This window comes from Lontra canadensis, unplaced genomic scaffold (genome assembly GCF_010015895.1).
Source record: "Lontra canadensis isolate GAN:19392208 unplaced genomic scaffold, GSC_riverotter_1.0 scaffold24, whole genome shotgun sequence".
NCBI classification, from domain to species: Eukaryota; Metazoa; Chordata; class Mammalia; order Carnivora; family Mustelidae; genus Lontra; species Lontra canadensis.
Window position 1 is genome coordinate 4,459,984 of NW_022631018.1, and position 471,060 is coordinate 4,931,043.

At 43.8% G+C, this 471,060-nt stretch overlaps 6 protein-coding genes and 2 long non-coding RNA genes across 18 annotated transcripts; 4 read left to right on the top strand and 4 right to left on the bottom strand.

The window, feature by feature from the left end:
- The first annotated feature begins 7,317 nt into the window (after positions 1–7,317).
- Positions 7,318–12,609, top strand: APOBEC4 (apolipoprotein B mRNA editing enzyme catalytic polypeptide like 4). The gene is made up of 2 exons (XM_032862659.1): positions 7,318–7,461; positions 10,970–12,609. Exon 2 carries the CDS (start codon positions 11,000–11,002, stop codon positions 12,095–12,097), a length of 1,098 nt encoding a protein of 365 aa, XP_032718550.1. The 5' UTR covers positions 7,318–7,461; positions 10,970–10,999; the 3' UTR covers positions 12,098–12,609.
- Positions 12,610–24,263: 11,654 nt separating this feature from the next.
- On the top strand, positions 24,264–30,921 carry ARPC5 (actin related protein 2/3 complex subunit 5). The gene is made up of 4 exons (XM_032862660.1): positions 24,264–24,609; positions 26,928–27,000; positions 28,657–28,833; positions 30,652–30,921. The coding sequence occupies exons 1-4, from the start codon at positions 24,467–24,469 to the stop codon at positions 30,712–30,714; spliced, it is 456 nt and encodes a 151-aa protein (XP_032718551.1). The 5' UTR covers positions 24,264–24,466; the 3' UTR covers positions 30,715–30,921.
- A 34,850-nt stretch (positions 30,922–65,771) lies between these two features.
- Positions 65,772–96,064, top strand: NCF2 (neutrophil cytosolic factor 2). The gene is made up of 15 exons (XM_032862662.1): positions 65,772–66,149; positions 67,874–67,956; positions 75,062–75,170; positions 79,532–79,666; positions 80,276–80,383; positions 81,812–81,871; positions 83,200–83,243; positions 84,665–84,806; positions 85,033–85,101; positions 86,005–86,080; positions 87,799–87,824; positions 88,225–88,376; positions 88,494–88,605; positions 93,053–93,230; positions 95,585–96,064. Exons 1-15 carry the CDS (start codon positions 65,976–65,978, stop codon positions 95,695–95,697), a joined length of 1,581 nt encoding a protein of 526 aa, XP_032718553.1. The 5' UTR covers positions 65,772–65,975; the 3' UTR covers positions 95,698–96,064.
- Positions 96,065–99,157: 3,093 nt separating this feature from the next.
- On the bottom strand, positions 99,158–189,659 carry SMG7 (SMG7 nonsense mediated mRNA decay factor). 9 transcript variants are annotated; one of them, XM_032862665.1, is made up of 24 exons: positions 189,560–189,659; positions 153,058–153,196; positions 137,411–137,442; positions 135,011–135,128; positions 133,134–133,266; positions 124,133–124,304; positions 122,886–122,957; positions 121,870–122,020; positions 121,353–121,488; positions 117,024–117,186; positions 116,185–116,341; positions 115,060–115,130; positions 113,332–113,392; positions 110,494–110,613; positions 109,376–109,664; positions 107,267–107,411; positions 106,392–106,771; positions 105,409–105,780; positions 104,485–104,634; positions 102,426–102,506; positions 101,807–101,966; positions 100,556–100,726; positions 100,295–100,440; positions 99,158–99,679 (listed from the first exon to the last, which is right to left on the bottom strand). In XM_032862665.1, exons 2-24 carry the CDS (start codon positions 153,171–153,173, stop codon positions 99,566–99,568), a joined length of 3,510 nt encoding a protein of 1,169 aa, XP_032718556.1. In that variant the 5' UTR covers positions 153,174–153,196; positions 189,560–189,659; the 3' UTR covers positions 99,158–99,565. The 9 variants fall into 9 exon arrangements, with proteins under 9 accessions (XP_032718556.1, XP_032718554.1, XP_032718559.1 ...); XM_032862663.1 differs by having other exon boundaries at positions 109,238–109,664; XM_032862668.1 differs by lacking the exon at positions 104,485–104,634.
- On the top strand, positions 189,634–377,998 carry NMNAT2 (nicotinamide nucleotide adenylyltransferase 2). 3 transcript variants are annotated; one of them, XM_032862672.1, is made up of 13 exons: positions 189,634–189,726; positions 192,335–192,467; positions 229,448–229,593; positions 347,301–347,389; positions 348,152–348,219; positions 350,279–350,357; positions 353,702–353,828; positions 355,290–355,370; positions 356,552–356,596; positions 360,726–360,802; positions 373,036–373,137; positions 373,293–373,360; positions 376,025–377,998. In XM_032862672.1, exons 3-13 carry the CDS (start codon positions 229,509–229,511, stop codon positions 376,125–376,127), a joined length of 924 nt encoding a protein of 307 aa, XP_032718563.1. In that variant the 5' UTR covers positions 189,634–189,726; positions 192,335–192,467; positions 229,448–229,508; the 3' UTR covers positions 376,128–377,998. The 3 variants fall into 3 exon arrangements, with proteins under 3 accessions (XP_032718563.1, XP_032718564.1, XP_032718565.1); XM_032862673.1 differs by lacking the exons at positions 189,634–189,726; positions 192,335–192,467 and adding an exon at positions 225,573–225,633; XM_032862674.1 differs by lacking the exons at positions 189,634–189,726; positions 192,335–192,467; positions 229,448–229,593 and adding an exon at positions 229,659–229,727.
- A 2,118-nt stretch (positions 377,999–380,116) lies between these two features.
- On the bottom strand, positions 380,117–381,447 carry LOC116870703. The gene is made up of 2 exons (XR_004383275.1): positions 381,388–381,447; positions 380,117–380,546 (listed from the first exon to the last, which is right to left on the bottom strand). It is a non-coding gene; the product is annotated as an uncharacterized LOC116870703 (long non-coding RNA).
- Positions 381,448–383,700: 2,253 nt separating this feature from the next.
- Positions 383,701–438,402, bottom strand: LAMC2 (laminin subunit gamma 2). The gene is made up of 23 exons (XM_032862675.1): positions 438,288–438,402; positions 421,133–421,321; positions 412,762–412,897; positions 409,401–409,499; positions 406,608–406,744; positions 405,493–405,615; positions 404,499–404,688; positions 403,348–403,460; positions 402,143–402,361; positions 401,340–401,522; positions 399,928–400,173; positions 397,694–397,839; positions 396,453–396,609; positions 395,985–396,190; positions 394,826–394,905; positions 393,584–393,730; positions 392,937–393,081; positions 392,078–392,227; positions 391,416–391,530; positions 390,054–390,253; positions 388,197–388,355; positions 388,005–388,104; positions 383,701–384,957 (listed from the first exon to the last, which is right to left on the bottom strand). Exons 1-23 carry the CDS (start codon positions 438,364–438,366, stop codon positions 384,704–384,706), a joined length of 3,573 nt encoding a protein of 1,190 aa, XP_032718566.1. The 5' UTR covers positions 438,367–438,402; the 3' UTR covers positions 383,701–384,703.
- A 13-nt stretch (positions 438,403–438,415) lies between these two features.
- On the bottom strand, positions 438,416–439,510 carry LOC116870705. Its single transcript, XR_004383276.1, has 3 exons — positions 439,277–439,510; positions 439,093–439,164; positions 438,416–438,479 (listed from the first exon to the last, which is right to left on the bottom strand). It is a non-coding gene; the product is annotated as an uncharacterized LOC116870705 (long non-coding RNA).
- Positions 439,511–471,060: the final 31,550 nt, after the last annotated feature.

The following is a 471,060-nucleotide window of genomic DNA, read 5'->3' on the forward strand; positions in this document are numbered from 1 at the left end:
AATAACCTTAGTATTTCCAAACATGGAAGAAATTCAACATGTTTTTCAATAGCAGATGACTGAAAAGTCAAAATAAATAAAAGAAGTGTGGAAAAACAGAGTTTCCAGAGATGGTTATATCATGTTTCATAATTTTAACAACTATTATCAATGCCATAGATAATAATTTTGATAGAGAATCTATGCATAGGGAATTCACGGAACCATAAACTAGTCCTTTCATCAAAAGATAAATTTAATACAACTACAGGATAAAATATTGGAAATGGCAACTGATGAATTTTGAAAATATAGTATCACTTGCTTTATTTTTTAAAATTGTTAAAAATGAATACCTTGAGCTTGTGAAATTGCTTTAAAACCTCTTCTTCTATTCCTATTAGCATACCTCTTAAACTGGCTTTCCCTATTCTAATGCTACCAAAATAAACACAGAATCAGTCTAGATATGATTATATCCTGCAAATAGTGTTGTCATCAGTTGGACCTAGATTCGATGGAGTAACAAGCAAGAAGCAAGTTGGATGGTCACAATAAAAATTTTATAAGTCAATATACTGATGTTCACAAACTGCATATTTAGGACATTGAACATTGCTATATCTTTCAAAAGCTTTTTGTTTAATATAATTGTTGAATATAATAATAACAACAGTGATTCTCTATTCTAGTCATCTATACATTACACTTTCAATAAACAACACATATGGTTTTGGTAATTCTTTTTTTCTTTTTTTCTATGTTATGTTTGTTCTGTTCATATTTACATAAAGACAGACATATAGACAAATGGGACAAAAATAACACAAACCCACACACATACAGTCAAATGATCTTTGGTAGTGCCAAGGTGCCAAGAATGCGCAATGAGGAAAGGATAGCTCTTCAACAAATGGTGTTAGGAAAACTGGATATCCATACGCAAAAGAATGAAATTGGGGGGCACCTGGATGGCTCAGTGGGTTAAGCCTCTGCCTTCGGCTCAGGTCATGATCCCAGAGTCCTGAAATCAAGCCCCACAGCAGGCTCTCTGCTCAGCGAGGAGCCTGCTTCTCCCTCTCTCTCTGCCTGCTCTCTGCCTACTTGTGATTTCTCTGTCAAATAAACAAATAAAATCTTTAAAAAAAAAATGAAATTGGACCCTTACCCCAAACCATGCACACACCAAGAAAAACCCAAAATGGATTAAAGAGTTAAACATAAGACCTGGAACCATAAAACTCCTAGAAGAAAACACATGGGGAAAGCTTTGTAGCACTGGTCTGATCAATGATTTCTTGAATATGACATCAAAAGCATGAGCAACAAAAGCAAAAATAGACGGGTGTTCCATTAACATTTATTGAAATGTGATTTAAAACTTTCATATCTTTTGATCTGTTTATGTCTTTTAATTTTTTGTAAAATGAGCTTATGATGTCTATGTCTTTTTTGTTCATTTTTCTATGAAATCACTTTCATTGAATTTTACAAAATGATCAGTGTACTATGGTTGGTAAACTGCAATCGGTCCTTCCCCACAGACGGTCTGAAACCTTTTTTAGAGCATCTGTACAGATTCTGGGAGTAAAGATGGTGCCTTCACCCCACACTGGCTTCAGTTTTAGGAGTTACCTAAAGTTTCCTAAATTTTAGGAGTTACCTCTCATTCTAAGCATTTGCTGGTATTTACCTGGGACATCTGAGGAAACCGACATGGAGGAATTCTGCAAATCTGTGAATTTAGCAAATGAACTGTGGTCCAACAGAAAGTTTCCTGCTGGTAAGACTGTGCTGCCACCCTGTGGCCTTTCCATTTATGACCCCAAGCGAGGACATCCATCCTTTGCTTTTTTTTGGTCTTCTTTTCCTCTCAACCCTAACACTTATCTTGTCCCATCTGTCCTAATTCTCAGTGAGCCCCATGAAATCTACTGAATTCTCTCCTCTCCTTCTTTTCTTCAGTGTAGGTAGCTTCTTACTGCTACATAAATGTGGGCATTATTATTCAGTGTCTACCAAACTGCTATGAAAGCAGTGAATTATATGATTAATTATTATAATTAATATAATATATTATAATTAATATAATATAATTACATATAATTATATAATTAACATGTGCCTTCAAATAAAAGTAAAAAAAAAAAGTCAATAAAATATAAGTTATCCAAGTCACCTTAGAGGTAGCAACTAGCAACACACAAGCCATCGTAGATACACCCCATATTGGGAAGCCAGAACACAGATTAGAAACAATTTTTAGAGTGTTAACCTGAATAAAGGTCTTTTAAAAATATATATATCAGTATGAGAGAGTTTGGCCTTTGCAAAGCTTTTTCATTATAATCTCATATTACTTTGATAGAGGTAATATTCACTGTAACTCATCTGACTGAAGATGAAGGATGGCAAGGTAACAAAGGAAGATAGAGGAAAGGAGTCTGTTTGGGGAAATAGATGTTTCTTCAAAGTTCTCCATTCCTGTACCTATCAATTTAGTAGTAAGAATTGTGAGCAGGAACCCCATGATCAAAGTCCTTCATTTCCTTGTGGCTAGACTCAATTCTAAAAATCATTTTTCTGTGGGCACCTGGGTGGCTCAATCAGTTGAGCATCTGCCTTGGCTCAGGTCATGATCTAAGGGTCCTGGGATGAGCCCTGCTCTGCTCCGTGGGGAGTCTGCTCTCTCTGTCTCCCTCTGCCCCTCCCCCTGCTCATGGGTTCACTGCCCGCACACACAAATAAAATAAATAAAATTTTAAAAATCATTTGTGCAACCTAAATGAAGCTTTGTGAAGCCAATCTTCCTTTGGAATTTTCCTACACCTAAGAGATGCAAAAAATGGTGGCTCATGCGAAACAATAAAACGGGACCTTTATCTCATACCATATACAAAAACCAACACAAAATTAAAGACAAATGTAAATGGTGAAACTATAAAACTACTAAAAGAAAACATAGGAAAAGTGTTCTTGACATTGGTTTGGTGATGAATTTTTGAATATGACATCAAAAGTACAGGCATCAAAAGCAAAAATAAGGGTGCCTGGGTGGCTCAATCGGTTAAGCATCTGACTCTTGCTTTCAGCTCAGGTCCTGATCTCAGGTTCATGGGACGGAGCCCCATGTTGGGCTCTGCACTCAGCGCCAGTCTGCTCAAGATTCTCTGCCTCTCCCTCTCCATCGGCCCTTCTCCCTGCTCTCTTGCTCGCTTGCTCTCTCTCCCTCTAAATAAGCAAATAATTTTCTATAAAAAAGCAAAAATAGGGGTGCTTTTGGCTCACTTGGTTAAGCATCTGCCTTCAGCTCAGGTCATGATCCCAGGGTCCTGGGATCGGGCCCCCCCAGAGGGCTCCTTGTTCCATGGGGAGCCTGTTCCTCCCACTCCCTCTGCCCCTCCCCACACCTCACTTGCACTCATTTCTCTCTCTCTCCCAGATAAATAAATAAAATCTTTAAAAAAAAAAAATCTTTAAAAAAAATTCAAAAATAGACAAGTAGGACTACATGATGCTAAAAAGCTTCTGCACATCTCAAGAAACTTAATCAAAGTATAAAGGCAACCTACAGATGGTGGGAGACATTTGCTAACAAATTTGCTAATATTTGCTAACCCCGATGAGGGGCTAATATCCAAAATATATAAGGAATGTGTGTAATAGCAAAAAGAAACCAAATAATTTGACTTTTTAAAAGATTTTATTTATTTATTTATTTGAAAGAGAGAGAGAGAATGAGAGGGGGAGAAGCAGACTCCCTGTGGAGCTGGAAGCCTGATGTGGGACTCGATCCCGGGACTCCAGGATCATGACCTGAGCCAAAGGCAGTCGCTTAACAAACTGAGCCACCCAGGTGCCCCAAACAATCTGATTTTAAAAACGGCAAAGGAGGGAGCCTGGGTGGCTCACACCCAAACCACCTCACACCTGTTTGGATGACTATTATCAAAAAGACAAAAGAAAACAAGGGTTGGTGATGACACAGAAAAGGGAGCTGTTAGTTGGAATATAAAATGATAGAGCCATTATGGAAAACAATATGGCAATTCCTCAAGAAATTAAAAATAAAACTACCATGAGATCTGGCAATCCCATTTCTGGGTATTTATCCAAAAGAAATGGAATCAGTATCTCAAAGATATGATATCTGCACTCCCATGTTCACTGCAGTATTATTCACCATAGTCAAGGTACGGAAACAACCTAAATGTCCACAGACAGATGAATGAATAAAGAAGATGTGGTACACACATAAAATGATATATTATTCAGCCTTTAAAAAGAAATCCTAGCATCTGCCACAACGTGGATGAACCTGAAGGACATTATGTTATGTGAAATAAGCTAGAAACAGAAAGACACATATTGCATAATGTCATTTTTATAGGTGGAATCTAAAATACACTCGCAGAAGCATAGAGTAAAATGTTGATTGTCAGGGGCTGGGGCAAGGGGGAACTGGAGTAATGTTGGTCAATAGGTGTAAAGTTTCAGTTATGCAAGATGACTAAGTTCTGGAGATCTAATGCACAGCATGGCGACTACAGTTAACAATACAATATTGTTTGCTTGAAATTTGCTAAGAGGGCAGATCTTTCATGTTCTCATGCAAACCCCCCAAAAAGATAACTCTATGTAGTTATAGATATGTTAATTATCTTGATTGCTATAACCATTTCACAGTGTATATCAAAAGATCAAGCTGTACACCCTAAATATACACAATTCTTATTTGTCAGTTAAATCTCAATAGAACTGTTTTTAAAACTGGTGGCTATGTGGGATTGCCTAAACCTGAAATTACCCTAAAATCCAATTGGTAAATATGTCAATGGATAGAAACTCATTTTTAAGGGAATTTTTTTAAGATTTATTTATTTATTTGAGAGAGAGAATCTTGAGCAGACCCCATACTCAGCACAGAGCCTGACACAGGGCTCAGCCCAGAGTTCACGACGTGAGGGTATGTCCTGAGTCGGACGCTTAACCAACTGAGCCACTCACGCGCCCCTTCAGGGAACATTTTTAAATGGGATGTCATTTATTAATGTTAAATAAAGATGGAATCTTGGTCTTATATTTACAAGTTCATCGAGCTAGGAGATGCTAGGAAGATGGAGGCAGGAAGGGAGAACAACGGAGGCATGCTCAGTGGCCAATGGTTGGGAAGGGACCAATAGCAAGCCGTCCCAGAAGCAAGCATGAAAGAATATGTAACCAAAAAATAATTAGCTGAGACCCTTAAAAGGCAAAGATCAACATAAAACATCTAAACCAGAAGGAGTCCCCTCAAGGAGAAAGGACAGATGCTGTCGGGGAGACTGGGAGTTTGACTGAGAAACTAGCTAAGAGTGGTAAGGCTGCTTTCGGAAGCCTTCTAGGTGCTTCCATTGTCCCTGCTGGGCTATTTTCAGCATAGGAAATGTGCTTAAGAACTTTGGGGTGACATAGGGAATGTGCTTAAGAACTCTGGGGTGACACTTAAGAACTTTGGGGAGAGCGCTGTGAAATGTGTAAGCCTGATGATTCACAGACCTGTACCCCTGGGGCAAATAATACATTATATGTTAACAAAAATAATTTTTAAAACAACTTTGAAGTGGTAAGTAATGGAAATACACAGTAGTGATCATCACTTGTTCCTTCAAGTGGCCTGAGGAAGAGGAAAGAGGGAATAACTGGGAGTGAGCACAGTGAGTCATGACCATCGACATGTCCAGTGTCCTAGGAGAAGACGTAGAGTGGAGGCGGGGCAGGGGAATAGAACAGAGCAGGCTGAGTGGCTCTTCTGTTGGCTATGGACAAGGGGCCACCACGATCCAGGGGGTGGGTTTGCCTTAAACTGGAGGGAAACAGATACATACCAACAGCAAGAGTCTCCCAGGGAATCTGTAAGAAGAGAGAGACTGCTGGCCCAGATCTGGACACACTGAAGAGCTCTCCCTTCAGGGGCTGTGGACCTATTAGTAGAAAGTGCCTCCCTTTGGGGAGATCGAGTCTGCTCCCTCTCACCAAAGCGCAAACTTCCTAAGAAAGGGCCCTGGTGTCTCTACATGCAACGGAACCAGTGAATCGTGGTTCCGGCACCTGCTCTAGATCAGGACAAAGACGCTGAGGAGCAGGACCTCAGAGCTTGATTCTTACAGCCAGAGGGAGAAAAACCCCAACATGTCCCCTGCAATCGTCAGCTAGTGTGCTTTCATGCAGACTGGAATATGCATTCATGTATATTTTCATCTTCGGAACAGGTGGTTTGAAATGCAAATAAAGTAATAAGTGTCAGAGCCGTATCCTAGCAGTAGCTACTTTGCAAACGTTACCATGGCACCGATTCAACACTGTTCTTAGAGGCAGCCACACCTCAGCAAGGTTTTTCTAACTTGGGACAGCAAAGTTCAAAGGAACTAACAGACACAAACTGCGAAAGAGTCCCGAACCAATTCAGGAGGTGAAGCTCGCCAGCACGACCGGCCTCAGGAGCCCCTCGAAACAGGGCATGGTACTGAAAGAAGGAAAAAAGGGAGCGGACCATCTTCTAGAACACCTGGAATGTTATCCAAGCCTGGAGACAAAATGATGGTAATTATAACTGCTAACATTTGTTTTTAGCTGCTAACAGATTGCGCACAGATTGGGAAGGGCAAACTCCATTCTCCCACTACTCCAGTGCAAACTGTGCTTTACCAGTACTCACTAAATCCTAGCTGGGGGTGAAGGGAGAGCAGATTGTCCTCATGTATGCCTCATTTATGTTAAAGGAAGGAAGGCTGTCGTCCCAAGGCCGCAGTCCAGGGGCCACTCACAACCAGTGGCAAGGTGCTGGGTTCTACAGATCTCTGCTTCTTACTGCTAGTAGACCTGCTCTACCAAAGGCATCACGCCTTTCCGAAGCACGGCCAAAGATGGTGGGGGAAGGACGAGGTAGTAGGGACACAGGATGCTGGGGAGACAATTCTCAGCCAACCTGGCCTGTGAACCAACTAAGATTCCCTGAGTCTGGTCCTGGGCTCAACAGGGTATGCCCCTGCCTGGGTAGGGGCACAGTGAATGGGCAGATAAGCAGAAGTGAAGGATACAAAAGAGTCTGTGATCATTGGCCAACTGATGATACAAATCACCCATTCTCTAAGAGTTCGAAGCTGACGGAGGTCTTTCCTGCTTCCCCCTCAGATGAAGGTGATCAAAGAAAAGTCTTCCAAAGACCCTCTGAAAAAGTGGAGGCTCCACCCATGGGGAACCACAGCTGACTGACAGTGAAAAGCCATTAGCAAGAATGAACCTCCAGAGCCCCCGCGCCCCGCCACCCCGTGCCCTATAGAGGCCACCAGTCCTCAAGATCTCCTTAAAGACAGGAAGGATGCATGCTTCCCAGCTAAAACAGCAGACGGAGTACAAAGAGAAGAGTACTTAGAAAAACAGCTGGGACTTCCCATACTGCCTTTATTTGGAAAGATACAAAGACTTCTGCTTCCCATAAGGGTAAGTGTGGGATGATTAAGTGTAGTTAACTCCACCCATTCCATCCACCCTAAAACAGGCAGACAAAGGCCTCATGTTATGGTTTCCGGAATATTCCAGTCGAATCATGGGGGACTTGAAACTGCAGTCTGAGTAGTCCCTTGAATATAGGCTGTGCCACCCAACAGCAGACCACATCCAAGGATCCAGATTCAAAAGTAAGTAGGACTCTGGGCTTGGTTTCAGCAAGTTTTGATATTCAGAGAGATCTGTCTGGTCTGATAGGTAAGGCTGAAAGAGGAGGAAATCCAGGGAGAAAAGCAATGCCCAGGATCAGCCTGAGATGGTGTGAGGCTCCAGGTAATGGATTCGTTGCCAAAAGGAGAAGAAAAGAAAGTCTGGGACTCAGAGGAAAAGATAGGTAAGGGCTGGGAGGCCTCGGGGCACGAATTCAGTCACGCCAGGAAAGTGCAGAACTGAGGAGGACACTGAGGTAAATGTCTGACCCTATGGACTAAATTAACAGGACAGAGATTAGGAGAAACCTGGAATTTGATGGGTTTGTGGCATCCAGAATTACTGCAGAGATATCAGCCATTAGGAAAATGGTGGCATGAGTAAATCACACTCCCTCTACAGCAGGACTGAGGCTCCTAAAGTATTTTCTGCCCAGGACAGGTTGGCAAAGGAGCTTTGCAGGTTTCAGTGGTACCAAATACAGCAGGGACAGAGGTGACTAGGGTTGAGGAAGAAAGAAGTTGATCCAAGTGCTTCCATATGAAAACTGTAATAAATACTCCTGAAATGACAAATTTGATTTTGGAAAGTGAGAAATATATTTTCTTTTGTTTTGTAATGGTCAGTTTATCTCTCTTTAATTTTCTGCTTTATCTGTGTTGTTGCCTGGACAAAGAGTTAAATGTAAAAGATAAAACCATACATACTAGAAAAAAATATAGGGAATACTTAACTCCTCTTTGATGGGGAAGTCTTTTCCAAATACAACAGTAAAAAATCTTAAGGGAAAAGATGAGACCATAGAAAAATGTAAAAATTGGTATAATTAAAAATGCCATCAGCATCATCAAATGGCTCCATAAACCAGGTAAAATACTTGCAAAAATTATGACAGCTGGGGCGCCTGGGTAGCTCAGTGGGTTAAGCTGCTGCCTTCGGCTCAGGTCATGATCTCAGAGTCCTGGGATCGAGCCCCGCATCGGGCTCTCTGCTCAGCAGGGAGCCTGCTTCCTCCTCTCTCTCTGCCTGCCTCTCTGCCTGCTTGTGATCTCTCTCTGTCAAATAAATAAATAAAATCTTTAAAAAAAAATTATGACAGATAATATTCTTAATACAAAAAGAGTTCTTGCAGGGCACCTGGGTGGCTCAGTGGGTTAAAGCGTCATGATCTCAGGGTCCTGGGATCGAGCCCCACATCGGGCTCTCTGCTCAATGGGAAGCCCGCTTCTCCCTCTCTCTCTGCCTGCCTCTCTGCTTACTTGTGATCTCCTGTCTGTCAAATAAATAAATAAAATATTTAAAAAACAAAAACAAAACAAACCAAAGACAGTTCTTGCAAATCAGTAAGGAAAACCTCAACAAAGCGCTGGGGGGCGGGGGGGGGGGCGGAGGGATCAGACATATTTCACAGAAGGATAAATACTACAGCCCAATAAGCATGTGAAAATGTGTTCAACCTCACGAGGAATTGAAAAGGTCCAAATTATAGCCAAAAAGGGATACGGATGCTCACTTCTCAAATGGGCAAAGGCGAATGAGATAGAATTGGGACACCGTCCTAAGAAGCAATCTGACAAAGTCTGAGCTAATAATACAACTTATAGTAATCTACATTAAAAGAAAAGAAAAACACAACTTTATTTCCAGAAATGCTCATCGAAGTATTATTTATAATAATAAAAAGAGGCAAGAACCTGAATATTTGATTACATACTTGTTGCATAATAAAATACTAATTAGCCATGAATATTGCTTTTTGAAAATTTTTTAATAACATGGGGAAGTACTCATGACCTACACGAAGTGAGAAGCCAAGTATAAAACATGATTTTATTTCTGTTGTGCATAACAAACACGTAGCAAAAAGACTGGAGGGAAGAGACATGTTAACAGTTAGGGAACATAAACTGAGAGAAATCAGTGTGAGTTTTTATTTTTCCCTTTATGTATTAGCATTTTTAAAAATATCGTACAAGAAATACATAATACTTGAATAATACAAAGTTATTTTAAAATGTTCTTGAAACTATATTAGAATGCCCTAAGTTGCTGCGTGGGAACAATGTAACTGAGTAATTTTTGTTTAAAGGAAAAAAATCATTACTTACAGACCTCAACTTTTGTGGTTTAACATCCCAGAAACTATTCACTTGAAATATCCTAAAGAACCATATGTGCTTTCCAGAATGGTAAAGTTGCCAAAATGTTCTAACAAGACCCACCCACTGGAAATAAAACCCTCAAATAGCAAAGTGTTCACTACCCAAAGAATACTCAAATGGAATTCCCAAGAGAAGTCTCCACCAGTAACCATGATCCTTTCCCCAAAAGGATAATTAGCTTCAATTTATTGCCGCTGATCTGAAGAAACAGCTGATTTTAAATGCAAGCACATTCAAAACCTATGCAGATAATTAGATAATATCATTCAAGAAAGGCACAAAGGAAGAACATTACAAACAAAATTGCAAACCCCCTGCTTATTTGTTTAGGCTTTCAAAAACAAGAATTGTTTAGATAATCCCGGAATTTGTACTATCACTGCTGAGAGCTAATCTTTAGTGAGTTCTTAACATGAGTCAGGCACATAATAAAGCATTGTATATGTATCCCATTATTCACCCCTCAAGAGAACCTTTTAGTGAGAGGTAGATACTATTCTTACCCTCACTTTACAGACAAGGAAGCTACGACTCCCAGACTTTAAACAACTTGCAGAAAGTCACTGAGCTGGTAAGGGGCAGAGCCCAGATTTGAAACAAGGCAGTCTTGTTTCCAGAACTTGCACTGTTAACCCATTTGCTGTGTTGTCTCACAATCTGTGAAACAGGTAAAGCTGCATTATGCCTTTCTTTTTCATCTCCTCCCCACACCCCAAGAATCTCAATGAACAAAGATGAATCTTGAGCTTCCATATATATATAACTATCTTTTAAAATCAAAGACGCTGGGGCGCCTGGGTGGCTCAGTGGGTTAAAGCCTCTGCCTTCGGCTCTGGTCGTGATCCTGATCCCAGGGTCCTGATCCCAGGGTCCTGGGGTCGAGCCCCACATCCGGCTCCCTGCTTAGCAGGGAGCCTGCCTCCCTCTCTCTCGCTCTGCCTGCCTCTGCCTAGGTGTGTTCTCTGTCAAATAAATAAATAAATAAATAAAATCTTTGGGGAAAAAAAAAATTAAAGATGCTATAGCTATTGTGCTACCTTCTTTAAAGAAAAGTATGGCTCAATAAATCAATGCATTTTCTTTAGTTTTTCCTGCACTGGTTTTACGTATAATTTCTTTTCCTTGTTTAGGGTTGCAGCTAGAAGACCATAAATCTAGCAATGGAACCCTTATATGAAGAATACCTAGCAAATCATGGAACAATAGTAAAACCTTATTACTGGCTAAGCTTCTCTCTAGATTGTTCGAACTGTCCTTACCATATTCGGACAGGTGAAGAAGCAAGAGTTCCCTATACAGAATTTCATCAGATTTTTGGATTCCCTTATGGGCCAGTGTATCCTCAAACAAAGCACCTCACGTTTTATGAGCTAAAAACTTCTTCTGGAAGCCTGGTGCAAAAGGGCCACGCTAGCAGTTGCACTGAGAACAATACCCATCCAGAATCGATGCTATTCGAGATGAACGGTTACTTTCAGGCAGCCCGACACAAAAACAATGCTATCAGGCACATCATTCTGTATTCCAACAACTCTCCTTGTAATGAAGCCAACCACTGCTGCATCAGCAAAATGTACAATTTCTTAATAATGTATCCAGACGTTACTCTCAGCATTTACTTTGCTCAGCTCTATCATACTGAGGCCAAATTTCCTGCCTCGGCGTGGAACCGGGAAGCTCTCCGGAGCCTGGCCAGTTTATGGCCACAGGTCACCTTGAGCCCAATAAGTGGTGGAATTTGGCATTCTCTCCTCAACAGCTTTGTAAGCGGTGTCTCAGGACCCACTGTTTTCCAGCCCATTTTAACTGGGAGAGCACTGGCTGATAGGCACAATGCTTACGAAATCAACAGGATAACGGGAGTGAAACCTTATTTCACTGATGTTCTTCCCCAGACAAAAGAGAATCGGAACATAAAAGCTCAGGTGGCTTTAGAGAGCTACCCCTTCAACAAGGTCTTTCCTGGGCAGTATTTTCAAGTGACACGTGGACAACTGCAACCCAATCTGACCCCAGACCTCAGAGTTCCCGTCGTTTTTGTGTTGGTGCCTTTCAGAGACCTACCACCAATCCATGTGCGTCAAAACGCACACAAACCCAGGATTATTGTGAGGCACTTAAATATGCCTCAAATGTCATTCCCGGACACCAAGGACCCCAGAAGGCCTCCCATGGGAATGTCAGTGGAAAGAGTGGAAATCACGGAGCAGGTTGCAAGTACCAAAGAAGCAGATGAAAAGAAGAAAGGGAAAAAATAAAATCTATATTTCTACAACGTGAGACCAAACAACTATGAGAGGACAAATTCAATAGCAAAGAAAAATCTAGAGACTTTCTCTCTTGGGTCTGATCCAAGATGGGAGATGAATTGATACACTAAAAGCAAAACCTGAAATATTTGCTATCTCAACTGCTATAAAGCTACCCAACTTTTACCAGAATCCAAGATGTTTTCATAAGCAACTTGACCTCTCTCCTTTATTTTGAAAGCGACAGTATCAAAATGGAGCCATTAGTACCTTATTAATACTTTGGTGTGGAAAAGAAAACGTCATTATTCTAGTCTACCCACACCATCTTTCCACCGAAAAAGGCTATGGACTAAACAGCTTCCTAAATTGGTTTTAGTATAAAAATTTACTGTAAAATTGGAAAACAGCCTTAAGTTACTGACATTAAGTGCTGTCTGCAAAAGCAAACCAGTGATTTTCCATTAATTGTTAATCATGAACAGAAGACTTTAGGCAGCCTATTTTTTTCCTAAAGTGGTTCAAAATAGTTTTTTATGGAAAAAAAAAAAACAACTCTTTTACTAATTGATCATATATAGCTGCAAAAATTGATTTTTGAAACCTAGTCCCCTGCTCAATGTTGATTTTTCCCAGCTCAGATCTCTCCTTCCTGATCAGACAACAGAGGCAGGATGATACATGAGACCCTGCAAAGGCTCCTTCCATCACACACCGTGTAAAATCCAAGCTGTTCTTACTGGCTGTGAAGGCTCCTTCTCTACCTTCCAGCTGCCCAATCTCATCGCAAGATTTTAAGTTCCTACTGGTCAGGCACCTCCCACTCCCTCTATGGTTTTCCCTTAGAATCTAGCCAAGTAGCCAGGCAAAATGCAGGTTGCAAGGTTGTGAATCTACATCTCAATAATGTTACCAATCACTGCTTTCCAACACTCCATACTCATTCCAACAAAGAGCTCCCTTAACCATCCTGCAATGGACATCGTTTTTTTGTTAGCATCCATTCCCCCTCCTTCTGATATAGCGCCACAATGCATAATTTGTTTTACTTCCCTTTTCTCTAACCTCTTCTCTTTTCAGCAGTGTATATCTATACCGTCTCTTAAAATCTTGCTCAAAACACTTCTAGGAAGTGCTCCTTGAATAACCATCTGAGCATGTACATTAAAACACTTTGTTTAATTCATTCATTAATGCGGCCTCATTTTCCTCTTAGAAATATGTAAAAACATATTACGAGAAAAATGTATATCCATTTGTAACTGGCTACCAAATTTTTTCTTTTTTTTAAAAAAAGATTTGCTTGGGCGCCTGGGTGGCTCAGTGGGTTAAGCCGCTGCCTTCGGCTCAGGTCATGATCTCAGGGTCCTGGTATCGAGTCCCACATCGGGCTCTCTGCTCGGCGGGGAGCCTGCTTCCCTCTCTCTCTTTCTCTCTGCCTGCCTCTCCACCTACCTGTGATCTCTCTCTGTCAAATAAATAAATAAAATCTTAAAAAAAAAAAAGATTTGCTTATTTTTAGAGAGAGAGAGAGCATGCGTGGTGGGGAGGGGCAGAGGGAGAGAGAATCTCAAACAGATTCCCCACTGAGCATGGCCCTCCCGCCCCCCACCCAATGTGGGCTCCACCTTTTGACCCAGAGATCATGACCTGAGCTAAAATCAAGAGTCAGATGCTCAACTGACAGACCCACCCAGGCACCCCAAATTTTTTCTTAAGTATGTAAAAGTAATGCTAAGCTAATAAGATAGTTTTGCCATTAAAAAAAGCTTAAAGCAGATGGGGTTAACTGGGTGATGGGCATTGGGGAAGGTATATGTTATAATGAGAACTGGACATTGTATAAGACTGATGAATCACAGACCTGTACCTCTGAAGCCAATAATACATTATATGTTAATTAATTGAATTTAAATTTTAAAAAGGAAAAGTTTTTTTTTTTTTTAAATTTTTAAACATAAAAATAGGGCATCTGGGTGGCTCAATGGGTTAAGCCTCTGCCTTCAACTTGGGTCATGATCTCAGGGTTCTGGGATCGAGCCCTGCATCAGGCTCTCTGCTCAGCAGGGAGCCTGCTTCCCCTCTCTCTCTGCCTGCCTCTCTGACTACTTGTGATCTCTCTCTTTGTCAAATAAATAAATAAAATCTTTAAAAAAAAATAAAAAGAAATTAAAAGCTTAAAGCACATGTCAAAGGAGGAAGAGGAGGAGGAGAAAGAAAAGAAAATAAAAATGTTTAGAATAGAAATTTCTATTGTGATTAAAATAAACATCATTAAAATTTTTAAAAGAATATTCTATTGTTAATGTGACAATTTTTATAGAATTATTGGAATATAGTTATGTTGTAGTATATAGTAATTATTATTTTATAAAGTACTGAAGTTTATTATAAGATTATGAAATCATCTGTCTACAATTTGGGATGTAGAGTCAAAAAAAAAAAAAAGACCCAATGTGACAAATTCAGCATCTCTATCCAGGTGGGCAACTGAGCTAAGAGCATTGGCAAATCTGAAGGATTTGGGGAACTGGCTCTGAAGCCTCTTGCCAGGCTGGCTGGTCATGTCCTGCAGCAGTTGGGAAGGACCTGACCCCCTTACAGGCCTCTCAAAAAAAAAGGGAAAAAGTAGATTCAAATAGTTGCCATGAACTCTATCTACAAAGCAGTCAAAAAACGTAACAATCGGGCTACAAGGCATTCAGTTAAAAACAAAGTCTGAAGGGGAGCCTGGGTGGCTCAGTCAGCTAAGCTCCAACTCGTAATCTTAGCTCAGGCCATGATTTCAGGGTTCTGAGACTGAGCCCCAAGTTGGGCTCCATACTCAGCACAGAGTCTGCTTGGGTTCTCTCTCTCACTCTCTCTCCCTCTGGCCTTCCTCCCACTCACACTCTCTCCCGCTCTCTCTAAAAAAAATAAATAAATCTTTAGAAGAAACATTTAAAAAAAAACATAGTCTGAAATCTGAGATGAATTTGTATTTCAACAGTATATAACGAAGGGAGAAATGTTGCCCAAACTATAGGACAGGAAAGTATTTTTTGGCAGTTCAATTTTTGTACTAGTTAGATATGTCTGGTGCTAGGAAGAATGTCACTGACAGGTCATGAGTCCTGGCCAATATAGTCAAGCCTTCAAGAGACTGTTACGAAAGCATAAAGATATAGGGCCCTAGGCATGTAGTCTCTCTTTCCCCTTCGGTAAAACAAGAGATACAGACAAGCTCATACATAAGGTCCTTTCAGCTCTATCCATACTAAGATGGCTTGGATCAGAAGAATAGATCCACAGAGCAAGTGTTCACAGTGCAGTGGTTACACTGCTTAATCACCACACAAGGGATTCCTGGTCACGTTGGGCTGGTCCGGGGACTTAGGGAAGCATCAAAGTTGGAATGTTCCACCTCTCTTTAGCACACTGGCATTACAGATAGTGAAGAATTATAACTGCTCCCACACTTAGAGAAACTCCAGTAAAGAAAACACAAGCCAATAAATTAAGCAGCTAGTGGTGGGTGATTTAAAGGAGGAAGGGGGCTATATCCCAAGAAACCGATGAGAAAGGGGAACGTTACCTTTATGGATCTACCAGGTTTGGCTCTTAGTCTGTAGGCTCAGCTACCGGCTTAGTCAGTACAGAGAGTGAATCTATCTATCTGTATCTATCTGTAATGAATCAGGGCAGACCTTGATTAGTAAAGCTCCCAAGATAGACATGTAAAAACAGAAGGCTAATGCACTGATTTCCAGTGAGACTTACAACGGGATATGCAACCAGATAATTCAAGCAGTCTCGCCTATACAGCCTCTCCATTCAGAGACGCTACCTGAGAAGCCAAGTTATTTATTTTTTTTAAGGTTGCTTTGTGGATTAGGGGAGTTCATTATTTGAAGTAAATGTTTACTGCCATCACTGCTTACCAGTGGCTTACCAGGGACACTGTGCCTGAAACGGTGGGCTCTGCCCAAGGACCCCAACCCCCAGACAGTGTTTAAGGGGGCCGAGACTGTAAGAGACCACAGAAACCTTTATAACCAACTCCTGTCATGACTAGTACAGATTCTCTATAGATGTTAATGTTTTATCAAGCTACCATCTAATCCTGTTGGCTTGGGAGCAAATCCTAAATGTTACTATGTAACAGTAGTTTTTTGATTCAAAGCACATGAAATCCAAAAAGTTTAGCTCAAACAATATCATGTTATGCATCTTATTTCCAAAGGTTTTAAAGAAAGCTTCATGGTAACTTACACTAATTAAGAATAATATTATTACTGCCTAACATTTAGTGAGAACTGTATGTCAGGCACTTTTCTAAACAGTTACATGTATTAACTCATTTAACGCTCCCAATAATTCCATGAGGTAGGTATTACTAAAATATCTATTTTCTTTTTTTAAAGACATTTTTTTTCTTTTTAGATTTTATTTATTTATTTGACAGACAAAGATCACAAGAAGGCAGAGAGGCAGGCAGTGGGGGTGGGAAGCAGGCTCCCGGCCGAGCAGAGAGCCCAATGTGGGGCTCCATCCCAGGACCCCAGGATCATGACCTGAGCCGAAGGCAGAGGCTTTAACCCACTGAGCCACCCAGGCGCCCCTAAAATATCTATTTTCACGTAAGGAAATTGCACCACAGAAAGCTCATGGAGTAAAGGCTGAACTAAGGGCAAACCCAGGAGCTCTAGCTCCAGAATCCCTGTTCTTAATCACTACACTTTAATGGCTCTCAAAATAGCAACAATATGGACTCAGTACAAAGCCTGGGATCAATATCCATTTTTACCCACACTGAGGCCTTTCTGTAGTTTTGCTCAGACTATTGTATCAATAGGCATCCTAGAGACTATGGGAGCTAGGGAGGCTGGGTGGGCTGGGCTGGAGAACTTCAGGAGCTCTAGATCCCAGAGTCTGAGCACCCTCCCCATCCCCAACTCTTGTTTTAGCTGGAGCCTCAGACCAAATATACATCCTAAGATTACCTTGACTTGATGTCTCTGACTCTCAGGGATGTAGCAAATCAGAGACCTAAGGCAATGGAACATCACTTTATTACTCTATTTAGTTAATTAAATGGAATTGGTGCCTCAAAAAATTAAAAATAGAGTTATGTGATCCAGCAATTCTTCTTCTGAGTATATAACCAAAAGAATTGAAAATGGGGTCTTAGGTATTTGTATAACCATATTCAGGGCACCTGGGTGGCTCAGTGGGTTAGGCTGCTGCCTTCGGCTCAGGTCATGATGTCAGGGTCCTGGGATCGAGTCCCGTATCGGGCTCTCTGCTCAGCAGGGAGCCTGCTTCCCTCTCTCTCTCTCTGCCTGCCTCTCTGCCTACTTGTGATCTCTGTCTGTCAAATAAATAAATGAAGTCTTTAAAAAAAAAACCATATTCATAGCAGCATTATTCATAAGAGCCATAAGTAATCCAAGTGTCCATCAATAGATGAATGGATAGAGAGAATGTCGAATATATATACAATGGAATACTACTCAGCCTTGAAAAGGAACAACGTCTTGACACATGCTACAGTTGTGAATGAATCTTGAGGAAATCAAATTAAGTGAAATAAGCCAGCCACAAAAACGAACAAAGTACTGTATGAATCCACTAATATGTGATCCCTAGAGCTATCAAATTTATAGAGACAGTAAGATGGCTATCATTCAGAGCTGGGGAGAGGAGTGGGAAATGGGGAGTTATTGTTTAATGGGTACAGGGTCCAGATCTGTAAGATAAAAAAAGTCTGGATATGGATAGTGGTAATGGTTGTACAATAATGTGAACATAATTAATATTACTTAGAGGTACACTTAAAAATGGTCAGACAGTAAATTGTTATGTGTATTTTGCTACAACTTTAAAAAAGTTAAGTGGAATTATTCATCAACACCTACTGATCTCTTCATGTACCAAAAAAAGGTGACATCTTCTGTGACAGACTAAATATTAGGTAACAGGCTCTATGTCTAGTCTCAAAATACTGAGATAAGGTGGGACAAGACCTGAAAAACAAATGTCTTTTAAAAAATCATTACAATAATAAGATTTTTTAAGATTTTTTAAGTTCACAGTTTAGAGTTCATTTCAAGCTATTGAAAACCTTGGTATAGGTTTATTGGGACCTTGATACCTAGTTATATCCTTATTTTTAACACAAAGGTAAGCAGCACAGTTGGGAATAGTGAGAAAGACTTACTGAAAGCAGAGAGTGGTGATTAAAAGCACAAGATTTGGAATCTGACATACCTAATTACCATACCAGTCTGCTACTCGCTGAGCATCAGTGGCTGAGTTACATAAACTCTCTCAGTCTTAGTTTCTTGATCCATAAAATGGACACACTAACTTCTAAGTCCTAGAGCTACTCTGATAATTAAATAAAGTAAATAGATTATTTACCACGTCTAACACAAAACAAACATCAAGCAGTCACTATTACTAATAAAATATTAATAGAATAAGGATAGACAGTAGAAAAAGTAGGAATTGCAGGATCTTTCAAATTCTATCAAAACCATAAATTTTATTTTCTATAAGAAGTAACAATATATTACTAGGATTTGTAACAATCATGTTAGGAGAAGGAAAAAAGTTTGATTTTAATATTTTGCTTTAAAGCAACAAGAGAAGCAGTAAGTCCATGGTCATGCAAGATATTAAAATAATTGTAAGAAAATATTTTGTGCAACTTTTTGCAAAAAAACTGGCAATCTAGATAGAATGCATGATTTATTATGAAAATATAAATTCTAAAATTGACTCAAAAAGAGAGAAAAACCAAACAAGTTAATAACCACAGAATAGAGAGATGATCAAAGATCTAACCCTAAAAATATGAGCAAGTCCAGATAATTTTGCAAGCATATTTTATAACTCTCAAAGAAAAAAGAGCATAGTAATTTTCTAATCATATTTTTCCAGAGCATAGAAAAGAAGGCAGAAATCTTCTCAACTCATCTTACAAAGCTATACTAATTCTAATATCAAAATTGAATAGAGATGGCAAAGAATACTATGGGGCAATCTCACTTACACGTATTGATTCTGAAATCACATAAACAAAATATAAACTAATCGAAACTATCAAGTAATTAACCACAACTATCAAGTAAGTCACCACAATCTATTCTAGAAATGTGGGAATGGTTCAATGCAAAAATATATATATAGATAGGGGCACCTGGGTGATCAGTCAGTTAAGCGTCTGCCTTCTGCTCAGGTCATGATCTCAGGGTCCTGGGATCAAGCCTGTACGGAGCTCCCGCATTAGGCTCCTTGCGGGGAGTTTACTTCTCCCTCTCCCTCTGCCCCTCCCCAACTTCCCCCATGCTTGCTCTCTCTCTTTCAAATAAAATCTTTAAAATATATATATAGTATATATGTATGCACACATATATGAATATATGTATATATTCATTACATTTAATTAAAAGATAAAAAGTAATACTGTTTTTGTTACTAGGTCCCTCAAAAAAAGCATTTGACAATTCCAGCAGTCATTCCTAAATATCCTAAAACAATAGGAAATATAAACTGGTAAAATACCAACATCGTTTCCATTAAAATAGAAACAAAGAAGAGATCCCTAATACCACCCAGTTTTTCAACACTGCTTTTGCAAGTACGACTAATGCCATGAGATTTTAAAAAAATAAATGAAAGTGATATAAATATTAGAAAAGAAAATGTAAGTTATCCTTATCTCAAATATTATGATTATATACTATGACAAGAAATGCAACCCTAAAACAACTGTTAGCATTAATAAGAGATCCCAGCCGTGGGAAAGAATACAGAATAAATAAATTTTTAAATCCATAGCTTCTCTTAATATTATTATAAGCAGGTAAAAAAATTAAACAGAGAGTCCAATTCAAAACAATGTTTAACAAATAAGATTTATTTTTGTTGGATTTAGCACTAAACATTTTTCCTGAGACAAGAGTACAGATTAAAATTTTTAATCTTATATAAAGGTCCCATTGTAGGGGCGCCTGGGTGGCTCAGCGGGTTAAAGCCTCTGCCTTCAGCTCGGGTCACGATCCCAGGGTTCTGGGATGGAGCCCCGCGTCGGGCCCTCTGCTCAGCGGGGAGCCTGCTTCCTCCTCTCTCTCTGCCTGCTTCTCTGCCTACTTGTGATCTCTGTCTGTCAAATAAATAAATAAAATCTTAAAAAAAAAAGTCCCATTGTAAAATAGTTCACCCTATCTATCCTATCCTAGTGTATAATCATAAAGTTATATAAAGCTAAAATAAATCACAAAGCAAAAATGGAAAATTTGGAAGGCTAGTGGTTCAACACAGAACTAGTTCATTTGGATATTATGTACAAATGTTAGACCATACTATAGTCTAGGTAACATGCTAAAAAATCTTTTTATAGGGGTGCCTGGGTGGCTCAGTGGGTTAAGCTCTGCCTTCAGCTCAGGTCATGGTCTCAGGGTCCTGGGATTGAGCCCCACATCGGGTTCTCCGCTCAGTGAGAAGCCTGCTGCCCCCTCTCTCTCTGCCTGCCTCTCTGCCTACTTGGGCCTCTCTCTCTGTCAAATAAATAAATAAAATCTTTTAAAAAAAATATTCTTATATTGTACTAATTATGTTGCTAGAGAACAGTGGTATTACATCACCATTACCAGAACTGAACTTCACTTATTTATTTTATATTTATAACACATGTTTGATGTATTTGATTAACACTGGCCTCGCTTCCATTTCATTGCTGTGGGATTCAATGTCTTCGTTTGTTAAGTATTTAGTGTCAAGGCTGGGGAAAACAAGCACATGGTAGGTAGAGCACTCAGTTTAAAATATCTGAAAAGAAAGACCTATTATAAAATAATTTTATCAAAATCCTTTCTAATTAAAAAGATTCTTCAATCTTTGCATTATCATAGATAATAAAAAGGAGCTACATACTATCACGCAGCATTAACCTTGAGAAAATTCAGATTTAGTCTGAATACTATAGTATTCAACTAAACCAGGTTATTTGCTCAGGAAATAAAATGTCTTAAAGCCTTATGGATCTGTTATTTCAGGGATACACACTCATTTGGAAAATTAAAATAGGGGAAATAATATTATCTAAAATGAATTAAGTACCATGGTTAACATAAAAAGTTGTAATTTGCAATAAAGTGGAATAATGTGTATTATCTAATTAAAACATAATTAAGGACAGGTTTCTACACACACACACACACACATTTCCCTAAAGCTTTATAGATTTGACTGTTAGCTGATTAGGGTAGGGAGGAAATTAATGTATCCGTTAAGAAATACTCTCTAAATATGATTGCAAAATTGTTAGATTATTCATTGGATACAAATACGTTTCATACCTATTATATACTAGGTACTTATCATTGCAAGACAATAAAAAATACCATATTGGAAAAGGACCTTTTGACATTATTACATCTCAAATGTATTATGCATTATGCAACTGAGAATTAGTTATATTTAACATGTTCAACATATAGAGCAAAATTCTGAGTAATCAAATCAATTATACCCTTGAGCAACTCGATTTTTTAAATTCCTCTCACTATTCCCTTAAGTTGATTTCTACCCCAGAATTCTTTCCCAGTTCTAAAATAAGAGAACAGAGACATTTCCTAAATAAGACCTAATACAAAAGAAGAGAAATGTAAGAGAAGGGATACATTAGTCTTAAATCCTTGTTTCTGTTTGCTCTCAATAGCACTTCTAATGTTCAATTTTCTCTTCAAAGAAAATCTTGATTTAGAAGAACAAAAGAGTACAATCATCTCTCACATCAAAACAAGTATACTGTTGAGCTCTTACCAAAGTTAGCGAAAGATTGAAACTGAGGAGGAAATAGTAAAACAAATCTTTATTGTAAATTATATAATGCCACTCACCATAGTAATGGTCTGATACATTGGCATATGACTTTCTTTTTTAAAGATTCTATTTATTTATTCTGACAGACAGAGATCACAAGCAGGCAGAGGCAGGCAGAGAGAGAGGAAGGGAAGCAGGCTCCCTGCGGAGCAGAGAGCCTGATGCAGGGCTCGATCCCAGGACCCCGGGATCACGACCTAAGCCGAAGGCAGAGGCTTCAACCCACTGAGCCACCCAGGCGCTCCTGGCATACGACTTTTTAAAATAAATATTACCAACAGGTAGAAAATTTTCCTCTGCTCTCTGAAAACAGAGCATGGAGGAGTTCTTTATCATGTGTTTGCTCATAACTTGAATCTTAATTTAAAGAAATGTCACTTCCACCACGTAAATGATATATTTTCTATACGAGTGATTTAATTGAGAAGAGAAAAATGCCATATTGCTTCTTCCTTCCAAGAAAGGATATATTCCATTCCTGAGAACTCCCTCTGTCTCTCTCCATATATACATATACATACACATATATATGTATATATCTCCACATATATACATATGTATACATGTCAATGTAGATATAGATATACATATGTATGCGTATCTGTCCAACAAATGGTTGATTTTGAGATCTCTCTTCCTTTCCTTACTGATTCATTATGTTCACTCTGACTTTCAAACATTTATTCATTCATCAATGAATAACTGAGTACCTAAATGTATTGAGTTTTCTGCCTGCATGCCAAGCAATATATCAGATGTAAAGGAAGATACAAAATAAATATAAGACAAGTCTTTGCCCTCCAGAATCTTTTGATCTCTTCCAGGAGCGAAATAAAACATGATATGTCATTAAGTAATTCATAAGACTAGTGCCAAAGTCAATGGTACAGGTAACATGTATTTTACATGTCGGTAGAATTTTAGAGCTTCGGAACACTTTCCCGTACTTAATCATCAGAACAGACTCGTGAAGTACACATTATTAGCTCCACTTCAGCAACGAGGAACCTGAAATTCAGAATTTTAAGTGGAATGCCTCAATCAAATGGATTATGAGTCGAAGTCAAGACTTGAGCCAGGGTTTTCCGACTCTGAGTCCACTGCTCTTTTCAATACAGCACAGGAAACCAAGGATTAGGGTATTAACAGGGCAACAACCGGGTTTCTGCTTGAGATGGAATTGAGCTGGACCTGACAGGATGTCAGGAAAACATAAAGCTATCTGAGCAGCGTCCAGCTGAATGTCCAAAATAATTTTATTCTGCAAATATCTGTACTTCAGTGTTATACACAGAACACAACTACCATTTCTTTAGTGTTAGTGCCTCTATCTCCTCCTAAGAGCTTTGCTCTCAGAAATGAGGATGTCAAATGAAGGAAAAGCTGGCCTAGCAGGATCATACAAATCTTAAGTCACAAATATAAATCTTAAAGATCTGGTTTCCACTAATCCTCACACGTTTTGTTTCCCCACATCGCCGGAGAGCGTAACTCGCCCCTATCCTTTTCCAACAATCTTGCTCCAAACAGCCACTTATTTTAAGATGTCCGTGACTGACCCTACCCCAAATTCCACAGGTTCGCCCCAGTTTTGCCACCCCGGCCCCTGCCCAGAACCTTCCCCTCCCTCCCAACGGATATGATACCTACTCTGCCGGTGCCGTCGGGATGCTGTCACACAGCACTGACGGATAAGATATGACCTTTCGACTCCGTCCTTGGGGACCTCCCTCTGGCTGCACAGCGTAGTTCCAACCCGGGGAAAGGGGCTCCCGGCTCAGGAACGCAGCCACCGGCAGTGCACGGTCCGAAGTGATGTCTCTGACAACTAAAACGACGCTGGGCGCCTGGGCGCGCATCACTCCGCCCCATACTCCTGCCAACTGCAGGGGACTCGGTCCGGCAACCAGTCCATCCCACCTCACAGGCAAGTCCGGGCCAGCCGGACCTCACGCAGGACCCAGATGACAGGTCGCCGGCAGCGGCGGCGGCAGCAAAAGCCACCCGCCTCCAGTGCCCATAGCCACCAACCTAAGGACCCCCCACACCCCCCCGCCCCGACTGGACCGCAGAGAAGCGTTGCTATGGAAACCCTCTGAGGATCACATGACGGCATCGGACGACCAATTGCCTCTTCCCTCTGCCCGCGGCCCCGCTTTCGGCCCTCCCCCGGCCCCGCCCCCTCCGCCCCCGCCTCCTTCGCCCAGCCCCGCCCCTTTCCTGCAGAGAGCCTGCGCCTGCGCACTGCGTTCAGCGCGCTCCCTCCCTCGCGCGCGCTCCCGGGGGAAGAGCGGGGGCGGCGTAGGAGGCTAGAGAAGAGCATGAAGCTGAGGAGGAAGGAGCGCCGCCAGCGCGCAGGCCCAGAAGCGCCCGAGCCCCGACTGCCGGCGACGCCCCAGAGCGGAAGAGGGAAGTGAAGGCGCCAGGCTGCGGGTTCCTGGTGGGCTTCGCTTACCGAGGTAGAGGCAGCAACCCAGCGGAGGCTTTTGCCGCCGGTCGGGATCGGGGATGTCGAAGAACACGGTGTCGTCGGCCCGGTTCCGGAAGGTGGACGTGGATGAGTACGACGAGAACAAGTTCGTGGACGAGGAAGACGGGGGCGATGGGCAGGCCGGGCCCGACGAAGGCGAGGTGGACTCCTGCCTGCGGCAATATCCTTGCGTCTGCCGGCCTCCCTTCCCCGTCCCGCCCCGCCCCTCTCCCGGGACCCCGCAGTCCCCGGGCCAGGGGCGCGGAGCTGCCCCCAGCGGCCCATGACTTAAATCTGTCCGCTCTGAGAGGGCAGGGGACACTCCCATTTCTACCCGAGTCGCCCGGAGACCCCAGGGACCCGCCTCGGAAACTTGCCCTTCCCGGCGCGCCTTTCCCGCCGCGATTCCTCAGGTTGCGGCCGGAGTTCCTGCCTCCGGGAACTGGCGGGGCCGGCCGCGCCCTCGCGGCGCGGGGGGAGGCATCTGGTGCTGCCGTCTGGCTCTCGGGGGGCGCTCACGTTGTCCTGGCCGGAGTCACATCGGCTCCAGAAATTTGTGTTTGGGAAGTAGCAGGCTGCCGCTTCTGTTGTGGTGGTTTGGTTTTGGCAGCGTTGGGAGGGTTTATTCCTTGCTGGGAGGGATGGGGCGGTTTGCAGAATTGAGGCCCTCGATCTAAACCCTGGGCGTTTTTAAAAAGCATTATTATGTAAAGAGAAAGGAATTTGGCAAGATAAAGGTTGCAAGGTACAGAATTTGTTAACCGGCAGGAAGGGAAAGAGTACGAAACAACCAACTCCCGAGAAGGAAGGTTGGAGGCTTTTAACTGCTAAGCGAGGGACAATGGAAAGAGGGATTGCATATGGAGAATCCCTGGAAATATTTAAAATAAACCCCAGTGAATAAAATAGACGATGAGTCATTTGTACAAAGCAGGATCATTTTTGTAACCCTGAAATCGTTTCCATTTCAGTTAAAATGTGGCTGTCAGTTCCTGGGTTTTGTTTTTGCATATTTGAATATTCATAAATTTCAGCATTTGCATCACATCTTTTTTAGAAAAATGTAAATGTTGCAACAACTAATGCTGTAATTTTAGAGAATCTCAATTACTGAATTCACTCATTTCTAATTATTCTTGAATGTATTATAAGATAGGGAAGACTCTAAACCCTTTCCTCATCAATGTCCTATTAAATAAAGTATAATGGAGAAATATGAGTGAAAATACTGGTTGTAACTATATCTAGTCTTAAAGGCACCTAAAATACAGCACTAAACATTTATCAACATGCAGATGTTTCTTTGATTTCCACAACTTTCACAGTCAGATGTTGCTATTTTGCATTACTTAAATACTTAAATGCTTTAGGTCTTAACAATGAGCCAGTCTGCAACAGACATGCTTTTCTAGAAGTTCTGGTAACCCTTGAAAATAACAGCTTACCACCACCCATAGGGATTTTTTGGTTTGGGGGCTTTTTTGGGTCAGACTTTTTTTTCTCTCTTTCTCCCAGACATAAGCAGTGAACATGACTCTGTCTGAAAATACTCTTTGTGGTGGATAAATGATGTTTTGTGAACTAACTTTAGGTGGATGGGTGAGGAGTCTTTAACTGGTACCGCTGTGTCCATATAATGGATCTGCTTTTTAATCACTATGGTAAAATAAAAAGATACTGTCTCTTCTTCTCTTGTTGCAACCAGAAGAGACAAGCTCTGGGCCAGGCACTACGGATGGAGGAACAAGTAAACTCTGTGGTTTTCCTTTTAGGGGAATGACTGTATATTCTGACAGTCTGATTGGCCTTCCGTGTCTCATACTCGCTAACTCACTGGTGCTTTCAAAGACTAAATTTAATAGGTATGACCTAAAACAGTTTCAATAACCTTTATGAAATATAAGAGAAAATAACACAAAACAGAAAAATTAAGCTACTACCTAAAGGTCCTTGAATTACTAGATCTTTCGTAGTGCCTCTTTTCATTAATATTGAGAGATTGCTGAGGTATCTCATTTAGAGTGCTGTAATAATCACCAGCATTTTCTACCCACATTTCAATTCATATAGAATATAATTCTAGCAAGCGTTTGGTCTTTATTTTTCCAGTCAGAATCACATAAAAAGACATCTTGGTTGAGAATGTGCTGTTTCATTTTGGGACCTGATAATTCTGAGATACGTATAATTTTTTAGAAATGTAACTGGATCATGTTTGCATCTGTGTCTTACTGGAAAAGAAAAGGCTGTCACCAAAGTGTTCATTTAGTAGTTAGAGCCAGACAGGAACTGGTCTTTGCCTTATTACTTTCTTTATGTCTTCAATATTTTACATTTGATTGACATCCTTGAAACCAACATGCTGAGTTTTCCAATATTCAACAGAGTGACCGTGGTAATTTTTCTTTCTATGCATAAAGTCAGGTCTTCAGAACCAATGATATTTACAGTGCTTTCCTGAGGGCTGCCCTTTGGTGCTATTCCCTTAACCTCCATCACAGGAAACATGACAGCCGCCCTCCAGGCAGCTTTGAAAAATCCCCCTATCAACACCAAGAGTCAGGCGGTGAAGGTAAGTCCCAGACCCACAGTGATCTCTGCTGATACCGAAGCTTTCTTACCAGAATCCTCTGAAGTGTCATGAAGGCAACAAATATTTTAACCATTTCTTGTCTTTGATGTGGAAGAGCTTACTCTGTAGTTTGATAGGTAAAAATTTACATGTGAAAAACAGCAATCTAATACTGAGTTATGAGAATGAGAGATCTTTTTTGTGTGTTTATTGGAGGCACTTGGGTTGAATTTGAGCAAAGGCCTGAAGAATAAACAAAACTCTTGCAAAATAAACAGATTCTATTTAGTTGCTTTTTTAGAGAGAGGTCATTGAAATTTCAGCTTTACCACCTTCTGCTTTTACATGGGTGAGTTTTTATCACAGTTTGCGGGTGGGAAGTTATAGCTGTGGTGGTTAAGAATATTTTTCTAAATTGGGTAATTGCATAGTCTTTAAACTGAAGACAACGATAGGTGGTAGAAACATTCTGTAAACTCCTGATCATTAGGAATGCCAAAGATATCACTCTTGAATAGGCGAGGTGAAATTGTTGAAAGGGTAAATTAAGTGTTCTCTGCTTCCTTCATGGGTGAAAAAATGACTTTGCTCTTGGAGCAGCCTTTTATCAAAGAAAAAAAATCATCGTAAAACGAAGATCACTATATCTTATATCTTGACTGTAGATAGGAAACTTAAAATGGGTGTTCTTAAAAGCTTAGTTTTATTTATTATTATTGAAGGATGGTTCAATATAGAATTGCAGTTCGTTTTTTTCTTTGTCCTCAGGGTTTTTTTTTTGAGGTCAAGAAGTAAAATTTAAATACCGATTTAATAAAATGGGCAAGTTATCATATGTGTTTGTAAGCAAATCCTTTCAGCTCTCCTTCAGACACGTCAAGAGTCTGTCCCCCTCCACTGCTCCCATGCTAGCCCAAGCCAGCCTGTATTATCGCAGTCCCTTCCAAACGGGTCTCCCAGCTCTGCCTCGTTGCCTGCGCCCCAACCAGCCCAGCATCGGCTTGGTCTCAGCATGGCAGCCAAAGGGATCCTGTTAAAATACCAGTCAGTTTATATCACTGTTCTTCTCAAAACCTTCCAACATCTTCCCATTTCTCTTAAAGCCAGAATCCTCACAGGGGCCTGCGGGGCTCATGTGGTCTGTCTTCCCGCTGCCTCTCTGACTTCCTGTCCTACTATTCTGCCATATCTCTCTGGCCCCCAGGGAGCTTTCTGCTGTCCCTGAACACCCTGGACACACAATAACAGTATTTGTTCTTTCCTCTGTCTGAAATGGTTTTCTCAGATACACCCAAGGATGCTTCTTTATGTCCCATCAGGTTTTAATGTCACCTCAGTGGAGCCTTTCTGGAACAACCACTTCACACGCACGTCTAAATGTTCTGTTCTGGGGCGCCTGGGTGGCTCAGAGGGTTAAGCCTCTGCCTTCAGCTCAGGTCGTGATCTCAGGGTCCTGGGATCGAGCCCCACATCGGGCTCTCTGCTCTGCGGGGAGCCTGCTTCCCCCTCTCTCTCTGCCTGCTGCTCTGCCTACTTGTGATTCTATCTCTCTGTCAAATAAATAAAATAAAATCTTTTTTAAAAAGACATTAATTAAAAATAAATAAATAAATTGATAGATTAAAAATAAATGTTCTGTTCTTTATTTATCCCCAGGATCGAGCAGGCAGCATTGTTTTGAAGGTGCTCATCTCTTTTAAAGCAAATGATATTGAAAAGGCAGTTCAATCCCTGGACAAGAATGGTGTGGATCTTCTAATGAAGTATATTTATAAAGGCTTCGAGAGCCCCTCTGACAATAGCAGTGCTGTGTTATTGCAATGGCATGAGAAGGTAAGTTACGAATTCTAAATCACCATGACTGGCTCCTTTATAATAGAAAGTAACAATGACACACCTTCTACCACCTAAATAATTATTTTGACTTCTCGGCTGTACATCTTTGTTTTTACAGATAAATGCATGGAAATGCAAGTTTAGATTTATGCTTACTGGCCTTGGTTTTAAGAGATTCTCGTTTACAACACATTCAGTGAGGAAAACACACACTAAAGAGATAGTAAAACTCGTCTTTGTCAAGTCACTTGATGCCTCAACCGTGGCCAGATAAAGAGACTACCTTTTATGGATGGGGTAACCAGACCTCCCCGTTTTCCCAAGATGGCCCCAGTTTATGCCTGTTCTCCCAACATAATTATGACTAATTCCCTTTCAGTCTCCAGTGTACCAGTTGGAGAGTAATGTATATGGTCATCCTGATCAGGAACACTTCCCATTTGCCAGTCACTGTACCATTAGTTGATGTTTCATTTAAGCCTTATAATGACCCTACAAGGTATATAAACATCTTTGTCATCCTCAATTTAGAGGTGAAGAGACCACTTAAAAACCTAAGCCACGTGGTTCCTGTCCAGTGTCAGGATCATAGCAGCCACTGATGGAGCACTTACTGTATTCCAAGCACTCTCCCAAGCACTTTACAAATATTAACTCCATTAATCCTCATAAAAATACTAGGAGAGAAAGCTTGTTGTCATACCTCTTTTGGTGGATGGAGAAACTGAGGCCCACGTTCAGCCTTGATTGCTTCCTAACATCAGTCACCAGTTTTTGCCATTCTGTCTGCTAAGTAATTCTCCAGCCATGCACTCGGATACCTCTCTAATGCAGCTCTTTGCAGCCTCTCTCCGTCTGTTGCTGTAACTTCCTATCCGGGCCTCCAGCTACCAGTTCTGCCTCCCTCGAATCTGTTCTCCACCCGGTTGCCAGAATGCCCTCTCTCCAAACCAGATCTACCCTGTCAGCCACCTGCAGAATGAAGTCCAAGTTCCTAAGTCTAGCTGCTCCTCTGCTGTGCTGTCCTTCCCCCCATGCTCCGGCAGTGAGCAGCGTAATCATGTGCTTTCCCAGAATACACCGTACTGTTTCATACTCCTCGACCTTTGCTCAGGATTTTCTCTGTGCCTGAGTGCCTCCTCACTGAGGGCACAGCTCTGTCACTGCATACATTATACTAGCATGATCTCCTTATATATCTGTCTCTTCCTGGTAGACCAGAAGATGCTCTGTCCCTAGCATCCAACACTGTACCCAGTACACAGAAGTATTCAGGAAGTAAGCCAGAGCTTTCAATTCCTGATACTCAGGACTTGCAGTTTTTGAAGGGAAAGTCAAAATTTTAAAGTTCCCAAGTTCTTAGCTATTGAATAATACATTCTTAGCTTGGGGGAATAAAAAGAAACTGACAGACTGGCTAATCTAAATGGAACTTAGGGCAGTTGATCCCGGTTTGAATTTCTTCCTGACAGAGCTAAGAGAGCAATATGCAAGTCCTAGTTTATATGTGAGCACTTGTTTTAGGCAAGCACATGCTGTAAGAACATCCTGTTATGCAAAAACAACATAGTAGAATATCAGCTACTGTCTCACTGGCATGTGGGTGCACGAGGCAGGGACTGCGAAGGTGGTGTGGGTCTCTGTGTGCTGAGAACAGTGCCTGGCACACGATGGGTGTGCAAGAAATGCGTGTGAAAATTAATGAATCCAAAGCTGATAGCTGGACACATTCCTTCTTTAAGAAAAATGTTTTACTTGGTATGAGAATTGACCCTTCCTGATTCCATCAGCATTTACGTTTTGGTTTCTTCTTAGGCACTTGCTGCTGGAGGAGTCGGATCCATTGTTCGAGTCCTGACTGCAAGGAAAACCGTGTAGTCGGCAGGAACTGGATAGGCTGTGGGTGTGGGAGTCGCTGGTACAAAGACCAAAACAACCAAATGCCACCGCTGCCCTTTAGGCGGCATCTGTTTCTCTCAGCTTTGCCTTCTTGCTTCCTTTTTTCATCTCTGTAAAGAAGAAAATCACGTATCTGTTTTCCTTTCATGAAAATTGGGATAATACAGAGGAAATATTTATGAACAGGAGTATTCCATGCTCTGAAAAACGATTTCAGCGTATACCTGTCTGTATATAGTACAATTTGCCTCCAAGTTTAATTGTGCAATTTTAACCCCTATTGGCTTGGTGGGGTTTGGTTTTGTTTTTGCATTTTTCTTTAAGGTGTTTTGTTTCGTTTTTGACTAATAGTGAGAAATTTGATCAGAATATGAGGCCAGTTTCCTAACTCACTGCTAGCCAGGAAATGATCTTTATAAAAAATACAGTTGAGAAACTGGCAGCTGTTAACATTGCAAAACTGGACCAGAATTCCCTTATTTAAGCAAAATGTGTTTCTGGAATGAGTGGTGGGTGAACAGCATTTCAAGTTGCAGCTTTATTTCTGCTTACCGCCAGACCACGGGAGCTTACGGACGCTGCTTCTCGCTGCATCCGATAATCATGGCCTCCCGATGTCTTTGTGGTCTCCAGGGTCCAGAGCAAGGAGTCTTGCTCTACAAAAATGTATCTAGGAAATGCCAGAGCCAGTTCGGCACGAGCATAAAACTTTGTTCTAATAATACGACCCAGTGTGGGGAAACTACTCCAAACGAGAAAAGACTTGGAAACAATGATGAAGTTCAAACTCTGGGCAGCCTCTGAATGAACCGCTCTTTTCTTTAGAAATGTAATCGCTGCCTTAGACATTACGAGGTATTTAACTAGTGTCTAATACGCCCTATAAATGTCTTCAGTGTTCTTCAGGGTAATGAGGATCTTAAAAGATTTGGTTCAGATCCAGACACATATACAGTCTGTATTGTAGCTCAGTGGTTTTTAAAAAAGGAAAATGCCACATAGCAAAAAGTGTTTACTTTGTTGGACAAACCAAATCGGTTCTCAAAAAATGACCGGTGCTTATAAAATGTTATCATTCAGTAACTCCAAAACAAACCACCTGAATGCACATGACCAAGAGGGAAATCAGCCTGTGTTTAGTATTTACATTGGACACCAGTTTTGTAATCACTGTCTTATGTGAGAACTGGTGGAGAAATTCTATAACCTCTTTGCTGTTTTTGATACCTGCTTTTTGTTTTGTTTTGTAAAAATGATAAAGTTCAGGAAATAAAATGTCAGTGTTGAATAATTTATTTTTCTCTTATTTTAATACTTATGAATGTGTGGTTAATTAAGGGGGAAGACTTCCTGTTTTCCCAGTAGGTTATGGTACTTTGGACAAGAAGTAATTTGGTACAGAAGATTTCTAATAGAAATCTCCTTTTTTCACATGTAAAGGAGAGGAGTAAAGGAGAGAGTCATTGATGAAGGCAGGGTACCGCTGGATGGAGCCTTGGGAATGATTCCATAGCCCTCTGGATGCCAGCTGAGCCCCTAAGTATCACTGCCCAAAGACCAAAACTAGAATGTGCCAGGTAGCCTAGCAGCTGTGGTCCGTTGCTCCTGGCCGGTACACCTTTCTCACCCCACAGCCTCTCGTCTCCACACTGGCCCTGATTAGATGCTTGCTCTCAAGCTCTAGAAACTGAAAGGGCAACTCAGAAGGCTGGGAGTTAAGCGAAATAATAGATAGTCAAGTAGGTACAGCATAACCCCTTACAAACTTAAAAATGAAAACAGAAGTGGTATTGCAATACTTCTTTGTAAAATCCTTCTTAACGTCATTTTCATGACTATCAATGTTGTTGGAGAATATTCTGGGGTTCCGTATTTTATAGTTCCCCAAATGGGTGTTTTCTAAATCTGCCAGCGTATCCGCTTCACTCAGGGAGAGAGTAAAAATACTTAACAATTAGGGCAGCACAGGGACTGATTCAGAGTGGATGCTGGCTGGAAACCACTGGCTCACCCAATTCCTCTGGGCTGAGCCTGGGGGTTGCTGACCACACTGCCAGACCGGCTTAGGGGGTTAGGGTGATTGCAGAAAACCAATACAAATCCTAAGGGGCACTTTTGGGCACAAAAGTAGTTCTTTCCCCTCCATTCCCTTCTACTTGAGTCTGGGGGGTTTTTTGTTTCATTGTAGCCATTTTTGTTTGTTTTGCCCTTGCCATTTTTAAAGGGGGCAAAATGGCACACATCCCCTCTTGGTAATTAGGTGACCACACCATGTAGGCAACAGTCATACTTGATAGTAAGTGTGCTGATGTCTTAAGGAAACTCAGTAGCATGTATGTGCAATCAATCTATAGATGCTACAAATTAACAGATTGTTATATTTTAAGCATTTACTGCGTTACCAAGGATCATGAAGAACATAGTAGAAGAGTAATAATACGCTAGTAATAAGTATGTTCGTCAGTAATAACTTCACTTAAACAGGTAAGAATAATTTTATCCTCTAAATATTTTCGAGCATTTCTTTAAAATGCCAGTTGAACATCAGTAATCCCGCCAGGGTCCATGTGGTCCAGAGTTACATGAGCTTCTTTTTTTTTTTTTTTTCTTTTTTTTTAAAACAGGATAGAATCCTTTTTTTTTTTTTTTTTTTTAAGATTTTTTTTTTTTACTTATTTGACAGAGATCACAAGTAGGGCAGAGAGGCAGGCAGAAAGAGTGGGGAAACAGGCTCCCCACTGAGCAGAGAGCCTGATGCAGGGCCCAATCCCAGGACCCTGAGATCATGACCCGAGCTGAAGGCAGAGGCTTAACCCTCTGAGCCACCCAGGTGCCCCTTACATGAGCTTTATAAAAATACAAAACCTAACACAGATAGAACACAAGTAACAGGAGACCAGAGGCATAGTACCCCCAGCATATCACGGCTTTTAATTTCCAAAGCAAGATTCTGAGAGTATGTGGATTAAGATACAAAAGCTACCCTTTGTTGAGTATTATGTGTCCAACCCATTGTATATTTTATCTTCAAAACTGAAGCTTGGAGAACATATAGAAGATCCCATGGTTTGTAGGGGCCAGAACAGGAATTCCAACTCTGCCTGCCTGACTCTAAGATTATACCACACTTTTCCCCTCAAGTCTGGAACTTGGGGAATACAGATATTTCCAGGAGAGAAGAGGATTGGGGTTTCCTTTAGAAATCTCAACCCTGGATCCATGGGGGCTACTGTTGAGAGGAAAAATCCACTCGGAAGCCCTTCAGAGAGGTGAGAAGAGTAGACAGGTGCTGAGGTCAGAAGAAGATTCGAAAAGGAACTACAACAACGACATACCCAGCAGCACACAGAGCATAGCTATTTCTTCACTGTGAGTTTAACTTGCTTTTCAATGACTTTTAAAGCTGTGACATTAGAGTTCAACACTCATAACATGCCTAACTCCACTAGAAAAGAGAAAAGTGGCCTAGGGCTCCTCAAAGCATGTAATTTCTCTGTGTGTCATTCTTTTTTTTTTTTTTTTTTTTTTGTCAGAGAGAGAGCACAGGCAGACAGAGAGGCAGGCAGAGGCAGAGGGAGAAGCAGGCTTCCTGCTGAGCAAGGAGCCCAATGTGGGACTCGATCCCAGGATGCTGGGATCATGACCTGAGCCAAAGGCAGCCACTTAACCAACTGAGCCATTCAGGCATCCCTGTGTGTCATTCTTTATGCAGTTTTTTGGTTTGTGGGGGGTGGTTTTTTTTAGAGGGAGAGAGAGTGGGGCAGGTGGGCAGAAGGAGAGGGAGAGGGAGAGAGGGTCTTAAGCAGGCTGCACGCTGAGCTCAGCACAGAGCCCTAGGAAAGGTGAGGCTCCATCTCAGGACCCTGAGATCATGACCTGAACCGAAATCAAGCTGGACACTTAACCAACTGAGCCACCCAGGCACCCCACTCTTCATGCAGTATTTTCAATATGTTCTCTGTTTTCCATGTTTTCACAGATGATGTATTTTAACTAATAAACTTCTATTTTAATTAGTTTTGTCCTAATTCCATTTAGCAAGAACCAGAGCCTCAATCTCTGATTTCATTAGCCAAGCTCAATATATTGTTGGTCATAACTAAAAATTAATTGCCTAATTGGATTGGGAAGAGTCACTTTGGTCACCTGCACTGTAATGATCCGGTCCCCTGTTTTGGAGGTACCCCAAATTGGCAGCTTGTCTTGGAGGACGATCTTGGAGTGCCCTCATTCTGATTTCAAAGCCAGTTGAGGATTAGAGTTTCTGCAGAAGAAATCCTAGGAGATGGGACATCTCTGAAGTAACTGGGCTTGAGGAAATCCAAATCAAAATCGTAGACCTGTGTGGATAAGGAACTAAGGCTCGGCTCGCCAGGCACGACGCCAACAACAGGGACTCCGGGCGTTCTTTGCGCCGTGGCCCTCACACACGTGGTGGGTTCGTATGGATCTGGAAAGACTCTAACTGCTGTTGTCTACCTGTACTGTTTCCACTCCTTGTTGGCATTTTCCTGCTCTGCTTTCCTTTCCCGAATTATTTTCGCTCTTCATTCCTGCTGCTGCTGCCTTCCCGCCCTCTTTCTTCTCTCTACTCCTCCATACTCAGACTCATTGCCTGCTGATCATATATGTGGCTCTCGGGCAGATTCGTCCAAGTAAGGCCCTACCCCAATTCTACAGCTGACTCGAAGTGTTTAAAAACCCTTTCTTTCTAACCACGAAAATGCTGGGGTTTATTTCCATAGCTTGCTTTGGACAGAAGTTGAGCAAATAACCCAAAATCTCAGACTTGATTTCTAAAAGTACATATTTTCCCCTTTAGATTTACAAACAACTTCACCTTAGAAACCAAAAAAGGTACAAAAAAGAGCACCAAGGTGACTGGGAATGGGAAGACGAGCCCAATAAAGAAATTGATTTGGCTCTGAACATTTCCGACAGGGGTGCCCTACAGTAAGGCTGCTTCTGTCCGTAATCCTGCCGGGGATCTTCCCCTAACCCCATCTCCACCTCCGCCCGGTATCACTGATGGAGGAATATGTGGAAACACCAGTTTCCAAACGTCCGGAGCGCTAAAATGCAGGTGCTTCTCGAGCCAGGCTGGGACCCACAGAGGTACCGCACAGCATCGGCCGCAAGGGGGCGCTACTTCCCCGCGGTGATGAGCCAACCACAAGCCACGTGGGCTCGAGCTTCCCCTCTCAACGTTTGTTTTCCTTCATTGATGTCACTTGGATGTTTAAGTAATAAACATAAATTATCTATGTTTACATCTCTTCTCTAGGAAACAGTTCCCTAAAGGCTGTCTGCATGAAAGACAAACCGAAGAGTATTCGGCTCCTGCCCCGCGTTCTAAGTCTCCCATATTTTTCAGCCCAGCATCTAGCTCCTGCTCTAGAGCAGACAACCTCTTGAACTTTCCCCCGGAAGGTGCAACCTTTCTGAGGTCACAGCTATGTCTTATTCACTCCCCGCAACCCCCTGACATAGTCGATGCTCACCAAATATCTATTGTTTGCATCATAATGGTTGAGCAGAGTCATCGAAAATATCCTGACTTACTTTTTTAATTAAGATTTTATTTATTTATTTGTGAGAGAGAGAGAGAGAGAGAGAGAGCATGAGCAAGGTGACGAGCAGAGGGACAAGCAGACTCCTCGTTGAGCGGGAAGCCCAATGTGGGGCTCGAACCTACGACTATGGGGGACATGACCTGAGCCAAAGGTAGACGCTTAACCCACCAAGACACCCAGGCACCCCTAAGATATCCTGAGTTCCAGGCACAGGTCCTGGGGTGCCTGGATAGGAGAATATATTTGAAGCACAAATGGAGAACTATGATAAGAGTTAAATAATCCTCCTTGGATTCAAATAGCCTAGATCCAAGCACAATTTCAGTTGGCTTCAATGTGGCCATGTAGGCCAAAAATTTGTCAGCCTTGGGCAGAAATTAGAGCCATGATGGGGAGCATGAGTGGTCTGGGTAGTGTGCGGCTTTGCAAATCACCAGAGACAGCAGCTGAGGGACAGAATTCGGGCTCACATCTGGCCAGCAGTGGCATCCAGGAAGTTTACGTGGAACAGCTTTCATTATTCTGTGGCATCACCTTGAAGGTCCCAGACGCGTCCCAACACTTTTTATTTCCCTTAAAGGTAAAGAAAGGTGGTTTCTGATCTTTGGCCATTACAAACAATCTACAAAACAATGCTACCAACGATGCTACAACAAATCATTCAAAATTATTACGCCACCTTTCTTGACTCTATACTTAGGGGTTCCTTAGAATATTTAAGACACAATCTTTATCTTTCAGAAGCTACACTCTAGGGAATGGACATCATAAGCAGCCTGCAATTCTATAGGAAACGAGCTAGAATAGAGAAAGGAATAAAGTCATGTCGAATACCGAATGGGGAGCAATTACTTCTCCAAGAGTGTAGGATAGGGAAAAGCTGCAAGAATATAACCTTTTCACCAGGCTTGCAGGCTGTATAAGAGTTTGCCAGATAGACAAGAGCAGAAAGGAATACCAGGCAGAGGGAACAGTACAATATCAGAAATCACCCAATTAGCATTCCAGAATCTTGTTCATTCTTGGTATTGAGTCAAGTTAATTAACTGATACCATTGTACCACCAAGTGATTGAGTACTGGTTCCAAATTTTCTTGGTCATCAGATAGAAAGCAAAAGATTTCCTTAACTTATATGTCATTCCCAGTGTTGATTCTAGCCAGAGGGAAAACATCTGCTGTGGAGACAAAGCCACTTATAAATGACATGGTACAGCTATTGGTCCAAGAAATATATACACAAGGCACATGCTGACTGATGGTGACTCTAGAGTGCTGTGCTGAGTAGGACATGTCGGGCGCCAGCAGGAAGGCAGACCACGGTAATTAGTGATTTTGCAATGGGTTTTGGAGGGGTAGAATGACGGCATATGTGCTACTCAATTACATTCAACACCCTGAGTTATTTGCCCCTGACCTCTATCTACCAACTGAAAGTAGGACCGTCTTGTAGCACAACTCCAGGGGTCCCCATTCATGCCATGCAGTCATGTTCTCAGGGGGGCCCTCATAGGAACTGTGTAAATGGTGCCCCTTGGTGCCATACAACATGACAGTGACTAAAGTTCTGCTTAACTCGACTTGCGAACCCCCTAAAACGCATGCCTGCATTTCTCTGTAGGTCTGCACTATTCTTGGCTTTATTACCAACCAGACTCCTCTCCGTGTTCATCAGAAGCCCCCTATCATTTTCCATCTTGAAGTTCAGACACCCAGACAAAAACTGACTTCTCGTTTTCAGTTCCACTTCCAAAGTCCCAGGGAAGGATTCTGATTGGTCCAGCTTGAGTCAAGAATCAACCTCTGGACCAATCAGCTGTGAAGAGTAGGACGGATCATGCTTTACTAATATGGAAACTTGTTGTAACTCAAGTTCTTAGAAATAGGAGATTCTTATTTCACAAACTAATAAATGTCTATTTCATATACAGGTTCTTCCAGGGCAGGATCCACGGATTACTTATCTTTGATCAGCTTATAAAACTTGTATGTAATTGGGTCCTTCATATATTTCACTCAAGGACCAGGCACTTTTTACTGAATGATGAATGAATATATGCATTATTGTCTCCATTTTTTACATTTTTTATTATTTTTTAAAGATTTTATTTATTTGTCAGAGAGAGAGAGTACACAAAGGAGAGCATGAACCAGGGGCGGGGAAAGAGAAGCAGGCTCCCTATCAACAGTCGAGCAAGGAGCCCAACGTGGGACTCGATCCCAGGACCCTGGGATCATGACCTGAGTGGAAGGCAGATGCTTAGCTGATTGAGCCACCCAGGTGGCCCTATTGTCTCCATTTTAATAAGGTTAGCTCAGATAATTATATTGCCTGAAGAAATATAGACATTATAGGATCAACTAGAATTTCAGTGTCTGGTTATAAACAAGACTTTTCCCACTACATGAAGGACTACAAATGGAGACGTAGGTGATATGGCATAATCAAATAAGCTTTTGCTTTGGAACAAACAGACCCAGCAAGCTCTTTAATCTTTGTCAAGTTGCTTTACCTTTTCTGAGCCTGTATATTCTTCAGCAAAGTGACAACGATGTCATCTACAGCACAAAGTTGTTATGGAGCATAAACCCGTAAGGAATGTCAAATGTCTGGCATATCAGATCTTTGAGAAATATTAGTTAGAGTTCCTTTTTGTACTAACTGTCTTTGTTGGAGTTGTTTCTCAATTTTCCAGCCATCTTTTACGTCTGCGTGCCATCCTATTTGACTCTACCATTGTTTATTTTGCTAGCAGGTAGACCCCGAGAGACCAAGCATTATGTCTATACAACTTACTCTTTTTAAAGAATACCAAGAAGGCCAACCGTGCTTAGGAAATGTAAGCATACCATTTGATGGTGACAATGCCTGGATTACTGAAAGAGCCTTCCACCGGTGCCACACAGACACTCTCCATTCCATCTCTACACAGCCAAATTCTTTTTTTCAAATCAAAGATTTGAAAATCAAAATCTTATTATATTTCTCTTCTTCTTAAAATGCTTCAAATGCCTCCCATTGCTTTTAGTATAACACCCAAAGTCCTTAGTATGGCCACTAAACTCTATGTCTCCTCAGTCTTTCAGCCTTAGCCACAGGGGCCTCCCCTCAGTGCCTCCACCATGCTCCCTCAGTACAGGGCCTTTGTACACACTGCTTCCTCTGCCCAGATGCTCTTCCCCTCTCCCTCCCTGTCACCTAACTCCTCATTTAGTGTGCTTCCTCAGGAAAATCTTTCCACATCTTATTTAATCTAAATTAGGTCCCCCTCACAGCCAAGAGTAGCTATAGTCCTTTTTCTGTGCAGCACTTGGCACTCTGATAACTTACATTTATTTACCTGATTATTTGATTACCTGTACCACTACTAAAAAAATGTTCCACTCCATGAAAACAGGCGCCTTTTGTTGTGTCACCTTTTGCTCACCACACTTCTCCCATGACTAGCACAACGAGATGTTGTACTGCAGAGGTAGAGAAAATATTGGTTGAAGAAATGTATGTTGTACAGTAAAAATGACCAAAAACTTATTTCTTATTGCTGTACAACCAATTACTCTAAAACAGAGTAGCTTCGAACAATAAGAATAGTTTATTACCTCTCACAGTTTCTGAAGGTCGGGAATTTGGTGGCGGCTTCCTGAGTATCTTTTGCTTTGAGTCTTTCATGAGGTCGTAATCAGAAGTCAGGGGGCGCTACAGTCATCTGAAGGCTTGTCTGAGGCTGGAGATCTTCCCAAGAGCCTGGAAGTTTCACTGGCTCTTGGGAAGAAGCCTCAGTTCTTTTCCACATAGGCCTCTCCATGGGGTTTCTTGAGCGTCCTCAAGACATGGCAGCTGGCTTCTACCAGGGAAAACTATCCAAGTCTGCAATTTTATGGCTTAACATTGGAAGGCACAGACAGTCATGTGTACAGTATTCTTTTGGTCACACAGGTCAGCTCTGATTCTTGGTAGGACTACACAAAGACATGAAAACCAGCAGGCATGGATGACTGGAAGTCATCTTGGGGATGGGTTACCATAAACGACTCTGTTTAACTCTTGTATTTTCAGACCTTGATGTATGGAAAACATTTGTACAAAGAAAGTGAACATTCTTCCCTGAGGCGTCTCTACCTCCCTGGGAATTATACTGGGTTTCTAAATTCAGAAACTCTAGTGAAAGTCTCAAAAAATAACTTTCTCATACACAATTAATTAACAAGTTACTGTTTCCCAAAGCCTCTGACCCATTCAAGTTACTAGGAGGTCACATTCATTTTCCTATTCTATCACTTACATACTGCTTCAGAACAAATTACCACAAAACTTAGAGGCTTAAAACACACATTTACCATTTCACTCTTACTCTGGGTCAAGAATTTGGGCATAACTGAGCTGTGCCTTCTGGCCCAGGGTCTCTCTTAGGCTGTGATCACAGTGTGGGGCAGGAGCCATACACATCTCAAGGTTCAGCTAAGGCTGGATCCCTTCTGCACCCTGCTTAGACTAAGGGCCTCAGTTTCTCAACTGCTGTTCCCCAGAGGCTCTTGGCCACATGGCCGCTCAGTAGTGTAGCTCACAACACAGCAGCTGGTGTCATCAAAATGAGCAAGGGAGAGGAAGTGGGAGAATGCTAGTAAGACAGAAATCACAGCCTTTTGTTACCTAATCTTGGAAGTAACATCCCATTACTTTTGAAGTAACATCCCCACTCTCTCTCTTTCTTTTTAAAGTGTTTTTAGCTTATTTTTTTTTATTGCTAATTTTTTTTTCTTATTTTATTTGCTGTATTCTCTTTGTTAGACACAAGGCAGTAGGTCCAGTCTGCATTCAAGGATAGGGGCTCACACAAGCGTGTGAATACTATGAAGCTGGGGTCATTGAGACCCGGTGGCTGCCTACCACCCCCAGTAATGTCCCTGAGTTAGGGAGCATCTCTCTGCTTAGCAGAGACTTCCACTGCCCATCCCAACCTGGTTTTACTATTTCCAGCCCTTTGGGGGCCCACTCTATAGATAGCCTAACCTCGGGTTTCTGGAAGCATTCATGGGAAAAATTCTCTATATTCTCACCAATTTCAAGAATTCGTCTCTTTTTTAAAAAACAAAACAAAACAAAACAAAACCCTACAATTTTTCTGATTTCAAAGGTAAGACAAACTTGCGGTGCCTGGCTGTCTCAGTCAGTGGAACATGCCAATCTTGATCTTGGGGTTATGAGTTTGAACCCCACATGTGGTATGGAGTTTACTTAAAATAAAAATTTTAAAAAAAATTTTTTTTAAAGCAACACAAGCTCATTATAAGATTCTGACAATACTGAAATATAAAACTATAAATAAAAGTTCCCTAGCTTTCCTCCCACATCTCAGAGATAACTTACCAATGTTAATACTGTGCTATACACGTCCATCCCTTTTTCCATTACATGTGCTAATACCATATTCTTATTAATTTATCAAAAAGGTATCAAATGCGGAATGCCTGGGTGGCTCAGTAGGTTAAGCAGCTGCCTTTGGCTCAGGTCATGATCCCAGGGTCCTAGGATTGAGTCCCACATCGGGCTCCTTGCTCAACGGGGAGCCTGCTTCTCTCTCTGCCTCTGCTTGCGCTCTCGCTCTCTCTGACAAATAAATAAATAAAATCTTTTTTTAAAAAAAGGTATCAAATGCTTCTTTAGTTTTTTGTTTTGCTTTGTGTTGTTTTATTTAACAAGGTAGCTTGGCCATCTTTTAATATCAGCACATATGTATCTATAGCATTCTGTTCCTATACACACACAGAATGATCCATTTAATCAATCCCTTATTGGTAGTTACTTAGATTTTTCAAAAAATTCTTACCTGTTATATAAACATTGCTGCAATGAGCATATATGTGTGCAGAACAGGTTTCTAGGAGCAGAAGGCTGACTCAAAGAGTATTACAAGTATATTACAAAGTGTTGTTCAGAGAGGTTGTCCCAATTGCAACTTTTCCAGAATTGATGGTATCTGTCAGAGTAAAGTCCCTGGAGGAACAGGTCTATTGCCTTTCGAGGGGATCCAAGGCCCTGTTAATTTTGAGGACAGCTAAAAAGCAGTAGAGGCAGAACTCCTCTGTCCAAGGCCAGGGCTGCCACAACAACAACAACAAAACTCAGATTAATTCTCAGCTGACTCTGGTTCTGACACTGCTTCGTGTCTCTGCGCTAGTAGTTGACCAAGAAATGAGGCTGTGTGGGCTGAGCCCACATCGCATGCAGTGTGACTCTGAGACGCCCCCACAAGACCCAGCTCATCATCTGGAGCAGACATTCACATGACTGATGGGTCGCCCACACTCCCACCAATTGTAGAGGACAACTGGTGACAGAGGGGACCCTGCTGGGCCTTTGGGCAGGGAAGGTCCCTTGATAGAGCCTTTCTGACCCAGCAACCTGAGCTGGGGCGGGAGGAACTGAAGAATTCAAAAGCCACAAACACCTGTAAACAACGGGCACCCGAAGGCAGGCCATTTTGTGTGCAAAGTCAGGCTCTATCTGTCCTCGTTCTAAGACTGCTCTCGTGATCTCCTATAAAATGGAAGCTCTCTCGGGGTGACGACATGGGTGTGTAACACAGCTAATACTTCACAGAGCCGTGCACTTAAGACGTAGGCATTTTACTACATGTAAATTATACTTCAAAAGCAAGAAGGGAGGGAGGGATCATAAAAGATAAAAGGGAAGAGAAGGAAAAGGAGGGGCAGGAGGGGACAGGGTTCTGTCACAGTGTGTTCTGTCCCCACCCAAACACACCTCTTCTCAGGAGGCTGAGAGAACAAAGGACCTGTGGACCTTCTGCCCTGTGTTCCAGCCTGTACCGAGTAAGCCGCTAGTGTTGGCCCCAAGCCCTTTGCTCAACAATGGTGCATCCATGGTAACTAGTCAATAGTACAAGAGACGGAATAACTGAGAAAGAGCGTCTGCACAATAATGGCGTGTGGTGACATAACACTATGAAGTATCAATGGGTGATTCCTCTCCTCGCTCTCCCTTTGCCTCGGTGACCTTTCCCCCATTCCTGTGGAGGAGCAAGAGGCTCCCATTTATCCCGGAGGAGGCTTGTCCTGGAAGAGCCAGAGAAGAGAGCAGATTGTTGGCTTTTAAATTCAAAAGGAGTCCTCCTAGGTAACACTGAAAGGTAGATGGAAGGATGGAGAATGTTGGCCAGGCCAGTCTCCTGCACTCTCCACCCTCCTTCTTCCAACTGCCCCCTTCCCAGCTGCCCCCTCCCCACCCCTGAGAAGATAGACAAGGGAGAGAGCCAGGATGGATGGGGAACTCCTGGGAGAGGGGCTGAAGGCCATGGCCTCTCAGAAGTCATTAGCTTCAGAGGAGAAAACAACAGGCCCCCTAGAAAAGTTTGGGAATTTCAGAGTAAGAGAACTTGAGTGGGTTTAAATCTGAGGTGTCTGAGTATGCTTGGAACGGAATAAGATTGTTTTCTGCCTCCAGAAGGAAAAGAGAACTAAAAATAAAGAGTTGGGGAAAAATGTAGATTTTTTTTTTTTTTTTTTGCATATCTGTATTAGTGGGAAAATGCACATTTGCCACAAAAGCACAATTCTCTGGAGTGGATGTTTCTGCTTGTGTTCCGCATCACTCTTATCACAGAGATGTCTTTTCCAAGCCTAGAAATCACATCTGTGACCTAACTGGGACAGCCAAGAGAAGAAAAAAAGAGAGAGAAAGTTATGGCTCAGCTCTTGTCATCTGGAGATTTTCATCCCGAGTGTCAGCTCAGACACTGAATGGGAAAAGAGAAGGTACTAGATTTCCCCTCTCCCTTTGCCAAGAAAGAAAACTCTTTCCCAGGCCCCTGTGCCCAGGCCTGCCCTAATTTGTTTCCCAAATTAGGAAAAGAAAACCACATGATGAGGCTCATTTCACACCCATTTGTACTTCCCCACCCCTGCATGTGACTCAGCAGATACTCAGGGGCTGGGTGAGGGAGGGAGGGTCCAGTTTCTTTAACCACTACCACCTGATGGCCAGCTACAGCACAAGCAGAAAGAGATGCTTTGAACAAAGGCTTCCTCCAGCCTTGATCCACGACCTGGACACCTGGACCACTTCCCTTCCTCCCCTCCCCATTCTTGGCCCCACTTTGGCCTCCCCCAGAAGGGGAAAGAAATGTCCCCTTGTTCACGCTGGGCATGCGTGGTTCAGTTCTAACAGCTGAGCCCTGGGATCAGTTGGCCAAAGGTAACAGGTGGGTTTTTAATTTTTTTTAAGTTCCCAGAGAACGAATGAATCTAAGATGCTATGCTTTTAGCTCCCCAAATGGGTGCTTAGTGAACGGAAGCATGGAGTAATCAGCTGAAATGCAGAAACCCCAACGTGGGTGCTTAGATGGTTGGGAAATCGTTTCTAAAGCAAGAGCAATAACGATAACCAATCAAAGTCTGGCTCCGGATTTAGCAAACCGGACCCAAAAGAGCGGTTTAAGGTCTAGACAGGTGTTGTAGTTTCACACACTGCAAGAAATACTGAAAATCTTACCGAAAACCAGGCGGCTGAAAGACAGCCAAAAAAGAGAAAGGAATCCCTTCAGTTCACCGAAGATAGCGCATTGGGACCGCCAATATGCTGGAACACTTTAATTTGGGAAGAAGGCAGAATTCATTTGCATATATATGTTCAAAGTCCTAAGAATTTAAGCATAAGTTTTTTTCACCTTCTGGAAATGATGTCTGGCCCACACAACGGACAGCTGATTTTCCTTTGACCTGGTATTGGCCCTGATCATCTTACCCAGCATGTCTCCAACTGCACAGAAGTGTTTTCAGGGCAAGGACCCTGACCTTGCCTCTGTTTGCAGAGCCCCCAGAGTATGTAGACTAAGGGCTTTGTAATTATGTGAGGATGACTTAATTAAGCCTGGCACCAACCCTGGATTTCAGTTCTTTTCTTTTTCTGGGTTAAGACAACAAGTACGAAGACTGATAAGAACACCATCATCCCGTAGTTTAGAAGACAGTGAGCTCGGAGATACAGCACTGTGACTCTTTGCCTGAGCAGAATGAAAGGGAATTGTTGGATCCTGAATAGCTAAATTTAAAATGTGCACATTTGACAATAACAAATGACAATAGCAAAGAGCCAATTTGTTTTAATCATTTTCCTAGAATGGAGCAGAAAGCACCTGATTTTTTAAAGCTACTTCATGGTCAACTAAACACATTTCTTATTCCTCAGAACACCGTCTTGGGGCTTTAAAAAAAAAAAAAAAAAGCCCTCTGCAAAATGACACTTCCTGTTTGTGGACTGTTGGGTGCTCTGCCTCAGGCTTGGTAAGCGGGGCCCTGCTGGGTTCCTGGGTCTTCCGGCTGGCACCCCGGTTGCTAGAGAGATCCCAGGAGCAGGATCCAGAGTGAGCAGTTGTCAGAGGAGTCTTGGCTTGAAGCTGGAAAACAGCTCACTGGGAGCCTCAGCAGACAACATGAATTTTTCCAGGATTAAAATGAAAGCCCCAGGGAGCAAAGATTTACCTGCTTGGTCCACAGGCAGAGAAAATCTGGTTGTCCATGAGCGCAGTTGCCTTGTGACATTGGCAAATGCCCTTAGCTGTCCTTTCTTTGTAGCTTTGCAAACAGGCCCAGGAAAGCTAGGGTCCAGCAAACCCGGATCCCACCGGCTGGGGCCATGCTCTCCCTGCTCCCCTTTCTGTCAAGGCGCCTCAGCCTGAGGCAGACAAGAATTCTGGGACTGCTTGGGTGGCCCTGTGGGATTCTAGAAGTTACCTGGGGATGGCAGGACTGCAGGCCCACTCCCTTCAGCTCAAACACGCTCCAGGCCGAGCTTCAGGCTCTCGCACCAGCCTCGACAGAAGAACGACACATTACTAGGCCAGGGGTTCCAGATGCCAACTATCTCAGATGTCTTTTTTACAGTTCTGTCTGTTTTTGTATGTATCTTGATATTTATTTACTTTGATAGAAATTTGAGGTCACAGGGGGAGGAAAGAGGTCTATTATATTTAAGGTTTCCAAAAGTCAGGACTGCGAAGCCATGCTGCAGGGTGCCCTAGCCCAGCCTTGTGCTGGTGAAAGCCCCTACCTCTCCCAGCCTCCTCTGCAGAGGTCCTGCCTTACTCGCCTCTGCCCTCGGACCCCTAGGGCCCAGCTGTTTCTTACACAGCTTGCTTCTCCCATAATCAGTTCCATATGAGGGGGACTCCATTTCTGATGGTCTGACGGGTCCAAGACCAGTGATTTTAGAGCAGGAAATAACAGCTTTTGTATTCATGGCAGTGAAAGGCGTGAGTCTATCAGACCATGGGGTGCCTGGGTGCCTCAGTGGGTTAAGCCTCTGCCTTCAGCTCAGGTCATGGTCTCAGGGTCCTGGGATCGAGCCCCACATCGGGCTCTCTGCTTAGTGGGGAGCCTGCTTCCCCTTCTCTCTCTGCCTGCCTCTCTGCTTACTTGTGATCTCTCTCTCTGTCAAATAAATAAATAAAATCTTAAAAAAAAAAAAAAAAAAAAGACCACGGGCCAGAATTTCAGGAGAACTCGAAAGGTCAAATCATTCTCTGCCTCAAAGCAGGAGAGCACCATCCCTAAAACCAAGGTCCCTGTTTTGATTTGCCTTTTAATTTAAAAAGTTTCCAGGGACGCCTGGATGCCTCAGTTGACTGAGCATCTGACTCTTGGTTTCAGCTCAGGTCACAATCTCTTGGTTGTGGGACTGAGCTCTGTGTTGGCTTCCACGCTCAGCGGGGACTCTGCCTGAGTTTCTCTCCCTCTGCCCCTTCCCTTACTTGTACAAGATCTCGCTAAAAGAAATAAATAAATCTTAAAAACAACAAAACAAAAACAAAAACAAAAAACTTACAGCTGAGATATCTTTGACACACTTTGGATCCTGGGCAAGCAAAAAATTTGCCAAAGCATAACCAGTACAGGTGAAATGCCTCTGACGTGTCAGCTTCCCCTTTCCTCTTCCTTATGGAGCATACGTTTGCTCCATAAGGTCGGGACAGACCCTGCATGTGATCCAGATAATTTATGAGCTCTGTAACCTTGAACATGTCGCTTAAGCGAAGACTCTGCTTCTTTCACTATCAATGGGTGCGTGTAAGGAGTAAATGAAATGAGGCATATCCAGTGTTGAAAGCTTGCCTGGCACACAGTCAGGGCTCCGCAGAGATGCACTGATGTGATCGTGTTAGTTGCCAGCCCTCCTCCTAGCCCCTCAAGGATCTCCAGCCTCTGCAACTATGGCCATTGGATACATACTGGTCCTTGAGCGGGGAAGCTTGCAAGTATGGGCTTGCACTCATCTTCAAAGCACCTTGATAGCAAATAGGCAGTAAGGCTTCAGGGGGAAAGGCTGGAAGAAGAGAGGCTGGGCGGTTCTGCTAATTTTTGAGGATTGTCTGAGGACTCTATACCCCCCATGGGTCATTGGCTTCAGCCCTGTTCCCTAACCTTCTCGAAGATAACGTGGGAATCCCGGGAGACCCCCTGTACTCCTTACTAAACATACACTTACTAGGGGAGGAGTCATGTTGGTTTGCAGTAGTCATTACTTCCCTTCCTTCTGCATCCTTTGAGACATGTCTGCCGTCTAAATTTTGTGTCTGGAGGAGGGGAAGTACCTGTGGAAAAGGTCTGGAAACCATTTGCCTCAGATCTCAACCCTTGGCAACCCCTGAAGAAGACCTGAGTCTCTGCTACCGGACGCCGACCTCTTCTCCGGGACCCTAGCCGTTCCTTTGTCTCGGCTGGTGGAAATGAGTTGAGGGGTAGCCTAATGTAGCTGCTCAGTTTTGCTCAGGAAGAAGGCTGCTAGAGTTTATGCAGAAAGGAGAAGAAAAGCATTTCATCAGTGGAAAGGAGTTACTACAGACTGACCAAGATTTCAGAAAGACTGCTGAACCCCCATGGGGTTCGAGATCGGTGAAAGGGTGAGGGCCACAGTCCAAGGACACTCTCTCTTCCCCCTGTCCCTCCCCCACCTGTTCAGAATATCACACCCACTACAGGTGGGGCCCCCTTCTTCCTTTTCAGAGGCTCCCCTTTATTCCCTCACTTCCCACTGACCCCTCAGCTCCTCACAACCTGACTTCTGCCTCCCCTATGCACTCCCAGCTCTGCTGATGCCCCAGCCTTGGCCTCCTGCCTCCACCGCTCCACAGCATCCCTCCTTGAAGACTTCCATCTCCTGATGTGTGTGTCAGCATCACCTTTGCTCTCCCTTGTCTCTCTGAACACATTCTTACCGACCTTCCACAGCTCCACCTGCCTTAACTAGGAATTCCCTAAAGTTCAGTCTTTTTTTTTTTTTTTTTTTTTTTTTTAAGATTTCATTTATTCAGGGGCACCTGGGTGGCTCAGTTGGTTAAGCCACTGCTTTCACTTCAAGTCGTGATTCCAGGGTCCTGGAATCTAGCCCCACATGGGGCTCCTTGCTGAGCAGGGAGCCTGCTTCTCCCCTGCCTGTGCTTGCTTTCTTCCTGTCTCTCCATCTCTCCCCCTCTCCCTACCTCTCTGTCAAAAATATTTTTTTCATTTATTCATTTGAGAGAGAGAGGAAAAGCACACAAGAGAGAGTAAGAAGGAGAAGTAGACTCCCCTGCCAAGCCGAGAGCCTGACACAGGGCCTGAACCCAGGACATCGAGATCAGGACCTGAACTGAAGGCAGACGCCCAAACAACTGAGCCACACAGGCACCCCCATCAATCTTGGTTTTCATTAAGGCCATATCGGCCCATCTCAGCCTTAGGTTCTGGAGAGACAAAATGATCAGAAGTATCATCTGAGGGGCGCCTGGGTGGCTCAGTGGGTTAAAGCCTCTGCCTTCGGCTCAGGTCGTGATCCCAGGGTCCTGGGATCGAGCCCCACATCAGGCTCTCTGCTCAGCAGGGAGCCTGTTTCCCCCTCTCACTCTCTGCCTGCCTCTCTGCCTACTTGTGAGCTCTGTCTGTCAAACAAATAAATAAAATCTTAAAAAAAAAAAAAAAAGAAGTATCATCTGAGAGTGATTTGTATAAAGCCGTGGGAGTGCAGGGATTGACACCCCATTTCCTCCACTTCCTGTGGCAGCCTCCCAGCCTCTCCAGCTGGAAACACTAGGGGATCCTTTATCTTTGATCCCTTCTCTCCTTTTTCTCCACGTGCAAGACCATCATGTCTTTGACGTTGCTTCACGCCCTTCCTGTCTTCCTGCAGCTGCCTCAATATTATTATTCCTTGCCTGAAACATTGCAGTAACTTCTTAATATGCTTCCTTGCCCTAATAGGAACCACTTCTCCAGCCTTCAAAACACCTTATTTCCCCGTCTTCCTTCCATAATTCTAATGCCCCAATGGATAGGGATGGAAGGAGAGGGCAAGAGAGGGTCTGAAAACCCTTGGCCATAAGGAATAGATGCCTCACTTATAGCTTCTAAGCGGACAATCCAAAAAGGGAGAGAAGGAAGTATGAAAAACTCTGTTTTGTGGAAAAGCGCAATAGATTCTCAAGCAGGAAGTCCAGTGTTTTGTGTAAAAGGGAACTTCCATAGCAATAACCCTGGACAGAAGGTCATGCCTGTTATGGATTTAATTGCATCTCACTGTAATAAACCATTCTGCAAGTTTTTACGTGCTAAGAATTCTGAGGGGGAAATGGCTACAGAGCCAAGAGCAGGCAAATGAAGAGCTAAGAGAAATTTGCTCAGAGCTTGGACAGAAGTGGAACTGAGTATCCCAAGGTCCCGGTGGGGAGGTAGTGCCCAGTGTGCTCTGAGACTACTGCTCCGATAGGCCTGGAGTGGGTGGTAGGAATGCCAGGACAGAGGATCAGCACCCCATGAAGCAAACAAAGACTCTTCATTCCTTTCTCATGAATTTGGAAGCCGAAAGAACACCACTGCATGTTAGCCGTTGCTTGGCGCTTTTATAAGGCATTCCATTTCAGTCTCGGGACAAACCAGCAAGTCAGGCACCGTTCTTAGAACCATTTTGCAGAGGAGGAAAAGAGGCTCTTGAGAACTGGGGGGATTTATGAAAGTTTGCTTAGGTCAGACCTGACAGACCCAGGATTTGAATCCAGGATTTCTGACCCCACAATATTTTCTTGGTTGAAACACAGGATGAGAGAGGGCCTCGAGTGGTTCCACAGAACTCAGGGTATGCAGGGGGACAGAAGTCACTGAGCCACCTCCAAATGCTGGCTCAGACCAGTTAAGGCTCCCTGGAAAACCAAGGAGAACTTAGACCCAGGCTCCCAAAGGCTCTCCCCCAGAGTGATGCTACATCTGTGATAGATGTAGGACTATGACAGAAAGGGTCAGCAGAAGGGCCCCAGACCACAGTACAGGTGGCCCGGTTAACCTCATAGATGGTACCAAGGGAGTGGGCTTTCAGGAGTAATAGGGGACAGTCTGTTGGGGTAGCAGTAGGAGTGAGGAGACCATTCATGCCTGACATTATTTACAGGACTGGTTACAGAATTTGCAGAATCCTCTGAAAATCCTCTGAAAATGGTTTCTTGTTCAGAAAAGAATTTCAAAATGAGGGGCGCCTGGGTGGCTCAGTGGGTTAAAGCCTCTGCATCTGGCTCAGGTCATGATCCCAGGGTCCTGGGATCGAGCCCCGCATCGGGCTCTCTGCTCAGCGGGGAGCCTGCTTCCTCCTCTCTCTCTGCCTGCTTCTCTGCCTACTTGTGATCTCTGTCTGTCAAATAAATAAATAAAATCTTTAAAAAAAAAGAATTTCAAAATGATGGCAGAGGGGAGTGAAACCAAGCATGGGGACCTTCTAAGCCTAGGACTTCTAGATGCCAATATAATTTGTGTGTGTGTCTGTGTCTGTGTGTGCCTCTGTGTGTGTGTGTCTGTCTATGTCTGTGCATCCAGAGGAGGAGTGTTGAAAAGGATAAGTGCTAGGCAGAACCAAGATTCTGACTTCTCTATCTTCCCCCAGTTCATTCCAAATAGCTGGATTATAGCAGCCACCATGCAACAAATAGGTCCTATATTCAAGCACATGACTGTATTATTATTCCTATTTTCCCACATGGGCAATATGAGGTTGCAAGAGGCTGTAAGACCCACAGCCAGTGAGAGGAAAGTCAACATTCAAACCCAGGTTTTTGGACTCTGAAGCTCTCCCTTCTTCTGCACATTTTCTCCACCTTCAAACCCTGCATAAAATGGAGATCTTAGGAGCTTCAAGTAGGGAAGTTCCATACCAGATGAGTACTTCCCAAACTCTGGCCCTGTGTATATATCACTTTCAATTTTTTAGTGATATTTTCAATTCACCTATGCTGTAATTTACTTAGTATTTTTCTTTCACTAATTCACCTAAAAATGTTTAGCTTCATTATAAAATATAATAACTGTGAAATTGTGTTTGGTGTGCTAGCTATACATTTTTTCAGATACACATGAAAACAAAAAGACTCCATCCCACCTATTCCACTTCCATAATTTATCTTATGAATATGTTCACAGAAGTGTCAAAGGACATATATGCAAGAACATTCATTGTGACATTATTATGATAGCATAATTGGAAACAACCTGACTGTCCTTCAGCAGAAAACTGGTTATGTGAAGAAAATCTACTATATGGCCACAAAGGAGGAGGAAGCTTTCTATGCCCAGATAAGGAATTATTGTTAAGAGAAAGGGCAAGGTGCAGAACTGTATACCAAATGGTATGTGCATAAAAGGGGAGGGGATCTATATTTGCATATGCCTAAAATCTCTTCTGAGAAAAGAATGTCAATACACTAATGCAAATGGTTCCTATTGGGTAGGAAGAGTTTGGCCATAATGGGAAGAAAATTGTCCACATTTGTTAATTTAAAAAAAAATATTTTATTTATCTATTTGAGAGAGAGAGAAGAGCAGAGGGACAAGCAGACTCCAAGCTGAGCATGGAGCCCAACATGGGAGGTTTGATCCCATGTCCCTGAGATAACGACATGAGCTGAAATCAAGAGATGAGTCAGACACTTAACCGAAGGAGCCACCCAGGCGCTCTCACCGCATTTGTTAATTTTGAACCATGTGAATGTATTATTTATCCAAAAAAATGAAATGAATTAAAATATTACAACGGTTATTATGATACAACTGTTCATCTACATACTGCCTAAAATCATCTTGTGAGCCAATGGTGGTATGTCTTATTACTTGGTGAAACGCTGATCTGACGGATTCAACTCTGCACCCAGGTGCTCATATGCATGGGTGTGCACTGTCAAGCAGGTGAAAGTCCTGGGTAAGGTAGGCTAACCCTAGTGCAAAGAAGGAAGTGGAGGAACCCTATCATTAAGAAAGGCTCTTTAGACATATCTGCTCATGGAGTCCAGCTGCTGACTGCCCTGAAGCCCAGAAAAGAATCTGAGCCCCTGAGAAAAGGGGCTGTGTCCTTCTGTGAAGAATGTATGAGCTATGTCTGCTTTGGCAGCAGAGCTGTGACCAGATGGAAAAAAGGACTGAAATAAGGACATTTCAATGTCTTCTCATCTCAGCCAAGAGTGCTGGGGAAAGACATGTGAACACCAGCCAGGTCAGGATGGGAAACCTAGATGACAGACAATAGAAGATAGGAAAAGGATGTGTGCAAGTATGTTCTGAGTTAGAAAGTCGGTGCCAATCTCCTGCCATGGTCAACAGAGACATTAGTCAGATCTCTCTGAGTCGTTAAGTCAGGAACCATCTGACACAAGAGTTGGTTGCACTTCTGTTAATGCAGCTATGATTGCATTAGCTGTTTTGACAACCACATGATTCTGTTGACTCATATTGAGCTTAAAGTCAACCCAATTGGTTAGGCTTCTTCCAAGACATTGCTCTGAAGTGTTGTCTCCTACCCATCTTTGGACAATTGAGTTCTTTCTTTTTTAAACATTTATTTATTTATTTATTTATTTATTTATTTATTTATTTGAGAGAGAGAGTGCATGCGGGGGATGGGACAGAGTGAGAGGTAGAGAATCGCAAGCAGATTCCCTGCTGAACACAGGGCTTGATCCTACAACCCTGAGATCATGACCTGAGCTGGAATCAAGAATTGGTCACCTAACCGACTGAGCCATGCAGTCACTTCTGGACAGTTGACTTCTTGAACTCAAGAGTAAATCTTTACGTTTCTTCCTATCAAATTTCAACTTGGAGTTTTTGTAAATCAGTGTAAGTCAGACAATATTTTAATTCTGATTCTGTTATTTTAAATGTTAGCTCTCTCTCTTTCCAAGCTTTTAGTCACTTGCAAATCTGATCCAAATTTTTTATTAAAAGGTTAAAGAAACAAGTTGACAGTGATACTTCAAGAAGGCTTTATGAGTATATTTAGCCAACTAAATCATGTAAGTTGTTTTGTCTTAGGAATACTTTGGTCAAATATATTTCTGATATTTATCTATGGCACTTTTCCACTGATTAGGAAAGTCTCAAAAAAAGAAAAGTTTATTTCACCTGACTTGTTCTTTGTAAGCTCAAGCTAGTTCTTAAAGGTCCCAGCTTTCTTTTTGTTCTTAAGTGCCTCTGTTTAATAATCTATATTTTAGAATTTTTTTCCAGGGATCAGCTGGTAAAACTTGGATGTTTTTAGAATTCATGCCTTTTGGAAATCTAGAACTACACTAAACCATCTACCCTGGCTTTCTAGCATCTACCCTGGTCTTTGCCATGTTTCAATTAGTGACAAAGTTTTAGGAATCATACTTGCAAAATCTTTTGGTTACTGGGATTTAGTGAATCTGGACTTGATAACTGAATTTCTTTCAAGCAGCCATCAGCTTTCTCACTGTCTTCTGTCTGGGTCTTCATTCTCTGTGTTAACTCAGGAACAAAGTAAGAGCTGAGGAGCTCTGTTTTCTCTTCGACTTCTGCTAATGTGATGACATCTGCACCAAGGAGTGACCACCCTTCTCTTCCTCAAACACCAAGGAGCTCTTTGTGTTGTCCCTAGTATTTTTTGCAGCCTCAGCTCACTCTGGGTTTCAGCTTCCCCTCTACTCTGCCTTTGATCTCTTTGCACAGCATTAGGATTTGTCCTTGGCCAAGAGCCATGTCCCCCATCAGCTGTGCATGTCTAGCCTCTGAGAGAGTTCCCCAGTGGAGTCCCAGGGCCTCTCCATTTCTCTCATCACTGGGATGATTGTTTTAGAGTCTTGGGCCATGGGTGCACATCTATTTTTCATTTTTTATTTGCCCGGTCTCTCTTTTTTTGACATACAGCAAAACTAACTAGAGCAAACCTAAGCAAACACTGACATTTATTAAAAGGGCCTATCAATGTCTCCTAGGGGCTAAGGGCAAGAATTTGAGTGGGCTCTTGGAGTCAGTGGCTGGAAAGTCCTGGGTTTCACTATCTCTTGTCTCTGATTCTCACTGGGCATCTGCTTCATTCTCTCTCTATGCAGACTGGTTTTCTCTGCTTTCCTGGACCTTATGACAGAACATCATAGACCTACAGCTCCTAAGTTCACGTGTCATGTGTCTAGCTCCCCAAAGAGATGAGCCTGTTGTCCTTCAGTCCCAAATTTCAATTCACAGGAGATGGAACCTAACTGGTCCAGCTTGTCAGACACCCACCACAATCCAACCACCCAGAAATCATGCTGTTCAAGTGTGGCCACAGGGCCTACTCTCCTGTTATGGATTTGATGGGGGCAGTTCCTAGATAACAGGGAGAGGAACACAAGCTAGTTAAGTGTCTACTCCTGACTCAATCATTCACTCAGCAATTTTTTATCATATGTCCAGACACTGTTTTAGTTGTTAGGGACACTACAGGAGAAGCAAGAGAATCTTGAAAATTCTACTCCACTAAATGCAAGGTACGTTTCTAACTCTTCTGTACATCCCCCTTTTATGTATTATGACATGATCCATTTCTACTCCTTCTATATCAATAACTATCTTTTTAGAGCAGCATTTTCCCTTGGATACCCACTGACTTGGAATCTGCATACTTGGGAGAAATATGTTGAAGAAACACAAAATGAATTTTCCAGACACTTGACCTTCCTAGAGAGAAAGGCCCTGTAGTACTAAGCCGGCCCAAGGAAAACACAAACTGAATCTCTGGCTTTGTGGTTAGATCACATTTACTGGGTGGGTACTATGGGGAGAAGACACTGGATTGAAAAGGCCAACTGCATTCAGTTGGGCCTGACCTAATCAGGCCCTTAAATGGGAGTCTAGTGGTCAGAGACTCAATGAAGTAGACACTCTCCATTTCTGTCTTGAAGAAAGGATCATGTGTTCTATAGCTGCAACCCTGCCAATAATGTGAGGGAGTTTAAAAGAAGATTCTTCTCCAGTCAAGCCTTCAGATGAGAATGCAGTCTGGCCCACACCCTGATCTCAGCCTTGTGAGACCCTGAGCAGAGGACCCAGCTAAGTCGTGCCCACCCTGTACACCCATGAAAACTGTGAGAGAGTAAATGTGTGTTATTTCAAGCCACTAAATTTGTGGTAATTTGTTATACAGCAGTAGAAAACTATTACAATGGCAGATTAGACAGGACTATCTTATGATGTGTTCTTGGAGAAGGAAGACTTTTCACTCTGAGGCCTTCAACTAGCATTTCTGGACGATGGGATCCATGCTGGGTATTCTGTTTGCTCTCTGTGAAATACAGGCAAAGTTTATACATAATACGAGGTCTCCGGACCCACTTCCTGAGAGTTTCCTATCTGGTACTCGATGTAAATATCCACTTGATGTTAGAGTTGAGGCCACAGAAAGAATACACTTTTTCTTATTGTTATAAATGTACCTCACTTTATATAAATAAGGTGAAACTGACAAATTCTGTAAAATTATATTTTTCAAATAGGATGTGGTTTTCTTAGTTTTTTATTCATTTATCCAATTAGCAAAAATCTATATAGCACCTGGCATGTGCCTAGACCTCTGCCAAGTGTGAAGAAAGACAAAGGAAAACAGAGACATGGTTCTACCATTTGAGGAGACTGAGAAGCCTCATGTAGTTAAAAATGTTAAAGAACAATTAAACACTAAATGCTAAAAGTGGGGATGAGGAGGTAGCCACTGAGTGCTAAGGAATAACGGAAATTACGAGTTAGATTTCACAGGCTCTTCCCTCAGAGAAAAAGGAAAACACTGGGATATTCTTAGCTTCCAGCTAACTGAATAAATGCAACAGGAGTTCTATGACCTGTTAGCTACTCATATGTAAATTCTGTTTATTCAGAATTTAGAGTAATTTCAAAAGTAGTGAGCTGAAACTTTGTTATCTAAACAATGTTTCAGCAAAATTTATTCAAGAAATAATGTTAACTGAACACCTACTATATTGAGTCTTGTCCTGGGAATGAGAATACAGTGGTATATCTGTCAGAAAGGGTTTTTTTTTTTTTAAGTTTTTATTTATTTATTTAAATAATCTCTACACCCAATGTGAGGCTTGAACTCATGACCCTAAGATTGAGAGCTACACGCTCCTCTGACAGAGTCAGCCAGGTGCCCCTCTGTCAGAATGTTTAAAACAATAACAGAAAACCCCATTTAAGTGACTTAAACAATAAATATATTAATTACCTCACTGAACAAGAATTCCTGAGGAAGGTCAGCTCCAAAATGGGTTAATGTAGGAGCTTGCCAACATCACTGAAGATCCAGATTCTGTTGTGTTTTGTTTTAGTTTTCCATCTCCTTTTCCTCAAGACTCTGGCTTGTACAATCTTAGCTGGCTTTCCTCATGGTCACAAGAAAGCTGCCACTGTTCTAGGCACATCTTCATAGTACTGTCTAGGGGAGAAATAACTACTATTTTTTCCCATGTGTCTTTTATTTATTATTATTAGTGAGGGGGAAGAAAATCTTTCCCAGAAATCCTTCATAGACATCCCCTAATGTCTTACTAACCAGAACTGTATCTCAGGCTTGTGTCTAAACCACTCCCTGGGGCAGTGTTGGGGGCTTAACTTCACTGAAGCACAGGGCCTCAGGAGAGCAGAGACTTGAACAAAAGTGGGATTCTACCAAGAGGAGGAAGGGGAATGAAGAGTGGCTGAAGAGGCAGGCCAACCACTAACAGTATCAATAACTGTTGTAATTAAAGGTAGTAATGATTGTCTCTGGATTGGGCCACAGAAACAATCTTACAGATGCTATGCAATTACAAATTGGGACAAACACCATGACCAGGGGTGCCCAGCTGGCTCAGTCAGTAGAACATGCAACTCTTGATCTCAGGGTTGTGAGTTCAGACCCCACATTGGGTGCAGACCTTACTTAAAAAACAAAGAAACAAAAACAAAATCACACCATGACCAGAGAGAACCAATGGCTGTGAGACATCACAGGGTGCTCATATTGAGGTCATGGTCATGAAAGGCCATTCAGAGGAAGAGAAAGATGAGTAGGAACCAGCAGGCAGAGGGTTGGGTGAAGAACATTCCAGGCACAGGGAATGGGTCTGGCTCATTGAAGAACCCAGGAAGGAAATGGGGCTGGGGAAGAGGACTGGAGGAGGGGAAATGGCTGAGAAAGGGCATGGGGCAGCAAGCAGAGTCCTGTCTGTAGCATGAGACAGAGCTGGCTTTGTATTGTAAGAGCCACGAGAAGGCACCTGAAGGTTTCAATACAGGGGCATGATCCGACTTATATTTTAAAATGCCAGTCTGGCTGCAGGATGCAGAATGGATAGAGGGGATGAGGCAAGGGGAGGAGTGACAGTGGCTTGGCAATAGGAGGGTGGAGGAAAAAAGACAGAGCGGAGTATGGACAACATTGCTCGGGTTCTGGGTCTACAAGGATGCGGGAGTCCCAGGACCTTCCCCCAGAAATGTATAGTAGGTCTGTTCAAGGGGCTAAGATGCACACACGGAATTCTACTTTGGGGGAGAGTGACCAAGTACCACGTGGGAAAAGAAGGCAAGATCACAGTTTGGGGGCTTTCAGGTGAGTCTGATTTCCCTGCGGCTTCTGGAGGCGAGTGATCTTTAAGCAGGCATTGTGCAAGGTGGATTTGAAGGTGCAGACATGGAAAGGGCAGCCCAGAGAGAGGAAGCAGCTTGGGCCAAAGCAAAGTGGGAGGAAATGCAGACCTAGAGGGAGGGGAACAGGTAGCAGAGTTTGTAGGGCTTTGTGGAGGGACAATCCGGAAAATAAGGCTAGAAAATCCATGGGGGTCAGCTCAAGGAACGTCCTGTGTGACCTACTAGGATGATAAAATAAAAAAATTAAGGAACAACAAGAATAATGGTTTAAATAAAATCCAGCTTAACTGCAAAACCACTTGGTTTTCCTAGGAATAATCAGCATGCTAATCAAGTTTTGATTATTTATTCACTGGATGGAGTCATAGTATTGCTTTCGAGTGATGTGAGGATTTGAGTAAATCAAATTGGTGACACCCTCTGCTCCCTATTAGTCATCAGGGAGGTTTCACGGATTCTTCCTTTACCAGGGCAGCAAGGAAAGGAACCTTAAATCCATTTCTGCGGAGACTAGGACGTGCATTAGCTACCATGAGATGCTTCCTATCTTCAGTGCCGCCCAGAAGGATGGAAGAAGTCATAATTCACTGTCAGAGCTGCCTCCTAATTTTGCCATTTGCAAGAAACTGGTCAGCCCTGAGCTTCCTAAGTGTTCATAAAGGTTATCTCAGATTCGGGTGGAGATGCAAGACCATCCTGTCTCAGAAATTTGTTATTTGCTCATTTTGTTACATTTTGTTCAGAACCTGGACTGGATCGTGACAGAAGAACCAAGTGGCACTCGGAGACCTGGGAGGATGGGAGGTTTATTTAACACCAGCGGGCTCAGAGGAGACCGTTCTCCAAAGATCTGAGCCCCGAGCACAAGGAGGGAGGGGAGTTTATACCCTTCTACTTCTGCATACTTGGTACTTTTGGTGCATGCAGGAAATAGGGTAGGAAAGAAGAGCCTGGAAGGGCTTTGAGACGGGGACTGGAATTCCCTTGCTGGTTTGGTTGGCCATCTTAGGGTACAGTTTTTCCCTCATCATGCCCTCCTTTGATGCCTCTTTAAACACCTGGTTTAGAGGGTATCATTATCATCTACTATGGGCTGATAGCCCTGCAAGGCTAGTATCTGCGCAGCCACTAACCCGGTAACAGTGTTTTCTGTGAACTTAGCAATCCATCCTAAAGTTGCTGAATAAGCAATAACAAGTTTCTGGAGGCAAGTCCAATCAGAAGGGGCAGCAGTGTAAAGTCCGACTCCTGAGGTGAGGGCTATTGTGCCAATGACAGCCAGGGACCATGGCAAACAGATGTCCATCAGTCGGTGGGGTCTCACTGAAGGTGGAGCTGGAGGAGGTCCATAGGTTTGGTTGGGCTTTCCATTGGTGTGATTTGTCCGACTGGTGAGCCTTCTTTACTCCTGAGTGGTGGACCCATTGTTTACCTAAGACCTTGAGGACGGTAGGGGTGGTCAGAACAACAGTGTGGGGCCCTGTCCACTGTGGTTTGAGGGAGTCCTTTTTAAAGCTTCTCAGGAGATGCACCTTAGAGTTTTTCCCAGGGCTTGTAGGTGTTGGGACCCTTCTAAGTTTCCAATCTGTTCAAGGTCTCCTCTGAGCCTGCTTATTATTGGGAGGCGGTGCGGAGTGGCCTGCCATAGAGCCTTTGAGGTGAATTATAGCTATGGAAATCTTTTTTTTTAAGATTTTACTTATTTACTTAACAGAGAGAGAAAAAGAGAGAGACTATGAGAGAGGGAACACAAGCAAGGGGAGTGGGAGAGGGAGAAGCAGGCTTCCCACTAAGCAAGGAACCCGATGTGGGACTGGATCCCAGAACCCTGGGATCATGACCTGAGCCAAAGGCAGACACTTAATGACTGAGCCACCCAGGTGCCCCTAGCTATGGAAATCTTTAAACAAGAATAAACAAGATCAATGACCTCCAACAGTTATGATCTATAGACGTTACAATGTTCAGGTCCAGGCATAAGGGTAGGTGGGTTTAAAATTTGACAGGTTTTAGGTATTATTTAAGGCATATCTATAAGTGTAGCTTGGTATTTAATAAGTTGGCCTCCATCATCCATTGGTGGCCTTTGGTTTCTAAGACACTCTGCACCTGATGTGAAATCATTACAGTCAGCGACTATCCCACAGTGAGTTTTGAGGCTCCTTTTATCAGGAGGGGAGTTGTATGCTTAACTAAAACCTTTGTTTGCAATTGTACTTTAATAGAGGTGGCTTCTAGCATAAATATGACTGTGAGGGATGAAACAATTAAGAAAGACATCTTTGGGGTAAAGCCTTAATATCCTACCTACAAGGAATCACTGGCAAGTGGGGGAGGACTTATCAAGAGGTTAAGGGCATTCCCAAGTACATTATCCAATCGAATCATAAAGTGGGGTCATCTATTATCTCCACAAGTCTATAGTTAACCCTATGAAGTGGGGTATGCTCTGGCTTTCAGGGAATGATTTCGTTATCCCAGCCACATAGAATTGGTCAAGGTGATAAGTTATATAATTGCTGGGGTATCAATCCCATTTGCCAGTTGTTTAATCATGTGCTATGGGAGACTGTTATTTTATCTCCACAGAATAAAAAGCAAGAAGATTGTCTAAATGAGCTATTGTAAAACTTCTCTGAAGTTTACCTCAAGTTGTCTAGCTTAGGTAAACAACAAACATTTAAAGACAATCAAATCTAGAATTTAACATCCACAAAAGTTGGTTACTTAAATGTAATTTTTCTCTCTAAAATAACCCTCGTTTCCAGAGATAGCCAAATCAGGACTAATTTATTTGAAAAACAAGTCCAGTTTTAACAAACTTGGCCTAATTATTTATATAAGCTCAGCAAGAACAGTGAGTGATCATATAGATCTTTTAGAATCTGCTTTGCTGGAACTTTATAAGGAAACTCTAGGTTGAACTTTTAGTAGCCTCTCCAAGCCAGAGCCAAACCAAGTACTTGCCATCAGACATGCCTGCAATACCCATAGATTTGGGAAGATTCCTCTTCAGGAGGTCTCCAAATTTTCCAGAGGGTCCTACACCTGCCAGAAAGTGACATTCTTTACTACTCACTTGGTGAGGCTGCTGGGAATTCTGTAAGCAAGGTACCAGGCCAACATTTCCAAGGGGCTTTATGGCTCCAGGTTTTATAAAGCCGATCTCCACTCCTTAAAGCTGTTTGGTCATATCTGAGTCTATGCATGTCTTTCCGAAATATGACATTCCAGTCAAAGCCTTGGTAAAATGACCTATGTATCCAAGGGTGTCCTGTTACAAGGAGAATAGATTCTTATTGAACTTATGCAAATGACTAGGCTTGCCATGGAAGAAGGTATACTTACTGAGTATACGGAAGGTCTCAGTAAGTATACTGAAGGTATACTTACTGAGACCTTTTGAGTTTCAGAGGGTTCAGATAGAAAAGTTGAATGCTTTAATTTGCTTACAAATGATTATTTTAATCATGATTCTGTAAGTCATAGAAATCTTAAGTATCCTTAATCAGGAAGAGTGAACATTAAGAAACCAGCAATGTTTTTCAGACAAGGATCACAGAACTATAATTGTCTTTTTAGTTCATTTAGTCCCATGTTCCCGATTCTGGTTCAGTTTGAATGCAGCTTTTACTTAGTTTTGGAAGTTCTTACTCATTTCAGTTCTGATCTTAAAGATACTGACTACCTGCATTGTCCTAAGAGTCCTTTATATGAACCTCCTCGAAGATGAACCTCATTTTGCAAGACAATAAGGACAATTATAAATGACAAAAACTCAGAAATGGTCATGGTTAATGATCTGATAGTTCATTATGATATGACTGACAAAAAAACTCAGTTATTCTGTGATACATAACATTTCAATAGCCCGAACCAGAACATTACATACCGAACAAGCAAGCCTAATTAGTCAACAAGACTTTGTTCATGTTCTAAATCTTGGGGAAGTTTGTTAAAACCTTAGAAAGTTTTAAAGCACATGTCTAATAGGATTAGGGATGTTAAAAGACCTGATAAAGGCAAGACACAGAAACTGGTTTTCCTAAGCAGGCAGAGAGAAAACAACTATTTGCATTTTCTTATGAAGAGTGGCCCAACAATTGGAGAATACTTTGCCTTTTTGAACAGAGAGAAAGCTGACTTTCAATCTTATACCAGTGTACTCTAAAATCCATTCATTTCAACCTTGGTCTGCCCCAACCACATCTAAAAATTCCATTCCAAAGTTTTCCCTCCATAAACCTTCTACAACTTTCCCATTCATTCAGATTTTTGTCCCAAGTCATTTCTTTCCAAACAACCATCTCATTTAGGACAAAATTACCTTCTTTTACCTTCAACAAAAATGCATTCCCATTCCTTATCTTTCTTACATATCTCCTACTTTTCCACATACAGAGTTGTTTCCCTTATTTCCATTAGTCTTAGTCACAGTTAGCAGAATTTTGCACTCTCTAGAAACCTTAATCTCCAGTGAAGACTAAGGAGTAACCAATTGTGAACTATAACACCAGAATTCTTTAAATGGCAAATTTGTGAATCAGTTAAGCACAAAACATGTTTACCATCAGATTTAAATATCCTTGGTTTCTTTGCAGTAAGAAGTCAAGAGCACAAACTTGAGGCCAGTAATTAATGACTTCGCACTTTATCCTATTTGGAAAAGACCTAGATGTCCAATGTATTCAATTCCATTTATCATCCAGGCAGAACTTTAAAGTTTTAGGTTACCAAAGACTTTGAAAGCTATCTTAATTACCCAAGAAAACTTTGAGACAGTTAACCATCCCTGTAGTCATCTTTTTGTTAACAAACTGCAACAGAGGTAACATGAGGTTATTTGACCTTCAGTAAACCTTGAGAACAGAAGTGTCATGTTTACTGCTGATAACTGAAAAGACACGTCTAGCTTAATTAAACCAACAACTTTAGTTTAAATACTGAATTATGTTCCACCTGGTCGATTTTCATTATGTTCCTACATGGTCAATTTTCACCTGAGACACGTGGGGAAATCTGGAGTGGCGGGTGTTAGGTCCAGGGGATGCTCTTCTTGCTCCTTGACAGTGAAGGGAGGAGCCACGGTGCCCGAGGCACCGAGGATGGTCTAGAAGCCAGTATTGCAGGCTGCACCCAAGGTGGTAGAGAAGTGGGAGAAGGGGGATGGGGAGGCAGGAAAGACAAAGTGCTGCTAGAGGGCAGGGAAAAGGTTTCCGGTTCAGGAGCTCCTCGGCTCCCAGAGGAGCAGGCGCCGTATTTTCCCGCCAACAAGGGGGAGAAGGCAGTCCATGTCAGGCCAGACACGGAATTTCCCAGAAACAAAGGGAGTTTCAGCAGCTGCTTGGGAATATTCCTTAAAGTCCCTGTCCTGAAGGATGCCTGGGATCATGACCCGAGTGGAAGGCAGACGCTTAACCGACTGAGCCACCCAGACGTGCCCCCCACAAACGTAAGGATGAGAGCTCCTGTTATTTTACATCCTCTTTCTGTCTGGATCAGTTTTCCTGTGGGCTGTCTGAGCTGCTAACTCAGATTCTCCGCACACATGCCACTTAGAGGCAACAGGAGCACCGTGTTCCTGCAGCTCAGCTTTAGGCCCCGGGTCCGAGGAGGACTGTAGTCCCCATGCTTCTTGACTGGCTCATCCTTGTCCAGAGCTCATCCGTGTTGCTGCTGCCGATGCCCCCGGGCAGGGCCTCCCTGATAAGCTTTGCTTCCTCACAGCCTTTGGGCTCATCTACTTGCGTTAGAAATATCCGACTTTGGTCCTTCCTATCAGCACAAAAATCGGACCCGAGGGGGCAGAGTTTGGGCTACCTGAAGCCAAGAATCGATATACGGGAATTGGGCAGGGTGTCCGGGAGTCCCGACCATGATTGTGTAAATGACCTGGACAGTGGGTAGGTCTCAGGGCACCCCCGGAGGGCCAGTCGACCCCGAAGGTGGCCCATTCCGGTTCACAAAATGGGCTTAGTTTTCCAGGAGACGTTTTGACCCCCTAGTCTCCTGAGAATCCCTTCTCAAAATTTTCGAGCATACAGTCCAAGACCGTAGGTTGTGAAGAGCTTCTACCCGTGATGGCCAGGGGCTCTCTTGTCCACCCTGTGTGTTCCCTCCCAGTGTCGTTGGCTGAAGACAAAGGGTGGGTGTCCCTCCAGAGACCAGTCAGACGCCCACCTGTCCGCCCTCCCGGAGGACACCTGGGTGCCTCTTAGCCAAAATGAGTCCGTATAAACCCCAGACTGGTGCCCGAAGGGCTCCCATAGACCCTATGAGGTCACCACGGAAACAGGTTAGGGCCCACTCGGACTACGTAGGCTTCTGGGGACACTAAGGGTGCCCCCCGTGCAGCCACAGACTCAGTCCGCCCGACAAGCCAGGGCAAACAGCACATTCACTCCTGCATTCATTCCCCATGTTCTTTCTGTTCCTCCCCCACCCTACCCCCTACTCCCGGAGGCCCTGATCTGCGGATTTCCCTTCCTTTCGGAAATTCCTTCCTGACCCCCCAACCCCTTCGGGGCATTCCTGACCTGAGGGACCCTGCACCCCAGGAGACCCGACCTGTGAGGCTTCTAAGGGGCCTCTGGGAGGTGGTCAGTCTCCCCTTCCACCCTGACGGGTGGGCCTGACTGGGTCCTGGGGTCCCAGGCCTCACCGGGATCCGAGGTGGGGACCAGGTTGTCACCTGCCAGGTCTCCTTTGAGTCCTGCGGTAACAGCGGGGCGTGGCCGGCCTGAGGCCACCGGGCGGGAGGGAGACTGCCGGAAATGAGGCCGCGCGCCTTCTCCTTTACGACCTCGCTCGCTCACTGCCCCGCCGATGCCGCAAACCGGTGGCAACAATGGGCCGGCGTGGTCGGGTTTCCCGGGAAGGGAGCCACGTGTTAGGGAACGTGGAGTGGGTCCCGACAGAAGAGCCAAGCTGTCTCGGAGACCTGGGAGGATGGGAGGTTTATTTAATACCGGCGGGCTCAGAGGAGACCGTTCTCCAAAGATCTGAGTCCCGAGCACTAGCAGGGAGGGGAGTTTATATCCTTCTATTTCCATATGGTACTTCTGGTGCACGCGGGAAAGAGGGCAGGGAAGAAGAGCCGGGAAGGGCTTTGAGACGGGGACTGCAATTCCCTCGCTGGTTTGGTCGGCCGCCTTAGACTACAGTTTTCCCCCTTATCAATTTTAGCTGCAGATTAAAAACCAAAACAAAAACCACCTATATCCAGATAGTCTATGAGGTAACGAGAACGTGAGCAAGGAATTCATGGAGGACTGAAGAGAACCAGTCTCTCCTCCAACGCCCTCATTTAAGGAAGGTGTGGAAGTGGAGGCCCATGAAGGCGCTTCCACCTACCGAGGTTGCCCTGAGCCTGGGGCCAGAGACCTGACCGAAAGCCGCCCCAAAGCGGCTGTGGAAGGCAGAGGGCTGCTGGGTGACAGAGCAGAAGCATTTTGGGGAAGTGACCCATGGCAGGCAGTATCTGATGTACTTCCTCTCCCCCACACTCCGCCCCGCCCCTCCCCGGCTGCCCGCCCTCTCTAGCTCTTTCCTTTTCTCTCTCATGGTAGGGTTGTGCGTCAGTTGCCAAAAGGTGGGGACATTTCCTGAGCCTTTGCAACACTGAGAATTTGTTGGACCCCATTCGGAGTGCTGCGCCTGGCAAGTGCCAGCCTGGAGCGGGGACCCCCGCTCACCCTCTCTCTGGGTCCTGGCAGCCTCCCGGGCCCCAGGCTTGTGCCTGACCATGTCCCTGGCCGAGGGCATCAGCCTCTGGAATGAAGGGGTACTGGCAGCCGACAAGAAAGACTGGAAGGGAGCCCTGGATGCCTTCACTGCCGTCCAGGACCCCCACTCCAGGATTTGCTTCAACATCGGGTGCGTGCACACCATCCTGGAAAACATGCCTGAGGCGGAGAAGGTGAGTGGAGGCACCTCTCCAGAGAGCCTCCTCCTTCGTGCCTTTGTCATTAGTGGTTCTCCTCCCAGGCTGCACCTCAGAAACCTCTCGGGAGCTTTCAAAGAATAAAACCTGACCAAGCCCCATCCCCAGGGGATCCGGATTGAATGGGCTTGGGGAGTGGCCTGACCAGCCCCCATTTTTTCTTTTCTTTTCTTTTCTTTTCTTTTTTTCCTTTCTTTCTTTCTTTCTCTTTCCCTCCAGGTTGTTCTGCTGGGCACTGACTGGCTGGGAACCGAGGGCTGTGGGTTGCGCTCTCCTTTCTTCTCCATCTATTCACTTCAGATCATTCTGGAATTGTTCTTGCACACCTTTATGGAGACTCCCGTAGTTATGCTTTCTTCTACGAACTCGTGCTGGCTCCTGGATCCCCATCTTGTTGCTGCACACCTATTAGAAAACCCTCTTTGGGCTTTCCAGGAATTTCATATGTGTGAGCTTTGCCTGCCCTGGAGAGCAAGGGGGAGGCGCTTAAGAAAAATAGGTGTCCTGTCACGTGAAAATTCTCATCAGTTATAAGGGGCACTTTTTTAAGGAGAGGCTGGCACGAATCATACCAGGTTGATTAATGATGTCTGCAGAGGGCACGCTGTGGATTGTCTCCTCAACTACTTTTTCTCTGTCATATTCCCCATTATGGGGTTGAGCCCTCTCAGTGATCACTGTTTGGGTGGGTCAGGGAAAGCCGGAGAGGGTTTGGAGTGTGGGGGCGGAAGATCTAGGATCGAATCCCACCTCTGCCTATTTCTGGACCTGGGGTTCTGGCAAGTGATGAAGACTTCCTGAGAGGGGCAGACATTTTGAGGATGAAGTGAGGCACCAACTAGTAGATGCTGTGTAACTTCACACCACTATGTAAATGTTAGCTCTTATTTTCCCCCTTGACTGCCAGTCTTTGCAAGGGGGTGTGGACAGGTGACTGACTCCCCAGCGTCTTTAGAGGCTCGGTTCCTCCCACAACCATCCTGGCCGTGGCCATGACCAGCCAGTGAGCAAAGACAGAAGAGAGCAGCCACTTGGAATACAGTCCAAGCACAGAGTCCACATCAGGCCCCAGGGTGGGCAGACAGGAGCAGGCAAGGGTCTCACATCTGGTGGGAAGAGGTCTGTACTCCCCAACTCCCTGCAGAAGCTGAGCGAATAGCACCCCAGATTCCAGGGGCTACTGGAGGCAGAGTGCACACGGTTGGGGAGAGAGATGGGCCAAGCATGACAGCCAGTCTGGACACAGCCATCACCTGCCTGCTTGCCCCCTGCCAGATTCCCCTTCTCCACCCCCCACCCCCCCACCCCCGCACAAGATCTGTCCTCCCGTGCTTCTGTTTCTGGTGCTCAGTCTCTGTGCCTTTCTTTGATTCCCTGGGTCAGGCCCTTATCCCAGCATTTTTTAATGCATTCTGGTTATTTTAATAGCATGATATTTATTTACTTAATCAACATAATACCGTATATAATAGTTTAATTGTTCTCCTGTTTCGTTACTTTTATTATTTTAATCCGGTCAGTAATCTCAAAAGGCAGAGATTAACATCTCCATCTTATAGAAACACCTGACCTCTAAGTTTCTTGTCACCTTCAAGACATCGACCCTTCTCATACCCTTTCTTGCCTCTCCCTCTGGGCTCATCTCTCCTTCCTCACTGCCTGGCTCCTGGATCACGTCTGGACCCTTCTTCTCTCCACAGGCCTTCACCAAAAGCATTAACCGAGACAAGCACTTGGCGGTGGCCTACTTCCAAAGAGGGATGCTCTATTACCACATGGAGAAGTAAGTGGTCCAGCGTTACGCAAGCTGGGGAAGTTAGCAGAGAAGCCAGGACATGGTTTTGGCACTGCTAGACTTTGTGTTTGTGAAGTATCCTTCCAGCTTCTGTTGGGAAGTGTGACTGACCGTCTCTGGGCAGGTTATGTAATAGGTCAGCATGAGGCAGAAGACCTCCCCAGGGAAGGAGGGAGGGACCTGCCACCCAGTTAGCAATCAGCAAACTCATAGCATACAGGGACCTCATGTAACCGCCACAGGCCTTCTCTCCAGCCGGTGTGACCCCTCCCCAGCATCCCTGATGGGTCATAGCTTGGGCGGCACTGGTTGGTAGTATTTTGACCATCAAGGGAACATCCATGATGGTCTTCTATGAGGAGGCAGTGAGCTGTCACACAATGAGGGTTTGCGTGAAACCACATCGAGACCTTCCTTCATTCCTACAGGATGTGTTTTCAAAAGGCTGGTTTAATCCATTCAGTGAAATATCATGTAGCTACCAGAATGAGAATGTAACCTATTAACATTCTATATATAAGGATATACTAATACAGATAAATAAGTGGCATTTATATTAATATGGGAAAAAATTCATAGCAGATGTTAAATTTAAAACACAGATTTCAAAACAGTATGTATTTTTTTTTTTTTAAACAGTATATGTAACATGTATCCCATTTCTGTTTGACAGAATGGTCTGGAAGGCCATAGGCCAAAACGTTGCCAGCAGTTCTTTCTGGGTGGTGACATTATAGGGATTTCAATTGTCCTCCGTCAGCCTGTCTGTATTTTCTGGTGTGTTTACAGTCAACATGGAATTATTAGTAAAAAACCAAAGAAGTAGAAAATGAAAGTTGATCTCAATTCCCACTACTTGCCCCCAGAATACCCCCAAAAGAGGCATACAAATAACAAAGGAAAAATATTCTAAGCATTCACTTAAAATGTGTTAGGGGATGGCAAACTTCCCTTTGTAGGAATTGTTCCGTTAGTGGGCACAAGTTCTGGGGAAGGAGAATTTGGCTCAGCCTAAGGAAGAACTTTCAAACAGTGAAAATGGTGGTGGGGGCATGGTGTGGTAGCCTGGTGTGTGTGTGTGTGTGTGTGTGTGTGTGTGTGTGTGTGTGTGTGTATGTGTGTGAGAGAGAGAGAGCACGTGCGTGCAGGAGCAGCAGGTGAGGTGGGGCTTGATGGGATGGAGGGGAGATGGCAGAGAACATCCGGGGATTGGGGAGGGACAGGACTCTCGTCCCGGGCAATCTTGAAAGGCTTGGATCCCAGGGTCTAGTCAGAAAGTCTGGAAAGCTGCTGTGCTCAGCTGTTGCTAGGGGCAACCACAAGAAGCTCAGAGGACTTGCAAGATGTAGATGTGGCCACCTGAAGGGGGAAGGGCAGGAGGGAAGTCTTCCCACAGGAAACCCACAAACACAGAGGCTGTCTGGGGAGAGAAAGCTGGGGATCGAGGGAAGCTATGTACAAGCATTTACCTTTTGGTGGCGTCCTGCCTCTGTCTCCCTTCTTAGCATTATTCTTCCCCGTCCCCCTTCCCTCATCCTTATATTCTCCAGATGGATGGAATTCCCAGGGAGGCCAGAGCACCAACCCTCCAGCTGATCTTAAATCTCAAAAGACAAACTCTAAGGCCATCCTTTAATTACTTCTAACAGCCTGTAATGAGGGGAGAGAACTGACAAAGAGGGAGGGCTCCCAGAAGAAATTTTTACACAAAAATGCCCACAAGCCCCAGATCCTGCAAGGTTCAGATTTTAAGCGAAGCAGACGGATCTTAGATCTAGGAATGAGACCGAGGATTCAGTTAGTCTGTGGTTGATAATAGCTAAATCTGAGAGAAAAATCTACCGAGGTTCATCTTCAATTCAGCAACTGTCTACTGAGGAAATAATGTAAATGAGGCACTATTCTAGACTCTGAACTACCTCCTTTTCTTTTGTTCATCTGTTCCCATTGGTGTCCCCACCTCCCAGGCTCTGCTCTTGACCTTTTCCCCTTTTATCCCAACAGCAGTGGTTGGGTTTTGGGGGGCTTTTTTTTTTCATACTTGTTTATTTTAGAGAGAGTGAGCACACGTGCAAGAGCACAGGGGAGGGCAAAGGGAGAGAGGATCTCAAGCAGACTCCCCACTGAGTGCAGAGCTTAACTCAGGGCTCAATCCCAGGACCCTAGGATCATGCCCTGAGCCAAAATCAAGAGAAGAGTTGGGGGGCGCCTGGGTGGCTCAGTGGGTTAAGCCTCTGCCTTCAGCTCAGGTCATGATCTCAGGGTCCTGGGATGGAGCCCCACATCGGGCTCTCTGCTCAGCAGGGAGCCTGCTTCCCCCTCTCTCTGCCTGTCTCTGCCTACTTGTGATCTTTCTCTCTGTGTGTCAAATAAATAAATAAATAAATCTTTAAAAAAGAGAGAGAGAGAGAGGAGTTGGACACTTCACCAGTTGAGCCACCCAGGCACCCCAGAGGTGGTTGTTTAATGCAAAATGTATAGCCTGACTTTCCAGAAGAGCACACACATCCTTCTATGTACAATATCAGGGGGTTCAGTGTCCCCTAAAAATCCATACGTGAACCCTAAGGGATCTCACCCTCTCCCATAGCATTGACCCCCACCTGTAGTCAGCCAGCTGCTAAATCTCTCCCTGGGATCAACTCAGAATGTCTCTTTTCCAAACTTTGTCAAGTTGACCTCTCAAGTTCTTCAATCCACCCATTTTTCTCCACCAGCACTACCCTGGTTTAGACCCTCATTTTCACCAGAACGACTGAAACCACTTCCAAACTGCTTTTCCAACCCCCAGTCTTATTCCAGAGCGATCCTCTTAAAAAACAAAAACAAAAACAAAAACAAACAAACAAAAAAAACAAATGTGGGGCACCTGGGTGGCTCAGTTGGTTGAGTGGCTACTTTCAGTTCAGGTCATGATCCCATGGTCCTGGGATCGAGCCCCGAATCGGGCTCCCTGCTTGGAGACGGAGCCTTTCCCTCTCCTTCTGCCTGCCTCTCTGTCTACTTGGACTCTCTATGTCTCTGTCAAATTAAAAAAAAAAAAAATCTTTAAAAAAACAAATGTGATCCGCTTAAGAACTTCCAGTGGATCCCAGTCCTACAGGATAAAGTTCCCTGGGCTGCTCCTACGTGGTCCAGCAGCTGCCTTCACGCCCACTTGTCCTCCACCACTTTGCCCTGGCGTGGCTACCACTCTCTTCTGCGCCTTCTAAAATAGTATCTGTCCAAAAAACAAAACAAAACAAAAAAATAGTATCTTCCCACTCTGTGACAGGCGTTGGCTTGTGTATTTGTCTCTTTGACGACTCTCTTTCTTGAGAGAAGAAATCTTTACTTATTCACTCATATTTCTGTGTCTAATCCAGTAATTAATAAATACTTATTGAACTAATTAAACAAAAACAAGCAAAAGGTTGCTTAAAGAGGTTTCCTTAAAGGAACTTTCAGTTTAAGGAACCTTCAAATTAAAAGGGGGAAACAGGTCACAAACGCTAGGAACTATCGTGCAAGGTGGAAGGGGGCAAGTGCTATGAGAGAGAATTTTGAAATAAGTGCCCTAGGGACATAGGAACATTACTTCCTAATGAGGGGGCTAGGGATCCCTCTAGATTGCAGTGGGGGTTGTTTAGGGTGACGATGGGATGCGCACTTTTCCTCTCAGATCCCACCCCACCCCCTGCCCTTCTCGTGTTGCTGTGCTGCTCTTCTGTCATTTCGAAGTTCCACAGGACAAAATTTGGGTACATTTCTGAGAAGCAGGTGGGGCCTGGGTGCCGACTATGACAGACCCTCACCTGTCTGACCCAGCCTTGCCCTTTGAAAGGGGAAAGGAGCTCTACGTGGTGGCGGTTCCAATTCTGGGCCTTAGGAATCTCAGGGCCAGGTTAGGAACAGCAAACCCTGTAGACGGAGCTGGCCCACAGAGGCAACACAGCAGAGCCTCTCCCTGGTGTCTTTGCAATGGGAAAGGGTCTGAGCCCAAGCTCCGCCTTGGAGGGGTCTGACATTTTGATGTCCTCCAGCTCGCTAGAACTCTCCAGTGTCCTGGACACAGGTGCGTGAGGGGCAGGATTCTGGACTGCAGGGGCCCTGGAAGGGTGGGAACAGTCACCTCTACAGGGAGGACTGCCAAGATGGGGAGTATATACCCTCTTGGGCTCAGAGCTGGTGGAAAGCCCCTAGAGGTTGCTGGTGCGCTGGTGAGCCCCTACCTGGAGGAATGGGGGCTCTGGGTCCAGGGCAGCCAAGGGGCCGGGGGCGGGGGGAGCATCGTTGGTAGGGACAGCATGGGAAGAAAGTACTCCCACCCCCGCCCCGCAGAACCTGGCAGGAGGATGCCAGCATCCTGGCCTCCTAGGAAACGCTGTGGGTTCCGAATGGCTGGAGGGTGGTGGGGGCTGGCTGAATGAGACTTGGGAGTCTCACACTGAGCTTATGCAATTAGCCTGTACAATGGGGAGCAGAGCTGAGTGTCAAAGCCCATGCAGCTCCAGGTCAACAAGGGGGGCAGCAGGCGGTCAGGACAATGCTTTAAATCCGACATTTAGCAGGGGGCCCCCACCCCCATTTCTTAACACAAAGTGAGCACTCTGAATAATTCCCCAGCTCTTTCTCTACCCCTCCCAGCGGGTGCAGGTCTTTAGAACCTGATGGGAGGGAGAATTCTGAGGACTTCGTTGGGCTCCCTCCTTACCAGGTAGTCAACGTAACTTCACAGCTACAATTTACCTGCTCAGCAGCTGGCCGGGGGGAGGTCACGTGAGAGGGTGAATGCCGACCACACTCCAGGCGTGCCTCTGAGGTCCTTCAGCTGCCTCCCAGGCAGGCTGTGGAACCCGGTGGAAACTGCATCTGCCTGACGACGGGACACCTGCGTTTCCACCCGCCCCTCCTCCTGGGCTCTGTCCCCAGAGCCAGTCACCCAATCTCCCAGCTTAGAAAGGAGCAACAGGGATGCCTAGTCTCTCCCCCTTCTTGGCAATGTCTGTAAGAACAGGTCAATGACCTGAGGTGTTTCTTGCTCCTTAAGGAGTGTCCTGCAGGCTCTCAGCACGTTTGACAATCATCTATATAAACAACAAGGCTGTGTTAGAGAAAGCCACTCTCCTGCTTCAGATCCCGCCTGTCTTCTTTCACCACTGCTAAAGCCACGGCTGCGGTGTGAGTGACCCCGAAGCAACAGTGACAGCATAGGTAGCTTCTGCCCCAGCTGCCCTGGGCACACGTTCCTTAGGATGGTTGGGTCGGCCCTTTGAGATCATGCTTCCACCGGCTGAGACGGTGGAGTTTATCTCCAGATGACACCTAATTCACTGTAGAGTGTTATGCACGTAATAAATGATTGGCATATGAATGTCATTGCCAGAATTTTAGAGCTATGCAATAATAATAACTAATAATAATAACTAATAGTAATAATAAAAGTAAATTACTGTGTGTGCTAAGCATTCCCAGGGTTGCTCAGGGCTAATAATAGAGTCTACATGGGGTGCCTGGGTGGCTCAGTGGGTTACAGCCTCTGTCTTCAGCTCAGGTCACGATCTCAGGGCCCTGAGATCGAGCCCTGCATCGGGCTCTCTGCTCAGCGGGAAGCCTGCTTCCCCTTCTCTCTCTGCCTGCCTCTCTGCCTACTTGTGATCTCTCTGTCAAATAAATAAATTAATTAAATCTTTAAAAAAAAAAAAAGTCTATGGCTGCCCAGGCCCCTGGGGACAAACTGTCCAGGTCCTGAGCTCCTGGGTGCTTCATCTTTGTTCCTACAGCCCTGGGAGGCACGTGTGACCATTTACTCTCTAACTATAAAGATGAGGAAACAGACTCAGACAAATTCAGTAACTTCCTCTCTGTCACCAGATTGAATGTGGCAAAGCTAGGACCCAGGTCCAAGGGGTTTTGGATCTGGGACCACATACTAGCGATGGCCTCCTATTACAGGCTCCTCGAATGCAATACACTCCTTGCACGGGATACACTCATGTTACGGACATGGAACCTGAGGCCAGGAAAGTGCTCTGCCAGGGTCTCCTGGATAAGAGCAGAGCTGGTGGATCTGGTCCCCTTCTCTCAGCGCCCATACTAGGGTGCAGGCACACATCACCAGCCCGTGTCTGAATTCTAGGCACCTTTGTTTCCGTTGTCCAGGTGGAACCATGACCGGGCAGTGACCTTTGTTCCTGCAGGGCCAGTGAGCTGAGGAGGTGGGGGCAGCTTGATTTTCACGTCTCCCACCCTCTGCAGTCTGATTGCAGCTCCCTCTTCCCAGAGCCTCTGCGGAGGTCAAGGGCAGGCCTGGGAGACCTAGTCCAGGTCCTGCCCACATCCCGGTGGGCATTATTGATGTGGTCAGCCCCACTGTCTGTCAGAATGCCAACGACAACAGCCCTGTATGTACACTTTGAGCCAGCCAGCGCAATAGCAGTCCAACAAAGCAAACGGCCAGTGCCAAGAGCAGTGTTAGAAACGCCATCTGGCTTAATTGGTGGTTTCTTTCTTCTGTTTTCCAAAGTGTGTGGAGAGGGAGGAGGCTAAGAAAGCCATGAAACCAAGAGCTGAGTTGGACTCAAAAGAATTGGGAGGAGAAGGCTCTGGGAAGGAGGGCGATGTCGTTGGCTCTGGAAGGAGTCTCCCAGCCGAGCCAGGTCAGGCTAGCCTGGTCTGGAGTTGAGGGGTGGGAGTGGGGGAATGGAGCGGGAGGGGGGGTTATGAGGAGTGAGCAGGGCTCCAGATCGCTGCATGGGGCCTTGGGACCGGCAGGTGCTGGCGCTGCTGGGAGAGGATGAGGGTTCTGCTGGGAAGTGAAGTCAGAAAGGTAGGAGTTGGATCCTGTCCCCAGAGAAGAAAGTACCCATGATGGCCTGAATCTGGGGGGATCCCCAGGGGTGCTGGGATGCACACTGCCCCGGAGTGCCACTCACAGGGAGTACTGTGGAATACTGGGGCTCAGCCTTGGCAAAGAGCTAAAGCAGGCCAAAAGGGATTGGAAAGGCTTCTTGTCCCAGTGAGACAGGCCAGGGAAAGGAAGCCAGTGCATGTTCTATCCCGCATTTGCCCCTCTCTGCCCTGGGCCGTGGTCTCATCTCCCTCTGTCCTGCAGATATGACGCAGCTATTAAAGACCTTAAAGAGTCCTTGACTCAGCTTCGAGGGAACCAGCTGATAGACTACAAGATCCTGGGGCTCCAGTTCAAGCTGTTTGCCTGTGAGGTAAGGAGGAAGGGCCCAGCCCGGGCAGGAGCACACAAAGGCTGAGGGGACAGCTGACAGTTCGGATACCCAGCGATCTGCTGAAACCTCTGGGAGCTTGGGGAAGGCTTCTGGGCCTCAGGACTCAGAGTTCCCCTTAAGAAAAGACTCAGATCAATAACTACAGGCTCACCCCGGAGTCTCCAGTTACTGAGGGCATGCAATATATTAACGTAAGGCTCAAAGGACCCTACGGAAAGGAGCTTGCTGGGTTCTCTGAAGGGAGGGGGCCCCCCTGTGCTGGCCTGTGAAAGTATTCATAACAATTTGCATAATTCCAGCTGACAAGTTCTTTGCTCAGCATTATACCAACACATCCAAAATCATGGGTTCACTATCCATGCCATAACCCTCCTGAGCTCCTGAGTTCCAGACCACGCTCTTTGCTATTCATGGCTCTGGCTTTGTGTGCTTGGTTGATCCCCAGAGAAAGAGCAAGGATAATTTGGCACAAATCTGTCCTCCCCAGCTCACAGAACAAATCAAAGCACACATTTAGGGAAGGTTTCCATAGAAGGATAACTGACTTTCTCTATTACCAAAAGGGAGAGACATGACCAGCTCTGACTTCACAGGCTCGTGTGCTTTTTCCAACCAACCCCCCCATCCCCCCTCCTAAATTCCAAATATACACCACTAGCTTGAAAAACGAAAAGGCCTGCAAATATCATAGATCTTTATTTAGAAGAATCACTGATAAAAAAAAATCCCCTTGCTTTAGTTTCTCAGGCAAGAGAAAGCCAAGCATTCCCAGGGTCGCTCAGGGCTAATAATAGAGTCCACAGCTGCCCAGGCCCCTAGGGACAAGTGCCCCCATCCAGCCCGGCAGTGGCGGGCTTGCCACTCACTTCACTTCTCACCGGCCAGAGAAATGAGGCCTTGGGAATTTCAGGGGATTGATTGGCATTTGGCCAACCTTCTAGAGAGAGGTTTCTCGACCGTGCCACCACTACTGATTTGCTGGACCAGATAAATTTTTATTATAGGGGACTGTTCTGTGCACCCATCAGATGCCTCTAGCCCCTCCCCTACCCCTCCACATGACAACCTAAAATATCTCCAGACATTGCCAGTCACCCCCACCCCTGCAGTGAGAACCACTTATACAGACTAAAGGGTTGGGGGACCGATTAGCTATAGAAAAGGGATCATAAAATGGGGGCATCCAAGCAGAATCCCATGGGAGAAATGCTCCCCTGGTGTTCAAGTTGAACCGACCTGAGGTCGGGAAATACTGGTTTTACAGTCCTTTCTGCAGGTGAAGCTGGAGTTTCCATGGTCTCCCCATGAGACCCTCAGTCATTTTTGTACATATAATGCCACCCCTCTCTTCTCACCAGGGTCTGACCCTCGTTTCTGAGAAATCACACCATCCTTTTTGAAGACCTTTAGGCTTTTCCAGTCATGGAGTCACAAAAGCCTGTTGTGGGAGGTCTTAAGAGAAGGGAGCAGAGAACCCAATAGGAATGTTTAAGGACCTGAGTTCTCCTTCCTGTGCTCATGGCCAGGCTGGGCCACACCAGCCAAACATGCCCACAGAGGACGACAGCTCACTGAGGCCCAGAAATAGCCTGGGAAGGGAATGCAGACCTCTAGTTCTGGGCTTGCTCTCGGTGCCACCACCTAGCACCAGCCACTAACTCACTCCGTGAAAATGTAGTCCTACCACATGTCGGTACTTGCCTTGATAAACTGTTCTTTTTGTCTGGCTGGGGCCCTGAACCAAATTGTTGATGTAGGTGGCAGACTATCACAACAGAGGAGAAGTGCATCAGTTATCCGTTGTTGAATACCAGATTACTCTAAAATGCAGTCGCTTAAAATAATACCATTTATATCTCACATTTTCCTGGGTCAGAAATCCAAAAGTGGCTTAGCTGGGGGCTTCTGGCTCACAGGCTCTCAAGGGCTGGCCGTCAAGATGTTGACCAGGGCTGCCGTCCTCTGAAAGCTTGACTGGGGCCGGGGGAGGGTCTCCTTCTACGATGATTTACGGGTCTGGCAAGGTGGTGTTACTTGCTGGCAGGAGGCCTCCATTCTTTGCCACCTGAAGTTCTCCATAACACTGTCTGAGTCTTGTCAGGACATGGCAGCTGGCTTCCCCAGAGAGCGTAATGATCCAAGAGAAAGTAATATCGAAGACCAAAGTCTCTTTTAACTCAGCCTCAAATGTCACACACCCTCATCTCCATAATATCCTATTGGCTGTCCACGTCAGCTCCATTGGATGTGGGAGGGAACAGGAGGGTGAGGACCAAGAAGTGAGAATCCTTGGGAGTCATCTTGGAAGCTGGCTACCACAACAGCAAAGACTTTGGAATCAGGCAGATGGAGATCTAATCCTGGGCAAACACTTAGCAGTTGTGTGATCCTAGGTGAGTGATGTGTCAGTTTTGAGCCTCAGGCTTCTCACCATCTGTAAAGAAGGGCTGAGTGCTTACCTCATACACACCTCATTAATAACCCCTTGGATTTTATTTTATTTTTTTTAAAGATTTTATTTATTTGACAGACAGAGATCACAGGTAGGCAGAGAGGCAAGCAGAGAGAGAGAGAGGAGGAAGCAGTCTCCCCACCAAGCAGAGAGCCCGATGCAGGACTCGATCCCAGGACCCTGAGATCATGACCTGAGCTGAAGGCAGAGGCTCAACCCATTGAGCCACCCAGGTGCCCCACCCCATGGATTTTATAATGCCAGGCAGCTCCACAGACAAGGTGGCAGCTCCCAGAAGCTCGCGGTCACATGTAATGTGAGGTCGTAAGGTCAGGACAAGAGAATTGCAGTGGAAACACTATGCAAGCACAGAAGCGACGCCTCTGCTCTCCTGGTGGGGTTAGAGATCAGGCAGATAAAGTGACCTGTATTCGGTGGTCCGTGGGCAGCCTCGGTGAGGACAAGGATGAGGATGACAAGGAGAACGGCAGCAACACCGCCTCCAAAGGCAGCACTGATTTCCAGGAGAGCACCGTCCTTCATAATTTTAGCTTTTTGATTATAAACAGCAGGTGTCCCCAGATGGCATCAGTCTGCAAAACTCAGCCCTGTCGTCTTCCCCAAAACCACACAGGCGACACTAGTGGGACAAAAGCCCTTCTCTGCTCAGCCGCCCACCAAGGCCCAACACGGTACAGCAAACAACAGTCATGGTAGTAGTAAATACATGTTGAAAATGCACCCTGTGCCAGCAACCCCAACTAGGTGCTTGATACGAATTATTTCATTTATTTCTCAGAACAATCTGGAGGCAGGCAATGTGACTGCCACAATTTGAGAGTGAAGCCGAGGCCACCTATTAGACACAGCCCTGGGGTCCCTGTGCCTTCACCTGTCCCCTGCAAGGCCTCCATGGGGGAGAGAAGGCCAACCACTCCCTTCCCCACTAGGCCTCAGTTGACCAACTCTATCTCTTCTCTGAGGCTCCAGAGAACCAGCCCCACCGATCCGGGGCAGCAGGCTGTGACTCCTGGTTACACCTGAGAAAACCTCGCAGCAGGTCCTGGCTGTCCAGCTCATGGTCCGCTCAGGGTGCTGGGGCGCTGGGGGACTCCGCTGCACTCTCGTGAGAAAGAAGGAAAGTCAGCCCTCTTTGTTAGCTGTCCTCCTGATCCTCTTCCTCTCTCTGTTGCTTCCCATCTTTGCTCGAGAATCTTCTCACTCCACTTAGTCGTTTTTTATCTTGCCGATGCATCCAAAAGATTATTGGATTCTCTGTGTAAGTTGTAAGGCGTAGTGATAGATCGGACGCTTGTGATCCTACCACCCAACCCGAGACCTGGGAAATCATGATTCTCCGAGAACGTGCTGTTCCTGCGTGTCCCCGGGGAAGCGCTGGTCTGGGTTTGTGCCGAGTCTCTTTCTGGCTTCACTGCCCTTCTGCCCGCAGGGTTTCCTCCTACCCCTGAAACCATACCACAGTCCTGTTACTCGTTACCATGCCCCAGGCAGGGCTCTGCAGCTGCTGGTGCAGGATGATACGTCTGGAGCCCTCTCTGTCCCCACCCTTCACCTGTCCAGTCTTCTGGCCTGGGCTCGGTGGCACCAACACAAGAGTTTTTGTCCCCTCCTGATCTGTTTGGTTGTTGAAAGAATAACGCACTTGGTGTTGGATTTATGCACCATGTGACGCTTTCTTAACACCGTCCTTGTGCCGGACATAACCTGGTAGCATGATTGATGGTGTTATATTGGAGATATCCCTGGGAAAGCTGAGGAAGGGAGGGATGTCAGCAGGCAACGTTCCAGGAGCAGACAGGCCAGCTCTTCCCTGCTGCCTCGATCTGGAGCCGCCTCAACTTCTGTGTCGTGGCCTGTGCTTTTCTAGGTGTTATATAATGTTGCTCTCATGCACGCCAAGAAGGAGGAGTGGAAGCAGGCAGAAGAACATTTAGCTTTGGCGATGAGCATGAAGTCTGAGCAGAGGCATACTAAAATCGACAAAGCCATGGAATGTGTTTGGGTAAGTGTAGTGAGGACACAGGGTGGCTGGAGGGTTCCCACTGGAGTTCTCTCTGTTTCGGTGGACACATGGGTTGAGAAGCTCTGGGTAGCACTGATCCCAGGGTGGGGTCCCATGTTTTGGATCGTGAATCTGGCAGTGTTGAGTCCGGGAGGCTCTGTGGTAGCGCTGGGCTGGGGGGAACAGGGAACACAAGGCTGGATCCCAGCATAGGGGCAGAGGCCGTGCCTGCTTGCCCACCCCTGAGTCCTCGCTGGCAGCCCCAGGATGGCCATGTCATGGGCCTTGCGTGGACTCTGGCCACCTCGTGGTTGCAATGCCACCTGTGTTGAGTCTGTGGAGTGGGGGAGGGGCAGCCCCCCCTTCCTTCCCCAGGGAATAACATGGACAAATGTCCATACGGCCTCTCAGGGCAAAGCAATATTGAAACCAACTGTTCTCACCTTTGACATTCAGAAATTATCACAAAGGCAGGCTTTACACATGTAGAAAAACCGCTTTTGTGAGGTTATCGTGGTGAACCTTTGCATCCATTGAGTGAGGGAGGCAGGACAAGCATCATGAGCCCTGTTTTGCCGGTGAGAAAACACTGTGCTCTCTGTGTTCTAGAAACAGAAGCTGTATGAGCCCGTGGTGATCCCTGTGGGCAGGCTGTTTCGACCCAATGAGAGGCAAGTGGCTCAGCTGGCCAAGAAGGATTACCTAGGCAAGGCAACAGTAAGTGACTCCCTCAGCTTCCCCGGAGGCTCCTATGGTGTGCGCCCTGTGAGGACCAGGGTGGGGATAGACTCCGGGGAGGAGGGCACCCACCCCCCATGATGCTTCCCTGGGACGGCAGCCAGAGACTGTTGGCAGCGTGGGGCTCTCGCTGAAAGGTGGGCAAACGCTTCTAGCTTATCGTCTCTGGCTCCTCTCATTCCTCCCTGCCTGCCTGACCCTGGGGGAGAGCCTCGGAGAGCCACGGGGTTAGTCGCGTTAGTCACCAGTAGCTGAGTCTGGGGGACTGAGCCAGGGCAGAGAATGGGGAGAAAGTGCAGCTACAGGCACTCAGTAAATGGAGAGAAAGCATGTGAGAGAAACGCACAAGCTCAGCATTCTCCTGGTTTGACGCTCTTCCTAGCCCTGCTTCCACAGCCCTCTGAGGAGACGCCTTTATAAAGTCGACTCCTTTAAATCCAGGTCTTAAATCCTCCCAGAGGTGATCCAGAGTGAGCCCTCGGCCCCTTTCCATAACTGCACTTGACTTTGACATATCCTTAGGGCTAACGGGTTCCCACTGCCTGGGCAGCTGGTTCTCTCAGAGCTGCAGAGTTCAGGAGCTCCTGGGTCAGTGGAAACACCCCAAGGCCTGTCAGTGGATGAGTGGATAAATGTGCGATGTAGCCATGCAGTTAAACATTCAACTCTTGATTTCAGCTCAGGTCCTGATCTCAGGGTTGTAGGATCGAGCCCCGTCCTGGGCTCTGCACTGGGCATGGAGATGGAGCCTGCTTAGGATTCTCTCTCTCTCCCTCTCCCCCTCTGCCCCTCCCCGCATCTGTCTCCTTCTCTTAAAAAAAAAAAAAAAAGGAATAAAGCATTGATGCAAGTAACAGCATGGGTGAACCTTGAAGACGTCATGCTAGGTGAAAGAAGCCAGACGTGAAAGCCACATGCTACATAATCCCTTTCACGCGAACTATTTAGAATGGGTAAATGCACACAAATAGAAAGCAAACTGGTGAACGCCGGGTGCTGGGAGGAGAGGGTGTGGCGTGTCTTTTTGGGGGTGAGTAAAACGTCTCGGAGCTAGATTGAGGCAGTGGCTGCACAGGATTGTGAACGTCCTCGATGTTACTGCATTGTTCACTTTAAAATGGCTAATTTTATATTATGTGAATCTCACCTCACTTTAAAAAAAGGACAGAAAGAGAGAGAGGAGAGCGCCTGCTGGGTTAGCAGGGCTGGGCAGGTACTAGTTTCTTGAGTTGCTGGAGCTTGTAACCCAGAGGGTCAGCAATCCATGCCTTAGCCCCTGTCTGCCTCTGGGAGCGGGCTCCTGGGATCACGGACCCAGGGTGTGAGAAAGGAGGGAATCGTGGGGAAAGCCAGGCAGCGTGGGAGATCAGTGCTTCGGAGCCTCACGCGCTCCTCTCTCCGTTTCAGGTGGTGGCGTCTGTGGTGGATCAAGACAGTTTCTCGGGTTTTGCCCCCCTGCAGCCACAGGTGAGGTGGTCCCGTCCTCCTCCCCGGACCCAGGTCTCCAGAGCTCTATGGAAACAGCCAGCTGGGGACAATGTTTGTGCCAAGCTGCCTCATTAGAAGGGCTCTGTCAGCTGACCTCTAGGTGTTGCCAGTGGTGTCTGCTGGCCATTGTGGGTCACAGGTTCCACGACTCTTGGGAGAATAAGGCAGTTTTAGGCTTAACCTCAAGTTCCCAGAAACCAACCCTCCTGCTTCCCCCAAAATGCCAGTTGTCACGACTCTGGTGTCGAAGATGGCTTCTGTTGACCATCTCTCCCGAAGCCTGGACTAGGCTCTCAGGAAATTGGAAAAGAGCGACGGCAGGCTCTTTGATGAGGCCTCTTCTCAGACACAGCGGCGAGTAGGGGCCTCCATAGGGCCTGCCCTTTTGTGGGGGATCCCCTTGGGAACACGATGGGTGCCCCCAGTGAGCCATTGCTCTGCCCGGTCCGGGCTCAGAGATGCTTCCAAGCAGACGGGGTGACAATAGGTCTAGAAACGTGAAGGCCTTTCCCTCCTTGTAAGGGAAAGAAGGTAAGACAGGCTGAGGGAAATCTGACCGCCATTGCACACGCACTGGGGAGGGGCTTCTGAGTGGGGCACCTCCCTCTCCAGGCTGCACACACCTGGTCACTCCCGACAACAGAGCCCATAGCCTCCCTGGGGCAGAGTGACGGCTGCTAGCCCAGAATGGGACCGACACCAGGGCTCTAGAGGGTGAGATGAGCCAAGGAGGATGGATAGATTCAGGATCTTTTGATTCATATCTTGACAACGAAGCTGAAGAAAACCCTTGTGGAGGACCCCCGGGGCCGCAGAACAGCCAGAGACTCTAAAAAGCAGAAGAAGCCCCGATCAGTGGACTCCAGGATATCTGGTGTAGAGCAGAAAGCACACTGAAAGGAGATTTCTGCCTCGTCAGGGGACGTTGAGTGGATTTTAAATACCCACAAGTGTCAGATGATACAGCAGACATTAATTATAGAACAGAGCTTTTGGAAACTGTCCTAGGAAAGGGACAGCGCTCAAGGTCAGAAGCGCCCTTGTGATGCCATGTTGCTCTGTGGTGGCGAAAATTCTCCGGAAACCAGGACTGGCTGAAGACGAATTGCTCCGCTAGGGACACCTGGACCCGGGGAGCTGGTGGGAGGGGTCATTTTCCAGTGTGTGGTCAAGGTCCATGGTGCCCTCTCCCTCGACAGTGTTCCCACGGAGCTTGAAATGCGTTGTTTGATTTTGGGGTTTGGGAGAAGGCTCAAATTACCATTAACGGTCTGTTCTCTCCCCCACTCCTCCTGAATGTTCACTAGGCCGCTGAACCTCCACCCCGACCCAAAACCCCAGAGATCTTCAGGTAAGTTCGGTTTAGAGCAGGATGCAGAATATCCGAGCTCCCAGCCCAAATTCTGGCAATCACGGGGGTGAAAAAGATGAAGCTGGGGTCAGGGGCTGAGACCTGGGGAGTGTAGCCTCATGTGTGGGCTCTCCCTGTTTTCAGGGCTGGAATGGAGTGATGGAGAGGGATGGGAGCCTTGAATCTGGTAGGATTGACCACAGGGGTCCCCAGGTCTCCGTGCACAGCCACCCACACATGGGGGTCCCTGCTGGAGGGCAGCAGGTGTCCGTGGAACAGAGCCCCCCTGAGCAGAGGCTGGAGCACAGTTTTGTCCTGACTGTAGGCGCTTCAGAAAAGGGGGAGGCCAGGGCTTTCTGGAGTCGGGGGAGCAAAGTGGGAAGCTAGATGGTGTGTCCTTTCCTGAGTGGGCGTTTTTCACTCCCTCTGGGCACATGGTCTCTGGAGAAGTAAGAGGAACAACTCAGGCAAAAGAAGCCGTTCTTCTATAAGACAAGAAGCCAAGAATGACACAACTTACAGCTTTCTTAAGAATTTCTTCTAGCAAAGAAGCAAGCCCGATCCCCTCGCCCCATAAGGAGGGTTTTTTTTTTTTTAAATGAAAAAAGCACCACAGCAACTATAAAAATGAGGGGGCCGATGAGCTCATTGCTAGCTCTGCCTGCTGGAGGAGTCTGTCTCCCCCACGCAAATAGCCTGTTGTTTGGAAACAGAGAGCAGGGCTGAGGAGAAGGGGACCGAGTGGAGGTGAGAGGGAGCCCCCGGCCAGAGCAGGGGCCAGCCCCACACTCGCACATTCCAAGGAGGCACAGACTGTACAGCTAAAGCCTCCAAGGGCAAAGGAGGTCTTGAAGAAACAGTAAATGGACAATGACGTTGCCTAGCGCACAGCTGGCTGGCCTCAGGCCCCCTTTACACATCCAGCCACTGCCCACAGCTGGCCGCCTGCTCTTCCCCCTCTTGCCCCGCCCCCATGTGCCCATCGGCTGGCGGGGCCTCCAGGTCACTGGGCCCCCCACCCCCTTTCTCAGCCAGCCGGCTCTCCCCCGCTCTCCACCGTGCCTGTTCATCTTGCCCCACAAGCCCGACCCACCGCAGCCCAGACTGGAGAGCTGGCCCAGCACAGCCCGGAAGCCGCCGCCTCAGAGGAGAGCGGAGGGCGAGGAGGGCACGGCCTGGGGGTCTCGTGTTGGTTTGTCTTTCATTCTCGTCCCGCTGCCTATATATATGGTTATGGCGCGTGTTCACGGGCGCTTTCCTGCCTGGTCCTGCTCAGGTCCCAGGGGCAGCTCAGTGCTGAGCTAGAGCGTGTCTGGAGCACATGTCCCGGCCCCAAGGCCACTGTCGTGCGTGCCATGGTGCCATGCGCAGGACGCAGTCCAGGCTGGACAGAGGACGGAGTCTCGCGTCCGTCCCCGCAGGGCTCTGGAAGGGGAAGCTCACCGGGTGCTGTTTGGGTTTGTGCCCGAGACGTCAGAAGAGCTGCAGGTCATGCCGGGGAACATCGTCTTCGTCCTGAAGAAGGGCAACGACAACTGGGCGACGGTCATATTCAACGGGCAGGTATTCCGAGGACCAGGGGTGGGCGTGTGTCGGCCACGGCATCCTGGCAGCAAACGGCGCGCGTTCTGGCGAGCAGCATCTGCTGCCGCGTCCGCGGACCGGCTACCCGCCTTCGCCCGCACCCCCAGCGCTCCCCCACGTCCCTGGGCCGTTCGGTGGTCCGGGTCCGGTGGGGACTGAGGCGCCAACTTGTCCTCCCCTTTCCGATCACGCGATGCTGCCACAGAAGGGGCTCGTTCCCTGCAACTACCTGGAACCCGTCGAGCTGCGGATCCCCGGGCAGCAGCAGCCCCAGGTAACGCGGGCCCCTTCCCGCCACAGCCTTCCCGGAGGGGGGCAGGGCTGTGTGGAAGAGGCGCTGGGAAGGTCCTTCCACTCCCAGTCCTAACTCCAGCCGCCCAGAGTGGAACCTGGGGAGCAAGGAAAGCCCCCAGATGTGCTGAGGGAGGGTCTGAGGGACCTGTTGGGCCCACCCCACTTCTCAGATTCCTCCCGGTCGGGGGTGACTTGGGATCCAAGGAGCCCGTAGTACAGGAAGGTTAGGTGTTCCCGGAAATGTCCTCCTCACCTAGAAGAACAGTCCGTGTGTTGGCTGGTGACAGGCGGGTAACAAAGAGAAGTCGTTTTAGAGCACGGAGTCGGAGTGGGCCTTGCCTGCCACGGCTCCTCCTTCCCTGCTTGAAGGCCTGCCCTTCCGCCGGTGGTCTTCATTGGACCTGAACTGCCGTGTAGATGACCGACAGCGTCTGACGTGTCTCTCTGGACACTGTGCAACCAGCCGTCCTCTGTGCGCTTGGCCCTCCCCGGTCCGAGTTACTGTACTCCGATAACTTGAAGTGTTTTAAATGCCCTACCGATGAGGGGTAGAATTTTCCTTTGAAGGGGCGGGATGTGGAGCGAGAGGGGAGCTGAGGCAAGACTCAGGTCCTCCCTCATCTCCAGCAGACTTCCAGTGCGGCTGAAAGGGGCAGACAGCAGGGGCCTTTTAGGTGGGGCTTAAGGTTCTTGTTTCTACTATGATTTCTTCCCACCAGGTCAACCCGCCTCCTCTCTAACCAGCACTTTCCTTAGTCTCCCCCGAATGTCACCACTGCTCCAACTTTTAGGAAGCCGTTTGCCTTTCCTTGCCCCCACCCCACCAACTCCTACCTAAGAACTTGGTCTGAATGAAGGTTCTCACCATCTCTGTCACCTCCAGGAGGAAGCCTCCCCAGAGTCTGATATCCCAGCTCCTCCCAGTTCCAGTGCTCCTGGAAGACCCCACTTGCCACCCGGTTAGTGTCCCCGGAAAACACCCTTGGCCTGGGTATAGGAATGCTACTGGCTGCTTCCTCACAGAGCATTGCTCTCCCAGCCTTCTAGGACATTCTGGTTTCTTCTCCTCCCAGCATGCCGCTCAGCTTATGAACCCACAGCCCCAGGGCCCCTCTCTCCTGCACCACCCACCCACCCAAAACATAGGAAATAAGATGCCCTTCCCCCCTACCTACTCCAGAACGCCCACAGGGAGCAGGTAAATATAGCTGGTTTCTGGGGGGCAGTGAGTGTCTCGACTTAAGTGATCACCAGACCCCTCCATCACGAGGTACAGAAACCATGTCCCAGAAAGGTTGAAGTCAGTGCACACGTTTACCTCAGAGGGGGATGGAGTGGCTCTTTTCAAAAGTCCAGGAGCTCTATCTGGAAAAGAAACTGCTCTGCAGAGCCCCAAGGGATAAACCATGAACCAAGGGCCAATGAGAAAAGGACATTTTCCTGATGTCTGGAGAGGGTGGCCTTGGGAAGTAAGGGGATTTTGGTCACGAGTGCCGTTTAAGCTGATTCTGGGTAAGTGCTCAGTAGAGATGCATTCAAGAGGTGGTTTGTCCAAATCCTAGATCCATAATTGTTAAGCACCCCCAAATCACCAGAACCCCTTGGGATGCTCCCCACACCTCCATATTTATTTTGAAAACTGTCGAACCTACAAACTGAAAGTTGAAAGTGTAGTACAATAAACTCCAGAATACCTTTCACCTAAATTCACCAACTATTAACATTTTGTATCACGTCCTTGCCCTGCTCCCCTCCCCACCCCCAGCCATTTGAAAGGAAGTCACAGACTCATGGCCTTCGCCCTGCACTTGAGTATTATCTCCTATCCTCCTGCATAACCACAATTGTTACATCTAGGACATTGAACGTTATTATAATATTATAGAGTGTATATTTCATACTCACATTTCTCCAATGACCCCTCAAAACATCCTTGATAGCTTTTTTTTTTTTTTTTTTTTTTTTTGGTTTTTACCTTTTTTCTCTAGGGGCCCATCAAGCATCACATATTAGCCTAGGAAAATTTTATGACTATAGATTCCTAGACATTTGATTCTGATTCTTTAGGATTGGAATTGGGCTTCAGAATCTGTGTTTCTAGGGAAAAAAACAAAAACAAAAAAAACCTTCCAAGTGACTCTAATGATTAGCTGGATATGAGATCAATGGTCTTTTTTTCCATTGTGCACCCTCTATAGTGATTATCTTTATGCAAACTTCTCATATAAATTATGTGCATATGGTCATATTAATATACATATTAGAAACATGCACAAAAATAGAGGACAAGGGGGAAATGAGTGGTTCTAACGTCGCTGCTATGGCCCCTGGTTCTTCTTGCACTCCCTGCTTTCATTGCTCAGCGCCCACTGGTGTAACTGGACTTTGGGGTCCCTGCTCACCCCATGCACTGCTGGGGTGGGATGGTCCTTTGATACTTGCCTGTATGCTCCCCAGAGGCAGGGACTGGGTTTCTTTGTGTGTTTGTGCTTTGCCTTGCACATTTCCCCCAAGTGCGATTTTCCCTACAGTTTAAGGTTAAGAATCACCCCAGAGATTTAAAGGTAAGAAGTTGGGTGTCCTATTCTAAAAGGTTTCTTTCTGTGGAAGGCAGGGGCTAGCCGGGAGTGTTTATTCAACATCTTCTTTTGTTTTACTTTCTACCTTCTCCATTTAGGTCAAAAAGGAAAAGAAGAGCCCAAGGTAAGCTTTTTCTTTGTACTCTTTCAAGTGGAAGAGAAAGGAAAAGCTGAGGCTCTCCGCCATGAGCAGGTGTCCCTGGGTTACAGAAGGAGTCCCCGAGGAAGGGTGGGCCGGCTACTACCATACACACAGTTGACAGGATGGAGGGCCCCATAATGACTTTCCCCACCTCTGTGCACACATTTCCTACTGGCCTGGAGTGTGTGGGCCAGCTCTTCCAGCTCTGTAGGAATTCCTATCCAGGCAAGAGTGGGGCTGTGGGCACTCTGAAAGCCCCTTCCCGTGAAACGGGCTAGCTATTGGCCTCTCCCTGCTGCACAGAACACTCCCCATGATCCAGGATGGGGCTGAGAGGAGGCCACAGACCCTCATGAGCTCCCTCTGCTTCCTCTCCCCTCAGGAAGGAAAGCTCAGCGTTCCCATGCCCTACACACTCAAGGTGCACTATAAGTACACGGTGGTCATGGAGACGCAGCCCGGGCTCCCCTACAGCCAGGTCCGGGACATGGTGTCTAAGAAACTGGAGCTCTTGCCAGAACACACGAAGCTGAGGTGAGCCCATGAAGGTAGCGGGCCTTCATCTGGGGACCTGGTGCTGGCCTGGAGGAGAGAAGACAATGGTTTTTGTACTGATGTTCTCCGACTTGGTTCTTATTTGTCTCTGCCCAGCTATCGGCCTCTGGACAGCAATGAGCTGGTGCCCCTTTCAGAAGAGAACATGAAGGCCGCCTGGGGGCAAGTGAAGAACTTCAGCCTGACTCTGTGGTGTGAGAACACAGTGGTGAGTGCCGGGAGCCCGGGGCACCCAGCGTCCTGTGTCTTTTGGGCCCCTTCCTCAACAGCACGTACCGAGCCCCGGCCACAAGCCTGGCACTGTGCTTGGTGTTGAGGATACGGTGAGTCATGAGCTACAGCTCTGCCTCCCTTTCCCCTGCACCCCGGTGGCAGCCGGGAGAGGGTTCTCCGCAAGGGAAGAGCAGGCCCCACAATGCACAGAAAGCCTCCGAGTCCCTTCTAGGGGCTGCTGCACCCACCGGTTCCAAGGTTAGGCCCGTCGCTGTCAAGCAAGGTCAGAATGAAATCCTAGCTTGAGGCTGAGCTCCTCGCCGTTCCTCACTGTCCGTTTCCATGCGGAAGAACACTTGGGAGTGGAGGATAATAGTTCGCATTTATGTCACAGAGAGATGATTTGGATTACAACCTCCCACCAATAGCCAGAATCTATTGAAAGTCTCCCACGTGCCAGACACCACGCTAAGTGCACGCTGCGTATGCATTCTCAGAGACCCCACAACTCCGTGAGGTATTGTTAGCCCGTTTCACAATTTAGGTAACAAGGCAAAGAGAGGTCGACTTGACCAAGATGACACAGCGGGTCGGTAGTGGAATCGGGGCCCAGTGAGAATTTTGACTCCAGAGTCTGTACTCTTGAACCCCTTTCTAGATCTCAGGGCCTAGAACAGAGGTAACTGACTGCCCAGTAAGAGTAAAGGGCAAAGTTAGAGGCTAGAAGTAGTAGCTACGCATTAACACTCTTGACTTTGTCCCTTTGTCTCCAAGGGAAAAGAAAATTTCTTTTTATTGTTGAGGTTAATTCTCTCCTACAGCCGTGGCTCCTGAAAGTTATTCGTGTTCTATGAACATTCCGACGTTCTTTTTTTCGCCTTTTATGTAATTTCATATAAGTGGAGCATATAAATGGATTGTACAGTATATATATGCACATAAATTCACACGATCCGTTTATATGAAATTGATGTACTATTAAAAGTTTATAGGCATGGTATATATATTTACATATATAATATAAATATATAATATTTATATTATATATTATGGTATATATATTTACATATATAATGTAAATAATTACATAATTAATGTAAATATTATATATAATATATATTTATGTATAAAATGTGGGTTATATATATGTCATATATATACTATACATATGAACTTTTAATAGTCCATCAATTGTATGATCCCAAAGGGATCGTACAATAATATATAAGCTTTTAATAGTACATTTCAATCTATTCTTTTTCATTTTTCCTTTTTTAAATTTTTTAAAGATTTTATTTATTTGACAGAGATCACAAGTAGGCATAGAGGCAGGCAGAGAGAGAGGGGAAGCAGGCTCCCTGCTAAGCAGAGGCCGATGCGGGGCTCAATCCCAGGACCCTGAGATCATGACCTGAGCCGAAGGCAGAGGCTTAACCCACTGAGCCACCCAGCCATCCCTACTTTTCTGTCTTTATATATACTTTTGTGGTATAATAGTCCATTTCTTTTGATCACTAATGGTATCACTAAATGAAGAGTACAGTTTGTTTATTGATTCACCTGTTGGTAGACATTTGGATTGTTTCCAGTGTTTGTCTGGCGACATTTATTCTTCAGCAACATTTGCTGAGCACTTACTGCTCTCTTGTACCTTCCTGGAGATACAAACACTAACAAAACACAGGCTCTTCTTGGGGGAACGACGGGGGCGGACATGGTTACAAAGCGTGTGTTAGGTGAACTGATGGAGACGGATGGTGTGCTGTGTTTCCTAAGTGCAAGGGTGGGTGTCTCACCCAAAAACGCTAAAGAAAGGCGGGACAAGTCAGTAGTCAATAGCCTTCCTAGAGAGAATAATGCTGAAATTGTCTTGAGGCATAGCCTTACAACGGAAAAAGAACTCGCAAGGTGGAGGGGGTTAGGGGGCCTTACACAGATGAAAGAGCAGAGGGAAGACCCAAAGCGTTGGCAGTGGCGACAGACACAAGGACACAAGCTGGAAGGCTGCATCATGGAAAGTCTTGCGTACTCTGGCACTCGGATGGGGTTGTGAGCCCGGTAGCAAATAGGAGGAACGATGGCTTGGGACAGATGATTCGGGAACCTAGGAGCAAGGGAGCGGGTGCTCTGGGAGGCAGGCCAGCCCGCGGGCTTTCTTCAAGTGCGCGGCTTCCCATCCACAGTCCTGACACTGAGGGGTCCCAACGCACAGTCGAGGAGATCGCAGCTTCCACTGACCAAAGCCGCTGTCAGCTGGGGTCCCTCTGACACCTTCAGTTCTCCCCTGTTTCCTGCTTTAGCATGTTTAGATGGTGGCATCTGCAGTTACATCAGTAAGGAGTATAACAGTCAACAGGTTCTATGTGAACCCTTTGGAGAGCTACTATTTTTTTTTACCTCTGAATGGATTTTGAAACCGTGGAAATGAGCACACAGGCAAAGCTCTTCCAGACCATCTGGGCTTGGGGCAGTGGGCTCTGTGGGGGCAGAGTCCCTTTTCTAAACCCTCAACCCCACAGCTGGACAGGGGTTTCTGCTCAGCTGGGGAAGGGTCTCTGGCAGGTTCTCACTGAAATCAGATACATGTGTGCTGGGAAAGAAAAATGAGTGGGAGAAGCAGTAAAGAGGGTGGGCCTGGAGGAAGGCCCAGCGGTAAGCCCCAGGGCGGTGGTGTCTAAGGGTTCCGAAAATTTCCTTCAGGAAAACTCACTGGTGCCCAGGGCCCTAGGTGCGTGACGGCGGAGAACAGGTAGCAGTGCAGGGGTCCTTTGGAAGTCTGAAAGGTCATCCTGAGGTTTTCCACGGTCTCTGTCAGGAGGGATCCTTTCAGTATTGTCTTGAAAGGATTCTGCCTGGCCCTTCCGCTCTAATGTGTTACTTCCCTTAAAAGGGAAGTCTTTTCTTTATTGTTTTTAATTATGGTTGATTTTTGTTCTTTGAAGAGCGCTTCAGTATAACTAGTGGCTGTATGTAGCTAGCCCTCCCCACAATTCCCAACACAGTCTTTTCGGGATGCAGTCGGCTTCAGAGGTCATTGGCGGGCACTCTTTTATCACTACCCCTTAGTCCTGGAGGCAGCAAGTCAGGAAGTTCTCATTCACTTGCTAGAAGAGCAGGAAAAGGGACCCTCATTTATGAAGTATCTACTCTATGCAGAAACACTTACATTAATCAAGTTTAAATAAAAATACGTGTATATTGAGACTAGGACTCTCACAGAGAGTTTAATAATTGTCAGCCAGGGGCGCCTGGCTCGTGGTTTCTGCTCAGGTCGTGATCTCAGGGTGTGGGATGGAGCCCCGCATCAGGCTCCCTGCCCTGAGCCTGCTTAGGATTCTCTGCCTCCCCCTTCCCTCCGCCCCACCCCTGCTCACACATGCACATGTGTGCTCTCTCTCAAATAAATAAATAAAATCTTTAAAAAAGTAATTGTCAGCTATTACTATTCTACATCATATTTCATTCTTCTAGCCTCTGTTTCAGGCGAGAAAACAAGTTCAGAGAGGTTTCACCACTTGCTCAGGGACACACAGCCAGTGAGCAGTGGAGCTGGGATACAAACCCAGGCCTTTAGACTCCTTACAGCCATTTCCACCCCACTGTACTGCCTTCCAGTAAAAGGGACCTGCCAGGAACACACGACATTAGAAGTAAGAACTTTGAACACTCAGTACAGCACTGAACCTCACAGGGTTTCTATTACGGGTTTGTTAAGTCCTATGATTCACTTCTCTAGAAAACTGCACCCTTTTTCTCTTCAACATTTGTGGATCAAAAACCACCACAATGATAACTAAGGTGTGTACTTAAAACATGTATCAGAAAGCAACGCCTTTTTTCATGGCCTGAGAAAGACAACATGATGCTCTGCAGGGTTTCTCAAACTTTAGCAAGTATGAGACTCACCTAGAGGGCTTGTTAAAGTGCAGATCGCTGGGTCCCACATGCAGCAAGTTTATGATTTAATGGGTTTGGGATGGGGCCAGAAATTTACATTTCTAACGAGGTCCCTAGCGTGGGTGCTGGGGAGAGGGTGTTAGATTCAGAGTTAGTCCCTAGCGTGGGTGCTGGGGAGAGGGTGTTAGATTCAGAGTTAGAAACCCAGGTTTGACCTTGGGTTCTGTCGGTTACTTGTGACTCCATCTCTTGTTTTTCCATCTGCGATGAAATAGCAGTAGTACCTATTCTTTTTTCAGGATTCCTGTAGGTTTCTGTAAGATTTTAAGACCACCTATGGTCCTGCAGACCTTTTGGGTTCATTTATCCAACCATCCTGTGTTCCTAAAGTACATGTTGGGTCTGTGCTAGGATCTGATCACACGCTTGGCCTTCATGAGTTTATATCCCAGGTGCTACACTGACGTTTCACGGATTCCTTTAGCGATGTTCAATGTTCACTGGCCGAGAAGTTGGGAAAACTAACAGGCCCTTTATTATTTCAGGGTGACCAAGGCTTTCCAGATGAACCCAAGGAAAGTGAAAAATCTGAAGCTAAAAACCAGACAACAGAACCACAGCTTAAGGAAGGAGGCCAAGTGGTAGCACTCTTCAGTTACGAGGCCACCCAGCCAGAAGACCTGGAGTTCCAGGAAGGGGACATAATCCAGATTATATCAATGGGTAGGTACTACTCCTGGATCATAGAAACTAATTTCCATGTGAGCAACAGTAAGTCCAAGGGAAGAGAGGAAGAAACATTAATAACCTACAAGCCAAACTTTAGCCAGTGCTTTCGGTGTCCTTCCTAGCTTTCAGCGGGAGGGAGCAGAACGGAGCGCTCAGCCTTTCCATTTGTTGCTCCAGTGGGGAGGGGAGCAACAAATGACAGACTCAGCTGACATTTTGATCGTTAAAGATAGCTGTTTCAGGCGGGCCCGGGGTCTCAGTGTGTTAAGTGTCTGCCTTCGGTTCCGGTCATGATCCTGAGGTCTCTTTCCCAGCCCCCTGGCCCTTTGTGCTCTCTCTCGCTGTCTCTTGAGTAAATAAATAAAATCTTAAAAAAAAAAAAAAAAAAAAAAAAAGATGGCTGTTTTGGAAGCCATGCTTTCTCATTCCCAGAGTGAACCGATTGGAAGGTGGCTGGAATCATTTTGTCTTTGCACCAAGCCATAGGATACTTTTCTGTAAACCGTAGTTCTTTGAATTGCTGTACTTTCTAAAGATGAGAGAAGAAGTGGGTAGATTTTGCCTGAACAAGAAGCTACTCAACATTGCTTTGTGTCTTTGGTGACTTTCCTGATCCTGTTAGGAGTCAAACACACTAAAAGCTGAAACAGTATTAAGCAGAGAGTTCTAATTTAGCTTTTCTCCCAACTTCAGAACGCCCAGGCACCCTTTTTGAGAGTTAAATAAAATTCCTGGCCCAGCAACCAGATTCCGATTCAGGTCTGGGGTGGGGCCCACAAATTTGCATTTCTAACAGCTTCCAGTGTGATGCTGATCTCCCAAGGGTGAGAAGCCGCATTCTAACTCACGGTTTGGCATAATCCGTATTTCTCTACTTCAAGAGTCCCATCAAAAGCTTTTTTCAAAACAGCAGAAATATGCATTAGCAATGCAGAGTAGTGAAAACAGACACCATTACCAATTATGACAGAAAATCCAACAGATTAAGAAATCAGATTTTAAAGTTAATGGGGTAGAGAGTATACAATTGCGTGGCAATTAACTCAAAATATGAGTAATGAAGTAAAGAAGCAGGGTGCCCTGGCTGTGACTGTCTTCTAACAGGGGACAGTAAGACTTAGTAACTCCCAGCACCATTTTTTTAAGTGTCGGTATCAACTAACCAGCTACACTGTCCAGTGTTGGGGTGGGGAGTGAGGATGGGATGAGATCACAGAAAAACCTGGGTAGATATGAGAAAAAAAGGTGGCATATTCCTGTGTCTGACTCTTCATTTCAGCTTAGGTCATGATCTCGGGGTCCTGGGATCTAGCCTTGTCTGGGGCTCCATGCTCTGCGGGGAGTCTCCTAGTTTTCTCTCCCTCTGCCCATCCCTGCCATGCTCTCTCTCTTAAAATAAATCAATCTTAAAAAGAAAATAAATCGTAAGGAAAATACTGTTGTAGCACAGTGCTGTATCAAAAAATCCGTGTATAAGTGGACCCTCACAGTTCAAACTTGTATTGTTCAAAGATCAACTGTTTTTTTTTTAATTAATTTTTTTTGAGAGAGCATGAGCAGGGGTAGGTGCAGAGGGAGAGGAGAGAGGAGAGAGGGAGGGAATTTTTTTTTTTTTAAAGATTGTATTTATTTGCCAGAGAGAGTGAGCTTGGGAGAACAAGCAGGGGGATCCCCGGAATTTTTTTTTTTTTAAAGATTGTATTTATTTGCCAGAGAGAGTGAGCTTGGGAGAACAAGCAGGGGGATCCCCGGGCAGGACTTGATTCCAGGGTCCTGGGATCATGACCTTGAGCCAAAGGCAAATGCTTAAGGGATTTAGCCACCCAGGTGTCCTGAAGGGAGATAATCTTCAACAGATTCCAGGCTCAGTGCAGAGCCTGATGCAGGACTCGATCTCACAACCCTGAGATTATGACCTGAGCCAAAATCAAGAGTTGGATGCTTAACTGACTGAGCCACCCATGTGCCCCAAAGATGAACTGTATCTAATTAATGGCATGTCCTCTGCATGCAATCAGAATAAAAATTCCTAACATAGGTCAGAGAAAACTTTTCTGTTATTAAAAAATATCCTATCTCAAAATGTATTGTTTAATTTCTTTTATTTTTCTGGCAACTTTTTGAAACATCTGATTGATTTTCTGTATTTTACTCCTTCATTGTAAGACAGAAACCAGTTAAGACGGTGGAAGTCCTATGCTCACTCTTCTCTCAAATCAGTTTCCAATAGCCTCTTCCCTGTTAGCACAGTGGGGGTGAAGGACTGCGGAAGCTGTGTGGAATATCCAAGTGACATTAATTCTCCCGTACTGGTTTTAGAAACTGATGTATTCCTTCCCTTTTGTCAGTGAATGAAGACTGGCTGGAAGGAGAGTGCAAAGGGAAGACTGGCATTTTCCCCAAAGCGTTTGTTGAAGAACATGCAACTACAGGTTTGGAAAGCTCTCCTAGAGGAGTCTAGGATGTTCCAGAACCTACAAAGTGGGAGAAAAGTAACTATAATCACTCATGAGGTTTGGCATGCACCTGCAGTACACTGTAGGGAGACATTGCTGTGCGGAAGTGTTAACTAATCTACTTTTCCCACTGAAAATTTAACCTACTATACAATGATGTAAAGACTTATCATGATGATGACCCTGGCAGGTGGGGTGGGATGGGTGCGTGGAAACGTCTGGAAGGGGATGAGGGGGTCTTCTAGGGTGCTGATGTTTCTTGCTTGGAGTGCTGGCTACCCAAATGTGTTCACTTTGTAAAAGTTCACTGCGCTGTATACGGATTATTGGTGCCCTTCTGTATGTGATACCTCAATAAAAAACTTAGAAAAACAAGACATGCAGAGTGCAGGCCAAGGCCGAAGTATAAATGCCCCTATTCCTGTACCACAACAGTCGCAGACTCCTCCTCCTAGAGCCTGAAGTAAATTTACGGGTCATTCAGATGGCAGATGCACGCAAAATTAACTTTCCTTTACTCAAAGTCTCATTGCTTGAACTGAATTAGACTTAGTTTTCAATTCCATAGAGAATTAAAACCCTAGAATCACATCCCTTCCTACCTTCTCAGGAAGGGACATTTGTTAAGAGTTCAATACTGAATATGGGCCACTATTACCTGAGTGACGCAAAGAAGCCACATTCAGGAAGCCACTTGGTCAGGACTATCCTGCTGGTTAACATTTTATAAGATGGACTGATACAAGTGACAGAACGCTATGGTTTTATTTTGGTTATCATTTAACCAAATGGCTTGATTTTTTTAGGGTTAACTTGGGGTTAACAAATACTAGACTTTCCTTTCCCTCCCTCCCTCCTCCTTGCACGGTACGTGTGGCTCTGTGACCGAGTGTGCGGGTACTTGTTAAGAGCAGTCAGGAAAGGAAGTGTAGAGGGAATCCATACGGGCGTGAGAGGCTTGCTGACCAGTGTGAAGACACAAACTGGCAGGCCCTGGCACTGACCTCCAACCAGCCGCCGCACGCCCAGCAGGCCACTCCTGGAAACTCTGGACATAACTCTAAGAAATGCAGCCTCAAAGCTAAGAACACTAATTACTGTTGGGGTTAACCAGACTTAGTGATTTTTAGACCAGAAAGAGAAACTATCTCTGTACTGTCCCACTGACAGTAAAACAGGGATACAAATGGAGGGTTGTTAACTTCCTTGCATAAGCCAATCTTTATTTATTAGATAAAAGAATTTTGACTATCAGTTTCTTTCTACCCATCCCTTTCCATAAAAATGCCCGGTGGCCTGCAATGCTACTAAAAGCACAAATAACCCTGAAGCATATTCAATTTCTGACCATCTCTGCTTTCTCCTAGGTGACTGATATAAGTAGTTTAAATACTTGGCTTTTTGTTTTTGTTTTTATTAACATATAATGTATTATTTGCTTCAAGGGTGCAGGTCTGTGATAAATACTTGTTTTTTTTTTTTTTTAAAGTACGCTATTCTTCGAGGTTAGAAAAGAAACAACGTACACGCAGATCTGGTTGGAGAGAACATGGTTTAATTAAAGGCAAAGCTGATTTCAGCAGCTGCAGGTCTTGCACAGATAGACCAAAACAAAACAAAAAACAAAACAAAACAAAAAAACAAACACAAGAGAAAGTTTACTACACAAAACCAGTTTCTGATGAAGATTCTCCTCTCCCGCCTCATTACTCCACACTGAGGATGGTAAGGCGAGAAACCCCGCCCCAAGAGTCAGAAATCATTCCAAACACCAACTTCTCATGCAGAAACAGGGCTGTATGGGAGGTGGGCAGTACCAGGGGTGAGACAGTGACTCTGGCTAGCTCATCTAGGGTGCGGGAATCAGGGACAGCTCAAACGCTGGAATGTCGCAGCTGCCTGAATGCAGAGCTCAAACACACAAAGTGGGTCAAGGTAGTGGGGAGGGAGGCTTGAAGGGAGGGGATGGAAGAGAGGCAGACACGGGGAAGGGGGCTGGAGAGAAGCACAAAGGGTTCATATTGCCATTGGGTGGGGGGGGCCTCACCCTTTCAGACCTTTCAAAACAACAAGAAGAACAACAACAACAAAAAAAACGAAAACAAAAAACCCCAAACACCATGTCAAACTTAAAGAGCAATAATGTAAGCATACGGGGCTCCAACCACTCTCTCTGAAGAGCAACGAGCATTAATCTCACCCCTTCCATTGCTGGGGTTGCCCAGACTTGAATGACAACCGGGGCTCCTGGATGTGCTTTGCTCTGCAGCTGTCTTCCAGTTTGTTAAGTCCCACACTGACTCCACACACTCACACACACTCCCCCTCCCCCAGGGAGAGCAGCTGAGTGTGTACGCGCATGCGCGCAAACACACACACACACACACACACACACACACACACACACACAGAGGAGAGACCTCCCAGAAATAGACCTTACCACTAGCACAGCAATTGGACATTTAGATTGTTTCCATAATTTCCCCTTAAAATATTACTTTTCCAGGAACTAACAGAAATGCTGTCCTCCTGTTTCTACATAAGAAAATTTTCAGTCCTCTTTCCTTCTAATAAATACCAAATAAAAGTTTATCTTCCTTTCTTTCGCCTTTTCCAGAATGGACTTCGTTGTGTTCTCTTCTGTGCATGCTGCACACGTGTCCTTGTTGCCTTGAATTTCACTCTGAAAGTGGAGGTCGGGAGATGCAGCTGGGCAGGGGCCTGGCCCGTTGTGCACTATGCAGACGCCACTGCTTCCTTCCTCCGCAGACTGTCCTTTGGGTCCCAACTGCTGGACCCCATGCTGTTGCTTCTTGGCGAGATGTTGTACACATCAGGAATAGAAACAGTTACTAGCAGACAGCATAGGGTAGGAAAGGGATGGAGGTAAGGACAAGAGGAGGTGGGTGGTAAGCAGGATGGGGGTCACGAAAACCAATCAAACAAAAAATAACCACACTGAAAGCTTCTACCTATTAAAATGGGTCGGGCCACGAATGGACCAGCCTGCCTTCTGTGAGACTGCTTGCTACGCTACTGTAAAATGTACAGGAATCAAAAACATTAATTTAAAGTCCTACAGCAGTCATCTGCCAGCCCAGCCCAGCACCACCACCCACACTGCGTCCTCGATTGGGGGCTCGAGCACCTACAGAGTGAAGGGCATCTCCTGCTGCAGTCTCCAGGACAAAAGGGGGCCTGCCAGAACCTTCTGAGGGAAGGTTGAGGCCTTGGACGCTCCCTCACGGAACACTTCCACTGGCTGAAGAGGTCAGCTTCCCCATCCTGTCACCACCAACCTCTCACAGGAGCAGTGGACGGGGCTTTCCTTGCTACACACTGACTAGAAGAAGCACATCTGTGTGTGGAAGAATTCAGTGTGATATTTTACTACTGAGAGTAATAACAATAATAAAAGATGTTCAGGAATAATTTCAACTACATTCTCAGTCAGCAAAGCAATCATTAATGGATTCCTATTTTATTCCCCAAAGAGGAAAAAAGGACTGAGAAGTTCCCATTGGCTTCTCCCATCTGCCTCCCCTTCTCAGCTTTCACTTCCCTTGTGGCTGGGGACATGCACGATGGAGAAGGTGAGAGGCGGTGATATCAGGTAACTGAGTGAGACAGACAGCAGCTCCTCTCCCCCTCCGGAAGGCCCCAGGGGGACGGAGAGTTCCCGATGATTTTTTCTTTTTGTTGCACTGCGGACATTTCGTGCACACTCAGCGTGCCGGTGGAACGCTTACACCCTCTCAACAGCAAGAAACAGAAAAGAGGGCTGCCACCTGCAGGGGACTGTATGGGCCAGTCCTGCAAACCCAACATGCCATGGTTTATGGAGCCTTCATTCCCAGGGTTGCCACTTTGGCCTCAGTGTGGAGGGTTCATGGTGCCTTGTCCCCGCTGCTGTTTCTGCTTCTGCTGCATTAACAGCTGCTCCAGAGCGGAAGGTCCAGGATGCATCATGGAACTGGACCAGATAGACTGAAAAACAGCCCAGAGCTTGTCAGCAGAGGTCAAATGCCCAGACGTCAGAAAGGGGTTTGTTTCTCAATCCTCGCCAAATATAAAGGCGTATGTGTCCCAAGATCCCTGCCCCTAAAGCACCCAGCTATTAGACAAAGCCGTTGTAAGACTGTCTTCAAGACCAGTTAGTTCCCACTAAGATTTTAAACCAGAAAAAGTGAAATACTTTTTATTAAAACTCAGTGCCACGTGGGACCTCAGAATATTTACAATAAAGATTTTAGGCAAACAAAACATCTCTAAAATTAGGAACCTTCTTTCTTGTGTTCACAAAAGGCTTAAATCAAACATTCCTAAATGAATCAGAATCGTCTTAACCTTGCAATGCAACTAAAACCTTTTTTCTGCCCCCCTTGAAGACAAAACTCTTTATCACTAGTGAGTTCACAAATTAAAAAACAACACTTCTATTCAAGAATCTTGTAAGGTAGACAGACCATGTTTCTCTAGGACTTTGCTAGATACATGCTATGAACTGATCAACTCTAAGGGTTTAAGGACTAAGCCTGGCTATCTACAGGAACAAAAGCAGAACCACATCTCTCGTGGTTCTTGTTCCCAAAAATCACTTACCTTTAGGCTTTCCATGAGGACGGCAGAGGAATCCTCCATGGAGGGGCCATGGCCTGCCCAGGTGCCACTTGGAGTGCTGGCCTGATGCCAACTGCTCTCAGAGGATGATGTCGCTGAGAGATAGTCAATGCCAAACCCACCCATGGCTAAGGATGCAAAGAGAGAAGAATTCAAGATGTTCTGTCATCACCAAATACCAAACACTAGAGAAGGGCAGAGTAAGTGATTCACTTTCACTGGGCAATGAAGTCTGGATCTCACCTGGCTTATCAGTTTTCCACCGATCTGCAGTTCTCCTATCCCTGTTATCTGGAGTTCCAATGGGTCCAAAGTTGGAGAATGGAACAGAATTATGGTTGTGTGTTGGAGGGGAGCTTGGCAGGCTGCTTGGGTTAGAGGAATGAGGAGATTGGCTGGCTGGTGTTGAATGATCTATTAAATCACAACAACACAAGACATTAATAGATATTTCACAAACAAGTCAAGAACTGAAGTTTCCTATAGATCTGCTCACTTCAATTCTACTAAAGATAACTACAGGGCTTTGGGAGAAAGGCAGAATCAGGGCCTCCAAAGGGACTCTGCCGGATGTGCTAGTTTGTCTTACTACACATATCTAAGGAATGGTCCTTGCTTTAAAAAAAAAAAAAAAAAGCAAGGGGTGCCTGGGTGCTCAGTGGGTTAAAGATCTCAGGGTCCTGGGATCCAGCCCCGCATCAGGCTCTCTGCTCAGCAGGGAGCCTGCCTCCCCATCTCTCTCTGCCTGTCTTTCCACCTACTTGTGATCTCGGTCTGTCAAATAAATAAATAAAATCTTTAAAAATAAATAAATAAATAAGCAAGCGAGCAAAACCAAACAATTTTATGCATGCACTATTCTGGCATGCCTGTTTCAGGTAAATATCTACCAGTCCTCTCTACCAGAAACAGAATTGCCTGATCTTAAGAATGACTATTGAATCAAACTCCATTTATAAAATAGAGATTCAAAAAAATCCATTTTAAAGAGTGCAACTTTTCCTGCAAAGAATGACTATCTATAAACAAAAACTAAAGAACAGGGGCGCCTGGGTGGCTCAGTGGGTTAAAGCCTCTGCCTTCGGCTCAGGTCATGATCCCAGGGTATTGGGATGGAGCCCTGCATTGGGCTCTCTGCTCAGCAGGGAGCCTGCTTCCCCCTCTCTCTCTCTCTGCCTGCCTCTCTGCTTACTTGTGATCTCTGTCAAATAAATAAATAAAATCTTAAAAAAAAAAACCTAAACTAAAAAACAGCTGGAAATCTTAAGATAGAACCCATATTTTTCTCTCTTACAACTGTGCTGGTTACTGAGGATATAAAAAAGCTTTTTCACTGGCACTTATTATGTGAACTGGCTCATTAAGCTTTTTTCCAATTTTCTTTCAGAAACTAAAAAAAACCCCTCACATTTATAATCACAAAATCATACTAAATCACCATCAATCGCAGTGAATAGGAAATGCAAGGCCTGCAATTTGAAGACCAGTCAATACCTGAACTGGCAGGAAGTGATGGAGACCAGGGGGTCCCTTCGAAGAGGGAGTACAGTGATGTCTCCTGGGGGGCCAGCGAAGGATTAAGTTCTGTTTTGGAGCTGGTTGTCAGGTTTTTCCCATATACCTCATTGAACACGCTGTTATTTGGGTATCTTTCCTGGAAGACAATGACAACCAAGTTATAAACTCACTCCAATGAAAGAGATTTAAGAAAATGTCATGTTCATGTTCTCGGATGCTTAAGCATCTTAAGTGTATTGAGCTTTTCTTAACAAGACAAATTTTGAAGGCTTTTATCTCAGTTTCTTCTGGTTTTCCTGTTAAATTCATTTTCCCCTAATTTGCTTTCCCTCAATCTATGTAAACCACCCAGATTTAAAAGTATGAAAAGTTCACTTGGCTGGACAACAGAGCCCTAAGGATTTCTGTATTGAAAAGTTCAAGGGTTCAAACTTAAAACATACAAGTATCTCACATACCCAAATCAGAGGGACAGAGGATAAAATAAAATGTCTGGAAGACTCCAATACATGGAAGAGAAAGGAAGAGAAAAATAGGGGGACAAATAGAATGGGAAAGGATACACTGGCCCACTATAAAAGCACCATCTACCCACCTGATTGAGAGAAAATCCGGTGAGGGACAAGAAAGAGGAGGAATGGGACATGAGCTCCGAGGGCTTCTCCAACAAGGATTTCTTCACAGTCCCGGAAAAAAAGGTAGTTAAATTATGCCTTCCATTTGCTTAATATTAATCTTAAGGTACTAAACAATCTAGCAGAAGACCACCATTTAAGCATACTTGTACGTACCCATCATGTACAATGTAAGGCTTCAAAGATATGAACTCAATGTTAATACCATGACACCAGCTAAGTGCCAGGTGCCACAGGCCAGGTCAGACACAATGCTCCCGGATGAATACTTCTCATCTAGCACAGATACCCTGGCAGGACCCTGCAAAATGCTAACTCTGAGTGTTTATTAGCAGGAACCTTCGGGAATACACTTATCAAGAGTTACATTTAAAATACTCTTAAAACAAGATGCTGAGCTGATCTGGCAGTCCGTGTCCCCCCCCCACCCCCATCCCCCAATTTTAAAACACTCACAGTAATGACTTAAAGCCTTTCAAATCCATTTTGACAACTGAACTGGGATTGTCAACATGGTTCCTAAGCAGATCTATTTGTGGTACATATTAAAATAGTTGCTAAAGTTGAATTTACATTTACTGGCCCTAAGAAAATTACCAGGAAAAAAAGCTGAATCTCTAATGCTCACGGTCATTGAACAGTTGCTCAACAAAGCATTTACTAAACACCTAGTACATGCAAGGCACTTTCACACACATTATATCATTAATGATGTTAAATACAGAAAGGATTACAGTTAAGGGTTTTTTTTAGTGAACATGAAAAAAAAACCAAACTCTAAAACACTACCCCTTCAGGCACACTTGTTCTACCATCAGCTCCACGTTGAGTGGAGGAGGGACAAGCAGAGTAGGAAGGAAGGGAGTAGGAAAGGACTGGAGAGAGAGGCACTGCCCCCTGGCCCTCAAGCCACACCAGCAGAGAAGCATCAAGAAAGGCAAACACATGGAGCCAACAGTTTCGCAGTTAGGCTTTCCACAACCCTGAGGTGCTGTCACTGTACTCTTGTAGTTGATGAAGTTTCTAAGGGATCTTTTATTTCTCTAACTTGGCGGGAAAAGTGGGAGGTCTCTCTGGCCACTCACTCAGGCAAATTCTTACGGGAACTTCAAGTGCCAGGGATGGCAGCTTCTGCTCTGAGAGCCATACAACTGTATTTCTCCTAATACTAAAATTAATGTATTTTAATCTTACGAATCTTTTCTTGCCTCATAAAAAACAGCAAAAAAGTAAGTCAGAATTGTTTCATGTTTTGTTAAGATGGAGTAAAGGGAGGGGAAAACTTCCTAGCATATGCTTCTCTTATTCCCCCACCTCAGCAAAATATAATGTAAATATTGACGACAATATAGAATGCCATCCTTTGAAATGCAGAGTGATTTCTAGAGGGCTATTTTTAAAAGATACCACTAATCAATACTTCAGACTTTATTTCATACCATCCTAGTTACTCATCTCCGTATTCACACATCTATGGCACTCCAACAATGTTTATAAATAGAATTCTCTTCATTTTTACTCATTCTGTTTATGAATCTTGCTCTGAATTTAGATCAGGGCTCTCAGTTAACCAAACAGAAAAGAGCCACATACCATTCAATAATGTCACTAAAAAATCTAGGACATATTTCATTTCATATTTTGAGTGCATGAGGAAAAACCTCACTGCTCCTAAGCAGTATCACACGACCCTCGAAATTCCTGGGTTTAGATGGAAGTACCACCTAAACAGTATGTTAATTTGCCAGCACTGCATCCTGTGTGACCAGCCCTGAAGGATGCTTCTGGGTAACACGTACGACAAAGCTGTGACTCTGAAATTTACAGCTATGGAGTCTGAGATGTTTTCCCATGTTCTACTGCCATTTGAAGGTTAGTCTGGGCAATAAGGAAACAAATGGTACAATTTGGTAAAAAAAAGAAAAGCTCCAGAAAAAAAGAAACCATCTATTCCAAGGACTCTAAAATCTCAGGAAAGAAGCTGGGGTTAGAGCAAGGAGAATTACGTCAAATACATACAAAGAGACTCCGTCCAGGAAGAGAGGCGAGAGGCCCCAGCAAAGCTGGGTAAAGATCAGGAGGGTTAGAAAAAATCAGCTCTTCCTCTTCCTCCAAGGCAGCCAGACTCTTTAACAGGTCCGGAGGAAGCAGAGGGGAGCCCTTGGGGTCCTAGTGACAGAAAGGAGCACAGTGAGATGCAATAAGGGATGACAAAAGCACAAAGGAGTAGTCGCATGGTTAGGGGATAGAAGCAACTCAAGTCAAGATTTATAGCAGACAGTACTATGCAAGGAAGAAAAGGCTCTGAAATAAAAGTAAAGTGACACAAGGACAACGGTGCAAAAGGTCAAGACAAAAGAAGCAAAAACCACTGACAAACACGCAGCAGAGCGTAAAAGGTTAACGAGACTTGTGAGTAAACCAACGCGGCGGGGCAAGGGGATTAGCCTATCTTGGGCTAACAGAGAAACAGCTCTTTCAAAAATTACATTCTCTCTTGAAAATTACAAACACACCTGTTTCTCATGAATTAAGAGAGAAAGGAAGGGGAACTCCACTATCAAAGATAACTGGCTGACTTTGTTCCTCTCAGAAAGCAATTTGTTTAAATACTCAGTAAACCTATTTTTAAACTTAGATGATTCAGCCCAACTGAGAGGAGCTTTGTTTCAGAATTCTCTAACATGCTGTGTTAGAGATTTCTGCACCATCTCTCTGCCAGACCATCACAGGTCCACAACAGTAACAGAATTCTTCCACTCCCCCAGATCAAATCACACTGTGCAATTGTGAGGGGGTGACCAAGAGCCACACCGGTTACTCAGCAGCTCGCTAGAGCACTCATGAATCAGAGCGGCCTTTATAAATGCCTACTTGAGAAAGTAAAAATATGCAGCCCTAGACCTAGTTCTGTTGTGTCTGGTGACAGGAAAGGACACACACCTCAAATGGCATCCTGGGCACAGGATCCTGCTCTGGACGGAAGACTCCTGGTGACCGTTTGCCCCTGCGGTCCATATTTGCTTGCTGGGCCATTACAGCTCTGTTATCAGCCATGCTGTAAGAAGAATCCCAGTAGAATTCTGGGACCTTGACTTCTGAGGGATTATGGTTATATGGCTCCATGGGAAAAGGCTTCATTTTTTTCTCTAGAGGCTGCTGCTGCATTACAGGAGGTTGCAATGACGGCTCAAACAGTTTTATAGGGTCTTGGGACTGAAGGTAGTAGGACTGCTTCACAGGCATGATTTTCCCTAATGGGCCTTGAACCTGAGGGGGATTCCACAGCTGTTTGGAGCCATCTGCCTGTTGATACTGAAAAAGAGATGCTCGTCATCAAGAGGATAAAATGCAATGTTACATTCAATACTCAGGACATCACAGAATGAACACGAGGGGTCTTACAACCAACAAAACTCAGCAGTCCTTTACCCCTTAGGTTTTTCAATACACAGAGCTTTCTGGGAACATATGTTGGGCACTGAACTCACGTTCTCTTTCAATTCAGTTACTCATGATGTTAATGAACAAATGAGTGTGCGTGTGTGTGTGTGTTTTCCCCCTTCCTGCCTCAAGCTGCCATTTTTAAGAACGGTATCCTATCCTTAACACCTCACCAAGATTACGATTCTATTTCCCTTCTGTAGTTTATGTTCAAATAGGAGACAATTATTTACACAAAGCCCTTTTCTACAAAGCTGACAAGTAGCAGCAAAGAACGGTACTTAAGATCTAGTCTCCTTGACAAGAGAAAGGAAAACATTTGAACTTTCCTAAACAGCAAGAGGAATATTTTTGCATTTCTGTAATCCTTACACAGCAAAAACATCTGAAAGCTTGACCAGTATTTCTAATTAACTGAACACTGAATAACTTCAGTCTTCCCTCCTTATTTCAGCTGCACAGTACCCGCCACTCGAACTTACCTGCTGGAATCCGGAGTGGTGAGGAGGGCTTTTCCCCAAAGCCGGCACAGCTTTTGTGGGGGATTGTTGCTGAGCTAGAGCCTGAACCTGCAACTGGTTTGTAGACTGTGCTGTTGGCTGAGCTGGTAGAGATGTAAGGGGTTGCTGGGAAGGTGGCTGTGGTGGTTGAGGTCCCTGGTTCATTGGCCCTGGTCCAGAGGGCCGCTGCTGGCTGTAAGGAATGTGGGACTGTTTCCCAGCTTGCACCTGGTTTCCTGCTGGAGAGTGAGCTGTAGGCTGAAGAAAGGTTCCTGGGACAGAAACACCAGCTGGGAAGGTGTAACCTGAGCCCATAGAAAATGCCACAGGAGGGGGAATAACATATGTGGGGGGCGGGAACCCTTCAAAATAGAAGAACACAGCAGCTTTAGTTCTAAAGGCATTTAGCAAAAGAAATGCAAAAATAAGTCATCTGAAGGGGACATGGGGTAGGGTAGAGAAGAGGTCCTCTAATAAGTTATACAAGAACAGGAATCGACCAGCAAGTGAGACTGATCAAACATCAATCTTTAACTTGACTTCAAGAATTAAATTAGAGTAGTGGGGGCTGCTACTTCTACCCACTGAGGCAACTGGAGTATTTTAAAGGTGGTCTCTTAAATGCTAGGTTTAGCGATGGGAATTCTTTCATGGTAACAAACATGCATTTGTAAATAAACTAGAGAAATGGCTCAAAAATAACTTCATAAGCATTAGAGAAAGGAGAAATTCCTTCTACCTTTTAACATTATGGTTTAGTAATTCTAACTCCAGTAGAGTATGAGTTACTCAATTAATGAGCAGAAACTCACACACAGATGAGATTAAGTAGGACAAAGTATAAAATGTATATTTACCTGGCCGGCTGGGAAGAGGAGGGAAGGCTCCAGGGTGATGAATGGGGATGAACTGGGAGTTACTTGCTTGACTTGGGGTTTGAGTTACAGGTGTTTTCCTGGCTTCAGACACTGGAGTCTTTCTTAGTTCTGTCTGGGATTTTACCTATGACCAATAGAAGCAACATTATAATAATATGAAACGCAAATGTATCAGAAAGAAGCACCCACTCTAAGAAAGTATTTAAAACCCACTATGTCCAAAAAAAAAAAAAAAAAAAAAAAGCCTATAAGGTATTTAAATTCACCTAAGTTAAAAATGGGAAAAATCAAAATAGATTATTTGTCAATAAAAGATATAAGGGCTTAGTTTTACTAGTCTAATTATTTTCCTTTCACAAAATCATAAAAATACTAAACATGGAAAGGACCTGAGAACTCATTTGTTTTACAAATGAGAAATGTCTTACCAACAGGTTAAAAATCTTGCCTATAATCTTAAGCCACCTATTACGGGCCCCAGGGACCTTTGTACTTGAATTCATTCAACAACATATATGAATTATGACTTAATAACGATGACTATTAATCCACAGGCGACATACTTTGGGCCTCAGTTTAATTTCTTCTGGGCAGCCTTAAGCCTACCAGTCAGGCACCCCACCCTCCATGTGGACACCCCTTCAGAACTACTTTCAGCAATAAGGAACAGGCCCCGAAGTCCTACACAAGGAGCTACAGAGAATATGATGTCATACGCGTTGCTCAGAATGAGTAAAATGAAGGAAAACAGGTGACATTCACGAAGACCTTCGGATGAGGTACGGAGAGTGGTGATATACTGACTCCTATCAGGCTTTCTTTAATCATCAGAAGCAGATTTAAGAGGGAAGGGAGGCCAGAAAGGAGATTTCAGTCTGGCTCTTGTAGGGAGGCAGCTGCAGAGGAGGAGGCAGAGCAGGCACGAAATACTGGATTCATCCCTGGTCTCAGCTCTGGTCCTCTGGCTTCATCGTTCATTGGTTTGTTCTTCACTTTTCCCCAGCACCTCTCTCCCCACATGCCTTTCCTCGATTTCTACCAGGTCTCTCTCTGTTTCTCCCTCTACTACTGATCTCAAAATACAACTATTATGTTATTTCTCTGTTTCCCAAAAAAACTCTAGAGGTGAAATACACTGAAGGCACTATTAATTTGCAAGCAGCCTTCAGTAATATAAGGGTCCTCAGGGTTACTGCAAACAAATACATTTGCCAAAATGTGCTAACAAATCAAATGGCTACTTAGGTCTTTGTTCAAACATTAATGGTATGAATGAAACCATAGAGCAATGACCTTTTGTTTGTATGTAGTAGTCTGTATCTCTTTAGAAAGGTTTTAAAAAAACAGAGTCACAAATAACTGAGAAGTGTTTACCTCTCCCCAGCAAAAGACTTAAATTCTTGCTTTATAAATTCCTATGAGTCAGCATAACACTGAAGTGACATAATGCTACTGGCTGGGACAGGTATAAAGGCCAAGAAAAAGAGCCTCATCTTTTCCCAAGAATATCTTTTATTTCTTAGTGAATTAAGGAGAAAAAAAAAAAAAACAACTATAAGCCTTAATATATCCTTGGTTCTACTGGATGTCTAAAAGACCCCAAATTTCCCCATATTAACATTAACAAATGGCAGTTACACTTTCCAAAGAAAATAGAATTCTTCATATAGTTAATAGGTCTGCAACTGGTCATTTCAAACCACTTAAATTGGAGAGGATTGACAAAAATGTCAAATCAAGTTGAGATTTTTTTTCACTCACATTACAATTTCGAAGAGTTGATAGAGTAACCACCTACCATAGCTCTTGCGTGACCTTACTATTCGGCATTCAAAGAATGCATTCACGCTTCCAGAAGAGCCAATTCTCAAGGTTTTAGGAACAAAATGAAAAATCTTGCCTTTTGTGTGAGTCTTCCTCTACCTGCATTATAGTTCAAATACAGCTTACCTGCACTGCCACACTCTGCTTTCCTGTTTCCTGTAACTTTTCTAAGGTGCATTTCTTGGTTTCTGTTTTCCTCTTGTTGTTGTCCTTCTTTCCATCATTCTTAGTTACAGTAATTCCTTTGCTATAGTCCCTTCTCACCTCTTTGGGAGGAAAACTTCTTCCTTGGTCTCTGTTCACTTCTCGCGGCTTAATGTTCTCTTTGAAGGTGACCATTGGCTTCTCTCCTGGGTCACAGTTGTTGCTTAGATTGCGGCCCGTGGACAGCACTGATTTCAGTCCTGGGTTCCCGTCCGCAGCCAGGGACTCTACCATAGATGGTTCTTGCAGAATGAGGTTCTCTTTGGCTTCACTGGGGTCTTCCAGTATTAACTCTGGGATTTCTGTGATAAACAACAATTTCCCTACCTCATTTTCACACTGAATCAGCCTAAAAAAGTAAAAATAAATCCATATATGAAAACCATAAACCTAAAAACCACTAACACTGGAACTGCATAGGGCCCCAAGAGTCAGTACATCCCCAGTCCCAAAGACTTAGAGACAGTGGGGTGTCACAGTATAACTTATCTCTTTTTATGTAACATAAAAAGTAGTTTCAGAAAAATTTGGATTCTCAATATCACTTAGCATTCCCATAACATTCCCATGCCCTTTTAATGTATTCTGCTGATTACAGTTACATTTACTGAGCATGTCTTAAGTATGAAGCACTAGACTAGGCCCTTGCAGTGGCAATCTCTAATTCCTATTTTATAGGTGTAAAAACTAGAGTTCAAAAGGGCTAAGTTCACTCAAACGTGCAACCATTTAAGTGCTACAGTGTGACAGGAGCCTGAAGACAGTAATGAATATGAAACAGTTACTGACTTTGAAAAAGGTGATAATCAACTGGGAAGATCCCAAGGGCACACACTTAGGGAAGTGGCAGTACTAGAAACTCATCAGACTCTGAGCTGTCTGACCGACACTGACCACCCTGCCCCCGTCAATACAAGCCACCTATGAACATACCAGTTGGTTAAATTTACACAGATGTTTGTGAACTAGAGCAGAAGCTCACGATTCATGGGGGAGACAAAGCCTATTCCTCTACACAAGGCAGTTTGACGGGGAGAACAGAGATGAAATGAATACACTCAGGATCACCAGGGTCAAAATGTGATGCGTCACCATCGTTCCGACGTAAGAGTTTACGGTAGCATTAAACAGAGCCGGACACACAGGCAGGGTGTGTGAGTGCATCTGGTAGGAAATACCTTGGCTGGTTATCGGCGATCCACTTGCCTATAGAGATCAAGCGCTGCTGCCGTATCTGTCGCTGCTGACCTTCTTTGTCTCCTGTAATACCCTGGTGGCCCTTAGAAAAATCCAAGTTCCTAAAATTGATATAAGCAAATTATACAAAGTTAAACTTCTAAAGAGATATCCCAGGCAAACAAGTTCACCCATTTAACTGCAATGGTTTCAGATTTTTCCATACAGACTAGCTACTCGATATAATCCACTGCATTTGAATACAAGCTCCCAAGGACTTTATGGACAATGAAACAAAGCAAAAAAGGTAACATGTAAATTCATTACATTAACATACTTTTAATTTAGATTTTACTTTCTAAATGAGGAGCTCAAACAAATCACAATCTTTTATTAGGAAAGATACTTTTACTGTGAAAGTTTTCATTAACACTTAATGCTGCATTCTATGTCATCTGTGGGAAATGAACACTGCAAGTGCTAGGGTTCCGAGAGCATGCCTATTCTAACAGACTGTTAATTACGCATTTAGGTGACCCTAAACCAGAAAAACGTATACGTATCATAGAGTATAACCTCATTGCCATTTGGAAGGTAAATCAACCTGAAAAGAATAAGGATTTTTCAGATTTCTCTTCATTAAGTGCAGTCTATTTTTTTAAAAGCATCTAAGCACTGCCAGATAGTCGGCTAGATGCTGAATACACAAAGATAAATGAGAAAGAGAAATAGTCTCTGTCTAAGGATGAAATAGAAGACTGTGAATCAATTTGATGAGTGTCACAATAAAAACTATGCAAAGAATAAGCACGGCAATGGGGGGCTTCTTCCTTCTGATCAGCTCTGAAAAGCTTTCACGGCGTGTTACTGGAGTTGGACTTTGACAGGAATGGCAAGTGCATACAGGTAGGTAAGGGAAGGGCAGAGGAGGAAAATGGAGTGTTCTAGGCATAGCATAAACAAAGTCTTGTAGGAATAAAAACAGAATTACTCAAAAATAGGACATAGGGAATGTAGAGAATATTAGTATTAGGGGAAAGGAGGGTGGAGATGGCAGAAAATATGGCTAAAAAATCAAGCACTTGCACATGAAGCTAAAAAAGATACTGGAACCACTGGGGGTGAGTGAACTGAAGTCTTCATATTAGTAATGGGACATTAACAGGTCTATATTTAAAATATAATTACAGAAGCATGCCAGAAATGACTTATAGAAGGAGAGGGACTCTTAGTAGGGAGGCTGAATAGGAAGCTTTTTATACTCCAGGTTAATGGTGATAAAAGCCTGAACCAAAGGGAAATAGTTGGGAGGAGCTGGATTTAAAAGGCATTTTAAACACAGAATCACAAAGACTTGGTGAGAAAGGTTAATGGAAATAAGGATTTTTTTTTTTTTTAAGCCTTCACGCAGGTGGATAATGGCACACAGATAAATACAGAAAGATCAATTTTTGCTGACCAGATAGGAAAAAAAAGAGTCGTTTTGGGTCATACTAAACTTTGAAATGTATATGGGAGATCAGATTGTTAAAATAGAGGAGTCCAAACTCAAAAAAAAAGAACTGAAAATTTTGGACTTACTATCCAAGAGATGAAAGCTCAAGACAAATGGATCTGATTGCCAGGGAGAAGGCAGAAGGTGGGGAGGGCAGGGGCGGGAAGAAGTCTGGAGAATACTACTCTGAGGCATGTGGTACAGAAGAAAGCGAAAGAGATGGAATATGATGGTAGAGCTAAGAAAAAGGAGGCTTCATGAAGGAATGGGATCAACAGACTCAATGCTAGAGAAAACTGAATAGGATGAAAATTATAAAGTCAGTGGAGTCTGGTAACCAGGAAGGCGCTATTAGTTTAAGTTGCAGGAGGCAGAGAAATGGCTGGGAGTAAAGTAGGGTCAGTAAGGTTAGCACACACTAACTATCCTTCTAAAAAGTCTGATGATGAAGACAAAGGGAAACATCAGAGAAAGATGGGGTGGTGAATTTTACTTTTTAAAAAGAACAAGGTAGGGATGCCTGGGTGGCTCAGTCAGTTAAACTGAGCTTTCGGTTCAGGTCATGATCCAGGGTCCTGAGATCAAGTCCCGCATCGGGTTCCTTGCTCAGCAGGGAGCCTGCTTCTCCCTCTGCCTGCTCTGCCTACTGCTCCCCTGTTTGTGTGTCCTCGCTCGCTCTCTCTCTCTGACAAATAAATAAAATCTTAAAAAAAAAAAAGAAAAAGAAAAAGAACAAGGTATACCTGAATGTTACTAGGCTAAAAGGAAGTAACTGGCTGTTAAAAAAAAAAAAAAAAAAAAAAAAGATACCAGAAATACAACACAGAGAGAGAGTAACAGGTGAGGAGGCAGGAAGGGATAAGATCAAGGACACAGATGAAAGAGTTAGACTTGAGAAGGAGTAAAAAGTTATTCCTCTGAAAGGAGGAGAAGAGACAAGAATGACTGTAAAAACAAACTGCTTTATCATCTTTATTGATATGAAAGATGTTGAGCAATATCCTTTGGTTTACATTTAGTTCCCATTTTTGAGACTTCTCCTCTAATTTCAACAAAGTATTAAAAAAACCCAGTGTATAAATATCGCTGGGGAGAAGCAATTTTCTTTTCCTTTCCTTTCCCCCATATTTGTAAAAGCACTTAGTTGTGTATTATGCAGCAGGTAAAAGGATGACATATACAAATCCATTCCGTATCAAAAAACTTATGCTTTTAGTTGCTGTAGGAAAATAAGACAAAGTTGGGATAGACCAAGGGTTAAGGTTCTTTTATACCCAAGCCTGATTTCTCATTTTAATGCTATAATCACTGGTAATGAAATAAACCCCCTTGAGCTGCTACTCACCTAAAAGAAGGTCTCAAAGCCAAGAATCCTTGTAACTCAAACTCCTCTGGAAGTGGTGTAGCTACAGAAAGGTAGAAAGCAAGATTTGTAAACATTTTAATTTAAAAACTTATTCATCACAGTGTTATTCACTAAATCAAGAAAATGACAATCTTCTATACAGAAAAAATGTTATCTATAATGCTCAGACTTCTCTGCTCTTCTCTATAGTAATCCTGATAGCAGAATTCATGTATCAAATCCCTGCAGGTCGTCTCTGGGTCCTTGACACTGTCCCCTATTCCTTACCCACTACTCAACACTAAGGGGATGGAGACAATGGGACCTTTCTTCCCTAGCAGCCTTAAAACTTTACAGCCTCAGATCCAGAAATCTCATTGTTTAGATTATCTCCTTGTTTTACTCAAAGTGTTGAAAAACAACAGCGACATCACCCAGGAGCAAGAAGTGTAGAAACTTAGGCACTAACCCAAACCTACCAGTTTATGATTCTTCATAAACCGCATTTTAACAAAATCCCAGGTGATTCATTGCAAATTAACACTTGAGAAGGACTGATCTGACAGAGTAAAATAATCAGAAAGGAGTCAACTACAGATTGTTCAGTGCAGAATTATTTATAATGGGGAAAATTTTAAAGGATATAGACAATGAGGCCACATGATGGCCAAGGGCACCTAGGTGGCTCAGTTGGTTAAGCAACTGCCTTCAGCTCAGTTCATGATCCTGGAGTCCCAGGATTCAGTCCCACATGAGGCTCCCAGCTCCAGGGGGAGTCTGCTTCTCCCTCTGACCTTCTCCCCTCTCATGCTCGCTCTCTCTCTCTCAAATGGGTAAATAAAATCTTAAAAATGCATAAAAATTAAAAAAAAATACCATGATGGCATATTCACAGGGCAGAATATTATGCAGCCAGTAAAAATCATGTTTCAAAAATGTTTAAATGCCAAAGGAAAATGCTAACAATATAATGTTAACTTTAAAAAGCAGGTGCAGGGGCACCTGGGTGGCTCAGTGGGTTAAAGCCTCTGCCTTCGGCTCGGGTCGTGATCCCAGGGTCCTGGAACAGAGCCCTACATCCGGCTCTCTGCTCAGCGGGGACCCTGCTTCCTCCTCTCTCTCTGCCTGCCTCTCTGCCTACCTGTGAACTCTGTCTGTCAAATAAATAAATAAAATCTTAAAAAATAAATAAATAAATAAATAAAAAGCAGGTGCAAAGCTGTATCTGAAAGCAATCACAGGCCAGGTGTATATACACATAAGAAAAATGCCCCAAGAAATACACTATCACATGAATAAGTACAAAGTATCTTTGTATGAGAGAACCATGGGTGACTCCTATTCTTAATGTGTGAATGTCCCAGATGTTCTATAATAAACAGGTATTACTTTAACAGAGTAATACTGTTCCCATTAGCACCTTTAAAAAAAAAATAGTAAGAATGAGGTGGAAAGAAGAAAGAATTTAAAGGTATTGTATTCTTTGGACTCCTATTCAAATGTAGCTAAATAGGAGAATATACTGCTGGGAGAAACGTTAAGAACATTCTCTCTAATTCCATCCTCTTAATCATGATGAGTATAGAGTTCAAAGTCACTTCTGAGATACTGAACTTAAAGTCACTAAGTTAAAAACTTAACAACAAGAGCCTGTTTTTTCTCTGGCCTTAAGCCTAGTATTGGTGATTTAGAACAATGTCAACAACATAAGATTAAGATAGCCCTTACCATTAGTACTTGAAAGATCCTCTTCATGGGGATGGAAACTATTTAGGAGAGAAATTAGCCAGGGCCAAATGCTGTAAATTAAAGAGACATTTCAGACATTTTAAAAATAGATAAACCAAAACACTAATAAGCCATCACAATGTTATTTATAGGGCCTGGACTTTATGTATTTTTTTCCCTTGCTTCAGCATTTTAAAGGCTATATGATTTCCTAAAACCTATTTTCAAAGATTTCTAGATAAAAGATACAAAAAAAAGGGTCAAAGATGTATAACAGAGACCTACTATGGCAGATCATTTCCCAGGCTCCTAATTTAATAATTAGTGAAAATAATTTGTTAAACACTGATAATGGATATTTACTAAGAACACACTGTCTAGAGAAACAACACATTATGTTTTCAAAGCTGTCATACACATTATCAGTTATGGAACCCATTGCTAGTTCTTAATCTGTGACAGGGTAGGGTACACCACAGACAAATTACATTCTCTGTTCAAGGGTGATGAGTATGCCTTTTCTTTATGATACAAAAAAGTCCACATACTGTAAAAATATCAAGGTAAACTGAAAGCTTTCATTTGTCACCATAAAATCAAAAGCTCCTAAGAAACATCACAATTATTTTGAGTAGAGATTACAGAGAAAATGGTGAGAGCCAAAATAATTTCCAATCCTCTATGTTCAAAACAAGCAAACATAACTTAAACTGGGTATTACTCTAAGGCAAACAGAAAATAATGGAAAAAGTAAAAAAAAAAAATCACTTTTCTTCAACTTCTAAACAGAGAATTGGAGCATACTGTAATAGGTAAGAAGTCAACTGGTTTTACTTCAATTTCATTTTGAAATGTGAAAAACATTTCTTCCCCACAATGGCAGCCAGGAATGGGGGGGGGGAACCCACAGGGAGCCAGAAATCCTTAAGATTGTGCCTCACACGAGAAATTCAACAAATAAATAAAAAGCACACAAAGAGGTCTTTGGTTCAATTTCCAGAGAGGAGGTAGGAAATACAAGCATTTCATTGTTCAAATGTTGTGTTTTAGGAGGCGGTTTCTACATATCTAGGACTATCAAACAAAAAAAACACACAAGCTAACATGAAATTCTAAGATACTTACTACTGTCTTTCATCCACCACTGCTTCCTGAAAGACCCTGGGTCTGAGTCTCAGCCAGTCCATGGAGACCTTAACTGCAGGAAGGGGATAGGCATTGTAGGACTCCTCCTGAGACTTGTTCTGGAGAGGACACTTGCACAGGATGCCAAGAAAAGACACTTAAAGGAAAAATGCATTCAGAAAGCGTAAGATATTTGAAACTATGTACCAGTCCAAATTAAACTACCATTATGAGTCTTCTGCTACTTAACACAAATACCTCACAGTTTTTTTCTAAAAAGGCATTTTTTTCCCATGTTAAAAATGTTACAGGGATAACATGATGAAAATGTTACAGGGGTGCCCAGTTGGCTCAGTCAGTACAGCATGTGACTCTTGATCTCAGGGTTGTGAGGATGAACCCCATGCTGGGTGTAGAAATTACTTAAAAATAAAATCTTAAAAAAAAAAAAAAATGTTACAAGGGCACCTGGGTGGCTCAGTCAGTTAAACAACTGCCTTCAGATCAGGTCATAATCCCAGGGTCATGGGACTGAGCCCCACATTGGGGTCCCTCCTGCTTCTCTCTCTCTCTCCCTCTGCTGCTCCCCCTGCTTGTGTGCTCACGCTCTGTGTCAAATAAATAAATAAAATCTTAAAAAAAGAGTTATAGATACAGTTGATGAGGGGAATATGAGTAGATAAAAGGACAGAACTTAGGGTTTAGGCCTCCAGATTCAATACTGGGAAATATAGGACATATTTTCATATGTCACTAGTACTCTGTTACAATGATGAAAATGCCTAACATTATGTTTTCCAAAGAAGACAGCACAGAAAATTAAATGATTTAATACTTACTAAAGAGGGCCAGCAACTGTGTCCAACACAGCTGCTCATCTTGGCTATAACTATGCTGCTCCGTTTCATTGCTAAAGTCACGAAGGTGATGAAGTTGAAACAGGTTAATGACAGTGACGTGAACTAACTGCTGAGAGTTGAAAGCTTTTTGGAATAGCAGCCTCTGTAAAAGATGACAGAAATACTGCATGTATTATCAAGAACAGAAGCCACCTTCCACACAAGAATTAAACTGGTGGTCTGCATTTAAAGTCACATGACTAACAGATACAGATAAGTAAATGTCTCCACCCTTAATCCCAGGATTTTAACGGAGTCTGATGTGGTCTGATGTTTCTCCGGCTGACTCTCTGCCTTGAAAGGAATTAGCCCAGACACCACAGGGCTCTTGGAGCTGTTTTTCACAATACTTCTTTTTCCCCCGTAAACGGTGTGTTTTTTAATATGATGAGAAAAAAGTTTTGGCAATCAGTCAATAAACGTATACATCTTAATCCATTAGAAGCAGTTTTGTAAGAGATGCATACATAGTAAAATATTAAGTTGGAACCAATGACTAGAAAAAAAGGAAATTTCAAACTGAAAGACTGAAAAATGTTTTGAACTGTGGTCATACGTATATAAGTTATACATAAAGAATGACTTCCAAAATTTGTCATAAAATTTACTCTTTCAAAGGCTTGACACATTTAAAGAAACTTACTTATAAATGGGGTAGATAACAAGAACCTACTCTGGAACATAGGGTAATGATCTACTAAGACAATAAATCATGTATTATAGGTAATTTCTACATCTTAGAAAAGCACATGTATGATCTTCATCATCAAATTCTTTTTACTTAATAACTGTGTGTTCACAGCAACCTGCTAACCAGGTTATTATGAGAAAGAAATCACTGACCATGCTCTCAGCTGGAGGCCTCAACTCAGTCACCCTTTTACCTTAGCATCTGCAGTACTTTTAGTTTATTTCCACATAAAATATTTTTCAAACACAAGTTCCTAATAAAGCTGATAGCTACAAGAGATGATATCCTCGCTTCACCGTATGCTTAACCTACAGTCAATCTCCTTCCCTCTTAGGAAATGGATACAAGTGGGGACCCACTGTCACTTGGCTTATGGTGGGAAACAGATAACCTTATTTACAGTTCTACCAGCAATGACAAGAGAGCCTACCATCTGAGAAATTTACAGCTGCCTTTATCCAGCTCCAAAGATTTTTTTTTTCCTCTTTACATAAAGAACCTGAAATATCCAGAGTAAGTTTAATGATTCTATTAGCAAGGTGTTTTACATTATCATGGTAGAAAAGTACAATTCAATTCCACTTAAACTCCTCTCTCTGCCTCCTTGCCATCTGCCATTCTAGTATATACATCTAGAATGCTTATTCCTTTTCCAAAGGCATCAAGCATTTTTCTTTCCTTTCTTCAAAACATTCTGAAATTGTATCTCTTCTTCAGACTTCTCCCACAGAAGTTCTCCTTCAATCTCTACATACAACCTTTTAAATTGCCCATTTACACAAATATAGCATACTGGAATAAAATGAGAATTACAGCTTCTATTTTTCAAAAAGCATTTTTCCTTGTGGAAAAATGTTATCTATTAATCCACTGGCATTTTATTTTAGATGGCAATACCCAACAGAAGACAAACACAGCCCTTTAAGGGATTTTCTACTGTATGCACAGAAACATTAATCACGTGAGTGCAGCCTAAGTACTAGCAAATGATAATGTAAAATTTCAAGAAAGCACAGACTTTGTCTGGGTCTCCCTTCTATCCCCAAGAGCCCAGAGAAGTGTATGGTACACAGGAGGTACTCAATAAGTATTTAGTGAAGGCACAACCCACACCTTTGTAAGGAAATGTGTAACTATTTCGTTGTAACTTCATAAAATTTAGATTACACTGTAGTAAGTAAAGCGCCTCATCAGGAACAAAATCAGATCGGAGCTGACACAGTGTTATTCAAAGATGCCTTCAAGAGCAGTTGGGAATAAACTTAGCTAAATACCATGAAAAAACAGTACATAGTGAACATATATAAAAAGCCTCGTGTCTCATCTCCTAAACCTCAGGCCTTAAGCCTTTCAATAAACCTCAACTTAGGAGCTAAAGATTGCTAGTTACACAGACACACTGAAGTTTACATGTAGATGATACTAATGATCTACATATGCTTTAGAAACACTTTTGCGTATTTACACAACTACGCTAAAATTTCACTCCAACAATGTTCTTCTGATATTTCAGAAATGAGTAAAGTTTAAAATAGATCAGCCTCATACTATGTTTAACTTCAAAGCGTTGGAAGGATTCTTCAAAGTATATTTACAACTGCCCACATATCCCCCCACAACTTTATATACAGAAATATATACCTGAGGGGCGCCTGGGGGGCTCAGTGGGTTAAAGCCTCTGCCTTCAGCTCAGGTCATCATCCCAGGATCCTGGGATCAAGCCGCGCATCCCATCGGGCTCTCTGATCAGCAGGGAGCCTGCTTCCCCCCCCCCCTTCCTGCCTGCCTCCCTGCGTGCTTGTGATCTCTGTCAAATAAACAAATAAAAATCTTAAAAAAAAAAAAAAAGAAAGAAAGAAAGAAATAATGTACTTGAGGGGTGCCTTGGTGGCTCAGTCAGTTAAAATGTCAGACTCTTAGTTTTGGCTCAGATCATGATCTCGGGGTCCTATGACTGAGCCCCAAACTAGGCTCTACCCTTAGTTGCTCAGGACAGAGCCATTCGTCCCTGCCCCTTCCCCCAGCTTGTGTGTACATGCTCTCTCTCAAATAAATAAATAAATAAACAAAATCTTTATACATTTATACTTGAAGAGAATATCAGTGTCTGAGGTTGCATCAAATGCAAATGACTAGATTCTAGACCAGAATAACTTATACAGAGAAGATCTCATTTCCCCCTCTCTCCCCACTTAGGGAATATATCTTTCATAGACACAGAACCAGGAACAATCTTCAAGAGGTCATCTGGTCCAATCCTCTGCTACTTTATAGAATTGTACCTAAACCATCCACGAAAGATGGCTGTCAACCTGACTTAAAAGCTCTCAAAAGAGAGAATCACCAGCAACCCCCTACAGATCTCTTTTTTATGATTTAAGATTTCAGTTCTGACCTCAAAAACAGACAAAGATAAATTATTTTAAAATATTCCTTCATCTATCTGAACACTTAAAATGAAACTTTTCAGACTTGTTTGTTCTGTCCAGACAGAACAGCTTAGGGCATAAAAATTAGCTGTTCCTTTCATGCACCTGACTCTATAAATCATGGGTTAAAAGTTTAAATAGGCCATCAAAAGAAGCAGAAAACAGCAGGGGACTCTAGAAGCTTATTTTAAAACAAACTATTTCTATTATAGTTATTTAGTACAATCTCTTATACATAAGAATTGTCAACTACAAAATGATTATCTGTAAAAAGTACTTCGCATTGACTATATTTGGCTAATTATGTCTCTTAAGTATCTAAACTCTACAATTTCTGGAATATGTTACTTTTTTAATACTTATGAAACTATAAGGCAGTTATAGATAATTCCCCAAGTGTTTAGATACCCAGAAGTAACCAAGAAATAGAAAATGTTCTTTAGCCTGTCTTGTTTGCTGTTGATCCTAGTGACTAAAACAGTGACAGGCAATCAAGTATTTGTTGAATAAATAATTCGAAAACAAAGGTAATGTTTAATCTTGACTCCTCCCATATTTCATATACTAGACAACCTATAAACTGCTAATTTAATATACTAATAGAAGGTCATTTTCATATGAACAAAGGATATTTAATTTTATCTCCTTACACAAATTGGTAAAATATAGTCCTGTTGAGTGAAATCTCATTCCTTTCCTTCAAACTACCACAAATCCCAATGGATCAAAGCACTGTGAGAATAAAGAACTAGGTTTGCAGAATGTATTATAAAGTAGGTACCAGAATCCTACCTAGAATATAAAAACCATCAAAAGTGTACTTTCAAAACCGAGAAAAGAAGGTGCCTGATCTGAGAAGGAAGGAAGGAAGGAAGGAAGGAAGGAAGGAAGGAAGTTGTTTTTCCTCACTTTAGCACTCTCTGCCAAACGGCAGCTCTTTAATGCAAACATGGCTGCCATGTTTCTCTACAGACGGTATCTTGGTTTAAAATGAGGGGATGCTGTATGCAAGAATTCCATATGCTTCAAATTTAATTTTTACCAACAGTTCATAGTTAAGTAATGACATAAAAACTGGAAGTCAGCTTCCCCTAAATTTTATGTTTCCTGTTAGACAAGACAAAACACTCTGTATTTTTAAAATCTAACCTTAAACTGTTCTTCCAATTTCTCTCGAAGAGGGCTCAACTTTTCCAAGCTCTTACTCAGGTACACATGACCGTGGAATTTAATAAAGGCCTTGATGAAGTCAGAAACACCCCATTTGGTTTTCACCTCATCCCGGCTGAAATGAAAGAAAAATTTCCATGAGTCTTAAGCAGCAAAATGGCTAATACCTGCTCACAGAGGTTTCAGTCTGCAAAAACACATTATTTGAGCACCTGATACACAAGGAGAGGAATCTGCAGCTAACTTTTCATCTGCAACACACTCAGAGGGGTCATCGGTATTGGGCAGCCTGTATTCCTCTACTAGGAACAAATAAGATGCAGACTGCTTGAAACTCAGCAACGACTACATGCAACACTATTAAAATATATCTGTGTTTTTAAAAATTAGGCAAACAGAAGAGCAACACAGGTAACTATCAGTTCTTAACATGCCCAAATTTGACAGGTGAAGGCCACCAGATTACACCAACTCCTGTTGGAAAAGTCAACCCTACCTTTCCAGTGCTTTAGAAAGTGCTTTTTGTAGATTAGTGGAGGCAGCTGGGAAAGGGAACTTCACAGCGATGCTTCTGCAGTAGTAGAAAATTGTAGTCAGATGGTCTCCTTTGGAAGAAGCTAAGATAGCCAACTGATTATAAGGCTGACCTAGAGGAGAAAGTGAAGATTCTATAGTAACCAAGATGCACAGTCTTGCTATCAGAGTACAGATGATCAGTTTTTAAACCTTTAAGTTAATAAAGCAGAGTTTTTTATAAAGTAAATCTCATGACTACCTCATTACAAATGGGCATAATTTAAAATAGCACACTCCCACAACAGCACATACTACATTTAGGTTAAGAAGTACACAATAAGGGGAGAGAGTACTATTACATTTAAACAAGACTTTAGAAAGGGCTAGACAGCAAATCTTCTTGGCTTTCTGGGCTTAAGAGTCTCTATGGCCACTGTAGCAGGGAAGCAGCCACAGCCAAGTAGGAAACCAGGTGCGCACTGCCACCCCCTGCTTCAAAGGGGCTCCTTTGAGAATCAAAAATTTCAACATGGCTTAACAAGAATGACGTGAATCACCAAACAAGAACCACTGCTAATTCCAATCCTGAGGTCATCAAAAGACAAAAGTCCTGTCTTTTAGGTAATAAAATACAATTTTTCTAGTAAGGAAATGGTGGTATTAAGGGATAATTATTTTATAAGAAATTAAGGAAGCCAAAGTTAACTTGCTGAAACAATTTTAGATCACATTGGGAGATATTCTATTTATACTGGTTTACCGAGAACAATAATCTTATTAAAATATTCATTTCTGGTTATACAGAATATACAATTAAAAGAAAAAATATGACCCAAATTCCAAATCAATCAATACCAAATCCCCAAAATGCAATACCAAAACTTGAAATCTTTTGCTTTCATAAAAGATGAAGACGGGAGATGAGCCTTGAGTTATTTTCCGTATTGTTATAAAGTTTCACAGTCATCCACAAGTTGAGGTAGGAGGCCCACTCACCATTAGAGGGGACAAGCTGAGCTGCGTGTCTATAGTAGGACTCTGCCTGGCTGGTCTGGTTTCTGTATCGAGCTGAAAGGAGAAAAACGAACACGTAGTTTAAAAACAAGCAATCAAATGAATAAAAAACCAGTAGGGTAATATTTCCAAAGCAACTATAGTTTTCACTTCTAAAGATAATAAACACATTAAAATTAATTTAAGATCATTAAAGACCAAAGATACGTTAAAACAAATTAACTATAGGATTATGCGTAAAGTGTCCATCTGGCCTTCCCTATTTGGGACATTCATCACGTAACCAATTTTAAAGCTTACCTAGCCCCCATTTTCAGGTCCTCCAGTGTCATGCGTCACCAGCTCCCATTACGGACTATGCTGGTGACCTGGAGCCGGCCCACAAGAAGGGGTGAGTTATATGGCACTTAAAAACAAAACAAAATAAAAAACACTATACAATATGATCTGAAAATTATGTATTTCCTCAATATCTTATACAGTGATTTTGGAAAATGCCTCATACCTACTGCAATATTAAGCACGTATGTGCACAGAATACACTGACAGCAAAAACAACCTAAATACACTGCTCACTGATTCTCCGTGCAGAACCCGGTGCTTACTCCAATGTGACCGCTCATGGAAGTCAGTGATTTATGATATCAAGAAATCTAAAAATCTTTGAACTTAAAGCAGTAATGTTCTCCATTCCTTATTATCTGAGGACAATTGAAACATAATCCCATAGTTAATTTGTTTTACAACCTTTTTAGGTTAACCTTAAGGATAAGTTACAGAACACTCACAGATAAAATACATAAAATAGAAATAAAATTTAACTGTAAAAAGGAAACAATTTAAAAAGAGGTTTTAATAAACTGATAGGAAGGAAAGAAGACAAGCTAGCTTCAGAAGAAGGAACTTACAAACCCTGCAATTCCAAGAGGATACTTTCAATTTAGAAGACATGGCACCACTTTGAAAAATTTAGCTTTGATTACACTTTTTTTGCTTACATCTGCATGAGTCCGAAGGAAACTTAAATCTTAATATGGAAGTTGACACCTTCAAGATCTGTTGCCATTTCCGAAACACTGAGAACATTTAAGTTAATTTACATTTTAGTTTCCACTAATGACCATCTAAATTGTGTGCAATCCTCAGTTTGAAGAAAAAGAGTTTCCTTCTGTGACTATGCCATAGAAAAGGATGAATGTATTAGCAATTCCTTCACACCAAAGGCTCACCAATGTCTCCAAGGTGGACGAGGCAGTGCTGGCAGATATAGGAACAGGAGCTAGACTGTGGCTTCACTATGGCGCTGGTATGCGTCTGTTTATTGCTGATAATTCCCAACTGGGAAGACTTCACACGGCATGGTAAATCTACATTAAACACTGTACATAGTTCTTGTAATAACTACAAGGAAAACATGAACAAGACTTAGTGATAAGCCAGAATCGGTAAGTTAGAAGTGTTCTAACAGTAAAGTTTATATACTTTAACATGTGTACCTAATATCACATACAATGGAGACGTGAGCAAAGACTGAAGAAAATAGGATACGGTAACTAGTAACATTTATTATAAATCTTATCTTTTAAATTCTCAAATATTAGAGCCATCTACGACGTGCCTCTAAAAGGAACAGAGTGGGGACTCCTGGGTGGCTCAGTCGGTTAAGCATCTGACTTGATTTTGGCTCCAGTCATGATCTCAGGGTCTTGGGATCAAGCCCAAGAGTTGGGCTCCACACACAGCAGGGAGTCTGCTTCTCTCCCTCTGTCCCTCCCTCTTTCTCTCAGATAAATAAATAAATAAGATCTTTAAAATGATATAAACAAATAAATAAATAGAAAGAAAAGCAGAACACCTTGGTGGCTCAGTCAGTTAAGTATCTGGCTCTTGATTTTTACTCAGGTAGTGATTTCAGTGCTCCTGAGATGGGCCCAGTGACAGGCCCCGCCCTAACAGGGGAGTCTCCCCGGGATTCTCTCTCTTACACACTCTGTACCCCACCCCAAAATAATGCATAAATAAATCTTAAAAAAAAAATAAACAGAAGGAACAGAAACATTATTAAAAAAGACTTTACCTAAACAGGGTATTCATTTATATTTAGCAAGCAACTCCCAAGAAGTTATCTATCTACTATTCCTCTTAGAAACATAAAAACCAGGGCTCCTGAGTGGCGCAGTTGGTTAAGCGACCAACTCTTGGTTTCAGCTGAGGTCATGATCTCAGGGTCATGAGATCAACTCCCGCCTCAGGTTCCTTGCTCAGTGAAAAGTCTGCTAGAGAGTCTCTCTCCCTTTCCCTACTCCTCCCGCTTATGCTTACCCACTTTCCCTCTATCTCTCCCTCAAATAATCGTTAAAAAAAAAAAAAAAAAAAAAAGAAAGAAACACATACAAAATAACATTAATGATTGGGTGGTTACAAATATGACGTAAATACAAGCCAACATATTTGTCAGACTTTAGGAGTTCCTTCAGATAGAAGACAGACTGATTTTTTAAGTAAGTTCCACACCCAGCATGGAGCCCAACACGGGGCTTAAACTCGAGACGCTGGTATTAAGACCTGAGCTAAGATCGAGAGTCCACGGCTTAACCGACTGAGCCACCCACGTGCCCCCTTGAGATTTACTTTCTTAACCCCTAGGTCAGTTCATATCTTTGCATACGTAACAGATCTGATGGTATTACAGACCTGGAAGGGACTTTTGACATTATATAAACCACCCATTTTTTTCCTTTTTCCATTAGTCTCACTATTAAAGGTACCTCCTCCTGGTCAGAACTAACTCCTCTGCCTAAGCATACCTATTTCATTCTTGTCTGCCTCCTGCCTATCGTCCCCTCTCTCTCATGCCTACTTCCAACTTCTCATGCTTCATTGCTGTAACCTACCAATATCAAGCATCACCTATAGAAAATAATAATAAAAAAACCCCCAAACCAAAGCACTCTCCTCCTTGACCTTAGATTCCTTCTCCAGCAACCTTCTAATGTCTTTTTCTTATCAAACTCCTTCAGAGGAATCCACATATGTGCTATCTGCTTTCTGAACTCCTAGTCGCTCCTTATTGCATTATGATCTGCCTTCCACACAAACCCTCTTGCCGTCCCACTACCTCTCTACTGAAACTGCTGTCCATATGACAACCAGTTATCTAATAAGCAAATACAATGGACACTTTCAGTCATCATCTTATTGGATCTCTTTGTTGCATTTAGATCAGTCGACCTTATGACTCATCACTGAGCTTTGCTAGCTGTTGCGTTGCTTTGTAGCTGTTGTTTTGTCTTACCAACCATTCCTTTTCAGTCCCCTTTATCCAAAGACTTTTCTCCCCCTACCTTGCTCCCCAAGGGTTTCATTCTTGGCCCCCAGAGAACTCTGCATTCTACTCCCATTTATTCAAATATTTATTTACAAATATATTCATTCACACATCTGGTACTGTATCAGACACCACGGTAAGCAACAGAGATGAGTAAGAAAACCTACCTTCTTAAAGAGCTCACAACCAAACGAGCAAGACAGGTAGATAAAGTGGGAGTGGGGAAGGGAAGGGGCAGTGAACAGCAAGGGATATCAAACATGACATGAGCATAAGCCAAGAGAAAAATCTACATTTATAGTCAACATTATTCCCTGGGTTACTTGATACCTCTGTCTCACTTATCCTTGTGATAAACTACTAACAATACAGTACATGTAGTTATAAAGCTCCATTTTTTCAGATGAGGATATGAAAGCAACAGAAATACCAAGTGATTTGACTAAAGTTACAGAATTAGAAATACCTTTATTCTATCATCACTCTTTCTAACATGTGCAGAACTCAAAATATAAAGTAAGACATCCTGAGGACCCCACTCGGGATTTGAAATGTCCCACATTTTTCCTAAGTTAAAAACCACTTTCAGAACCGAATACAAGTTCTGCGTACCCTTTCTTACTAAGCAAAGAAATTATCTACTTCAGCTTTACTTATACCTATACATTTGTTATAGGCAAGAAATTTGCTGGCATAAAATTAGGTAAAACAAGTCAAAGCCCAGAATGGTTAGAATCAGGAAATATTAAAGGCAAGAAGTATAGAAAGGAACAAAAAAATGGGGTGAAAAAAAAAAGCAAAAAAACCAGATGACTGCAGAAGATGACAAGAAGAAACATGACAGGTGGTGGAGAATGGAGTTCGGTAAGTACTGAAAGAACAGACTAGAAAATTAGGCAAGGCGGAACATTTACCAAGAAGAAAAAAGGACATTCACGAAAGGTAAATCAAACATGGCTGGAGCATCATGTGGAATGCCTCCTCTAATAAAATTTTTGTCTGAACCTAGGGGCTGCAGAGGAAGATACCAGAAAAGTTCCTGCGGACTCAGAGGTTCTGGGTGAGAGATCTCTAGTGGGTTTAGATGCAGAAGTAAGGTGGCAACGAAGAAAAGAAACAGATCTATATTTGGCAATTATTCTGTGAAAACTCTGTATTATACTATTCTACTGCTCCTTAGGTCTTCGCCCTATGTTAAGAATGGAGAACTAATGATGAAGATACAGAACATCACCTTTCAAATTACTACAGAAATTTAGTGATACTTTCCTTTTGGCTCCCACTTTCTTAGAGTAACAACTATCTGTTCAGTTCTTTGATGTTATCAAAAAACCTACAGCGGAATGTTACATCTTTACTTTGAGAATTTCCTTCTGGCTTGAGGTACCATGCTTTCAATGGCTTCACAGAAATTGTAGCTGAGGATGACAGGTATCAGTCTCTTCTCAATTCCTTTCAACTAGATTTCTATGCCCACCACTTTACCAAAGTCACAATGCATCAAATCCAAGATACCACAAATTGTAAGATAAACTATTATTTATCACACTGAGAAAAAAAAAAAAATACTGCCCATTAAACAGCGACTTACAATCGTCTTTGAACTTACCCCTGTTTTAGAGATGCTAAAATATGAAAAACAGTTTAGAAATGAAGAAATACAGTATTTGTTAATGTCACCAGGGACTTCCATGTAGTCAAATCTAATTGGTCCCTTTTTAATCCCATTACTTGACTTCTTGGCAGCACTTGCCAGAGTTGGTCACTCTCACTCCTTACTGAAACACTTTTCTCTTGGCTTCTAAGTCACCAGTGTCTGATTTTCTACTACTGCAATGGTGGCTCCACTTGTGCTAACCTGTTCTCACCTAGTCCTGTGGTTTTAAAAATTTATTTTTAAAATTTATTTTTAGTTTGTCTTGAAGGTAGAATTTAGTGACTCATCAGTCTGCACGTAACACCCAGTGCTCATTACATCACATGTCCTCCTTCATGCTCATCACCCAACTACCCCACCCCCCGATCCCTCACCCCACCAGCAACCTTGCTTGTTTCCTAGAGTTCAGCGTCTCTTACGGTTTGCCTTCTTCTCAATTTTCATCTTATTTTATTTTTCCTTTCCTTCCCCTATGTTCATCTGCTTAACATGTTTCTTAAACTCCACATGAGTGAAATTATATGGTATCTGTCTCTGACTGACTTATTTCACTTAGCATAATACCCTCTAGTTCTATCTACATCATTGCAAATGTCAAGATTTCATTCTTTTGATGGCTGAAATATTCCATTTTATTTACACACACACACACGCACGCACATCTTCTTTACCCATTCATCTGTCAATGGACATCTGGGCTCTTTCCATATTATGGTTATTGTGGACAATCCTTCTAGAGACATTTGGGTGCCATGTGCCCCTTCAAATCACTGTTTGTTAGTCCTGTGGTTTTAAATACCAAAGACTAATGTCAGGCTAAGTTGGGGTTCTTTATTGTAATCATAAAATTTACTCCAACCCTGACCTTTTTACTGAGCTCCAAGTTTATCTAATTTCCTATCTGACACCTGCACTCAGATCTCCAATAGGCTATCTCATTTAATACAAGCATAGACGCTTTCTCTCCAGTACTCCCCATCTCATTAAATGGTACAAGCAGTAATCTAGCTGTTCAATCGGATACCTCAAGTCACCTGATAATTCTTCCCCTACCCTGATTCCACATATCCAATCTGATCCATCAGCATGTCTACTGGCTATTCTTCAAAAAATCCATCAATTTCTTTCCATTGTCACAGGGGCATCCTAATTAGCTTCCATTCCTGACCCCCAATAATTTATCCTTCATACAACAGCCCGGATAATCTTCTAAAAACACAAACTTTATCATGTTACTCCCTGGCCTCCTTTCCAATGGCTTGCAACTATACTTAAAAAGACTAAATTCAAAACTCCTCTTGTCCTGTAAGGTTGTACAATGATCTGGACTTGGTCTATTCCTTCAATCTGGTGGCTTAATCTGCACTGCATGTAATCAAGAAAAATGTATAAAACATTACTGTTAGCAACATCATTAACTGTTTCAATGATCAAACCAAGACAACATAAAAATGGAAATAAAAAGTTCTATTAATGCTAATATCTGAAAAAGTTTACTGATGTTCATTCTACAATTATTGTACTTCCTCAACCACTGCCTAAGGAAAGCAAGTAGAGAAAATCAATGACTATAAAAATTGAAAAAATAAATTTCAAAATTAGATCACTCATGTATTTTCCTTATCAGATAATTTGAGAATGATTTTATTATTCACCTGCCCCCCAATTTTTTTTTTTTTTTTTTTTTTTACAAATATCATGCTCCCTCAATAAAAATGATGATTCTTGCTTTCCTTCCTTGCAGATTTGTTTCATCAATGTGCAATTAAAGCTTTGGAAATGTGTTACATATATATTGTATCTTTAAAAAGGTCAAGAATCAAGTTTCAAGGTGACAAACCAATTTGTACAATGGCTATTATAAAAACATATTGCAACATGTGAATGCCTTCCCTCTCCCTCCACCAGAGCCAGCTGCTTAGAGTCCCTACTGTTCCCTCTACTTCAGCTGTGTTCATTCACAATTCCAGTTTCTTTTGCATAGGAAAGGAAAGGAAAATAGATCTGAATCAGAAATGAGACAGGAGTTTAAAAAACAGACTATGTTTCAAAAAAGTAAAGTCAACCAGAACATTACGGAATCTTTCTAAAAAGTTATGACGGAAATCTGGAACTCAACAAAGCACAGCTGAAAGTAGTGATGGAGAGAGGGAGGAAGAGACAACATTTTTATTAATACTCTGAACTGAGACACCTCAATTAACATATGAGTCAAACTGTATACATAATTTTGTATGATTTTCCACTCAATAATGCCATAATTTTTCCATCATTTAAAAAAATCATAAATATCACTTATAATAGTTTCATAAATTTCCATTTTACAGATATGCCATAATTTGATCATTACTCTATTTTAAGACATTGTGTTATTTTCAAATTTAATGATTTAAGTTATAATATCTATTTGTTCTTTTACATAGAAATATCATTGTCCTTATTAAATATTCACTGATCTATGGACAAAGAAAAGACTACAGTACAAAAAAATAAATAAACAAACTTGGTAACGTTAGGAAGCTCTAAATAAAATGAAAAACAAAAGGAGAAACTGGAGATATTTGCCAAAAACCAATAAAAAATTAGTATCTCTCATGTATAAAGAGCTCTGGAAAAAATAGGGTCCAAACAATGAACAGGAAAAGTAAACTGATGATTTATATAAAATACAAATATCTAATAAAATATGAATCCAGTTCAGCACTAGCAATTCAGATGTTAAATTTTAAACGAAAAGTCATTTTCCATTTATTAAATATGAGTTATTCATTTAATCATTCACTTAATCATTCATTTACTTTTACTGAAAACACAACGCTGGCAACACACATCAAGACAGACACTTGCATATACTGCTGATAGAAATACAAAAATATAAATGATAATCTTCTGGGAAAACAACATGTATCAACAGTTTTAAATTTTCATTCATCCAGTGATTTCATTCATCATCCAGTGAAGAATTGGTTATCATGAAATAATTCAATATTAGAGAAAATGCTTTATATGCAAAGATCTTTATCAAACTGTTTAACAACACAAGGGAAAATTTACATTATGTTTATAAAGCAGATATAAGGCTATTTGTCTTACATGTCTTGTATGTTCAAAATTACTAAAACACCAGAAGGATATATATACTAAAATAGTAATCTATCCTGAATGGGAAAATTAATTTAAAAAATTTTTATTTTTTGTGTAATTTCCAAATTTCTTGAAATGAGTATGCATTATTTTTATAACCAGAAAGCAAAGAGAATATCTATTAATGTTTCCACCTCTTCATTCAAACTCTATGTTCCCTTAAAGGAAGACTCCTTCCCCTCCATATTCCCAGTATCTATATTGTACTTTACAAATAGTAGGCTTTTAAAAGCTACTTGTGGAACAGCCAAACTATGGAAAGAACCTAGATGTCCATCAACAGGTGAATGGATAAAGAAGATGTGGTATATATATACAACAGAATACTATGCAGCCATCAAAAGAAATGAAATCTTGCCATTTGCGACAACATGGATGGAACCAGAGGGTATCATGCTTAGCGAAATAAGTCAATCAGAGAAAGACAACTATCATATGATCTCGCTGATATGAGGAAGTGGAGATGCAACATGGGGGGTTTGGGGGATAGGAAAAGAACAAATGAAACAAGATGGGATCGGGAGGGAGACAAATCATAAGAGACTCTTAATCTCACAAAACAAACTGTGGGTTGCCGGGGGGAGGAGGGTAGGGAGAGGGTGGTGGGGTTATGGACACTGGGGAGGGTATGTGCTATGGTGGGTGCTGTGAAGTGTGTAAACCTGGCGATTCACAGACCTGTACCCCTGGGGCTAATAATATATTATATGTTAATAAAAATAAATAAATAAATAAAAATAAAACAAAACAAAAAAAAACAAAAATCAGCCACTGAAAAAAATAAAAATAAAAAATAAAATAAAAGCTACTTGTGGAATGAATTAATCTTTAACATCTACTTCAAGGACTAGTTAGCGACATACCACAATCCCTCTCTCCAGAAACATCGACTTTTACTGTTAGAAGCTGGCATAAATTTGAAAATAAATTTCGAGAATAAGAACCATACTTGAGTTCTTTCAATAATGAACTGTGAGGAACGTTTTAGTCTAAGTAAAACAAATAATCTCCCTAAGATGATGGCTAACTAAGGGACAATTCCCAACACAAAGTCTTTTCTTCTCCTTCTTTCAAAGAAATGATACAACCAAAATGAAGCCAAAATACAGGTAGCAATGGTCAAGAAGCAACATAGAGAGAATGGCCAAAGATGAGTCCAAGATCTTTAAAACCTCAGCTCATCATTCTAAGATGAGAGTTTATACATATTTTATTAAATAGATTATGAACGCCACTACAAATGGATGAGATGAAGTTTCTACAAGATTCTGCTTAAAGAAAAATCACCGTTCAGAAAGATCTATTCTTTTTTTAAAAAAGATTTTATTTATTTATTTGAGAGAGAATGAATGATGGGGAGGGGAGAGACAGACAGTGAGAAGCAGAAGTTCCCCTCTGAACAGGAATCCCTATGCAGGGCTTTATGCTGGGACCCTGAGATCATGACCTGAGTTGAAGGCAGACACTTAACTGACTGAGCCACTGAGGCGCCCCGAAGATTAATTTATTCTTTCACCTTGCCTGACTTAGACATTATAGCAGGATGTAACCAAGGACAAGGTAAGTCTCTGAGGACGATAAATAATGGCTTATTATTAAAATGGAGCAAAATCTACTCCATTTCTTAAGTAGTTTAATAGCATTTAAAGCCCCAGATAAATTCTACTGAACACATAATACTATCAAAACTCACTTGGTATCACAAATTTTGATGATTTCTTGCCTGGTACAACACAGCTGTTACTTTCATAATGACTATACCCATACTCATAAATTCACATTTGCTCTAATACCACTTATAACTGATTACTTCTACTGTTACCACTAAGGTATGGTTTTTTCCTACTCATTATCCGTCTTCTACTCACACAATTATACCTCCAACCTTTAAGCCAAAACATCAACTTTTGGTTAAAACTTTATTGTTTGAAAAGTCTTATGGTAAACAATTTGGGATATTTTTATTCATGTCAGATTATAGGTGATCAACTCCTGGATGGCCCACGTAGTGGTAACAAAAAGTGTTTATACGAACAACAAGACATGTATGAAGGACATTCACAACTAATTCTAGAAGAATTGGTATAAATGCAGAACTCACCTGAGTATAGAAGCCACTAGCTGCCTCTAGGAACAGAGAAAGGTTTGCCTGAACTTCACTCCGATTCGGGTTTGCTCGATTCTTTGCCTGGCCTTGTAGTGTTGTGATCTGATTCTTAAAGGCATGATTCCAGCTGAAAACAAAATGTAATTCTATTTGGTATAGCAGTGACTCACTGGGCAGACACTGGTCCCCCTGAGAACAAGAAAGAACTGTTTGTTATAACACACTAGACAGTAAACCTGCATTAAAGTTATTCACTTATTTAAATAACTTTATGCTCCTCTTTGAGCAAGACTACACATGTAGCAGAATCCAACTGACCTTAGTAGACACTTACCAGTGTTCGAATAATCACACTGTGGTTTCAGTTATTAATTTTTAGAGCTACTAGAGTTAGAGCCTATTTAGGAATCCCAGTACAAAATCAGAACTATAGTGGCAAGACCAAAGTAAAAGTAAGCTATTAACGAATTGCCATACATTATTGCGAAGAAATAATTCTTTTTGAAAATTCTTCTTGAAAATACTAAGTCATATCTCTTATTTCCATAAAATCGATTTCCCACAGCACTCTGTTCTAATTCTATTTAAGACTTTTATTTCTCTTGGGGTTAATATTTTCTTGAGAGCTTGAAATGTAAGTTCATTTTTTGACATTTCAATTCTGGCTATTTAAAATAGGAAAAAACACAATGTTGAAATATGGCATGCCAAAATCCTATTATAAAATGTCTTTCATTAATCAAGCTATATACAGAATCACTTTAAATACAGTTATGGTGAAATACAGTCATTCCTTAACTTGGAAACCACAGGAGGGGAAAAAGGAACTAGGGTGGAGAATACTAGAATTGCTTCGATTAAAGGAAGCAAACACAGATAAAAGGTCTACAACCTACCTGGAAAGTACCTAATTCTTTATCAACCTCAACTCTGAGACTCAAGAGCACTGGGTATTTTTAATGGTTTATGAGGACAATCAGTCCCTCAGCATTTCTGATGATATTTTATCCTTGACTCTAATATCATGGAAATGGAATCTGAGTGGCTGTGATTAAGCTCTCTTATTACTAGAACTCCTAAAAATATAAAGTATCTAAGAAAGGTATCAAAGATAGGAAAAACTAATTTTCACCACAACTTAGGGTAATAGCCATTTCTGAATGGAATATTCTGAACTGATTTTTAATTTTCCATCAGCCTAATATCCCTGCTCCAATTTATAAGGCAAGGCCTTCCACAGCAGGCATTTATTTACTCACTTGGGAATCTGGTCATCTGCCATTTCACCTCTCATAGAAAGAACAAGTGGAATAGCCTAAATATACAAAATCTTTCTTTAGTCTTATTAGGGGAAGAAAAAATAAAAAAGGAAACACCTACTTATTTTATAAAAAGAAGAACTTCCCTTACAATGCAAACACATTTTTCTTCGGGAGAAATTTATAGAATCACATTTACCAGAGATTTATCTAAAGCTCACTACTGAATTTTTCAAGCCATGACCTAAAATGCAGGACTGGCTTAAATGGCTCAAATGCAGGACTGAACACATACAGAGAATCCAAACACTGTCTCTTAGTACCTGAAATATATATAGAGAGATTTGTTTTTATGATGTGCCCTAAAGACGTTAAAAACATTCAAGTCCAAGCACTTTTCCTCCTATCACCCAAGACTATCTGAAGTAATACGAGTGGTTAAATATTTGGTTCAATAACCCCACAAGTGTTACAGGTATTAGAATTTCTTCTTTCACTGAAAGAGCTTACTCTGAGATAGGTTAAGAAGAAATAACCAAATCGTTCCTTTCTATCCTAAAGTCTTGGTAATACTCTTGATCTTACAGGGACATCCCAAATGATAATACTTACAGATCCTGTTCTACTTTCTTGTCTAACGCGTATTCCAAATCAGTAACTAGCATTTTCTGGTACAGGTCCTGCAGAGCCTGTCTGGATGTCCAGACCTCAGCCGGACCCAGCTTAGAATCTGAGTAACAAAACAGACAAAACAACAGAGAGACAGAAAAAAACAGATAGTTAACATTATACCACACCAATGACTCCTTTCCTCTCCATTTCCCAAAGCAAACACCTGCTTTAGGTAGATACCACAGACTGCTGCGTAAGTTTTATACTACTATGTTTTCAAATAACTTTCACCTTTTGGCTAATGACTAAATCTGGTTCGAAATGTTTCTGAATTTGTCTTTTGGCTTTGAAATAACATCATGACATGAGAAAGGCAAAAAAAATGAATGGTGTACTCTTTGCTTTAGTTTAGACTTCTATGTATTCATATCAGAGGAAGTCATTTGCCTCAGAAGTCACCCCATTTAAAATGATGGACTGCTGAGATGGTCTGTTTACTCTCAGAACTGTATTTCTTTCTCCAAAGCAGCTTTTTTATTTTGAATCATTCTCACAACTGTCCTTACAGAATCTTCATGTCTGCTCACAATCCAGCAGCTGTTTACACACTCTGCTGTCATTCCTGTTCTCTATATATCAACCCAATAAAGCCAAACAGTGAGGGTTATTTTAATGATTGGTAAATTGCTTGCCAAGAAATTCTGTGAGCAATCCATACTTGCCACTTCATGTAAATAAGAATTCATAGCAGACACTGCCTGAACTGCTCAAGAGGCCAAATGAGAGAGTAGGTGAAAGATGAAAGGAAGCCATGCTAGGACTAAATGTACTACCCAACTGGGGCCATACTGTCTGCCAGAGTCCTGTAAGACACTTCAGCTTTTCCAGTTACTAGGCTTATGAGTGCAATAACTGATAGTCAGCTGCATCAATAGAAGACCTAGTAACAGATATTTCAATTTAGGCTTCTGGTTACATTTAATATTTTGCAACAGCACAATGACACAGTTTTTACTCTTCTCTAAGCCTGCAAATAAAATCGGTTTTTGAATTAATCCTCAAAAGAGTTTGCTGGCTACAAAAAGCAGGGTGTAGTATCAGCTTCTTGGTCCCTTATTAGGTTTTTAATGACTAAATAAACAGATTTATAGATTTATTCAATCTTGTTTCGATTCGACTATGGCAGGGGAAGGATTATAAGGGATCATTAACTCTGATCTATCAGACAGACTATCATTTACATTACTTAATATCCAAGTTAATGTTCTTGGCAGTCAAATGTTCCTTATAAAAGCCAAACTCTAAGCCTACTTACTGAGGGTATTCAATACTTAAGAAAAAGTAAAAGGTATAGCTAGCTGAAAATTGCTCCAAGTCTAATTTTTGTCACATAATGCATATTATGCCTAACAGGACAATACAAAAGCATAATACAGTAGCTTAGAGCTGACACTAATACCCATAGTATAGAAGATGATGGCAGTCATGTTAATAATGGGAGGAACTGAGGTACTATATTAAGTAAACCTGTTAAAAGTGCTTTTAGCTTTTTTTCCCCTCTTTTCCTTGAACAAGAAGATAATGATATTACCCACAAATTCTAAAAACAATAGGACCAACATTAACATTAACATTAGACTGCAATGTTGAGAAAAAGACATCTAGATCCTATTCCTTCTTGACTGTAAATTTTGGTCAGAATACTGTTGTAAAAATTTAACTCTTCTTTGTGGATTTCACTTTAGAACTAAAGTTCTCAAAAATAAGAATGAGATCCTTGTTTACATTTAGGTCACCATATGCTGCTACAGAGAGCACAATGACCACTACATAGTCATTGTCATATGTTTCCCAATTTTGGAAAGTTAAAATCATCTGCTCCTTCTAGTGACTTCCAGCTATTCTTTCAAAAACACATTGGTTATTTATTCAAAACAAAAAAGACAAGGGAAAAAAGAAAGGTGGCAAAGCAGCTCACTCAATTTCAAGGACTTTTAGTAGTTTTCCTACAAATATTTTTTCTCAAGGTCTAATTACTATTCAAGTTTGGGGAATATAAACAGAAAGACATAAACCTAATACCCTAAGATGTTTTTAATATGGTATATGCATTCTTTTTTTTATGTCTTAAATTGATGATAAACAGTTCATAAAAATTAAATGATTATATGCATTAAGTTATAACTAATATTTAATTCAGTATAGCACAGATTATACAAAATTCTTGATGATCTAAGTAAGAATTCAAAGTTCAAAAACAGTAATTATTAAAAGCAAACAGTAAGTTATCATTCCTCTGGCAATTAGGACAGTGAAACAAGTGAAACAGGGAAGATGACACCCTTCCCTCAATTTAATGGTATAAAAATAAGTGTGAAAAACAAATGAGTGAGCCAATACCTGTCATGTCAGCCTTCAGGACTTCTGCCTGCCTAAAAAAAGGGGGAAAAAAACATCGATTAGAAACAAACTAGGCCTATTCAACATAAATAACCCTGAAAGTTAAAAGTTAAATGAAATCATATACTACATAAAGAGGTATAGCACCTCATATGTGAGTGTCCCTGCTTTAGTATCCAGGGTAGCCTAGGTCTTGGCCAATGATGCCATTGCTTAAAAGTAAGTATACATGAATTCTATGAGTGGAGCTCACATTCTTGCTGTTTTCCTCCAAATTTGATTTTAAGATAACATTAAATGACATTCATTAAACACAAAAATTTCCCTCAAAGCAGCTAGGAAATCCTATGTTTCTCAATTCACTAATCACTGTACCTATTTCAAATTTCCCACTCTCCTCAGATGTTGATTTCTGGTGTCTTCCTAAGGCTAGCCCAGCTGCTAAACCCACACAGACCTCTTCTTTTCTCCGGTGCAAACACTAGAGGCACTGTATCTCTTACTTAAGATCAGTAATTCCACTTCGTGGGCTCTTTCTGGCCTTTATTAAGGACTTCTGCTTCTTTAATTATCTCCTCCTTCTTTCAATAATTTTGAAAACTTCCCTGTGTAGGTGATCCTTTAGTATTTTAAACATGCCCAAGTTTTTCACAAGTTTTTCAAAACCTCCTATCTGTCCTAGATTATCCTCCTCTCGCTGCGGCTTCTTTTCTCTCACATTCTTCAAGAGCTCCCAAACTGAACTTCTGATCCACCTGCAGGAATGGGCTCTCTTTCTAGTGTTTTTACCTTACCAAATGTATCACTGCTTTCCCACTGTGAGAGGCAGACACCTGGATGTCACCCATGACAACGTTCTTCCAATCCCCTGGTAATCTATCAACTCCAGAGAATTCTACCAACTAAATATATCTTGAATCTATTGATTTCCCTTTACTACTTCTTCATCTACTCTCACTCAAGCTCTGAACTATCTCTTACCTGGACTAATGCAAAACCACCAAAATTGTTTTCTCTATTTTACTCTTGTCCTGTTTCATACTGTTCTGTCTGCTGCTATCTGAGGGATCTTTTATACAAATTTGAGGGGCTCCAGGGTGGATCGGTTGGTTAATTGTTTATGATCTCAGGGTCATAGGATCAAGCCCTGCCTTGTGCTCTGCACTAGGTGTAAGACTGCTTCAGATTCTTGCTCACCCTCTGCCCTTCCCCCACCTCTAATGAAAAAAAAAAATACAAATACAAATCTGATCTTACCAACTGCTCAAATAAGACACTTTAATGATTTCCCATTGCTCTTAGGGTAAAAACTATAATCTTTACTAAAGCGTCCTACAAGGTTCCCTGCGTTCTAAAAATTAGAGTCTGCACTCTCCTTCTACCATTACTCTCTTCTCTCTTTGATCTCTGTGCTCCAGTTACTGGACTTCTGGTCTCTGCAATATGCTTTGCTCCCTTCACATTCAGGGTCTTTGTAAAGAAGAATCCCACCCTCTTTGGTTAATTACTACTCATCCTTTGTCTGTCAGACACATTATTTTCTCCAAAAAATGTCACTTGATAGATGAAGGATATTCTTATTTTCTGTTCTTAAAGCACTCATTTTTTTCATCATAGTACATATCACAGATTTTAAGAATGCTCACCATCACAACCTATTAGCACATGTGCCTAGCACACAGTAGGCATCCAATAAATATCTTTTAAGTGAAGAAAGGAAAAAGGATACATCATGTTCATATACTATAAAAAGGTATGTATATAAACTTATGAGATGTCCATGTCTTTTTTTTTTTAAAGATTTTATTTATTTATTTATTTGACAGAGGGAGAGAGATCACAAGCAGGTAGAGCAGCTGGCAGAGAGAGAGAGAGGAAAGGAGGCTCCCCACTGAGCAGAGAGCCTGATGTGGGGCTCGATCCCAGGACCCTGAGATCCCTAAGATCATGACTTGGGCCGAAGACAGAGACTTAACCCACTGAGCCACCCAGGCGCCCCTCCATGTCTTTTTTAAAGATTTTATTTATTTGAGATAGTGAGCAAAAGCAGGGGGAGTGGCAGAGGGAGAAGCAGACTCCCCACTGAGCAGGAAGCCCAATGTAGGACTCCATTCCAGGACTCTGGAATAATGAGCTGAGCCAAAGTCAGACACTTAACCAACTGAGCCACCCAGGCATCCCAAGATTTCCATGTCTAAAAACAAAATATGACATAAAAGCTAGAGAATATTCAGAGATTCTAAAATTTTTACTGTAAATGTATGTACTTAACTAATACCAGTTGTGAATTTGTTTCATCAAAACATAAGATGAAATTTTTCATTTCTTAACTTTTAAAAAACAGATTTTTAAAATTAAGCTTTCAAACAAGAGAATAGCGTGTTATGAGAACTGCCAGTATAAATAAACAATATAAATAAACACCTATACTTTATCCTCAACCATGACATCATTTCAAATCCCATTATTCAATATAACCAGCTTCACTGTTTCCTTTGGGTGTTAAACTTTTGCCATTAAAACAAACAACTTTCACAGAGTTTGTTGGCTTATACCATTAAAACCTCTTAAGATCATAGAATTTAATAAAGAATATCATATATCCTGCAGAAGATGTTACATACAAACCTAAGAACCACAAATCAAAAACCAGTAATATCCAAAGAATAAAGAGAAAGAAATCCAAGTATATCACTAAAAAAAGGCCAGTAAACCATGAAAGAGAGCAAGAGAAGGATCACAGAAAAATAAAAAAAAAAAAAACACAAAATAAGTAAAATGGCAACAATAAATATCAGTAACTACTTTGAATATAAATAAATTAAATACTCCAATCAAAAGACACAAGGTAACAGAGTAAATAAAAAAACAAGATCCATCTATATGCCACCTATGAAAGAGACTCATTTCAGACCTAAAGACACCTGCAGATTGGAAGTACAGGGATGGAGAAACATTTATCATACAGATGGATGTCAAAAGAAAGCTGGGGTAGCAATACTTGTATCAGACAAAAGAGACTTTAAAATAAAGACTGTAACCAACAAGATATAAAAATTGTGTATTATTTATACACCCAACATGGGAGCACCCTCATACATAAAACAGTTAATAACAAACATAAAGGAATTAATCAATTGTAATACAAGAATAGTAGAGGGCTTTAACACTTAGACCGATAGACAAATCATCCAACCAAAAAAATCAACAAGGAAACAGTGTTCTGAATGACCCACTGGATTAGATGGATCTAACATATATTCAGAAAAGTTCACCCTAAAATAGCACATTACACATTCTTTTCAAGTGCACATGGAAGATTTTCTAAAACAGATCACATATTAGGCGATAAAACAAATCTCAACAAATAAAAAAGATTGAAGTCATACCATGCATCTTTTCTGACCAAAATGCTATAGAACTAGAAAACAACCATAAGAAAAAAATCTGGAAAGAGCACAAATAAATGGAGGTTAGATAACATGCTACTAAACAATGAATGGGTCAATCAAGAAATCAAAGAAGAAATTAAAAAATTACCTGGAACCAAATGACAATGAAAATACAATGGTCCAAAATCTTTGGGCTGTAGCAAAAGCAGTCCTAAGAGAGACATTTACAGAAATACAGGCCTACTTCAAGAAACAAGAAAAATCTCAAATAAACAACCGAACTTTAAACTTAAAAGATCTTGAAGAACAACAAAACTCAAAACCAGCAGAAGGAAGGAAGTAATAAAGATTAAAGCAGAAATGAATATATATAGAAATTTAAAAAACCTCAATAGAACAGACCAATAAAACCAGAAGGTGGTTCTTTGAGAATATCAATAAAATTGATAAACCTCTAGCTAGACGCATCAAAAAAGAGAGAACTCATATAAACAGAATCACTAATGAAAGAACAGAAGTAACAACCAACACCAGAGAAATACAAACAATTTTAAGAGATATTTTGGAAAATTATATGCCAAAACTGGACCTAGAACTAATGCTTAATTCCTGGAAACACGTAACCTACCAAAACTGAAGCAGGGAGAAACAGAAAATTTAAACAGACCAAGATTACCAGCAAAGAAACTGAATCAAGAATAATAATAAAACAAAACAACTCTCAACAAACAAAAGTCTAGGACCAAATAGCTTCACAGGGGAATTCTACCAAACATTTGAAAAGTTAGTAACTTTCTTTTCAAACTATTCAAAAAAATACAAGAAGGAAAACTCCCCAAATTTGTACTATTTGAAACCTCCAAATTCATTCATTCTATTCATTCCTGATACAAAAACCAGATAAAGACACACAAAAAAAGAGAACTATAGGCCAGTATCTTTCATAAATATAGATGCAACAATCCATCAACAAAATACTAGCGAAACCATTTTCAACAATACATTAAAAAAATCATTCATCACAATTGAGTGAGATTTATTCTTGGGATGCAAGGGTGGTTCAATATTCACAAATCAATTAATGTGATACAGCACATCAATAAGAAAAAGGATAAATACCATATGATCATTTCAACAGATGCAGAAAAAGCACCTGATAAGTACAACATCCATTCATGATAAAAACCCTCAACAAAGTAGGTTGAGAGGGAACATATCTCAATACCACTAAGGCCATAAAGTAAAAACCCACAGTGAACAATATATTCAATGGGGGAAAAATGAGAGCCTTTCCCCTAAGGTCCGGAGTGAGACAAGGATATCCACTCTCACCACTGTTAATTCAACACAGCACTGAAAGTCCTAACCACCAGCAATCAGAGAACAAAAAGAAATAAAAGGCATCCAAATTGGTAAGGAAGAAGTTAAAACTCTCTGCATTGTTTGCAGATGACATGACACCATCTATAGGAAACCCTAAAGACTCCACCAAAAAACTACTAGAACTGATGAATGAACTCATTCAAGTCTCAGAATACAGGATACAAAATCAATATATGGAAATCTGTTTTATCTCTATACACTAATAATGAAGCAGCAAAAAGAGAAATTAAGGAAACAATCCCATTTACAACTGTACCAAAAATAATAAAATACCTGCAAATAAACTTAACCAAAGCAGTGAAAAACCTGTCCTCTGAAAACTACCAAACATTAATGAAAGAAACTAAAGATGACACAAAGAAATGGAAAGACATTTCATGCTCATGGGTGGAAGAAAAAATATTGCTAAAATGTTTGTACTACCCAAAGCATTCTACAGATTTAATGCAATCCCTATCAAATTCCAACAGTATTTTTCATAAAACTAAAACAATCCTAAAATTTGTATGGAACCACAAAAGACACCAAATAGCCAAAGAAATCTTGAAAAAGAAAAACGACTCTGGAGGTTATCAAAACTCCAGATTTAAAAAGGTGCCGTAATCAAAATAGTATGGTACTGGCACAAAAACAAACACAAATCAACAGAAGAGAATAGAAAACCCAGAAATAAACCCACAATTAATTAATCACAGTCAATTAATCTTCAACAATCTTCAGCAATGGGAAAAAGTCTCTCTTCAACAAATGGTGTTGGGAAACACCAACACCAACAAAGCTGGGCCACTTCCTTACACCATACACAAAAATGAATTCAAAACAGATTAAAGACCTAAAATCATAAAAATCCTAGAAGATGGCACAAACAGTAATTCTCTGACAGCCACAGCAACATTTTTCTAGATATAGCTCCTGAGGCAAGGGAAATAAAAGCAAAAATAAATGACTGGTACTACCATCAAAATAAAAGTTCCTGCACAGCAAAGCAAATGGTCAACAAAACCAAAAGACAACCTACTAAATGGAAGGAGATATTTGCAAATGTCATATCTAATACAGGGTTAGTATTTAAAATATATAGAGAACTTATACAACTCAACACCCAAAAAAAACAAATCATCCTATTAAAAAATGGGCAGAATATATGAACAGACATTTCTTCAAAGAAGACATACAGATGGCCATCAGACACATGAAAAGATGCTCAGTATTACTCCTCTTCAGGGAAATGCAAATCAAAACCACAATGAGATAGTACTTCATATGTTCAGAATGACTAAAATCACAAACACAAGAAATAACAAGTGCTCCAACAACGTGGAGAAAAAGGAGCCCCCCTGCACTGTCGGTGGTAACGTAAACGTAATGTAAAAATTTCCACTGTGGAAAACAATATGGAGGTTCCTCAAGAAGTTAAAAAAAAGAACTACCCTATAATCCAGTAATCGCACTACTGGGTATTTATCCAAAAAATACAAAAATGCTAATTCAAAGGGATACATGTACCTCTCTGTTTATTACAGTATTATTTATGAAAGCCAAATTATGGAAGTAGTCCAGGTGTCCACGGATAGATGAATGGAGAAAGAAGATGTGGTATAATATAATAAGTAATGGAGTATTATTCAGCCATAAAAAAGGATGAACGCTTACCATTTGCAACAACATGATGGAACTAGAGAGTACAATCCTAAGCAAACTAAGTCAGTCATAGAAAGACAAATACCATATGATTTCACTCCCATGTGGAATTTAAGAAACAAAACAAATGAGCAAAGAAAAAAAAAAAAAAAAGAGCAAGACAAACCAAGAAAGAGAACGTTAACTATAGAGAACTGATGGTCATCAGAATGGGGGGGGATGGGGGGATGGGTATAATGGGTGATAGCGGTTAAGAATACACTTATGATGAGCACTGAGTAATGTACAGAAGTGTTGAACCCCTGTTAACTATACCCATGTTAACTAAGATTAAAATAAAAACTTAAAAAATAAAAAGGAATGCCATATTTCCTATCCTATCTGTGTCAAGACAACACACCCCTCCAAGAAAACAAAATTCCTCCTGGAGTATTATTTATGAACCTTATACTGAGAAAGCCAGTGCTAATTATGCACCTTCACCAGACTCAACATTTTCATTGTGTCCCTGAGCTGCAAAGTTACAAATAATGTATTTACTGTGCTCCCACATATTAGTTAAAAAATTCATATAAGTAGGGGCGCCTGGATGGCTCAGTGGGTTACAGCCTCTGTCTTCGGCTCGGGTCATGATCCCAGGGTCCTGTGATTGAGCCCCAGGCTCTCTGCTCAGCGGGGAGCCTGCTTCCTCCTCTCTCTGCCTGCCTTTCCACCTACTTGTGATCTCTGTCAAATTAATAAATAAAATCTTTGAAAAAAATTCATATAAGTATATACAAGATATCTTATACTTACAATCATATGTCTAAAGGTTGTTTTCTTATTCCAAGCAAGATTTGCTTATAAAAATGAAATATCATTTCAGTATGCTAACATCTGCCTAATGAGGATACCAACTTCCTATCAAAAAATTTTATTGAGTATACAATAGGAACCATTTACAAATAATCTGCTTCCGCTATAGGCTGTCAGTAAAAGAAGATAATGGAAGTCTAATAATGTCTCATGTCTTGCCAATTCTGTGGCAGGCTTCCATTGATAAACAAAGATCAAAATTTTACTTTATATTTTTACATACCATAATCTAAGAATGTTTAGAAAAACTAAAAATTCAAGGACTAACAAAAGTACAAAAATGTAATAAAAACAATCTGACATAAATGTTAAAGCATTCTGAAATTCAAGGAGTTTTGATTCCTCAGTATGACAAGAGTAGAGATGCTCATTCTCTGCACTGTTAATTCTCTCCTAAAGTCTGAAAGGCACACATTAATGACAAAAATAATCTTGCTAAATTGAATTGATGAAAAGACAGCTAAATGGAAAACACAACAACCTGAAGATATCTATCTAGCATTATTCCTCTTCTATAAACAAGGAAATTTAAGTTCTTCAATGTGAAGTAATTTGTCCACAGTCCCAAAGCAATTAGGTACAATTAAGTACAAACTTAGTTCTTCCTGACTCCAAAGTCCAATCATTTCTACTTCTTTCAAAATAAAAAAAATATATTACTTAAAAAGCTAACACAGATTCTGTCAATTAAACACTAACATTTAAGTCATCTAGCCTAAATTAAAAGATTTGTTCAAGTAGAAAATAAATTCTACCTGAGATTTTTAATCAAAAAGACCACATGAAGTAATTCGTATTCTAGTACAGTGGTCAGCCTGTGGGTGAAATTCCTTCCTCTGAATCCATTTTCATAAATAAATTTTACTGGAACACAGTCAAGCCCCTTCATTTTTATACTGTCTATGGCTGCTTTCTGCTACAAAGGCAGAGCTGAATAGTTGAGACAATGACCACATGGCCCACCAAGCCTCCAATATTTACTGTAATATTTATTACAGTAAACTTTGCCTCTCCTGCTCTAGGGAGTACTTGATCAAAAAATGAGAAGTAAAGTATCTACAGGTTCCCAAACCAAATAGTTTTCCATATGGGGAACCAACAATAACAGTTTTCTCCTCTGAGAAAACTGTTATTGATGATCTATTTTTATTAATGTAGTAAGTAATCCTACCACAAAGAGAACTATATTAAAAAATACAGTGTCACATAACAAACAGTAAAGTTACTACGTGCAGGTCGTGCTATTTTTTGATGGACTTAATCTATAAACCATTTAAAACCGTGTTAGGGTTATACACTAACTAACCCTTCCTTCCTTTTTCCTGTGTACCAAAAATACCCATTTAGACAGGTGAGAGGGTTAAACTGAGAATTATCATCTCGCAAGAAGACAAATCCCTATCCTCCACCACTACACAATTTTCTTTTTCTTTTTTTCTTGTTAGAGGGTTGAGGGGCAGAGGGGGGGGAGAGAAATCTTAAGTAGGCTCCAAGCCTGATAGGCAGAGCCCAACACGCAGAGGCTGACACAGGGTTCGATCCCACAATCCTGGGATGATGACCTGAGCTGAAATCAATAGGACGCTTAACTGACTGACCACAAGGTGCCCCACAATTTACTTTTTTTTAATAGTGTATAATAAACAGGAAATCAAATCAACAGATGTGTAGTCTCATAGTAACTGCTTTCATAAGTATTAGTACATAATTGGCTATCTTGATTATTTCATAAAGAAAAACTACTACACCTCGACTGACCTGGTTTTGTTAAAGACCAATAATGTTAAAGTTTAATCTTATAGTTTATAGCCAATGCCTATATAAAGAGAGAGTTTTTAAATGTTTTCTCTTGGTAAAAGATTTTGGCAACATGAGTTCCTTTTTATTCTTACTTTAAGCTGAAGGAATTAATGAAAACAAAGAATGAACCAAGAATTCAAAAACGAAAAATCATCATGTCTTCAATAATAAAATAGCACTATTAAATAGTTACAAAATACAGAGCTTTCAAAGTATTAAACACATCGTGTCATTTTATAAGAGAAATTAAGCACTTCTATCAAGCAATAAAAAAGTCATTAAAAAGCGGGATAAAATTTGAAACATTCAGTGATAAACAATGCACTGAAAGCTAACAATCTGAAACAATATTCTTGGAGACAACATGATCATCAAAATCTATAAATATACCCAATATATTTAATTTACTAGGTACTGAAATAGCCAATACTCAATATAGCACTTATTACTGTCAGACACTGTTCTAACGGCTTTAGATAAATTATTTACTCCATATTATGAACTATTATTACCCCCACTTCATAGATGAAGAAACCCATGGAAACAGAGGTTAAATCACACGTCTTAGGTCATCAAATTAGTAAGTAGTAAAGGTAACATTTGAACTCCTCAACAGTTTGGTTCCAGAGCCTAACTCCTAACCATTACATCATAGTTCCTCTTATACAAGACAGCAAGAAAAAACAACTGGAATGTTTAATGGTAATAACCCACAGAACTAGGGCTTTCAATATTTAAACATTTTGCAATGATTTTTATAATGCCATTAGAGAAAAAAATACTAAATTAATGTTTATCTTCTTTAACAAGTATCTTGATTATACACAGCACTTACATTAACAATGCAAAGTAACATATACAGAATAATCTTTCTTAAGAACACACATTAAGGTTTGTGGTTTAAAATACAAGGTATCTCCAAGGTTGCCCGGGTAGCTCAGTCAGTTAAGCATCCAACTCTTGATTTCAGCTCAGGTCATAATCTCAGGGTCCAAGGATCAAGCCCTGCAGGGAGTTTTGCTTGAGATTCTCTCTCTCCCCCTCTTCCTCTGTCCCTCCCCCCATGTGCTCCTTCTCTCTAAAATAAATACATCTTTTAAAAAATTAAATAAATAAAATAAAATACAAGATAGCTCCAAAACAGGTAGACAGGGTAGAAGATTCCTTCTACCTGAACTTCTAAACCCGTTTCTTCTATGAGCAGAAGAAAGGAAAATAAACCAACATCTTCTAAACTCACAGCTGCTAAAGAAAGGTGAATCGGCTTCTTTTGGTTCGGGAGGTAAGGCTAGAATATATTTCTTTTTCTGAAATTTAAATAAAAGCCACAGCAGGTTTTATTTTAAGTTAATTTGTTTACTTATTTTCATAGAGTACTAAGAAGTACTTGGGATAATAAAAGTATTCATCAATTATAATTATAAATATAATAACCTAATCATATTCATTTATGCAAAACAGTAGGCCATATACTTAAGGTGAGTATAAGCCTACACATGCATGCACGAAACACATGATCTAAATAGAGCTCTAAGATATCACCAAGTCTCATGTTATTTATAAAAAAAAAAAAAGAGGGGCGCCTGGGTGGCTCAGTGGGTTAAAGCCTCTGCCTTCGGCTCAGGTCATGATCCCAGGGTCTTGGGATCGAGCCCCGCATCGGGCTCTCTGCTCAGCAGGGAGCCTGCTTCCCCTCCTCTCTCTCTGCCTGCCTCTGTCTACTTGTGAGCTCTCTCTCTGTCAAATAAATAAATAAAATCTTTAAAAAAAAAAAAAAAGAAAGAAAAAGAAAAATCCCATCACTCTACTGTTGAATTTCACTTCGAAAAGAACACCCAGGGAAGATGCTGCTGGAGGAGCTCTTCTCAGTAAGAGGTAACAAAAACACTTATTTGCTTTCTCTCTATGGCACTTTATAGTTTGTCATGAAGTTTCAAGTCTCCTGACATTATCCAGTGCTAAACATTTATTCTACAGTTTCTGTTATTTGAAAATGTTATTTGAAAATGTGTATCTAGTTTTATTAAGTGATAGCCCTGGTCTGGAAATATCAAAGGCAAGAAGGAATTCTTCTTCCAGGCAGAGAAAATGACATAATAATAAACGTTAAGCTACATCAGTAAAGTTGGGAGACTGGAACATAAAATATAAGGTAGAAAGCCACAGGAGATGAGCTGGAGAACCAAGGCAGAAAGCAGATTCTGAGAGCCTGCATGACACGTTAGAGAGCTCAGATTCTATCTTTTAAGTAATAGGAAACCAGTGCTGAGTTTTAAGCAGGTGCACAGCACTGTCAGAATTTCATTTTTAAAAGATTATAACAACATGCCTGAAAGATGGATTTTATTTTATTTATTTTTTTAAAAGATTTTATTTATTTATTTATTTGACAGAGAGAGAGAGAGATCACAAGTAGGCAGAGCAGCAGGCAGAGATAGAGGGGAGACAGGCTCCCCGCCGAGCAGAGAGCCCGATGCAGGGCTCAATCCCAGGACCCTGAGATCATGACCTGAGCCGAAGGCAGAGGCTTTAACCCACTGAGCCACCCAGGTCCCCAAAAGATGGATTTTATTTTTTTTTATTTTTTATTTTTTAAAAGATTTTATTTATTCATTTATTTGAGAGAGAGAGAGCACAAGCTAGCAGAGAGAGAGAGGAGGAAGCAGGCTCCCCGCTGAGCAGAGAGCCCGATGCGGGGCTCGATCCCAGGACCCTGAGATCATGACCTGAGCCGAAGGCAGAGGCTTTAACCCACTGAGACACCCAGGCGCCAAGAAGGTGGATTTTAAAAGGGCGAAACTGGAAGGGAGGAAGTGACAATACAGATGGACAGAAAAATCTAGATTCGAGAAATACGTGGAAGTAAAATCAGCAGAAGGAAAGCTAAAGCAGAGAAAGCAGTCCAAATCATTCCTAGTTTGTTAGCTTGGACAGCCGGATATATGAGAAAATACAGGTGTATAAGCAGGAAATTAGAGATCAGTATCAACCACAGAAAAGCCATCAAGACTAGGGATATAGTGCTGGAGTGACCAGGACACTGACGATAGTTAAAACCGTAAGAGAAAATGTAATTTCCCAGATGGGAAAAGGGAAAAGCTAGCTTTTCATGTTCTTTTTTTTTTTTTTTTTTTGTGAGTATAGCTGACACACAATGTTACATTAGTTTCAGGTGTACAACATGGTGATTCAACAACTCTATGTTATGCTATGCTCACCACAAGTGTACCTACTATCTGTCACTATACAACACTATTACAATACCACTGGCCAGATTCCCTATGTTGTACCTTTTATTCCTGTGGCTTATTCATTTCACTACTGGAAGCCTATATCTCTCTCTCCCCCCTTCACCTATTTTGCCTGTTCCCCCAACCTCCTTTCTTCTGGCAACCATCTCTTTACAGGCCTGATTCTGCTTTTTGTTTATTCATTTGTTTTGTTTTGATTCCACATATAGGTGAAATCACATGGTTCCTTGGTTCCTCAAAAACTGAAAACAGAAATACCACATAATCCAATTTCTACAGAGTATGTACCCAAAGACAATTAAAACACTAATTCAAAAAAATATATGCACCCTATGTTTACTGCAGCATTACTTACAATAGCCAAGATATAGAAGCAACCCAAGTATCCATCCACAGATGAATGGATAAAGATGTGGCATGTATACACAATGAAATATCATGCAGCCATAAAAAAGGATGAGACCTTGTTGTTGGCAACAACATGGATGGATCCAGAGTATAGCATGCTAAGTGAAGTCAGACAGAGAAAGACCTATATTCATTTCTAAGGGGCAGATAACTATGAGGACTGGAAAGTGGGTTGGATTTGGTGAAATAAGGGTAAACAATAGCCCTGCAGAAAAAAGACAGTCAAATTGCAGAGGTCTAGGAAACCAATAATAAAGAGAGGCTTAGGGGTACCTGGGTGGCTTAGCTGTTTAAGTGTTCCACTCTTAATCTTGGCTCAAGTCATGATCTCAGGGTCATGAGACTAAGCCCCAAGTCAGGCTCCACGCTGAGTGTGGAGCCTGCTTAAGAAGTTCTCTCTCCCTCTGCCCCTCATTCTACTCACCTGGGCTCTCTACCCCTCTCTCAAAAAAAAAAAAAAAAAAAAGAAAGAAAAGAAAAAAGAAAAAGAAAGAGAACTTAAGGTCAATTAAAATGCTAGCTAGTGAGGAAAAAGGGAAGAGGGTCGTGATTAAGAGAAGTTTCTATTTTATAATGGTAGAGCCTTAAACACGTTTAAAATGAAGAAATGAAGCCAGGAGAATGGAATAATTTGAAGACTTCAGAAAGTGAGCCCAAAACTGACAGAGCATGGTTCTGGAAGATATGGAAGGAAATGAGAATGTGATTAATAGGACAGGAGGTAAGACTGCCTTTGAAAAAGAAAGGGAATGAAATTGGAGAGAGGTAAGGTTAGATGGAAACGTACTAAAAGAATCTGGAGTAGTGTGGGGTGAAGAGGTATCAAGAGAATTCACAGATGCACTCACTACATCACTTTCAGAGATAAAGTAGGAGATCAGATCAGCATCTGAACATAAGAGGTAGATAAACTGAAGAGAATAGTGAATATCTGGGATAATTACAAAATTAATAGGAAAGGGAACCTTACCAAAGGCAAAGAAAATAATTGAGAAAAAGTTCTGCAAGCCATATGGATTAGACACAATGGAAAAATTAATATGAAAATATAGGTAGCCTTAATGATGGCAGGTCCTACTTACTTGTAAGGAACTCAAGATAAGGTGGAAGATAAAAGACATACAGATGACTTCAAATACTCTATGGCTGAGTACAAGGATAAAGATTACATGCTTACAGTTCAACTAGAAAAAGAGAAGAGCCCATGGGAATAAGGGAGAAGACAGTGTTCAGGGCTGTATCCCTAACACTTAGAGCTATTCACTAAAATTTTGTTGAATTAATGAATGATAAAACATGCATCATACAAGAGGCAATTTTCTGCAATGAAAAGTGATACAGAATTTAAAAAGTCTGAATGTGGGTTTCCTACATATTAGTAGTGGTATGCTGGAGATTCTTTCCAAGAAACTTCAATTTCCTCATCTGTAGAACAGGGAAACAAACTCCCTTTCAGAGTTGCTATGAGAAATAAACAAGACAACCAGTAAGTTCCATAGAAGAACCTAACTGAAAACTCCAAGAGGGAGGACTATAATCTGATTATAACACCAACACTTCGGTGAATACCAAATGACTTTTGCTAATCTGGTTTCTGACACAGGATCCTTTCTTAAGCAGAACAGGGGGTTGAAGATGAAAACATTCCAAGATGGGGGGTCAAAAATCCTGTCATCTACTGTCATCTGCCATATAATGCTAAATTTAGGACAATAGAAACTGGTTATACATCATGATGACCAAGTTCTTATTATGTACAAAAAATGAAACCAGAGGGAGATAGATCCAAGTTACAAAACAGTTTTTTTTTGCTTTTCTCCAAACAGTAGTTTTGATTACATAACTTAAACAGGTACATTTTAAATACTGGACCTGATAACAGATCAAGCAAATATAAAATACAGCAATGTTATGATAACGGATTACAGACTCTAAACTCCTCTGTTAAGAATTAACTAATAGCTTAATAATAAGAGTTCAATCATTTAATATTTGCTAGGTGCTGTTTACATGCTTTCCTATTTTATTAAATTTTTAATTACGCAACAAATCTATCAGGTAAGTACTGAGTTTATCCCCATAATGGACAAGGAAACAGGGGCACAGAGTGGTTAAATAACTTGCCCAAAGTCACACAACTAGAAAGTGGCAGAGCTTAGTTAGGTTCCACCTATAGACTGTTTCTAGAGTTCTTAAGCACTGCAAAGCAAAGCAAGTCTTCTGGAATGAACTGGCTACAGGTGTCTTTGTCATGGTTATCAACTTCTAGGGGCAACAACCACTTCTCATTTATAAGCTACATCTCTGGGATCAGACACCTTCACACATTCTGTCATTATAAGTGTCATTACAAGCTGCTGTGACAACAGTTTCTAACTCACCCTGTGCTTAGAGAGGGCTTCTCTAGCATGCAATCATAGAACTATCTCTATAGGCCTCTGGGAGGCTGGACTGTATCCATGGAGACAGAGAGAACTAAGTAAGAGCTGATGCTCCCTGCACTCAAATGAACTGTTATATATGAAACCCAAAACACAGGAATTAATATACTAAAGGACAATCTATAAGATGGATCACATGACCCTAATGACCCAATGCTTATCATGAATATTCAGAGAGCCTCATATATAAACATAAAAATGTCTTAGATTTATGTTAGTAAATGTTTTAAAAATTTCCTTCAACTACAAGATATAAATGCTCATGACAAAGTAAACATATGCCAAAGTTCTCATGAAGCCACATAAATTAAAAAAAAAAAAAAAATCTTAGCATTCCCATCTCCCATCCTGGCCAATAGCAAATGCTTCGCAAAGTCTCTAACTCTTCCATTAGTGCTCACAGAATATGCATACTATAACATACATCTCTAAAAGGAATACAAACATGTAGAAATCCCTTGTAATTTTTATCCTACCTAATATTACTTGATTTCAGATGCTCCTCTGATTTCAAGTTTCCGGTCCTCATCTGGGACTTAAATGAAACGTTTTCTCCCACAATGACTATCTGCAAGAACATCCAATTTCTCATAAGGTAGAATGGTTTAAGACATTCTAGACAGAGGAGAGGAGGAAAATATGAGTTAACCCACAATAACAGAGAACTCCTTTGAAAAAAAATTAAATTATTTTCTCTTTATTTGAAATGATTTAATGCCAAAGTCAAATGAAAAATACTTTTTTCTTTCTGTATTAAGTTTCTTGGAATACACATTTTAATATGCTGTTTTGTATATTTCTAACATTCTAGTTTTAGATCTAAGTATTATCTAATCTCCCTCTCTCTCTGAAAGCTGACTGATCTCTATAAGGCAAACAAATACCAGTTACCCAGCAGGGTTTTTGTAGTTCCAAGGTGAGCGTGCCCTGTAGAACACAGGAGCAGAATGGCTGGTGTGAACTATACTGTTTACCAATGGAAAAACATGTAAAGCAATTAAACCACAATTATAGGTGGTATGAATGATGTTTAAATTCTAAGGTCAACCACAAAAATCAGGTTTTTAGATCTCTATTCACTCAATGAACAACGATTTGGTCATGTCTATGTGCTAGATACAGTGTGAAGGACTGGGTATACAACGATGAAAAAAACAAATATGGTGCCTTCCATGGATTTAAAATATAATGTGGACATAGATCCACAAGGAAGGAGGCGGCAATAAAGGGTAGTGATTAAAAGCATGGGTGTGTGTGTTGCACAGTTTGCATTTAATGGCATGCTGGGAGTAAGTCAAGCCACAGAATAACATAGCAAAATTTCTTAGGGACATCAATTTAACTCAAAGAAATGAACAAAGTTAAGTAAATATTATTGGCTGCTGATAACTGCTGATACTTATAATTACTATGTGGCAAATTCTGTGCTAAATGTTCTACACACATGATCTCAAAGAATGGGAGTATAATGTAATAACAGTTAAGTACAGTCTTATATTCAGACTGTGCATTCAAACCAAGCTCTGCCAACAACTAGCTGTGTAACCTTAGGAAAATCACGTCTCTATGCCCTAGTTTTGTTAGAAGTTAAGAAGGAGATAAATAAATGTACCTACCTCATTGAGATGTTTTGAGGATTAAATGAGGTAACAGAAATAAAGCATTTAGGACTGTTCCTTGTAAGCCCTCAAAAAATTAGGTATTTTTGTCATTGTTATCGTGACAGTTATTCGTCTTCCCAACAATCCTAAGATGTAAGTGCTATTATTATTCTCATTCTATAAATTAGGAAACTGAAGCTAAGAACTCACACTAATCAATTCTAGAATAAAAGACAAGGTTATTCATAATATTTAACAACAGAACACAAGTCTTAAGAGAAATTTCAAACATGCAGGAGATGCGTGTGGATTTCGTCCCCTCACTTCGAAAGCAGATATTCAACCTCCAGTGACTTTAGTTGTACTTTAGTGGAAGACTGAGAAAATACATGATAAAACCCAAGCTCCTTAGCATAGCATGTGAGGTCCCACAGGTCCCCGCTTTATACTTTATGACCTAATAAAACTAAATTATTTTTAGTTCTTAGCTATTTTGTTCCTCAGTATCTCTACTCATGCTCTTTCACTCAACCTGGAATGCCGTCCTCCTTCCCTCCTTACCTGGTTAACTCCTTCTCTTATTTAAAACTCAGCAACTTCTATATAACGCCTTTGGCTTGGCCAAGCACTCCCAGCGCATCTTAACACCTACCTCTATCTTAGCACGAGGAAGTTATTTCCTCCACTAGAGACTATTCTGCACAACTCTGTATACCTGGTGCCTGGCTATGCCTGCCAAACTAAAGTGTATGAAGCAAATTTATGTTAATTTGGACTACATGGTCTCTCAAAAGGCCAAGACACTAAAAATTCGGTTTCTCAAAACTGACAGTAGTCTAAAAAGTCTTCCAGGAAAACAATTTCTAAGGTTTTTTTCACCTGATAACCAGGAATAACATACTTCCTTCTAGGTTCAGAAAATGTACTATTTTATACAGTCCGTTAGAAAAATCCATAATCATTTTCTTGGCTATCTGAAATTCAGATTGTTTTCCACACACTAGAATCTATATAGAACAATACAGTACGTATCTATATAGAAATACAAAATCTGAGAGAGGCCTGGGTGGCTTAGTCGGTTAAGCATCTGCCTTGGCTCAGGTCATGATCTCAGGGTCCTGGGATCAAACCGGAATCTGGCTCCATGCTCAAGGGGAGTATGCTTCTCCCTCTGCCCCCTCCCTTGCTAGTTGCACACATGTGCTCTCTCTCAAATAAATAAGTCTTAAAGGAAAAAAAGAGATAAAATTTGAAACCTCCATAGAATATGGATAAAGTCAATAACCCAAGTGCGCTGAACAAGAAATTAAGGTTAAGGCTAACAGAATTTAAATTTAAAAAAAGAAAAAAAATTTAGAGTAAACCAACAATTGGAAGGCTATTTCCCCCTCATCTCAATTTCTACGTTAGATGAGATATGCCAAAACAACTGTTTTCGACTCTACCGAACCCAATGCCTTTGGAGAAAAAAAATGCATTCTATTTAACAACTCTGTACCTTATGGAAATAAAACACAAGATAATATTATATTACTTATTTAACACAGAAAAAATGAAAACTAAATGCCTTTTAGGGTAAAAAAAGGAAAAATAAAGAAAAGCAATTTTTTAAAAAGATTTATTTATTTGAGAGACAGAGAGAGCATGAGTGGGAGGGGCAGAGGAAGGAGGAGACAGAACCTCAGGCAAAGTCAACACCGAGCAGAGAGCCCAAGGCAGGGCTTCATCTCCCAACACTGAGATCATAACCTGAGCTGCACCTGCGAGCAGGATGTTCAATGGACTGTGACACTCAGGTGCCCAAAAGGAAATCAATTTTTAATAAAATTAGCATCTGAAAATATAAAAGATCAGGTAAGATTACTTTTGAAGACATAATAAAGTAAATGCTTGCACATACTTATAATGTAGAGAAGGTTAACAGAATACCAAAGACAGAAAAACCAAAGCTAAAATATGAGTAGACACTAGAATCAAAATACGTATTAATGTAGTAACAGACTAGATTCATTGGAAAGGACAATAAGAGAAAAAAATTACATCAGGGCAACACGAGACAAAGTACAGAGTTGATCTGAAGTAAACAAGTATGTGACTATATGCTTTGAGAGGTGACATGGAACAAAAATTAGATTTAAAAAAAAAAAGAGCAAACAGCCTTTATATAATGTAAAACACCATACTAGTTAAAGTAAAGTACTACTTCCTGATGTGGAATGGGGGATGATACACAAAATGGACAAGTTAATTAACTCAGCTAGCAACAAGATACCATCTGACTTAACGAAATCGAAGAATCTAGGTGTGCCTGGGTGGCTGTCAGTTGAATGTCTGTCTGCCTTTGGCTAGGGTCATGATCTCGGGTCCTAGAAAAAAATCCCAGATCTGGCTCCTTGCTCAGCGGGAAACCTGCTTCTCCTTTTGCCTGCTGCTCCCCCTACTTGTGCTCTCTCTCTGACAAATAAATAAATAAAATCTTTTAAAAAAATCTATAAATTATTATAGTACATATAGTACTCTCTACTTCTACATGGTCTCTGAAATTTAAAAAAAAAAAAGATATACAGAAGTCAAAACTGATTTTCTACCAAAAAAACATTATTTAGCCCATATTTCCAGACATCAGTTTTAGCTAGTCATGTTCCTTATTATTTCCTATCTTCAGAAAGGGGTGATATATTAAAATCAAGTAATTTAACTGGATACAGATCATGGAAGGCATATGGAAGATTGTTATATTAATGGCCCCCAATGAATCACACATCGCCTGGCATCTGTACCCTTACTAATCTCTTCACATACTGACCATAGGCCGAACACTGTGACTTACTTTGGCCAACTGGACTTCACCAAATATAACAGAAAGAGGCTGATAAGCACTTGTGCATTTGAGCCTGCCCTTTTGCTAACACCATCATCATGTTATAAAGCCAAGGATGACAGACCACTTGGAACAAGGAGACCCAGTTTTCCCACCTATCACAGTCATCTCAGCTGAGGGTCCAGACAGTTGAGTGAGGTTGTCTTGGGCCATTCAGGTCAGGCTGAGCCACTGGCTGACTGAGTCATCCAACAGCATTAACTGGCTTGGTCCAGTAGACAGCAATATAGACAGCTGTCATCAGACTTTGACCAACAACATTTTACTGAGCGAAGGGAAAAGGGTTGGGGGGGGATAAAAAAAGGATTCCTGGCCAGCTAGAAGGGTGGACTAGCCATTTACTAACAAAAGGAAGATGATACAAGTAGGTATATGGAGAAGAGTCCATTTCGGGATAACAGTGCTTGGCACATGGTATTACATAAGCTCTTGCTATTGTGCTTGGTAACAATGGTAATTCTGAGATGGTTATTATACATCCAAGGGAATGAACTGACAGGTAGTTAGAGTCTGGGGTTTAAAGGAAAGGTCTGGAACTACAGATATTCATTTGGGAGTCGTCAGTATACAGGCATACTTGTTTTATTGTGCTTTGCTTTACTGTGCTTCACAGATGCTACAGTTTTTAACAATAGAGGGTCTGTGGCAACCCTGTGTCCAGGAAGTCTACTGGTACCCTTTTTCCAATAGCATTTGCTCACTTCATGTCTCTGTGTCACATTTTTGTAATTCTCACACTATTTCAAATTGTTTCATAATATTATTATTACACTTGTTATGATATTCTGTGATCAGTGATTTCTGAGGTTATTGCAACTGTCTGGGGGTACCACAAACCATTCCCCTATAAGACAGCGAACTTAATCAATGAATGTTGTGTGCGTTCTGACTGCTCCACCAACCAGCCACTCCCCCATCTCTCTCCCTCTCCTTGGGCTTCCCTATTACCCGAGACACGGTACTGAAACTATGCCTATTAATAACTCTACTCTGGCCCCCTAAGTGTTCAAGTGAAGAGAATCACAGGTCTCTTTTTAAATCAAAAGCCAGAAATGATGAAGCTTAATGAGGAAGGCACAAGGAAAGTCCAGACAGGCCTCTTGCACAAAACAGCCAACTTTTACTCTTAGAGCAAAAAGTTCTTGAAGGAAATGAAAAGTCGTGCTCCAGCAAAGACACAGAGATAAAAGAAGACTTACTACTGACTGGAGAAAGTCTCAGTGGTCTAAGCACATCGAGCTGGCCACGACCTTCCATTACACCAAAGCCTAACCCAGAGCAAGGCCTCACTCTCTTCAATTCTATGCAAACTGAGAGAGGTAAGGAAGCTGCAGAAGAAAAACCTGAAAGCTAGCAGAGGTTGGTGCATGAGGTTTCAGGAGAGAAGCCATCTCCATAAAATAGAAGTATGAGGTGAAGAAGCAGGTGCTGATACAGAAGCTGTGCTGAGTTATCCAGAAGACGTAGCTAAGATAATTCGTGGAGGTGGCTAAACAACAGACTTTCCGTGTAGACAAATCAACCTTGTATCGGAAGAAGATACCATCCTGGACTTTCACAGCTAGAGAGGAGAAGTTAATGCCTGGTTTCATAACTTAAAAATACAGGCTGACTCTTTTGTTAAAGGATAATGCAGCTGGCAACTTTAAGTTGAAGCCAATACTCATTTCCCATTTCCAAAACCCTAGGGCCCTTAAAACTATGCTAAATCTCCTCTGCCTGTGTGCTCTATGAACGAAACACCAAAGCCTGGATGACAGCACATCTGCTTATAACACAGTTTACTGATATTTTAAACCACCACTGAAACCTACTGCTTAGAAAAAAAGAGTCCTCTCAAAATATTACTGCATAATAATAATAATAATACACCTGGTCACCTAAGAACTCCAATGGAGATGGACAAGATTAATATTGTTTTCATGCCTGCTGACACAACCATTTTTTCTGTAGCCCATGGATCAAAGAGTAATTTAGATTTTCAAGACTTTGTATTTAAAAAATACATTTCAGGGGCACCTGGGTGGCTCATCTGGTTAAGTGTCTGCCTTTATTCAGGTCATGATCCCAGGGTTTAACTGGGATTAACCCCTGCATTGGGCTCCCTGCTCAGCAGGGAGCCTACCTCTCCCACTGCTTGTACTATCTCACACTCTCTGCCAAATAAATAAAATCTTAAATTAAAATTATTTTTTCACAACACTATAGCTGCCATTGATAGTGATTCCTCTGATGGATCTGGGCAAAGTCAACTGAAAACCTTCAGGAAAGAATTCCCAATTCTTGATGCCATTAAGAGCATTCAAGATTCATCTGAAGAGGTCAAAATATCAACATGAACAGCATTTGGGAAGAAGCTGATTCCAACCTTCAGGGATGACTTTGAGGAGCTCAAGACTTCAGTGGAGGAAGTGACCACAGAAGTGGGCGAAAGAGAATGAAAATTACATGGAGCCGGAAGATGTGAGTGAATTGCTACGATCCACTGATAAAGCTTGAATGGATGAGGAGTTTCTTCTTACGGGTGAGCAAAGAAAGTAGTTTCTTAAGATGGACTCTGCTCCTGGTGAAGATGCTTTGAAAACCGTTGAAATGACAAAGGATTTAGAATATTACATAAACTTAGCTGATAAAGAAACTGCAGGGTTTGAGAGGATTGACTCCAATTTTGGAAGAAGTTCTACTGTAGATAAAATGCCATCAAACAGCATTGCATGCCACAGAGAACTCATCTGGAAAAGAGTCAGTTATTGTGGTAAACTTCACAGCCTTAATTTTTTTTTTTAATCTTTTTTTTTTTTTTTAAAGATTTTATCTATTTGACAGAGAGAGAGCACAAGCAGGGGAGCAGTAAGCAGAGGAAGAGGGAGAAGCAGGCTTCCCGCAGAGCAGGAGGCCTGATGAAGGGCTCAATTCCAGGATACTGGGATTAGGACCTGGGCCGAAGGCAGACGCTCAACTGACTGAGCCACCCAGGTGCCCCTTCACTGCCTTATTTTTAAAAATTGCATTTATAACTCTGTATCATATTTACAAAATCAAATTACCAGTTCACTGGACAACAGACCCCAAGAAGTTAAGAGTTCATATCAAATCTGGCTCATATCAATTATATAAAAAAATATGTAAAGAAATGACAGAATAGCTTTCAAATTTGATGAGTTACAAACCTAGAGATCTAAGAAGCTCAACAAACCTTGAGCATTTAAACACAAAAGAAGACCATACAAAGACACTGTAATCAAATGGCTGAAATTCAATGATAAAAAGAAAATTTTCAGAGCAGGGAGAGAAAAAGGATCCATTATATAAGGAGGAATAAAGATAAGACTAATGCCCATATTCTCAGAAAGTAATGTAAGTCGAAAAATAATGAAGTAATAGCTTCAAAATACTGGGAGGGGGAGAAAGATAAGCCCTTATCAAACCTATAATTAGATATCCAGCAAAAATGCCCCTTAAAACTGAAGATGAAATAAGGACAATTTCAGAAACACAGAAGCTGAGGAAATTTGATGCCAGAAGATCAATACCATAAGGAATATTTTAAAAAGGAAGTTCTTGAGGCTAGAAAGAAAGATACCACACAGAAACCTGGAACTACACAAAGAGATAAGGAATGCCAGAAATGAAAAATATCTAAGTAAATATAAAATAATGTTTTTCTCCTTGTTTTTTAATTTCCTTAAAAGTTAACTAACTTTTGGGGTACCTGGGTGGCTCAGTTGTTAAGCATCTGCCTTCGGCTCAGGTCATGATCCCAGGGTCCTGGGACAGAGTTCCACATAGGGCTCCCCGCTCAGCGGGAAGCCTGCTTCTCCCTTCCCCCTCCCCTGGCTTGTGTTCCCTCTCCTGCAATCTAGTAAGTAAATAAAATCTTTAAAAAAAAAAAAAATTAACTAACTTTTAAACAAAAATAACATGTAGTCTAGGGTTTAAAACAAATAAAGGGGGGAAAAAGGGGGGGGTGCCCAGCTGGCCCACTTGGAAGAGCATGCAACTCTTGATATCAGGATCTTGAGTTCAAGCCCCATGCTGAGTAGAAATTACTAAAAAAAAACTAAATAAAAAATAAATGACTTTAAAACAAAATAAAAAAGAGGGCACCTGGGTGGCTCAGCAGGTTAAGCATCTGACTCTGACTTTGGCTCAGGTCATGATCTCAGGGTTGTGAGATCAAAGCCTGCATCAGACCCTGCACTAGGCATGGAGTCTGCTTAAGATTCTCTCTCTCCCTCCATCTCTGCCACTCCCCCCCAAAAAACAAACAAACCAACAAAATAAAAATGAAAATGTAACAGTACAAACAAAAGGAGAGGGAGATGGAATTATACCACTTAAGATTTTATATTATACTTAAAGTGGTATATATAAAAATCCATATTATAAACCCCAGAGAAACCAAAAGAGGATTATTAGAGGATTATTAGAGGATACCTAATAAACAGGAGAAATAAAATAAAAAGAGACAGAGAAAAGAAAAATAGATAAATCTACAATTATTTGGAGAGTTCAAAACTCCTCTCTCAATAACTGACAGAAAACTAGGCAGAAAGTGGGCAGAAAACTGGCAGAATTCGACCAATACTATCAATCAAACTTCTAACTGGCATTTCTAAAACACTTTACCCAACAGAAGAATACACGTCTTTTTCAAGTGCACATCCATCCAGCAAGAAAGACCATATGTGAATCACAAAATAAATCTTCAGAAATTTAAAAGAATCAAAACCACAGAACTACCAATCAATACAGAAAGACAGCTGGAAAATTCCTCATCTAATTGGAAATGAAATAATACATTTCTTAATAATCATGGAGCAAAAGAAGAAATCACAGAGGAAATGGGAAAATATCTGAAACCTAATGAAAATGAAACATAATGTGTAGGACGCAACAAGGCAGTGCTCAGAGAGCTCTTTATAACTTTAAATGCCTATATGAAAATAAAAAAGGTCTTAAGGCATTAATCTAAGCATCTACCTTAAACTATAAAAGAGTATATTAAACCAAAATTAAGTAGAAGAAAATAATGAAAAGCAGAAAACAAAAACCAGAAAACAAATAAAAGCTCACTTCAAAAAGATCAACATAATTCCCCCCAAACTAATCTATAGTTAGAATACCATCCAGTCAAAACCCTAGGAGGCTGTTTTTGGTAGAAACTAATGGACAGGTTGGCTTTAAAATTTATCTGGAAATGGAAAAACCTAGAATAACCAAAACAATGTTCCAAAAGAATAAATGTGGGAGAACTTACGCTACCAGATTTCAAACTTTTATGCGGTAATAATCAAAACAGTATAGTACTGGTATAAGAATAAACAGAGATCAATGGAACAGACCAGAATACAGAAATGGACTCATCTATGCATGTACGTAGGTACATGTGTATCAATGTGTCTGTGTGTACAGCCAAATAATGTTTAACAAAAGTGTCAAGGCACTGTAACAGGGAAAAATGTTTTCAATGGTAGTGCTGGTATAATTGGACATAAAAATTTAAAAACTAGAAAAAATTAACTTTAAGTGATACATCACAGCACACACAAAAATTAATTCAAAATGGATCACAGACCTAAATTTATAAAATTTCTAGGAGAAAATTTTCACTAGCCCAGGGCAAATAAAGAATTCCATACAGGCAAGAGTCAATAAAAGAAGAAGTAAACCGATAAATTGGATTCATTAAAATTTAAAACTCCTGCTCCTCAAAATAATTAAGAAAAGTGAAAAGGCAAGCCAGACTGGGATATATGTGTGTGTATATACAAACACAAAGGATTTACACTAAAAAAATATAAAGAGAACTCAACAATAAAGCAATCCAATTTTTTAAATGGACTAATGATTTAAACACTAAAAGAAGATACACAAATGGCCCATTAAGCACATGAAAGGAAGCTCAACATCTTCCGTCATCTGGAAATGTAAATCTACAATAAAATACCAATTCATACTCACTAGAATGATGAAACTCAAAGGAATACCAATACCAAGTTCTAGAACAAGCAAAAATAATTATAGTGATACAAATCAGAACAACTGCCTGACACATATAGAGGGTTAGGACATACTGCAAAGGAGTCTGGGACAGTATTTTGGGGGATTTGGAAGTATTCTATATCTTGATCAGGGTGGTGGTTAGAGGGTATGTTTTTGTAAAGTTCATTAACTGTAGAGTTAAAATGAATGCATTTTGATTACCTCAACTAATGTGATTTATTTATTTATTTTTTAAAAAATATTTTTAAAAGATTTTATTTATTTGACAGACAGAGAAGGTGTCCTACAGACAGAGAATACAAACTGGCAGAGCAGTAGCCATAGGGAGAGGGAGAAGCAGGCTCCTCATAAACCAGGGATCCTGATGGGGGGTTCAATCCCATGACCCTGGGATCATGACCTGAGCCAAAGGCAGACGCTTAACCAACTGAGCCACCCAGGTGCCCTCAATGTGCTATTTTTTTTTAATAATTTTTTAATTTTTTTATAAACATAATGTATTATAACCCCCAGGGGTACAGGTCTGTGAATCGCCATGTTTCCACACAACTAATGTGATTTAAAAGTATATGCCCTATGATCATAATCTGATTAAAATGCATTATCTACACATTGCATAAAATGCACATTCTATATTCATTAAAAAAAAAACTGAGGAGCATGAACAGTACTGATGGCAATTTAATACTACAAATTTTCTCAAGAGTTAACAATGACTGCCCAAACTTAGCTTTTTCTCAGTCTTCATACTTCCTGAACTATAGTGTATTGGCCCTTACTCAAACTTCAAACCATATCAAAATCTCTTTGAAAGCCTCTGAAAATGGTTACTGAACTTGATCCCCACAGTTTCTGATTCAGCAGGTCTGAGATGGGACACAAGGTTTTGGATTTCTAACAAGTTCCCAGGTGATACTGATGCTATTGGTCTGGGGACCACACTTTTGAGAACTAGTGCATTAAAACCACCCCTTTATTAAACTTTAAAACTTTCCATGGGGCACCTGGGTGGCTCAGTCGTTATGTGTCTGCTTTCAGCTCAGGTCCTGATTCCTGGGATCAAGCTCCGCATGGGGCTCCCTGCTTGGTGGGAAGGCTGCTTCTCCCTCTCCCACTCCTCCTGCTTGTGTTCCCTCTCTCGCTGTCAAATAAATAAATAAAATCTTAAAAAAAAAAAAAAAGAAGAAGAAGAAGAAAGGAAACACCTAATCATCAGGGAAATGCAAATCAAAACCACAACGAGCTATCATCTCACACCTGTCAGAATGGCTGAAATCAAAAACACAAGAAACAAGAAGTATTGATGAGGATGTGGAGAAAAAAGGAACTCTCATGCACTGTTGGTAGGAATGCAAACTGGTGCAGCTGCTGTGGAAAATAGTATGGAGGTTCCTCAAAAAATTAAAAATAGAATTACCACACAATCCAGTGATTCCACTACTGGGTATTTACCCAAAGAACATTAAAACACTAAATCAAAAAGATATATGCATCTCTATGTTTACTGCAGTATTATTTACAGCAGCCATATTATGGAAATAGTCTAAGGGTCTAGGAATGGAGAAAGATATGATGTATCTTAAAGATATGGTGTACGTACACACACACACACACACACACACACACACACAGGAATATTACTCAGCCATAAAAAAGACTGGAACCTTGACCGTTACAACAACACGGATGGATCTAGAGAGTATAATGCTAAGTAAAATAAGTCAGAGAAAGACAAATACCGTATGATTTCACCCTTTTGTGGAATTTAAGAAACAAAACAAATGAACAAAGAAAAAAAGAAAGAAACCAAAAAACAGACTCTCAACTATAAAGAACGTAATTGATTGTCACCAGAGGGGAGGTAGGTGGGAGGAAGAATGGAACTTGACCTTATTATCATCTGGTATCTGTTCCCTAATGATCTCACCTGATACCGATACACCTGTATCATTACTTTCCAGCTTGTGGATATGTGTCACCATTACTGAAGACAACTATGAAATCAATCATTTCCAACCCAGCTCACACTATGTCCCCATTCCAACAGCTATCTGGCATCTCTGCATGGATATTTATTAAATATTCCCTTCAACACCCATGACTTTATTACCTATTTCCATGAGAAGTGCTACCATTTCCCCACGGCCAACTTCAATATGACTCTCCCTCTCTCCCTTCATACGTAATCAGTAACCAAAATCCCACTGATTACATTCACGTATTTTCTCTCATAGATGCTTCTCAGTTAACCTGAATCAGACTTTCACTGTCTTTTACATGGATTTTTGGCAGTTTTCTCAAATCATTCCCATGACTTTACTTGCGTGAACTTCCCAAATATATGGTATCAAGTAATTCTAAACACATCAATGTCCAGATTGAAAACATTAATTTCCATTTATCCATAAAGTTCAAACTAAGCAGCCTGTCAGTATCCCCCAATTTAGCTTCCAACCTTATCTCCTTAAACCTCTCCCTTCATGAACTATGCTCCAAATGCTTCTGATTCTTCCTGTGTCTCGTTCTTTCTCTCTATATATATACATATTTTTTTTTTCCTCTGCCTGGAATATCCTCCTCCAGTTCATCACAAATTTCTTCTATCTTAGGGAGATGATATGCCCTTCATAAAACCTCTTAAGACATTTCTGTGAGGTCAACCCTCTAATTCATATCCATTATGGCACATACTACATCCTAACATGTTATTTCTTCAATTAATCTCTGATTTATACTATAACCCCAAAACCGCCTTGAAGAGTACCTTATTATCTAGTCTTCCCTGAATAAATAAATATGTTGAATGAGTGTAGTTAACATTATTTGTATATTTTTAAAGTATATATTGAATAAAAGCCTCAAAGCTACAAATAAGATTTCACACACACAAAAATATTCACAGTAAAAATCTTTTGATGGAAACTCCTTATGGTCAATAGAAGGAAATCTAATATTAGTCACATATTTACTATACGTAACCTCAAGGCATCATCTAAGGGTCCTGAGACTGAGCCCAACCACGCTGGGCATAGAGTCCGCTTAAGATTCTCTCTCTTTGGGGCGCCTGGGTGGCTCAGTGGGTTAAAGCCTCTGCCTTCGGCTCAGGTCATGGTCTCAGAGTCCTGGGATCGAGCCCTGTATCGGGCTCTCTGCTCAGCGGGGAGCCTGCTTCCTCCTCTCTCTCTCTCTGCCTGCCTCTCTGCCTACTTGTGATCTCTGTCAAATAAATAACTAAATAAAATCTTAAAAAAAAAAGATTTTTTAAAATTTTTTTAAAATTATATATATATTTATATATAAATATATATTTATAAATATAAATATTATAAATATAAATATTATATATTTATATATATAAATATATATAATATTATAAATATAAAATTTATATATATAACTAAATAGAATCTTTAAAAAAAAGATTCTCTTTTTTTAAAATTTTTTTTAAGATTTTATTTATTTATTTGACAGACAGAGATCACAAGTAGGCAGAGAGGCAGGCAGAGAGAGAGAGGAGGAAGCAGGCTCCCCGCTGAGCAGAGAGCCTGATGCGGGGCTCGATCCCAGGACTCTGAGACCATGACCTGAGCCGAAGGCAGAGGCTTTAACCCACTGAGCCACCCAGATGCCCCTAAGATTCTCTCTTTAATCCCCCTGCTGGCCCTCCCCATGCCTCTTCCCACTTTAAAAAAAAAAACCCTGAATTATAATAGAGCCAGTCACACCCACCACATTTCCAGTGCTCAGTAACCACAGGTGGCTAGCAGTTACTCTACAGGGCCTTGCAGATATAAACCACTTGTAAGAGGATCAATTATTTCAGCAATATGAATATGAATATGAAAGAGAAATATCACAAAAGACTTTTAATTCCTAAAACCATTAAGATTTTAGCAGGGGAGAAACACTCCAGAGCAACCACTTTGCTTAATAATAGAAGAAAATGTAAAACAATTTATACCAATAATTTCTTAGTATCTCGGGCCTGCTATATCTTAGACACTATCCTAGGAGCTGGGATACAGCAGTGAAGAAAGTACACAAGGTTCCTGCTATCAAGGAATTTACATTTTATATTAGGGATTGTGGGAGGAGACAAAAAGCAAATCCATATATGATCTAGTGGGGTTACAGTGTGAAACTGACTAGGCATCAGTTTGGGGAAGGCTCCCTCACTCATACAAGTGTGAGGCCCCTTCCCCACAATGTTCCATTTGCCATTCTTTACCAGCTCAAGCTGAAAAACGCAACAAGAATAAGACAACAAGGCCCAGACCAGGGCAGAACAGCTAGCTTTTTTAGTATCCTAATATTCAACACAATACTTAGTACCCTAGGCACTTCATGTTGCACTGAACAGAATTATGTATTACACACACACCCCCAAAAGAATAATATAACCCCTTCTAACTTTGCTGTTTGACCCTCTGGTCTCTCTGAGCTTCAACTTCCTATATGAAAAGTTAAGAGTTAATTATGCTTATTTCACAGTTTGCATTATCAGTAAAACATATAATACATGTGAATGGATGCTGTGAACTCTAAAGCATTATGTGAAAAGGAAAAAGTTACTAGGGGTATTAAAAAAAGAGCTTATTCAACATTTCATTTTGGGCAACCCCTTTGGGTCCCCTCCCTTCTACGGAGTTTTGTACTATCACTTTGCTTTCACTCAATAAACCTTGCTTTGCTGTCCCTGATTTTTTTTTCCTGATTGACCCTCATACAATAAACATGCCACACCACTGGGATAGACCTGGGCTGTCTAATTCAGTAGCCACTAGTCACATGAGCATTTGACATGTGATTAGTATGACTGACAAAATTTTTTATTTCATTTAAATGAAATTAAATTTCAACAGCTACACATGCCTAATGCCTACCATTCTGGACAGCACAGGTATACGTCAAAACCACTGTTACTGATAACCTACTGGAATGAAAGAAGAAAGCCTCAAAACCTGCCTACCTTCCTCCATCACCATTCAAAAGGCAAAGGTACAGCTAACAGCAATTTCTGATAAGCATGTAAGAGAATGAAATGGAAATGAAAACGAAAAGCTTTCACAGATCAGAGTTGGCTTCCTATCAGGTAAGGTATGAGAAAAATGGCACTGATTTATGTTAAGGTACTAGCACATGCACATCGCTTTCCATTCCTGCTCTGGCCGCCATGAGAACAGAAACAGACATGACTCTTATTCATCTTCGCATCTCTGATACAGAGTTTATCAAATGAACAGAATCCTATTACCAATGACTTTCCACTATACTTACAGGCTCTCTCTAGTTGGCATTCTTCTTGGAAGCCCAGCATCTTAATTACCCCTCCTATTTTTAAGAAATCTCCCAACTTAGAAGGCAGAAGCAATTTCCGCTATAGACTTACCAGCTTCCCTTGCAGCTAGGGTACAAAGAGATCAATCAGACTTAAAATGAGCGCACCAACATCACATTTTTTTTTAAAGGATTTTGTTTATTTATTTGACAGAAAGAGAGAGAGAGATCACAAGTAGACAGAGAGGCAGGCAAAGAGAGAGGGGGAAAAGCAGACTTCCTGCTGTGCAGAGAGCCCGATACGGGGCTCAATCCCAGGACCCAGAGATCATGACCTGAGCTGAAGGCAGAGGCTTAATCCACTGAGCCACCCAGGCACCCCCCAACACCACATTTAAATGACAGCTAGTGAGAGAAGAGGTACTGCGGCAAATCCACCTGGGACGAGAGCAACTAAATCAAATTCCCAGTTATCAGTGGTCCTGCATGTCAAGTGTGGGTCAGGGATATAAATTATGGAGAGATCATGGTCTTACACAAGAGTATCTTCATAGGCTGAATTTTAAAGTTGTATACTCCAGGTTACACAGCTATTGTGGGAGTGAGAATCATGGCCTTCCCCAAATCCCATATCCTAATCCCCACAATCTGTGAATATGTTACCTAACAAAAAGGGACTTACTTTAAGTCAGATGTGATTAAGGATTTTGAGGAGAGATTATTCTGGATTACCTGGGTGTGTCCAGTATAATTACAAGGGTTCTTAGAAGTAAAAGAGGGAAGAAGCAGGAGAGTTAGAAGAGATGTGATGAAAGAAGCAAAGGATAAAGTGATAGGATTACTGATTTTGAAGCTGGAAGGAGGCCATAAACCAAAGAATGTAAGCAGCCTCAAAAACTAGAAAAGGCAAGGAAATGGATTCTCTCTTATAACCTTCAGAAGGAAGGACACCTAAATTTTAGCCTAGTGGGGCCATTTCAAATTTCTGACCTCTAGAACAATAAATAATAATTTGTGTTGTTTTAAGTCACCAAGTTTATGGTAATTTGTTACAGCAGCTGTTGAACCTCGGTCTCTAGCTCTTTTATGCTTAAATGAACCAGTTGTTCCTCTTCCTCACATAACTGATATACTCCCCTAATTCTCCCACCCTTAAGTCTATACAATCTACTAGCATTTCCTTTTTAAGATTTATTTGAGTGAGTGAGAGAAAGAGCGTGCGCACACACAAGTGGGGGAGGGGCAGAAGGGGAGACGGAGATAGAGAAAGGCAGAGTATCTCAAGACAACTGAGCACGGAGCCCAATACAGGCCTTGATCTCACCACCCTGAGATCATGACTTGAGCTGAAATCAAGAGTTGGACACTTAATCAATTAAGCCACCCATGTGCTCCCATTAGCATTTTTTAATTAACATATAATGTATTATTTGCTTCAGGGATACACGTCTGTGAATCATCAGTCTTATATAATTCACAGCACTCCCCATAGCACATACTCTCCCCAATGTCCATAACCCAGCCACCCTATCCCTCCCCTCCCACCCCCCAGCAACCCTCAATTTGTTTCCTGAGATTAAGAGTCTCTTACGATTTGTCTCCCTGCCCGCTCCCATCTTGTTTCATGTTTTCCCTCTCTACCCCCCATGACCCCCTGCCCTGCCTCTCAAATTCCTCATATCAGAGAGACCATATGATAATTGTCTCTCTCTGATTGACTTATTTCAGTTAGCATAACACCCTCTAGTTCTATCCACGTCGTTGCAAATGGCAAGATTTTGGATTTTTTGATGGCTGCACACTATTCCATTCTATGTATGTGTGTGCGTGTATATATATATATACATACATATACACACACCACATCTTTATCCATTCATCTGTTGAAGGACATCTAGGTTCTTTCCACAGTCTGGCTGCTGTGGACATTGCTGCTATAAACATCTGGGTGCACGTGCCCCTTCAGATCACTAATTTGCATCTTTGGGGTAAATACCCAGTAATGCGATTGCTGGGTCATAGAGAAGCTCTATTTTCAGCTTTTTAAGGAACCTCCATACTGTTTTCCAGAGTGGCTGCACCAGCTTCCATTCCCACCAACAGTGTAAGAGGGTTCCCCTTTCTCTGCACCCTCGCCAACATCTGTTGTTTCCTGACTTGTTAATTTTAGCCATTCCAACCGGTGTGAGGTGGTATCTCACTGTAGTTTTTTTTTTTTTAAAGATTTTATTTATTTATTTGAAAGACAGAGATCACAAGTAGACAGAGAGGCAGGCAGAAAGAGAGGAAGGGAAGCAGGCTCCCGGCTGAGCAGAGAGCCCGATGTGGGGCTCGATCCCAGGACCCTGGGATCATGACCTGAGCTGAAGGCAGAGGCTTTAACCCACTGAGCCACCCAGGCACCCCCTCACTGTAGTTCTGATCTGTTATTTCCCTGATGCCAAGTGATGCTGAGCACTTTTTCATGTGACATCCATTTGGATGTCTTCTTTGCATTTTTTAAAAAGACAATGACACAGTTTTTGCTTTTTTTCATTGTCTAAGTCAGGTGTGCCTAGTTTCGTTTACATCACAATGGAAAATAATACTATTCAGACTTTACCATCTCCTAAAGACTGAGATATGTCAAGCATTCTGAGAAATTAATATATTTCAAAATGTCACAATAAATAGACATTATTGGTCAACATTTACTGATTGTCAGTATTGTTCTAAGCTGTACCAAGATAGGGGCACCTCGGTGGCTCAGCTGGTTAAGCGTCTGCCTTCAGCTCAGGTCATGGTCCCAGGGTCCTGGGATGGAGCCCCATGTCTGGCTCCCTGCTCAGCAGGGAGTCTGCTTCTCCCTCTGCCCTCCCCCCCTGCTGGTGCACATATGTCGCTCTCTATGTCTGAAATAAATAAAACCTAAAAAATAAATAAAATAAAGTTTTATGACAGTAATTGAGAAACCTCTCCCCTCAAATCCTAACATGGGAATAAAATGGTGAACAAACACAAAATAATGTAACCAATGAAAGGGAACTGAGAAAAAAAGAAACATCTGGTCATTTATCTAACAAAATTCTAAGATGATTCAAAGAAAGACTTTCTGTAAGAAGGAACTTTTCAAGGACAATGTACAGTAACATGAAAAGAAGCTAAGACTGTGAACTAAGTACAGGAAGGTTGTCCCTTTTCTAGAGTTAACCATAGTTTCACTCTCTCAGAATCAGCTATGTGTTTAAGTAGAAAAATGGTAAATTCAAAGACGTCAGGCCACATATGAAAGCTTTAGTAATTTGTTTCTTTTAAAAAGTCACTGAATTTTCCTTCTGAAGCAACTTACTACTTAAAATTTTAATTTCACACATGTAAAATTCTATTTCTTTTAAGGCCAGAAGTTGATACCTGAACACCTTTGTGTAATAAGTCAACCACAACAATAAGGAAAAAGCAGTCTTAATCTTCTGTACTTAAATTATAAAACTGGCAAGTCATCCTCCACTGTTCTATTAGCCCAGGTGGATCAGTACTGTTTTTCCCCATAGTAGCTAGTTCTTGATATCCGAAAGGTTTTGGGAAATATACTGTATTTAAGTAGTAATACTGAAGACAAAAACTGCAGAAGAACAGCTATGAGAGAGGAACAGCAGGCCAGCCAGTCAGTAAGTTCAAAGCAGTCTAAGTTAATTTATTACAGATATAAGAAAAACAATCTCCCCTTCTCTTTCTCTTAATAAGTTTCCTGGCAAAACTACCCTGCCCTCTCCCTTATTATTCCACAAAAAATAAATGCATTAAGAAGCTTAAGACTGATGAAAAAAGTTTGTTCAAATCATATACACTACATATATACTTATGCATTTTAAACGTTTTACAGAAATATATTATCTAATAACAAATATATAAACAAAACAAAAATAAAATTTTAAAATCCTACAATCCTAAGCAAATAAAAATATAAGACTATAGAGGTAGAGTCCATATGATGTATGGTTAAAAGCATTCTAGAGCCCAACTCCTGGTTCAGCTACTTTATGCATGGCACCAGGCTTAACTATATTCTGCTTCCTTACTCTTCTATAATGAAGTCAATAGTACACCCCTCACAGGGGTACTGGGAGGATCCATTTAATATACAACATTTGGAACAGGGTCTGGCACAAAATGAAATTGTTGCTTTAGTCTTATTAATCATGTCAAATGCACAAACCAGCACCCTCTCTCCTTGAAGTTATCATACCTCACTGGTATGATACTGCTACTCTATGCAAGCCTCCATGTTAGCACTGGAAAAAAAAAAACCAAAAGTTAGGTTAGCATTGCCAAACTGCAGTCCCCTAATCGGGGACCCATACAGGAGAGGGTCTAGAGCACAAACATTAAGAAGCCGCTGAAACAATAACCAAATTATTCCTAAACATATTTTTAATAAAATCATAATAAAAAATAATAAAATCATAGCACACCAAAACAATTTAAAATAAAGACTATTGACTCAAGATTTCCTATCAAAGTTTCACAAAGATTTACACTAAAAAGTATACTTGTATGGCCACAAAAACCAGAGTATATCACACACATCGCAAATGCAACACAAAAACAAGGAAAGCCTCACACAAAAGAAAGCAGTGTGCATTAAAAATGAGAGAAAATTACTCATGGTGACATCTTTTTTTTTAAAGACTTTTATTTATTTATCTACTTGACAGAGAGAGAGAGAAAGATCACAAGTAGGCAGAGAGGCAGGCGGGGCGGGGGGGGGGGGGGAGGAGGAGGCCCCCCGCTGAGCAGAGCACCTGATGTGGGGCTCGATCACGGGACACATTTTTGAGCACTGCCATCACTTGCAGCTTCATACCAGCTGCCAAAAATAGTGGAAAGACTGTCAGTTCACATATGAAGAAACACTGGAGGTAACATGTAGGAAAGTAGAAAACTTGAGGTTTATTAGCTTGGTATCACACTATATCACTTTCAGCCTCACTTTACATGGCCACCATTCCCAGGTTCTAAACTGTTCTCTCATTTTCATCTTACCTCACTTGGGAATCTGGGGATCTGAACCACGTAACATAAAGAAAGAATTATGTCGGGGCGCCTGGGTGGCTCAGTGGGTTAAAGCCTCTGCCTTTGGCTCACATCACGGTCTCAGGGTCCTGGCATCGAGCCCTGTGTTGGGCTCTCTGCTCAGTGGGGAGCCTGCTTCCCTTTTACTCTCTGCCTGCCTCTCTGCCTACTTGTGATCTCTCTCTGCCAAATAAATAAACTGTTTAAAAAAGAAAGAAAGAAAGAAAAAAAGAATTATGTCCACAATAGGATCTAAACCCAAAGAAAAGTAACTCACATCTTATCAAGAAAAGCATCTATTTCGGGGCGCCTGGGTGGCTCAGTGGGTTAAACCTCTGCCTTCGGCTCAGGTCATGGTCCCAGGGTCCTGGGATCGAGCCCCACATCGGGCTCTCTGCTCAGCAGGGAGCCTGCCTCCACCTCTCTCTCTGCCTGTCTCTCTGCCTACTTGTGATCTCTGTCAAATAAATAAATAAATTCTAAAAAAAAAAAAAAGAAAGAAAGAAAAGCATCTATTTCGACAGGATCTTGTATGAAGATAAAGTAAGTATGATATTTAGTCAGTCTGGCTGGCCCTGTTTCTCACCTGGACCCTCCTAATTAATCATTTCTTCCAACTCACTAGAGTTGTCTTTCGCCCTCTGATTCTACCATTCTACCATCTTCCTATGACTTGCCTCAAATTCAAATTGCACTGAGTTTGAAAACTTTCACCTGATCACCTCTTTAGCTATGTCCTGCTATCTCCACACATACCCTTAACGTAAATCACGATGTCTCTCGCCCTGTACTGGAAATGATGTGACAGACAGAATAATCTTCTAAGGTTCTTGGAACTATTTCCCTAAGACAGTTTACAACATCCATTATGGCAACTTCATATCCCAATTTCCTTAAAAGCAATCATCTAAATTACTACAATAAGTTCTATTCCTAGTTCTCTGAGACGATTAAAAGTAAAAAGGCCATAAGTCAAATGCACATGTATTCACAGGGTTGTCCCTGACCCAGTGCTCCTATCATAGTCCCAAAATTTGGAATATACAGTAAGTTCAAATAAAGAAAAAAACTGAAGAAATCCATTAACAATAACATAGGACAACTGCTCCATAAGAATGTGAGATTTTTAAATACCAAATAATACACTCCTACTACTAATATTAATAATAATAACTGCGTTTATTGCTTTTTTAAAAAACTAGGAATAAAGTAGCACGTTATCGATTTTTATTCTTTTACCTCATTTATTCCTTGTCAAACCATAAGAAACATACCTCCATTTTACTACTGACAACACTGGAATTAAAAAGGTCAAGTAACTTAGCCAAGATCATACATCCAATTTAAATCCAGGGCTGTCAGAAAACAAAAGCCATGCTCTTTATTTTTCAGTGCCATATTTGGCCAATACTTTATCTGGAGTATCATGCTAACTTTGTGATAACATAACACTACTTTTTTTTTTTAAAGATTTTATTTATTCATTTGACAGACAGAGATCACAGGTAGGCAGAGAGGCAGGCAGAGAGAGGAGGAAGCAGGCTCCCTGCCAAGCAGAGAGCCCGATGAGGCACTCGATCCCAGGACCCCGGGATCATGACCAGAGCCGAAGGCAGAGGCTTCAACCCACTGAGCCAACGAGGTAACCCACTGTTTAGGTAAATCCCACAAGATAACTTTTCCATATAAAGAATCCAGTGTAACGCAGTATTTCTGAATTTATTTTGCCTTAGAAACATTGAGAATCCTAACACCTATGAATTTCCCACACAATTCATTTTCAGTGGAATGCACTCTGGAAACACTAGAGTATTAGATAGATTTGCTCATGTGCGGGGGCGCCTGGGTGGCTCAGTGGGCTAAGCCTCTGCCTTCGGCTCAGGTCATGATCCCAGGGTCCTGGGATCGAGCCCCACATCGGGCTCCTTGCTCGGCAGGGAGCCTGCTTCCTCCTCTCTCTGCCTGCCTCTCTGCCTACTTGTGATCTCTGTCAAATAAATAAATAAAAATCTTTAAAAAAAAAAAAAGTCAGTGTGAGCTGACTTAAAAAAAAATTTGCTCACGTGTAACACAAATAAAGACATCAAAGAGTCTGCTTCATAAAAAAAGAGAGAGAGATACAGGAGACATTCAGTACTGGTGAGGATATGAGAAAACAGGTACCTTCAAACACTGCTGGGGTGGGAATAAATAGCATAAACTTCCTGGTAGTATCTACTATGTATTGTTAGTTCCCTTTTGTGGTTGTAACAAATTACCACAAATATAGCACCTTAAAACGACACAAAACATTATCTTACAGGTCTGAAAGTCAGAAGCCTAAATGAGTCCTAGCAGTTTAAAGTCAAGGTGCCGGCACAACGGTGTTGCTTTCTGGAGACTCTAGGGTTTTGGCTTTACCTAGTTCGCAAGGCTGCCTGTGTTCCTCAGCTTGTGACCCCTCCATTCCAGCAGAACGCGCTCTCCAGTACATGGGCCTATTCTCGCTCTTCCATACTCACAGGATCCTTGTCATTACACTGGGCCCACCAAATAATCCATGATAATCTCTTCATTTTAAACTCCGCTGTTTAGAAATCTCAATTCCCCCTTGCCATTTTAAGGTAACAAATTCACAGGCTCCAGGGATCAGGATGTAGATATATTCCGGGGTTTGAATTGGCGGGGGGAGGTCGGGGTGCTATTCGGTCTACACCTAACAAATTATTTTTAATGTGCATACATACCCTGTCACTCAAGTGCACACAGGCTACGTGTGTACAAGGATGTTCATCATAGCACTTTTTAAAATAATAATAAAGTATTGGAAATAACACAAATTTTTACTCTTAGGAAATCAGTTTAGAAAGCTATGGTATTCCCAAAGAACAGAACAGTATGCTCATGTTTCCAATGGTGCTTCAGATATATAATCACAAACCTGTCTTTAATAAAATGTTAAATGGAGAAAAAAAAAGCCAGGTCACAAAAACAGAATACAGTCCAATCCCAGTTATTAAAGAATATACATACATACAAATATACGAGTAAGTATGTTACCTTACATATAAAAAACAACTGGAAAGCAACACAACTCTGGATGGTCGGATAACCATATATTCCTGTGTGCCTGGGACAGTCCAGATTTATACTCACTGTCCCAGCAATGATTTACACACTCTTTCATGGTCATGGGATCATTCTTACAATTTTCTGGGGTTTGTCTTGTTCCATTTCAAACAAGTACTTTCCTGGATGCTAAAAGTGGCAAGATCAAATCTACATCACCATTTGAAATTTTACAAAATTAAAGTAACTTAGGAAATATGTTTTTTAATATATGAATTTGCAACCACTAATTCTGAACCATCTAAATAACACACACTGCACCATTTGATAGCATCGCTGGCAAACACAGACACCAAAAGAGAAACTTCATTTTTAAGAGCACTGCCCAAGTATGTGCAGTGGACAAAGAGGGAGCAAAGGCCAATCCCAACTCTGCCACTCATCAGTTACCTTAAGTACTGTTTTCCTTCTCTACAATATGCCAATCGAGCGAGTTATACAAAGTTACTGTATACAGTGGTTTAAAAATACACTTAAATAAAAGTATTTTGGAAAATATAAAGCACTAATAAAATTTAAGACAGTACCCTTGAGGAATATAGTAGCCGTCTTCACAGTAAAGATCACTAGACCACCCTATAGCCAGTAAGACACAATCTGCTCCTGCCCAATTCAAAAACTACCTTAGCAAGTTAATAAGTAAAATACTGATATATTCAGGAGTGCAGAAAATGAATACAATGCATAAATTAGGCTCTTTACTATGCTGCTTTATATACACATTTTCTCATGTAATTCTAAGTAATTCTAAGAATTCTATCACTGTCATTTAATAAAAAGGAAAATACAGAGTAGAAAACTAAAACTAGAGAGGTTCAAGGTTACATTGCCATATGCAGAGCTGGGATCTGAACTCATGACAATCTAAACACAAATTAGGCTAGTCTTAATTAATTAATTAATTTTTTTAAAAGACTATTTATTTATTTGACAGAGAGAGAGAGAGAGAGAGAGAGCACAGAGGCAGGAGGAGAAGCAGACTCCCTACTGAGCAGGGAGCCTGATGGGGAGCTTGACCCCAGGACCCTGAGATCATGACCTGAGTCGAAGGCAGATGCTTAACTGACTGAGCCACCCAGGTGCCCTGGCTAGTCTTAATTTAAAGGCTTTGCTCATTCAACACCACCCTGCTTTCTTAGGATACCAAAAAGATGCTTGAGTATGAGTTACAATTTAATCAACAAATTTTTTCAAATTAGAAAGCAATTAATCTATTAACATTTGCTTTTCCTTTCCTATTATAAACCAGAATTTATGACCAACATGCCTTAAATTTGAGTTATGCTTCTTAAAATGTTCTGCCCTTTTTCCATTAAAAAACAAAACACAGCAAAAGTAATGATTATTTCAGTCAAACAAATATTATCTTAATTATTTAACATAAGCAGTTTAAGAAATATAATTTTAAAGAATTAGGTATTAAAATACAAAAATTTCACTTTAAATTACTTTACACAAACTATATGTGTGCACATGCACAAAATTTTGTGGATACCCTTTTTATATTCAAATTCATCCTGTGATAGTTCTTTTAACACTATGCTTTTTATCTTTTCACACAGCAATAAAAAAAAGTTTCAAATAAGCATACATTTTAACTCATTTCTTCTTTGAATATCATCTTCTAATTGTATTTTACTCTGATTATCTTTCTACTGATATCTCATTACTGCATAGTACCTCACCTGTTAAAAAACTTAGTAATAATTCATGACCTAAGAGATAGCATTAGTAAAACACATTCTAATATACTGTGTCTGAACTAACACCACTGAAATGCTAGGCTTCTGGAAAGAGGAAGGAAGGAAAAAGTACTCAACTTATGTGTTCAGTGAACCCACGGAGTTTTAAGAAACAGACTGAGGATATTAACACACTAAATACAGCAGCTCTTCAAATACAATAGATTTTAGAACCATCTTCTCACTTAAGACAGACATTACAAAAAGAAAAATGCCATTAAGAACTATGGGAACAAAATATTAATCATCAAAATGGGTCTCAAATGTTTTGTTTTATGAAAGACTTGAAAAAGGTTAATCCAAAGAGACTTCACTAATTTAAGGTTCTGGTTTTCTCCCCATTCTTCCCTCACCTCCAACCCTATTCCATGTCTGGACTCAAGAGGTGAAGATTCTAAAAAATTAGTCCTATCAACCCAGTTATTTTCAGAATTACACGTATTCTCTAATACTTCCGTCTCTTAAATAATAATTTAATAATGTTCCAAATAACTAATTTTTACCTAAGATGAAGTTACTTTCAAAGCTAAGGAAAGGAAATTTAAATCTTTATGTATCTCAAAGGAAGGACTGTAGGCATTATATAAGTATCTTTTTCTTCTGTCTCCCTATTCTAATAGGAATATGTACAACAAACATGAGCCATTCAAATATAAGTTGCTCCTGTAAGATTAATGACCAGATTTGTTGAAAAAGAACCTTGGGCTCCCAAAGAAAAGCTGACTGAGACAGAGCTAATAGCAATCTCTGTAAGTTATACACACACCATAACCTGACTGACAGTCTGATCTGACCATGCTGTATACATCAACCAAAGCCTCAAGTACTTCTAATACCAAACTTTTTAGAGTTCTCAAACACACTGCCCCAGGTATTTATTTACTCATTGTGTTCCTCTGCTTACTACATTTTTCCCTTCTTTCTTCACCTCATTAATCCTACTCATCCTTTAAGACTGAGCTCAGAGATTCAAGTGGGAAGTTTTCTTTGAACTGCCCCGGCAATAAAAGTTCCACTTCCCTCAGTATACTCTGGCATCCTTGAAAATATATATTTTTTTAAAGATTTTATTTATTTATTTGACAGGCAAATATCACAAGTAGGCAGAGAGACAGGTGGAAGCAGGCTCCCTGCTGAGCAGAGAGCCCGATGCGGGGCTCAATCCCAGGACCCTGAGATCACGACCTGATCGGAACCTGAGCCGAAGGCAGAGGCTTTAACCCACTGAGCCACCCAGGCACCCCATCCTTGAAAATATTTAACACAGTATTTACCACATTATATGGGAATATCTGTGTAACATCCATCTCCACTGGGAGACCACTATCCTAAGGAAGAAAAATCAGTTCATTCATTCTTACATTCTCAGGGCCTAGCACTGGCAACCGTAAGTATTCCATAAATGTTTTGCAAAAACAAAACAAAAAAGCATGAAAACTTTACTGAACACTCATTATGTACATTGTGTACTTAAAAATGCTGAGACATGGTTTCTGTCATATTCAGCCTAGCTGCAGAGATAATTTACTTATATTAAAAAAAAGAGATTATTACAAATTTAAGAAAGTGTACTACCAAATGACTAAGAGACAAGAACTACTACAAAGTTCAAAGAATGCAGGGGTGCCTGGGTGGCTCGGTGGGTTAAGCCTCTGCCTTCAGCTCAGGTCAAAGTTCAAAGAATGCAGAAATCACCAGAGTAGTCTTCACAGAGAAGGTGAAACGAGATAGTGCAGGACAGTACTTACTGTAAGGAAAAGGGCCTAGGAACAGAGATTTAAGCAGGAATGGATAAACCTTGTTTAGAAGGCAATAAGTAAATTACTCTGGCTGGCACTGTGAGTTCTTAGAAAACGTAACAAGGTATCATGTGGCACAGGTAGATAAGGGTCATTTTATGGAGGACCTAGAATGCCAAACTGAGGAGGTTAAGCAAGGTAAATCAACATACAGTGCTTTGTAGGAATATTAATGCAGGAGCAATGTGAAGGTCATCTGGCAGGGAGACAGGTGGAGTGTGATAGAGAACCAAAATTTGCAAAACGTACGTAAACCTTTACTATTTTGTTTAACACTGACAACAATTTTATGAGATCAATATTCCATTTTAACAAGGAAGAAATCAAGACCCAGAGATGATGTGACTTCAAAAACAGACTAATGGGCGATGTTTAAAAACCCCAAGTCAAAACTTTCTTCTTGCTACTTGCCAGAGTGTCGCCAAGGTATTAGGTAGAACACTTATTTCAACAGCAGGGCCATGAAGCTGACAGTGCCAGGCATGAAAAAGAAGAGGCAACAGGAAGGCATCATCTCCAAACACAGTTTAGGTGTGGAATAGTCTGAGGACACTGGGAGACGAGATCAAAGAGGGCTGCAAGGCTTTAAACCTGGATGGGAGGATGCGGAGTGGTAACACCAAAGAGCAAAATGAGGAAATATGAGGGATAGGGTGGAAGAGAAGAGTAAGAATTATCAGTTTGGGGGCGCCTGGGTGGCTCAGTGGGTTAAAGCCTCTGCCTCCAGCTCAGGTCATGATCCCACGGTTCAGGGATCGAGCCCCACACCGGGCTCTGTGCTCGGCAGGGAGCCTGCTTCTTTTCCTCTCTCTCTGCCTGTCTCTCTGCCTACTTGTGATTTCTCTGTCAAATAAATAAATAAAATCTTAAAAAAAAAAAAAAAGAATTACCAGTTTACCTTTAAGAGTGTTGAGTTTGCTATGACAAAAAGGCTTCTAAAATTAGGAAGGTCCAGAGGGTAGATATGCAAAATTACCAGATTAGTCAGTGCCAGAGGCTAATTTTCAGGCACTATCTATAACTAAAGCCTAATAGTGCTTACTATGTGCCAGAACCACACCAAATACTTTGCAAGTTAACTCGCTTGATCATTATAACTCTATGAGATAAAGATTATTATTATCATCACCACTTTTCAGATCTGGAAACTATGGCAAACTATGGCAAGCGTAAGAAGCTTGTCCAAGGTCACACAGCCAGTAAGTGGTAGAGCTGTGATTTGAATCCAGGCAGTTCTGCCCCAGAGACCATGCTCTAAACTACCATATTCAATTGTTCTTTATTTTGTATTATTTTATGTTTATGCCTATTTCATTAAAAAGTTTATAAACTCTCTGAATGGAGACATGACATCTAATACATGTGTCTCTCTAGGACTTAACACCATGATTTATACTAAGTAAACATTTGACAGATTTTAAACGATGATGTGGTGACAGCAAGTGGATGTGTTATCAGAGGAAAAGAAGCATTGAAAGAAGAGGAAAAAAAAGGAAAAGGGCTATGCATTTCTTTTTGCCACTGACGGGGCAAGGCAAACCAGGAAAACAAAATAAAATAAAAGGCAGGATATTTAAAATCATGGAATCTCAGTGCTAAAAACAATAGACATCAACAACTTCCCTAAGGCCCCTGCGTATAAGCCATAGCATCTATGAACTATGGGATAATTATATACTTGTTTGTAGGCCCTGGTAAAACTACTTGACAATAGATCCTCTTTTTATTCCCAGGGACCTGGGATATATACCTTGGCCCAAACTGAATGTTTACTTGTGGGAGGGATGAATGGATGCATATGAGAAGGACGCAGAGAAAAAGGAAAACAGAAGTGTCAGTGTAAGTGAGAAAGAAAAACAATCAGTGGATGAATTTGGCCCTAAGTTCTTTGCCACCACTAGAAATACTAATTCCAGTAAGCCGCTAAGGAAAAAGAGTTGGATTATAAAGGATTAAGGAAAAGCAGATGGTAAATAAGAGTAAAAACTATAGGGCAAACTTGAAATTGTTAGCCGCAAGAAATTCCAGTAAGGAAGGACAGAATCTAAAGGGAAAACAGGAACAGGAAAGGATTTTTAAGAGAAAATGAAGAGGGGTCCACAAAAGATGATTAGGGGGAATATTTAAATAGACTAATAAACTAACTAAAAGTGGAGAGACAAAAGAACTGAAATGCAGTTCTAGTGAAATGGCATGTGATCAAGTGCACAGGAGAAGGGGTCCTTCAGGACTCTAACCAAACTGGTTCTTCCCTTCCACCGGCTACACCCGCCATCATGGGTTCAGATCCACCACTTCTCCATCTCTATTTCTAGGTCCTTACCTATCTTACCTAAGAAGAATTTAGAAAGCCCTGGCTAGAATACTGTCATGTATTAAATGAAAGTAAATGAAATGTTTAAAAATTTATTTGGAGTAAAAAACTATGAGATGTTCCTCCTGCCTGAGATGTCAATTTTCCTAATACCCACTTTTAAAAATCCCATCTATTTTTCAAAACGCAGATCAAATCTTACCTCCTTTAAGATACCTTCTTCACCCCACCTCCACCTCTGATGGAATAAGGTTCTTCTTCCCTATATTTAGAGTACTCAGCTTCTCTATCATAGCACTTTCTAGTTTATCTACTATTATAGTTACTTAAATGTCTTTCTCCAATATCTTTGGGTTTCCCACAGGCAAAGGCCCTATAATTGTGTTCTGCACACAGTATTAACTGCCAATAAAATGAAAGAGACTTTAAAAAATACATTTAAAATATGTACAAAATTCTTACCAAATCTAAACATGGTAACTAGTCTACCACACCTAAGAGAAAACAGTTAAGAGAAGCCTAAGAAGTAATCTATGGCTTGAAGGAGAAAACAAGAAAAAGAGTTTATGCTGTGCATGTATAACCTTCTTACACATATCTTCTAAGCCAGTGGTTCTCAACTGAGAGTGGATATGCACTCACAAGGAACATTTGGCAATGTGTGGAAATATCTTTGGTTGTCACAAATGCAGGTGTACGATACCGTCATTTAGAGGGTAGAGGCCGAGGATGCTACTGAACGTCCCGTGGTGCACAGGACCGCTTCCCACACCAGAACCATCAGACTCAACATGGCAGTAACATGGCATGTCAGTAAGCGGCAAGGCTAAGAAACCCAGTTCTAAATGAAGCAAAGGAGGAATAAACTGAAACAAAATTGCTACCTACTCTACTTGAGATTCCTAAAGTTTTCTTAAACAACTGCTTAAACACCTACTCTTCCTACGGACTAAAAGTGGGGTCTCAGGGAGTGAAAACCACCTTCCTAAGGAGCTCCACTTACATGTTAACAAGAAAGGAGTTGGTTACAAGTCCTCACTTACCTTGTGACACGTTTGCCAAGACTCCATCCCTGATTATTCCTGTTACTGCTGATTGGCCCTTCTTAGTTATAATCTCCTAGAGCACTGATAAATCCATTCCCAACAATTCATTAACTAAATTAAAATACAGCTTGACTGTAAAACTTAAATGACATGTGATGACCACCTGCCAAAATACGCACCTACAGATGAACAATCCACTGTGCGAAAGACAGGTGCTCAATAATTTATTCTCTGAACAAGATCAATCAGGTAAATGAACCCACCTAAACTTTTAGGTACTCATTCATGCCACTAGAACCAGAAAATCTGAAAGGCTAGACAGGATTAGAGATGTAGTTAGAGACTGCAAACAATATTAATCCACTATAAAACAAACTAGCTCTTTTAAAGTCTGAACCACCCTCTACCCCAAAACTGCCTCCAGAAACTTGCTACACTAGTGTGTCCAGATCTTACTAGAGCACCTTAAAAACAAAACAAAAGCTCAGCAGTTGTTTCATCTACCAGGAAGGTAGAACACAACAGCTGTTAGAAAGCAATGAAATATAGTCTAGGACAGGAAGTATACATTTTGAATCCAACTGAAACCACAAGGGAAGCAGAAAGTAACTGCCAAAATAACTTAGCCAGTCAATATTCTGGCAGGTAAAATGCTACTAAAACCATTATAACAACAACAACAACAACAACAACAACAACAAACCCCAGAGTTATAAGCCTCAAGAGAGAGTAATTTTTTTTCCCAACAATTTTACCATGTTTGGTAAATCAGTCACGTCTGGCTAATTTTCTGGGACCAAAGCTTTTTTATTTTAAATCCTGGGAAGGGGTAGGGGCAGGGGAACACTTCTTGACCACATTAATTAGAATCAGCATGTGCTACAGGATTCCTGGGTGTATGTATGCACTACAGCATTTTTTTTTTTAATATATATGATTTCCTATTACACTATAGGATTCCTGAAGCTTCCAGAGACAATGAATGCCCAGCCCAGAATTACCAGAATCTTCCGGAACCTATTTAGTATATGTATTCCTCCCAAACTGCTCCCACTAACTTCCCTGCTCCTCTCCCTAGGCTAAGATAAATGGCTCTGTTTACCACTTTACTCAGTCTCATCTCCGCCTTTTATTTCCCTGTGTCCCAAGATTTACAGTGACACATTTTATCTTAACAATTTACTGGACTGGGCACCTGGGTGGCTCAGTAAGTTAAGCCTCTGCCTTCGGCTCGGGTCATGATCTCAGGGTCCTGGGATAGAGCCCCACATCGGGCTCTCTGTTCGGCGGGGAGCCTGCTTCCCCCTCTCTCTCTGCCTGCCTCTCTGCCTACTTGTGGTCTTTCTCTCTCTCTCTCTCTATCAAACAAATAAATAAAATCTTAAAGAAAAAAACCAATTTACTGGACTATTTTAATTAGTATATAAATGATAACCATTTTCCACTGTCTCAGAAAACAACCCTGTGGCAGTTACATTATTTCTATCTCTTGCAACAAAGTTTCTGACAAAGAAGTGTGCCGCTGGAACGCAGCCTCTTTGTTAACAGAAGTATGATGCAAAAAATTCCTAACAAATCAATTTGTAGATGTTTCTTATAAAGGGTCTAATATCAGGGATCAACTTTAGGTGGATCTTCCCGAAAAACCTATGGCATAGGATGAAACTGAAGCAAAAAGATATGGGGGGAGTACAGAGTACCAACAGCAGCAGACGTCATTCAGTGGCACACCACCTTTTGTAACAGGATTTGACCTATCTGACTGGTATTCCCTCTGGCTAGGATTATTCTATTTTCTCAACTTTCCAAAAACTTTGATGATGTCTTCCCTGTATGGTACTTCAATACTTTCCCCACGCCTGCTTTCCCAACTTTGATATGTTAATTCCCCTATTTCTATTCCTTAACAGATCATTGATTGAAAGCAGGATATACATCCCCTACTATTTCATCCATGGATTATCCTTATCCTTCTTCCACCCTTATTAAGTGAACAATATTCAATACACCCTTTTCTTCTACTCGAGGTGTCAAAGTCTTCAAAATCTTTCCATTCTGTCATAAATCGAAAGAGAAAACAATGAATCTTTCAATTTGAGTAATAGATTTCCAATGATATTCAGTCTAGCACCCTCATATTTAAGACCATTTCTTATTTTTTTAAAATATTTTATTTATTTATTTGACAGAGGGAGAAAGATCACAAGTAGGCAGAAAGGCAGGCAGAGAGAGAGGGAAGCAGGCTCCCTGCTGAGCAGAGAGCCTGATGCGGGACTTGATCCCAGGACCCTGAGATCATGACCTGAGCTGAAGGCAGAGGCTTTAACCCACTGAGCCACCCAGGCGCCCCTCTTATTTTTATAAAATGTAGGAAGTATTCTCAATTTATGCATTTGGATAAGAGTCTTGTCAATCTGCTATTTCAAAAAAATGACACTTCTCAAAAAAAAAATTAAAAAGACACTTCTCTTCCAACAACAAATAAATGTTCAACATCTTATCTTGCCTAGAACATCACCTTCTTTCCCACACAGAAGACAGGTTTTCTTTCCTTTCATCTCTGTTCTATTCCTACAACTCAAGACTAATTCAGTCCACTTAATTTTGAATTCCCTCCCTGTATTCATCTTAGTGATGCTTTGTACTTCATAACCACTATCTCACTCTTCTGAAACTGCCATCTTACTCCCTGGTTTGCCACCACCCCACCAATTCAATTCCAAACACCCTAGTCCATTTCCTCCAGCAAATTCATTCAGCTGATACAAAGCTAATTTTCATCTACATAAGGAAAGATCTGTAGCTATGTAGTTTAAAAATTGCCCAGTCATGGTCTTATACCACTGAGAAAGGTAAACAACAAAACTCTCTCGAAAGTCAAGGTCACAAAGAATAATTGCTTTACCCCAACCACACTTGTTCAGCAATACCGAGCATCCTTCCCGAGTTGTCTAAAAACCAAAGGTTCAGTTTCCAACAAAGAAAAGAAAGTGAACATGATGCTTCCCTGAAGACATTCTCTAGCCTCCTCTCCACTGACTTTAAATAGAATGATTACCTGAAGAGGAAAAGGGAAATTTGGGCTGTTCCAAGTCCTTATTACTCCTTCCCCTCTAAGTCCCATACTACTATTAGCCCAAAGACTTGCTTTATTTACTTTAGAACAGACGTGCAAGACTGAGGAAAGACTGGCTCCCAGACATCCTTAAGAGACTCCAGGTCCTATGCCTGTTGAATTCTGCTTACTCAACTTTAGCTAGAAAATATAAGTTACTTAAACATGGTGTTCATTCTTATTCTTTTCTCCCTTCTTCAAAGAACTCAAATCATCTCAAGTGGTCTACCAGTGATTCCACAATATAAGGATACATCTTCCCTAACATGCTAATTTCACAAAATATAAAACAGATTAACACAGAAGCCTCTCAAAACCAGCCAATCTTCTCATTAAAATTATCACCACTCTCCCAGTTTGCTTTCATATCTTTCTATTCCACAACCTCATTTCCGGTCCTAACTGCCCATTATTATGTTATACAGATTCATCGATAATACCTATCCATGAACATGTGAATGCTCTTCTAAACAAAGCATCTCAGATTCTCTACTGTTCATGCATTTTAACTATAAACTACTGATCATGACTCAAAACCCTCTCAAATACGGGCACCTTACCTAATAGGCTTTCCTTGATCACCCTGTCTTTACAAAACAAGATATCCATATCTTGCTTTTTCCTCCTAATTCTTGTCACCACCTAACAAACTTACCTGTTCATTTGTTTACTGACTGCATAATTCTACCAAGAATGTCTTCCTATGTTTTCTCTTTTGTTCACCACTGTCTCCTCAGCATCTACAAGAGTGACTGGTATATATGTAACTCCCAGTACATATTTGTGGAAAGAATGGATGAACCCAGACATGTCACACAGTATGGCTGATACGGAGTTAGAAGACCTACAGCGCTTCCACATACCAGCTATATGGTCCTCAACAACTTTTTCTTCTTTGTGCTATACTTTCCTCATCTGTTAAAAAAAAGGGGGGGGGGTCAAACTTCATCTATAAAAAAGAATCCATATAAGTTTTTCCAGGTGCATCACCCTATATTCCTGTTTAACTAGACTAAAAACCTTCCCTGGTCCCCAACCTTCCTATCTTAATATCTCTGCTCAGTTTCCTTCCATTGGATTCCCCATTCTCAATCCACACGTGCCAAAATGTTGCTTATCCTTAAGGTCCATTTTGAGTGGCATTTTCTCCCTGAACCCTAACAAACTGTAAACTCAGTAAGAAGAGGGTAGAGTTCTTTTCTATTCTCACCACTGGGACGATGCCTCCCAAATACATGATCGACAAAATGACGAATGATGAGTGTATGAATGAGCAAATGAACAAAGGAAGCTTTTCCATATTTCCCCTAATTGCTCAGGTAACCTTCTGCCTTTGGACTCTTATTATACTTGGCATCTTTTTGATACTTGTCATAGTTTACTCTGTGCTATTATTAATTTACTTGCCTAATAAACTAAACAGCAAATTCCTTAAAATTAAGTACTATCCTAATGGTTCCCATAATCTTCCTTCTACAACATCTACTATAGAGCTTTCCCAGTTGTATTTATTAAGTTCATCTGACATGTTAAATAATAAAAGAATAATAGTGGAGAAAAAGGACTGTGATAGAAAGGTAACATTCCAACTACCCTACAGTCATGGAGCACATATGTTGTGTGGATCCTGTCACTATTAAACTCAGGCATTCAACCATAATTCAAAGATCTCATCACTCTCTCCTTTCCACACTCTGCTTAATGAAACTATTACTACTTTCGTAAACAGAATAACCACTCTCCTATATCACTTACTACCTACCTTCTCTTGTAATATGCATATAGAAAGCCAATCACCAATGCTTTCACTTCACTAAACAGATAAAGTGACTTTTCTGCTCATTTCAGACTTCCACCCCATGCAATTCCCTCCTCTACAAGGTATGAAACCATTTTTTTTTTTAAAGATCTTCCCATAAGCCTGCCTTAGTTCTGCTCCTGAAAAACAAAAAGGATCCGCTTTAAGGCCTTCCTTCCCCTTTTCTAAGAAGTAGTAACTCTCCAATTAATCTCAGGCTCCAACAACCTTTCATTTCTCTGCCATCAAGATTTTGACCCTCTTTTTCTACCTGCAAGCTCTTATTCTGCGTCCATGGAACCTTCCTGGCTGCACAATCGCTGGTGTCTTTCCATTCAATATGCTCATCATCGTATACCTGGTTCCAATGTATCTATGTTTCGCTTCCTAAAATGTTTATCAGTCTCTTCCTTTACACCAACCCAGACACACATCACATACTCGCACACGCTGTACCCATGCGTCACTCTACCTCCGACATACAAGTTCCTTACACCACTCTTAATGAATGCACACGACTCTCAGAATGGTATCTTCCAACTACACTAATTCTAACTCAGTTTCTTCTGGGGAACCCAACACCGTCCATAGTACCTCCCTCTTTCCTCACTTCCTCATCCATTCTCCCTCTTTAATCTCCCACCCCCACCCCGCCAACTAACTACAGAGGACATTATTCCTCAGCACTTTCAATCCGAGAATAGAGAACAAACTCGGGTTTCCAGCGGTCTCCCTCTCCTCTAGCCCTCCCTCCTCGACACCCCCCCCCACCAGGTGTGCAGACTTCCACCTCGTCCTCTCCCCATGCATCGCCCCAACCAATCCCACACCCTACACCGCACAATGTTACCCCCATCACCGGGATCAGACTCCACGCCCACCTCCACTCGGGGTCGCCGCCACCTTCTCCCCCCCCCCCCCCACAAGTCCCCCGCCAGCGAGCCTGCGACCCTGGGGGCGCGCGCGCACACACATTCTCACGCTTCCCTAACCTCCTTCCCGGCACCAGGACTAGCTGGCTACGCTGGAACTCAGCCCGGCAGGAGGGGGCTAGGCACCCGAGAGTGTGCCCGCCCCGCCCCCTCCCGCGGATCCCCTCGCAGCCCCCGCCTCCCCGCCGGGGAAGGAGAGGACACAGCAACTCCCCCGCCACCCCGACACACCACCTCTGTGGCTGTTGCTCCGCGCCCCAACCCTCGACCAGCTCCCCCCACGTACGGGGCCGACCTCTGCACTCACCGGAGATACTGCGCGCTCTGCAGGCTCATCCTCCGCCGCCGCGTCTTCCCGCGAAGCCTCTGTGGGTCTCTCAGGCTCCTCGAAGTGGCCCCGCGGCACCGCGGGTGCTGGCGGCCGCCGCCATCTTCCTCTCCTCCGGCTCCTCCTCGCTCGGCGGGGGGGTGGGGGTGAGTGAGGCGAGGGGGAGGGAGCGGGGAAAGCTGCTCTCGCTGCTGCTCTGGCCCGTGGGGCGCAGGGACACTCCGACCGGGAGGGGGGAGGGGGAGGGAGAAGGGAAGGGGGCGGGGGGAAAGAGGAGGGAGAAGCAGAGGAAGGAAGTGGGGGTCCCTCTCGCGAGATTTCAGTGGCGCCCGTCCCTCCCGGTGACTTTTGCCTCTCTGTAGCGCTCCCTTTTGGGATCGGCTAGCTGTGAGGCCCCTGCGCGGCTGCTGAGCGGCCTGCTGGAGGCGTTCGGCGGCTTCCGGCCAATCCACCCCTCTCCCGCGCGAGGGGGCAACCCCAGCCTCACCGGGAACATCGGGCCCAAATCAACCAGGAGTTACACTCAAAGTCTTCCCCCGTCTTTCCACTCCACCCGATTTCTCTCTTCCTTTTTCCTCTCCTCCACTTTTCCCTACCGGAAACGCTGCCCCTTCCTCCTACAGTTCCGCCCGCCAGTCCCTCAACTCTAGTCTTCCCTCGCGGCCCAGAGAGTGACGCTAAGGACCCCCTCCCCTTTTCTGGGGGCCCCACCTCCTGCACGCCTGGAGACTGTTGAAGGGGATGGGGTGGAGCCCGGGGAGGAAGAGAAAAGAAACCAATCGGATTGGATAAGCAGCTGCCATGGCAACTGGAGGCTGTGGTTGTATTGTCATAGTAACCACTGTGTGCGGACCGGGTGACCCTCCCTTGGCGAACGGATTCCCGGGAAAGTGCCCAGGGTTCCCCCTTGGCTTCCCTTCCGTCCGAAAGCCTCCCCCAAGTTGGGAATCCGGGTGATCTCCTGGGCGGTGAAGTTCATTTCCTCTTCCCTTTCCCCTTCCCGCAACAATGGGGGGACCCCGAGGCATTCACCGTGGGCTTTTCCACCCGCCTGCGGGCGGGAACCACCTCCAGTTTCCTCTCAGTGCGGGGCGTGAAGAGGGGCGGGCCTTGGAGGAAGACGCCGGGCCTGAAGGCCCTCGAGCTGCGGACCGAGCGTGGAGGGCTCGGCGGTGGGGCAAGGCCGCGGCGCAAAGCTGCGAGGCGGGCGAAGGGTTTCCCCAGGACTGCCTCGGGCTCGAAGAGGCGGGATCCCGCCAGGACGGGGTCCCTGAGGGAGGAGAACGGCACACGACGACCCAGATTCCTCTCTTGCCGGGAGAGACCTCAGACTTTCGCCGGCGGTTCGACCCCTGAACTGCCGCCCACTCGCCCTCGGCGATCGAGCCACCTCCTTGCTGCGGGGAGGCCGCCGTTGTGAGTGTGGGAACACGTCCTAGCACACTTGACAAGGTTTTCCAGCATTTAGAGCCAGGGACGTGGTGAAATGCCCACGACTGCCGTCCCTCTCAGAGGCACTCCGCAGTGGGGGTCCCACTGGGTTACCCGAGGCAGACCTCCCGGTTCCTCCCTCTGCAGACTTCTCTGATGGGTCCGCAGCGTTTCAGAACTTGTCACTCTGTATCTTCTGGGTCCGAGAGAAAAACGTTGGGTAAAATAGTATCAACGAGAACCTAGAGGCTGACGGGAGCTTCCGATGAAAGACATTGAGGAAAAGGATTTTCATTCTTCGAACAAATCTTTTTGAAAGCATTAGGTGTACTTTGTGTCAGGTTTGGGGCTAAAAAGCAGAAATAAAGAATGGGGTCAATAATACTATGGAGTGTGAGAAGTACTGGTCATTCGCATGGTTTAAAGGACTTATTTGACAGTTTACAAATCCTATTTCCGATTTGTGTTGTGGGGGCCTTTCATATAACAGTACCCAAGCACTTCAGGATGTATAACCATATAACCCCCACCAGACCCCCAGAACGCAGCCCTCACTAGATAGTTAAAATCAGCATTTTAATGGGCTGTTCTGGTTTGGCTGGGTTTGGGTAACTGCTTCCTGCGGTCTTCCATGCTAGAAAGAGGCACTTTCCAGATCCTTCCGTGAGACCACACCTATTACAAGACTAGAACAATGTCTCTTTGGGACCTCACATATATAGGTTTGGAGGAAAACGAAAGGACAGGCTACTCTGAAATAAATCCCAAGAAGATTATCATTAATGACACAGAACCTGAACTATGCCCTGCTCCTCCTGCTGCTATAGCCTACTGTGATGTGGTGTGAAGCGTGGTGATTGCAGCTGTACAATGCCCCCTGTCATCCCTCCCTGCACCGACGCGCCACCCACTCACGGAAAAGAGAGCCACCTAGCGAAAGATTGTTCTCATCTCTGGTGTGGATACTTCTTTTCCTTCAACTCTAGAGCCCAAGGATGGAGATTACTGCCACATAGTACCTAAAATACCCTGAATCTCTTTCTTGAAATGTATTAGATCTTTAAAAAACATTTTAGCCGGAATAAAAATTTTATGTTAGGTTAAAAAAAAAATTACTCCCTTAGTAATCATCACAATAACACCTTTTATGTCTGTGGCTTACAACTCCAATAAACAGCATTGGAGCAAATGTCATGACACTCCTGGCAAGGGATCTAGGAGAATTTACTATCTTCTCATTTAGGAAATGAAGAAACTGGGATCAGAAATATGAATCCTTTTGTTGTTTCTTTCTATAAACATTTACTAAACATTGTATTTCAGGCACTGTCCAGGTTACTATGGATACCATGGTGAAGAAGACATGGTCCCTGTCTTGGAGAAACCCACTTTCTGGTAGAGATAGAAGAGAGCAGAGAAGTGATAAGAATGCTGTATGGTGGGTGCAGTAATTAAGGTAAGAACAAAGTACTTTAGGTACACAAAAATACAAATAATCTTTCTATTTTATAGCAGTCTTCCCTAAGAATTGTATAGAATTTGTCAATAGTTTCATAGTGTCCCTACAAACTAGGTAGAATAGTAACATCAATGCCAATCCTGAAAATAACTTTTGGAAAATCAATAAAACTCAGAATACCCAGAATTTACATATTGCTTAATGTACATTTAATTCTCACCTCTTTCTACTGCCTCCCCATCAAAAGACTTGTAGAATACAAGCATCCTTATGCAATAGCTTTTATTCACTTTTTCCCCCAGCAGATATAAATTACATCTAAACGAAAAAAAAAAAAAAATAAAGAGAAACTCTTACTTTGTCTGATCCTACCTGATTTTAAGGGTTTTTTTGTTTGTGGCTAAGTGATTTTGTGGAAAGATTATAAGCCAGCAGACCTGAGTGTGCATTCCAGCTCTGCCCTCCCAGTCTGTAATCTTCAGTTTCTTCCTTGACCAATATGGAAACATTACCTTTTACAGGCTTCCTGTGAACTTTAATGATGCTGTATGTGACTAAGTATAACTGACATATAACACTGGTACTTGATAAGTGTTTATTTTCCTTTTGCCCTCTTACTCTTTAAATCAAGTTAAAAGGAATAGAACTACTGCAGCTTAAAATTGTTGTTTTAAAATGGTAGCTTATCTATTCTTTGTAGTACTCATAGGTCTGACCACACACCCAAATCTATTCTTATTCAGTGCTAGAAAATAGATTTCCTTATCCATGACTTTGACCACAGAAAAGAATACAATACCAGGGGGCACCTGGGTGGCTCAGTCAGTTAAGCATCTGCCTTCGGTTCAGGTCATGGTCCTGGGGTCCTAGGATCAAACCCCATATAGGGAGCCTGCTTCTCCCTCTCCCTCTGCCACTACCCCTGCTTGTGCACTCACATGCACTTTCTCTCTCTTTCTCAAATAAATAAAATCTTTAACAAAAACAACAACAAAAAGAATACAATATCAGGACATTGTAGGTCAGATTCTGGAGGGTTGCAACTTTTAAATAACTTTTTATCACTAAAAATAGCCTAATATGGGGCACCTAGATGGCTTAGTTGGTTAGGTGTCTGCCTTTGGCTCAGGTCGTGATCCCAGAGTCCTGGGATTGAGCCCATCATTGGGCTCTCTGCTCCCCAGGAAGCCTGCTTCTCCCTCTCCCACTCCCCCTGCTTGTGCTCCCTCTCTCTCTCTCATTCTGTCAAATAAATAAAATCTAAAAAAAAAAAAAAAAAAAAAAGCCTTATATAACTGCATTTTGGCCCAAGTAAACAAAGTATCCAGCTTTCAACCACACAACAAGTACTTGCTGAGAGGCTCCTCTTAACATTCCTACCAAATTTACCCAGTGCTTTGGTAACCTGATAATTAATACATAGGAAGCCTCCTCCCTTTTTTATAATAACAGACATCTCACCTGACCCATGAAACCATAACAAGCACTAATTAATTTTAATATTCAGCCTATATATTCTGAATGTTTCCAAATCAGGCACACAATTGGAAACTTAATACATGTGTTTCTATTTTGATGAGTAGAGTGATTTATCAACTGCAGTATTCAAGTATACAATGTATGTGAAGCCAGTTGGTGCTGTCTTCAGTACCACACCTCAGGTCATGGAGCCGAATGATTTAACCAAAAGAATGATTCATTCTCTTCAAATAGTGAGTCAGATACAAATTGACATTTAAATTCAGGTCTCCTATTGCTCAAGATTTCTTAGGCCAAGGGTCAGCAGCCTTTCTCAGTTTGCCAAGTATATATTCATTCACTCCTGGGCAGGAGTCGTAGAGCCTGAAGAACAGTCAGGAAGTCTTATAGCCCAAGATCCTAGAGAAGAAACTTGTGGTTTGGAAGGCAGTGAGGCAGAGAATGGTGGTCAGAGCTCATTCTCCTTCTCCATTCTCCTAATATTTACTAAGGGAAACTTTTTTTTTTATTTGACAGAGAGAGAGAGAGATCACAAGTAGGCAGAGGCAGGCAGAGGTGGTGGGGGCGGTGGGGGGGGGGATCAGGCTCCCCGCTGAGCAGAGAGCCCGATGCAGGGCTCGATCCCAGGACCCTGAGATCATGACCTGAGCCGAAGGCAGAGGGTTAACCCTCTGAGCCACCCAGGCACTCTAAGGGAAACCTTATTAATCTTCAAGAATTTCTCCCAATTCCCAATTAGAAAATACCTTTGGGAAAGAACCACACCTTAAAATCTTATCTGCTAATTTAATGGACACAGACCATCTGGAGAAAACAAGAAATGCTCATAGAGAAAATTGAAGAGTATTAAAAAAAAAAAAAGGAAAATTAAAACCTTAGCCTCTTAACACTCTATATTGTCCAAGGGCCTTAGTGTTCATGGATATCTTTACTACTCAAAGGACAATACTTCTGACGCCATCTTGGTGTCCCTGGTATGAAATCAATATGTTTCATATCAAAATCTGTTGTATTACCCAGAAGCTGCCATTTTTTTCTTAGAACACCCAACTAAAAGAAAAAAATATTTTAATATTTTATAGTCTACACTTTCCTAATTTATATAGGGTAGGCTATTTTTGAGAACAGAGAATGTGATACAATATTGTCATTTGCTCTTCTTCAAAACCCTGGGAAACCACATGTGCGCATACACACACACACACACACACGCACGCACACACTTTCTTCCTCTTCCTGTCTTTAGTATTTTACCACCTCTATTTGCAATTCAAATTAAGATATGATATAGATGTAAAGCAAAGGAACTCAGGATGTAAGTTCATCACTTCAAGACATAGGGATAGGGGCACCTTCGGCTCAGGTCATGATCCCAGGGTCCTGGGATCGAGCCCTGCATCAGGCTCTCTGCTCAGCAGGGAGCCTGCTTCCCTTCCTCTCTCTGCCTGCCTCTCTGCCTACTTGTGGTCTCTGTCTGTCAAATAAATAAATAAAATCTTAAAAAAAAAAAAAAGATATACTAAGGATATATACCCACCCAAGGGCTGTTCTGCTTTGCTTAACTATTCGAGGGTCTTTTCCATTCTTAGAAAAATTCTACGTATCAGAAATCTATTAAGTTTGTCCTGTAGTAATAAAAAAAAAATTCTTAATATCATTGGATTACTAGATATGAGAGCACATTCCAGAACAAATTAAACAGTAAGTTAATATATTTTTAAATTCTACATTTTAGTCATATTAAGCTTTTTAAGAACTTTTATTTCCTGGCTTAAATTCTCCATTGGTTTTTCATTACCCTTAGAATAAAGTTTCCATATATGATCTGGTCCTTGCCTGCCTCTTCTCTAACGTTTCCTGGCAACACCACTCTTGCCACACTTACCTCCTCTTAGGTTCTTCAGTAGGTAGCCTTCCTTTCTACGCAGACTTGACACAAGCTGTTACCTTATTTCTCCTGGATCACTCTTCTCCCTTATGCTTCAAGCTTAAATTTCATCTTCTTTGGAGAAATCATCTCTACCCACCCCCAAACCCAATCAGGCTAGATTAGCTATATCTATTACATATTCCCCTGGTACTCTTCCCTTCTTCATGACATTTGTCATATTTCTTTTTGTTCAATGTTACCTCCAATTGGCTGTAAACTCTGTAAGGGCAGACACAGGGACGGCTTTGCTCACTCCCCTATTAGGGTACCTGATACAGGGGGGGCTCAATAAATGTTTGTTGAATCAGTTAATCTTGGGTAAAAAATAGAAACAAAAAAATAGAAAAATAGAAATTTGGACCATGACTTATGTTCCTGACTACGGAACATAAAAGTAATCCCTAAGCAATAAGAAAAGAACTTCAACCCATCTGCGGAATTGAAATCCGCTATGATATTTAACAAGATGAAGGTGTTAATTAAATGAAATTTACTTGGGCAATGAGTAAAGAGCACACTTATATGATTATGGAAAACTCATCAATTATCTCAGCCACTCATACTTCAACATAGGAGAAAAGTCTTCAATATCCAAATCATTTTTATTTAACTTTTATGTTTTCTGATTTGAGAATGGGGAAAACAGCCAACCCTTTCATTGTGAGACAAAATAAAAAAAAACACTGCTGGATGGCAGGAGAGAGAAGAAGCTATTAACCAATTGGTAAATAGGATAGAAAAATTAGATCTAAAAATTCAGAAAGAAAATGGAATTGGAGTATAGAATGGAAAACTCAGTGATCTTTGTGTCTCTCACCAGAAAAGTATCTATAGATTTTGGGCATTACTGTTTTGTTTTGGTTTGGTTTTCCTCCTGTGATGGGATAGGGCTAAATAAATCAAATGTAAGTTTGTTATGGAAAGGGCCACACACAATTTCACAGTAAATGGTACATTTAAATTGTTTCTGGAGGCAGAGTCTCCAAGTTCAGTTAGATAGTGTATGTATCCTACCTAGCAGTCCCGGACGCCTTGTAGGCACTCAGCAGGTGGTGCTGCTGTTACTCATTCACTCAACTTCATACTCTAATTAATGTGGGTTAGACTCATTTAAAAAAAAAAAAAAAAGTAAAATCACATTTGTAGAGAGAAACGAACTAGCACACTGCCTCGAAATCATATGACCAGTTGTATCATGTGACCAAGTATATATTGCCAACAGGGAAAACAGCTTTCATCTACTTACAGAGGATGTCTCAGCTCATTAGCAGTTTTATGTTGGAATGAGATGAGATCCAAGACCTGCCAAAGCTGAAGAGGATAAGGAGGCTAATAAGGAGCAAAACCAACTGCTTATGCTTTCCCCTGCCCTCTTTCAAATGGACATCTTTGGAAAGGCTCTCTGGCTCACTCACTCTCTCAACCATTGACTGTAAGCTTTCTGTTATACACCTCCCCTTCCCCAAGAGATCCAGTCCTTTGTCCAAGAGGACATGCATTGTTTTCATGTTTTAACAATGTTCCTGTGGTGGAATCAGGCCTATAGTGCAGCCAAATATTAGAATGCAATATTTCTAAAATGTAAGCAGCAGTGGCCTAGATGTTACAGGAAGTTATTAGCTATAGCAAGAAGTCAAAATTAATTTTCTATGAGTATTTGTGGGGCAGCCAGATTTTAGCACTAAAGCAAAGTAGGAATCTTAGGTAGAGTTATGAGTTTTGGGCCTATGAGGAATGCTCAGCTGATGATCAGTTTTTATCTTTCACTGTTCTTTCAAAACAAACCTGAATCTAAACCAGTACTTCACTTCTAGAAACCTTAATCTGGATATATCCAGATACTAAGGAGAAAGTTTGTTATGTTATGGCTCCTCTAGAATTTTAGTGTTTAGTTATTTATTCTTTCATTCATTTAATCTTCAGAAACATATTGAGGGGGCTTCTGGGTGGCTCAGTCACTTAAGTGTCTGCCTTCATCTCAGGTCATGATCTCAGGGTCCTGGGATTGAACCCCATGTCAGGCTCCCTGTTCAGCAGGGTATCTGCTTCTCCCGCTGCCTCTCCCCTTGCTTGTAAGCTCACTCTCTCTCTCTTTCTCTCAAATAAGAAGAAAAAGAAAAAAAACCCACCATATTGAGAATTTTCTGTGTGTGGGATCATACGCTCATCACTGGGATAGAGATGGAAAACAATAGTCTTGCTGTCAGAGTTTGAAGTTCAGAAGACAGTTAAGGAAAGGGGCAGTTATATTACAGATTAATGTGTGGTACAGGTCTTTGGAGCCATTCCACCATAAGACCAAGTGTAGGCATGCAATCAGATAATCCACATAAGTGTCCCTGTCAACTACAAAGACCCTCAGAATGAGATTTTGCAGAGTTTACTGTTTCAAATTCTATTACTTAGCAGGAAAAGTAATACGTATAATTCAACTGTCCGGAAAAGTAATGGAAAACTGTAGCCAAAAGCATTTGAGACCAAAGTATATCTAAAGATACAAAACTATATATGTGAAGTATAATCACAGAATAGAGTTGCATAGAAAAATGGACAGAAATACAGTAAAATACTAATAGCAATTGCTTCTGTGAGATGAACTGTTTATGGGTGGCTTTATTTCTTGTATTTTTCAACATCTCCCACCAACCAAAGAGTAAAGTAGATTAGGTGGTGGTTGTTGCGATTATTGTTAGACGTTTCATTTTTCATCATTGTTTTTAAAGAACGGCTGAGCTATCCACCACATTACAGCGTTCAAAAGTGACATTGGAAATTGAAAAGGAGATGGATGAAAGATAAATGTAATAGCTTCTCACATCCTGGTGATTTGAAAAAATATCTTATTATCCACAATTCCTTAGGCATTTCCTAAGGCTCACCGTTATGCACTCTCAGGTGCTGATACTTCCGTACAAATAAAAACTGATGGGGATGATGGTCTTTGATTGTATCATTGCTGACCAGCTTCAGTAATTTGGGGTCTGATGGGAACCATCACTGCCTGAGAAAGATGGAATGCCCTAGATGGGACCCACAGAAGAATCATTTTAAGTAATAAGAATCAAAAATTAAACCTTTGCTTAACCCTCTGCCTTCTTTTACCTTTAGATTACTCTTCCCCTCCCTCAACTGTCAGGTCACACCTCTGACCCCTCCCAGTTATGTAACAACCACATTTCCTCATTTCTCTGGAATGTCACCAGTCAGGAATCTCAACATTTGTGCTTTTTTTTCTTTTTTTTCTTTTTTTCGTTCTCTATTTATGGGGAGAAAAAGAGAGGCAGGAAAACTGAATTGAGAAAGAAGCAAGAGTAGGGAAAGAGAAAAAGAAAAAAGAAGAACATAAAGTCTGGAGGAGGAGGAAGAATTGGTGGGTGAGCAAGGAAGTACACAGCCTAGTGGTAGTAATAGTTCTTAGACACCTTCCTATGAGAATCTACCTTCCACAAGAGATAATTAAGAAGAGATTAGATTCCCAGCCTGTGTTAAAAACAGGAAAAGGACTTGGTGATCTCTAGACTGTACTTCTAGACTCAATAATCTCTGTCTTGCTGAGTGGGACAGGTCTGGTCTTGCTGCCTATAACCTGTGACAGTTGGACAGGATTCCATATAATGATCCAAGTCAAGGAAGGTGGTATATACTTTAAGAAATTGTGTATTGCCATTTTCAAGACTGATACTCTCCAAAACAAAAAGTATCATCTGAATTTGGCCTGTCAGTACAATGTGGAATGTCACCCTACTCTCACCCATTTGGGGAAGAGTGAAAACAACATTTAAAACAACAATACAGGGGAGCCTGGGTAGCTTGGTCATTTAAGCATCTGACTCTTGATTTTGGCTCAGGTGATGATCTCAGGGTCATGAGATTGAACCCTGTATCAGGTTCTATGCTCAGCACAGAGTCTGCTTGAGATTCTCTGTCTCTCTCTCCCTCTGTCCCTCTCCCCCAGGAGCACACTCTTTCTCTCAAATAAAATCTTTTTAAAAATTAAATTAGAATAAATAAAACAACAAAACATTAGAGTTCAGACAGTTGTTAAACTACTATATACTCTGAGGAAATTCCTTTTTTACATCTCAGGTAACTGAGATCAAAAGGAAACTTTTAACTAAATCTAACAATTTTAAGTTTTTATTCTTTTGAATTTTATGTTCCATTGGGCAATATGAGTCATATTTTCTTTGCTGAAACTATTTTTTTTACCTTGAATCTAATGATAAATTTTTTAAAATTTTACTGCCTAACCTCATCTTTGATTCATTATATTGTTATAGCTCTAGTGATACCTAATAATGATTGGCTATAAACATTCCTTAAGTGGAAACATAATGACAAGAATGGCCACTTACTGAATGTGAGGGAGGGAGCGGAAGAAATTGAGGAGACTCCCAGGTTTCTGCTTGGGAAACTGAATGGAAATAGAAAACATAAGAAATCAGTTGGAGAGGGGCGCCTGGGTGGCTCAGTGGGTTAAAGCCTCTGCCTTTGGCTCAGGTCATGATCTCAGAGTCCTGGGATCGAGCCCCACATCGGGCTTTCTGCTCAGCAGGGAGCCTGCTTCCTCCTCTCTCTCTGCCTGCCTTTCTGCCTGCTTGTAATCTCTGTCTGTCAAATAAATAAATAAAATCTTAAAAAAAAAAAAGAAAGAAATCAGTTGGAGAGATATGTAGATGTGAAGATAAGAATTTGTTTTAGACATGTTGAACTTCAGTTGTCTGGGGTTGAAAAAGTTTTGTGGATCTGGAGAATACAAGAAATCGAAGCCAGAATTGTAGATTAGAAATTACCAGGATGCAGATAATAATTGCAGTTACTTGAGGGGCTTCCAAAAACTTGCCTGTGAAAATGTGAGAGTTAGGACAGGCTTTGTCTTATAAAGAGGTGAAAGACTTCAGCAAGAAACGATCCAGGATTGAAAACTAAGAGATAAGAGAGGCCAAGCAGATACGAGCATGGCTTCTGAGGAAACAGGAGAAGACAGATTTTCAGGACACAAGGGCAGGAAGGCGAAATGTCTTTTCTAGTAGAATAATAATGAAATTGTAATTGTGGGGTTTCCCTCCCATTACTCTCACCCCCTATCTCTTTTATCTCATGCCCCTGTAGATTTCAAACCTTCAGGTTACAAAATCACGTAGATGAAAAATCCAGGACAAAGACTGATGATTGAAGAGTAAGGCTTTCAGCACCAGAATATATTAAAAAATTCCTCTAATTGCATACAGAAAATCAGAAGAGCAAAAACAAGGAGACTTTGTACTCTGCCTCCCACCTGAAACCAGAAGCCCTGAGGAGATTATAGATATTCTAAATCGTTTTCTGGCATTTGAGAATAGAATAAAAACCTCGATCCCCATTGCTATATAAAGCCAAAGAAAGTAGCAAGACCACAATGGCACAGGAAAATAGTTAACAGTATTATGAACTCATGCTTTGAATTCCTACATCTTCTCCAAAAACTTCAATCATAAAAACATTTGTTTTTAATTAAAGACATCTCTGGGTTTATTAACAAGATAATTTTCTCTGGGTATCAGTATTGAATGAGCAACACAGCTGGATTACTGAGGATAGAACTGTGGCCCTGATGTGGGTCTGAAAGCAGGTAGGAGTTGGCTGGGACTTTGAATCCTTTGGAGTAATGGAGAGCAATGGCATCCATACATAGTATGGCCCTTTAAGTTAGACTCACAGTGGAACTGGGATTTGGGAAAAGCTATGACTTGCACCCTAAGCTAGAGTTTAAAAAAGAAAATGAGCAAATGAATAAACGTACCACCTGCTGCTTATTCCTGGTGGAATAAGTGGAAGGAAGCAGAGAAATCAAGACTTGTGCCAATCTGCCTTCCTGCTCTCTTCTGCAATATCCCTGAAGAACAGGAGCCCTGGGACACCTACTGCTGGACTGGGGGTAGGGCTGGAAGTCTTGGGATCTCCATGGGGGCTACACTACTTGATGTGGAGTAGATAGAAAGAAAGCTACCACTTAAGATGAGCTGCAAATTACAATTTGCACACTAAGGCAAATTAATACAAAAAACTTAGTGCACCCTTCAACTTAATTTTTGTTTAATCTGTTTCTAATAAAGATATATTTAAAGTTCCCAATACACTTGATCATCTTCTTATTTTTTCCTGTAATTCTGTTGCTTTTAAAAACTTTCATGGTTATAGGGTTAGATAGATAGAACTTCTTGGTGATTTTTTACCTTTTTAAATTTTCTTTTTTTAATAAAGATTTTTCTTTATATATTCTACAGACAGAGATCACAGGTAGGCAGAGAGGCAGGCAGAGTGGGGGGGGAGGAGGGGAGGGAAGCAGGCTCCCTGCTGAGCAGAGAGCCCGATGTGGGGCTCGATCCCAGGACCCTGAAACCATGACCTGAGCCAAGGGCAGAGGCTTAATCCACTGAGCTGTCCAGACACCCAGATTTTTTTCACTTTTAATATGATGTATTTTTTTAAAGATTTTATTTATTTATTTGACAGACAGAGATCACAAATAGGCAGAGAGAGAGGCAGGAAGCGGTGGGGGAAGGGAAGCAGGCTCCCTGCTGAGCAGAGCCTGATGCCCGCCTCGATCCCAGGACCCTAGGATCATGACCTGAGCGGAAGGCAGAGGCTTTAACCCACTTAGCCACCCAGGCGCCCCTATAATGTATTTTTTTTATCATTATGTGGTGTCTCTTTGTTAATACTTATTTGCTTTAAATTATTCTGTTTGATACTGATATTCCACTCCAACTTTCTTTGGGTTAACATTCACACACTGTAACATTTTCTTTTCTTTTTTTAAGATTTTATTTATTTGACAGAGAGAACACAAGTAGACAGAGAGGCAGGCGGGTGGGGGGGTGGGCGGGGAGCAGGCTCCCTGCTCAGCAGAGAGGCTGATGCGGGGCTGATACCAGGACCCTGAGATCATGACCTGAACGGAACGCAGAGGCTTAACCCACTGAGTCACCCAGGCGCCCCCATTTTTTTTTATTAGCAACCTTTCTGTTACTTTATTATTGGCAGATTTTTTATAAACAGCATGCACCTGGGTTTTTGTTTTTTAAATCTGACAGTCTCTCTATTAACTGGGAAGTTGCATTTGTATGAGTATGATCTACTTGAAATTCTCAGTCATTGCTACCAAGTACTTTTGATTTTTTGTTAACAGTGCTTTCTCCTTGGTTTTTTGTTTGTTTGCTTGCTTTTCCTGCCTTTGTTAGATAGGAAACTATTTTTATTCCTTTTCTTTTACCTCTGCTGATTTGGAAACTACAGATTATATTTTATCTGTACTATAAGCAGCTACTCTTAAATTTTTAATGAACATGTAACCATTTATTTTCCTAACAATTTATAGTTTTTTAAATACAACTATCTTACTGTTCAAATAAGACTGTATTTTAGCTACTAAATGTATTGGGCAGTTATTGGTATCAAAATTTTAGTTCCATATATATTAGAACATAACATAAAACAGACACTATACAGGGGTGTTTAGGTGGCTAAGTCAGTTGAATGTCTGCCTTTGGCCCACGTCATGATCTTGGAGTCCTAGGATAGAGCCCTGCGTCTCAGTCTCCCTCTCAGCAGGAGTCTGCTTCTCCCTTTCCCTCTGCTGATCCCCCTTTCATGCTCTCTCTCTCACTTTCTGTCTCTCAAATAAAGAAAATCTTTGAAAAGAAAAAAATAAAAACAGGTACCATACAATCAATGCGTAATTGGATTTATCGATCTAATTTCTCAATTTTTATACTTAACATTTGTTTAATATCACACTTTCATTTTGAATTCACTCTTTGCCGATATACATGCTTTATTCATTCAATAATAATTTGTGGTTAGTAAATTCAACTTTGAAGGAAAAGTTTTCTATTTCATCATTATTCTTACATAATAGCTTAACTAGGTTAGAAATCTATGATGCCAGTTATTCTCCCTTCAATGGTTTGGGAGTATTACTACAGTGGCTTCTAGTATTTATTGTTATTGATGAGAATTCTGGCATCTAATTGGCATTCTTTTATGGGTAATCTATGTTTTCTCTTTGGTGGCTTTTGAAATTTTCTCTTCATCCTTAATGTGAGGCATCTTCACTATAGCGCATTTAGGTATGAATTTTATTTTCATTGTTTTGCACCAAATATGTACTTTCATTTCAAGAACTTTAGGAAATTCTCAGTATCATCTCCCCAAATATAACTTCCACCATTCCTTTTATTCTCTCTTTCTGACTTTGCTAATTAGGTACACCCTTAATGTATTCTGTCTGTGTGTTGCTCTGTAACAAATCACTCTAAAACATAGTGGCATGAAACATTGACCATTTTATTATACTTACAGATTCTGTATGATGGAAATTCCGGGATAGCTTGATTCAGCTTCATGATGTTCAGTATGTCAGAGGAAAAGATTTGGACAGTGGTAGTCATGTGAGTGACCAGGGCTTTTGTTTTGTTTTTCTCCACTGCTATGTCTAGGCTACAGTGACAAAGGCTGGACTCTTCTGGAACTGCAGGTTAGAGTACCTACACATGACTTCTCTGTGTGACTTAGGTTTCCTCACATTGTAGTAGCCATCTTATATCTGTGTGAAAAAAATGGATGTATGTATATATTTGTAAATATATAGAATATCATGGAAGGATGTTTAAGAAATTAATAATAGTGATTGCCTTTATTGAAGAAAATGGGATCACTGAGGGATATAAAAAGGACAGAAATATGCTTTTAATGTTATACTCTTTTGTGCCCTTTGCATTTTATATCATGTGAATGTATTATCTATTAAAAAATAAAAATTAGAGGGCACCTGGGTGGCTCAGTGGGTTAAGCCTCTGCCTTCAGCTCAGGTCATGACCTCAGGGTCCTGGAATCGAGTCCCACATCGGGATCTCTGCTCATCGGGGAGCCTGCTTCCCTCTCTCCCTCTGCCTGCCTCTCTGCTGACTTTTGATCTCTCTCTCTCTCTCTCTCTATGTCAAATAAATTTTAAAAAAAAATCTTTAAAATCGAAAAATAATAAAAATAAAAATAGAAACCCCCAGCCATGCAGACAGCCATTTATTTATTCATTAAATGTAAAAAGATACTGCCCCATGCTTGATGTTACATATGAAACACTGCACCAGCAATTCTAGGACTTTTGAAAAGAAATACACCACAGAGTCAAGCATGGCTTCTTAATTTATTTTAATTTAATTTATTTTAAGTAGGCTGCACAGCCAGCACAGAGCCCAATGCAGGATTTGAACTCAGGACCCTGAGATCAAGACCTGAGCTGAGATTGAGTCAGACACCTAATCAACTGAGCCACTCAGGTGCCCCCAGTATGACTCCTTCAAGTAGAGCATCAGATTCCAGATTGAGTCCCCTTCATGTAAAGACCATGAATGACTCTCAAGTGGTACAGTCTGTGAATCATTAAAAATCCATCTAACCCAAAACATTTCCTCCTGCGAACTTGCTCCAGTTCTGAAAACCCCTACCTTGAACTTTCTTTTCTAGGGTAAAGGCATATTTTCAACAAGCCCCTGTTATGCTGCACGTATATAACCTGACCAGCCTGGTGACAAGATGGGTTTATTCACAGGTTCTCTTTAGCGGAAAGTTAACTGAGGAAACAGGTTGGTTTTGGTGGGAGGGAGTTAAAAAAAACCCTGATGCATGCAGTCCTGCAAAGGATCACACCATTGAGATTTGCCACATGAGAGTTCCTGCATAGTTAACAGGCATAATGAAAGAACTGAGCGTTTGAGAGAAATTGAGAAAAGCATGCATCTTGTTGGAGTACCAAATACAAACCTCACCTAGTTTTTATGAAACAACATCTGGCTATATGGTAGAGTGATGCTGTACATGGAAATTACAGGAAGATCAAAAGTCACAGTAATTAATTAAAAAAAAGTCACAGTAATTGAATATAGGTTAACAATAGACTTACATGCCTCAGTATTTTTTTTGAGCTATAAGAGTAATATAACCTGTTATAAGATGGTTTCATATACATCATCTTACCCCAATATTAATCAATGTATGTCCTGAATAATGCTAGCCTCTTTGGATCTTTATAGATGTTGTTAACATATAATGTATTTCAGGATTAAAAAGTTTTAGCAACGGTAGTTTAAGCAAGATTTTCTTTTTCTTGGTGAGACTCCTCAGAGCCTATAACATGCAAGTATATATTTCCCCAAAAGAAAAAATATATATCTTATGCAATGTACTCAAAATGATCTTCCCACAGAACCCAGTTTTAAAATCACATCACACATTATAGACTAAAGTTATATAGGACACTTGAGAAGAGCTGATCCTTTCTACTTTTCTCATGATCTCTGTTCCTATCCTGATAATCACCTTCATCTTATGTAACCTGACCCTCCCCTGAATCATTACACATCCTGGCATTAGGATGTTCATACTTGGAAAATGATGATGACATCAAAAGCAATGATGACCTTCATGCAAGGTCTTCCTTACCACTTGTTATTACCATATCCCTAGATGTGAGTACCAGCAGGAGGTTCTGCATTTTTTGAAGCAATTGCAGTCTGTAGCAAGACTCACAGAGATCTGTGCCAAATAGGAGCAGACCTAAATGCAGTGTCTCCCTGTCAGTGTAATCCTGTCCTTCAGGTGTCATGATGCTCTCTGTAATCCAGTCTCGCCTTCCCTTAGGCCTCAAAAATTGGGTCTCAGCCTTGGCCTTAGGCCTCCCTGAAGCAATGATAGTGACTTTTCTACCTTTCCATGTTTGATTTAACTAAATTCCAAATTCTTTAAAGCTAAAATTAAATTTCATTAGAGTTAGAAACCAGGCCATTAGAATGCTACCCATCTCTGGCCAACATATTCTCCAAGGGTAGGAGACAACAGTAGGTGGTGGTACTACTGATTATGTTCATCAAGACAGCCTGATTATATATTAGTAAAACCAAACGAGGGGTTACTCCAGCTGTAATGTTCATCTAAACATTTCATCTCATTCAAAGGAGTAATCTCCTATCTTTAAAGAGCTTTGAAAGATCATTTATCTTCACCCTAGTCTTAAAGAAGTAGCAAAGTACTAAATCATACCGCATAACTAGACCTTAGTTAAAATCCTTATTTCCCCAAAGCCCCACACCACAGAGCAGCTGCTGTCCAAATAGCCCTTCTTTGCTTTTCAGTCATTCCCTCATCTCTCATTACCCTACTTCCTCTGTCCTCTTCCTCTTCCTTCCATAGCTTCTCCACTGTGGGTAATTTCTTATCTTTTTAAAAATTAATGTAAATCACTTTTGCTTTTCTAGTTCTTTTTATTCCCTTATCACCCTTTCCCCCCCATTACTTTTCCCCCCATCAACTCAACAAGGAAGCTGGGAGAGAACCAAAGTGGAGGAATATCCTTACATGTTAACACTCTTACTCTATTATATACTATCGAATATATAATATGTAACATATGTATCTCATGTATATAATACGTTATGTAATATGGCCAGCAAAGCCTTACTATAACAGTACTTGCCCGTTACAGCCTGCCCTGTAAAATTGCTAGATTAATGCACCAATGACGTATTTTTTTGGGTGATTTCCAATGACTAGTTCTCTTAAAAGTTCTTGCCCTTTACTCAGTTCCACAGCAGAGCAAATGTTCTAAGAAGTTCTTGAAAAATTGTGTAACTGAGCTGTGTGAGATTAAAACAAATGGACAAACTATTCAGGTATAGGTCATTCATAAGAATAAAGCTGCCTATCTATCACCGGCTCGAAGGTCTGAGCTCACATGGGAAGACCGTTTTATGTCTTCCTTGTGCTAAGCGAGATAAAGAAACCGTTGAGTAGGAGCTAGGTCATCTGCCTCCCACTGCTTATCACAGTCATCAGAGCTATCTCTTAGCTTAGAAGTTTCATGTCTTTTAAATGGATTCCATGTTCTCTTTTCTTCTCTACAAACCAGGACTTTGCTAATCATCCCACCTTTGAGCAAGTTTATACATCCTGTGTGTGTGTGTGTGTGTGTGTGTGTGTGTGTTTAGGTTTGTGTGATACTTCTCAGCTTATTATTTTTTGACTCGTATATCTGGTCATTTCCTGGACAAATGCTTCATATGTAAACTATACAAAAACACATATCCAGGCTGAGTTTAAGATTTTAGAATCAGAAGTAAGAATTTCAGAGAAACTAAACTTGAAAAAGAATAGAAAATGTCAGCATATACTCCCCAATCCTCCTGCTGCTTGATCTTGGTCAGAGTGAAATCAGGATTCAGTGGTGAAGACCACATCCTGTTACCATGGAAATTATTGTACTGTCACAAATTTAGTACTGTGACTTCACGGTGAAGAGGAACAGATGGTCTGGAAAAGAATGGAGGCCTAGGGTTAGCAAAATTGTTTGGTGAATAAGCCATCTTAGATCCCTTCTGGAAGTAGGTAAAAACATAACTAATAAGCAAAAACTACTTCACTGGAGCTTTACAAAAGCCTTGAAGCAAGGAGTTTAGCCAGGGTAAAACTATAAAGCTCTTTTAGAGAAAAACAAGCATTTTACTGTACGATGAAGCACAGGTAGGAATATAATACAGCTTATAGTAAGTCCATATTCCAAAGCTATCCCTTTACTCTTGGCCAGCCTCTCACTTGACTACTGTTGAAGTAATATCTAGAGCCTTCAGGACCAGCAGTAAGGCCCACACTCACTGCACTTTCATACTGTCCCATTTTTAGATATTTCTGGCTTTAGTGTTGATTTGATTCCTGCATCCCGGGTCATTGACTTCCAAACAGCCATGAGAACACAAGCCTGGGTAGTGGGGCAGGAGGGTGACAGCCTGCTTGGGGGCTGTGTGTAGCTAGCTCATCTTGCCCCAGGGGTCACAGCCCACGTCCAGTTCTTGCTCAGGCAGGCTGGCATTCTAGAAACCAGTTTCCATAGATTGTACAATAAAACCAAAGTATCCCAGCAACTCAAAAATTGACCAAATACTAATTTTTAGAACTGTCTGCCTAGTCACTTTCCATCATGATATTGTTCATTAAAAGGGCAATGATATTTCCCAAGCTTATGAATGCCACTAAAATCACTCATCCTTAAAAACACACTTTACTTAGAGACAATGAGAGATTTCCTAACACTAGCACCCTCTGGGGATGATTACTAAGTAAATTAACTAACAGAAGCTAACAGCTAGTGTGTGCTAGCCAAAATGCTTAGAAATTTTTATTTTTTAAATAACTTCAGATTTACAGAACAGTTTGAGATATACACAGAGCTCGTGGATATCCTTCATCCTGCTTCCCCCAATGTCAACCTGTCATGTAACCACAGTACAAGACAGACACTGTGAAACTAACATTGGTACAATACTATAAACTGCAGACTTCACTCTGATTTCACCAGTTTTTCCATCAATGACCTTTTTTTTTTTTTGGCTCTCAGATCCAGTCTATGTTACATGTAGTCATTGCATTTAAGTCCCCTTCAATCCAGGATAGTTTCTCTGTCTTTCCTTGTTGTTCATGACCTTGATAATTTTAAAGAATATTGGTCAGGTATTTGGTAGAATTGAGGTTTTTCTGTTATTTTCTCATGACTAGACTGAGCTTATGGATTTGAGGAAATGACATCACAGAGGCGAACTGCTCTTTTCATCACATCACATGAGGGAGGGGTACATGATATCAATATGACTTACTACTGATGATGTTAACTTTGGTCATTTGGTTAAAATGGTGTCTGTCAGGCTTCTCTACTGTAAAGTTACTGTTTTTCTCTTTCCATGCTGTTTGTTAGAATAAATCAGTAAGTCCAATCTTCATTTTAGGAAAAGGGAATTAAGCTTCACCTCCAAGAAAGATGATTATCAAAGAATTTGTGGGCACATAAACATTTCAACCATCACAGTAACTAATAAATATATTTTGGTGAGATATTTTGAGGCTGTGCATATATTGTTTCTAATTTTAAGGGATCTTGACTGCAGCAGTTATCACTGTGGTGTGCTGATGGTTATTTTCAATATCCCTGATTCCTTCTACATTTATTATCTAAAATTCTTCTGTAAGAAAGCTTTTCCTGCCGGACACACCCTACCACAACTAATTTATTTGTTTATTTTCCTTACTTATTTATATCAGTATAGACTCATCAGCATTTATTTTATTCTTTGAATTATAATCCAGTGCTATAACTACTTATTTTGTTGTTTGGATTGTTCCAATTTCAGCCTTGGGAGTAGTTTTAGGTTGGCGCCTGTGTCCTTTTCATACGCCAAGTAGAAGAAAGAGTTAATATAGGTCGGAAGCTGCTGTGTTTAGAAGGGTCTTCCTGCAAGGTCGTCCTTGGATGGCATCTGGGAGCTTGCCTTGTGAAAGGTTCCCCACCCTGATAAGAAAAGTTCTCTACACTGCTGAGGTTGTTTTGTCCACTTAAGGCGCTGAACACCCACTTCCTTCTGAGACACTGGGATTTTGGTACTTGCCAGGCAAAGGATGCCAACACTACTAGTCCCAAATCCCTAAACTCAGTCTCGAATGGGCTTCCCTAGGAGAAACATTTCAATGCATGCCACCGCATGGTCACTACCAAAAAAGGAGGCACACCTGGCTTGCCCCATCTTGGGCTGAAAGGGAAATTCTGTGGATGGATTTCTCTAGATTCTGCCTGATGCACCTTTCCCCCTTAATGGTTCCCTGTGTAACTCTACTGTGTCATTGTAATAGATTTTAGCCATTAGTGCAAGTAATTCCTGTGAGTTCTTCTGCTAGCATGGCACTGCATTTGTTAGTAGTCTTGGATACCTCCAAATATACCCTATCCCTTCCTTCCTTCCTTCCTTCCATCTCTCCCTCCCTCCATTCATGAGCACTTCCTTTCTTTATGGCACTACAAGAAGTTTCCAACTTGTATTTGCCTTGTCCTAGTCACAGAATCAGCCATTTCTTCAAGGAGCCTTTGTTTCTTTTATTGGAATTTGATACTTAGAAAACAAGGTCTGGGCACTCATGGCTAATGTGTATCATTGCTTCTAGGCCCTTTGGCAAATAGACAAGGAAATGTATGTTTGCCGACCCATATATATACACACAAATTAATACTTATTTCTATGTCTTTCTACTTGTGACAACACACTCATAGTGAATTCATACTGGTAATCACCAGATTTAATCTAGAACCCCAGAATTCATTCTAGCCTTCTCTGCTTATTCGTAATTTATTTTTTTTTTGACCGTGAGAAACCTAGCTTTCATTAGCTAAAATTTATTGACTTATTTGTTCAACCCTGGTATACATGCAAAGTAGTTTCAGAATTGCTGACTTTTACCCCTGTGAGAACAAATTCACCAATTTACACCCCATATAGTAAAGCAGCTTTTGCTTTAGTCTAAACACATCTCCAAAGTTACTTAGGTCAGCTCCTTTCCCCCCACCCGTTTCAGATAGGTAAGCTATTTGTAATACAGGTAGATTTCTTAGTCTGCATTCTATCCTGGGATTCCCCCACATCCTCATGCATTTTTAAAAATTTGCATATAGTATATTTCACTTTTAGTTTTATAGTAAATTACACCTTGTTAGAATAAGTGTACCATTCTGTGGGTGTTGACAAATGCAGGCGGTTGTGTATCCACCACCACAGTACCACACAGAACACCTCCATCACCTAAAATCTAAATTGTGCACTTCTTTACAGTCAGCCTCTTCTCAGCCCCTGGCAACCACCAGTCTGGGTTTTCTGTCTCTATAGTATTGCCTTTTGCAGAATGCCGCATCAATAGAATCGTAGAGTGTGTAGTCTTTTCAGTTTGGTTACTTTCACTTAGCAAATGCATTTAAGATTCATCTTTGTTGGGCGCCTGGGTGGCTCAGTGGGTTAAGGCCTCTGCCTTTGGCTCAGGTCGTGATCCCAGGTCCTGGGATCGAGCCCCACATCGGGCTCTCTGCTCGGTAGGGAGCCTGCTTCCTCCTCTCTCTGCCTGTCTCTCTGCCTGCTTGGGATCTGTCTGTCAAATAAATAAATAAAATCTTAAAAAAAAAAAAAAAGATTCATCTTTGTTGTTGTGTGAATCCAAAGTTCATATTTTTTAAAATTGCTGAATAATATTCCACTGTGTGGACATATTGCAACTTGTTAATCTGTTCACCTCCCGAGGACATCTCAGTGGCTTCTAGTTTTTGGTGATTACGAGTAAAACTTCTATACATATTCATTTATAGCTTTCTGTATATACAAGTTTTCAGTTCACTTTCATAATTACCTGGAACTCAGATTGCTGCCCCATGTGAAAAATGTATGTTTAACTTTGTTGAGAAACTGCCAAACTAGCTGTACCATTTTATATTTCCATGAGCAATGACTGACAGTTGTCGCGCACCATATATTAACCAGCATTTGGAATTGTCAATTAAAAAAAATTTTTTTAGCCGTTGTAATGAAGGTATCTATTGTGGTTTTCATTTGCATTTCCCTAATGATTAATGACTTAGTCCATCTTTTTATATGCTTTTCTCCATTTGTATGTTTTCTTTGGAAAAGTATCTCATCTTTTTTTTTTTTTTTTAAGTTGGGTTATTTGTGCTTTGCTGTATTATAAGAGTTCTCTATATTCTGGCTACAAGTCCTTTATTGGACATGTGATTTGCAAATATTTTCTCTACCTCTAGTTTGTCATTCTTTTAACCTTTTTTTTTTTTTTTTTGCAAAACCGAAGTTTTTCATTTCAGTAAGTCCAATTTATTCATTTTTTCCTTTTATGGATTGTGCTTATAGTGTCATATCTAAAAACTAATTACCAAACCCAAGGGGATGCAAATTTCTGTATTTTCTTTTGAAAGCTTGATAGTTCTATATTTTATATTCAGGTATATGATCCAGTTTGAGTTGATTTTTGCCTAAGTTGTGAAACATGTGTTAAAGTTATTTTTTTCCTTATTTTCCTGTATATGTATGTTGAAATGTTTTGGCAGCATTTGTTGGGAAGATCATACTCTCTCCATTGAACTGACTTTGCACCTTGTCAAAAATCAGTTGACTATATATTGATGAATCTATTTCAGGGTTTTTCTGCTTCATTGATCTATGTGTCTCTCCCCTTGCCAATTCCATACTATTTTGATTGTTAGAACTTTATAGTAAATCTTAAGTTGAGTTGTATGACTCCTCTCTCTCTGTATATATACTTATATATAAATATATATTTATACATATATTTATTTTTGTTTATATTTATTTACATATTTTATATATGATATCTTTATATATAATATATAACTATAAACATACAAATGTACACTTATCTGTAAAATATATGGATAATATATATAAGTAAATATGTTTACATATATTATGTATCATATGTATTATTCCCTGGTCTAGTTCTGACATCTCTGTCATATCTGAGTTTACTTATGATGAGAGCTTTGTCCATTCAGCTGCTGACCTAGACATTTTAAATGCGTTATCTCAGAGTTTTCAAATGCATCTATAAGTTCAAAAAGGATTTTTAAAATCTTGTGTCTATAATTTATGATCATCTAATATGAGATTATTCTGGATCTTGTCATACAGTGTTAGTCCTCATGTTTGTTTCTAGCTGAGTTTGTACCAGTGAATATCTAAAGTAACAGCATATAATATTTAATGAGTGGAAAAGCATGTCACACTCCTGTAAATTTGCATGTCTTAAAGTCAAAACGGCAATAATTTTCCTGCATAACTACTGTTGTAATTATGTTAATTAATTTTACCAGTTATGTAGACAAAACTTAGCTTTTGCAATGATAATAACAGCTGGAAAGATATTGTCATAGAAAAATACTTTGACTTAAGTTATTTAATAACTTGAATTTTGGGGTAAAAATGATGATGATGACTTAGTGCCAGCTAAAGCATAGTAGCTGACCTAGTATGTAAATTTCTTATTTGCATCAAGTGAAAGTTAAATTATGTCATGCTACCTCTCTTTCTCATGCAAAAGAAGTGCCTCTAGTAGTTTAAATAGAGGAATAGGAGAATTAATCTGCACCATACCAGTTTCATACTGCAAGTGATATACTGCTTCAATATTGTCTTTGTCAACCCAATTTTAACAGATTATTAGCAGAAGTATGGTAGCATGAACTTAAAAAAGAGTTTTGTATTAACTAGTATTTTTCCCAGAATTGTATTTTTGAATAATGGACAGTTTAATGTTGGATTTGGAGTTACAAACAAATTCGTTGTTTAAAATGGAAAGCAATAGCAATAACAACAGCCTGAAATTTAGCCACTCAGTTAAAAATCAAATTAAGTCAACAAGTGGCAGAAAACAGAAGGAACTCTCATTGCCCTCTCCTCCTTATTTGGAATTGGCAACGTCAACCCGAGTCATTTGAGCAGAAGCAGCCCTCCCCTGTATCTCATAAGGGGGCAAATTGGTGATTGATAATGGGACCAGGGCACCTGGCAAAGGAAGTGGGACCTAAAATTCATCTAGAGGAAGAGGTATCTTTCTAATTTACACAGAGATGTCAAATGGGGTAATGGCACCCTAGCTGAAGAATCCTTTCCTTTGCTAAGTTTGTTGTATTAGTCAGGATACATATAGCTGCAAGTCAGAGAGCATGTGACCAAGAGTACATTTATCTGGAGATAAATGGTTCCAGGGTTGGGAAGTGTCTCGATGATGCCATTAAAGATTTTTTTTTTTTTTTAATCTTTCCACTCTGACATCCTGAGTGTTGAATGTTTATCTTTGGATGGTCATCTGATGGTAACAAAATTGCTGTTACAGCTCTAAGACCACATCTTCATACAATTTTATCGACCCCCCCACCTCTGTTTTAATCAGAAATAAAAATTGTTGGCAGAAGTAAATCTATCCTCCCACCTGAGCCAATTTCCCCTCATGTATTATTGGCCAGAACTGGGTCACATAGCTATACTGGCTTTGAAGAAAGGTGGGAATGACTGCCTGAAAAAAGGAAGAGAATTGGCAACCAACAGTGTCTACCACACCCATAAAAGAAAAGGCTCTTTTTTACTTTCTGTTTCAAAGGCAAGGTCCAAATCTAGTAAGTAAAAAGCATCTCAACCACTCTTCTCTTGGACTGGAATTTTTCTTGAATCACTTTGTAATCTTTATACTATCACATTCATTCAGACTAAGTAGAAAGAAGGTAAGTCTTAGTTAGTTTGAAATAAAAATAGTTATAGAATAATTTTAGTAACTTGAATGTCTATCACTTTAAACCACATCTTCTCAGGAAAAATGGGGCTAGCTGGCCAAGGTCAAGAATGAATCATTCAGACAAGCTGTAAGGAATGAACATTCTTTGTATACAATGGATCTACCAAGCTTCTTAAACATTTCTTTCTGCAACCTTCTCTAGCATGTGTATTTTTTGTGTATACAGGATGGAGGAGTGGTCGATCAAGGGAGCAACTAAAGGAAACATAGGCAAATTAATACAATATTGGCTTTTCAATTTAATTTCTTAAATTATGAGGAATCTTGGTATTTAGGGAAATCCTATTTGTGACTCTAAGACAAGAAATCCGTCAATAATCAAATAACTACTGCCTAATTACCTCTTTACATGTAAACATGGATTTATACATATTAAGCTTTAAGTTATATTATTTTCAATAGTATTCACATCTCTCATAACAAAAGTTTTTATGGAAACTCTTGTTTTTATGCTCCCCAAGCAAGACACTTCCCTCTCCCCACACACATACCTCAAACAAATATACCAAACCCCACCTTAAACTTAGAAAAATTCCATCTTAAGAAAGAAAGAAAGAAAGAAAGAAAGAAAGAAAGAAAGAAAGAAAAAAGAAAAGAAAAAGGCCCATCTTGTCCGAACTTGCTTATTTTTTCCTTGGAGGCGCTTTTAGGAAAAGGTGTGAGCAACCTTCATTCTTGCCCCTCTGAATTCTGTTCCCAAGATTGAGAAATTAAAGCTGATTTAGGTCATTCTCTTGTGAAAAGTGCTTTCTTTTCTTTCAGTGTCCTGGGTTTGCTGAGGAGCACAATGGTAAGAGAACGGAGAACAATGTCACAGCCTCAAAGGCAGTTTCTTATTCATTGTGTTGTGAATCTGCCTCCTTTTCAATAGCATACATCATTTTAATCCACATTATGGCTCCTGCATTTTTCCAGAGAGGCTGAGAAAGTGAAAGACCCATCATTTCTAATTATACAAAGTTTGATTACTTCAGAGAACCCTTTTGGTGCTATTTAGTTGAGGAGAAGAACCCTTTACTATTCACAAGTAACAGTTCCTCTACTGTGATGAATTTGCTCAAATTATCTTGGAGACCACCTCAACGCATGGATAGCCTTGAGTCACGGGCCTACAGGAAGATTTTAAAGCGTTTTTACCAAAATCAGCCCGTGGTTTCCTTCTGTCAGGACGTCTTCCTTAAAAGAGATGTCCCCTGAGATTAAGAGATCCTCGAAGTAGGAGAGCTTTCAAAGACCACGTGAACCAGAAGACTTTGAAAGTCTCACAGCTGAAGGGGAAGGGAGGCCTCAGCAGAGGGGGGCTGGTGTGGGAGGAAGCAGAGCAAAGGTGCTGGTGATTATCGGCAGTGAGTACTGTCTTACCTACCCCATGTATCACTGGAATTCCAGCTCCAGGGACTCTGGCTTTCAGTTGCTTCTGGATAGGTTGGTGTGCTCAGCCTTTAGCTAGAAATGTCACTGGGCTTACAAAGTGGGCTGGCATAGCCTTCCATCTTTTTCTAGTCCTAGATATCATGTTTGAGAGCCAAAAGACCCTTACCTACTTCACTGTCCTGTGGTTGATCAAGAAAAGTGTGTACCCCACCCACAGTCTCCCTTCAAAAAGGCAGCTTGAAGCCTTGAAACGGGAGTGGACCCTGGACTCTGACAGCACTGGTTCAAATCCTGGCCCTGCCATGATCATGAAAGAATGATCTTGGGCAAATCATTTGATTCCCATGACCCTTTTCTCATTTGGAAAATTGTGATCACAGTCTCTGCCAACCTCTAACCCCCTCCACACACCCAGGTTTAGAGTAAAAAGTCAGAAAACATGACTTTTAAACTCACCTCAAAATTTCCTTTCTTCCCTTTCTTTTCCTTTCCTTTCTTCCCTTCCCTTTCTTCCCTTTCTTCCCCCCACTTAAAAATAAAAGGTGTGGAGAGTGAGAAGAGCTCCCATCCAGAGGGATGGCAGGGGAAAATTTGTAGCCTGCGTAGGCTGATGGACATGTGCACAAGGGCAGTTCATGAGAACATTAACCACAAGCAGCCATAAAGGTGAGTCATAGAATTCACCCTCCTCACCTTTACAAAGTGAAATCGCAGACCTTCCAGAGCTTGGGACCTCTAAATGCATCTTTCCACCTTTGGTTCAAAGAGCTACATGGCCATCTGTCAGCATTAAAACTGAGGGTGAACTGGATGTCTTCATTAATTTGGTTGTGGTAATCATTTTACACTGTGTACATATATCAAATCATGTTGTTAACCTAGAATATACACAATTTTATTTGTTAATTCTATCTCAGTAAAGCTTGGTGGGGGAAGGCTGAAAGTATATTTTTATGGATTCCTAATGATCTATAATGTCCTTGCACTTGGCTTTCTAGAGTGCATCTACCTGTAATTTTTAAAAATGTCTACCTACTTGTATCCACATACAGTAGCTCTCAGTCTCAGACTCCCCTCTTCTTCTTTGAGTCCTCTTTAGATCCTCCTTCCTGACAGACAGTTACAGACAAGGTGAGCTTCCTGCTTTCATTTTCTCTTCTACCCATGGCAGTTAGAAGCCTAGCTAACCCTAGAGTGACTGTTGCCTCTATTTGCTGAGACAGGGACTAGTCTAGGGCAAATGCCGTCAGACCTGGCAAAAGTGGGGGAAGCTCTATAGTCTTCCTAAGACAGTGTTTCCTTTTCCCCACAAATTCCAAGGTCAGGATCAGATGCATCTGTGTTTTATCATGGTGCCAGTCAACCCCAGGATGGAGAGCTATCTTCCTTTCACCAGATATTAAAGTGTCCTTCAGATAGAAGTAAATCATGGCGCCAACTCCTTTTGGTTCCCCTGGATGACTGTTTATTTATCCTTCCCTCTCCCAGGCCACTTCTGAGCAGCTCTATATGTATCCTACTGCCCTCATGGAAATAGCTCTGTCTCCTAGCAGGACCTCTTGCTTATCTGCTCTTAAGGTAGGCTTGATCCATGTGACAGGAAGTGTGAGAGCTGAAGGGGAAATGAGTGGGAGGTGTATACAAACACCAGGGGCCCTCTGTGTTCCCTTTACCATAAGCCCCGATAGGGGCAACCAAAGGGTGTTCTGTCTTTTTTTTTTTTTTTTTAATAATTTTATTTATTTATTTATTTAACAAAATGGTGGTTTATTAAAGTACAGGGACAGGACCTGTGGGCAGAAAGAGCTGCTGCCCAATGTTATTTATTTGTTAAGTAGACTCCATGCCCAGTGTGGGGCTTGAACTCATGACCCTGAGATCAAGAGTCACATGTTCTATCTACTAAGCCAGCCAAGCGCTCCGACAGTGTTCTGTCTTACATATTACCTTACAGCCAACACTAAGTCTCTAACTTCACCCTAGAGCCTTTTTCCATGATGAGTAATCAGAATTCAGTCAGACTTTTAAGTGCAAGAATGACTTTACTGCAATATGGGAGCATCAAGCCAAAGACCACCTACGGAATACTGAAATTTACCTACGCAGTAGACAGACTGAATCCACTTTGCTCCTCGGTCCCACTGCCAGGCTGTTCAAGTTCCACCTCCCAGGAGCTAGTGGCTAAGAAAGAAGAAAGAGGGACCTTCTAGTCTTGAGAAAGGCAAGGATATTTACAAGTAGGCTCTGCAGCCTTTGTGTTCAGATTTAAAATAGCATGTCTGTCCTCCTTGATGGTGTGAAATCTTCAATTCTCCCTCATTCTCAAGCCAAACTAATCTCTGTATCCAGCACCCTCGAGGTTCTGATCTGGATACAACCTTGAGGAAGTCACTTCCACTAGCTACAGCCTTGAGGAAGTCACTTAAACTTCCTGAAACTTGCTTTCTTTCCACAGATGAAAAATCCAGAACAGGGCCTGTAAACGCTTTAGCTCACAGAATCATTCATTGTAAGGATCCGATAGAATAACATATGTGAGAGCACTGTGTGTACTAGACGGCCCTACACATGTAAGCAATTATTGGATCAAATTCTTCATCATAATAATAACATAGTAATTACAATTGTGCTTTGTTAGCCCCTTGTAGAGCCCTGGGGTCCTCTGCTCATCTTTCTGTTTGCCCAGTTATTATCTGTCATTCTGCTTGATTCATCCCTCCCACGTTCTCCCTTCCCCTACTCATGAAATACACATGCACAAAACCTATAATTCTTTCACCCATTATTCTAATTCCTGTCAATCAGTTTCTTTTTCATCGCATATTTACATTTCCAAAATAACTGCATTTACATATAATTTTCTCTTGCCCGCGCAGAAAAGCGGGTACAGCTAGATACGGCATTTAAGGGGGTGTGTCAGATTTCGATTCAGGAAACAGAAACAACTGTAGGTATTTTAAGCAGAAAGGGATTAAAAACAAGGAATTCGGTGCTTATGAAATTCGCAGGAAGAGCCAAACAAGGGGAAGTTACAGGCCACCACTGGGGTCTAGATTTTTAAGGGCAAACCACAGTAGCCGTAGTCCAGAGATCAGCTGCCAAACTGCCTCTCGGTGCCCAGGACTTCCGTGACTAGAGTCTGGGGACTACTGGTTTGTGGGTTCTGGCTTCAAGCTCACATCGAGAGTTACTTGGCCGCAAGGGAAATAGCAAGGTGGTCTTCGCCTCACTGCCGCCCTCCAACCTCAGGCAAGCGTGTTGCCCCAACAGAATTTAATTAGTGTCCAGAAATGTAGTTGCAAAGGAGTCTAAGAAGTGTCATTTCTGACTTCCGAGGGCCAAAAGTTCAGGAACGTGCATACAGGGCTTTGGGAATGGATGTCTACTTCTATCTGACAATCACGTGCTCAAGACAGTGACTTCAAACTCCTTACAGAGTAAACAACACCGTGATGGCCTAAAAGAGAGTTTGAGGGGAGGAGGGAAGAAAAGGGGCACAGATCTTGTAGTTGCAGCCTTTACAAATACTGGTGGGGATTTATTTGGGGCAGGCAGGCCTCTTGGTTTTTAAGTCACGTAACTCAGATTAAGAATAAAAAATTCTGGGATGCCTAGGTGGCTCAGTTGTTAAGCGTCTGCCTTCAGCTCAGGTCATGATCCCAGGGTCCTGGGATTGAGCCCCACATTGGGCTCCCTGCTCAGCGGAAAGCCTGCTTCTCTCTCTCCCACTCCCCCTGCCTGTGTTCCCTCTCTCTCTGTGTCTTTCTCTCAAATAAATAAAATCTTTAAAAAAAAAAAAGAATAAAAAATTATGCATAAGGAGTGGAGTCAGCTGTAAACAAAAAGGATTCCACATTTGCTATGTGCCACGCTGTGGTAGATAAGTGGGGACAGAATGGTGAACAAGACAGAAGCTGTTCCTGTTGAGAGACAGGATATTAGAAGTGTCTGGTTGACTGCCCAGGTTCAAAGCCTACCTCCACCACTTACTAGCTGTCTGGCTTGAACAACTTCTCCAAGTCCCAGTTTACTCGTGTGTAAGCCAGATATAATCAAAGAGCGTACTTAATTGAGATACAGTAAAAATAAAATGAGATAATGCATGTAGAGTGCTAAGCATACTGCCTGGTACATCATTGTAGGGTCTGAGTAAATGTGGGCGAAGGGTATAAGCAAATCAAAAGGCAGTTACAGTACAGGACACTGTAATAATGCAAAGATACAAGAAAAAGAGCACATATGAAGAGAGGCATTAACTCAGGCCTAGGGGTCTCACCAAAGCCTCGGGAAATAAATTCTGGGTTGGCATTTGCTGGCTAGGAGAGAGCATTCTACATTTGATGACTAAAGGAAGTTCATTGTGGCTGGAGCCGAGGGAGTGGAGTGAGGTTGGAAGGCAATTAACCAGATCATGAGGGGACTTGTAAGATTTTTAAGAGTTTGAATTTTGGGGCACGTGGATGGCTCAGTCAGTTTAGCAGCTGCCTTCACCTCAGGTCATGATCTCAGGGTCCTGGGATTGAACCTGGGTGTGGAGCTCCCTGCTCAGCAGGACATCTGCTTCTCCCTCTCCCTCTCTTCCTGCCCCCTCCCCCAGCTCATGCTCTCTCTCAGTCTTTCAAATAAATAAATACAATCTTAAAAAAAAAAAAAAAGTTTAGGGGGTGCCTGGGTGGCTCAGCGGGTTAAAGCCTCTGCCTTCGGCTCAGGTCATGGTCCCAGGGTCCTGGGATCGAGCCCCGTGTCGGGCTCTCTGCTCAGCAGGGAGCCTGCTTCCTCCTCTCTGTCTCTCTCTGCCTACTTGTGATCTCTGCCTGTCAAATAAATAAATAAAATCCTTAAAAAAAAAAAAGTTTGAATTTCATCTGAGGGCGCTAGGAAACTGTTTGAAGGATTCAAAGCAGAGTGATACGACCCGATTTATATTTTAGAAAAAAAAAAAGCCCTTTGGCTGGAATATAGACAATGGTTTAGAGGAGGGAAAGATTACTGGCAGGAAGTCCAGCCGGAATTTTTTGGATTAGTTAAATAGAGAGGAAAAGGTGGTCTGAACTGGGGAAGTAGCAGAAAGATAAAGAAAAATGGAACAGTTCTAGAGCTATTTAAGAGGCAATTGGCTAGAAAGTAAGATACACACTCTCCCCCCCCTACTATTCTCCTCCTTCCTTGGCTTTCTTTATAAATTTCCATTAGGAAACAAAAATCCTTTAACTAATTTATCTTCTTAAGTAACAGTGCTGTCATAGTGGCCCTTAGAAGCATGCCCCATATTAGTTAACATAGTAGAGATGTTCATATCATAAATTTCAGGTCATATGGAAAAAAAGATGTAACAGGGACTATATTTGCATCTGGTTTTTGCTTTGGTGTGTTTGGGGTAGTAGAAGCAGGCCAGTGCCGCCTCACAGCTCCAACTGAATAAATGGGCAAATACAGACCTATTTTTTGGCCCCTGGTGAGTGGACTAAGATAGTTACATGACTCAAGCTGAGCTAATAGAATTCTATCTCTACAGTTTGTACCAAGACACAGAAACTGAGGTAGTGGATATTGGGAATTGGAAGTCAGGTATAGTCTGCCATAGTTTGGCCCATGAAAATTCAGATCATTCTTACAGAGCAGCCATAACCAAGAAGCTTTCAGAGAACCTGGTGTACAGAGAAAAGGATGACGGGGTGGGGAGGAGGCGTGGAGCGGGGAGGTGGGGGAGAGAGGAAGAGAGACTGAAGGAATTTAGAGCTTCTAGTTGCCAGGCAAGAACATCTTAGAGAGTATTTAGTTCTCATCCTCAAAAGAGTATTTCCATCACTCTCTTCAATCCTTGAAACTCCAGCACAAACATCCTGGATTCATCTAGGATTATGTTTACCTTGGCATGCTCTGCTCCTTTCCCACAAGCTTCTACCTTCCCACCAATCAGTAAGTCTCAGCTCACTCCCTACAAGAAACTGGAGTTCTGAATACTAACAAGACATGTTCCTGGGTTCAATTAGATTATCGACTTTCAGATCTACACTATGTGTTTTCTTCTTATAGCAACATTGGAGACGTAATTTTGCCAAGTTTCTTTACTGTTCTCTATAACAATCCTGCCCAGCCAAGCAGGTTGAATGGAGTTGGCCTCCTTCCTCTTTCCCTTCCCCTTTGAACCCAGCATGGGCAAATGACCCAGGTTTGGCCAATTAGAATACTTCTCTTTCAGTGCCAGATAATCAGAGTCTTCCTTAGGACTTTACTGACTTTACTGGCATTGCTGGGAAGGATGTGCCCTCTTTCAGTGGGATTATGATTTGTAAGGACAATGTCATTTGAGGCTGCCAGCAGCCACCTAGCTTCAATGTGAAGAGCCCCCTTCTGAAATAAAGCAGTCACAAAGGAAAATAAACAGATGATAAGAGAAAGAAATGGAAATCTTGATGATATTATTCGAACACTTGGATACAGCTTTCCCCAAAGCTAAGTCTACTCTTTAGGTTTCTATTATGTGGTTGATATATTCTGATGTTTTGATATCTTAAAAAACCTTCTCTTTCTGGGGAGAGACTACTCTTCCCTGAGCTAGCCAATTCTTAGAGATAGCAAAGTGCCCAACAAAGAGCCTGACTTTGATAGGAAAACTAATCCAGACACATTTGGTTCATGGTACTGAAATTCTAGGTCAATCTGACTGAACCAAACTGTGAGGTATTGACATAATGGGAAAAAATATTTTGTATTTTAAGTTGCCTATCCTTTATTTAACATTCCCTTGAGCCAAATGTGTTTTCCATTTGAGTGATGTAAAGGAGAGAAGTAGAGATATTCTCAGATGTCATTTCAGGGAATACTTACCCTTTATTTATTTATTTATAGAGAGAAAGCATGAGTAGGGGGAGGGGCAGAGGGACAGGGAAAGAGAGAATCTCACACAGACTCTAAGCTCAGCACAGAGCCTGATGCAGGGCTCGATCTCAGGACCTGGAGATCATGACCTGAGCCAAAACCAAGAGTCGGATGCTCAACCTAATGAGCCACCCAAGTGCCCCAATACTTATCCTTCTTAATGATACTTCTTTCTAAGTCTGCTAGAACTGATTTTTCTTCTCCTATTGATGCTCTGGGGAAAACTTTATGATAAGTTGTGAGATCTTGAGTCTCAAGATGAAAATAATGATTTATATGCTTCTCCTTCCCCCTCCCATCTGAAAGAAACCATGATGAATAAATCAGCAAATATCTGAGCAGGCTGAAGGAATTTATTGTTAAATGTATCCAATGCTTATTGATTATAAAGACCTGGGGTGCCAGCAGTATTACTATGTTTGTAATTGATAACCAGACTTTATATTTTAGAAACATTTTTCACTTGTGAAATATGATTTGAGTGATTAGAGAAATTATAAGTCAGAGTGAGGTTTTGGGGATTTAGAGCTAGAGGAAGGGGAATCTTGATCTAGGGACATTTTTACTTCACAGATGTAAAATACTTGCTGGTGGAGAAGATGGGGAGAGTAATGCCAATCATTTCAGCTGTATCCCTGAAGATGTTTATCTTGAAGAAAAGTAGAAAAAGCAAAGGAAAGAGAATTGTACAAATGTTGAGGCCTACAGAGAATCCCAAAGAGTCATGGTTTACTCAGAATAATATTTTTACAAGGAAAACATAAAATAAATATTCACTCTTTGACTTTATGACAAGAACTAAAGGAGCCACACCTATGTGTGTACCTTTTTACTCTTCCTATAAAGGATGGTCCCTAATACTTTGGAACCAGCTTTATAAACATGGAATGGTTTCCCCCTGACCTGTGATATAAATGAGTGATTAAATTGGACTAGATGACTAGGAAGAGAAGGGAACATGTATACCTACTATGTTAGACTTTACATGTGCACATTTCAAATCAGACCCAATAGACACTAATGCCTACCTATTATAATGAACAGATATTTACAGCAGGGAAAGTTCTGGGTTGGACTGTCTGTCTTGAGCCATTTGGAAACCGAACTAGCTAGAACAGATTGCAAGATGTAGGCCGTGGGAGAATGACTCTGGTTCCTTTTCAGCCTAAAGCAATTACCCAGCTGTTGGAAAGTTGAAATATTGGACCAAATTATATTACCTAAGTTAAAATAAGCACTCCTGAGAATAGATCACTACATATATTAAGGTACGTGTATTAGGTAAGAGTTGACATTCCCATTTCTATATCTCATGAACCAGCCTTGGACTCTTCCCTGAAAATAAATTCGTTGTTAGTATCTTTTTGGCTATCTGTTTTTGTTAGTTAATATGTACACTACTAGCACATTTCCCAAGTTATTACCCTTTACGATTAGCACTTCCAAAAATCTTCCTGACAAAGCCGTCAATAGAAACAACTAAACACTTAAAAAGCAATAGGTGTCTTTTAGGTAACAACTATGGATTTTGACCAAAAGCTGACACTATGCATTTTAAAAAGTACACTATGCATTTTAAAAAGTCAGTGACTCACACGTGGTGTTATTTGATCCATATAGCAGCCCTCAAATTAAGTAGGACACATTGACAATGGAATCAGCAATAAATGACTTGCCCAAAGCCAAATAATTAGCAGGTGACAGAACAAGGGCTTGCACTCCGTGTTTTGTTTTTTACTTCTTATTTATTTATTTTTATTTGTTTGTTTATTTTTAAGTAGGCTCTCTGCCCAACTTGGGGCTTGAACTCATGACCACTCATGTCAAGGGTCACATGCTCTACTGACTGAGCCATCCAGGTACCCCTCTCCATGTTTTTCTATCCCAATTCCAGAGCCCTCTTTGTGGATGCAGAAATTAGATATAAACATAAGGAAAATTACAAGAGACAATTAGAATCACAATCAATCAATAGAATTTAAACTATATCACTTAAGACATAATCTACAAGACTGAAACTATTTATTGTGTTGTATTACACATTCATGTTTCATTGTTACCCTCTGGGCACTGGACTGGTAAAAAGATTTTTCATCTTAATTCATCAGTAAATAGTCACTGACCACTATTGTGCATGGGAACCCTGAGTTGGCTCTTTTTCTTTTTTTAGTAAAATTAACTTGTAGCATTGAGTGAGTGTCCCTTCATTCCAGCAAGTTAATGTTGAATTTTGCTCCACCTTCCCATTTCTCCTGGATAAGGAAGGGAAAACCTGAAGATGTGGTAAGACAATTCTCAGTCTGTTCTTCATGTCTCTGCTAAGAAGTTCCATTCTCCTGGGGCGCCTGGATGGCTCAGTTGGTTAAGTGACTGCCTTCAGCTCAGGTCATGATCCTGGAGTCCCTGGATTGAGTCCCACATCCAGGCTCCCTGCTTGGCAGAGAGTCTGCTTCTCCTGCGGACCTCTCTCTCTCTCTCTCTCTCTCTCTCTCTCAAATAAATGAATAAAATCTTTTAAAAAAAATTTTCATTCTCTCATTTATAAAATGGGTATCACTTAATGACTATCTACTATATTCTACATCCATTATCGGTAATCTCCACATCTCTGTAGCTTAGAGGGTATAGTTACCTTTATTTTTACGGATGTGGTTAGTATAGCATAGCAGTGAAACACTGAGATAGTAGCCTTGGATCAACAGCAGGTCCTTCAATCAAAAACTACCAGAGTTTGGGGCACCTGGGTGGCTCAGTGGGTTAAGCCTCCGCCTTCAGCTCAGGTCATGATCTCAAGGTCCTGGGATCGAGCCCCACATCGGGCTCTCTGCTTGGTGGGGAGCCTGCTTCCTCCCTTCTCTCTGCCTGCCTCTCTGCCTACTTGTGATCTCTCTCTCTGTGTCAAATAAATAAATAAAATCTTAAAAAAAAAAAAAAAACTACCAAAGTTTGAATCTGGCTCCATACAAACTAGTTTTCTGAACTTGGATCACTTATGCCATTTCTCTGTTCTCCTTTAAGCCCATCTCTAAAATGGGATAAATTACATGAACTTATTAGAGTTATATGAACTCACAATTAGGTTATTGTGAGTGTTAAATGAATTAACATCTGAAAACAGCTAATAGTACCAGGGCTTCTAGTGGTACTCAATGAACCTTAGCTACCATTTTTAATTTGGTGTACCCCAAGACTAAATCTGAGGGATTTTCTTCTCTTCTTTATATATCTGTTACTCCCTAGATGACCTCATTTAATCCTATGGTTTTAAATATAAAACTATACTGATGACTCCAGAATTCATATCTCCTGCCCAACTGATACTTTTGAAGTGTAAGTCAGCTCATGTCCCTTCTCCACTCAGAACCCTCCAGCGACTTCCTATCTCTCTCTCTGGAAAAGTCAAAGCCCTAGCCAGGGCCTACGAGGCCCTATGTCTCTGTCCTACTTTTGTAATCTGTCTCCTACCACTTTTCACTGTCTTTCTTTTCTTCAGCAATAACGTGACGTGTGCTTCTTGAACATTCCCTGACACTCTTGCTCCTCTTCGTGTATACTCTTCCCCAGTCAAGCGCTATATGCCTTCACTTGCTTCAGGGCCCTGCTCAAATACCATCTTAGCAGCGATGCCATCCCTAACCACCTAACAGAAAGGAGGATTCCCCTTTCCTTTTCTTCTTACCCTGCTTTATTTTTCACTGGGTATCTATCGCCATTATGCTTATTTTTCTATGGTCTGTTTTCCCCTCTAGTGTGTGAGCTCCATTAAAGTATGGACTTTGTTTTATTCACAGTCCCTAAAACAAGTGCCTGGCGCATGGCAGACACCCCATAAATATTTATTGCTTAAGTATAATTATGCTAATTGCCCAGCTAATGTCAAGAGTTTCATACCCAAGTCAGTTTCCCTTCAATATCTCTTGCTCTTTCTACCCCACTAACCAGCATCCCATGCCAGGGAAGACATAAACCCCATTGTAAGAGTACATCAATTCATAGGATTTTTTTATCTGAACTGGAGATCTTATGCACATTAGGGTTGATTTGCTATTCAGCATAATTTAGCAAATATTTACTGCACAAATATTCATGTGATCTTGGATAAGAAACACCAACCAACCCACTAATATAGGGTAGCAGTTTATTCAAGAATCTCAAAGCCCAGGAAAGCTAAATATTTGTATTTGTGGATCTCTAAGTTCAGAATTATTATGTACACCTAAAATTAATACCTTATACGTCAATTATACCTCAACTTTTTAAGGCCATTAAAAAATAAGAATTAATAGGTATCGCAATAGAACACCTGGTTATCTCTCAAACTTTCTTTCCCCATTTTCTCAATCTTTGACCCTCAATCAAGTCCACTTCTTTGCCTAAGCCAAATTTCTAGACATTTTCTTAGATTTCTCTTTACCTCACCTTACACGTCCAATCCTTGTGCAAAAACAATTAATTCTATCTATCAGATTTGCCCTGAGACCATCTGCTTCTCATCAACTTTACCTTTATAAATCCTAGTCCAAGGACAATTCCACTTAGCCTAGGCTACCAACAAAATTTCCTAAGTGCTTGGGGAACCTGGGTGGCTCGGTCAGTTAAGTGTCTGCCTTTAGGTCAGATCGTGGTCCTGGATCCCTGGATCCCTGGATCCCTGGGATGGAGCCCTGCATCCGGCTCAGTGTGTGGGCCCTGCTTCTGCCTCTCCCTCTCCCCTCCGCTTATTCACTCTCTCAAATAAATAAATAAAATAAAATAATTCCCTAAATGCTTGCCTTGCCCTTCTACTTTTTGCCTACCAACTGAGTGATCTTATAAAAACGTAAATTACTCATCATTCCCCTGCTTAAAGCTTCAGTGGTTTCCTTTTGTTATTCTTCTCTAAGTTATTCCACTTAGAAAAACATCCCAATCCTTTCCTAGCCTCCAAGCCCTGCTCCATTCTGACCTTCAGGACAGTCCAATCTTGTCTCCTAGCGTTTTCCCCTTATTCATGCACTCTCCATCACGCTGGCCTTCTTTCACATCTATGAGCACAACACGCCCTTCCCTTTCCCAAAATATGTGTACTAGCAGTTCCTTGTCATTTTGTTGCAGTTTGAATTTCACCCCCCTGGAGAGGCCTTCCCTGACTCCTGGATTTAAAGTGCCCCCTGCCCTGCCCCAGTTCACCTTTTGCTCTGCCAGAGAATGAATGGCATCCACTGATTGTGCACTGCACAGTTGCCATCTGGTATTTTCCTCCTCTGCTTACCACACCCATCTCCCTCCCATAGAATGTAAGCTCCATGAAGACAAGGACTTTGCTTTACCAGCAGGGTTTATAACAGGGCCTCACACATAGTGAGCACTCAAGAAACACTTGTTGAGTGGGTAAACCTTTGTCTCAACTTTGACAGCTTGTTTGACAGGATCACATAGTTTCCTAATACAGCGTTAGTAACTCTGCCCCATACATGTTCTCGGCATTGCCTCACCCTACAGAAAGGTCCATGATTCCAGAGGAGGGATTCAGATTCCCCCTCTTGGCAACCACTAGGTGAAGATCTAGACTCAGTTCAACAGTTAACCATCATCAGATTGGGGGGGGGGGGGAGAAAGAGAAATTAGTATTCCTGACATGAACCATTGTCATTTCTTACTAAAAATTTTGAGGAAGAAAAAAAAAACCCCACAATTCTTAAGATCAAACACTTTCAGAGTTGAAAATGTTAGAGAAAGTAGATGTGGACAGAAAAATGTTAGCCTGTGGGAGGAAAAGTCAGAAGGAGGTAAGAGAAAGAGCTCACACCATGCTGTTGAGTATCGTGGTTCTGGGCTTGGGTACCATGTCTTGCCTTGTACATAAACACTAAGGAAGGGCGTGATGGAGTGAGGTGGGTGGGGGCGAAAAAAGGGAGGAGTGGGAGACCTGGACGAGAGACGCGAAAAAAGCTAAAAAGAGAAGGACGGAGCGGAGCCACACAAAAGCGGCCTCGGATCTTGCCGGAGCTGCAAGCGTTAAGGGGAGGCGGGGAGTGACGCGGTTTGCGTCTGGAGCGGCTCCTTGGAGTCCACAGCATCCACCGCCGGAGCCTCGCCTTCCTTTCTCCCTCTGCAGACCTATCGAGACACAAAAAAAGAGGCGACCCCCGGACCAGCGCGAGGGACCCACCCGCACGATGACCGAGACCACCAAGACCCACGTAATCTTGCTTGCCTGCGGCAGCTTCAATCCCATCACCAAAGGGCACATTCAGATGTTCGGTGAGTCCTCCCGCCCACCCCCGGAGGCTGCTTCCGCCTCATTTCTTCCCCGGCACCTGTATTTTCCAGGGCGACAGAACAGTAAGGCGTGTGCCCCTCTGGAGGGATGCGCCGGCTCATCCCACTGGTGGGAGGTCAGCCCGTCTATTCCCGGCTCCTGGGAAGGGACGTTGACTGCGCTTCCCAGGCGTCACTTGCTCCGGCCAGACCCGGCTTGCTGGGGACCAAGGGGTGGGGGAGGGGACGGGCCCGAGGTGACTGTGGGTTTGGACCCGGTGGGAGGTCGAGATTCCAGAACTGGGTGCGGTGGTGTGGTAGTTTGGCCACTTGGCTGTTGCGGATCGGGGTGGGGTTAGAGGTTGGGTCGCGGAGAAGGCAAGAGGGGGTTGGAGATAACGTGCTGTTTGTTTAGGATGGGTGGAAAGCTCGAAGGAGTTAAATGATGTATATGCTTTGGAGGCACAAACACACTCACACACTAGCAGGGCTGGGGCTTCGAAGAGATTAATTTAGGGTTTGACTAATGGTTCAGGGCGGCCCAGGGGCGAACGTTTGAGGGTTGTGAACCGTGTATTGCCCGCGCGAGGTGATGGCTGAGTGAAGGGGCTGGGGGACTGGGCCAGCCTGGGCTTGGCTGCCGGGACCCGCTGCCGGGGAGGGGGAGGGGGCGGGGCGGCCGCTGCGGGCAGCCCTTTTCAAGCGAGTGTTGATGGATCCCGGCCCAAGTTGGCTGAGGCTCTGCCCAGGGCGGCGATGGCACCCGGAAGGCTTGCGGCGTGCGAGAGTGTGTATGAGTGTGAATATGTGAGTGTGTGAGTGTGTGTGTGTGTGTGTGCGCGCGCGCGCGAGTTGGGGCGGGGGGAGCGCGCATCACTGAGCGTTTGTTTCTTGGAGGCTTTGGGGCGTGGAGAGAAAGGGAGCGAGCGGTGGCTCCCGGCTGCTGGTTTGGGATTCAGCAGGGGCAACGGAAATGTGATCGATGCCTGTTGGAGATGTCGGGCCACCGGTGAACGCGGCTTCTCTGCTGCTCCGGTAGGACCCAACGGCACGGGGGCGTGCGCGTTTAGACACCGAGGGAGGGACGCGGAGGTCACTTTAGAAGCAGGCATAGAGTAGAGGTTGGAAGTTGGGGGTGCTTTTTTCCTGGCGCTGAAGGAAACGAGAAGAGGAGAGAGAGTGGACTGGAGAGGGATGAGAGAACGGGGAGGCCCTGCGCCAGCCGGCCGGCACGGCGCTATCCAGAGGCGGCGGTGCTGAAGCGCGGGGCGCGCCGGAGCTGGCTTTGGACACACGTGTTTACCCTGAGCCGGAGGATTGTGTGAGCCCTCCTAGGGCTGTTTAATGAAAGTCACATCATACCGGTAAAGACTGGGCGAGGTGGCTTTGACTAAAAATACTCTTCTGTTAAACCTAAAAGGTGCGTTGAACTGGGCCCGCTTATTAAAAACCTCATGAAAAGAATATCGAACTACTTTGAGCTGAGGGCAGATTCAGGTAGGCACTTTAATAGGATCCAAGGAGGGAGACTGAGAGGTAGCCATCCCTTCCTCACCATCCCTTTAACTTTTATAAAAGTGTCTTACTAGGAGCTAATGCTAGCCTACCTACTAAATAAAGACTTTTGTTTAAGCATGAGAATAGACCAGAGCATCTCATCATTCATCTAAGGGAATATCAGTGCCCTAGGAACACTATACTTTCACAGAGGTCTTTACCAGAGTCCTGCTTTTCTTCTCTGTCCATATTTCCTCTACCCATTTTATGTCGCTCTACTTTATTCCTCTCTGTTGACAAGGCAGGATTGGGCTTTCCTCTGGAACTCCTTGGCACTAGAAATCTTTAGTGAGCGGGGAGCTACTCCTTTTTTCCTCGGGCTAAAGTAGTTAATTCCACTTGTTTTGGATTGCAAAAAGGGGTGGATTTAAATCAAGAACTGAGGGGCACCTGGGTGGCTCAGTGGGTTAAAGCCTCTGCCTTTGGCTCAGGTCATGATCTCAGGATCCTGGGATGGAGCCCCCGCATCGGGCTCTCTGCTCAGCAGGGAGCCTGCTTCCTCCTCTCTCTCTGCCTGCCTCTGCTTACTTGTAATCTCTGTCTGTCAAATAAATAAATAAAATCTTTAAAAAAATTTTAAATCAAGAACTGAGGATTCTGTCTTGCAGCCGAAAAGAGTTTGCTAACAGTATAAAGGCTTTTGTTAAGTCGGTGTTGACCCACCAATTCCCCAGGAGTTTAGAGGGTAGAATATGTGGAAATAGTCATGGATTACAGCAAGCAGGTTTAGACATAGAACAGGTAGAAGAAGACTTTCTGACAGTTGTGACTATTTGCTTGGTATTGAACCTGAGGAATCAGAGAGACTATCTGTCCACAAAGCTTTATGATCGTCCATTACTTATGTGTAATCCAAAGAGCAACGTGGAAAGAGGATATGGGATGTTCAGGGTAGCTTTAAGGAGCTTATAACCTAATGAAGGATTTAGCACATATACATATGAAAAGGAAACAAGAACAAGAACACAAAATACATATTAAAACTATTCTTTGTAGAATCTCTTGTGAGAATTTGAGCTCATGATAAATTTTGTGATTTACTTCTGTAGTTTCTGGTTTGCAAAGTCTTTTCATTTCACTTACTCCTAATAAACAAGCTTACCCGAAAGGCATCATTATCTTCATTTTACAAATATGAAGCTGATGTTTGGAGGTGAAGTGACTTTCTTAAGAGGCTTAGGTGAAATGAAGAGTGGGTGGCAGCATGGAGACTTAAAGCCCACATTCTTGATTCCTCTTGCAGAGGCCTTTGCCCTGGACCAAATGCAGGAACAAGTGCTCACTGATCTGGCTGCATAATTCCATGAACTCCATTTCCTTCAAACATAAACTAACAGAGATTAGAATTAAATTGGTCATCAACTAAATGAGATTCCTAAATATGCATTTTAAGAGCTTTTTTCCATCTCTAACAAAATCAGTTGTCCATGAACTATTTTCTCCTTTTAAATGGCTTCTAAAATCTCCTCCACGACAGTACAGAAATAATTCGATAAAGTTATCAAGCTTTCTTTAAGGTCCCTGATATTTGTAACTGAATTTTTTTTTTAAAGACAGGAACAGGACTTTGAAATTAGACATCTTTAACAAAGTTCCTGTATTTTGAAATCCAACTGCTTACCAAAGAAAAAAGAGAAAGACTATAAACAAAAAGAAATGTGTTGTTCAAAACTAATAATTCGGGGCGCCTGGGTGGCTCAGTGGGTTAGGCCCCTGCCTTCAGCTCAGGTCATGATCTTAGAGTCCTGGGATCAAGCCCCATATCAGGCTCTCTGCTCAATGGGAAGCCTGCTTCCTCCTCTCTCTCCCTGTGATCTGCCTACTTGTGATCTCTCTCTCTCTCTGTCAAATAAATAAAAAAAAAATAATAAAAACTAATAATTCATTCTTCATCTCTGCAAAGTAATTCTTACACAGTTCTCAGTATTTGTAAAATATTTTAGAATGAGCTTTTCCTTTTACTTTGAGGAAAGGGAAGTTGATATTCCTAATTGTGGCTGTAGAAACACATAGAAAAATTTAATGTTTGTGATGGAGGTATTTGACACTTATATACTTAACTATAGCTAAAATGTTTTCAGGGATAAGTGAATATTTGGCAAAGTAAATTCATAAACTAGCAGTGTTTTATTTTGTGGGTCTGCCTTATTACATGAGACTAACAAGACACTAGAAGTCTTTTTTTTTTTCTAACTCACAAGATCTCTACATACTCAAGTATGTAGAGATTATATTTCAGTATAACTTTTTTTGCATTTATATTGCTATGTTTGTCAACAAATTCACCCCTGGGAAATAAGATAATAAGTTTAAATAGAAAAGTAAAAAAGGACTGATCAGATAAGTTTTGCCATGAAGGAATTGAAGGACTTGATCACAGCAGAAATGTATTCTGTTTTTTGATGATTGCAAAATAACAGGATTTTTCAGTTTCTCTACTTCAAAATATTTTTACTTTGAACAAATGGGTCTTTTGAAAAGAGATATGATCCAATTCTGTCCCTCTTCAAGGGTAATGAAGAGGGCTTTTAAATTTATTGTGGAATTTGAAATGCAGACCCTATTGCTACAACTAGAAATCATAAGAAAAATGAATTTGAGTTGCTACTGATATAAAGAACTGTCAGAAATCAAGAAACTGTTTAATATGCTTGAAATGCCTGTAGAAAAAGAACATTAAGCACAAAGTGGTACTTTATACTTTTGGCACCATTATTCTATTTGATCCTACCCTGCAAGTTGAACTGGATAATATCATCTCCCTTTTACAAATGACAAAGGAGAGGTACAGATGTAAGTCATTTGGTCAAGGTCATATGCAAAAGTCAAGATAAAACTAGTTTTCTAATATCTAGACTCTCTCTCACCCAGAATTCCTCTTTATTCCTTTAATTGCAACAAACTTATGAAAGGAAGAATCACCTGAACTTAGTTATTAACAAAGGGTAATGAAAACTTTGTGAATTTGTGTTCTTGGTAACACGGGCAACCAACGAAATATATTCAACAAAGGTATCTGTTCCCAACATCTTATACCTAACAAGGAAAAGCTATTTCTTAGTACTTAAATATTTCCCATATAATTGTGTTGCTGGAACATTTTTTTCTACCACTCCCCTAATTCCTCCTTCCTCCCCACTCTTCTGTTATCCCAACTAACATCTACTAATCCTTCAGATTTTAGCTTCAGTGGTACTTCCTCAGGGAACCTCCACTGACTTATAAATTAAGTATGGTTACCCTGACATGTGATCCCATACCAGCTTGTACTTTCCATGCCATAACTCTCATCTCATTATGCGCTTAATGACTGTTTTCCATGCTAGACCTTAAGCTCTGTTAGAACAGAAACCATGCCTGGTTTCATTATTGATTTATTTCCTAGTACCTAGCATGGAATAGGTTTTCTGTAATAGTATAATATAAATAACAATTGCAAGTAGCAAGTCTTTGCTCCATCACAGTTGTTGAGTAAATAAAAAATAAACAGGTCTACAGAATCTTGTTCCAGGTAGTGGAATCAACCGTGCACAAGAGCTAGGGTAGTGAGACAGAAAACCATGACATATTAGAACAAAGGATGGGTTAAGGAGAAGGGGAGTAAGAGATAATACTAGAAAGGTAGATGGAAGTCTGATCGATTATGAAGGCTTGTAAGTCATCTTAAGGAATTTAAATTTTATCCCAATGGCAATGACAAAACATTGCATGGTTCTTAAAGTAAAGGAATGTTGGGGCACCTGGGTGGCTCAGTGGGTTAAAGCCTTTGCCTTAGGCTCAGGTCATGATTCCAGTGTCCTGGGATGAGCCCCTCATCGGGCTCTCTGCTCAGCAGGGAGCCTGCTTCCTCCTCTCTCTCTGCCTGCCTCTCTGCCTAATTGTGATCTCTGTCTGTCAAATAAATAAATAAAATCTTAAAAAAAAATAAATAAAGTAAAGGAATGTCATAATTGTATCTCCAAAGTTATGAATTAATCAAATTTTGAATATAGATTGGTAAAGGGCAAAAATAAAAATGTAGTGACCAGCTAAGCACCTATTTCAGCAATACAGAGCTCACGTATGGGAAGATGGTCACCTCACCCAGACTGGTGGTATTTGAGATGGAGAGTGAGCGCATTTGTCACTCAAATGTAAAAGGGATGATTATTTGGAGACTTAGTGGGTGATTGGTGGCAAAGCAGACCAGGGTAACTCTCAGGTTTCTGTCCAAGGTAGGTGAATAAAGAACACCGGAAGAGAAGTAGATTTAGGGTTGGTGGGGAAAGTGAAGATTCATACTTACTCTAAAATTTTGGAAATATGTGTTCTAACCCAGCACTGATGCAAAAAAAGGAAATACTTAAATTCAAAGTATCTTTGTCGCTGGGACATCTGAATCTTCTAATAAAAGCTCCCAGTAAGTTCTGGTTGGATTATTCAAAGTTCTTCTTATGAGAACAATACTGAAATTCATTAACATTATGGAAGTAAAAAGATAAGAAAGGGTATACTGCCTTTTTAAAAAATATGGACTTGGAGAAAATCAAGGTCCTAAAATTGACTCTTTCTTAATATTAAGGTTGTGAAATTGGGAATAGTTAATACAGTCCAAAGACCATTCTAGAACTTGCCCACCACTGTGATAATGGCTGTAATATATTTTTCAGGTGGATTTGGGCATTCTAACTCATTGATAAGTTAGAAGTCCATTAATGGAAACTCATGGATCAATCACAGTAGTTTCACTGGCAGGAGCTCTGTCTGCTCATAACATGAAAATAATGCCTGAAAAAGAAAATTTGGACATTTTTGCTCACATGAACAGGTGTTTGATTTACTTTCTCCTGCTGAATTGATTAACTGAGCCTCATGTGGAACAAGCTAGCTATGAGAGGCAAATATCCCATCTATAATTCATCCCAAACCAAGGAATAAGATAAAACCAAGAGGGTTGATGTTCTAACAGTTTTGAAATGAAGAAATATTCATTTTCAGTATCTTCCTCTTTTTGTTTTACTTGATTTTATTCTACATGTCTAAGCCTTTTATTAGAAGATATGCTTAGAACTACCAGAAATAGAGGGTTCGTTCATATGCCTTTTAGGACGAAGCTTGAATTATTACTTAGTAGGAACATCCTTTAAAATATTACAAATCTTGGGTGACTGGGTGGCTCAGTCAGTTAAGCGTTGCCTTTAGCTCAGGTCATGATCCCGTAGTCCCTGGATCAAGTCCTGCTTCCGGGCTCCCTGCTTAATGGGGAGTCTGCTTCTCCCTCTGACCCTCCTTTCCCTCTCTCTCTAATAAATAAAAGTCTTTAAAAAATTTTTTTAAATATTATAAATCTCAAGAGAAACATTTCTATACACATTTCCAATGTTAGACTAAGGCAAGTGAACAGTCTAGAAGTGTGGAGGCAAACTAAAAAACAACACGTGCTAACCCTCATGTTTGGACTCCTCTGTTTCAGAGATATCCTTAGACGTAAGAGGAGAATGCAAAACTGGATGGATTTTCTATCTTTTCTGTTATTTTCTATTGATAGGCAATATTTGCGAAAGTAGTATATGGATGACTGGGAAAGAGAAATGAAAACCCACTTTTTTAAAAAAAGATTTTATTTATTTGTGAGAGAGAAACAGCACAAGCGGGGTCAGGGGGGAAAGGCAGAGGGAGAAAGAGAGGCAGACTCCCCACTGAGCAGGGTGCCATGACACAGGGCTTGATACCAGGATCCAGAGATCATGACCTGAGCCGAAGCAATGCTTAACCGAATGAGCCACCCAGGACACCCATACCTGCTTTTAAAAGTGTTTCTTTAAAGGGCACCTGGCAGGCTCAGTCAGTAGAGCATATGACTCTTAACCTCAAGGTTGTAAATTCAAGCCCTACATTGGATGTAGAGATTACTTAAAAATAAAATCTTAGAAATAAATTGTTTCTTTAGAAAAGATTCAAGTGTAAATTTTATAATATCACCACAGATACAGTGTTTAATGAATATTTAATGACACTATAAAACATACACATTCTAGTTAAGATTTTTTTTTTAATTTATTTGAGAGAGAGAGTGGGAAAACACAAATGCGGGGAGGAGCAGAGGGAGAGGAAGAAGCAGACTCCCCACTGAGCAAGGAGCCTGATGTGGGGCTCCATTCCAGGATCCTGAGATCATGACCTGAGCCCAAGGCAGACACTTAACTGACTGAAACACCAGGCGCCCCTCTTGTGCATTTTTTAAGTTTTCAAATCATCCTGAACTGCTCAAGAAGATCCTAAGGACACAAAGAAATGCATTAAATATTTTTTCAACACCACCTTTTTAAATTTTTTTCAATACCACCTTTTTAAAAACAATATTAAACACATAGAATTTTGGTTAAACAAGGCATTTAAAGGAATTCCTAAGATTCGATGTAACAGACTAAGAACTGGGATATAGGAATTTATTTGAGAGAGAATTACATAACTTTATTTATGGACATGTTCCATATCTCAGCATATGTAAATGAAGCATGAGTTTACAAGGAAGGAAGTTTTCCATTGCCAGAGGTTTTCCCATTATAAACATTCCATTGCAAGGAACAAATTTGCTTTTTTTGGATACAGTTTGGCAGATAGCCTCAGAAGTATTTTAGCCAAAAAAAAAAAAAAAAAGTTACATAGTTTGACCAAGGCCATCCCCCTGACATTGGCATCTTCCCTCCACCTCTTATACTGGATAATATCTCCATGATCTATGAGCTCTGCAGCAAAAGCAAATATTGTAACCACTACCGGCATCATCATTTTCCACATTATCATTTTAGTAGTGGAGCTACCTTCTTCCAGGGCTTCTGTAAACTCTACTACCATTAAACTGTTTTCTGTTTAATTTATCACACGGTTCTCTTTAGTTCTGGACAAGTGAGCCATTCAGGAAGGTTGTTGTAATTCTGGGGAGAAGAGAGTAGGAGGAAGAGGTAGAAAAGAGCAAGACTTAGAGGCTAACCTATGGACGGGGTGGCAGCTTAAATAGCTCTTTTTTCCTACTTACCTTTGCATCATGTTACCACCCCATGGATAGCCATGCTGCTACATGTTGACCTCCTTTAATATTTACCAAACCGTCGAAAGAGGGTGAGTGAAGTAGAGCCCCTAGATAAGACCACACGCATATGGTTTTGCTCTTGTTCCAGTTGCTTAGGTCTTAAACCGTGAACTTTCTTCATCTTTCTCTCTTTGGACACCCCCATCTATGTCAGCAAATGATTTTGGATCTCTCTGTCTTCAAAATACAGGTAGGACCAACCACTTTTCCATATCTACAACCCTGGTATAAGCCACTGGTATCTTTGACCTGCATTATTTCAATAGCATTTTAACTGATCTCCCTGCTTCTACCCTTGGCCCCAATACTCAGTCCTCAACAAAAATAGCCAAAGCAATCCTTTCTAAATGTAAGCCACATCTAAGTCAGATCATGTTGCCCCTTTGCTCAAAATCCTCCAATGGCTCTCTATCTCATTCAAGGTCAATGTCATTAAAATGACCTGCAAGGTCTCCATGATTGGCAACCTTTCCCCTTCACCCCGCTACACAGCTTTTTCCACCTCATTCTTAGCGAGACTTACTGAACTCCTTGCTTCAACCCTAGAGGCTTCATGCTAAATGTTCTCTCTGCCTAGAATGCCCTTCCCCCACATATTCCCATGTCTAATTCACCCTCCTCAAAGTTTTTGCCCAACTGTAACTTTCTCATTGTTTACTTGGCAGATCCTATTCCCCTGATCACATAATTTAAATTGCAGCTCACACACTCCCAGTCCCCCTTATTCTGCTCTTCTTATATCTTTCCCCCTTACCTCTTATTACCTTTTTTTTTTTTTTAAGATTTTGTTTATTTATTTGACAGACAGAGATCACAAGCAGGCAGAGAAAGAAGGGGAAGCAGGCTCCCTGGCGAGCAGAGAACCCAATGCAGGGCTCCATCCCAGGACCCTGAGATCATGACCCAAGCTGAAGGCAGAGGCTTAACCCACTGAGCCACCCGGGCGCCCCACCTCTTATTACCTTTTAACAAAGCATGTTATTTCCTTATTTGTTATGTTTGTTTTGTCATGTCCCCAGCTAGAATGTGAGATCTTCAAGGGCAGGGATCTTCATTTACTCTGCTTACTAAGGTATCTCAGGCTCCTAGAAGAGTGCCTGGCACATAATAGGGGCTCAATAAATGTCTGTCAATGAATGCAATGTCAGAATTACCCACCATCCTCCCATCCTCACCTCCAGTCCGTCTTCTTTTTGTGGCCGGAAGGGTAGAGAGTCAGGAGAGGACTCAGGGGCAGTGGATTCATTAGACAACAGCTTAATGAGTTATGGATGTGCCTCAGGCATCACATTAGGCCTCAAGGATATGAAAACTAAAGGCACTCTTTCCCATGCCCGGGGGAGATCATCTTCCATACAGGAGACAAACAACCTAAACAGAGCATTCAAGTCGTAAGTGCTATGAAAGAAGCAAAAATGAGGTAGAGAAGGGAGCACAGACCTTCAGAGCAGGTATTAGTAAGACTGAGCTTGAAAGGAGGAGCTGCCCAGAGCACAGGGTATGTGTAAAGCTATTTATTTATTTATTTATTTATTTATTTATTTATTTATTTGCATTTTACTTACTTATTTTTCAGAGAGAGAGAGAGAACACAACAGGGGAAGCAGCAGGCAGAGGCAGAGAGAGAGTAAAGCTTCCCATGGAGCAGGGAACCTGATGCTGGGTTTCATCCCAGGGTGCTGGGATCTTGACCTGAGCTGAAGGCAGATGCTTAACTGACTGAGCCACCCAGGTGTCCCTGTGTAAAGGCTTTTAAAAACATGGCACACTGAGGAATCTCCACGGAGCTTGCTAGATGACTGAATGTGGGTGGGGACAGGGAAGGGAAGGAGATGAGACCGCCAGAAGACAGGGTTGGGTGGAGAGTGGAGGGGGTAGTTCCAAAGAGTTCAGACTTTACCCAGCACTTTTAGTGAGCCCCCGAAGGGTGCTGGGCAAGGGAATACACTTTGCATGTGGGGCCTTGCCTCCCAAATGTCCATGTACCTGTCACTGTGATTTTTTTCTAAATATTTTGAAGTTATTTCTGTATCACTCTTTGAAATAAGGAGGGCTTTTCTTTTTTTTTAAAGATGATTTTATTTATTATTTTCCAAAAAGGAACCTTTGTCTATTGCACAAGCCATATCTACTCAAGGAATAAATAAGTGAAAAATAATACTACTACTGTACAACCCAACCGAACAACCAACCTCTTCCCTGATTGGAAGTTGTTCTCACCTACGTTCTAAATGTATGTCTTCTGTATGTCAATGGGATGGCCTCTCATTCTTCAAATACTCTCAGATTTGGCGAACTCAGTTCACCCTAGTTTGATCTTCCATAATTTTGTAGAATTTGGATCATGTAATTGTTCTCTTTTCCACAGGCTTAATTGTCAGAAGAGTAAGGACCATAGAGATCTTTTTCCTTGACACTTGTTTTTTAGCTCATATCCTTTTAGGAGGTCTTGAACAAGTATATTTCTGTTCTTGCTATAAAACTATGGGTTTCCATGACTTTGAAATTTAGTATTCTATCGTTTTAAATCCTCAAGTAAGTGATATTCCAGTGGGGGGCTGGGTTTCCCAATGCTTTATTCTTCAACATTTTCCTAACCCTTCATCTTGGTACCCACAGTGACATGGAGTACTTATTCCATGCAGCCCTGAGATTAAACAACATCAATAACTATTCACATTTCTTTTGAAATATTTATGTACTCATAAATATTTAGCAGTGTGTGGTTCATCATATGAACTGCAAGATCTTTAGGCAAATGTTTTTTGTTGTTGTTAACTTAGAGATTGCTACCCAGTATAAATTAAGAAAGACAATAAAATAAAATAAAATACACACACATATGTGTGTGTGTGTGTGTGTGTGTGTGTGTGTGTATATATATATATATATATATATATATATATATATATATATATATAAATTTAAGCCATAATTGCTCCATTTACCAGGAACCAATCTGCCTAAGGACAGTTTAAAAATTATTTACTTGTTATGCCCTGGGAATCAAAATTTATAGATAACATGTGATTTTCCCATGCTGTGAATAATGTTGAGAGAGAGTGGGTAAATGTCTCAGTTTTTCCTCTTGCTTCATTATTTCTCTCCATGTGGACATTAATAAACTGAATTGCTATTGATTTGGGAATATACTTAGTCTCCTTTAGCCTTTGTTTTTTCCTCTGTAAATAGAGTGATTGGACAACCCAGGGGTCAGCAAGCTATAGCCTGCTGGCCAAATGTGGCTTACAAGCTAAGAATGGCTTTTATGTTTTTAAATGGTTGCAAAAAATGCAAAAGAGTAATACTTTGTGATGTGTGAAAATTTTACAAAATTCAAATTTTAGTATTTATGAATAAAATTTTATTGGCATCCAGCCACACTCATCCATGTGTCTATTATCTGTGGCTACTTCCATACTACAGCAGCTGACTGGAGCAGTTAGTTGCGATAGAAACCTTAGGAGCTGTAAAGCCGAAACTGTTTACTATCTGGCTGTTTACAGAAGAAATTTGCCTATTCCTGATATACCGTACTTCTGAGATTTGAAATCGGCAGTGAATCTAAAGGTTTCCAAAAATATAAAGTGCCATTGAAATACATTACCCAAAGGAACTCTAATGAACAATTTTCACCTAAACTACATCTCCAAAAAGACTTGTCTAAGCAGTAAATGTAGTTTCAATTTCATAATTGTAATTTTTCTAGTTGACTGAGTAAATGATTGTGCTCACAGTAGGGATGATTTTCCGGTGTGTGGTTTACACTGAATATTGATTAACCCCTCTGGCTACCGTGGGACATTGATTTGCTGTTGAATATTAGACGTAGTTTTCCAGAACATCCTTTTCCCGATTCACAGTTATGTCCTTCTTTAAACCAAATATTTTACATACTTTATAGTTGAGGGTTTTAGAAGATTAGCACATCAATTGCATCAGGCCTTTGCAGAGCGCTCTTGAAGTCACATCTCATTTTTCTGCAGCATCTCACCTCCCTGTGAACTCTGACAGAACTTGCTTCCTACCACTCTTTTTTTTTTTTTAAAGATTTTATTTATTCATTTGACAGACAGAGATCACAGGTAGGCAGAGAGAGAGGAAGGGAAGCAGGCTCCCCGCTGAGCAGAGAACCCCCCGATATGGGGATCAATCCCAGGACCCTGAGATCATGACCTGAGCCGAAGGCAGAGGCTTAACCCACTGAGCCACCCAGGCGCCCCGCTTCCTACCACTCTTAATAGCACTTAGCACACCGTGACGTGGGGTATAGCTATTTCTGTGCGTGTTTCATATTCTCTATCAGATTGAGATGTAGGTCCTTGCCAGGGTCATATGGCATTTTGTATTTGCTAAGGTGCCTAGCACAGTGCTCTAGGCACATGGAAGGTACTATAACTATTTACCAAATATCTGAAAGATTGAACCGTTGGGAATATTTAGAATTCTCTAGGTAAAATAGGTGATCAGAAATCAGACAAGAATTTGGGAACCAACAAATATGGGAAAACAGAAATTCAAGTATGACAGAGTCAGGAAACAGGACAAATAACAAACGCTTAGGGACTTCCAAATCGAGATGGTTGTGGTCCCCAGATGGGAAGGCTCATGTGTCCTCGTGGAATCCTATCCCAGCATATAGCCTTTCCAGATCTCCACAGTGGGAACCTGCAGGTCATTTTGGGGAGGTATTAAGTATGTAACTTGGCAGGAGTGAAAAATGTGGGGTCAAGGATGAAGGTGAATCCTGAAAGTGGCCCCTAAATGCTTTCATCAGATGCATGGTACCTCTGGGAATGTTTTCTCAGTGAGGTGAGTGGGTTGGAGGATGGCAGAGGGGTTAAGTTTTATTTTTATTTATTCCCAAATTGAAACATGTTTTAGGCACAAGGCACCTGGCAAAGGAAGATTTGTATATTGTTTACTTCAAACAAACAAAATGAACAGAAAACCTAGTTTGTTGATTGTTAAGTTTTCATCTTCAGAAATCACAGAATCTCCATTTGAAGGAGATTTCAAAAATCATGCAGATACTCAGTACTGAAATCCCCCCTTTAAAACATCTTCACAGGTATTTTTCCAAACTCTGTTTGAGATCTTCCCGGGCCAGGGAATGCACTATTGTCCAAAGCAGCCAAATAGTGCTTGGCATAATTTTTTTTTTTTTTCTTTCAAGATTGTTCCTTCTTTTAGGCTGACATTGGCCTTCCTGAGACTTTTCTATGTTGACAGTTCTTTTCCTATCTTTTTTCCCTGGGATTCATGGAAGAGGTCTAATCTGTCTTCTTCTACTTGTGAGACATTGGAATAACTGAAGACGGCAATTCTGTCCTCCTCGCCACACTTCTCATTAGGCTTAGAAAGCTCTAGTTCCTTCTGCTGGGCATCCATTACTGTTTCTAGTCTTCATACCACCATGGCTTGTCTTCTTTGGTCATAACTTCATTGTCTTTGTCCTCTTGAAGTGTTATGTCCATTTCATGATGCAGCATTCTAATGTTGCCTGATGCATACGTCTAGTCTATTATTGCACTTAGCTTCCTGGACGTTCCCTCTATTTATGGCACTCTTGTCTCTCTCTCTCATTAAATCAGGCAAGGCAAGCTATTGCTACCTGCATGCTGAAATGTCCTGAATAATTAATCGATTTGGTGGACTGAGCTGCTAAACTAGTCCCGTTTATTTAAAGATCTTTCTGGTTAACAAACAAACAAACAAACACCTGACTGGCATATTGTCAAGATGTGGTATCTTCTGGAACTTTGCAGGTCAGTGCACATGCTTAGCTGTGTGAGATGTCAGTCATACCCCGGGAGTAACATGCTGCCTTTAGAATAAGAAACTTTGCAGGTTCCCAGACAGGGCTGAGACTGGAAGTCTCTGAATTCTTGAATTATCAAGTTTCTTGACATTTCATTGCAGGGTATGTTATTTTTTTAGTGGCTTCTGTTGAGAGTTCCAAATAAAAATGTTTTAAAATGTTTAAAAGTCCTGATTTAGGAACTAACTTCTGAACTTTCTTCCTGTCTTGTCTAGTTTTTCCCTTCATGATTATGCCATGGGTACTGCCCTATTCCCAGGGATCCCATTAGAGTGGCAGAAATGCCCTTGTTCCCAGTAATGGTGACTTTGCCCCAAGAGAGGTAGGCAGTGTCACATTTAATTGGGCAGGTGGAATTCAAAAACAAATAATAAAAAGGTCATTTTTCTTCTGGAAATTTCCAAACATGCAAAAGTAAACAGTGGTATTCCCAAAGTACCTGTCATCCAACTTCAATAATTATCAATTCTTTGCCAGTCTTGATTCATTGATACCCCAACTCACTTCCCACCCATATTCTTTTGAAGCAAATCCCAGACATCCTGTTGTTTCAAGATGAGATCCATTCACCTAGTATATAATTGCTTCTCTGTCTATATGACCTCCATTAACAGACTGGATCTTTCTCCTCCCTGGTTCATGTTTGTTTGTTTGACAGTTCGAGTGGCAGATGGGCAAGTAGGGGGACAATGTCTAATTTCCATCTTTGAACAGACATAATAATGCTTCCACCCCAGTCAACAGTCAGTGACACTTTATCTTTGGCATTGCCTTTGCAGCAAGGGATTTATGGCCTTTCCCATCTTTCTCACATCATGTGGGGCCTGGAAGTCTCTCCTCCAGGGTTGAGTTCCCACTGAACACAATAGGCCATTCTTCCATGACATACAACTTTCAGATTTTTTTATACATGGCCATTCAAATCCATAAATGTCTGTGTTAGGAGATGTTCCTACATCAGTGGGCCCCCCAACCTTGGGGGCTCTGAGCAACCAGGGATTCTCATAAATCAGAAGAGAGGTCTGGGAACTATTTCCAGAAAGCATGTACATTCACTCAATATGGCAGAAGCTAAGCATCAAGTTTCTGGGCTTTTGCTTATACTGTTACCAGTCTGGTGAGGTAAGCTCATACTGATCAGGAGTCCTGCTTGGTAGTTACAGATGTCATTGATGAAAAAAAAAAAAAAAAAGACAGGGGGAATTTTTTTCCTTCCACTTCTTCATAAGAGGAGGAAAGTAATTGACCAAATTCTGACAGTTTTGCTCCTGGGATAGCATTTGAATTCTGGGCTTCTGTTTGGCCTGCCTTTAACCTCTGTAGAAAATTAAAATAAAATCCTTCTTATTGGTGCCTTAATCCTTCCCTTGCTGTTTTAAATCAACTTTTCAAAGTGTATTGTCATGCAGTTTTGTTATCATTTGCATTTAAATGTAGTGAATAAAGAACTGCCTGCTGAATCCCTTGGGGAATGTTGAAGCCCCAAATCCCAGTTTGCCCAGTAAATCAAGCAGCTCTGAATATTCATAAAAGAGGGCTTGAATGACTTCTCCATATGGTATTTGCTCCTCTGGCCTGCACTCTTTTTGTTAAGATTGGTTCTTCCTGGTTTCACTTGTGGTTGTATGGAGCTATGACCTTGGACAGAGAAGGAATGATGGGGAACTGGTAAGGACAGTTTCCGGATTGGGGCCTTTCAAATATGGCCATGAGGGTACTCTAATGCTTTTCTGGCAGTGCTCCCCTTTGCTTGCTCCCATCCCCCACTCAATACAACCCACAGTCATTTACATATATGCTTTTCTTTTAGATGCAAATGAATTTATTTCAGTCCATTGTGATAAAAAAAATTTTTTGTTTGTTTAAAGAAATGTAGAAACACATTGTCCTTGAAAAAATGCTGGGAAGGGGAAAAGAAATAAGAAATGAATGGTTAATGAGGAATTGTTTTGTTCTCTGACAGTGGCTTTGGGGTACATTCCGAACTTTGGAAATTTAAAAGAATGGGGAAGAAAAAAGAAAACCCAACTTGTCAATGAGGTAATCTCTCAGCCTCCTTTCTCCTTCCTTCCCCGTAGGCTTGAACTATTCCCAGAGGGTTCATGACCAAAGGCCTTCATGCAAAATGAATCCCCTTACAGATATTCTTCCTGGCCTGGGAAAGCAGGGAGCAACAGTGGCATGATATGCCTAACCCCAGGGAATTTTTCTGATAGGTCCATGTTGTGACCGACCCTCTTCATCCTCTCCAAGAAATAATCACTATAAACTAACGAGAGCTAACATTTTTTTTTAAAGATTTTATTTATTTATTTGACAGAGATCACAAGTAGGCAGAGAGAGAGGGGGGAGAAACAGGCTCCCCGCTGAGCAGAGAGCTGGATGCGGGGCTTGATCCCAGGACCCTGAGGCCATGACCTGAGCCGGAGGCAGAGGCTTAACCCACTGAGCCACCCAGGTGCCCCACGAGAGCTAACATTTATTGGTTTATTGAGCACTTACTTTGTCCCGGGCACTGTTTTAATGCTCTTCTTGTCTTATCTCCTTTAATCCTTACAACAATCCTATTTTTTTAAAAGACTTCATTTATTTGAGACAGAGAAAGTGCACGTAGACAAGCAGGGGTGAGGGCAGGAGGTGCAGAGGGACAGAAGGAGAGGGAGAGAGAATCTCAAGCAGATTCCCCAGTGAGTTTGGAGCCCCACGTAGGGCTCCACCTCCTGAATCTGAGATCTTGACCTGAGCTGAAATCAAGAGTCCGATGGGTTTTAACTAACTGAGCTACCCAAGCACCCCTTTACAACCATCCTATTATCATTCCCATCCAGCTAATGATCAGAGAGGTTAGATAACTTGTGTCAAGCCACACAGCAAATACATAGTGGGTAGATGTGTAGACCCAGATGCTCTGACCCTGGTCACTGTTTTAAGGGCTGCAAGATGTTGCCTTGCTCATTTGTTGAATGAGAAGGGATGCTGAGCACTGTATTAGGGGCTGTGACAATGCAGAATTGAGCTAGGCCTCATCTGCCACTTGCATCTACCAAGTGGCCAGTGCCAGGGATCGTGTGCAGAGAGGCCGGTGCTGATCTGGGGATCCTGGCCAAGGCAGCCAAGTGCAGATTCTGCAGAGCACCAAGGAGACCCATGGACAAGTCCAGAGGACAGTGAAAAGAGCAAAAAGAAGGGCTCGGCCTAGAATCAGGAGACACTAGAGGGAAACAGAAGCTTGGAAGCCTTCAAGAAGGGCCCTAGGTTATGATTATGAACAGAGTGAAATAGCCATACTCACCTTTCTGCTAATTTAAAGGTTCAGGGTCAGAGTGGACAGATAGAAAGTTGGCAAGAGTGTCCATAGATAATTATTCAGGAACCTACCTCCCCTCACGCATTATAAAATGAGTATAAAAATACCTATCTTATTGGGCTATAATAGCAAGCATTAAATGAAATAAAGTGAATATATTGTAAGACCACCTTCTTTGACTGCCTGGCTTTCACTATGGGCCCCAGTGCGCTATTTCGCCCTTGGAAAATCACAAATCCAGTCCCTCAGGACTGAGTGTTACAGATTTTACTCTGTATTTTACAAAGAGATAGAAAAGTTGCAGTAAATCACCAACAATTTCTAAAATGTCACACAAAATTCTAGGGAGAGGAAATTTGTTTTTTCCCCCTTATGGTAATAGATCCATCTCCCTTCTGCCGGCAACTGCCCCCCACCCCCACACCGCCCCTCCCCATGTCCTTCCCACAAAATGCCCTGGTTTCCTCCCTGCCCATCGGGCTCTTAGCTTCCTTGGCTCAGCTGCCCCTCCATCATCTTTCCCGCCTCTCTCAATCCCTTGGCCAGCCTGCCTACCCTACAGGAAACAAAAGCTACTTGTCAGATTCTGCCCAGCTCCAAGCAGGTCCCAGCCATTGTAAAGGCCTATTGAGCCAGAGCGGCTCCACCCTAGTTGAACTGCCATTTTGTTGTTTATGCAGTAAAACTTAAATTGACCCTGTCCCCCCCACCCCCAGGGGAACTTCCTTAAAAACAAGTCCCGGAAACCAGTCCCAAGTAACAAAGTCCAAGTACAAGGGTGGGTCAGGCCAGGTGGAGGTATTCAATCAGTGGGGGCTTATACTGTCTCCTAGCTACCAAGGAGTATGGGCCCCGCCCTTTGGGCACCTTTTGGGCGCCAATTCTGACCAAGGTGGTAGGCTGGTTCAAATGTCTACTAGGGTAAATTGTAATTCAGTTGGTCACCTAGCGTGACTGTGCAGCTTTCTCTGTGTGGTACAATTTCATTGGCCACCTGTGTGTGGCCAGGCCCAACCACATGGCCTTTGCTCTATAAAAGTTAGTCTGTGAAACAGAGAGGGATCGCCCTCTCTGTAAGGGGTGGCCCCGACCGGTCCGTTTGATGGTCAGTTTGATTCTTGATGCTTGGCGCGAAATAAAGCTTTGCTCGACCTTTGCTTTGTATCAGCCTCGCTCCTTTAATCACGGACCCATTATTGGGGGACCCATTATTGGGGGATCCAACACCATGTGTAAAGATTATAGCCCATCCGGTCACATACAGAGTTTTTAACAAACTATCTAGCCCACAGTAAGTGATGGATAAATGTGGGTAATACTAGCAATTGTTTCAGTGTCTTTCCATGATGTCTTGCCTGGGCCAACACGCAGTCTGCCCGGAGGTCTGCTTGCCAGTATTAGTGGGGGATTTGGGAAATGACAGAAAGGCAAAAGAGGGTGGATGATTGACATCCGTGGATGCTGTGAGTGGGCTGAGATTTTAAGAGAGGCCTGCAGAAGTGTGGACATTGCCAGTGAGCATCCAGAAGTCATCAGGGAGGCAGCCACCTGTCCAGCGCAATTTGCCCTTCTCTTTTTTGTAATCACTAGTGGCTTACCTGTCAGTGAGAACAGAGCAAGTGCTGAAGGCATCCTGCCTGTCCCTGCTGGGCAGAGCACCTCGTTTCGATGAGAGGCCTTGGTAGATCCTGCAGGGTAAGGATCTGTGCCCCTGGTATCCCTGCAGAACAGTTAGCTTTTGCTGCTGCTGGAAAGATCTAAGGCCAACAGTCAGGTGACTGCTCATCCTCTGGGAGGGCTGGCAAGAGAACCAGGATTTGGGGCCAGATTTTTGCGCCTGTCCTCACCCCATCACCTACTGGAACTAATGGTGACTTAGGGTAGAGAGAGTCTCTATAGAATGGAACATAATCAGATTTGCAGTTGGAAGAGACTTCTGAAGTCATTCAGTTACTTACTGGATACTTTTCATGACAGAGAGCTCATTTCCAGTCTGTTTCATTGCTGGCAACTTTATTTATTAGAAAGCTCTTTTGTCTTGAACAAAATTGGTGTTCTTATAACTTGGGACTATTTGTCCTGGTGCTATCTTCTGAAACTGCCAACCAGGCTCTGTTTAGCTTTAAGATCACCCCAAATTACCTAACATCTAGATTGGGAATATTGCGTATCTTTGTAATTCAAATGTATAATTTTGTAGGCTCTTCACCTAACAGTTTGAAGCACAGTCCGCCCGTTGGCCAGAGGAAGAATTCATGGGTAACATGTTAATGAGTTCCTGCTGGGTATCTCTGACATTAGCTCACCTGCTCTGCTCCCCGTCAACCTCAATTCCTTTCCCTTTCAAAGAGCTATCAGCCCCTGACGTATTTTAGGGGGGTGTTTAGTTGTTTATTTGCTTATTGACATCTCTTCTCTAAGAATAGAGGCTCCATGAGAACATAACCTTGTCCTGGCCTGTATTGGCCTGTACTGTATGCCCAGTGTTTAGAACAGTGCTGGAACATAGGAAGAACTCAGTCTTTGTGGGACTAAATCAAGAGCCAAGGGAAGATAGTGAAGGTCCCAGATCCTGTCAGTACTTATCTGAGCACTCTGGTGGAGGACAAATTGTCTCTTTTATGACTGACTGCTACAGATGCAATAGTCCTAACCCTGGACTCAGGGCACTTGGGTTCATCCCGGTTTTGCATTCATTGGCTGCAGGACCCTTAAGCTGATATTTAACTGCTCTAGGGCTTCTCCTCCTTATCTGTATAGAGAATGGACACTCTCTGCTTTGTTCAATTTCAGAATTGTCTGAGGATGAAATACAACTATATGCAAGAAAGAATTCTATAAACTGGAAAGCCCTATGTAAATATGAGTTCCTACTGTTATGATTATTATGATTGAAGATGTATAATCTCCATATAGTCAAAGTATATTGAGTCTGAAAATGAATTTATCTCACTTTTGAGATGAATTAATTTCTGGAGCAGCTAGGGATCATTTAATTTTTAGAGATGCTCTTTGTGATTTTGCTTAGGATGATAGCAACATCCTATCCTCACTACCAATACTTATTTAAGTGTTTACTAGGTGTAAACCATTTGTCCAGTTGCTGGAGGTACATCAGAGAACAAAGCAGATAAAAATCCCTGCTTTTATGGCATTTACAGTCTAGAGGAGGCAGAGAGACAATAAACAAAATAAATAATTATGTAGTGTGTTAGGTTGATAAGTGCCATGGAGTGCAACAGAGGAAAAAAAAAAAAAGAGCACAATAGAGAAACAGGGAATACCAGGGATACGGGTTGCTGTTTTAAAGCGTGGTCAGTGGAGATCTCACTAGATGGTGACATTAAAGCAAAGACTTGAAGGAGGTGAGGGATTCAGCCATATGGATGCTAGGAACAGAGCATTCCAGGCAGAGGGAACAGCAAGTCCAAAGGTCCTAAGGTGAGGGCCTCTCTTGGATGCCCAAGAGAAAAATAAGGAAATCAGTGTGTCTGGAGTGGGGAGAGATGGAGTGATAGATGAGGTTAGAAAGATACTGGGGGACCAGATTGTATAGGATCATTAGGACATTTTCAGGACTTTGGAATTTACTCTAAGGGAGAAGGGGAGCCATTTGAAGGTCTGGAAGAGAGGTGTAACATTATCTAACTTTCCCTGAATTATTCTGATGGCAATGATGAGACTAAACCATCAGGGATGAAAAGAGAAACAGGAAAACCAGTTATATATTTAATCCATTTAATCTAGAAAAGAACCGATGGTATTTTGGACCAAGGAGGTAAAGGTGGGAAGATGCAGTAAGATTCTAGATGTATTTTGTAGGAAGTTCCAATAAGAATTTATTAATGGCTCTGTTTTGGTGAGAAAGAAAAAGGAATCAAGGATGAGCCAAGGTGTTTGGTGTGAGCCACTGGAAGAATGGAATCGCCATTTATTGATATGGTGTGACTCTGGGAGGAGCAGGTTTGGGAATATCAGGGGCCCAGCCTTGGACATGTTACTTCTGAGAAGATGATTAGATATTCAAATGAAGATGGTGAGTAAGCATATATCCGCAGGAGCCCAAAATACAAGTAAATAAATAACTCGAAAGTCATCAGCACATACTTGGTATTTAAAGCCACGAGACTGGCTGAGAATACTGAGGGAGTGAGTGTCCCCAGGGCAGAGGTCAAGGACTGAGTACTGTGACACTGCAGTGTTTAGGGACTGGGGACATGGTGGGGGGGCCGTGCGTGGGGGGGCAGTGCGTGGGGAAGAGGCAGTGACATTGTCTTTAAAAGACAGTGTGCACCTCGGTGGCTCAGTGGGTTAGGCCTCTGCCTTCGGCTCAGGTCATGATCTCAGGGTCCTGGGATCAAGTCCCGCATAGGGCTCTCTGCTCAGCAGGGAGCCTGCTTCCCTTCCTCTCTCTCTGCCTGCCTCTCTGCCTACTTGTGATCTCTCTGTGTCAAATAAATAAATAAAATATTAAAAAAAAAAAAGACAGTCAGTGAAGCTGATGCAAGCATGCTATGAAGGCACACACACGAGTTGTGTCTTTCCACAATGTCAGTTTTATTCAATCAAAAATCAAGGTTGAAGCAGGTTCAGGATTCCAAACTCATTGACATTGACATTTCGCTACACATTTAACTTAGCTTCATTCACGTCACACAAAGCAAAGCACAATACAAAGTCACACAACCAACAAGATTCAACAAAGGGTAGGAAGTTAATGAACCAAATGTGACGTCAGTCCCTGAGTACACAGTTGGGACAAGGCCACGGTCCAGGTCAGCTCCTGACATGTTTAGCTTATTTTGTTCAAACAGTAGAGAATCTCGGTTATGTTCCAAGATCAGTTGGGCAGAGCATTTAGCAGCAGTTGCATTCTGATGTGGTCAGATGTGAGAGAGCCAATGTCTAGAGAGTCTACCATTTGCTGCAGAAGTTCTCCCCTTTTAAAGGAGTTTAACCAGCCTTGGGCTTTTGCAGGCCTCCTCCAGCTCTGCTGGTATCAGTCCTTGGTGCCATCAGCCTCTCCTGGTTCTGGTGATATCTGGTCTTTGCTGCAGTACCCTTGGCTGTTTATGTCATGGTTTGATATGAGTCACTGCTTGACATGAGTGACTCCATTTTGCTCTTTACAGAGGAAGAGGGAAATCAGGACACCGTGAGGTCCTGGAAGCCAAGTGAAGCTAGTACTTCAAGAGGGGGCAAGATAAACCATGTCAAACATTGATGAGAGATCATCAGAGATGAACTCTGAGAACTGACTGTTGGTGTCTCAAAGCAAAGGCCTTTGAAGACTGACAAGAGCAGATTTGTTGGAGTGGTGGGGGCAGCAGCTGGTTGGAGTGACCATAACAAAGAAAGAGGAGAATAACTGGAGAGAGCAAATTTTGGTATTCTTTTGAGGAGTGTTACTTTAGAAGGGAGCAGAGAAAGAGGGTATGGCTGGAGGGAGACATGAGTCAAAAGAATGTCTTTGTTTTTTATTATCAACGTCATGCTTGTATATTGTTGAGAATCATCCAATGGTTATGGAAAAACCAGTAACACAAGAAAGGAGAGAAATCTTGGAAGAAGGTTCTTGATTAAGTGAGAATTTTGGATCGAGGCAAAATGGTAGAGTTGGCCTTGCATAGGGGTGCTGCAAATTCACTCGTAGGAGAAGAGAAAGGGAATGTGGAGTCACATGCAGGAAGGTGGATAAATATGCTGATGGAAGTATACAGAGATTCTCTTCTGAGGGTTCCTACTTTCTCAGTGAAATCGGGAGAGAGATCTTCAGGTGAGAGTGAGGAGCGGGGAGCAAGCCCCGGGGTTGGAGGAGAGAAGAGAAAAATGCAACAGGAGCAGAGACAGAACAGGGAGGATGTGGGGCAGGTGTTTGTCTAAGGGCTTTGGCCCTGCCCTTGTGTGAGAGGAGCTCAATGCTGCTGTCGGCTGCAAAATATTAGCTGTCCCTATCCCTCCTTCAAGATTTCATGGTCAGGTTTTTATCAATTTTGGGGCGTGAGTTTTGAAATTAAAACTCACTTGTGTATCATTCAGATGATCCTAGGTGGTGGGAACTGTATCAGAACTGTCATGGTCTTTTCAAAAATGGACTTCATAAAAAGAGAAAAGGAAAAGTGGTACACTCCGACCCAAGCTGACCTTCAGACTGTTCCAGATTTATGCAGCATGCATGGCTTAACTCTTCCTTCACATCATTAGTTAGGGAGTCAGTCCTGGCCTGGGAGAGGAATTCTTTATTTCTTTTGTTTTAGATAAATGTGCTATCCTTTGCATATTGCAAAGTGACTTTGGTGGATCTACCCGGGCATCCCTAGCCTGAGTTATTTCATCTTTTTAAAAATTCTAAATGCTCCCTCGAATCACTACCTTTTCAACAGCAGCCAAGAGCCTCTTCAGTTTTGACTTTAAGCATAATTTGTATAACTACCATTAGAATCAAGCAGCTAATAAGTATTCATAAGGCAATTATGATGTACCAGCCGGGAAATCACAACGCACAGTGATAGCCCTTCCATGCTTGGCATTAACGATATGCCAACAAACGCAGGATGGGATACCTTCTCAGGCTCAGCCATCTCATAATAAGGAAACTGAGGACTGAGGGAATGCTGACAGGATCACGGTGGGAAGATGACCTTGGCCTGTGACATTTTGGTCATTGAAATCTGCACGTCTCCCTCTCAGTGCTGGCTGGTACCATGGGCATGTTTGAGGAGCTGTTTTCATAGTGATATACATCACCTCTGATTTATAAGCAACACACACAGAGAAGGCAGCAATGTGCCACCACCTTCTTTCACCACCGCTGCCCAGAGGAACCACCCTGTGTGGTAGATGCCCCCTGTCCCTGGGACCACAGAAACAATGTTCTAAATAGTGATGAGTTTCTATGCATGATTCTGTAAAACCTCATCTCTCCTTGGTTCGTGAGTCCTTTTGGATAGTTGAGAGTTTACTTCAAGGACATTTTCTTGAATACCTACTCTGTACCAGGTGCTTTTTCTGTTTTGTCCCATTTAATTCTTACAGTGACCCTGTAGAGTTGGTTTTATCCCCATGTTTATGAGATGTGATGACCCAGGTGGTAAAGAGGTTATGTAATTTGATCGAGGTCGCACAGCTATTGAATCAAAAGACTTGGGTTCAAATTCAAGTCTTTGCCCCTGATACAAAAAAGTAATAAAGATACTTGAAAAACGGGAAAATGATTTTTAAAATTGCCGTGTTTCCTTCTGCGGAGCATGGATACAAGGGGCCAAGGTGTGAGGAGCTACCCTGCAGACCGTATATTGTTCAGGGCCAAGGGGAGCACAGAGATCCAGGAGGAAGAATAGCTGGGGACCTGCAGTGCCCGAGGGGGACAGCGTGAGAGGGTAGAGGGATGGCGGGCTAGCGGGCCAGGAGCTTGCTGTGCCCAGTGATGCCCAGTGGAAATTTAGGAAGAAGCAAAATGCTGTGCTCTGTGTGAGGTTGCTTCTCTCCTCCATCTCCCAACCCCCCTCCAGCAAAACACTTTCTTTTCCTTGTGCTCCGGGACATGCAGTTGCTTCGAGGGTAATGGAATCGTATTGATACACTAACTCCGGGTTGGCTGGCACGGATAAAGGCAGCCCACAAGGGTCTGGTGAGCATTCTCAAAGGCTCTTCTTTTTCAAATATTCACTTCATGAATATTTACTGAGTTCCTTCCCTGAGCCAGGCTTGTTTTAGGGTGCCAAAAACAAGAATGAAGTCTTTGCCCTTATGTAGCTTGTGCACTAGTTGGGGGGAGGTGGACAATAAAAAAAACAAATGAGGAAGTGCTATAAGGAAAAAAAAAATACAACAGAGAATTATTCTTAAAGTATTGGATAGAAATCTTCCCGAAATATTTTTAACACGTGTCTGCTTTATGAAGAGAGACCTGAGAATGGAGAACTAATGGTTTACGACATTTGCTTAACAAAGTTGTATTGATTAATTACCATGCCCCAAGTCCAGCTCTAGATGGTAAGTGGATTGAACTTGGATCCTCAAGGAGCATCTGGTTAATAGGGGAGATGAGATGGGTTTGTTAGTAATTTAAAAGGTGGTGAGGTAGCTAAACTGCTACAAACTTTCCAGTGCATTTGGCAGGAGTGCCTTTCTTTAGGACCCTGAAATTGGCGGAGAGTGGGAGAAAGCCTTCCACTCTGGGCCTTCACTCTGTTATAGCCTTGCCTTTTTAATGCTCAACCTTTGCTTCACCCAAATAAACATGTGTGCCTCTGTGTCACCCAGTTTACAGGCCTGTCTCCCTGCCCACATCTGGTCTCCTTTTTTCTGGTACTCCTGGCTAAGGTGGAAAAGCATAATGATGGAGGGCATGGTTTCTCAGCTCGTCACACTTAGAGCTGTGTCCCCAGGCCGTAGTGTCCTTATCTGTAAACTGTGGATAACATCACACCTGCTTCATGGGGTGCTCGTGAAGATCAAATGAATTAATTTATGTAAAGGAATTAAAAGAACGCCTGGCACATAGCAAATTTTGAGTTAGATTTGGCAACTGTAATTCTGGTGTTATCTAAGTGTTCATTATTACTATTATTATGTAAACTGAGCTCACTTAACCCTCAAGACCACCGTGCACCTCTCTGAGCAGAGAGGCTGCCAGTACTGAGGCCTTGGTGCTGGAGATTTTCAGAAGGGAGGTCTACTTTTCCTTGAGACATATGAAATGACAATGCAGTGGTATTTGAGATGGACCCTGGAGGTGGGGAGGATGTAGGTATTTGGGAATGGCAGAGAAGGGGAGAGGAACGTTAGCCTAGTCAGAGAGAACTCCATGAGCAAAAGAACAGAAGTCAGGCATATTGGGAAGCAGTGATGCACTGGGGGAGATGATTTCCCTGAAGACTGAGCGCATGAGGTCAAGACCAAGAGATAGGTGTGGAAACATTAGCAGACAAATTGTGGAGGCATGTGAACATTAAGGTTCTTAGTGTTAGACTTAACCCTACAGGCAAACAGGGAACTATTGTGGATTTTTAGGAAGCCACATTTATTCTCTGCTATAATGTAGGTGTGTAGATGTAAGGACTGTTTACCTCAACATTAAATAACCCAAAGCTACTGTAATATTTTGAGTTATTCATTTTTTCTTTACTAGTTTTATCTATTAGATGCTCCCCAGGGGTTGGTCAAGAAAACCTGGGTGAATTAATTACCTACAATATATATTGCAAATCAAGGGTATTCCATATTTTCTCAGTAAGAAGTTGTAAAAAATGGGGGCGTCTGGGTGGCTCACTTGGGTAAGCGTCTGCCTTTGGCTCAGGTCATGATCCCAGGATCCTGGGTTGGAGACCTGCATTGGGCTCCCTGCTCAGCGGGGAGTCTGCTTCACCCTCTACACTTCCCCGCCCACCCCACTCCCGATGTTTCTCTCTCTCACTCTCTCTCTCTCTCAAATAAATAAATGAAATCATTTTTTAAAAAAAGTTGTAAAAATTAGATAAGGCTTTTCCATATACAAACCCTTAGGGCTATAGATGACATTTAAAACATTTAATTCGTGTAGCCATTTACTCTTGCATAGTTAACATTATATACCATATGAAATAGTATATTCATTTATAAGTATCGCCTATCTTCATGCATATTTCATCAGTTTTCTTCAAATTCATCATGGGTATTCAAACTCAGCCTGCATGTCTTTGTCACTGCTAAGTGAATTTTAGAATCATCTAGTAGTTTTCCAGAACACAATATCTTCATGTTTGTCTAACTGATTTGATATAAAGCCCTTTTTGCATCTGTGTGTAATAAAATTTTGTCCTAAGCTACAAGTGTCCATTTGCATAACATAAGGGTGGTTTTGATTTTTCATTTTTCCTCTAGCTAGCTGCTCATAATTTCCATGAAATAGCTAATACTGTATTGCTTTTCTTATTGGTAAAGAATTTTTAATTTAGTGCAATATTTTGACACAATAAGGTCTACTAAAAAAGGAAGGATACATAATTATAAAAATATAGTATGACCTCAGCTACGAAAAAAAACCCAAAACAATTATATTTCTTTTAAGAAGTAATTTTTTAAAAGTTTATATACAATATCCAACCCCAGGTATCATGAAGTTATAAGCCCAGACCTAATTACTAGACATGCATTAAATTTCCTTGCCTTGCTTTTTACCAAGATCATCAAATGTTTTCTGTAGACACCCAAACTTAGCATAGACTATGGTTGTTTTAGGTGAAATAACTTTCCCTAATACATGGCTGTTCAAAATAAAATAATTAAGGGGTGCCTCAAAATGCTAGAGACTTTGCATTGATTTATGCATAAGGTAGTTTTCTCTTTCCTTTTTTTTTTTTTTTAAGATTTTATTTATTTATTTGAGAGAGAGGGAGCGTAAGCCAGGGGAGAGGCAGAGGGAGTGGGAGAAGCAGGGTCCCCATTGAGGAGGGAGCCCAATGCGGGACTCGATCCCAGGACCCTATGATCATGACCTGAGCCAAAGGCAGACACTTAACTGAGCCATCCAGGTACCCCAGCTTTCTCTTTCCTAAGGATATTTTTGGGATACCACATGTTTGGACATATATGATCTCTTCTTTCCCATTGATAATGTCTCGTCTTGTGATGCCTTTGCTCATGGATTTTTTTCAAAGTGGTTATAGTTTTTTGCTTAAAATATAGTCCTTTAGGAAGCAAACTGCAACAGCAGAGTTAAACAAACAAAAATCAAATAATTTCCGTTCCCTAGAACAGTTCTCACACTGGGCATCAGGTATGTGTCTTCCTTCCCAGAGCTTCCCTGACATAATGGCTCGGTGCCCTCCTTCTGTCCTCTCAGCACCCAGGACTTGCCTCCTCAGCCCCCCATCATTGGCTTCAGATACACCCATTGACTTGTCTGGGTCTCTAACTAGACACTAGGTGTCTTGAGGGCAGAGACTGTCTTCTTCACGACCTCAGTCCCTGGCACAGTGCCTGAAGGAGTAAGTAAGTGTCACACATCCTCCCATGATGAAGGATCATTCCAACATCTTAGAGAGTTGGTTCAAATTTCAGATGATGCCATATGCAGACTTTAACGTTTGTTGATTCCATTTATGTACACACATTCAAATAGTTCCCATCTGTCGTCTAAATGTCTGGGTGGCCAAATCTCATACACGGGGTGATGAAAGAGGACAGGCAAGTCCTGCATCTTCAATGGAGAGCCTTCTCTGAAAAAAAAAAAAAAATCCAGGCTTGGCCTGTTTGTTTACATCTCAGGGCACTGGTCTGGGGCCAGGCCACACCCCTGTCTTCACAGAAGATGCGCCCATTCACTACAGATTACTGTAGACCAGTAATCTGCTTTGAGTTTGTTTTATCGCAACTAGACCTTCGCCTGCCTCCTTCTAAGGTTGCCTTCCTTTGGTGTATTTTTAGTTGGTTAGATTGTTGGTGGATGGTTTTCCAGGAATTTCTGCCATCCGTGGGTTGTAGGTCATTGCTTCAGCCAACCTCCGCCACCACTGCTCATGGTTTCCACACACGCAACCACACTCACGCACATAGATACCTAGGGACTTTGATTCTCGCGGGATTTTTGTTGCATCAATTTCATGTTGCTGTGGTCTTGGTCGCAGTCTATATACTACTATGTCTTGTCTGATGCTCTGTTCTGGTGGACCTCATGGTTGTCACAGTACCAAACACACACTGTAGACATTCATGTCCAATGCCTGCCTTCGCATTTCTGTTATTCTCAGTCAGGAATGTCAGCGCTTTCTACCTCAAGGCAGTGAGGGACACTCACTCTCTGGGTGGGGATGTGACTTAGGGTTTTCTTACAGAGTCCAGAGCATCAACATTAGGGCATAATGGCATAGAGCCCGGACTCCAGAATCAGACTCCTGGTTTGAGTATTGATTCTGCCATTGACCAGCTATGTGATCTGGAGCAAGACTCTTATTCTTCTTTCTGGGCCTCCATTCTCCCATTGTTGGCTGGGTATACAGTAGTCCCTACTCCTAGGAATTCTGTGAGGGGCTTAGAACAATCCCGATACAGAGTAGCCATTAATTTTAAATGTGAGTTACTGTCATTTTATATACTTATTTTTTATTGACCTAAAATAGTAGCTGTTGTTACTATATATGATCCTGGCTCTGGTCATCTGGAAAGGAACTGACTGACATGACCAGCCCAATTTGGGTTTCCTTCCCCAGCCCCCTCCCCTGCAAAGTAGGGCTTAATCTTTTATTGGTAACTTGTACTTTCTCTGCTTGCAGAGGCTGGAGAAGGGAATACCAGGGCCTGTCAATCTTCCGTCCAGAACAGGAATCATGCGGATGCCTGTCCCCCTAGTTATTTACATAGTCAGTTTCTTTATCAATTATCCTTACAACTAATCCTTTGACCTTTTCTAGAGATTTCCTATCACTGGGCATCCCGTTTCCTCTCCCTCTCATTCTTCCTAAGGGCTGGCCCAGGTTCTCCTTATGTCTCTCCTGTACCATTAAAGAAGCTTTCTTACCATCTTCTCCACCTCTAGTTCCAACTTTCCCATCCCGTCTTCACACTGCTTCCAGAATGATCTTTTAAAACAAGTCTCATTATGTTTCTTCTCTGCTAAAAGCCTTCAGTGGCTCCCTATTACCTGCACAATCTTGTGAAAAGACACTATTTGGCTTTCAGAACCCTCTACAACATGGCTATAGGCTCATTTCCCCAAGCTCCTCTCCTGCTCACCTTCTACTCCAGCCAGAAGGAACCAATACCTGGATCTCTGCTTCCTTCTTTTACTCAAGATATTTCCTTTTCCAAATGACTTCTCCTGCTACTTCTATAAATTGAATTTCCATCTTTAAAACTTAAGATGAGGGGTGCCTGGGTAGCTCAGTCAGTTAAGTATCTGCCTTTGACCCGGTCATGATCCCAGGGTCCTGGGATCAGGTCCCGCATCATGCTCCTTGCTCCCGCTCCCTCTCCCTCTGCCTGCTTCTCCCTCTGACTGCCACTTCCCCTGCTTGTGTGCTCTCTCTCTTTATTTATTTTATAAATAAAATAAAATCTTAAAAATAAATAAATAAATATATATACATACATATATATATATATGTATATATATATAATAAATAAAATTTAAGGTGAGATATTAGTTTTTAAAAGGGATTTTCCTGAAACAAGATGGGATCGGGAGGGAGACAAACCAAAAGAGACTCTTAATGTCACAAAACAAACTGAGGGGGTCGGGGGGAGGGGTGTAGGGAGAGGGTGGTGGGGTTATGGACGTTGGGGAGGGTATGTGCTATGGTGAGTGCTGTGAAGTGTGTAGGTCTGGCGATTCACAGACCTGTACCCCTGAGGCTAATAATACATTATATGTTTATTTAAAAAATTAAAAAAATTAAAAAAATTAAAAATTAAATAAATAAATAAATAAAATGAGATTTTCCCCCAAGATCCCCCATCCCCCACCCACTACCCCTCCAGTCAGAATTTTTTATCCTCTCTCATACTACCACAGTAATTTGTTTATATCTCTATGATAATGCTTAGCACAGACTTTCTTGTGATATTCATTTTTACCCTTACTTATTTCAAAATGGTTTTCAGGTGGCTAACAAAAATGACATAGTAAATATTTGTCAAAACTCATTCACTTGTACACTTAAGATGGGTTTATTTTATTGCATGCAAAACATACCTTAATAAAATTGATTTTAAAAGAAAAATACAGTAAAAGTAAAGCAGAATAAAAATAAATACATGGGAAAGTTAGGATGAAAGGAAAATAAGGGTGGAAACAAAATAAATTTAGGGGTAAAATTAGTATAAATATGCATGCCATAAATTTCCATGGGCTACAAATTTGCCTCTGATTAAATTTCCCAGCAGCCAAAGGAAATAGAAAATTATGGCTAGAGAAATAGAGATTTTCCTAGTTCTGAAACTTGAGCAAAATCGTTCCCCTGGTTTCTTATGAAAAGAACACTGTGATCTAAAGGACAGTTTTCTCAAGAATAACACTGTTAAACCCAATAAGGAGTTATATAGGAGTGTTTCTTATAACATCTCTTAGTTTAAGTTGCTGGCAGAGCATCAAAGTGCAATTAAGCAAACAGTCCCATAAGGGATGAAAATAGTGCAGTTCAAGTGCACAGCTCTCTAATGGTTTGGCTAGATTAAGAAATAAAATTTAAAATAACTATGGGGTGCCTGGGTGGCTCAGTGGGTAAAAGCCTCTGCCTTCGGCTCAGGTCTTGATCTCAGGGTCCTGGGATCGAGCCCCGCATCGGGCTCTCTGCTCAGCGGGGAGCCTGCTTCCCATCCTCTCTCTCACAGCCTGCCTGTCTGCCTACTTGTGATCTCTGTCAAATGAATAAGTAAAATCTTTAAAAAAAATTTTAAATAACTACAGAAATGGATGAATTGCTTATCCTTCAAGAAATCCTTTGAATTAATATGAATATATCTTTTGTTAATATTTGATAGAGGTTAAAACTACAGTTGGTGATTTCTATGATCAATCAAGGATAGACCTTTGTTTTTAAAGCTGTGCTGTTGTTAGTTGCATATACATTTATGGTTGTTATGTCTTTGTATTGAATTGGCCCTTATATCATTATGTCATGTTTCTTTTTATCCCTGATTATATTCCTTGGTCTGAAGTCTACTTTGTGTGAAGTTGATAGAGCTACTCCAACTTTCTTTTAGTTAGTGTTTGCATAATTCTTCTTTATCCTTTATCCTTTTAACCTATGTTTTTATATTTTATATTTATATCTTATATTACATATTTTATATTTTAGTATATTTTAAGTGGAATTCTTGGAGATGGTATAGAATTAGGTTTTTTAAAAAATCCAATCTGATAATATCTTTTAACTGGTATATTTACATCACTCACATTTATTTTCTTTTTTCTTTTTTTAGATATTTTTAAGTAATCTCTACACCTGGTGTAGGGCTCAAACTCACAACCTTGAGATCAAGAGTTGCATGCTATACTGACTGAGTCAGGCAGTTACCCCATATCATTCACATTTAAGGTGATTATTGATATGGTTGGATTAAAACAATATTACCAAATTACTATCTTGCCTCTTCATTTCTACTTGTTCCAGTTGTTCTTTGCTTATATATTTTTTCTACCTTCTTTAGGTTTAATTAGAATTTTTATGAAATTCTATTTTTATTTCCTCTCTTGACTTATTTATACTAGTGATTGTCATAGGACTTATAATACATATTTTAAAAGTAATCCAAGTCTACCTTAAAATAATATTATACCACTTCAGTTGAACTATAAAGACCTTATAACAGTATATTCCCAGTTCCTCCTTCCCATCCTTTGTGCCATTATTGTTATATATTTCACTTTTACCTATGCTAAAAATATTGTAACAACACATTGTTACTTTTTTTTTTTTTTTTTTTGCTTTAAACAGTCAGATATCTTTTAGGACAATTAAACATAAGAAAAAAAATCTGTTTTTCCTTTTTCATTTCTGTATGTTGATTCAAATTCCCATTCTTCTTCCTCCTCCTCCTCCTCCTTCTCCTTCTTTTTAGATTTCACTTCTTTTTTAAGATTTTATTTATTTATTTGACAGACAGAGATCACAAGTAGGCAGAGAGGCAGGCAGAGAGAGAGGAGGAAGCAGGCTCCCTGCTGAGCAGAGAGCCCGATGCGGGGCTCGATCCCAGGACCCTGGGATCATGACCCGAGCCGAAGGCAGAGGCTTTAACCCACTGAGCCACCCAGGCGCCCTAGATTTTACTTTTAAGTAATCTCTACACCCATTGCAGGGCTTGAGCTCACAACTCCCAAGATCAAGAGTTGCATGCTCTACTGACTGAGCCCATCAGGCACCCCTGTAGAGTAAATTTCTGACCTATATTTCTTCTGCCTGAAGAACTTCTTTTAACATTTCTTATAGAGTAGGTCTGCTAATAGTGAATTCCCTAAACTTTTGTTTATCTGAAGAAGTCTGTATTTCTCCCTCAGTTTTGAGAGCTATTTCTATTGGGTATAGAATTAAGACTTGGTTTTTTGTTGTGGGTGTTTGTTTGTTTGTTTGGTTGGTTGGTTTTGTTTTGCTGTTTTTGTAGTTGCTTTGCTTTCAGCACTTTCAAAATAGCAGTCTATTGTCTTCTTGCCTAAATGACAATAAGAGTGTTGTAACTCTTGGCATTGTTCCTATGTAGGTAATGAGGAAATGTGTCTTCTTCTCTGGTTGCCTTCAGGATTTTCTCTTTGAGCTTTTTGGATCTGTTATGATTTGGTGTGTCTCACTCATTTGGAAAATTCTTGGCTATTATTTCTTCAAATGTTTCTTTTGTCCGTTCTCTTTCTTAGATTCCAAATACACATATATTTAATACTGTATATTTAATATTGTCTCACATCTCTCAGATTCTCTAGTCTGTTTTTTTTGTTTTTGTTTTTATTCTTTTTCCTTGTTTCAGTTTTGGTAATTTCTCTTGATGTATTTTCAAGTTCACTGACTTACTGATTCTTCCTTCAGCTATGTCAAATCTACTGATGAACCCATTGATAAGATTCTTTATCTCTGTTCCTGTGGGTTTTTTTTTTTATTTCTAGTATTTTCATTGGATTCTTATAGTTTTCAATTCTGATGAAGTTATCTGAATTTCCATGTTGTTTGGTTTTTCCATTAGAACCTTTAACATGTGAATCATAGTTATTTTAAATTCCTAATATGATATCTCCAACATCTGTATCATTTATTAATCTGATTCTAATGATTGTTTTTCCTCTTTTGGCTTTTTTTTTCTTTTTCATATGCTTTGTAATTTTTTGTGGAAAGTCAGATTTGTTGTATAATACAGTAAATAATGAGGTGCATTCATATATATATATATTTTTTTTTATGCTTGAAGATGAACACACCTTCCCGTTTGGTTGACCTGTAGGGGAGGGAATTAATGTTAACATACACAGAAGTTAGGCATGGTTTGAAGTTAGGCTGGGTTTGTTGTTGCTGTGGTTACTCTTATTGCTTATAGGCTTCAAATCCCTCTAACGATAACTTCTGTTTATGGTATGGTATGGTTTATGGAATGGAGTTTTTTGGTCAATGTCTGTTCTCTGCTTGACTTTTAATCTTCTTGCTTGGAGTCTCCCTTTATACTCCTTGAGTCTCCCTTTATACTGCTACCCAGAGAGAATCTGCCTTTTGTAGCTCTCCTAGCTATATTCCAGTCGTTTTGTTTTGTTTTGTTTGAACTTGATGCTTGTTACTGTGGAGAAGATGGGTATGTGGAGGCCATTCTCTGATGTCCTGATTAAGCCTCAGCTGTAGGCAGGTACTATCCATCTGGGACTCAAGGCAGTAGCTTTCTCAAGTGTTCTTACTCCCCCTCCAGATACAATGCTGCTGCCAGCATGCATTTCTGCCCTTCTACCAGAAGCAGAGTTTTCACTTTCTCCCTATTTCCTTACCCCAACTTTTGTGAGTTTCCACCTATGCTCTGAGACTATTGTTTTGCTGTACTTCTTGCAATATTTTCTTCCTTGGAGAATACAAGGGAGGTAGAATATAAGCAGCAGTTGTTATTCTCCCTCAGCCAGCACCTCGAGAGGAGCTTTCTCCCTAATCTTCTTTGGAAGACTTTGGTGGGGTTCCTAGAGAAAATAATTTATAAGGAAAACCTTATTTTTGAGAGTCAACTGAGCAAAATTTGAGTCCTCTTATGAAAGTTAAAGATTCCAAACAGTTCTTAGGCCCATAGAGATTGCCACTCTACCTCAGTGTGGAAGGGGCTGCTAGGGCCCCTGTAGACAGGGCCATGATATTTATTAGCAAATATCTTCCAATGTTTATCTTCACTCTCACCACCATGCAGTAAAATGCATCTTCAAGATCATAAAGTTCTAAATGGGGAACGGTGGATTCCAGGTTTGGATTTCATGGGACAGTAAAATTAAAACAACAACAAAAAATTTAGAGGATCAATGTCAGGTTCTCAATTTTTTATTTTTCAGACCAGAAAGCACTCATTCTGCTATCACATCATTTCAGTATGAAAGAACATTTAATACCACTCCCTTCCTCAAGCTACAAACGATGTAGTCTTGGAATAGTGACCAATCTTTTACTTGAGATGAATTTAACCCTTTGAAAAACTCAGTATGGTGAACTTAACTTTTTGTCTTTATCATCATAGATCAATGGATGCTTGTTTACGGACCAGCACAAGCCCTCAGCCTAGTGCTCATGGGCTTGCTGCAGAGCTTAGCTGCCTTTTCATGTAGCTCTGTTTTCTGTATCTTTGTTGTGACCACCTGGAAAGCAGAATCATGTCACATTCCCATTTGTTTTTCTAACTTGACCCTCAAATGTAGCCTATGTAATAGGTGTTCAGCTAATGATAATGATTGATATTACTTATTAGTACCCTAATATATGTGTGTATACATATATAGTGCTATGTATGTGTGTATATACATATACATGAATGTATATACATTGCTAATAAATGTTAGCTGAGCTGAACTGACATCCTGTCATGCCCTCTCTAGCACTCCTTAGATCCTCTTCCAGTGCCTAAGACCTAAGCCCACCTGGAAGAATACAATATTTACTTTTATTTCTTTTCATCTTAATGGCATTTAGTGAATGCCCACTTTGAGCAAGGATGTTGTGTTTTTTTTTAAGATGCTGTAGGAGATAAAAGGATAAACAAGACAAGATTTTTGCTCTTAAGTGGTTTATAATTATTATGTACAGAGGTTATTAAAATACTAAGCAGAGTGTGATCAATGGCCTAATTATGAGTCAGAGGGCCATGGGAACAGCAAAGAAAATGTTCATGTGCCCATTTACTCATAAATACTCTGAGTGGTTGCTTTGTTTTAGACTTAAGGTGGAGGGAGAAGAAAAAGCATGAGTTTTGCTTTGACGGATGGTTGCAAAGAAATAATAGTCCCAAGGTATAAAGAAATAACAGATGTGGGCAGAGCATGGTTGGGCAAGGAACACAGAGAGGGGAACAGCTAATTCTTCCTGGGGATGAAGGAATGGCAGGTGGTCAGAGAAGTGATTAACGCTGACTTGGGTAAATCTGGAAATGTTTCATAACGAAAGTGGCACTCGAGTTGTCCTTGAGGCTGGACAGAACTTGGATGTCTGGTTATGGAGGAGGGGAGCTGGTCCCACACAGCAGCCTGGGCAGAGGCATAGGGGAGGACAAGTATAGGTCAGGATCAGGAAATATAAAGTCATAACAGGGAGAACAAGGTGTATGGAGTGAGGGTATGACTGGAGAGGCTGGCCAGAATCAGAGTGTGGGTGGCAGGGAGCAGGTGCTTAATGAATACTTGTCAAATGATTGGATAAGAGAATGTTGGCATCAGACATGGGTTGTTGTTATTCTGTTTGCTTATTTATTGCAGTAGCCAATGGCGTTGAATTTTAAATAGGGAAGTGGTATGATCACATTATCATGGCAGCTCTGTGGAGGACATGAGAGACAAGACCAACCATGGGCGGGACCAAATTTAGGAAACTGTGGTGATTGTTCTAAATGGCCTTTCTGCCCCCAGTCCTGGAACGCCCCATTCTCTGCCTCTGTGAGATGCTAGGCTGGAATGCTTCCCTCTTTTGAAACATTTATGGGTCAACGAATGTAGGGCTCAAGTTAAATGCAGGGTATGCTTAAACACACACTGGGAACATCAACACACATCCTATTCCCAGGGAGGGGACTAAGGATCCCCTCGTTGCATTTATGTCAGGGTTGGCCTGGCTCCCAGGGAGGATCTGGGAAGGTGATTTGTAGCATGACTGTTGGTCTTGAAGTCTGTACAAGCCTCTAAATGTCCTAGGCTTGATTATTCTCCCCTTCTTGCCTCCTAGAGAGAAGATGGAAAGCCATCTGATGTTCCTTTCTTAGCACTCCTCATCTATTTGGTATTGACATCAATAAACAATGAAATCACAGGATTCAGATTAAGTAAATCTATTTTCCTTACGTGTGGTACAACACAGTTTGAAAATAAAAAAACAAATTAAATGCTCTGAAAGCAAAACTAATGCAAATTAAGGTCTGGAGTAATCTGTCAGCATCTCAGCCTTTATTTTGCTTTCTTCTCCCCTTTAAATTAAACTAACACTATTTTCCAAAGCTCAGATGTGAATCACAGCCCCTTCTGGAATGAATGATTATGACTCTGGCCTAGTTTAAACAGATGATCCCTGCAAGTGTGGGAGGAGAGGCTCTTCTCCGTGAGGCAGAAGGTGCTCAGACCTTGGCCTCTTGTGGGCAAACTGCCAGATGTGGAATTGCCCAGGTGAGGTAGCCTGAAGCCAGGGGAGCAAAAACAGGCCCATGCGGAGTTTACATTTCTTTTTGATGAACCCATCACTTGTGCTTTTCTTTAATTTTGTGAATGCTTCTCAGTAACATTTTCAGTGGTTTGTAGCATATAGAGAATTGGTTCAGACCCTCATCCCTAATTGTGTGACCTTGGGAAGGGTTACTTAAAGTCTCTGAACTGCAGTTTCCATCCCTATGATTTGGGGACAGTAATACCCAGCACCTGCATATTTGCAGAGGGCTATATGATATAATCCATGAAATGTATTTAGCACAATGGCCCATAGTGAGCACTTAACAAAAGATAGCTTTTTCTTATTATTAATAAAGAGTCAAATTCAGCTATCTTGAAGAAGAAGGTAGAAGTCTTCAAGAAATCACAGATCCCTATTCTAGACACTTGTGCTTTCCTTGGTGACTCTGGAATTTTGTGGCTGTTCTAAAGCTTTTCGCTCAGCAGAAGAGATCACTGGGGGCTGGTCAGCACTGGGGCTGCCCCAAGACAGTAAGAACCTGTGAGATCTTCACTCAGGCTTCCCATTAGGTCTCTGGAGGGAGAAGAGGGGAGAAGAATCTGGTGGTGCATTAAGCCCATGTCAAGTGTCCCTTTGCAGTCAGACCCACAGATGGGACATCAGGTACCTGCCTCACATAGAGAGTACTGACTGTAAGAAAAAAAGAACAAGAGAGCCAGGTGCTTGCTTTGGCAATGTCACCTAACCTTGTCCCATCCAGGACTCCCAGGAAATGATAATTTGAAGTATGCAGTGGGGATGAGCAGAGAAGCTATTCTGAGCTGGAGGGAATAAGAAGGCCTGGACCCTTCTTACCCAACCTAGGGCCAGGTACCTCAGCAACCATCCCAGATGCTCAGGCCCAGTAGCCCTGGTTAGAGTCTGTCAACTCCAGGGATAGGACATCTGGGCTTGGACTCTCTGACCTCCCCAGAGGAGCTGCTCCTTCCATATGGAACCCAGACAGTGAAAGACATTTGTGCCCTCTGCTTCCCAAGAAGGATCCATGGAGGGTCTTTCTACCTCTGGGACTAACCCGGGGGATTAACCTTCAAGACTCCTTCCTGCCCCACTGCCGTGCTGAGTTGTTCATCATCGGGGCCAAATTCTTTATTGATATCACAGAGTCTCTTGTCCCTATAATAACATCCCTTAAAACCCAGCTGTTCAGCTTGGTCATTTCCCAGGATCACACTTTTGGATTTTGACGTCCAACTTCTCCTTGGAAATTACCGGCCCTTACATGAAAGGGAGGGGGCTGTTTTGTTTGCAGAAGCAAAATATTTCAAGGAAAGGACAAGGAACCAAGCAATTTTGCAGTAAGTTCTGAACTTTAGTCTCACTAAAAAGTCTATTTTCTTTGGAGGCACAAGAAGGATCTGGCGTTCCATCTGCCATTCCGCACAGGTGGCCCCACGCAGATGATCCTGCATTTTCTGTATTTGAAGGCCGAGGCTTGTTCTCTGTCTGGCTCTTCCAGCTCTGTCGGGACGCCTTGCTGTCACTCCCTCAATCAGTGTCCAGCCCCCGGCCTGGCTGTTCCTTTCTCTCCTTTGACTTTCTTCCCTGGCTTTCTGTAATGTGGAGTTTATTTCTCAGTCATCGCTGTTGCTGCTTCTGCCTTATCTCTGTCTTTCTGGTTTCTTAAGCATCTCTCTCCTAATTTGTTTCACCAGCCAATGCCCAGCAGCCTGGTTCCTTGAGAAGCATGGTTCCGGAACCTGTTTCAGATGTCCTCCGGAGCTGCCCCTTATTTCTCCGGAGAAGCAGGTGGAGCATTCATAGTTCATCTTTCGTTTCGTTAATCTCACAATTCCTTGCCAAGGAGAGAAGAAATCGGGGAAGCCCAGCTCCCGCTTTCCTTGCCCTCCAGCCACTAGCAAACTCAGCAGAGCTCAGAACACCCCAGAGCTTCAGGCTTATTCAGCTCCTTGGATTCACAGTTTCAGGAAGTTTGTCTCATGCTCCAGGTGGCTGAATGCATCAGTCAAAATCCTAAAATCTCTCTCTCCCTCCCCACCCTCTGCTTCTCCCCCACCTCCACCCTATGGAAGGCATGGGGGGAAATCCTTAAATATTTTTCCAGACAGTTTGCTCTTCCTAAGTAAAAACATGTGCTAGGCACTGCAGTCAGGTGCCACGCACTTGCTCACCGGCTGATCCAGACGGTATGTACCCGGCACCGCCTGTGCGCCCACGCCCCACTGACGCTCTGGGCATCCACGCAGAGCACGCAGGAGCTGTCCAGCCTGCCTGCTGGCAGAGGGATGCAAGTCCAGGCGGGGATTCGGCCTTTCGCAGCAGCATCAGGATTGTCGTGAGCTCTCCAGCACCCCACTGTTCTAGTCTTCCTGCCAATACTTGAGATGCAAGAGGCGGCACCTGTTTTTCTGGGGATGTTATTTCATTCCTCCAGAATTAACAAGTCCCAGCCACTCCTTGCTCTCAACCATACCTCCTCTTCCTCGTTCTCCTCTTCCCAGCACACTGGCTAACTTGAGCAGCCAGACTGGCTGGGCTCCCGTGTGTTTTGTTCTGTTTTCTCTCTGCAGAAGGTAAAGTGGGAAAGGAAGGGGTCGGGAACTCACGATGACTGGGTTTCTGCTCCGGGTCAGGAACTGCGCCTGCCTGATGACTTACTGTGCCTGGAACCCCGGTCTCTCTGAATCCCAAAGCCGGAATCTTGCAGCTACAGGCTCTGTGCGGGCATGTGAGGGGCGGTGCTGGGAGAGGCCAAAGTGAGCCTGGCGGATGGGTCGTCCCAGTTTCTTTCTCTCCAGCCGTGGGTCTTGGAGCTGGAGAGGCTGGCCAGTCTTCTGCTTCAGCTCAGAGTGCAGCCGCGTGTCTTGGACAGATGCGGCATTAAGGACACGAGGTCTCTGGCTGTCTCCCCAGCAGGACTTCTGTTTTCTTTCCCATGGCTTGGTGGGCTCCAGAGCCCATGTTCGAACCCCCTCCTGTTTGCTGGCTGTGTTACGTTAGGCAAAGTACTTCAACTCTCTCTGCTTCAGTTTCCTCTTCTGCAAAGAAGGTCATAATAAGAATACGGTCCTCATTTCTAGAGTAGTCAAATTCGTAGACAGAAAGTAGGATGGTGGTTGACAGGGGGCAGTGGAAGGATGGAATGGGGAATTAATTAATTGTTTAATAGGTACAGACTTCCAGTTTGGGAAGATGAAAATGGATGGTGGTGATAGTTACACAACAATGTGAGTATCCTTAATGTTACAGAACTGTACACTTAAAAATGGTTACAGTGGTAAGTTTTATGTATGTTTTACCAAAATAGTTAAAAAAAAAAAAAAAAAGGTGCCTGGCTGGCTCAGTTGGTAGAGCATGTGTCTCTTGACAGTAGTACATGTGACTCTTGATCTTGGGTTCGTGAGTTCAAGCCCCATGATAGGTGTATTGCTTGGATTTAAAAAAAAAAAAAAGCAAAAAAAAAAAAAAAAGAGTACCTTCCTCAAAGGATTTGGGGGAAGCTTGAATGAGATAATGCATTTAGAGCCATCGTAAATGCTTCATAAACAGAGCTCTCCTGGTCTCCAAACTTGCCTTTTCCTGGGAGATCCTTGAAGCCAGGGGCACAGCTCTGTAGCACACACCTGTCTCTTGGCTCAGGGTTGTATGAGAAGGGGTTCTCATGGCCAGCGTCTGGAGCAGCTCCCTGTGCATAATTCTGCAGTTGTCAGGATGGGCTGGTGACTGTGCATTTTAATGGAAGAGCTCTCACTGCCCGTGCTGAGCACCAAGTTTATAAATGGAACACTGCTTGCTAAATTGCCCCATTTTGCACGTATGCCATGAGTTGCTGGCTCTGACATCCGGCTGAATTTGGTGGTTAAGGTAGAACAAAAGAATTATGAACCCACTGAGGACAACATCCAATTAAATGGCCTCAACACAGTATGTCTGAGAAGAGAATGGTGTTTCAACGTTGTCAGTGGCCTTACCCACAAATCTTTATGGTGTGTCAAACGGGAGGGAGGTGGGGAAAGCAAAGTTCTTAGAGTTCAGCTCCAGAAATAGTTAGTGAGGTGTTGTTATGGAACCAAGGAGGGAGAGCAGACACACACACACAGTTGAACACCCCTGTGTCATATCTGGGACAGGAGCTCCTTCAGACTTCCTGTGTGCAATTCTCCCCAGACACTGCAACTTAGTCCAGAGCAATAACATTTATTATCAGGTATATAGAACTCAGTAAGCTGCTACAACCTGGGCCAGGGCAGGGGGCAGTCAGGAGAAAAGACGCCCCTGTACTTGTGTCCTTCTTTGGGTCCCAGAAGACCCTTCCTAATTCACTGCAGCCATGAGGCTCACCAGATTCTGAACCCAGAGGACCCTGCCACATGCTCAGCTTTCCAATGCTCCTCTAGCTCAGGGCTCTAAGACTTACTGTCTTTTGAAACACTTTGTAGCCCCTCTATGGTGAAAGACCAGGTTTGTATTTTGATTCACTTTTAAAAAAATTTCTAATCCATTGTGGGTAGATAAGGTACAGTTAAATTACTAAACTAATTTAACAAATAAATGAAGAAGTAATTTGGAAAAATGAAGTAAGAAAGAGATAAAAAATACAAGACCACTTTTACAATTGTTATAGCCAGCAGACATGAATTTGTCTAGTCAAATTGCTGTAAAAGTTTCTAGATACTTATTCTCCATTTTGGTGCTTATCGTGAACAGTTCAGTAACAAAATGCCTGTGCCCCCACCCTGGTCGGGGGACCCCCATTTTGAATGGCATTGTTCTAAATCGCTGGTCTCCAGAGTGGTGTGCCAAGACCACCCCTTGGGGTACAGGAAAAAATATTGCCAACCTATTTATATTTTTATTCCATCTAATGATTTTTACTTTTGTGTATATTTTTAACATACATAACACAGTTGTAAAATAAGACACATAAGCTTTATAGGCACAAAAAAAAAAAAGGCAGGCTGTACTCAGAATCTTTTTACTGATTTATGTGATCAAAGACACTTGAAGTCTACTCCCCTCAGCTACTCATGTGACCATTATTGAGATCCCTCTTTGGGGCATTGCTTATCCTGCATTGGGCTTCTGTTATTTATTTATTTACTTATTTATTTTTAAAGATTTATTTATTTATGTGACAGGCAGAGATCACAAGTAGGCAGAGAGGCGGGCAGAGAGAGAGAGAAAGGGAAGCAGGCTCACTGCTGAGCAGAGAGCCTGACAACTCGGGGCTCAATCCCAGGACCCTGAGATCATGACCTGAGCCGAAGGCAGAGGCTTTAACCCACTAAGCCATCCAGGCGCCCCAAGGGCTTCTGTTATTTAATATGTCATATATTTATGCCTGTCCTAAAATTATAAATTCTCTGAGGGCAGGAACTATGCCTTATTTAAGTTGATTAACTGAGAAAAGTATGCATGTGATTCCGGCCAGTGTCCTGGGATACAGGAATGTAAACATGGCCAGGAATTGGTCTCCTTTCTTTAGGATGTACGTATCCGAGTTAAGGGTGGAGACCTTACAAATGAATAATTGCTTCTGGTGAAACGTGTGCAATCGAGTCAACGTGCATCGGTAACAAACTTGAGGCATGAAGAGTGGATAACTCCACTGGGGACGGTTCTCAGATAGCACCCGGAAGAACGGATACCTGAGAAGATAGGGATGACCAGGCTGAGGGATGATGTGTGGCTGGCAGGAAAGGGACATTTTGGGTAATATTAGTATGCAAAAAGGCATAGAGTTCAGCATGCCCATGAGGATAGCTATTTAAAAAATGGAAGATGACAAGTGTTGGCGAGGATGTGGAATAATTGGAACCCTCTTGCACTGTTAGTAGGAATGTAAGACGGTGCGGCCACTATTATAAACAGTATGGCGGTTCCTCAAAAATTAAACATAGAATTACCATATGACACGGCAATTCCACTTCTGGGGTTATACCTCAAAGAAATCAAAAGGAGAAACTAAAACAGATATTTGTACACCCATATTCATAGAAGCATTATTCACAATAACCAAAGGTGGAAATAGCCAGAGCATCCATTGATAGACAAATGGATAAACAAAATGTGGTCTATATATTCAGTGGACTATTATGCAGCCTTAAAATGAAAGGCAGTCCTAACACGTGCTGCCATGTGGATAAACCTTGAGGACGTCATGCTGAGTGAAATAAGCCAGTCACAAAAGGACACGTATTGTACGATTCCACTTATATGAGGTACCCAGAAGAGTCAAAATTACAGATGGAGAGTGGAATGGAGTTACTAGGGGTGGGGGATAGAGGGAATGGGGAGTTATTTAATGGGTACAGAGTTCCAGTTGGGAGAAAAGGAAATGAAAAACTTCTGGAGACAGGTGATGGTTTTGGTTGGACTACAATTTGAATGTATTCAATGCCACTGAAAGGTACACTTAAAAATGGTTAAAATGGTGAATCTTATGTTTTATATATCTTACCACCATTTTTTTTTTAAAGGCATAAAATAACAGATGACACAGTGTATTCAGAACATGGCATTTTCTGTGCTTGACTATGGCTGGACCATAAGCTCTGAGGAGGGGAGGGAGGAGAGGTAGGAGGTGCTCATGTTCCTTCCAGCTTAGAATGAAACAACACAATTACTCTGTCCTATATGTCTCTCTAGATGCTTACTCCCTTCTCTCCCTACCTGGACTGCCAGGTTTTATATCCGTACCTCTGTGCAACGACTTCACCTCCACACATAAACATACTCATTGAAGACTGGACATGTCCCCTCACCTCCCCTGAGGGCTCACAATGGCTTCTTTGGTGCTAAGTCCCACAGACTCCTCAGTCTTTCTTACATTATTAACCACATGCTTCTTGTTGAAACGCTACTCTCCTTCCATTTTTTTGGTGTCACTCCTCTGATTTTCCTCCTCTCTACTCCTCGTTCCATCCCAGTTTCCTTTGCTGGCTTCTCTTCTCTTGTCTCTTCATGAGGATCTTTTCCCAAGGTTCCAACTTGGGTTCCCATCTCGTGTTTTGTAGCGTCCTCTTGCTGGCTCTCATTCCCTCCTGCTATTGTTTATATATCAGTGACTCCCAAACCAATGTGTCATTCCAGAGCTCTCCTCTTAGCCTAAGACCTGGATATCTGTCTTTTTACTGTCCCTCTGTCTGCTCACACTCCGTGTACCACTGGCATCAGCATCTTGCTTGTACCATCATCACACTCTTCTCCTCTCTCACCTCTGGCATCTCTTTTGTTCATATCTGTTCAATTCTGTGTCTCCTTTCTATGTCTCAAATGCATTTCCTTTCAATATTAGTAAGGGTAATAATTGTTATGAGGCTACTGTTTTCCACCACTGTGTGCTCTTGCTGATCTTGGAATCTCCCGGCTAGCAGAGTACTGAGCCTGCTGCCTGGTACTGAGATTAACAAGTGATGATGACCTCATTCTACCATGGTGCTGGATATGTGCCAGGCCCTGTTCGAAGCACTTCACAGATAATACTTCACTTAATTCTAACAAGCATCCTGTGAGGTAGATCATTCTTTTTCTTTCATTCCATTATTCTTTCTACAGATGAAAAACGAAGGCACAGAGAGGTTAAGCATCTTGCCTAAGGGCCACAGGTTATAGAGGCTCCATGTTGAATGACTGAATGAATGAATGAAAACACACAAGGGAAAATAAATGTCCGAGGCCAGAAAGAGGGGCTGAGTTGCATAATGGTGAGTTATGCCGTGCGTCTATTGGTAGGTCAGAAGCCATTTCTTGGGTTTCTTTCCAAGGAGGCACTAAAGGTTTGTTTTGGCAGTTGTAGTTTGACCCAGGATATAGTAGTACATCAGAGAAAATAAGAATTAGATATATGTGATCAAGATAAATAAGGGGACAAAACATTCTTGATGGAGAGGGAAGAAAAACTGGTTCTCCAAGGTCTGATTTCAGCTGGAGGCGGGAGTCAGGGTGGTTTATCTACAGTCTGTGCCTGCAGAGTGATGCTGGCATCCTGCCTCATCCAGCCCTTGCTACACGAGCACCGTGACCAGCATTCCCCAGGGAACCCTCTCCCGAGGATTTCTGTAGCACAGTGTCCTGGGCATCGACTGGGGGCTGCTGGTCACCTGTCATTGTCCCTCATTTAAAAAACCCACTCTTGATACCCACATCTCCTCTATCACACTAAAGCCTGGTTACCACAAAACTATTCATCGACCATTTTATACTCTAGGAATATTGTGCTGCCGGACCTGTTTGCTGTCTCCCCCAGTTCTTAACCCTCCCTGAGCGTCCCTTCTGTTTTCAGAGTGCTCTGTGCTGCAGATCTGTGGTTCTGCCCTGACCATTGAGAAAGGAAAGCAGTGAAAAGGGCCTTTCTCCCTCCTTTGCTGCTCTCTACAACCAAATAAACATCAAGACACCTCCATTTTTCCTGCTATTCCTGTTTTTTTCCTTTCTCCCAGCTAAAAATAAACACATGAATAAACTGCCCACTCTGACAGACTGTCAGAACTGTAAGGCATCTTCAAGACCTGCTGGTTCAATGTCCTCATTTTAAATATGAGCAAACAGAAATCTAGAGAAGGCTGAGGATCCTGTCGTGGGGCACTGTTTAGATGAAAACCCTTGTCAGGGGATGTGGGAGATAGAAAGCATTCTCCCTTTGCCCAAATTCCTCTCTGCAGCTTCTACTTATGTGACAGAATTACACTGTAAATTGATTTTAATTCTTCCCTGTGATTGCTCCTTTAAATTCTATTTAGAAAAATAACTTTAAGAATCTATCATGTTTCAGTTCTTCTCTGCTGGTTGCCTTCTCCAGAGTAAGCCTTGACATAGAAAAATGAAAGCATGTGTATGTTTTCTTCTCTTCCCTTCTAGTGGCTATATGTAAAGGGAGGGATTGCCATAAGATACCCGAGGAGAGGCGAAACTTCAGTGTCTAATATTTTTGCAAGGCTTACATGGTGTACTCCCATGCTGAAAATCACTTGAGGGCAGTCATTGAAACACAATGTTATTGGTAAATATCCTTTATATACCCATTTTATCCACCACATCATGAGCATTTTGGAGGCATAGACTGTCATCTTTTGTGTTCCCACTACACAGCACAATGTCTTGCACATAGTACATGCTCAATAAATGATTGCAGGATGATGGCTGAATGGAGTTATTAGTCTGGCCACTCATTCGGGGCTTTAACTCCCCCTTTTATAAAGAGTAGTACTTAGATACTAAAAGATCCTCAAGCTGAGATTTAATGCAAAGACAGCACATGATAGCAGGAAGAAGGTTGTCTTTATGCACATGGAAGAAGCCAGACAAAGGCTGGGAGCAGGAGACTAAACTTACTAGGTTGTCCATCAGGGATTTAAACAGCCTATCCATTCATTAGAGAAGGAACAAATGACAGGCCTTGTGCATTACCAGACTGTTAATAAGCAAGAACCAGACTTGCTTTTATGGAAAGCCAGACTCTGAATGCCATGTTACCGAGTCCTCTCAAGCTACCCATTCTTAGAGTCTTGCTATTCAAAATTGCTAAGACTGTAAAGAGTGCTGGTACTAGAAAAAGGGGTTACAATCCCTCTTTTATAACAGTTCCTGCCCTCCTTTTTTCAAGGCTGCTGAAATGGTTTATATTTGCTCTGATGATCTCATGCAGAGATTAGCCGGGCCATGTTACCCCTCACCCAAAAGGAGAGGCATTGTTGTGTGTGTGTGTGTGTGTGTGTGTGTGTGTGTGTAGGGGACCCCAGAATAAACTCACTGACCTCTTCAATTTGAAGGCCTTGCCTTTTGGACTTCAATCCATTCCACTTGCTCTGTTGTAATTGGTCCACCAGGGTCAAATACATCTTCTTAAGGGAAAGATGTCTGCAGCAAAGATGGAGTGATGAGAGAGTCTAATACATTTTTGAGGGTCTGTTGGGTACTTTAATCTATGGTTGTTGCTTTTGCATCTCATTTGTTCCTCCTAACAACCTCTTTGACCTCTTTTTTACAGATGATAAAGCTAAGGTTCAGAGAAATAAAATAGTCTTGCTTGAGGTCACATAGCTAAGTGGTGGAGCTAGAATCAAATATGGGTCAAATACAGGTCAAATACAGGTTAAATACAGGTAGACCTGTGATCCTTCCAACATATAATTCATTCAACAACCGTTATAAAAATATCTGAGGCCAACAAATAACCCAATATTTTAAAAGGGGCAAAGGACTTGAGCAGACATTTTTTCAAAGAAGTTATGCAAATGTCCAATAAGCACATGAAAAGAAGCTCAACATTATTAGTCACTAGGGAAATGTGAATTAAAACCACAATGAAGTACCATTTCATACTCACTAGAATGGCTATAATAAAAAAGACCAATAGTAACAAGTATTGGTGAAGATACAGAGAAATTGAAACTCTTGTACATCACTGGTGGGACTATAAAATGGTGCCACCATTCTGGAAAACAGTCTGTTAGTTCTTTAAGAAATTAAACATTGAGTTACCATATTATGCTAACAATACCACTCCTAGGTATCTACCCAAGAGAATTGAAAACATATATGTCCAGGGGCACCTGGGTGGCTCAGTCGGTTAAGCACCCCACTCTTGATTTCGGCTCAGGTCATGATCTGAGTATTGGGGATCCAGCCTGGCATTGGGGGGTCTGCTCTCAGTGGGGAGTCTGTTTGAGATTCTCTCTCTCCATCTCCCTCTGCCCCTCCCCCCTCCTAACTCTCCCTCCCTCCCTCTCTCTCTCTCAAATAAATAAAATCTTTTAAAAAAGAAAACATATGTCCACCCAACAACTTGTAACATGCGTGTTTATAGCAGCCTTATTTGTAATAGACAAAAAGTGGAAACAACTCTAAATGTCCATCCAATGATAAATACATAAATAAATTGTGGTATATCTACATAACAGAATATTATTCAGCCATGAAAAATGAAATACACTTGAAAAATAAGGGTAAATTTTATCATACTGACACATACTACAACATAAATCAACCCTGAAAACAGGATGCTAAGTGAAAGAATCCAGTCACAAAAGGCCGCATACTATATAATTTCATTCATATGAGATGTCCGGAACAGGCAAATCCACAAAGATAGGTGATGGTCGCCAGCGGCTGGGAGGAGGGAGGAAGGGCCAGTGGCTGCTAGGAAGTATGGGGTTTCCCTTCCAGGTGATAAAAGGGTTCTAGAATTAGATAGTGACGGTGAGTGCACCACTCTGTGAAAACACTAAAAACCCCTTACCTGTACACTTTAAAAATAAGGGTAAACTTTATCATACGTAAATTGAATCTCAACAAAGCTGTTATAAAGTATATATGTGAGGCCAGAGGGTTGGTTTAAGCTGGTGTCAGGTAACCACACTTGGGAAAAACACTAACTCACTGGGCACATGCTACCAAGATTTAGGGTTTAACAATAAAATGACCAACAGAATGCTTGCAGGGAGTGTCTATCCATGACAGCCTTGGAAATAAAGTTCTTGAAAAACAACAAAAAGGTGAAGGAATGTCCCTTTTGATTCTGGTGTGAGATACGTCACTCATTATAGTAATGGTATATCTCACAGAGATTGAGGTGCTAGGAGTATACAGCCAGTAGGAGACCCAGCCCATCATTTATAATACAATAGTAAAATAAAGGTCAACGTAGTGCTAGGACCACTATCGCTACTTTCATTTGTTCATTTATTAGAAAGTACTTATCCAACATCTGGAATGTATCAGGTACTTTATTATTTGTGATAGAATTTATCACGTTTATTATTCACAGACCTCTCATAAAGTATTAGCCTCCCATTTTACAGATGAGAAAACTGAGACAGGGGTTAAGAAAACTGCACAAAGGTACATATCTAGTGAGTAGTAGAGACAGAATTTGCCCCAAGATTCATCTGACTCCAGAGCTAAGAACCAGAGGATTGAACGGGAGAGTAGTGAGCAAGTAGTGGCTGGCCATCCATGGAAAATATCGATGTTGGGGAGAAGGAGCACGGTGGTGGAATGAGTAATGTCTAGCCCGGACCCTGGAGTCAAATGCCTGGGTTTGAATCTTGCCTCTGCCATCTCACAGGCATGGTGTACTGCTTTAATAAGTTATGAATGCAAAAATGCTTACAACAGTGTTTGGTGCATAGTGAACATCCAATGTGCAGAGCATTTATTTATTATTATTATTATTATTATTATTGTCACTTCTGCACACACGCATGGTCATGGCTCTGAGGTTAGGTCATGGTAGAAAAGCCTCTCACAGATTTACAGTTGAAACAATGGTTATCTCTGGGGACTGGGCTTAAGAGAGTGGGGGTATAGAGAAAGGAAGGATGTTCTTACTCTCCCTTATTTGTCTATTTTGAATTTTTTACAATCATGCATTACTTTTTAAAACAAAAGAAAAATCCTGCTAATAATGCTTTCACCAATAAAAGAATACTTGTAAAAAAAAAGAACACAACAAAAACAAAACACAAAACAAAACCCAGGGACATCTGTATTTATTTTGATTCTTGGGTAGTCTTCTATATGCAACTCACAGATTAGAGTCTTTGCAGTGAGGGGCACAGTGCCAAATTTAGAGATTCATTACCTTGTTCCTTCAGCCTGTTTTCCATTATGGGCAAATTTGCTGTAATTTGATCTTGATAGATGACCTGACAGGCGCTTCTAGACCTCAGCTCTGCAGGGGGCACCTCTCTGATTCCATCCTGCCAGGTACTCCCCGGATGGGTGATATTTACAGGAGTCTACCAGCAGGGCCTTCCTCTAGGAGATTAGAAGGTGATGGGGGGACCTGTCTGCTGATGTGGAGTCTGAGAATGTCAGTCATGGATGGGATCCGGGGCTCAGGAAAGGAAGGAAGATGAAGAGGCAAGCACTCCCATCTTCCCAGATGTGAAAAGGCAAGTAAGGTCCATCATCTCACCCCAGGGAGCAAAGATTGGCTCTGCATCTTTCATCTTACCTAGCCTCAAATTTTCCATGTCAGCCCTACCAGGCTGTTTTTCCGTGGTTGAAATGTGACTTTCTCATTTGTGAAATGGGTTTCATATTTCCTATTTTCCAAGGGTTTTTGGAAATCAGATTAGGTTTGCCCTGAAATGTATCATATAGTCTTCTGGGAGCAAAGCAGAAATGATACAGAAATAAGGACAGGGCACAGTGGAGTGACTCATCACCGGTTTGTCTCTCTACAGGAAGAATAACTAGAGGATTTAAACTTAACGGCCCATCAGAAAACAGCCCCAGACTAGCAAAACTTCAATGTTTTACACTTAACTTTACATAAGGATAAGGGTGTGCTTGGGACAGACAGTAAGGATACAGGAAAAAAGCTGCTAGAATGTTGTAAGCAAAAACACTGTCATTATTTTGCAGGTCTCTCTGCAGAAAGAATAACTAGAAAAAATTTTTATCCAGGCTAAAGTTCCCAGAATAAATGCCTTCCAGTGCTTCCTGCCTTTAAGCCACACCTGTATCCTACCTCTACTGGACTCTGTCTTACACATCTCTTCTTTGTCCCTCTCCTACTGCTGAGCCAGATCTTGGCAAGGGGAAGGAGACAGCCCCAAGGGACGTGTTCCCACCAGCCTTGAGCTGACTCAATCTCCATCCCTTACACATGACTCAGATGCCCTCTGTCCTGTTCTCCCATACTTGGAGAAAGATTTGCCCAGTGAGGCATCACACAGAGGAAGGACAGAGTTCAGAACTCACATGGTTGAAAATACAAAGTGATCCAGGAAATTAAGAAACAAAGACAACTGGCATCAGCTTCCCAAGGCTGTTCTTCCATTCTCATTGCAGAGCAACCAGACAGTATAAAATAGGATGAGCTTTCATTCCAACCATCGAATCTGGTGGTTCACATACCACTATGTTTTCTTCTCTTGGCCTTCTATTGGGTGGGACATGGGGGAAAGGGAGGATTTCTGTTTCCAGAGAGTCTTTTGTCTCCTTCTGGAAAGTTTCCTAAGTGGCAGTACTCTATGTGTGTTTCCTAACATAATCTGTTGGTAGTGTGGCACTGAGGAGGCCTGAAGGAACTGGGAGATGCCCTACCCCCCACTCCAAAAACGAAAGGACACTTTTGGAAATGTAATGGAATTATTAAAATTATACAATGAATTTAATTATATAATGAAATCAGAAAAATCAAGATAGAACATTTTAGAAGTATTTTTGAACAACTCAACAAATGGTGACATTTTAATGGTACCGTCTTTGTCCAGCTGTCCTCTGCTAGCGTTGTTCACATGAACACCAGCAAGTTCTGTATATGAGGTAAGCACATTCCTTCTCTGCTTCAGTCAGGGACTGACCTGCTACTATTATATTTAAGTAATTCAAGCTCCTCCCTTCTCCTCCCAATCCTTAAGCATTTTGTTTATGCTCTCCCATTAAATCTTGTTTTGATTATGTGATGCTTCCTTTCAGGGAGAAGGGACTGAACCCTTTCAAAGAGAAGTTAAATGATACAATGGAGGGGCACCTGGGTGGCTCAGTCAGTTAAGCATCTGCCTTTGGCTCAGGTCATGATTCCAGAGTCCTGGGATGGAGTCCCATCTTGGGCTCTTTGCTCAGTGGGGAGCCTGCTTCTCCCTCTCCCTCTGCCTGCTACTCCATAGTCTGAGTGAATTAGGAGAGGTCTAGAAGGGGGCATGCACCAGCTTTAGTGTGTGCCCTGCATCTTTCAATGTGCTGCCATCCAGGAAGGAGCAGAGATGAAAGGGTGGAAAAAGAGGACAGCTGCACACTCGGCATGCCAGAAGACTCTAGAAATGGTTTAGACTCAGCATGTTAAAGAAACTGAAATCGCCAGACCAAGGGATGAGGGAGGGTAAGTGATGAGGCCTGTATACCCCACCGTTCTCTCTGGGAGCTGCCACTCCCCCTTCTGCTTGAGCTTGTTTCCCAGTCTCTGGCCTCAGTCTGGTCACTCAGCTCAAGATGTTGCAAGTGGGTGCCTGGGTGGCTTAGTTAGTTAAGCGACTGCTTTCAGCTCAGGTCATGATCTTAGAGTCTGGGAATCGAGTCCCACATCAGGCTTCTTGCTTGGCGGGGAGGCTGCTTGTTCGTCTCCCTCTCCCTGGTACTCTGTCTACTTGTGCTCTCTCTCTGTCAAACAAATAAATAAAACCTTAAAAAAAAAAAAAAAAGATGTTGCAAATGTGTTTGCAACATTTTCACCTTTATACCTTTGTTCAAGCCCTCCCTCTATCCTCCCCAACCCTGTGGCCCAGCTCAGAAAGGCCTGGTCTTCATGAGGGCACCCCTGAAATATTCTATTGAATTTGATGCCTCTTTTCCCTGAGCTATTAGCTATAGTACCGGGCTTCTGCCATAGATTATTTTGCTGCACTTCCACTCCTCACTAACATCCTAAACACTCAACAGACCCCTCCCCACCATAGCTATCCCATGTAGTCAATTATAAGCTTTTTGAGGATGAATGTGTGTCTTATTAATTTTTGTATTATCCATAGCACACGGCACAGACCCAGACCACTGTGGATACCAAAATTGAATAGAATATTGGCTGTGAATTATAACGGTAGACCTAATTCTGTTAGTGAAATGTTGTTTGGATTTTAGAGGCTCATTTTCTGACAAATACAGTTTAATCTAGAAAAATCCATCTTCCACTACCATAAATAGCCCCTGGCAGCCCAAAAGAATTTTAGCACCTTTCAAAGGTGAACATTTCTCACTTCCTTGCTAGTTAGCTCTGCTTGTTTATATACTGTGAACACAGTTACAACCACTTGACTCAAGCCCACGGTTTATCTGGTTGGTCTTGTCTCTCTGGCTTGGTGTGAGTGGAGTCCATGGGCTAGTGGGAGTCAGGTCTGAGCACAAGTTTGAACAAAGAATTTGAGATCCAGGACAAATAAACAGGATGATGATGCTACATTTTTGCACTCTGTAATGTAGCAGGTATGTGCTAAACTACACACTTGGCCAAGCAGATTGCTGGCCCAGCCGGGCACTCGTTGGCATCACCGGGTGGGAAGACTTTGGTGCCCATGAGCTGGCTGTTTGCCCTAAAAGTGGCTCTAGGACTCCATAGCTTTCTCTAATGGGGACTAGTATAGTGTAATGGTTAAGAACCAGGAGTGTCTGGACAGAACTAAATTAAGTCCTGGTTCCACCACTACTAAAGGAGTGATGGAAGGTAAGATACTTAATCTCTTTAAGGCTTATTTTTTTTTGAATCACATTAATTTATTCAAGAAAAAATGTTTTCCCTTCAACTCACTTATTCTTATTTTTATATATAATTTTTTAACTTTTTATAAACATATAATGTTTTATTAGCCCCAGGGGTACAGGTCTGTGAATCGCCAGGTTTACACACTTCACAGCACTCACCATAGCACATACCCTCCCCAATGTCCATAACCCCACCCCCCTCTCCCTACCCCCTCCCCCCGGCAGCCCTCTGTTTGTTTTGTAAGATTAAGAGTCTCTTGTGGTTTGTCTCCCTCCCTATCCCATCTTCTTTCATTTATTCTTTTCCTACCCCCCAAACCCCCCACATTGCATCTCCACTTCCTCACATCAGGGAGATCATATGATAGTTGTCTTTCTCTGATTGACTTATTTCGCTAAGCATGATACCCTCTAGTTCCATCCACGTCGTCGCAAATGCAAGATTTCATCTTTTGATGGCTGCATAGTTTTCCATTGTATATACATACCACATCTTCTTTATTTAAGGCTTATTTTAAAAAATATGTGAAGTGGAGGAAGAGCCCACTTCATGGCATTGTTTTGAGGATTATATGGAATCGTGCATTTCTCTGTGGTGTCAGACACATAGTCAGTGCTCAGTCCCTACCAGCTGTTGGGAGCTGACTCTTCCCATATGCTTACTAATAGAGGACCAGCCTCTCTGGCCACAGTTCTTGTGAATTCTGGCTTTTAAGCAGGAAGTGCTGCTCTCAGAAGACTAAGCTGAACCCACTCTACCCTCAGTGCAGCCCTGGAATTTCCAGAAGGATTTAAAAGATGGAGAGAATAATGGTGCAACTCTGGGTGTCAAAAACATTTCCTCCTGGGGCACCTGGGGGGCTCAGTCAGTTAAGCATCTGCCTTCGGCTCAGGTCATGATCTTGGGGTCCTGGGATTGAGTCCTGCATCAGGCTCCCTGCTCAGCGGGGAGTTTGATTCTCTCTCTCACTCTCCCTCTGTGGTTCTCCTGCCCCAATAAATAAATAAAATGTTAAAAACAAACAAACAAACCACCTTTCCTCAAGTGTCTAAGGCTGGGAGAAGGGCGGCAGATCTGCTGTTTCTATGTCAGGGGTTCTGTGGGTTAGAATAACAGCATAACCTGTATGGCCCAGAAACATGCTGTGAGCAGAACCTGGGCTGGGACCTGGCTAGGTTAGCCATCAAAGTCTGGGGAGCAGAGCAAGCTTTAGAAGCCCACGCGAGGGCTACGTTTCTGATCTTGGCCACAGTAGCATCTCTCCCAATGAACCCATGTAATGCACATTTATTAATTCAGTCACTCAACAAAATCTTATTAAGTGCCTGCTCCGTGCCAACCACTGACCTCATGGAGCTTTCATTCAAGCTGGCAAGACAGATGTCAATCAATTTGCCACAGGAATAGCAATATAGCACCAATTCTCAAACCTTAGTGTGCGGGGTGCCTGGGTGGCTCAGTTTGTTAAGTGTCTACCTTTGGCTCAGGTCATGATCCCGGGGTCCTGAGATCGAGTCCCAGGTCAGGTTCCCTGCTCAGCAGGAGTCTGCTTCTCCCTCTCCCTCTGCCTGCTGCTCCCCCGCTTATTCTCTCTCTCTCTCTGTCAAATAAATAAATGAATGAATAAATAAAATCTTAAAAAAAAAAACACTTTAGTGTGCATCAGAATAATCTGAAAGATTTGTTAAAACAGTTTCTTGTTCAGGAGGTCTGGAATGGGGCCCAACATTTGCGTTTTTAATGAATTTCCAGGTGATGTTGGTCTAGGAACCACACTTGGAGAACTGCTAATGTATGATAACAAACTGTGATAGGTTCTCTGGGGCAAATACATGGAAGGTTCTGGGAGAGTGTATCAGAGGGTCCTAACTCAGTTCAGAAGAGTCTTAGAAGTCCTGCCTGAAGAAATGGCATTTAAACTGAGATCTGAACAGGTGGGAAAGAGTGGGGGAAAGAATGTGGGGGCTCTTAGGAGGAAGGGAGCATGGTGAACTGGAGAAGGGAGGCCAGTGTGGCAGGACCATGGAGGGTGGGGCAACAGCCATTCAGACAAAGTCAAAGGGCCAAGAGTCAGAAAGATCATCAGGATCTTGCAGATGAGCAGGAGGGCTGTGCTTTATGTGTTAAGCACAGTGGGAAGACTCTGTTGAGCAGAAAAGTGACATGTTCTGATTTATAGTTTTAAGTTTTAACATCTTGCCACTGTATGAAAGATGGGTTGCATAAAAGTAAAAAATGGTCGTAGGAGACTGGTGAGACTGTTACAGAAGTCCAGACCAAGATTAAAAAAAAAAAAAAAAGTGGCTTGGATATCGATGGCACCTGTAGGAACTGAAGGAAGTAAGTAAATTTGAAATATTGTTGGAGGTACTATGGCTAAAATTTGATGATGGGTTGGATGTGGGAGAGAGGAAAAGAAAACAGTTAAGGATAAGTACAGGTAAGTAGGAAGAAATTACAGCAGCGGGATGGATCTGATGATCTTCTTAAGAAAGTGAAGAAAATGTTGTGTCCACATCCACTAAGTCCTTATTTATCTTCCCTCTCAACTTTCTTCCCCTTTTCCCCTCATCTTTGTGCCATCAAGCCATGTTCTACCCATCTGCCATTTCTTTGGGCTAGTTAATCTATTTTCTGTGGCAGTAGGCTGTCTGAAGATGAGGGTAAGGCTCTGGTAGGTTTGGTCAAAATCTGTGAGCATTGGTTCCCAATCTAACAAACACAGCGGGGAGAAAGGTTTGTCCCCATATACAAATGCTGTATCCCTTTCAAGCTCTTCTGTAAAACTCTTAAAACATTTACCAGAGAAAGCTTAATATTGTCATCCTTATTTCACTGGGGCAACCCTGAACCATGGAACAAAATGCCTTGCTGTCTGCCAGAGAGGGAAGGAAGCCAATTCCAGCGTGAAAGTTTGGGGCTTCCTGGCTCCCAGGTATCTCAGCAGGGCCTCTTGCTCCAGCAAGTAGAAGTAGGTCATGAGCTGCAATTAGGGACAGGAACAGGATGTTTCCAGCTGGAGGTTTGAACACTAGTGAGTCAAAGTGGAGGTTCCCATGGCAATGGTAATACCATCTCTTTTTTTGAGACCAGCAACCTAGCAGTATGGGGGTGAGTCAACTGCTACTTTGAAAACCTGTTGTATTTCTCTACTTTCATGTCTTAGATTGGAAATATCTGTGATGACTTGGTTCACAGGCATTTGACAGAGTTTCAAATGGTTTTCCACATGGCGATGTGGTCTTAGGTTAGAAGTCTAGAAGCACCATCTCATAATGTGCCTTTCCCCTTGTCCATTGCACCATCCCCAGGGATTAATAGACTTTAGGGCTCTAATGGTATGAGATTTTTTTTTACTAGCTTAACAGTTTTTCTCAGGATGTTACATCATTTTCCAGCTTTTCTGATTTTGAGAAATATCAAGAAGGGAAGGATGAATGGAAAAGATCCCGCAGTTTCCTAATGATCTCTGAGAACCTTTGCTTTAGCTCTTCTGTCTCCGTAGGAGGTTGTGTTCAGAAAAAGATGGCGAAGGCCTCTTCTCCAAGCCCCCTTCTTCTGGTCAGATTGCATGCCCAGACCATACAGGCACCCTCAGGCTCTATCTCAGGATGAGTCAGACAAGTCTTGAATCACAGAATATCACAAAGTGAGAAAGGGCTTCAGTCAGAAAGGGGTGAGCATGGAACTAGCTGAGACTTCAAGACTTCGTTCAGGTGAGGTCTCTCACCTTGGTGTGGTCACTGTGTTCTTGAGACCAGCCATTTGTTTTTATAGGTCCAGGTTTCATAGACTGACTCATAATAACCATGTTTGCCATAAATTAACATATAAACTCAAGTGTCTCTATATAAATTTTATAATGGGGGATATCCCACATCAGAGACCAGATTTCTCAGGTCTCTGACCCAGTGTCAGAGTGGATGAGAGAGATAGGACTGGTAATCAGGAGCTTACTCAGTGATTAAAGCTTTAGAGCAAAGTCACGTGCATGACCTTGAATGATCTTTCCTCTGGGGCAGAAACTCCTGCTGCAGTACCCCTGCCCAACAACACACACTTGGGGTTATAGAGAATGTTCAGATGGTCCTGAGCTTGCCGTTCCCTTCCAAGGACAGCCTTGGGAAAGTAAATACTGATCAGTTCAGGGATATATATATATATACATATATTTCTATATATATATTTCTATATATATATATCTAGATATATCTAGATATATATATATCTATCCCTGTCAATAACATATTACATTTCTCTGGGTTTCAACTGTCTCAATGCTAAAACCATTTGCAACTATGTCCACTCAAATCACACCCTGGTCATCTTGTCTCCTGATTTATTGATGTCCTCTTTGGATGGGTTGACTGTTAGCAGTGTCCCTTTCCAAGGGTACCCAACTTCTATATTTTTACAGGGAGCCCACTAGAGCCTCCTCCGGGACTGTAGAAGGACCAACAGTACTGCCAGTCCAACACTTGAAAACACGAATTCCCCTGGGGCACCTGGGTGACTCAGTCAGTTAAGCATCCAACTCGTGATTTCAGCTCAGGGTTGTGAGATCAAGCCCTGCATTGGGCTCTGTACTCAACGGGGGGGTCTGCTTGAGATTCTCTCTCTCTCCCTCTGCCCCTCTCCAACCCCTTCTCTCTCTCAAATAATAAATAAATAAATCTTTGAAACACCAATTCCCAACGCCATATCCCCAGCCCACCTTGACTTGAATACTGCCAACATTGCAGAGTTCACAACCCTATGAGGGCTTAGCTTTTCAGTGAAGACTGTAGGCTGGAAAGGGTGAACCAATGAGAAGATACTGTCCTGTCCTGTGTGTCCAGTACCTGCCTGTGGATGAGATTTTTTTCTCAAGGTGCCACAGGGGATACAAGAGAAGAGTAAATGACAACAGGAATGGATAGCTGGCCTGTTTCCAAAGTTCCAGAGAAGGAGGGTCCAGACAGGCACAGACTTAGTAGTTTGTGTCCTTGTCACCCTTGGAGGTCATTCAATCACTTGGAATGACTCCTATCTATCCAGGACTCCAGGTGTTTGCTATTTTGGTGGAGAAAGCTGAACCCTGGGGCTCATGAAGGGAATAATAGCCTTGCTACTAAGGTCCCCATGAGGATTGTCCTGAGTGTCTGAAAATCCCACCATAGTTTTAGGCCCTTGTTTAGTTATAGCATTGTTTTCAGAAGGTTCCCTTTATAATACAAATCATTTTATATGAATTCAGTAACAGATGATGACGTAAGGGACTGAGCATAGAACAAGACCCCCACCTCCCTCCAAAATGGGACCCAGGTGCAGGAGCACTGATTTGGAGTATGGCGCACACTTCTGAAGGGGAAAATGGAAATTTTGAATGATGATAGGTTGGCTGCTCACAGTGATGGGACATGGCTCCCAGGGACCCCATCCCCACCCCAACTCTCAAACCAAGATTCCACAGTGAGATTTCGTTGCTATTTTTTGTCAACCCAATTCTGGAACTGGGGAATTTTCCCTCCAAATTTATCTTGAACTCCGTAAACTAGCTTATTGTTCAAATCCCAGCTGTACCACTTAATAGCTTTGTGATCTTATATATGGTACTTAATTTTTCTGAGCCTCGGTTCACTCTGCTGTAAAAAAGAGAAAATAATACCCACCCAGAAGGACTGCCTGTGGAAGATTAAATGAAATTACATGTAATATGTGGCATGTGGTAGACATGCAGTAAATGGAAATAATTATTTCTCCTCTTACTTCTTGTAGCAGCTCCTTCTGATGTGTCCATAAAGAATTCCTTCTACTCCACTTCTGAGAATCTTATCCAGATGTACAATCATTCATTCCAGGAACTGAATTGCGATCAAACCTAATAACAAAAGTGAATTTGAACAAATTAGCTTTGGCCTTGGGAAGTCAGACATGTATATTCCTTCCTAAGGTAACTTACAGACTTTGAGCTATAAAACTGTGGTAATAAAAGGGGGGGTCCCCTTCTTTCCGTCTGTCTTCCTGCTCCTCTTTTTTTCCCTCCTCCCTTTATCATCAAGACCTTCAAATTGCAGGATGTCTTTGAATGGATTTATCTCAAATTTCCCTCCAAAACTGACCAAGGCTGACCAGGACAGTTTCCTGATCTCAGCTGGTGAGAAAAGGGGACTGCCTTGTCCTCCTGAACACTCTAGGCCATGACTCTTGTTTGGTGGGGGGGGGGGGAGAGAAGGAGGACCCTGACAATCACGTCATTCAGTTTATCTACTGATAGCACTTACCATCCTCTATAGTTATGCCCCTTGGAACGGGAGCTCCATGTGGGATTCTGTGTATCTCATATACTTTTATGTGTTCGGTGTTGGGACAGTGCCCGGCGCAGAGCAGGGATTCAATCAACGTTCAGCGAATGAAGACATGAATGTGTATGATTGTGCCTTGGTGGGCCGGGCTCACAAGGCAAGTCTGGAAAACTGCTGAACTTAGGAGCCACCAACTACGCTCTGCCAATCCCAGCAACGGGACCTCCTTTTTTTTTTTTTTTTTTCTCCTAAAGATTTATTTATTTGAGAGAAAGAGCGTGAGAGCAGGGGGAGGGGTAGAGGGAGAGGAGGAGATAGAGTCCTGCAGAGACTCCACGCTGAGCACAGAGCCCAACTCAGGGCTTGAGGTCAGAGACCTGAGCTGAAATTGAGAATCAGACGTTTAACTGACCGAGCCACCCAGGTGCCCCAGGGGCCTCCTAGTTTGGACTGAGATGTGCATCTTCTGGCAAGTTCAGCATTAGGATAGTTTCTGTGTCTTCTTCCCTGAAGTAAGCCTCTCAGTTTTCCCCACCCCACCTCAGCCAACCCCAGGCTCCCAGTCTGCAGGGCCAAGATATATTTCCAGCAGGACATCAGTATTGGATATTCCCTTCCTTCCCTAGCATTTACGTTTGCAACTTCGGAAATCCCATGTCATGTCCTCTTCACAGATAGGAAGTTTCTCCCTTGGCTTTTACATTCTGGGCCCAGGCCACCCACTGCTGCAGATTTTAGGCATGTTATTTTCTGCTTCTCTGAGTGCCAACAGCACACCCAGCACTAGACACAAACATGCAACGACACAGCTCTTGCCTGCCCCAGAGGCTTGCTGGGTAAGTTAAACAGACAATAAAATGCAGACTTCAAAAATGTCAGAGGAGAAGGCATTTAAAATTCTCAGCGGGGGCTGGAAAGAGAATGCTTTTAAAGTCTTTTCATTTCTTTCTCTTTGCTTGCCTTCTGCTTCAGAGATGCCTGAGAGCTGTCCTGCCCCTTCTCTGTCTGGATGACCATTTAAGGATGACTGGTCTTTCTGTAAGCAGGCAGAGGGTTTGAGCTGTTGGCCCCGAGTGTGGGCAGTGCCTCCTAGGTCTCCTCCCGGGCTGCCTGAAAGAGCAGGGGCACCTAAACTTGGCAGTGAGCATTTCCAAGCCGGCTTTCCATTCTACCATGTAGAATGGTGTTAGAAGTTGATGATTCAGGATCACAAACCAGCAGAACTCTATCCTTTGGGGGAAGCGTCATCTGCATGACAGGTTTCACTTGAGCTATTTCTGAATACCAGAAACCAGAGCCCAGGACAGTGTAGATCAGGAAGCAGTAAGCTGGGACCCAAACCTGGCTGGGGTTTCATGGGTGTGCTCTCACTGCTTGCCTTGGTATTTGCAGCAGGTGTCCCCGGGGCAGCATGAGTCCTCCCCTCCCCAGCATTCACACTGGGGCTCCTTTCTCCTGGCAAGGACCTAACCAACCTGCGTCATCAGCTTTCCTAAGCAGACATGAGGAGAAGCTATAATGACTTCCCATGATTCACTTCCTGCTCTTTTGGGGAGGCTGTCTTATCGAGGAAAAGTTGTGCTCATTGGCTGACGTAAGGATCAGGACTCAAATAGCAATAAGTCTGGCATCAACATCTCACCAAAACCCATGGCCTCAGCATAGTATCTTCCTTGTGCCTGGAATGTGTGGCCAGAACAAGTAAAGGAGAACAGTTTCGGGTTTTGTTTCATTAAAGCAAAAGGACCTTGCCGAGATGCCCCGTTATCATGCACTGCACGGTGAAAGACGCTTTGTTCCAGCAAATCTCCAAATGTGGTCCAGGCTACAAGGCCAGTCTGGTGCATTAGGCAAAACATAGACATTTTCTTTATCGTTCTCCCTTCATCTCCCTCTCTATTTTGTTTTCCAGATATTCACATTAATATACAGGTCTTAACAGCAAAGAGCATACACGGTCTTCATAACTAATATTTTTTGCCCTTGGTGCTGCTCCATCCAGGGTGCTTCCCTGGATAGACACTTATAGTGAGAGAGATAGAAAGGATTTAACAGCCCTCACTCACTCAGCATTGCCAGAATAAATTACTTCCATTCCCCCTGCAGCCGCTATGGGCACTTATGCTCGGTGCATGCTTGCACACACGCAGATGAAGACCAAACAGACCATGTGGCTTATTGTTTCAAGGGACGGAAAAACCTCTAAAAGATGGCTTTGTTGTGCCGCCACCATTTTTACTAACCTCAGGCTGGATTGAAAAGGAGAGAACGTATCACTCATGCTGGGAAAATAAAGGAGCAGGGCATTTGATATACAGGTCCCATCTTTTCGAGAGAGGCAGGTGAGTGCCTCTTTTCAAAACAGGGCAGGGGGTGGTGAAGGAAGGTAGAGCAGGTATTCTCTTGGGAACAATTTTCAATGTACGTGTTCTCATTCGTTCCTCCCACCCTGAGTCGCTGTTGAACCCAGCCATGCTCCTGAGAGTGTGTGCCATCTGTCTGAGCGGCGGCACAAAAATGAAAAGGTTGTGATCAGCTGATGTAAAGGAGCAGGAAGGTTTGGGGCCCCCCTAACAGGTGGAGAACAGAGGCACTGAAGAACAAATAGTTTCCATTCAGAGATCCGCAACGGACCGGGAGCCCCTGCTATAGCCGCACGGTTTTATTGATCTTCAGAGAGCAGGGCTGTGGCAGCCATCTGTAGGTTCAAATGTATTTGTGAAAATTCCGACGTCCGTGGCACCATGCTAAGGGCTTCAAAGGCGCAAAGCTATAACTAATAACAACATTTTTGGAATGTATTTTCCTACAGATTAGGAAATTTCCCAAGCATTTTTCATGTAATAGTTGATTTAATTTAATCCTTTCAACAGTCCCCCGAGGGAGGTATTATTTCATTTTATAGATTATGAACCAGGAGTTGGTGCTCTACAGCAAGGACAAAACAGTCACAGGAGAAAGTGATAAAATGCCAGAGGAGAAGCTACAAAGGATATGCTATAGTAGTTTGTAAGAAGGAAAGAAAGGTCCAACCAGGTAGATCAAGGAAGGCTTCAAGGAGGAGGTAGCATCGGAGTGGGTGAAAGGAATTCCTTCTTCAGCTGTGCTGGAGTTCTTTGGGGACAGGAGGGCCAGATGAAAGCGCAGTTTGGTTTTATTAAGGGGAGGTAGTAGTCAGATAGTATGGAAAGTCTATTTCATTTCCATTAGGATTGGTATGGAGGTCAAGAGAGGATCACCTCTTAACTCTGAGATCTCTCTCTTTTTTTTTTTTTTTTAAGCAAGTGCGGGGATGGGCAGAGGGAGAGAACTCAAGCAGGTTCCCTGCTGAGCACAGAGCCATGGATTCAGGGAAGCAGGTTCAATCTCAGGATCCATGAGATTATGACCTGAGCTAAAATCATGAGTCAGATGCTTAACTGACTGAACCACCCAGGTATACCTCTGAGATCTATTTTGATGTCAGGGTCACAGAAGCTGGCTCTCATGAGACCATGAATTGCTCACAATTTAGGCTGCTGAGTCAGGTGAGTTAATGAGGAATAGGTTCTAGACTGCCATTCATTTCCTACCTACCCTAACACGGTGGTCCTTCATCCAGGGCTATTGCTCACCCAGGGAACCCTGGGTTTTTTTCCTTGTGGGTAGGGGCCAGAGATGCTGCTAAACATTGGTTAAAAAAAAAAAAAATCAGCTGACAAATTTAAAGATCCAATTAGCTTTATTCAACAATTCATAATTCAGGCAACATCCCCTCTAATGGACAGTGGTACAGAATGGAAGGATGTTATAGGCAGAAACTGGGGGAGGATAAGGAGGTTATCAGCAAACGAAAAGAAAGGATGGTAACATGCAAGGTGAATGGGAGGAGCAAGGGGTCTTACCATGCAGATGACCTCACTGGTGCCCATCAGGAGATTCTAGACTAACTGGTGTAAGATTCCACTCCTGGGAGAGGCTGGAAATGCAGTTGAGTCAGGGATTAAGTCTTGGTGAAGTTTAGCAAAGATGACCCCATTTTGGGTCTGTTGTTTCTTTTTATGTACAGGGCAATGCACAGGGCAGCCTCCACAATGAAGAACATTCTGGTCCAAAGTATCAACACTGTGAGGCTGAGAAAGGTTATTACTTATTATTCATAAAGCACCTACTGAGAGCCAGCTCTAAGCACAGAGCTGAGGGTGTACAGACGAAAGGCAAACTTGTGCTCTCGAGTATTTTGAGGGACCGACGTGCACAATGATATGGAAATAAGATGTGTGTTATCATGGGGGTACGTACAAAGACCAGCCAGGACAATGGGAAAGAAACCCAGCATAGTGATTGAAAAGCAGTCTCTTTGGGGCCTTTTTGTTTTGCTTTTTCCTCTCAGATCTTACTTATTTATATGTCAGAGAGAGCACATGCACACAGGCAGAGGGGAGCAACAGCCAGAGGGAGAAACAGATTCCCCACTGAGCAAAGAGCCTGACGTGGGACTCGATCCCAGGACGCTGGGATCATGACCTGAGCTGAAGGCAGACGCTTAACCAACTAAGCCACCCAGGCTTCTGGAAAAGCAGTCTTTTTGGAGTTGGTCGGCCTTGGATTTGAGTCCTAGTGATGTAGGAAAGATGTTAGGGTTTGGGTCCAACGGCCAAGAAAGAATTCTTGAGGTGTCTTTGGTGCAAAAAGATGGTTTTATTAAAGCACAGGGACAGGACCCGTGGGCAGAAAGAGCTGCACCGGAGTCATGAGGACTGCCCCATTATATACTCTCAAGTTGGGAGAGTGTTAGGGATGGGTAAGTCTCTGAGGAATTTTGGAAGAAAGGTTTCCAGGACCTCAAGGGGCTAGCTATTATTAGGAAAAGATCGTTTATTACTAGCTAATAAAAACCTGAGTCATGAGACCCTCCAGATGTATATTGGTGGGTCATATGCTGGGGGATGATTGCTGACATGTATCTTGGGGGGGTAGAGATAAAGGAAGTTTCCAAAGGAATTTTTATATGTTAAAGTAGACTCACAGGATCCTGGGCGTTGGTCATAGATCGGCTTTGGCCCTTAGCGAAGAATTAACATGGAGGCAGCTGAGTTCCTAGAGGAATGTCACTCTGCTTGCTTCAGGGACTTGCCTGTAGGCAATAGGTAGTAAGGAGATTTAATTTTTCTTTTGACTTTGTTTCCACATCACTAGTTCTATTCCTTACTGTATCACCTGGGGCAGATTACTGAATCCTTATAAATCTCAATTTCCTCACCTATAATACAGATAATTATGCTGACCTGATTGTGCGGTGAGGATTAAATGAATTTAGGCCAGTGCTAACACATAATAATTGATCAATTAATGGCAACTAATGATAATGATGAAGACAGCACCCTTGCTGATAATGACGATGATGTTTGCCTGCCTCAAGACTGGGGAAAGCGTCACAGAGTAGCATTTACTCTGAGGCTTGAAGGAAGAGTCAAAGTTTTCTAGGTAGGCAACAAGAGGCATTTTGGACACAAAGAACATCATGGGCAAAGACCCTGAGAGAGATTATATCATGGCTTGTTTGAAGAACTACAAATAGCTCAGTACTGCTGAAGTTTGCAGAAAGTAGGGGTGTTGGCTGGGACTGAGGTTGGAAGCTAGCAGGGTGAGAGGCTGGGTAGGGAAATGAGGCCCCATCATGAAGTACCTTTTATTCAATGCCAAGGAGCTCAGCTTTTGCACAGTTACTTGTGAGGAACCATTGGAATATTTAAAATGGGAGAGTGACAAGGTCAGACTTAGGAGTTGGGAAGAATAACTCACTCTTTCTGAAGTCCGTAGGGTAGATTAGAAGGAACCAATAGACCTATAAGGAGACTTTTGCGAAAACCCAGGAGGGAGATACAACAATGCCTTATCTCAAAGCATGATCTCCATTCATTCAGGTAACTTTTATTGAGCATTTATTAAGTTCTTGGTGATTGGAATACCATGATGAAAAAGACAAAATCTCTGATATCATAGAGACTGCCTTCTAGTGGAATAGATCTAGAACAAACAAGACACAAGTGGAAGGGCTCCTGGGTAGAGCAGCCAGTTGGGCATCTGACTCTTGATTTAGGCTCAGGTCATGATCTCAGGGTCATAGGATCAAGCCCCACTTTGGACTCTGTGCTCAGCAGGGAGTCTGCTTAAAGATTCTCTCCCTCTGGGGCACCTGGGTGGCTCAGTGAGTTAAAGCCTCTGCCTTCGGCTCAGGTCATGATCCCAGGGTCCTGGGATCGAGCCCCACGTTGGGCTCTCTGCTCAGCAGGGAGCCTGCTTCCCTCTCTCTCTCTGCCTGTCTCTCCACCTACTTGTGATCTCTCTCTCTGAGTCAAATAAATGAATAAAATCTTAAAAAAAAAAAAAAGATTCTCTCCCTCTGCCTCTCCCCTACTTGTACACTCTCTCTCTCTCAAATAAATAAATAAATCTTAAAAAAAAAAAAAAAAAGAAAGAAATGTCTTAAAGATGTGCCCCTCTGAGAGTTAACACACCAGTTAGGATGTGTACTACGTGTCAGAGTGGTTTCAGTCTTCCTCCAGCCTATTTCAGAAAGGAGTTTCTGAAGCTGCTTTCAGGGGATATGAGTGCAAAGCGAAGGATGGAGCCGTTCCTGGTGAGATTTTCAGGCAGAGTGGCTGGTTTCTCCAGCAGACACACTGCTTTAGCAGGTTAGGGCCACAGCAGAGGCGGCGGGCAGGGGTTCTAGGCAACACAAGGGCAGCAGAGAGGAGAGGAGAGGAAGAGAAAACAATCCTAGAAATGCAACTGGTCTGTGAGGGGCCTCCCAAAATTCAGAGGTGATCTTTGGCTCAAACCACCCAAAAGGAATGGAGCTTGGTTTTTATCAATTAATTTGGTATCTGTGTGTCCAGACAAAAAGCACTTTAACAAAATTGAGGGAACATAAGTATATTGATATAATTTCCAGTGGACTTCTGAGATGACTTTTTTCCTCTGAGTACTCTTGATGGAAATCAATCATAAATGCATGAGTCTGAAAAGTAATCTGAATAGAAGGCAATAGTTTATCATATTTAACAGCAATCAACGTTTATTGGGCGCCTGCCACGTGTGGTCATTTGTCCCAAATTACTTCGCTTACCTCATTTGAAAATATTATGGTTGCCATTTCGGAATGGTGGGTACATAACAGAGACCCTGAATTCCTGAAATCTTGACGTGAACCACAGTGAAATGCCTTCTTCTGAGTCATAACGTTCAGTTCTAGCAACCTGAGCAGTCCGGTGTGCCAGAGAGGAAAGGGCCAATGGTGCGGGGTTAACATAGCCAGGATCACGTTCTAGCTCAGCTGTCCATTAACGGCGCGACCTTGGGGAAGTCACTTAGACAGAACCTGTTTTCTCAGCAGTAAAATGAGGACAAGTATTGCCTTCACCCGCAGCTTGTCATCAGCATCTAATGAAATAACACATGGGGGGCCTCTGTGAACGACAGCCTACCCCAGTAAAGGATATCCTAATAACTACTCCCGGACCGCAGTAAAAATCCAGGTGGTTAGGTGGGGTCACAATGGTGTGGCTGCCCCGCCACTGGGCCACTTGCCAGAGGCTGCAAGGAAACTAACAACGTGGCAGATTGTCCTTGGGTTATGCTTGCTCAGCCCAGGTTGGCAGGCCTGGAGGGACAAACACCTCCCAGCATCCAGGCAGGTATTGTCACACCTAAGTCAAGGAAGTATCTGGGAAAAGTCCCCAGGCTGGCTGTCCACGAGAAGCAGCTAGCCCGAGGAAGCAGTGTCGGGATCCAAATGGCCATCGGTACCAGCCAGCTATGTATATGTGAGGATGTGTCTCCGGGGGAGCCAGGGTGAGAGGCAGGCTTTGCTCTTCATCATTTGGCCCCCTGCAGGGAGGCAGCGTCTGGGAAGGGAGCAGTCAGGGAGTCTGATGCTCTGGCCTGAGGCCCCTTGCAAGGCTGGTTGGCAATGGACCTTAAGGAAGGTGATGGGACAGGCTCTGCGCTTATTGTAATCATTCTGATCAGCCCACCTGGCTCTTCCGATGGTCAAAACTGGCTCTTTTTTTTTTTTTTAAGATTTTATTTATTTATTCGACAGACAGAGATCACAAGTAGGCAGAGAGACAGGCAGAGAGAGACAGAGGAAGCAGGCTCCCCGCTGAGCAGGGAGCCCAATGCGGGGCTCGATCCCAGGACCTTGGGATCATGACCTGAGCTGAAGGCAGAGGCTTTAACCCACTGAGCCACCCAGGCGCCCCCAAAACTGGGTCTTTGATGAACTGTCCCTCTTCCACGTGTTTGGGTTTTCAGGATGCTGGTCCTTAGTAACAGTAATGGTCCCACCTCCTTTTGTGTCCTAGGCATTAATGAATGCTTCCGACCCTCCTCTCCGCCACCCAACCCCAGCAGACATGCCCCGTCAGAGCCTCACTGGGCCACCCAGAAGGCAGCGATAAAGGTGCTGTCTCAAAAGCAATGCCACTTTCCTGGTCCACAGGGTACCTCTCCAGTTGCCAGGGCAGTTATCAAAAATGCATTGTGTGACAACTGAGAAAATCCACGTCGAAGCCTTAGAACAGTGCCCAGCACACACACACAGTGCTTAGTTAATATTAGTCATCATTATTACCTTTCTCACAATACGTTATGAAGAAGTATTGTTATGAATGCAACTTTAAGCAGGAGGAAATGGAGCTCAGAGAAGATGGATCTCTTCCCAGGCAGCTTCAGCTTGTGAATGATGTACTCGGAACTTGAACTCAGAATTCCTCTGAGCTGCGCTTCCTCCCACCCTGACTCTGTCCAAAAATGCTGGAAGGGACTAAAGCAGTGCTGTCCAAACACTTACTCTGGGCATCAGTCCTTGAGGACTTAAAACTGTGATCTCAGGAACCAGACCTGCTGCGTCTACTGTAATGAGACGTGTGTCCCCAGGCGAGCCCTTGTGTAAGCACCAGGGGAAGAGGGGCTGCTGGCAGGACCCTGTGGACTCAGCCAACGGTGAAATAGAGGCGCTTGATTCTGATCCCCTGGGATATTTCCATCTCTCTTCCCAGCCCTGCCTGCCCTGCCCACTTCACCCCAGTTGTTAGCCCGGGACTGGCAAGGCCAGCTACAAAAAAGTTGCCTGGCCAAATTCCCCAATGTGGGGCAGTTTCTAGTTACTTCTTACTGTAACCCAAGGCCACATTGTTCCTAGAACTGCCAGGGTCAGCTGCTCCCCTCTGCATCTGCCCCCTGAAGCCATGTGCTGCTTCCTCGGTCACTGGTGAATAAGAGAGTGCCCCCTGAGAGCAGCTGAGTAGTCCAGAGGCAGTTTCTCTGATGGGTGGAGTGCACTCGGGAGACCCAAGTCCCTACATTGAGCTTTTCCATTTACCAACCTGGGTGATAGTGATAACGAACACTAAGACGGCATCGACAAAACAGCCTCTCAAACCCAGTTTTATTGAATTCTCCTAAGACTGCGTATTCACGATCAGGACAGATTCTCTGATTTCCATTTTACAGAAGAGAACCTGAGGTGTGGTTAAGGGCCTGATGGAGATTGGGCCTCTCGTAGGTGAAAATCGAGACATAAAGCCAAGAGCTCAATGGCAATCCCAATGGTATGTCCCCATTGTCACTTTTCTTCCTTCTCCCTGGACCCACACCATGAACTTCAGAGTTTCATGCGAGAAGTTCAAAGTCTGCAATAAACGAGCTCTGAGGTCCCTTCTAGCTCAAACAGAATCGAGTGTCTTTGAGTTTTCTGATGCGCCCTTATTCCGTTTATGATACCTGTACCAGGGTTGTGATCTTTCCAACCTGTTCCCGCTCTGCTGGCTGTATGTATCCTGTAACACTGCCGTTCTCCTAGCTCATGGAAAATACTTTCTTCAAGGAGGGAACCTATTTGCAACCAATACTAAGAGAATTACTAGTTTATTCCTATAGTAATTCCTATAGTATTTCTATAGTTTATTCCTACAGACTGCACTAGCTAATAAGGAAAGAAACCCCCGGCCAGGGTGTAAGTGCGCACTTGAGCAGCCCCGTACTTGGACATTAAACCTCTGAGGGCAGCTCAGCCTCTCTCCATAAAGAAGCCTGGTCTGTAACGGCTTCTGGCATCATCTATGAGGCATTTAGACCTCTGGAAAATGGCAATAATAGTGCAAATGGATCGAGAGTATTGATGGCTCAAGGTATCTAAGTGATTAAGAATTTAAAAATGGAACAGGAAATGTTTGTTGCCAACAGAAAGAAGCTTCAGCTGAATCCTTGGTCCATTACTCTTGAAGGAATAATTATAATAGCCCACAAACTGCTAGTGATTCTCCATTAGAGATGCTTCTCAGATATATGGTCTTTTTTGCTGCAGAGAGGAGGTGGTTAAGATTAGTGGTAGTAGGGAAAACTGAATTCAGGACCTACTTTTTAACAAACTACTTCACCTTTTTATGTCTTAAGGTTTTATTTCTAAAAATCTACATTATAATAATAACAACACTAAATAACATATCAAATAGGGATGTGAGGATTTTAAAGTAAAAAATATTATAATTAGTATTTTTTCCTTATTTCCTTCTCACCGTTTTCTCATTCTCTCTGTCATTGTTGAAATGCTCTTTCCCCTTTCTTGTCACTTTTGAAAACTGAGGCAAAGTCTATACAGAGCGGCAAGCTCCAATGTTAAATGTACAATTCGGTGAATTTCGATAAATAAATATGCCCGCATAACCAACTCCCCAGAGAAGATATAGACCATTTCCCCCAACCAAGAAAGTGTCCTCGTGCCCCCCATCCATGCAGCCCTTACCCCTCCCAGACAGCTAACTTGTTTAATTTCTGTCATTTTGCATTCTTGAACTTCACATAAATGGAATTACATTATTAACATTATTCTATGTTGCTTTGCATTTGGCTTTCTTCACTCAACATAATGTTACTGAGATTTATTTGTACTCTTGCGAGTAACAGAGTTTATCCTTTTTAAACTGCAAAGTAGTCTTGCATTGTACGAGTCCACCACAATTTGTTTATCCCATCTGTTGAGGAACTGTTTGGGCTGTTTCTGGTTTGGGGCTATTGTGAACATAGCTGCCAAAAGCCTTCTTGTAGAAGTACTTTTGTGGACATACACTTTCATTTCTCTTTGATAAGCAGTTAGGAGTAAAACTGCTGAGTCATACAGTAACTGTTTGTTTAACTTTCTAGAGAATTACCTCATAGTTTTTCAAAATGGCTGCCATCTTGCAAGCCCACCAGTCCCGGTTCTTCCACGCCCCCAGCAACATTTGGCTTCGTCAGTCTTTTTAACTGTAGGTCCGAACTGGTATAAAGTAATGGAAAGTGTAACCAATGAGAGAAACTGGGTGAAAGAATATAGGAGACCCCCTTTCTTTGCAACTTCCTGTGAATCTAGAATTATTTTCAAAATAAAGAGGTTTAAAAAAAATTTTTTTTTTTTTCAAAAAACAGGTGTGGAGTAGTATTTCTTATAGTTTTATTTTGCATTTCTCTGATTCCTAATGATGGTGAATACTTCTTCATGCGGCTTCGGTTGCTCATTTTCTTTTGTGAAATGTGTGTTCAAGTTTTCATACATTTTCCTTTAACTGGGTTGTTCATGTTCTTATTATCGAGTGGTAGGAGTTGTTTACATATTTTAGATGTAAGTCCTCAGTTACGTATGTTGCAAATATTTTCTGCAGTTGGTTGCTTGCCTATTTATTTTCTTTAAAGTATCTTTTGGGTGGCTGGGTGGCTCAGTGGGTTGAGCCACTGACTTCCCTCAGGTCATGATCTCAGGGTCCTGGGATTCAGCCCCATATTGGGCTCCTACTCAGCAGGGAGTCTGCTTCTCCCTCTGTCACTCTCCCCACCCCCCTTCGCCCCACTGGTGCTCTCTCTTTCTCTCTCTCTCTCAGATAAACAAATAAAATCTTAGAAATAAATAAAGTATCTTTTGATAAGCACAACTTCTAAATTCTGTTGGAAGTTAATTCATCACTTTTTCTTTTATAGTTAATACCTTTTCTGTCCTTAGAAAGTTTTGCTTATATTCCAAGGTCACAAATTTATTATCTTCTATTTCTTCTAGAAGCTTTATGGTTTTAGCATTTATATTTAAATAAATTTGTTGTGCTTATCTCAAACTAATATTTGTGAATGTTGTGGGTAGGAGTTGAAGTTCGGGGGGGTGAGGGTTCCCATACATTTATCTAGTCGTTTCAGCACCAACTGTTGAAAAGGCTTTTTTTCCCCATTGATCTATTTTTATTGCAAATCAATTGACCATACATGTGTAGGTCTCTGGAAAACCTTTTAGTCAGATTGGATCTCCTGGATTCATCTTCTACCTTCTTTTTCTCTCCTATTGTTCTTTGTCTTCATGGCTTACTTTATGTAATTTCTTCAATCTAATCTTCCAACTTTTCTTAGAATTTCTAGTTGTAGTATTTTCAATTGGCAAGAGTCTTCGTGTTCTCATATTTGCTATCTCAACTCCTTCATTTCTGTGTTCAAATGTTATTTTCTCAGTGAGGTCTTCTCTGTCATCATGTTTAAATTTATGTAATCCCTCCTTGCCAGCTGGGCCTAACTCCCTTACCTGCTAATTTTGTCTCTTCATAGAATTTACCACCAGCTGGTTTACTATTGTTAACGTATTTTTGTTTGTTATCTATCTTTCTACACTAGAAAGAAAACTCCCCTAGGGCAGGGTTGTTTAAATACGGTCTGTACTAGTGCTATTGCTATTGCTGTTTCTAGAACCTTGCACAGTTAGGCACGGGAAATATCTACCAGATAAACTAACAGTGGGATCTGTTATAGCATTTTCTTCTTATTTCATGGATGCAAAATCTTACATCTCTCTGAGGATATTATAATATCTTTGAATTTTTTTCCCTATGTTTTGCGTTTCCTCTGTTTCTCTGAGTGTTCTTTCCTGACCCCCATTGTTTGTTTTCACTTCCCTCCTTTATGTTGGATGCTTTCTTCCCGTGACTGGTGATCCTGGACTGTTCATTCACAAACTGGGCCTTGCTGAATCCTAGATGGAGCTTGTTGACTAGCGGATTTTATGGACATGTCAGGGTGGCTCCACCAATATCCACCTATGTTTTCTCTTGAGCCACTCAGCTTCCCCAAAGAGGAGTCCTCTATCTTTTGCTTGAAGAACATAAACTAGTCTGTTAGTGTTTTGGGAGCCTCACGGGAAAGGAAGCTGTGGACCTCACTGTTTAGCATGGAGACTTTGATGTAATCCCCTTGTGTTCCAGAAAGCACTTCCCCTCTGCCCTTCACTTTGGCTCATTTTCAGAGTCCAGAACCTCTTAGGGTTATTTGCTCTAGAGGAAAATATTCCCAATTTCTGCCAGGATCAGAGAGGGGCAACAGACACATTAAGAGAGGTCGGGGGGGGGGGTGTCTAATGGTCCTTTATACCAATTTTTACCTATTCTGTGTTCAGCTCCATGCTTTCTAAGGGAATTGTGCCTCAAATCCCCAGTCTTAGATTCAATCATGCGAATTCGCTTTGGGCATTTATGTTTGACTTTCTCCACTCTGCTTTGTCAATTACTACTCATGCATCTGTTTTTCACCTTCCAAAAATATGTGGCTACCTTTTGTTTGGTGTTACCTTCCTTCCCATTTTCTTTGTCCTTAACAGTTTATTTTTTTATCCCTTTACTTTCATTTTAATGAGTTGTGGGTTTTTTGTTTTGTTTTGTTTTGTTTTTGAGAGAGAGAGAGAGAGAGAGAGAGAGAGCATGTGAGTGGAAAAGGGGCAGAGGGAGAGGGAAAGAGAGAGAATCTTGAACAGGCTTCATACCCAGTGCATAGCCCAATGCAGGGCTCGATCCCATGACCCTGAGATCATGACCTGAGGCAAAATCAAGAGTCAGGATGCTCAACCAACTGAGCCACCCAGGTGTTGCCATTTTAGTGGGGTTTTAAGAGAGTGGAAATAAATGCGTATGTTCAGTCGGCCATGTGCAACAGAATTCTGCTGTAAGGACTAAATGAAAAGTGAAGGGGACAGTGACTCATAGTGTTGACAGTTACCGTGTTTAATCTAGTCCCCCAGCTTGATTCTGAATCAAGTCCAGTAGGCTTAGATTTAATCATGGCACTGCTCTAGTAACACCACAGTGCTGATCCTGGTTAAAAAACCAATAAACAGAAGTTCCCTGTACTGATTTAGGGAGGCATTAAATTCTGTTGTCAGGGAATAAAGTTGGTATTAGAGGAAATCACATAAATTCAGGGAATAATTTCTGACTAGGCTTTAGTTCTTCCCAGAAGCAGGTTTCATAGAGTTCAGGGGCTTAGCTATGGCGGTCCCGGCCTCCTATGTCCTTGTAAACCTCTTCATCTCTTAAGAACATCCTGTGCATAGAGGATGGGCCAACTTTTATATTCACAGATTATTTATCCAACAGACATTATTAAGTGTCTGTAATGTGCCAGACACTGACTAGGCTGGGGTTTAAAAAAAATAAGTTGATCCCTGTCCTAATTTCTGAGATCCCACAATCTAGTTGAAAAAACATAAAAATAATAAAATGAAATAAATGATCTTACTTAGGGTTAACTACGGAAAGAGGCATGCTTGAGGTAGCATGGGAGCACAGAGAGAGACATATGATCAAGTTCATCTTGGAATACAAGGGGAGGCTTCCAGAAAATGTATGTGTTGTCCCTTCTGGGAAGTTATATTTTTTTTCGCAAGCTTCAGGAAAACATTATACAGGTTGGAAAAACATCCATCCTAAGGAGATGTAGCTGTGCTGTAACTGAAGTTGACCTGATCAGAAACATCTTCAAGCTTGGTGCAGCAAAAACACCTATGGATCAGAAAAAGAGTCCTTCAACCCTGAAGCACCTCACTACAGAAGAGGGTCATGGAGGTGATGACTGTGGTGATGGCTCATTCACGTTTTATATTAATGAGTAAAGGACTATCTCCTTCCCACCTGCATCGGTAGCCAGAAATGTAGATTTTCCTAGAACATGGGGATGAATTAACTGGAGAAGGGTAGAGTAAGATAAGACCATGTGGTTTCTTTCTTTCTTTTTTTTTTTTTTTAGGATTTTATTTATTTATTTGGCAGAGAGAGATCACAAGTAAGCAGAGAGGCAGGCAGAGAGAGGAGGAAGCAGGCTCCCCACTGAGCAGAAAGCCCAATGCGGGGCTCGATCCCAGGACCCTGGGATCATGACCTGAGCTGAAAGCAGAGGCTTTAACCCATGAGCCACCCAGGTGCCCCAAGACCATGTGGTTTCTTTTTTTTTTTTTTTAAGATTTTATTTATTCATTTGACAGACAGAGATCACAAGTAGGCAGAGAGGCAGGCAGAGAGAGAGGAAGGGAAGCAGGCTCCCTGCCGAGCAGAGAGCCCAATGCGGGGCTCGATCCCAGGACCCTGGGATCATGACCTGAGCGGATGGCAGAGGCTTTAACCCACTGAGCCACCCAGGTGCCCCGACCATGTGGTTTCTTTCAGACATTTCTATTTGGACATCTGGATGGATGGTACTGCTATTAACAGAAACGGGATCTAATAAGGAGGAGGAAACCTGTTGTGTTGGTAGTTGTTATATCAGTTGTGTTTGTTTGGTGACCTTTCACAGAAGCCTGGTAAAATGAGAAAAACGTGACAGTAGAGTGAATTGAATGAGAGAGCATCTGTAAAGTGCTTGGTAAGTTAGGCTAACTATTGATAGCTATTATTAATCAATATGGTAAGGAGTTGGGAGACCTGGTTGAATCACACTTTTGTGATAACCTAATCCCAACCTGTGCTCTAGTTCCTGAATTCTCTCCACTCAGGACAATATCATGTGACCTCTTCCTCACCCACTGACTAGAGCAAACAGGAAGTGGGCCCAGAACCTCTCCACTGGAGCCTCCCAAACACAAGTGCTCAGCCTCCATGGCTGTTCGAGTGGAACCTAAGGTTCTAGTTTTCTTGTGTTCACCTCTGCAGCCCACTCTGGGGCCTATAGTAAGAGCAGGCCCAGATACATTCTTGGGTGTGTTGACAGTAATATAGTTAAAGGCTGCTTTCAGCCTCAGTTGACTTTCATGGAAAGCACAGAGTGTGTTGAAATGCAACAGGAAGCAATTCTGTTGTGGGGCCCTAAGGTCTGAGAGCTGCTGCCTATGGTGGCAAAGTTAGAGCAGAAGAGAAAGGCTTGCTCCAACTGGGGCTCAACAAATCTCAACATGTGCCGTGCTGTGGGGTATAGAGACAAACACCTTCCCCTTGAGGAGGCTGCGTGAAGGCTAGGAAGGTCTCCCGGACATTTGTTAACCAGATTGCCCAGGGGACGTTGGGGATGGGGTAGGCAGAGATGCATAACCCACTTGTCTTTCTAGCACCCCTCCAGGAGAGGCTCTGGGCCCTGCACATCCCCAGGATGGTATTGAGTGAAGGCTAACCCCAATCTGCGTGGCATGGTCACGAAATGCATTGCTCTGAGTGTGGTGGGAAGAAACTTTTGATAAGCTCATCTGCTGGAGGGGATCCTTCCTGGCATCCTTTTCATTCAATGAGGAAAAGCCATCATGCCCGTTTCTCAAAGCCTCTGGACTCGCATTTATCATTTCCTCCTTCCAGCTTTCATACCACTGGGAACAATTAGACTGCACTGGCGGATCCCTGAGATAGCTGGAGAGAACAAATTCACAGCCAGAAATGACAGAATTAATGGCAGGAGAGGGAAGCACAAGCCATAGATGCTCTGTGAAGAAAGCCAAGAGAAGTGCCATGTTTCAGGCTTCCCCAGAAACGGTTAGGGTCGTGGGGAAGTCAAATAGCTTAGTGCGTCTACTTGTTTCCTATTACTGCTGTAATAAACTGTCACAAATTGATGGTTTTAAACAATATGAAGGTATTAGCTTACAACTCTAGAGGTCAGAAGTCGAAAATCAGTCAGGCAGGCTGCTTTCCCTTCTGGAGGCCCTAGGGAAGAATCTGTTTCCCTGTCCATTCCATCTTCTAGAAACTGCCAGATCCCTTGGCTCATGGTGTCCCATTACTTCAACCTCTGCTTTCCTCATCACATGACCTTTCCTGACTCTGATCCCCTTGCCTCCCTCTTGTAAGGATCTTTATGTTACCTTAGGTCTACCCGAATTCTCCAGGGTAATCTCTCCATCTCAAGATCCTTAACTTAATGACACTGCGAAGTCCTTTTGGCCATATGAGGTGACATATTCATGGGTTCTGGCAATTAGGATGTAGACATCTTTGGGGAGCCATTATTCTGCCTACCAAGGTAGAGATAACCTTCTCAACCCACTCCCAATTTGAACATTCTTTTGGCCAAAGGGCCTATCTTTGGGTCTATCTGAAGATGTTCAGTAACACCTCTGAGTGATGGAGTATCCAGGATTCACTTTCACTAGCTCCAAATATCCCCTGGAAGGTTCTCTGGGCATTGGCCTCCTCCTAGGATCTGTTCTTTCCTCCCAAAGAATTTTGAACAGCTGGGCGGAGTCCTTTTCTGTGGGGTTTTTAGTGGGGGCCCAATGCATCCCAGCTCTGTGCCAGCATTGCCTGGTGACAGGGACATCACATAAGCCATAAGACCAAGGGCCACCTCCCTGGATCATGATCTCATTTGCCATCACCCTGTGATTCCCAATAGGCTGATGGCCATCACTGTTGCAAACAAAATGAGGGGAAACATGCAGAGGTTTCAAAGGCCATGAAGCCAGCAGGGAGGGTGGGAGGGCAGGCGCCCAGACCTGCGTGAAGCTGGGAGAATTCCGGGGTGAGTGTGGATCCCCAGAGAAATGGTTACACCCAAGGAAGTCATGGAATTTCCTTCTGGTCCAGCATAGCTTAAAAGTAACTTTGGGTGGCCTTACTGGTCTTAGCTAGCATGTCCTTCAGGCAGGCTCAAAGGAAGGCAAGGATCTTTTTGACTTTTTTGAATGTCTTTCCCAGTCTGGTGCAGGGCTGGCTGGTGACAGGATCTGATTGCACTTAATTTCCATCCTACGTGCTCATGTGGGTCCCAGAGCTCATTTCAAGTCTTTTCTCCATTGTCGTTGCCCTCAGTTTCCCCTCCCTTTGGTCCTGGCCCACATGACTAGCACTTTAATTTATTCAGTATTGGGTGCCTTTTACACTGAGCATTTTCAGTGATTAATTCCATATCCTGCCTCTTATCATTTAACTTTGCTGTACCTCTGGGTTATGGTGTCCCCAAAAGATAGCCAGATAAGATAAAGTTGTCTGGGGGTGGGGGAGGGAACCCTGCCAGTGAGATCAGATAATATAGAAAAGAGTAGGCTTAACTTTGTGAATCTGGGCTTGCACTCAAATTCTAGAAAAGGCCCACTGGCCCTTAGTTTGCAGTCACATAAAGTTCTCTCTCTCTCTTTTTTTTTTTTTTTAGATTTTATTTATTTATTTGACAGAGAGAGACAGAGCAAGAGAGGGAACACAAGCTGGGGGAGTGGGAGAGGGAGAAGCAGGCTTCTGGCCTAGGAGGGAGCCACCTAGGAGCGAGCCCAGTGCAGGGCTGGATCCCAGAATGCTGGGATCATGACCCAAGCCAAAGGCAGACGCTTAACAACTGAGCCACCGAGACGCCCCTCCCATAAAGTTCTCTAAAGGAAAGCCAAACTCCTGGTTGGGAGGCCCAGGCAATGTTTGGGCAGAGCTCTTCTCAGAGAACACGTGTTCCATTTGGAGTTTGTAAAAGGGGTGCAGAGTGGGGCGTGCTGCTGGCAAGAGAGTTGCCTGGGAGAGAGAGAGGCAGACTGTGCTGCGCTGGGAAGGGGAGCCCTGAATCGTCAGCCATGCGCATGGAGCACTCGGAAGAGGCTGAGGCGGGAGGGCCCAGCAGGGAGAGTGGGCAGGCCTCCAGCAAGGAAGGGAGTTTGAAAAGAAAGCCTGATGGCTTTGCATGATGGGGAGAAGGTGTTCACATTCCAGGCCCCCCAGTTCCGTTGGCCCAGCCCTGGGACTAGCCTGCCTCTACTTCCCTCTGCCACTCAGCCTCACAGGGACCTGCTTTCCTTTCATCTCATCTGTGCAGCAGGGTTCCCTGCCAGCAGCTCGCCCTCTGGCTCCCTTTTCCTCCCCCTTCATCCTTGCCCATAACCCTCCTGCCTCCCTCTTCCCCAGCTGCGAGGTGCAAACAGGCTCTGGCAGCCCTCCACCCAGCCCCCTGCCCTGGTGGCCCTCCCATTTTATGACAGCAGCTGTGATCTACATCTGCCCTCTTTCCTGTGAGCGCTTAGCGTGCGCTGCCCCCTGCCAACCCCCTACCGGTTCTGTGCTCTTCTGTCCTGTCACTGGAATTGCCCTGAGGGGTTCAGGGTAGAGGGGACCCCAGCTGTGCCTCTGCCTGAAAATCAAGGTGGACCTCTAGCAAACCTGGGGAAGTGAGAGGGAGGGAGGTAGGGGGAAAAGAAAGAGGAGAGAGAGAGGGAGAGAGAGAGCATCCTAGAAAGGTTCACAGAGGAGGTCCCACATTTCTGAGAGGTTGGATGAAGACCCGAAGGAGATCCTGGGATCTTTTCGACAGAGACTGGGAGCTCTGAGCCCTGCATATTTCACTCTAGACCTCTGTTGCTGTCTGGATTAATCCTGAAAAATGCAGATTGGTCAAAAAACCCCACACCCCACATGTTTGGGGGTTAATAAGAAATATTTGGGGGCACCTGGGTGGCTCAGTCGGTTAAGCATCTGCCTTTAGCTCAGGTCACGATCTCAGGGTCCTGGGATGGAGCCCCGTGTCAGACTCCCTGCTCAGTGGGGGGGTCTGCTTCTCCCTTTCCCTCTGTGATGTCTCTTGCTCTCAATCCTATTATAATAATAAAATAATAATAAATAAATAATAAAGTAAAATAATAAAAAATAAATAAAAACTTGAAAGAAAGAAAGAAAAAGATGGAGGGAGGGAGGGAGAGAGGGGAAGAGATGCCTCATTTGTTTAAGAGTGCCTTTTGCACCCCAGCTCTCTATTTCCAGAGCAGGCGGCAAGCTGACACAGACTTCAGGAAGCGCCCACAGCCTCCTCTAGCAGGAGCCTCTGAAACCCTCTCCTCCCACCCAGGTCCTGCTTTCCGAGGTGGAGGGACTCAGCCAGCCAGCCTGTAGTCCCACTGCCGCCAACAATGTTCTCAAGGGCACCACTAGCTAAAGCACTCTTAGGAAGAATACGGAACTTTCCTGAGGAGGGAGGTGGTGGGCGACGTGATGAGCTACATGTTAAGGTAGCCCAAGCCACAAGCCAGCAACCTTCCTACCCCCCTTCCTGTGGGTCTCCGCCCCGATGCTTTTGTAACCCAGCCCCTGGTGGCGAGGCACTCTTCCACGACATCTCAGGTTGGCTCTACCCCCAGACACCTCATCAGACTTCCGGTCTCCAGAGGTTGCTTGCTTGTATCTGACACACACCTAGCACACACCGCATGTGCCAAGCACTGAAGCAAACCTATGGACAGATACTGTTTTTACCTCCCATTTTGTAGCTGAAATGGCTGAGGCATGAAGCTGTTAAGTAGCTGGCCAGAGCCAGTGCAGCTGGGGAAGATTGGAACTGGGATTCGAACCTGGCACTCTGGAAGCAGATTCATGCTCTTCAAGTCTCCAGTTATGCTGCCACTTGTGCCGGCTCCCTTTGTCTCCCTGCTCCGTGCCCAGCCCCCATGCTTTGGGTGGGAAGAGGAGTTGGGTAGAGTGAGTAGAAGACAGCTTGGAGGTCAATAAACCTGGTTCTAGTCTGGGTTCTTTCACTATCTGGCCAGGTGTCCCTGGGCATGTGGCTTGAGCTCTCTGCCCCCCAGTTCCACATCTTTAGCTAGCTGACTTCTACAGCTCTCTACCTACCCCTGAAGGCTTGCAAGGCTCTCAGAGAGCACTCAGCTCTGCTTGGGCCAAGCCATCCCTGCAGCTTCTTGGAGCTCACCTGGGGATCCCCAGAGGAAGATGGAGGCAGGGAGGAAAGCAAACACACTTGGCAGGAAGGCAGTGGCGGGGGGGGGGGGGGCGGGGGGCAGCCTCCTTTGGAAAGATGGACACCTTAATGAGGTTCTAACAGTGTCCCTCAGTGAGGGGGACAGTAAAGGTTTGGGTAATGATCTTAACAGGGAGGTCCTCTTATGATTATGATCCCCATGATGACGACCATGGTTATGGGCCTCACGGCAGGGTTAGTAGGAAACTGCCAAGGGCTATGCCCCACCAGCCAAAGGCTAACTCAAGTGGATCTCCCACGCGGGCAGTAACAGAAAGATTTCAGCTTCTCCTTAATGACTGGGAGCTATGTACACTTTAATTGCATTTAAATGGACCATTTTACCTAATTAAGAGTCAGGATCAGAGAGTTGAAAATTGAAGTAGCCTATTTCCTCAGTGTTAAGATGCATGCTTTTCATGTTGAACATTTCTAAAATTGGAATGTCATACATACAAACTTATTTTTATTTTTTTAAAAGACTTTGTTTATTTGAGAGAGAGAGAGTGAGAGAGAGCATGGGAGGGGAGAAGGTCAGAGGCAGAAGCAGACTCCCCATGGAGCTGGGAGCCCGATGCAGGACTCGATCCCGGGACTCCGGGATCATGACCTGAGCCAAAGGCAGTCATTTAACCAACTGAGCCACCCAGGGGCCCCTACAAACTTATTTTTAATGTAGTGTTTCTTCGCCCAACACACACACATATACACAAATTATAAAATGCTCGTGGGGCGTGTTAAAATTAAAGAAGTATAATAGCATTATTGTTGCTTTAGCCTATGTTGGTATTGGGGGACAGAAATCACTTCAGCAAGAAGAGGGACTTTATTAACGATCATGAACCCCTGTGGACAAGAATGGGCCTCAGGGAGGCTAGAAACTCAAATTCGGAACACTGTGGGGATTCCTTTAAATATATTAATCTCTTATCTTTCCCACTTCTGTGTGTGTGATTCATCATGCACTCATTCTGCTGACTTGTGACCTCTATACCTCAAAATTCACGGCATAAGATGGCCAACCACAGCCTCACAGAAAGACCAAATCTTTCCATCTCCATGTTTTTCTGTCTCTTTCTCCTCCAGTCCTAATAGGGGGAAATTCCTCTTTGTCCTTCTAGTCCAATCAACTGTGAGTGGAGTGGAGAACAGGGCCACATTTTCCGAGATGGCCACCAGCTTCCTGTCTCTGTGGGTATAGGGTATAGTATAGGGAGACACTCTAAAATTAGACAGACATTCCTTAAGATCTCCCCACAGGAGGCAGAAGTTTACTGCTGTGGAACATCATTCCAGTGGCACCATGCGTTGGAGCTGGGAAGGACCGTAGGCCGGGTACCAGGAGACAAGTCACTAAGACTAGAATCGGGACTGCAGGCTCTGATGGCCAATCCGGTGGGCAGATCAGCAATGGCCGTGCTGGCTCACTCGGGACTGCCCAAGGCTTTGCACAGAGGTCTCCACCTCCCTCAGGAAGGACTCAAGGACAGAGGGACAATTGCCCAGGAACATCTGAGGAGTGGCAGGGAGGCAGAGATGGTAAATCACAGGAAAGAGACCTTCTAGAAAGGCTCATTGACCTTCAGATTAGCACCACTCTCCAAAATGCTCTCTGAGGGTCCAGATTTGCTGGTTTCATCTTCAGGCTGTATCCAAAGAAAGCATAGCCCCTCCACAGTCTTTGGAGGTACGAGGGGTGGGACAGTTGGGTGGAGTAGAAGCCAGGAAGCCGGGATCCCAAGCTGTGGTGTCTGGCCCCTTACCTTTTTCGGGGACCTGTCCACTCAGTCAGCTCCAGTGGCTGGGATCCACCTGCAGTGCTGTGTGGTCTTCAGTTCCAGGACCAAATGATGAAGCCTTCAGATGACACCTGCCTCTCCCCTCCCTGGCCCTGAGCTTTGGTAGCAGCGACCGCCATGTCTGCCAGGGAAGCTGCCGAAGCAGAGATTTGGCCAGAGAGCTGCTTGCTAATTTGGAAAGGATGTTAAGTGAGAAAAGGCAGTGTTCAGTGGTAGCTACCCTGAAACTCGGGGGAGCCAGGAAGCAGAGAGGGGCAGGGAAGAGCTGGAAGGAAAAGCAATCGCCTCCCAGGGCAAAAGAAGAAAACCAGCAGCCAAAAGGACTATTTTTATTTCCAATTCTCCAGGCACGACTCCCAGGAGATGTGCCGAGTGACTCATGAATGTCCTTGTGCACAGAACCATCACCTGGTATGTGGGTATAGAAAGCTCTGTGCTTAGTGAATAAACCTCCCCTCTCCGGCCACTCACCCCTACCACCCCCTGCATGGCAAACCCGTTCTGGGAAAGTAGTCTCTGTGCAGTGTGCAGATTTCTGAACTCGTAAGAGCGCTGTCTGGAATGCAGACAGTAAGAGGCATTGGTCCACATGAGCTGTCGAGGTAACGAGGGGGATTGCATGCAAATATGGCCCATTTGGCTCTCTGGATTGTTGATTCTAATGCCAACGCATTTCCATAATTTGCTGTGTGAACGGGGAGATAAACTATCTCACCAATTTCTGTTTCCACTTTCCTATTAAAACAAAACAAAACAAAACAAAACCATGAGCACTGCGGGGAAGTGGGAATGGTGGCCGCCGTCCCAACCCTTTTTGCTCGGGTGTGGTATGACTGGAGACTCGTTCCATTCATCTCCTTATCTTGGTTCTTCCCCAGTCTTCTTCTAACCACCTAGTTACCCAAGCCCCTCCCTAACCCCCAGAGCCAAACCCTCAGCTACCCTGGTAATTCGTCCTCCAGTGCGTATCTTGAATCTATCCTCTTTCCCTGTCTCTTGTCAACTCTTAACCTCTCCCATGGCAGTTGTTCTCCTCTACCTCCTCAATCCACTCTCCTTACAACCCAGAATGCTTTACTAAAACATAAGTGAGACCATGCCACTTTCTTAAATCCCCTCAATGACATCGACTTTCCCTTAGGGTACACCCAGCATGGTCTGCTGCCTGCGGAACCCCTCAGTGATGCTAGAGTTCTTATGCTCTAGAACACACTGAACGTTAGCCTGTCTTAGAGTCTTTGCTCATGCTGTTGCCTCCACTTGGAATGCTAAGCCTTTAAGTTTCTACCCCTGGATCCTCCTCCTCATTCATACCTCAAATGAAAATTATTTTTTCCAACCTATCTTCCCTGACAACCCTTACCCAAGTAGCTCTCTTCCCCCATTCCGTGTGTTCCTGACCACTCCATTCTGTTCATTACCTAGTTATTTCATTCAGTTCATGTTTCTCAGTTTGCATTTATGCGTTTATGTGTATACTTCAAAATAAATACAAGTCTTCTCCGTCTCCTTCCTTCAGGTTATAAGCTCCATGAGGGCCTGGATCTATCCTTTTGGTTCACCTCTGACCAACAGCACCCAGGCAGGGTACCTAAGATAGAGCAGGTGCTCAATAAAGATCTATTTACTTCTTTTGTGAGCACCTATGATATGTGCGAAAAATTGTACTATGTGATGGGCCAAGAGTGATGAAGTAAAAAATAAACTGCCCACATAGAGCTGACCGTCGTAACCCATGATTAACTATTTAAGTATGAGTGGAGGGGAAAGGTGATGGTTCTTTCAATATCCAATCCACACTGCAATTGCATTAAGAAACCCAGAATAATAGCAACAGACTGATCTGGCTGGGGGGATAATATAAGGTGAAAGGTTTTATTTAAAGTAGCTCCAGCCCTGGTGTAATACTTTGGGCCTATTTAGACATATTCTTTAGAGGCTTCTGATGCACTTTCCCCAAACCATCAAGCATTAAATTAGCTTAAGGAAAGCCATAAAGATTTCCCTGAGTCTCTTAAAGAACATGACACTTTTCATCTTTCCATTTTATTCATGCAGATAAATGTGTGTATCTCTCCAGAGTATTTATGGATTTTAATCCTTTTACAAGGTGACTATGTTTGCATTGTTGAAAGAGAGGGAATAAAATCCTTTACCTGAAAGAGAGGGAAGAAATCGATAGAATGGAGCTGGCTGAGCTCAGGAGAGAGCACTGGCTAGGGTTTGGGAAGCTCAGATGTTGGGGTCAATCCTACCACGAAGTAACTGGCAAGTCCTAACATGTCCTGGGGCCTCAAGTTTCTCCCTTGGATAGCCAAGGGACTGGACTCCCTTAGGTGTCCTGATCTACAGGGGGCAAGAGACCAGGATGGAGGGATGATGGTGAAATGGGAGACCCTGGGCAAGCAGCCCTAATCATCTGCTCTGTATCCAGAGAGAGGACTTGGTGTGACTTCTGGTTCCTGGGCAACCCCGAGGATTTCTCTGTTGGGCCACAGTCATTGAACCTACATTAACTCTGCCCACATGGAACCACACTGACACTCTACTGGGTGGGTTCTGGGGGCGTCCAGAGATCAGTCACTCAATAAATAAAAGTACAATGTGACCTGTTAAGAGGACGGAAGCAAGGGCCGGAGATGGAGGATGACCCAGGAAAGCACTAGGAAAGGGGCCAGAGGAGACTTTCCAGAGAAGGTGGCATTCGTTTGAAGGATCAAAAAGGAGGAAAGAAAACCTTGTTCAAAGGCAGGGAAAGGCTTAGAGGATGGAGGAACTCGAGGGAAGCCAGGGAAGCTGGCACTCAGTTGTCCAGGAAGAGGCTTGGAATAAAGGTGGTAAAGAAGGTAGAAGCCGGACCACACAGGGCCTTCTGGGTCAAAGTAAGAGGTTTGGATTTGGATTTTGAGGAAGTGAATAGTATGATTGGGTTTACATGTCACCAGTGTGAGATTTCCCACTCGAACTGTACAGTGTACAGACAGTTTTGTATATTTCCCTCTGATGAAACTCAGCTAAGGAGAGTCCATTTGCCCTTGCCAGGGCAGGTGACACAGTAAGCTCTGGTACTCTTTTTTAATACCATCTCAGCACTTTCAGAATTCCTCCCTCCCTTTTCCTTCTCTGTTTCTCCCTGGATTTGGTCAAAATTCCAAGGGGCATGTGTAACTTTCTGATGCTGAAGGAAGGGCACCTAACCCACGCTGGTCCTCTGCTGGCATCTCCTGTTTTAATGTAGCTTGGCATTTGTCCTCTTGTCCTGGGCGACATGAATTAACTTCTCTAGGAGTCTCCCCTTCCAAGTTTTGCCTTCATCTCTGCTCTTACTTCTCTGCCTCCTCTCAGGTCCCCAGTTTGGTCACCCACCCTGAAGCTTCTGACTTTGGGACGCTTTACACATTTTATGACGATCTCCCATCAGGCCCCCAAGCTAACCTTTGTCCCACTTTGGCACCTGGGCATTGATCCAATCTCCCCACCTTACAGGAAGCAAAGAGAATGAGGCAGGGCAGGGGGAAGATGGCCGGAAAGTAGCATCTCAGTCCCTTTCTCTGCCTAAATCTGCTCACTTACATCAACAGTGCATCCCTTGCTGGTGCTGAAATTTTTGTTCAGAGTTGCAGACAGTTAGTGGGGTCAAGTTCTTTCCATTCTCAGATCCTCAAACTTTTCCAATTTTCCAATTTCCTCATGCCACAGTCATGAGGGAGGAGGGCAGCAGTAGGCCGGGTTTCAGCCTCTTTCCTCTAAGCTCCACCCCCTGGTCATCTAGAGAAGAGATGAGTGTTGCTTGGAGGATGGTGGTTGCAGTGAAGACAGAAAGAAGCTGGTGGGGTTTAGAGGCTGTTCATGGGTCAGATGGGGGTGGGGAAGTTATGGGAGGGGGGAAACCAAGATACTCCCTGGTTGCTGGCTTCGGCAACCGAGTCCTGGGTAGTGGTATTGTTGTACGGAGGGGGCAGGCAGGTGGGGTGTGGTGGTGGTACAGATTTGAGGATGGATGTCAAGAATCTAGTGTTGTATGTATCAAGGGTGAGACATTTGTAAGAGCCATCCAAGGGAGAGACGGCAAGCAGATCATTTGATTTCTGAGGTTAAAGCTCAGGGGAGAGGTCTGCAAGGTGATGGAAATTTGGGAGTGGTCAGCAGACAGATGGTATTTAAAAATCACGGGAGCGGACCTTCAGTAGTCTCAAGTGCTCAGGTGGGATTTCAGCTTTGCTGTGTGGTCCTGAACATTTCACCTCGTGATTTGGGTAAGAAGAGCTTAGGCTCCAGATGGCTGTTCCAGGGAGCCTCGAGACCCTGGTGGTGCATCAGTGATCCCCTCACAGCTGCTACTACTCAACTCTGCAGGCTCTGTTAGTCTGGTGAAATGTGGGGGCTCCCAGCTGGGGACAGAGGTTAGGACAGGCCCAGCTTGTGAGGAGTCAGGGTGGGAGCAGGGAGAGGTCTGGCCATCTGGATGGGGGTGGGGGGGTGGGGCAGGATACTTCTAGGATATTTCTAGTCTAGATGTCCTTGCCCTAAGTGCCTGCGATTATTCCTGGAGCCTCCAGGCAGGTGCTGCACAGGATGGCAAAGAAGGAGAATTCAAGGCCCACTGTGCTCAGGTCTAAGGACAGTCTGGGACTGTACGCCTGGACATGTTCTCTCCCTCAGGGTTCTCATGGACAGATGATACTATAATCCCTCATATTTGTACCCCTTCTGAACCCATAAACCCACTTAATATAATCTCGGAGGGTGTCTTATTCCGGAAAGTCAGTGTAGCATTCACTTGAAATTTAAAGATGATTCCATCTTTACCATCAAGGATGTTAAAGGCACTCACATGCATAGACCCAGGAATGTTAATTAAAATCTTCTCTCTTTTTCTTTTCATGTGATTTATACACCACAGCTGCTCAGGCGCCACCATGGACCAACCCAGCTTTCCCTCCTTCATAAATAAACTCTCTTCCATGCCAGCCTCTCCAGGTGCCTCCCTCCGTGCCCTGCTGTCTCTCAGCCCGATATTATGGATGTGTCTGCCCTCTCTCACAGAAGGAGAGCATGCATCCTTTTGGAAAGTGAAGGAGATTTAGGGAAGGAGGTTGGAATGACAGGACTTTCTCTGGTGGGAAGGAAGAATGGACATTTTTGTTTCATCGCACACTTACAGGTCGACTGATGCTTCCGTGCTCTCCTCCCAGCTTCCCAACAACCTGGTGGAGTAGCTGCTCTCATTAATATGATGCTATAGAGGGGGAAACGCTGGCTCACACAGAGCCATGTAATTTTTAAAAGGCAGGGAGAGGACGGGAACTTCTTGCCAGCATGAAGGTGGCTGAGATGGGGATGGGGGTGTGCCACAGAGAGAAAGGGAGGGAGATGATCTCTCTCCCCAACTCCCCTGCACCATTCCTCTCCTTTCTCCCCCCCTCTGCTCACCAATGTCCCCTCATTCCCTTTCAGCAGCAAGGACAGGACAGGAAATTAGTTAAGAAACAAGGAACTGGGGCCTGTCTGGCTCCTACCTGTTTCTTTTTCTGTAATAAAATGAAGGGGTTAAGGGTGCCTGGGTGGCTCAGTGGGTTAAAGCCTCTGCCTTCAGCTCTGGTCATGATCCCAGGGTCCTGGGATCCAGCCCTCATGGGCTCTCTGCTCAGCCGGGAGCGTGCACCTCTCCCTCCCCACCCCCACTTGTGATCTCTGTCAAATAAATAAATAAATCTTAAAAAAAAAAAAAAAGATGGGGTTAGGTGACTTTGGATGGAATTCCACGAGTGTTGGTGTAACACACAAAGCATAGCGCCTCTGACCCGGTCCCAAAACGGTGATGTCCTCAGAGAAACAATCTTTGGATAGCCAAAAAGTCATTCACAAAGAAATTCTAATCTCTGCTAAAAGCTCTCAAAGAACACCAAAAGGGCGTTCTGCTTAAAATAGAGCAACGCTTTAAAAAAAAAAGATCTCTCTCCCCACATACGTTTTGAATACAGCTACCTCAAGTACTGTCACCTCCCTCCACACTCCCAAAAAGTCCCCAAGCCCAGAAGGGCCGCACGCTTCTTCCCTTCTCATCTCACTCAGGATCTATTTATTTCTCTTCCAACAACAACTCAGGGAGTTACTTTTCGGAGGAAATCAATCCCCCACTGTGGTTTCTCTCAGCTTCCAGTCTGACTTCTACTTCAGTGAAGCTTCCACCGCGGCAGCCCGGGGGGTATCAGGGGGCGGCGCACACACGTGTGTCCCCGGTGCGGGGGCTTCTGAGTCCAGACCCGGTGTGATCCCGGACTCTGCCCCCTTAAGCAAGTCCTTTGCTCCGCATCTGTCAACTGGGATTAAAGACCGCACCCCCAGGAGAGCCGGCGCGACGGTTAAATGAAAAGTAACAACAAAAGGTGATGGTAGACACGCACTTCCCCGCCCCCGTCTGCCCCGGCCGCCGAGGCCAGAGCGGAGGTCAGCAGCTCGGGGCACGTGGGTCGCGTGTGTCCACGGGCGTCCGCAGACGGATCCCCTGGCCTCGCGCTCCGCGCCCTCCCCCACCCAGGCGGGAAGGACTCAGGACTTCCCCAGGGTGGTGCAGTGCTCTGGGCCCCTCCCCTCCCAGCGCAGGTCCCCGCGAGCCAGCCCCACGAGCTGCTCCCCCACCTCCCTCTCCGGGGGATTTCCTTGCTCGGGGAGGACGAGACGACCCGGCTCTGGTCTCGGAATTCCAAGACGCAGCGGGAATAAATCCTCCGGAGTTGACCCCGCTTCCAAGGACAGCGCTCGCTCAGTTCCTCCTTGCCTGTGGGCATCCCCTCCCCGTCCTCGCTCCCGCTCCAGCCCGGAGCCCTGTTTCTCCATCTGGCCCGGGCTTGTCTCCAACAGACTAGGCGACGGCCCCTAAACAGGCCGGAGAGCTCCGGGTCTGAGGCCCAGAAGAGGCCCGGTGGAGCCAGAGGGAGAGCAGCGGGGGCTCAGGCTCTGCCGCGGGGGGCCGGGTCCTCCCGGGAGGTGAGGCAGAGACGCGGCTGGGCGAACCACGCCCCCCCAGCCCCCACCCGGTGCCCCGGGGTCAGAGGCTCCCCTCCCCGCCTCCTGCGGGGGGACTCGGAGCTTCCCTCTGTCTGTGGAAGAGCTCGGAACCGGCAAGTCCGTAGCGCGGCGTCCGGCAGGGAAACGCACTCGGTACTGACCGTGACCGCAAGGCGTGGCGCTGCAGCGTTTGTCGCTTTCCGCGTCGCCCTCACCCTGATCGCCGTCTGCGGGGCTTCATACAGGATCCAGCTCGCGACTGCTCTGAACTAAATTTTTTTTTTTTTTTTTTTTTTACTTTGGACACGAGGCTCCTGTCATCAGCCTGGGTGGGGGGCCTGTCTCTTGACCAGTGAGCAAAGCCCTGCAGTTGATGGCCTTGGGCTGGGGGGCGGATCATGAAATCCTTTCCAGCACAACAGGTTAGCTTGGCCAGGCTCTGGGCCCTCTCCTCTCTGTCAGTACAGTGAGGGGGAAACTCTAAAGGGCTTTTCTGCTTGTAGAGAGGGAAGGCATGACATGACTCCAGGTGAGGAGGGCTGGCGATTGGAAAAAGCACAGAGGACCAGGGTTCAGGCCCAGGATGGGGCAGGAGGTGGGAGGCTGAGATAAGACGGGGTAAAGCTGGGCCTCCCCTCTGGGGTGGAAGGGCTGACCAGCCTGGCCCCAGTGCCCTTGAGGTCCAACCTGAGAGCTCCAATCTAGAGGGATCTACCCTACCTCAACAGAGACTGCTGGAGGGAGCATTTTATGCATTTATTTATTTATTTACACTGCCTACCTGAAGGGGGAGAGTGAGGGAATTTTTTTTTTTTAAAGATTGATTTATTTATTTTAGAGAGTGTGTGTGTGTGTGTGCACGAGCAGGAGGGAGAAGTGGGGAGCTCCGCTCGGTCTCCATCCCATGACCCTCAGATCATGACCTGAGCTGAAACCAAGAGTCAGACGCTGAACCGTCTGAACCCCCCCCCCCCCCGCTGCCCAGAAACCCCGAAGTGATCGTTTTAGAGTGATTCCTTTGGGGAGGCAGGCTGAGGATTGAAATATATGTATTCGACTCGGACTAGGCAACATTTATAAAACAAACACAGGTCCAGTGATTAGTGGTGTCAGGATACTAAGTAACATCTGGCTGAGGGCAGGAGGGGGGACCCCTGGGGTCTGTCAAGGCTGCTGAATGAGAGCTCCAAAGATGCGGGGCAGGGGCTGAGCAGGAGGACTCAGGGCTGCTGGCAAAGACCTCAGTTTCCACAAGTGGGAAGAAGGAGAGTCAGATGAGGGCCTATTTCCACATATTTTGCCTAGTATGCAATACTTCTGTGAATATTGGCCTGCTTCCAGTCACTCCCTCACTCAGTGTTCCGTCGAGTGTCAGTAATACTCAAGATGCTCGCTAAGGGCTGGAGGTGGAGTGGGGAAGGCAGCAAGCTGTGTGGGACACAGCCATGCCCTCCAGAACGGGAAATGTCAACAATCCTGGACAGCCCACGAGGAACCCATAGCGGGCCAGCTGGGAGGCCCGGGCTGGCTGGCCCTGGCTCTGGGGCTGGGGCTCCTGCCGGCTGGGAGAAAATCTGAGATTGTTGTTTGGCTTGGCACATGATCTTCTCAGACACAGAGAGAAATGGTTCAGAAAGAGCATCTGTGGAGAATGAATCCTCTCCCTTCTCAAGCTAGAGAGCCTGCAGGGGAGGGAGGAACCGCCCCCTCCCCCTTCACTCCCATCCCACCCAGTGGCCACTGATGGCAGGGAGGAGTCAGAGAGACAGATTCCCTCCCTCCCCTGCCCAGGTGACACAGACACAGGGTCCTGCCACCGGCTCCTACCTCCTTGTTCACATGGCTCTCTGACGTGTCTCAAAATAAATTCCAGATCCCAGGAGAGAAATTTCCTGGGAATGCAAGCACATGGGGAGGGGGCAGGGGCAAGGAATCTGGAACTACCCCACCATTTCTTTCTTTCTTTTTTGTTGTTTAAGATTTTTTGAATTTATTTTTTAGAGAAAGAGAGTGGGGGAGGGGCGGAGGGAGAGAAAGCCTTAAGTAGACTCTGCACTGGGATCTCACAACCCTGAGATCATGACCTGAGCTGAAACCACGAGTCAGACATTAAACCGACTAACCCACCCCGATGCCCCTTCCCCCCCATTTCTGAAGAAACCTGCCTCACTGCCTCAAGCACCCCAGTCTGTAGATGCTGTCGGGATAGGCACAGATTGAGCCCAAGAAGAGAAATACAGGCTGACCCCTCCCACAGGGTGGTGTTTTACTTCAGTAGTCATTAAGGAGAAAAAAACATCTTTGAATCACAAATGAAAGACTGGTTACTCTGAATTTGGTGGTTTGCTCAGTCTGTGGAGTCCTCTCATTTTCAAAAGCAGTTTGGACATGTTGTCTCTAGTTTGGGTTGAATTAAGCATACACCCCCACACGTACGACACACATTCTGGGCAGACCGTACCCCCTAAAGGAGTGTTGGACTAGTGACTATGTGTGTTACCGATCGTGCGTGATGTGCCTTTGTGCTCACCAAGGTGGAAGTGCTGTGCCATTGGGAAACTTGGGACTTATTCTTTATTTTGTTGGAACAGTTGAGATATACATGAACCATTTTAAAACTGAGTATGGCGGAGGGAGTGTGCCTGGGTGGCTTAGTCAGTTAAGCGTCTGAATCTCGATCTCAGGATTGTGAGCTCAAGCCCCATGTTGGGCTCCACACCTAGCACGGATCCCACTTAAATAAACAAGCAAACAAATAAATGAAAGCAAGTACGGAATATTTTATTTCGATCTGTATGTCTGCCCCATGTGATTTCAGGATCAGGTACAGATCGCCATCATAGTATAAAGGATAGTTCCATTGAATATGCTCTTCTTCTTCTTCTTCTTTTTTTTTTCTTTAAAGATTTTATTTATTTATTTGACAGACAGAGATCACAAGCAGGCAGAGAGGCAGGCAGAGAGAGAGGAGGAAGCAGGCTCCCCGCTGAGCAGAGAGCCCGATGCGGGGCTTGATCCCAGGACCCTGGGATCACGACCTGAGCCGAAGGCAGAGGCCTCAACCCACTGAGCCACCCAGGCGCCCCTTCTTTTTTTTTTTTTAATCATCACCACCATCTTTTTGTTGAGGTAAACCAATGTTCTAGATAATAAGAGAAAAAAATAATTGGTTGGCATACTCAGATGGAGTATTAATATGACTTTTTTGGACCTAGTTATTATTTTATCTCTTGAAATCTGTATGAGGTTATGTTAGGATATTAAATCCACAAAACTTGTTTTGTTTTGTTTTGTTTTTTTCTAACAAGTTACTATATTTGTATGCGAAAAATCCCCCTTCAGACTGGTCATTTCTCAAGGTACCTGCACTTTTACACATACGTGTGCTGTAATTCAGCACAAAGCTGTAAGCTTCGAGAGTGCTGGTTGCGTATTACCCAATGTCTAAGTGATAAGGAGGGACCGGGTACTGGAGATGCAAAGAAGAGCAGACCACAGTCCTTTGCCAGGTGTTACCAACCGGGAAAGGGCATTCAAGGGAGAAGGAACACATGGGTGAAGGCACCTGGGGGAGTGTGCACGAATCCATGTCTCTGGGGGGAGAGGGCAAACTTGAGGCTGTGGTGGGGCGTAGGAGAGAGCCTCAGGGTTCAGAATTAAAGAGGTCAGCTTGGGAGTCTGGGCCTTATCCTCCAGGCAAGGAGCTGTGGAAGGTTTGAAGGCATGGGGAGGGTGAAAGGTGCACTTGGAGACAAGCAGAAGGTTCCACATGGGACACACTGAAGGCTGCTTGTCTTTCAGCTGCAACTGCTCCTGGAAGAGGCTACTTCCTGAACATCAGGCCTGAGGCTTGTGGCTCAGCAACTACATCCCTGGCAGGTCCCTGGAGAGAAAACTCAGCTATAGCTGGGGCCAACCTCAGCTTTCTGCTTCAAGGCACTGCTTCCAGCCTTTCCCTTGGGAGCTGCGCAGGGATGGTAGTTAGTGATTAACTGATATGTGCTGCTGTCATTGGATTTTAAAAGGTATATTTCTTGGGGCCTCGGTGGTTCAGTCGGTTAAACGTTTGACTCTTGGTTTCAGCTCAGGTCACCATCTCAGGGTCATGAGATCAAGCCCTGTGTTGGGCTCCATGCTCAGTGGGGAATCTGCTTGAGATTCTCTCCCTCTACCCCTCCCACTGCTTGCACTTTCTCTCTCTCTCAAAATAAATAAAATCTTGGGGCGCGTGGGTGACTCAGTCGCTAAGTGTCTGCCTTCGGCTCAGGTCATGATCCCGGGGTCAAGGGATCGAGCCCCACATTGGGCTCCCCGCTCTGCAGGAAGCCTGCTTCTCCCTTGCCCACTCCCCGTGCTTGTGTTCCCTCTCTCGCTGTGTCTCTCCCTGTCAAATATATAAAATCTTAAAAAATATAAAAATGAATAAAATTTTTATAAATAGATAAATGGTATATTTCTCCAAAGAAATGCTTGAAAGTAGAAATACCTAAACATCTTGTGAAAGCACCAGCAACATAGTAAGTATATTTTAAACAGTAGTTTTCTTTTTTTCTTCCTAACCAAATACCCAGTTATCCATGCCTAGGGAAAAAAGTACAGCTGGTTGACCCAAATACCCAGGAGCCAGCTATCTCCCTGTCTCCAGTGGTAGATACTCAAATCCCTGCCCCGTTGCTTAGGAAGAGATGTGATCTCATGCACCCTGGGCTCTTGGTGTTGTCCTAGTTTAAAGCACAGGTATTTTAATGATCTTACAAGAAATGAAGTTTTGCTCTTTTCTATTTTGTGATATGCTTGTAGATCTCTAGGTCTGTCGTGGTTTAATTGAACAGACTGGTGTTGGTGGGTGGGGAGGGGACCTGGCAGGGAGAGAAAGAAGTTAGGGAGATGGCACATTTGGTGCCAGCTCTGCCAATGAAAACAGGAGGACCGGACTTCATTGAGAAAGGCTCTGGCTGGAGAAGTATTGGAGAATAATAATCCTATATAATTACAAGGAAATGAGAAGTGAAATAAAAGGGGGACAGCAGCCAACATGAAGACTATTATTAGTGGATATTGCTTTACACATGTGTGAAACCTGTCCCTGTGTAGACTTATTTGGTGACTTGGTTCACTTGGTCATTCCCAGAGACCTATGAAAGAGATTCTAGCATTTCCCCCATTTTACGGATGGAGAAACTGAGACCTGAGTAGGTGTCCAAAGTCGCACTGCTGGTAAGTAGTGAAGCCAAGATTTGAACCCAGATATACCAGGAGATCCTTGGGAAATCCTGTTCTGCTGGTCCAGACTTTTAAACCATTTGCCAGACGAGTTTCATAAACTGTCACTAATATGCCCTTTTGTTGGAAAACACACACTGAAGTATTTAAGAGCCAAGAGGCCACTTACTATCCAATAGTTTAAAAAGTAATAATAATATGAATATATGGAAAGCAAAAGTGATAAAGCAAATGTGGTAAGATATTAACGAAGAGGGAATCTGGGTGAATAGTATGGTATATGGGAGTTCAGCAACTTGTTTTTAAGTCTGAAATTATGTAAACATAAAAATATTTTTAAAAACAATACAAATCTGTGACTAACGTGCTCAGAAAAAGTGATTCTCTGCCTTTTCTTATTTCAGAGTATGCTTCCAAATTTCTAAATCTATTTGATTAAATTGGGTATACACCAAGATGCGGGGTGTGTGTGTGTGTGTCTGTGTGTGTGTGTGTAGGGGTCCAGAAGTGTGATACTCAGTTCAGAGCAGCAGCCCACTTCTCAGGCTCTTCATGAGAAACGTTGTAACTACATCTCATGGCTCTCAATCACTGGGTTATAAAACAGACCCTCCAGTCCACTGACCCGAGAGGCCAGAGGCAGATCTTTCCAGGGAGCTTGGCTAGAGACAAGCCTCTCTGTCCACTCCTGCCAAGACCGTGCAAACAGGTCCCTGCCATTTGAACTTCCAGAAGGAAAAAAAAAAAAAAATCTTTACAGCAGAGTGCCAAGAAACCAGTGCAATTTTTTTTAACCTGATTATTATATAATATTACTTTGGGCCTAGAAAATAGACCGCTGAGAAAGCCTTTCGCTGCTGCTTGTCTGAATTATCCCCTCACAGCTTTTCACAAGGAGTATGAATTAATTAGGGCCTGCGAGGAGAAAGGGTCTCCCTTGATCTCTGGCCAAGGATTCCCTAAATCGCTCGGTCTGCTCGTTCCAAAATCCTGTATGCTTTAACTACTGTGCACAGAAACCATTCATTCTGTCAGCTCAGGGGGATTTTTGAAGCTTAGATGCATGGCTTCCAAGGCTATAAGAGCAAAGGGAAGGGAGCAGATAGCAAAGAAAAGGGCAATAAGCAGGAGCCAAGCAGAGCCAAGCAGAGCCAAGCCTCCACGTTCAGCCTCTTCCTGTCAGCAGGAACTATAGGACCCATCGCTTACAACCCTCCTGGATCTCTTGGAAATCCTTTCATCCTGTGGGGCTTCTGGCCACAATGGTATTTGACTTGGTCACTTTTCCCAGTAACAGTTCCTTGTGCTAGAAGGAGTGGAAAGGTAGGCTCTGAAATCCCAATGCCCTTGTGTTTCTTCTCTTGGGGCTTTAATACTTCCACCTGTAATAGCCTTATTCGTTTCATTTTACCTTTCAGATGAAGGCCTTGTTTCATTTATCTGGAACCTAGTTTCCCAATCTGGGCACCGTTAGATCAGATAATTCTTCGTTGTGGCAGTTGTCCTGAGCATTGTAGGATGTTAAGCAAGGATCCTGGCTTTTACCGGCTAAAAGCTAGTAGCAGCCCCCTTCCAACGGCAACAACCAAAATTGTCTCCAGGCGTTAACGAGTGTCCCCCGGAGAGCAAAATCAGATCGGGTGTGAACTGATCTAGAACTTCCTTACCCAGACGGGGTCTTCCTGGTCTTCTTGGGAAACCAGAACAGGCTAAAGGCGTTTGATTCAACTTGGGCTGATGGGGCAAAGAGAAACAGCTGTGAACTGACAGGTGAGACATTCTGGAAGATGTGTTTTGCAGTATTTCTCTGGGTGCTAGATCTAAAAAGACACAGGACTGTCATATTCTGCACTGGCCGTTGCCGCAGGAGTTTTTGAGAGCAGTCTCAGGATCAGGGCAGTATGGGAAGCAGACCCAGAGATAGTAAGATCCAGACTGCCCCGCGAAGGTCTTTGAATAATTAGAAATACGGCATCTTAAGAATGTTTGGGAGCGACTGTCTGGGCCCCTCCCGGGTTGGCTGCCGATTTACCTGCTCCTGGCAGTCTCTCTCTTTGCAATTAGAACTGCCCTCCTCGTAGAAGGTCACAAAGCTCATCTTGCACATTCCAAAAGCAGCAGTGTGGACCACCCAGGGCAAATTTCCATGAGTCTTCAGGCATCCACCCGGTACTTTCAGGAAAGTGCTGAGAAGGAGCTTCATCCAAGAAAAAATACTTACTGGACCTAAAATCAGAATGAGAATATCAAATCTGGTCTTCTAGGGGGCACTATAACTTCAGCTAAAAAAAAAAGGAACAAAACCAGAGAGATAAGTATGCTTCAACATATGCATGATACATCTAAAGGCTCGAGAGTATGGGACTTCCTGCTTCCTTGGGAATTTTGCGCAGGTTTTCGTAATTCTTGGGGTCTCCTTTCAACTCCTGGGTTTGGGGTAGCTGTCCTATTACTCATTTCGTAAACTAACGATGTAATATCAGGTTGTTGAATACATAAGCATATTCTGGGGAACATGGGGATTTGACCAGCTCAAACATGGTCCTCACAAAATAATCTTCATAATTAATCAGCTATCACAAAATTTAATTCTACTATAATATCACTCTCTCCTTAACATAGGCCTTTCTACTTTTTAAAATAATGTCTAGTTATCCAACACTTTTGTAAGATGCTGATTGATTACCGTAGCTCCTTCAGAGGTAAATGATGGGAGGCCTGGCCATTTGCAGGTTCATGACTGTCATGTCTCTCCTGGACTCAGGATTCCCTGAGTGGTTTCACTCCCCTTAGTCTTGCTCCCTCTCAATTCATTCTCCACCCAACAAACAAACGAGCTTTCAGATTTTTGAAAATTGCAAAATAGTCAAAATTTCAAACATTCCAAAAAATACCATTCTCCTGCTTCCAACCCTCCAAGGGCTTAAAATAAAATCCTAAACTTCTTCTGTGCTCCCAAGGCCCTTCCGATGCGTCTCCCTCCAACCTCCCTGACTGTAGCACCAGCCTGACTTTTGTACCTTTGGCACTTTGTAGGCAGCGCACCCTGCGTCTGCCACACTTTCCCTCCCGACCCTTGTGTGGCTGATGCCCTGTCATTCACTTCTCTGCCTCCACGTCACCTCCACAGAGAAGCCCACCCACAACCACCTAATCTCCACCCTCTCTCCCCATTTTGTTTTCTTCACTGCTCTTATCATCACTATCTGAAATGATTTTACACTCATATAGCTTTAGTCAAATGTCACCATACTATAGGTAGGGTTCTGTGATTTGAATTTTTTTTTTCAAAATCCATTGTTGACTTTTTTTTTAACACTGTGTTAGAAATCTTCCCATATCAGACTGAATAGACCTCTTCCATAATTTTTAATGGCTGTGTAATAGTCTGTAGGTATATATACCATAATTTGTCTGATGGGCTTCCACATTTATTTCTGATTTTTTACCACTGCAGTTAACGCTGAAGTGAAACATCCTTTGGACACACCTCCCTGCGCATGCACAGATTTTTCCTATAGTAAAAATTCCTGGAAGTGAAATTGCCAGGTCAAAGCTTATGCCCATTGGTCATTTTCATAGATGCTCATCATCTATTGCCTTTCCTAAAAGGCAATCAATTTATACTCCCACCGATGGTGTGTTAGACTGCACACTTCCCTTCATTCTCACTGACACTAATTAGTATCATTTTTTAAAAAAATGTTGCCTTAAGGAATGTGCAGCAAAGGTATCTGATTTCATGTCATGAGCCTGAAGCCCATTTTAGGATCGTTTCCTGCTGCTGTCCCTTGGAGTCCTGCCTCCAGGTCAGCTTGGGGAGAAGCAGCGAAACCGTCTGTGAGCTCTGAGAGTTCCCGAAGACAAATGAAACCTTTGAAAGCGGTCTCCTCCATCCGGCAGAAAGCCCCTCTGTCCAGCCGCCTGCGGAGCGCGATCGATAGCCTGGAGAGCCGTGAGCCAGCCCGACATTTCCTGCGTGCAGCTTTCTCCCCATCCATCATCCAAACACATTCCGGCCGCTCAGCTACGGCTGGACAGAGTCAAAGTCTGGTCGAGTGCCGCAGGCCCCCCACCCCCAATCTTGGCTTCTCTGGCATTACTCAGAACCCTTTGTTTGCTTGCACTTAAGGACGAGAGATCAGGGTCTGGGAATGGTCAGACACCCAGTCTCCAGAAACGGCTTTTCAAGGCCAGAGGGCCACATCTCCTCTCTCTACGGGAGGGCAGGACAAGCGGCAGTGAGCACCATGAAAAACATCTCACTGGGGGCACCAAGAGCATTAGGACCCAAGGAAGCCTTCTTATACTTGATGCCCCCACAATGGCAAGCTGCTTATTTTTTTTAAAGAGTTTTTCAATTTTTCCTATTCCACCTTCTCTTTTATAAAAAAACAAAAACTCAGTTCTTTCCTACTGGGAGTCTCTTCCCCGGGTATCTCCTTTACTCCTTGTAGAAATGTCACGCTTCTGACATTTCTGGTCACCTGTCATGTGGAGGTTTTCCCCCAAGACAATCAATTCTCTGTGACAACAACTGGGTGTCCTACAATTTAACTCCATTCTGAAACTATCTGCCTGGAGATAGCACCAGATCCCACAGGTCGGGGCTCAGTCCTGCAAGTGGGGCCCCACTCCCACTACTCACATACACCTGAGGAGCCAGGGGTAAGCCCAGGTTTGCAACCTGGGTTTTTGACCAACCTGCTATAGATCTGAGGTTCTAAAGACCCCTCCTTGGGTTTGATTAATTTGCTAGAGTGGCTCACAGAACTGAGAGGAAAATTACCTCTATTTGTCAGCTTATTAAAGGATATGGTAAAGGATGCAGAACAGCCGTATGAAGAGATACACAGGGCGAGGTCTGGGAGGGTCCCAAGCTTAGGACCAGGTGTGTCACCCTCCCCATGTTGTGTTCAGAGCTCTGCAAAGCCCCTACGACTGGGATTTTATGGAGGATTCTTCGCATCAGCGTGATCAAATGTTAACTCCATTTCCAGCCCCCTCTTCCCTCTCTAGAGGATCGAGGGCTGGGAATAGGGGCTAACAGTTTTAGGCTTCTGATCACGGTTTGGTCTTTCTGGTGACCAGCACCTATCGAGGAACCCCAAGAGTCATCTCATTTAGAACAAAAGACACTGCTCTCACGCTCAAAGTTCCAAGAGATGTTGGAATTGTGTGTCAGGAATGGGGGTCAATGAGCAAATGCAAGAACAGTAGACGCACCCTACAAGGGTCCTAGGAGCTCTGTGCCAGGAACCAGGGGCAGAGACCAATATATATATTTTCCATTATCTCATAACTTTCCTCCTCAAAGGAATTGTTGAACTTCCCCGAGAAAGAGAAGCATGGCCAATGTCTCCTGGGTGCTGATGTTACGCTGCTTTTCACACCTGTTACTTCACACCCCTGTGAGTTGGATCATATTATCTCTAGTTTAAAGATGTGTCCACAGCCAGAGCAGTTGGGTAACTAACCCAAGGTCACCCAGCTAGTCGTGCCTGACGCAGGATTTGAACCTAGGGTCTATAAGCTTGTGCTCTATGGCCAATGAGGTGGGCTCTCGGACTTAATTCCAGGAATTTCAAAGACTTGATTTTGGTAGTTCCTAGGTTATCTTACATTCCTTTACATATAGGTCTCTTCAAAGAGAAAATTCTAAAATACCAATGAAATGACTTTAAGACCGTGTCCTTTCTGCGACTGTGAACAAGTCCAACATATGATACCTTTTCTTTGAGCCTATTTCCTCTCTCCACTTCTGTAGGAGCTGATACCTTTTCTTTGGTTCAGTGCGTGCAGAACAAGATGGAGTGACTCACAAGTTCCCTGGCCAGGCTGATTCAAGCGACGGGTAGGGTGACCACGGTATTAACTTCCTGCTGCTGCTGCAATCAGTTACCACAAACTTACTGGTTCAAAGCAATACACATTTATTATCAAGTCCTAAACTATTATCTTAATAGTTCTTCCTAGAAGCTCTAGGGGAGATCTGCTTCCTTTCCTCTCCTGGCTTACAGAGGACAGGTACCTCCCTTGTCTCGTGGTCCCTTCCTCCATCTTCAAACCTGTCACTGCTCTCTGCTTCCATTGTCACGTCTTCTCTGAGTCTGACCCTCCTGCATTCTCTCTGTAATCACATCGGACCCACCTGGAACATCCAGGATCATCTCCTCATCTTGATATGAGCACTTTAAATCATGCCTACAAAGTCCTTCTTGCTATGTTCAGGTGACGTATTTCCAGGTTCAGGGATTAGGACGTGGACTTCTTTGGAAGGCTGTCTTTCCTCACACCACACCCGTCATCTCAGTTTGAGGGGGACTACGAGCCCTACCAGGTTGTGGAAACTTCCGTGTTGGAAGTAGGAAAGTTCTAGGCAAGCCTGGAGAGTTGGTTGCCCCTAGCCGGGGCACCCTTGATCCAGGAAGATATTTCTACTGATTCTTGGGAAAGTAGAGAGGGAAGATGAGCACAGGTAAGAAAGCTGGAAGGGGAAAAGTGCTTTCCCAATCCTATTCTTAGGGGGAAAGCAACACCTTTAACCTTTAAGCAGTCCCGTTCCATTCCGTGTGCTCCCCGCACGAGAACCTCAGTGGGACCGCATCTTTCCAAAAGGGTGATTCTCTGCCTGATGTTTTCTTGTTTTACTAGATAAAGACAAAGAGATTTCCTAGATAAACTCTACTTCAGAGGCTGAATTCCCCCTAAATAAGAAGCCTGTATGGTGAACTTGTATTCAAAAAGGTTAATGGTTCATCCAGTGTGAAATCACAGACGTGTGGTTAAAATTAGAGCCTGATTCCATGTGAATGACAGATTCATCACTAATGGGAAGCCACGGTGGTGTTTTTTTGGTTTTGGGGGGTTTTTTACATCATGTGTGCTCTTTTCTCTTTATACCTTCCCCCACACTTTCCCCTCTTTTCGCCACCCTCACCCCCCCAACCCCCAGTTATATTTAGTATTACAGGTGGAGGGTTTGTAAAACAATTCTCCCATGTGTTCATGAGTCTCACTGAAGGAGAAACCAGTTCATGCCATATTTTTACATATATATATTTAGCTTTCTATTTCTGGAGAAATAAATAGAAAAAAAATAGTTTTCAATAACGGGTGAATTCCAAGAAGCGTGGTTTGGAAAGAGTGAGGGACGGGGATCTGGGGAGCTTTTCCAGCGGAGAGTGGGATGAAGAGGCCAGACCTTGGGGGTGGCACGGAGCAGCCAGGACACATGAGAGGTTCACCCCGGCACGGTCTGTCCGAAGTGACGCTTGTGGAACTGATGGCCGTGAATCATTTCCTAGCGGGGAAGGCAAAGGGACACCCGGTCTCCCAGCTAGAGGTCGTGGAGCAAATAGGATAAGCAGGGATGAGGGAGGGACTGTGCTGCACTGCATGACTCCCTGACAGGGTTCAGGTTTGCAAGTCCAAGTGGCTGCAAAAGCCAGACAGATGGATAAAAATCCAGGACTAGAGGAAATCCCGGCAGGTGAGGGATTCTGGGAAGCACTGCCTTCTCTGGTGAGTGAAGACAGCCCGAGGTGCGTGCCCCATGGTCGGGGGCAGATGGTGGGAATGGACAGATGGTCGAGAGAACTGGATTCTCTGTGTCCAGGGAGCTTCTTGGGGTTTGCAGGGCTGCTCTGCACCTGAGTCTGGTCAGGGGCCTTGGTCTGACCCCCGCATGCATCCACAGCCAGCCCACATCTTCTTCTGGTCAACCGCTGGCCACAGAGACCCGGCAGAACGTGCCAGACCAGGGCTTAGGAAAGGTAGCCTTTCTGAGCGAGAGAACCAGGAGGAAGCAGGCGAAGAACAAAAGTGCTCTCATAATTCCAAGAGGTTCCATATTTTTTTTTAAAGATTTTTTATTTACTTATTTGACAGAGATTACAAGTAGGCAGAGAGGCAGGCAGAGGGAGAGGAAGAAGTAGGCTCCCTGCTGAGCAGAGAGCCCGATGTGGGGCTTGATCCCAGGACCCTGAGATCATGAGATCATGACCTGAGCTGAAGGCAGAGGCTTAACCCACTGAGCCACCCAGGCGCCCCCAAGAGGTTCCATATTTTACTGCTTCTCTCATAGTTAAGAGTCCTGGGTGTGAAGGAGAGGAGGGGCCATTGCGCTGGCGAACGTGCATCCCGCGGGCCAGTTCTGCTGAGGTATGATGGCGAGCGTTCGCGGATGGCTGGCTGGGGACAGGGCTGGCCAACTCCGGGAAGGGCTAAGCCACTTGCCCCCCATGGACACTAAGTCCATAACCAGCCTGAACTTATTATAGGGGGATGGCAGCCTACTCCGCCAGTGGTGACCCAGGGATGACCCAATGGGCTCCCCCGGTCTCACTCATGGATCAAGGTCAGGGACCATACTCCTTTTCATACTTGCTTCAGATTCAAGTAGGCTGCTCACTAGAACACTCATGAGAACTCTCAGAGAGAGAGGACCTGGTATGACTGACTGTTTCACCGACCAAGGGAAACATGATCACCCAGCTCCCTGCTTCCCAAACACATTGGGACTGGAGGGTCTGGGAGTAGGAGGAGCTCCAGGAAGGTCCTCCAGTCATGGGCGGGAGGATGAGACACCCTTCGTGACAAGGCATGGAAGTGGCATCATTGCTTTTCAAGCAAAGAAAGCCAAGCCATAGAGCTCAGTGGAGCCTGGAGGCTCCATGCCTGACTCAATCCATCTGCTCCCATCCTCTAGAATGGGTGTCTTTTTTCTGTTTTTTGGTTTTGTTTTGTTTTTTTTTTTAAGATTTTATTTATTTGAAAGAGATAGGAGAGAGAGAGAGATCATGAGCAGTGAGGAGAGGGAGAAGCAGGCTTCCGAGCCTGACATTGGGCTCAGTCCCAGGATCCCCTGGGATCATGCCTGAGCTAAAGGGAGACACTTGCTGACTAGACAGCGAGGGGCCCCATCTTCCTTCTATTTTAAAATATGGGATTTACTGTTATTTGGGTGTGGCAAAGCCAACAGACCCGGAGATGAGCATCCCTGAAAAGATAGTGATACTCACAGATCCCAGGAGAGGACAGTCCATGCTACAGGGGGACCACATGGGGAAGCACTGGTCAGGAGGGTGAGGGAGTCCGGAAACAGGGGCCAGAAGCTTTATTGTAGTTACTGCAGGGAAGAAGCGGAGGAAGAGTCATCAGGCTTTTGATTGGCTGGTTTGATTAATTTCGGTGGCTCTGTGACATAGAAGCTGTCCCTAGGTGTCTGGTATCTGGCCTAGGTGTCTGGTATCTGGCCCTGGGGTGATGAGGGCAGGTATGTAATAGCCCTGAGCATGAGCACTGCCCAGAGGGGGTCCATTGTGGGTATGGGCTCTGAATTGGTTAGTTTGCATTTGAAAGGCGTGCTCTGGGGTGAGCTGTTTCCTGTCTCTAGAAACTGGCTAACTCAGGGAGGGCTGGCCCCACCAGGATCAGCATGGCCCCAGATGTCAGAGCCTCAGAAAACAGAAATGTAAAAATACCCAGTTAGTACACTTCCTCTTCTCGGCTCTCAGGATGCAACTCAAGTCTCACAAGTTCTAGGAAAGCTTCCCAGGCCACCCACTGGGACCACTCCCTCCCCCTGAAGTCCCATAGCCCTCACTGGTGCTGCTCGTTCAGCTTTCACCTGTTATCTAAGCAGAGCACCCTGTGTCCCTGTATCAAAACCCCAAGATCCTTGGAAGTGGGGACTGTGTCTAACTTCTCTATGTGCCCCCACAGCACCTGGCACAGAGCCTTGAACTCAATAAGTACTCACTAAATTTTTGTTAAGGAATGCCCGGGGTTAAGTGTGGTAGTCCACAGGGATGGTTCCTGTAAAAGAAGAACCATTTTCAAGCCCTGGGCAGGAATAACCCTGCTTGGTTCCTTCCTTTAGTATCCAATAAGCGTTCTAAAATTTAGAATGTTTACAAACCGAGATCACCTTTGTGAAATGCACAAATGAGGAAAAATTCAGGCAGCTCCAGCTGTGAATACAACTGAGAAAGGGTCATTTCTAATTGCAGCTGAAAAGGAGAAATTGAGTTAGTATCGATGCCCTGACCACAGTGTTTCCTCCATTAACTCTCTGGAAGAGGAGAGTAGATTACACACATCAGCTGGTTTCACTGAGTGGTCAGGAGGCGGACGAGACATGTCTGTCTCCTGAATTATTATTAATGGATAGATCATCTGGGTTATGATCGTCCTTGGCTAGGGGGATGTCTATCACAGGCTGTCAGGAGCAGAGATTTACCTGGTTCAAAGTGGCCTGGAATGAGTTGGGAGACATGGGGGGTCCTCAGGGTGTTGAGGGCAAGACACGGCAATGCTACCAGTGGCCTTGGGCTCCTCCTCTGTGCGTTCAGGAGCAAGGAAGGTAGACCAGATGGAGGGCGGGTTGGACCTGAGTAGAAAATGTTAGAGGGATTTGGCTCTGTTCCTGGGGCAGGGCTGAGGGACAAAAATAGATCACATCCTGGGAAGCCTGGCATGAAATTAAATTCCAGGGCCCTAGCCAAGCTCTGCCAGCGAACTACCTGCCAGTGTCCAGAAATGCCCTCATCATGCTAAGTGGAGGTGATGGTGGGGCCGGGGAGGGAAAAGAGCTTCTTTTGTGGGTACCCTAATGTTGCAGGGGCTGCCCCACCTGTCTTTAGTCCCTTACTATTCAAAACAGAGTCTATAGACCAGCAGCACTGGTCTCATTTGGGAGCTGTTTAGAAATGCTGACTCTCGGGCGGGGCTGGGAGTAGTGTGAGGCCAAAGGGGATAGCTCCCTCGGGTGCAAAATTTCAGGGAGCACCCCAGAACTCAGTAATGGAGATAAATAACATTTTTTAAAGGCAAAATTAATGCCAAAAATCTATGATGAACAAAATAAAATGATTTGAAATGAAGACAGGATCTGACCCTACACTTGAACGATCCTACCCCTCTCAACTCACCCTAATCCCAGACCTGATCTCAGACCCCACCCAGACCACGGAAATCAGCATCTGCCTCTAACAAGATCCCCAGAGGACTCAGGGGCCCATCAAAGTTTGAGAAACACTGCTTCGGACAGTCCCCCCGAAGCCATCACAACCCTAAATCTTGGACTCCAGACAGCAACAAAAATGGGAAAGGATGAGCAGAAATTCCAGACATTCCAGAAGCAGCCCCACGAGTTTGCTTGTCATTTGCCTGGATATGCACACTGCTACCTTACAATTGTACGGTGTCCTGTAGTTCACTGTAAGCTTTTAAAAAAAATGTTGCATTTTGAAATAATGATAGATTTATAGGAAGTTAGGAAGATAGTACAGAGGGTTCCTATGTGCCGAACTTAACCCAGTTTCCCCTATTGGTTACATTTTATGTATCGACAGTACAATACGGAAGTGAGGAAATTGACATTGGTATAAAGTGGATATATAGTTATATGCCATTGTATCACACGTGTGGATTCATGTAACCAGCACAAGGAAGCTACAGAAGTAGTCTCTCACTGCAAGGCTCTCCCTGGAGCCCTATAGCTCGAGAGTCACACCACCTCTCTGCCCCGTCCCCACCCCCATCCCTAACACTCGGCTGTCACTAATCTATATCATTGCTGAGAAGGTTATGTGAATGGAATCATATAGTACTCAACCTTTTGAGATTGGTTTTCACAAGGGGGCATGATGACCTGGAGATCATCTTAATTGTTGCATGAATTGTTAGTTTGTTCCTTTTGATTGCTAAGTAGCAGTATCCCAGGGTAGGGATATACCACTGTTTGTCTAACAGTTTGCCTCAAGCAGGGCGTTTCATTTATTTCCTGCATTTGGATACTATAAATGAAGCTGATATGAGTAATCATGTACAGGTTTTTACGCAGGCATGTCTTTATTTCTCTTGGAAAAACACCCTGGAGTACCATTGCTGGGTTATATGATAAAGCCTATGCTTAGTTTTGTTTTTGTTTTTGTTTTTGTTTTTGTTTTTATATTTTATTTTATTTTTTTAAAGATTTTATCTATTTATTTGACAGACAGAGATCACAAGCAGGCAGAGAGGCAGACAGAGAAAGAGGAGGAAGCAGGCTCCTCGCAGAGCAGAGAGCCTGAAGCGGGGCTCGATCCCAGGACCCCGAGATCATGATCCGAGCCGAAGGCAGAGGCCCAACCCACTGAGCCACCCAGGCATCCCTATGTTTAGTTTTTTAAAGAAACTGCCAAACTCTTTTCCAGGGTCGCTTGCTGTCTGACATTCCCACCAGCCGTGTAGAAGGAATCCGGTTTCTCCACACCCTTCTCAGCTGTTGGTGTCGTCATTATTTTTTCTTTTAGTCATTCTGATTGGTGAAATTCATGGTCTTAATTTACATTTCCGTGATGCTTAGTACTATTGAACATCATTTCCTATGCCTGTTTGCCATCTTTGTCCTCTTTGGTGGCATGTCTCCTCCTGTCTTTTGCCCATTTTCTAATTGGATCTTTAGGGTTTTTGTTCTTTTTGTTTTGTTTTATTTTGTTTTACCATTGAGCTTCGAGGGTCTTTTTTATATTCTAGATATGAGGCCTCAGATATGTGGATTGCAGATATTTTCACCCCATCCATAACTCGTTTTTTCATGGGCTTAACAGGGTCTTTCAAAAGTTTTTGTGAAAGTCCTGTATATTGTTTTTTTTTTCTTTTGTGCATCATGTTTTTAGTGTCATATCGGAGTCTTCACCAAGCCCTGTGCCAAATTTTCCGCCATAGTTTCATCTGAAAGTCATATTTTACATAAGTTAAAGCTATGATCCATTTTGAATTAATTTTCTATGGGATAAGAGATTTAGGTTGATTTAGGTTTTCTTTTTAAGATTTTATTTATTTATTTGACACACAGAGAGAGAAATCACAAGTAGGCAGAGAGGTGGACAGAGAGAGGGAAGCAGGCTCCCTGCTGAGCAGAGAGCCCAATGCAGGGCTGGATCCCAGGACCCTGAGATCATGACCTGAGCTGAAGGTAGAGGCTTAACCCACTGAGCCACCCAGGCGCCCCTGATTTAGATTTTTTTATTGTTGTTTATTTTTGTCTATGGCCATCCAATTGCTCCAGTGCCATTTGTTGAAAAGACTATCCTTCCTTTATTGAATTATTTTTGCACCTTTGTTAAAATGCAGTTGGCCATTTGTATGTGGGGCTATTTCTAGGCTCTATTCTGTTTCATTGATTTATGTGTCTGCCTCTCTGCCAATACCTCACAGTCTTAATTACTATAGCTATATAAAAAGACTTGAAATTTGGATAGTTTGATTTTCCTATTTTCTTTTTTCACACTTTCTTATTTTGTAAAAAAGGTTTTAACCATTCTGGTTCCTTCTGTATAAATTTTAGAATTAGTTTGTCTGTATCTTTTTTTAATTTTTATTTATTTGTTTGAGAGAGAGAGAGAATGAGAGAGAGAGAGAGAGCATGAGAAGGGGGAGGGTCAGAGGAAGAAGCAGACTTCCTGTTGAGCAGGGAGCCCGATGCGGGACTCGATCCTGGGACTCCAGGATCATGACCTGAGCCAAAGGCAGTCACTTAACCAACTGAGTCACCCAAGTGCCCAGTTTGTCAGTATTTACACCAAAAATGTATTGCTGGAATTTTGATAGGAAGTGCATTAAATTTATTTATTGGTTTGCAGATCATTAATATCTTCTATGTTATGTCTTCTAATTCACAAACATGGTGTATTTCTACATTTATTTACATCTTCCTTGATTTCTTTTTTATCAGCATGTTGTAGTTTTTAACATACAAATTTTGTATATGTTTTATTATATTTATACCTAAGTATTTCATTTTTTGAGTCATTATAAGTGGTCTAATTTCAGTTTCCACATGTTTGTTGCTAGCACATAAAAATACAATTAATAAGGGGCACCTGGATGGCTCGGTTAGTTAAGTGTCTGCCTTAGGTGTTGGCTCAAGTCCTAATCTTGGGGTACTGAGATGGAGTCCCACATCAGGCTCCCTCCCCAGTGGGTAGTCTGCTTCTCCCTCTCCCTCTGCCTCTCCGCCCTGCTAGTGCTCTCTCTCTTTCTCAAATATATAAATAAAATCTTAAAAAAAAATACAATTAATTTTCTTACGTTGATCTTATGATTTTACTTAACTCATTTTTTAAAGTATTTATTTATTTGAGAAAGAGAGAGAATGGGGAAAGAGGCAGAGAAAGAGAATCTTCAAGCAAACTCCCCACTGAACACACACGGTCTCAATTTCACCACCCATGAGATCATGACCCATGAAATCATGACCCGAGCTGAAACCAAGAGTCAGACGTTCAACTGACTGAGCCACCCAGGCACCCCCTGAACCCACTTAATAATACTAGGAATTCCCTCATAGATTTCTTGGGACTTTTAAGTAGACTTTTATACAAATAGAGATAGTTTTTCTTTTTAACCTTTTTGATCTCTATGCCTTTACTTTTTCTTGCCTTATGAGCTAGCTAAAACTTCAAGTGCCATATTGAATAGCAGTGGTGAGAGCAGCTGGCCTTGTGTTGTTCCTGATCGTAGACAGAAAGCATTCTGTCTTTTGCCATTAAGTGTGATATGCTATAGGTTTTTAAGGATGTCCCTTATGTTGAGGAAGTTCCCTTCTACTCCTAGTTTTCAGAGTTTTTATCACGAATCAATGTAGAATTTTGTCAACTGCTTTCTCTGCATCCATTGATAGAATCATGTGCCTTTTCTTCTTCAGATTGTTAATATGGGGGGATCCCATTAAATGATTTTTCAGATATTGAAACAGCCTTGGATCCTTGGAATACATGCCCGCTGGTCATGGTGTATTATTCTTTCTATGTGTAGCTGGATTCTATTTGCTAATATTTTGCTAATGGTTTTTGCGTATTTTCTAGTCTCTGCCTGGTTTTGGTATCAGGGTGATACTGGCTCCATGAAATAAATTGGAAAATGTTCCTTTTTTTCTATTTTCTGCAAGAGACCCTAGGATTGTGTCACTTTTTAAAATTTCAGCTTTACCGAGGTATAACTGACATATAAAATTAAAGATATTTAAAGTGTGCATCACGGTGATTTGATAAACATGTACATTGTGAAAGGACTCTACCCATCCAGTTCATAAACCACATCAGCCACTTCACATATTTGCTTCTGTGTCTTTCTTTCTTTCTTTCTTTCTTTCTTCCTTCTTTCTTCCTTTGTGTGCGAGAACATTTTAGTTCTACACTCTTAGCAAATTTCAGTTATACAATGTTATGGCAATATTGTGATTTATAAAAAACATATATTCTGACCTTCATCCACAGTTCCCGACCCACAACTTCTAAAACCTGTGAAATTCCCTGAGCAAGAAGAGAAGAAGAACATCTTTTGTTATAATATTTGGTCTCTTTTTCTCAGTTCCTAAAAATGTTTCAGAGCTATAAAGGTGAAATGGGTGTCTTGTTATTCATAACAAAGCCCTCTCCTCCACAAAGAGGTTTATGTTAATGTTGTGACTTGGAAACCACCCAAGGATGGAGGCTGGTGGCCAGGGGAACCATCTTCTATAAATAGAGAGTTGGAACTTTCAGTCCACCTCCTGATTTCTGGGGAGGTGAGAGGGCTGAAGATTGAATCAATCACCAACAGCCAATGAGTTAATCAATTACGCCAATATAGTGAAGCCTCCATAAAAACCCCAAAAGGAGGACATCCAGAGAGCTTCTGGTTTGGGGAAACCGATGCTTCCACATACCTTCGTTCTGGATCGCAAACTCCACGAGTCCCCGAACAACACAAAGGCAGAGGCTCCTTTGTTTGTGTCCCTGCCCTAGGTATCTCTTCATCTGGCTGTTGATCTGTAGTCTTTAATATCCTTTGTAATAAATCAGTAATCTAGTGAGTAAATGAACTTCCTGAGATCTGTGAGCTGCTGTCACAAATTAATCAAACCCATGGAGGTGGCCATTTGGCCAGAAGTACAGGTTCCAACCTGGCCTTGCAATTTGGTAACTGAAAGGGAGGAGGCAGTCTTGTAGGACTGAATCCTTAACCTGTGGGAGTGGATACTATCTCTAGGTAGGTAGTGTCAGACTTTAGTTGGATTGTAGGATACCTGCTAGTGTCTTGAGAATTTCTTTGTGGTGTGGGAAATAGATACACAGACACACATACACACACATACTGAAGTGGGGGTTAGAATCATTTCAGTTATCAACTACAATCACCATGTTTTACATTAGATCCATCCATGGCTTTAATTTTAATTCTTCTTTAAATGTTTAAGACAATTCCCCAGTGAAACCATGTGGGTGTTATGCACTTAAATATTCAGAATTTGATTCAATTCTCATAGCAACCTTGCAAAGAAGGCATTTTACAGGTATGGAAACTTAAGGCTCAGAGAAATGAAGTGACTTACCCAAGATGTAGACATCTTCTGGTTCTAAGTTCAGTCCACAAAACCACACTTCCTGAGTTAGATGTCATTAGGCTGACCCTTCAGTCCTTTGGAATCTCTATGGGAAATAAGGAAGAGAATAATCGTAGCTGTTCCTGGCCACCTTTGTTTAGCTGGGTGCCAGTTCTCTCTTGCTGGACATTACAATCAAGTTAGAGGGTAACGAGGCCACCAGTGAATCAGAGTGTAAGACCTAGTACTGTTCGTATGTCATGAAGGTACAGTCCGAAAGACTGATGACACATGCATTGACATATCCAACTGCAAAACCCCAGAAGCAAAGCAAACAAAACCATCTCAAGAGAGAAGGAAATCCTATTATTTTGTGGTCCCTGGGCATTCTCTGGGAAGTTTCGAGGGGTCATCTCTCTCCTTCATCCCTTATTACCTGACCCCAAATTTCCCACCAGGAATGATTAGCTTACTTAAGATAGGATTTTTCACCACCTTTACTATCCCTTCTGTGATTTTTTTTTTTTAAGATTTTATTTATTCCTTTGGCAGACAGAGATCACAAATAGGCAGAGAGGCGGACAGAGAGAGAGAGAGGAAGGGAAGCAGGCTCCCCGCTGAGCAGAGAGCCCAATGCAGGGCTCGATCCCAGGACCCCGGGGATCATGACCCAAACCGAAGGCAGAGGCTTTAACCCACTGAGCCACCCAGGCGCCCCCACCTTCTGTCATTTTTTCTTTCCCAGTTCTGATCATGTCGTTTCCCTGTTTAATAGACTTCAATGATTCTGTATTGTCTCTACTTTTCAACTTTATGGTTGTCATCTATGTACGTCCAGGGTTCTCAAACTTCAGAGGAGAAAAGAATCACCCAGAGACACTACCTGAAACTTTAGACTCTTAAGTCCCAACCCCAGAGATTTTGACTCAGTAACTCTGGACTGAGACCTAAGAGTCTATTTTAAATACCTCCTCCTGGTGATTCCAGTGCCGTCCACAGAATACATGTTGACCAAACAGTGATCTCTGCCATAAAGGTCATAGTCCTCGGCCTGGCTTTCAGGTCCTGTGAAGTTCGATTCCAGCTTGCTTAGTGACTAGTACCCCTCCCTCACCCTCACCACTACCAGGCCTCCAGACCTACAGACCAACCCAGTGGGTAAGACTAAACCAGTTGGTGAGTGCGCTTCGGAAAGGCAGAATTAATCTCTCCTGTCCTTTTCCTCCCCTGCCCTTAGCACTTCAAGGTTAGCACAGTGTTGTTCAGACTATAGGTTGCCACCGGATAGTAGGTTTTGACCAGGTTCTTATTTAAATTTATGATTCCTAGAATAGAATATATGGAAACTATCAGTGTGCGTTGCTGTAGTTAAGGGGATTGTAATACGTTTGTTTCAGTTAATTACCTGTATACATAGATGCGTATTGTGTCGGGACATGACCTGCGTTTCTCACTGTGGCTTGTACTCCAGCAACATTGAAAGCCACGGGTGTAGAACTCACTTCTCATTAGATCCATCAGTATGGCTTTCTGTTTCTCCATTATTGTGAACCTTTGGGGAATAATGAATAAAGCCACCTTTATCTTCTTAGTCCTCCAGGATCCATCATGGCATTTTGTACTCAACAACTGAACTGATTTGATTACATCATCACAATCATGCCTCTTCTGGGTTTAACTACTTCAGATCAAGTATCCTCTTCTAGGGCATAGGGTTAGGGTTATTCCTTTCAGAAATTGCCTCTTCTGGAGGAGTGCTTGGGTGGCTCAGTCCGTGAGGCATCTGCCTTTGACTCAGGTCATGATCTCCAGTACCCGGGATCGAGCCCCATGTCAGGCTCCCTGCTCAAGGGGAGCCTGCTTCTCCCTCTCCCTCTGCCCCTCTCTTACCCCATCTCGTGCTCTCTCTTTCAAATAAATAAATACAATCTTAAGAAAAAAATTTTTGCCTCTTTGTGAGACAGTGAATCTTGGAGCATTGCTGATGAAGTTCTAGAACCTAGGTGAGGTTCGGTGGGCTGAGGTCCGGAGCCGATGACCAAGAAAGAATTCTTGAGACATCTTTGGTGCAAAATGGTGGTTTATTAAAGCATGGGGACAGGACCTGTGGGCAGGAAGAGCTGCTGCCCCAGGTTAGGAGAGATGGCAGGTTATGTACCTTGCGGTTGGGGGAAGGTGAAGGGAAGGGAGGTTTCAACGGAGCTTTCATATGCTAAAGAGGGCCTACAAGGTGCAGGGATACCAGAGGCCTTGCGGCTTGATCAATGTTGTCTTTTGGCAAGCCGATCACATTTCTGCTATCAAGCGTCTTTGTTAGTGAGATTTGGGTTTAGAAGAAATTTAACTTTATTTAGGGCTTGAGGAACTGAGTTATTTGCCTCTGGAAATTGTGCTATTGATAAGGTAACTTCTTTGTAGATCTCTAGGACATTTGTAAACCAAGGGAGACTCTGTCTTGCAGGATTTCGATCTCTGCAAGTTAACTATTTGTTTCTCGTTTATGGCAGTCAGGGGTGCCTGAGGAATGTCACATTACCGAGGGGAGCAGGTGGAGAGGGGGTGCGAGGTGCCAGCTTTTGCTTTGTCTTCAGTCAGCCTCCTGCTCCCTCATCAGTTGCCAGAAGAAGTGGCCCCTCACATTGGCCAGAAGCAAAGGGTAACGTTTGCAAGGTGATGAGGTTCTTCGGCAAATGTATTTCCTATGGAGATTCTGGAGTGTGGTCTGAGGAATGGAGTGGGTGGCTCTCTGACTTAAGATGGCCCAGTGAAAGGACGCTCTAGAAGGACAAGAGCAGAGGAAATAGCTACATGAGTCTTCTAGGCGAGCGTGGTTAAGCATCCACTGGTCAATTAACGAGTCACTATGCAGGCTCTTAAGAACCCAAGAAGTGTTCAGATCAGTGACGACTGGACCACATGTGGATCACAGCTTTGTTTTCTTAAGGCAGCGGTGTTTCAGACGGCAATGTGTCCAGTCAAGGTTGTTTGAATGCCAATCATCTCATACCGAGCTTGCTTCTCACATGTATGTTAACTGCGCATCTCTGTTAGCTGTAAGTTGGGGACCTCCTACAGCAAAATCTCTGGCTTTGAAGAACTCAGTGCAGAAGAGGAGTGAAGGCATACACTTTCAGAAACAATTTCCCGGCCAGGCCCCTTGAACTTGATGCACAGGGGCCTAGCAGAGCTGTAAGTGCAGTCAAGGAGGTTGCTGGACAGAGCAGGAAGGCTGGACCGAGGTAGAGGTGAGGTAGAGTGGAGCTTCCAGTGAAAAGCTTGGGTGTGCAGAGTAAGGAGAGGCCACTTTTTTGGAGGATGGGGGAGGAAGGAAGCTCTGACTTATTACAGCAGGGACTCGGTGACAGCTAAGGGCCAGATGTAAATGATCTCAATGAAGACTGGCGTGTGAAGGGCCAAGAGAAGAGAGGGGTGGTATGGAGCTTATCCCAATAAAAGGGTTTTTGTTTCGTTTTGTTTTAAAGATTTTATTTATTTATTCGACACAGAGAGAGAGATCACAAGCAGGCAGAGAGGCAGGCAGAGAGAGGGGGAAGCAGGCTCCCTGCCGAGCAGAAAGCCCAACTCGGAACTCGATCCCAGGACCCCAAGATCACGACCCGAGCCGAAGGCAGAGGCCCCACCTACTAAGCCACCCAGGTGCCCCTGTTTTGCTTTGTTTTGTTTTAACAAGGTTTTCAATTTGTCCTTGGCCTCAAAATAAGACTTCTTGAAAACAAGTAAAGTAATATCACGCTTTAAAAAAGCAGAGGTTAGGGGCGCCTTGGTGGCTCAGTCGTTAAGCGTCTGCCTTCAGCTCAGGTCATGATCCCAAGGTCCTAGGATCGAGCCCTGCATTGGACTCTCTGCTCAGCGGGGAGCCTGCTTCTCTCTCTCCCTCTCCCTGTGTTCCCTCTCTCCCTCTCTCTCTGTCAGATAAATAAATAAAATCTTTAAAAATAAATTAAAAAATAAAAAAGCAGAGGTGACACACCTTATTAGAACGGCTAAAATCCAAAAAACCTGGTAATTCCCCATGCTAGCAAGGATGTGGAGCAGCAGGAACACTCATTTTTGTTGCTTGTGGGAATGCAAAATGGAACCATCACGTTGGAAGCCAATTTGGCCGTTTCTTCCAAAATCAAATGTCCTCTCACGGTCTGACCCAGCCACTGCACTCCTAGATGTTTACACAACCAAGTCACAAACCAGGTCCACGCAAAAACATGCACGTGAATGCTGTATCAGTTTGATTCATCATCAGTGAAAACTGGAAGCAACCAAGACGCCCTTCAGTTGGTGATGGATAAACAGTGCAAAGGGATAAAGAAATTGTGACACATCCAGACAAGGGATTATTATTCAGCAGTTTACAAATTGAGTTATCAAGCCACAAAACTGCATGGAGGAACCTTAAATGCATATCGTTAAGTGAAAGAAGCCAGTCTGAAGAAGCTACCTAGTGTATGAGCCCAACTCACTCGGTGTTTTGGAAAGGGCAAAACCAGAGAAATGGTAGAAAGATCCGTGGTTACGGGCCGCTGTGCACCCAGGGAGAGGGATGAACGGCGGTATCACAGTGGATTCTGAGTGTAGGGAAACTGTTCGCAACGTAACTGCAACAGTGCCTCTATGTTATTATACATTCGTCGAAACCCACAGACTGTACAACACAGTGTCTCTTCGTGGGAACTATGGCCTATAGTTAATCCATAATAATGTGTCAGTATGGACTCATCAAGTGTAACAAATGAACCGCACTAATGCAAGATATTAATAATAGGGAAAACGGTGTGGGGAGGGGGGAGATGGGAAGGTGCCGACCGGATGTATATAGCTCTGTGAGCTCTCTGCTCCATTGTTCTTTAAATCCAAAACCGTGCTCAAAAATAAAGTCTGTTAATAATTTTTTTAAGAAATGGAGAGATTTCGCATTGAAAGAAAACAAAAGGCGAATGTGATGAGAATTATTTTTAAGTTTTAAGAGAGGAGCAAGGAAGTCCTGGGAACTTGCTTGTAAACTACACAGCCAGCCTTGCTCCCCAAGACCCCCTTCACGAACAGAATCCCTCGCCTGCGAAATAAATCCATACCACATCTCCTCCCTGGTGCAAGCTCAGGCCCTGCTGGGTTTGACACTGAACCCCCTTCAAATGAGAACTAAAATTTTCCTCCCCTTCCTAGTTTTCTGAATTTTCTCATGGAAAAGAAATCGGGCTTGTCTGGTAAGTTTGAAAAAGCAGCCTCACGAATTCCTTCCAAAGGAAAAAAGGCTTTTCTGTGACTGAACTTCTCTCAATCAACCATAATGATGGCTTTCCTGTTAATTCTCCCCAATTCCGTGGAAGGCCTTTAAACTTGATTTGGCGGTTCTCTTCTGAGATGAGGCAATCAGCCCATCTTTGATATTATAAGAAGGTGGCGGCTGATGCTTCTCCTTCTTCCTCTTCTTCCTTTTAAGTCACTCCTCCATTTTAGAATTTCTGCAAGTGATCATAGGCGTAAATTCCAGTCTGTCCCTCAAACGGCTTCTAGTGAGGTGCTTGTTCTAAATCCCTCTAAGCTGCAGAGGACCTTTTAAACTGGATTAATCCCCTTGGTTCTAAATCCTTTTGCTTTGGGGGCCAGAATCTCATCCCATAACCTTTTGAATCACCAAGGTAACTTGGAAAGTTGGCACTTTCCATGTAAATGGCGAGAGAGCTGTAAAGCCATAAACCTTGCAGAGCGGAACGTTTTGATTTCAACAGTCACCTTTAATCCACACCTTTCCGAATCTTTATAACGTGTGGTTTTTCTTCTCTTAATTAGAAAGAGCCAGGGATTATCTGCACAAAACTGGAAGGTTTATTGTGATTGGTGGGATTGTCTCTCCTGTCCACGACTCCTACGGAAAACAGGTGGGTTGGTCCTTTGCCTCTCTGCTCCTTACCCCTCCCTTTCTGACCCGATGGATGGCTTCTAGGGCACACAGCTGCCCCAAGGCCGTCTCGGCTACACTTCCTGGAAACACACATGCCGGGTAGCGGGCGTCCTGCTCTGGGCTCTGGACCACTGTCAGCCCCGAGCAGGTGGGTGCCGGGCGGCAGCGGGGAGGAAGAGCTGCGCCCGCAGCGCTCATTAGCCCCGGAGCGCGCACACCCGCGGACGGCCGAGCCGGGCAGGGCACGGATGCCACACCGGTGGCGGGTTACGGATCTTTCCCGGATTTTAGGAGGAAAAGGCCCATGCCTCCTACGATCTGATTAAAAATTCCTTTCCTTGCGGCTCCCTCCCTGCCACACGAAAGGGAAGGGCTAGGAGCCCTCCCCGCATCCTCCGTCCCCACCTGCCTCCGAGGAAGTCGCCCACCCAGCAGCCCGATCCTCTAGACGAAGCCCCGTTTGCAGGGTTAAGTCTTGTCTCTGTGCTGGGCAAGGGTTGGCTGCTTCCTCCGAGAGGCCCACCTCCTGACCCTGTCGTGAGTGGCCCATCCCACCTCCGTCCCTTTCTTTCCCCTCTGCGCTCTGGGCGTCAGCGTGACAGGTGCACATGGGGGGGGGGGGCACACCCTCCTTCCCGGCGTGGCTGAGAAACGGCTGCCCTTGAATGAGAAGCCCGCTTGGGGTGGGGTCCCCGGAGGCTTCGGGGAGCCTCCCACTGATGGCTCTGTTGCTCCCCAGGGCCTTGTGTCGAGCCGGCACCGCCTCATCATGTGTCAGCTGGCCGTGCAGAACTCCGACTGGATCAGGTAGGGCTGGCCTGGCCCTTGCCCCTGGGGAGGGGGTTGGCTTGGGATTCACTGGGGCTGAGAGGAGGAAAAGAAGAGGTCCCCTCAGCCATCTGGATCCCACAGGGGTGGGGAGGTCAGAAGAGGCATTAGTCCCCTGCAGGCTATCATTACGCAAACCTTCGGAGGTGACCCCCCTTTGTTTTATAACCAGGCTGTAGGGCCCAGCAGACCCAAGAGAGAAGCCGAAGTGTTTCTCTGCTCTGGGACATTTGATCCAGGAGTATTCCTGGACATCATTGGATTTGGGGTGAGGCCTGGCCAGGAAATCCAAAATGCCTCTCCACTTTTCTCCCCAGTTACTTCCTGTGAACTCAAACTTCCTTTTAGGAACCATTCCCTGGGCTTCTTTATTTCCCATTCCTGAACTCGGGCTTCCTGGGGCTCCCGGCTGAGTGTGGGACCGAGGGGCTGCCAGCAAGAGGGCACTGCCCGTCCCTCAGACTCTGGGCACCCGCCTCCCTAAGATGGCAGACACCGCTATGTGCAGCGCTGGCGGTGTAATTAAAGCAAGCTTCCACTAATTATGCTAATTACGCTCCCCCAAGTTCCCACAGTTATAATTTGCATGAGAAAATGGCGTTTTAAAAAAATAATGGCACACCATTTGTACTGTAATTTCCCCCCACGGAAAAATAAGCAGCACCCAGAGGTTTCTAGAAGGGAGGGACGTAAGGGAAACTCACCTCACAATGAGGGAGAGGAGATGGGTTGGGTGGGAAGGAGAGCGGTGAAGGGAAGCCACCACGGTAATCACATAGTGATTTTTGCGGGTCGTGAGCAGTGATTTGTGTGAGAAACACTTGTCCCTTAGAGACTTTCTCAAACCCCTGAGATATAGGGAGACATGGCTGCCTTTTCTCTGGTGAGAAATGGGCCCAGAGAAATCAAGGGGTTTGAGCGTGAACAGCCTGTCCACGGTCACGTCAGGGATAGAAACAAGGCCTTGTAACACTGTGGCTTAGGATCTCCTGGGGAAAATGGGGACCATTGGGGGAAGACACAGGGCAGGAGGTTGTTCCTGCTTGGATGTGACTGGAAGATTCTGAAAGAATTGCTTCATTCATTCAACAAATATTTCCCCAGCACCTCCTGCTGGCTCTGCACTGCTCCAAGCACTTGGGCAAGGTCAGAATTCCAAGAATTGAGGTCACTAGGGAAGCTCTGGTAGCTCTAGAGGTGGGGGGGGGGGGCGCTCCGGTCCTGGGGGAGCCTGTTGCAGGCAGGTGGGTGGTGGTCAGAGGTGGCGGGAGGGCCTGCCGCACAAACCAACTCTCAAGGTTTTCAGTCGGGGAACCCTTACCTCTGGGAAGCTTCGGTGTGTGTGCCTGGTGGGAGGTGGGCAGGGAATGCTCAACTGCTAAGAAAATGTTTGAGAAATCTCCCAGTTTAGCAGCTCATTAAGTTGCCAATTAAGCCTGAGCTGGCATTGGTCTGGGCCAGCTCCCTGCTCGGTTCACATCCCGCTGCACAGGAGGGGCTGGCCAGCGGGCGGGGCTGTGCCCTCCAGTCTGACTGGCATGCCCCCTCCATGCCCACAAGGCCCCCCCGCAGCACAGGGAGGCAGACAGGGGCAGATCCCCCAATTCACGTATCTGCAGCCACCACTTGATGAGGGCCTGGCTTTGAATCCTTACCCCAATCCTTGAGGGCCCAGAGGAAAATTTCCACCGTGTGGGGAAGCATCAGAGTGAGGCTCTGTACTAACCACTTTGTTTATAAAACTCACCAAGCCCTTCTAATAACCCCACAAGAGAGTCACATCGTCACTTTTACAGGTGGGAAAAGTGAGCACCGGAAGAAAACATCACTTTCCCAAAGCCCCGTACTCCCCCCGTTTACAGAGGAGGAAACTGAGGTGTAGGAAGGCGTTTCAATCCCACGTTTGATCTGATTTGGGATCTAAGTATGCGGCAGGGGCCAGTCTGCTGAGCTCCCTGAGCTACACGTTCTGGGAACAACCAGTGAGGAATGAGTGTGAGAATGGAAACCGTGGGAAGAATCTTTCTGGTTCTGTTAGGGTGGACCCGTGGGAGTGCTATCAGGACACCTGGCAGACCACGTGCAGCGTGCTGGAGCACCATCGGGACCTCATGAAGGTGAGCTGGGCCGCGGCAGGGGGTTGGGTGGCCCCCAAAACCAGGCAGGCCCGGTAAGAGTGCTGCTGGCCTACAGACCTGGTTCTGTTTCCGGCTTCTCGGCCAGCGATGGGAGACCAGGCCCTGAGCAGCAGGAAGGAGAGCAGCCAGTTAAGGAGTCGGACCAGAGGCTGCCCCCCACCTTGCCCCCCTGCTCAATCTGACTGGGGCTGGTTTTCAACTTCTGACAGCAAATCCAGGGTGGGAGTGAGGACAGACTTCAGAAAGTGGGGAGGGAAGGAGACCTGGCCCGGGAAGGCGGGAGCACAGAGGAGCATGGGGGGAGAGTGGGGGGACAAGCATCCGGGGGCTCCATCCCCATCTATATTGGATTTGCCAGTCCCCTCACTCCAGCACTGGGTGCTGTGGCCGAGACCCCCTCACCCCTGCCAGACGCTGTCCCTTTGTTCGCTCTCATTGGTCCTCTCATGAGGCAGGCAATGTTCTGGTCCTTTTTATATGAGTGGACAAAAGGAAGCCCAGAGGGGTACCTGGGTGGCTCAGTGGGTTAAAGCCTCTGCCGTTGGCTTAGGTCATGATCCCAGGGTCCTGGGATCGAGCCCCATATTGGGCTCTCTGCTTAGCAAGAAGCCTGCCTCCCCACCCCTCTCTCTCTGCCTACTTGTGATCTCTGTCAAATAAATAAAATCTTAAAAAAAAAAAAAAAGGAAGCCCAGAGAGGTAAGCCAATCTACCTGAGGACACACAGCCATTGTTTTGTGTCTCCCCTGGATGGGAGCCTGTGGCTTGTGACCAGGTTGCAGCCACTGAAGAGCTGGTGACCGGGTTATAACAAGAGCCATGCCAGCCAGCCCTGCTGGCCAGAGTTCGAGGAAAGCACCCTTCCCAGACCGACAGCAGCCCATCGGTCTCTGCAGTGATGGCAGGAAGAGCAGAGCCATCCGTAGCAAGAAGCCTGACTGCCCAAGACAAGAGTCAGTGCCCCGACCCTGTCACGGTGCCCTTGTCAGCCGCAAACGGCAGTCTGGACGCACTGTTCCGACACAGGGAGCGCGTCCGCCCATCTGTGTTTTGCGTCAGTGGGTGTCAGAAGCCGCTCCTTGGGGAGCCGTCGGCATCACACTCCACCAACTGGGCCAGCTGTGCTTACCTTTAATAGAGGTGGGGCTCTGGGCTCCTGACCCTCCAGGAAGTCAAGAAGAAGAGGAAGAGGAAGAGGGCGGGCTCTAGCGAGCTGTTGCCTCATCTACTAGGTTTGTCCCCCTTGGAACTGACACAGCGCACCTCCCTTCCTTCCCTCTTCGGAATCCTTTACAGGCATCCGGAGTCTTTTCTGATCCCCTTGAAGGGACTCTGCCATTGGGGGGCACTCACCAGCTCCCCGTGCTGGTCTCAACTACCGCAGTAATAACAGGCATCCCATCCTGTCCTACTGTATCAGTCAGGAGAGGCTAAGATATGCTGTGTTAACAAACATCCTTAAAATCTTGGGGCCTTCACGTCAGTTTATGCCTCACACTACACATCAGCTAGGGGTCAGCGGGGGCCTGTGTGCCTTCTGATCACACGGGAGCCTCGGGCTCTGTGGTGGAAAGGAGGAATCCGGGACCCTGCAGGCATGCTGGAGCCCTGCCTGTACCAGCCATGAAGTCTGCCCACTGTTTTGCTTCCAAATGCCTGGGCTTCCCGAACCCTCCTTCCGTTACTCATGCCCGGAGGCGGGAGTCTGGGCCAGAGCGGCACAGCCAGGAGCTCAGCCCTTCCAGTGACAGGCACAGGCCCGTAGAGAAAGTGAGTCCCCAGGACCCCTGCCTAGAATGGCGGTGGGGGACACCCCGTCTCTCCTGTTCTACCATCAGGCCGGTGTCCCCGGCGTGGACGGCAGACCTGTTGGAGAGACTGACGTAGGGCTTACTTAGAGGTGACCCGAGCCCATGCTGGGAAGGGTCTCTGCAAACATGAGAGCCCGCAGAGGGGTGACGAGGGCAGAGTGGGGCACATGGCCAGCCCTTTGCTTCTCTACCTAGAACAAGTCCCCTGGGACCCGCCATGCAGGCAGCGGGAGGAAGCATTTTCTCAGCTACCAGACCAGTTACTTAACGAAAATGTGGCACTTCCTTTTCTGGAGGTGAAATAAGGAAAAAGGAGGCAGGCCGGCCCTTCCCCTCCAGCAGCCACAAGCAGGCGGGGAAGAGCCTGTTGGGCTGGCCTGGGCGGGCTCCCAGATGGGGCTGGATGCTGCTGGGACCGCCCCGTGTCAAGAACATGACAGAGGGGACAGGTCACCCCGCAGAACAAACGCCTGTCTTCTGGGGCTCAGAAGGCATCAACGCCACTCTCTGTCTTCTGTTATGAAAGACGGACCTTTTGGGGGTCACGAGGGCCACAGCAGCCCCACAGCTTGGGGTTCTCTGGCAGCGGGACTCAGGAATCCAGAAAGAGGGGTGCATGGGGGTGAGATACTATCTGGAAAGGGAACTGCAGAAGCACCGGCCCTTGGAAAGCTGAACGGATAGAAAAACCCATTCTTTGTTTCTCTGTTGCCCAGTAGGGAGCTCTCGCACCCACAGCAGGGAAGGGGGTGGGTGTCTGGGTCAGCTGGGCAGGACTTATCAGCTCCATGAGTTCTGCGGCCCCGAGGGAAGCAGCAGGCCAGATAATCCAGCACAATAGAATATACACATAGAATATCCGTTTGGCTCTGGAATGTGCATCCACACTGACAAGTAGGCAAAAGAGTGCCCAGCACCCCGCCTCTTCCTGCCACACAAACACATCCCGCCCACCTGGCCCCACTCTCAGCTTTGGCCTTGTCATTGGCGTCCCTGGCCTGGAGAGGCGACAGGTGGTGATAGTGCCTGGTGTTCGTATGACCTTTCCAAAGCGTGCACAGCCCTTCTGCAGGCATGACCTCGTGTGAGGCCCGTGAGGCGGGCAGGGAGGCAGGAATGCACGTCACAGAGAAGGTTACAACATCGGTGGCCAGGTGCCAGACCACAACCCAGAAAGGCAGCCACCGGGCCTGTCCGTGTTAATCTCCTGAGCTGAGGTTCAAGAGACTAACTATCCAAGGTCACGCAGCCGGAGTGGGGCAGAGCTCGGACTTGAACCAGGGCAACACCGCATGCCATGCCTTCCCAGCACTGAGCTAGCGGTCTGGCCTCCTGCTGGCCTCACGCAGCCACGCCACACAGCTGGGTCTAGAACTCGCCCCCGCCACCGGCTCAGCTCCCAGTGGCCTCCCCGGGGTTGGATGAGCAGATGAGCGATTGAAGATAACTAGGAATGCTCTTCATAAGCTACTTGGCTAATGCCACTGACCTTGCACTTCTCCCTTCCCCCAGCGGGTGACTGGCTGTATCCTCTCCAACGTTAACACACCTTCCATGACGCCAGTGATCGGACAGCCCCAAAATGAGACGCCCCAGCCCATTTACCAGAACAGCAACGTGTCCAGCAAACCCACTGCAGGTAGGGGGACCCTGGTGGGAGCTGTGGCTCTCAGACCTCAGAATCACCTGGAGGGTGGTTAGAATCCAGACTGCTGGGCCCTCCCCCCGAATGTGACTTAGTAGGTCTGGGAGGGGGAGGAAAATGTGCCCTTTTAACAAGGTGACACTGATGCTCTAGTCCTTAAAATAGAGCATCAGAGAGAAGCAGTCACAATGAGAGAGAGACAGGGTTGATGGTGTGCATTTTTTTATATTTATAATTATAAATCATATTTACAAATTCTATTTATAATTGCCTTCCTGGGAATTAAAAATATGGAAGGCAGCATTTTCCCTGCCTCTTCCAAGGTAGTTGACTATCTTGCCCAAGGTCACACAGTGAGGAGGTAGCAGGACTAGGAGTCAAACCCAGGCATCAGCATTCGAAATCCCAAACTCTCAGCCACCTCTTCAGTGGCAGAAAGCAAGGGCTCCAACATTTACCCAACACCGAGTCCTGTATGCCCATACAATGTACAGTGCTTTACATGGATTCACATTTTATGCTGTAATTCTGTGATATAGATATTATGTTCCCATTTACAAGGAGAAAACTGAAATTCAGAGAGGGTAAGTGGTTAGCCTAAGGTCACACAGCTCAAAAGTGGAAGAGTCAGAGGTCATGTTCAGGACTATTCGATTCCAAGGTCCATGTTTTTTCCAACATTTTTTACCAGCCCATTGCAAGAGGTGGATCCTGTTCATACTCTTCAAGCCTAGAGACCATAAACTATTAGATTACTAGTCTGTTCGAAACAGGAGAGTTCACAAGGAGCCAGAATTTCATAGCTCTCATACAGCTACATGTGGCGGCTCAGAAAGATTTTCTGGATTAGAGCCCGGAGAGGACATCAAAAACCAGATCCCTCTCAGCCAAAGTAGGATGTCTGATTATGATAAAATCCATCTTCATGGGAAGGAATGAAGGGTAAGGTTCATATTTAAAAAATGAAAGGAGCAAATAGCCCATATGTCATTTAAACACATAATATGACCCAACTTCTGGTGTGCAAACATACCTGCGTAATGCATATTTTTTTAAGTGGAGGAAAAGAAATAGTATAGCCATGTGTTACTAGAGGAAAAGAAATAGTATACCCATGTGTTAGTGGTGGCTGTCTCCTGGGACGGGATTACGGGTGCTTTTTATTTTCCTTTTTATATATTTTCCTCTTCTACATTTTCCGGTTTTTGACAGTATAATAAACACAAGCAGAAAACAGATTCCAGTCTGTGGCTCACAATGCTTGCGCCTTGGACTGTGAACGGGAAGGAATGTTTGCGGTCACATTTCTGTTCTTTCTCTCTACCCTCCTGCCTCCCACTACCCAACCCCTGCCCCCTCCAGGGCAACCTTATTGTTTAAGTGGCGCACACGCCCGGCTGTAAGTGGTGAGCGGTTCTCTCCCTCTGTCCCTGTCTGTCTTGCTCTCTCTTATAGCCAAGATCTTGGGGAAGGTGGGAGAAAGTCTAAGCCGGATCTGCTGTGTCCGCCCACCAGTGGAGCGCTTCACCTTTGTGGGTAAGGGAGCAAAGACCTTCTTTGCTGGTCCCGTCTCTTCTTTGTCCCCTCCCTTCATTCATTCTGCAAACACCTCCCAGCACCTGCTGTGGGATGACAGTTGAAAGAGCAACAGTGGAGAGAAAATGAAGTAAACAGGAAAGTCCCCGGGCTTGCACGGCAAGAGTCCCGAGGGTGTGCCCCACCTAGCCTGTGGCTGCCTAGACCCTGTTGCTGTGCTGATTCCCCACCCCCACCCCTCCCACCCCGCCCCCACACGCAGAATGAGGTCACATGCCTAAGAGTTTTCAGGGGCCCAGAATCCTTCCTCGGGTCCTCCCAGCTCTGGCAGTGTATGCACCCCTCTGATAGGCTACCAACACCCATGCTCTTTCCTTAATTCCCTGTTGCTGGCTGTTCCCTCAAGGACTCCAGGGATGAGAATGTCCGAGTTGCTGCATCCCAGTTCAAATCTGCAGAATTGCTGAAGGTCTAGACCTCATTCCTTTGATGCTTTGGCGCTGACTTCTGCCACTTCTGAGATTTCCAGTTTTCCAAAAGGAACTAAGAGGGGTAGCGGAGGAGGAAAGGAGACAGGGGACCAAGGTGGCAGGTCTGTGGTTTTGTGCACACCGTGAACCCCCGTGCCAGCACTGCTGAAGAGCACTCGAGAGAGAGCACAGGTCCCAGCCTCTGTCTCTCTCGTCTTTCACGGGCTCTTGCTGTACCTGCCATCTCAACGAGCTCAGCGATGCTAGTTCTCTGAACCAGGCAGCCCGTGCCTGGGGCGACGGGGCTGCCTCCTGGTGATGCTGAGAGCCGTTTCTCTCTGTTTAGAGGACGTTGCTTTTGTGGACTACCTCCCACAAATACAGACAGAAACAGAAGGTGCTTAGCAGGAGCATGTGTGTGTGTGTGTGTGTGTGTTTGTCATCGGCTTCCTGGCGAAGATGTGCGATTCTTAAAGGCCCAGAAATGTGAATTCCCACTGTGCAGCACCAAGGGCTGCGTCCTCTGCATTGTAGGCCGGATTGCTCTCCATCACTACTCAGATGCCCTCTGTGCAGGGAGGCAATGACCCGCCTATCCCGTGCGTTCCACCCCACCCCACACACTCCTGAGGAGGCCCCTGGGCCGACGGCGTGCACGGGTGGCAGTCAGTCCGTCCCCTCATGCTTCTCAGTTCCCTCTCTCCTCCCTAGATGAGAATGCCAATCTGGGCACGGTGATGCGGTACGAAGAGATCGGTAAGTGGCTGGAAAAGCGGGGACACTTGGGGGCAGAATTGGGCGGGGGGAGAGGCTTGGAGACCCCGGGTTGTGCTCGCAACAGGGCCTGCTCCCAGAACTCCGGCTCCAGACTAGAGCAGATTCTGCGATATCTCCACCTGGCCAGTTCCCGGGAGGTAGGACCCGCCGGCTTGGCAGTGCTCCCGTTAGAGCCTCGTCTCCCTCATCCCAGACACGTGGAAGTTAAGCTTCTGCCACAGCCCAGGACCTTTCTTTGGCCCAAGACACTGTGTGAGGCCGAGAAGCTTCCCCATCTTCCTTATCTTCTTCCTTATTTCTGGGCTGGAGGGCAAGGAGGAGAGGAAGCTGAAAGCCACCTCCACAACCTCCCTGCAGCCGGCAGCGGTGGGCGGAGGCTAAGGCATCCCGGGTCTGTGGTAGGAGGTGGATGGACGGTGGCTCCACCCACCAGTCGTTGGAGGGGTAGGAGCTGACCCACCCTTGGAAATGAGCTCAGTCCTACGGAACCCTGGGGAGCAAACCAGAAAACTGAGGTTCCAGAGTGGGTGAGAGACACTGAAGCTGAGGAAGGGATAGATGGCTGTCGGGATGGAGCTGGAGTCGGCGCGGTACCAGGTGACAAGGAGGCTCAGTGACAACTGGCATGCTTGGAACGCTAGCGTGAGGGGCAGCCTGGTGTCCGGTGGACACGCCCAGTCTGCCGTCCCAGCTGCAAAGGTGCCATCCCCAGGGCTGGGTGTGGGTGCTGTGGTCCTGGGAGCATAGGACTATGCCGGGAGCCCCAGGGCCTCTGCCAGGAGGCCCAGCACATGTGATATCGATTCAAGGAGCCTCCCTGGGTCCTGGCCTCTGATCTGAGGAGCAGTTGACTCCTACTGGTTTGTCAGAACCCTTTCTAAGATTTTCAGGAAGTAAGCAAACTGGTTGTCAAATGTAGCCGATACTCAAAATTAAGTCATTTTAAACAACAATTAAATACACTGTATTAACAACAAAGATCCTGAGTACTCAAAACTCGCTTCTGAGTTACTTTCCTGTATTTTAATGTCCTTTATTTCCCCGCCCTTCACCGTCTTGAAGCCACAAAAAGCAGCAGCGTGGCTTCCTGGTTGCTCCCCCAAAACAGGGCAGAAGTATTTGGGTCCAGGTTCCCCAGCTCCCAAGCACCCCAAGGGCTCGGAGGAGAAGCAAGCCTTGAATCCCACTTCCTGCAGTTCCGCACCTGGCCAGGAATTGCATTCCCTGGGAGGTCCTCCGGAGCAGCCCCGCTCTGAGCAGTCTTTAGACTTGCAACTGTATTCAATGTGTGTTTCTCTAGTTCCTTGTTCCAGAAAGCATTTACTGTGGCAAGCGTCAGCAGTGACCTTGTTTACCTTCCTGGCTCACTGGGCCAGTGTGTGAGGCCATACCTGCGGGAGCTCCCCGCCCACAGAGAGGCCGAGCTAATGAGTGTTTGCACAATTTGCAGCAAGTTCCTTATCTCACCCTCAAGTTCCTTATCTCACCACCACCTGGTGAGGGGCAGGGCTAGCCTGACCCCATCTTACTCTTCTTTCCAAGAAGGGAAAGCTGGGCGGCCACAGCTATCATGATCGATTCAGGGCCTGGTGTGGTCCAGGTGGCGTGGCCTCAGAGGGCAGTGGGAACTGGAAATGGCCCCGGAGGTCCTGGATCCAGGTCCTGGACTTCACAAAGTCAGGCTTCCTGGGAGGGGAGTGTGGTGGGACAGTGCGGATTCTACCTCCTGGCCCTGGATCCTTGGAAGGTGGTGAACCGGGGTAGGAGGTAGAGCGCAGAGGAGGTGAAAGGAAGCTGCCTTGCTTCCCGACTGTGTGCTAGGAGGCCCTCTGGCTCATGAGTCCCCTTTTTGAAATCCCCTTGCACCTTGCAGGAAAGAAAAAGCCGTCTTCTAGCTCAGCTAGCGCCTATGGCTCCACTTCCCTGTTCTTAAACCACTGACTGCTCTAGGGGGCTGCCATAGAGCGAAGGCTCTGGAAAATGCTTGCCTTAGTCGCCTGCAACAAACCAGGAGAGATTGCTGCTGCCCTCCAGCGGCCATGCATGGGATCCCAGGCTCTGCTAGGGCCTCTGGGCTGTGACAAATGTCTCAGTTCTGGTCCTGTAAGAAAAGGTGGACACCCCACTTTTTAACTTTCTGTGCTTTGGCTTAAAAAAAAAAAACAAAAAACCCACTGTATTCAAGTGGGAAAGGGAGTTCCTGACTCAGGAATAGAAAAGAGTTATTTTCATGGCTATCGAGCAGGCTTTCTCAACTGTGGGCTATTGACATTTGGAAATAAACAATTCTGTGTCTTGGGGGCCGCCATGTGTCTTGTAGGACGTTCCCCAGCATTCCTGTCCTCCGAGCACCAGATGCCAGGAACATGTGCCCTCTCCCTGGTCTTAGCACCCAGAGATGTCTCCAGGCACTGTCAAATTCAGGAGCCGTAGCTGCCCTCTGGGTCTGCCGACACACAGAAATCCAAGGGCCAGCACAGCCTCTGGACGGTGGCACCTGACCGAAATTTTAGGCAATCTGAGTTACAGTACAGAGTTACAGGCAATCTCTTTCCACAGAACGAGGACACTTGGAACCCTGGGTGGTTCCAGGTGGGAGGTGGGGAGCCGTAGGATCCCAGGAGGGAGCCCAGTGTGGCTCCTCTCAGCCATAGGGAGATTGGTTCCTTACCGCACATGGGGAGTTGGGCCAGAAGTCCCATGTCATGACTTGGAAGGAGGGAGACACCACTTCCCCCAGGACCCCCAGACTGCAAACACAAAGGCCATGATGGCCCCAGCAGAGCCATCTCAGATGGCCTAGAAGGCTCTTAGACTACTTGCCTGCATGGCCTCTGCAGGCACCTTGTCTGTTGTTCACGTACTCAGTAGGTCCCGAGCACCTACTGTATGCAGGTCATTCTGCCAGACCCAGGGGCTAGAAAGATAAATTAAGGTCCCTGCCCCTGAGCACATCTTTGGGCTACAGAATGGCATGGGGGAGAGGAGATGCTGCAGGAATATTTAGGAGCAAAGGACCCAGGGCTCCACGGGGCTCCCTGAGGATGGGCTATGGGTGGGACAGATACTGACACTATCGTCAGCCCAGTTGCCTTCCTTTTCTGAACCATCTGGAGAGTTCCACAGCAGGGACAAGGTCACCGTCTGAATCCTGGTCAGGTTCCCCAAGCGAACTGTGGCGTCTCAGGCAGGCCTACCTAACGGCCTCCTCTCAGCCTCGGTGCAGGGTGGCAGTGGTCTTGGGAAGTGGTCTCGGGGCAGGGCCATCCCTCCCATTTTGGAAAAGATGCCCACAGCCACAGCCTCTCACTGGAGGGCCCAGGATACCTGGGAACCAGACGTTCCACACCTGGCTGGTGTCCCTCCCCCTGTGGTTTGGAGAATCCCAGGATCCTTTTTTCCCCCCACTGCTCCGGTTTAGTAAGTCGGTCAGTCCTTTTTGAAGGGGCTTCTCTGGGATGATGCAGAATGGGCTTTGGGAGGGAAAGAAAACAAAGGACAAGCAGGACATGCACCTGGGAGGGGGGCGGGGTGAGCTCAACTCCGCTTCTCAGGCTCCTTGCTGAGGACGATGGCCTGGTAAAGAAAGGACATCCAATGAACTCAGCGACTGCATGGGGACACTCTGTGTCCCCCCAGACCCTTCATCATGTCCGCATTTGTGATAAAGAACAAAGCCTGGATAATGCACGGCTGCAGAGGAGCCGAGCTCTGTTAGCACTTGACCTTGATATGGAGCAGGAGAGAGAGCCCTGCAAGACCTTAGACAAGCCACATGGCCGGCTCCATCTCTCTTGGGACAAGCAGCCCTCCCAGCTTAGCAGGGAATGACCTCTGTCCCAGGAAACCCTCAGTACCAGGCAAACCAAGACCCGCCCTGTCCTGCATGAGAAAGTCCTCCCACAGGGGGATAAGAGTGGACTGTAGATGACCCAGCAAGGCAAAGTTGTCTACACTGCGCACACCACGGTGCAGGGGAGCCTGGCGGAGCTGGGTGCCGGAGGCCCAGGGAATTGGGTGGCTTCTGTATTTATCAGGGGCGAGGCTGAGAGTTGAATGTTTTCCAGGTCTCCACTCACCCCTGTGCCAACTCTGTCCCCCTCCCCAGAGCTGCGGATCTTGCTGCTGTGTGGCAGTGACCTGCTGGAATCCTTCTGCATCCCGGGGCTCTGGAACGAGGCGGATGTGAGTAGCAAGGCTCCTACAGCACCGCACACAGGTGCCGTGGGAAGGATGGGGAGGGGGCACCTGGGTTCGGCCTCTGCTCTCTCCTCCCCCACACTGCCTCCCCTCCCCAAACCAAGGGGCCCATATCCTGTGAGCTCCCAAGAGGACAATCCATTCCCATGACTATGGAAGAAATTCCCACGGATCCCAAGCTTTGGCTTTGACTGCAGTTTTATACTCACTCCCCCTTGGGCTTGCTCCTGGAAGGCCCCGGGGAAGAAAGCAATCTGAGTCAGAGGATACCTTCTCTGAGTAGTACTTGGAATGATTGTGTGTGGCAGAGGCAGTGGGTAGGGGAGGGAGGGATTAAGAAAAAACCCAGCGGCCTTTTGAGATTGTGGTTTGTTTTCCTTTGATTCCTTTTGAAGAGGTAATAAATACCACCCTAGAATTCCCTCAATAAGAAAAAAGGGGTCAGGAGGGGAGGCATTTGTGGCAGAAGGTCAGTAGAATCCGTCCAGCAATTGACTGGGGATAGAAACAGGAAGTTAAACTTACACCACGTAGAAGCTCAGCGGACATCTTTTGTTGCCAGATCTGGGGGTGGTGGTCTTAAACCAGCTCATTCACAAGTTACTCACCCTTGGTGTGTAAGTTCATTCTTGCTCTTTCAATAATTCATTCATTGCATAGCCTGAGCCATTGCTAGTTCCCAATTCCATAGCTCCCCCACAAGATTTTTATTTATTTGAGCAAAAGAGTGAGCAAGAGAGAGGCAGCGAAAGAAGCAGACCCCCTGCTGAGCGGGGAGCCTGATGTGGGGCTCTATCTCAGGCCCCTGGGATCATGACACCAGCCAAAGGCAGACGCTTAACCAACTGAGCCACCCAGGCCCCCACACCCACCGCCTCAGTTCCCCAGCCCTATGCAAGTTGGGTTCTCAAGGCAGTAATTCCAGACCTAGTACTTTTTTTATTAACTTGCTGTGAGACCCCAAACAAATCATCAACGGTCTGGGCCTCAGTTTATTGAGATATAATTGATGTGTAACACGGTATTCGTTTAAGGTGTACATTGCAATAATTTGAGATCTGTGTATATTGCAAAATATTACCACAAGTTTGTTAACATCACGTAGTACAACTTGGTTGTGCTTTTAAAAATCTATAGCATGTTATCTATCACGTTCTGACATTTACAAAAATAGGCAATACAGTCTGTTCCCCCAAATATCAGGTGGCAAGACACGTACATAGGAAATTTTTTTAGGTACATGTATGTACGTTTCTGGAGAGAGAGAGAACCTTCAGGATCAGATTCCAGATTCCAGCTCTATTCGAACACCGCTCATGACAAAAGCTATTTTGAGCCTCAGTTTATCCCATCTCTAAAATGGGTGTAATAATAGTGCCTATCTCATAGGATTTGGGGGAAATTAAATGAGATGGTGTATATGAAGTGCCCAGCCTAGTACCCGACACACAGTTACATACAACAAACGTTCATAAGCAAATTTACCTAAACAGACTCACAGACATACACACAGATATTCTAGGTGAAGGGTGTGAGTGCTAACATGCTGTGGGAGGACCAGGAGGGGAGGGAGAGTTCCCCAGAGGTGAATTATGCTGTGTAGGCCTTTCACCTCCACCCCTGGACCATTTCTTGCAGGTGAAATTCTAAATCTCCTTTCAGTTCTGGATGAAAGGGCTTAATTAATCTTTACTTTCCTCTCTACTTCACACGGTACTGTGAAAGTAAACAGTAAGAAGGCCAAAGTTGTGTACCAGATCTCGGCAGAGCTCTTTCAAGAATCTAGGCAAATCGGGGATGGGGGCAGCTGGGGGCGGGGAGGGGACACATCCCACTCACAGGCCCAGATAGTCCAGGAGGGATGAAGTCAGCCCCTGGGGCGGCAGCCTGGAGGACCACTCACAGGAGCAGGGAATCCCTAGAGCCCCCTCTCAGGGGCCCACCCAGGCTCTCTGGAGCCTGAAACTTAGAGCATTTGGGGCCCTGGAAGCACGGCCAGTCCCTCTCTGTTCCTCCCGGTTAGACTGCCAACCTCAGGTCCTCCGACTTCTTGCCAAAATGGCCGCTCTTGCTGTTGTCAGATCTGACCTTTGAAGACTAAGAAGAGGAGCCGCAGGTCTCTCCTCTTCCTGTTGGGCTCTGGTGTTGAAATAACAGCACAAGTTAAGACAAAAAATTAGAGCAACCAAGAGCTGTTGATTTACTGGGACTGTGACAGTGAAGGGAGAGCAAGACCCTCATTGGTGCTCCCCCTTGGTTGGTTACTCTGAAGACCCAGAGTGCCCAGCCTGGCTCCTCCAGGGAGCACACCAAGAGGGCCGGACTCTCCTGTCTGGGGTTAAGAATTCCAGTTCCCAGCACAGGCAGCAGGGGTTTGGGTAAAGCAGAGGCTCAAAGCTCACTCCAAAAGGCTCTCCGAAATCTAGGTGGGGCTCTGTTGCCCCATCCCCACTCAGTCAGTTGCTCTGGCCCCTGATTTAACCCACAGCCAATCTGTGGGGTCCTTAGAATCATGGCACCTGAGGTAGAGGGGGAAAAAAAAATCAAGCATCTCTTTCCTTACATAACGAGTGTGAATCTCAACCCACAAAAGAGGTGTGCTAGAAATATCACCTTTGATTTATTTAAATCAAATTAAAATTCAAGTCCAAATCTATTCCACAGGGCTGACGGTAAGTTAGTCTCAATTATTGTATTACCGACTAGCAGAACCTGGAAGGCTTCTGTGGGCCCTGAACATGAACATCAGTTCATTGGGGTCCCCACGGATGCCGTCTCTGTCTGGACATTCGTGATCACCTGGAAGTGGTGGGGTGTTGCTGGGCCCCTGGCCAAGTCTGGAAGCCCAGCGCTGGGCCCCACCCACCCATGATCACCAGGACTCGTCTTCTTCTGAGGTTTTGCCCCTAGGGTGCTGCCTGGGTGGGAGGAGCGGGGTGGTTTTCACCGTCTAGCTTCCTCCTAGTGTGGAAGTTGTGTGTGTGTGTGGGGGATAAGTTGGGGGGAGGGAGGCAGAGAACACGGAACCTCTTCTTTCTTTTCGAAAGGTGTCTTTCCTATTTTCTCTCATCGTAAACATCTAGTGAAATCTCGTCAGTGAGTTCAAAGCCACTGACTGCATCATTCCTGCCCTGCAAATTAGAGAGCAGGGTCTGGTGAAGGGTCTGGTTCTCTGCTAGAAATAGGTTTGGGCTGAGCAGAGGGGGATGTAGGGAGCGCACAACTAGTTAGTGACTGGGCAGATGATTCCACTGTGCTTGTTGGGGGATGGGTGGATCTCAGGGTCTGGAAAAGGAAGGTTGGACTTTAAAGACTAGGTACAGGGCGCCTGGGTGGCTCAGTGGTTAAAGCCTCTGCCTTCGGCTCAGGCCCTGATCTCAGGGTCCTGGGATTGAGTCCCGCATCGGGCTCTCTGCAAAGCAGGGAGCCTGTCTCCTCCTCCTGTCTCTCTCTGCCTGCCTCTCTGCCTACTTGTGATCCGTCTGTCAAATAAATTTAAAAAAATCTTTAAAAAAAAAAAAAAAAGACTAGGTACAGGGTAAGTCCTGCTTATCCTACCAGAAAATTCTACCATCTGGAGTTTGCCTGGAAAGGTTCCATTTTAGGGTTTTCAGTTCCTGACCATGAGATTACCAGGGGTGAGGTATATGAGACCTATTTCTATCCCAGATTTCTTCATTACCTGATGGCCCACAGGATAATTGTTGGCCACAGACCTCTGTTTAGTGACCATGAGCCCAAACCCCTGCATCTGCCTGCGACTGGGGACAGGAGGTGGGGAGAAGCGCAAAGCTCCTTGGGAAGGTCACACACCCTGGACCCGCACCCAGCCTCCCATGTTCTTCAGAATCCTGAGGATTCTGATGGCAGGAGAAAAGCCACACTAGTTCAGACAGGTCTGGAGAGAAATAGGAGTCTCTCCACCCTTCTGTAGAGAAAGCTCAAAGCGGGCTGGGAAGCAGCTGAGTTGGTTGTCCCGCAGCGGGCTTTCTCCAGCAGGGTCACAAATTCCCCAGAGTCCATCTAGGTCTTGTAGTCAGGACTCCTGAAGCAGTGCTCTCCATCCAGAAGTCTCACACCACAGCCAAAGGAACAACCCCACCTCCTAACTCATCCCTTGGGCATTTCCTATTAGGCACAAAGATCCATTAGCCCATGATGAATTCTGACCTCCTCTGACCAATGACACACCCTTCCCCTTACATTCCAGGGGGAGAAAATTCCATACATATTCATCAAGATTCTCTCCAGGGGATACAAAAGAGCTGCTTGTGTGGCCAAGCAGTTGGTTTTTTCATTCTTGATTCCTGAGAGCAGTCAAGACCCAGGCTCCTGGGCTAGCTTTGGAGATCAGCAACTGGGGTTGGGGGAGAGGGGCCAGCCCTTACCATCTCTGGTTTTTTATTAGAGTTGGTCTCCCCTAGGGGACCTGATCTTTGCTGTGCGGCATCCTGGCACTAGCACTGAAGCAGGTATCTCTGTGGGAAGTCAAGGCCAGAAGAGAAAGGGTAGGCCATGGGCACACATTGCTGAAGCCGGAAGCTATTACACTCACTCCCCTCCCACAGATAAAATCAGTGGTCTAGGGCTCTTACGCTGTCAGCTAGCTTTGTCCATCATATTATAATGGAAGGCAGTCTTGCAAATTAATTCTGATTCCAGCATTCTTTCCTTCAGTCAATCTTTCAGCTAATACTTTCTGAGTTTTCGAGCCCAGGATGAATATAAGCACGTTGTTTGTCCTTAAGGCACTTGCAATCTAAAAATATCTTTTCTTTAATATTAGTTTTTTATAGTGCATCAAATAAAATTGTGGAAGGTTTAGAAGAGTTCCTGAGACTAATAAGCGCTCAAAAATGTTGCCTGTTATTCATCTATTGGTTTTAAAATATTTGTTGACTACCTACCAAGTGCGAGACATTGCTCTAGAGCTGACTGAGCAGGGAGAACAAAACAGACAAATCTTCCCACTGTGTGCTCTTTGCTTTCTAGTGGGGGAGAGAGACAGTAAAGACTTGGATGTTGCTCATGGATTAGCTCAGTGAACCCCTAGCACACTCCTGGGAAAGTGGAGGTGGCACAAGTCTTCAGATCTCATCCATAAAAGACAGTGAGAAGAATGAGAAATTTATATATTTCATAGCAGGTTGCAAGAGGGGAGGTCTTGAGCTGGGCTTTGAGTAATGGGCAGGGTTGTGGTAAGTGGATGGAAAGATGGGCTTTTCAGTTCCAGAGAAGACTTTGAAAGATGGAATGGTGGGAGTAGGAGGTTCTGCGGAGACGGTTCTGGCTGGTGGAAATAGATTATCTTGGTCTTTATTTGAGAACCTTTTGACTTTTCAGCAAACAGGCGAAGTCATCCAGTTTAATGATTAAATGTATTAGCTACTTTCAAATGGTATTTGCATTTCAAATGAGCAAGGGGCAATAATTAACCCAAAGGAATGAAAATCTAAAGGCAGAACCGGAGGCACCAGAGATGGGCGGGTAAGGAAATTGTGTTTTCTTTTTCTTTCTTTTTGTATTTCTTGAAACCCAGCATTCCACAGGCTGGCTCTAATTGGCTGTACCCTACATCTTTCCAGCCAACCAGCCATGGGCTAACTGCTTCCTACATCTACCAGCTATGGGAAAACCACCAAAGAAAATAAACAAAGGAAGAGCCTGGGGCACTAGCCACTCCAGAAGAAATCCCAGGGCTCCAGGGCTTGTAGAGCAAAGACAAACATTTGGTCTTTCAGGCTCAGATGGTTTTTATCAGTCCAGCCCCAGCCAGGAAACCCAGTGGACACTTCCACCCCAGGGGATTAGGCCCCCACACTGATAAAACCTATGTCGAATTTACAGGCTCTAGGGAAGGAGGCTTAGCTCCTATCATGGAAGATTCTGGTTCTCATGTGAAAGATACTGTTGGTTTGGTTTTCAAGCTTTTGTCTGAGTCTGGAATCTCTTGCCTTCCCACACCCCCCAAACTGGAAATGGGAGTGGGGGTAATTTCCTCTGGGAAACCCCTTTGAAGGATCATTTATTTGCAATTATGAGAGCCATTCTGGAAATGCCTTCCCACTTTCTCAATGCTGGTCATACTAACCTCTTGCCTTGCTTTCCCTCCAGAGAGGGACAGAGGCCAGAACACAGGTGGGGGATTTTTTGCTGAAATGGGTGAGGCATATTTCAGAAGCCCCTAACCCACTGTGTGGCTCCGGCTGGACACCTTTCCTCGCAGTTTTGCAACCCAGCTGGACATAGACAAAATTATATCCTCCAGGGGGCGATGTGGAGTAATGAACGGAGGAAGCCCATGATAAATCTGGAGAAAAAAAAAAAACACTTTCAAACCAAAAAAGTTTCAAGTCACTAAAATGTGAATCTGAAGAAACAGATCTTGAAGGGATTTGATGTGGCAGAAAGAGTCTTTGAAGCAGACCAGAGTGGGTTCCAATCCCTAACTAGCTAGTCTGTCTCACTGACTCTTAATTTCCCCATCTGTGAAGGGAGGACTGAGGCCCATTATCTCAGAAGACCACTGTCGTAAGGGTTAAGTGTAATAATTGGGAAAGCTCCCAGTACTGTGCTTGGCACATAACAGATGGCTTAATACCTGTTTGTTTCCCTCCTTACTGATAGTCCCTCGTCCATTCCCGAACATCCTCATCTGGAGAAGAGAGCACGGTCCGGGGGACATGGTCAGGATCCTGAATCCCGATTTCAGAATGATCTTACAGAAGATCTAACCACTTAGGCTCGCCTGGGTAAATCAGTGTATAGACGGAGATCACAAACAGAGATCACAAGTAGGCAGAGAGGCAGGCAGAGAGAGGAAGGGAAGCAGGCTCCCTGCCAAGGAGAGGGCCCGATGCGGGGCTCGATTCCAGGGCCCTGGGATCATGACCTGAGCTGAAGGCAGAGGCTTTACCCACTGAGCCACCCAGATGCCCCCCACATGCATTCTTATTTACACTTTGGTTTATGGTTTCTCCCTCCTGGCAGGTAAGCGCTACGAGTACACTAGGTTTGCCTGTCTTATTTGGTAGCACCAGGAGAGTGCCCCATTTGCCATATACACGACATGAGAGTTTGTGGGATGAAAGAGTATCTCCTCCTTGGTTGGAGGAGCTTAGCCCATCAGAGAGTTTAAGTACACCAAGAGATGTGGCCCAAACTTTTATCAGTTACTTATAAGGCATTAGCCAGAACAAGGTATCAGCTACTTAATAGTAACCTGCCCTTATCCTTCATAGCAGCAGACACACTTGAAATAATTAATCATTTGTTTAATGCCTCCTTCTGGGTAGTGATTGATCCAAGAGAGGAAGCGCGTCTGTCTTGCTCAACCCTCTGTCCCTGGTGCCCAGGAAAGTACCTGGCTAAGAGCACAGGACATCCTCAGCCCGGAGCATCCCGCAGTTCCCACAGTGCGGTTCTTGAAATTCAGCCTCCTGGAAAGATGGTGATAACTTCCCGTTCCTTCCAGATCTGCCGCCTGGGTCCTCATGAGTGTTCTCTCTCTCAAGGCCAGTTTGCTTCCTCCCTCAACATGTCTCATATCCTTCCTTCAGATTCCCCACATTTGGGGAAGCAGAGTCCACCCCCTCCATCTTCCTCTTCCCATCCCCACCCTTGCCTCCCCTGGGGAGCTTTTGACCAGAGGATGAAAAGATATGATCAAAACACGGTGCCTGTGAGCAGGAAGCTGAAACAGGATGAATGTCACAGACCCGCCACCCCAGGCATGACCTGCCAGAGCTCAACTGAGAGGGCCAGTGTATGCTGGGCAGCGGCGGGGGCAGGGGTTGGGGAACTCTCCTCTGATCTCGCTAATTGTGGCAGAGCAGAATGGGTTCATATTGGTCAGCATCAGGGGAAGGACTTGCCAAGTGGGACAGCTCTGCTACCTTGGCTGCTCACTCACCTCCCCAGCCCTGAGGCAGGACCTGCGGAGAGGTCTTCACGAACACGCGGGAGAGGAGGCCCCCTCATGCCGGAATAGCAGCTCTGCCCCAGGGGCCTGGGCGCACTCCTGCAGGCTCTATGGGCAGGGAGAGCCTGAGTAACCCTCTGTTCCCCGGGGTCACATGTCCACCCCAACGCCCTGTTCCCCGGGGTCACATGTCCATCCCAACGCCCTACCCACCCACTCCCCAGGGCACAGGGTGACATCCTTGTCCTTGTTTTTGCTGGAATCCTCCAAGGGGCTTGTCTTACGAGTATCTCATTTTGACCTCATCCCAAACCAAGCCAGAGAATTAGCAGCTTAGGCAACTGCCCATGTGATTGAAAGCAACAATCCCCCAGAGGCTGGTGCCCAGCAGAAGGATTAGGGAGCTTTGTAAAGAGAGAGGCTCCAGCCCAAAATCCCTCGGGGGGAGGCCTGGGGGCTCTCCTTTTGTGGCTGGTTTTAAAGTTGCCCCAGGTGCTTCCACTCACCAATCGGATCAAATCTGGGAACCTGCCAAAGGAAGCTTCCCCCTTACTCGTCATGGGACCTGAGAGTCTATCTTTTGAGTAACGTCTTTGGGCCTCCCAGAGCTCCCATGAGGTCCTGTGGGCTCGTCGCCAGGTCCCGAGACAGGGAGAGTATATCAGCTAATGCCTCGACGACAGCTGCCAGACGAGACTCGGAAGGGATCTCCTTTGTCAACAGCACCGATTAAGCACGTATGAGCCACCAGGTCCTTGTCCCCTGGGGACAGAGCGGTGAACAAAACACACAAAGCTCCCTGCCTTCATGGAGGTTACCTTTATAGCAGAGAGAGAAAGAGACAAAAGTCAGGCTGGACAAAGAAAATATATAAGGTATTGGACAGACATGAAGGCTAAGGAGGAGCGTAAAACCCAGGAAGGGGCAGGGGCTGTGCAGGTGTGGATGGCGAGTGGGTCTGTGTGCCCGGCCCCTCAACTTGAAATAGCTTGGTCTCACTGAGAAGGTGACATTTAAGTGAAGACTTTTGAACCAAGAGTAACACAATCTATTTTAATATTATCAGTCTGGCTGTTGGGAATAGACTGAAAAGGGCAAGAGGAAAACAAGGAGACCAGGGCGATCTAAGTGGGAGGTGATGGGCATGAATTCATCTTCTGTTGCTACAGATCGGTGGCTTAAGGTCTCACAGAGGGGCGCCTGGATGGCTCGTTCGGTTAAGGTTCTGACTCTCGGTTTCAGCTCAGGCCATGATCTCAGGGACGTAACATCGAGCCCCGAGTCTGGCTCCGTGCTCAGCGTGGAATCTGCTCACCCCAGGGGTCCAAGGACTGAGGGTGGGGGGTGGGGGGGACTCCGATGGCACAAGGTTAGGGACATGAGAAAGAAGCAGCACAAGGACAGCAAAAATTGCACATGCTGAGATAGGAGGAAGCCAGGAGACACTGGTCTCCTGGGGGCCAGGTGAAGACAGGAGATGGCGTTTCGGGGGGAGTGGGAAGGACAGCTAAGTCCCTGCGTGAGACGGATACCTATGGGACCAAGGGCACGCCTTACCCACTCCAGCACATGGCATCTCTCCCCACCCCCAGACACACACCCACACCCAAATACCTTCTAGCATGGAAATCAAGCCCGGTGTCCTAGGATCCAGGCAAAGGAGCAGAAAAGATCTGCTGTCCCCAACCCAAACTCCCACAGACGTGCAGCTGGGATGCGGTTAAGCTCTATGTCTTGTCCTGTAGACCCTGTCCCCCTTGCTCCATCTGCGATTCCCAGGGGCCAAGTCTGTCACCTGTTTCTGGAAAAAGAAAACATCTTAGGTAGGCAGCAAGGTCTCCCTCTGCTTGCCACCCACTGAGTCCCCTGGAACTGTTATTGATTGAATGATCAGATCATTCGTTCCTGCGTGGGAAGCACCAGCCGCACTCATGTCACCCACAGGGTGACTTCCCCGGGGGAAGCCGGACTCCAGTCTGAACCATTGTTTGCATGCTTTCAAGGAGAAGCCTCCCTTTAACTAGCCCCCGTATTTCATTCATCGCTTGCGGAACATCCGCCCAGTTCTCGGAATCAAACCAAAGGCAGACCCTGCATGAGGCCACGTGCACCGGGCATCTTGAGTCTTCTGGCGAGACAGGCAGTTGAGGAATGTTCGTGTCTACCAGCTTGGATAGATTCCCTCCCCTCGTCTCCTTCTCCCTCCCCTCTCACTTCCCCCTCTCCTCTCCCTTTTCATTTCTCTTTCTGCACCCCACCACTTCCCCTGGAGTTTTAAGCAGTGCTTAGACCCCGGGTCCTCAAGCTGGTTGCATACTGGAATCTCCTGGAAAATTAAAAAACAAAACAATTGCTGCTGGGTCCCACCTTCAGAGATTCTCGTGTCACTGTTCTTGGGTGTGAGCTGGGCTTTCAGAGTGTTGAAAGCTCCTCGGGATTCTAATGCTCTGCCAGGTTCGGGAACCAGTGCCTTGGTGACCTGAGCTGTGGGTCCCAGCGCAATACTTTAAAGCTGTGGAGGGAGGAGCTGGGTTGACCTCCAGCGCCTGGCCCTGCCTCTCCCTGACATTCCCGGTTTCCAGGACAAGTGCTTGGTGCCGGTTTGCCCCAGCTGAGCATGACTGACAGCTGCAGCTTGCCCTGTAATGCTGTGTCCCTAACAAATGACACGATCCGATGGGGACTCTGATATTCTCTCTATAGCTTCTAACTTCTCTCCACAGCTTCCCTCCTAGGGCACCTTCCACCAGCTTTCTGTGTTGGCAACAGCAACGCTCCCGCTGCTGCTCTAGCCCCGGTTGTAAGCAATAGCAGAAGTAGGGGAAAGGTGGCTGGAAACACCCAAGGGCATGTGTACACGTGCCTGAGCACACACAGACATATGCGAACAGAATCAATGAATGAGGCTGAGAAGTGGGATTCTGTTCGTATCGAAATTGTCTGATACCGAAGAAGGGGCCCCAGTGCTCCCTAATGTCTGTTTTTGTGGCACTTATTAGAGGAAAGACCTGGGTCCCTTGCCACTGGAGCAGGTCTTGCACAATGAGCTTCCTGCTTAGAAGTAACCTGTCTCCCCCTCCCTTCTCTCCCCATCTGGGATCCTTAATTGGCAAGATCGAAACAGCAATATGTCTGGGCAAGATCCAAGTCTATTAAATGCCATAACTTTCAGGCTTTTTGAAAATAAAAATTGGCACGAGTTTCCAGAAAGCAACTTGGTAATAAGCCTTAAGACTTTGAAATCCATTCAGTGTATATCGTTTCATCTAATTATTTTACTTCTTATCATAAGGAAATAGTTAAAGATGTGGCAAAAGATTTATACATAAAGATCTTCAACAAAGTGTTATGTATACTTGCAAAAAATCAGAAGTAACTGTACACATTCTATAAGACTGGTTTAATATATCATATATGTCATAGTACAATGAAATAATCAAACTGTTACAAAAATGCTAAATAAGTGCTAATAAAAAAAGCTAAATAAAAAATACAGATAAAATGGTTACTTTTTCAGTGTAAACCACTTGTAGTTATATACACTTACTTGTAGAGAAGGAAACTGTGGACAGAACGCACCACGTTAAGAGTAGTTTATCTGGATTGTATGATCGTGATTGATTTTTTTCCCCCCTGAATTTCCCAAGCTTGTACTCTGTGTATAACCAGAAAAAAATAATTTTTTTCTTTATGAAAAGGTTTCATTTCTCATTAGGGCAGCAAACATGGTTCAGAGGCTGATCTCAGAAGTGACCCCACAGTCCTCTTCCAGTCACTGCCTGTGGGAACACGGGTGTTCCAGGCCCTTCTGTGCTCTTTGTCACACTTGAGTCCCCAGCAGCTCTGACATGGCTGAGCCGGGGAGCATCCAGCCCTCCTCAGGCGTCCGGCCGTGCGCTGGGGTACACCTGCTGGGCAGCGGGACGCATGTCACCTGGGAGGGTGTCCGCCACGTGAGGACCATGTGTCTTTTCTGTTCTCCTTCGGCACAGTGGACCCAGCCGGAGCCTCAGGAATTGGCGATATCGCCCAGACACGCGGGAGCACGTTTGTTCCTTCTGTCCAGAGGTATTTGTGAACCGTCTTCTGTGGTGGCAGGCAAAGTCCCCACTCATTCCACTGACACGGTGACAGGTTGTTACCCGAAAGAGCTGACTGGTAGGGCTGAGAAGGCAAGCTTAGGACCAGAGAGTGGCCTTCCACAGGGCAGACCAGACCATCTGCTAAGTAGCTGGAGGCGTCTCACCAAAGGCGTCTTACCTTTGGTCTCACTAAAGGTCGCTCTCTGTGTTTGCAGATGGAGGTGATCGTCGGGGACTTCGGGATCGTGGTGGTGCCCCGGGACGCAGCGGACACAGACCGAATCATGAATCACTCCTCAATACTCCGCAAATACAAAGTGAGTTCTCCATCTCATCGCGGCCCTAGCTCTGTGGCGTGCTCCTTCGCAGGGGGACCTGCTGCGGGGGAGGGGAGGGGGGCAGGAAGAGGAAGGGTGCCTGAGGACTTTAAGGGGGAGGGGTGGGCAACCTGCTTCCTCTGCTCTGTCCCCAGAACAACATTATGGTGGTGAAGGATGACATCAACCATCCCATGTCTGTCGTCAGCTCAACCAAGAGCAGGTACGTTTGATGCACAGCCAGAGGGGCCTTGGTCAAATGGGCGGACAAGCGTTAATACAACTTTCCGCGGTTCAAGCGGACCCTTACGTCTGCTGACCCTGCTGCCTGGTATTCAGCCTTCTTTGGGGACATCACGTATTTGTCCCCAGTCATTTACTTTTTTTTTTTTTTAAGAGTGGGGGGGTAGAGGAAGAGAGAGAGAATCTCCCCCCCGCCCAGGTTTTATTTATTTATTTGTCAGAGAGAGAGCCCAAGCAGGGGGAGCAGCAGGCAGAAGGAGAAGCAGGCTCCCCGCTGAGCAAGGAGCCCGATGTGGGACTCGATCCCAGGACCTGGGCTCATGACTTGAGTCCAAGGCAGACGCCCCCCCCCCTCCAGGCGCCCCAGGAGAGAGAGAATCTGAAGCAGGCTCCACACCCAGCACAGAGCCCGACAAGGGACTCGATCTCACAACCCTGAGATCGGGCTCTGAGCCAAAATCAAGAGTCAGACATTCAGCTGACTGAGCCACCCAGACGCCCCCTCAGTCGTTTTCTTTTAAGGGTGGGGGGGTTGTTAGCTGGTTTTAGCTGGTTCGTGGGAGGAAGAGGATGTTTTTAGTTTGAGACTCTTTAGTTCGAGGTGTTTATGAAATACTGTATTAATGAGCATATAGGCTAAGCTATCCTAACAAAAAGAGCCCCAATAGTCATGGTTTCAATAAAAGATGTGTTTATTTCCCTCTTACTGAAGTCAAAAGAGATTGAATCTCTGACCTCTTACATGTGAAGCTTCTATCTGTGGGTCCACAGCTGCTGCTGGGGCCGCTGGAAAGGGCAGGAGCTTTGTCCTTAAAAAGGTGGCTTGGCGTTGCACACATCAGTTCCCCCTGTACCCCCGGGCTCAGCCCCAGTTGCGCAGCCATACCTTGCTTCAAGGGAGGCCAGCAAACGGACTTGATGTGCCCAGCTTAAACTCAGGAGGTTCTATTACTGAACAGAGGAACAGAGAATGGATGCTGAGGGCCAGGTGACAATCTCCGCCACCAACTCCAAGTGGAGACGTCCGGTGGAACGGGGAGATCTATGAATATGGAGGTCTGGGAGTGGAAATGGAACTGAAAGCCATGAGCACGGAAGTGTAAACTACGTTAAGAGTATGGCTGATCTCCCGAGGAGAGTCCCTGAGAAGAGAAGCATTTAGAAGGCTCAGGAGCCGTCAAACCAGCAGCGGCCCTGGCCCAAGAACCAAGGCGAGAGAGGCTGCAAAGATGGAGAGCCTTGTCGTCTCTGTCACGTATTTCCGAGAAATCAGGTGGGCCCAGCATTTTTAAAGGTCTGCTGGACTTCCTCCCTGGAAGATGATTCCGTAGACACCTCAAAGAGGAGCATCAAACTGTGAGGGGAGAGCTGAAGCCCAGCTGACAGGGGCCACCGAGGGGAGAGGGGAAGGATTTGGTTCCAAACGTGGCTGCGTGATAAAATTACCCCACAAACTTACACAAGCACACAAATTCCTGTGTCCCCTTCAGTCCCACTGAATCACAATCTGTGGTGGATGAGCCAAGGGATCGGCCCTCTGGGGGATTCCTTTTTTTTTTTTTTAAGATTTATTTATTTATTTGACAGACAGAGATCACAAGTAGGCAGAGAGGCAGGCAGAGAGAGAGGGGGAAGCAAGCTCCCTGCTGAGCAAAGAGCCTGATGTGGGATTCGATCCAAGCACCCCAGGATCATGACCTGAGCCGAAGGCAGAGGCTTTAACCCACTGAGCCACCCAGGCGCCCCTCTGGGGGATTCTGATCAAGTTGGGATTGGCACTTGGAAACCAAGAATACAGGCCACTTTTTCCAGAAGTCTCCCTGTGAACCATGCAGGGAGGCACGTAGGGACCTGGCTTGCTTGGAAGATCAGGACAGACCAAAGAGGCCGTGAGCCAGCCTCTGAGGGGGTCTCACAGGGCAGGGCTCACTGCCTTTCAGAATCTGTTATTTCTGGAGGAGTACGGGCAGTTTTTACAAATAGCTCCTTGAGGCCTGACATTCCCAAGACCATCATACGAGCAGAGAATGGGAAGCAGCCAGGCCAAGGCTGGCGCACACAACTGTGAAGAAACTAAGTGCCTCACTGGAACCTTTTATACCTGGTAGTGCCTTCCTCCTTCCCCCCTGCCTCAGAGGAGGTCACCTTCTTCTCTGTCAGGGCTCCCAGGAGGGAAAAGTGGTCCATCAGTTGTGAGACCATGATGCGGAGAAACACGAAGGAATAAGACAACAGTCAACACATTCAAACACCTGCTGTGTGCTTGGGCTATTCTAAAGGCTTTGCATGACTCCTTTAAGCCTTTTATTTTTATTTTTTAAATCCTTTTAATAGCTGAAGGAGGTGGGCCCAAATACTTGCCTCATTTTTACAGAGGAGGAAACTGAAGAACCGATGGGCTTAAGTAACTTGCCTAAGGTCCCTCTGCTGGGAAATGGCAGAGCCAGGATGGTAGGGAGTCCCCAGGGTGGGGAGGAATTCTGGGGCAGGCGAGCTTTGTCCCAAGAGGGAAACCATTCATGGAGCCTAAGCAAAGGCAGAGACTGGGGTGTCAGGCAAACCCCTTCCCTGGGAGAGTGGGCAGGTGCGTCCTTCTGCCTTGGTCAGGGAAGGCGTCCTCTGAATCCCGTGTCTTCTCATCCAGGCTGGCCCTGCAGCACGGGGACGGCCACGTGGTGGATTACCTGTCCCAGCCGGTCATCGACTACATTCTCAAGAGCCAGCTGTACATCAACACCTCGGGCTAGCAGCCCCCCGGCGCTCCGCTCCACTCTCCCCTCGTCCTCCGGCAACACACTGGCCCCTCCAGTCTCTGTCAGTCCCCCCGTTCTTCTCCTGCCTCTCTGTTTCTCCATCTCCTCATCTTGACTGTTCCCCCCACTTGCTGACTCAACCCTCCAGAGTGTGGGGGACCTGCAGTGAACCACCGCACACCCTACTCAGCAGTCATCTTTGGACAGACTCTCCTCTCGTCTCCGGGTTGGGGGTGGGTGAGGGAATGGGGGGGTAGTGGGGGGTAGTGCAGTCCCTGGAGACGTGCTGGTGTCTGTCTCCCAGCATGCTCTAGAGAGCGGCTCCGGTGCCCGTCCTCCCAGCATGCTCTGGGGAGGCGGCTCTGGCTCTCGCCTTCCCAGCATGCCCTTTACCACGAAGGGCTATTTTGTTCTTTCTTTTCTTTCTTTTCCTTTCTTCTCTTGTTTTTTGTTTTGTTTTGTTGTTCTTGTTGTTGTTGTTCACTCCTCATAGAATTTGGATGAAATCCGTGTCCGTGGTTCTTTATGTTTGTAGTCTTGATGCCTTCCTGTGGTGGTAACTTCCCTTTGGATGGGACACCATAGCCAGCCTCAGCGTGAGAGCCGCACCCAGTAAAGAAGGCCAAGCCACCTCCACCTTCCCGACACCCTCCACTTGCCCACTCACGCCCCATACACCCCCATACACAACAGCTGCTGACTAGGCTCAGGACCGAGGCTTTCAGTTTCCAAAACCTGGGAGGCAGGTCTGGGAATAGTAGGGTTTCTCAGAAGAATTTGTGTCCATTTCCTTAGTTTCAGAAGACCATTGTCCCGATGCTCTGCTCCTGTGATCACACAGAGCCAGTCCATCCCTATATCCAGGTGGCATCTGTCCGGTTCCTCCTTTGGGCTGTGACTGATGGCAGAGTGGGTTCCCTGCCAGCCCAGCGTTCCCAAGAATCCTTCAGGTCACCACTAAGCCCTTGGAGGTCCTACCTAGCCACGTTCCTGCCTCTGAGAAGAATCACCTATTCAAGGCCAAATCCTACTAATGCAGGCATTTCAAAAATAAAATATGCTAGGAATTCACTCAACCCCAGAGATCTTTGCTAATTGGAATTATTTCTTGCCTGTTTGGCTGGGAAAATTTTCTGTCATGATGCAAGTCCAGGATGACCAAGGAGAGAGAGGCTTGTTGCCCTGAAGGGAATTGAAGGTTCTCACCTTCTCTTCCTGCAGTGACCCAGGCGGTGCCCAAGGTCAGTTTCTTCTTGAGACGCAGTACCTCGGCCTTGTTTCTGGAGCTGGTCATATCTCCTGCAGAGCCCAGAACCACAGTCACTGCCTGAGGAAATATGTCTGACAGGGAAGTGGGTTCACAGCAGAGATCATGGGGGAGAGGGCATTAAGAGCCACTAGATGGTTTCATCCTTTTTCTAATTTCTTACCTTCCTCTGCTGCTCCTGCAAAACGTTCTGACAGACTGTTCTAGTTGTTCAGGTCTCGCTCATGCCCTGTTTTGAGAGCCAAAAGGAAATTATCCTCTTGTGCTCTCTTTCATCTAGTCCCTGGCTCTTGGGCTTTTGGTTGTCTTCATGGAATGAAGCAATAGGATGCTTTAATCAAAATCTAGTACCAGTTACGGCCCTGGAGGGGTGAGCTGAGACCTGACATCAGGGACACCATTCTTCAGTACCCATTTCACGTCTGTGACAGTCTTCATAGCCTCCAGGGAAAGGAACTGGATGCAACAGAACAACATGTTCAGGTAGCATCCGGGAAGGTATTATTCCTGTTGGATTTTGGAAATAATCTCCAGAGGAGGGAATGAAGAACCTATTCTTGGGTCTCAGTGTTTGGTTAAGGACCATGGAAGCTAAATGAAAAAAAATAAATAAATAAAACTTCCAGAGATTAGTTGATTCAACATTCTCCTATAAAAGATGAGGGAGCAGAGATCCGCTGGATTAAATGACTGGTCCAAGTTTATATAGCAAGTGTAGAGCCTGGCAAAAGGATACTGTTTCCCTGACCCTTAGGACTTTGTACCACATGATCTCTGTCCCCCCAGTTCCCCATGATACTGACCAGGTAATGTGTGGTTTCTACTCTTTTCAGCCTTTACCAGGCATCTTTCTCTTAAATCGTGTCTCACCCAGGTGCTCCTCTATATGGCATAGTGTATGCCAGTCTTGAGGGACGAGGGACGAGGGACGAGGGATGTGATGGGGAGGAAGGTTATAGCTCAGAAATCAAGAGATCTCAGCAGTTTTGAGGAAATCCCAAAATAGTGACCCTCTGAATCCAAGAAAGGATGCTCTATGGAAGCTAGGAAAGACCTCAAATGCTCAAGATGACACTGAAGAGAGAGAGAAAGAGAAGAGTCTTTGGGCAAAACAGCCCTAAGCCAAGAAAAGAAAACATTTTCAAGGATGCGAAGTTTATCTATGGTTTATTATGAGGATCTACATGAGCAGAACAGAGAAACCAAACATCTTTTGTCTGATGCACCCCATTATTCTTATGGGCTCTGTGGTCAGGCCCCCTTTAGTCCACAGCCCATGAGAGGGAACCTGTGGGACTGACTGTGCATGGCTGGTGTGGGGTGGGACGGTGCACAGGAAGAAAAAGAACAGGGGCATTAGAGGATGTCTGGAATGAAAAGGGGCAGATCTTACCTTGGTGGATCGCAGGGATTGTATTAAAATAGCTTTCCTTAAATCCAAGAAAAAGTGAATTTCCTTTTGGGTAGAATTATCCATTCCCCAAACTGTGCCATTCGTCTAGAATTATCCATTCCCCAAACTGTGCCATTCGTCATTTGCTAGGGGCAGATCAGAAGCCCCCTCAGTCCAGGGCAGGACACTGTGGCTGTGATCCTGCAAAGGATAGCACCAGAAAGATTCAGAGTCTGAAGTAGGGCCCCAGGTGTCATGAGGATGCCCTCTAGGCCCTGATTTCCCCTTTGGGGTCCCCCTTCTTCCTCCAAAGGCCAACTCAAGGCTAGGATGGCTCTGAGATGGGGAGAAAGGCATGGGCTGCAATGATCATGTTAAGAGGGGTCAGGAGCCTCATTTCCTGCCTACCAGTGAAAAACATCTCTCCCTTTCTGCAGAAAGTGTCTGATATGGGTAAGAACAGGCAGGAGGGAAACCCTTTGTGCCAGTGACTCTCCTCGAGGAGTGGCCCTCTGGGGAGCTCTGTGCTGCTACCTGGTACCTCATTCACCAACCCCTCCCCCAGGCAGTCTCTGGGTCCTTCTTGCTTTCATTTTCCTTGAATGTACATAGGAACAGGGGAGGAAAGTCTCTTATTGAAGTGCCTGAAACCCAGAGCTAGAGCTTCTAGAGACGCTCTTCTTCCCACCTCCGCGTGGCAAACCTTCCCCAGCATTCTCTGGTCTCATGCTTCAGCTTCTCAGAAAGAATAGAAGAACTCGCTGTTCTAATTAAGTAGAAAGTGAGACTCAGTCATCAAACTGCAGCAAAAGGCAGAGAATTATAGGAAGACATGACTGTATTTTAACAACCCAATCTCTTCTCCCAAATTGACATAAACACACACTTTAGGGGACTAAGAGAGAGAAGCATGTTATTATATTCCATTCATCAAAAGAGTGACACAAAACTAAATCCATAGACTACGAAAAGCTCAGGATCTCCCCCAAGGCTACCGCAGGAAGGCCGACAGGTGAGATGGGGGAGGATAGAAACAGGGACTGATTTTGTAGCTCCTGCAATTAGGACACCCGAGGAATAGCACTGTGGTAAAGGAACACACGCTTTTGGTCAGATTCATCCAGTCTACACCTTCCTAGAGCTGCTGGGTGAACATAATTCTTCACGGCCTTTCTTGGTTGTGTCAGTTTGGGGTTTCCTATTTGCCTGTTCCAGGTGCTTAGGAATGAGCTACTCTCTTTCCCTTCAGTCTAGCCCAGGTCCAAAACTCAGTTTGATCCAAACGGTCTCATGGATTAGCATGGGGAGGGGGAAGCTTTTTTTTTTTTTTAAATCACTTTTGGTCACTGAATCTGCCATTTTAAGAGTAAGATTTGCTTTATGAAAATCACTCCATTCATAAAAACTACACTGAAGTTGCAACACCATTTCATAGTGAAATATTTTGAGTAAAATTTTGTTGCTAGGATAGTCATGGACAAAAGTTTTATCAGCAAAATGTTTGAATTACATTAATAAATAAGACAATGCTACTAGTCTTGTGTCTTTGTCCAGAATCTTCTCTGTGAGTTGCAGAATTAGTCACCTTTTTTGTCATAGTCTTACTTGACGGGAGCTAACAGTTGCAAAAATGTTCTTAGAGCAGATTTTCTGCCTGGCTTATCGGATGCCACATGTGCGATATGAAAGCATATACAGCCACGCCCGAGGGTTGTAGGCAGGGAAGAATAATTAGCAAACTTGTGAACTGCACCTGAGTTTTCAATGAAAAAAAAATTGAGTCTTAGAACCTATCTAATCTTCGGTTTCTTATTGATTCGCCTTGGCTCCCTAATGAAATTAATTCTTTATGAAACAAAAATGTACTTGCAAAAACTAAACTTGTATAACTCACTTTTGGTATAAAAGATCCTAAATAAGAAAAATCATTAAACTCACCATTTTGACAGTGTAAACAAGCAAAAAAAAAAAAAAAGAATAATTTGTTAATTGCTCAGTTCTGCTTTATTAGTTCTTATCTCATTTGTAGTTGTGACATGCATTGTGTGCTGGTATAGATCCAAATGGTGACTGTCGTTAGCTAGTATCAATCGCGATTCAGATGGTAAAATAGCAATTCCCCTGTAGACCCCTCATTTAGGGCTTAGTCACTTGATTGTCAGATTAGTTGTGCTTTAAAAAAAAATCATTTTGGTTCTTACTATGTATTTTGTTGTTATTGTTTAAGATTGGAATTAGTTAGCTTCGTGCGTGTCCATCTGGGTTTGGTGGCCCACCGTAATGATGCTTGATATGCCTTGTAAATTGATTACTTGTGTTTATGTTTGCTATATTGGCCACAAACCTAAACACTTTTTTCCTCTGTCCTGAGAGTATGTAATGTTAAAAACTTGTTTAAAATTGGGCATAAACACTGGTTTAGTTTGCTAACTTACATTAACTTATAAAATATATGTACTAACTATGAATTAATATTCATGTACATACACATTTCTTCTCTTATGACCCATAAAAGTAAGCTTCAGGTCTTGGAGTTTCTTAGGAAGCTCCATGTAGCCCATAGTGTAAAGGAAGCAGAAGAAAAAAAATCTAACCTCTACTTTCCAGGTGGCAAAATTGAACCACAGCAAGAATCCACAATGCTCCCATAACCCTGCAAAAACATTGAAAGAACATGATACATGATAAATATATCCCAGTCCTTGAGCCTCATTCCAAACATTGGACATTACTGAGTATCGTCTTCCCTTTTCCTCTGGCCTCCCAAGACTACTGACAAGAAACCACATCCTGGGATAAGGTCAGAAATACATCTGCTAAGAAGTCATAGCCTATGCTCAGTTTCATCCCTTACCCTTCCCCCCAAACAGAAATCCCTATGAGTCAAAGTAGATGATGATAGGCATAATGACTTACCAGCACAATTAATCAGAAAGCTCTCAGGGGAGAAGTACAAGAGAGTTTTCACTACCAATTAGAAATATGGATGAGAACCAGGGAGGACAGCTCCCTTAACTTGACAGGGTCAGGACAAGACCGGCAACAGAGGCCAAGTCCTGAGTAGGCTCTCAGCCACACACCCCTTCTCTCTTCTTAGGGATAATTTGTCAGGTCCTCAGAAATGAGGGAATCATGTCTATACCAAGGGAGTCACATGAGTCACTTTCCAATTCCCATCTCTTTTCAGAAATCATCTCCCATTTGTCAGGGAAGTCAGTCTATTACCTCCTTAACAATTTATCCCATTGAGGAATCCCTTTATGATCGCATGGTATTAACTAATGGAATCCCACACCAAGTTCCCTAGAACATGTACTGCTTAATCTCATACTTGGCAGAGACAGACGCCGATCACTAGTTACGCATTCTAATGCATTCTCCCCTTTCAAAGTGTAAGACTGCCCCTGAGACATGGCTTCTTACCAAGAGGCTATATCTCCCAGACCCCTTGCAAGTCAGATGTGGTCATAAAACTGGGTTCTGGATCATGGAACGTGAAAGAAAGTGACGTGCATCCCCTCCCAGGCCTGGCCCCTGAAAACTTTCCAGGTGTCTCCCACTTCTATGTCTTTTTCCCTTCCCACTCATTGGAATGGAAATGTTTCCCAGGGCAACCTTTGAAGTCACACGTTGTACATGGAAAGGTTCTGGAATGACTATGTGGAGGGTCATCCTACCAACCTTCTCCCCATTTATTACAAGAGCAAGAAAAATGTCTATTGTGTTTGAGTGATGTACATTTTTAGGTCTATGTAACATAGCAGTTAATCTAACCTAATTAATAAATATATATTTCCTGGGCACTAGTCGTTAATTACAGTGAGAGATTTATAGGATATATGATTTAGTATGCCAAGACAGGATTATAAATTCACTTCTAGAGAAAGTAAAACAAAGGGATCAGACCTCTCAGAATTTGTGGGGTTAATGTGGACAGGAATGGAATCTTTTCCTCAGCCACTTGGCTAGATGGCCAATTCAGGATCTTAATTTATTATATTTTTATTTGTTAAAAAAACATGACAATGTACCACAAACTACTGATTTCACCTTAATTTCATAGCCAAAGAAAAAAAGACAAAAATATTAATTAAAACCCCACCCTGTTCAGGTTGTTCCAGAAATAAATCCTTCTTCATGCTTAGGAGACCACACCAATTAACTCTCATAGAGGCTCTAATGGTTGGAAAGGGCAAAACAAGATGTTCAGAAAATGTGAACTCTAGGTAGGACTCATTGCTGTTTCTGCGGCATTTTAGTTTCCATTGCTTTGGTACCTCCACCTTAGAGTTTGACAAATGAGAAACTGACCACGGGCATCTAAGAATTATTCTTTATTCAAAAACACATCCACGAAAAGCCAAGGAAGTACAAAGGTGAGTCTACACCAACATCTTCCAACCCGGGATGGAATCATTTCTGGTTTTTCCAGCAATTCCCATTGGTATTGTCATGACTCAACAGTCTGTTGCAATCAGGTGTGGAAAGGGGAGGAGTGACAGCCGGAATGAGAAGTGTGCACAACCCAGAGCCGTCCTGGCTTTGCCAAATCCCAACTGCCCCCATGGGAGTGTCTTGCAACATATGTTCTGTTGAGAAATGAGGTTGCAAACCAGGGGGTTATTGCAATAAAAATCACTTGTATTGAACAAGAGTTGTACGTTTAAATTTATTTTTTTTTTAATGTTCGTCTTCATTACTAGGCAATCAATTCTGTGAGGGCAGAGACTACGTCACCACTGTACCCCAGCCTGACACACAGCAGGTACTCAATAAATACATGTTGCAAGGATGGAAGGATGGATGGATGGAAGGATGGATGGATGGATGGATGGATGGATGGATGGAAGGAAGGAAGGAAGGATGGAAGGATGGATGGATGGAAGGATGGATGGATGGAAGGAAGGAAGGAAGGAAGGAAGGATGGAAGGATGGATGGAAGGAGGATGGAGTCTACCCAGCTCCAGTGTGAATAGCAATATTCTCTGCTATAGGGAGAGAGAGTGAGAAAATAAAACACATAGACACATACAATTTTTAGTGTTTGAAAAGTGGGATTGAATTAGGACTAATAACTCTTCTAGATAATTGTACTTCTTTCAGTGCCCAAGTTGAATTTCTCTATCACCTTGAAACCCAAAAGTAAGTACCTTCCCAGTGTTTGTTTTGTTGGTCGGAAATGCTTTAATAAAAATGTAGTCTCTAACGAGTCATGGCATCATCGGAGAAAGGATGTCACTTCCAGGTCCCAGAAGAACTCAAAGGTGGCAGGACCCAAGCAGGCACCATTCGTCCAATTGGACCAGCCTTATAGACTCTCACTCCATCACTATTCACTTCTTCCAGCTTGAAAGTGGAACACATGTTGACACACTGGGTGGTAAGTGGGAGGAACTCTGGCCAACAAGAAGCTTTCACTGGACACTATAAATCAACAGTATTTTACTGGCCACAGTGTGACTGGGCTTCACTCTCTGCTCAGACATTAAGAATTGTATGGGGGGGCAAAGTTAAAAAAAAATTTTCCTCTGGTCACATTACCTGAAGAATAAGCCAGCTAGAGCCCAGCAGCACCTGTCCGTACTCCAGGACTCAGTCTGAGACTCTCTTGAGGCAAACACCTGGCCGTGCAGCTTGTCCTTCCATCCAGTCCACCCTTCAGGGTCCAGGCCCTTGGCCAGTCTCATACCCAATGCTATCTGCCCACTGCCCAGCATCCGGAAACAAGCAGTATCACACTGGTGAAAGAAGACGTTGATCTGGCCAAGCTCTCGGGGATGGGGTCGGGTTCAGTGGACCTGAACATGCCCATTCAACATGCTCAAATGGTCTCCATCCCACCCCAGCCATAGGAGGTGGCTCTTGAGTTCTGTATCCCAAGAGCCTCCGCGAGCAGTCTCTACAGCAGATTCACTGTTGCTCGAGAGCCTGCGTGTTGTAGCAGCCTGGAGGCAGGTTGTCTCTGATGTTCTCCAGGTTCTTCACGTCGGCGAGAATCCCGTCTATGCTCATCTCCAGCACATGGAGGCGGCCCTGCTGCCGACGGGCTCTCTCTTCCAGCTCTGCCATCAAGGGCCTCAGCTGGCTGTTGATCTGGGCCTTGGCCCGGAAGAGCTTCTGCTCCAGTAAGGTCAGCTTCTCTTCGTCCACACTGCCAGGCTGACCTATTCGAGGGCATGAGAAAGGAGTTAACATAGAAGGGCTGTGGTTAGATCTCCTAGACCATGCGTGGGCCCTCTAGACCCTTAAGTGGTGGGCCTGGAGGAAACGGTATGCCATGCTTTTCTAGGGGCATCTGCCTAGCTCAGGCGGTGGAGCATGTGACTGTTGATCTCAGGGCTGTGAGTTCAAGCCCCACAGGTGGTATGGCGTTTACTTAAAATAAAAAACTTTAAACTGAAAAAAAAAAAAGACTTATTTTGCATCGGGAATAATACAGAAAATATTCCAAGAGCGCTAGCTAGTTACAAGTTACGAACAGCCCAGTTCAAGCCTCTGAGCTCTATAGTTAAGAAACAGGAAGGTTGGATTTCTCCTTTCACATCGGCGCCCACTGTTCATGCTCTGAAAGGATGAAGGCTGAAGGTCACAGGAGACTGAACACCGTCCAAGATGTCTGCCCAGCACAGCTCACCCTGAGATCAAGACCAACTCCGAACTATGTTTACTGAACTACCCTTAGGAAATATCTTGCTATTTTCCATTAGAAGACCTTTAAAGACTGGTTGGGCTTTTGGGTTTCTAGAGGCCAAGGTATGCTTTGCTACTTGGAGGATAGATTCCAGCTGTTTGGAAATGATACGAGACTTCATTCTGGCCTGAGTCCGTGGGAATCCGGCTAGATGCTCGTTTATTTCCCATATGAAATGCAGTCGTATTTGTACAGGTATGTTTCACCCACACACAATCTAAAACTGACGTCAGCATGAAGGGCCCCTGGCCAGACCTGTTTGATATGAATAGGGCCTGTGTGACCTTTAGTCAATTCAAACTCAAGGTCAGGTTGCCTCCACATCTGAGCTGCAGTGATCGCACTGGCCCGCCCGACTTTATCGTGCCTAGGGTGACGACATGGTGATGGGCCCAGGACTCCGGGGAGCAAACAGGAGGAACAGCAGCATAACAAAAAGGGAGATCCAGAGCACTGGTCCTTCTCCAAGGAGCAGAGCGGAATTCCAGCAGGCGGGGGTCTATGCCATGCCGAGAAAGTTAAGGAAGTTTGGGAACACAACAACCATGTCCACGGAGGGGCAGCCCAAGCTGCTCACAGAAGGGGCAGGAGCACTGGCCACGAAAGGATCTCACTTCAAATCCCACCTCCACAGTTTACTATGTGATCCCTGGGACACGATCAACCTCTCTGAGCCTCAGTGGATGGCTCCATGAGATAAAATAATAATAAAAAAATAAATAAATAAAACTCATCTCAAAAGACCTTTCAAAGATGTAAGTGATATTACACCAGAGAACACCTGGCAGAGCCCCGGATGTCCGGTAAATGTTTAACAATTCCCACCAACCACTGCCCACACTTGAAGCTTCTCTTGAAAAGCCCTATTGGTTTCATTACTTTTTTCAGAACTGAAACAAAGCTGCTAAAATCTCCACTGGGGAGTTGGGGTTTTTTTTTTTTTTTGATTGTTGTTTTTTTTTTAACCCTTAGAGGGTCTTTACTCTTTGGGGCTTATTGGACCACAAAGCAGAGTCATCAGTTTAACAAAACAGACAGTATTATCTCCCGAGGTGAGTGAGCACGGTACTCCACAGAAAAATCGGATTTTGAAGTCCTTCAGCTGGGTGGCGCCTGGGGCTTCTGCCTTCAGCTCAGGTCATGATCGCAGGGTCCTGGGTTCAAGCCCTGCCCCTCCTCGGCAGGGAGCCTACTTCTCCCTCTCCCACTCCCCCTGTTTGTGTTCCCTCTCTGGCTGTGTCTCTCTCTATCAAATAAATAAATAAAATCTTAAAAAAAAAAAAAGTCCTTCAACTGGGGCACCTCAGTGGCTCAGTCGTTTAAGCATCGGTCTGTCTTTTGCTTAGACCCTGATCCCAGGCTCCTGGGATGGAGCCTTGTGTTGGGCTCCCTGCTTGGCAGGGAGTCTGTTCCTGACCTCTCCCTCTGCCCCCCACCCCTGCATGCTGTGCTCTTTCTCTCGCTCTCAAAATAAATAAATAAATAAATATCTTAAAAATAAATAAATAAAGTGGTTCTACTGAATCTAAAAGGTAGAACCAAGCCTTTTCCTGAATGTTGCTGGCATCTGTGATTGAATCCCTTGGTCCCTATCTGCTGCAGTCTACGCTTGATAAAACAGGCTGGATAAGGGTTTGCCATCAGTTTTACCAATCCAGAATGTTAATCCTCATAATGTTTTTTTTCCCCCCCCAGGGGAGGGGTTCTGTAAATCTGAATTCTGGCCGCCCTGTGCCATCAAATCTATTTTGTCTGAAAATTTTGCAGTATCTCAGGTACCTACTACCTTTACATTTCTTCTGGGCTCCTAACCAGGCAGGTCAAGTTCCCACAACTGGTTGTATCAAGGTATAACTGCTGGCTGGGGACAAACAGCAGAACCAGCAAGTGACTCTTGACTTCACAGGCTGTGGGAGAATTTCCCCTCAACCCCCACCCCCCACCCCACTGCCTCAGGGCTCAGGCTCTGTTACCTGCCTCCTCCATTCCTTCTGACCTTTCCCAAGTGGTCTCGCCCCACCTTTTGCCTAACCAAGGCTCCTCCACTCACTCCCACCCTCCACTTCGTGGCCTTTCTGCAGTCTACAGCAATGATGTTACTCCTCTGCCCACAACCGCCCACGAGCTTCTCAGGAACAAGGTCAGAACCCTTAGCAGGCCTGTCTGACTGTCCCGTCTTCTCTTGAGCTGTGAAGTTTGAATACTTCCTCCACAGTCTGCCGTGGGATGGGTGAGACATGGTCAACCTCTTTGTGCTTCAAGGCACCTTCCCTAAATGCACCCAGATCTCTGAGCTATAAACCTTCACCTCCAAGGGCAATAGGTACTCAGTGACCCAACTTTAGATGGTAAAATCGAGTCCAGAAAATATAAAGTTGTGTGCCTGAAGCATCTGGGCCCAGAAATAAAGCAAATTTCTGATACTCTTGCAGGTACCCTATGGCTCAGTGGGGCTAGGTCTGTCATCTTCCAGGGCAGCCCTGGGGCACACAGCTGGAAGCTTACAGGTAGCCCACATACTTATCAAGTGTAGGATGCTGTCCAGTGAGTTGAGGGTGTCTTGGATCGTAGCTCCAGCATTCTTGGCTCTGTTGTCAACTCTTTGGGCTTCTGTAATTACCTAAAGAAGAAGAAATACAAAGCAGTCTTGAAAGGGTGTCTCTCATGTTGGCAGGTTTAAAAGAATCTCCCGTGAGAATGATGGGAACTGACCATCTGTACCGCGTCCGTATCCAGGTCAAACTCTTGCTCCTTCCTCGCCAGCTCTCCGTCCACATCCCTCACCTCGCCCTTCAGAGTGGCCAGTCCCTTCTCCATGGCCAAGGCTCCATCTGCTGTCACATTGGCTTCCAAGTTCAGACTTCCTATCTCCTGGGAAAAGAAAGGGAGCCAGAGACAGGAGGAGAGCGAGGGGTGAGGCACAAAAACATCCCAGGGACAAAGAGAGAAAAAATAAACAGCTGCAGCCAGACCCCGATGCAATAATTTAGACGCACAAGAGTCAGACTCGGAGACACACCCGTGCCCAAGCTCTGCTTCCAACGAATTAAGTGGGGGTATGTCTGTGGGGACTAGGAGCGTCAGCAGTGAGACGCTGATTTCCTCTCAGGTCAACGCTCATCAAAAAGTGAATGCCATAAAAACAATTTGGGAAAACCCAGAGGGTGAGAAATTCACATCATTTCCTGTCATAGTTCTTTGCTGCCACAGTCTTTTGAGCGACTTCACTAGGATCCTTGAGAGACAGTGGAGTTCGAGGTGCAGAGAAGGAATGGGCTACAGCTGTGGCTTTTCTTTTAATTAGGACAAAGTTTATCAATACCTTTACACCCATAAGCTGTTATTAAACATCAAATTGCAGGTGTCTCTGTGCCAGAAGCTATATAAAGAGAGCCACATGAAATTGGTCTCTACCCTCAAGGGACTTAAAATTAGAAATTATTCTTGCAAATTACTACGTGGTCCAAAAGTGAGGTCAAATAGTCCAGATACAAAGAGTTCCCTCCGGGCTTTCCAGAGTTGCATAAGCATTTTAGAAGTCATGCCTAAATGAGAGTTATGAAGCTCTCTCCCAGCTGAGAAGCACAGCCTGTACCGTAGCATTTCATGTGGGGGTTGCAGGATATCTAGTCTATCTCCCTTTGTTACATGGAGTGTTCCTTGAAGAGAAGGCCTGGGTCTTTCCCATCTTCATATTCCCAGCAACAAGCACAGTGCTGGCATGTAGTGGAAGGGAAAAAAATGAATACGCCATGCTTAGACATAGAAAATAGACATAAGGGAACTAGGACTCCAGAATTTCATAATCTGGACTCCAACACTAATGATTGTTGTTATGGGGTTGAATGGTGTTCTCAAAAGGATATGCTGATGTCCTACACCCCAGGACCTCAGAACATGACCTCATTAGGAAGTAAGGTTGTTGCAGATTCAATTATTTAAGATAAGGTTATACTGGAGCCCAGGGGGCCCCTAATCCCCTAATTCAAAATGACCAGTGTCATCACAAGAGGGGTCAAAGATACCCAGGGAGAAAACCCCCCTGTGATGACAGAGGCAGAGATTGGAGTGACACCTCTGTAAACTGAGGAGCACTAAGGAGTGACCGTCACCAGCAGAAGCTAGGAAGAGGCAGGCAAGGTTTCTATCCAAGAGCCTCGGAGGGGCTGTGTCTCTGCTGACATCTTGGTTTCTGACTTCTAGCCTCCAGAGCTGCGAGAGAACAAACTTCTCTTGTTTCCAGCCGTCTCCTCTGTGGTCCCTTGTTACAGTTGCTCTAGGAAACTCATGCAAGAGTTGATACAAAAAAAACCCAATCTTGGATGGTTCCTCTCTTGGTATGGTCCAAAAAGGGAGCTGAAAATGAAGGCCCTAGCTCTCAGTCCATGACAGCCTCGTGAATCAACCCACAAAAGGGGGCACGTAAGTGGCTCTGGTGTTGCCATGGACCGGGGACTCCTCAGGACTCTGAGGTCTAGGTGTCAAAATGAGCCTGAAGCTCTCTCCTTTCCCACATGATCCTTGCGTTTGTGGCTGCTCGTGCCAACCTGTATTTCAATTTCTCTTTACCTGCTCTATCTTGTCAGTGATCTCCAGCGCCTCTCTAGCTGCGGTCTTTGCCCTCTGGGCGTCTGTGGCAGCACCGCCCAGGGCTGTCTCTGCTTGCTTGGTCTTGTCACTGGCATCTTCGACCTTCTGGCTGATGTAGGAGAGTCTCTTCATGGCCTCTTCTGCTTCTGCTTTTCTGTCTTCGACCTGCAGGTCAAACTCTGAAATGAAGACAAGAAAAAGTTGCCATGAAGACGAAAAGTGACTTATGAAACTTACGAATGAAATTGAATGGGGATGAAGTTTTTAAGAAAAATCCCAGGAAGAGAGTTATTACTGCTTGGGGGCAAGAGTGTGAGAAGATTTAACTGTTACTGCCCTTTATTAATATATAATTAATAAATATATTATTTATTTGTTGGAGAGAGAGAGAGTGCGTGAGCTAGAGCAAAAGCAAGGGGAGCTGCAGAGGCAGAGGGAGAAGCAGCCTCCCCACGGAGCAGACAGCCTGATTCAGGAGATGCAGGACTCCATCCCAGCACCCTGGGATCATGACCCGAGCTGAAGGTAGACACTTAGCTGACTGAGCCACCTAGCAGAAAGCATCTTAAAGAAGGCACCGAAAGGGCCATGATTAGGTTGTTGCTTAGAGAAACTGACAATCAGCCTGCCCTGGGTCTCCACCTAAGACCCCAAAGTAGATCAGAAATAGATACCCTTTGAAGCCCAAAGTTTCAAGCCAGAGCCTTGAACCCAAAGCTGCCAGTGTTGAGAGCTGGAGGTTGAACAGAATGGGTAGTAGGAAGGACCTTCCTGTAAGAAAATCCCAAGACTTTAGAAATGCTTCTTTTTTGTTCTTGAGTGAAGAAACCTAAATTGTAACCAAATCTCTGCAAGGCACAGACCCACATTTCCTGGGATGCAGGTGCTGTGAGAGTTCCGCTATCTTCACCACAAAGAAACCACACTGACTCTATGTTGGAACCAACCAGGCCACCAGAGAAAAGGAAAACTGTCTGTGTCGCAGTAGGATGCTGGATCTGTGAAGGACCTTAGAGATCCTTTAACTCAACCTTCTTTCTTTAAAGAAGAAGACATTAGGGTCTGGAAAGCCTGGGACTGGCCTAAGGTCACACAGTGCGCTCAGAGCCGTCATGCGGCCCAGCCAAGTTCCATCAGAACTCAAGCCTCCTGACATTGAGCTAAATTCTTTCCATGACATCAAATGTTAATACAACTTCTTTCTTTAGGAAGATACTTATTAAGTGTCTGTGACTATCCCAATGTAGCTATCATTTCAAGAGATACACAGAGATTCAAAATAAATTAAAGTTGTGGTTATTCCTTTAACATATTAAGCGACCTGAACCATGAAATGTTTACCTCGGAGGTTTTTCAGGATGTTCTCAACTTCATAAAAAGTGGCATTGCCCATACTTAGTGCTTCTTGGGCCCTGCTTTTAGCAAGGTTGGCCCGGGAAAGCAGCTGATCTGATGTCTGTAAACAGGCAGACAGAATAAGATTAGAGTAAATGTAACACATACTCAGGAAGAGCATTTGGGCCGGCAGAATGACTCGGACACATTTCTCTTCGCGACAACAGAGTGCTGTGATTCCCCAGACAGTCTAGGGGTGCTGTCGCAAAGCCCTCCACAATCCGGGGCGGAGCAAACTCTGTAACCCAACGGCACAGCCTGTATACAGAACAGTCTCAAATTCTAGTCCACTATCAAGGACAAGTGCAGTTTTGCAAATAATTTTATACTCTAGAGACTTCCTAAAGCCAAGCTAATAGAAGAAGCTGGAGCATAACTGAACTCCAGAGGCCTGAGTCCTATTCCCAGGTGGAGGGCGGATTCAGTGGGAGGGACCAGAACTGATTAGATCACGCTGTCCGCATCTCAGTTACTCGGTCTACGAGCAGTGGTACCGAGCCCTTCAGAGACTTTTCTACGGTTGTGTACTGATGGCCTCTTGCCATATTCATTCACATGGCAGGCATCCACTACCTGTTTGTGGAGTGAGTGAGTTAAAAAAAGGATACCTGTCTCCCATTCTTTCCATTCTGTAAGAGCTGCTGGGTTTCTTCTTCCCAGTTTCCCAGACTGCTTTGCACATGCTTGAACTCATCCATACGCCTAGTCACCAGGCTTGAGAGAGCACCAGTTTTTTGTTCGAACTTCTTCATTTCTAGCTGTAAGTCCAAAGAAATGCAGGAGTCGGACTTGCTGCCCAGCAGTCACCACACCAGCTTTCTTAGGAGCTGGTGTCACTGTTTGAAAACAGCAATCCCAACATAAAACCTAACAGAAACGAAAGAATGTGCCTATCGATAGTCAGACGGCAGTTTCCCCAAGCGCCTCTCTCTCTTTTAAAATTTTACATGTTGGTTTATACATGCGTGGAAACATTTTTGTGGGAATCACTGTGAGTGCTTTTTGTGTGGGTAGAAATCTGCATCTTCTCCATCTAATAAGTTTCTAATAGTTAAAGAAATGAACCGCAGAAACAATGTAAAACTTCTGAGAAGAACAGAAGTCTTCTGAATGGCTGTACATAGAAATGTACTGTAGTCTGGACCTCAATGTAAATACCAAGCTTTAGCTCGAATAATTTCCCACAAGTTTCAGTAGTCCCCCAAACTGAGGAGGAGATATAAAATTGTTATCCACTAATAGGTTCAGGATGTGGGCTAAGGCTTTTTCAGAGGCAAAGAATGGTTTCAGAACAAAGAAATTGTTGACAAGAAGAATAGTCTTCCTAATCTAACATAAAAGGGTCCCGTAGAGGAAAAGCTAAAGGACTGAACCGTAGTATGGACCCCCCCACCGCACCCCCCCGCCCTGAGAAGCAGGCACGTGGCCCTTTTTCTGTCTATCCAGCGCATCACCACGTGCCCCTACCTGAAAAGACTGATCACTGACTCCTGCCAGCTGAGACATGGCATTGAGAAGGCGAAGACTGTGCTGGTAAGACCTATCCGCTTCAACGTCAGTTTGAGTGGCCTCCCCCGACAGTCGCTGGGCCAGGGACTTGGCCTTCTCCAACCTGCAGGGCAGGCAAAAAGAGAACGTGGAGGAACGACTGGTTTTTTTTACTAAAAGCATTCATCCTGTTGGGTAAAAAAGTTATGTCGCTGCAGTTATCGGAAGAACCCAAATAAGGTTTTGTGCCAGACATGCGTCCCTCTCCACAAGCTAAACATAAGCCTTAAAGTGTATTCAGGTTGGGTCTGAAGGATTCAGCCCAAGCTTCCCAAGTCTTGATAATATACTCTTCCCACATCCTTCATGGCGTCAGATGGATTTACTCACATCCTCCAACCACCACTTCTCCAAGCATTGCAATCTTTCGGTCAAAACCCAAGTGTTACTCAGTCTTTCCTTCTTCCAGACGTAAAGACATGTCCCTTCCCCAAGATTAACACTCTTGTTCTCTCGTCCCTCAGGACTGATTTCTTTAAAGGAAGCACGGTGCCCCTCAGACGTGGCCTGTGCTCCGCAGACAGATGAGGACTAGCTTGGCGCGTGCGAGGACCCGTCAAACATACTTTCCCATGAGCCCTTGCACCGCGGAGCCGTCCAGGCTGCCTCTGCCTCCTTCCCGCAGGGCGTTGTGGGCCAGCGACAGCGCCTGTTTGAGGTCGTCCTGGGTTTCCCTGACCAGTCGCTCCATGTCACTGGCTGACCCTACATGGCTGAAAGGATTCAAAACAAAGAATTTGAGTTTTCTTAGCAAAGGGCTTCCTTTAGGTCTTTGGTCAGAAGGAGGAGAGAGGAGTACGGGGAACTGGTTTGCCAAGAAAGGCCAAACAGAATTGACCCAGACTGGACGGAATTAGAGGAGCTGTCAGGAAGCAGGAGGTGTTCTGGAGACGGAGCTCTTGTCTTAGATCCTAGCTCGTGATCTTTCGGTCTATAGGGTAACCAGGGTGAGTGGGGCGTGGGGCAGGGAGATGGGTTGAGCAGTCTCAGGGGGAAGAAGTATTGCATTTATAAGCTCTTTTGTGCCGGGAGAAACCCCGAGGTCTTATTTCATCCAGGACCCAACCTCCCCTTCACTTTTGCTGCAACCCTACATTGGGTCCACCACCAGAGGGAACAGAGCCTGTCCATGAAGGTCCCCCAAGTGCTTACAAAGTGATAAAAACAAAAAACAACAGAGCAACCAAAAACAAACTCAGGAGGCAGTGTATTCCACGAAACACAAATCAGCCTCCTTCACTGACTGAATTCCATGTGGGATTAGCAGAGCCTGCCACCCTTCTGGGAGCCAACCTCTTCTCCACGGTGGGATTTACAGTCAGGCAAGGACTAGGGAGCTGCCAGTTACCACTGGGGCCCTGCAGAGCCGGTTTTGGGGAGGAGGTTCCCTCTCTGCAGTCTTGGCCCCCACAGGCTAGCAAACAACGGGTTGCTACTTGTTCCCAGGCTCCATGTGGGAGCCTGGGAGTCCCTCAAAGCTGCAGAACGTTCTTTTCCAGAGGCTGATTCATTTCACAGGGCCCGAAAAATCCCATCTGACACACAGCAGAGCCATACTGTGAGTCATAGAAAAATCCGAGTAAAAAAAACCACCCCCACCCCAGATACTTGCCAAGTGACCATGCCCAGTGGCCACTCACATAGGCTAAAAGCCAAGAAGTTAAAAAAAAAAGGGGGGGGGGGCTTCAAAGCAAGGAAATGGCTGCAAAGGTCCCGGAGGTTATGATATGCTGCTTAGGTCCTGAATACCCTAGGGTCTTGTTCAAGTCTGGCCTTGCAGAGATAGTCTGAAGCAGCGGTCCACTTACCTATCTGCCAGTCTTGTGGCCTCCTGGGCCAGGCTTTTAAAACCATTTGGCCCCATGTAGCGCTCTGGGGGAGGAATGTTCTGCAGAAAAAAGAGACTTGGTTAAAGCTTTGCACTCAGCCCCTGAGCCTAGGTAGCTCAGGTCAGGATCTCAGGGCTGTGAGATTGAGCCCATGTGGGGCTCCCCGGTCTGTGGGGGTCTGCCTGAGATTCTTTCCCTGTCCCTCTCCCTCAGCCCTTCCTCTTGCTAGCTCTCTCCCTCTCAAATAAATAAATCTTAAAAAAAAAAAGAATAAGGTAAAAATCCAATTTTAAAAAGCTTCTGTAAATAGACATATTCATTTAAAAATACATACACGCTAATAGTATTTTCATATGTATTTAAAGTCAACAAAATAGACCAAGTTTCCATGATGGTTATTTCCTAATAACAGGATCCCAAGGAATTTTTATTTATTTTCCAAGTTCTCTACAACAAACATTATTTTTGTAATAAGGGAAATTCTTTAAATCCTTCATTTCATCAGCATAATATCTGACTATCTTGCAGTCTCCTTTATTTGTCTTCTACCCACCCACTCACATTATTGTCGCCATCGGCTTCTTTACTGAAAAAGAGAGGAGAGCTCACTCAGATTGCTCCCTGCTACCACACTACAAATGACGTCAGTAAGAAAAACCAGCCTGCCAGCAATTTTTTCCCCTTTTCAGAATCCTGTCTTCACTGGATTCTTTCCTTCTTCCCAGCATCCCTCCCGTTTCATTTGTTCACGAGTTTGTCTGTTCCTTTGCTCACACAGCAAACGTGTGTCACAGCCCCGCACCATGCTGGGGACCGAGAACGCACACATGAGCAGAACCAAATCCTGCCCGCTGGGAGCTGACAAGCGAGGAGATACGCAGCAGGAAGGGAGAGGAAAGGGGGCCAACGTGAGGTTACGGTTCGCAAGAAATGAGCTGGGAAGAAGCACAGAAATGCAGTAAAATGGGAAACTGCAGAAAACCCAAGAACACAAGGAATAGGTACGAGAGAGACGGAACAGGCCTTTCAAAGAAGAGAAGTCCAGTCTCTACCGGACAGCCCGAGAAAGGTGAGCGACCGCAGGTGGGTCCCCCCCTTCGGCCGTGATCCTCGGTACCCGGAACCCGGGGACACCTACGGTGTTTCTCAGGGAGGCCTCGCTCTCCTGCAGGCTCCGGTGCACCTGCGTGAGCAGGCTGCGCGTATCCTGAACTCGGTTCTGATACTGACTGCCCAGGGCCCGGATTCTTTCCACGGCCGTCTTGAGGTCGTCGAGGCGGTTCCGGTAGGTGTTCCCTTTGCTCCTTGCCTTGGCCAGCTGGAGACCGAGAGATTTACTAGCCCCTGGTACCAAGAAGGAAAAGGAGGATAAGCACTTTCAGAGCCAGCGCAGGGGAATCTGATACGTGGGACGGTTGGACGAGTGACTTTGACTGGCTAATGGCAAAAGGGTGACAACCCAGTCAGCGAATGCAGACAGCCACTCTCTTATGGCCATCACACGGGTCCTAGGAGAGTCAGAGACAGTCCTTTGATCTCTGCAAGTGCTGGACAAAGACACCCCTGAACTGATACCCAACAGAAGATTATAAATTCCTTTCGTCACCTTCTGTGATCTGGGCTTCTCTCAGAAGGTCCCGCAAGGCCTGCTCAGCCTGTCGCATCCTGCCTTCCAGCTCTGGGCTGGGCACCGCTCCGCCGTCACCCTGAGCCCTGGAGACCAGGGCCTCCAGGCTCTGGAGCTGCTGCAAAAACTGGTCCATCTGAAACCACACAGGAAAGAGGATCAGAACAGAGGGTGATCACAGTCTGATACCAGGAACTCAGGAGAGAAGAGCTTAAAACCCAGAGATGCTTGGTACATGGCAATCGTTAAAGGCACGAGAGCCTAGATTCGCCGAGTTTGAAACCTGGCCCCACTACTCATTAGCCGTCAGCATGACCTTACGCAAGTCACTTTCATTATCCATGAGATGGGGATAATTATAATATCTCATAGTTATTACTTGGAGTAAGCGAGTTCGTATTGGGATAGTACTTGGAACAGTGTCCGGAATGAAGAAAATACGATAGAGGGCAGGCTAAAGAGATAAAGGAAAAAAAAAACAACAACAACAACAACAACAAAAAACCAAGTTGAGTTTTTTCTACCTTTGGGGTTCTGTTTGGCCTTTTCTTCCTCCACCCTCCACCCCAGCAAACTAATAAAGAATAATTAACAACAACATCAGTTTCCTTCTACTCTGGAATGTGAATGAGAAATTTCTGGAGGCTAGTCTTGTTTGAGCAGCCTTGACACCTTCTGGACTCCTCATATCATTTCTGTATTTTTGTTTTTCTTCATTTGTTTTAGAAACCTCTTGGAAAAAATCCAGCTAGGAAGTGGCATGTTATAAGTGGAAAGGGTACTGAGGGCACCGAGCTGAGCAGTCTCCACAAACATTTGCAATTTTTCTGTCACGTGGCCAGGTGGAACTGGGGAATTCTGGGTGGGACTCTTGGTTCCACGTGCCCACGTGATGGAAAAATTGCAAACATTTGTAGAGGCTTTGCTCAGGGACTGATATCAGAATACTGTCTCTCGCAAATTGACTAAGTCCTCAAGAGAACCAAATGAGACAGTATCTGCAAAAGGGATCTTGATGATGGTGCATATAAGAGCCTAAACCTGTAGTATTATTATGACTGCATGGAAACTTTTTTTAATACAGCAATTTTTAAAGAAAGAAATAGTAACCTCCACCCTCATCCCTGGGAGACTCGGAGGGTCCCAGATTTGTGACGGACCCACCTAGTAGACACCTAACGATTTTACTCATGGGGCTGAGGGATGGGTAGAACGCACACCTGAGTCTTCACTTGATTATAGCAAGCGGGACAGCTGGTTAGTGCCGCGTGCTCACAGTTGAGGCCGCCAAATCCGGGCTTGCAAACACAGCTGCCATCATTTCTACACTCCCCAGGCTCGGAGCCCGCTGGGTTGCAGTTGCAAGCTAGAGACAAAAGACAGACAAACAGAAAGCATTCCTATCAAGCTAGTTCTAGAAACTGGAGGTGTAGCAAAGATAAAGGGAAGAAGTTCAAATCCCCAATGGTGAAGAATCCTTCTTTGCCCTTGTCAGTTCACTGTGTTAGATTCATCTCTTGCCTGTGTCTCCGAGCACATTTCTAATACAGACAGATCTCAGCAATCATCTAGAAGTTTGTTTGCTGTGGCTGTGGATAAAGAGCTCTTCCAACAGTCCATGCTTTCTGGTGGCACTTATATATTTTTCTTCCCATTAAATTGTGAGCCTGTTGGATATTCCGTAGGCGCTCTAGCTTTGCCCCAAAGGGGAACAACATGTCCTCTGGGCCTATTACATGCCGGATGTCATCTCCCCTTATTTTGCAGATGAGGACTATGAGCTCAGAGAGGTTGAGTAATCTATCCGAGTCACACAGCAAGTCAATGGCAAGCCAGAATGAGAGCTTGGAAGAGGCATTGCTCTTTTCCTCTTGCTCTGCTGCCTTTGACATAGGAAACACAGTAAAAAGAGCAGTGCCTTTATGCATTAATATTGATCACGCACCTACCATGTGCCGCACAGTTCTAGGAGCTGAGGACGTACAGTGGGTGAGGGAGTTACAGTGACCCTCTGGGCTGCTCTACGGCACTCATAAAACACTTGGCACACAGTGATATGATCACATGTTGAAGTATACTGTCATTATTGCTTACATACTTGTGTGTCTTCCTTATTAGCATACGGTCTCTCTGGGGGCTGGAACTGACTTACAGCCTCAGTCTGTAGCCCCACATGGGGTCCCCGGTAGGAGCTTGCCAACAGATAGTGAAGTGAAGAAATGTACGGTCTAAAGCCAGTGAGGTCTCCATTACCAGCACCTTGGAGCTAGAGCTCTTGACAGTGTACCTTCCCAGATGCTATTTTATATTTGCAACCACTTTGAGTTAAATATTATTCATCCCTATGAAAAAACTGAGGCTCGGAGAGATTAAGCGGCATAACCAGTGTAATACGATGGGTGTGGTAAAAAGCTAGACAGGAACTCGGTACTGCTCCTAGCATGTGAGCTCTTCCTATCACGGGGCACTTTCTAGCACTTCGGAGCTAACCCACAGGTTGGGGTTAGGGCGGGTGGGATTTGTGCTCCTGGGTGGAAGCCTCAGGTTGCATGGAGGTCCTGAGGCATTTCCAGGGCTGGGGATTCTGGGGTGAGTGGGAGATGCTGGCTCCCTGCGGACCTCCTGGGGAACCAGGAGCCCTCCTGTCTGGGTGCCCAGAGGCCCCCTCGGGCTCTGTTATAATAAACAAGCCATGGAGGTCTGGGCACCAGGGCTGGTCTGGGACCTTTGTGACTGGGGGATGAGTTTGTGGGGCAGGTCGGTGCCCTAGAACTGAACGTGAACTTGCCTAGAGCTAAACCTGCCTCTGGGATGTAACGTGGACAGAGGCTTGATAGAAGGGTCGAGCAGGAGGACCGATATGCACATTTGCACTTTGATCTGAAGCAGCCGGAGGAACACGCCCGGACAGCTGTGGCTCTGAAGCCGAGTCTCGTCAGTTGGACTCGGAACTGGTACCTTTGTCTCCCTCAGTTACACCGACTTCCTGAGAGGGTCTCTTAAACGGCGCCCACCCCTCCACCGCCCCCCGCTTTTGTTCAGACTCAGTCTCACGTCGGGTCACGGCTGTCCTTAACAAGCTCGGCAGCGTCCCTGCCTGCCAGCCCTGGACGGAGGCGTACGTCCTGGCTCCGTTTCATCTCCTCTTGCACTCAGGAATGTAAACTTGACCTTCTCCAACCCAACCCCCCCCCCCCAGCTTTAACCCGCCCGAAGTCCTCTAGCTCTATCTTCCGGAACCCTGCTGCAGGGGTCTTAAAGCCTTTGACAGGTGAAAGGTCCAGACCGTTCGCGGGCCCGCTGGTCGGAGAAACCGAAGCGGCTTCCTCTCACCCACTGCTGGCCTCGCTGTTCTTCCCTGTGTGCACGCTAGCAAGCTTACATGTACGTGCACACGTGTGCACGTGCACGCACACCCCTCACCTGTCCGACCGGTCTGGAGAAGCACTCCTACCTCGACACTTGTCCTCTGGGTTGGGAGCCAACGGGTCCCCGAAGTAGCCTGCTTTGCACCGGTCACAGTGGACACCCGCTGTGTTGTGGATGCACTTGAGACACCTGCCGGTCAGGCGATCGCAATTCCCGGAGGCCCCGGGGTCCACATTGTTGTTGCACTGACATGGCTGACAAGGCCTCACCGGGCCACGCTCCCCAAAGGGGTCCCCAAAGTAGCCATCGGCACAGAGCTCACAGCGGGCGCCTGGAAGGAACAAATGCCCAAGCCTGAGTGGTCATCCACGGGCAGCAAGAGCCGGCATGGGGACACGGGTCACCCACCGGTCACCCTGGGCCCCAGAACAACAGCCTCAGGGGCAGGTGCTCAGGGCAAGGGCTTGGCTCTTTTCGCTGCACGGTGGTCCCAGATGTTAGAACACAGCATCCCTACTAGGAGGCTTCCTATCAGTTAACTAGAAGTTGGGGAAAAGTCAGATTTATAGCAGTACCACTGAGGCTAGTGCTAAAGAATTAACATTTTTTCAGACTGACCAGCAGCGAGATGTGACATTGACTCTTTTAGTTTTTTGTTTTTTTTTAAAGTAATCTCCACACCCAGTGTGGGGCTCAAACCCACAATCCCAAGCCCCAGAGTCGCATGCCCTACTGACAGCCAGCCAGGCACCCCAAGAGAGAGGTGTAACATTTAAAATGTCACTACGTTTCCCTTCTGTACCTTGGATCATTTTGTAAAGCTTAGTTAAACCACATATTTTGGGGCACCTGGGTAGCTCAGCCAGTGGAGCGTCTGCCTTCGGCTCAGGTCATGATCCCAGGGTCCTGGGATCAAGTCCCACATCAGGCTCCCTGCTTGGCAGGAGTCTGTTTTCCCTCTCCTCCCTACTCAAGGTCTCTCTCACTATCTCTGCTTATCCCTCAAATAAATAAAATCTTTTAAAAAATAAGATAAAATAAAATAAACCATGTATCTTATCTGAAAACTTTTTTTTTTAAAGATTTATTTATTTATTTATTTGACAGACATCACAAGTAGGCAGGGAGGCAGGCAGAGAGATAGGGAAGCAGGCTCCCTGCTGAGCAGAGAGCCCGATGTGGGGCTCGATCCCAGGACCCTGGGATCATGACCTGAGCCAAAGGCAGAGGCTTTAACTCACTGAGCAACCCAAGTGCCCCTTAGCTGAAAACTTTATCTCCTAATTACAAACCTACACCAGTGTTAACCATTCGTACATCCCCTACGAGCCACACCCTGCCCTTCCTCAATGCACCTCTCGAGCGCATCCCCGTCTTTCGAATGAGCCCATCTACAGTGACCCCGAGTAATCAGAATTCCTTAGAGACTGTGTGGACTAGCAGCCATTCATGAGAATTCATGGCGTCGCCACAGAGGCAGTAGGCCGGGGGCCTTACCAGTGACGCCCTGGGGACAGTTATTGCACACCACCTCCTCTGTCTCCGGCATGACAGAGCAGCTGAACCCATTGTGGCACGGACACGGCTTGCAGCTGCGGGGGTCGTGTGGATCGTTGTAGAAACCAATGGGGCAGTCGGCGCACTCGATGTCAAGGTTTTCATCCCCCGAGTAACACTCTCCTGGGAGGCAGAGGAAGAAGGGAGGGCAGAGAAGAGAGCAGGGTAAAATGATCCACTTCCTGTAACAGGGGTGATGCGTGGGAGGCAGAGCTCCTGTAACCAGAACCTTCCTTTCCAAAGCTTTCCTCAAAGTGTCGGAGCACTGGCATTCACCTTTGCCCTAGTACCAACTCTAAACCTGCCACGACCCTGACCCTTACGTGGCTCTCCCACGCTCAGCAGACCTAGCTTCCTTTCCAACCCATCACGTAACACTGCTCCCCCAGTCCCTGTGGCCTGACACCATTTGTCCACATTCATTCAGTCCCTGACGTTGCCTTTGATCTCTCCAGACAATTCTTGAAACTTGACACCGACACCCCCAGCACTGAACCATGACAGCCGTTTCCTGTAACCCGGTACCTTTCCCACAACCTTGTGGCATTTTCCATAATGAAAAGGATTGAGTGTAATAAAGCACCATGTCCGTCTTCTCTGACTCCAGCCCTACCTCCCTAATCCTTCCCCATCTCCGAAATGAGTTCAGACAGCGTCTTTCTTACACGGCTCTGTCCCTTCCATGGGCGACGCCTGTCACCTGACCACCCCCAGCCACCTGGGCCAGGTGTCATTTCACTCACCTGTGTCTGGATCGCAGGCTCCTCCCCCATGGCAGTTACATGGAATACAGACGCCGAAAGGTCCCAGTCTGGCCGAATCTCTTTTGTAGCCGGAAGCACAGTCCTGGCAGAACTGGCCCTTGTAGCCAATGGGACATACGCATTGTTCGACCCAGGGCGCCGGGGCTCCGGAGACGGGGCGGGCTGAGATCAGGGTCACATTGTCGAGGTACCCGGTGCCTGCCACATGGAGATCAGATTAGAAGGAGCAAGTGGGGAGGTCAACAGATCTAAACTCGGGCCTCTCTTTGGCTTTTATTTTTCTTAACTTGCTAAGGAAGGCAGGTGGCCTTCGCTCACTATGTCCTCACGACGGACGCACAGGCTGCAGTGTCAGGAAAGTCAGGCTTGAAATTCTGGCTCCATTCTCCGTAGCTGTGTGAACGGGGAAGTCACATAACTTTCTACCATGGTGTTTCCTCAAGTGTGGAAGAGAAGTAACAGGGGTATGGACCCCCTGTGCTGGTTGTGAAATGAAAATGAGACCATGCATACATGCTAATGTGTCTGGCTCAAAGGAAAGATTCAATAAAATCATTAATAAGCACCTTTTCTACATCCTGCTTGATTTGCTTCGTTAGTGATGTGGAAATTAGGCACGCCAGTGAGCGATGCTTCCTGTTCACGTAAGTGCTAAAAAGCTCATGGAACTCCCAGGAACAGGATTCCGTTGGGATCAGAGTGTCCCCCCTCCCCCATGTGAAGTTCAACAAAAGGAGTTAACGGAATTCAGGTGATGTCTGAATACGGTAACACTGAGTACAGTCCCCAAGGTGCAGCAACTCAAGGACTATAGGGCTGAGTCGTAGACGCCATTTTCTAGCTAAAGGCACAAGCCCATTTGTTGTAGGTTATCTTCTTCAAATAATCAGCTTCATTTAAATTTGGAGGCTCTTAGCAAGACTCTTAGCTCTTCGTTGGTGTTAACCCCTTTTTAGAGGAAAAGCAACTTCTAGAAAATAAGAATTTAGAAACTTCCAGACTTTCTAGAAACTTCTAGAAAATAAGAATTTAGAAAATAAGAGAAGTAAGAATTTAGACCTAATCGGAGACCCTCCATCAAAACCATCAAGCAGTTTACCTACTTGTTTGGAGACTGTCACTGCCTCAGGAAGCTGACACACACTCAAACCCAAGAGAGGAATTCATTTCCCTCGGTCACTTACTATATTCTCCGTAAGTGGCTCGGATCCGCAGGGCTGTGAGGTTGCGCAGTAACCTCCGGTACTCGAAGTAACTCAGCTGGGGGCTCCAGTTACTGCTTGGACGTTCATTTAATCTGCAGGATTTAAAGCCCAAAGCTTAAAAATACAGCTCTTACCAAGTCTTATAATTTGTATACATGATATAAATTATGCCCAAGAAGGTGGGAACCGCTAAGCCCCTTCGTGGCCCTGCCTAGACAGGGTGAAGGATGGGTAACTGCACTCTCATAGCCTGGAACTTGGAGTCTGCTCACTGCGCGGGGAGCATGAGCCCCACGGGAAGTGACAGAGGGAGTCCCAGTGCGAGAAGCCCAGCCCCAGGGGTCATGGCATCCAGTGCTGGTCCAGGTCCACAGAGACCACCTTCTATTCCTGGCCACACAAAACTCACTCCCAGGAACATGGCCGAGTTCAAGGAGTTCTGACCCTCAAGAGAGCTACCATTAATTTTTGGTTTTGTTCTTTATGTGATTTGTTAAACTGAGCACAATTTCACTTACTCTTTTCAAAAGTCCATTTTCACGTTCTACATTGGACATGTCCAATACTTCCGAATTCAGCATTTATAACTTCTCACCGCATCTTATCACCATCCCTGTGCTAGTCTTTCAAAAGTTGTTCTGTTTTTTTATTGGAGTACTTCCAGAAACAACCTAACTTCTTTTCTTTAGTTCACTGACCTCACTTCTGTCTTCCTCTCTCCCACTCCACACTTTGCTCAGGCTTAACTACTTAGAATTTCCTGAAGTACAAAATGTCCTCAGGCATGATTATTTCCCCTGCTTTGCTAACCTTCCCCTCCCCCCATTTCCATCCTTAGGAAACTCTTCCCACTTGTCATATTTTCTTGGGAAGCTTCCCTTGATCACTACAATGTGGGTCACTTGTGCCTCCTCTGTGTGTTCAAAATACTTGTCTATCTTGTCATTTACAAGCCACACCGTAATATTCTTTATTTTTTCTCCCACTAGCCTGCCCTGTTTCTATACACGATACTGCATCTGGTACATGAAAGGTGCTCAGAAAAGCTTATGAAAAGAATAAATGATTGAATGCATGAACAAAGGAAGTGGACTTGAGTCACTTGACCCACTTGTTGTCACTCTTTTTACCTGAACGTGTAAGTCTTGGTGATCCCACAAGGCAGTGTCTTGCCCGGTGGCATCAAGGGAGCTGTGACCCGTAGACCAGCACCTTCCAGGATCACATCATGGGCGGATGGGTGTCTGCCTCCCCTGTCCACACGGTAGTCAAAAGACAGGGTTTGGCCATAGCTCACCTGTTGATTCCCGAGAAATTTGGCTGTGAAAGAGAATTTGAAAAGATTGAGATCAGTGTGAAACTGGAGAAGAAAACGAGCTAGCAAGTTTGCATTAATGCTGGTGATTTCTGCTGCAGTCCCATGTCATCAGCCTGGCCCACAACCACTGTTCCAGAAGAACCGGTTCATGGAGGTGGCCATATTGCTGTTGGCTACAAAGGAGAGTTAGCGACTGACATGCTAGAAGGGCCACGTTGAAAGACAATTCCCTCTACTCACAGCATGGCCCCGACAACAGACTGGCGTGTAAAGGTCCAGGTATGTTGGGAATAGTATCATTTGTTACATAATGCTTTCTAGTTCACAGACATCATGACATTTGATGTTAACAATCCTTGGAGGTATTATCACCCCAGTCGGCAACAGAGAGAACTGAAATTTGGAAAGATTAAGAGGACAACTTACCTGGACATCACATATGAGCCAACGAAATGAACTACTAATACATTTGTTTTTGACGTACAAGTGGTTAAAACAGAGAATGCCTTATTTTCGCTTCTCCATCTGCTTCTCAGTAGATCCACAGAAGTGACCTCTGTCTTTATTTCTTGTCTTGATGGGAAACCTAGAAACTTCCCCTTTGATGAAAGTAGGAACCTCAAACAGGGTGCGTCTGCGAGGATACACGGTCCTGTTCTATTGTATCATGAATCGGTCAATAGGGCTGAAGCTCTGTCTTCCAGAGAAACTGCTTTTCTGACCGCGAGGTAAGGTGTTTTCACATTTGCTAACTTCATTTTTCTCTCCTGACTTCTTGGCTTCTAGAAGAAAAACACCATACATACCAGGGGCGACAAAATAGACAGGGTCTGATCGTCGTGCTGAGCTGAACACATCCCGGTGACGCTGGGACCACTGGAGCTTTGCAGGAGACCCATTTCTTTGGACAGCCTTCCAGCCATCAACATCTGGAACACAAAGAAAACCCCTCTGCATGCAAAGCTCATTATCTATTGAGCTAAATAAGGCAAGACTTAATTGCTAAAAATTCCTAGACGTGAACAGCTAGTGGGGTTTTCTTACTAGTTCCACATTGATGTGCAGCCCTCAAAATGTCCTATGCCCCTTCTCTACTTGGGTTTCAACTTCAGCGGCAACCACCCCATAGCGGCTTTGACTTCTAGGAGTCTGATTCTCATAATAAGAGAGCATGGTTTCATCTGACTGTAGCTCATACTTCTTTTTTACTTACAGAAACAGGGCCTGGCCTTTGTGAGTGGAGAGGGTCCGGTTCCAAGAGAAACTAGAAGTTGAAATCATGTCACTCTCCTAGATTTTAAAAATCTAGGATTTTGTAGCTTGGCAACTAATCTCACATACATTAACTCACTTAATGAATGTGGAAAGAATATTTTTTAAAAAGATTCATTTATTTATTTTAGGGAGAAAGGGGAGGGGCACATGTAAGTGGGAGGAGGAGCAGAGAGTGAGAGTCTTTCAAGCAGAGATGTGGGGTCAATCCCACGACCTGTGAGATCACGACCTGAGCTGAAACCAAGAGCCGGACGCTCAACCGACTGAACCAGCCAGGCTCCCCGGAAAGCAGGATTATTAATGAATGTGAATTTCAGGAAGACTCACATAACCCCCACCCAACCAAATGAAAGAGTCTTTTGTGGTTTTAAAATACATGGAGATGGGAAGTGCAAGGAGATGAAAATCTGGTCTCTTTTTAGTGATTCTTTTAAGTTACTCATATACCCGTAGGAGTCAGGTGTGCCGCTGACTTTTTCAAGACATTAGGCTCCCCTTCTTGCCCAGACAAAATAACGCCCATTAAAAGCTAGAAGAGAGTTGCTAAAGACCACGCCAAGCCAAGCTGTGGTGAGGAGGAAGCTGTCTGTAAGCATAAAGCACGATACAATGTTAAAAACAAACTTCTAGAAACAGAACACTTTACCTTGATAGAAAGTAGAGGTGATTGTATGGACACTGTAGTCTCCCGAGCTGTGGCAGTTGGCTGAATGCCCGTAGCAAAAACACTGGGTACAGCCCTCAGGGTTTCCCCCATCCAGGTGATAGTAACCCGGTAGACACCTGCAGCGGCATTTTCGAGATCAGGACGATGTTAGAAGTCACTTCTCATTTCGTAGAGAGAACATGATGACTGATCTTTCCTACTTACTCTCCCACCTGGCCCTATCATTCCCAGAACTGGGAAATACGAGCTTACACATACCAGCCCCGCTCAGAGACACGCTGGACAGTCACAGACCCACTGAGAGAGCATGAACGTTCACTTTCTGTCCCTGTGCTAGAGCGCGGTCATGATGGACTCAGTGGCCTGGGCCCTTAGTGATTTCCCCATCCTTGGTGAGGAACTGGAAGTCCCATGAGCAGGACAAAAAGAGTTGGGGCAGGGGAAGGCAGAGGTGGTCCTGTCTTCGAGCAAGTGTTTAATGGGGGCAAGCGAGTGGGGGGCGGAGCCAGGAGAGGGAAGGCAAATGTCCCAGCCCCAGCCCCTGCTCAGCTGTACTGACCCGCACACCACCACCAGCTGCTGCCCACCGTCCCCGCCCCTTAGAGCCCTGCTCTGCTCTGAGGGGAGAGGGACAGGGGGCCACAGGACAAAGAAGGATGGCTGGAGGCTCCCTACAAAAGCAAAAGGTAGGCTGGTGCCCACCCGCCAGTGGCTTCTCTGAGGACCACAGCTACCAGGCAGGTCTCAGATGCTGGGGTCACAGAGAAGGAGGAGAAGCTGGGGAGGACTTGTTTCTCTCCATTCAAATTAACTACATCCTTCTTCGTGAAATAATAATAGTTCCACTGATCATTTATTTAGTGCAGATGCTGTGCCGGACACTTGATGTGTGTTCTCCAATCTAATCCTTGGTACAACCCCAGGAGATAGGAATTGTTATTTCCAAATTTATTTTTTTTTCTTTTTTAATTAATTTATTTTAGAGAATGAGAGAGAGAGAGCAGGGGGAGGGGGAGAGGGAGAGAGAGAATCCAGCACAGAGCCTGAGGAGGGGCTCGATTTCAGGACCCCGAGATCATGACCTGAGCCAAAATCAAGAGTTGAATGCTCAACCACCTGAGCCACCCAGGCTCCCAATTTCCCATTTTCTTAGATGAAGACACCCAGGCCAGAAAGAGGTTAAGAAATTTGTTTGAGGGGCACCTGGGTGGCTCAGTGGGTTAAGGCCTCTGCCTTCAGCTCAGGTCATGATCCCAGGGTCCTGGGATCGAGCCCCGCATCAGGCTCTCTGCTCAGCGGGGAGCCTGCTTCCTCCTCTCTCTCTTCCTGCTTGTGATCTCTGTCCGTCAAATAAATGAATAAAATCTTTAAAAAAAAAAAAAAGAAATTTGTTTGAGATCATAGAGCTGATAAGTGACTGAGACAAGATTTTCAAACCAGGTACATCTGCCTCTAAGTCATGTGGTCTAATCCACTGTCCCCCATGACGGGAGTCTGCTTATCCGGCAAAATTACAGAAAAGCAGGTTCACTGTAAACAGTAAATGCTTCGGAGAAAAGCTGTATATAAATAAACATTGGTTTTGTTTTGTTTTTCTCTACAGAGCAAGGGCTTAAAAAAAATCATGATGGTTTCTTTGGAAGAAACCTGCAGATTAAAAGGGATTAAAAAGCAAAGCAGGAGGGAGGAGGGGCACAGAAAGGGAGGGGAGGGAATGAAAAAAGGACGTAGGGGAGGAACTGAGGGAAATCAGGCAAAACTCAAGGACAGTGTTGAGGGATGTAACCAGGCACTAAATTATGAAGAAAAATAAGGGTGTGATTACACAGACGCCAGAATGATGGTCATTTCTCGAAAAAGAGGGAGGCTGTTGTCATTGGGATGGCATAGTATTAGTGAAGGTCTATTTCTTATAAGGGGTGGTGCTGACCTTAGTTTTACGTGGTTTTCTGTTTCTGTGTGACATCGTGAAATTAAAAACCTTTCCAGAAAGTGATTCCTCTTTCAACACATAAGCTGTGTTTCCCCTCCTCCACCTCAGCAGCCAAGAACCCCCCAGAAACACACGCTGGGAATGTATCTGGTGTTTTCTCTGCCCAGGGGTAAGTGATTGTCAGGATGCCAACGGACTGCTTTCTGACTTTCAAGGAAACGAGAACACCTTTACCTCTGGGACCAGCAATCGCAGAGGCGGGAAGAGCTTGAAGTCTGAGCGATGTGTTCTTAAGGAACGTCCGCAAGCAGCGCTAGAGGCCAGATGGCTGTTTACGGCGCCACCTGCCCCCACATGGCTCGGGGCCACATGGCATCTTCTCCCGGCTCATGCGTGTGCATGCAACCACCGTCCCATCCCTGGGCGGTTCCTCTGCCGCACAGGATGGTTATTTATGGCCATATTCCCTCTTACTAGCATTTTCGCAACATGCTTAATTAGACCAGGCCTTTCCTGGGGCCAAGCTGAGTCATGTGACCTCATTATCGCATGCCACCCCTTATGGGAGCACCTGGGATTCAGAGTCCGCTGGCCAGGGGACTCCCTGGGGCCCTGCACCTCTGCCGCCCTTGTAAACAAGGGAGGGGGCCCACAGCAAAAGCATGGGGTCCAGGGAGACTTGGGGGCTCAGCTGTCTTTTTTAAAGAGCTAAGTTTTTGAGGACAGAGGACAGGACATAAGAGGTGTACATTTGTTAAGTGTCCCTTTTCCACAACTGCACTCAGAGAGTGACTTCTCATGCTGGCCGCTGTATCTGCAGGGCCACAGTTCACACAGACCTGTCACAGCGCTCTCCGGTGACAGCTGGCTTGCAGACACAGCGGCCCTCGTCGCAGGGCCCCGAGATGCCAGCTGGGTCACAGTCACACTTGGAGTCTCTGCGAAAGAAGAAAAAGAAAATTAGGGATGTGTCTCCAAACGCTTTTCAGCTATCCACATAAAGATCAAGAACTCCTGTGCCAACGTCACCGGCCTGAGCAAAGCCTTCGTCTTCAGCGAGGCCCCTCTCAGCTAGCCTTGTCCGCGCTCATCTCTCACGGGCCCTTTAAGGACTCGTTTGTGTAGGCTCGTGCTCCTGAGGAACCATTTGCTACCCTCCCCTAAGGAGTCCTGGTGCAAGACTTGAACCAAATCCATTACTAAATGGTTCAGTTTGGTTTGGTTTAGTTTGGTTGACTGTCTGTTCAGTGGCCGGTTTTTTGTTTTTGTTTTGTGTTTTTTTTTTTTTAATTTATCATTGCTTCTCTGTTGTTTGATTCAGTGAAGACAGCTTTCCTTGTGATGGATTCCATCTACTTGCTATTTTCATTTAGTTCTTTCTTTTGGTAACACTTCTATCAGGACACAATTCAGGGACGCCTGAATGGCTCAGTTGATGAAGCGTCTGCTTTCAGCTCAGGTCACAATCCCGGGGTCCTGGGACTGAGTCCTGCCTCGGGCTCCCCTCTCAGCAGGGACGCTGCTTCTCCCTTTGCCCCTCCCCCCCCGCTCGTGCTTGCTTGTTCCCTCAAAGAAATCAATCAAATCTTTAAAAAAAAATCAAAAAATTTTAAAAGGACCCAATTCACATACCAAACAATTCCCCCATTTTAAATGTACAATTCTCTGGTTTTTAGCAGTTTCTCAGAGTAGCAGAATTTAGCAGAATTTAGTAAAGTTTAAAATATTCTCAACCATCCCAATCAATTGTAGAACATTTTCATCACCCCAAAAAGAAACCCTGTGCCCGCAGAAGTCACCCTCCCTTCCCCCAACCCCCGTCCTTGACAACCACTAATCTACTTGCCGTGTCTATATAGAGCTGCCTGTTCTGAACATTTTCTGTAAATGGAGTCATACAATCTGTGGCCTTTTGGGTTTGGCTTCTTTCACTTAGTATGTTTTCAAGGTTCATCCAATGTTATATTTCATCCAAGTATCAATAATTCACCTCCTTAGGGCTGAATAAAATTCTATCACATGGATAGACGACATTTTGCTCATCCATTCAACAGCTGACAGACATCTGGGTTGTTTTGACTTTTTAGGTATTATGAGTAACACTGCTAGGAGCATTTGTGTACATGTTTCTATGCAGATATGTATGTTTTCATATTTCTTGAGTATATTCCTAGGAGTGGAATTGCTGAGTTTACCTGATTGATTGATTAATTGATTTGGTTGCAGGACTTTCTCAATGAAGGAATCCACCAGTATTTCCATTATCTAGTCTGGGCACAAGCTCTTAGTGTTCTGGCTTATAACAAGTATCACTCACATGAGCACATAGTCATTCGCATCTATCTCATGGGTCTAAAACCAAATCTGTGCTCTCCCTCCTGTTTGCTCTTCCTCTGACTGCCCTTTGACCCCATCCAAATCCTACCCAAACCTGGATGGGCTCCTTTCTCCTCCTCATATTTCATATCCAGTCAGAGCCCCATCCTGTCAGACTCCCTGAAGATCCCTTTCCCGGCCCTCTTCTTTCACTTAGGAGGCTCTCCTCCTGTCCTAGTCCCTTCACACGACTTATCTGGACCCTTTGACAAACATTAGGCACCATCTACTGGTTGCTAAGCACCAAGGACATTAAGAAATAAGATCCTGATCTCTACAAGGCCCTAGGCAGGGCAGAAACATGAACAATGAGGGCAGCAAAGCCTAAGGCCAGCTGGAACTGAGCAGGGGGCCTGCCTGCTTGCCTCTTCCCACTCTGGGCAGTGGGGATGCAGAGTATGAACAAGGCCAAGCCAACAAGGGGCTTCCATTCTGGTGGGAGAGACCGACAAACAAATACACATAGAAGACAAGAGATGTGAAGTAACATCAGTCAGAAACCGGAGGGATGGGGACTGGCCAGGGAAGGCCCCTGTGAGGAGTGGCTGAGGTAAGGATGGAGGCTGTGAGGCTCTCCGTGGCCCCGTAGGAAGCATGAGTGCTCTAGGCCAGGGCTGAGGTCCCTTGGCTTGGCTTCTATGAGGAAGGGAAGGGAGGCTGGTGGGGCCAAGTGCAGGGGGCCGGGGAGAAAGGGAAATGCAGTGGAAGCCCACTGCTGAGGGAACAGAGGGCAGAGGACCTTGCAGGCCCTGCTGGTCTGCAAAAGAAGTCTCCACCTCATTCTGAGAGGACAGGGAGCTGCTGGAGGGCTGCCAGCAGAGAGGTGACATGGTCTGCCTCAGTTTTAGAGGCATTTTCAAAGGCAGACGTGGCCGAAAGACGGGTCTCTGAGGACAATCTGAAAGGGGGCAGGGAAGCCTGGAAGAGAACAATCTGTGCGGAGGCCTAAGGGAGAGAGAACTTGGGACAGCGGCAGCCAGGCTGGCGCCAACACAGTGGGCAAGGGGCTGGCAAAGGGGGCAACGGGAAGTGATCCTCTGGGGGTACCTTGTAGCTAAAAGCTTTCCTGCTGAGCTCCCTTTCTCCTAAGCCAACCCAGTCCCTGCCAGTTCTGCACCCCTGAGACTGCTTATGTGATTTATAATGTATGTCCCGTCTTCTTCCAGGAACGATTTTTTTTTTTTTCCTGAGAGAGTGAGCATGTGCATGAGTCGGGGGAGGGCAGAGGGAGAGGGAGAGAGACTCTCAGGCAGACTCACACTCAGCTCCAGCTCAGCACGGGGCTTGATCTCAGGACCCTGAGATCACGACCTGAGCCGAAATCAAGAGCCAGATGCTTAACTGACTGGGCCCCCCAGGCGCCCCTCTTCCGGGAAAGAACATGAAGGGAGGAGAATACTTCAAACTAAAGGGGAATAAAACTGTGCAGAAAAGTTTTTCTAGTCCAACATCACTTGGGTTGAAATGGGTCCCAGGTGAGAATCTGGAGGGCGCTTTACCTCCATCCTTGTTCGTCTAAAGGGGGGCAATCACTGGAATGAAGAACATGGGTTTCAGAGCCCAGACGGGGATCCTGAATATGAGGTCCCCGCTCCCCAGTAGTATCGGGTAAACTTAACCCCCCGGCGTGTACAGTTCTGACTTCCCCCATGAGTGTGACGTTAATCCCAACCGCTGAGGCTTATTGTAAGGACTAAACGGCACAGCCCATGTCAAGTCCTCCAGCAGCGCTTGGCACACAGCTGGTGCTCAGTGATGTAAGTGGCCACGGATAATGTCATTGTCACCCCTCATGGCAGAAGCTGTGGTGGCGGAGGTGCTTACAGTGGCCTCTGGTCTCGGGTGCAGCCGGCGTCAGTGAGCGTGTGGAAGCCGGGCAGACAGCGGTCACACCTGTCTCCTGTCACACCGGGTTTGCAGCTGCACCGGCCAGAGCTGTCGCAGCGAGCGCTCAGAGAACCTGTAACCCGCGGGGTAGGGAGAAGGAAAGAAGAAAAGGAAATCCTTAGTTTATGGGGCGTTCGGAAGCAGCTGAAACCCCATGGGAGCTCAGTGGCTACCAAGGGACTGACCACCGCCTGCTGCCTCTAGCGAGCTGTCCCCGTCTCTGAGCACCATCCAGCCCCGGGCCAGCGCTCACAGCCGAGCAGGGCGTCTGCGCGCCGAGAAATGGAAGGTGCTCCTGGAAGCGTGTCTGCTTCTCTACCTGCTCCGATGCAAGCATTAAGTAGCATGTCGACCACTGCTTTTAAAAAGAAGTTTGTGGAATCCCTGAGACCTCAAGAAGAGGGACAGCATGTGCATGAGCACATCAGCCTCCTCCAAGAGAGTATGAGACAGCGACCAACGTCTTCCCTTATTTCTGGCAGCCAAAAGCCATCTTTTAAGAGCCAGTGTGATTTATTTTTATTTTATTTTATTTTATTTTTAGTATGGGAAGGCCTCCTAACTGGAAATATCTCTACCTACCTGGAGTGACAGACATTCTCGACCTTGGGGCATCGCCCCTTCCCCGCGCATCTCACCCGGTGTACTGCACCGAGCACTAGTCCAGTGGTTGATTCTGTAGAGCCGCGCTCTTACTGGTGTGCGGGCCCCCTCGGATCGCGAGTTGATGAGAGACCAGAAATGCTCAGGGCAGCAAATGCGCCCCTCTGGAACCTGGCCTCCTCTGTCTGACTACCTCCCTTTCCCTGACCCGCATCAAGTCTGTCCTCTCTCCCTGGACCCTGCCTCCCCCTCTCTTCCCTGCCTCCATCCTCACCTCCCTTCCCTCCTTCCATGCTGCTTGAACAGTGGAATTCAGACCACATTACTCAGCTGTTTCTCTCTCTGGTGGCTCCCCACTACAAGCAGAAGAAAACGCACTCTGTATCGTGGTGCACAGAACTCGACCTCTCCTACCACGTGGCCTGCTCTCCTGCACTCTGTTCCAGCTCCCCGCTCCCCCAGCCTGTCTGTACAATGTGTCAGGCCGCTTCTCTCCTTCGGGCAATTGCACTTGCTGCTCCCCGGGCCTGGAAGGCTCTTTCCCCAGAACTTCCCCCTCATTGGCCCAACCTCAGCTGTCAGGTCCTGATTTAATATGACTTCTCTAGGGAAATCTCCTCGAACTCCCAAATCTCAAATAGCTGTCCCACTGCTCTTGCAGTCCTGCTGACTCACGATGACCTCAGCTTGCGGTCCTTGCTCTGGCCCCAAGGCCCCAGTGCGGAACCCAACGCAAAGAGGATGCCCAGAAATCTGTTGCAGGAATGCACATGTGCCAAGAAAGAGGTCAGGGTTGTTGGAAAAGAGTCAGGGGAGGCAGGGGAGCAAAAAATGAGCAGGACGGTGGTGAGAGGGGTGCCTCACCCACGTCACAGTCTCCCTGTGCTGGCAGAATTATCATATAATCCACGTATGGCAACCAACTGTGACAAGCAGGCCTCCCAGCATCCATAAAGCCAAGAGAACGCTAGCCAGTTGCTCCTTTCTTTCTGATCAATTATTCTCTGAATTTTTGACTCACTAGTAGATACGATTCCAATCAATAAAGATACTGGCTCTGTGCCAATATAAAAGCTTTTTGCCACATGTGGAACCTGAACTACATTAGCTACATTCACAGAGCTGGTGACAGATGCCATATCAGCTTCGCAAGGCTTGAAGGGGCCCTCGGTGATAATGGTATACACTACATTTTTTGGGCATCGATCACGCGTGAGACCCTGAGTTCGGCAGTCTGGATACATGTGAGGAAATGCTAGCTCCTAGTGAGATAAGAGCTGACAGAAGAATGGCAGATCATCTGTGGGTAACAGGGAAGGATCAGAGGCCCAGGAACTGTAGACCCACAGTTCAGAAAGGCATCTTGAGGAAAATCTGCCCGTTGCCTCCGGGAAGGGAACAGCATTCCTTGGGAAAGGCATCCCGCTGTGAACAGGATGACCTGGACTGGAGGCGTCTGGGTGACAAGGGCAGGAGGGAATCGTGGAGAGAGCCACGTGGAGGCAGAACGATCAGCCTTCCCCTCCTAGGACCTAGACGACGAGGGGGTAGGGATCACACGAGGACACCAATGTCCCAACGTGCAACACGAGACAAAATTGAGGCTATTTACCACAGAGAAGGGGAAAGAAGGAGCAAGATCCCAGGTTGAGGCATCAAGGGAAGATCACGAGTTTCGTTCTGGACATTGTGAACTTGAGTTTCCGGTGGCGTATTAAGGTGGAAATGTTTCACCTGGAGCTCAAGAAAGAGGCTGGGGGTGAAGATCTAGGAGTCTTCAGCCAAGTAGGAAGAGAGAGCAGGCGTAAGACCACCCTGGGGGGCAGACAGAGCGAGGACAGGAGGAGCCTCCCACATAGATGGAACCCCACGGATCAAGGGGCTTTTCATAATCAAAGCAGAAAGAAGCCTCAGGACACTGGAAGCCAAGGGAGCAGAGTTCTGAGAATCGAGGGAGGATGAGGGTGGGAGTTGCAGGACCTAAGGCAAGAAGAGTATTTGATGAGATGAGCGTGAACAGAGGCCTCCCGGGGCTGGTGTGCGCAGACCTCCACGCTCCTGCCCTGTAAGCAGTCAGCAGCCAACAGAGCCAAGAAGGAAAGGTTCTGAATCACGCTCTGATAAGTAACATTCAACAGAAGACTTCTCTCTTTAAATCAATTCACTTGTTGTTGGTTTTTTTCTTTTCCTTTTTTTTTAAACCTATTTTTAAAATAGGTTTTAAATAGGTTTTTTTTTTAACCTATTTTTTTAAATAGGTTCTATCTGGGACCCAGAAATCCATTTTTTCCCCATTCCAATGAATGGAAATTACACTTTCAACTGAAGAAAATTCTCCCTACCGTTTTTCAGAAATGGATCCTTCTTAGAAAATGGAAAAGATTGTACTTTGCCTTGGGTTTGGCCCACATAGACCAAAATGGTTACCCTGCGAAACAGCTTCTTGAGAGAAATCAAAAATCACCTCATGAAAATAGGCATTCTGTGTCGAGAGAAGTTTGGGAAATGGCGCTCACTTGATCCCTCAGAGATTTACAACGTCATAGTACCTTCAGCACACACAGAGCTTGTTTAAATTTTAATGCCCATATTTCTAAACATTATTTGACATTCTTACAGGCCACATCTATTATTATTTTGAGGAACACTGTGTTCTACAGGACATTATCTAGAGAATCCTGCTCTAAAAGCCGGAGGGTCAAAGAGCCCCGACTTTGGGGCACCTGGGTGGCTCAGTCGGTTAAGCATCTGCCTTCAGCTCAGGTCATGATCCCAGGGTCCTGGGACTGACCCCCGCATCGGGCTCCCTGCTCAGCGGAGAGCCTGCTTCTCCGTCTGCCTGCTGCTCTGCCTACTTATGCTCTCTCTCTCTGTGTCAAATAAATAAATAAAATCTTTAAAAAAAAAAAAAAAAAGAGCCCAGACTTTGAAATCCAACAAATCTCCCTTCAAAACTGGCTCTTCCACTTAGCTGTGTGTCCTTGGGCAAACGCCTTACTCATCAGTTCTTCTAAAGAACGGTAACCACCTATGCCTTATAGAGCTGTTGCAAGGCTTTGGACTAAAATACATAAAGTGCCTCGTTAAGTGTCTCACACGTCACGGGCGTTCAAAGAATGTAGTTTGCACTGGGACCGCCGGCCTCCTTCAAACCTTGCAAAGTAAACGTGGAGACGTGTATGGGTCCTTGCAACGAGCATGACCACTTTGTGTCACATTCCAAAACGTCCAAAGTAATGGCACTGGGTTTTCAAACTCTCTCATTGAAATAAAAACACGTGTCCCATCTCCTACTTCGTGAGCTACTCTTAGGGATTGTGGACAACTGGGCTGAGAGAACAGAAAACAGCTCCCTGTGTCGGTTTTATGTCCCAATAAGCTCTTTCAGGGGTTCTACAGATACGGTCTATGGGCATCTGAGGGCTCAGGAAGGTATGCTACAATGAGTACTATTTAAAAATCAGGGGCACCTGGGTGGCTCAGATGGTTAAGTGTCTAAGACTTTCGGTTTCGGCTCAGGTCATAATCTCAGGGTTTTGAGATCGACCCCTGCATTGGGGTCTGTGCTCAGCGCGGAGTCCCCTTGTCCTTCTCCTTCCTCCTCTGCCCCTCCCCCTCCTCCCTCTCTCTCTGCCTCTCTCAAATACCTAAATAAAATTAACATAAAATAAATAAAAATTAAAACAAAAAGAGGGTCCATCCTTTTGGGAACCCTTTAAATACACATCTACACTTGTATTTTAACATAATATTATTATTATATTTTTATAAAAATATTATATAATATAAATGTATAATTATATTTAATAATGGTAAGTTATTATTTAAGAATGTTTTAAATAGCAACCCAAATGTTATAGTCTGAGTAATTCACTGTCGCAAGTCGTAGATATGTAAAAAATAACAATAAAATTAAGAGAACAAGCCCAATTATCATTGATGTCTGTATAGGTCTCAAGAAGGTACGTGTCCTGGGAGGAAAAAACCACACAAGTACACACAGTGAATTTCAAAATATTTGCAAAAGGTTCTCAGGGCTTACACATGTGCTTGTAAGAGTTAAAGCAAACTCAGCCCTGCTGCTAAACCCACAAAGTCATCCTCTCAAAATAAGCCTGGCTGCTAGATCTATGAGAAACTGATGTGAAATGCAGAATCTATGACCATGTTCGAGATTATTACTGCTGTCGGCTTCACTCACCACACATGGACTGAATGCATTTTTTGGTAAGATGTGATCTTCTGCATTTGAGACTGTATATACAATAGATTCCCTTGAAAATGACAAATATCTCCCGGCTGATTGGGAGACTGAGAAGTCACATAGGGAATTAAACTTGAGCCACCCAGCTAGTAATCTGGGCAGCCAGTGTCTAGTGGGGGACGGCACATGGTGGGGACAGTCTCTGTCACTGACATGCCACTCAGGCTGGGAGCTCGGGCTCAGCTTTACTTTCTCCGTCTCTAGAACGGTAGGTGGCATGTTAACACGTAAAGGTTGTCAAGTTGCTATGAGTACTGAAGAAGACATAGTATATGGAAATATTCTGGGAAAACAGAAAGCATTAGCCGGATCTTAGGAAATAATAACCGTGAAGTTTTTCCTGGACATCTAATTGTCTGCTGTTGGGGATAAAAAGGCACCATTCTGATTCTTTTTTCCTTCAGATGGAAGGAATAAGAGGGAACAGTCCTCCCCCAGAACCTGGGATTACAACTTCAGCCTTTGTGGTGACTTCTTGTGAAGACTGGAGGTGTGGCTCGTTGTGACGACGGGAGGCCATCCACCCACTCCTCCAGGGCTCCATTCCCCAACTCTTTAAAAAAAATTTTTGAAAAATTCACTGCCAATTTCAGGATATTAATAAAAAAATAAAATGTTAATAAACAGTTTCAGACCAAAGATATGACCTCTACGGGCTTCCTTCTAAACTGGAATGTGATTTTTTTTTTTAAAGGCCGGTGTTCCAGGAAATTGCGACACTGACCTCTGTCCTAAAAAGAAAAACAACTCCATCAATTACAATTTACTGAGTTGTCCACCATGTGCTTGACCAAGCTCACTCGTGATATAAAGAGCATGGGGATGGGGACCCTTTTATCGATGGGGGCCCTGGGACAGCAAGAGGCGAAGGCCCAGAGTGACACAGAAGCAGTAGTGGAAGTGCCCAGGCTTGAAAAGACTGTCTGGCTCCCAAACCCACCACTAGTCTCCGTGTCATGACCTTGGCTGTCAGGGCACCTGGGGCTGGCACCGAGCTCTACAGCCTTCGACAGGTTCCTTCTCCCTCGCTTACTCTCTGCTACCTCATTGGTACAACGGAACTCAGAGTAGCATCCCCTTCACATGGTGATCTGTGAAGGTTCATTCCTGGCTGAAAGCATCCAGAAAAGTGCCTGGCACAGAGGAAGCGAGTCATGCGTGTTAGCTATTATCTCATAAGCTGGAAATCATTGCTGGGCTCCACCACTTCCGACCAAGCTGTTCATACGGAGCCTGGGATGTCTATGGCCTGAAAGAAAAGAAGAAGCCAAGCTCGTGGGTGCTGGGCGAGCCAAGGACGACATGGTGAAGAAGGGACGGTGTGTCAAATCCTTCATTCCCATCTCTCTGCTAAGCCGCAGGCTCCTTGTCTGCTCTAAGACTAATAACCTTGTCTTGGGGCCAGGCTTTCCAGCTAAGCCAGTTAAATTGCTCATTACACTCTCACTGACCATTTTGCCGCGATGACACAAGTCCAGTGACTCACAGTGAGGCTGCATATAACCTACCGGGATATGGGCTCTTCACAAGGACAGAAAGCCCAGTGCGATGGAGTCATTTGCCTTTTGATTTTTCTTTATGAAGTTCTTCAATTCACAGGGACACCTGCTAAATCCGAAAGATTTCTGGATGCTGACTCTGTGCCATAAAGCTGAGCCAGTCTGACTCAAACCACGCTGTAACAGCACCTGGTGAATCTGGAAGTGCTTGCGGGGATTTGCGTCTCTATCGCCGTGGGGTCCTCCCCAGGCTCTCCAACACCCTCCACCAGCAGCCCATGGCTGGACCAAACCTGCCCATCTCTACATGCTTTCAGCGCAGCTGTGAATTCATTCCATGGGGCTATGCTGAGTCATGGCCACGTGCTTTGGCTATGCTCTTTAAGTGGATTAATATTTATCGTATTACGCCATTAAACACTTTCTAACAAAGAGGAGAAACACACTGCCAAGAAAGAGAATACAGAAATAAGGTAGTTAAAAAAAAAAAAAACTCAGCTTATTTAAAAACTACTTGTCTCCCTCTTTATGTGCACTAACTTGTCTTTACTGTCCATGATGAACACAGCACAACGCGTGCCATCTGTGTGCGTACGAATTCCCACAGTTGTTTGTGAACGTAAGACTGGGTGACATACCTAAAAACCAAAACCAAAACACTACAAAAAAAAGAGCCCTGCATTAACCAGTCATCCTGTAGGTGCCTCCTCTTTATTGATTCTTTTTTCTCTTAACAACCCTGGGAAAGACTTTAATCTGCCCATGAATCGGGCTGTCTCTTGGACCAGTACCTCCTTATATTGTTAGCACCTAGCATAGCACCAGAAACAGATATTTCTATCCCTTATTTTTTGAGAGGTTGGTCAAAGGCATAGTTGCAGAAAAGGGGAACTATCACTGGAAGCTGACAAGCTTCCTTTGTCCCTAGGTCAAACTGTCACCTGCCAGGAAAAGTAATCATGTCCCTCTCATGACTAGAACTCAAGCCAACAAGTCCTAAAGACTCCAGCTGGTTCCTACAACCCAGACTCAAGAAAAACAGTCCTTTCTGCTTGAAATCAGTAAGACACCACCACCACCAGTGTCTAGCAGATTCTCTGTTGTTCTGGATGTTGAACACCATTCTCTTGCCCTGCTGGCTTCTCCCTTCCTCCCCCCTTCCCATCCTCCCCGTCCCTTCATCATCCTTTCCCCCCAATTTTTTCTCTTTAGTATAGTCAACACACAATGTTACATTAGCTGCAGGTGTACAACATGTGATGCGACATTCCTATAGGTTATGCTGTGCCCCCTCAAGTGTAGCTGCCATTTGTCACCCTACGACGCTATCACTGACTCTATTCCCCGTGATTCACTCATTTCATAACTGGAAGCCTGTAACTCCCACTCCCCTTTGCCTATGTCGCTCACCCCTCCTCATGCCTCTCCCTGCCAGTGAGGGTCCATTTGTTCTCTGTATTTATAGGTCTGATTCTGCTTTTTTTAGAAGCTTATTTATTGGGGCGCCTGGGTGGCTCAGTCTAAGGCTCAGGTCATGATCCCAAGGTCCTGGAATCGAGTCCTGCATCGGGCTCCCTGCTCAGCGGGAAGCCTGTTTCTCCCTTCCCACTCCCCCTGCTTGTGTTCCTGCTCTCGATGTCTCTCTCTCAAATAAATAAATAAAATCTTAAAAAAAAAAAAAAGTTTACTTATTTACTTACGTAATCTCCACACCCAACACGGGGCTCAAACTCATGACCCCAGGATCAAGAGTCACATGCTCTTCTGGCTGAGTCAGCCAGGTGCCCCGATTATGCTTTTTGTATGTTTATTCATTCGTGGGGTTTTGTTTTTGTCGTCGTTCCACTTATGAGCGAAATGACACGGTACTTGTCTTTCCTGGTCTGACTTTTTCCATTTAGTGTCGTACCCTCTTGGCACAGCCACGACGTCGCACGCTTACCTTTGGTGTGACAGTTGCAGGGCAAGCAGCGGTCCCTCTCCCTCTGCCGGTAGAAGCCATCCTTGCACCGCTCGCAGCGAGGGCCATCCGTGTGGTCGTTGCAGTTGAGACAGCGGAATCCGTTCCCTGTCTGTCTGTGGAGCTCGGGATCAAACACGCACTGCCCGGATTTGCCATTGCAGTCACACACTGGGGGGCGGGAAGGGAGGGACATCGCTGGTAAAAAGCTCGGAGACGATATTATTGTTATTACTATAAATCATGCACGGCGTACTAAACAACTTGGAGTAAGCTAAGGATGACATGGGCCGAATGAGGACTTCGAGAGTCCTTGCCCCCCTAAAGGAAGCAGGAGATCCACTGTGATTAGAGGGGAGGTTTCCGTCAGAGAGAACGTGCATTCTGGGTGGCCCAACGGTCCCATTCCTTAAGAGACACCAACAATCTCACATGATGTATTTTTATGTAAAAATTCCTGATTTACCTATTTGCAAGGTGTTCATTTTTATTTAAAACCCTGTGCAACCCCCTAGAACAAGTCTACGGGCTAAAGAAGACCTGAGGTCCGCCAGAGTGAGCACCCCGGCACAACAGTCGAATGGCTAATGGTGTCATCTGTCCCTCCAGGGATGGTCAAGGCTGAGGAGCTAAGATGAGTGTCCGGGCAGGTATCTCTCTCTGCCCCTCACTGTGCCTTGGGTGGCCCTCCCAGAGCCAGGTGTCAAAGAGAACCACAGTTTCATGAATAATACATTTTCCCAAGCGTCTAGGAGTTCACCCCATTGATGTTCTGGAGACACTCCTGGAGTGACATCTCCATGGGGGACCTAAAAGCCAATGAGGTAACAGGTGGAAATACCCAGCATCGTTCTTGTCGCAGGGCAGACCCTCAAAAAATGTTTCAGTCACGGCTGAGAAGAGAAAGATGTTAAGTCTTGAGGTTAAAAGAATTGGATCTAGTGAATACCAGTTCTGCTGTTTTCTTGGGCAAATCCCTTCACCTCTCTGAATCTCTTTACTTCTCTCTCATAAATGCTGAAGGCATTGCCTGCCTCCTTCATTGGTGAGAGGATCTCACTGAGCAAAGAACATCCGGTCCTTCATATCTGCTGCTTCACTTACACAACTGAGTGACGAGACCGGTGCTGCCTCCGAGGAGAAATGCTGTTGAGAGAAGTTAAGTAATTTGACCCAGTGGAGAGCTGGGGTTTGAACCTGTGTCTGATGCCAAAACCCACTTTCTTTTCACCAGGCACATTGTCTCCATTGGCCGTGTGGCCTCAATGGTAGTCTGTTTCTAGAACTGCCTATGGCCACAACTTATCCAGAGCACCGATAAAAAGTCGACAAACTGGCCAACAAGGCATCCTGAGCAGCTGTCCTGTGTGGGCCTCACCAGACTTTGAAGGCCCAGGGGTGATGAAGTAAACCCATGAGCTTCCTAAGCGACTTCCTTACCACACACGTTTCCTACACACTCTCTCCCATCTGGGGAAAGGGAACTAACATGTCTCCAGAGCCCACTCTATTTCTAGCATTTCACACGCATCCTTAACACTTCAACACAAACTTTACTATCCCCGTTGACTGGAGGAAGAACTAATGCTCAGAAAGAATGGGTATCTTGCTTCAAGTCACACAGCTAAATAGCAACCATATCATTTGCTCCCAGGTCTGTCCAACCACAAAGCCCTCACCTTCCCGTTCTACCCCTGCTTCTCAAGAATCTGGTTACCATTGGCATGGAGGCATTCCTTCTAGAAACCCCTTATACAGGCTTCTTCAGCCCCTACTCAAATCCTGTCCCTCCACCAACAGCACTGGTTATTATAAATTAATTTGTTATAAATTATAAATTTAAAAAAATTTTTAAATCTGTCTCCCTCCCTGTAATTTTTACTATGTGTTCCTGTTCTTCCATGGAGAAAACACACACACACACGCACGCGTGTGCACACACACACACACACACCCCTACTCTCCTCTCCATTTACTTATTTTATTTCAGACATTGTTTTACAAGCACAGGAGCAGCCAAACCTTTGACCGTCTGATGACAGTGACAGCATCTCCCTCTTTAGTCTTCTCGCCTTCTGGTTACACTGGAGACCTCTCACCCCCAGAACTTTCAGCCACTTCCTGTGTCATGATTTCTAGATTCTTCTTGACTGTCCTCCAGGGAACATACTCTCATTTCCACTGCCTTTCTTGAAATGGCCAGAATGTATGACAGTACTCCAAATGTGGTTTGAACAGCTCAGCTTGCAACACCACTGGATACTATAATTCCAGGGATGCAATTTAACATTTCATTAAACGTACAGCACGCTAAGTTTGCATTCAATTCAGACTCCCAGGTCTCTTTTGCCGAACTGGTGCCAAGATGAATCTTTCCCAACGAATGCTTGTGTAACTGACTTTGGATCCCGAACAGATGTGCCACACAGCTGTCACGAGCTGTGAAATCATTGAGTACATCGTTAGGCACGTACAGGAGTTAAATCCAGGAGCCAACGACCCTTGGGAGGTTACCCAGCTGGATGGCACAGCGTGCCAGTGCCCTTTCCTGCCCTGGATGCCTTTTGAGGGCAATCTCCAAGCAATCATGACATCTGCGTTGCATCTCTCTTCACCCAGACCAAACTCTTTGTAGGTAAGAGTTAACTGGATAAGGAGAGCTCATGAAATATTTTAAAAATAGACAACCTGGTTATCATCTAGCTTTTACTACCTCCTGCCCTTCTGTCCTTTCTCCTTTCAGGCTCTACTCTGAAAACCAAACAAACAAAGAAACAGACAACCTGTGTTCTTCCTTCAAACCCCCAGCCTTCTGCGGAGGGGCAGGACACTTCCAGCGAGGGACCTCAGCAGCCACAGCACCAATCTGGAACTCGCCCATGGCCAAATCTCCCTCCTCTGTCATCTGAGTTTCCGAGAAAGCCCAGGGTTGTGGTGACTGGAGTTGGGGATGCCGAGGCCATGTGTCCGGGAGTATATGGGCCTCCTGGGGTTGCAATGATGTGAGCCCTTTGTGAGGACACTCCCCAGGCTCACCTGCAGGGCTTTCAGGTTTCCACCGAGCTCAGCACTTAGCAGAACTGCACTTTGTTTAATACTGACTTTTCGGAACATTCATACCCGGGTGAGGAGAGCCAACAGTTTGCTCCTTTTGCAACGGGGTGAGCCCTTTTATCCCTGATGCCTCTGAAGCATGATCTCTCTCAAATCATCTCCCGAATTCAGACTCACTTCCCTAAAACGAATTATTGTTCATGCCACTGCTGGGGGGGAAAAAGAATCTTTTTATTTTAAATTCCAGAATATTCTTGCCATCAGCTCGATAAAATGGGGGCTCCTACAGTTTGGACCTGGTCCTTTTTATTCTGTGACCGATTTCTGCCTAGCCAGGGGCCCCGGCACAGCGGCTGCAGAAGGGCATCGCGAAGCTGGGGGCGAGGATGTGGGGAGCAGTGGGGACTCTTCCAGAAGGGCTTGCGGGGAAGCCGCCTGCCGCAGCCACGCAAGCGTGCTGCCCACTGCGGTCGGCACATCCACGTCAGTTTCTAAAGAAGACAGAAATCTGGCTTTGTATATGACATCTACTGATTTTTTAAAATAGGGCCAAAAAATTTTTTTTTAATTTCTGCTTGAAATAAAGCTGTGTCCAAGGGCAAACCTTTGCACTTGACTCTGCTCTTCTAACAAGCAGAAAACACTGTCATGCTTTACAAAAAGGAGAAATGGGGCCCTCGTCTATGGCACGGTGGCCTGGTCATAGTGGGTATCTAATGCTTTTTGTTATTATTATTGTTAGCGTTTTTTTTTTTTTAAGGTTTTATTTATTTATCTGAGAGAGAGAAAGAAAGAGAGCATGAAGGATGGGGAGGGCCAGAAGGAAAGAGAGAAGCAGGCTCCCGGCTGAGCAGGGAGTCCGATGCAGGACTTGATCCCAGGACCTGGGGATCATGACCTGAGCCGAAGGCAGACGCTTAACCGACAGAGCCACTCAGGTGCCCTATTTGATATCTCTTCAATGAACAAATGAATGATTGTTCTCTTGAACTTCAGGAAACCCCTAGGTGTGTTTCTACCATTGAAAGGACTCCATGTGTCCCCACATGTCTGGACCTGACTTAAAAGTACGAATACTAACGTCTGGCAGTCACTCTCTTCCCTATTCCTCGAAAGGATGCTTTTCTCCACAGAGACCCAGTCCAGAAAACAACCCTTCTTGGTACCTTATGATACAATGTTTTATTTACTAGACCTAAATATAAACTTTGGCTACATTTTCACACAGGAAGAAATTCTTAAAATGTTTATTATATTTTCCTTCTTTTATATTTAGCCTTGTTCAATTTTATGTCTAGAATTTTCTTCCCATTTTTAGTTTATGATCTACTTGCTATCCTCCCAAATTTCATAAATAGGCTGTCTAGTTTCCATCAGGGAATCTTGACACAAAGACAAGTGATGGGTGTATAAAGATGGGGGTCTTGGACGTTTCTCCATTTGCCTGGGAAGCATTTATCAAGGGTCTGTTCACTCAGCAAATATGTACGGAGCACCTAGTATGGGCCAGGCACTGTTCCAGGCACTGGGGATATAGCGGTAAACAAAACTAATCAATGTCCCAGCCCTCTTGGAGTCTCCATGCGAGCCAGGGGGAAAGAAAGTAGACAAGATAAGTAATACAGACAGAATATTGGGATAGTGATATTCGTTCAGGAGAAATACATAAAGCCGTAAAAGGAAATAAGGACGTTGCAAGGGGAGGGGGTAGTGAGGAGGAAGGAAAAGTTGAAAGTGCCATCACCTGGTTTACTATTTTTTTAAGATTTTATTTTTTAAAAGTCATCTCGACACCCAACGTGGGGCTTGAACCCACAACCCCGAGATCAAGAGTCATACGCTCTACTGACTGAGCCACCGAGGCACCCCTGGTTTACTATTTTATTTCTATTTTGATGCTGGTCTGCTCATGAGCTTTATGCATTTATCTACTAGACATGATGTTTTCTTAAAAATTATGAATTATTTACCTAACAAATGCATCAAATTATTCCCCTCCCATTTTGTTACACGTGCTCTTCACGCCTCCTGACAAATCTCCTTTCTCTCCAAAGCACCTCACTGGCAGATTTTTGCTTTGCCAACTCTTACTCCTTTTCCCCTTCCTTCTTCTGTCCTTGCTCATGGAGACGTGCGCTGATTTCATTCATTTCATAAACACCACTTCCCGCCTGACAGGGAGGCTGCACTGGGCGCTTGGATCCCGGGACTCCCTGAGCCAGCGTGATTTCAAAAAAGGGAGATGCCAATGTTTTATTTTGTCACATATGAGATTAAATACGTATATTTTTAATAAATATATCGGGCTTTCTCAAACACTTGTCACGTCATCCACATTTTCCTCATTTCACCATGGACAGGCGCGGGTCTGGGACACGGCGCTCACTTATCACCGCAGCAGAAAAAAAAACAGAAACGAGTCACTCTGGGACCCTAACAGACCCAAAACCTTACAGGGCATCGGAATCAAGATGGGGACTCTTTTCTCCCTCTTTCACTGAACTCGGTATCACAGGTGCCAGGTCCCATCCATTGTTTTATTTGACTATTCCTTTGCTCTGTGATTTTCTAAGCTAGAGCCATCTCTGCAAGCTTTTGTGCTGTCCTCTCTCGGTGCCCTCCCTCCAGCTCCCCCCGCATCCTGGTCTGTGTCAGCCAAGGCTCTCTCCACAGCTAAAGGAATGAGATTCAACAGGTTAACCTCAAGCCCTGTGTAAACACATGGGAAACCAAGCCATTTTCCTCAGATTTGCACATGCTTCTTTCAGTCTAGTAACGTGTGGGTGGTTTTTGTGTCTGTGCTGTTGCTGCTAACTTTGGCACTTAAGTATTTATTATAATAATAACTATAATAGCATACCGTCGCTGACCCTCAAGTGCTTCTTAGAGAAGCTGGCGGGGCAGCCAGACACAGGCTGATCCACCCCCCACCCCCCTTCCCACCCCCAGACACAGATCCCAGAGGCGGGCAGCCCTCTGCAAACAATGGAGCAAGGTGTGCAGAGCCCCTCAGGCTCACTTGACAACACTCCCACCCTCACTCCAACACAGAGCTCTGACAGGTCGAGACAGGAAGCACAGGGCAAAGGCTGTTTCCAAGCTGCGTCCTGGGGAGAATGAAAGGAAACTGAAAATAACTTCCTAGGGTCTTGGACTAATCAGCCTCGGCGGCGGCCATTCATCAAGACCGCATTTTAAATTTCCCATAGGAAACACTGCAGGCAGTTACCAGAAGTTTTAGCAACTTGGCATTAATATGATCATTTGCGTCTAAGCACATCTTCTTTCTATTGTTCTAAACTTAAAAACATGCTCTGCTTTTCACCAGCCTGACCTAACAATTCATGGGATCACGGTGCTTTTTCGTGCTCTAACAATTAATGATGAATTTAAAAATCCAAAGCTCCTTTCAAAACCCTGCAGTTTGGGCGCTGCTGACTTCTCCAACTTTCCTTCCTCTTTGTCTCTCTCTCTCTGGGCTTCAACACACAGACCCTTGCAGGAATTCTGGAAAGCACCACCTTCCTCTCTTTGGGCTTGCCAGTTCCTCTGCCAGGAGCGCTACCTGCTCCCACCCTCCCTAAATGCACCCAGTGATCTTTTTCAGAGCCTTAATGAGGTGGCGCAGGGCCCCTGCTGACGGCCCTTCCACAGCTTCTCCCTCCTCTGAATGCCCACAGGACTCCATCCTCACCTCCGGCCTGGTCTTATTTATCACTTTCTGTCCTGTGCCTTCGCTATCATGAGTGACTTCCTCTCTAGCCTTTCCCACGTGGGTATCCCCACCGTCCCTAACAGAGGGCGTGGGACTCTGACGGATGGGGCATGGCAGACAGGCAGGCAGCTGGACTCTCAGAAAAGCCAAAAAAGCACCTGAAATCTCGTAAGAGTCCAGGGACCCCGTATGAAATTTTCTCAACACGATACATCAAATTTTCATTGTCTACATATACGGCGTTCAGCATAAATTTAAGAAACTACTGTTTCAACCTAAAATAAAATAAAGTAAAATAAATAAAAACATGGTGTGATGGAAACAGAAAGAATTGTGAGAAGAAGGTGATAGCATTGGTTAGAAGGAGCGTCTGAGACTTTCAGGTTGCTCTCACGCCAGACGAACTACTCCCGGGTCCAGACCGCCTGCACACCGGTGGTGGTCCGGGGGCCCGGAGCTGCCCTGACACCCGGCCTGTGCGCCTGCCGACTCAAAGGGCAGTGAGGCCAGAATGAGGCGGGCAGAGGGGCCAGGGTGAGGCTGGCCAAGACCGGCTGCAGGGGTCGGGCAGCCTTGACAGGCAGTGCACTTGGCTGCTGCGCCAGACGATCTCAGGGGCTAGGAATCCGGGCGTCGTGTTGGAACCTGGCAGTGCGTGCCCGCTGCCCTCACCCACAGCTCTGCCGCCCTCACCTCCCTTTGCTGCTCGGCGCGCTTATGCTGACTCAGGTACACACAGTAAAATAAGTCCCCCATGGCTGCCTGTGGAGATGGTGCTCCATTCTCCTCCTTACTTAGAGGAAAGGTGTGTGCCCTTGCCAGCATTTTGTGCCCCTCGTTCCCTTTTGGAGAAGCCTAAACTGTTTCTGTCCTTCCCTGTTGAAATTGTCTTCCTTGGAACACTGTGAGACCATTTCTGACCTTGTCCCCTATTCCCACCCAAGTCTTTGTGGCCCCTGTCCTCACACTAACTCTAAATGTCGGGGTTGCTCCAGGCTCAGTCCTGAACCTCCAGGACGCCTCACTCTCCCCCCAGCCAAGGGCTTGGATAACGGAGACAGATGTTGACCGGGCAGCAAGGTCCTTCCTGGGCCAGACTTCATTCTCAACTTCAGATCAGCCACGGGCTTTACATTTCCAATGGTGGCCTTGCAAGCTCTTTACACAGAACATGTTTAAAACCAAACTCAAAGTTGTCATCCCTTCAAGTGAAAAGGCTGGAAGCTATCCTTATAGGTTCTCTATCCTCACTTGTCCACAGTCCATGCAACACCAAATTTTATTGATGTAAACCACTATATAGCCCAAGCCCATCCAAGTCTATGTCCAAAATAGCCCTCTAGCACAAACCCCTATCACTTTTTGCTTACAAGACTTCCTAACTGAATTCCCTACAACTTCTCTTGCCTCCATCAAACAGTCAGAACACCTTTCCAAAATACAAATTCTGCCAATACCTCTCTGCTTACAGCTCTTTGGTACCTTTCCTTTACTTTTAGGATAAAGACCAGAATTCCTTAACATTGCTACAAAGACTTCCATGGTCTAATCCTACCTACTTTTCCAGCCTAATTTCATATAACACTCCCCCATGGGACATCTTCATCTCTCTCCCATTCATTTCATTTATACCTCGTTTTATGCCTTCAGTTCCTCTGCTTCTTAAAATTCTTGCTTTGTAAAGGAAAAGCATCATGGTGGGGAGAGGCGATTTGGGCTAACATGGCAACCGCCATCTTTCCTTTTGCTTGTTCAAAGCAATTACGTTAAGAATTCAACCTTCATTTGTCCTATTGAATATTATTCCCTACCTCGGAGTCAAAGAACTGGCCTCCCGTAAATGGACAATGTTTTTTACGTTCAAAGATAGCGACCAGCACCTCCATGAAGTCAGTTGTAACAAGGCTCAATGGGAAGTCCAAAGGTATAGCATTAGACTGAAAGTGATGAATAAAATTAATGTTGAGAATAACACACTCACATTTTTTTAAAAAACCCCAAACCTGGCAAATGTTAATCTTCAGAACAAAAGCAATTATTGGAAGTGTCCGTTAAGTAGCAATCTATTCTAATGTATTTTTTGTTATTTTCCCAAATACACAAATTGTGCATTACTCACAAAGCCTAAAGCAAGATACACCTGACATCTATCAGTTAGGGAGATACCAAAGGCATTGGTAGCTATCATCCTACCTGCCAAAATTGAAGCTTCCAAACTTGAGATACTCAAGATGACAAGAGGAGTATTTTTATTTTATCACACTTACATGTGATGATGAAAATGCTCATAAGTATTTTCTAGTTTTAAAACCTCCTTCATGAGATTTTTCTTTCCAAGATCTAATATGTCTCTCGGGTTGGGTTGAGAGTCTGAAGATTTCTTCATTTAATCTAATCTTGAAATATTATGGTTTAATGTGTGAATGTCTGCTTCCAGCTTCATCTTTCTTTTTAAGGCATGTCATAACATGTGTCCTAATTAAAATTTAAAACTGTAATGGCACTTCCCTCACTAAAGAGTTTTTAAACTGAGTTCAGTTTTTCTCTTACATTTCTCACAGCTATCTTTTTTTTTTTTTTTAAGATTTGATTTATTTATTTGAGAGAGAGAGAGAGCACAAGCAGGGGGGTGAGGGGCAGAAGGAGAGGGAGAAGCAGACTCCCTGCCAAGCAGAGAGCCTGAGGCGGGGCTCAGGGCTCAATCCCAGGACCCCAGAACTTCCACTCTTGAGCTGAGTGGAAGGCAGATGTTTAACAGACTGAGCCACCCGGGCTCCCCATACTCTCAATGGTCTAAAGTCATCAAGAGTCAATGGAACTCAGATCCCCACATTTTCCTTTTGAATAATTATAGCTTAAAAGGAGTCACTTTAGTTTCACTAAGAGTTCACAGCACATTATATTAAAACCTAGACCTGAAAATAGCCCATGTGGACTACAAATGCTCACTCGGCCTGCTAAGGCCTATGCCAGGAGACCCCATCTGCAGATGTCTTCCCCTAACACCCCCCAACAGGGCCCAGGCAGACAGCAGGGAGAGGGAGAGAAAGTCAGCCAACAGGGAGGTTGGGGACACGGGTTGTCCTCTAACCAGCAAAGGACTTCAGGGTGAAGGAGGAGGCTGATGGCTCAGTCCGAATGATTTCAAAGGTGAAAGGGAAGAGGAGATTAGGACACGAGAAACAGAAGAGTCTTTCATTTTATTATATCTGGCACCTGTAAGGTCTCTGCTCCAAGACAGCCGGTGTCAATTACTGTATGGAGACTCCGTGAGTATGCGCGGTAAGGATTCTATATGCAAATATTCAACACCCTAGATCCTTCTGAGCACACAAAGAGTGGTCTCTATTTTTATGAAATCGATAAAGAAAAGCATGTCAATATAGAAAGCATATTTGACTAACTTCAAAGAGCATGGTATTCACTGGGCATTTTCCGCATGACTCAACAAAAGGTATCCTATGCCCTTTTAAGAGCAGCTGAAATAAAGAAAATTAGAGTGTTCAGGACAGCTAGAGATGACACAAAGCAATGAGGACCAAAGGTGGAGGGGAAACTGTGTAGAAGGAGTCTGGGTAAAGAAAAGCTAAAAAGGAAATTCTGATTTGTATTGAACTGGTTTTCAGAGTATACAGTTTTTCAGTCATTTAAATTTATATTTTGTTGGCTCCTTTAAAAAAAAAAAGTCACCAAATAAATAGTCCCTCTTTAAACCTTGCATTGCTTTTAGGAAGAATATATTTTTGTACAAGATTAGCCATAGGTTTTTTGCTAACCCCGCAGCCCCTCACAAAGATATTCTCATGCAGGGATGTGCGCGCTTACTGTGCCCCATTATCGGTCTCGGTCTGACAAGAGAGCAATGGTAATGCATGCACATTTACAATGTTGGGAAAATGTGTACGGAGCACATTTATAGCAGCTTCCTTAGAGATTCTTTTCTGAAAGAAAATCCATTTGGAAAATCGTAGATTAAAACTGTACTTCTTAAAGTCAGAAGAATGAATCAAAGGGTCTTTTAGGGTCCAGCCATTGTGTACTTATCCATAAAAAGATGTAACAAATGTGCCAAGAAGAAATTGGGCCATGAAGCGTCCACCAGGGAGCAGGTGCCATGTGTTTGCGTCTCAGCAGGACAAACGCCCTGCCCTCCACCATCCCCTCCCACGGAAGGTCAGCTGTGGCCTCACCTCTTTGCCCGTGGACCTCAAGACCCTCCCTTCCTACCATGAACCACCCTCTCCCATGAGGCAAGAGCAGAAGCTTTGGGTTACTGCTGGACCTGGTTCCGCTGCAAAGTAGACCAGTGTATCTGTGATGGGAAAGGATCTTTCAGCATTCGGAATCCCCTTTAACCAAAAGCAAAATGGGCGATGATTTCAAATAGTAGTAAGTGTAAAGTGTTCATGGTCAGTGCTCCGGCCATGGAACTGTTCCGATCTTGAAAGACCCTAAACCTCATGGAGAGACCAATGGTCTCCAACAGGGAGAGTAAAATAGCCTATTTACATATGCAAATATTCATGTATGGAGTCAAAATGTTGACAGTTATTGGAGAACAATGACTAATAGAACAAAGTATCACTCTCCCTCAACTGTCCTTTTATTTTTATTTTTATTTTTTTTTAACTGAGCCCCCTGGTCAATTCCAAGCTGCATGAAAATCAACAGAGTTGAACAAAAAAAAAGAAAAAGAGAGAGAGAGAAAACTTAGTCATTCAAAATCTGTTCTCTTGTCAACGCTCCCACAAACCAGAGCTTATGGTTGGCTGTAACCTGTGGTCCCCCGACATTTTTGAAGGAAAGGCCACTATCGTGAGTCACATATACAAACAGAGACTCCTGAATAGATGGGACACAGAAGTCCCTACCAGAGACACAGGGATGTTCTCATCTTAGATCAAGATCCCATCAAGTCCAGGGGTACCTGGGTGGCTCAGTGGGTTAAAGCCTCTGCCTTTGGCTCAGGTCATGATTTCAAGGTCCTGGGATCGAGCCCCGAATTGGGCTCTCTGCTCAGCGGGGAGCGTGCTTTCCCCCTTCTCTCTCTCTGCCTGCCTCTCTGCCTACTTGTGATCTCTTTCTGTCAAATAAATAAATAAAAAATCTTAAAAAAAAAATCTGGAAAAGCAGCAGCTGGAATTCTGGAAGTGGTCAACCAGCCGAAGAAGGCCAGGATGCATATGCCTTCAGCCAGGTGATCTGCACCTCTCCTCTGACAAAGCAGAAGGAAAAGACTTGAGCCCCTCCATTGATCAGTGCTGGAGGAAGCACCATGCTCTTCTTCATTCAGAATTGGGACATAAGGAAGCACATGTTTGTTGGGGAGGCAGATAAACAGACATACAGTCACCCACGGAAACAGAGAAGACTTATAGCTTTGGGCTTTGGATATGATTCAAATATTATATCACATACCTGGGGGTTATCCTACTAGAACACAGCCCAGTCATGATGCAGTAATCTGCTAGGCCTAATTTGTGACTAAATTAGAGTCTTCCACAATCTATGGCACTCCTATTTCTACACGGGTCTGTAACAGATGATTCAAGACTTATCGTTGGAAATTTCTTTAGGAAAATAAATAAGTCTATATAGTTGAACCACTAAGAACTTATGCGGGAAAAATATTCCCAAGATTGCCTCAACAACTTAATTTCATGCTCCTGACTTTCCCATCAACATGGATCACAAACCAACATTCTTCCTCAACACCTTGGACCAGTGGAGCTAAGCCAATGGCTGCCCCCAGCTCAGGACACCAGAATTTAAGTCTTCATAGGAATTTCCAGCATATACTCCAACCCAGCTCTGTACTCCCGATTTATTACACATACTTGAATATAATAAGGTGGAGGTTTTTATTTTTCTGGGGAAAGGTCACATTTAAGTCTTTTCAAAATCTCTCCTAGTATGGGGCACTTTCTGAATTGCTTTTATTGTTAAAATATTATTTGGGGAAGACACACTAATTTGACACGACATCAATCGATGTTGTGGATACTTATCAGTAAGAAAGAGGTCAGGCTGTTGAACACAATTCTCAGACTTATTCATTATCTCACAATGGCGAGTACCTAAATTTGTCACAAGTAAATCTGTCACGATGATTAAGCTGTGAAGATTTCAATGTGCATCGAAGGATAATGTTAAATCTTTTGGACATTTTGAAAATGGTATACTTTCCAGAGACAGCATCAAAAGCAGACTCAAATCAAGCTATATCTCAAGCCACCGGGTCTGAAGTAAAGAAGAAATTGTATTCAAATTGCGTTCGATGCTACAGGTGGAGTCTGAATGTAGTTAGTTCATGAAATGTAGATTTACAAATTAATGCTTGTAAGTTATTATTTTATAAACTATGTGACTTTAAGTGGGTTTGTGAATTAATATGCCAAATTAAGCATAAAAGGACATGTGACCACTGCATCTACACAGCTAAATGTTTTCATAATACGGTTGGCCAAACTCTGCTTTTGGTGGGGGATGGGGAGATTCCCCTAGTGAGAAGTGAGAGACCAGCTTCTGTAGGGATCCTTTCATATCTGGGTATGATCTTGAGAGCAACTGACTTGAAGAATCTATATGTGACGTGATCTGGCAGTTGACAAAAGGCAAGGACAAGAAATGCTATAAAATCTAATTTTGGAATTCCAATCTGCTTGGGGTTCTTGTCAGGAATTCTATTTGTTTCATTGGGTAAAACCTGGGATTCATTTCAGCTTGAGCAGAAGGGCTCCTCATCACCTTTCTTGGGCTAATGAAAGGAATCTCTTCAAAAATTTTACCCCTTAAAACTCAGAAGGCAATATATTGACATTCAGCACCAGCAAGGCAATTAGTTATATCAATAATATTGAACACGTAGCAAGTGCTTCCTAGGCACTGTGCAAAATGCCTGATAGGTAATGATCACACAATTTATTTTCCTCATCTTAGAGATCAGAAACTTGCATAGTAGGGGAAGGAGCTTGCCTAAACTCCACAAATGGGAAATGACGGAGCTGGGCTTTGAACCCAGACCTGCACGTGTTTGCATGGTGCTCTACCATTTCCCCAGTTTAAGTAACAGAATCCATGAGAGAGTCTAAACCTTTCCAGGGGTCCCTACCACTACCTACAGCACCTCTCTTCCCATGTCAGGCCATGGGAGAAATCCAGATTCGTGTTCTGTAATCATCCTGAAGACTGAGCTTACCATCTAGAATGATTGCTTCAAAACTCACCCGATGGCTGAGCCCATCAGTATTATTTTAGTCCTCATTCTTTGTGTATTCACATTTTTATATCTAAATACCATTTATTATACCTACATTGTTGCAGCTCTTCCTTGGACCAGCCAAACACTCCTCTTCGATAATGTTCTCCTCTAACCTCCAGGCTCATGCCTCCCTATTGTCCTTCACTCCATCTCCTTGGTAAGTGTTGAGGTTTCTCTTAGCTCGATGTCCCGGTAATCTCATCTGTTGTCAGGGCTTTGCTTTCCACCCTTGGGCTCCTCATTTTATATTTCAAACTGTTCTAAACTTCAAAATCATGGCTCCAGCACTTCTCCAAGACTGTGGGGCATCTCTACTTGTGTCTCTGATTCAACAGATGCCCACAGGAACTCACTCCTTCCTCTTCATCCACAACCCAACCTTGCTCCCAAAACTGGTATTCCCCTTACAGTTCTCATTTCCTTTCGTGGCATCCACTGTGTAACCAGCCATACTCACCTGAAGCCTCACACACGCCCTGGACTCTTCTTTATTTCTCATGATTTCCCCTTACTTGTATCCTTAACCTATGTTCATCGGATCACCAGATTCTTTCAATGTTACCTTCTAAATGTCCTGTCATGTTTCCACTTTGCTGTTTCCGCCACCACAACGAAAGCCTTCATCACCTCTCATTGGATTATTGCAATGGCCACCTGCGGCCCTCTCCTAGCTCAACTCCATCCTCTAAGGCCTTCAGTGAGTGACATTTCTAAGACACGAATCTGACCATCTGACCATGCCCACCCCTGGTTATAAACCATCCACAACTCTTCTTGACCTGTGGGGCTACCCTCACTACCCTCACTGCATCGCCGGGCACATAAGGCTCCTCAACCAGGTTCTTGGCTATATTTCTAATCTCATTCCTATCTACTTCTTGCCCCTTCTCCAGTCATGGGATCTATGTGAACCGTGATCCAGACCAATGGAGCTATGTGCCACAATCTATCACACCAGCAGTGAGCTCCTGAAGGGAAGTCCTTATCTTGCTTAGTACTCTCTGCGGATCCACTATTTATACCTGCACTGTTGACTTCAGACTTTTTAAAGAAATGTGGTTCCAGGCATTTTTAAGGAACTTTACAAGAATTCCTCATCCTTTCAACAACTCTGCAAGGCTGCGCAGTACAATGGCTCCCAGGTAACAGGCAAAGAAGATGATTCCAAGAAGCTGAGGAGCCTGAATGATTACTAAGAAGAAACGAGTAAGTGGGTCAGCCAAAATTTGAAGCCAGGTCAGGCTGACTCTAAAGCCTGTGCTTTAACTGAGACCTGCCCTGCAAGTCTCGCTGATGATATCTACCACCAGAATTTCACCTTCGAGAGAACAACTGGGAAGCAATGTCATTGCTTTAGGCTCTCATCGGTGCAGCCCACAAGGTGCCAGGGGCAGTCACTTTGGGAAGCAGCAAGTCCCATACTTCAGTCCAGCTTACGCTGCCTCCCAGCATCCCGTGAACAGAAAAGCGTGGGTGCTCTATGAAGCCCTTTGAGGAAGGAGCCTAATATCTCAAGCAGTCCATCTCCAAGGAAGGGGAAAGTCTAGAAATGAGACTGAACACAGCTTCTGACTTACTGGTCTCGATGGAATACTCAGAGCTTGTCTATCCTGGAGAAGTACGAGTCCAAGCTCTGCCCTCCTGAGTCTGGATTCATTAAACAATTGATCCAACCTACCTATTTATTTCCGTTATCTAATACTAATGCAACATACCTATCCTCAACTATAGCCAATGGGAAAATTGCTTCAATAATTACCCATTATGTAAAATATATGCACTAACTCCCTTATTGCTTTTACAATGTTATCCCAGAAGCTCCAGCCTCACAACTCCCGGATCAAGTGCAAGATGGACCTCTGCCAATAGCTGGCGTGTGGCTTTGTGCAGATCTGTTTCTGTGTTCTCGTATTTTAAGCCAAGGGATATAGTAGTTGATCCATAAGTAGTCTCTTTGAATTCTAATATTTGGAGACTCCCCTTACTTTTAGGAGCAGACTCTCCTTACTGATGGTTCTCGCTTGGTTAACTCTAAGGCAACCTAACCATGTGACCATTTTCATAAATGACTTTTAACAGGGTAGTCAGGGATGATGGGTTGGAGGTTAATTCCAGGAGGGTGGGGGAGGACTGTATCAGTGCATTCAAACGCATGCTGAAATATCCATGCCATTCAAACATATTTCAGGCCAGCCATTTAGGGAAAGTCCAAGATAATTCAGTGCCTACGTGAACACTGTCTCATGTTCACACATTCACATGTGTGAAAATGACTCTTAGACCTATTGCAATGAGTACTGAAATGCCATCAGGTGCAGGAAGCAATCAATATAAATATGAAAATTCAGGGTAATGAGACAAGCAGATATTATCGGTGAAACTAAGTGACAAGGAAAACACCCGTTAGGTGTTGTCATAGCTGACACATGCCTATAGCAAACGGTTGCTAGGTTCTCAGCAAGTTTTGTTTACATGAGTGATTTGAACTTCTCACGACATGACAGCCGAGCTAAGATCAAATGATCTATGACACAGGTGCTCAATAAATGCCCGTCGAATGAATATTGTGTGAGCATGCCCTCAGAAGTAACATTATGCAGAAGTAAAGCATGGCCAAGACTTCGAAGACTCAGTTTCCCTCCCAAAGACGAACCAGGAGTTCCAGAAGGATTATTAAAGAGGCTCCTTTTCCATCTTTGTGGTGTTCATTGTCACAGAAAACATTCCCACCCAAATCCCATCCACGAAAACACACTATAGGAAAATAACTTATATGCCAACATATTACTGATATTCCTGATCAAACAGGGGCCCACTGACCCAAAACGCAATCAAGAAGGTGCATTTTTAAAAGGAAGGAAAAACCCTGGTTTGGCACAGTCTACTGGCCTCCCATTTGAAACTCAGACAGCCGTATATAATCTTAGTCTGTTAAACCCGATCTGGCGAGAAGCCCCAGATGTGGAAGGAGGAGGGAGCTTCCAAGAAGTTCTGGAACACAGAGGGAATCCTCAGAGGTGCGCTCAGCCATCAGAGTCTGCAGAGCAAGGCCAGTCACCCGCCCGGGGCTGCAAGCTTTGCTCCCGGGGAGGGGGAAGCCGACTCACCTTCCCTCCGCGAGGTGGCCCGGGCTGCGGGCAGGAGGAGCGCCAGGCAGAGGCAGCCGCTCAGCCAGAGCGCGGGCATGGCCGGGCCGCGCCGTCCGTCCGCCGCGGAGGGGTCGTCCGCGCTCTGCGCTCCGCTCTGCCTTGCCTTCCCTCGATCAGGTGGTTTTATCGACTCTTCTACCTGACTCAGTCCTGACAGGAAGAGAGCCTGTGTTTCAGGGTGTGACTCACCTGTGAATAAGGAGGACCCAGCCCTCCGGAGGCAGACAAACACACACCGCACACACCGGGCGCACAGGCGCTCGCCGCAGCCGCCGGGCTCCCCCCTCGCGCCGCAGGAGGGTGGCACACCTGGCCGGGGCCAAGGGTGTGGTGCGGAGGCTGCGGCCCGGGGATCCTGCCCGGAGGAACGTGCCGCTTCCCCACAGCCCTCCTTCTCTCCCGGGGTGGTCCGCGGCCCGGTTCGCAGAGGTGGGGAGGCGGCAGCCGGCTCCTTTCTCAAACTGGGAGCCCCAGCCGCAGGTGCGCCAACTCGGAAACCAGTCAGCAGCCCCGATCAGCTCTGGTCGGAAAGGCTGCGAGGAGAACAGGCCGGTGGGAGAGTCGTAACAGGGAGCTCGCCACCCTCCGGCCTGCCCTTCGCCCCTCTGGGAAGTACAGCGCCCTTCCCCTCCCCACCCCACCTGCTCTGCTAACACGTCTTTCCTTCCTTCCCCATCACCAGGCTGCACGAGGCAGGGGGGGGGCTCCTCTCCTGGGACCCCCTAACTTCCTGATCACCTGGGCCTGCAACTCACGAAGTCACCTGCTCATTGGTTGGCCTCCCTACCAAGGCGAGGTGCGGTCGCTGGCGCCAGGTCAGTGCTCAGGACATGTTCTGTTGAGTAGAGTAAAAAGGAGGACCCAGATTTCATATTCCTTTTACATTTCCGAGCGTTCTTCTCAGACAGCCCTCTGTGGGCCCACAGAAAATGTTTGACACGGCTCACCTTGACTGTCATCCAAGTCCATTGTGCTAAGTGAAGGGAGTGATATCCAGGAAACCAAAACTTGCTGTATCCTACATCGTCTTCATCCCTAAGGAGGCTGGTGGCCAAATGCGGAGGCCTCTGTCAGAAGGCTTTGGTTCCTACTGGAGACTTAAGAATTACCAGAGGGGGAGTCAGTGGGTTAAGATACCAACTCTTGATTTCAGCTCAGGTCAGAAACTCCCTCTGTCTCTGCTCTTTCCCCTGCTTATGCTTTCTCTCTCTTTCTTTAAAATAAGTAAATGAATAAAATCTTTAAAAAAATGAACTAAGTAAATAAAAATCACCAGAGGTTTATACGTACTCAGTACATATGCTCAATCTGTCCAAAACAACACCTCTCCTACTTTTCATCGTCAAGGTCTGCAAAGACTCCCAATAATTTGCTGTTCACTGGGGTGCCTGGGTGGCTCAGTGGGTTAAAGCCTCCGCCTTCGGCTCAGGTCATGGTCCCAGGGTCCTGGGATCAAGCCCCATGTCGGGCTCTCTGGTCAGCGGGGAGCCTGCTTCCCCCCTCTCTCTGCCTGCCTCTCTGCCTACTTGTGATCTCTTTCAAATAAATAAATAAAATATTTTTTAAAAAATTGCTGTTCACTGACTGAAGGAATGAATGTTCTCTAGAAGTTCCATAGATGATAATAAAAGGCAAGAAACAAGACAACATAGTATATGATTATGTATCAAAAGGTGTAAGGATTTCAGTTTATACATGTAATTGAGAACCGTATGGGCTGGCTGGGATAGCTAGGGAGGGTTTTGTACAAAACGTGGACCATGAACTAGGTATTCAGGAATAATGAGGATCTGAATACAGCACCAAAGGACTTCAGGGTGGTTGGGGGTTGGGGGGGGGAGTTTACTGCAAACTGGCTACCGTCTACTCTAAAATCTCCAGCAACAACAAAAACGAAGACTAGAAAGAAAACTCCAATTTTTCTCATCCCAAGGTTCCACTCTTCTCTTCTACTCTGTTTAGGATTTAAACAAATAACATAAAAATTCTTCTCTCTCGAAACTCAATTACTGCTACAGTTTCAGTTCCTGGAAACCAGGTATTTATAATTTTCCCATCTAGTAACTAGTAGACTTGTGGAGGCTGTAATTGTAATTGTAAATGCTGAAGTCATGTCTCTGGGTCCCTGAGCCTTGCACGTCTACCCATCAGTGTTGTGTAATCCTGCAGAATCCTGCAAGAACAAGGACAGATCCCTGCAAAATAAAGTCTTGAATGTAAACTTCCTTTTAGTGCAGCTTATTATAGTTTATTATATAGATACACAAATACATATTTTTCACCTACCATCATTTTTGGATGGTGATAGGAATAAAAGCGATCACATATATAGACCTACTATTTGTAACTGCTGTTGTAAATCCTTTATACATAACAAAATGTTTATCTTTGAAGCAATGCTATGGGATAGGTGTACTATTAATGTCCTGTTCCAAAGATGAGAAAAGAGAGGCATGGAATGGTCAAGTAACGTGCTCAAAGCTGCACTGCTTAGTAAGCGGCAACTAAGATTCACAACTCGGGAATATCGTTCCAGACATTACAGGTCAGATGAAAAAGCCCCATAAAAAGACAAATTCACAATACTAAATGAATTCAATTATGCAGCCTATTGTTTTTCATCAACATTCACAACAACGCAACCAAATTGTGGACTCTTGGTCCACATCGACAGAACCAAGTCACAATGACTCTGAACGAGCATTTCGGATATTCCTACCATGTGAGCCCTGAAAGGCCCCCCAGAGGTCACCTGGACCTGGGGTAGGAAATAGGCAGCATGGCCCGGGGCACCAGGCCAACCAGCAGCCCCTTTTATGGCAATGCTACACATCAGTGTTTCTCCTTTCCTTCCCCTTCTTATTACCTTACTCTGGGTCTCTCCACACCTCTCAACAACCTGTCTGGCTCAGGCTGGAGAAACCAGCTCTGGCTTACTCTTCTACCTTGCTCAAGGACAATACCAACCCCCTTGGCCAATTTGAGGATTTTTCTGTAGTGCTCTACCGGTCAAAAGTCAAGCTTCTTGAAGGTTCTTGAATTCCCAGAGCCAGATCCTGGCTTGCCCTCTCATCAAGGCAGTTTATTTAGTTTTCTCTAAGCCACAATTTCTTCATCTATAAAATGGAACTAAGGATAGAACAGTTACCCTGTAGGGATGCTAGGAAAATTAAATGCATCAGTGATCTATCTAGTACTCAGGGGAAGTACCAAACCTATAATACACACTATATGAGTTAGTTATAATAATAATAATAGTTGTTCTTGCTATTGTTGTCACTAAGCACCATGGGTTTTCCCTTATTATAATTACTAACAAATGCCATGTGAGAAAGATGGGGGATTTTGCTTCAATCCTTCTACTACGTGACAATTCAATAATAATTTCAAACTTCCATGAAACTCTTGGTCTAATCCAGGTTCCTATCCTGATTGCCAACATTTACTTGGAAGTTGTTAATTAATCTGTATTTTTGCTACATATCTTGAAATTTCCGGGGCGCCTGGGTGGCTCAGTGGGCTAAAGCCTCTGCCTTCGGTTCAGGTCATGATCTCAGGGTCCTGGGATCGAGCCCCGCATTGGACTCTCTGCTCCACAGGGAGCCTGCTTCCTCCTCTCTCTGCCTGCCTCTCTACCTACTTGTGATCTCTGTCTGTCAAATAAATAAATAAAATCTTAAAAAGAAAAAAAAAAAAAAAAAAAAGAAATTTCCTTCACCTTCAGATCTTCCTGCCTAATGTTTTAAGATTTTTGCATTTAGAACTTCATTTTAAATATGGGGTAGGAAGATCTTATATTTCAGGGAAAATGGAAGGGTAAGATGGGTTTAAAGAATTCTTCTGATTAATTTCAGTGAGCACATGCTTTTCGAAAAGGTTAGTGAAAGTCTATTTGCTTTACCATGTGACCCAAATAAATCTTTCTTTTCCAAATCCAGACAAAAATCATTAGGTACTACTCAGCAATAAAAAAGAAAGAACTGCTGGGGCGCCTGGGTGGCTCAGTGGGTTAAGACACTGCCTTCGGCTCAGGTCATGATCTCAGGGTCCTGGGATCGAGCCCCCGAGCCCCGCATTGGGCTCTCTGCTCAGCAGGGAGCCTGCTTCCCCCTGCCTCTCTGCCTACTTGTGATCTCCCTCCCTCTGTCAAATAAATAAATAAAATCTTAAAAAAAAAAAAAGAAAGAAAGAACTGCTGACACGTACAGAACACGGATGAGTCTCAAGGCACTGTGCTATGTGAATGAAGCCAGACAACAAAGGACCAAATTCTAAATAGTTCCATTTATATGAAATCCTAGAAAAGGGGAAACTGCCAGGAAATAACGTACCAGTGGTTGGCAGGGGCAGAGGACCGACCACAATGGGGCCTGAGGCTCATTGTGGGGGATGAAAGAAATATTCTGATATACAATAATGGTCAAAAGCAATCGAGTTTTTAAAAAAGCAATCGACCTGTACACTTAAAATAGGCAAATCTGACTGTGTATAAATTATACCTCAATAAAACTGGTATAAAAAAATAAGAGAAAATCTCAAAAAAATCGATATGATAAGTGAGATGCTATTCAGTTCAAATGTGCAAACCCAGACGCAGGACTAGAAACACACCACTATCCGCACACGTTACAGCAAAGTCGCAGCAGAGCCCAGCCCTAACACCCCACTGGTTCTCATAAGCTCTAAAGAGCTTTCAGGCAGAAACACCACCTAAGAGTGCAGGGGAACCCCTCTTGCTGGAAACCTGTCTGGTTGGGGCATCTCTTACCTTTCGTAAGAGGTAAAATGAAATGTTTACTTGGGGGGCACAAATTTCAACCCCCAGCTGGACTTTTGTTCTAGGAAGTGAGCACTTGGATTGTCCTTGTCTGGCCACCTCTGCCCACAGCCCCCCCCGCCCCCCCAACAAAGGGCCCATCCATCCAGAAGCCTCCAGATGCAGAGCTTGGAAAAGGTGCTGGGGCACTTCCTGGGGGCGTGGCTGGGAAGGCTGAGGCCCTGGAAGTCCCCAGGTCCATTGTTTTATCTGCAGCTCAGTCATCACCCAGGGGACTTTTCTTTTTACAGTGCTCTGTAAATCCCTCCATGGAACTGTCATCTCTCCACCCCCAACCTCCCAAATAGAATTGCAAGTGACATGTTGATTTTTGCTTTGAGTTCCATCATTACCTTAGCTCACTTTCCGAAGGAATGTCTGGCATGTCACCCACTTTCAAACTCACTTATGATAAAACTGAAGCACTAGCTGTTCACATGCCGGCAACAGACCGGACTATGGGACCCGATTCCCTGCCCCGTGTCTTCCCAGAAAGTTCTCATGGTGTCATCATGTGCAGATAAATTTTTAAATGTAAATACAGCAATCAAGGGGAAAACCCTTAAAAAAAAAACTCCCCTTTGTTCTTAATTGCTAAAGGAAAATGTCCATAAATGGAAGTAGTTCAGTGTTTCCTGGGCCATCTGGGTAAATTCTCAAAGGTTGGCCAGACTCCAGAAAACAATGTTCTCTGAAGCAAGCACTCCGGCTGAAGTGGCAGGCTTCCATTTTATGCAGAAACATATATAGCATTCCCACAGCTTGCTCTCAGGGAGCAGGAGAAGCCAGGCCAGAGCCGAAGGAATGTCTTTTCATTTTTAAGGGCAGATGGTCTTTTTTTCCTGTGTCTGCCTGGTGGTACACCTAGGCAGGGAATGCAGTAGGAAATGAACAGCTCCACATAAAGCATGATTTCCCGGGCCTCTTTTTTGGGTGTAGTTATTGAAGACAGAAACATTCTAATCTAGCCTTTGTTTACCAATACGACAGATGGGGAAGAGCAGAGAGAAGGGGGACACATGCTCGGAACACAGAGGAAATGACAGGGTGAAAGATTCTGGGAACTTCAGTACACTGAGGGGGGTGCCAGCTGCTGTGTTCCCTTAGTCTGAAATGTGGTCACCCACCCAACTGTGAAATGTCTAATTCTTAAGAGTAAATGCGCTGCCCACAGTTCCTTGGCCACACCAACCCTTGATCTACAGATATCTGGGGTTGAATGAGAGGTGAAGGAGCCCACACAGGGAAAGTTCTCCCCTGGATTGCACTGGTGGGGGTCCAGGGCTGTGGGCATGACAAGACAGGCTGGAAGGGAGAGGCGGCCACCCTGAGATCAGAGATCATCACCCATATGCCGTCTCAAAGGAAGAAATGAGTCCATGAAACAGATTTTCTAAACATGCTTCTTAATTTCAACCTGGAACTTTTCCACCTTGAATAAGTTAAATTATAAAGTCTGAAAAACCCTATAGCATATAGGGTCGAATTCTTTGTCTTTAGATAGGAACCTCTGGACACATTTTAAACATCTGATGTGGGGCGCCTGGTGGGTGCAGTTGGTTAAGTGACTGCCTCTTGGTTTAGGCTCAGGTCGTGATCTCAAGGTCATGGCATGGAGCCCCGCACTGGGTTCCATGCTCGGCGGGGAGTCTGCTTGAGTTTCTCTCCCTCTACCTCTCCTCCTCCTGTTCTCTCTCTCTCTCTTTCAAATAAATAAACAAATCTTTAAAAAATAAAAACCCATAGTAATAATTTTGACAACCAAGACAGCGGCAGGGAAGTTGTACTGGACACTCAGCACGTGCCCAGCTCTGCGCAGGGAGCCTTGCAGGGGGCAGGGAACTCATTCGTCACCACCACCCTCTGCTGCAGGTGCTATTATTATCCTCATTCCGAGGTTACTCAAGTTCCCTCACAATCCTTGCCAATATTGCTCTTTAGAGTAATTATTCAGCTACAAGATAAAAACAAATTAAACCTCTCACTGAATAAACACACACTTCTCTATTTAAAAAAAAATAAAAGTGAGTTGGATCTTTAAAAAAAAAATAAAATGCCTCATCTTATAACATATACTATATTCTAAGGGACTCCTCTCCTGCAGCTCAGCCAGACAGGTTTACTAGGGTGCATTTTCCTGATCCCATTACCTTTTGTAATTCATCAGTGGACAATGACTTCAGAGTCTTACGCAACATCCTTTTGTATCATCCAGCCAGGTCTTGATGCTTTCCTCTTGGTCTGATAATTTAATCCAGTAGAAGATCTCTCTTATTAAGTAACTTAGTCCTTAAACTCCTCAGAATAATTGGAAATTATTTTCGGCCTCATCTGAGTCTGAACAATCTGAAAGAGCTCCGGAATTTAGCGGTTCTCTCCAGGTTACACAGAAATCCCCAAACATTCCTGGGTGGGACTTCTGCAGGAAGCCTGTGGATTGGATCCGACTTTGGTTACAAGCTGGAGCCATCAGGCCGTGGCAGTCATGGAGAGAGCTACCAATACTCACTGAGAAGTCCAGAGACACTCCCCACTGCCTAAAAATTTCCCACAGCCTCAATATGTCTGCTTAGATCCAGGAGGAGAATTAATGCACCCATGCAGAGAACTTAAACCAAAATGACACAATTCCCTCAATTATCTGTCCATGTTAGGTGAATAGACTTTATATAGTATATATAATACAGTGAATTATTTAGACAATTGTTTTGATGTTCTGCTGTTTATTATATGAATACTCAGCAAAACAAACTTTAATTGCCAAGGCTGCTAATGCCTTTGCTGCTGTCTTATCTTGGGGTCCTCTATTCATGAAACCTTTGGAAGTAATTTAGAAAATCTCAGCCAGAACAGAGGATGGCTACTTGGTTTGACAGCAGAATTGTTTATGTAGCAACAGATACATTTTATGTGCCTTTGGTAAACTTAACATGGATTGTGCCTACATTAAAAATTCTACACACATTAAAAATTCTACACACACGTGCACAGACATGAATATATATTACTTGAGCTCTAGACAGAAAAATCTTTTGAATAGAATTGTTGAATCACTACATCGTATATTGACACTAATATACTGTGTGTTAACTATACTGGAATTAAAATGAACAACTTCATAAAAAGACTTTTGAGTAAAATTTTGGGACTTTTGTTGGTCGGTTTGCTTGTTAGGTTTTAATCTTATATTCAGTATTTTCTAAGAAAAGGGCAATTCTAAATCTTCTGGCCCTTCGGGGCCTGATACAAAACCATCCTGGAAGTCACTGTCCCAGTGTGATCCTCAGACTGCTTCTTTCCTCTTGAAATTTTCTGAAGAATTCTTAACTTTATAAATTTATACTAATAAAAATTAATTTAATGAGCTTCCTTTCAGAACCAGATCTTGTCTAACCAGTCAAGCACAATGTTGATTTTCCCGCTGAACCACGGACAGAGCCAAAGTAGTGAAAACATATCAAGTGCCGTGCTTATTCTAGTCACCGTCTCCTTACCCAGAACCAAGCTGTATCTCACAGAAAACGGGTTGCTTCCACGACACTAACTTAAATGTTTCGGAAAACAGGGTCTCCTGGGTGGCTCAGTGGGTTGGGCCTCTGCCTTCGGCCCAGGTCATGATCTCAGGGTCCTGGGATCGAGCCCCGCATTGGGCTCTCTGCTCAGCGGGGAGCCTGCTTCCCCCTCTCTCTCTGCCTGCCTCTCTGCCTACTTGTGGTCTCTCTCTCTCTCTGTCCAATAAAAGTAAATCTTAAAAAAAAATGTTTAGGAAAACAATCCAAAATATCCTCAGATTTTCTTATTAACACATTATGGAATTTTTATCCATAACATTAGCCAACTGTTTTTTTTTTTTTTAAATAGCTGTATTTTCTAAAAGTTTTTAAACTGCTATAGAAGACAGACATTCCTTTATTTTCTTAAAAAGACCTCTTAATTGTCCCTGGTTCTAATACTATAGGATTTGCTAAACAACAGTAGATTTCAACCATTCCCCAATCCCTTATGACTTTATAAGCCTGATCTATATGTCCCTTTGCCTTTCTAGCAGAAATATCCATTTTTAGACTCACCTAGTATCCCACCCTGGTGATGATTTTGGTTGCTTTCCTTAGAATGTTTCCAAGCTTCCCCATGTATGTCTTGACCAAGAGAGACCAGGTCATAAAACTTCTTCCATTTGGAAGTAGCCCAGCTTGCACACTGGTAGCATATGGTTTGGGGTGGGGAGCCCTGTGCTGGGCACCTTGCTGCCCAGCCCAGAGATACCCAGGAGAGGAGGTGCACAGGGGTCAGGAAAAGTAGAGACTGAAATCCTTCAAAGAGCCCTATTTGCCAAGCCATGAACACTTGTCTGCATGCATCCAGAGGAAGGAAATCTTTTCCTTACTTTGTTTGCCAAGAGGGGCTCCTTTTAGCCATCAGCAGTAAAAGAGAACAAAAGGATGAGTCTACATGAATTCTTGATTTTGTCCTTGATGTGAGGCTGGTAATTCAGATACCATCATTTAGTTATTCTTTTTTATTGTTTTGTTTTTTGTTTTTTTTAAAGATTTATTTATTGGAGAGAGTGAGAGAGAGTGAGCATGAAGAGGGTGGGGAGGGGCAAAAGGAAAGAGAGAGAGAAACTCAAGCAGGCTCCATGCTGAGCACAGAGCTTGATGCTGGGCTCAATCCCACAATCCTGAGATCACGATCTGAGCCCAAACCAAGACTTGGACATCCAACTGACTGTGCCACCCAGGTGCCCCAACATTTAGTTATTCTAATTTGGATTATTTTTCCTTAAATATAATAATTAACACCAGTTTTCACTGAACTTCACATTTTACCTTTCTGCTTACTCCAGTTCTTGAGAACTTTTCCAAAATGTTTCTTTTTGCTGCACTGATTTGACATTTAGCACCAACCTCAGCGAAATTCCTTCTGGAAGATTAAACCATGTATTATGTTCTCTAGGTAATTTACAATCATTTTGGAAAACACTGCTTACCGCACAAATCTTTGCAGGCTATTACTCTTAGCATGTTTTCCCCTACCCGTTCTTCTCTCCTAAGCAAGTTCTCTATGCATAACAAAATATTACCTCTGGTTCTAAGGTAATGAAACTTTAAAATAATGCCTGGTATGGAACTTCAGTAACTTTCTTGAACATCCACAAAAACTACTAATGCATCTCTCGTCTTTAAGCCCATTTACCGGGGCAGCTGGGTGGCTCAGTGGGTTAAGTCTCTGCCTTCGGCTCAGGTCATGGTCTCAGGGTCCTGGAATCGAGCCCCGCATCTGGCTCTCTGCCTGCCTCTCTGCCTACTTGTGATCTCTGTCTAGTAAATAAATAAAATCTTTAAAAAATAAACTCATTTACCCTCCCAGAGAGCCATCCTAGTGTGATCTGTTATTCCCTTTCCAGAGTACCTTGCCTGCCCGCCTCCCACCTTAACTAAAAATTCTATCAGCGTGACTCCCTTGTCTGTGCTTCCTAAGGCAACGTTACCCAGTGGCAATGTCTACAGTGATGGAGACGTTCTATATTTGTGCTTCCTAATGGGATAGCCACTAACCACGTGGGTCTATTGAGCCTCTGAAATGTGGTTAGTGTGAATGAGGAGTGAAAAATTTAATTAATTTTATTTTATTTAAGTGTAAATAGCCACATGAGCCTAGGGCTATCATGTTGGGTAGCCCAGGTCTAAGGCCTTCTCTGTCTTTCTTATTTTATTTTATTTTTAAATTTTATTTATTTATTTGACACAGAGAGAGAGAGCACCAACAGGGGAAGCAGCAGAGTGAGAGGGAGAAACAGACTCCCCAGTGCAGGGCTTGATCCCAGGACCCCGGGATCATGACCCCGGGATCATAAGCCAAAGACAGATGCTTAACCAACTGAACTACCCAGGCGCCCCGTCTCTCCTTTTTAAATGGACATCTCACTAAGCACCTCCTTCACAGTGGTCACTTGTAACTAAGTTAGTGAGTAGATAAAATTACTTCTGATGGGAAAATATTTTTTTGAAAGCAGACTCTTAATAATTTTTTGTTTTGCTATTATATTTTTACCCAGCATGTATCTTATCTCATGTGTTATCTAACATTTTCTGATCCTGCATTGCTATTGGTGAATACCATTTTTATATTAATAAAATCTCATAAACTAGATGCCCAGAAATAGGATATCAGTTCCTTGCTCTGACTTTAAATTTCACCTTGTGCCAAAAATTTGGGAAGTTCCCCGTTATTTGTTTTGTGTTTTTTCTCATTTTCCTACTTATTCACATTGCTATATTTGAAGGGCATTTATGAGAAGCAAAGTAGTGAGCATTTGTTAAGTGTCAAAAAAAAAAAAAAGTATTTTAAATTGCTTTCCCAGAGCACGCTTGAAATCTTCAGGTGTTGTAATCACCTACAAATAGAATTTATCCTCAAGAACTGTCATTGCAATGCAGATTTTGATTTTATGCTTAGATCTTTTTAAAGAAAACAATATGACACAAGAAAGAGGAAAGAAATGCTTGTAATATGTCTTTTCAGTGACCCTAGACTAACCTCTTCATATTAAAGTCTGATGGCTTTATTTTATTGAGATAATTTTTAAAGAGAATCCTTTATCACAATATTTTGCTGCGCTCATTCTTTTGCTTACTTATTCAATGGATTTCTTTGAGCCTCTCCTCTGAGCCAGACACGGTGGTAGGCACTTCATAAGTCATATGACTCCACTTTATGTAATCTCTGTGGAAAGGATAAGACCGGGGTTACAGAAACACGCTTCCTTAGGCAGACGGGACCAAATGAAAGATATGATCGTGGAGTGCTGCAGCAAGCTGTACTGTTCCATTGTACTGGAAAAGAACAATGAATTAATCCCTTGTTTCTGTGTCATCGATGGCCATTCAACTACGTGTTCCAACTCTACATTAGCTTAATAAAGAGTAGGAATTCATCAGTTTTGCTGTCTTGGTATTGCCAGCGATACTTGGGTTTGTCAGGCAATATGCAGGTTTGTGACACTCAAAAATTGCCATCTTTCTCAGAATAAACCCAGTGTCCATATGGGGCCTCTATGGTCATACACGACGCTCCCATCAGTCTCGGCTCCCATCACACCAGCCCCTCCGCTGTTTCTCAAACAAGGAAGCATGCTCCGTCTTGGAGCCAGTCCCACCTGAGGGTGAAAATGACCATGACCAGGGGCGCCAGGGTGGCTCAGTCCATTGATTGTCTGCCTTCGACTCAGGTCATGATTCTAGGGTCTTCAAATTGGGTCCCACGTCGGGCTCCTTGCTTGTCAGGGAGCCTGCTTCTCCCTCTGCCTGTGCCTGCTGCTCCCCCTACTTGTGCTTTCTCTCTCACACACAAATAAATATATAAAATATTAGGAAAAAAAGAAAGAAAAGAAAATGATCAGATGCCACCTCCCACGTTTGCCCACTTGGCATCTCTGCCTGACTCTGCTTTGTGTGTCTTACCCCTTCTCTCCACCCCACATCATACACTCATCCTTACTATCTGTCTCTCCTTCCATAACGTTAGCTCCAGAACAGCCTTCACTCTATGCTATAACAAGGTCTCGAACCCTCACTGCATGGCTCTCAGTACGCCCTCAGTAATATCTTTTTTTAACGAATGAGTAATGTGTGCTTACTTTTGCAGCACTGAATTCACTTACCTTTCTATAGCTCGGTTTAAATATTAATGTGATGAGAAACATTATCTAATCTCAATTACCCCTTAACAATGTTAGGAAGATGACTAACTAAATTAATACTATACAGATTGGACCTGCTTTGAAGAAAAACAATCCTAAAACTTAAGTTCCCTTGTTTTAGAAAAGTAATTGGGTAACTCGCCAAAGCTATACATTCACACAACTAAGAGATACTACAATGAATATAGAACAATGGTCTATAGCTATCATAAGAATGGCATAAGGAATATGAAACTTCTAAACAAGATGCTGTTTATGAAAAGTACTTTTTTTTTTGCATGGTACAGGTGGTTATTTATTACTATTGTTCTTGATAAGCTCTTTTCATTAAGGCCTAAGGTTCTAGGCTATCTTCATTATTCCAGTTTTCGATGTGCATTAGAGCAGGAAGATGCTCTAAGGAAGAGACCCATGTTTAAGACCAAAGGTGTGAGTGGACACTTTGTGTTCAAGGTCTTTGGCGAAGGTCTTCGGTGACCTCGTCCAGGTCTTCAGTGCCCCTTACTTCTATCTTCTTGGTTGAATCACAGAGAAAGTATCCTCCAACCCAAATAGTCCATAAATTAAATGTCATTTATGACCTTTCCTGCCCTCTGGCAGACCCACACTAATCAATCTAGACAATTAAAAAGAGCTATTTCATTTCCTGTTTTTCACATTATTTTTAATTATGGAAAGGAAATTTTATAGAAACAGGTATTAACTCTTTTTAGCATTTGTAACCTTTGAAAGTCATAAACTTATTTTAAAATTTTCCATCAGATAGGATGCTTTCAGCTGCAAGTAACAGAAACCCCAACTCAAAGTGATCTTTATAATAAGCAAATTTATCAGCTCACACAATTGGAAAATCCGAAGGTTGGAGGGGAAACAGGGTTAAATCACCCTGTAGTCGCGGGATGCCATCAAGGATCCAAGTTCTATCTTTCCCTTCCATCATCCAGAGTCCACTTCACCTGAAGACTGGGTCCCTTCATAGTCATAGACTGGTTGCTGGCAACAATCAGGACTATATGATTCCTTATTCAAGTAGGGGAGAGCGAATCCCTCTCCTCCAGACATCAAACTAAAAGCTTTCCCCTTCCCTTTCCCCTTTGCCTATCTCTCAATCACTAACTATCACCAGGAAAGTAGTGTATGCAGATTGGATTAAGCCTGGGCACCTTAATCACTGGCAAGAGGGGTGGGAAATCTGATTGTCGTGGGCCAGCAGTCAGCAGATTAGGGCTAGGGGCCAAATCCTAGCCACCGGCTGTTTCTGGGAAGTTTTATTAGAACACAAACTCTTTCCCCCCAATTTTATCCATGGTGACTCCTGCACCACACCAGAGTTCTGTGGTTGCTAACAGACACCATAATGTCCGTCTATCCTCAAGTATTTACAATCTGCCTTTTAAGAGAAAGTTTGTGAACCCCTGGCTTGAGTTCACATGAGTCCACTTTGGAGCTGACTCTAATCCCCTAAATCATGATGCTACAGAAGAGAAAAAGTTGGACTCAACTGGACCAATGTAAGTCCCTCACATGTAAACCTAAGTTGATTTTTTTTCTCCCTGTTCTTTCCTGAGCAGAGCTGAAAAAGAAACGAACACACCAGCTTCAGAATGAAAGCCTTAGTTTTGGGAGGTAATTGACTTACCCTCATTCTTTTCTTCCAGATTGGTTGGGATCAGTTCCTTACATTGATCTGCCTTCCAACCTTGGCAGTGTGTTTTGTTTTGTTTTGTTTTACTGAATCGTCTGCAAATTATTTGTTAATTCTGTGAAACCAGACTCGTCAAACCCTCTGCCAGATCTTCAACCCATCGGCAGTGGTTAGAGGAATTCCCCAGAGTCCTGCTGCGTTCCCAGAAGAAATCTCCCTCAAACTGGTGATGCCTGGTCAGTCACGGGAAGAACCACTCCTGGGCACGCTCACATCGTGATTTTCCAGGTGAGCCATTTCCCGTCTTCCTGTCAAAACAACAATCTGACCTTTCTGACTATACATATATATATCATCTTGTCTTGTTTACTTCTCTTAGGATAAGAGCAGCACAAGTCCACTTTGAAACATTTGAAAACAGATAACCCAAAGGAAAAAAAAAGAAGCCTTGTCACCACACCATGCCTCAGGGAACTAAAAAAACAAACAGCTATCTCCCCTCCGAGTGACCTAAACCAGCTTTGACTTTTCCAGCAGGAAGTCATGATGGAATATTTTACATTTAGCTCCCTATATTTATGAAGTTACTGAATGGGTCTATTCTTTGACTAGCCTTTCCAAGGGTCTTTATTAAATTGTGAACTTTTTACCCATTTAAGGAAATGTACGGAAAAGGGCAAAGTTTGGGAAGCTGCTGTTTCAAATGACTTTCTCAAAGTCTTACGTACATCTTTTTCAAACATGAAAGAGAGCCCACTTCTCTTCGTTTGGGCTGGTACATACAATTTCATCTTATTTTGTAAATAAAAGGGAGTCAACCTTTCTGAAACACGGGGTTGGGAAAGTACGCTCAGCTTCACAAGTCCTGCTTCAGGCACACCTGTGGGTTTATTGGTGCTCATTAGAGAAACCACTTGAAAATGCCCGAAGGTTGGATTGGTTCCAAAATATCACATGGGTACCACACTTTGGTTTAGGGCTTGACTATAGGATGGAATTCAGGAGCACTGCAAGTCCCTTGGGGATCTGAGTGTGGGATCGGGGCCAATGCTGTAATTAGAAACCAGGCGTTACTTCAGAGAGTGGCGCTTTCCCACCCAGCTCCAGGCACCTGCCCCGCCTCCATTATCTTTCTACCGAGTCTACACAGTACAGCCGATACCATGGGCCATCATAAATTTGGCCCTTCGCACACTAAGGAGAATTCCTGTTGACGAGAGTAGGAGCCCCTGAATGCCTGGAAAGAAGGTGTGAAGGGGATTGAGGAGTACACCAGTGAGAGAGGTACAAGAACACTGGTCCTGGGGCCCAGACAGTCTGGATTTTTTGATCCCAGCTCCGCCCTCCCAGGGAGGGTGATCTTGGGCCCTTCTGTTTTCTAGGAGGCATTTTTCTGCCTGGATAAAAGAATAATAATAACATCACCTGCCTACTTCATAGTGTTGGCTGCTGTGAAGGTGAAGGGCGGTTAATGAGCTAAATATTTATCACAGCACTAGGTTAGCACTAGCGCTTATCTCTATGAGGGGGAAGGACCCACAGTGGGGAAGCTGGGATCTTGGGAACACGCTTCTCTATACAGCATTGTCCGAATGGTGGAGTCCGTATTTACAGGGTTCCAACTGCCCAGGACTGTCCAATTCGTGATGAGACTTTGCATCAGACTGTGTGAGAGAGGCGTGTTTACCTTTCATTCAAGTAATTTTTTAATAGATTTTATTTTTAGAAAAGCTATAGATTTATAGGAAACTTAAATACAGAGTACAGAGAATTCCCATATACCCCATATTCTGTTTCTCTGATTACATCTTACATTAGTATGGTGTTTTTGTCACAATAAAGCCGTATTGATACATTAGTATTAACTAAGTTTTACAGATTTCCTTAGTTTATTTTTTTATTTTTTACCTACTGTCTTTTTCCCATTCCAGGATCCCATCCAGGACACCATGTTAGACTTAGTTGTCATGTCTCCTTGGGCTCCTCTTGGCTGTGACAATTTCTCAGATGGTCCCTGTTTTTTGATAACCTTGATAGTTTTGAGTGCTGGTCACATTTTTTGTATAATGTCCCTCAGCTGGGATTTGTCTGATGTTTTTTCATGATTAGATTGGGCATATGGGGTTTGGGGAGGAAGACCACAGGGGTAAGTGCCATTTTCATTTCATCCTATCAAGGGTACATACTATCAACATGACATCACTGTTGACATTTGACCTTAGTCACCTGGCTGAGGCAGTTTTGCCAGGTTTTTCCACCATAAGGTCACTCTTTACCCCCTTTCCATACTGTACTCTTCAGAAGTCACCCCCCTGCTGCCCAGAGTTAAGGAGTGGGAGTTACCCTCCACCTTCTTGAGGGTAGAATAGCTACATACGTTGTTTGACTTCTTCTCTATGGGAGATTTTTCCCCCCTCAAGTAACTTTTCTAGGCTAATTTTTGCTTAAAAGAATTGTTTAGTGTCTACCAAGCACCACTGAAAATTAATTTAAAGCCAACTTTCCCCAACTTGGTTTAAAACTTACCCCTTTCTGGGGCGCCTGGGTGGCTCAGTGGGTTAAGCCTCTGCCTTCGGCTCAGGTCATGATCTCAGGGTCCTGGGATCGAGCCCCACATGGGGCTCTCTGCTCATCAGGGAGTCTGCTTCCCCCCTTTCTCTCTGTCTGCCTCTCTGACTACTTGTGATCTCTCTCTCTCTCTGGCAAATAAAAAAAAAAAAAAACTCACCCCTTTCTGTAATTATTAATATTTGCAGTGTGTCAAGCTGGGCATGGAGGAAAATATGAAAAAACAGATTTCTAAAACCTGACTTAATCTTCTAGTTCAGTGTCACAAATGCCAGCCAGGTCTGGAATTAGCAATTTCTTGCTAACCTTATATGGGAGGGCCTGAAAATGAATAGGGAATTAAAAATAAAACAAGTGGGATGGTCAAAACCAATATGAATGAGTAGCTGTGAGCCAAGTGGAAAAGCATCCTTTGGCAAGTTTGAACTGGTTACCTCAGCATGTCCTGAGAATGTGCTTCTTGTGTTCCAGGCCATTAGGCTCCTTTTGTAGGCATGAATCCTGCCGCTCCTCAGAAAGGAAGCTAGCTCTGTGCCTCTCCTAAAACATACATCTTTAGATTGATTGAGCACTAACATGCTCTTAAAAATCTCTCTCTTCTCTCTCTCTCTCACACACACCACCACCACCACCACCACCACCACCAAACCATTTGAGAATACATTCCACGCCTACGAATTAAGATAATTTAGGTAATTGGTTGGGTAGCTGAAAATCCACTTGAACTTTTCTGCAGAAAGACTTCTTGTAAAACGAAAAAGGTGATGTCTGGGGTTGTTCATTTGAAAGAAAATGGAAAAAGAGTACTGTTGGATCAGCCTATAGTATTTCTACATCTGTTTAGCCATTAAAAAACCATTTTAATGTTCAAAACCTGTTCAGCTATTTAAAAAAATATATTTTTTAAAGAGAATATTCTTTTCCTCTGAAACCAATTCAGAATTTGCTTTCAAAGCATAGGCTTATGGAAATAGGCAAGTGTTTGCTCCCCTCTCAGAGGTTTGCCTCAAGACAGAGAGGCCTCTAATGTGCTTAGTGGGTTCCTTGCTCCCCCTTAGGCCGGGCACAGCCCTAGTCACACTGTTCGAGGGTTCTGACAAGCCCTTTGCAACACCCATGGCATGACGTGTAGAAACATTCAGCCCCCAGTGGCCGAGCTCTTGGGTCCTGTCTTACTTACCCTCTTCTGCTCTGCCTTCGCCAGCACCAAAGGACAGGACTTCATTTCAGTTTATCTCAGACCATTAAAATGAGCGGATGAAAAATGCCCTTTAATAGCTCCCATGTATCATCATGAAGATTATTAAAATGAATTATCCTGGCCAGTTCAGAACCTCTTTAATCCCCCACTTCCTATAAAGGCAGCAAAAGGAGAATCCTTGATTAAGTAGAAAGTTCAGGAAAGAAGATTTGGGGTTTGGGTATGGTTTCTGGCTAACGAAACCCTTGCTAACAGACTTTCCTAAGGTATAGCATTTCATTTTCCAGACTAAGGCATTCATGCCTTCATTTAACAAGTCAGATGCCTGCTCTGTGTCACCCAAATTATCTGAAGCATGATTAGTACAATCTTTTTTTTTTTTTTAAGATTTTATTTATCTATTTATTTGAGAGAGAGAGCAAGTTGGGAGCGGGGGAGAAGAGCAGAGGAAGGAGGACGTGGGGTTTGAACCCACAGCCCTGAGATCACAGACCTGAGCTGAAATCGAGAGTCCAGTGCTTGACTGACTACACCGCCCAGGCACCACTAGAACAATCCTTCTTGAAGAGTTTGGATCTGGTTCTTTCTTAACTACTATTTTTACCCTTCAGCTCTATAGTTAACACAGACAGTGTAAGCCAAATTTTAACTCACACTTTGACCTCACTTGGAATTTTGGATAGTTCTTCATCTTTTTAATTTTTTTTTTTTCCGATGAGATAATTGAGCTTATATTCTTAAAGTTTTTTTGTTTTTGTCTTTTTTTTTTTTTTCCCAGTTAACTCAGTTGCTGGGGGTCGGGGGAGTAACCATTCAAATTAAGGGTTCTGACTTAGGTTTTTTGGGTACATGGTTTTCAAATTCTTTGCCTCATGGGGTGTACTTAGAAGAAGGCCAATTTGCAGAACGCACATGGCAACCACAAAGGGAAATACAGTAATCTGCTATTTGGTTAGAATCAATAAAATAGCCCTTCTTAAACCATTGGCTTTACAGAAATTACTCAAGTATACTTCATCAACCCCAAGTATGTATGCTAATCTTTACCAGGGATGCAAAGCTGTCCTTTCCTATCAGGGAGTCTCATCGAATGTCCTAGTCATGCGTCTGTGGGCAGGCTGCAGACAGGGCATCCGTGAGTCACCATGGGTCAGTCATGGCCTATGGGCTGCCAGTGAACAAAGATTTCATTCCATTTCGTTTGAAAACTAAAACAAATAAAGTTTTGGACAATTTACTGAGGTGGCTTCATCTGGAACAGGGTTGAAAATGTGAGAAAAGTGTGACGGCTTAACCAAATACTCTCTTTAGTAAAACACACCCTACTCTGCCACTCACTCCTGTGATCACATCTAGATCTTGCCATTCCAAGTAATTGTACGTCTTCCAGAACTTCAAGCCCTCCCTCCCCCGGATTTCCAATCACCACCACTGATTTGGGAAGCTCAGTCTGTCCAGTGTCCCAACTTCAGTAATACCTCAGCTCCTACAATTCATGGAACCTACCATCTTTGTGTTTGTCCTACCCTCCTTGCTATCCCGGCGCTTCCCACCCTCTTCCCATCTCCCTCCCTCAGGGTCCCATTAGAATCCCAGGCTTAAGGTACCACCACAGATTGAATTCATGCTCATTAACATCAAAGAGTTTCTGAGCCATCAGATCTCATTTCCCTAGTCCATCAATTCTCCTAATTCTCCTTGAAGACTATTTCATACCTTCCCCTTTCTTCAATCCTCTCACACCTCCTCCCTCATGTCACTCTCTGCCAATGACCTATTTCCTAAGACTCAGAAAATAGAAGCACTTGGCAGAGCATCTCTCCCACATACTTTCACTGCCACATCCAACGACCTCTCCTTTCCACCTTCCCTGCTGGTATGCACCCCACCTACGACCCACAGGAGGGCTCATTCCTTGTCCTACTCGGGGAGCACTCCACCCCCTGGAAAAGGATTCTTTACTCTCTCTCTCCTGCATCATTGCTTTTTCTTCCTTTTCTGAATTTTTCTCATTCTAAAAAACAAAAACTCCCTTCAATTGTGACATTTCAGCTTCTGCCCCCTTTCTCTGCTCACTTTTAGAGATCTCTCCCTTACGGACAACAGAAGAGCAGTCTACGCCTGTGCCCCGCAGTTTCTCACCTCCTGGTCTCTCTTGAAACTGCTGCTATTAGATCTCATGACACCTCTCCAACCACTGCAATCAGGGCTTCCCCTCCACCACTCCACTGAGATGGCCTCTGCGAAGTCTACAAGGACGTCCATGTTGTAAAACTCAACAGCTGATTCTCTGCCTACGTCTTCTGGGATCTATCAGCATCACTGGTCAGAACTGATCATTCCTTTCTCCTTAAAACACTTGTGTTGGTTTCCAGGACATTATGTATATCTCTCTTACTTGGGAACATAGAAGTGCCCTCTTAATGGAGGGGAAGACACCCAACACTCGGGCCTCAGACCTCTTCTCTTTTGTTGTCTCTATTTACTTCCTTGGTTTTTTCAGCTAGTCTCATAGCTTTAAGTGTATCTGCCGACTTTCAAATTTCTATCTTTAGCCTGCTTGCACAGCACCTCTGAACTCCTAAGATCATGTTCAACTGCCTAATTGAAATCTACATTTGGTTGGGTAATTAACATCCCAGCTGTAATCCAGAGCTCCTGATACTCTGCCCTCAGATCTCCTCTTCTGCTTCAGTCTTCCCTATATGGAAAGGCCTGAAAATGAGTAAGGAATAAAAAATAAAACGAGTGGCACATTCAGTCCAGGCACCGTAAAGTCATTCTTGGCTCTCCTCTTTTTCTCGCAGCAAATCTTGCCGCTCTACCTTCAGATCATGATAGGAATTGGACCACTTCTCCTCACTTCCACTGTGATCACCTTAATCCAAACCCCCTCATCTTTTGCATAGATTATTGTGATCGCCTCCTGTCTCATCTCCCTCCTTTTGCCTTTGGTCACCTTTAGTCTAAACACAACTGCCAGGCTGCTCCTATTATGGTATAATTCAGATCTCACCTTGCCTTATTATAAAAGCTCCTAGGTACCCCCATCTCTTTCTGAGTCGAAGCCCAAGTCCCTGTTATGGCGTCAGGGTCTCACATGATGTGTCTCACTCCCCCGCCCCCCCCATCACCTCACTGTCCTCCTTCTCACTCACGCTCAGCCACATGGCTGGTTCCACTCTGGGACTTGTGCAATCTCTTGTGTCCCTACCCAGAATGTGCTTTCTCCAGATATCTGTATGGTTCTGGGTTTACTCAGACGCTGTCTTCTTTGTGGGGCTTTCTCCGCCATCTTGTATCAAATTGCAATGTCCACCCCACCCCCTAAACCCCTTCTTTCCCTCTTCCCTGCTTTGTTTTTCTCCGTAGAACTTTCTGCCCCACCAGACACTGGTGCCACATAGAGGCAGTATAATGTGGTGGCTGAGATCCAGGTGGTTGAGACCGAGTCAGTTTGCCTGAGTTCGAGTCCGGGCTTGTTACTTAGCAAGTAGTCAAGATAGAATCTCTCTACGCTTCCTTTTCATCATCTACAAAATGGGAATAATAATAGCACCAATGTCATCAGGTTATGGGCATAACATTTATAAAGTTCTTAGACCCGCACCTGGAATGTATTAAGTACTACACAATTAGTTAATATTTACAGATTTTATTCATCTTTTATTATTATGTCTCCCCAACTAGAACATAAGTCCCCTAGGAGCAGGGGGTTTTGTTGTTTCACACACTGCCCTATCCCTACTACCTTGGGCAGGGCCTCACATGGAGGTTCTCAGTATGCAAGTGCAGAAAGGTCACTAAAGTTTCTTAGATACTTAAGAGTCAATAAATAACACTCGTTTAAAATTTGCTTAATATAACGATGCCCATATGAATAAAAATGAGAGTTCCTCTATTGAAGATGTTGACGTGGGCCTAGATAATTTGTGTAAATCATTCACAGGTGGTGAGCCTTTCTCCTAGGTTCCTTAAGAAAGTTACAGAATGGACTCTCAGTGTGCTAGGCAGGCTTGCCTTGGTTTTATTTTAGTCCTAAATAACTATCAGAAATCATTTTCCTTTGATTAAAGTAACTCATTGAGGTCTTCTAGTCCTTTATTCAGTGTTTTCCGGTCTGAATATTCTTCAATGTGCCACTTAAGAGAGCAAAAATCCACAAGTTTCCCCAGAGTCCCCAGTGAAATGGACTCCCTAAATAGAGGACAGTGTTCCTCTGCACCAGCTGACAGGCTCCGCAAGTACAGACACAGAAGGGTAAGCTGAAGAGTTCAGCTCCTTGGAGAACCTGGCTGGCTTAGCTGGTAGAGCATGTGACGCTTGGTCTTAGGGTTGTAAGTTCAAGACCCATGTTGGGTATAGAGATTATTTAAAAAATAAATAATTTTTTTTTAAGAAAGAGTTCACATCTTTTGGCAGGGACTGCAAAACAGGTGAAGGGGAGTGAGAATACACTTATCCTGATAAATACTTAATAGAACACTCTGTGTTAACTAGAATTAAAAAAAAAAAAAGAGTTCAGCTCTTTCAATGCATTGAAATAGCAGTGTTTCTGTTGTCATCACTGTCTGTTTCATTTTAATAAAAAGCAAACAGCATCGAGTCCTGGCTGAAACATCAGGGTCTGTGTCTTTGTTGTCCCGAGTTTATGTTCTGTTCAGCACAGTGCCTGCTTAGAGCGGGCTTGGGCCACAAGGCATCTCAAAATGACTCCAGTCCACAAGACTGTCTCTCGTGTGCAATTTCCTGAGAACAGACGTGGTTGAAATTCTATTTTAACAAGTCATCTTTAAAAACTGAGTTTTGAGGGCGCCTGGGTGGCTCAGTGGGTTAAGCCTCTGCCTTTGGCTCAGGTCATGATCTCAGGGTCCTGGGATCGAGCCCCGCATCGGGCTCTCTGCTCAGCAGGGAGCCTGCTCCCCCCCCCCCTCTGCCTGCCGCTCTGCCTACTTGTGATCTCTCTCTGTCAAATAAATAAAATCTTTAAAATCAAAAAAACACACAAAAAAACAGAGTTTTGTCTCTTCCGGGTTTGAGATTAAGAGGTTTAACAAGAAGATTTGAAAGGCTCTGCCCAGTGGAGCCTTTCACCATCGCTCTAGTGAATGCCTGCCTCGGGGCGCTCTTTCTTCCTCTGGCAAAAGTCTGATTCTGCAGCCTCTGGGCACGCTCTGCAGAGCCTGGCACTCCCCTCAGAGCCGCACCCGCTGTCGTCATGCAGTGAGCACACCAAACAGGTTCTCCGGGCCAGACGGCCGCTGAGGTGTCTGCCGTGGAGGGGAAGTACAGTCATGCACACACCCAATGACACAGTGACATAAAGGAAGCAAATGTCCTGCCTTACCCTGGCTGAAAATACATACAGTCACGGCTTGGAGGTGGACTTCCCATGTAGAAGGAATGGAGCTCATGGGCCCCTTTCCGGTCCACACTCACTCTTTGCATTTGTGATCTGTATTTTTTAAAAGAAGACCCCAGGAGGAAACCAGAGAGCGAGAGAAAAACCATAAGAGACTCTTAATCTTAGGAAACAAACAGGGTTGCTGGAGGGGAGGGGGGTCGGGGGACGGGGTAAATGGGTGATGGACGTTGGGGAGGGCATGTGTTGTAATGAGCAAGGGCTGTTACAGAACACTGATGAATCACACACCTGTACCCCTGAAACCGGTAACACATTATATGTGAATTAATTGAATTTAAATTTTTAAAAGTTCAAAAAAAAAATAGAAACATAAAAGAAGACCCCAAGTTGTACAAGCTTCCAGACACACAAAAGCTTAGTTCACCTGATTATGCTAAATGTTGTATTCTTTTACATATGTACCCATTGACTTGAACAATTCTGTAGGGCTGTGACAGCCCCATTTTTAGGAAAAATAGGCAAGATTGAGAGACTTAGCTAAAGGCACACAGCTAGCTTGTCTATGAATTGTGGCCACTCAGCAGGGCCTGGGGTTTAAATTGAACTTCTTCTGACGTCTTTAGGTATATTTGTTGCTTATTCTAATTTCAAACACATCTCCCACGTTAAATGACTTGGCTCTCTTTTATTTCATGCTTATGGAAACGTTCAGAACAAGCTTGCCAAATTCATAGCATTAGGTGATAATTATGAATCATAAAAAGTTTATTCTTTCCCATGATCTTTTGGCCTGTTCACATCTAGTGGATAGAAATTATTATTTAGAAGATCTTGTGAAAAGTGGAGAAATCGATTGGAAACAAAAATACTTAATATTAAATTTTTTAAATAGATCTGTCAGCCTTCACCTACTTTTAATATTTATTTATTTGTTTGTCTGTTTATTTATTAGAGAGGAGGAGAGAGAGAGGCAGAAAGAGAAAGAGCATGAGCTGGAGGAGGGACAGACGAAGAGGGAGAAGCAGACTCTGTGCTGAGCAGGGAGCCCGATGTGGGCCTGGATCCCAGGATCCCGAGATCATGACCTGAGCCAAAGGCAGATGCTCAACCAACTGAACCACCCAGGCACCCCCTTCACCTACTTTTTAAAAAGTAGGTATTCCATAGGAGGAAAGTCTTGATTAATTAAACAATTTGATGTTTATATAATACTTAGTTTCTTGGTGTAAATTTTAACCCCCTTCACCTACTTTTTAAAAAGTAGGTATTCCATAAGAGGAAAGTCTTGATTAATTAAACAATTTGATGTTTATATAATACTTAGAGTTTCTTGGTGTAAATTTTAAGCACAGCAAAGAGTTAATACTGATCGTCTCTAACACTGTAATTAGCATATATTCTGAACATTCTTCCCAGCTCAAAGAGCTCCACAGCAAAGGTAGCTGAACATAAAAATGATGCCTGGTGGAGTCCAACACACAGACACATAAGCCATAATTGCTGAGAACCAATTCACAGCACTCTCTAATTCTCTAGCCAGCCTCAGAATCCCTGGAGGGGGCTTGTTAAGACACAGATTACCCTCTCTCCCCTCCGCCCCTGAATTTCTGATTCGGTAGGTCTGAGGTGGTGTCAAGAATGTGCATTTCTAAGAAGTGAACAGGCGAGGCAGATGTTGCTGGCTCTAGGACCTCACTTTGAGTACAGCTGCTCTAGGAGAACTCCTGAGTCCACAATCCTATGGGAATACAAGCTTCATTTTATTACATATTCAACCCTCACCAAACTCAGCACAAAAGCACAGAAGAGTCCACAATAGTTTTTTCCAGCCATGCCTTAGAATTTAGTAAGATACTGATAGACTGAGAGGGTGGTTGGGTTATGGACACTGGGGAGGATATGTGCTATGGCGAGTGCTTTGAAGTGTGTAAACTATTCACAGACCTGTACCCCTGGGGCTAATAATACACTATATGTTAATTTTAAAAATTTTTGAACAAAAGAAATATCAAACCAGGGAAGAATATTTTGTGGCAGATGATGTATACAATAAAATCCATGTTAGATTACTTAAACCTGGAAAAAAAAAAGATACCAATTGACTATCAATAGTTTGTAACTACTCTTTTTGATCTCAACATGGCAAGATCTTTCTAGTTTGGGCTCTGATTAATAACTGGGCACTTCTGTAGAGCCTCAATAAACGGTGAGAGTTTGAAATAATGAAATAATTTGCGATGTCATTGGTCTTATGAGATGATTGCCAGCAGTAATCAATCAAAAACCGGAACATACAAAAAAGAACATGTGGAACGCAAGAGTTCTCCCTGTGATCAGAGACTACAGTGCTGGGGTTCCAGAACATCTTCAATACACAGAGAGCAATGGACGGGAGGAAAACACAACCACTCAACTGCCTATCACTGAATTTGCTGCCTGCATTTTCATATCTGGATCAATGTCCCCGAGCCCATCTCCCACATCAGATTCTCTTCAACACAGCCAAATATACAAATCTAGATCATACAAATATAATTTGCCCTTTACAGGCTTAGCAAAAGGAACAGTCTTGAGCATTCATTTACTTTAATGAATAAATCAGTGTACTAACATTAATAGGTAATGTTCCTAGGCAACACGCTCACATACTCCTATTTAAAGAGATACGCCTTCCTCTATTTTTTTTTTTTTACTATTTTTTATGTTTTGTTTTTTGCTGCTTCCCTTACTTAAACAGATTTCTCAAAGTAGGGAAGATTGCCTTTGTCACAGCATAAAACCCATGCATACCGGTACCAGGTAGGTTGCAGGAACAATGAGAGCTCCAAAAATATTTGTCAATAATGCATAAAATAGGCAATCTTCCATGGGAGAGAATAGGCCATGTTCTCCAAAGCCAAGTAACCTAATAAACAATTTGCTCAAAATTCAGCATCATTTTTGAGAGTTTTTCATCAATTTGCATGACCCATTTTCGTTGTTGGATCTTGGCATTTGGGAAATTAATGAAACCTGATTTTGCTCCTTGGAGAGGTGGCTGGTTCCAGGATTATGGCAGAGGAAAGACAAAATGAGCCTGAAATGTCTTGATGGGCCAAAAGTAAGATAATGCTCAAAGAATGAGGGAAATTATCAAAAGGTCACAGGGGTCAGCTTTGAGCTGTTCCGACCAGCCAAATAAGGGACATTTAAGGATCAAAATAAATTTTGAGAACAGCCTACTGTAACTCATTAAATAAAAGAGGAATCTATAAATCTAATATGAAGATCTGACATAAAAAGTGGGGGAGGAGAAACTACCTCTCAGTATAATGCCAACTAATAAATATAGAATGAATGATGGAATTAGAAAATCTCCCTCCGGCAGCCTCACCAACAGATGCTAAAACTAGTGGGGAAGAGTGTAAAGAGCAACAGGATATTTATAGAATCTCAAAGTATGTCCTCATAAGATACTTATTAATCACAAAGTGTTACAGAGTAACTTTGCAGTGGAGAAATCTGGGCCGCACCACGGCAATCAGCTGGCAGAGTGAATATTGCCAGCAATGACTTCTGTGCCTCCCAATAGAATGCATTGAAGAGAATTCAGCATCACTTCCAAAGTGATCTCGCTGTCAAAGTGCACAACCTGAATCCAATCAAGAGAAAACATCAAAGGAACCAGACTGAAGAACATGCTACAAAAGAACTATTTTTTTTTTTTTTAAAAGTCAACATCAGGAAATACAAAGGAAGACTCAGGAACTGCTCCAGAGTAAAGGAAATAAAAGAGACATGACAACCGAACACAGAGTTTCAGATTTTTTCTTTTTTAAAAAGACGTTACTGGGACAAATGGTGTATTAGTTTTCTATGGCTGCACAACAAATTATCCCAAATTTAGTGGCTTAAAATGATGCAGTTTTGTTGTCTTCTATTTCGGTAGGTTAGAAGTCTGGTGGGGATCTTCCTGGGTTCAAGCTCGGAGCGTCAGCAGGGCAGTGTTCCCTGTCTGGAGGCCCGAGGGGAGAATCTCTTCCCTTGCCTCTTGTACCTTTTCAAGGTTGCCCACATCCCCTGGCTTCTGCCTCCTCCTCCATCTTTAAGCCCCCAAAGGTAGGCTGAGTCCCCATCTCATTGCATCACTCTGACCTCCTTTTCTGCCTCCCTCCTCTAATTATAAGAATCCTTATGATTCTATTGGCTTACCCAGATAACCCAGGAGAATCTGTTTTAAGATTGTCTGATTCACTACCTTAATTACATCAGAAACCTTAATTCCCCTCTGCCATGCAATCTAACACATTCACCGGTTCTGGGGATTAGGATGTGGACTTCTTTGAGGCGCCATTATTCTGCCTACCACAATGATGCAGTCTGAATAATGGCTGTGGATAAGATAATCATATTGTATTGATGGTAATATCCCGATTTTTTTTTTTTTTAGAGATTTTATTTATTTATTTGACAGAGAGAGATCACAAGTAGCAGAGAGTCAGGCAGAGAGAGACAGGGCGAAGCAGGCTCCATGCTGAGCAGAGAGCCCAGTGCGGGGCTCCATCCCAGGACCCTGGGATCATGACCTGAGCCGAAGGCAGCGGCTTAATCCACTGAGCCACCCGGGCGCCCGGGTAATATCCTGATTTTGACAATAGTGCTGCAGTTACGTAAGAAAGTTCCTTATCTTTAGAAAATATACATTGAAGTGTTTATGGGTAAAAGGGCATCATATCTGCAACTTAAAACAGTTCTTTCTTTCCACATAGAGCAAGAGTGAGAGCAGAGAAAAAGCAAATGTAATAAAATATGAACATTTGAGGAACCTGAGGAAAGAGTGTTGAAGAACTTTTTATGCTACCCTTACAATGTTTCTATAGGTCTGAAATGATGCAATAAAAAATTTTAAATGTAATCTTTATAAATAAATTTTCTATTTCTAATAAATACTTCAATTTGTGGCATATTGTTATGAATGACGTTAATTCTGATGGAGCTTTAAAAAAATCTCTTTTGAAAATTTCAGGACATTTTAGCAAGTTGTTTAATGACATTCCTTGCAGTTAATTATGAACATGTTACACACTGGGCAGTCTTGGATCATATTACGAAAGTAAAATCAACTATCCACACTCCTGTTGTCCCACAGCTTGGGTATTAATGCTGAATATTTTTCATTTTGCTTTAAAATTCAGTATTACTTTAAAAATGGAGTCTGGAAAAAGAAGCTTCTTTAAAAGCAGGCAAAAGACCATAGTTAAGTCTTCTACCAGAGTAGTTTCTTAGTTTTGATAAATGTACCATGGTTATATCAGATGTTAACATTAGAGAAAGCTAGGGGAGCCAGCTCTATGCTCCTTATCCCTAATGCTAAGTAAGAGAAGAGAAAGAGAGGGGAAAGCCACAGGCAATGAGAGAGGGGTGTGAGCTGTGTGGGGCATATAGGCCCAGATGCTGAAAGTCAATTGCATTGCAAGTAATAATTCTGCCACTGACTGGTTCCTTAATATGGGGCAAGTTACTAATATATTTAAATCCTGCCTTGATCTCTCCAAAGGGATTTGAAGAACCTTATTATAAAGTACATGTACTAAGAAAGGTTCTTAAAAGGAAAATGGATCAAAGTTATGAGAGAATAGAACAACAGGCTAAAACGGTGGTTAGGGTGATGGGGCAGCAAACCATGGTTGCATTTCCTCATTGGTCAAATGAAGACCCTCATCAAATCAAGGGCAAATGAAAGGAAATAATCATGAAGGCACCTTTCAAAACACAGTGTACGGTGCAAGATATCTTAGTAGTGTGAGTCCTTCCCTAGTCCTTCGGAAACGTAAGGAGGGCAACCTGTCTGAAATCTATATGGCAAAACCCACCTCTCTGGCCAGGTCTGAGCCTCCGTATCACTCCGAGTGAGACAGTGCAGAAAGCAGACTGTCTGGGCCAAGAGGAACGAGCAAGTTGCAACACAATCTTCTCTGACCCTGTAGACATGTAATCACTGAAATCACAGTTGCTTCTCCCGAGCCTTTATCTGGACGCTGGCTCAGCAACCCAGGAACATGTAATCCACACCAGGACAGCACATCTTCCCCCAGACATTTCTGCTCATGGCTGGACTCAAGCTTACTTGGTACTAACCTCAACTTGGGAACCATGCTCATGCAGAAGGAAACGCCCATGCAAAGAAGGGCTGGGGTCAACGGACAGAGTGGGAAAATCGGATTCTACATCCTGGAAGGCAAGTGCAGAATATTCAGAAAGAAGTTTCAGTAGAAATCTTTTCTTTTAAAAAAAAAAAATATATATATATATATATGTGTGTGTGTGTGTGTGTGTGTGTGTGTGTATATATATATATATATATATATAATTTATTTTTAAGAAAGAGCAAGAGAGAGACAACACAGAGGGAGAGGGAGAACCAAGCAGGGAGCCTGACAGGGGGCTCGATCCCAGGACCCTGAGATCATGACCTGAACCGAAGGCGGGTGCTTAACCAACTGGGCCACCCAGTCGCCCCTGCATTAGAAATTCTTAACACTAGTTGCTATGGCACACAATTTGATGATTGAATTTATTTATTTTTAAAAAGATTTTATTTATTTTACAGAGAGATAGAGTGAGTTGGGGAGGAGAAGAGGGAGAGGGACAAGCAGACTCCGCACTGAGCGCAGAGCGCCATGGGGGCCTTGATCCCAGCAGGACCCTGGGATCTTGACCTGAACTGAAATCAAGAGTCAGATGCTTAGCTGGCTGAGCCGCCCAGGCGCCCCGATGATTGCATTTAGTTACTGACCTGACGGAGGATCCCAGTACAAGGGCAGACACTATGAGCTCAAAACGTAACAGTCTGAAGTTCAAGTAGAATTTTTTGGTACTAGCCATGGTGAAAAAGGATTGTGGGAGGATAGGCTGTCCTCAAAGATATGACCAGGCACCTTTCACAGAGGATCCCTGAAATGGCCATACTCATGGGAACAATGCTGTATCTGAGGGTTACGTTCTTGATCAAGGGCCTGATGGTCAACTTGTTACAGAACAAGATACAAACTGCACTGAATTCATCACAAGCAATCCCTGCATGGCCTGCATTAAGAGGCTCTCTAAGGCACACATGCAAACAGGATGAAACACTTACCAAGCTGTTGAAACTTACCAGGCCCATTCCCAGGAGTTAGGGAAAAAGAAAGGGAACTAATGTTATAGCGTGGGCCAGGAGCCAGAGATGCCTACAAGATGGGCTGTGGGTAAAACTGGCAGACACACGCAGTGTTGGGAGTGGCAACCGGAGGCTGGGATGCCAAGCGAAGGGCCTCTCGGCCCGGATCACATTAGCCGGTTGCCGCTGGCAGAGCTGGCTGTGTGTGGTGGGCACTGTTCCCTTGCTTATCTTCCTGCAAATCCCTTCTTCGGTGGGAGTCCTGGGAGAGCAGAATGATACTGAAAGGAGGGGACAAAGGGCATTGACAAGCATCCATAAACCCCGTTTCTGCTCATGCAGGGGAAAAGTAGCAGAAATGAGAGAATAGGCAAATGAGAAAGGTTGATTTTACCTTTAGACCATTTAGAAAACCCAGGGCCCACTTCCTGTATGTGGACAGAAATACACAGACCTGGATGTTGGGGAGTAGTAGGGAGGCTGGGGGGAAAGGTCGGGGAGAGACACCTGATCAATAAAGACGTGGCAATGCCAGAAGCCAGTACAAGGCTTGGGGTTGGGGGTGGGTGGACACAAGGAAGGACTGACCAATGTCAACAGAGCAAGGGACATCTTGACCCCAGGTTCTCCTGTAACAGAAAGGAGAAAGAAAACCATTGGCAGGCAGAAGAGTTAAAGAAAAGACATGTTACAACAACATTGGAAATGTTGAGGTTTCTCTTATTTGAATTCCCATCCAGGAAGTTTTTATATTTGACTTCTGTTAAGTATTTCCTTTTCTTAAGCATATCATATTTTTTTTAGAAAAGATTTTATTCACCTAGCTGAGAGAGAGAGAGAGAGTACGAGTAGGTGGGGGCAGAGGGAGAGGGGAGCAGACCCCCCACTGAGCAGGGAGCCTGAAGTGGGGCTCGATCCCAGGACCCTGAGACCATGACCGGAGCTGAAACTGAGCCACCCAGGCGCCCCGCATATAATTAATTTCTGTTTATAATGTCACTTTTTTATTTTATTTTATTTTATTTTATTTTATTTATTTATTTGACAGAGATCACAAGTAGGCAGAGAAGCAGGCAGAGAGAGAGAGAGAAGGAAGCAGGATCCCTGCTGAGCAGAGATCCGGATGCGGGGCTCGATCCCAGGACGCTGAGATCATGCCCTGAGCCGAAGGCAGAGGCTTTAACCCACTGAGCCACCCAGGCGCCCCTATAATGTCACTTGTGTACAGCAGATCTATTCCTCTTGGGGCACTCAGTACAAATAGAAGGCACTCTAGCTGATAACTTCTGAAACCAGGTTTCCATGCTTCTGGAGCCTCTGATAGATTATTGACTAGGAAGTTTCTTATTTTTCAGTCCAATGATTAATATCTCCTTCATTTAACCCTGCTTAGTGTGAACAGTCAAAATAACCTGCTATGTACAACTGTCTTGTTTCTGGTCCCCTGGGGAGATGTGTTTTCCCTGGGATGGGTTCTTCCTCACCCTATGAAGCAGGTACCATCTGCCTTTCTCCTTGGTGGTTCTTCTGGGTGCAGAAGTCTTCTGCAGCCATTCCATTTTGAGCTTGGTGATGTGGGGCTGGTGAATTCAGATTCATCAGGGGCCTTACTTTAAGGAGTAAACCTTTGGGGATATTTTGAACCAGATTATGCCGATACCAACTTTGGAGAAACTGCTGACCCTAAACTAACAAAAGGAATAGGAGCAAATTTTTAAAATCCCACTCAGCACTAGAAAGTTGTCCTTGCATGGGAATCAGGTCCTACAGACGGCTTAAGAACAGGGTATGTGTGAAAGCTAGGAACGGGTGCCCTCTAAAGCTCTCTCTGAGCAAGTCCAATGGAGAGGAGGAGTTCAGGTTTTTCCCAGGTGTCATCATAGTCACAAGGATTTAGAAGACCGGGAAGGTGGCGGGTCATCCGCAGGGACTCATGGCCATGAACCGAGCAGAGGAGGAAACCGAAGCTGTCTCTGTATCCGCAACGCTTCACCTGGCCTCAGGTCACTCCAGCCTAACCTTAACCCTGACCCTCTGGGTGGGGAGAGGCACGATGAGCTGATGGGCCTGCCAGCTCAGCATGTCACTAACTTCTATTCTCTTACACGGAGAGTGGTTTTCATCACCTGAAGAGACCCCCTTTAGCTGATGTTATGGGCGTAAAGGTAGAAAGACAGCTGCTACTTGAAGAAGCCCAGGTGATTTTAAAATAGTCTTCAGGTGTCACTAAGCAGGCATTAATAACACCCCAAGGGGTCGGGTACATGGCAGCCCTTGGGCCCGCGCCCGTCTTTGT

Coding starts and splice junctions, on each gene's coding strand:
- NMNAT2 (XM_032862672.1), top strand. CDS start 229,509: ATGACCGAGACCACCAAGACCCACGTAATCTTGCTTGCCTGCGGCAGC. Junction 348,220..350,278: donor CAGAACTCCGACTGGATCAG/GTAGGGCTGGCC, acceptor TGGTTCTGTTAG/GGTGGACCCGTGGGAGTGCT. Junction 373,138..373,292: donor CAATACTCCGCAAATACAAA/GTGAGTTCTCCA, acceptor CTCTGTCCCCAG/AACAACATTATGGTGGTGAA.
- ARPC5 (XM_032862660.1), top strand. CDS start 24,467: ATGTCGAAGAACACGGTGTCGTCGGCCCGGTTCCGGAAGGTGGACGTG. Junction 27,001..28,656: donor CCAAGAGTCAGGCGGTGAAG/GTAAGTCCCAGA, acceptor ATTTATCCCCAG/GATCGAGCAGGCAGCATTGT. Junction 28,834..30,651: donor TATTGCAATGGCATGAGAAG/GTAAGTTACGAA, acceptor GTTTCTTCTTAG/GCACTTGCTGCTGGAGGAGT.
- SMG7 (XM_032862663.1), bottom strand. CDS start 153,173: ATGAGAAATTGGATGTTCTTGCAGATAGTCATTGTGGGAGAAAACGTT. Junction 109,665..110,493: donor ATCGCCGATAACCAGCCAAG/GTATTTCCTACC, acceptor TTACTTTTTTAG/GCTGATTCAGTGTGAAAATG. Junction 104,635..105,408: donor TGCCCAGGATGCCATTTGAG/GTGTGTGTCCTT, acceptor TTCTGTCACTAG/GACCCCAAGGGCTCCCCTCT.
- NCF2 (XM_032862662.1), top strand. CDS start 65,976: ATGTCCCTGGCCGAGGGCATCAGCCTCTGGAATGAAGGGGTACTGGCA. Junction 75,171..79,531: donor TCAAGCTGTTTGCCTGTGAG/GTAAGGAGGAAG, acceptor GTGCTTTTCTAG/GTGTTATATAATGTTGCTCT. Junction 81,872..83,199: donor TTGCCCCCCTGCAGCCACAG/GTGAGGTGGTCC, acceptor AATGTTCACTAG/GCCGCTGAACCTCCACCCCG.
- LAMC2 (XM_032862675.1), bottom strand. CDS start 438,366: ATGCCCGCGCTCTGGCTGAGCGGCTGCCTCTGCCTGGCGCTCCTCCTG. Junction 405,616..406,607: donor CACCTCTACTTTCTATCAAG/GTAAAGTGTTCT, acceptor TTTGTGTTCCAG/ATGTTGATGGCTGGAAGGCT. Junction 402,362..403,347: donor AGCCACTTACGGAGAATATA/GTAAGTGACCGA, acceptor TCCATGTGGCAG/GCACCGGGTACCTCGACAAT.
- APOBEC4 (XM_032862659.1), top strand. CDS start 11,000: ATGGAACCCTTATATGAAGAATACCTAGCAAATCATGGAACAATAGTA.